General features: G+C 40.9%; 3 protein-coding genes, 1 long non-coding RNA gene and 1 other non-coding gene across 19 annotated transcripts; 1 reads left to right on the top strand and 4 right to left on the bottom strand.

Annotated features, from left to right (window-relative positions):
- Positions 1–12,811: 12,811 nt before the first annotated feature.
- VIT (vitrin) lies at positions 12,812–117,455 on the bottom strand. 4 transcript variants are annotated; one of them, XM_038561262.1, is made up of 16 exons: positions 117,167–117,455; positions 95,703–95,772; positions 86,948–87,013; positions 74,300–74,456; positions 68,023–68,156; positions 62,981–63,058; positions 57,156–57,347; positions 52,145–52,201; positions 45,406–45,450; positions 43,840–43,902; positions 40,013–40,160; positions 26,895–26,998; positions 23,907–24,133; positions 20,870–21,383; positions 16,931–17,120; positions 12,812–13,013 (listed from the first exon to the last, which is right to left on the bottom strand). In XM_038561262.1, exons 2-15 carry the CDS (start codon positions 95,752–95,754, stop codon positions 16,942–16,944), a joined length of 2,016 nt encoding a protein of 671 aa, XP_038417190.1. In that variant the 5' UTR covers positions 95,755–95,772; positions 117,167–117,455; the 3' UTR covers positions 12,812–13,013; positions 16,931–16,941. The 4 variants fall into 4 exon arrangements, with proteins under 4 accessions (XP_038417190.1, XP_038417189.1, XP_038417188.1 ...); XM_038561261.1 differs by lacking the exon at positions 12,812–13,013 and adding an exon at positions 15,779–16,305; XM_038561260.1 differs by lacking the exon at positions 12,812–13,013 and having other exon boundaries at positions 15,779–17,120.
- Positions 117,456–174,748: 57,293 nt separating this feature from the next.
- FEZ2 (fasciculation and elongation protein zeta 2) lies at positions 174,749–217,491 on the top strand. Of its 9 annotated transcripts, none has more exons than XR_005372308.1 (10): positions 174,749–175,041; positions 179,380–179,488; positions 186,603–186,719; positions 188,591–188,732; positions 189,797–190,065; positions 208,793–208,873; positions 211,090–211,165; positions 213,938–214,003; positions 216,454–216,594; positions 217,223–217,491. XR_005372308.1 is itself a non-coding variant. In XM_038561258.1 (9 exons), exons 1-9 carry the CDS (start codon positions 174,788–174,790, stop codon positions 216,468–216,470), a joined length of 1,131 nt encoding a protein of 376 aa, XP_038417186.1. In that variant the 5' UTR covers positions 174,749–174,787; the 3' UTR covers positions 216,471–217,491. The 9 variants fall into 9 exon arrangements, 3 of the variants coding, with proteins under 3 accessions (XP_038417186.1, XP_038417185.1, XP_038417187.1); XR_005372311.1 differs by having other exon boundaries at positions 208,793–208,922; XR_005372312.1 differs by having other exon boundaries at positions 208,767–208,873.
- Positions 217,492–218,540: 1,049 nt separating this feature from the next.
- On the bottom strand, positions 218,541–403,417 carry CRIM1 (cysteine rich transmembrane BMP regulator 1). 3 transcript variants are annotated; one of them, XM_038561254.1, is made up of 17 exons: positions 403,067–403,415; positions 363,674–363,847; positions 319,541–319,783; positions 318,404–318,524; positions 297,848–297,969; positions 290,400–290,582; positions 287,809–288,006; positions 268,735–268,863; positions 260,468–260,624; positions 257,220–257,341; positions 255,849–256,058; positions 251,712–251,927; positions 248,237–248,458; positions 232,078–232,272; positions 225,416–225,538; positions 222,721–222,911; positions 218,541–221,124 (listed from the first exon to the last, which is right to left on the bottom strand). In XM_038561254.1, the coding sequence occupies exons 1-17, from the start codon at positions 403,395–403,397 to the stop codon at positions 220,948–220,950; spliced, it is 3,114 nt and encodes a 1,037-aa protein (XP_038417182.1). In that variant the 5' UTR covers positions 403,398–403,415; the 3' UTR covers positions 218,541–220,947. The 3 variants fall into 3 exon arrangements, with proteins under 3 accessions (XP_038417182.1, XP_038417184.1, XP_038417183.1); XM_038561256.1 differs by lacking the exon at positions 255,849–256,058 and having other exon boundaries at positions 403,067–403,417; XM_038561255.1 differs by lacking the exon at positions 363,674–363,847.
- LOC119864041 lies at positions 263,875–264,015 on the bottom strand. The gene has a single exon (XR_005372837.1). It is a non-coding gene; the product is annotated as a U4 spliceosomal RNA (small nuclear RNA).
- A 56,145-nt stretch (positions 403,418–459,562) lies between the features above and the next one.
- LOC119869791 lies at positions 459,563–489,395 on the bottom strand. Of its 2 annotated transcripts, none has more exons than XR_005371865.1 (3): positions 489,259–489,395; positions 481,229–481,343; positions 459,563–460,955 (listed from the first exon to the last, which is right to left on the bottom strand). It is a non-coding gene; the product is annotated as an uncharacterized LOC119869791 (long non-coding RNA). The 2 variants fall into 2 exon arrangements; XR_005371866.1 differs by lacking the exon at positions 489,259–489,395 and adding an exon at positions 481,883–482,471.
- Positions 489,396–495,780: the final 6,385 nt, after the last annotated feature.

Raw genomic sequence — 495,780 nt, 5'->3', positions numbered from 1 at the left:
TTTTTTTCCATTTCCATTTCTAAAGGCTTATTATAAATAAAAAGCCTATTTGTGTGTGCGTGGTTACCTTGTATACAACACATTTATTAGATATACTTACCACATTTTCTCATTAATTCCAGAAGTTTTCACTACAGTATCTTGGGATTTTTAGAAATATAGTAATGACAGTCGGAAATATAATGATACTCTCACACAATCATAAACATAACTTTTTTCCAGTGTTTGAAAGATTATTTTCTTCTGAAAGAATCTTTATTGTCTAGAAACTCCATTATAGTGTTAAGTGATAATGGTGAGAGCAGGCATCTCTAGTGCTATTGATTTTAATTGAAATAGTTTGCATATTTAGCTATTTTGAATGTTTGTGTTGCTATTTGATAAATGATCTTATTTAAATAAATTCTTTACTGTTTTACCAAGAGATTTTAATAGAACTAGTTGCTGAATTTTATCAAATGCCTTTTCAGCTTTTTTTTTTTTTTTTTTTTTTGATGTGGTTTTGTGTTACTGTCCTTTAATCTGTTGGTTGGCTAGCTAGATTGTTTGTGGAGTTACTGACATTAAGCCACTCTTGTCTTCTTGGAATAAAACCTACTTGGTCATAATGTGTTACTCTTTCTTTTATAAATCAGTTTTCCAGTTGCTAATATTTTATTTAAAACTTTAGCATGCATATTCCTAAGTGAAATTGGTCTATAGGTTTCTTCAGTGGACTTTTTATTAGGTGTAAAAAATTATGCAGGCTAACAAAATGTGTGACTAATCAGAAGGCGCACTCACTCACTGCCAATGAGAATGCAAATTTATTCAGACATGTTGGAGAACCATTTTGATGAATCTATGAAGTGAACATATGAAATCTAGTAATTCTGTTTCTGGGCAAACACAATAAAATGCGCACATATGTACACCAAAAGATATGTTTTAGAATGTTTATAGCAACATTAATAGCTTCAAACCAGGAACTACCTAAAAGTCCATTTACTGTAGAATGGATAGATATACATTTTAGTATTCATACAATGGAATATTACACAGCAACGAGAATGAACAGTTTATAAGTACATGCAACATATGGATGAATCTTGGAAACACTATGTTGAGCCTAAAAAGGCAGCTATAAAAGAATACGGTATGCTTTCCATTATATAAAGTACAAAAATGGGCAAAGCTAATAATCTATGTTAACTGTTAGAAGTCAGGAGAGTGGTTATCTTCAGTGAGAGGTAGAGGAGGAGATAGTGTCTGAAAGAGAGTCTGAGGGGGACTTCTGCAGTGCTGGTAATATTTTGTTTATCTGGGTGCTTGTTTATGTTGGATTATTTAGTTCATTAAAATTCATCTAATTTACACTTATGTACACTTTTCTGTATGTATATTATACTTGAATAAAATGTTTTTAGAAAGCAATACGTGTTTCTTAGAATGAATTGGGGAACTTTTCATCTTTTCCTACACTTTGGAATTGTTTAAATAAGAGATCATTGAAATTATGTTAAAGATTAGATGAAACTTGGCTGAGAAATCTTTTGGTCCTGAGGCCTTCTTTTCTAGAGGTAGGATTTTTAATTGCTTTTCCAATATCTTTGGTTCAAAATATTCACTACTTGGATTAATTCTGATAATTTATATTTCATAGGAAATATTTCATTTCTTCTAGGTTTTCACATTTACTTTCTACAGGTCTGTGTATTTTATGTTTCTTGTCATTTCTTCTCTCTGTGGCATTATGATTTTTTATTCTTACCACCCAAGGATTATCTATGTGTGTTTCTTAATTTTCAAGAAGTTCAGGGGAAAAAAGTACTCATTTTTCACATCCAATTCCTCTTTGCAATTTGAAGAACGAGGAGCAGAAAACTAAGGTGGATCAAGAATTTGCTCAGAATCCCGTCTGAAGACTTCTGCATCAGTAACTGAGAAGATATTACTCAGATTATCCATTTCCCTTCCCTTACCTAGAAACACAGGACACCAGTTCTTTTTCCCCTCTCCTCAAGTCTTGTTGCTTTACCCAGCATCTCTTTTTTGTGTGTCACTTGGAAGAGTAGTTTGTTTCCTGATAATATATTCAGTGGACAGTTTCCACAAATTTAAACAATCTCTCTAGGTACAAACATGTAAAACAAATGGCAAAGAATAATGAGTAAAGGGTCATGGATGTTAGCCACCATGTCTGTCTTATTACCAGTGTGTTTGGTCATTAGTATTGGACTAATTTGTCTTCAATGTGCAGATGAGCACAGTGCAGCCCTGCCAATTTACCTTTTGTTTCTGTATCAGCAAGGAATAGAATTAGCTTTTACATTTGAGAAAACCCAACAGAGAATAGCCTAAAAAATATAAGTTCAGTGTAAAGGAGTTGTTAGCATTGGTTCAACTGTTCAAAATGTCAAGAAGGACCCAGGCTCTTTTTAGTCCTCTTCTGCCCTTCTTAGAGTATTGGATTTTTATCTGTTGTTTGATTTGAAGATGGCTTACACAATACCAGTCATGTTATCCAAGTTCAAGGCAAAAAGGAGGTAAAGAATGGGAAAGGTAATAGTACTAATTAGGACTTTTCTTTTTCTGGCAACAAAGGAAATCTGCCCCAGTGGCCCTCCAGCAGATATCTCCATGTATCTAACTGGCCACAACATTGCCTCTCTATGTTTAATGGATGTTGAAAAAGTGAGTATCTCACTTTTTAGCTTCTGTAGCAGGAGATGGCAGTGAGAAATTGATTTCAAATGGCTTTAGGGTTAGACAACAAATGTTGTCTTTCACAAATGCCCCATTAAACAGGAATCTCTAATTGCTCATTTCTATTTTGGATTTTCCCTCATTTTTCCTCTCTCACCCCAATTATAAAAGGTAATATATGTAATTTGTAGACACTGAGTCCTAATATCCCAACTCTTGAGAACAGTGCCTCAGATCACCTCCTCAATGAGATGTTTGCTTTCTTCATATGATATCACAATCATTTTAATCTAGTTTGTTCGTTCCCTGTTTTGGATTCACTTACTCCCTGAAGAATGATCATACAAACCCTCATAAGTAGGCTTCCTTTCACACAAATCCTGAAGAACCCTGTTGTCTTAGATATAGCTTTGAGTTTGTCCCTAAGATTGTTAAGTTTTCTATCAGTTGATGCATGAGTCTTGTATTCTTTCTATTCCAAGAGGATTGTCTTTTATACCTTAGAAGAAGTTGGTTTGTTTTCCTGAAGATGCTAAAAAAAAAAAAAAAAACCACCTTAAGAAATATCATAAAAAAATAAACAGGGATCCCTTGGTGGCACAGTGGTTTAGCACCTGCCTTTGGCCCAGGGCACGATCCTGGAGACCCGGGATCGAATCCCACATCGGGCTCCCGGTGCATGGAGCCTGCTTCTCCCTCTGCCTATGTCTCTGCCTCTCTCTCTCTCTCTGTGTGACTATCATAAATAAATAAAAAAAATTAAAAAATAAACATCCTTAGGCACAAATTCTTTGGGCCAACCAGTACCCAAAAACACCTAAATTTCGACCTTATGATATAAAAAGTATAGACCTCCTTTGCTGTTTAAAATGAAAGACCAAATTATGCTTTTGGCCAAGTGAAGTATCAGACCAGATTTATCTTCCCCTTTAAACAATAAAGGAGAAAAAAAAAAAAACAGTAGTTTTGAGACACTGAAAAACAGCCAAATGCAAGGCAATAATTCCTGAGAGAGGAAAAGAAATTGTCCATGACCCAGTGCAGGGAGGAGCAACTTAGGCAGACTCTAGAGTTCTCTATGAGTTGAAGAGAGAGAGTTGGGAGTTTGGTGAATCCAAGAGATCTAGAGTTTGCAGGACAGAATGCTACAGGAAAGCTCTGGAGATCTGAACTGGGTCTTCCCCAAGTCTTTAGGTAAGTATTGATAAGTATAAGTATATGAGAAACCTATCAGGGGCTGAGGAAAGAGTCACCTAATAGATATGCAGAACAATCCTCTGATGTTACACAGGGTTGGAAATAGTTCATGTTTCCACCAGGCACAGTGGAATATATTATAAAGTTTGAGGCATGATGTAAAGGACTCAGAAGGGCATTATTACCTCATTGCTGTATAAAAATTCAGCCCTAGGTTAAAGGTTGCTTTGGTTCTGTCTTAAAGTTTAAAAGTAAGACGTGAAAATCTCGAATACACACACACATACACACATGTACAAGAAAGTCTAGTTCTCAAAAAGGTAAATTCATAAAGTTCGGGATCCAATTATCGATATGTAAAGAAGGAGAAAACTCAACCCCAAATGAGGAGAAAATGTAATACATTGGAAATAACCCAGAATTAACACATTTTGTAGAATTAGTGAATAATGCCATTTAAATGTTTCATAATTATATTGATACACTAGAAGACAGAGAAACATCTTTAAAGCACTGGAAAGAGAAAACCCTGTCAACTTGCAATTCTATACCCAGTAAAAGTATCTTTGAAAAACAGAGGCAAAGACCCATAAGTGCCAAAAGTATTTATGCCTAACAGATACATTAAAGCAAGTCCTTCAGGCAGGAGGAAATTGATAGTAAATGGAATTGGTGCAGGATGGTAAAAAAAATTACTTCTTCCTACTTTTTACATCACTTTAAATGATAATTGACAATTTAAAGCAAGAAATAATATACAGAGGATTAGAAAACAAATGTAGAAGTGAAATATATGAGAATAATAACACAAAGGCTGGAAGAGGGTAAATAGAAGTATGATATTGGAAGTTTCTTATATATTTGTGAAGTAGTATAATATAAATTTTAGATGTGTTCCATTGACTCTAAAGCAACCACTTAAAAAAAACCCTATGATTTATTTATTTTAGGGAGAGAATGGGGTAGAGGGAGATGGAGAGAGAGTCTTAAGCAGACTCCATGCCCTGACACAGGGCTCGATCTCACTACCCTGTGGTCACAACCTGAGCCAAAACCAGGGAGTCAGATGCTTAATTTTGCCACCCAATTGGCTACCCAAAAAACAATAGCTAATAAGCAAAAAAAAAAAAAAAAAAAAAAAGGAGACAACATAGAATAATAATAAGATATTCAATTAATTCAAAAGAAGACAGGAAAAAGGGAACAATGAACAAGTATGACAAATAGAAAACAAATACCAAGGTGCTAGATTACCACATAATCACATTAAATGTAAATGGTGTAAACGCCATAATTAAAAGGCAAGATTGACAAATTATATACAAATAATGAGATCTTGACTACATAAAATGCTGTATACAAGAAATCCACTTTAAACAAAAGATTCAAATAAGTTAAAAGCAAAAGGATAGAAAAAGATATTCCATACCAAAAGAAAGCCTCAGTGACTATATTAGCATCAGACAAAATAGATTTCATAGAAAGGGATGAAGAGGTTTATTTCATAATGACTAAGAGTTTAATCCATCAAGATAACATAACAATCCTAAAAGTGTATGCACCTAGTCAAGAGCTTCAGAATAAATGGAGTAAAAACTGATAGAATGAAAAGAGAAACAGACAAATCTACAATTATTGTTGGAGATTTCAATACTTCTCTCAATAACTGAGAGAACAGGCAGGCAGAAAGGTAATTAGGTTGGAAGATTTGGGTAACACCACCACCCCCATTAACATTTATAGAGCGTTCTACCCAACAACAGCAGAAAACACTTTTTTTCATGTGCCAAGTACATTTACCAAGATTCTGAGCCATAAAACAAGTCTCAATATATTGAAGAGGGTCCAAATCATACAAAGCATGTTCACCAGCCCCAGTAAAATTAAATTAGAAGCCAATAAAAAAAGATGTCTGGAAAATCCCCAAATATTTGGAAACTAAATAACACACTTCTTCATAACCAAAAGGTCAAAGGAAAATTAAAAAGTATTTTGCCTGGTGAGGAAGTGGGACAAGAAATCTCATTCACTATGGTGAGAATGCTCATGGTACTACTGCTACTTTGGGAGACAGGTAAGCAGTTTCTTACAACACTAGACCTGCTCTTAGCATACAATCCAGCAATAATGCTCCTTGGTATTTACCCAACTGAGTTGAAAGGTTATACTCATACAAAAACATGCATATGGATATTATAACAGCTTTATTCATAACTGTCCAAAACTTAGAAGAAACTTGAGATGTCCTCTGGTAAGTGAATGGGTAAACAAACGGTGGAACATCCAGAAAATGGAATATTATTCAGCACTAAAAAGAAATGAATTGTAAAGCCATGAGAAGACATGGTGGAGACTTACATGCATATCACCAAGTGGAAGATATGATCTCAATAGTATAGCATTCTGGAAACTATGGAGATAGTAAAAAGATCAGTCATTTTCGAGGACTTGGGGGAGGAGGGATGAATAGGGGAACTCAGAATTTTAGGGCACTGAAACTATTTGTATGATACTATCATGGCCAATATATGTCCTCATACATTGGTCCAAACTCATAGAATGTACAACACCAAGAGTGGACTCTAACGTAAACTGAGCTTTGGATGCGTCCCTGTAGGCTCCTCTATTGCAATAAATATACCACCTGGCTCTGAGAACTTGACAGTGGGGAGGCTGTGTGTGTGGGGGGGGGGGAGGAGGAGGCAAGGAGTATATAAGAAATTTCTATACTTTTCTGCTCAATTATATTATTAGCATAAAACTCTAAAAAGTAAACTTGAGAGACATCTGGATGGCACAGCGGGTAAGCATCTGCCTTCAGCTCAGGGCGTGATCCTGGGGTCCTGGGATCGAGTCCCACATGGGGATTTCCGCAGGGAGCCTACTTCTCCCTCTGCCTATGTCTCTGCCTCTCTCTCTGTGTCTCTCACGAATAAATAAATAAAATATTTTAAAAAATAAAAGGTAAACTTGATTAAAAATATTTTGAAAAATATATTTGGAAAAAAAATTTTGACCTGAATGAAGATGAAAACACAACATACCAAAATTTGTGTATGCAACTGAAGAGTACTCAGAGGGAAATTTATAGCACTAAACTATATGAGAAAAGAAGAAAGTTCTCAGCTCAGTGACCTCAGCTTTCACATTAAGAAACTAGACAAAGGAGAGTAAAATAAACCCAAAGTCAGCTAAACAAAGGGAATTACAAAGATAAAAGCAGAAATCAATAAAATGTAAAGAAAAACGAAAGAGAAAGTCAATGAAAACATAAGCTGTATTTTTGAGGAGATGAATAAAATGAAGGCTGTTCTGGCAAGTGCTGCAGACAAGCTCCTGTCCACATAGGTGGAGGAACCAGAGCTTCCCACACCCATGAAAAATGACAAAAGGGCTCTCTGGGTAATGAGAAATACCCGCTACCATCCAGGTGGCTGATCTGCTTCCAGAGTCAAGAAGATCTGTGTTCTTCAGTGAGGGAAAAATAAAAGATTTCTGTTTTCATCAGGAAACTTGTTCTTACCTAGTCTTTGAGAAGTTTCTATATATACTTGCAAGCTCGAAAACAGTATTTCTTTAAGTGATTCTATATTTCTGACTTCACATTTTAGACATCCTTTGTTCATCCTCATTCTTATTCAGAATTTGTAAATTTGAACTTTCTTCATAGTTTCACTTTATTTCATTCCATGGCTTTTTAGCTTATTGGCTTTGTTTTCTTTTATAGGTAGCAAACCTTAAATAATTGCTGTTTTTCCCAAAATATTCGTGCATGATTTTATTGCATTTACTTAAATTATACTGTATTTACTTAAATGATTTTTTTCCCCCTCTGAGATAGACTTGGGTTTAATCTGCCATTTATCTGATATGGGACCCTGGGACAAGAGAGTCTTTACTTTCCCCTCTAAAAAATGGTACCTTCACATCTATTATCCTAATTAAGTCCCTCAAAGATAGTGCCAGGCATATGGAAGCCCCTCAGGAAAGCCAGCTTCCCAGCTCTCTTTCTCCTCATCCCCACCCCATTAAACCTAAGGCAGCTGCTAACAGTGCCTGGCCTGCTGCAAGAAGCTTCACTGTGGAGAATTCTGGGCCTGGTAACCAAAAGCAACATATTACAAAGACCTCTTGGTTTAAAAACATTCTTAACCTGAATCTTTCCAGGTGATTTATTTAGGAACCTCCTTAGAAAAGGAGTCAAACTAAAAACTAATTTTCTCCACTTGTAATTTTTCCCAGAAAATGAAAAGATTTATTTAAAAGAATTTATAGGCAATGCCATATTTAGGAGGAAAACCTAAGAAAGCTCCCTTTTCTTTCTCAAAGTGTGCTTTTCAAGATGCAGCTTTGTTCTTTAAACTATAGAAGTGAGTGGATTCCAACCATGAGAGCTGACCTTGCCCCATCCCTCTGCTATGACCGATATCACTAACTGATTTTAACATCTCTTTCTTTAAGGGTCCTTGGGCTCAAAATGTCTCTTCATATGCTTCTTTAGGCAGTCATTACTATCAGTTGACCAGGCAAAACTTATGCATCATCCCAGCCCAGGCTTTCAGGGTACCAACCTAGTGTGGTGAAGGCAGTGTAATTGCAAACATTCATAGATCTGAAGAGAGAATTCTTTGTTCTGCACTTTATTCTTTATTTTATTTTATTATTTTTATTTATTTCTGAGAGAGAGAGAGAGAGAGAGAGAGAGAGAGGCAGAGAGAGAAGCAGGCTACATGCAGGGAGCCTGATGTGGGACTCCATCCCCTTGATTCCAGGATCATGCCCTGGGCTGAAGGCAGATGGTCACGCTGAGCCACCCAGGAGTCCCCACTTTACTCTTTAGTAAGAAAGAGTTCCTCAACCACTGGCAGATCATTTGTATCTGGGATAGTTGACTGAGGTAGTAGGCCTTGGCATTCTTGTGGGTATGCAGGATCAGGGGCAACCAGAAACCTCTTGGGTTAAATAAAAAATAAAAAGTAAACTTGATTAAAAATATTTTGAAAAATATATTTGGGAAAAATATTTTGACCTGAATGAAGATGAAAACATAACATACCAAAATTTGTGGATGCAACTGAAGAGCACTCAGAGGGAAATTTATAGCACTAAGCTATATGAGAAAAGAAGAAAACTCTCAGTTCAGTGACCTCAGCTTTCACATTAAAAAACTAGACAAAGGAGAGTAAAATAAACCAGTTGTGTTAGGAAGGGCTTTGCAGAAATCTGGAGAAAACAGCAGCTGTCAAGTAGCTAGTAGTCCCCATGTAACAGGAATTACTTCCATGGCTAGGTGGGCTTGCCACTCTGCAATAGGTTTGACAGGTAAGGACACAACCAACCTTATTGGATTAAGAAAGCCTATTACACAGTCAGGCTCTCTTGTCCCACAGGACATCACAACGAAAGAGGCGAGATGACAGGCAACATGAGTGGCAGGACACCAATTCTAGAGCGGTGGATTCTCTTTATAAGCTTCAGTTAAACCCTAAGAAGGGGCTGGATGGAAAATAAATCCTAGGCATGACATGGTGAGTGCAAGTCTGATAGCACAATTAGTGCCCCATTGGGACTTTGTCACTGATGTCTGATTGGTTTTACTCTTGTCACCAGGGTTGCCCCAGGCATCCTCAGCCTGTGGGTATGAAGGCAAATCCTATGAACAGTAACTGATTACTCAATGGTATTGCTTTGTCCTCACTGGCATACTGCAGGACCAACCATCTTTGGGGACTTGAGGTATGCTTCAGAACGGCTCATGAACACACCTTTGGTCACACCAGGACACTCTTGGCTGCTGCCCATGTGGGCATCCTTCCTTTCTGCCTGAGGCTGCCATGGCTTTACCAGCATTTTGTGTCCAGGATCAGAACAACTCCCAGATGAAAAGGTTGATTTTTCACTTCAGGAGAATGCCACCTCCCTGCAGAGGGAAACAGGCCTGTGGGTGTTCCAGGCCTTGCATTTGGGTCATAGGAGCTGAAAAGGTCCCCTAGGGTTTCCACGCGATGGGTGTCTCCTGGTTCAATGAGGGTATTCTCTTAAGAGAAAACCAAACTGCACTGCCACTTTGCCCTTTAGAAATTGCTGTCTGCTCATTTATTTTGCTTGGTATGTGTCTTAGACAGTCATTACCACAGTGGTTTGTAGCCTTTGACTTGTCCCCATTCCCTCTTTGGCTTTAAAATGCCACACAACCTCCCTATTGAGGTGGGAAAGAAACTCCCTTTCACCAAGATTTCAAGGGGGAACTTGTAGAGTATTAGGATAATTGAAAAAATCGATATCGTAATATCAGGATACAGGTTTACGGATGCCTTGGGGATGTCAGACTAACAACAATTAAATTGATTTTGGGTCTTGTTTTGGTGTTTGAACAGTTTCCATGGCTTCCAGACCTTCCCAGTTTCTGTATCCTGGGCAGTCATGTAAAGGCTCTTTGTTGAGAACCCAGGTTCAAATTTGCCATTAACCTGAATACACCCTGCTCACCTCAACCATGCATGAAACTAGAGCAGTGACAGAAAGAAGCTATTCAGCTGGAATTGTACTTTTTATAAGAAAGTCTCAGCTGCCAAGCTGAGTATAGCATTTGCTTACTTGGGCAGGTTAGTGCCTTTGGGCCCAGTTTGTTTAAGAGGGATGGTGGGGATAAAGCTAAGCTCAGAAGTTTTCAATTACAGGACATGAAAGAAAGGAAGAAAAGAAGGAAGGAAAGGAGGAAAAGAAAGAAAGAAAGAAAGAAGAAAGAAAGAAAGAAAGAAAGAAAGAAAGAAAGAAAGAAAGAAAGAGAAAGAAAAAAGAAAGGAAAGAAAGAGAAAGAAAAAAAAGAAAGGAAAGGAGAGAGGGAGGGAAGAAAAGCATGCATTGAAATGGTGATCTTTCAACCTTACTGTTTTCCATGTGTTTTGTCATTTAAATAGTACATTTCTCCTCAGTCGGGCCTTCAGACTAAAACAGGAGTGGATCCCAGAATCAACGCTTCTGCTTCCCTGAACATCTGAACAGTTTTCAAAGGCCACTGGCCTACAAACAAATAACAGAAGTGTAGCCATCAAAGTGGAGAGAAGTGAAAGTCTTTGAGAGACTGTCATTGATTTCCTGGGGGTGAAGTGTCTGAACAAAGCAGAGGGAGACTGTGTCGCTGGAAGACTTTTATTCAGCCTGTAGTTGGTTTTCCCAATGCTGGAACCTGTGCACATGCAGGTACTAGCATTCAAGACAACTGGGTGATTCAAGGAACCTCCCAAGGTTATGAACTGCAAGGTGGTCAGATAGAACAATGTGAGTGCCTGTCCCCACAGCCACGTCCTCGTGGTTTCCTGGGTGGTCCTGCCACTCCCAAAGGAGGTTGCTCTAGGGGGTCAGTCCTTAATGGGTAGAAAGTTTCGCTCTGTTCCCTCTCTGCAGGATTGTTCAACACTTTCCAGATGAAGATCATTCTGGAGGAGAGTAGAATGAGAGGGCTGCTGGGCTCATCTGTCCTGTTCCTGTCTCTCCTTCCCTTTCTGAGGTTCTGCTCTCTCCCTGACCCTGGGGTTCATGAGTTACTCCAATTCCTTCCAAAAACTCCCTTTGCGTGAGCAAAGTATGAATGGAGTTTCTGTTACTTGCCACGGAGAGAGTTTTAACCAATGTAGCCTCCCATGGCCTGGCCCCTGCCTTTCTCCCCAGCTTCATTTCCTGATACCTCACACTCATGCTGTCACTCTGTGTGACACACTGTGTCCTGCCTCCTCACCTTTGCTTCTGTCATTCCCTCTGCTGGGACACCTTCTCCATCTTTCCTTGCTTGGCTAAAGCAGACACACCCAACTCAGGAAGCCTCCCCAAGTGTGCCTGTCTCCTATCGTATTAGCCAGATGTTCACTGTTGATCTGTGTATCTCCCACACTATCCTCTAAGCTCCTTGGGCAGGACCAGGTTTTATTCAACTGTGTACCCCAGTGCCTATTCAATGCCTGACACATAATAGGTATTTGTTGAAAGAAAACATGTATGTTGAAAGAGACCCAAGAAGGTAAATGAAAAAAAAAAAAAGAGTTTTCCTTTCTGCAGAAAGTGAGAGCAGAAGGTGAGGAACAGAGGTACCCTGTGGGTAGATTCCCAAAGGGGATTCTGGTCCTAGAAAAAGAGTGATTGTAAGATAATGCAGTGAACCTCGGAAGGGCATTCTAAAGAGTGGTGTGGAGGGGATAGAAGGAGATTCTCTTTTCCTCTTGCCCCCATACCCTGTTTCTCTCTTCCTGAATTATCTCTGCCTCCCATTCTACCAGTGCCATTGAATTAGGGGTTGGCACTGTTGGGTGGCTTTGATTTAAAGTTCTCATTCCCTCCCTGCCTTCCATGTCCCTGGATGACACGTATGAATTGGGTCTGCTAATAAGGGACTAAGGAAGTTGCTAGAAAGTGGGTGGGTCAGGATTCTGTATCCAGAGAGCATAAGTCTATCTGAGCAAGTCAGAGAGGACTCCAAAGAAGAGGTGGCATTTGGACGAAGACTTGAAGGATAATTGGAGTTTAACAATAGGATGGGGGAGCCTGACGTGTTCAGAGAGCTGCAGGGACTGTGGACAATAGATTAAAATCACTTATCTTAAGTGAGGACAAGGTGTGGGGCACCTGGGTGGCTCAGTCAGTCATCTGCCTTCAGCTTAGGTCATGATCCCAACCAAGGTCCTCGGATTGAGCCCCATGTTGGGCTCCCTGCTCAGCGGGGAGTCTGCATATTCCTCTCTCTCTCTCCTTTTCCCCGCACTCGTGCTCTCTCAGTCACTCACTCTCTCTTTTTCAAATAAACAAAGTCTTAAAAAAAAAAAAGTGAGGGCAAAGTGGCTGTCCAGAGAGTCAAGGGGAGTGATGGGGAGAAGCATCGTGTGCCTTGGACATTAAACAGACTCTTCACTTTGTATGTTTAATAAATCCTGAGAGTATGCTTTGCAGAATTATACGTATACTTTAAATTGTCAAGCTTACTAGAGAACCTTCTGTGCAGCCACCATTAACAAGAAGCAAAGTGGTTAAGTATATAGACCCTGGAGTCAGATTGTCTGGGTTTAATTCCCAGATCTGCCCCTACCAGCTCTGTGACCTTGGGCAAGTTACTTGACACCTCCATGCCTCGGTTTCATGATCTGTAAAATGAGAATAATAGTAACTCTCTCAGCAAGTCATAGGGATAAGTGAGTTAATACATGAGAAGCCCTTAGAATAGTGTCCAGTGTGCAGCAAATTAACTGTCAGGCACTAGGATGATTTTTATTACTCATGAGATTGTTTACAATCACCAGCCATGCACACTTAGTGCATGATCCCATGATAATAATGACATGATTTTAGTTGTTCATTTGGTGGTGTTTCCCACTGGACTGAATTCCTCAAAGGCATTAGTTGAATAAATGCCTCCTTCCAAAGTAATTGAATTCATGTTTTCAAGCATATTTCCTACTTACTACATTTATGTGTTGGTAATCTAAGGGGAGAACTTTTCTTAGGATTGTGAGGAGAAAATAACATTATTAGTTGGAAACTCCTCCGTGAGGCTGGAAAATCCGTGCACACTGAAGCATTGTCTTCTTTATAAACCCATGCCAGACCCTTGAGATTGTTGCTGGAAAACTTGCTTCATGAAGGTTTTGTCCTGTTCAAAAGGGTTTAAAGAGCCCAAAGAAATAAGAAATACCTGAACCCTCAACCTTATCCGTTTGGCTGGACATTTTTAGCAGAGCCTTATTACGAAACTTTTAGCAAAGAAACTTTTTCAAAGGGCTCCTGAGAGGTGGGAAAATTAAGTTTAAGTGCAGTTTAGACATCATGTGTACCCAGAAAAGCTGGCCCAATGCTCCTAGTCTGCTTATGTGGGTTGCCCTGGAGGAGAGAGGGCACAGCGGAGCTTTTCTGCTGAGACCATGGAATGAAAGTTAGAATTGCCTTAGGAGATTGGCTCTGAGTCTGCAGGACCCAGAATGCTTTGCAAAGGCTGGCCCATAGCCTGCAGAGGGCAGACCCAGGTGTGTGTGTGTAACACAGGGATGGAGGCAGGGGTGGGAGTTCTGACTCCACCGAAAGGCAGTCAAATGAGTCAACTGGAAGACAGAGATCTGAATTGTAGTTCTGTCCCTTTGTATCTGCATGACCTTCCACTGGCCTGGTTTTCTTTTTTTGCCATTGGACAGTTTGACATCTCTAAGGTTCTGTTTCTAGTATTCAGATTCTGGCTCTACCCCAGCAGTATTAGGCTTGGTTTGGCTTGAGTAAGGTGGATTTATATCCAAGCTTCCCAGGTCACCCATCACCACCAGGACCCCTATCTCCAAACTGCTCTGTGCAACTCTGATCTGATCCAGCCCCACTCCCATGCCAGCCTTCCCACTGCATGATGGGGCACTCCCCTCTGCTGCCAGTGAGCTCCCAGAAGCTCCAGCCCTTTCTTGCCTCCCACTCATCTGCAACCTCCAAGGGGAGGCTATTGCTATTCAGGCCTAGGATTGGGAGAGGAGAGGCCCGCTCCTTGCCCCCTTTCCAATCTCCCTCCTTCCTTCCACAAAGTCCCCAGCTCCCTTGAAGATCTGACCTCAGCCATCCAACCTTATCACTGCTGTTTTCCTCCCAGCTGGATCACTTCTCATTCACTGAAGGTGGTGAAGCTTGGCTCACTTCTGCTCTCTCCATCCCAACTCCCATTGCCATCTTTGGTGACTTGAACATCCATCCACTCAGACAACTCTGATGACACCACACCACAGCCTCCAGGTGCCTTGACTACCTCACCTCTGATGTTCCTTTCCTACACACACACACACACACACACACACACACACTCAAATATTTGCTGACAACGGACCCATTTAGAGAGGTTTCATTTATCTTTAAAACTAAGATACCTAGAGCTGCCAGGGTGGCTCAGCGGATTAGCGCCTCCTTCAGCCCAGGGCCTGATCCTGGAGACCTGGGATGGAGTCCAACACTGGGCTCCCTGATGGAGCCTGCTTCTCCCTCTGCCTTTGTCTCTGCCTCTCTCTCATGAATAAATAAATAAAATCTTAAAAAAACAACAACTATGATACCTATAACAAGAGTAGCCATATAATTTATTTTCCCACTTGGGACAATTTTGTTAATGAAAGAGGACACCAAAATAATAAGATTATATTATTTTTGGAAATATTTATGTATTGATGACAAATTGGCTTTTGTGTTAAGGCCCCTATAAAAACATTATATTCAAAAACTATTTTCCATGGGGCACCTGGGTGGCTCAGGGGTTGAGCATCCCCTGAGTCCTACTTCCCCCTTTTGCCTATATCTCTGCCTCTCTCTCTGTGTTTCTCATGAATAAATAAATAAAATCTAAAAACAAAAAGCAAAATAAAAAACCCCAAAACTATTTTTCAAAATAAATTTTCTTTCAAAAAATTTAAAAACTTATATGTATACATTGAAGAGACATTGAAACTTTTGATTCTGCATATTCAAAAACATAGGCAGAATAATTCTCCCTTATATTTATTTAAGTTCAGTTTCTTAGCTGAATCTCTCACTAGCAGTTGTGTCACTGGTATCTTTATAAAGAATTTCTTTTTTGAAAATAGTTTTTGTATTTTGAGGTTTTTGAACAAATTTGTTTGCATTTGCTTTTAGGTAAAATTTATGGTTAGTGAATTTGAAATTGCTGACACCTTTAATTGATTCTTCTCTGTAGACATCAATATTTTTGACTGAGTTGATTATACACTCTCCAGGTACTGAGAAATTTGGTAAGCTTGAAGCAAATTCTGCTAAATGGATGAGATCTTCAAATTGCTTATATAAATATTTTGTCCCAAGAATCAGCACAGGTATTATTTCTTTTCCTCCATTCATAGCAGCATCTTTTAACACACATTTTTACAAGACATGATTTGTTAAGTAAGTCATCTTTATTAATGATTATTTTGAACACTCCCCCATCACACACAGACTTCATATCCTAATAGATGAATCCTTGGCAGAAGCTGGAAATAAAAAGTGGAGCTCAACTAAACCCTGTCCTGGCTTATTGTAACACAACTATTAATGATACAATCTGGTTAACAAATGACAAATGCAGTGCAAATATGAACACTGCGTGGGACCCAAGACAACAGGCATAAACAGGGGCTCTCCCAGGAAATCGCTATCACACTGACCGCTCAGAAGTAGCTCAGTGGTTCTCCATCCATGGCAGCACAGCAATGTTACCAGATAGCTCTTCAAACATGCCACTGCTCAGGCTTCAGCCCCATAGATCCAGATTCCATAGCTATTGGAATGGGGCCTGGGAACCAGCATCATAGTCTCCCAAGAGATTCTAAGTTTGCAGCTTGGGCTAAGAGCAGCAGCCTCATGCACTGCTATTGGGCCAGATCACCTTGGTCCTCCAGGGCCGTTCCTCAACTGCTCCTAAAGCTATAGGATGCAGTATACAGTGAATCAGATAATAGAGAAGAGGAGGTAAATCAGGAGTGGCTATGCTGCTGCCACATTTTCTCTGCATGCGCATGGTTGTGTTGTTACTGTGGGCTGGGAGTGAGTGCGTAGCAGGTGCTCCGGGAATGAGAAGAGTGGAGAGCAGTCCTGCCACAAACCCTGTGAACACTATCTCTTCCTGACACAGTCAGAATGATTGCATGTAACCCTTTAAAATACTTAATTAAGCAATTCCTATACTGCCATAGTAAAAGTGAAATTTGTTGAGGATTACTGAATCCTAATTAGAAATAAAAATGGAAAAAACCTCACCAAAACTCTAGTTAAGCCTGTCATAAGTTCTGCACTCTAGTCTGAACATTTATTTTGAAAACAATTGTCAAAATGTAAATCCCCAGCACCCTCAAAATGATGTATCATTTCGCCTCATTCTATAAACTTATGATCATCTTCCTCACCTCAATTCTTGAAGCATGCAAAACCACACTGGCAGAGAATAATAATAGCACATCCGTTCTCCAAGCCCTACATGACCTGCTGCCCCATAAAGCATTGGGGGTTGCACCAGAGCCCGTTGGGAAAGCAGCATTTACTGGTGCTTTACCTGCTCTGAATTCAGTTCCGAGGCTGTGAGTTGAACTCTGTGCAAATGCTCTGGATGACCTTGGGGACAAATTTGTACAGGTGGTCAAACTCATCTACAAAGAAAGAGTGGTCGTTGGCAGGGTGAGTGGCGATGACTTCCAGCTCGTCCTGTGCAGCCCATGCAACACCTATTGCATAGGTGATCACTCCTGTGGGGACAAAGTTTAGATGAAGCAAATGTGCCCAAGAAGAGGTACTGCTAATGAACCCTTGCCTTTCTGTTGTTCTGTCAGCTATTGTGTTGGAATGCAAACAAATTCAAAATCAGAAATGTTCCCCAAAGCATAAACATCTGCTATATGCCAACCTCAACAGAATTGATATAGTTGTTATCTCATAGGAGTTTATGATCTTTGGGAGGAAAAAACCCAGGCAAAATGGAGTAAATATATAAGATTTTCATGTTCAGGGGCAATAGAGGTGATATTATTTTGGGACAAGTGAAACTTGATGCCATCACATGGTACATGCCTGCTCTACCTGTGTGTAAAGCCAAACAAAATCTCAGTTTCATTTATTTGTTTATTTGTTTTAAAGATTTTATTTTTATTTTTATTTTTTTATTTTTTATTTTTATTTTTTTAGATTTTATTTTTTTAAGGAATCTCCACACCCGATGTAGGGCTCAAACTCACAACCCCGAGATCAAGAGTCTCATACTTCTCTGACTGAGCCAACCAGGCTCCCCTCAGTTTTATTTTATTGTATTATTTTATTTTAGTATTATTTTTATTTTTTATTTTTTTAAAATGTTTTTTATTTATTTATGATAGTCACACAGAGAGAGGGAAAGGCAGAGACACAGGCAGAGGGAGAAGCAGGCTCCATGCACCGGGAGCCCGATGTGGGATTCGATCCCAGGTCTCCAGGATAACGCCCCGGGCCAAAGGCAGGCGCCAAACCACTGTGCCACCCAGGGATCCCTATTTTAGTATTATTTTTAAAGACTTATTCATTTTAGCGGGGGAGGGGGGGCAGAGGGAAAGGCAGACAGAAACTCTAAGCAGATTCCGTGCTGAGCCTGGAGCCCAATGTGGGGCTTGAGCTACTGACCCAGAGGTCATGACCTGAGCTGAAACCAAGAGTTGAATGCTTAACCAACTGTGCCATCCAGGCACCCCTCCCCTCAGTTTTAAATGAATCAAAAGTCAGGTCAAGATCTTCTTCACTAAAACAATGGAATAGAATTATTTAAGGCTTGAAGTTGACTTTACAAGCCATAAAATGCAATGTCATTTCCAGCATAGAAGCCCTTGCACAAGGGCCCAGAGAGATGGTGACCTAGCATCTGCTCCATCACTGATGTGAAGAAAGGTTTTCAAGGTAAGGGAGTGATCAACAGGGTTGAATGTTGCAGGGAGGTCACAAGAGATTAAAATAAAAAAGTGCTTGTTGGGTTTAGAAAAACCAAGACATTGGTTTTGCTTGGTAAGAGCAATTTCAGGAATGTGGATGCCAAGGAAACCAAATGAGTTTCTGTGAGTTGAGAGTGAAAAAGAAATGAGGATGTGGGCATAGCACATAGGGCTAACCCTTTCCGAAAGTTTGGCTATTAGGGAAGGAGGTAGGTGGGAAGTGGAGCAGAACATGATGTCAGAGAGTTTGTTTTTGCTTTTTTAGGGAGGGATCCAAACATGTCTAGATGCAAATGGGAAAGAGTACAAGGGGATTAAAGGTGTAGGACTGCAGTGGGGTGCAAGAAGCCCCAGGGAGGAAAGGACAGACTCAGAGACTAGGCATCTATTTTCAGTGGGGAAACCAGGAGACTGTCTGGTGGATGGTTCTTGACTTGGGTTGGGGGCAACTGGTCAGCAGGAGCTTAACCTTGCTGTACAATAGCCTGTTCCTATGCCACCTTCAGGCTGGCAGAGTAGGGTCAGCTACATGGCCATGAAACAGAGGGAGGAGCCAGGGTGTGGCCTTTCTGCCTAGCCACCCACGGCAGCCCATGTCACCATCTCCAGCATCTTCCCAGTGTCTTGTTTTGCTGATTGGAGAGCCATCCACGCCTCACATAGTTCTGGCCTATGCTGTTCTTCAGCTGTGGCTCATTAAACTGCATTTAAGCTGCCAGGCCCTTCTCTTGACCTCTCCGGTGTCTTCTCTCTGAATATGTATATGTTGTTGTCTACGAACATTGGGCTTAAAAATGCTGCCAATGGGCTTAAAAATGCTGGCAGTGGGAACAGATTTGCTGCAGAGCATGGCTTAAATTGACTAAGCCTTTGTTTTTGCACAAAGATTGAAAGGCTGCTCCCCAATAAAGACAACTCAAACAGTATTAGAAATTTAGCTTTTCAGATCCTGGAGTCCACCCATGTAGAGAACCTTCTACTGGCAATTCCAACAGATGGTCACCCAGACCTGGCCTGGACACTCCTAGGGACACAAAGCTGACTGTCGCCATATAATTTGCATCTATTCCTCCTAGCCCTTTAAAGCTTCCCAGAACATCTCCCTCAATCTTCTCTTCTCCTAATGAGGATGCCAAGGATATCCTTTGGGTGAGGCCCAAAGGAGGTCCACTTAAAAAAATAAGTAAGAGTGGAGCTGAACGTGAGCCGGAGACAGATGTTTGGAGGTAACAGGAGAGCCCTGGGCTTGTAGTCAAAGCTGGCCCACCTGGCTCTGCCCACTCCCTTTAGAATTTTGAGTAGGTTGCTCCTGAGCCTGAAACCATCTTCACTCTGCTGACATGAGCTCAAGGGCTGCCGTGTCTGCGGGCGCTCAGGCCATCCACCATCTCGTCACGTGAGTACCCCCACGGGCTCTACAAGGGTAAATCACTGCTTGAACCTGGTGTCTGGTACTTTGGTTTCCAGAAGGGAGAACTGCTGGTTCACTGAGGCTTATTTGTTTCGCCTCTCCTTGTTTAGGGAGGGATTAGAAGCAGCTTTAAAGAAGACCAAAAATCCTGCAAGCTAACAACCGAATGCAGGCACAGAAGTGAGTCTTGTACACTAGCACTTACCTCTGCGTCTTTGGTGTTCACTGACAACTTATTTTACTTTTATTATCATTACTATTATTACTATCACTTGGGGGCTTTCTTCAGGTTGTTGGTATTTTCATGATATTTTATGGTACTTTTGAAAACGGTGATCAAACACTGATTATGTGAAAAAGGCATTAATGTGACTAAGTTTCTAAACATTTACAAAAACATTTTGCTCATTTTTCATGGTTTTAAATGTTCTGTTGCCCTCTTACAAATCTTTATTTGGAAGTATCTCTGTAAATATTTTGGATGAAAATTTCTTTGAGATCTCCTCAAAACCTCCAACATCTGGCTAGCAGTTGCTTACAAACGGTAGTATTGGGGGCACCTGGGTGGCTCAGTGGTTGAGCGTCTGCCTTTGGCTCAGGTTGTGATCCCGGGGTCTCGAGATGAGTCTCACATCAGGCTTCCCCACGGGGAGCTGGCTTCTCCCTCTGCCTGTGTCTCTGCCTCTCTCTCTATGTCTCTCATGAATAAAAATAATAAGTAGTAGTACTTTGCTTTTAAAACACTACTTTTCTTCAAATTTCAAACACAATTTGGTGGTCTTCAGGGGAGCTTAAAATAATGAGTCAAATTCCTTTTTAGTGTGTCACACCTTCGTGTGTAAGGCCTCAGAGTGTTGGATGTAAAGAGAGGGTTACTGGTCCTAGTCATCTGTAGGCCTGGGGTTTGCCATGACACTTTGGAAACCACCTTGGGGCTCCCTGCTTTTTTCCTTTGCTGCTCAGAGAGGCCGGTAGTGTTTAACACCACCCCTAATGTGTTCCCTACGAGTCTGAGCATTTCATTAAGCGGTAGACAAAACCAGTGCCCAACAAACCAGCCCCTTCCTTGTGCCACTGGCCCACCATGCCCCGGAGATGCTCAGCACTGGACTGGTCAGGGGGACCAGCTTACCCTTGTGATGGGCGACCATGGCTGGTATTCGGACATCATCATAGGACCTCCCATCAGTGATGAGGATCATTAACTTCCTCTTGTTGGGCTTGGACTTCTTGAAGAGCTGCTCCAGGGCATAGTTGATGGCAGCCCCCGTGCTGGTGCCACCGCTCCAGTATCCCACCCTCTTGATGGCATTGAGGATGTCGGACTTGGTATTGTAATCGTCAAATCCAAACTCCAGCCGCTGCTCGTAGGTGTACTGCACCGCCCCGATTCGCGTGTCTGTGTCTGAAATCTCAAACTCCTTGCTGAGGTTGGCCACAAACTGGAGAACGGTGCGGAAGTTGCCCGTCCCCACGCTGCTGGAGCCGTCGATGACGAAGCCGATGTCGGCGGAGTTCAGGCACGTCTTGCTGCAGGCCAAGCGGTCAGTGTCACAGACCCGCTTCACCAGCGGCTGCACGGTCTTGTGGAGGCTGAACCAGCTCTGCACGTTGAGCGAGTAGAAGCCGTTTGTCCTGCACACGGCCTGGAAGACAGGGGGAGGGTGTCGGATGCCCCAGTCTATCACTGTTACCCTGATCACCGGGGCAGGTGCAGAAAGAAGCAACAGACTCTTGGAGTTTTGCACTCGTCTTCCTACAGCTCTTTTTCGACTTCCATCCACCCAGTCGGGTGCTCACTGGGGCAATGATCCCCCAACTGCCCCCTGGACTCAGTCCTACTCCCTCAGCTGGGTCTCTGCGTTAGGGCAGAGCCATTGGTTAAGCCAATCCTTGGAGGTGAATCACTGGTTTTGGCTTCCTATTTATGCTTCTCTGGGCCCCTCGGTGCATTTGTACTGGCAGCCGGCCGTAAGATTGGCACTGGTGGGCACCACCGTACGAGCGGATTAAGGAAAGCTTTTGTTTTGATCAGGAAAACAAGACACATGAGAAATAGCTAAAGAAGCGTTTCCAGAGCAGGCCTGTGCCCAGCAACAAGGGGTCCCACACATATGTCAGGAGTCACACTAGAAGTTCTTGGAGAGATTCTTTCATAAACCCCCACCCTAACCCTATGAAGTGGATGTAACCCTCCTTCATGAAGGAACAGACTGAGGGCCAGCTGTGAAGGGATACCCTGAGTCCCTGAGACTGGAACACAGATCTCTCTGCTCTCAAAACCCAAGCTCCGTCCTCCAGATGACCCTGCCTCCAGACGAGCCTGCCTCCAGACAAATGAATATTTATTGACTTGTGCCCAAGTTTGTTCCAGAAAAAACTTAAGGCAGCTGCAAATAAACATTGAGCCTGTGTGCTCCTGGAAGGGACCCGGCCTATGTTCCTAAAGTGGAGTGTTTTCTCCTTGCTGCTGTCTCTCTGGGGGTCATGGGGACAGTCACAGAGACCTGGTGACTAGAGATAAAGTGGTAGAAATAATAATTTATTTTAAAACAAGAAATGATTTTAAAATGTCTTAGGAAATATCTTTGATTTGTTTGTAAAACCTAAAAGGGGGTTATAAATCTTTCCATGGACTCAGGTGGTATTTGAGATGAGTATCTAGGCTGAACTGAGTTCTAGCCACTGGATCACTGGATGGAGCAGAGGGAGTCCCATCAGGCACTGGTTGTGGTCGCGGATGGAGAGGATGGTGGTGTTGGGTGTGGACAGGGGACAGCAGGCTGCAGAGGTGGGACAGGACCACACTCCAGAAGGATGGGGGATGATGAAGGGTTTGGAGCAGGGACCCCATGGGACTAGAAAAGCTCATCATAAACATGAGCGGGCTTCACTGTGAAATTTACACTAAACTGAGGAGCCCCAAGAGGGAGACAGACCAGAGGTAGAATGCTAGCTTGACCTAGGGAGGTGGCACTGGGAGCTGACAAGGCATCCTGGGATGACTCTGCACCTCTGGGACAGCGTGGGGCCGTTCTCGTACAGTCCAGAGGAGGAGTGGATTTGGTGGGAAAGAGGATGCACTTAGATTTTTACATGTAGGACTTAAGGTTCTTCAGGACATCAGGTGGAGAAAAACAATTGGTTGGAAACAGATGGCTACAGAGCTCAGGAGAGCCCGGGGAATGGGCACAGGATGAGGTGTCTATTGCTTGTGAGTGAAGATGGAAGCTGCAGCCTGGGATGGACTCCACGGGAATAGAGCCTAGTGAGAGAGGAGGAGAGGGCCAAGAATGAGTCTGGGGAAGTCTACATTTAGGGTACAAGCAGGAAAAGAGGAGAGAAAAAATGAAATAAGAGGCACACTGTGTCCTGGAAGTCAAGAGAGATGAGAATTTCAAGGATGACAAAGTGGTCAGCAGTGTGCTATGGTGCAGGAGGTTGAGCCCTATCGGAACACAGACGATTAAAACTGGAAGGGCATCAAGGACAAGCTAGTACAAGGCATTCCCTTTCTTCTCTTCCTTCCTCCCTTCCTTTCTTTTTCAAGCTGGGGCCTTCTCTTTGGAGGCAGGTTTGTGTGGAGTCCCACTGTGTAAAATGTACAAAAAAGTAAGCTGCTCTGGTGGAGTGGGTTCAGAGGCCTGGATCCCTATCTGTCTTGCCTCTATCTGCTGCTAGCTCTCCACATAACCCAGGAGCAGGGGTTGAAAACCTGATCTCCCTGACCTGATCCAATGTCTTCCTTTTCTTGTTTATCAGGTTGTTTAATTGGTTGTGTGTGTGTGTGTGTGTGTGTGTGTGCACATGCATGCACATGTGGGTAAGCAAGTATATGTGTGCCCATGTGCATGCTCATGTGAAGCCCTCCTGGGCCGCCTGGTGGAGGTTGGGGCTGTGAGGGGGAGCCTGGGGAGCCTCTATCTGAGACCTTGGGGACACCCCTCCTCCCAAGGTACTATTGCTCAGTCCACAGGGTCAGTGTGGGGTCTTGCCCTGAGAATGTAATTCCAGGTTCCAGACTTACTAGCCCTTCACTGGAGGCTTCCCTGCCTAGAAGTGAGCTCCACGCTTGTTTGAAGGAATGAGAACAGTCTTGATGGCTGTTTACAGGGTGCAAAAGACAGTGGATGTGGACTTTGGGTGGGTCCCTGGGGGCAGTTCCATACCTTATTCGAGAAGTTGGGCTCTGTCACGTACTGCTTCTCATTCTCAGTGGCACCTTCGATGGTGATGAAGAAAATGTTGATTCCTGACTCTCTTGCGAACCTCGAAGCCTCCTCCACCTTGTCTGTGGGCCAGCCGTCCACAATCACCACGGCCACATTGGGAGCCCCGCCTCTGTTCCCATTAGCCTTGGAAAAGAAGTTCTTGGTCACATAGGAGATGGCCCGGCCTGGAAGAAACAGAGAACTTGTGGTTGGAGTGACAGTGATCACACAGATTGGAAATACAGGCAAGATCCCAGTGGCTTCCAGAGGGTCAGAAAAACCCACTCCTGCCCTCCCTTCATGTGTTTGTTTTTCCCTCTTTTTAACCACATTAACTATTCTGAGGTGTAGTTCAGGGATTTTAAGCAAATTCACAATGTTGTACAACCATCACCACCACCCGCTTCCCTCTCTCATTTCACTTTAAGTCTTTCACTTCTAAATCTCTGTTATTAAAAAAAAAAAAAAAAATTAGGGACCAGCAAACATGAGAAAGACTTCCATGGGAGTAAGAGGGTCTCTTCTTTGTGTGGGTGCTGGAAGTGCACAAAGTTCTGTCTGGGAGGGGTTGGCCTGTTGGGGCAGGAGCCTCTTTCCTGCCTCCAGCTGGGGGTTGGCCAACCTAGTGCACCACGAGCTGCTGGGGGTGGAAGGCTGTGTTCCAGGTACCATGATGTCTTCTGTCCAGTTCCAGGTGAGGGGCATGGGTCTGGCTGGCCCAGGAAGTACTGTACCACTGAGAACTGAGGACTGTGTTCTAGCCCTGGCCATGGGGACCCTGGTGGGTCTCCAGATTTCCATTTCACCTGAAAGCCACAGCTGGGGGTGTATAACAGAGCCGCCCACCGTGGCTTCCCAAAGCACTTGTTTCACATTGTCCAGGACCTCAGAAATTTTTTAGTCAAGTTGTCCCAGTTTACTGGGACTTTCCCAGGTTAAGTACTGGAAGCCCCATATGCTCCTGGGCAAATTGGAATGACCAGGTCACTGTAGTTAGCATAACTGTATATACTAAGGCAGGGTTCTTTACCCAGGCTCTCTGGACCCTTGTGGGACATTGGGGGTGTGTCTCCACAAATCCCCTGACATGATACACCATAGTTTGTGTCTCTAAGTATTTAGTTGGGTAGGAAGATAGCTTTCAGGAGATTCTCAAAGGGGTTCTCAATCTAAATAAAAGTTAAGAACAACCATCTTAAGTCTTTAGGATTAATGTCATTATACTCTATGCTTTTTGGTTTTGGCCAGGATCCTGGCTCCACTGGCTACTGTAATCTTACCCATTAAACGAAGAGTTCAAATAGTTGCATATGTAGGAACTAGAGAAATGTTGTGGAGGCCTGTATGATCTGGCTGCATAGAGCACAACAGCTAAGAGGGAACCTTCATTGCTGAGAACTGTCTTCATGGCCAAGGAATAATGTCCTGGAAGGCCCAAAGCACCCAGCAGTCCCCTCTGGCTAAATGTTAGATGCTTGTAAACAGAGCACACCTCTGGCTTCATCCAATCTCAAATTTGGAGGCCATGGTCCATTAGTGCTTAACCCACACCCCATCCACCTTTCAGCAAGTCTTGAAAGCTGAGGCTAAAAATCTGAAAACTACATTGTTGAGACTCCCTTGCAGCTATAGCCCTGGATTTGTGCTAATTTCATGAATCAATGCACACACATGAGATTTAGAAGATGGAAATAAGGAAGAAACCATATTTTTGACTCTCCTATTTCTACTGATGAGCACCTGTAGGTACTTGACTTCTCTGGGTGGTGCTAGAAGAATCTATGCCTGGTCTCTAGTTTTGTTGCTAATGAAGTTGGAGCATGCAGAACATGTGTTTTGTGGGTGTGAATGGAGCATGTAAGGCCTGGTTTTGCGGTTGACTGCTGTAGCAGAAGTTTCTTGAGTAATGGCTTCCTGGCTGATCAGATCTCCCAGGAGGCTCTACTGGCAGAATTGAGAATGCAATTTCCTGATCTTGGAAGAGACAGTAGCTCCTTTGAGGTCTGTGTTCTGCAGGAGGCCATCAGAAGTCATCTCTCAAAGTTCAGCCTTGAGCTAATTTCTTCAGCCCTTTAGGTTATCCTCAAAACAGTTTAGTACCTAGGAATAAATCCCTTTCCACTTAAACCAGCTAAAATGGATCCTGTTATCTGAGTCAAAGCCTGATCAGTACAGGGCAGAGACAGAACACATTATCTCCTGAAAAAGGTATGTAATTTTATTAAGATACCTCTCTAATCCCATCAAGGATCTAGGGTGTCTTCTGAAGTTTCAAAGTTTTATTCCATGATACATTACTGGAATGTCACCGATCTAAGTATTCAATTGAAAACAAATCAGAAATCAACTCTACCATATTTGCAATGACGTAATATTGATTTGGAATCTGGGATAGCAGTGACTCGGCCAAGTTTGGTTAGCATTTTTCACTAACCAAACTGAATTTGGGCCAGACTTAGACTTCTGGTAAACCTGCCACCCCACCTCCCAGCCACCAAGGCTCAGTCAGACATCTCAGGAGACTCTGCTTGAAACAAAGAACCTGTCTCTCTTTGTACAGTCATCACTGTAACAGGAGCTCACTGGAAGAAGATCCCCAAGGGGTGCTGCGGAGCTTTCTGAATGGAATTGGTTATAACATTTAATGTTACATAGTTGATAACTTGTCAGCCAGTCAGGAAACAGTTATAATAGTAGTCCTGCTTGTCCGGAAGAAAGCTGCTGACTCAAGGAACGAGGCATTCTGGAGCTCTCCAGAATACGTGTGATAATGATTCTTGCCCCTGAATCTATGATGATACTTTGGAGAAGATACAGATATTATGTGAGTCATATCTTGATGGCTTATCACTATTTTTCCCTCCTCCTATATAGGATATTAGAAGACAATCACACAGAGGAGAACTGTGGAAACAAAATAGAATGATCTGAATTCAGATCGCATACCTGCATTAGAAAGCCCTCCTCTCTGGGTGATTTTCTCTATGGCAGTCTTCAGATCCCGGGAATTCATGTGAGTCCTGAGATTAAATTGGGCAGCAGGGTTGTCTCTGAAGAGTGAGAATGAGAATTAAAAATTACTGGAAATTTATTATCTTTATAGGAAAGCAGAAATCAAGTTGATTCTTTTATATATAAATAGAATGGAAGCTGCTTCAAAGCCTTAAGCTGTATTTTATAAAATGCCCCACTGTAAACAGAAGTAACAGTGAGATGGACTGGGGTCCTCCTCAGTGTGTGTAGAGAAAAGTGGTCTGATCTAGGACTCAGGGTTCTAGTTTTGATTGTGCTGCTTCCTTGCTGTGTGACCTTGGGAAGTCACTTAACTTCTCTGGGCTTCAGTTTCCTTATCTAGGTAAAAGCAAAGATTGCAACATTCATACTGCTAAAAAACAAGACGATTGTCAAGTAGGATTTTGCAAATGTCAGGATGTCCCTAGGCTGCCCCAGACCCTCCTCTCCAGGGAGAAAACCCCAGCTAATAGCCACTCCCTGTGTTACCCCTACACTGGAATTGCATCTTAACTGTGGCATCCAGGAGAAGACATCCCTTCATTTTTTCATTTTATGGTTCCTGTACTTGGGTGAGAATATTCAAATCTTATCCAAAAGGTTAACTTCTATTAACCAAAAGGTCATCTGGAGAGGAGATGGAGTAAATTAAGTAGAGAAACAGAATGAGAATCTTTCTCTAGAGAGGAGCCTCTGCAGGTAAGCTGGGCAGCAGCAGCTGAGCAAAGGGTGTGAATGTTTTATGACTAGGTGGAAAGGGGGCTGGGCAGGAGGGGGGCTCTCTGTTGGGTGGGTGTGCACTCCCACACCCATGATTAAGTGAGGATGCACAGTAAAAACACATCTCACAAAGCACTGACACTTAGCCATTGGCCCGTTTCAAGTGAGTGTGACCTCTAGGGTCACATGGGACCAGGCACTCCAGAAGAGCCTGCACTTGGTTCCGTGCTCAGATGCTGCCTTCTTGAAATCCTTAATTTTTGAAAATAGGGCTTTGCAAATTATGTAGCAGCTCATACCTACAGGTTATTACGCCTTCAAGGGGAGGTAGAGTCCCCCCGCCCTTTTTTTAAAGTAGACCCACACCCTGTGTGGAGCCCAATGTGGAGCTTGAACTCAAGACCTGAGTTGAGATTTGGCTGCTTAATTGACTGAACAACTCAGATGCCCCCCACTTTTTTTTTTTTTTTTTTTTTTTTTTTAGGGAAAAGACTTTTAAAAGTAGCCTTTCCACAAACACACCAGGAATAGGTCTTGGGAGAAACAGCTTTAGGCAGTTGAGGTGGGAATCCAAGGTGACTTACAGTGGATTCTTAGCACGCTCTTTGGGAGATGTAGCTTCTCTAGGACAGACAGGAGTCATCCTCTGCCTCACCCCACTTCCCTTCCCTGCTCTATCCCTGTTTTCCAACTTTTCTCACTATCTCAAGGTGATCTCTGGGAAGAACTCCTGGAGGCTGGAAGTGTGACTCTCTGTCCTCCAGTGACAGGGGCTGGTCCTTAGCCGAAACCCAAGCCAAGTGCCCCGAAGGCAGGCTTATCTCTGTGAGAGGAAACCGGGAGGACCGGCTCCCTTCGGGGAACACAAGGCAAATTTCAAGGAAGCTCAGGGAGATGGGTGTTGGCGCCAAACCCAGCCAGCTGAAATGCCACCAGATGAAAAGGATTAAATGAAAACAAACAACAACAATGACGAAGGAAACTGCAGAACGTGGGTGACTCTCAACCCGTGTGCGGTGTGAAGCCTGGCCCACCTGAGCTGCGGTCACCCAGCCCCTGTGCAGGTTGTGCTTTCCTTTCCCTCTAGGCTCAAGGGCTTCTGGGTTTATGCTTTTTACAGATCTGCTGCAGTGAATGCTGAACTTGCCCCCTCGCCATCAAGGCTCAAACCCTGGGCTCCACCTTTACTTGCTCATCACAGGGCCTGTGAGTCCTGTCTGTAAAGTCCTGGAGGCTCCTCCATGCAGGATTTGCCTTTCTCCCTCCTCCAAATGTCTGCAGGGACCCTCCGAGCTCATGCACTCTGCTTCTTGCTGTTTCTATGATGAGAGTCTCTATTTGGTCTCTGCAAAGCCAACTGTATGCATATCTGCTAAAAAATAAACCCTCTTCCTCATGTTCAGCTCTGCGTGGAAAATACCTCTGCTCAAAAATCATCGGAGGCTCCCATTGTAAAACTTCCTATTTTGGCTTTCAAAAGCCCATCCATAATTTAATTCCAACCCACAACGTTCATATGGTGCTGTCTTCGTGTCTCACTATTTCCTGGTTTCTTAGCTTTGTGTTCTTGCTCATCAATCTCCTTATCTGGGAAACCCAAACTGCTCACCCTCGAGCTCCTGCTCCCTGCCACCTGCCCCCTGCCCAGCAGACAGTCTCCACACTTGACTCTGCTTCTCTACCCACAGCACCTTGCACACCACAGCACCTTAAAAATCTGCTCTATACCACCACCCATATCCCCCTCTGTATTCCCTCTTCTGACTCAGCCCAGCAGAATGCATTCTGGACACCTTCTGACATACCCTCTTTGCCAAATGCCTGTTAGACCAACCTCTTAAATATCTCTTGTCTCTCTCCCATCCTTTCTATCCTCAAGTTTGGACTTTGAGCTTTACTATCTTGAACTATTGCTATAGCTTCCTACCTGGTCTTCCTGTACCCAGAGCAGCCTCTGCAGAGGACCTTTTATTCAATAGGCTGTCGTGCTGATCAGAGGCAAATTAATGTGGGAGCTAATAATACCTCTTCCAAGGGGCCTAATTTTGTACTCTTTTTCTTAAAAGGGCCATGAACTGCATAAGCTTCAGAGTTCCCAAAGTCTTGATCTTCCCTTGGTGACCAAGGAAAATGAACTTTCTCAAGACCTGAAAAATAAAATATGAATCGAGCCAAAACAAACAAAATATTATTGGCTATAAAATGAAAAATTGCAAAATCAGTATTGACAAGTATATAATTGTCTACCAAACATAACACAATACATACTTCATTAATTGCAAAATTTTAAACTCTTAAAAGTTTAATACATTTGAAAATGATTTGTGGGCTGGAATTTCTCCCTTGCAAGATGTCTTGAGAATGTCTGATGGTTGTGAAGAAATCATAGCTATCATAAGGTGTTGCTTATACATAAATAATTTAAAAAGCAAAAATATAAAATTTTCTTTCAAAAGTTTTTCCAGAAAAAAAAATGTATTTAAATGTAGAATTTAGTTGCTTTCATCACATCTGTGGCATTCCCTGGAATGCTTCTCAGGAGGCTGTCTTATTATTGATCCCTTTGCAGAGCAATCGATTACCTGTCTCTTCCCCATACTATATATACAGCCAGGTCTCCTTATTTGCAGTAGTTATGTTCTATAAAGTTGCTGCAAACTTCATATTAGCAAATACTGAGCCATTGCTCCTAGAGGAGATACTGGCTTAGGGTCCTGAGCGCCTCTGATCCAACATTTTCCGCAGTAGATTGATATATAAACTTGTTTAATGTCCATTTCTGTTGGAAGACATCTAATTTAATGTATATTTCTTAAAAATAATTAATTACATGTAATATTTCTGTCTAATGAAATACCAGCTGAGAAGGGTTTAACAGCTTTCTGACCCTGGGTAATGTTACTATAAATTCTTTGGCTTTTAAGCCTCACAATGCTGTCCATTACGTTTTTCGGGTTTTTTTCACATCAGTTGTCACTTCATGAATTCATAAGTTCAACTACTTTTCCATAGCTTCATCAGGCATTCTAGTCATTACTTTAGCACTTTTTGGAGCAGAATCACATACAGATCAGTGATTTTCCTCTTTCTTTTTCTGAAAGTATCGAATCATTGGTTCATTAACACTGAACTCATGCCTGAAGGAAACTTACTGAAGAGTCGTAATTTCAAGTACATCATAGCCTTCTTGTGATTAGAACATTAGTGAGCATTTCAGCACTATACTTGGGGGCCATTTAAAATAGTGAAATCACCAATAAAAAGCACAAACATATGAAAAATGTGGCATTAAATAGATTGCGACAAGGAATTTACAGTATGGCAGCTGAAACAAGAAGGCAGAACTTTGTCTTGTTTGACCTTGGCTGGGACCATATGTCAAGCAACTCAAATCCCACCCCGATGCTATGGTAGTCTGCAGATGGCTATAGAAGTACAGTGAGAATTTGCTTGCAAATATGGAAGCCACAAGTCATGAAAATCGACTGCTAACCTATTTGAGAACAGGCGCTATGTCCTAGTATTTTCTATCCCTAGTGCTTAGCATACAGCGGATAATAGGTAGTGGTGGCATAAATAAATGACAGGAAGAAAGTTCCTGTCCTCTCTTGGATCATCCCTAGTGGAGGTGAAAACTGCTTCAGAGCTCCACACTGATCCTTCTCTTCCCTTATTACATCACAGAGGTAGATGAATCCATCTACAGAGGCAGACAGATGAGCTATTCACATACCCAATGAATAGATGCTTTTAATTTTATTTAATGTTATTTCTTTTAAAAATATTGCCTCCCTTAGTAGATGAAGTCCTGAAAAATATAATCTCTGACATATTTGTTGATTTATTTTTAATGGACTGAAAGTTTGGATCAGAGGACCTCTGAAACTCTCCCATTGCTACAATTATTATTAGGGCCAAAGCTACTGAGCCATCCATCAAGAGCCTTATAGACAAATGTAATCAAACCACTTAGAAGAATTTTACATTAGTATCCCCTGCAAATGACATAGAGTTTAGTGCATGGTAAACACTCAATAAATCTTTGCTAAATTGAAATGTAATTAAATAATAAGAATGATTGATATGTCTTTAATCTGCAAACTGTAGCAGCTCCTGGTACTACAACACATGGGTGTATGTATTCTTTTTCAGGAAATATGGGCTGGTGGCCTGACACCCTAACCAGGTTACTTTTCAGAGACAGAGACTAGTTAAAAAGTTCAACTATGGGGGAATCCCTGGATGGCTCAGCGGTTTAGTGCCTGCCTTTGGCCCAGGGTGTTATCCTGGAGCCCTGGGATTGAGTCCCATATCGGGCTCCCTACATGGAGCCTGCTTCTCCCTCTGCCTGTGCCTCTGCCTCTCTCTCTCTGTGTGTCTTTCATGAATAAATAAATAAAATCTTTTTTTTTAAAGTTCAACTATATTTCTATCTAAGCAAACTTTTATTTATTTATTTTTTAAGATTTTATTTATTCATGAAAGACACACAGAGAGAGAGAGAGAGAGAGAGAGAGAGGGAGAGGCAGAGACCCAGGCAGAGGGAGAAGCAGGCTCCATGCAGGGAGCCCAATGGGGGACTCTATCCTGGGACTCAAGGATCATGCCCTGGGCCAAAGGCAGGTGCTAAACTGCTGAGCCACCCAGACATCCTATAAGCAAACTTTTAATTTGTAATTTTATTACAAGATCTCATTAAAGGAAAACTTTTTTTTTTTTTTTCCTGAGCAATATAAAAGATTTCCTTTGGAAAAAAAGAGAAGAAAACAAACAAAGGCTTATAGCTCAAGGAGTACATAACTAATTGTTCTGTTTGGAAAATAAACTGAGAGATTATAGGGAGTGAGAATTTTTGCACAGAAAGGAATACTTTATGCAACAGGAAATTATTACCCTGTGCATGTTTAAGAAAAAAGAATGCCTGTTAGAAATAGTTGCAGGTGATCCCTGGGAAGGCTTGGGACCTAGGGGCAGGGCACTGGGATGGATGTCAGTATTTCCAGGCTTTCCTGATGGTAAAAATCACCTGAGGCACTTGTTAAAATCCACAGGTACCAGATCTTCTCCTGGCAGAAGCTCAATTCAGGAGGTCTGCACTGGAGGTGGGCATTTTTGTTCGTCTGTTTGTTTTAAGCAAGGGATCCAAGTGAATCCTATACTCAGGGGAGTTTGGGAAGCCCTGCAGTCTGGAGGACTTCTGAGGCCCCTTCAGTTCATATCCCAGATGCTACTGCTTTAGCCCAAAGTAGTTTCCAGTCACACTGAGTGAGCCTTTCAAGGGAATTTTCATGCCAGTAGAGACATATTAACTGATCAGATCTCCTATAGCTCAGACTTTTCAAAACTGTTTCCTCCAACAAGGCATCATCACCCTGAGGTTAGCAATAAAATAACCTGAGTATATTGAATCTTTTCATTTTCTTAATGCTAAAATGTGATGATGTATGGCCTTAGGCACCGAGATGAACCATGCCTGTGAAATTAGGGAGACGTTCTAAAGTGACCCTGGTTGCCCAAGGACATGCCAGGAACTGCAGGTTGGGCAGAAAATTTACTCCTTGAGTGCATTACCTGGCTCAGAACAAAAATGATTTCGCTACCAACTTCTCAAGGGACTGAGCGGACATGGCCAACCCAGTGGCCTGGGCCAACCTGCTGATGGACTCTGTACAACCAGCTCCTTTGGAAAGGACACTGGTCTTACATTTCCTAGGATCAGAGATGGGGAGCAGGGTCCTATAATCAAATTTTGTTTTTAGATGAACGTTTCTTGTAATTAATAACAGTAATTCAATTCATCCACCAAAAAGAGTAGAAAATTAACCTGCATACCTCTTCCTGCTGGGGAAAATGTGGACATGCAATCTGCTAATCTGAGAGTCACTCTGGAACAAACGGACTCTTAGGCTCGCTGGTCTGTAACTGCGTCACAGAGCTTGGAAGCACTGTCTGTGACCTGGAATGTCTGCAACAGACACAGTGTTTGGCACTTCCTGAACTCAGGCATGCGCCTGGCCACCCAGGGATAATGTCTAATGTAGATTCTGATTCTAAAGGTCCACGGTGAGGTCTGAGGTTCTGCCTAACAGCCTCCCAGTGGATACCGTGGATCACACTTTGAGTAGCAATGTCTTAGAGGATGCTGTAAGAATTAAGAAAAGCAGCAGTGGGTGGCCAGTGATAAGAGGAGTGGGGAGAAATAGTCTGGAGAAAGTGTGAAAAAGGCTAAGTAAAGGAGGAGGAGGTACATAGCCGGGAGAGGATTCACCAGTTGACGGCACAGGCCTGTGGGAATATCTGTGCCTGCACTCTGGTTGCACAATAGAATCACCTGGGGAGCCCTAAAAATTAATGCTGCCTGGGTCCCACACTCAGAAATTCTGATTTAATCGATCTGAGGTTTGGTCTGGGAATTGGGATTTTCAAAAGCTCCCCAAGTGGTTCTAATGTGCATTAAAGTGGCCATCTGCTTCTCTAGCAGAATGATCTAGGGATCTAGGGATGTAGGGTGAATGATCTCGGGGGAGCTCTGTGATAAGCCCAGTCAATGTGTGATGGGGCTATAAGGGGAACCCTAGAGTGGAAGTGCTGGAAGTCAATTGTAGTCTTTGTTTTATTTGTACCTCCGGGAGAACTGAATGGTGAGGAATAGAAAAAGCATAGGATTTTTGTATAAATGTTATTCATAGCTCACTCAGCCTTGAGACTGTGTCCCTGAGGAATGAGGCTGAAGGGCTCACGTCCCTGTCTCTTAGAAAGGAGGGTAGAGGCACAGTCTTTACAAGTGTCATTAGGCCCTGGAGAGCCTTCCTAGGCAGATGACAGGCAGCTGTTCTGGGATCCTGTTAGTTTCTGTAAAGGCAGTGTAGGGTGCAAGAAGACCAGCATAGGTATTGGAGACATCTGGGTTCTGGACAGTGGGGCCACTCTACTCCTGGGAAGCTGAACTGTCTCTTACCCTCTTGGCAACAGACTGGAATTACAGACTAAAACATCAACTCCTGGGTATTTACTAGATGCTGGTTTAATAAATCTGAAATTGGACCCGGGCATCGACAGCTTTAAAGCTCCCTAGTAATACCAGTGTGAAGTTAGGGCCTGGGCAGCACCTTCTTGCTCTGAGCCCCACAGAGCTGTGTCTCATGCTCCAGCCCTATCCACTTCTCCTTTGCTGCAGACTCAAGAGAAAGTGCCAGAATGGTCCTCCTTGCCAGGTGAATTAGTTCCCTATTTCTGCTGTAACAAATGACCATAAACCCAGTGGCTTAGACACTTATTACCTTACAGTTATGGAGGTTAGAAGTCTGACATGGTCTCCCTGGAAGGGCTGTGTTCCCTTCTGGAGGCTCTGGGCGGGGATGGCAGGTCCCATTTCCTTGTCTTTTCCATTGTCTAGAGGCTGCTTGCATTCCTTGCTCATGGCTCCCTTCTTCCATCTTCAAAGCCAGCAGTAATCTATCTCTGACCATTCTTCCATGGTCATATGTTCCTCTGACTGATAATAGCAGGGAAAGGTTCTCTGCTTTTAAGGTCTCAGGTGATTAGGACACTTGATAATCCAGGATAATCTCCCCATCTCAGGGTCCTTAACTTTAATCACATCTACAAAGTCCCTTTCTGCCATGTGAGGCAACATATTCACATGTTTCAGGTGGACAAGTTTGGGGGCCACTATTCTGCCTACGATACCAGTCCTGCTACTTGTTCTCCCCTCCACTCTGTCCCACACATGGAGGCTCAGCTAATCCATGGGAGCCTCTGGGCATCCTTCCTTCCGGAACGGGGTGGCAGGGAGGGAGGGGGCGGCTGAGTGTGCCACTGAAGCTCTGCAGTCCAGGGCTGCTAGGTAAGAAGAGTAACGGTGCGCAGCCCACCCCAGAGCCACTTTCCAAAACCCTGGGCAGCTGTTACAGAATTGGGAGCAAAGAAAAAGTCTATTTCATGTTGAAATGAAGAAAAACCAACATTTGGCTTTGTTCTATAACTGTTTTCCCACTCTTGGTATCCTAAGGTTGATTACAGAGTTCAAAAGAACATGTGCAATTCTATTCCATTTATACTGAAACTGAGGACGAAAATAAGATCATCTGGAAGGTCCAGGGGCACCCAGCACACATGGATCCAGGCTGCAGTGAAGACGCAAGTGGCTTGGCTTCATTCATTCTGTGGACTCGAGTTCACCTAATAGCTACTTGCTCTGGCTGTCCTTTCATTTAGCCTTTCAGTGTCTCTATTGGTATTAAGTGTGATCACGAGCCTGTTGGCTGTGTACTTCTCTATTAGAACTCATGTGCCAGACAAGGGCTTGGTTCTTGGCTTTTTTGTTTGTTTTTTTGTTTTTTTTAGATTTTATTTATTTATTTATTTATTTATTTATTTATTTATTTATTTATTTATTTATGAAAGACACACACACAGAGAGGCAGAGACACAGGCAGAGGGAGAAGCAGGCTCCCTGGGGGGAGCCCGATGTGGGACTGGATCAACCCTGGGATCATGATCTGAGGCAAAGGCAGATGCTCAACCACTGAGCCACCAAAGTGCTCTGGTCCTTGGCTTTTTGTCTAAGCACAGCATCTAGGTCTTTAGCTTGGTGGAAAACCTCAATTATCAGAAGCTTTCTGGGCAGATGAGCAAAATCTTCACTTTGAAGTCAATTTTGTTTGACATTTTAGGGATTAACCCAAGATTTAGTATTTGCCTTCTCCCCAGCGGTCATGCATTTAGCTGTGTGCTCTTAGGAAAGTCACTCAACTTTTCTGAGGGCAGCACCGCCTCTCTTATGGGAGGGGAGTGATGATTGTGGAAGGAAATCTGTGCTTGCTGAGAGGTTAGTGCAGTTGTGGGTTACGGGCTCCTTTGTGTGCAGGGAAGATGGTACCTGGGGGAGGGAACATGCTGGTACCACAGTGTTAAGGCTCCCCCTAGCCTGGATCAGGAGAAGGAACCCAGGTTGTGCAAGGTGAAGTTATGGAGGAGCAGAAACCACAAGCCTGTTGGTCAGCCTAGAGGAGAATGGAGTGGACAGAAGGACACGGAGAGGCCAAGGAAGAGAAGGGAGAGAAGGACCAAACACCTGTCAGTCCTATGACATCAGCCTCCCTGCACCTGGCTTACGTGGACTGGTTTTCTGTTTCTTGCACCCGAAAGATTTTTGTGTAGGATATGTCAGAATCAGGATTCGGAATGAGTACTGCATTCCATAAATCAGACCATTTTTAATACTTCCAGTATTTTTATTTTGTATTTGCGTTTTGTTTCCTGTTAATAGTTGAGGCTTTTAAATTCTAAATTTAAAAGTCTTAATTTAGCTGTAGAAGTCTAAATTCTGACTCAGCCCTCCTAAAGAAAAGCAGAAAAGGAAACTTCTGGGAAGCTGGTGGCTGGTGGCTGCGGGCAGGGGGCCCAGAAGCGTGGCATGCATGAGCAGAGATTCCAAGGTGTGGGGACTCCTGCCCGGCCAGCTCCTTCCCAGCCTATGCCTCTCCTTGGAGTGCTCATTCTTTATGGGACGGTCATTTCTTTCTTTCTTTTTAAAGATTTTATTTATTTATGTGAGAGAGAAAGAGCATATGCAAGGGGAGTGGCAGACAGGGGGAGAAGCGGGCTCTCTGCTGAGCAGGGAGCCCAAGGTGGGACCCTGGGGTCACTACCCAAGCCACAGGCAGCAGTGCTTAACCAGCTGAGCCATCCAGGCATCCCAGGGCTGGCCATTTCTTGTAGAGCCTCATTTCCTCTCTATAACATGAGGAAGTGAAAACAAGAGCTATCTATGGTCCCAAGGCTCTGCGATTCTGAGAGAACAGGGCTGATCCCAGGGATGGTAAGGTGGGCATTGGAATCTGCTGAGAACCCAAAACACCAGGAGAAGAATCAGATTCCCAACCCGCCAAGTATTGGTTCTTCCTGCTTTCCTTTGCCAGAAACACAGGCCCCACATCTGGGAGGATTCCTGCCTCCTCCCCTTTCTTGCCCCACTCCCTCCCTTTTTATACACTAAGACTGTTAGTCAAAGGATTGTAGGGAGCCTCTCAAGGAGGGAGCCAGGCAGCTGAAACCAAAAGCAATTTTAGCTGGGCACATGGATCTCCCCTTGCACCTCATCACACCCTTCTTATACCACCCTCCAATTTATTGTATTTCCCACATTCCACTGACGGATCCATTACCTCCATGCAAAACATTGTGTCATTAGAAATCACTCTACCTAACCGGAACCAAAGCTAGAAGGGAGAGGCGGCTCATCTAGTCTGTTAGCCCAACATTCATTTATTGGTTGTCTTCCCAGTACAGAGCCAGTCACTGAATCACAGAACGTCAGGTTTGGCAAAGCCCTAATAAATCATCCCATGCACCCCCAGTACTTTACAGATGGCAGCACTCACATGGAGAGGTTAGAGGACCTGCTTAAGGTCACACAGCAGAGCTAAGGCCAGAATTCGAGATATACTGTCACTAGTTCATTGTACTTTCCACTCCACCCCGCGGCTAAGGAGGGTGCAGATGATTGATTACCTTCTATGAGCATCAAGTGAAGGAAAACAGACACAATTTCTCTTAAGTGTTCTAAATTAATAAGGACCCAGGAGGCAAAAAAGATGAATAGCAAGGCAGTTTTAGAAAGTGAAATTGGTAATCACATTAGGAAAACGGCAGAGGGTGGGGGGTTGAGGGATGGTCTTCTGTGGGGTGGGGCGCCTTGACTAAAATGGTTTTCCTTCCTTGCTACATTTGCTCGTTCATCCACCTTCTCACTGGCACACGCACCATTCTCCTGCCATTTTTCTTTTCCTTGACATATTTATTACCTTATTTTCATATTATACTATAAACCTTGGTATACACAGCTTTTAAAGCAGCTATTTTTAATGCAAGATGACACACCAAGCTTTGAACCCCCCAATAAAATTGACTGGGGACATCTGGCACGAAAATGCTTACATTTCCTCCCTAGAGAAGCCTGCTCTCTGTTTGCTATCTTTAAAAAGTAATGCAGGAATGAAAATAGGTTGACATTTCGAAAACAAGAAAACAATGACCAAAAAAAAAAAATCTTATTTTTCTATTTCAAGTTAAAGTCCTCAAGATAGATCCTTTGGCATTGAGAGTTGACATTTGCAGCAATTGGTTATTTTCATATATTTGACTCTGACTATATACAAGTGCCAGGTAGCTCAACTACTAATTTTTCTTTGGGAAAAATTTTTCACGGGAATAGAAGATATTACTAAATGTGTTATTGGGATTTAGTGCTAAAAGTACAAATGTTATAAGTTCTTATGAAAATAAAGGGTTTTTGATTATTTCTTTTTACAGTTCAAAAATAAATATTCTAGGGCCTTTATTATAACAACCTTGATTAAAATGCTACTGCTGGAGATCCTTGGGAAATTTTGAAAGATCTGGAGATCCTCTGATTGTTGTCAGGTATAAACGTTCTTACGTTTTTGAGGCTTCTGAGCAAGAGTCACCAGGGTCTGTGTTAGTTTCTATTGCTAAGGTTAAGCTGAAGATCTGTGGGGAAGAAGGGGTCATATTGTGTACGAGGGTCCTTTGTGGAAAGTGAGATTGCTCTCCTGCCCTTAATGGTTCCATCAATTATTTGAGATTTATGCTTGTTTGCTCTTTCAATTGTTTGCTTATCTGCCAACATCTGTATATCTGCTTTGGAGAAAGGCCTATTATTATGAAATAAGATTGACTTATGACCCCAAATAAGAGGAAAGGTTGAGTGTGGATGTCAGTATGAATGCTCAGTTTCTACCCTAACTAGAATAACGGAATGGATTGGACACAGTCACCTGGTGCTCAGCTGACCGATGGGACCAACTCCCCAGCCTGCCTGTCTGCTCCATTACCTGGGGAGGTTTTCCAGTAGCAGGTCACATGGAGAAAAGGAAAAGTCAACCTACAGCACCATATTTTCGACGCCTCTTACTTATAAGTGGATAGGAGGGAGCACTGGGCGCAGTCCACCTTCTTGGTCTACAGGTAAGGAAACTGAGGACAGAGAGGTGAAGCCCTGACCCGAGGCCATGCAGCGTATTATTGACTGAGCTAAGACTTGAATCCAGCTCTCCTCATTCCCAAATAAATACTCTCTCTACCAAGCATGAGTGCAAATGCCATTTACTTCCACATGTTCATTAACCTGTCCTTCCCTCCTGGAAGAGTCAGAGTTCTTAAATGGCACCCGAATTGCTTCCATTTCTGTTGTTTAATCTGTATCAGGGAAGAGGATGAATATGTGCTGTAGGATGCGTTGGTATGATTCATGGCACAACATTCAGCATGCAACATCGTTTGATTTCTGGATTAAGAACAGCACTTACCCATACTGAACAACACCCATCAGTGGACCAGCAGGGCCAATGTCAAGAGTTTGGGCAACATCAGCCAGGAACTGCTTTTGGATTCGGAATCGACGTTTGCCAATGCCGGAGCTCCCGTCAATTAAAAATGACAAGTCGATTTTGCAGTCTGAGGAATGGAAAAGGGCTCTGTTATTCTGATGACCCCTCATTGCATTAACCTGGGCTTTCTCTCCTCTCTCCACCAGAGCCCCCTGAGAATCCAATGAAAAGAAAGTAAAAAGTTGTGGCAAGATGCAGGGTATATTCATTTATTTAACTTCTTAACAGATTTTCCCTGGGCACCAAGGTCCGGGACACTCGGGCTAGTACTTATTTCTATAACTGCTTTAGAATTCTCGGTATCAGCCGCACTTACAGCCTTCAGAAGCAATGGCCTTCCAGTCAAGTGTGGGAAAGCCCTAAGGATACTTTCCTCGGCTCGGACCATGTCAGTGTCGACCCCCAGATGTAGAATTCACCAAGACTGAGTCTCAGGACCTTGCGGTCTCTTACTCTCATCTTAATTTTGTAGAATTATGTGTTGAGTTTTTATAAAGGTATGAGATCTGCAAGGCTAGTGAGGAGGGAAGGTCAGGAACGGTAGAATGAGAAATTGATACCAATCTTCTCCTTCACTTTCCTGGGTGAGGCAACCATGGAATTACCCACATGTATCTATACATATCAGTACTTGTTTGTAGCAGTCTTCGAATTTTTTCCTTTCTTTTAGTTGTGATAAAGACTAGGACTGGTTCTGGCTAGGATCTCTGGACCTCTGTGAATATATGAAGGTTATGATGGAGGTGGGGGCTAAAAGCTATTCTAGACCTTTCAAACACTGTGGGAATTGGTCGAAAGCCATATAACCTGATAGTAGTATCTTCTCTGCTCTTCACTGAAATTACATCATCTTAGTATGATAAAACTGATTATTCAATTCTGATCAGAAGTTCTATATATCCCTTTGATTAATAAAAAAAAAGTGGGGGAATGAATCGTTTAACACCTGCAGTCTGAGAGACAAAAATATTTCAAAATAGAGTTCTATGGGGAAAAAGAGAGAGAAGGACACTGATATTAGGAATTTCTGGGCTGGAGTATCCGCAAGGACACTCAGGCCAGTGCTGCCCTTTGTGCTTGGGTGTGCAGCTGCCTGGACAAGCCTGGATCTCCTTAGGCTGCCTCACGATCATCCATGAGGCCATTCTCAGGCTTCTCTTCTCTCCCATGTGTGTTGCATCGCTTCCATGTGACTGGGGTCCTCCCAGTCCTCAGAAGGAGACCAGTAAGCAGGGAGGGATATATGCATATATTAAATGAGAGCAAGAAATGAATATGAGTTGACACAGTTTTAAGCAGAAATGATGAGAAATATTTATGAAAGAGTGATACTACAGAATTGGCAGATCAAGGAAATAAGTTATATCTGGGAATGTGGTTCATTATCTTACGCTGGTGCATGGCAATAAAAGCCAGAGAAGTAGGCGATGACAGGGACCTCTCTGGGCCTGGCTGACTCTGCTCCATCTGGAATTAGTGCCTTGGCTCATTAGCGGATCTTGCAAACTTTTATTTCCTGTCTGCCTGGACAGTCGGTGCCTGATAACTCTTCCTGTTCAGCTAGCTTCTCCCGTCCTTTGCCCCCAAACTGCCTATGCCAAAGCATGATCCTTGAGATGAAGACTGGAAGAATCAAATAAAATCAAGAAGTGAGGCTTAAAGATACCGCGGTAGCCTGGGAAAAAGGAGAAAAGAAGCAGAACTGTTCTATGGCTTGTGATTTGTATCCTACACAAGGCCCACCCGTTCTTTCCTACTCCTGAGCTTTGCAATGAGAATTGTTGCCAGCAGGTGGCAGTGGTGTTCTTCAGGGCTCCTTGCTCACCACACTTGCCGGTTGCTAAAAAATGAGGACCCCCCCCCAGGCTCCACCCAGACTTACAGAATCAGATCCCCCCCATTTTAACAAGATCTCCAGGTGATCTCTGTCCCATTACAGTTTGAGAAGCACTCCTGAACAGGGGTTTTTCTTCCAGCTGTCAGCAGACTAGTTCAATATGCCTTTTAAAATGAAAACTTAAAAAAAAAAAATAGTGGTTAATTAGAATAAGGCCCAAAGGTGATTTTCTTTTTCAGTAAATAAAGCACATGGATTTTGAGACCCTGTTTCACTTCTTCATAGACCATTTTTTCCTTATTTCTTACATCTGGAAGCGTGCTCAAGATGGAAGTATTCATTTCATAGCTAGGTTTTAAGAAGTTGAGATGCTCTCTACTTGCTTGGCTCTCTTTACTCAGGACCCTGATGGCTGACATTGGAATCACCTGTGCTCTCCATTTCCCAGGCTGCTCTAATGATCCTGGTTTCAGCTCTGAGCGTGCGCTCCCTGAGACCCGGTGGCTTTCTCATATTGGGATGAAAACATGCCGATATGAAGATGACATCAATACTACAGGACAGGATTGAGTTACTAAGCGTTCAGCATGAGCAATTTATTGCTGTCACAGAGGACAGAGGTTGGAGGACAAGGAAGAAAAGGTACGATATAGTGTCTACAGGAATCAATCTACCAATTTTCTTAATTGCTTTGGTTTTATCCAACATGATATAATTTTATAGATTAATGCTTTGTGTTGTTCAATACATTAGGCCAGTATTTCTTAACCTTGAATATATATCAGAGTCACTTTTGCAGCTTCAACAAATAAAGGTGCCCAGAAATCACTCTGAGCTGTGCTTCTCAAGGTTTGATGTGCAAAGAAATCCCTTGATTCAGTAGGTCTGAGGTAGAGTATGAGATTTTGCAGTTCTAAAAAGCCCCCAGGTGACACTGATGTGGTCAGACCATACCCAGAGTAGCAAGATATAGGGTGAGCGTGATTCAGGAGGTATGAGCCAGGAATTTTGCCTCTTGATTTTTTAAAAATGTCTTCAGTTGATTCTCATACCCAGTGGGGTTGGGACTCATGGCCCACTGGTGGATGACTTGCCACAACTTTCTGAAGGAATCTGCAGGTGATCTCCTTGGCCTGCAACAGTCAACTGCCTCTTGATTTTCCTCTTTCCCCTGTTCCTTCTTCCCTGGTATCTTCAGGTGGCTCCTCCACCTGTTTGGTGCTGGTGATCGGGTTTAAGGCCTCTGGTTTCCCTAGGTCACCTTTCCTGTTTTTCATAACCTTGGTTTTGAACCTTAGCTCATCATCTTCCAACTCTGAATTCCCAGGTGGGCTGCTCCTTCTCAGTCAGATCTGGGTAGTCAACTGTCTCCCAGACCCGATGTCTTGTGGAAGATGGCAGACAGAAACAACCTTCCTGCCCCCACTGACCCCACCCCTAGAGGTCCTCATGGCAGTACCATTTATCCCAGTTGCTCAAATCATCTTCCTTGGCTTCCTCTCTCACCCCTCCACCTCCAATCCTCTAGAGTCTTCCTTCTCTATCTTCCAAATCTGCCTATTTCTCCCCATATCCACTTCCAGCTCATGGCTCTGTCTGCCATCATGACCACTGGGCTACTGATCCTCCTGGCAAAGCAGTCTCTTCTTTTACCCCCACTCCTTTGTCTCCCCTTTACATCCCACCCTGTTGCCATAGTAATGTTTAAAAAGTCTGATCCTTTCCCCCTGGTGCACACAGTTTAAATCCTCCATTAGCTCCCCTTTCCCCTTAGAACAAAGTGACAGAAGAGAGGAGATAAATAGATCCAGGGTGGGAGAGAAGTGGGTTTGCGTGGGAGGAGTGGGGAGAGAGGGGAGCAGATCGGATGTCACAGTCGCTCTGGGTTTCTAGTTGTCAGTTCACTTACTTGGATCTCCCTGGGATACTGGCTCCAAAGACTGTGTGCTTAATTCTTCTTTTGGAACAAATCCTGGAAAGAGCAGTAAAACTTTTGGTGACTTACAAGAACAGGAAGCATCTGGCCTTACCCCAGGGATGGGGACATAATGGATATTCACACCCAGCTTGGGGGCGGGGTGGGGGGGGCTTGGTTTAAGGCTGACTGTGCTCTTCTGACACCACCCCCGCCTTCAGAGATAAGAATGAATTACTGACAGCCTACTAATGACACAGGACTCTCCTGGGTGCTCAGAGTGTTTGAAGTCAGAAGACTTGGGTCTGTTCCCTACTGCCTGTTAACTGAATCTATCTGAGCCTTAGTTTCCTTATCTGAAAGCCGTAAGCACTTTGCCAGTGGAAATTATCCTTCTGTAAAATTCTGAAAATCTCAAGGTCAGGGCATGTGTCTTGCTCATCATGTAAACCTTCACTGTGCCTACCACATGTAGGTCCTTGGTCAACATTTGGTGACTGAGTCAATGAACAAAGATGGGTGAGACACTTGGACAGTCTAATGGGGGGGGGGGCAGTGCAGATATAGACTGCAGGGGAGGACCTAAGACCCAGTAATGCAAATAAATAAGAGAGTCCAGAAAGCAATCCCTCCCCTCTACAGCCTGAGATTAGAGGTAAAGCTGCAAAAGGGTTTTGTGCTTGGGGAGTGTGTGTGTGTGTGTGTGTGTGTGTTGAATTTCATCCTCGGGGTCTTTTCTTTAGAGCCATTTACATGGGAGCCAAGTTCACACATGTAACATCTAAGGGTATAAAGATGATCAATAAGAATCTTTACAGGCTTGGGAAGGCCAGTGAGTTTCTCAGGCAGCACCAGAAGTTGGTCAGTTGGTCTCCTGGTTTTCCGGATGCCTGGGAACATCCTCCTAGAGGCTCTAGCAGAGCAGGAAGGGGGCTCTGCTCCCTCTTGGCTGCCATGAGCTTTCTCTAGGCTTGTTAGTTTTTCCAATTTGCCAAGCACATGATTTCATCTTTCCATGAAAGGTCAGTCTGCTCATCCCACTTCCTCACATCATTTTAAAAATTCGCTTTGGGTGTCTAATGGCCTTTCTCAGCCAGGAGCCTCTCAGGGAAACTGTCTGAGGCTCCCTATTGGGGGGAGGGGAAGAAAGAAATGAGAGGCCAGCGTTCTCTCCTCCACCCTGTTGTCTCTCCCTACCAGTGAAATCTGCCCGCAGACCAAGAGCTGGGTTTGCTGTTGGAGTTCCAAACACTTAATTCAGTAAACAGTGAACAACGCTCTTTCACAGGAAGGGAAAGCTGGATCCCACTTTGCAAGGAAGGAAGAGGGAATAGAGGGAAGTCAGGGTGTGCCTCCAGATGGAGTGAGCATCGAAACCTAATTCTGGGGCAAGGAACTCACTCCCCTGTGGGTCTTAGTCTTCATGTTTCTCATTTCCCTTTTGTTATCCAATGCACAGCAGTGGCCTCTGCACCACCAGCTGGGTTATCAGATTCTCCTATTCTGTAATCCTATGTGTCTCCATCTAGTCATGGCCAGGAGGTTGGGCTGTATAATTACCTGCATCTAAAAGGACCGATCCAGGTTTCCACAAGTCCATTTCCCCTAATTTTCAAAATTAAAAAGAAGCAAACTTGTTATTTAGGTAAAACCAGCAGAAGCTCTCAAATGAAGTGCCAGGATGATGACATCTTCCAGCTGTGGCAGAAAGTTCAGTAAAAGAACATGGGACCAGACTTTGAGATGAGGCCACCTAAAACCTATAGGATTTTCCCCTTGGAAAGCTTTGAAAACCAAAGGCAGAAGCGTGTTTGCCCCTTCCTTTCATTCACTGTGCATCAAGAATCATAGAAAATAGGAATCCAGGGATTCAAGGGGACCTAAAAGCTCATCCGATCCAAACCAATCCCCCCAGCATGCTTCTACAACATCCGTACCAAGGGACTGGATGGTTGGGGGTTAAATAGAGACAGGGAATCCATCATATACCCAATCAAGATAGTACATTCCTTCTTGAACCATTGAGACTGTTAGAAAGTTTTTTCATTTTGATCTAAAATCTTAATCCGACGCTCCATCCACACTTTTTCAGCACCCAATATGTGCCCACAGTCATTTGAGGTACATTTGACTCACCCATCTGTTTATGTTCTCTTCCTTAGAACTACTCAGAACAAATCTGGCCGCTTCAGGGGGCAAGTAGTCCATTCATTTCCTGAGTCTCTGCTTCTCACTGCGCGCCGCAAGCAGAAGAAAGCAGAGCGGCACCTGGCATTTCTATCTGCAGTAAAATGTTTAACGCCTCCACCATAAACTGGTGCTGATAAAGTGGAAGGGGTGGTCAGGAAGGGGGCGATTCTGAGCCTGTGGTCCCTGATGGTTTTGGGGGAGTCATGGCCAGGAGGGGCTCAGAGGCAGCACAAAGGTGTTATGAAGCCTCTTGAGGACACCAACGATAGCTGTTTCTCTCCTTCTGTCCCTTCCTCCTCTCCCACCTCCCCAGCTCAGAAACCCGAACTCGGAGGGCCTAATGAGCCCAGCAGTTTCGCTGCATGCTGCAGTGATTAACACACTAGAAAGAAGTGATGTTTCCCTTTGTATGATGGAGATGCCAGGCTGTTTTGAAAGGCAGACTGTGTTCGTGCACATTCAGATTTCACGGTGAGAACGGAGTTTAATTTGGCTCAGCCATTACCCAGGTGTGTGATCTTAAACAAGCTGCACACCTTCTGTGAGCCTTAATTTCTTTGAATAACATTAGCAGGTTGGATGAGATGATCTCCCAGTTCAAATTTATGATTTAGAGTTTAAACCTTTGGCTTCTTTAGCCTTATTTCTCTATCGCCACCTACTGGCAAAAACCTGTCCTTTCCCTACAGGAACAACAACAAATGACCCCCCCCCCCCACCCCAAAACCCTGGAGGGCTGGTGGTGTCTCAGTTTTCACCTGAAGCTTTCAGTCCCCTCAAAGGCTGCAGAGAATCAGAATGCCCAACGTATTTCAGCAGGGGTCTCCACGCCCTCACATCCTGTCCTGCGAGCTGGTCCTTCTGTTGGTGCCGCTTCTATTTATTTGGGACAAGTATGAACCAAATCATTTTTCTCCAAAAGCTGAGGGCTGACAAATATTTGGACAGCTGAGGCTTGGTGTTTTTGGACTTGGTAGTAACGGCACGTAAGTTTGTGAGAACACTTACATTCTGGTGTCAGGAGGAACCAGGTGATGTGAGGATAAAAGGCGTGAGAAGGCCCATCCGGTGCCTACAGAAACCCAGCCAGGAGCTGGGGGGCACTCGCCACCTTCTCCGACCTTTAGTTTTCTCCTGTGTAAAGCTGAGGTCATCAGCACTTATCCTGCCCTGCCTCCCATGGAGGGAAAAGTGTAAGGTAGTCTTACAACACAGGGACTTATTTTTGTGGCAGTCCTCTCTTGGTCATCTCGTTGATACTATCAGTGTCTAAGAGGTGCCGGCTCTGAAGGATTCCCGTGGTAAGAACGTAGAACCATTAACAGGGAGAGCGTGCTTAGTGTCAGGCAATGACCAAGCACTTTGCAAGGTTAAGTCACAATAACCCTGTGAGTCAGGTTAGAACTATGACCCCCATTTTAGAGGTGAGGAAACATGCACAGGGAGAGATGGAGCTGAATTGGAAGGCTGGGATCTGGAGCCCGTGATTAACCACCACCTGTTTGTCACACAGGAGTGAGGGCCACTTTAGCATGTCAGGGTACTGGGGTAGGCCCTGAAGAGAAACCACAACTCAGACTAAAGGAGAGGGCCCAAAATCCCTGCTTTGAGACCCTGAAGGTGACCTTTGCACTGATTACAGCTTCTGTTCCCTGCACATCTGGAAGCCACCAGCCCGGGACCCAAGCGGGAGCCGCAACACATGGCCCTTAGGCCTCTAAAGTTTTATGGGGCAGAAGCACAGGTGGCCCTTCAGCCCCCTGGTTCTCCCTGCCCCCACCTGGAGATTCCCCTGGAGTGGGGGTGTGAGGAGGTGGCAGTCTGAGAAGCAGCAGGCTTCTGGAGCTGGGGTACCTCCACACCTCTGGCCCTTCAGCCTGGCTTCCTGCCCTGGGCCACACGTTTCCTTTGGACAACTCTCTCTTGCTATAGTGGAACGGCGGGTGCTCAGAGAGCAGCTGGCTGTGCCAAAGGCGTCACCGTGCCCACGGCCTATTGCACAGGGGCTATCAGAGAGGGCTGAGGATAGGCCGCGGGTTCTGGGCGTGAGCTGTCATCCCTGAGAAGCATCCGTGGTCCTGGGTTTACACACAGGTTACCCTCCAAGCTCAGTGGGGGATACTGGTTTGGGACCTGGCAGTCTTTTCTCATGTAAACATTAACTCCATGGTTCGCTTTCCAGGCTAGTGAAGCTTATTTGATCAAATACGGTAGCATGAAGCAGAATGGTTCGGAGGAAAAGTCACTGCATTCTAACTGAAGCCATCGGGAGCACCCTTCCCTCCCCTGGGGAATATAGCAGGGGCAGCCATGCTAGCAAGGTGGCCTCTGTCCCCGCCCAGAGGGCTTGGAGGAGGGGGTAGGATCTGGCAGTGGGGGCTAGAGGGGGCAGTGGCCTTGCCGATGACTGCAGAAGACCAGAATATGGGAACTTCTACCCGTAGAGGCACAATTCTAGGATCTGAAAATATCCAGTTCATCTTTGTAGTTCTAACCCACAGCACAGTGCCTGACATACAGCATGCTCAGTAAATATACATATTTCAAATTGTAGAACAGTTCCTCTGCAGTGGGGGTGGTGGCTTAAATTGGAGGTGTGTGAGGTTACATCTGTGGGCAGAAGGCACAGCAGGAAGGGTAGCAGGAATCATTCGTTGGTTTTAAGTCTGGTGTCCTGCGGAGCAGAGGATGAAGTGTTGAGGTCAATGACTACCTCATTAGGTCCATATATAGCTGCTTGTATCTGTTAATTGGTTGCCCTAAACACAGATGAGGTATTTAGTGGGGCTCATGAGATTTGGTCCAATGAGGTGTATTTTTATCAGTGATAAGAATAGAAGCAAGCGGCATGTTAATCAATTTTGTGGATGACAGAAAAGTTGGAAGGGTAGTTAATACACTAAATGACAGAATTAAGATTCATGGAGATTGCAAGAGATGAAACTAATGGAGAATTTCATAGTGATAAGTGTGATGTTCTAAGTTGGGTTCAAAAACTCAACTGCACAAAAGTGGGATTGGTGTGACCCACTTCTCTAGAAGTGCAAGAGAAAAAAGTCCTGGTGACTTGAGTCATCGCCAGTTCAGGAGGAGATGAACTGATGGGTTGACAGGACATCTCCCAAATGCAACTTGGGTTGTTTTAGTGGAGGCAGGTTAGGCTGAGAGAGGCAGTTCCCTGGCACACAGCCCCTGTGGCATCATGACCTGCTCTGCCTTATTCTGAGTCATGAAAGGACTGTAGTGTAGCTAACTGGGTGTACCACCAGTCACAGAAGGACCTGTGGGAGGAACTGGAGACATTTATCCTAGAAAAGATGAGCCCTAAAGGTGGACATGAAAGCTTCTTTCGTATATTTGAAAGGCTCTCAAATTCATGCTCTTAAAAATAATCGAAGACTCCAAAGGGCTGTTGTTTGTGGGGGTCATATCTATTGTTTTTAATCATGTTAGAAATTGAAATAATGCATTCTTTCATTTGAAAAAAATATTAACTATTTTCCCATTTAAAAATAGAGCTATTGTGTTTTAACATACTTTCTATGGAAATAGCTGTTATTTAAAAACAATTTGGTAAGAAGGGTAACAATTTTCTTCAATGTCTGGCATAATAAAAGACTGCCCAAATCTGATATCTGTTCATCATTCTGTGTGATATGTGTTTGGTTGAAGTACACAAAGAGTTGTGCAGTAGGAGATGCGAGGACCTCACAGAATCCCTGAAAGCAGAGTCCTCGGACCACACTTGGACAAGCTCTAGTTAGACAAATTCAGATCTGTGGCCCTAAGTTCTAGATAGTTCTGTCTAACAGTGCGGGGCAGGGAATCCCCTGACTGCTCACTCAAAGTAACCTGACCTGGGGCAAAGGCCTCTATCTGGCATGCCACAAGGGACTCATTTGTTTGATGGGGAATGAGACCAGATGCACTTTATGCAATTCTTCCCAATTCCATGTTTTGATAGTTTTCTAGCCAAAGAATTGGGTGACTTGCCTGATAGACATGATTACCTCTGGTGTGAGCGCTTGCAGAAGGGCATCTAAGAACCCCAAACGTTCTGGGCTGCCTTTTCGCACAGTGTACGAGTGGCTTCTGTCCTGGGAGAGAAGCCTGCAGGAGCCCCCAGGAGGCTATGGGACCAGTGAAGTCTGGGTTCCCCTCGGTCTAGGAGGCACTCCAGAGGCCAAGGGCTCTCTGGGAGTGGGTGGGAGGCTCAGAGCAAAGTGCCAGGGATGAGGATGGAGGGAGAGGAGTGACAGAAACAGGTAGGATTTGAGGGTACAAAGGGAGTGGGGAGCATCTGGGAGGCTTGAGAGAACATAACTGCTGGGAGCATGCAGGAGAATGGGAACAAAACAGGGGCTCACAGCTAGAGAACCAGAGGCAGTAAGGGTAGCAAAAGGGAATGGGATCAAACACGGAAAATAACCAGGGGTTGTTGGCAGTAAAAAAAAAATAGGAGCCGGAGATCAGGTAATGTGCCTCGATGCCGACCACCCCCCGAACCATGTCTGATTTGCGGTGGTGTGTCTGGGTCAAATTTGAGCTCAATCCCAGAGGCAGGTTCTGGGGTGTGCAAGGTGGGGGCATAGGTTGCCCTTCTGGGACCTCTCAAACAGACTCAGCCCAGGAACGCTATTGAGTGTCCGGACTGCTAGAGCTTTTCTCTTTGGCACACTAAGAACAGACAAAGCAAATAGACATTTCCCTAGAGGTGAAAACCCCTTGGCCTGCCCGCACACTCTGGTGATGTGGAGATGAGCTGCAGAGGCTAGCAGGGAGCATGTGAGGAGTAGGGAATGTGCAAGTGCCCTGGGGCAGCAATGGTCCCCAGGTTGACCTGTGCTCTGGTAGGTTTCTGGAAAGCAGCTCTGGGATAATCCTGACTTTGGCCACCGGAGGGGATTATACAGCATTGGCTGATTTACATGCAACCAGCGGTCTGCTCTCTTCCCTGAATTTTCCTCTTGATGAAAAGTGCCCCTGGGTCAGCTTTTCCTTGGAAGTCAGTTGAGCTGTCTGTGGTTTGCTCTCCTTTTGGGAGTTGTGGAGGAGTCAAAGATCCTAGCCAAGGGGACAGGAGGAGAGAGTGCCCCATGCTTGGCTGCCTGAAGAGCCCCATGGGCCGGGAGAGGGCTAAGATGGCCTAGGGGAGTCCTTGCTTTGCCCAGCGACCTGATTCTTAAAATCTTTTGTCCAGGACAGCAACATGTGCTTTGGCAAAGGTACACCTGTACCACTCCTAGATGCTAGTCCTGTTTGGGGGACCACATGGAGCTGCTGCTCCGATCCAGTATCAAAGCAAAACAGAACCTACAGTCTCTAGGAATCTTTTAACGTGTGGAGGACATCCTAGTATCCCCCTGCAAAAGTAAGACATGAGCTCCTTTCCTTGGGAGGTCGGGCTTCCCAGGGCAGTGCCCCGTGGCTGCAAAAAGGTATTGTGTACTTCTATCAAGTGTATCAGCTTGTGGCCCAAGCCCTGAGCAGAATTTGTAGAAAGCATCCAGCCCTGCTCTATTTTCCTTTCTAATCTCTGCTGGCCTCACGGGCGTTGCAAGAAGGGCATTTGCCTCATCCCTCTGCAATCTCAGTGTTTGGGCCAAACCTTTAAAGGATGCACACAGAAGTGAGGAAAGGAGAGCCGGGGGTGTCATAATTCATAGAATTCCTGGAGGCGAGAGAATGCGGTTTCTATTCCCTCTATCAGAGGAGCACCCTGGCAAATCAGCTCTGCCCTTTCCTAGACAACGCTACAAAATGTTCTCTTTCTTTTACCCTAGTTCCTCCAGTACAAACCCCAGAGAGTATCCCTTTTCAGCTTTATAAGAGCCTAGTTACTGAATCCTCAGGAAGTTCTATCACAACCTCCACAAAATTGCCTCAAGGGAATGGCAATTGGTGAAAGCCTTGCTTATTTAATAGCTCCCTTGCTTCCCTTTCAAGTTTCCTTACAAGTTGGGCCCTTGAGTGGTATCTTCTGTTGGAATCACTGGTTTAGGGTTCTCTGTCCAAACCTAAATCAAATGGCAAGGACCTGGAAAGACAAACCTTACATAAAAACGCTTAACTTCCCCCAGAAGCTAGAAAGGTGAATTCAGGCTCTTACCTGCATTGGCGCGGGGGCTGTTTTGGCCACTTGCATCGCTGCTGGTAGACCAGAGATCTGTAATAACATGGGACTGGTCAGAGCATGAATTTTAATCAGTTCTCATTCTTTCCATGATCCAACCTAACAAGACACTGCCAAGGTCAGAACTAAGGTAAAGCTTTGTCCTTGGGCGGTCTGGACCTGCCCCAAGGAGGCACTGAAATGGAAAAAAGAGAGAGGGGAGTTAGCTCAAAACACAGACTCAAAATTCCAGGTAATAACAACCCTTGTATTTCATGATTGTCAATGTAAGTATCTTTTATTAAAGTGCCATATAGGTTTTTACACGTCATTATACTTACAATAATTCTCCTCAACGGTGCCACTCCTGAGGAAGCGAAAGCAATCCTCCAGTAGCAATGTCACTTAACATTTAGCAATTTGCTTAAATGGCGTGAACACGGTATTGATGCAAATAACACTAGTTTTCAGTCATTTTAAAGGTACACAATGGGTTATCCTTAATTACTTTGGGAGAAAATCAAGTACACTTCAGTATTCATTATTTATCAGGCACTTTCTCTGAAGCAAGGCTCTGAAAGGGAGGAGAGGGGTGGGGGATTTTGTAAAGAGAGATGCAAAGTCCATTTGGGGCCGGGAAGGGAGCCATGTCAAAGTGAGCTGAGGAAAAAGAACCAAGTTTCATGGAGAGGAAGAGAGAGAAGTTCAGGGAATAATATCAGTTCCTCCAAAATCTGAATCTGTCCACAATCAACGTTTCACTCGCGTTGACTTTGTTCCAATTACTTGAATACAATGTCCAAATACCTTTGTTTTCCCTCTACTTGTAAAGATAGCACATGCTCACTCACTGTAAAAATCTATAGCATGATAGGAAGACCTCGCCTGCAATCCCTCTATCCTGCAGGTACTGGTATACGACTATGGTATAAAGCATTGGATCCCTTTCTCTATGCACACATTCTCACACACGACACATAGGCACCAGAATGAGATCACTGCCTGTGCTGTCTTGTAGCCTCCTTCTTTAACTTAACGATCTGTCACAGGCCAATCTCATGTCAGTAAATGCACATATTCATCAAAATATTAATAGCTGTGTGGTAATTGCTTTAACCATTCTGGTGGTGGACAATTAACCCACTTATACTTATTTTTCTATTAGGAATGACATCTGTGTGCAGGTTCCTTTTCACCCTCAGATGATAATCACCTTAGGATATACTGTGGTAAGTGCAAATTTAGGGTTGTTTTTTTCCATGTTCTTGCCCAAACCATGTATTATTAGTTTCTCACGTGAATTGGTGGGGAAAAAAAAAAAGACATGTTATTGCTTAATTTGCATTTATTGGACTTCTGGTGAGGTTGAACAACTTTTGTTATATTTATTGGTCTTTTCTAGTTCTTCCATTGTGGCTTGCCTGGTCATGCCCTTCACCTATTTTTCTATGGGAAGGTTCATTTTTTCCTTACTACTTGTAAGACTGGATTTTAAGAAAAAAGTTCTGTTGCTTTAAAAGAAGATGAACTTTCAAAGAGGAGATAAACGTTGGTGAGAAGTGAAATTGTGTGTGGAGGGGATGGGTAGTTTTTGATGCTGGTCTTGCTCCTCCCTGGAAAGGTGAATGACCATGGCCATCAGCATGCCTTGCCACTAGGCGGCACTCTGCTCCCCTCCTTGGTCTACCCTTTGTGGGCAGATTTAATCTGTTAGGTCTCCTGAGGCAACTGTGGCAGTTCTTGAAAGGATTTTCTTAAAATAATGCTCAGCAGAGCTACCTCAACCCTCGTAAGCCTATGGTTGATACAGCTGACCTTGCAGCAGGCCTTTTCCAGAACACGTTCTTTGGCATATCTGTGGATCTGGTTCTACAGACTGCCCCCTCTGGCCCTGGGATGCGGCTCTGGAGGCGCCTGGCCCCTGTGGGTTTCTATGGCGTCTCCCATGAGGAACAGCCTCACTCCTGTCCCTCTGAGAAGTCTGTATTGCTCTGGCTCTTGGCTCCCTTGCCCACAGCCTTGACTCATTCCTTGCTATCTTGTTAGGTTTGCCTGTTCATCGGTCTGTTAAGGGGTGTCCCCTTCATTTTTCCTTATTCTTCCACCTGTAACTACTCCTCTTCATGGGCTGGGAGAGCCTCTGTCTTTTCCCACTACAAACTTTCCACTTTCCACTAGACTCCCTGCAGTTTCCTATGTTGTGTCTGAGAGGCAGCTCTTTATCTCATTGCAGAGCAAAGATGACTCACAGACTCCAAATGCAGATTGTTTCTCTTCTGGACACACTCTTCTAGATGTCCAAAGCTGAAGTGACCTGTTGCAGGGATCTTTGGTAGGATGTGTTCACAGGTGTAGCCCAAGATCCCAGAACAGTGCATGACACATAAGAGGCACTCAATAAATTTTTGTTGAATGAATAAGTTAGGTTTTACTTGGACATCCCTTCCACAACCAACTTCTAGAATCTTTTGAGGTTGGTCACATATAAAAGAGAGGAAAAAGCCCTTAATAAATGCAGTAACAACAACTCACTTGTCTATCAGCAGTAGGAGAGTTGCTCTGTTATAGTTGGCAGGACATTCTCAATTCATTTGAAGAGGAAAAGGGATTAACTGTGTACTAAATATTATTTAATATAGTTGAGCTAAAATATCACAGCAAATATCTATAGCCATACATCGATACAGGCACTCATGAAAGTAGACTGGCAATTACCTGGGGCTGGGGAGGGAGGGATTAGTTAAGGGGCACAGAGCTTCTTTTTGGGATGAAAAAATGTTCTAGACTCAATCATAGTGATGGTTGCGCAACTTTGTGAATATACTAAGAACCACTGGATCGTACACTTTAAATGGGTGAATTGTATGAGATGTGGAAAGTAACTCAGTTAACTGTCATTAACAAAAAGACACAGGCACTCAAACCTCCACTTTCATTTCTCTTTGTTCCTACAGAAAATCCTTTGAGTAGGCAATAGAATTTTTTTTCTCTGTCCTTTCTTCCCAGTTTGGCCCCTTGCTTGGCAGCCACAGGGGCTACAGCATGGCATGGAGCGCTTGCTCCGAGTGTTTGCCTGGCAGTGTGTGGGGCAGCAAGGGCGCGGGTGCTGGGCGAGGTGGAAGAGGAAAGCCAGTGGGCTGGGAGGCTGCTGTCCAACGGCCCTGTTCCCTGGCCAGGAATAATGAGGCTTTGCCAGGTTGGGAGCCACAACCTGAGGTGGTTGAGGTTTCTACAAGCACAGGCCAGTGAGTGTGGCACTGAGTTTCCAGGCTCCTTTTGTAGCCAAATAAATATGCCACGTGTTTAGTTACATGTGTTGTGTAAAAGCTGACCCTCCTCCAAGGAGGCACCAGGAGCAAACAACTTACTCAAGTAATCCAAGGTCTTTGAAAGAATCAAGGGCTCTAAAAGTCAAGAGCCTGAAGTTCAGAAAAAGGAAAACTCTTGGCCGTGGACTCCCCCACCAGGCATGCTTTCTTCCCAACTACTTCTGCTGCTGCCAGGTGCTGTGTGTCTGTGCTCATGTCATCTGAGGGTCCATAGGAACAGGATGGGGGGTGTCCTATGCGTTCCAGATGCTATTTTTATGGCATTTTTATTTGGGGACTTAATACCATCGCTTTTTCCATGGGTCATTCATTGGGCTAATAATACTCCTTGGTTCATAATTAGGAACATTGAATAATATGGTGCACAGGGTGCTGGGCATAGGAAAGCCCAGACTGTATGCTTCATCATTGTTAGTATTAATCACAGTAGGAGTTGCTGGTGCCTGACATCTGACAGTGTCTGATGCCCCATGCATGCCCAGGTGGAGCAGGCCCCTGCTTCTTTGATAGCTTTGTTTGTGCCTAGGGTGTTTGTTTATGGCAGGAGTGCCTCCTGCAGAACAGTCACAGGAGAACCCAGCTGCTGGGGTGCCATCGCAGCTCTGCTGCTTCTCAGGTGGGTGGCCTAGGCCAACATCCTCCCTGCTCTACTCCCTGGTTTCCTCATCAGTACAAGGGATTAGTCAAAGTAGAAGTTGTAGGTCTACTTCATAGAGCTATGAGGAGGATTTCCTAGGCTGGTATTTGTAAGGTGCTTTGAAGAGTATCTAGCATGTTATAAGTGCTGATGTTATTTTAGAGAAAAAGATGAATAGATAGATGGCTGGGCTCTGATATGGAAGGGGGAAGGGCCGTGCTGTGTGGCAGTAATGTCTGGAAGTTGGAGGTGAGGCTAAGGAGAACAAGTCCCAGGTACTTTCTCCTAGAAGGGAAAAATAGCCCCAGGTGGGAAATATTTAGAAAAACCTGCTAAGATAGTAGTGTCACTCCTGCTGCAGAATTTTCTAGACTCTTATCAGCAGACATTTAGAAGTGAGATGGGTGCTTATTAGCCAAGGGTGGCTTGCATATAAGCATGTAGAAACTAGACATTGGGTTACCAGGTGAGCTCTTAAGATCCTTTTTTGATATAATGCCAAGATTAATTTCATAAAACTGACTTTGGTAAAACCAAAAATATGATTTAAGAGATGGATGCCTAAGAAGCAATCAGAAAAGGAATAAAAATTTAGCTATCTGGTTTTTCCCATAGGAGTTTTTTGTTTTGTTTGCCTGTAATATTTGAAGACTTCTAGGAGTATACAGTGCATCACTTAAAACAAAACCCAACAGTATTTATGTTGAAACCTACTATTCCTTCAGCTTGGCTTTTGTAGAAATGAGGATTTTGCAATGGGAAAGTTTCATGTAAGATCCTACCTTCCACAGTATGACAACAGTAGTCCTGTTATTAAGTCTCTTCAGCTCCTTCTACATGGTTTGATTGCCCTTAGCTTGGTCCTGAATTAGTATTAGGTTCAAGTCTACACTTGAGTCTGGACATACTCCTGGCCCAGGTCTTACATTACCTCTCACCTGGCTCTCAAGATGGGCTCTCCACACAAGCATTCAGACCGTTACTCTGAAAGCCCAGTCTCCTACTTTTCTAGCACATGACAACACACAGTCTACCTACTGACCCAGCTCCCAGCTCCTGTGGCCCATGGGCTGTGATCTGAGGCTGCTGGTGGTAGAAACTGCAGATGGGGATGGCTTTGGCAGACTGGTGTGGCTGGCTTCGCTGGCAGTGGCTCCCGTTACCTGCATCAGGGTTACTGGCTGTGCAGTCGTTCCTGGAACTGATGGCTTCTGATAGGCCTTTGTGGCCTCACCTGTAAAGAAGGCAAAATTACACTGGGGCCTAGGAAATGGCTGGTAGGCTCTTGAGGACAGAGACGAAATAAATGCTTATTGAACACTGGCTTTGAGCAAAGACCTGTGCTAGTTGTTGCGGAAGATAAAAACCACCTGTCTGAAAGGAATGTACAATCTGGATGGAGCAATGAGCCAATAAACCAAACACTAAATAACAATAAACTATTTAAACAGCGGTTAAATACTATAGCAATGTAGAACACGATTAACTGCCAAATTAATTTGCAAGACACCAGAAGCAGTGGTTCATAAACTTTCTCCCCCTTCCCTTTTTTTTTTTTTAAGATTTTATTTATTTATTTGAGAGACAGAGAGAAAGACAGAACACAAGTGAAGGAGGGGCAGAGGGAGAGGGAGAAGCAGGCTCCCCACTGAGCAGGGAGCCAGATGTGGGGCTTCATCCCAGGAACTTGAGTCAAAGGTAGACTCTTAACCAACTGAGTCACCCAGGCACTCCCTTCCTCCCTCTCTTTTTCCCCCCGCTCTTTCTCTCTCTCCCTCCCTCTCTTTTCTTTTCCTCCTTTCCTCCCTTCTTCCCTTCCTTCCTTTCTTCTGTGGAAGTTAGCATTGACCTAGGAATGGAAAGAACCTTTGGGGCTTTCACTACAACTTACTCTTAGAGAATACATTGTAGGTGTTCTGGCTTAAATTGGTTCATGACTAGTCAGCTAACTCCTCTGGGCCCCCATTTTCTCATCTGTAAAATAGGGTAACAGAAATAATCAGATGGTAAGGACCGTCCCAGAGTCTACTTCTAAATTGTACTCATGTGTAATGATTTAGATTGTTTCCATGGTTTTAAACAAGTCTTAATTTGTTAGTACTCCGGGGGCCCTGACAGCTTCTCTGAATGCTCAGAGCAAGGGGACAAGTGGCTACCCACTGGGCATTGCATATTGAACTGACAACCGTGGGTCTGTGCCAGAGGAGACACAAAATTGTTCCGAAACAACAGTGGTCCCCGTCCTGGTCCTGGGAGGGAGCAACGGCCCCCCGTTACACGTGTCTCCTGAGCCCCAGGCCGGTATGCCAGCTTCAGTACCAGCGCATCTGTAATCGATTCCTAGGGCTGCTATAACAGATCGCCACAAACTCCGTGGCTTAAAGCAGCAAAAATTTATTCTCTCACACTTTTGGAGGCCAAATGTTGGAAATCAGTATCGCCGGGCTGACCTCCCTCGGGAGGCTCTGAGGCGGGATCTGCCTTCTGCTCCTCCCTCCCCTGGCTGCTGGCATCCCTTGGCTGCTGGCCATACCCCTCTAGGCTTCAAGGCCGACCTCCTCAGGTCTCTCTGCTCCATCTTCACATGACCCTCTCCTCCGCGTGTTATCAAATCTCCCTCTGTGCTGCCCCCCACCCCAGCTAATTCAGGATAATCTCCCCACGAAAGATCCTTAACTTAATCCCATCCACAAAGCCGTCTCCCTCCTCCATTTTCACTGTTTTGCCATATGCAGAAGAATCCACAGATTTCATGGACCAGGACATGGGTACTTTGGTGGGGGTTGTTTTTCAGCTCACCCACAGCATCCTAGCTCTAGCTCCTGCTCTGCTTAGGGATACTCATCTTTGGCACACGGAACAGCAGCCAAGGGGATAGCACCTGAGATAAGAAGGTGCTGCACTCTTCCTGTGAACCATCCAACTTCCCCTTTGACAGTGTACACCATGCTGGCCTTGGACCAACCATGCAGACAAATGTGTGATGGGGCATTTAGGCCCACTACTCAGCTCTGGCATGTGTGTGTCTGCCACCCTGCGGCTGTCACCTTCTGTGGGAATCACAGCACTGACTCAGGAGAGCAGGTTGACAGATGGTGCCCAGGCATGGGTTGGAGTGTGGCCACTCGGTCTGCTCTTGTAGACGTTAGGCTATCGGGGCAAGACACAGATCTCTCATTTACCCTGTGGTTGCTAACATCTGGTCACCTTTAAATCTGCCTGCCAGACAAATTGCTAAAGTGCTGGCACTGGCCTTGGGGGTTCACCCAGTCTTCATGACATCTTTGGGCAAAACTGAACCTGCGTGATTTATGATATTTCCGTAACTTCAAAAGGAATTGGGTGTTCATAATAAGTCCTAGGCGAGTTTCTAGTTTCTCCAAAGTAGTCTTCTATCTTACCCTCCGGTAAGTGCTCTGAAGTTATTTGCGCCTTGGCATGGGGATGCAGGCCCAGCTTGGATCTACTTCATACAGAGAAAAGCCACTTAACAGATGAGTTGTATAGTTTATGAAATAGGATAAAATTATTAATTTAGAAAGAAATATATAAAACCTACAGTGAGTATATTTTACTTGCAAAAATTATTCATTAAACCACAATTGAAAATAAAATTTCTACTAGCAATAATGACCATTTTTGCCGCCTTACACTTATTAGATATTGAAACTATAAATTATCTTTTTCTCACATCATTGGCTAATACTGAGGTTTCTAAATACCCCAGTCTTCTTTTGCTAATACTGATTTCTGGAGGACATTAAATATCTTGATGGCAGCCATTTGTGTTACTTGCTTAAAACACAGATATTTTCAAGCATGTCATCAATTCAACCAACAGGTCCATCTCTGGTTTCCATGGTCTTCCATGGGCTGTTGTTTCTGCTTGCTCTCCTGCACAGAATAGAACTGTCTTTAAGATGAAAACAGAGAAAGAGCTCTACTCCAATTGCTCCCAATTCCTCATTGAACATAATGCCTGATGTGACCAAAGTGAATTCTTTTTTTTTAAAGATTTATTTATTTATGATAGACAGAGAGAGAGAGAGAGAGAGAGAGAGATAGAGAGAGGCAGAGACACAGGAGGAGGGAGAAGCAGGCTCCATGACGGGAGCCCAACATGGGACTCGATCCCGGGACTCCAGGATTGTGCCCTGGGCCAAAGGCAGGCGCTAAACCCCTGAGCCACCCAGGGATCCCCAAAGTGAATTCTTCATAGCACCTGGACTCCTGACTTCAGCCCTCACCACTTGGCCACTAGTTCTTTGAGCCCGGTTCCTTAGCTGTAAAATGGAGATGGTCAGACCTACCCGGCAGGGCTGTTGTCATAATTAAAGATCATGTCCGTGAGGGTCCTGCACAGTGCTTAGCACATGGTAGGTACTCGATAAATAGCACTAGCTGACATTTATCATCATGTTATATATCAAGTCCCCTTCCCCCAGTCCCCTTCCCCCAGTGTAGATGTCAAATGTGAGGTGCCATGAAAAAGGCATTGAAGCCAGTTTATAGCAATGCCTGAAGTTCAGAGTGATGGGGAGGATTTGGATCTCGCCAATACTCACTACAGGCCTCAAGGCTATACATGAGGGCAGGAAATGTAATATTCACTGAGCATCTACTATGCACCAGACACTCTGAAGGCCTCTTTTACATAAGCATTCATATTTGATATTAATCATAATCCTGGAAGCCAATCCAAGAATTCCTATTTTTAGGGTAAGTAGTATATTTTCCAAGAGATCAAGACATTCTTTTTTTTTTTTAAGATCTTTTAATTTTTATTTATTCATGAGAAAGAGAGAGGCAGAGACACAGGCAGAGGGAGAAACAGGCAGAGGGAGAAACAGGCTTCATGCAGGAAGCCTGATGCGAGACTCCATCCCAGGTCTCCAGGATCACACCCTGGGCTGCAGGCGGCGCTAAACCACTGAGCCACCCGGGCTGCCCAAGAAATTCTATACAGGGTCCCACATCAGGCTCTCTGTATGATGCCTGCTTCTCCCTCTGCCTGTGTCTCTGCCTCTCTCTCTCTGTCTCTATGAATAAATTTTTAAAAATCTTTAAAAAAAAAAAAGAAAGAAATTCTATACATAAGGTCTCACAGACAATAGGCAGTAGAGCCAGGATTTGGACCCACATTTGTTTGATTCCAAATTCCATATATTTTTCCTCAAAAGAGGAACAAGGTGGAAGGCAAGTCATGAATAGCCTCAAGATTCCCGGATGTGGTTCCCATCAGAGGGTGGCCCAAAGTCCCCCTAGAGTTCTGGTGGAAACTGGCTGACTCTCAAGGAGGGGTAGCCTCCGTGAGCACAGGCAGTGAGGGGCAGGAAGGTGTTAGGAAGTCAAGCATATTATCATAAACTTCAGCTTGATTTTCCTCTGGTGGGAGAGGCTGGGCAGATGGCCAAGATGAACCAGGAGAGGATCCTCCCACCAGTAGCTCAGTAGCCTCTAGTAAAGATTTACTTTCCTTTCTCTTGCTGGAGTGCCAGCAATGTGCCTTCTCAGGTTTGGTGAGCTTCCACAAAACAACACTTACCTGTTTTTATTTAGCTCGGAGTAGCTGGAGACTCTAGCCAAGTAACAGCTGCCTGCCTGATGGTTGCTAACTGCCTGGGGAAATAGCGTTTAAATCTTAGGAACATCCATCCCCAGCAGGAGCTGCACCAGGCACATCAAGATGCTTTTTTATTTTTATTTTTTTAAGGTGCTTTCTATTTTTTGAGTGAGATATTTTCCCATGGAAGAAGGTTATTATGCTTTGAGGGGGTCATCCTAACCTGATTTTCCTGTTAACTCACAGTCTTGGAGGGATTAGGAAGCGGTTTTGTTGGGGGCGGGTGGGGGGGGGGAGCAGGGGTCAAGGCGAGAACAACTAACTGCTGGCCCTCACATCTTCATCTAATCTGCTCCCCCTAATCCCTATAGGAATTTTATCATTCAGGTTGCCACAAAGGGGGCCATCCTTTTATGGTTCTCACAGGAATTTTTTATTTGAATTAGCGAAACTTATTCTTTAATGAGACTATAATTTTAAGGAGCAGTTCCTCTAGAAGCTTGGTGAACCCCAAGTACCCTTATTATGTTTATGTTAGAAAGGGAAATTGATCCCTTTTCTTTGTGTGGGAAATCCAAGTGTCCCCAAAGACATAGTCATGCATAGCCCAGTTCCCACTTTAACACAGAAACCTAGGAAATGGTATTTTCCTGGCCTGAGGTCTACCTGTACTTCGCTTGTGGTTCACATGAAGCTGGGTAGGCTCAACCTCATAAACAGTGTATCTTTGTCTGGGTTATTTCGATTATCTGCTTTCTGTGAACACATACACCACCCCATCCCCTTTGCTGCCCTTCATTTCATACCTTAGCAGAGAGGTATGCTTTCAGCTGCCAGGGGGACATTTCTAGACAGAATGTCCTGTCATCCTCTAAAGCAACAATACAGTACAATTGAAGGCAACAATCATTCTGAATGAAAATGACACAAACATAGAGATAATCTTGGAATTGCAAAAACAAAACCCCAAAATGAAAGCATCACTCTTTAGCCTAGCCATCTATCTCCTTATGTCTGTGCCCCTGTTCTTGGCATCTGCTAAAATATTGCTGGAGTCAGTGGAGCTTGACCACTTAGGATATTAATTTCTTTTTGTTGTTGTCATTCAGACAGTTTTTAAAATTTAAATTCAATTTGCCAACATACAGTATAATACCCAGTGTGCATCACATCACGTGGCCTCCTTACCTTCCATCACCCAGTTATCCCCACTCCTTATCCCCCCTTCAATTTCTACACTACCTCCTAAAACTCAGCGTTTAAAAACTCAGAAGATGTAGGTGAAAACTCTCATGAACACTTGCCTGTTTTGGCAGTGGGGCTTTTTGATGATGAATATGTAAGAGCCGATGGGTAGGTTACATCCTTTTGGGGTTTACCTTCTGCAAAAAAGAAAAAGAATGATTTATTTCTAGAGCTATAAGTTTTAGATGGCTCTGTTCTAGTAAGCTGATTCCCTCCTTCCTATGTCTCTCTCTTGAGTTCAATAAATCTGTTGGTCTCCCCCCAGCTGAATTGTTGATTATGATAAGAAAGTCAAGTGATGTTTTGTTTTCCTGTATAGCCTGTGTTTTATTAATATTAGAAAGGAAGCAATAAAATCTCCATGACTTAGGGTTCACACTAGCAACCCTTATTCCACTCATGGAGATGTGACACATAAGCTAAGGTTTTCGTACATGTGGTGTTGAATGTTTAATTAGGTCAGTAGATGAATGTAAGAACACTCCCCATGCTCTCTCCTTCTGGATGCTCCAGAGCTCTGGTCACAGATTGGCTGTGCAGAATGGCTCTCTCTCCCTTTCCAGACCCTGTGGGAGCCATCTGAATTCCATGACACTAGAAAAACCTAAAAGGTTTCAAAATAAGCATTTGTTGCCTACCTAGGGAAAGATAATTTAGAGGCCAGAGGAGGAGAAGGAATGTTAATATGTATCAGGGAAACAAAGGAGGCATAAAAAAGAAAAACTATCGGGTGATTGGGGTTGGGTTAAGAAGGTACCAAACCTGATAGGACTGGAAATTCCCCGAGAAGGCTGCTTCCTACAAAGCCTTCCTCTGCCAGGAGACAATGCCGGACGTTCCACCATAGGGGTTTTGCCCCACAGTGAGATGGAAAGTGTCACTTGGAGTCTAGAAGCCCTCTTGAAGGCAGGGAATCTGTCTCACTTGGTAACTGTTGAATCTGGGCCTAGAGCAGTGTCTGGCACACAGGAGATGCTCACTAAGTATTTCTTCAGAGAATTAATATCTTAATGCCTAGATCTCTGTTACAGCTCAGAGGCATCTCACCTGTAATCTAATATTTACATCTGATAATGAAAGCATTTTAACTCGCAACCTAGTAGTTTTGTAGGATAGGCTCAGGGAGGAGATGGTAAGGAGTGTTATATGGAGAGCCTGAGGGGTGCAAGAGTCTAGCGGAAGATTTTGCAAAAAGCCCTATTGACACAAGGGATTGCAGTCATGAAGTAGAAAGAATGACAGGGGCTCAAACTGGAAAGACAGGGTCTGAAACTGGGAATAAGAACATCTCAGTTTCTGTTTCTATTTGCTATTAAGTAATCGCCTCAATCCCTGAGACTCTCATTTTTCTCATTCGGAAAATATGGACAACGATATGGACCAATTTCATACATTAAGTTGTAGGGATTTAATGAAAAAAAAAAAGTTAAAATGTTTTGGAACTAGATGTTACCAGAGAGATGTGAAGATTCTATGCTGGTATTACCTATAAATATCACTCAAAGTGGGAATGAGGCAAAATGTTTGGGCTTACGGAGTTATTTCATCTCATTAAAGTCCCCTGGGAACAGAGCTTGGCATTTCCAGGTCCCCCACCCTTGTCTGGGCCTCCTCCAAATAACAGTGATTGAGGTTATTTCGGCCTTGAAGAGGGCCCCACGGCTGTGTGCCTCACTCTTTCAACAGAGAGCCACTGCAGAGACATGGTCTCCCTCTGTTTACTATTCTTCTCACATCTAAAAATCCTATGGTTCTTTCTGCTTCTATTCAGAAAGGAAAAGGAACATGAGCTCAGTTTTCTGAAATGTGGATCAAAGAACAAATGGGCAGTATTAGGAGGTTCCTCTCTGACCTTTCCCATCCCTGGACTGTCAAAAGTTTGTGCAGAGCAAAAATGCACATCCTATATCCTGCTCCCATCCCAGCCCATCGAAGTAAATGAACTAAAAGGAGCACAGTGATGTGTGAAGATTAGAAATAAAAACCTAGAGAGAGGTAATAGAGGTATCCGGTCCTTCAAAGGAGGATTCTGACCCAATCTAGCTAAACTTGGTAGCCTTGAGCCTCCAAATAGTGGGGAGCCTGCCTTGGCTGTTGGCTGGTCAATGCCTTTATAGGCACTGTGCTCTCCCAATTCACCCATCCGAAAGAGACTCCTAGCCATTGCAGAAACACACATGTTTGTTATAATTGGCAAAAAGTGTTTGAGTTAAATGTCACTAGGTGAAATGAGGGGAGATGGAGGTTGCAATCCATAGGGAATAATCTCAGCAGATTGATTTTCATTTACAAAACCCAAAACATCAGGGATCCCTGCGTGGCTCAGCGTTTTAGCACCTGCCTTCTGCCCAGAGCATGATCCTGGAGTCCCGGGATCGAGTCCCATGTCAGGCTCCCTGCAAGGAAGCCTCTCTCTCTCTCTCTCTCTCTCTCTCTCATAAATCAATCAATCAATCAATCTTTAAAAAAAATAGCCAAAACCCAAAACATCTCTACTGTCTTGTAGTTAATTTTTCTTTTCAAACCTCTGTTGGGATTCTATTTTTTTTAAGATTTTATTTATTTATTCATTCATTCATTCGAGACACAAAGAGAGGCAGGCAGAGACACAGGCAGTGGGAGAAGCAGGCTCCATGCAGGGAGCCTGATGTAGGACTCCATCCTGGAACTCCAGGATCACACCCTGGGCCAAAGGCAGATGCTCAACCACTGAGCCACCCAGGCATCCCTGTTGGGATTCTTAAATTGCAGGCTATACACTTAAGATGAAAACACTCTTATTTAGCCAGGAGCTATTTGGTAAACACCTATGTATAGATTATATTTCTCTCTATACTTGACAAATTTGTATTCTAGGTATTAGCATTTTCATATGGCCCCTAATCTAAATACTCACAGTACTGTGTTTGATGACTTTCCACTATCTGACAGAGAAACCAGTTTAATTTGAACCCTGGTTGTGCAGAATTCGGCAGGCAAGAGGAAACAGGTATTGCTAAGTTGTGAAAAATCCTAAAAGGTCTGTTTGTAGTTCTATTAACACTCTGCTAATTGGGAGGATAGTAGGAGTTGGGGTATGGGATACATAAAGGTACCAGAAAAATACCTAGACTGGAAGGCCTACTATATTACAAAACATTTCTCTCTTCCTCACTTCATTGGTCTTCCATTGGTAGTTGCTCAGGAGAGTCGCATGGCTGCTAATCTTGTTGGGATGCCAGGAAGTTCTGTTAGAATATAGTTTAAAGTCATGTGAAGCCTTTTTGAAGAAAATGGGAGATTCAAGGCCGAGAGTAAGGCAAGTATAAGACAATGATAGAACAATGTGTTGTGCTCAAATACCAATGGGGACATGTCAGAAAAGCGTGAAGGGCTCCCGCTGGCCAAACATGGAAAATTTGAGTGCCAAAAAGAATAATGATGATAATTGATTATAACATATTTTCGAAAACATCCATGGGTCCGTATTGGTACTTGAAAAATAGGTGTGGATAGGAGGAAATACCTCTTTTCTTTATATAAGAATACTTGCTAATAAAAAAAAAAAAGAATACTTGCTAATAAATGGGAATGACAGAACAATTATGCTTTTTCAATTTCTAGTGCAATTCTTGCTACTGCAAGGATCATCAACAGAAATTAAAACCACTGGGTGAATTTGTTGGGGAATGAGCTATTCATGCTGTTTGGAAGTATTACCCTACAGATTACTTATTAATTACAACAATCTTTACCATGGAGAGATGTTATAAAGTATCCAAGCAGTTAAGTTTAACATCAACAACAGTTCGACAAACTGACATTATTGTGCCTTCTGATATGCACAATGGATATACTATGATACTACCTGTGTAGTAAACTTGGCAAAATATTTAACCTGAACCCAATCATGAGGAAATAGTTGGACATGTTTGTGGTCCAGATTGGGAGACATAGACTAGACAACTGGCTAGGACTTCTAAAACGCCATTGTCATTCATGACCAAAAAAGGTAGTGTGGTGGTAGCTAGTTCTAGATTAAAAGAGAGTAAATAAATGTGATAACTAAATGTGACAGATGATTTTTATTAGATCATGGATCCAAAAGAAAGAAACAAAGAAACAACGAGGGGAGGGAAGGAGAGAGGAGGAGGAGGAAGAATTTACTATGAAGACTATTTTAGGATAACTGGATATAATTGGATAACTATTTGTTAGATAATATTATAACAATGTTAATTTTTTAGGTTTGGTACTGGTATCGTGGTATTTAAGAAAATGTTCTTGTTTTTACCAGATGTGTCCTGAAGTATTGAGGAATAAAGTGTCATAATGCCTTCAGCTTATTTTTACATGAATTAGAACGAAATAAAATAAATGATAAGTAGATAGATAAAGCAAATGTTCCAAGGTGAAGGGAATATGGGTATTCATTGTAGTATTCTTTCCATTTTTCTTTCAACTAAAAACATTTCAAAACAAAAGGCTAGGTTGGGTAATTTCACAAAAATGGGCAAGGGCAGGTCATGATAATCCAGAGATACTCAGTCACCTTTTTGCTGTGAAAGCACAGTAGTCATTACCTCACTGATATTACTTCATGAGAAGAGGGACAAAAAGAGTAAAAATGATTATCTGCAAAAATCCTAAGGAGCTAGATAGCAGGAACTGACTAGTGATACAATGAATGAAATAAAAAGAAATCTCAAAATTGTAGCTTGGTTCTCTAAGAGCCTATATCCCTATCCATTTATCAGAAATATTAAGGAATGAGGATCAAGATATGAGACATATTTGGCCTAGCCAAAGGAGTAGTTAAAAAAAACCCAGGTTATGAAATATAATTCACTTCATTAAAAGTTTGGATTACAGATAGCTTCAGTGTGTTTCAAATGAGCAATTGGAGCCTTTTAATATTTCCCGACTTTGTAGTGATTTATCACGGTAATTATAATTTATTATTTCATGATCTTAATTATCAGAAGAGCTAATGCTTCAGATTTTTTATGAAATGAGCTGAGCCATAAACTAAAACCAACAGAATGTAGAGCACATTTCATCCCGCGAGGTCACTTAAGCCAAGCGCCCAGGCATGGCAGCGCTTCCCAGAGCGTGGGCATACCTGAGACGATGAAGGACTCTCTCCAGCGTGGCAGGGACAGCGACTGGATGCCATTGGAATAACTCCCTTTATAGCCAGATTGTCCAGCAACTTTCCGAACAAGTATTTTCCCTCCTGAATTATCAAGCACACCACTGTGGGGAGAAACAAAAATATGAAGAACTGGAAAACATCATTTGACACAATCAGCAGATTATCCAACCAGTGTCTATCTTTATTTTAAGATACGAAGGTGGGGATGCCTGGGTGGCTCAGCAGTTGAGCGTCTGCCTTTGGCTCAGGGCATGATCCTGGCACCTGGGATCTGGGATTGAGCACTGCATTGGGCTCCCTGTGGGAAGCCTGCTTCTCCCTCTGCCCATGTCTCTGCTTCTATCTCGCTGTGTCTCTCCTGAATAAATAAATAAATATTTTTTTAAAAGCCTTATTTATTTTTGTTGCATTTCATTTATTTTTTAAAATATTTTTAAGATTTTATTTATTTATTTATTCGAGAGAGAGAGAGAGAGAGAAAGAGGCAGAGACACAGGCAGAGAGAGAAGCAGGCTCCATGCAGGGAGCCCGATGTGGGACTTGATCCTAGGACTCCAGGATCACGCCCTGGGCTGAAGGCAGTGCTAAACCGCTGAGCCACCCGGGCTGCCCAAATAAATAAATCTTAAAAAGAAAAATAAAGATACGAAAGCTTTGAGATTAAGAAAAGTTTGCCTTAATTTGCAGCCCCCTACTTGTACCCCCCAAGAATGGCTCCTCCATCACATGGCCCAGCATCTGACCTCCAGGTCAGACATCCTCTTTCTTATCACAGGGACCTGGTGGTTCTGTCAGGCAGCAATTTCTCTTGGTCACCACGCCTCAAATTTCTTTTCCTTGGTTTCCTCATTCCCACTAGTTCTTTTTAAGTAAAACTTCTTTCCTGACAATTTCTGGTGTGGTTTCGTGACCTCGCAGAATGACTCCAGTTATTTCGAAAGGCGGCCATGACATTTTACCAAGCAAATTACTCCTTCCATTCTGGGCCAGGGAAGGAAGGTGTGTAGAGAAACCGAACTCATTAAAAAAGATTCCCTAAGGACTAGCAATTGTTTCTTTAATTTCTAGGATTTTGAAGGTTTTAAATCCCGAGATGACAGCGACTGACCTATCTATGTGTTTGCCTTGTCCTATGAAGCAGGGCCTTCCTTCTGGTTCCTGAGCATCACTTCACATTGTCATTTCCTCGCCCCCAAACCTAAAATGGCTCCCGTGGGTATCCGTGATTTATGGCACAGAGGGAGCTAAAAATGCGCTGAGGTTTGTTCTCATTAACACACTCCCTTCCCTCCAGGAATGAGAGCGTTGCCGTTTCCTGCCCTCCCACCCCCATGAGTCAAGAATTTTCAACGCTCAACTGCTCAATGACCCAGAAGGAAAGAAAGTGCTAATAGTACTTGACGCGTAGAACACTTAATTGCTTTCAGTAAGGTTTCTCACTGGGTGCTGCTGGCAGACCTGTGAGTTGCAGAGCGGAGGCAATGCTATTGCTCCCATTTCACAGAATTGGGCTTGGACCGGTGGAGTGACTCAGCCCAGATTTTGTAACTAGAAAATTGCAAGGCAAGGGATGCAAACCAAGGTCTAGCTGACCTTGGAATCCTGGGTTTATTCCATTTGGTCACAGTTGCCTCTCAGAGTCCAAAAGCATAAGCACCTCTTGATGCCAACTCCTCATCTTTCCAAATCTTTTCAACCCTGCCTTCTCTTCTTTTGGGAGCTCAGAAGCAGTCACCTCATGTCTCCCAGCTGCAGCCAGGCTGGTCTCTGCTCCCCCAACAGAGCACCTGGTTCCACTCATGTGTCTGTTCACACTGCTCTTTCACTCTAGAAAACCACCTCCCACTTCTGCTTGACAAGGCCTGGGCCCATCAGCACCCAACACTTTCTTCTCCACAGAGATTCTGAAAAGACCATTACATCCCTTCCCAATGAGGCCTTAGAATCTTGTCTCTCAACCAAGACTCTGATTTTACTTAGTCTTGTGCTATTTCCTAAAGTTTGCTTGAGTTGATTTTGTCTCCCAACTGGTTTAGAAATGCTTTTATGGAAAAGACAGTATATTATGCTTCTGCATTGGAAGGCCTGTCAGTGGTGCATGGATGCTGCCCACACTGGTTTATGAGAACCAATTGTTGACATTTCAGGATTGTGAGAGTTGGTTCATTTCACACTGTAGCTTGAAATCAGCCATGGTGGGAGTATTTATACCACTGAAGTTGGTAAATGAGCACTTCCCTTGCTTTTGGGGAGCTGGTAGTTCAACATTTATAAGCACGGCACTCATGTAGGCTGAAAATTCTAAGTATTTAAAAAAATTATCCATGCTCCCTTTACTTAGAATTAATAGGGGAAGATAGAAGTAGCACCTTTTTTCTTTCCCTCCTGAGAAATTATTCTGCCCTTGGTTTTGAAGTCAGTTGTATTGAGGAAATGTGTGTGTGTGCACTTGTTCCTGTAAGATCAGAAGCACATTTGCTACCACGTGGACTGAGGGAAGGGAGGCCCTGTGTTGAGCTTCCCCCTGGCTGTTCAAGGAAATGGGAAGGACCCTCAAGCTGGACAGGGCTGCTGATGCCCCTTGTGAAGGTGTTGTAAAACCGAAAACCCAGACTTTGGGGAAGGTACGGTGCAGAACTCTGGTGTGCTCATGAGATTGCCCTGTCGCAGACAAGAGGGATGCCTTGTCTTGAGGGTGGACTTGAGTGGAGGATGTGGATCTTCTCATATATTCTAGAGGAGGGTAGATGCCGGGTAAGTCAGTGGTCCATGGGAATGGGAATGGCTAACAGCAGTCCATGAAGATGGAATGTACCAGAGACTCGACCATTGTAGGAAACACTGGAGAAGAGAAAGATCCTGCAAGAGGTGGTGGTTTCACTTATGAAGCAGACAGGAGCCATGGTACTTTGGAAAATTTATGTAAATGTGATCTCCTTTCTGTATTCAATCAGAGATAGGCACCTTGTATATATTCTCTGAAAGAGCAAAACCAGTTCCACTTCCTTACATTCCTCAGATGCCCTGTGTGATTCCAGACGTACCTTCCCCACTCTGGGACCAGGGCATTGGGCTAAGCTGAGGGTCAACTGCATGGTTTGGAGGAAAAGACTTGGTTTGGGACAGTTGCCATTTGGGATGAGCATCTAGTCAGAAATCAGCATGAAGAGTGCTCTGCATGGGGAGGCCTCCTTGTTGCCCCATTGGGGAGAAACTTTCCCTCTCCCCAGCACTTAGTCCCACTCTAAATGCAGAGGTTAATTCAGGACAAGATGGAGCCAAAACACGATGCCTCCAATATGTTCATCATTCCTTTGGTTTGAAAGAATCAAGGGAATTACTCATATTAAGACATCTGATTATGATATATATATGAATATTAAATCCTAAAACTAAATCTGAATGTCTAAACCAAAGTACGCTCTATCCAGCCTCCCCATCCTGACCGTGGGGCACTCTGAGAGGCCAATAATGGAGGCCCCATGTGCATTTTCTACTCATCTTCTCTGCCTTAAATTCTGCCTTCTGAAAAGAGACTTGTTCTGAAGAACAAAACTGAGAGCATCCAAAATTCCTGTCTGTTCTGCCTTAAGACCTCTATTCATCTTCTCCACGGACAGTGATGCTTCTTTCCAAATAGAGTTTCCCACCAAAGCAGACCCTGGTCCAGGAAGCTACTAGGGCACTTGGCAAGCAGCAAATCTTGTTTTTTGAAACATTCAAGTTCTCCTCCTCCAGCCACCTCCCCTCCTCCATATTCTCTCCACAGGTTCCTACACTCCAACCCAAACACTGGGATTGCTGGGTTCTGGTCCTTGTCAACCGCCCTTCTTACTCTGTCCCCAGGGGTGTGTCCATCCATCATAAAGCCATTCCCAGGGATCCCTGGGTGGCGCAGCGGTTTGGCACCTGCCTTTGGCCCAGGGCGCGATCCTGGAGACCCGGGATCGAATCCCAGATCGGGCTCCCGGTGCATGGAGCCTGCTTCTCCCTCTGCCTGTGTCTCTGCCTCTATTTCTCTCTCTCTCTGTGACTATCATAAATAAATAAAAATTTAAAAAAAAATAAATAAATAAAGCCATTCCCAGCTCTTACTGGTCCTACATCCAGCTCCTGTCCTCACTTTGTGTATTAAGCTGTGCTGGGACCACCCTCCCCCGCCCCCACCGCTCCATTCTTACATAAATGTGTCACTCCAGCTCTTGACTGGAAGTCAGGGGACATGAGCTCTAATCCCAAATGTGCAACTTACTAGCAATTTAATTAACTTCCCTATTTCTCAGCTCCTCTTCTAACAAATGGGGATGTTAACAGCAGCCTCCTGGGGCTGAGATGATGCTAGAAGGAGAGAAAATTGTAGTGCAAGGGATTACTGTGATTATGATGACATCTCTGTGAGGTTGAATTAACTCATGCGACTCTGTCCTGCATGGGAGACATTGAGAGGTGAGACAGAGCCGGCAAGGGCCAGAGGAAGCAAGTGCCAACCATTCTGGATCCCTGCTGGAAAAACAGAGGCAGCCTTAAGACAGGCCCAGGCCTGCCAGCAGACATCAGTGTCTGCATAGACATGGATTAGAGAGTGTTCCTGGTGCGGGAGCTGTTTGGGCGAGCCCATGTGTGTATAAGGATGCGTGTGAGCATGCATTTGTGTAAGCATGCTCATGTGTACTCACGCACATGCATGTGTGCGTGTGTGTGTAGACTTGTGTACCTCTCCTTTTTTGCCTGAAATTTCTTTCAGACTGAAAGCAAGATATTTTTTCCATAGTCTGGAGTTAAGAAACAGTGTTTGAGGGGCACCTGGGTGGCTCAGTGGTTGATCCTTTGGCTCAGGTCGTGATCCCGGGGTCCTGGGATTGAGTCCTGCATTGGGCTCCTCTCAGGAAGCCTCCTTCTCCCTCTGCCTGTGTCTCTGCCTCTCTCTCTCTCTCTCTCTCTCTCTCTCTGTGTCTCATGAATCAATAAATAAAATCTTAAAAAAAAAAAGAAACAGTGTTTGGTATAGTTTCTCTTGAACGGTTCCCTACTTCTCTGTAATAGAGCCTTCAGAGTTCTGCTCTCACTCAAGAATCAGTCAGCTCATCATCCCCCTGCGGCAGTGGTAAGATGAGGATGACCCATAGACGCTGCTAGTAATTCTTTTATTGTTGTTGGTTTTTGTTTTTTGCTGCTAGTAATTCTTAAATCTTATTTTACATGTAGACTTCATTCTTGCTGCCCCCCCAAATTTCTGAGAAGCTATTGATGAGACCTCCAGAAGGAGTAAATTTTCTGTCTTTCCCCCTCTCTCTGGCAGGGCTATAGTAGATCCATCACCTGGCTGGTACACAATAGAAGGAAAAAGATACTGAAGTCCAAGACTGAAGTAACTTTTCCCAGTATCCAGTGGCTGAGCATTGATTTGGCAGTCACGTCTCAAAGTGGTGGTTAGGAGTGTGGGTGCTGGACTGAAGTTCCAGACCTCACTTGAGTTTTTTTTGTTTGTTTTTTGTTTTTTTTACTAGTGCAGTGTTAGAAAAGCTAGTCAGCCTCTCCCTCTTTAGGATGTGGCTACAAGTAGCAGCTACTGCACAGGGAACCTCGAAGATTACATAAGGTGATATAAATGAGGTGCACGACACAGACACATGAGCCTTGTCAAAGATTTAAAGTAAACAGGCCCTCCCCTGTGTTTGGACTCCCAGCCTGAGCAGAAGAGGCCTTTGAATCCTGTGAAGGTCACTTCTGGCTCTCCTCATTTAGGCAGCGACTTAGTTTGAAGCATGTCCCGCTTCCTGTCCTCCTCCCTGGATCCTAAACCAACAGCTGACTAAGCAGTACCACCTGTCACCCTCCTCCTCATGTTTCCTGTTCTACTTGTCTCCCGGCCATTCACCGCAGCTGTGACATTTCTTCTCCTGACTTCCAGGCCATCCTTAGTCACATCCCTATTATTTCCTTACTCAGCACACACAGGTAGAAAAAATGTGCTTTATGTCACTGAGAACTTTGGTTTCCTTGTCATGAACATGAGAGAGTAGAATTCTCCTTGGTGTAAAGGGAAGTCGTTGCTTTCCACAGAGCGCTGTGAAAGGAGATCCAGGACCACGCATGGCTTCTGCGTAATCCCTTGGGATACGGTTGCCATAAGCCATAGGTGGTACAGGATACTCAGTTACATTTGTACCGTTTTGCTTGCTAAATCAGGCAACCCTGCACTGGGAACTCTCTGCCCACAGCCTGACTGCTTGGAGTTACCCACCTGTGAATCGCAGCACCACACACACTGGAGTAGGACGCATAGATGTCTGTGCCATAAACATGGTATTTGGGGTCTTGGCATCCTGCTGGACATTTTACAACGAACTCAGGATTGATTATCTTTCCAGCTTTGACATCACAGTTGATCTGAGGCACATCTGGGAAAGCAAAATGAGGTCAAAATTACACCTAGTGGTATCAGCTTTATATAGGGGTGACTCTGTTAGGTCATAACTGCTCATTTACTTAATCTCCAAAAGCCAGAGCCTGGGCTGACCCTGAGTCCTTTCCATATAATGAAAGCAAAGATATAATTAGGACATTCCTCAGACTAAAAGAACAACAGTCACCATCCATTGCATTTAACCTGCTGAGAACAAAAACAGAGTTGGAATCTTGTGCTTCTCCAGACAACTGAAGAGGAGAGGTCTGGGAAAAGACTGCCTCAAGGGGTCAGAAATGTCACCTTAAGCAAGCCCATGGCTGGAGAACACTGGTTTTTCAGATGCTCTGGGGCTAGTCCAGGAAGAGACCTCTTAGACAGGCTTACAGGACAAAGGGAAAGTATTTCAGGAAGAGTAAATGAGGGGCCATGGGCCCAGGGCCAGGTGGCCAGGACGAGGTTGGCCTGCTGGTGCGGAGGCCCTATGCTAGAGCTGGGTAGGAGAACGAGGATTAGCAGGGCTAGGCCAGGCAAGGGAGGCTTCAGTGCTTGTGTTCCATTCAGGAGGTGGGGCACAAATGGAAGGTTTCTGGGCAGGGGAGACAGATAATGAAAGAGATCTTTGATCATGGTCCTAGATAACAGGTCCTAGATCCTGGGTTAAGATGAGAGTGATCTTTACTCATTTGCTTCAACACTCGGTGGAAAGCTAGGAACTCTCCCAAGGAGCATCCAGGGGAAGTTCATTCTTTTGTCTCTCCTTTCTGGCTTTGTTACAGCCATTGCCAGTCTGGAACCATCCATCAGGCAAGTCTTCTAGAGCTGAAAACCTGCCTAGGAATGAGGTAGCATGGATTCTCTAGTGGCAGGACCCAAAAGGGGGCATAGCTGCATCGTTCCTGAAAAACTTGCCCTCAAAACTCCTAGATGATGCTGTACTGGTGCCCCCGTAGCTGGGAATATATTCCGTTCAGGCCCTGTTCTTCACAAGGGACTCTGAAATGGGAGCCTAGTTCAGAGACTGAGCAGGCTCAGGAGGAGTCCAGAACCCATCAGATGTGAGGGTTGGCCAGCCCACCAGGTTGTGTGGCCACAAGGAGGTATTTGGAGGAGTCAAGTGGTCACTGCCTTCACAAGTAGGACTGCTATGTGCCAATGACACCAGCTAGAACCAAGCTAGAACTAAAGGGGAGACTTTCTTACAGAGGCAAATTTTGCAAAGAACTTTCTAGTGACTGAAGTTGTCCCCAAAGGAACAGGCTGCCTCATGAAGCAGTGCGTGAGCGGGAAGTGCGCAAGCAGGGACTGAGCAGTTGGAGAGGGGACTTCTGCGTTGGGCGGGAGGTAGGAATCAAGCCCCGCCCAGGGCTAAGCGTCCGTGATTACACGCAGGGATCCAGGCTCTCTGCCAGCCCACCCACCCTCTGACTGGGTTAGGAGATGGTCTCAGAGTTGTTAATGGCTTCCAGCTGCATCCAAGACACACACACTTTTTTTTTTTTTTTTCCTTTTAACCCTTATGTACCTGAACAGAGCAGAGCTGGGTTTTCACTCAGGGCAGAGAGAAGTGAAGTTAGAATTCCTGCTCTTTTTCCTAAACACTCCTCCCAGCCGACCTTGGCTGGGCAGGGCTGGGCAGGGCTGGGCAGGGCTGGGCAGGGCTGGGCAGGGCTGGGCAGGGCTGGGCAGGGGTGGAAGCCCTTCCCCTGGGGGCGGGGGTGGGGGGTGGGGGTGGGGGTGGGCAGGCTGATCACAGACTCAGACAATTTGTGGTCTAGGTTAAGAAGCAGAGAGCTGCGCTCGGAACAGCCTGCGGTTTTCTCCTGCCCACCGCAGGTTGCCTCCTCTCCAAAGCTGTTTTCCTTTTATCTTTCATTCTTTTAAATCCTGATACTCAAGGTTGCATTTACTATTTTGAGCCTTAGAATACACACACACACACACACACACACACTTTTTTTTTTTAAGGCAATTTGGGGGCTGGGGATGCCAGGATAGTCTCTCCTTAAATGAGTTAATTGATCCCTGGGTGTAATCGGATGTGTTCAGCTCTCCTCCCTTCTGCACACCACTTCTCTGCTCCCAAGTGCATCTGCTCCTTCACACGGACACAAAATGGAGCATGTCTTCCTGGTTCTTAGGTATTTGACCTAGGAGGTGACCAGCTCCATTAACCGGGATGTAATTTGGATGTGACATTGGCTCCTGGAGGTTTTGGCTCTCCTGGCAGGCCAACCCCAATCTCCCAGAGTGGAATATATGGGGGCCTATCTAGAAGCTTAATTGCATGTGTGTGACCTAAGGATCAAAGCTATTGAAAGATTCAGGGTGTTCACAGTACATGCAAAGGGTTTTCTGTGAATGAGTTGGTTTAAAAAGACAAAGGGGAAAAACATCACAGGGGAATATTTTGCTTCCTGCTAATCAAGTTCCCCTTTCTCCTAAGGGGGTTTGTTTGTTTGTTTTGTCTCAGTTTTTACAAAGGAAGTACATAAAATAAGATCTGTTTTAACTGCACCCAGTTGGATTAGTAAAATCAGTGAATTAACTCAACCTGTAGCAGGGAAAAATGGAATCAAGCACATAGGCTCATGTGCTTTGGAAAAACAGGGTGCAATGGCAAAGTGTGGCTAAAGGTCAAATGTTTGTTACATTTGCACAGAAAATTAAGCTGGAGAGAGTGAGCTAATTAACAGTAATTGCCAAAATCACTGGAAAGTGTAATGTCTGAATCCAGCCTTGGGAAGAAGTGGCCATTTGCGTCTTTTTGGCCACTCTTCTTTGAGTATGGAAACCACGGTTCAGTTCTCTCCAGAATTCTCCCGGTTGTTTGTCAAGTAGTCTGTTTTTTGTAACCTCTGAGAATCTTTCCTCCATCCGCTTAAGGCCCAAACTAAGTGATTTCTCTTTGCATTTCCTTGGAGCACTTTTGAACTACTCGATCTTACAGCTTAGGTTTTCTTTCTCTTTCTCTTTTGTTGTTTGGATTCATTTTCATATCTCCCTTTATCCTTCTCTGGGTGTTACCTCAGATGTGCAGACATAAGACTTCCTTCAGGGGACAAGTCAAAATTAAGGCAGCTCAAGAGGTATTGTCCTCAGGTCTGAAGGGAGCAGGACATTGGCCAACATTTGGCCAACGCCCAGAGTTTGGGGATGGGAGGGCACTACCTTCCCACTGTTGACCACTGTTGAGGAGCACTTAGAAGTCGTCAAAAGGTTTCCCACCAGGAACCTCTGCAGAAAGTAAGGCAAGAGCAAGAGCCTCTTCCATTCCTTCCTGAGTGAATAGTTACCGTGATAGTGAGGGAGCCCTGGCTAAAGTCACAGAGATCCTGGGGTTGCGTAGAACTGCTTGGGTGGAATCTTTGCACAGAGACCTGTTCCTTGGCCATGTGCTCTTCTTCTCCCTCAGAGGATGCCTTGTCTTCTCATGGTTACTATCACTTTCGTGACCAAACTCAACATTAGAGCATCCAGCAATCTGCCAAGGATTTCTTTGCAGGGGTCCTTGGCACCAGCCACAGGCAAAAGAAAACCACTTGTAACCTGGATGTTTAGAACTAAAGGATGACCTACAGAGGCTGCTCACTGAGGTCCTGTGTTTGCAGTATGGATCTCGGAGGTTCCTGGGCAAAACAGGTACTGTCTGAGCCACTATTTCATGTAACACTGAAATCTTAGAGGCAGGACTGCACATGCTTCTGCCCTGGGTTGGGTCCCCTGCCTGATCTAATAATGGATCGGGTGATGGGTAATCAGACAGGGGGATGTCACATACAACAAGCCTATGACATTGCAGGCCAAATCAAAGGGAATACTCTACTACTTGCTGTTTTCCATTCATCTTTTTGCTGATTCCAGGCAAGCTACATTGCTTTTGGAAAACAGATTTCCTAATCAGTTAAGAGAAAGCCATTGTAAGCTTGCCTCCTGGTTGTTTATGAGGAGGAATTGTTATAACATAAAAGCACTTACACATAAGTAGCTTTGATATGAAATTTGATTTTGTTAGACTATGATATCTAACTAGAGCAAAATCCTCTTTTGGGAGAATTATACAAAAATGTTAATTTAATGAAATAGAAATGACCATTAAATAAAATTTGAAGATGAATGTTTCATTATCCCTGATCCTGACACCCAGTGATCAGATCATGGTAATCTTTCCTTTACACTGAATTCTTTTGCAAAGCATTCTTTCCCATTTTTTAAAAACAGTCCTCAACCACTTGAATCTTTGGGTAAAAACCATCAGTACCTTTTTTGCTGATTGTGGAAAAACTCTAAAATTCTTAAGACTTTTCTATAGTCTCCTCCATGGAACTTCTGGGATTGCCAATATTGTTCCTGGTACTTTTCAAATGCATATTATCTTGCAAACTTGCCTCATATCATTTCTACCTGGAACCCTTTTCTTTTTATCTGTTTAAATGCTACTACTTTTCAAGGTCCCAGTTTCAGTTGTATCTTCATTCATGTACTAGAATATATACTTTCCAAAGGTAGGAATTTTTGTCTGTTTTGTTTACTGCTGATCAAGAATGTCTGCTGAGGGGTACCTGGGTGACTCAATCAGTTAAGTATCTGACTATTGGTTTTGGTTCAAGTCATGATCTCAGGTTCCTGAGATCAAGCCCCACATCAATCTCTATGCTCAGTGGGGAATCTACCTGAGACACATCAAGCAACAGTTGAGGGAAAAATAAGACATATGATGGAAATTGTTTATAAGGACAGGCCCAGTAAGAAGCATATCCCACAACAGGTAACTCCAAGCTCAAGCTTTAAGCACTTCAAAAAATCTGTGAAGGTTGGTCCTTCTAATCAGGTTTGAGAAAATACCTTTATCCATATGCCATGGAAAGACAATGATGAAGGCATGATCGGATAACAGAGGTTAATCTATCTGGGCAACAGAGCTTTTGGGTAACTGCAAAAGTTTGTATCTCTAAAAATAACCTATTTTTAGTTTACAAAGGACTCTAGTACGCATTTTTTTCACTTGCCCCTTTCAAAACCTTGAAAGGTATATTGTTGCTGTATTTCAGAAAAGTAAGTTGTTCAAGCTCAGATACCAAGTAAGTGGCAGAGGGAGCACCTGAACTCAGGCCCTCTGGCTTTAAAGCCAAAACTTTGTCACCTCTACCTGGGTGCTTCTTCCAACTGAAGAGAAAGAGTTAAGTTGCTGTTCCATACTCTAATCTTTTTTTTAAAGATTTTATTTATTTGACAGAGAGAATGAGAGAACACAAGCTGGGGGGAGTGGCAGGCAGAGGGAGAGGGAGAAGCAGACTCCTTGCTTAGCAGGCAGTGCAGAGCTGGGCTCGATCCCAGGACCCTGGGATCATGACCTGAGCAGAAGGCAGAGGCTTCACTGCTTAACTGACTGAACCACCCAGGTGTCCCCTATACTCTGATCCTACAGGGCTTTTCTGAATGCAAAGATCACTGATAACCATCACCAGGTGAATATTTCTTGTGTATAGGTTATGTATTTGTGTGCACGCACATGTGTGTATGCATCTGTGCATTTATCCCATTGTTTTCCTGTTATTCTTGAGAATTGCCATGATAGAGTTTATTCAACTAAAAATCTGCAAAACAGAGAGTGCACTTCTCTTCTCACTCCCACATCAGAAGGAGGGCTAGAAAGTTAATCCTCTTCCTTTTTTCATGGTCTGAGAAAGGGCACACACACACCCCAATTTGTGTGGAGAAGGCACTGGTATCTGAGGAAGCAAGCACACACCAGGGATTCCTTACAAGTTGCTACAGCTAACAACATGTGAACCTACTCAAGAAGCTGTGTGCATGTTATACCCAAATCTGAAAACCACCTAGAGCTGTGTATCTCTTCATCAGTGTCCGATGCACTAAATAACCAAGTCCCAGAACAATTACCTCTTCATGCCCAAGGCAGTACCGCTGGGAATCATCAACCTTTCAAGGCTGATTGCAAAGATCTTTCCATGCCTTACAAGGTATTAAGGTTAACTTATTGGAGAGAACTCTGTGAATTAAATGTTGTACATTTCACCGCAAGCTAAGCCTATTTCAACAGATTCAGACGTAGTGGAAATATTTCAGAATGTAGCTTCACTGCCTGTGGAGAATATCTTACTATTGCTTATTTTGCTGACTGTTGGCTTCTCATGTAGATGGCTCAGAAGACTCTGAGGGTCCCCGCAGTAATGAATGGCCAAGAACAAAGCTTCTCTGACTGGCCTTGCCTAGTCCTACTCTACCTCCCTGCTGCATCTCCCATGACCTCCCACACTTAAACCAACTGCATCACTCACTGTTTCCTGACCTCATCTTCCACTTTTTCCCCAGGATGTTTCTGCTTAGTCTACCTGGAAAGCCCTCCCACCTACTTCTGCCTGTAAAATTCTACTTATCATTCATGTCCTACCTCAAAGGCTCCTTTATGAGATCAGTAGGAATCCTATTTATATATCCCTTGTTATTCTTATGTAATGATTTACCACATTTTGCTTTTTTTATAGTGGGTTTTTGCTGTTCATTTGTCCATCCATTCAGCAAACCCTCAGGGAACACTAATCATGTCTTCATGTTGCTTTTGGTCTAGCTGTCAAGATAGACTGAAAAAGCTCTATAAGATATGTGACAAGTACAGAGCAGAGGAAGTGCAGTGTACACAGGAGCCATCTAAACCAGTTTAGTGTGTGTTTTGGGGATGGGAATTGGGTCCAGAAAGTCTCACCTTTGCATAATTTTATTTTATCTGATATAAGATCAAGTGCTCCATAAAGTCAGAGAAACTGCAGGATGGAAAGCTGGTAACATGTTCCAAGGAGTTGATCACCATGGCTCTCGCCTGTGTGATGGCAACTCAGCTAAACCCACTTAATTCTGAAGCCATTGCTTCTGAGGCTCTTCTCAGGCTTTCTTACATGTAGAAAAGCTATTGAGATTTGATAACTTGAAAGCTTTTCTTTCTCTACAGACACTGACAGGCAGGGATTGTTTTAGAGTTGGTGGACATAATTTAAGGGGAAACCTATGATGTGTTTCTTACACTGTGGGCTGAAATATTCATGGGTTGAAGAGTAGACCCTTTTTAATGTGTAATCTACACATAAATGAAGTTAAACCTTAAAATTCATAAGGTATCGTGATTGCTTTAGGATAAGAGTGTTATGAACACACCTAAACCCTTCAATATTATTTGTAGCCTTCCACAATCAAGAAAAAAAATGCAGCCACATTTTGGTCATTTCTTAGAAACTGCTTGAGTAGGTTTGTGCTGGCTAAATCTACCACTGAGGTTCCTCTAAGTAAGGTCAGCTCCATGGCTCCGAAACATAACAGAGCAATGAAAACCTTGAAAAATCACCTCTAAAAATAAACTTGGTAAAACTCTCATTTCATATAGTATGGTGACCTTTACCATGGATCACACAGCAGGTTAATTTACTGAGACATTAACTTATGTTTATTTTCATTGTATTTTTCCCCCTCATACTATTCTAAGAAGGCATTTCTTCTTAGAAGAAATTGGCAATTGTCTTTTCCCACCTCCCAAAGTCAAGATTGCAAGAGAGGAGGCAGAGTTACCCAAAGAAAACTCTCCCTCAGGCATTAATAATTAGTCTCTCCAAATTCCCCTTGTTTGAGGGCCCTGGGCTTGGTCCACCCAAAGAGCAATATAGAGAAAATGATCTTCCAACACTGGGAAGGTGGGAGTGGGCTAGTAGGTCCCAGTAGGGAAAATGTCCCTGTTCCCTGACAGCTGCCTTGGAGGAGCATCATCTTGGAGCAATACCTGGTGTGGTGCCCTCTCAGGTTGAAGCCTTAGGTGTGGGACTTCCCCATCTTTCCCAAGCTGCCACCATTCAGGAAACAATGGAGGGCCCAACTTCTACAGGTATCATGGGCTTGGATGCTAAGCAGTGCAGAGGACCTCTCTGAGTGTTGTAGATTGCACAGGCCTTCCAGGGGCTGGTACAGGGAAGGAGGAAGCCCCTGTAGTGATGGAATTTTAATTTCTCAGCCCCTAGGAGTTGGCAGTTTGGAGTCAGACTTGATTTGATGTGGAAAATGAGGCAATGTGATAAGCCAACTATGATGGAATAACATTGTGCCCAATACAACTGTGTAAGTGAAAGCAAAATATTAGCTTGAAATGAATGATCTTGTGTAAGTGGGAAGAGTAGGTTTGTGAGAAATTGTCTTTCTTTCTTTCTTTCTTTCTTTCTTTCTTTCTTTCTTTCTTTCTTTCTTTCTTTCTTTCTCCTTCCTTCCTTCCTTCCTTCCTTCCTTCCTTCCTTCCTTCCTTCCTTCCTTCCTTCCTTCCTTCCTTCCTTCCTTTCTTCTTTTCTTTGCTTTCCCTTTTGTAAAACCCCCATGCCAGATTATTTTCTACATGTACTACCTTATTGGTCCAAAGGGCCCCCAGTGGTGCTAAGTGATGTCCATGAGGGCCTCTGGAGGGCCATGGGTAGACCAAAGAGATGGAAAAAAAGGAAAGGAGATGAGAAGAAATAGAAATGAAAAGAAGTATGGAGGAGAGAATGTGACAATTACCTAAAGCAGAGTAACCCTACCTGTATGCCGAAGAGATGCACTCATATAGCGTCTGGCTTCCAGCCAGACCAAAGGAAGATATCCATGCTAGTTCCTCCTTTTCCTGTTACCTTCACATCTCTTCTACTTTATTTCCTATTCAGTCAGCCTGTGTTCATCCCACACCCTCCTCTGGCTCCAGGCAACAGGTATTTCATTCCTTGGTCCTGGTAGCTTGGGAGGAGGCACAGGGAAAGCATCTGGGGTGGCACCTCACACAGACATGCATTTCCAATCTGGCTCTGCCAACTCATGGCACTGGGTCTTGGGTACTAGATCCTCAAGAGTCAAGAGCAGCGCTGCATGCATAGTAGGGGGCAGTGTCCACTGACCAACTCTCGGATTACTTTCTTCTTGCTATTTTACCTTCAGTCCTCTGGGTGGGGGGAACCATTAGTCTTGAATGAACAGGCGCTAGCAGAGGGCTGGCTAGAAGAGAGCTCAGAGGGCAATGAAGAGTACCTGTGATTCTGCATTCGGATCTGGAAGCAACCCTCATTTGGGATAGCTCTTTGTTCCACGGGTTCTCAGATTCCAGCAGGCATTGGAATGACTGGAGGACTTGCTAAAACACGGATGGCTGGGCCCTGGCCCACGTGTGCCTGATTCCCACAGTCTGGGCTGGGCAGGGTTGGTGCTGCTGGTCCAGGAACTGAAGGTTCCTGGCCCGGTCTGTTCGCACACTGAGGCCAAAGTGATTTGTTGAAAGCCTTGCTTTTATGATTTCCCCTTTCTGCTTAAAACTCTTTAGTAGCTCCCTGTAAGGTATACTTTGAGATGTCAGCTGTAAGAGTAAAATGATGAAGTGTTCCTTGGAGGAGGGGGACAGAGGCCACTGCCTCACTACTTTTTCCTTGTAGGGTAGGGTGTCTCCTTGAAATTTGGGCCAGAAAAAGGGCCCACCTTTTGATTTTATGATGCAAAGTCTTCAACCTTCTGATCCATGGATCCGTGTATACTTATTGCCAGGAGGGGCTCAGGGGGGGTCCAGGTGGACAGGGGACAACCACAAGGTGCATGCATTCATCTCTCAGGGAGATGAGAGAAGATGTAATTCTTCTGTCTTCCACTTCACTATACACCTTTGTGTTCAGACTTGGTAGATACTTTCACTGTCCCTGCACATGCACATAAGTCTGTATGCTTTTTCTAACAAATTGCGTTCTTTCTCCTTTCTCTTCATTTGTTGGCAGAAAGGGTTGTGTTGTTGTTGTTGTTGGCAGGATGTTCTCATTTTCCTAGCGCAACCCTAACCAGCTTCCTCTTCTCTGAGAACCACCCTGTAGCCTGAGATGATGCAATTTGGTTCTCTCTCCCAGGAATTTGGACTCGGTATTGAAAAACACAGTGTTCACAGAGTTGGGGGAGGGAAAATAGAGGGAAGGGAGAGAGGGAACACAGAGTTGAAGGAAGCAGTGAGGCAATAGAGAGAAGCAGAAGTACTGATTCTTGAGGCCTTTTCATCTGGGATACAGTTCCAGGGAGTTCCAGCTGCCATCCCAAGAGCCACCCCATGTTCTCCCAAAAATCCCCTTTGGATTTATGTGAATTATATCAAAATAACTGTACTGAGATATTCCCATTACCCTCATCAGGAAGTCCGATTCCTGGACATGGTGGTAACAAAGCTCTCCATGATCTGACACCTGCTTACCCCTCCATCTCAGTCTCTCAATACATTTACTTTCTACTCTATATTTCAGTCATATTGGGCTGCTTTTTAGCTCTTTCCACTCTTTAGGTTTTGGGCATGCTGTTTTTCTCTCTGCTTGTAACACTCTTTTCTCCTCATTTCTGCCAGTCTATACCTATTTGGTCTTCAAATATCAGTGTAGATAGGTTGCTTCCTCCAGGAAGCCCTCCCAGATATACAGCTTCTCCTCCACATTCTTGGAGTACCTTTTGCTGCCTGGTGACCTGTCTTTCGTTCTAGATTTTGATCTCTGCGAGGGCAAAGACAGAGTCATAATCACTGTTGTATCATATATGGTACCTGATACTTGGTGGGTACCCAATAATTACGTATAAAATGAATGAATGGCATGCCTCCTTGCCATCAGTCACCTGGACCTTAGTGGCAGACTGGCAACCTTGAAAAGAAAAAAAAGAAAAACTGCTTTGGCCTCAAGCTATAGACAGTCAGTTGGAAATACTCCTGAGGTAAAGAATCAGATACTGCCATGGTTTGGGAATATCCTATTACCTTCATTGTATCTCCACCCCTCCCCCCCACTTATTTAATGATTGTGCCAGAGTTTCTAATTAGAGAAAAGGCCTCATGCATTTATTGATTCAAATGTGCTGTATCACCAGGGAGATTTTGAGTATAAGGTTAGAATTTAGCATATCAGAAACTCAATCCATTTGAGATCTCTCAAAGAGGTTTGCCCTGGGGTCATTTAGCACAGCCTTTCATAGTCACTGAAAACGGTTGTCATGGTAATCATGGACCTTTTCAAGATTTTTGTATATGAGTTAATGAAGATACTGGGAACAGCCCAAAGGAATTCATACTTGGGTGTGCATTTGTCTCCATATTAACCCAATCATTGTTTTGAACACACATCTGCCCCTGGGCTGATTCTCTTGGCTCTTGGTACTGACAGGAATAAATAAGCAACTGATTCCTTTTTTAGTATTTTCGGCTTGGAGGCTGTGGCTGGCTGCCCTTTTGGTCTCATTTCAACAGGAAATCCCACATGGAGGGTTTAAAGGAGCAAAAGGAAAAAAGAATGGTGTGCGAAGCAAATATCTTTCTTTTACTTCGAATTATTAATGTTGCTGATTTCAATCATCTAAACTTGATGCCTACAAAGAAGTTTCAGTTGCGGAGTGCACACAAAGTTAACCGTATCTATAGCATTTCTCTTATGGTCCTTTATAAATATGCCTTAACTTAGGCCTCCATCAAGTCTACAGATTTAGGTCCAGATATCTCAGTGTGCTTATAGCATTTGAGTGTGAGCATTTCCATCTATGTCCTGTCCTGCTAGTGATTTCCTGATCCATTCTTCCTTCTTTCCTGTAATACAAACCCCTTACTTTTAGCTTAGGCATGTAGATGCTTGAAATCAAGACATTTCCCATTCTCCCTTAATGCTGGCCAGTGGTATTTAAGTAGAAGCGGTGTATTTGATTTCCTAGGCTTATCTTTAAAGAAGATGGGTTTGCATCCTTCTTCATCCCTTCCTACTGCCTGGAATGTGGACATGACGGGTGGAGCTGAAGCACCCATTTTGGACAATGAGTCAAGAGCCATGTTGAGGAAAGCAGAATGACAAGACAGGAGGAGCCTGGGTCTCTGAAGATTACAAAGCTTCCATAAAAGCCCAGACTGACTATGTTTACAGGAGAGACAAAGAGACTTCAGTCTTATTTAAGCAATTGTTGTTGTAGATTTTCTGTCATCTAATCTTAACTGATATACCATCCAAAAATGAAATTTATTTTTCCTCTTTCCACTGAGTAGATGTGAAACTTTATGGGCTTTTCTGTGAGATTTACCTTCTGATCCCAGAGCATGCTGGAAGGAGGGCTGGTTTGTATTAGCGAGACTGAATTTTCTGGTATGGGGAATTGACATTTCAATGGCAAGAAAATACCTACTCCAGCCTAGCCATAGAGATATAGTGTTGCCTGGTCTTTGTATGTGCATTTTCAAATTTTCCAGTATAATGGAACCATATATCTTTCACCTAAAATCAGCACTCCTATCTCAAGTGCTTTTTGGAACAAAGTAGGTGATAAACAATGATCATTAGTCATCAGTCTGAATGCAAAGCAATTGAAGTAAGACAGAAAAACCCCCAAACTTCCAAATTATCTGAAACAAATGTAACAGCCCTCTACATGGGAGACGCAAGCCTTACTCTAATAAGGAATTGCAATTTTACTTACTGAACTTGGGCCTTTTAATCTTCTTGGTCGTGTCTTTATTTGAGTGTATTCCAGTCACCAGCAAAACTACATGGAGAAAATGAAAGAAAATATAGTCAATATCATTTTACCTAAATACTTCCTCCCTCTGACCCTTATCTTGGCTTTCATCACATGTTACAATATTCTTATGGATGGAACTAATGTTCCCTGGGGAAATAAGGTGAATAGTTTGTGTACTTGTCTTGGCTCCTGCTGAAGGAGGCTTCCAAAAATGCCTCTTGGGCACCTGTTCTCTGTTTTGCTTCTTTGTGTTTCACCACACCAACTCTGCCCTCTTTATTCCCCAAAGGAGAAAATGTGGGATCTGAGAAGTCCACTCACTGCTTGGTGCCAGAAATAAACGATGGAGGTAGGCTGAGCACCAGGCCCTGCTTGCACTCTTTCCTCTGTTCCACATTGAATTTCCAAATCACTAATTTCCAACTGGTCAGAGAACTGTGTAACGGGTGTGTGCACGCGCGCATGTGTGTGTGTGTGTGTGTGTGTGTGTGTGTTTGTGTGTGCGGGAAGGAGAGTGGATTGGAGGGGATCTGTAAAAAGCCCCAGGGGAGGGCTGTCTAGGAAAGGAAGACAAGGGGAAAAGGGGCTAGGGAGAAGAGGGGGGGACTGGTCACAAGGTCTGAGGGGTGACCTGAGTGACCTCTGGTGGTCCACTGTAACAGCACCTCGTTCTGTGCTCCCACAAGGCCACCTGCAGGTAGATGACCTTCCTCCTCAGAAACAGGAGCAGAACAGCTTTTGGATACTGTTCTCTTCAGGAAATATAACAACAGAGCAAGAAGGGGGACGTCTTTATCCTTTAAAATTCCGAGTTGCATTACCAATTTGAGCCTTGTGTTTAAAAAAAAAACCAAGCAAAATTGACCAGTTTTTTCTTATTATCAGAATAGTGCATGTTCTTCATAGAAGAATGTAAAAAACACAAAGAAGTGCAGAAAACATAGATGAGACAAAAGCATAACATTTTCGTTTTTCTCTATACATCTACATATTCATGAGAGTGCTTTTAAACAAATATTTGATCACGCTCATGGTGTTTACAATGTTTTATAACTTACTTGTACTTAAGTAAGTACAAGTAAAAATACAAACATTTTTTTCTTGTCATCAAATGTTCCTTCACAATTAATTTTAATAATTTTCAATACCTGAATGGTATTGTACTGTATGGATGGATCATAATTTAATCAACTTCTGATTCATCTTTGCCTTGATCCTTTGTTATTTCCTCTACAGAAATTTCCAAATAGGATTTATTTTTTTTATAGATTTTATTTATTTATTCATGATAGACACAGAGAGAGAGAGGCAGAGACACAGGCAGAGGGAGAAGCAGGCCCCACACAGGGAGCCTGATGTGGGACTCCATCCTGAGTCTCCAGGATCGCGTCCTGGGTCAAAGGCAGGCGCTAAACCGCTGCGCCACCCAGGGATCCCACCAAATAGGATTTCTTGTCTGAAAGATATGCCCACTTAAAATTTTGATATGTATTGTGAACATTTCTCATAGCATTTAAAAAAAAATTATTCATGAGAGACAGAGAGAGAGAGAAAGCAGAGACACAGGCAAAGGGAGAAGTAGGCTCCATGCAGGGAGCCCAACATGGGACTCAATCCCAGGACAGTATCATGCCCTGAGCCGAAGGCAAATGCTCAACTGCTGAGCCACCCGGGCTGCCCTCTCATAGCATTTTCTTATTAACAACATCTGACAATGTTATCTCTGTACCAATGCTAATTCTACCTGTAGATGGAAAAGCAATATTTTCCTTTCAAAAGGCTAGTCAATTCTCCATTCTTCTTTCCTTCCTCTCTGGGCATCCTACTACTTTACCCATTGCTTAACCTGCCTCTATTGTAGCTACTTTTTTGAGAAACTCACTTTCTGGGTAGAGCTGGCACTCCAGAGTCCATGGAGAGATAATCAAAATAGGCATTCTACTTCCCGGTGTGTGAGTGTGTGTGTGTGTGTGTGTGTGTGTGTGCGCTTAACACAACATAGATGTTCAATTTAGGCATACATGGACTTAGGAATTCTTGAATTGGCAACTACCTTTGAAGTAAACTGTCACTAGGGTTTGTTAAGAAAATTTTTATTTATCTTGTGATTATCTAGCTAATCTGCACCAATGATGCAGTTCCTAAATTATCCCCAGTTTTGACCAGTAGCATTAGCTGAGGCTGGACAGTTGACATACCATGTCCTGAAAGAACAGACACATGAAAGAAAACTGAATACGAACCAAAAGTCTAGCCAAGAGGAATGAAGGCAGACATTTTTTAGGTGTTGTTTACTTCTGGGGTTTGGGTGGGTGTGAGCGTCCTGGAGGTCTAATTTTTATAGTAGTCTCTATGTCATTTACCTCTGTGTGAAGATACATCTTCATTCTATACACAAAAAATGACGAATCCTAGAATATTTTAGAAAACAAGTACTAAATAAAAATGTAGAAGAAGATTAAGCAAGTTAATTAGAAGAAATAATTGAAATAGTAATACATTTGGGTATCAGTTCTTGTGGAAAACCAAAAACTGTCCTTCTGGGCCTGTGTGCCTGTGGCAAGTGGTTTATAAGTCTCCATATCATTAGGACTATAAATATTTCAGTAAGACCTCCCCATCACTTGCATTTGCTCACCCACCACCCTCCAGGCTGAAAACATGCATAGCTGGGTTCAGTTTTACCACAGTGGTTAATAAAGTCATTATTTTCAATGGTACACAGAGGTCCCTCTCCTCAGCTTAGATGCTTGTTAATTAAAACTCCCCAGAAACCACTCCTCAGGGGGAGGGTTGGTCAATAAGGCTGAAAATATGCTTGTGCCCTAGAGTCTTCATTCCTCATCTGTAAGGCTTCTCTTACCATGCTGGAAGTGGTGAATTTGGGAAAGGAAAAAATCAGTCTTGTGTTGCTTTTCTAAGGAAGCCAGGCAGAGCATAGGGATGGACGGCTGATACTCACTTCCAAGTACAAAGTGAACTATAGATCTACCACAAGTAGCACTTTATCAGGCTACTGAGGCTATTAGTGTCTAGAAGGCTTGAGGAAATTAAGTCTAGAGTCCAAAGTTCCAAGGCAATCATGTACGAAATTTGCAGCAATACTTTCCAATTGTTAAAAATTTAGTGTTCTAGTTTTGAATAACACTGAGTAAAGTTCTCATCCTTTGACAGTGGTGCTGCTTGAAATTTCAAAACAAACTAAATGTTGAAATTACTTTTTCAAATAAAAGATTTCCTCCCACCTCTCACTCTCTTCCCCTAGAGGAACCATCAGTATAGTTAAGATGGCTGACGCATAATTGTTTTAAAATTCAATTTAAATAAATGATCATCCTGATAGCTTATGGATAGAGAAATGCAAATGAATTAGCTTAAAACAATGTTCAGTCTCATTAACGGTAAAAAATACAAGCTAAAGCTAAACAATAGGATAGTTTCCCATACCGTGTCAGTAAATACTGAACACAAGATTATATTTAATCCTGGCATGGATTTGAGATTAGGGCATTTAGGTACACTGCAAGTGAAGTCTAAGCAGGTGGAGTCATTCTGGAAGGCCATTTGGTAATGTATTTCAATAGCCTTAGAAATAGTTATATTCTTTGTCCCAGGAAATATACCCCTAGGAATATATCCCAAGTTGTAATTAGAGATAGAGACAAAATTTATGTAAAAATGTTCACTACAGCATTATTTATAACAGCAATCTAGAAATAATGAAATGTTGGAAATGTCCCAACAGTAGGAGTATCCTGAGCATTTATTACAAATGATGTGTTAAAGAATATTAGATGAACTGGCAAGTGCTCAGCTCTAACCTGAAGAATGATTCTGACAAAATTAGAATATATATAGAGAGAAATAAGTGGAACAAACATACCAAAATGTTGATAATGATGGAATTGTCATTTTTATATTTTCTATATTTTCCCCATTTTATAGTATATTCCATATATAAATCCCATACTTTATGTAGAATACATTTCCTTTACAATTAGAAAAAGGCAAGATAAATAGTTTTTTAATTGGGTCATATTGAAATTCTATAGACTTATGATAATAAAAGATGCATACCAAAATCATCAGTAGAGTTAATGGGCACTCGTATCCCAGTTTTCCGGGCCAGTAATGAATTACAATCAGAATTCACTTTCTTTCAAGAAAAGACATGAAGTGCCAGGATATCTAATCAATGATCAAATCAGGAGGTACTTACTTATTATGTATCAGTAACTTTTATAGAAATGCCCCAGAGTAGCCCATAAACTCCTGGTTAGATCCTTCCAGAGCCCCTCCAGATACTAACTCCAATGGTGTTGACAAGGACTCTATCCTTGACCAAACTTTAATGGGGCTCCTCCAAGCCCTCTTCTCAATTGGCCCTTGAACTTGGGCTTTAGTGTCCTTCTTTGTTGGTCCTGCATCACCTGGTTTTAGCAAGAATCTTGTTTAGAAAGAATCCCCCATTCTTGATTCACCCTAGTCTGCCTTTAGCAAGAATCATGTCAGGTAGATTTAGCAAGAATCCCCCACCCTTGATGTCTTCTCTCAGTAATTTCCAGCCACCAACTCCTACAACCTGCTGCTTGGGTAGAAATCTCCATGTTCCTTGTTGTCTTTGGAATTGAGCCCAGGTTCTATAGTGAGATCTCCTCTATTACAGTAGTTCCTGATTAAAATCTGTTTTTATCACTTTAAACGCTGTCCAGCCCTGGTTCTCTTTTGGTGTCCACAATGCCTTCCTGAATACTGATTTACAAAGCAGATCATTTTAAAGCAGTTCAGATCTCCCCGGTGATTTAATTTGGTATTATGTACTCTATGTACTCAATGAAACATCTAGCATCAAATAAATCAGAGCTTCATAGCAAAGACAGGACAACTTATTCTCTACAATCACATAAATCATAAAATTATGCTTCAAATCACAGAATATTAAAGCTGAGAGGAGCTGTGTAGACTATCCCTTTATTTTATAAAAAAGAAACAAAGGTCAAGGTTAACACCTTGACTAAAGCTGCACTTCTTTGGGGGCAGAACTTGGAACCAGAATGGAAATTTGCAGGCTACTGCCTCAGCCCATTTATTCCACTTGCTCCTGGTAAGTGCAGTTGTTGATTATATGCAGTGCTCCAAAACTCTGCTGTATCAGAAATTCATGCATGTCTAAAACAAACATGCTAGCTCTGATATATATTAAACACCTAATTGACATTAATTTAGATGGTTTTGGGGGGATCATTGGATAGTACGGTGTGGAATTTGGTTTATAGTAAATATTTATTTGAGTCTTTTGGCCAAGTTTCTGGGTCATAGCTTTCCAAACTCTTGAAATTTCCTGACTGATAAGAGCAATAGGGGCACCTGCTGTTATAATATTTGGTTTCTTGTCCTCTGTTCCTGAAATCAGAGCCATAAATGTGAAATAGGTGTCTTGTTATTTGAAACAAGTGCCTTTCAATCACAGTTGAGTTTATATTAATGAGGTAATAACTTCTGAGAATCCCCTAAAGATGAGGGAGCTAGTTGCCAGGGGAACCAACTTCAAATAGAGGGTTTCAGTCCCACTCTCTGATTTCTGGGCAGGGGAGAGGGGCTGAAGTTTGAATCAATCACCAGAGGCCAATGAGTTAATCAATCATGCCTAAGTACTGAAGCCTCCATAAAAAAACAAAAAGTTCAGAGAGCTTCCATGTTGATGAATCAGAATGCTTCTACATGCTACTCTGCTGGATCCCAAACTCTAGGGGAACAGAAGCTCCTTTGTTTTGGACCTTGCCCTATGTATCTCTTTTTCTGGCTGTTAGTTTGTATTCTTCAATATTCTTTGTAATAAACTGGCAATCTGGTGAGTGGTGAGTAAATTGGTTTCTTGAGTTCTGTGAGCCACTCTAGCAAAGTAATCAAACCCAAAGAGGGGATCATGGGAACCTCTGATTTATAGTCAATCAATCAGAAGCACAGTGACAACCTGGCCTGGCAGTTGGTATCTGCAGGGGGGTTGTGTGTGGCAGTCTCGTAGGACTGAGCTCTTAGCCAGTAGAATTTGATGATGTTTCCAGGTAGATAGTGTCAAAATTGAGTCAAACGTAGGACACCCAGCTGGTGTTGGTGAATTGCGTGGTATGGAGAAAAACCCCACACATTGGAATTGGGTACAGAGTTGGACTCTGATACCTTATAAATCTACCATCCTTGAGGAAAGTAATTTATTTCACAATATTTCCTGAGTGCCTGTGAGATGTGCTGAGCACTAAAAATGCAGCAATGAGCAAGACACAGCTCCTGTCTTCAATGAATTCACAGCTTTGGGGGAGGCAGCCTACTGTGTCAAGTTGAATGCCATGCAGCTATGATGAGAATCAATACAGGACACAGTGGAAGCCCTTAGGAAGATGGCCTAATCAGAGGGAGGGTGGAGGGAAGCTCCCTGAGGACAAGTAGGGCTTGTGGGGGTGTGGGGGCAAGAGGAAAAGCATTCCAAGCCAGGGATGCAGTATGGTCAGAGGCCTGGAGGGGAGAAATGATGTGAGCCTCAGGGGACTGAGAAGGTCAGTACTTTTCAGGTCTTTGGAAGCCAGAGTGGATTGTGTGGGGAGCAAGGAGAGAAGACAGCAAGGTCTGTATCAGGAAGGCCTCCCCAGCAAGCAAGGCACTCTTAGAGATGTGGTCCCCATTCCAAAGACAAAGGGGAAACACTGAGGAGTTTAAATCAAGAGTAGTGATCAGACATGGCTTCTAGAGAGATTAATTGGGGTGTGGTGGAGAAGGAGTTAGAGGGGTCAGGATTTGGGGCAGTGAGGCTATCCCAGTACTGAGGAGAGTAACAGAGAAATGGCCCTGGGATGGAGATGAGCAGATGAATAAGAGAGATACTGGGGAGGCAGACCTGTGAGGACACAGAGAGGGCATTGTGTGACAGGAGTCTCCTTTGCCTGCTTTGATTTCTCGCCTTCTGAGTGAGGAGCCCTGAGGGGAGAGAGTTTTGCAGAATGGCAGGCTGTGAGAGGCTGGGGACAAGGAAGGACAGTCAAATCTCTCTTCTTGATTCTGTGATATGGGGACACGCAGACTATGAAATGGCCTCAGGGTTTGCCTGTTTTGTGTGTTCTACAGGAGCTAAGGCCTTCCTATTCCTGACTCTCCATCTGTCCTACATAAGAAACCTACTAACCAGGGGATCCCTGGGTGGCTCAGTGGTTTGGCGCCTGCCTTTGGCCCAGGGCGTGATCCTGGAGACCCGAGATCAAGTCCTACATCGGGCTCCCTGCATGGAGCCTGCATCTCCCTCTGCCTGTGTCTCTGCCTCTCTCTCTCTGTGTCTTTCATGAATAAATAAATAAAATCTTAAAAAAAAAAAAAAGAAACCTACTAACCAGTGGGGGAGTGGGGGAGGGGCAGCCTCTCAAAGGGGAATGAAGGAGCCTGAGCTTCCAGGGTGAATAATCTTTAGCAGGTCGGTGGAGGAGTCTGGACCAGAACCCGTATGTTCCCTTGGACTCTCAGTCTAGTCTCCTTTCACCACGTGAGAGCCGTCTTGCTTTCCCAGTGTCACCTCTTTCTCTTCCATTCCCCAACTCTGCTGTGTAGACTCCCTCTTCACAGACCTTGAACATTCTGACTACATTATAGGTTGAGTTTTGTCCCTTCTAAATTCATATGTTGAAGTCCCAGGCCCCAAAACCAAATCTTACCTCATTTTGAAATAGGTTGGTTGCAGATATAATCATCTAAGTTCTGATGAGGTTGTCCTGGGTTAGTTGGGCCCCTAATCCAATATGACTAGCATTATAAGAAGGGAATACCCAACCACACAGAGGAGGAATGCCATGTGAAGATGAAGGCAGAGATTGAGGTGATGCTAGGAAGTGCCAAAGATGGCCAGCCAACCTCCAGAAGTTGGGAGAGAGGCATGGAACAGAGTCTCCATCACTGCCCTCTGAGGAAACCAACCCTGTTGACACTTTGGTTTTGGACTTCTAGCTTTCAGGACTGTGCGAGAATAAAATTGTGCCATTTTAAATTACCCGGTTTGTGGTGTTTTGTTGTGGCAGCCCCAGCAAATGAATAGACTGCCTGAAAGTTCTTGGCATCTTCCCTGGCAATAGTATCACAGTGACCCACAGGGGCTCTCTATCTGACATGGCCAGGGCACAGCAGGGTCAAGATTAACAGAAGGTTACCCTTGGGCTTAATACTAAACCCATCAACCCCTTTCTCTCTTCTGGGTGAGCTGCTGCTCCTAGAGAGCCTCCCCAAAATTGTGTTCTCTGCTGATAATGGATAAGGGTTTCATCTCTAAAAGCATGAGTCACCGATGGTATGAATAAGGCCATGTCAGTGATAAGAATTTTCTTTTGAGAAATAAGTAACAAGATTCCCAAATTCAGAATCTATAAATACACTCTATCCGAAATATTTGCTAGTTGCTGAAGAAAGCAAGATAATGTGTGTGTATGTGTGTGATATATATATATATATATACACGTTACATATATTTGCTTTATACAAATATATATACACTTGTACATCCTGAATTTGATCTACACTTAACATTATCACTTAAACTTCTCTCTAAAATGTTTATCATAAAAAGATATGCTGTGCTGTTTATATGTTCTGTCTTGGTTTAAACCTTTTCTTGGCAAGATCCTTTGGACCTTAGGAAAATGTTAAAAGTGTATCCAGATACACATATAAAAGTACTTACCAAGGAACATTTCAATAACAGATGCCTTCATAGTGAGGACAACAATCCCCATAAATATCAAAATGGCACCCTGGAGAGGAAGAAACAATAACACCATCACATTTCAGCCAAGAGTTTTGAATTGGATGCGTGGAGTATAGGGAGGGGCTGCTTCATTTTGCACTGCTCCCTGGAGTCTCTGGATTCCAAGCTGCAACTTTCTCTAAGGAGTCCAGCCTCACTGGTACCCAGACAGTCCATCCTTAGGTAGAAAACCCATTCTAGTCACCAGCCCCCATTCTTCAGAGATTTGGTCTTAGAACTGAAGAGGATATAACTCCATAATTTCAGGAATATGTTCAATCAGTCTTCAAATTAAGAGAAAAGTTACACTTATGGTATTGAGAGGAACTTTTTAGATTATAAATAAATGATGCACGTATCATTCATCTAATAAATATTTATTAAATTCCTATTATATGGCTAGGTATTGTTAGGGAAGAGGTGATGAAAATCGAGCAAGGAAATAGTTCTTGCTCTTAAAAGACTTACAGTTTAAGAGAAGTGGGAAAACATACATAGACACAAGTAACCATAACATTAGAAAGTGTGCAGTATAAGGGGAGTTTGTAGACCATAAAGAAGTATAAGGGGAGTTTGTAGACCAGTGGTTCTCAAACTTTGCTGCATATTAGTATCATCTGGGAGTTTTAAAAGACCCTGGTTGCCCAGGCTGCACCTCAGACCAGTTGAATCAGAATCTCTCAAGGTGGGATCTAGGCATTAAATTTTTAAAAAACTCCCTAGGTAATTCCAAAGTGCTGACAAGTTTGAGGACTGGTGGTGGTTCAGAGCAAGATTTCCTGAATCTTACCCCAGGAATCACCCGGGGGTCTTGTCAAAATGCAGATTCTAATCCAGTAGGTCTGAGATAGTGCCAGAGATTCCCCAAGAAGCAAGGGAATTTTAGAGGAAGGAGAGATTATGTCAGCCTTGGGAATAAGAGAAAGTCTCCTAGAGGTGATAGCAATTAGATCAATTTTGAAAGACAGACAGTTTGAACATGCAGAAATAGGGAGAAGTGACCTCAAGTGGAAGGAACAGCATTGGCAGGGGCTCAGAGGTTGGAAATCAGAGTAGGTATAAAGATACTGTTGATATATATGGGGTTTCCTCCTTCTCTTGAGGCTATGAGAAACCCCAAAAGATTTGTTCATTATGCATTACATACAGAGCATATACTCTGCATGGTCTCGAATCTTCACGATAAGCCAGTGTGGTAAATTTTATGATCCCTTCAGGAAATTAAGGCTTAGAAAAGTTCAATGTCACACCCTTGGTGACCAGACAGTCAGTGGGACCAGATTGGAGGTGAGAGTGGTAGGAAGGATCTGCCCTGGGCACAAGCAATAAGGAAGAACATTGTCCATAGAGAATTTAAAGCTTAAGGTTGGTCTGTTTCTTTATTATCTTTCCAGGCTAGCAATTCTAAGCAATGTCAAGAATAAAGCACCTCTACCCTCTGGGGTGGATGGCTCCTGCTACATCCTCTCTGCCCAGTGCCACCGCTGTGGAGCCTAAATCTGGCATTCATACTCTACATACCCCTATGCCCAATGGTGAGCTGCTAAATGTGCTCTCTGGTGGGGGCAGGAGAGCCCCAATTTGTAGCGTTTGTTGATTTCTGTGTGTAAATCTTCCATGGTTGATTTTGAAGCCACCAAGTAGAGAATTGGAAACACAATCTGGTACTAGCTAGGTCCACTGCAAGCTTATATCCAACATTTAGATTCAGGACTATGCAGATTTTATTAACAAAAAGCAATTATAAAATTATGGTTGAGGTAGTACTACATGTACTTGATGCAATTAACTTAAATAAAACTGTTTAGTATATGAAAGATTTTATGACAAACAATTAAATTAGGCAGTAAGAGTAGCCTCAAACGGAACTGATGATTTTGCTAATTTCCAGCAACAATTGCAATGTGTTAAATTTCCTGATAAAGGTAGTTGACTATTGGTTACATAATAGGCAGATAACAGTTTTTAGCTTCAAAATAGAAATAAAACCGTATATACAATCTATTTGCAATTTTAAATAGCCGGGTTGTGTTTTATTTTTATTTTTTTGGCGGGGAGGGTTGTGTTTTAGAAATAGGGTGATAAGTAAAATTTTGCTTGTCTTGACTATTTTGAGAAGCTCCAGAATGACACACGTTTTCAGGCCTACACAATTACCTTTCTTAGGGGATGAATGCAGTATATGAAGTTACCCTACTGCATCCACCTAACCTAGTCCCACCAATCGGTTGTTATTGTTCAGCTTTGCAGATTTCAAGTCACCTTTATTTCTCCTTCTCTCTCCCCATATCTTATCTAGCAGCCAAGCCTTGTTGGTCTACATTTATACTCTATGCAGAAACCGGCCCTGTCTTCTCACCTTTCCCATTGCCATCTGCTCCAGGCTACACCTCCTGTCACCTGGATTATTGCAACCAGTCTCCTAATGAGGCTGTTCCCTTCTCCCTCTGGCTCCACAATCCATACCTAAGCCAGCATGACCCAGTTCAAAGTGCATCAGTTCACAGCATTTCTCAGATCACAACTCGAAAGTGGTCTTACGCAGAATCAAAGCCTAAGTCTTGACAAGTGGCTTATGACAAGTGGCCCCCTGACCTCATTTCCACTCACCCCTCCATATCTCCCTCACTTATTGAGCTCTGGGCACACTGGCCTCCTGGCTGCTTCTAGAACATACATCTCATGGTATCTGCATTTACTGTTTCCTCTACCTGGATGTCTTCCCCAAATGAGAACGTGATTTACTCCCTCATTTATTTCAAGTCTTTGCTTAAATGTTACCTTCTCCTGAGACATCCCCTTACCACCCAGCTTAAATTTATAATCCATGTCCTACCCATCACCAACTGGTATACCCTATTTTTTCTATTATTTTTTTCATGTCACTATTGCCACTGACATACTTTATAGTTTATTTATTTTACTTGTTTATTGTTTGTGTTCTCCACTAGAATGCAAGCTCCATGAGGGCAGGGATTTTTATTTGATTTTTTAATATGCTCAATAAATACACAATGAATCAGTGAGTGAGTAGCTAAGGCTCTCTCCTTTCCCTAGGAAATTAAAAAAAAGGAAACAAAACAATCTTGTGAATATCCTAAAAACTAGTGAATTGTACACTTTCAACTTATGGCATGTGATTTATATCTCAATAAGTATTATCGATAGTCCACAAACAGGAAAGATGGATTGTAGAGAGAAATGCTTTCAGTCTTACAACTTTAGGAGACATGAGGGATCTGATCTTTACATGCTGGGATGGGTGGATAAAAACAAACAGGATTCCAGGAAACACTCTAACCCTGGAGGAGTTACCACCCAAATGCTGACTCGCTCCTAATGGAACCTGACCAGAATCACTCTGATCTCTTGGAATCAGAATGTTTTCAGGCCTCTTTCTCACCACTTCCAATTTCTCTCCTTGCTTGGTCTATTGACTCATACACTTAAAATATAAATGTGCCTTTTGAAATATGTGTAAAATTTTTGAACCGTCTCTTAGCCACTCCAGAGGTGGGAATGAGGATGGCCACCACTACTGTCACATAGTTCCTGCAGGCTGTCCTTTGCCATAAACCTGTGGCATGTGCAGTAATGTTGGAACCCCACAATCCCATGTGCTCACCCAGGTTCCAACAGAAACAAAACAATGGGAGTTTCCAAAAGAATGTGTTACTGATTCATGAATTTATGGCTTGTGCCATGAAATGTAATGTGGAATCCTGAATATGAAGTTCTGATTAGGCAAATGAAGCTTGATTGTGAGATAAAAATACATACTAATGTAAGTAGAGTAGCCAGCCAATTTAATTTGATCTCTTGTTGCCCCGAGTTAGATAAGAGCAAGTTGATAACAAATAATAACATTGCCTTATATTTATATACTTCTTCAGTTTTTTTCTCCCATTTTTTTATTGTGATAAAACACATACATGTAAAATGTACTATCTTAACCATTTTTTAAGACTACCATTTAGCTGGATTAGATACATTCAGATTATGCCATCATCAGCATCATCCATTTCCAGAACTTTCTGTCTTGTAAAACTGAAATTCCATGCCCATGAAACAAAAACTCCCCATTTCCCCCTTCACCCAAGCCCCTGGCAACCACCATTCTGCATTCTGCCTCTAGGATTTTGTCTCTTTTAAGTCCTTCATTTAGGTGGAATCGTAGTGTCTTTTTGTGATTGGCCCATTTCAAATAGTATAATGTTTTCAGGGCTCATCCATGTTGTATGTCAGAATTTCTTTCTTTTTAAGGCAATATTACATTGTATGTATAAGCCATAGTTTACTTATCTGTTCATCTGTTGATGAACTCTTGGGTTGCTTCTGCATTTCAGTTTTTGTGAAAAACACTGCTACAAACGTGGATGTACAACTATCTCTTTGAAACCCTGCTTTCAATTCTTTCATGATTATACCTCAAAGGGAAATCACTGGATCATATGGTAATTATATTTTTAGCTTTTTGAGGAACCGCCATACTCTTTTCAGAATGCCTGCACCATTTTGCATTCCCACTAACAAAGCACAAAGCTTTCAGTGTCTACGATTCTCACCAACACCTCCTGTTTTCTGTCTCTTGATAGTCATCCCAATGGATGTGAACTGGCATCTCCTTGTAGTTTTGATTTGCATTTCCCTAACAATTAGTGATGTTGAGCATCTTTTTGTGGACTTGTTGGCCACTTGTCAATCTTTGGAAAAATGTTTATTCTAGTCCCTTGCCTCATTTTGACTCAGGTTTCTTGTTGTTGTTGAATTTTAAGAGTGATTTATACTTTCTGGATATTAATCTTATCATGTATGATATGCAAATATTTTCTCCCCTTTTTTGTGCTTTGTTTAGAGTGTCTTGGAAGTGCAAGATTTAAAAGTTTTCGTGGAGACTAATTATTTTTCTTTTGTTGTCTATGCCTTTGGATGTCATATCCAAGAAATCATTGCCAAATCCAATGTTGTGCATCTTTTGCCATCTGTTTTCTTCTAAGAGTTTTATAGTTTAAGGTATTACAATTAGATTTTTAATCCCTTTGAGTCAGTACTTATTTATGGTGTTAGGTAAGAGTCCAACTTTGTTCTTTTGCATGTGGATATCTCTTTTCCTGGCACCATTGTTGAAGAGACTATCTTTTCTCTTTTGAATGGTCTTGGCACCCTTGTCAAAAATCATTTGACCATAATGTAAGTGTTAATTTCTGGCTCTCTAGTCTATTTCATTGATATATATGTCTGTCTCTATGCTAGTCTCACATTATTGTGATTACTATAGCTTTGTAGTAAGTTTTCTTGATCAGGAATTGTTCATCCTTCAGCTTGCTTTTTCTTTTTCAAGACTGTTTTGGCTAATTGGTGTCCCTTGAGGTTCCATATAAATTTTCAGATGGGTTTTTTCAATTTCTGCAAAAAAAAAAAAAAAAATCCTGAGGATTTTGATAGGTATTGTATTGAATTTGTAGATTGATTTTGGTAGTGTTGAGATGTTAACAATATTAAGTATTCCAATCCATGAATATGGAATATGTTTCTATTTATTTATGCCTTCTTTAGTTTCTTTGGATGTCATAGCAGGGTTCTTAGTTTCCATTGTACAAGTCTTTAACCTTCTTGGTTGAATTAATTCCTAAGTATTTTATTGTTTTTGATGCTATTGTAAATGGAATTGTTTTCTTAATTTCCTTTTTAGATTGTTGTTCATGTATAAAGATACAACTGTTTTTTGTGTGTTGACTTTGTATCCTACTACTTTGACTGAATTCATTTATTTATTCTAACAATTTTTTTCCATCCTAACAATTTTGTTGTAGAATCTTTAGGATTTTCTATATGAGTTCATATTATCTGCAAGAGATAATTTCATTTCTTCCTTACATTTTGGATGTCTTTTATTTCTCTCTCTTGCCTAATTCCTCTGGCTAGAACTTCCAGTGCCATGTTGAATAGAAGTGGAAAAACAGGTGGGCATCCCTGCCTTGTTCCTGATCTTAGAGGAGAAACCTTTAGTCTTTCACCATTAGCATGAGGTTTGCTGTGAGATTTCCTATATGGTTTTTACTATGTTCAGGCAGTTTCCTTCTATTCCTAGTTTGCTGAGTATTTTTATCATGACAGGTGTTAAATTTTGCCAAATGCTTTCTCTGTATTGGTTGAGATGATCATGTGTTTGTTTTTTTCACTGTTTATTCTATTAACATGGTGTGTGACATTAATTAATTTTTGTGTATGTTCAAATATGCTTGCATTCGAGGAATAAATCCCACTTGGTCATGTTGTATAATTATTTAATATGCTGCTGAATTCGATTTGCTAGTGTTTTGCATCAGTATTTGTAAGGACTATTGTATCAGTGGGGGATACTGTAGTTTTCTTGTAGTACCTTTATCTGATTTGGTATCTGGATAATGATGCTCTCATAGGATGACTTAAGAAGTAGTCCCTTATCTTTATTTTTGGGGAAAAGTATGGAAGCTTTGGTGTTAGTTCTTTAAATTTTGGTAGAATTCACCAGAGAAGCAATCAGACCCGGGGCTTTTGGTTGTCAGATTTTTGATTACTGATTCAATCTCCTTACTAGTTATGGATCTATTCAGAGTTTCTATTTCTTCACAGTCTTGATAGGTTTTGTGTTTCTAGAATTTGTCCACTTCAGCTAGATTATCCAATTTGGTGGTGTACAATTGTCTATAGTACTCTCCTATAGTTTTTAAAGATTTTAATAGCAATGAATGCTTTGGAGAAAGAGATCTGGTAAGTGGTGATCAGAGACAGAAGTGAGTCTATTTAAATCCTTACTTCATGCACAAACGTTAATAAGTCAGAAATTAATAGAACACCTTTTTTTTTTTTTTGGAAGATTGAACGTAGATAATGATATCAAATGAGAAGCTGCAATAATCTCCTAACCTACTTTTTGCTCTCTGCTTTCTGGCTCCAGGTCACCCTTCCCTCCAGCTAGGAAAGGCCCGGCTTCCTAAAGTATGAGTCAGATTGTCCATTCACCCTCTCCGAGTCCTTCACAGTCCACTCATCCTCTACAGAGTAAAGCCTGAATTCCAGTTAGGCATTAAAACTCTTCCTGAAATTGGCCCAACTTACAATTCAAACTATCACACTGCAATTCTTTCCTATAATCCTCTCCTTAGACCCCAGCACACCTGAGGTCAGAGAAAGGTCTTTTACTACATGCAGCACCTTGGGGTCTTGTCCTGTGCTCATGCTATTGCTCTTTCTGGAATACCTTTCCACTCCTCATCTGCCTCTCACAAGCCTATCTGAGGCTCAGCTCAGGTGCCACTTCTTCCTTAGAAGTCTCTCTGATCTCCTAAAGTCAAAATTTACCTTCACTTTTTAAAATATTTTATTTATTTATACATGAGAGACACACAGAGAGAGGAAGAGACATAAGCAGAAGGAGAATCAGGCTCCTTGAGGGGAACTTGATGTGGGTCTTGATCCTAGGACCCCAGGATCATGCCCTGAGCTGAAAGCAGACACTCAACCACTGAGCCACCCAGGCATCCCAAAATTCATCTTCATTTGTGCATCCAATTCATCATTCAAAAAAAAGTTGTATGTGTGCTCTGTGCTAGGTAGAGAGGAACAAGACGCAGGTCCACTCATCACACTTTTTGCCTGGAGTCTTCTAGAGGAAATCTGATGTTCCCTCATCATAACTAACACATGCTAAGAATCAGTGATTTATTAATTTGTTTAATCTTTTAACAACCCAATGAGGTGGGGGATACTTTCTGCCTTAATTTTAGAGGTAGAAACATGGAGGCATACAGAGGGTGGGTACTTTGCCCAAGGTCACAAGGCTGGATAGAAGAGGAGCTGGACTTCAAATCAGTCATCCTGAGTCCAGAGTCTTACATTTGCATTTCACCACTTACTATGGCTGTTTCATAATAAGCAAGTGCACTTCCCTCATCTTTTCTTAGGTCATTGGTCTGAGTTGGTATTGATGTTGTCTTAAAGCTCCCCAGGTGACTCTCCTGTGTAGCCAGAGTTGAGAATCCCTGCCGAAGAGCAAACAGTCATGGCAAAAGGGGTGGATGGTCAAATAGGCCTGGGGCACCGAGATTAGAAGGGGCTTGAATTAGTTGAACTGGCAGGTTGGAAGGCAATGAGTGGTGAGGGAAGGACAGGACCCAGGAGATGGAGCAGCTTCAGGAAGTGGGAGGTGCTCTGAGAGGCCAGGAGAGGAATCAGATTGTTGAAAGGGAAGAAGGGGCCACGTTGGCCTTGAATGTCACGCCTGAAGAATGTGCAATTGATCCTTTAGGCAATAGGGAGACATGGAAGACTTAAAAATGATTTTTGCATTCATCATTTTTAATAAGCCCCCTGGAGATTTACTTGAGCCCCTCACTTGCCGAAAATCGGCCCTAGTGGGCGTATAAGATTGATGCAATGCTGGTGTTTGTCTGATCTATGACGCTACAAGGGGGAGCACCTAATAACACTCTTTGTCCACAAAACGGAAAGAACCAGTGTCCATCTGGAAACATTTAATAGTTATAAGAGGCTTGTGCTGTATTTCCAAAATGCCAGAAATCCCCTGAGGACAGACATCTCTGAATGGGGAGAGGCCACATCTGCAGCCTTGCTTTCTCCATCTCTGCCTGATATAAAGCCTCAGTTGTTTGTCAATGGATGTGGGTTGATCTAACAAGGTCTGAAAAAGGAAGGCGTCCTAGGAGGGGCCTTTACAATATGGAGGCAGCCTCAATCTGCGTATAAACTTTCACATAGATCGTATTCCTCTGGGTTGGGCCTGAAACACTGCATTTCCTGTTGCCATGACACCAGCAGACACTATTACAATCCCCTAGGATTTTGTGAAGGAGCGGGAAGGGGCACAGGATGGAAGAGCGCATAGGAGTGAGTCAGAAAGCATGGTAGTTTTTCTTTCTTTCCGTTTCCAATTCCTTCCTTCTTTAATCTTTTTTTATTTTTTAAGATTTATTTACTGATTTTAGAGGGGGTGGGAGCGGCAGGGGGGAGAGAGAATCTTAAGCAGGCTGCATGCCCAGCACGGGGCACAATACAAGGCTCAGTCTCACAACCCTGAGCCAAAATCAAGAGTCAGATGCTTAACCGACTGAGCCTTCTTTTATCTTAAAGAAATGCCAAGAAAAAAGTGCAAGCCAAATAGGCAAGGAAGGCAGGGGAGATTTTGCCTTTTCTCCACATTGGCCCCGAAGAATGCACCAGGCTACTTGAAGATGTGCTCTGCATCAGGCTGTGTAGACTGGATGCTGTTGGCTGCCTAGGCAGAGCAACTGCGCCCCCACTTCCTCTTTCTTAACACAACCCCAATTTGATAAAAGGAATAAATATACACAGATGACTCAGAGGAAGCTGCTCCATCCCCAGATTCTGAGGTGGATCCTGATTCCCAATCTAAGCCAAGAATTGCTCATATACATTTTCCCTCTTGCTGAGGATTGCCTCAGACTTGAACGCATCAGCACAGCAACACTCCCTAAGTGATGGCGCCTAGTTTAAGGGTGGGCCGTGTCCTGAGTTGTATCAGATGCACAGAATGGAAAGACTTAGTCTTTTGTTTTTTGGGGAGAGAAGTTGCCTCCCTTGTTGGTCTGCTGGCAGCCATCTTGTGACCATGAGACAAGTCAGTGTGAAGAAGAGGCCAATACAGAAAGGAAGGTAGCCAAGTGAATCACAGAGAAATGGAGCTAGAGCTCTGCCAGTCTTGTGCCTGGAAGCTAGGCCCACCTCTGGACCACCTGACATATGAGATCATGTATTTCCCCTTCAGTTGGGCTTGCAGCTAAAAATGTTTTTCTGACTGCTTCCTAACTCACAGTACCTGTCTTTTTAACTAGAAAAGGCTGTAATAATGCCAGAGACTGTGAGATGCTGTCTCAACAATTCTCTCATCTGAGTCACCTACAAAGCTCTCGAGGAGACAGAATGGACATTATTCTCCCTATAATTCAGAGCAGTGAAGTGACTTGTCTAAGGCCAGATCTCTATTTTAGTCTCGTGCTCTTTTTACTCTATGAACCTCTCACATAACTGTTATTGTAAATTCCAAATAATGCCATGATTTATTGTGTAATATTATCATAAAATAAAAACTCCACTCTTCATTTGTGTAGTATTTTGCATATTTAAGTGCCTGGTGACATCTAGGACTTTAATCTCAAAAGATCCCTGAGGGCACCTGTGTGGCTCAGTGGTTGAGGGTCTGCTTTTGGCTCAGGTCATGATCCCAGGGTCCTGCCATCAAGTTCCGCATCAGGAGCCCGCTTCTCCCTCTACCTAGGTCTCTGCCTCTCTCTCTCTCTGTGTCTCATGAATAAATAAATAAAATTTGAAAAAATTTTTTAAGAAGACCCTGAAATAAATGTCTCTATAGTCAGTTGCAGAAATAACACTTGCTGAAATTAAGTGACTCAGCTGGTCTGGCAAGAAAAGATAACTGAAGTCAATCAGGATCTCCCTTGGGATTTTGGAATCCGGACCCTGAAAGCCTTGAAAACTGTAGGAGCCAACCTGAAGGCCACGTGGGATCCTAAATAGAAGGTGAAGGCAGAAAGAGAGAAGAAGAGAAAGCCTGTGGCCCTGGGAGAAGCAGGGGGAGATGCTGCTTTGGTTTCTGGCCACCTCCCAGATCCCATTTCCAGTCTGAAGGAGGTCCAGCTGGCCTCAGCCTCCTGCGCATGACATAGATGTTTCTGGGCCCTTTGGCTTCTGCCAGTTGGAGTTGGTTTCTATTTCTTGAAGCTTTGGTTCAAACCCTTCTCATCTCTGTTGTTTTAGTTATCTGTTTCCCTGAAATGATTAGTAGCAAAATGAAAACACTTAAAATGAAAAGGGCACCTGTGTCTGCCTGCCGGTTGGTAGCATCAAGAAGGGGTTTGAGAGGCTGTATCCAGCTCTGGAGTGAGGCTCTGGGAAGAAGTGTGATAAAGAATCCCATAAGCTATGGCAGCCCACAGAGAACGAGGAACACGGCCCACCCACCTGGAGTGCTCTGGGAGGCAACCATGGGCGTGGGTAACCTTGACACTATGCCATCAGAATGCCACTGTGGGGTTCTTGGGATATTTATGACCATGGTTCAGAATCAAGAATTCACAGCCCCTGCCCCCCAAAACTTGGCAATGTTTGAGGATATTTTTGGTTGTCACAAATCGGGGTGGGGCCTCTACCTCTAGTGGGTGGAGACCAGGGATGCTGCTAAACATCCTAAAGGGCACAGGACAGCCAAAGGACAGACAAAGAATTATCCAGGGTTGAGAAACTCTGGTTTGTGAGAATTTTTCCCCTCTAAGTATTTCTGAAAATGTTCTGCTTACCAATGTTCCAACCTAGGAATTTTCTATAAATATAGGTGATTTTTCAAAAATAGCTAAGATGTGAACAACTCAGGATCACTTTCTCCAGGACCACTTTTGATCACCAGGCACAGTCAGGTCAAATCCTAAAGCAGAGATATTTACTCGTGGGCAGCGGCTGGATGAGACAGGTCGCCCCTGTGTTCCACGACGGAGATGTGCCCATGCCGTTAGGTTCAGCGATCCATGTGGCCTGTTTCTACATGTCAGAAAACCAAAAAGGGAAAGCCTTTTTGGTGTGCATGTTGCAGACCATCATTTTGTAACTCGTTAAGAACCTGACATATGGTAATGCTTACCACATCCACAAAGGCTTCGACCAATAGTGATTTCTAGTGAGGCTGCAAACAGTAATTACGTTTCTGAAGTGGTAGTTTAGATCTTATATTGCCAGTAGGAAAAAAATACTAGTTTGCAGGCATGGCCCCAGATGAGCTCTAAAGAACTCCTTCCAAGAGTTATTTATCCTCCGTAATGGAAGGGCAGTAAATCTGGGGGAAGGGCTGAGGACCTCAGTAAAAGACGAGGTGGACCGTGACTGTTCCTCTCAGTTACTCTGGAAACCGTGTGCATTTAAAAGATTCTCATAGAGCTTTGGAAGATGAGCTTCTCTCATCAGAAACTTCTTTACCTAATGCGTTTGACACTGTGGATTAGTCCTGCCTCCTTCCAGTGGGTTTTCTCCCTTGGGCCTTGAGGTTTGTGGTTGCCAAGGGGCCATCCACTGTGAATTGGGAGCTGTGTCTTTGGATCAGTCCAGCTGCCATCCCCAGAGCCTCGACTGGCCCGAACACTCTGTGCTTTTTGGTCCGCCTTCAATTCTGAGGCACAGAAAAAACATTTTCAGGTCTTGTATAGCCTTCCAGCTGAGGTGGGAAGGAAGACGAGGGTGTGCCTGTAAGATCCATAGCATCTTCTTCTCGTCAGCCTCCTGCTAACGAGTGGGTTCGTCTCAGATGACAGGGTCCCAGTTGTCCCCAGGCCTCAGAGAGGCAAGTGCAGGGCATGTTCTGGAATCCCAGCAACCAGAGGCTCCAGGGGTGGGGGGCTGGGGGGAGGCAGGGTGTGGGGGGGCTGTCACTACGGCTGAGCAATTGAGATGATGGAGGATTAAGTCCTGGCAGTCGGTGGGGACCAGCAGAAGGAGTCATTTTGAAGCAGGGGACCCAGGTCTCTAGCATGCAGTATCACACTCCAGAGGCCCTTTCCAGACCATTCTCAGGTCTGTGGGAGCCTTCCAGCCCCCTTTGATGTCCCGACAGTTTTCATCCTGCTGTCTAGTGGCCTGCTACATGAGATGGGGTCAGTTTCTTTGTTCTTCATTGGAAGCTTTAGAAGTTCGTAGTCCACTCCTGTAACCACACTTCATTTGGTGAACGCTTACCACGGGCTCCCCACTGCACACAGGCCATCTCGATTAATGGCCGCGCTGATCCTACTGGCTAAGCACGACTATGCCCATTTTTCAGAGTAGGACATTGAGGTTTAGAGAATTTAGTGAGCTGTCCAAGGTTGGAATGGACACGGGGCAGCACCAGAGTCCCATCCCAGGTCTCACATTTAACCCCACTCACTGCTTCATTCTATCACCCTCCAGGATGGGTTCACCTTCCTTTTCAATCTTGACACATATATCCTAGGCTTTTTGAAATACTCTACCGACGATAGTTCAGATGCACACTCTCAAATACAGACGTTGTGTGATACAGTTGTCTTGGCTGTAAGGTCAGAAGATTTTCCGAGTCCTATCTGGGCCTGAACTCACATAGAGCTTCCTCTCACACACACAAGTTATTTAGGGTAAAGTGATGCACCAGGCATATTTTTAAGTTTAACCAGGCATAACACACCCATCTAAATAAACATTTGAGTGTATTGTAATTGACTGTGTAATGAGATGTTAAAATGGGATGACCCTTCGTCTTAGCTTCAGCTGAGACTACATGAGAACCACTCCATGTTCCCAAGCGGTCTCCCTGCCGGCCCTCCCACTTCTCTCTGGTGCTCCTGCTCCCCTCCTGCATCTGGGGTGCGGGAGGAGGAGGGGAAATGCCAACAACTTTTCCTAAAGCCATCCCTGCTGTCCAGGCTCCAGCTTCCCTCTTGGCTGCTACAATGCTGGGATAGTCTGCAGGGAGGCCGTCAGCCAGGCATCCTGGCTCTTGGCCACTCTCTTTGGAAGTCCAGTTTGGGTGTCCAGTAGCCCCATCTGAAATGACTGGGTGGTTGTGTCTCTTGGGCTTGGGGGTGTCTGAGAGTGGTGTCTGGCTTGTGGTTAAGACATCTATGGGAGAGGGAAGAGCTTGTGGCAAACCTGGCTCTGTGTGAGCGTCAGCCTGGGGTCCCTCTAGGTCCTGCCCAAGCCAGGCGCGTGGAGGGCTGAGGAGGCCACAGCAGGAGGCTCGGCGGAGAGACTGCAGGTGGCTCAGAGGCTGCGTGAGGAACCGTACACCCCCAGATGTGCCAGAGCAGATCCATGTTAGCAGCATCTGGGGTGCCCAACGCACTGGGAGCATCTCTGAACCCACAGAACAAGAAACGCCTGTTCGAGCCTGCCAAGCCCAAGGAGCCCGGATGCTAAGCTTATGGCAGTATCGCTGACAAGGCCCTTCTGTCCCCTTACCTTTCCTCTGGGTGTGAAGATACTGTTGCCAGCGGCCGAGGGGAAGGGGGTTAGAGGACAAGGCAGAGGAAGAGAGAATTAGTCCCGCCCCCTTCCCCACGGCAGCAGTTAGGCCCAGGACAGAGAGAAACTTCAAACTGTGAAAGCCACTGTGAAGTTTTTAAGCATTATGTAAGTGCTACACCCATATTAATGACTAAACTGATTGTGCGGGGGTGTAATGTGGGTAAGTTCTTTTTAAAAATTCTGAATGTGGCCTGAAATATTAAGGGACCTACTCAGATTTCATCCAGGGCAGAGGCAAGAACTGCATGTGGAGTGTGTGACTGGACGGGGGTGGGGGGACTTCTGGGGGAACTTGAGGAGCATTAGGCTAGTGCTTTCCTCGTCTCCGTGTCCAAATACCTCGACATTACCTTTCCTCTATCATTCTCTACCTGTTTCAGACAACCCAGCCCTCCCAAGCATGGTGCTACCTCAGGGCCTTTGCATTTGCTCTTTTGTCTGCCTGGATTGTTCTTCTCCCAAGCATCCACATAGGTTGCACCCCGGTTTCCTTCACCTCTTTCTCTGTTTAAATATCCCTTTATCAGAAATTTATCTAATCATGCAAGGCAAATCATCACTTTCATCTCACTGCTCTGCCCAGCCCCCTTATTCTATGTTCTTAGGTTTTCATAGCCTATAAGACTACTGGACCTCTCATGTGTGTCTGTTTATTGTGTGCTCCTCAGATCAGCAACCTCTAGGAGGATGGAGACTATTTTGTTCACTCTTCTTCCTAAGCCTGTAGAATTATGCATGGCACATGATGGTGGCCCAATAAATATTTGTTGTTTCTGTTGTTTGGTGTTGTCTCTGCTTCCCCAAATTCCTTTTACCTTTTGGACTATAGATTCACTCACTCTGTTATACAAGCAAAGCCAGTCTGGGCAAGCTGACTCACACCTTTACTTCCAAAGCCTGTTTTCTCTGTCTGGGACACAAAGGAATCCAGAGGAGGGAATTCACTTAGCATTGAGATGCCAGTGACCTGATCTCTTGGAAACTATACATTGGGTTCCCCTGAAGGAATAGTTTCTCTCTCTCTCTCTCTCTCTCTCTCTTTTTCTTTTTTGACTCTGAGAAGAAAGAATGCAGAAAGAGTCCCTTCTCACTATAGCCTGAAGGGTGGTTTTTATGAATTTTTACCACATGTCCACACAAAACTTTAGCCTTTCTCTCACTGAAGGGAGGAATTTGAGAAATTTTTACTAGAGTCTTGTCAGCGTAAAGCCCCTTATCAGGGAAAGTGCTTTTCTGAAGTAGTCTGAATCATTAGGAAATAAGTTTCTGTGACTTGCTGCTAACTTAGCTCTGGAGTGAAGATAAAGGACACCCTTCTGGGGACCAGCTACTCATAGGGCTTGATAACGAGGTCTGCTCCCTCAGCCTTTCCCCCGAGAGTCAGCTCTTCCCAAAATACCTGAAAAGCATTCTTAAGTCAGGAGCTCATGTACAAATGACAGAAATAAAAACCTCTCTTCTTGACAGCCCATCTCCTGTGAGGTCCTTGTTCCTACTCCTCCCCATCACTATGACTCCTGTGTCTCTACTTGCAGGAAAGGAATGGTTTCTCTGAAATTTCCTTGGCTTGAAAGTGATGTTTTTAGGGATGGCAAAGATTAATTTGGTGCAGTGACAGAAGAACCAGGACCATGTGCACTTGTTGCCTGGTATGTTAAGAACACGAGCTTTGGAAACAAACTGCTGGGGTTTGAGGTTGAGCTCCATCGCTTACTAGCTGTGTGACCTTGGACAACTCCCTTAACTTCTCAGTGCCCCAGATTTCTCAACTGGAGAATAGGAGCAGTTACAACCTACCTCATAGGATTGCTGTTAGGATTAAATGAGTGAATATATGAAGAGAGCTTAAACCAGTGTCTGTCTGACACACAAGAAAGCTGTGTGGGTGCTAGCAAATACGATTTTTTTTATTGTTCAGTGGTGATTAATCATAAGTACCATCATCGTTCTCATCATTTTTATCTATATCCTCTTGCACTTAGACTCTAGCTGAAGACTTTACAGAGGTGAAGCAACCAATTGAATCTTTCTCAACAAGGTGCTGCCCAGGTTAATCATGGCTTGATTTGGGGACTTGTTGGTGAAGGAACCACATGGGTTTGTGACTACCATTAAGCTAAATTCTTCTAGGGCCCCAGAGAGGGAGCAATTCTACACTTGTGTTCCTGCCTTTTCTCTCAAAGATTTATAAGAATCTCCTACCCATTCTCATGAAAATCTTCTAGATGATGGTAAGACAACTGAACCAATCGAATGGCTGAGGGATGATATCTAGTATTTTTTAAAAGGAATTGCAAAAAGCATCTAGTGAAGCCATAGGAAGCAGGATTGAGTCTACCCATCTTAAAAAATTGTAACACCAAAATAAAACACTAACACCAAAATATTTCCTACCCTGAATCTAAGCCAAACCATTATTTCCTTTGTTCCAAAGTCATGGCTTGTAGGTTTGACTTAGAAAAGGACTTTGGCATCCCATTATCTCAGTTCACCTTTCTCCCTCAAGGTATTAGCCCTGGAATGTGGCAATGGATTTCAGCTGAGCCACAACACCTGCTGCTTGGGTGATTTGCCGTGTGCAGGTTGCCACATGACGTGCAGCTTTTATAGATCTCAACTCAGAGCATCACCTGGTGCCTGCTTTGTGCACTTCCCAAGCAGCCCCAAGCACTTTAGATAGGCAGTCTCTAAGGATTTCTTCAAGATTTGCAGACTGTTGAAGTGGAAAAGTTTTCTAGTTGATTAAAAACAAATTCTAAATCCTGTATCCGCAACTGTTTGTTTAATGGTTGAGGTAACCGTAGAAAAATGCAATAAACAAGACAGAAATAGTCTTTGCTCCATTGTGAACTTGGGGCCCTGGGAATCTCATTGGATTTTGATCCTTCACCTCCTGGTCTGTAAACAGGAACTCATCTAGGTGATCTCAGACTGACTTAAGTGTGTGTGTGTATTTTTTAATTAAAATTTAATGCTTCAGTTCCAGAATTTGTTTGGTTCTTTTTTATGTCATCCATGTCTTTGTTGAGTTTATTTTGTTCTTGTAATGCTTTCCTGATGTCATTAAATTCTTTAGCTGTATTCTCTTATGAATTCTTTGTTGGGGTAGTTCATGTATCTCCATTTCTTGAGGGTCAGTTAGTTACTGGAAGTTTACTGTGTTCCTCTGGCAATGTCGTTTCCCTGGTTCTTAATGAGGCTCATAGCTTTGGATAGGTATCCAGTTACCTCTTCTCGACTGTATGGCCTGACTCCAGTGAGGAATGTTACTTTGGTCAGGTGACTTCACGGACGGATAGGGGTGTGCTGGGGTAGGCAGGTGGTGCAAGGCAACAAGTGTAGGGGCTCGTGGTAGCTCTAGTTCCAGGGAGGTGTGATGTCTTGACAGCTCTGGCTGCTGGGGTCCACGACATTGACAACTGAGTAGTCCTTGCTGAGCATGTTGGAGTATCTGCAAAGGCCGTTGGAGTCCTTAGTGATACCTCAGGATCCAGAGGCTAGAGACCAGGGCAGGCAGTGGTGATGCCCAGCGCTGGTGTGCACGCAGAGGCTTCCAGGGTCTGCTGTGGGTGGGCCAGGTGCAGACACACCTGTCATGGCAAGAGCCAGGCCCACCTGCTGGTGCACTAGCAGGTGTAGGTCCCTGATCGTCCTCGTGCACTCCTGTGGCTGCAGTCTTTCCATGGACTGTGCACAGCAGTAGAGGCTGGTGACAGGAGTCAGGCCAGCAGGGTACAGGTGCACAGCTGGATTGGCTAGCTGCAGGTGAGCCCAGTGGTACAGGTAAGTGACAGGAGTTAGGGTTGGATCCTGGATGACAAGTGGCTGTGGAGGCCCTGGCTGTGGGGCCAGGTTATGCTCCTGCAGCTTAATTAAAAATTAATAGCCAGCACCATATCAAACGGCCATTTCTGATGCTTCACTTAAATTTGTCCTGGTCTGTTGCTCCTTTCTTTACTTATTCCCTGCACTGACAGAAGCTACCCATCACCACATGCACCCGGACCTTTTGTACCTGCAAAATGGAGCAGGTTCCCTGTGCAATTCTCCCGCCCACCCTCCTTACGTTCAGAGGGTCAGGGATTCCACCCACCTTCCACAGACCACAGAGGGACCGATTATTAGGCAAAGAGAGGGGGGCCTTTGGGGCTTCTCAGATTACAGACATCACAGAGCTTGCCTCCCTTTGCTGATTGATTAATTAGCTCACATCCTCTGGACAAAGAAATGGCAACATGTGTCTAATAATTACATTAATATCACGTAATTTCACAAATCCATTTGCTTACCACATCCACAAAGTTAATGTTTAAAAGTCTGAAGAATATTACAACTGATTTGTTTCACAGCTGATCTGATTTCTTCATTCTAGTCATATATAATAAAGAAGAGATTTCTAACATTTGGTGCTGATGGTGTAGCAAGCACTAATTGAAGCTTGTTGCCACAATCCTATGAGGAAGGTGCTAATAACAGACACCTTTTACAGATGAGAAAACTGAGGCCCAAGGAAGTGTAAGGAACTTGCCGAAGTTAAGATATTTAAGGAAGGCCAGATCCTCCTGCCAGACAAACTCCCATAGGATCCACATAGCACAGGAGGGCCACGTGGCCTTGGCCTTGCATGGAAGGCCTTAAATTTAGGTATTTGACATTATCTCCACATGAGGGTGGAGACACAGATAAGTCATAGAAATGCACCAGAAGGGGTGCAAGGGTGGCTCTCTCTCTCTCTCTCTCTCTTTTTAAAAGATTTTCTATCTATTCATTCATAAGAGACACAGAGAGAAGGGCAGAGACACAGACAGAGGAACAAGCAGGCTCCCTGCAGGGAGCCTGATGCGAGACTCCATCCTAGGACCCAGGGACCACAGCCTGAGCTGAAGGCAGACGCCCAACCACCGAGCCACCCAAGCATCCCTGCATTGTGCTCCCTGCTCAGCAAGAAGTGTGCTTCTTCTTCTCCCTCTGCCTACCACTCCCCCTGATTGTGCTTTCTCATTCTCCCTCTAATAAATAAATAAAATCTTAAAAGAAAAGAAATGCACCAGAAAACTGAAGAAGTCTGTTATACAGTTTGAACCACACTGCCCTTAGTAATATATTTATATTATATTATATATATTTATTATATTATATTATAGTAATATATACACAGTTGTGTTACACTTGCAATTACAGTACATTTCACTTGTGTATATGTCAAAAAGTCTTAGGTTAGGTAAACATAAATATTTTTAATATACCACAGGTTCCAAACCCACTTTGATACTTCTTCACTTCTTAATATACAGAGGCCTGCCCCTATTTGATACTGGAGATGTCCCAGTGCACAGAGCCATAGTGTTAGGAGGGAAACTTAGAAACTATCTTGTCCAACTTCTTCATTTCCTATGTGAGGAGATGGAGACTCAGAGATGTTGAGTAACCTCCCCCAGGTCACACAGCTAGAAAGCCCTTCTACTGACAGATCAGTGTGTGCTCTGTCCTGTACCCACTGCTGTACAACCTGGCTTATGCTTCCAAGTAAAGCAAGGAGAGAAGTTATACACGTGGGCACAAGTAACATCCCGGAGGCCACAAAACATTTATTTTGAAATCAATGACTCCTTCCTGTGTAATCTGTTTTTGAATACATGGGGTGGGGGGACGATTACATTTCTATAGAGCTCTTCATGTTTCCAAACCCTTTGGAACTGAGTAATCAGTATTGGACCTCATGACCACCCTGGAAGAGGTGTGGGCAGACATTGCTATTTCTGCTTTTCTGATGGGAAAACAAAAACCAAGAGATGCCGCACACCTTTCCCAAGGTAACACAGCCAGGTAGTGACAGAACTGTTACCTGGCTTGGACCAGTGCGCCCAACCCTACTACTTTTCTGTGTACCAATATGTCATACAGGAATTACAGATGAGAAAAGCACAAGCATTCCCAATGCTATTCATAAGCCATTTTAAACCCCATGTATTTTTTTTCTGAAAGAAACTATTATTCATGTAATCAGTAAGTTGGCAAAAAAGATAACTAGATTTTCCAAGTGATATTCATAAAGTAAATGCTATTTCAGGATAGATACTAAGCATTTCCAATGTTCCTTAGGTGTTTCCTTTCCATGGTAAAGTGTAAGATATATTTAAATCAAGCTTAGTCTGGGAAACTAGCACATTGCAATTAAAAATGCAGCCCTTTAGTCTTGCAATTCTCTGTCAAAAGCCCTTTCACAAAAGAGGGTATTTTAATTCAAAAAATAAAAGACAGACACTTCCAGCTTTCTTTACCGGAGGAGGCATAGCTACCATTTGCAGCTAACACATATAACGAGAAAATACACAAACAAATAGCGTCTGATCTTGCTTTGCTATGGGGTGTTTTCATCTTTCAAGAGACGAGGGAAAAACAACCTCAGAACTTTACCACCAAAACTTCCAAATTTATTGCAACACAACGTAATGGCAAAATGCTATTTTCTTAGCGCTCACATTTTTGAATAACCACCATGGCCAAGAATGCCTGGTTTTATTTTTACAATAAACCCAAAGAAAATCTGGAATTCTACTCTCAATCTGGGGATGGCAAAGATGCCTGGGTTTTTTGGAGCAAACCATTGAGGCTAACTGTTCAATCTTATCCTCTCTGTTTAACCTGTGCTTGAGGCATTTATTTCATGTTTATACTGGTTTGACACAAATCATGCTTAAAAGAGATTTCGTACCCGGTTTCCCTGTGCAAAGTTGAGCTACAATAGTAGACTTAACAATGCCAACCCTTTCTGGGGCTTATCAGTTAAAGAAGCATTCAGCCTAAGAAAATACTTCTAGTGGAAACAAGATACAGAATTGTACATCTAGCCACATTCCACTGAGATCTGTCTGAGAGAAGTTTAGATCCACGCTAAATAATTTCTCTTCATTTAGCATCAATGAATCCCTTTCTTGCACTGCTTTTCATCCATTGTTGGAAGCAATTTGTTACATTGCTATCATATTCCATAGAGGAAGCAAGGTATAAAAACGGGCAGCAGAATAAAGAGACTTAGGTCATACTTTTCAACTTATTTTAACCATCATTAAATTGGTTTAAAAATATGTTCAAAAATTTTATTCTGATCTTATCTCAGCACAATTTAGTTATAGTTGATATACATAATATTAGTCATTTACAAGGATGTCAATTACCCCCACTCCCCTCCCAATTCTCCTAAGACTAAAGTTTGTACAGACTGATGACTTGGTCAAGGTATACATTGTAGTTTCTTAAAGATAAATACACTTTAAAGTTTTTATAATAAGGAATGGAAAGCAAACTATCTACATAGCTTAGTAATTCATCAGACATACCTTGTTTGAAGAAAGCAATTTTTTTTCAAAAATTTTCCACCACACAGAATGGATAGCCTTTTTTCCTTAAGCTTTTCTGCATCACAAATTCCATCCAAATTATTCTAAAGAAGAAACAAGGAGAGGTCCAAGCAACTTTTCTCTTTTCTCAGAGGAGCTAATCAAACATTCCCATCAACCTCTCAGCACTTTGAAAAGCACATTTAGCCACACACACACACACACACATGCACATGCTCACACACACACACACTCTCACACACTGCTTCTCACACTGGTTTTAGTGCTGAATTAGGCGGTCCTCTTTCAAATTTCCACTCCCACTTGCTTTTCTTTGGGGTAAGGATTTCTAAATATTCGTTTCTAGCCTAAAGCACACATTTTCAGTAAGCAAATTCTATAATTAGAAATTCTAAAAAGCAGAAGAGACGTGCCTAGAAAAAATGGGAAATAAAAAGTAGGCTTTAAAAAGGACTTAAGGGCAATTAAATTTTCTCTTTCTTTTTCAAATGCTAGTGAGCAGCTGATTAAACTGCATAAGGAAAGAACACTGTGCCAATACCACCAAACTGGTCCTACTGGACTCTCAGTCTTGGAGTTGAAAACACTTTTCCTACATAGTAATGTTATTTATTTATTTTTTTCTTTGTTTAGCTTGCTTAGGTCCTTTCTGCATTTTGGCAAGCTTAATGAAATGACTGTAGCCCATGCTGCTAGTAACGGGACACAAGATAAGAATAGTGGAAGGCAAAACCTGACTCATGTTTCAAAAAACTGATGGTGGCGAGCTTACATCATAAGTGAAATCTGCCGATTTTAGTTATTATTGGTATCACCGATTAAACTGAAGGGATTCAGATGCAAAACATATATCAGCATATCACACCATTAAAACACACACACACACACACACACACACAGAAATGCACATCTGGCACTCCTGGAGATTCAAATGTGTATCACCCTAACAGAGCATCTTCTCTCCAGCAGGGCGGGAGGTAGCACAGAGCCATTCCTCCTCCTGCTGGGGAATATGCACTCACGCAGCCCCAGAGGAGAATCCTCCCTCCCAGCAGCCCTACCTGTGGGCTCTGAGATAGTTCCTTATTTAAGATTAAGGTTGGAGGGATCCCTGGGTGGCGCAGCGGTTTGGCGCCTGCCTTTGGCCCAGGGCGCGATCCTGGAGACCCGGGATCGAATCCCACGTCGGGCTCCTGGTGCATGGAGCCTGCTTCTCCCTCTGCCTATGTCTCCGCCTCTCTCTCTCTCTGTGTGTGTGACTATCATAAATAAATAAATTTAAAAAAAAAAAAAAAAAAAATTAAAAAAAAAAAAAAAACTTTTAAAAAAAAGATTAAGGTTGGAATGCTATTTAGCTTTTTTCCCCTCCATTTGGTTCTGCCTTTAAATTATTTCTTAATCCTATTTCTTCCTCCAAAAAACCCTGGGCCTAAGACCATTGGCAGTTAAGAATGGTGCTGCCACACATGGAGGATGTCTGGCTTCTACCATCAGGGAGTCAGGGAAGGTTCAGATGAAATGGCAGCCCAAAGAGAATTAACGATGATAATAATAATTGCCTTTTTTTTTTAATCAAATGCTTGCTTTTGCTAGGAATGGTGATAGTCCTCTACATTTATCACCTCATTTAACACTTAGAAGAACCTGGAAAGGCCAGTACTATTACTCCATTCCTCAGATAAGAGACCTGAGGCTCAAAGAGATAGTAACTTTTCCAGGGTCACCCAGACAGAAAGGTAACAACTGGCATTCAAATTCAAGGCTGTCTGATTCAGAGGCAACTTGCTGTATTAGCTTCCATATTAGTCTGGAGCTTCTTTTCTTTTGTTAATTTATTTTCTTATGTTGAATAAGGCAGAAATCAAATGCAAATGTATTGAAAAGCATACGAAGAGATGCTCAAAGACAAGTACAAATTAAAAACAATGATGTTTGCCATGATGAAAAATTCTGGAACTACTAATTACCCCTCATACATGGGGAATGTGTTCCAAGACCCCTAGTAGACACCTGAAACTGATGATAGTACTGAATCTTAATACATACTATGTTTTTTTCCTATATCTGCGTACCTATGATAAATTTTAACTTAGAAACTAAGCACAGATCAACAAAAATAACAAGTAATAGAATAGAACAATTATAGCAATATACTGTAATAAAATTTATATGAATGTGATCACTCCCTCTCAAAATATCTTACGGTACTCTACTCTTCCTGTAATGGTACAAGATAGTAAGGTGCCTGCACAGAATGAGATGAAAGACAGAGGTACCGTGATACAGCATTAGGCTACTATTAACCCTTAGGTGATTCATTGGAAAGATCATCTGTCTCCAGACCAGGTTGACCTTGGATAAGAGAAACCACAGATAAGAGAGACTACTGTGGATATTGATGGTTGTGTATTATAAATGTAATTAATGCTAATGCGTTAATGAACCTAAAATGGTTAGACTAGTGAATGTGTTGTTATATATGTTTCATAATAAAAAGAGAAAAAGAGGGACACTCAGTGGCTGAGTGTCTGCCTTTGGCTCAGGTTGTGATCCCTGGGTCCTGGGATCAGGTCCCACATCAGGCTCCCTGAGGGGAGCCTGCTTCTCCCTCTGTCTATGTCTCTGCCTCTCTCTCTGTGTCTCATGAATAAATAAATAACATCTTTTTAAAAATAGAGAAAGAGAAATCCTCTTTTATTTTTAAAATTTTTTTTAAAAGATTCATTTATTTGAGAGAGAGAGAGAGAGAACACGGAGGGTAGGGGCAGGGGGAGAGGGAGAGAGAAACCCAAACAAGCTAAACACTGAGCACGCAGCCTGATGCGCGGCTCAATCTCACAACCCTGAGATCATGAACTGAGCCAAAACCAAGAGCTGGACACTTAACCAACTGCACCCCCAGGTGCCCAAGAAATTCCCCTTTAAAAAAAGTACTGAAGGGGCACTTAGGTGGTTCAGTCAGTTAACCATCTACCTTTGCCTCAGGACAAGATCCTGGGATCTTGGGATCCAGGCCCACATGGTCAGGCTCCCTGCTCAGCGGGGAGCCTGCTTCTCCCTCTCCCCCTGACTGCTGCTCCCGCTCCTTGTGCTCACCTTCTCTGAATAAATAATGAATAAATAAAATCTTTAAAAATATTGTTTAAAAAGTCATGAAATATCACCTTATTTTCATTAGATGGACAAAAATGAGAAAGCTGGAAAATGCCCATGGCAGACATGTGGTGGCCCTACTGGGTTGCTGGTGGTGTGGGCAGATGTGACTATTCCAGAGAGCCATCCCAAGTACTTAGTCACAGCATGTGTGTGCCCAGGGACCCGGGAGCCCTCCTTGTAGGCTTCAGTGAGTAGTCTTCAGTGAGCTTCTTGCACAGAGTCAAGAGAAGTCCATCCCTGGAGAACCAAGGAGTTAAGTGCATGGGACATGCACAGTATGAAATATTTTGCAGCAGCTAGAAACAAAGGACTATGTGTGGGTTTTTTTTTTATTTTATTTATTTTTTTTTATATGTGTGGGGTTTGAACATCAATTCCTTGGGGCCAGATCACCTAAGTCTGACTCTTGGTTTTGGCACCTGACATTTGACAAGTAACCTAACCTCTCTGTTTCTTAGTTTCTTCATCTATAAAATGGGAAAAATAATAAAACCTGTATCACAGAATTATGACAATTAAGGGAATTAATACTTGTAAAGTTTTTGGAATCTTACCTCGTGTGAGGCAAATACAATATTAGTGTTGTTTAAATAAGCCTGGTGTACATAAACAATACTATATTCATTTTGTGTTGCTGGGTGACAAATAACCACAAGTTAGTGTCTTAAGACAATACTCGGTTACCGTCTCACGGTTCTGTAGGTGGGAAGTCCTGGCGTGGCATGACTGGCTTCTCTGCTCAGGGTCTCACAGGCTGAAATCAAAATGTCGGCTGGACTGGCCTCTTACCTAGATTCTCTGAGATTCTACCTCAGCTGGCTCAGGTTGTTGGCAAAATTTGGTCCTTTGTAGTAGTGGGTTGAGGTCCCTCAAGGGTTGAGGTCCAGGAAACTGAGGTCCTCAGTTTCTTGCTGGCTGTCAGCCAGAGGCTGCTCTGAAGTGCAGAGGCCATCTGACTCCTTGCCACATGGCTCCCTCTGTCTTTAAGCCATCCAGGGCATGTTGCATCCTTTACGTGCTTGGCTCTTCTCTGACTTTCTCTTCTGCAATGGACCAGAGAAAATTGCTTTTCTAGGGCCTCTGTGATGAGTGTAGGCCCACTGGGATAATCTTATCTAAATGTCAACTGATTAGGAACTATAATTACATCTGTGATCTTGCTTTGCAATGGGACATAACATAATCGTGTCCCACAGGCAAAGATCCTGGGCCATTTTAGAACTCTGCCTACCACAGCTATTGATTTTACAAACATTACTTTGAGGGAAAGTAAGAACCAGAATGAGAAACATAATACCGGAATGATTAATTTTAGGTGTCAATTTTATGTGTTCTAACTTACTGACTGCAGATCCTGGATTTCTCAGCCTCCCTGTTAGCCAATTCCTTACAGTAAATCTCTCTCTCTCTCTCTTTCCTCTTGATTCTGTTTCTCTGGAGAACCCAGACTACTACAAATGCAATTATGAAAATGAAAATGATGTACATAAAACAACAGCATACATTTTGCAGGAACACTTGTCGGTGAATGTATACTCAGCAGACCCATGGTCTTCTGAGCCTCGTACTTGCTATTGCTGATGGCTTCTTTTGGGTATCTGCATGGATTACATGCTCAGTTTCTCCACAGCTTTGCTCAAATGTCAAGTCCCGAATGAGGCTCTGCTTGGATACCCTGTTTAAGACAGCCCCTCACCCCCCAGCATTTCCTCTTCCTCTCCTCTGCTTTATTTTTCTCAGAGTGCTTATTACATTTTAACAATATTTACTACTTAATTTTTCATTGTGCATCCTCTACTAGACTGTAGGCTCTGGGAAGATAGAGGTTTTTTATCTGTTTTAGTAACTGACATATTATTCCTAGCTATTTGAACTGATGCATACTAGATATACAGTATGTATTAGTTAAATGCTTACAAATACATTAAAATGCTTACCTGGGGGGGGGGGGGAAGGGAATTAGAGTGGCAAATTGGGATACAATGGAATAAAAAACATTATAGTAGAAGTCCCAGAGTCTTGTGTGGACCAGTGATGATGGTGCTGAGAACTGAGTGGACCCTTCAAACCCAAGGCCAGCAGCAGCAGCCATGCCTGAGCAAAGGTCAAGCTGGGAACATCAGGGAAATCTTTGAACCTCTTTAATGAAAACAAGATCACAGCTTCCTGGTAAGTGGCCTTGAGCTTGCTACTCAGCATAAACTGAACTTCTAGATTGTTTCTGGTTGAGAACAGAATTGGTGATATTCGGGTTTTCCTACATTACTGCTTGAGATTCTGTTTCACTTATAAATCACCTATGGATGCTTGAAAGCATAAGTTCTCTCCTAAATAACTATTTGTCACTACATAAACTTAGTGTCCCAGTCTTTACTGTATCTAGCACAAAAACTCCAATCTCTTAGAACATTCTCTATTAAAAGTTTTTATTATTGTCATAAACATTGAACTTGATGGCTCTTTAAAATACTGCCTCATTTTTTTTTTCCACTCCGGAGATAGAACTCAGAGAAATCAATGCCCTCTTCATATCACAAATCCAGTATTTTATGTCACTTTTAAAAATGCAGGATAGCAATTTAAGAGTCTAAGTAATGAGGTAGCCTTTTCAGACCCTCCTGATACTTTTACTGTGAGCAAGTATAAAACAGAAGAGTTACGCCTTTTATAACACAAGTTCACTGAAATGTCTAAGGCGGCATCATGTTTGATGCTACATCAATTTTTCATAGAAATATGGTTTGCCTTGGACTCCTTTACAATAGTTTTGAGACTTTTTCTCCCTGAACTTTAGTACAAGCTTACAGCAATGATCAGGTGTTACTTCTGTTTCCTAGACACTTGAACATTACTTCTAAGTACACCTGTTTTGTGTAGTGTCAGTGTGAAATGGAAAATTTGCTAGCCATAATTAACTTTTGTTAAATTTATATTATTGCTGGAATGTCTGGGTGGCTCAGTGGTTGAGCGTCTGCCTTCAGCTCAGGGTGTGATCCCAGGGTCTTGGGATGGAGTCCCACAACGGGCTCCCCGTGGAGAGCCTGCTTCTCCCTCTGCCTATGTCTCTGCCTCTCTCTCTCTGTGTCTCTCATGAATAAATAAATAAATAAATTCTTTTAAATAGAATTTATATTATTGCTCTCTATTGGAAGCCATGGTGTTATTACAAGAAAAACATTTGTTCAAAAAAATGGAGGGAGTCAAACTGAGTGGGTGGATAACTTCTAAACAGGTAGACTATGGGTAGCCAAAGAGATTTTGCCACAGAATATAAAAGAGCCTCCAAAACTGGAAGAAAGAGTTCTTAAGAATATATCAGAGGGGGAAAATTGATTAGAGTTTAGATAGGAGTTATTGATTATGATACAAAAGATAATCCTAGTGATGCAAAGGAGATAGTAGACCAATAGAACTCATCTTCCTTGGCCTATCTTTAAAAAAGAATGTTAGAAAAATTACTACTCCCAAATGCCTCCCCGAAAGGAATGAGCTGAAATCACTGTAGCAAATATTGGATAACACCCACAATATTCCACGCCAAATGGACAAAAAATAAATGCAGATAAATCACTGTGTTTGCAATAGCATAAAAGAGATTCAAAGTCCTAAATGATGATATTTGGAACTGGAGGCTATAATGTAGATCCTAGCATTAAAAAAGGCTGCTGGTCTGGCAGATTAGCAAAATACAAAAGTACCTTATTCAAAACAAGGGCTCAAAATGTTTGGCAGGAGATCATAGGCCTTATATCTCCCTTTTATGCCAAGTAAGCAAATGGAGTCTAAAATAAAGGATTGGTTCATTGAACACTGGTCAGCTGGGGCTCTGCTGATCTAAGCTGTGTTGTGCTGTGCTGTGCAGCTCTGCTTCACACTATAGGTCTGTGGGTTGCCTGGTAAACCTCTGTTCTATGTCTATTTATTTTGGTGCCTATGCTACAGGGCAACAGCTGTGCAGAGGAAGAGCTTCTCATGGCAAAAATGGCAAAGTCATAAGAGGGCAATAGGAAATCTGTGAGGTGTCTTAAGGCCTAGTCTCAGAACTGGCTCACTGCCATTTCTGGTCCATTCCACTGGCTAAAACAAATTTCATGAACAAGCCCAAATTTTAGGTATAGGATACAAGGCTCTACAAACAGGCTATGGCAAGGGTGTGAATGAAGAGAGGAGGGAAGACTTTCATAGTCACTGGCATCTTTTATCAGTGTCCATGTTTGCCACTGTGTCTTTCTTCCCATGCCTTCTGTCTGGATTCAGATTTCTTCTTGCTGATAAAAGTATTCAAGAATATAAGAATTGATGGATATTTTAACATAATAAAATATATACGTCTTTCCTAAAATCCATTATCTTCTTTAATGAGGACACTCTAGAGGCATTCCCACCAAGATCAGCAAGGATACCTACTATCTCTACTATAATTCAACACTGTACTAAAGATGTTAGCTAAGGCATCTCAACCAGAGAAGTCTATTAAAAGAAAAACTAGTAAAAAAAAAAGTAATACTATCTCTATTTACCAATATAGAAATTTATCTAAGTGTGTGTGTGTATACATACATATATATGTCTTCACTCTGCCTCCTGAGAATGCCTAGAAGCAATAAAACCCCATTATCAATGAGCATAGGCAGAACCAAAGTTGGTTTCTAAATATAATTCTTTAATAGACAGAATCAAATAGCCTTAGAAAATATCTGATTCTGTGGCTGAGGAAGGGAGAGTACAAGATGTGCCTGGAACATTTTGGAGCAAGTAAGTGAGAAAATGATGCTAACATGTTAAAAGGCTGCAGAAACCAACTAGATGGAACTATCAATAGTCAAATCTGGGAGAATTTGAGTAACAAACCAAATAATGGTATTAATGAATCAAAACACATACAATAAGGGTGCCTGGGTGGCTCAGTGGCTGAGTGTCTGTCTTCAGCTCACATCATGATTCCGGGGTCCTAGGATTGAGCCCTGCATGGGCTCCCTGCTTGGCAGGGAACCTGCTTCTCCCTCTGCCTGCTGTTCCCCCTGCATGTGCTCTCTCTGTCTCTAATTTATTATTTATCAGTAAATAAGATTTGTTCTCCCCTTTTCTCTCTTACGCTCTCTGTCCCTCTCTCAAACAAATAAAATCTTAAAAACAATACAACACATACAATAAAATAATAATTTTCAGGTTTGTACTAATATAAAAAAAATAAGTGGGGGAGAGGAACAGCTTCTCTTTACAAAATAGTTCCAGCTAATAATTTAAGAAAGAATGATGGAAATAGAAACCAAACCATTCGGCAAATAATACAGTAGTGGGTGGAAAGATGATGAGAAACAGGATATTTATGTAGCCTTAAAATATCTCCCCAGAAGATATTTATTAATTAAGGGGGAAATTATATGTTTACAGTGGAGAAACCAAAAGATGCCACATGACCTAGCAATTCCAGTTTACATCATCAGTAATTAGACAAATGACACCATGTGCCTCCTATCGGGACATACTGAGAATACAACATCACTTCCATGGGATCCTCGCCCAAAATGTATGACTGACACTAATCATGAGGCTGCATCAGACAAACCCAAATAGAGGAACGGTCTACGAATGAACCGGATAGTACTTTTCAAAAGTGTCAAGGACATGAAAGACAGACTGAGGAATGATTACCCACTAGAGGAAGAGATGTGGCCATCAATGCAACATGTGATCATAGATTTGATTTTGGACCAGAAAAAGGATATTAATGGGAAAACTGGTGAAATGCATATGAAGTCTGAAGATTAGATAGTGATGTTGTATCAATGTTAATTTTCTGATTTTGATAATTGTAGGGATGTGAAATATTAGTATTAGGGGAAGGTGGGTAAAAAGTACACAGAAATTCTTTGTACTCCTTTTACAACATTTTTGTAGATCTGGGATTATTTTAATGTGAAGAGGTAATTTTTTTAAAAGGAAAAAAGATAATGTATGTTTGGAGAACTGGGTTAGAAAGAGAAAACAAATTTCAGGAGAAATTACATCAGATTGGTACCAAGAGACTTATATTCATGTCTTTTGGCTCTTTAGCCTCAAACAGTTCACTTGGACAGTCAGATTCTGCGTTGGTAAATTCAGGGGGATAATTTGCTTGATCATTTTGAAGATCAAATGGGGTAAAGTTGATTAACAAAACACCCTGTAATCTGTAAATTGCACAAATTGTTATTATTAATAATAATGATGATATGCCCCTGTTCTGGATAAGATCAGAGTGGCCTCAGGAATCAGATCATTTTAGAAGTACATAGTCAAATCTTAAAGTTTTCTAGTGGCACCCAACTGTGCCAGCTTGTAAATCTATGTGGATGTGAAACAGATGGAAGCCAGGCCTTGATGGAGAGCAATACAAGGTGCTACACCTGGAGAAAAACCAAACTCCTGCCAATTGCATGAGGGAAAGCCTCAGAGTGCCCTTAAAACAATCCAGAAAAATGGCCTGGGTCATTTTTATAGAAGGGATCCCAGAAATGCCTGCACAGAGCCAGGTCACACAGATCAATATCATACAGTGATCAGACAATCATTCAACATTGTCATAATGTTGAGAAAGATGGCAGATTACTACGTGGAAAAGCATGTATAGGTAATCTGCATCTGGATGGAGGTGGCCCAGAAATTCCCATCAGCAGTGCAATGAATAGAGCTTCTGTTTGAAAGAGCCACATCTGAGATAGGACAGGATGGCCATGAAAGCCATGGAAGAAATCACAAAAGAAAAGACCCATAAGTTTAACACCATTTCCCATAAAACTATGCTTTGGTTTGAAAAAAATCCATACATACCCTATGAAGGAATGAAAAGACAAATGACCAAATGGGAGAACATATTTGTAAGAAACATGACTAATGGTTAATATTCATAAAATATAAAAATACTTAAAATCAGTAAGAAAACTTCAAAAGAACCACCAAATGGAAAAAGAGGCCAATGACGTAAATAAACACACACACACACTATAACTGGGCAATAAACATGTGCAAAAAAACCCCTATTGAACCTATCTAGACATAAAATAAATACAAATTAAAAGTGATACTGAAACACCATTTCCAGCCTCTGGATCTGGCAAGGATTTGTTTAATATTCAGCATTAGTATGGGTGAAGACCAGCATTCTCAAGCAAGCAGTAAAAATTGGTACAACCAAATTTGATGTACCAGTTTTAGAAAGCAATTGGGGAAGCTGTTCCATTGGAAGAAGACTTGTAACCTCTGAGCCAATAAACCCCCATCTAGGACTCTGTCCTAAAGAGAAACCTAGACATGTGTTGGTTGTATCTAGGTGCAAGGCAAGTTAAGGGCATAATTTATGCTGCTTCTCTGAGCCGAAGTTTGCCTAGCAAAGAACTTGGCTTTCCTTGGGCATGGGCAGGGCCTTTCCAGCACTCTTGGCAAAGAGCACATCCTTCTTTTTCAGTGGCACACAGCATCCTCCGGGTGTTCACTAAGGTCTCGGGTTGTATGCCCAAACCCTGGTTGGTATTGGCCCAGTGACCCAGTGGAAAGCATCTGAACTCCTAAGGCTAAGTATTGTGTATTGAGAAGCTTTGCCTTTCTGTGCTTCTGGTCTTGGTGATAACTACACCAAGTTATAATGATGATAACTACAATATTAATAATATTTCGTGAGCATTTAGTTTATACCAGGTAGAATTCTAAGCATTTTGCATGTATGAATTCAGAGAGTCCTCAAGGCACCCCAGGGAGTAGCAATCATTTTAGAAATGAGAAAGTGTAGGGAGAGGGCGGGGGGAGTGACATGCCCAGGGCCACAGAGCTGGGGAAATGGGGTCAGGGTTGAAACCTAAGCAGCCTCTTCCTGACCATGCTGTTTCTACATACAGTGCTGTGAGGATCAGGACAGAAAAAAAAAATATGTAGAAGAGATTGTTTAAAATCATAAAGCAGGACTTACAAGTAAGGCCTTTTTATTGGTTGAAAGGTAATAATAAAGGACATAATCTGGAACACTGTCCCTGGCAGCATTTACTGGTAATTCCACATTTAAAATTCAAATAAAGAAATCCTCACTAGATATAAAAATGAATATTGAAAATCTTTTTATTTTTTTTAGACCATAAGCCAGTCGAGAAGGGATACTTTGCTAATGGAGAAAAATAGGGGGGAAGGCATGGTTTGGAGGAGCTTATTTTTCCAATTTTCTGAATGCACAATTTAATGCAGCCCAGAGAGTCTGTTTTTCAGCAAAGGCAGGTTTTCTGTGGCCTGGTTTGTCTGGCTTTATTTCTACCCTGCTTTTAGGTTGAAGAAGCTTAATTCAATTTGTCAGTAAGAAAAATGTTTTGCTTTCCCATGTTTTGTGATATATTAATGTATAAAAAGATTAATTAGCATAAAAGATTAATTACAAAGCACTTGAACTAAATGAACGCTAATTATGATGAAAGCTGCACATAACCACTTCATTAGCAGAACAGGGAAAATGAAGATGGCAAGATGAAGAGATCATGAAGTTCCCAACCATGTGACAGGGGAGGAACATGCAGAAGCCTGGGGGACATGTCCAGCTTATGGACTGAGCCACGGGGCCATGGCAGTCTTCCAGAGTCCAGGGTAGGTGCACTTGACCACCAAGATTCCCTGATATAGCAAAATCGTGTTTAGAGATGCTCCCAGGTATTTTGAAACACTGAGTTAGTGATACTGCTGGACTCGGTAGGTGTTAGGGTATTTATTTACTTCTTTCTTTCTGACAATTTCTTCTCACCCTCCTTGGAGGGCACCTTTTCTGTCTGTTCCTTCAACATACTTTCCTTCTGAGGTCTAGCCCCAGCCTCTTCTCTCTTGGTGCACGTGCCCATCTTCGTTCATTGTGTCCACTTCCATAGATTTAAGTACAAGATATACACTAAATTCTTGCAAATCATTATCTTTGGACTCTCTCTTGTGAGTTCCCCTAGCTACCATTCATCACCATCATGATACTTCACAGGCATCTCAAACCAAAATGGCCAGAAAGGAGCTTGTCATCTTTCTGAATCCCCTGTTCTGATTTGTGGTGGCCCCATATTCCCAGATCTGCAGGACAGAATCAGAGAATTTTTACCATTTTGTCTCATTCCAGCCTCATTATTTTTCTTAAAAATATATTTTTAAATTTTTTTATTGAGGTGTAATTCACATAACATAAACTCTCCCTTTAAAATGTATAATCCAATGGCTTTTAGTCTATTCATAGAGTTGTGCATCTGTTACCACAATCAATTCTAGAACATTTGTATCACCCCACTTCACAAAGTGTGCCCCTTAGCCATTCTCCCAGATTCTCCTCTGCCCAACCTCTGGCAATAAGTCATCTATTTCTACCTCCATATATTTGCCAATTCTGGACATTTCGCATGAGTGGAGTTACAGAGTGAGTATGTGCCCTGTTGTGATTGGCTTCTATCATTTAGCATAATTGCTTTTGAGGTTTATCCCTATCGTAGCCATATGCCAGTACTTCGTTTCTTTTTATGACTAAATAATATTCTATTGTGTTTGTTATTTCTTGTCTGGGTAATTGTATACATTGCTAACTTGTTCCTTTGCTTCCAGTTTTATTCACCCCTCTCCCCAGTCCATCTCTGTATTGTTTCCAGAGGAATCCATAAGCATAATTCTGATTACATCCTGCTTAAAATCTGTTGGTGGATCCCCACTCCTTGAGGAGGTCTGAATTCTTGGGCATGGCACATGAGTTCTAAAATCCTTTCTTTGACCTAACAAGCTCCTTTCCCACTCTTCTCCTCCTCTACTCTGGGCATAGCCAGATGGGGCCACCTGCCCATTTATTCTGTGTGGGATGACCCTTCCTGTGTGTGTAGGTGCAGCTCTTCTGCCAGGAATGTTTTTCCTCCCAGACTCTGCCTACCATACTCCTATTCATCCTACTCTGTTTCCTTTAAAAAATTTATTATTATTATTATTATTATTATTATTATTATTATTATTATATATGTATAAGAGAGAGCACATGTGTGAGCAAGGGAGAAGGAGAGGCAGGAGGAAAAGAAGAAAGAGAATCTTAAGCAGGATCCATGCCCAACACGGAGCCAATATGAGGCTCAATCTCACAACCCAAGATCATGACCTAAGACAAAATCAAGAGTCCAACACTTAACCAACTGAGACACCCAGGTACCCCTCCTACTGTATTTCTATATTATCCTTTCTTCAAGTTTCCATAGGACTTAGAAAGCAATTCTATTATGGTATGTGATGCTTACTATAATTATTGGCGAAAATCATGAACTTAAATCCAAGAGCTATCTTTTTCTCCTCTCTCTTGTCTCAGGGCCTGGTACAGAGCCTGGAATTCAGGCAGAAATTGATAAATGTTTGTTAAATAAATGAATACTTAGAGCTAGAAATACAATATTTTTCATGTTCCTGTTTATAGCTTATAAAATAATGAACAATGTGAATATTTTTGTCCGAGCACATGGGTACTAACTGGAGTTACTAAATTACAGACTGTAAAATAGAAGCAAAGCTACCCTTAAAAAGAACAGAAATTTTTTGCCTGGGAATAGTTTAATTTATTTATCAAAGATTCACTAGACACTTTCTGATTATTCTATTTTACTCTGACATTAATAGCACAGGGATCTCAATAAATAGCTAGTTTGTAGAAAGAATCTGTTTTTGAATTTGAATGTGCAGAAGGCCTTTCACCAGTACACCGTGAATTTTGATCGTGTAATTCTTATAGTAACTGAAGGGATGATCACCAAATATAGGTATTTGTTTCTACACACTAAATCAAAGAAGCCAAAATAGAATTTCTTTTTAGGAAGTGAGTGACTGACTCACTGAATTGATCAGCAATCTACCTATTATTCTGCTACTGAAGTTAATTCCATGGTTTGTGTTTGATATTTTTGAGGATTTAAAAAGATTTCAGTTTTGTAGAGTTCTTTGCTTTCTTTAATTCATAGCAACAGTATGAGAATGTACTTTTGGAATTCTCAGTTGATGATGGAATTGTAAAAAGTTAACTGATTTGGCAAACAGATTCACAGGTATGTAACACTCAAAGGCAGATTATAGCCTTTGTGTGCCAGAGCATAAAAAGTCTGAGTGAAGCAGTGTTCTCAAACAGAAAATATGTAAAAATTGAGATAGGTAAGCTACCCAAATATTTTTTATTCTTTCCCCTGTGCTTTTCTCTTTCTCTTGGTGGAAAATTACTTGAATTAGTTAGTTGTATTCTCAGAATTCAGATTCTGAGTAGTTAAACACTACATATTTCCCTCAACTCCACTCTCCAGGGGAATCTTCAATTCTCCCAAATGTTTAACTGGGAGAATCTATGGAATTTGAAGGTTCAGAGGCATTAAGAAGGATAATGAATTTCTATGAAGGACTTTATTTTCAGTGTCCTAGCCAAGGGCAAACTTTCATGCACAATATCAAGATGATCATTGACTGACAATGTCCAGCTCAAAATCCTAGTCCTCTGGCACCTGAGCAATAGCAATGACATTCAGCTTCTGAAAAAGCTGAACTTGTACATACTCTAGGCTAAATAGAATTTTCAAGGAAGGGGTTTGGGATGGCCTTAATGTCCATGTATAAAAAATATTTGATTAAATTATTTTATTCTCTGAACTGTTAAAACATTGGTCAGTTTTATTATCCAGGTATAATTAAGTCATACATTGCCCTTTTGGTTTTCTAGTTGTCTCAAGAGTGAATCTTTTCTTTCCAACTGACTTTTAAGGATATTGAGAACAGAGTGTGGGATTTAAACTTTTCATTTTCTGGCAGTCTGGCAAATACAGTCAGTACCGGGCAAGACTGATACTTGTTTTGGACTAACATTCCTACTGATTAAAATTATAAACTCAAGAAATGTCAAAAACTACTCTTGGTCTCAACCCAAATCCCAGCAAGTTATTTTGTGGGTATTGATAAAATGATTCAAAGATTATATGGAGAAGGAAAAGACCCAGAATAGCCAACACAATATCAAAGGAGAAGAACAAAGTTGGAGGACCAACTACCCAACTTCAAGACTTAGTATAAGGTGGGGCACCTGGGTGGCTCAGTGGGTTAAGCATCCAACTCTTGATTTTGCTTCAGGCCATGATCTTGGGGTTGGGCTCTGTGCTGGGTGTGGAGCCTGCTTAAGATTCTCTCTCTCCCTCTCCCACTGTCCCTCTCCCTTCTCTCCCTCTCTTAAAAAAAAGTTAAGTTACAGTAATCAGAACAATGTGGTGTTGACAAAGAATAGACAAATTGGTCAATGGAAGAGAATAGAGAACCCTGAAATAGACCCACATAAAGATAGCTAACTTTGATCTTTGAGAAAGGAGCAAGGACAATACAATGGAGAAAAGTCTTTTCAACAAATAGTGCTGCAACTGGACATCCACATGCCAAAAAAAAAAAAAAAAAGACTAAACACAAACTTTACACCTTTTGCAAAAATTAACTCAAAGGAATCATAGATCTAAATGTAAAATGCAAAGCCATAAAACTCCTAGAATATAACATAGTAGAAAATCTGGATGACTTTGGGTATGGCAGTGACTTTGAAATACCACCCAAGGCATGACTCATGGAAGAATGACTTGATAGGCTGGGCTTCATCAAAATTAATAACTTCTACTGTCGAAAGACACTGTTGGGAAAATGAGAAGATAAGCTACAGACTGAGAGAATATATTTGCAGAAGACATATCTGATAAAGGATTATTACACTAAATATACAAAGAACACTTAAAACTTAACAACAAGAAAATAAACAACCTGATTAAATGAGCAAAAGATCTGAACAGGTATTTCACCAAACAAGATACATGGATGTTATATAAGCATATGAAAAGATGCTTCACATCATATGTCATGAGGGCATCATACATTAAATCCATGATTAGATACTAATCTAATAGGTGCACCTATTAGAATGGCTAAAATCCAAAACACTGGCAACAACAAATGCTGGTGAGGATGTGAAGCAACAGGAAACCTCGTCCTTTGCCAGTGGGAATGAAAAATCGTACAATCACTTTAGTAGATAATTTGATAGTTTCTTACAAAATCAAACATACTCTTACCATACAATTCAGCAATTGCATTTTTTGGTATTTACCTAATTGAGCTGAAAGTTATCTCCACACAAAAATCTACACATAGAGACTTATGGAAGATGTATTTATAAATGCCAAAACTTGAAAGCAACCAAGATGTCCTATAGTAGGTAAATGGATAAATAAACTGATACATCCAGACAATGGAATATTATCCAGTGCTAAAAAGAAAATGAGAAAATCTATGTGCTGTATAATTCCCATAATATGACAATCTGGAAGAGGCAAAGTTATGGAGACAGTAAAAAGTCAGGAGTCAAGAAAGAAAGAGGATGAATAGGTGGAACACAAAGGAGTTTTACACAGTGAGACTATTCTGTACGATACTCTTTGTCTTACAATATCAATTTTTCCTTTTCTGGAGCATCCTCATCAGCATACTAACATGCTTAGAATCTTCCATCTTGAAAAACATACCAAAAAAATCTTTCTCCCATGGCTGAATATTCCCATCTAGTTACTGCCTCAAAGTTTTGCTCCACTTCACATGCAGATTTCTTGTAAGTTGTCCATGTTTACAATGCCCACTTTCTTATTCTCTCCCTCACATTTTCTAAGGGGGCTTTGGTCCTCACTGCACTTTTGAAACTGCTCCTGCCAAGGTCACCTGCTACCTCTACAAGGTCAAGTGTAATGACCACTTTCTTGTTCATTCTTACTTGAGTAAGATATACTTACTCAAATACTTCAGTGCATTTGACATGTCCTCCTTGAGATACTCCTCTTCTTGCAGCTACCCTGAGAGCATGATGACACCCTTTCTGGTTTTGTCCCACCTCACTACTATACCCCACTACATCCCACCTGACTACCCCTCCATCTCCTTTGCTGGCATTTCCTTCTTTGCTTTCCCTGTACTTGTTGGTGTCCCCAGAGCCCAGTCCTGGGCTCTTTTCTCTATTTTACTCTTCTCCAAGGTGAACCATTGATTCCCATGATCTTCTCTTTTCCTGTGTGCCAATAACCTCTTTTCTGCATATGAAGGCCTCTGACCCCCAGTTCTAGACTTCTGATGTCAGCATCAAGGCAGGTGGGAGACATGGAGTGTGTCTCTTCTCCCTTACCACAACAACAGCTATCCTGTCTAGTTAGCAAATTAAGATATATCTTGAGACAAAAATAATAATAATAAATTAAAATTTATGATTTGGAAAGACTATTACTTATCATTAAAGAAGGTTTCTTATGATAAATTGTTTTATGATTTCAGCAAAAGAAAGCTCATTTCCTACCACAATAGCCAAATACATTGCAGTTTGTTTTAGTTTCAAGCTTCCTGGCTCTAAATATAAAAGCGAACTCAAGTCAACCAGAGTGCACATTTTCCGTGTGTGGCCCGCCTTCCTCTTCCCCTAATTTTGTAGTTGGAAACACCTTAAAAGGAAAAATAACTCCCCTTTGGGCAAAGTGAAGCAAAAATGTAAACCGCATCTTATGCTATCTTGAACAAATGTATGTTTCTCATCACTACATTTCGTGGTTGAGAGTAGGCTCTTGAGAGAAAATGGGGAAAGAAATAGAAAAATATCAAAGCACATGCATAAAATCATAAAAATAGAAGAGATGGCTGTGTGAGAGCTTTAAAAAAAAAAGTAAACTGATCTATTTAGTTCTCATGCCAGTTGAATTTTTAGCATCTCTAAGAATAGGTTGATAAGAATAAAAGATGGGCTTTCTCCATCAAGCATCGCAGTCTCTGCTGAATTCAGGTTGCTATTTACTCTCCAACTTTTCAGACAATTGCTTCAAACCCTAATTCAGTCCTCCTGCCTAGAGAACTTATTCCTTCAGCAAAATTTCCCTTCATTCATCAGTAAAATCTTTGTCATCCCAAGCAAAGGGGATATTCACTCCCCTCCCTTGGATCTCATTCCCCAACTCCAGATCTGCCTAAATGCCTATTAATTCTCTGGAAATTTCTGCAGAGGTGTCCACATGTAGAAACTACAAACTTTAGAAGGGCTATAATTATGAATCAATGTGGGGTTGCTAGTAGGTTTAGGAAGGAGACGTAAAGGATATTGCTGGGAAGGTTAAGATTGGGACAAGTGGCTGTTACCATGCTGTCTTCTGAAAAATGTCTCCATTATGCCTTGTTCTCAGTTGCAGAGGTGGGTTTGGGGGTGAAGAAGTGAAAGAGAGGATGCTTCTCCAGTAATATAACTATGTGCATTTCATTTTCTCTGAAACAACTGATCCTATCAGTTTATTCAAGTTTTGTATTTTACAGCCATAATCTGTGAGGTTATAGCCTTTAGGCTATATGCAAAGACACAAGAACAGGTCATGGAAAAATACAAACTTCCCTATCCCAGCTCTCAAAGACTTAGGCAAAGAGGCAAGTAGCATAAAGAAAGAAGTCATTAAGGGATCCCTGGGTGGCTCAGCGGTTTAGCACCTGCCTTTGGCCCAGGGCCTGATCCTGGAGTCCCAGGATCAAGTCCCACATCGGGCTCCCTGCATGGAGCCTGCTTCTCCCTCTGCCTGTGTCTCTGCCTCTCTCTCTCTCTCTCTCTTTCTGTCTCTGTGTGTCTCTCATGAATAAATAAATAAATAAAATCTTTAGAAAAAAAAAGAAGTCATTAAACAGTGAAAGTCTAAGGAGCATGTGTAGTAAATTCTTTCAGAGAGCGAATAGTGCATGATCAGAAAATAGGGTAATGAATAAGACTAAGACTGAGCAAATCAACACTCAAGTCAACAGCAGGAAGAAGAAAAAAGAAGTTGGGGGAAAGTTTGCAGGCAGCAGGAAGAAGAAAAAAGAAGTTGGGGGAAAGTTAGCAGGTACTGAACTCTCATAGACTCTGGGTATTTGGGGGAAGGTGTCAGATTAATTTGACTCTGCCTAATAATGGTAATTACTGGAAGGTGGAGTCTGACAAGAAGGGCGAGGCAAGTAAGCTGGAGTTCAAATCTCTTTTCCTTTCTCCTCTATTTTTAACAGCTTTATTGAGATATGATTTATGTAACATAAAGTTCACTTGTTTAACATGTATAATGGCTTTTACAGAGTTGTGCAGTCACCATAATCTAATTTTAGAACATTTTTTATCATCCCCCAAAGAAACCCCAGGACTATTTAGCAGTTACTCCTGTTCTTTCCTCCCCCAGCCCCTGTCTCCATGGATTTGGCTATTCTGGGCATTTCATACAAATGGAATCATACAATAGATAGTCTTTTGTGGCAGGCTTCTTTCACTAGGAATCAGTCACATTTAAAAGGTTCATTCATGTAGTAACATATATAAATTCTTCATTTTTTTTATGGACAAATAATATTCCATTGTAAGGATGGATATACCACATCTCGTTTATAAGGTCAGCAGTTGATGCACATTTGGGTTGTTTCCAGTTTGGGGCTATTATGAATAATGCTACTTCAAACATTGATGTGCAAGTTTTTATGTGAACATTTTTTTTTTTTTTTCATTTCTCCTGGGTAGATCTCCAAGAATGAAATTGCTGGGTCATTGTAACTCTATGTTTAACATTTTGGGGAACTGCCAAACTATTTTCCCAAGTGATTGCACTATTTTATATTTCCACCAACAATGCGTGAGAGTTTCAATTTCTCCACATTCTTGTCAATGTTTGTTATTGTCTGTCTTTTGATGTTCGCCATCTTAGTGGGTATGAGGTGGTATCTCACTGTGGTTTTGATTGGCATTTCTACAATGACTAAGGACATTGAGCATTTCTTAATGTGCCCATTGGCCATTTTTCCTTGTCTCTCTTACCACTAAACATTCATTCATTATTCCTCAATCTTCCATCCACTCCTTTCTCTGGAGATCTAGCACAAAACCTAGATACGCAGGACCTAAATTTTCTGGGCTGAAGCTATCTTCCAAGGAAACTCAGGGACAAGTTCATTACTATTGATTCTGGACAATTGAAATTACTAAATTTGGTTCAATTCAAGCCAACAGACTTTTATTAAGTGCTTGGTGACATTTGTGTTCAAACTGCTGGGATATTACGCATTTACTGACTCTAAGGCTTGAAGTTTACTGTAAACTATAAGTTAAATCCATCAATAAGTATAAAATAAGGAAGAATTAAGCAAAAATCATAAGTACAAAAGTATGCTGTCTGTGAGTGAACACCTTCAAAATATACTTACCCATTGGCTCAACAATCCACGACTAGAAATATATCCTAGGGAAATTATTGCATATTTCCATAAATGTCTAGGTATAATGATGTTTGCTCAAATGTTATTTCTAATTGTACAAAATCAGTTTGATAGGTAGGTAAATACATTATGACATATCCACACAGTAATTACACATTTATCTAAAATGATTTACAAATGTTTAGTATATAACATGCAGCAAGTATGGGAAATCTCCAGTGGCCAGAGAAAAAGAAATGAAAACCAGAGCAGTAAACAGGAAAGCTTGTGCTGCAGTTGGCCTAGGGAGAAGGAGTTGGGGGTGGGGGAGCTGTTAGTTTGTTTTCTAGGGATTTGGGTTTTGATGCTCACATGGGGACAGGAGATGAGAACCAGGGGTACCTGAGTACACAGCAGACAGCCAAACCTCTTGAAAGATTGTAACTAGAGGAGGACGGAGATTAAGTAAACTCTCCTCAGCAGCAGAAGTGACATGGAAGTCTGCCTGGCTTGGTTAGTCGCAGGGTAGAAAAAATAAATATATTTGGAAAATTTGTGATCGTGGACCTGTAACCCATAGAGGTTTGGTGCCCAAATTCATACTGCCTAAATTCAAGAGGACCCCCAAGGTAGGGAATTTTTTTAAAAAAGTGTCTTCCACACAGAGGCCCCAGGGCACCTGTCAGAAGACCAGAGAAGTGTGCTCTGAAGACACATATCTGCAATGCAGATTGCACTAGGTCACCAGCCGATCAAGTTCAAGGAAGAGAAGTACATAATCCACAATTCAAGGTCGGTTTCTTCTACGTCATGGATTTTTTTCTTGCAAGATTCTTTATTTTTCAGAAGTCTGAAAGAAGAACCAAACTCATTCTTATCACTTTCATCTTTAAATGGTCCTTCTTGTTTCTTTCTGGCAGCCTGGAAATCCTGCCTTGGTTAAAGTGTAAAATCATGACAGGTCTATACATCAGTGAGGATGATTTCTGAGTGGAACTGAATGCGCTCTTTCAGCATTATCCATCAGATCAGGAAAGAGTTTTCTGTTTTGATTTTTAAATGTCCTTGCTTATGCTTTCTTCCTTGTTGGCATTTTGTGATCACCCCGTTGTTTCTAGTTGGAGATGGACCTATTTTGTATCCACTTCTTCTAAACGTTGTCATCTATTTGACTCCTTGCTGGGCAGCTCGGTCTTGTAGCTGCCTGCCACTGTATCTGCAATGCTTTGCTTTGCAACATCCACTCAACTTTGTCCTGGCTCGCCCTCTGCTTTTCATTTCTCCTGGGTGTTTACAAGGGGTACCCATTCTTCAGCTATCACTACACACCCTGCTTCAGTCATCGGGATTCTTCTAGAGAAGTTAGTGCGATTTAATTCCCGATGTGTAAAAAATATTATTATTCTTGTTGTGATGACACCACCACTACTTTGGAACATTCTGCTCCAGGTTTCTTCAGTGACGGCATAACATATGTGAACAGAAACTTGAGTTTTTTTTTTTTTTAAGACTTGTGTGCTGCTTTAGAAACACATCTAGCTGAATATTCTTGTTTTATGTTTTTGCAGATGATGTTACTTTTAAGCTTGGGGGTGGGGCGCGTGTGTGTCTGTGTCCTCCACGACAGTGGCCCCCTGGACTGCAACGCAGACAGGGAAAAGCAGGGAAATGGCATTTTGTTGAGGGACTGCTTGGGGTCACGGAGGTAATTCACCTGAAGGACAGAACATCCAGGAAAGTCCTAAGGACTGTCCCCTATTGGGATAATGGGGTTGAGGAAGGAATTAAGGAAGGAACTGTAGCTTTAATATGTGAAGGAAAGTGGAAACCAGAACCGCACAACAACCAGGTAGATGACCTCGTAGACGAGTGCTTTTTGTGAGTGGGGTTTGGAAGATCTCAGCCCAGATGCAGGGCTTCACTCCCTTTGTGACCCTCATAATACACATTCCGTAGGAGGAAGAAAAAAAAATAAGTGTGTGAATTATATACGCGGTTCTCTTAACATTTAATTGATTTAATTATGAGATGAAGCTTGGAAATAGAGTGCTGTTATATTTTATGCGGGTTTTTTGGGGGGGAGGGGTCTCTTACCTTTAGGGGAAGAGAATTTTTTGATGCCTCTAATATTCTTTTTATGATTTAAATGTCCTTACTCTTGGGGCATCCTGTGGAAATATAAGACAGCATTTTGGACAAGTAGCTTCTATTTTCTCTCTACTCTTTGGAATAATCAGTAAAGTATACAAGTTAAAAAACATAAAGTCACCTAAACTGCATATATTAATGAACTCATAAACAAGATTGGCTCTTTGCTTTTTTTTTTCAACTCTTAAAGAAATTTATAGTTTCTAAACCAGAAAAAATTTCTTGTATAAAGAGAAGACAAAACAAAACAAAGCAAAAAGAAAAATAGCAAAACTCTGAGTAGCAGTCAGTTGTGCCATCCTTCCACAATGGGGCACTCTTGAGTTTTGCAAGTTGCCCTTCTAATGGGCAGAAAGGGAACCCTGATACAAATGATGACCTAAAGGTAATGCTTTAGTTACCTATAATGAGTTATGTCACATGTATTTTTCTTAAGTGAGGATGATAAGTCCTTACCAAAGAATTGAGTATGTATGTGTATAATTTCCCTTTGAAAGTGCCACAATCTCCTGTTGAATGGTATCAGCTGGGCCTGAATTCTTTGGAGATGGGACAAGCATACAGAAATTTTTAAATTTGCAAGTAATGTACTAGATTAATTTTTTTCCTTTAGGCTTTGCATTTGTGAATATGGAAAGAATTATTTCAGTCATTAGATTATTTTTAAGTATCCCAAAGGTCCTCAAGTCTCATTGACTTTTAGTCTTTTCAAAAATCATGCTGTGTACCAGTTTCAGGTTGAGGTGGTATGATATAGAAATAACCTGTGAGTTCAAGTATTCACTTCAAGTCTTCACTGAGAAGTAGCAAACTGGTTGTTTGGCATCGTGTACATAGACTGAACAATTAATTTATTGGTTCTATTTTCTTTTAAAATTTTTCTTTTGTCATCATTAATGAAAATATGTAGGTATGTATTTTTCTTACTAATGTTTTTGTTTCCTTTTGGATAAAATAGCTCTTGCATAAAAGGGCAATTTTGAAGAGAAAGGAGAAAAAAATGAATGTTATCTAAAACAAGTTTTTATACCTATGTATTACTCCAGAGAGGGGAGATGTACTCTGGGGTATCTTGCTCTATCCATCTTAGCCTGTTGGTAAAATCACTGACCCAGTGATGAATTCATTGGAGAAATATATGGTATATTGAGGTAAGAGAAGAAAATGAATGGAAATCTATGCTGAGAGAGAGTGCACACATTTTATAAGTTTCACTTCCTCTCAGTTGCCTCTTGTGACTCTCCCAGTCCTTGTTGATCTTACAGAAAGATGATATTGAGAGACAGATGTTTCAGAGGACACTCAATCCACACTTGCATCCAATGTGATTTTAAGTATTCCAGAAAGAAAGACATTTGGCTTCTGTTTACTGAGAACCCAGGGAAAGACAACACTTTGTTAGCCAGGGCAATCTCTTCAAATGGTGAATTTATTAAGGTCTTGTTTCTGTGGTCTTGGAAGGGTATGTCATTGTTATGTTATTTCAGATTTGCTGGCTTCTGAGTACCCTCATAGTTGCAATAACTCTTATCATCTATCTCCTTTCTGTTATGTGACCTCCTATAAAACAGGGCAGCTCCTTAGTCATTGTCATGTCCCCAATGGCAAAATTATAGCCATTGAAGAAATGTTGATTGCTGCATTAGTATTTCTGGGGACTGGAATGGTTTGTGACTCTAGACTCTCCACCATTGTTCTGTTACTATTCTCACCTGAGCATAATGGAACTGGTCCTTAAAAAATATCACATGCATATAGGCATGCCTGGGTAGCTCAGTTGGTTAGCTGTCTACCTTTGGCTCAGGTCATGAACCTGTAGTTCTGGGATTGAGCCTTTGTTGTGTTGAGCTCCTTGCTCAGTAGGGAGTCTGCTTCTCCCTCTCCCTCTGCTCCTCCCTCCCCCCCACCATACTCTCTCTCTCTCTCTAATAAATAAAATTGTAAAAAAAAGAATATCACATGCATATACCAAGTAGAGATAATGTAATGATAAAAAGAGAGCCAGAAATCTTACATTTGCTACTTACTTTTTTTCCTGATCGTAAAAGAAAATTGGTTCATTGGCAAATATTTGTAAAATACAGAGGAGTACTGAACACAAAATGAAACAATTTGTATTCATATCTCTCAAAGGATTCCATTTTGCATGCATGTGTACATACGTGTGTGTGTTTGCATGTGAGTGTGTGTGTGCATACGCGCATGTGTAAATTCTGAGAATATGCCTTGTATCTCTTCTTGAATGTGTGAACCTTTGTCTTTATCTTTGGGAGTCACAGAATGGGAGGCAATATAAAAAGTCCCACTTACCATTTTATTTTCATATAAATACTATAATCTATATTTAGTATAATGGAATAATAATTTGAAGTTAGAATTGATTTATTTATATTTTCTCCCCAGACTTCCTGCTACCCCTCCAATCTTTCCTCAAATGTGTCAAGAGACACGAAGCCTCCTTTCAAGGGAAGCTGTCATGGTGGCACTTGATAACAAAAGGATATAAATCCTTGATTTTTAATTTTAAAAGCTATAATCCAGGTGTGAGATCAGGAAAAATAACATGCGATCAACTCTACTCTCCCCAATACTTTTTCCCCTTTCTACTACAAATGTGAGGAAATATGACAAAGGTTATGTTAGGTAGTATAACAAAAGAAAGATCTTGATCCAACTGTCAAAATGACAAAAATTAGCTTCAAAAGAAATGTGGACTAACGTACGGAAAATTATTATAAAAATAACTCCGCTGAGGGTCTGGAAAGAAGACAGGAGTAAATGTAGAGACACGTCTTATTTTTGATAGGAAGACTCAATATTATAAAAATGGTAATTCTCCCAAAACTTCTCTATAAATTATTCAGTTCCAAAGATCAAATGGAAGAACAAATATGCAGGAATATTTGGAAAATTCTGAGTTGAGAGAGATGAAAAAATGTGCTCCACCACAAATTAAAATGTATTCTGGAGCTGTAGAAATGTGTCCATCGTGCTCCAGGTATGGGGGTAAAAAGTCAGCTCAATGGAGCAGAATGGAGATCCAACACAGAGTTCAAGGTTTATGGGAGTTTTGCTTCCCCAAATGTATGGCAGTCATTTCCCGATTCTCTTTATTGTGGTTCTCCTTCTTCTTTTATTAGCCTCCTTCTATCCTTTCTCCTCAAAACATCTAGAGTCATTGCCTAAAAACTTAATTGAGTTTATGTCCTTACATGTGCTTGTTTACTGCCTCTTTGCAAGGGGGGCTCCATCTCATTCTTTGAGCTCTGGCTTAAATTCAATGGAACTTCCTTTAAGCAGTGTGTAAGAAGAAGCTGCCCTGCATCTCCCCCCTCCCCCTCTCCCCCCCCTTCTCTCTCTGCATTCTATTGGCTTCCTTCTCAGCACTTTGCAACTTGTACTTACCTGTTTGACTGCTTCTTACTGTCTCCTCCACCATACTGGATGCTGTGCTCTATGGTACTGCGTGGTAGGGACTGTGCTTTGCTTATCACTGTGCTTCCAGCAGCTAGCTCAGTGCCTGGCACAGTAGACTTGCAATGGATATTTGTTGAATGATGAAAGAAATGCATGCATGAATGGATAATAAAGGTCGATCTTCAAATTAGTGGGTTATTAAAGAAATGAAGTGTGGATAACAGGATAGCTCTTTAGAACAAAAAAATAACATGAACTTCTTATTTTCTGATAAATAATTTCTTAAAAGTAGGGCAGCCCAGGTGGCTCAGCGGTTTGGCGCCACCTTCAGCCCAAGGCGTGATCCTGGAGACCTGGGGATGGAGTCCCACATCAGGCTCCCTGTGGAGACTGCTGCTCCCTCTGCCTGTGTCTCTGCCTCTCTCTCTCTCTCTCTCTGTCTGTCTCTCATGAATAAATAAAATCTTAAAAAAAATAATTTCTTAAAAGTAAATTTAAGGTTGATCAAAATTTTAAATTGTAAAACTGTAACATCTTGTAAAGAAAACGTAATTGAATGTTTTTATGTATTTTGTGAGCTAATACATGAATATGATTCTTGGTGAATACATGAATGTGAGATGTCCCAGTGATGTCTAAGAAACTGCTTTTATCTCACATTAAAATTTTAACAGTATTCTCTCTTATGTTAAGATATGCTTTAGGGGCACCTGGGTGGCTGAGTTGGTTGAGTGACTGACTGCCTTCACCTTGGGTCATGATCTTAGGGTCCTGTGACCTGCTCCGTCCAGCACTGAGCCCAGTGCTGAGCAGGGAGCCTGCTTCTCCCTCTTCCTCTACCCCTTGCTTGTGCCCCCTCTCTCCCTCTTTAAAACAAATAAAATCTTTAATATATATGTTTTGCATATATGTAAATCTACCTATAAGCAACATCATTGTCCCTTGTCTTTCAATGTAAGCTGTAACAGAGACCACCCTGAACACAATAGCTTAATCAAGATAGGAGCTTATTCTGCTCTTCAAGAACTTACTGAGCTAAGTAGTTCAAGGTTGATAGGGTGACTCTGCGGTCTCAGCTTGCACCTCCATCTCCAAGCCAATGGAAAAAAAGGAAGAGTAAAGGGAAACACAGGTCATTTTATTCTATGGTCAACCTAAAAGTTAGTCACATGGACATGTTGTACATTTTTTTGGTTCATATCCTACTTACTGGAAACTGGCCATGCCTAGCTGCAATGGAGGCTGGGAAATGTAGTCCTTAGCAGCCTTGCTCAATTTCAGAAGTTTTCTTACTAAAAGATAGGGAGAATGATCACTGATGGACATCTTGGAGTTCTTGCTACAAGGAGGCACTTGGCCACAATACCCCGTAGCTTATTTTTCCCTTCTCACTCATATTTTTGCCTTATATTAGTTTTTAAAATCAGTTTTACCTTGATTTCCCCTTTCTGAAATTCAGGATTCAAAGTTTTATGAGGAGAGGTGATGTTCTTCTTGCCAGTTTCATTTTCTCCCAATCTTTGCAAAAGTTTTTCAGTCCATCTTCTATTAAGAAACCCACTGCACTTGTAATACTGACTGACTCAGCAAGCCAAACCAGATGTTTCAGCACATGTACATTCAGCTATCTGTTTTCAAGATCCTTTTCCTTCTCTCAGAATCAGGTCCATTAACCTGATTTTGTAGAGCAGGGGTCAGCAAGCATTTCCTGTAAAGAACCAGGTAACAAATGTTTTAGGCTTTGTGGGTAACATATGGTCTCTGGGGCATAATTTTTTGTTTGTTTTTTTAACTGTTTAGTATGTGCCATAATTGTTAGCTTTCAGACTGTACAAAAATAGACTGTTGGGCTGCTTTTGGTGCACATGCCATTGCTTGCTGACCCCTCTTGTAGTACAATGAATGGCAATGTCCCTCTCGACCAGTGAGGGAGTAGCAGTTACAGTGTTCCTACACCAGGTAATATATATCAAGGAACTACAAAGAACATCTTGCTATATCTGAGCAATGACTATAACTTGATATAGATACGTATGCTGCTAAATAAACACTGAATCTGATAGCCAAAAATTATGATAAAGTCAGTATCATAAAGCTTTATGTTCTATTTATATCATATCACCAGGATGAAAGTCAGTTTGTCACATGTATCTCAGTGCCTTTTTAAATGTTATATACATCAACCCATCTATACATATCTTTGTTAGAAATTTGCTGATGAGGGATGGCTGGATGGCTCAGGGGTTGAGTGACTGCCTTTGGCACAGGTCGTGATCCTGGGATTGAGTCCTGCATCAGGCTTCCTTCAGGGAGCCTGCTTCTCCCTCTGCCTATGTCTCCGCCTCTTTCTGTGTGCCTCTTATGAATAAATAAATTTTTAAAAGAAAAAAATTAATAAATATGCTGATGATACCCTAATGGCTGATGATATATAACTTAGAAATGATTATCTAATTCCTAACTTAAAATACCTATAGATTGCTTTCTCTCTGAATACACATTAAATTGTTCATTATATGATTACTCAACTAGTATTTATTGAACAGCTATCATATAGCAGGCACTGTACTAGACTCTGGGAATGCAGTAGTGAACAAATAAAGTCCCTACTTTCCAGTAGGGGGAGCTCACATTCAAGAGAAGAGACACAATAGATAAGCACATTCATTAACCATGTAGGATACTGACAAGTGCTATGAAGAAAAATAAAGTTTGTAGGTAAAGGATGGCTACTGTTGAAAGGACCTATCTTAGAATGTCCAGGAATCTAAAATGAGATGAGAGCTGAACTAATTCAAGAATGCAATTAGGGAGCAAGCTAGACAGGCTCTGAGGGACCAAGTGCAAAAGCATTTGGGAATGCTCAGGACCAGGAAAGGGCCAGCTGTCTGGAGTGGACAGAGTGAAAGGGAGGGTGTCATAAAGAAGGTCAGAGGGCTAATGAAGCCAGATAGCATAGGGCCTTATAATACGGATTTCATTTTGAGTAAGATGGGAAACCTTTGGAGGGTTTTGAGCAAAGAAGTGTTCTGATCAAACCCAGGTTTTAAAAGGTCCACTCTAGTTACTGTGGAGAGAATAGAGAAAGGGCAAGAGTAGAAGCAAGGACACTGGGTGGGAGGTTATTATAACTGTGCAGGTGAGAGATGACAGTGGTTGGACTGGCCGGTGGTAGGAAATGTTACTCTTTTCATGTGGCTCAGCCATATGAAGTAGGTTTGTCTTTAATTGTATATATTTCTAATCCTGGAGGAATCCAGTACCACCTAATTGTCTCTCCCAGAATAGGCGTTTGGTAACCAATTGTCTCTTTCAGTGGAAAACAGGCTAATTAAACTAGGATTTATTATGGTTTACTTATATCTCAAAATCTAGACAGTGCCATATTATTATTACTAATAAAGAGTCCTGGCTATAAATTGGGATGACTTCATGAGGCAGTGCTTCCTTTAATACTGAAAGAGTTGATGGAATGCTATTTAGGGCTGAGTTATGTAGAACACTAATCTTTCAGCAATGGCTTGATTTTCAGTCCTCTATTTACATCATTGCATTGCTTTGCAGCAATAAGGAATGAACACAAACAAATGTAACTCTATGCCTAACAATGCAAGGCAACAACTGCATATAAACAAAGCTAAGCTCACCATGGATCTTCAATTAATTGTCGTGAGTGACCACTGAGTGATGAATTTTAACATTTAAAAATTAACACATTCAAGGGCTGAGGACATCATAGCAAATTACAGGACCCCAAATACTCTCCAAGTTAACATATTTTTCTTATTTACTGCCAGAAAGAGTAGGTACAGAGTAAATGGAAACTTCCATCCTCTGCAATTTTTTGAGGTTCACTTCACTGATGAATTTGGAATTCTATTTTTCCTGTCCAGCATTCCCCAAACTCACTTACTAGTTGATTTTGGGGTGCTAGCCTCTCTTAAAAAATAAAAAGAGAGTATCTTATGAATGAAAATGGGTCCTTTTGTCAATACTAATCTTTTATTTTTTGAATAGTTGCAGTTTCTATAAAGGAAAATATACATATTTCAATATACTATGCAGCTTAATTAATTTTCATATATATGTGTGTATATATATATATTCGTGTAACTACTTACCTAAGTCTAGATATAACATATTTACAGCATCCCAAACAAACCTTCATTTCCTACCAGCCAATATACCACCAGTGGAAATCGTATTCTGACCTCTAGCGCCATAGTTCTGCCGTTTTTAAAACTTTGTACAAATAAAATTATACAGTATATATTCTTTTGCATCTGGTTTCCTTTACTCAATACTATGTATGTAAAATTCTTCCAAGCCGTCACATGTAGCAGAAGTTCTTTTTTTAAACCCCTGTTGAGTATTTCATTAGGTAAATAGACTACAATTTACTTATCCATTGTACTGTTGATGGACTTTGGTAGTCTCCAGCTTGGGGCTGATATGAATAAAGCTGCTCTGAATACTCTCTCATACATGTCTGATAATGAAATATGTGGTTGTATATGTTGACTCTATAGCTGGGATACAATGCTGTGTCAGAGGGTCTCTGCACTGCTGACTTGCATCAAACAATGGTTTATATTTTTGAACAAAGAACAAATTAGTGCCAGAGAGACAATAGTGTTCAATGATTGTATGAAAAGAATTTGATAGAATGTTTAATTGGATTACTTGGAATTATTTGCTTGGTTATTATTTTTCTTTTTACAAAAATAAAAAATGATGAACCACAGTGAGAGCTCACCCCACAACCATTAGGATGGTCACTATCAAAAAATAATAAAAAGAGCTACAAGAAACTTTGTATTCAATCTTTTCCGCATAGAGGACAGAAATTGGGATGTCTGATTAAAAGCATAATAAGAAGTGCCTAGGTGGCTCAGTTGGTTAAATGCCCAACTCTTGATTGAGGCTCAGGGCATGATCTCAGGGTCATGAGATTGAGCCCTGTGTTGGGCTTCACACTGGGCACGGAGCCTGCTTAAGATTCTCTCTCTCTCCCTCCACCCCTTCCCCAGCCCCCTCTCAAAAATGTAAATAAATAAAATCATAATAAAGTTTGTTTCTAACATTAAAAAAAAACAGTAAATAACAAGTGTTGGCAAGGATATGGAGAAATTGGAACCTTTGGGCACTGTTGGTGGGAATGTAAAATGGAAAACAAAATGGAGGTTCATCAAAAAATAAAAATAGAATTACTGTGTGCTCTAGCAATTCCACTTCTGGTTATATTCCCCAAAGAATTCAAAACACAATTTCAAAGAGATGTTTAAACACTATGTTCATTGTAGCATGATTCATAATAGCCAAGAGGTGAAAGCAACTAAAATGTCTATTCAAAGATGCATGGATAGGGCAGCCCCGGTGGCGCATCGATTTAGCGCTGCCTGCAGCCCAGGGCGTGATCCTGGAGACCCGGGATCGAGTCCCACGTCAGGCTTCTGGCTTGGAGCCTGCTTCTCCCTCTGCCTGTGTCTCTGCCTCTCTCTCTCTCTCTCTCTCTCTCTCTGCATCTCTATGAATAAATAAATTTTTAAAAATCTTTAAAAAAAAAAACAAAGATGCATGGATAAAGAAGAAGATGTGATATATATCTATACAATGGAATATTATTCAGCCTTTAAAAAGAAATCCTAGGGATCCCTGGGTGGCGCAGTGGTTTGGCGCCTGCCTTTGGCCCAGGGCGCGATCCTGGAGACCCGGGATCGAGTCCCACGTCGGGATCCCGGTGCATGGAGCCTGCTTCTCCCTCTGCCTGTGTCTCTGCCTCTCTCTCTCTCTGTGACTATCATAAATAAATAAAAAATTAAAAAAAAATAAATAAAATAAAAAGAAATCCTACAACATGGATAAACTTTGAGGATGGTATGCTAAGTGAAATAAGCCAGTTACAAAAACACAAATAAAGCATAATTCCACTGATATGAGGTAGTTGTGAATAGTCAAAAATCACAGACACAGAAAGCAGGATAGTAATTACCAGGGGGCTGGGGACAGGGTGGGAAATAAGCTATTGTTCCGTGGATTTAGAGTTTCAGCTTTATGAGGTGAAAAAGTTCTAGAGACTTGTTGAACAATGTGCATATAGTTCATATGACTGTACTGGACACTTAAAAATGGTTCAGATAGTAAACAAAAAAGCTCTATGTTATAGCAACCTTGTAGCTTGGATTGAAAAATAGACCTCTATGCTTTCAGGCAAACATGTCTTCAAGAAATGAGATGCAGACCGGTGTCTACTAGATTTCCCTGATTCATAAAATGTTGAAGAACATAAATGTATTTGTGCTCACGTAGGTTTCTCTGTTCCCTTGTTACCACATGGATAATTTAACCGGGGGGGGGGGGGGGATGGGTGATGGGGAGGAATAAGGTCCTTGATATTGAACAAAATTAGAAAAGTATTTTTTTAAGGTAGTGAGGAATTATTGCTGATTTATAGAGATGAATAATTAACGAGTACAAGGTAATTTTTTTGAAGTTCTCTCTGATTAAATGAATCTATTTTTGTACTTCTGATCTTTGCATGAAACAAAAAACTCTGAAGTTACAGCAACTCATAAATAACCTTAGTGAAGCATTCAGCCCATGACCCAGCAGGTTGCAGGTTGTCAGTAGAGTGATGGAGTGTGAAGGCCTCTTGGCAACAGCTGTGCTGGCCCTCAAGGCCCGCCCCTGTGGAACAGACGCCGCCTCTGCAGGGGAGCCTCTGCCTGCAGCTCCGGGTGGGCACCAGAGTCGTAGAGCCAAGCTGAGGCTTTAGCGAGACATCATAGCTTTCCTAAGAGGGTCATAAATTTAGGTAAGCCAGAGAGCATCGTAGGCAATGCAATTGTTGGTGAGGGCCGGCTTTCCAGTCAAGAATATTAGTGGCCATTAATTGTCCTAGATTTGGCTTCCTGAGTTGATCTTACTTGAAGATGGAATGGGCTATTCAGATGATCAGAAAAAGTTGCCATTTAGTATTGTAGAATTTGTGAATCTGTTTTTGTTTCTATTAAGGCATGAGCCTTTGGGTTTGCCTTGGTGCACTCTATGACCTTGGACCACATGCTGCCTGGGTTACCCTGGCCATAGGGCCCAGGATCTAATTTCAGAGTTAAAGATTGGAATGCTGCCTCCATTTTACTACTTCCTAAATAGACCTAGATAATAACATCATAATGGCTAAAATAAGCAGCATTATTTTTCTCATCCATACTGTAATTTTCCATAAGGCAGCCAATCTATGTTGTAAAATTGTTATATTATACATTTTCTATGGGACTAAAGTTATTTTTGTCTAGAATTTTAAAAATATCATAAGCATTTTACATTTTTTCCCTGAATGTATTTTTTCCCTTTCCTTTTCCTTCTTTCCTTCCTTTCTGTCTCTGTCTCTTTCTATCTCTTGGTCTAGCCCCCCTCCCCCCACTTAGACACCAGTCGAGTCAGTTTGGAATACAATTTGAGCCCCAGAATCAGACAATCCCAAAGGGGCTCTCCCTAGTTGTGTAAATCTTACCCCTCAAGCCATCTTTTTCTCCTCTTATAATAAAGATGATAATAGTATATCCTTTAGAGTTGCCAGGATGATCATGATGATAACATTGACATTTTGGGCCTGGCTTATAATAAGCTCTTGATAAATGTTAGCTACTATATATAATTAACATGATGGAACCACATAGTAGATGCCACATCAAGAACATTGATCTGGAGTAAGAAAACAAAAATGGAAAACTCATAAGCTAAAATCAAAGCTAAAGGAAAAAGCTAAAATGATGGCAAAACTGTTGAGAGAGATCTTGAAACTGCAAATTAGAGACACAGGAAAGAAGTGAGAAGTAGGAAAAATACATTCTTTTAGTAAATGAATGAATAATAAGATTGTTGCATTAAATGGACAAAAATTAATTCAGGCCAGAGGCTAAGCAAGAGAATTTTCCTAATCATGATCAGCATTTATACTGGTAAGGCTGATTTAGGGGATGATATTTCTTTGGATTATAGGAAAGATGAAAAAAAAACCCTTGAGTTTACAGAAATTTCCTACTCCAACTCAATCTTTCACAGGTGAAGAGACTGGGGTTCTGAGAGATTAAGCCCTTTTGCCTACAATTACACATCTCCCGATGGCAGAGATAGACCAGAACGTGGGTCCTCTAATTTCAGCCCAGGGGGATACCCTACTGGGGCACATAGCTCCCCAGAGAACTTTCATGCTGGAATGAGAACAACTTTGCCTTCATATCATGGATCATTTTTCACACGTGGAATTCAAACCATTCTGAAGAGATATCATTATACCCATTTTTTAAGTGGAAAAATAGAAACAGAGATAGGCTTTTGGTTGGCTGGTTTTGGGGCCCAGCCTCAGGCACTATAAATATACCCATCATGCCCATGGAAGCTGATATGTTAACCTGCTGTAAGTTCCTTCCCCTGATTCTAGGACATTTTACAGTCTGCTTTCTATTGTCTATAGTCTTTTGCCATTGTCTCCTTTCTACCAAATCTAAGACTCCCAAAGGAGGATTTTCTGTTGTTTATAGATAAATCTGCAACTTCTTGAACAGTGCCCAGCATGTATTTGACTATCAATGGAGTCATGTCATTTCTTAAATGAATGAACAACAAATACAAAAAATGATAGTCTGGGTTTCTATGCTAGCCACTTGAATTGGCAGATGAACTTTGGGTCATATGTGTAGGCTCTGATTTGGAGACTTCTATATATTGTCCAATTTCATGCTCTACAACCCTGGGTTGAAGGCACCTACCCTTGGATCATACCCTGGATTCCAGGATACAACATACTGAGCACATTCCACACTCAAGACTGAAAGGAAAGAAAATAAGACAGGGATACTCTAGAAGACTGGACTTCTATATTTCAGAGGTATGAAAGGGAATCCTCCAAATCTTGTGCAGGGCGAGAACTTTGTGGATGCTTCCTTAGTGAAGTCAGTGAAGTCTTCCCTCTGGGAGAAGAAATAAAATCCAACGCCCATGGATACAAACCCAGGGAATCCGAACAGGGCCTCCCTCTGGTGGAATCAGCCAACCACCATTATTAAGGTTAATTCAGCCTTCAAACTGGGTGTACAAGGTTTCCTTTTGCTTAAAGTTGTACTTGATTTTCATTGAAGCATACCTCACCAGCTTAATCAGTCATGTCAGAGTTGGACAGCAAAACAGCTTTAGGCTTTTGCTTTTCTTTTCTCTTTCTTTCTTTCTTCTTTCTTTCTTTTCTTTTTTTTTTTTTTTTTTTTGCTTTGTTTCTTTAAGCAGAATAGCTTCATTATACCTGGTGAAACAGTCCTCTGTCCACAACCTCTAGTGTAAACAGAAAACTCTCCACACACACTGCCTTATTGCAGCATTGCTACAACTCCTGACTGCCAGGTGTTGTCTATAGGATTCTCCAACAGGGCTGAGTGTTCCCACTAACTTAACTCATGCGATCACCTTACTAGATGGCATATTTGCCCTCCAAAGCCCCTGAGACCCACCCCTTTGGGGATTTCATGTCATATCAAAGGTAGGGTGAGTATGACTTTCTCCTGTGACATCCACCACAAGAAGATGATGAGATTATATGGTACCCTGGGTGTTAGCAAATACACTGCTCATCATGAAAACACCTCAGAGCGATTATTGTATTTTCATTTCTTACCCAGCAGAAGCAACCTTATCATCATCAACTACAGTTGAAATGGGCTGATCCAGGTCTAAGAATTGACCATCTTCAGGCTGAGACAAATCATACTGGTTTGTCACATGCAGGTAACTGGTAGCAACGTGCTGCTTGTGGAGAAAAGGCTAGACAAGCCATCCAATGGATCTTCAAAATGGGCAAGCATTTGTAGGCCTGGAGGACATTTTCAATGTCTTTTGCTTCAACTTTGGTTGCTCTTATTTTTATACTGTCATGTGATCAACAATAAGATATGTGGTTTGGAAGGAAAGATGCTGGTTAAGTAAGTTGAAATGAGAAAAAAACAGCATCTGCAACAGAAGCTACTCCACACACATACCTGACCAGGTCTCTGACAGGCAGACTCTTGCTACACAGGCCACTGGCAACATCTAATTGGCAGACCCATCCAAATTTCTTGTCAAATCCCTGGAAAAAAAAAAGGTTTTTAATTTATGACCCCAAGACAATTATAAGTTTGGGAGAAGCCTTTTCTCCTAAAGCAATCCTGGACCCTATGCTGCTCTAAAGACAGGTGGAACAAGTGTGTGCAGCACTGAGTTACTATAATACCCATTTTTGAAGAAAACCGTTTGCCTTAGAGCAGAAGGACAATATTTGTGAGGACGTGGTGCCTCAAAAATATTGTCCTTCCAAAAAGGGAAGTAAAAAAAAGTAGAGATGGCCTTTGCAGCTTTGGTGAGGTTTTATCTCATTCTATACCTGCTTCCCTGATGAACCATTCTGGCATACATTTATTTCTACACTTGTTGGGAAGTCAAAGTGAGTGGGTCATTGATGGGTCTTTAAAGAGAAGACCAATATTGCTCTCTCTTCTTCTGTCTGGCCCCCTAGACTAATGTGGCAAAAATTCAGACTATTCTACAGGTCATGAGGCTGTAGGCTTAAGACAGGAAGTCTCAAGAATTGTTTTTGCAAATAGCTTATTATCAGAGGAAATGTTAGCTGAGTCAGGAACATTACTCTTCAAATGGACTTGGATGTTGAGGGACTTAATTGGAGTAAATAGTTGAATGAGACAAAGATGGTTTTTCCTTGGGGACCCAAGTATTCTATAAAAGGGCCAAAATAGAAATGCTTACGCAATGACTTTCTTCCTAAAAATTCAGAGCACTCCAGAAATGCCCATTAATTGTATTCTCAGCTCAACTCTGAATGTTAGTAAACTTAAGATGCAAATATGTTTGCTGGGAAGTGACATATATGCCCATAACTCCTTGTATGGCAATGTGTAGTCATTAGAAAAACTTAAAATTTATTGAGTACCATCTGCAAATATCGTCAAGAGCTTCATATGTAAACCTTGTGCTGGGAGAGGAGAGTTTTGAGATATTGGAGGGCTTCAAGAATGATAAGCCCACCGATTCTCCCTACAACTTTTATTTTTCAATTTCAATGTTTAAGCACTGGGTATTTTGACTTGTTTGGTCTTGTATGGAGAAATTTGATTTTGAAGTCTGTTATTATAGTGGGTTTGCATCTCTCCATCGTTTCTGCTTTAGGAAAGTAGAATACTGTGTTCTTTGGTGTGTAGATGTTTATGATGGTCCCATCTTCATCATGACTTGGAGTCTTTAACATTATAAGCAGCACTATCCAAAGAACATTCTTTGACATCCAGTCATTTTCTGTGGTATCCAGTCGAATTTCTGTGATGATGGACATGGTTTCTGCACTATTTAAATTAATTAATTAATTAAAATTAAAAATTTAGGTCTCTAGTCAAATTACCCACACTTGAAGTGCTCAGTAACTCTTGTTGCTAGCTGCTACCGAATTGGATAGCATTGTTATATAGTGTCTTCTTTGTCCTGCTTGATACTTTTTAGCTTGAATTCTATCTTGTCTGCTTTCTTTTTGTTTGCTTTTGACCGGCACAATTTGGCTAATGTTTTATTTTTAACATTTCTGGATCACTTTGTCTTAGGCAAGCCTTTTGCACAGAGCAGAGTTGAATTCTGTTTTTATATTAGGTTAAGCCCATTTACACTTACCGGTAAAACGTCTATGTGTGATCTCATTTCTTACATTTTTTGTACATATAAATACTAGTGATGCCATCTCTTTTCATACTGGCTTTATGCTCTTAGCTAACTAAAATTAGCTTACATCCTTTTTCTTCTCTCATCTCTCATCCGCTTTCCAATTAGTCAATAAGATTATCTTTCTTCGTGTTTTTACCTTTGTAGTCAGGCTTCTACAATTCAGTTTGTCAGCATTACATGATATCCTATGACTTCCTCCAGCTGCTCATGATGCAATGAATATTCTACTTACCACATTCACTGCCCTCTTTATTCCTCCAGCATTTTATGATGAAAATTTCCAAACCAACAGCGAAGTTGAAAGAACTCTCACAGTGAACACCCATGTACCCACTGGCCCGGTGCTATCATTAACATTATACTATGTTTGCTTTATCAGTATGTGTCCAACCATCTATCCTTCTGTCCATCTGTCAATCCATCTCATTACTTTATGCATTTCAAAGTAAATTGGTACATTGACCCTTAAATACCTAGCCTACATATCACTAGCTAGAGTTTAAACATTTAATGTATTTTCCTTTTGGTGTAAAATGTGCATGTTGTAAAGCACCTAAATCTTATGTATATCTTTGCTAGTTTTGAAAATTGCATACATCTGTGTAACCTGAACCCCTAACAAGATATAGAACATTGCCATCACCCCCAGAACATTCCCTAGTGCTCCTTTCAAGTTAATCCCCACTCATCAACCAGAGGCAAGCTTCTGATTTTTTTTCTACCATAAATTAGTTTTACCCATTTTAGAACTTCATAGAAATAGAATCAGACAGTATGTACTCTCTCGGGTAAGGCTTCTCTCACTCAGCATAGTACCTTTGAGATTTACTCAGGTGATTGAGTCTTATTTGTTGCTCAGTATTATTTTATTAGAAGAACATATGGTGTTTTGTATATTCTCTTATTAATGCATACTTTGTTTCCATTTGGGGGGCTATTATGAGTAAAGCTTCCATGAACATTTTTATACAAGTGTTTTTGTTAGCTTTTTAAAATTCTCTTTGGTTGACTCTTGCAAGTAGAATTACTGGGTCATATGGTATGACATAGGTGTATGTTACTTTATAAGAAACTGGGGAATGTTTCCCAACTAGTTTATATCCACACCAACAGTGTATAAGAGTGCTGTTTTCCTCACATCTTCACCAATATTTGCTGTCATTGACCTTTTTAAAATTTTAGCCATTCTGGTAGATATATACTGGTATCTTATTGTGGTTTTAATTTCCATTTCCTTAATGACTAATAACTTTGAGAACTTCATTTACTTACAGGCCATGTGCATGTTTGGTTTTATGAAGCATGCATTAAAATATTTTGCTCATCTTACAATTGGGTTGTTTGCCTTTTTGTTACTGAATTGTAGGTTAATTTTTCTAATATGCTGAATACCAGTTATTTGTCACATATCTATTTTGTGAATATTTTCTTCTGCCTGTGGCTTGGTTATTCATTTTCATAACAGTATCTTTTGCTAAGGACATGTTTGTTTGTTTGTTTTTAGTTTGATTATCTTTAATTTTTTTATTTCAAAAATTATATAGTTATTGCTTCCAGTCACCTGTCTAGGAAGCTTTTGTCTACTCCAACCTACTGAGACATTTTCTTATGCTGTCTTCTAAATGCTTTATTGATTTTGTTTTTATGCCTTGGTCTCGGATCCATTTTCTTTTTCTTTCTTTCTTTCTTTTTTTTTTAAGATTTTATTTATTTATTCATGAGAGACACACACAGAGAGAGAGAGAGAGACAGAGACATAGGCAGAGGAAGAAGCAGGTTCTCCTGGGGGAGCTTGGTGTGGGACTCAATCCTAGGACCCTGGGATCATGACCTGAGCCAAAGGTAGATGCTCAACCACTGAGCCACCCAGGTGCCCCTCTGATCTGTTTTCTCTTCCCCTTTCCTCCCATATTTTGTTAAATGTGCTAGTGCTACACTATCAGAATGTATAACATTTACATTATTTTTCCACCTTATTTTCAAATTTATTTTCATCCTATTTCTGATGATTTTTATGCTGCCCCCACCACACCACCTGTTCTTTGGCCGGTATTTCTCCAGTCATCTTGTGGTTGAGTGAAGCTTGTCTTCTAGTAAGTTTCTAAAAAAGGATGCCTGGGTACAGTACTTTCTGATTCTTAGCCTCCATACTCAAAGGACAGTTGGGATGGATAACACATCTTTAGTTCATACTTTCTTGCTCTGATTAGTATTTTAAATATGAGTTATTTCCCATTGTTTATTATTTTTCCAATGGGATTTCAAGTATATAGGCAGTGGATGAGAAATCCATTTCTTTTAGACTATTTTCTAAAGATCTACATCTAGCCATTTAACCTCAACATTGTCTCCAGGGCCATGTAGAGGGCTGACTTGTAAATTTCTTCAGTACTGATGGTTAGTATCGATTTCTTCTTTGTAACATTGAGTTCCTGTGAGTTTTGTATTTGTATGTACCCAGGAAAGCATATAGTAAATGTAAGGTATGAAGCAAATATATGCAACAATAATAATACCACTCCACTATTTTTATATTGAGAGGTTTATAACTAAGAAGGCAGAGGTTTCCCTAAAATAAGACTAGAATTTTAAGGCTAGAAATCCTAAGAATAATTTATGAGGTTGATAACCCAAAGTCTAGATAATTTAGCTTCTTGAATAAACTTGGGACTCAGATGTCCATTAAATCCCAATTACTGACTCTTAGGAAAACTTTGAGTCTTTACAAGTTGTATAACAAAGCTGATTTCATGAGTTATGCATTTTTTCCAATTAAATCTTTCCATATTTGATTCTTCCTTACTTAGCAAGTCCATATAGGAGTATATGAGGAATGAGGAATCCATTCTCTAAATATACGAGAAAGATTTAAAAAAATCTCTCAGAAATAGGCAAGCACCAGATACTAGCATCTGATCTAACTGGGTCAATGTGAGATAATCCATGGAATTCAATATCCTTCTCTATTTATGTAATATGAATATCACAATATGGTTTTCGAACACATCATTCTGTTTTTATAGAAACAAAATTATGTAATAAGACAGAACAAAGTAAAAAAACAAATATATAATTTGTAATATTCTGGAATTATTAAATATTTACCTGTGTCAAAAAGATTAAATTCATATAGCACCATGTTGGCAATGGACGAGCAAAGACTAATAATGAGGAATATTTGCACATTTCACACAAATGGAGATACTTTTTCTTATAAAAGTTATACATGCCTCTAAAGTGTAAAAAATGCAATTACATATAAAACAGAAAGTGAAAGCATTCTATCACTTCTAGGGCTGCTGCCATTACTGATCTCATGCCATAGAAAAATCACTAATATTGGTAACTTAGCATTTCAGACATTATATAAATATATTCAATATCATAAACTTATAAATTGTGTAATTTATAAATATGCTTTTTTGCCTGAATGGAATCTATAATTTTATCTTTTTTTCATTCAATGCTTTACCTTGGACATGTTTCATGTTAGTTCATATAGATCTACCTTCTCCTTTTAAATAGATTTATCATATGCATATAATTAATATATATTATGAATATGCATTAGTTGAGTTAATGAATCTCCTACTGATGGATGAATAATGAAGTCGTCCCCAGTTTTTCAATACTATAAACTGCATTGTAGTAAACATTCTTATATATATGTTTATCTACTAGTAGAATTTATTATATTTTTTATAAATGAAATTTTGAAAAGGAATGGTCATTTTCAATATTCATACATAATGCTAGATTATATTTTTGGATTATTATAGACCTCAGGACTTTGCTTGGCATGGAAGCAAATAATAGCTTAATAGGAAATAATAGCTTAATAGGTCAAATATTATGACCAATAATAGAAAGTAGAAATTTAAGAGATTGAGTCCACATTAAAATTAATATCTATTATTTTTGTTATAAAAAAATAAGAGGATTGATGAGAGGATTCAAAGTATTGATTGTACTACATACGGGGATAACACAATGGAAGGGATATGCTTACCTTTTTATAAAATGGTAAAAAAATGCTTACCTTACCTCATAGGGCTATTGTGATGATTTAAGGAGATAATGGTTGTAAAACTCCTACACTATTACTGGCACAAAGTAGGTGTCCAGCAAAAGATTATTGAGTTTATTCTCATGACAGAACCTTCTTTTAGCTTTCATGATTACCTTTTAAATAACTGCTGTTGGCTTCTGTTTCCATCAAGTATGAGACATTGGTAAGTACTTAGTATGATTTAATGTGAACAGGGAAAGTTGAGGACTCTTTAAAAATAAATGATCAAATGTTATACTATAAGATATGGGATATTAGGGGTTACTAGTCAAGGTAAAACTTGAGCCCTGAAATGTCTGCCATATGTCAGTGCCTGCAGGATGAGAGGTACCAGCATAAGCTCAGGTGTCAGGAAGTGAAAGCAGGCCAAGAGTCAACAAGCAAGATGATTCACAGGTAATAGGATACCCAAATGTCGGGAGTCATAAGCCAGGAGTCTGACTCTACAACCACAGAGTCTCAAGCTCATAGCAGACTCAGGCCAATGTGCAGTCTGAAGTTCTAAAGTTCAAGGTAGGCAGCCAGGGGCCCAAGGGGACCGAAGCATACCTCTGAGCCAAGGAGACTTGGCTGATAGCTGTTTCTAAGTTCTTTCCGACTTGTGTGGGTCAGAAGTCAACCACAGAAGACCTTGTTTAAGTCCTCCAGGACAAGTAGGTAAATCAAGCAGCAGAAAGTTAGATCACATATAGGAAGAAAGGAGAAATAAATTTTCTGTGATAGTGGCAACCCCCTGTGATGGAACCCTCCCATAGCAAAGTATTAGAAAAGCTATACATGCTTGCTTTTGCAAGCCACGCATCTGCTAGCATCTCTTAAGAAGTAGAATGTTGCTGTATTTTTCCTTTGTGTTTCTCGAACAATTAAATATCTAAAATTCTTACAGCTCTGCTAAGATTGAAGGAACTGTGGCACTAAAACCTTCATGGTCTGTTGTGTCTGCATGTTACCCTCACCTATTTTTTCTGGAAGAGGTCAGGGGTGATGTTGGAGGCAGACATAGCTATGTGCTACTAAGGGGTAGATGGAGACAGGCACAAGTCAATTATTTTAGAAGCCTCATTCTTATACCTGAACCACAAGATGTCTATGGAAGTGTGAATAACTGCCTTAGGCCAATTTTCTAGAAAACAGTACCTGAGGCTAAACTTTAAAATACTTTATTGGGAAGTGCAATCCCATGAGGCATGAGGGAGGTGAAGGAGGAAGCAAAATAAATAGGAAAGAGCAGGTTATGAAGCTGGCCACAGCTTGATTATAAGCACTGTCGATTGCTTGTTCTTATAGGATGTCTTCAGAGAGATGATATGAAGCTATTACATCTCGGTTCTGGGGGTGTAGGGGAGAAAGATTATCCTCTGGCTTCCATTTCCAATTGATCAAAGTTTGTACTGCCAGGCATTACCTCCCACACTTCCAAGTTGCACAACCTGGTCCCTCCATCAACTCCTGGGTAGGGTAGATCCAAAGAGAGCAATTGTGGCATCTTCAGCATAAGCCTCTTTGCTCAGTGCAAGCCTCAGGACAGGCTTGAGTCACTGGCATTTCCCACACCCCTGCCTGGAACATTAACCTCACAGGTTCCATGGGGTGGGTGCTCAGTGCATTCTGAAGCACCATTGAACTCAATGCCCAAGAGCAAGAGGGAAATCCAGGTGAGACACTGGCTGGTCATGACCGCAAGTGACCCCGGACATAAGAACAACACAAACCATTGCTTTAGACCACCTTGATCGGAATGCAAAATGTGTGTCCAGATCTGGGGTGACTCATGAGCCCAGTACTATGACATTTACATGTTCCTGATCACATAACAACTAACACCATTGGGTACTTACTGCCCAAAGCACTTAATATATAATCAAATATATGAATCTCATTTAATATATACTGTTTTACATTCTATTTTTTCCATTAGTTTTCCATGGTGAAGATTTCCTCATCTCATTCAATATTCTTCAAAAGCATTTTTCACTGGTAACAGCATATTCCATAATCTAGATGTATAGCAATTTATTTCACTTTCCCGTATCATTGAACACATTAGTTGTTTGTAATTTTCTGCTTTCATAAGTCATTCAATGTGTATTAGCCAGATTTGTCTAGTCTATGTTGTTAAAACAAACACCCCTTAAATCTCGGTGGCTTAAAATAACAGATTTATTTTTTACTCACGTAGGGGGTTACCAAGGGATCTCTGCACATCATAGTCACGTAGACACCAAGTCTAACAGAGAAGCATCATCTCGAATGTCATTGGTCACTGTGCCAGAAGGAAAAGATAACTCTGGAGAGATTTATGCTGGCAATTAAATGCATCCTGAAGGTGACACATACCACTTCTGAACTCATAGGTAAAATCTATTTGCAAGGCCCCACCCGATCATAAAGGAGCCAGAAGGGAAAAAGAACAAGATATGGCAAGTATTCCTCAGTGTGACATCATTACAAATGTTCTTGTACCTAAATCTTTTTGTGTTTTTCTACTTATTGTTGCTACTTAATGTGTTTTGCTACAAATTGTTGTAAGAGACAGTATAAACATTTTTATGTTATTGATGCATGCCCTGGAGTTTTATATTTTATGCTCTCCTCTGTACAGGGCCATAGGATCCTGCGAACTACATTTCCCAGATTCCTTTGCCTGCTGGGTAGAAGCCGTTTATTTGTTGTTGCATCTGGCTCCATCAGCAATCATGAGAGCCAACTGCAAGTGATTATGGTCTCAAACAGCAGAAAGTCCAGAAACAACCAACAGGATGTCATCTTCTGCTCAGGGTTGGTGGTGGTGCTTGTGGATTCTGAGTAATACTCACTGTCTCCCTTTTGCTTCTCCAGGCCATGAGGTAGAGTTAGCTTCCCGCAATTAAACTAGGTACCATCATCTTCTCACTTTGGTTCTTCCAGCACTGTTAACAATTTTCTAACCAACTCCTATATTAGATTTCCTCCACCTAAGATGCCTGGTTGGACACCTACTGATATAGTGTATGTGCCAAATTGCCCCCAGAGAGATTGTGCCAATATATATCCAGTCCCAAAGCATCTGAAAACACCTCTTCCCTTTAACCTTTACCATAAGAAATTTTGTTTTATATTTTCATTTAAAAATTACCTTCTGGGGATCCCTGGGTGGCGCAGCGGTTTAGCGCCTGCCTTTGGCCCAGAGCACGATCCTGGAGACCCGGAATCGAATCCCACGTCGGGCTCCCGGTGCATGGAGCCTGCTTCTTCCTCTGCCTATGTCTCTGCCTCTCTCTCTCTCTCTCTCTCTCTCTCTCTCTGTGACTATCATAAATAAATAAAAATTAAAAAGAAAAATTACCTTCTGATTTTATAGACCTTGAATATTTTGTTGTTTTGTATTTTCTTGTTAGCTGTTGAGACTGAATTTTTAATTTGTTAGCTGTTTGTCCTTTCACAAATTGATCAATCATGATCTTTACTTCTTTTAGGGCTATCTCTACTTTCCATTGATTTGCCAAAGACCTTCATATGTTGAGGACTTTCACTATTTCTCTCTTATTTATGTTTCAAATATAATCCCAGTTTGTCATTTGCTTTTTAAATCTGTTTATGGTGTTTTATAACATGAAGAAACTAATTTAAAAAATTAAATCAGTTCTACTAATTTTTTACTATATGATTGCTCCCTCAGGATTGGGTTTTAAGGACCTAATTAAGGTTTTAAAATTTCTTTCGTCAAATATAGTTTTAACCTATTATCTGTTAGAATTTAATAGATAATAAAAGTAGAGATTCATGGCTTCCTAAAATGGTTTTATTATTTCTCCTTTCTTCCTATGTCTTCTTATCCAGATAGTAAAGGGCTGCACAAAGGGCAGAGAGGATGATTCAGAGCCACTGCAATGAAGTGAGATTCTCTCCACAGAATCAATGGCAGCTCTGCTCTCAGTGGCCAATGAGCCCTGCCCACAATTCCAGTGGAAAGTGGTCCATGAAATCGCTCTCCTGTGGGTATTGCTGTGATGTGAGAAGTAACGGCCAGAAACTCAAACCTCCAGTCCCAACTTTATGATCCTCCTTCTTTACCAGGGCAGCCACTTCCTTCATCTCTATATTCTGGGCTCCTGTCTTGAAAAATAGTTTTTGATTAGTATACAGAGACTTCTATGGGCACTACCTCACACCTCAAATTATGCTCAACATTTTTAGTGAATATCCTTTCTGTTGTCCTTGCAGGTGGCTTAAAGAGATGAAATTATGTGTTGGATGGATAAGTATCAATAATTTATAAAGAATTCTACTCAATATTTCACTGAAAGATGTCATTTTTTTTTCTATTGGTTTCTGTCTTTGCTTTTATGCTTAGAAGACATTTTTCCATCTCAAGATCAAAAAAATCATTGATCTTTCTTTTCTGTTTGTTTGGACATAGTAGTTTACCATGAACAGTGAATAATGGTTGGGCTCTTGAAAAATCTTACAGCAAAGAGCAGTAGTTGGTATGCAAATAAAATAAAATAAAATAAAAATAATAATAATGTATTTGCCTTTCCTTTTTTTTTTCTTAAGATTTTATTTATTTATTCATGAGAGACACAGAGAGAGAGAGAGGCGGAGACACCTCCCACTGAGCCACCCAGGTATCCTGGTATTTGCCTTTTCTTTCATTTCTAAAGATTTTTTTTTTCATTATGAAAAACATAATTTTCCAATAGCCTGTTCCACTTCATTTCTTTCCTAGAGACTGTTTTATGGGCTCAGGAAGAAAAGGGAGTACTGGACAGGATGCCCATGACTTCACACTTCTCCAAAGCAAATTCTGTCTCTTCCTCATTATAGTAATAGCCTCACAGATGGATCCCTCTAGTTCAGAGGCTGGCATACTTTACCTGTATAAGGCAGATGGTCCATCTATTAGGCTTTACCAGTCTGTGGAAACTACTCCATTCTGCTGTTGTAGTGTGAAGCAGTCATAGCAATATGTAAACGAACGAGCGTCTTCCAGTAAAACCTCACAGGAACTAAAAGCTGTCAACTCCTAGCCTCCACACTGTGGAAGAGGGTAACCTGGTAGGTATGATTAATGGACCCTTCATCTTTTGTTACTTTTGTGTTAGTCACGAATGCCAACCAATTTGAATCTCACAAGTCTGTTTAGTTTGGATGTTAGTTAATGCCATTAGGTAAGATTGTTATGACCAGTGTCATCTGGGCCTCCTTCCACTTCCTTCTATGGAGTCAAGTTCACTGTCTTTCATGTTTGAGGGTGATTTCTGTGGCAGTGAATTAACAGCAGTACATTTTGTGAATTAGCAGCAGTACCATTTTATCTTGGAGGCGAAGGAGGGAGCAATCATGAGGTAAATCAAAAGCCTCGCCTGAAGAGTGGCTGATTGCTTCAGTCCCCCAAAGTCTGTTCATTATATGGGTTGAGGCTGTCAGACTCTACTACTTGTCAATGTGTTTATTTTCCCTGACATCCCTGTTCTTTGGGAAAGCACCAGCGGTATCTCAACAGGCTGCAGCAGCCAGCTCCCTGCCCCTCTCTTAAATGCTGTACACTCACCATTTCATTTTTCACAAAAGAAAGACACTGCTTCATTTTGCCTTTTGTATCCATTGAATGTTCAGAGCAAATTCTAGGAGTTTGTATTCTTCTATATTTTTGATCATATTGACTCTTAACATGTTTATGTTAAGATTTTATTTATTTATTTATTTATTTATTTATTTATTTATTTATTTATGAGAGACACAGAAAGAGAGGCAGAGACATAAGCTGAGGAAGGAGAAGCAGGCTCCATGCAAGGAGCCCGATATGGGACTTGATCCCAGGAATCTGGGATCAGGCTCTGAGCCAAAGGCAGATGCTCAACCACTGAGCCACCCAGGCATCCCTTAACATGTTTAATACACATATACTTGGGAAGAAGAATACAGATGATTTAAGACTGCCAAGTTTTTTTAAAAAAAAAAATCATTTTAAGGCATCAGAATTAGACTCAGAATCAATGTTGAATAAACTAAGCTTAAATTTTACCTCATGTTTATGGGTTTGGGTTATAGGCTAGCAGTATCTGCTACAGAGACTTTCCTTATCTACCTTTAATAAAATCTCCCTCCAGGACATATGTACAGACTGAAGTATACCCCAGTCACTTGCAGTTTTAACTAAAGCTTTAAAAATTATGTATTCATGCATATCTAACTACTTGCAAATAATGGTAGGTGTCAGGCCATACCTGTCTCACTCAAACCACCTCATCAGCAGGGGCCACTTGATTAAGGGCTGATCCAGATTTTGTGCAATCTGCAGCTTATATTACTTTGTATTTTTTTAAAAAAAGACAAAATTAACTATCAAAGTAAATATTTAGAATGAAGATAATTTATAACAAATAGTTTATTATCTAAAAAGTTGACATATAGCACAGACATTATAAAATCCAGAAAAAATAATGTAACATTTTAAAACAATTAACTTTCTAACACATCTCTGTAGTATCTATCCCTTACATTTTGGCTGTTACTCTTGAATCGCCTCCATGGGAGTGCAGTTCTGTAACATCTTTTTTCATAAACAATGGAGATAAACTTCAGTCTTTCTACTAATATAGTTCATTGAAATATTGTTCTTTATTATTGATAGTATAAGGAAGTTTCAGGCTCATGACTTGTAAGTATACTGTCAGGTAAATGTGTCAGAGTCAAATTTAGAAAAACTTTTCTCAAGTTTCTCATATGAGTTCTAAGATTTCAGGGCAATGCAAACATCTTATGCAGTGAGTCATCTTTAAGACTGCATGAACTGGCAGAAGTTTTGCTTTGTTAGAGCTTCTCCCAGGGTCTTGGGAGGGTCTTGTGCAGGTGGATGGTCCCTGAAGCTTAAGATTCCTTAGCCTCATGATAAATTCATTCTTGCACCAAATCCTACAGGAAGGTTCAATATTTCCTTATTTTTTTGTAGACCAGTCATAACCTGGAGAGGCTGGCTAGTTGCCAGAAAACTAACCTAAGCCTAAACCATTTTTCTGCCTGGTTGAGTCTCTAGATCATTGTGTTTTGCTGAATTGGGAGGGTAGAGTGCCCAGTGAACCTGTTAGAGGTTATAGAATCCATTGCCGTTTTGTGAACTCTGCCCTGCTAATAACTTGGGTGTAGCCCCTCCCCAGGCTAATCTAATTCCAGTGGCCCACCTCACTGCAGGTTGGCCACCCTCTCAGTGTGCCCTTCCTGTTAGTGACTAGCCTGAGGACTGGAAGTGATCATGAGGTGACACTAGGGAGGATAACAGGTGGTTTATTCATCCTGTAGGAGTAGGCTTGGTTTGGCCAGAAAAGACTACATGGATAGAAGTTACAGATGTCCTTCTGAATGACAAGGAAAATATTGGAGTAGCTAGAGAAAATATTCATATGTTCTGAACATATAAATGGCTTGAATCCAAGTCTTATGAGAAAGATTTGCAGAATAGAGAAAGTTGGTGGGAACAAATAAAGAGAATGAAAGAATGGAAGAATAGAGAAAAACTAGAAAGTGATTAAAATAATTGTAATAAGGAAGGAAGCAAATGGAATAGAAAAATGGGAAGGAATGGGGATAAAAGAAGATACGTATATAGGGGGTTTGGGTAAGGAATGACATTTGAAGGCAGTAGTTGAACTCAATGAATGAATACATGGATTTAAAAATCATATAACAGCATCTAGTTGCTTGTCTTACCCACATTTTATTTTATTTTATTTATTTATTTTTTAAGGATTTTTTTGTTCATTTGGAGGGGGCACAACCAGGGGAGGGAGTGGAGAGAGGAGCAGAGGGAGAGGAAGAAGTAGGCTTCCTGCTTTGCCCATGTGGACATGTGCCCATGTGGGCTCCGTCCCAGGATCCTGAGATCATGACCTGAGCTGAAGGCAGATGCTTAACTGACTGAACTATCCAGGCCCTCTTATTTATTTATTTATTTATTTATTTATTTATTTATTTATTTATTTATTTTAGAGCGAGAGTGATAGAAAAAGAGAGTGCAACAGGGAGGGAAGAGGGGCAGAAGGAGAGGGAGAGGGAGAATCTTAAGCAGGCTCCACACCCAGCGCAGAACCTGGCTTGGGGCTTGATCTAACTCTGAGATCATGACCTGACCTGAGCTGAAATCAAGAATCAGATGCTTGACTGACTGAGCCCACCGAGGTGCCCCGTATTTGAAAACCAGATATTTTCAAATGATCAAAATGAGCAATATGACAACACAATTATCAAGCATGAAAAAGAACTTTCTGGATTCAAAGAACTTCAAAGCCTAATTAAAAGTTCCAAGGATATAAATAAAAATATTACTATTCTATGAAACCAATTACAAGTGTTTTATTTTTCAAAAATAATTTGACTTATGTATAACCATCATTATTTGCAAATAAAATATGTAAAAGAAGCTAGTTATTTGGTGATCCTTCTTGACTCTTCTCATGTTTTTGGGAGATGTAAGAGATTTCCTTATAATAGATCTTCAATTAAAGAATTTAATTTTAAAGAGCTAAATATTATTTATTTTATTAAACACTGGAAATGAATCCCTGCTCCAGGGTCATTGAACATTTATTATTAAACATGGATCAAATCAATGCCTGCTTCAGGGAGTATTAAAAGCAAAGTTTTTAGCTTGTGTCACCCTTTGCCTATGGGAAACTTTTATTTTAATATCACTTTGAGATATAGAACAAACTTAGAAACAAATCAATCTTCAAAACAATTCATAGGACCTTCACTTGATAAATTATTCATAGGTAAGACACTGCCCATAATAATGGAGGCTTATCAGTCTCTCCTTTGTTCTCTGAATCTATGCTATTGTATTTCTATGTATTTTACTAGGAGCTTGGGAGAGATATTTTCAGTTCTTTGTAACCTAAAATATTTCCTGGGTGCTAATGACAGAGGAGATGGTCTCTGCTGCCTCTTAAATTTTGGCTGTTTTTTTTTTTTTCCATTAATGCAAAATTAGTAAACAAAAGAATGAAATCCTATCAGGAGTGAGAGGCTTTAGAATCTTCTGATCTATTGTTTTTTCCTTTCTATCAGTATTTTCCATGAATGTGTACACAGGCATCCCTGTCTGGGGGCTAGGAAATTGAGGCTTGTGACAAAGCAAACTTGAATAACATGAAAAAAAAAAAAAGATTAATGCTTAAAAATTTGACAAATAAAAATGAGGGTGTATTAAACCAGCTATTCAGCAAAGGACAAAGGGCTCTCATGGGTCAAATGCCAAGGTCCAAGGCTTTAAGGTAGGGGTGTCTCCTGTCTTTGTTGACCCATATCAAAGCATCTCACAGCAAAAGGTAATATTGCCACTTTCACCTGAACTGTATTTTCCCTCAAATTTCCTTTATTTCCTACTGGCAGTCTTCGGGCCTCTGTGATTTCCAGTAATATTAATTATATAATATATCCATCTATCCTTCTTTTATGATCTTTTATGGACCAGAGACTTGGTGGGTTTTCCCCTTGACCTGTGACCTATGGAGGCAACTGCTCTGTATCCTTCTTGCAGCCTGGACTTTTGTAGAACTATTCATTAGGGTCCTCATCTGTGCTTTCATCTTCTAATTCCTATTTCTCCTTGGTATTGTCTTTATTTGGTGGTGGTTTAAATGTAGATTAATTCCTGCTATAGGAGTGACAGGTTGTCTCAGTCAAGGTTGAATCTGATTGTGTTGGGGTAGCAAAGTCCTTAAGCGTTTATATTTGCACGAGTTGATATTAATATTGAGTTATTATTTGCTATTGTTAAAGGAAAATGAGAGGACTTTGTGCATGGGCAAGGCAGGGAGTGAGAACCAGCGAGAATAGAGGGCTGGTGTCTGTTTAAGGCAGTTGTAGCTAAAGTTGATGAGCCAACATATTGCATGGGTTGAATTTGGGTAAGTATGTTATGGCAAAGATTTCCTTCCCCCTACCATCTCAGCCTGTATACATGCTCTGTCCAGTTTCACCTCATCACTTCTGGATGGCATGTTGGTCAGATTCCATAGCTTTTCAATCACTTTCACAAAGCAGAAAAGTCTGATTTTCAGGTATAAAGAAGTCTGACTCAATATAAAGAATTTCCATGTCATCATCATGTTAAAACTTCTTCCCTTCCCCTGCATAGGCCCACCTGGGAGGCAGCTGAGGAAGGGCTTTCACTTGCTCTTTCACTGCCTCCATCAACATCCCTCTTACTCTGTATCCTCTCCTCTTCCTAGACTGAGGACATCTTCTGCTAGGGCTCTTCAACCCTGCTCACATTTTTTGGTGGGACCCTTTCGAGATGACTTGAGTCTAACTTTCTTCTGGCATGTCCTTGGGCTCCCAGGGTAAAATCATAACCTTCACCCAGCAAACCATGGGCTGCCATCTCTGCTGGCTTCTCTCTTGGTCCCAGTATCACAGGCAGCTCCTCCATCCTCCTTTGTTTAGATTTCTCTAGTAAGAGGAAGCTCTGGTTCTTATGTTCACATATAGCCCTGAGCTCCAGAGGACATACATCAGGCTCTCCTAAGAACTTGGTCATGGTGCCTCACTCTGGGCCTGTGAGGGCACTGGAGTCTATATCTTGCATCCCAGTAATGATCTTGCTGGAGGGAAAGACACCATGGTCACTCTTCCTGTAAGTGCTGGCCACTCTCTGGTTCTTGGCTTGAGTCCAAGTACACCAGCTCCTATCAACCTGGCCAGCAGCTGTGTCTCCATGACACTAAACCATCTTTATCATTTCTAGTTTCATCTCCTGTAGATGGGTAATAGGGTACAGGGAAAGTTCTGGTTTTGTTCTTTATTAGTAAGTCACTCATTGAACATCTTGTTACTGTTATTTCTAGGAGAGACGAATACTCAAAGGGTGACAAGGAAGCCAAAAAAAGGAACAAAATTGTACCTGTCCTGAGCTCAAGTGCGGTACCCTTTGGGGACTCCTAGAAGCCACTAGGGAGACATTGGAAGGTATGTTAGTTTGTGAGGACTGCCATAACAAAATACTATAGACTGAGTGACTTTAAACAACAGAAATTTATTTCTGCACAGTTATGGAGGCCAGAAGTCAGAGATCAAAGTGTCAGTAGGGTTGGTTTCTTTTGAGGCCCCTCTCCTTGGCTTGCAGATGGCTGCCCTCTTGCTGTGTCCTCACATGGTCTTTTTGTTGTGTGGACATGCCCCACAGATCTCCTTCTCTTCTTATAAAAATACTGTCAGATTGGATTAGAGCTGTACCTTAAAGGCCTCATTTTAACTTAATCACCTCTTTAAATACCTAATCTCTAAATATAGTCAGAGTCTGAGGTACTGGGGGTTAAGATGTCAACATAGGAATGTTGAGGGAACCCTAGTCAGTCCGTACTAGGAGGACTCAGGTCTTCTGGCCTCTAGATGCAACCCCAAGGGTGCTGGCCCCCTCCAGCACATCCTCACCTAGCAAGATTTGGTGTAGAGTACTGCAGGCAGACCAGAGGGGATGACCGAGCTTGTGACTTGTAGGCACTGATGCTAATTCAGTACACTGGAACTCTCAGTTTGGTGAAAGGCAGGGACTTTCAAGGTGTATACACAGATCCAGTCTTCCAAAGGGCAAATCAGTCCTTCAGAGTTACAATTACTTTCAACACATTTAATTAAAGTAGCATTTCTTTCTTTAAAAACTAACAGGAAATTCCCAAGACAACTAGTCTTTACTGTCTAATATCAGATTAGAAACAATTCACTTACTTCTGTGTCTACCCTAGTCAAGTAGAAAATTGAGCAATTATGTGTGTGTTTGCTTAAATTATGCAAACAATCGTCTTCATAGGCCACATTTTTTTGTTTTTATAGATCCAACTTATCTGACTTAAGTGGTTTATTTTTTTAGATCCATAGCATTAAAAATTTTTTTAAAATTTTTTAAAAATTTAATTCCGTATAGTTAACATACAGTGTTATATAGGTGTACAATGTAGCGACTCAACAATTCTATACATTACTCAGTGCTCATCAGAAGTGCACTCTTTAATCTCCATCACCTATTTCACACCCCCCTCACCACCCCCCCCCCCCAACACTGGTAACCATCAGTTTTTTCTCTGTAACTAAGAGTCCACTTCTTGGTTTGCCTTTTTGTTTTGTCCATTTGTTTCTCACATTGCACATATAAGTGAAATAATATGGTATTTGTCTTTCTCTGACAGATTTATTTCACTTAGCACTGTACTCTCTAACTCCATCCATGTTGTTGCAAATGATAATATTTCATTCTTTTTTATCATGGAATAATATTCTATTGTGTATATATACCACATCTTTATCTGTTCATCTATCAATGGACATTTGGGCTGCTTCCATATTTGCTTATTGTAAATAATACTGCAATAAACATAGGGGTGCATATATCCTTTGGACTTAGTGTTTTTGTATTTTGGGGGTAAATATCCAGTAATGTGATTACTGGATTATAGCATAGTTCTATTTTTATTTTTTTAAGGAACTTCCATATTATTTTCCACAGTGGGTGTTCCCATTTACAGTCCCACCAACAGTGCGAGAGGATTCTTTTTGGTCCACATCCTTGCCAACACTTGTTGTTTCGTGTGTTTTTGATTTTACCCATTCTGACAAGTGTGAGGTGATATTAGATTCTTAACTTTTTGATGAGGCTATTTTGATGGAGCAATATTGGTGCAGCTTTTTGATGACAAGACATTTTGATCACTTAAAAAAAAAGAAAATGTTATACTTACAGCTTTAAAATTATAATACTCCGTGTAGAACAGGCATCTTCACTCCTAGTCTCACCTATCACAACCCCACTCACAACAAATTTTTCCTTCTACAAAGATAGCAAAAGAAATTTTTAAAGATTTTATTTATTTGAGATTTTTTTAAAGACTGTATTTATTTATATGAGAGAGAGAGAGAGAGAGAGAGAAGGAGCAGGGGGAGGGGCAAAAGGAGAGGGAGAAGCAGACTTTCCGAGGAGCAGGGAACCCAAATGAGGTTTCATCAGAGACTCCAAGATCATGAACCAAATTGAGGGCAGATGCTTAATCGAGCCACCTGGGTGCCCCTTATTTATTTATTTGAGAGAGAGAGCACACACACGTGTGAGTGCACATGCAGGAGGAGGGACTTTTTTCTTTTAATTGTATTTATTTACAGCCAAAGAATTTTAACATTTCTAGAAACAAAACCTTGGAGGGAGAAGAATAAAAAGGACCTGAGAAAATACAACTCCAAGGAAGTAGGGTATTTCAGTTTTAATGCTTATTCTTGTAATACCCTCATCTTTGTAAATTTTGGGGGACTCTGGTTGATTTTGTGGAATACTGCTGGATGCTATGTTTCCCTTGTCCTAACACCATTGAGACTATGGAAAATCTGGGGCCAGTAACTTTAAAAGAAATTCATATTAATAAGCATACTGGAAAATAGAGTGTAATGTATATGAGCAACATTAAATGTGTAACAGGTGATCCAGGGATCAGACATAAAGTAAAATCATTTACAGAATCAGTTTATATCATTCAAATGTGACCGAACCCTCCCAGTTTCTCTGGTAAACTACGCTGAATTGTCTGTGTCTATTCCTTTCTATAGACTGGTGGAGCCTCATGATGCTACCTCATCTCCTGAATGCACACTGTCAGTCTTCCATAGTGTCATCTTCTGACAGTGTGTCATTGTGCTCAATAGAGCTTTCTTACTTTTATTTTTTCATTCATTTTCCTCCCAATTCCATAGGATGTGGACTTTGTGTTCTTGAAGTTTGGCACCTTTTTTTTTTTCTTTCCTTCATATTGTTTCCTGTATGGGCCAGAGAGATTTCCCATCTCCCCTGAATTTCTTCTCAGAATGAGTCCCTCAGACTCAAGTCTTCAATAACAGTCTATCTTATTAATTTTGGATTACTTTCTACTGAAGTTAATTTACATAATTCTAGTACAAAATCCAGTTTCAATGAAACAGAAAAGTGGAAGAGGTGATCAACAAGTTAGCAATTTATCAATAATTACCATGGACAATGCATGCACTGATTTTAAATGTCTGTTTTGGATCCACTTTTAAGGAGAGCAGATGTTAAATAAGCAAGGCACATATGTATAGGACAGTTCTAACAAGTGATTTAATAAAGCCACACCTTTTTTTAAAAAAAGATTTTATTAATTTATTCATGAGAATACAAGAGAGGAGAGAGAGAGAGAGGCAGAGACACAGGCAGAGGGAGAAGCAGGCTCCATGCAGGGAGTCTGACATGGGACTCGATCCTAGGTCTCCAGGATCATGCCCTGGGCTGAAGGCGGCGCTAAACCGCTGAGCCACCAGGGCTGCCCTAAAGCCACACCTTTTAGAAAAAAATTGTGGTTAAATATACATAGCACAAAAATTAGCATTTTAATACATAAGTGTACTGTGGCATTAAGTACATTCATGTGCAACTATCACCATCATCTATCTCCAGAATTTTTTACCATCCCTAAAGGAAACTCTGTATCCATGAAACACTAACTCCTCCTCCCTTGCAACTCCATTCTATTTTCTATGATTTTGACTACTTAGGTACCTCATACAAGTGGAATCATACCACATATGTCCTTTTGTCTCTGGCTTCACTTAGCATAACATCTACAAGATTCATACTGTTTGTTGGTTTGCAACCCTCTTGGGAGCTTCCCAGATGCAATCTGAAATCAGCCTCCTTAGGTGGAGGGCAAAGACTAAGAAAGAAGAGGTCACTCCAAGTTGATATGTAGCAGTTTTAATAAGCAGAGGGAACTTACATACATAAGAGGCTTGCCTTTAGTGACAAGACAAATAGATCTCCACACCCACCTGCCAAATCTTAAAAGCTTATTAGGAGGCCTTAACTGGGTTCATTTATAGTATACCCTGCCAGTGTTCTCAACATACTGTCTGAAGGCTATGTCCTTGGAGCAGCCTCTGGGAACAGGAAAGGCAAGTGGAACCCCATTCCAAGGACAGGGAGGGAGGGGGGGGTGAAGAGACTTCCAGTGCCTGGGTCTAGCCCTTGGGTCAACTGGCAGGTACGTCTTTTCAGTTACCTTCTCCAATACCGTTTCAAGTACTTTGCAAATATTAATTGGGATCCCTGGGTGGCGCAGCGGTTTGGCGCCTGCCTTTGGCCCAGGGCGCGATCCTGGAGACCCGGGATCGAATCCCACGTCGGGCTCCCGGTGCATGGAGCCTGCTTCTCCCTCTGCCTATGTCTCTGCCTCTCTCTCTCTCTCTCTCTCTCACTGTGTGCTTATCATAAATAAATAAAAATTAAAAAAAAAAGAATAAACTTTGTTTAAAAAAAAAAATTAATTCATATAATTATTCATCTTTGTAGATTCCCCAGGGTCTAGAAAGTGCTTTGAACGTGTCAGATGTAAAATATCCTGGTAAGACTTAAGCATTTCCAAGTGGCTCTGTTTGTTCTTCTGGTTGGAAAGTCACAAAAGGAGCCGGTCCTACTCGGGGCACCATGTGATGATGCTAGGGTGCAAGTTTAAAGAAGCCCTTTATTTTAGTCACATGTCGGCCAGTTTCCCACTAAGCGAAGCTATTCCTGGACGATAGAGACTATAGGAAGTGACCCAACGTAATTAAGGCTTTCCATTCCACAGAGACCCGCAATCACCTGGGAGAAGACTCAGGAAAGGGAAAGATACCCAGGCCGGGCGGCCCGGACAGGCCCACGTGGGAGCTGGACGGAGGAGGCGGGGCCTGCGGGGGCGGGGCCTGCGGGGGGCGGGGCCTGCGGGGGGGCGGGGCCTTCGGCGGGGCGGGGCGGGGCCTTCGGCGGAGCGGGGCGGGGCGCGCCACTGCGCCGGGCGGCGATGGCGGCGGACGGGGACTGGCAGGATTTCTATGAGTTCCAGGAGCCAGCCCGGAGCCTCCAGGACCAGGAGAACTGTAACGCGAGCCCCGAGGCCGGCGCAGGGCCGGGCGGGGGAGGCGACGGCTTCCCGGCGCTGGCCTGCAGCTTGGAGGAGAAGCTGAGCCTGTGTTTCCGCCCCTCGGGTCCGGGCGCCGAGCCCCCGAGGGCGGCAGTGCGGCCCATCACCGAGTGCAGCCTCCTGCAGGGGGACGAGTGAGTGCGGGCCCGGCGGGAGCGGGCGGGAGCCTCCCCTGCCCTCGCGCTGCCCTCGCCCTGCCCTCGCCCTGCCCTCTGGCCCTGGCTCGGCGGCCTCGGCGGGCTCCGGCCACAGGCCCCGCCCCCCGCCCTCCTTCCGCCTCCCGGGCCCGCGAGGCCCCGCCCTCCTTCCTGCCCCGCGGCGCTCCCTGGGGCTTGCGGCCCCGCGCGCCCTGCGATTTAAATCCCCCGCTCCCCTGCGCTCCCTCCCCCTGGTCCCCTGCCCTCCTCCTGCTCCCTGGAAACCCAGGGTCCCCAGGCGGGGTTCCGAGGGGAGCCTCCGTCCACGGAGCCGGGAGTTAGACGTTGCACCTCCTCGGGCACGTGTGTAGCCGCTCATTCATTCAACTAGAGTTTATTTTTATTTAAGCGCTTAGTGCCAGGGGCTGCTTCGGCAGGGAAGACCCAGGTGACGGCACGGACCCCTCTCTCGTAGGGCACAACGTAGGAAGGGGCCTGGATTTGTCAACAGATAATTTGGTGTGGCTGTGACAAATGCTGTCCTGGACATAACGTGCGAAACCCAGGAGATTGATTGATTGATTGATTGATTTATTTATTTATTTATTTAATTATTTTTTGATCTAGGAGATTTAAAAGGGGATGTGTGGGAGAGGCAGGAAAGACTTCATAGGGAAAGAAATGTGAAAACTGGATCCCGATGGATGAGTGGGAGTTTGGCAGATGAAGAAAAGTCTAGCTAGCATGACAGCTCGCCGGTGTGGCACGTGCAAAGGTACCAACGCTGAAGCAGCTCTTATGCCATAGGAATTTATTGGCTCCATCTGAGAGCCCAGGTGGCGTGCAGATCCCCACAGAGGCAAACACACACACACACACACACACACACAAAACAAAAACAACAACAACAACAACAACAAAAAACAAACGAAAGAAAGGCTGTGGTTATTAATAGCAAGGATCTCCTAGTCTGGTGGGACAAGGAATGCATTAACAGGTAGTTATTATACAATCATATAAGTGCAGTGATAGGATATTGATAGGGATTGGTGAGAGCTGCCTAAGGGGGAGGGAGGCAGAGTGCCTGGGAGGGGGCACTTTGTTTGACTGTCTGGAACCCCAGTTATAATTTGTCTAAAAATGGGTTGTGATTATGTACCACGGTTTCACCCCCAAAAGATTGTAAAAGGAATGGTGAGAGCAAAGGAGCTGAGCATATTGTATAGGTCTGGGGAAGCTGAGGGTGCAAGGAATGGAAAGGTCTGGGGAAGCTGAGGGTGCAAGGAATGGAATAAACACTGTGGAATAGGTAGGGATGGGTTTTTAGAGCCTTGATGGAATGGAGAGATTAGAGGTTAGGGAAGGATTCTTGAGAGAGAGAGAGAAGGATCCACAGGCATAGAAAGGGCCTTTCCGCCTGATGGCCTCCTTTCCTCTGTGAATATGGTAGGAAGCTTGAGAAGAGGGATTGGGGGGATGAGGGCCTGTGAACATGACTTAGTGGGTGTTCCACCCCAGCTAGGTTGGGGACCATATCATTTCATTGGCACCCGTGTACAGTGTTCCACCCAGTGTGAAGGGAAGAGTTTATGACTGGATTTTATACACGCACGAATGCAGCCAGTAGCAGAAGATGACATTTTGGAAAGTCTGTTCCTAGAGAAGATAGTTTTATATATATATGTAGATTTAGAGGCTCTGAGTCACTAGGACTCAGGACATCTTCTGAATTAAAAAATGATAGTTATGATGCATTTGGGTTTGTCAGACGTAACTCCTCAGAATAGATTTGTGGTTTGTACACAAATGCTAAGGTTCCCTATTTTTGCTTTGCCTGTACTGTCTAGAACGTAGTTTATTTTAGTCTCTGCTTAAATTTTAGGGTGATGTAAAGCTTGAAAAAATTTTTTTGTTACTCTTGATAATGGTTTTTAGTAGATGATATGTTGGTAGGAATTCATGGTTCTTGATTTCGGAATGTGTAACCTGTCTATTTCTCTCTCCAGGGGCCGGGTTGGTCACTGCTCACTGCCCCCTTTCTGTTGCATAAATCTCTCCATTGCTTGATAAGAGCAATGGGACTTTCCTTAGTACGACTCATTTGAAATACTGCTTAGAGTAATAGAGTTGGAAGCAATGTCTGTTACTCAAGCCTCTCATTTTATAGAAGGGTGGCTCTTAACTAGCATGGTTAAGGAACATGGCCAAAGACTCATGGCCCTGCTCCTCTCACTAGAGAGAGTTGAGAATTCTTTCACTCAGACATTGCATTGGTTTAGGGCACTTTATTTAATTTCTCTGAGCCCCACTTTTAGTTTTGGCTAACTCTGCATTGCGCTTATCTGCTACTGGTTTTACTTTAGAAGGGTATCATGTAGGATTCCATGTCACAGAACTTTGATCTCCCTGGAAAAGGGCTGTCCTGCTGGTTGTTTATGACTGATTGTAATACTTTATGATAAGGATAAAGGCAATTCATGTCTGTTCTGGAGAAATCTGGAAATCATTCACTTCAGTCAGCCCTGTGTCCTTCCTGCTATAATTGTTCTGACCTTGGTGGAGATAGAGGACTGTTAATTGTCCTTCACTTTCTTGGAAGGTGAAAATCACCCAGTCTCTTCTACTGGGTGAAATATTCCACTCCACTTGTCTTCTTCCAGCCTCAATTAAGGAGAAGCAAACAAGCAGTCCCCGAATCCTGGACTGTCTTCACCTGCTAGCATATCCTACTTGATTTCCTAAGCAGGGTTAGGTATATAGTCAGTTATTCAGTATTTGAGTATCTTTTATCCAGAAAGGTAGGGGTCAGAAAACCCATGAAGTTTAGCAGTCCAGAGTTGTTGCCTTCTATAGGAGTTTTTGGCATCGGAGAAGGTTGTGATTCTAACAGAGAGGAGAGTAGAAATGAACTATGCATATGGGAGATGTGCTGGGTAAACGAGCCAGTTTCCTAGAGCTTTTTGGGTTCACATTTTCATTGAGGCTAATATGCATTCCAAAGCCAAACATCATTTTTGGGATTTTATGTTTTTGGCACTTATGGTCCCATTACTTCGCTTTAGTACCAAATCCCAAATTCATTAAATCAAGTATATTGCTTCTTTATTTTTAAGCTTGCATTCTTATTTTTATGCCTCCAGTGGTCTAGTTCTTAGTGGCTTAGACACTTGGGAAAAAAACAAAACAAACAACAACCCAGTTATTTAATGCTTTTTTCCTCCTTATGACATCTATGTATTTCTGCCCATTAAATAACTTAATGTATGTAGTGTTTAACTTACCCAATTAAATTTAATCTCATTTATATCTCTGAAGTCATTTTTTAATACAGTGTCATGTTTTATTATGCTGTGATTACTTTGGTACTGAAATCTGAATTTTGGTCATGAAGTTGGAGTTAGCTGTCCTTATCCGGTGTGGCTTGGGACTTTCCTTAGTACAACTCATTTGAAATACTGCTTAGAGTAATAGAGTTGGAAGCAATGTCTGTTACTCAAGCCTCTCATTTTATAGAAGGGTAGCTCTTAACTAGCATGGTTAAGGAACATGGCCAAAGACTTATGGTTTGAAGAAGAATGGAAACGAGAGTCTATGTTTCCTGAATTTTAATCAAGCACCCTTTCGTTTTACTCTGTTGCTTCCCCAAAATGCTGTTTGACAATAAGGAAGTACCCTTCCATTGCATTGGCTACCTTTGTGCATTTTATTGTGAATGCCCCTTTCTTTCCTCTATTTTATCTGTCCTAGCCTATTATATTACAAAATAGATATTAAACTCCAGTCTCACATTGAGACTGAATCCTTTCTCCAGAAAGGACAACACATTTTTGGTTAGAGAAAGATTACTCACCCTATGAAATGATCAATATGTTTGGAAGTTACAGAAGAAAAATAAGTGTAAAACACAGCATATGTACTACCCATTTGGCTCTGGAAACATTACGTGAACTCCCTGTATTTTAATTTCCTCATCTTTAAAATGGGGTAATAACGGTTCTTCATAATACTGTTTTTGAGGATTAAATGAGTTAATATATATAAATTGCTTAGGACGGTGCCTGGCACCTAGTGTAGTGGAAATGTGAGCTGTCGATTTTGAGAGAGTTTTTAATACCACTGTGTCTTCCCTCAGCTCTTCTTGTCAGCCCAATTATCTGGTTTTCCTTTAGTCGTCTTTAGGAGGCTCTTCTTTGTTGGTGTTTTTCTGGAAAACAGTAGGCCTTCCATTGTTTTGCTTTGAAATGTCTTGTTCTTTCTTTCACTATAGTTGTATTTGTTTAATAAAAGACATGTGGGATGTTAACTATCATTGATTGTAGTTTTATTCTTTTTAAGGATTTGGAACGCCCTGACAGATAATTATGGAAACGTAATGCCTGTAGACTGGAAGTCATCTCACACCAGAACCTTGCATTTGCTTACACTGAACCTCTCAGAAAAAGGGGTAAGTTAGGAACTGAGCTAATAATTTCTGAATAACTGATTCTGATAATAGAACTAAAAAATAGCCTCTCTGTTGAACACAAATCATTGTGTTGCCTCTTATTTCCAAGTTCATAGCATTTGGAGTGGCCCTCTGTTGCCATCTTAGCTCCATTGCTGTCAGCTTGCTAGCACTTTCCTCCAGTTCTTCCCAAACACACACTCACTTTTGTATGTTTAGCCAGTCTTCATCACCTGTGTATGAACACCAAAGATCAGCATTTTTTTCTGAACTTAACTAGCACAATTTTGGTGTGCTGAGGAGACTCGGAGGGTACTGGAATAGCAACATAGAGTTAACTTTCTGATGAATTTAAGGACTTGCTGGACATGACATGTTTTCTGAAGACTGTGTGTTCCTGTATTGAAGAACCTTTAAAAGATGTTAGAGTTCTTGGCTAACTGTCCGAGGATGCTGTGGATACCTTGGTATTGTACAGTGAAGGTGTCTTGAGTAAGAAGTGTGAGCACAGGTGATGGGGCAGCTGGAGGACGGGCTTCGGAAGGAAGGTCATTGTTCTAAGTGGAAAATCACAGCGTTAGGTTTATCTAAAGGTGACTAGAAACACAGCCAAGTTATGTAAGTTTCAGAGCCTGTTTAAGTTCCTTATCATATAACAGTGTAAACTCATGCCAGACCTTTTGGCATGCTCTGTGTTTCATTAAGTGTATTTGTGTAATTGAGAGTATAATGCAATGGGGCTGTCAGTATTTTAAATAGTATTGTTAATGTTTTATGAAAACGATTTTCTTAAATATATGACTCGGGACAGCCTGCAGCCCATTATTTCCTAGTAAAATATAGACTTCGGCCTGTATTTCTCAGTATTGGAGTAGATACAGAAATCTTACTGTATGTTCCAGTTATTAACCCCATTAAAGTGTTCTGCTGACTGCCCTGCCCTGTCATAGGTTTTGTGAAAAGGAATAGGCCAGCATACCTTATGCTTTGTCTTCTGTTTACTTAGACCCTAGCTATCATTTTGGGCTTGGTTCAAGTTTCCCTTCCTCTCTGAAGCCTCCTATTACCGTTTTAGCCTTTGCTGATCTCATGGAATTATACAATTTTAGAGTTGGAAGCTACTTTAAAGGACACTTAATCCAAGCTCTCACTTGGGGGGAATCCCCATACACAGCCTCTCTGACAGATGGTCATTTAGCCATGGCCTCAATCCGTGCATGGAAGGAAAAGGCAGCTCCCTCTGTGGAATCAGTTACACCGGTGGGGTGTGAAAATCTTCAAGGACTTATCTGTCCCATGGAATTTAGCTCCGTGGTTTCCTGGGTGCTAGCCCCCACAGCACTTTGTCCATGTCTCAGACCATTACTTTGTTCTCTTATTAATCCTGTGTTTCAGGGTCTGTCTTTAGATTGTGATTTACTGTTAGCTATCTTTGTAATTGTCTTTTTAGTAACTGCCTCTGTGCCTGGCACATAATGAGTACTAAAACAAGTATTTGTTGAGTCAATGAATTAATCTCATCAATGAGACCATAAGGTCAGAGACCATGATGGAAAGTTTTTTTTAAAAAAATAAGTTATTTTTTATATTATTTAACATCATGCTAAGTCCATGATAGCCAGTCAGTGAGTATTTTTTTTGTTTGACATATTAAGAAATAGCATAGAAGAGATCCTTTCCTGGTGGTTTCTTTCTTTCTTTCTTTCTTTCTTTCTTTCTTTCTTTCTTTCTTTCTTTCTTTCTTTCTTTCTTTCTTTTTTTTTTTTTAAAGATTTTTATTTATTTATTCATGACAGATGCACAGAGAGAGAGAGAGAGAGAGAGAGAGAGAGAGGCAGAGACACAGGCAAAGGGAGAAGCAGGCTCCATGCCGGGAGCCCGATGCGGGACTCCATCCTGGGACTCCATCCTGGGATTCCAGGATCACACCCTGGGCCGAAGGCAGGCGCTAAACCGCTGAGCCACCCAGGGATCCCCCTCATGGTGGTTTCAAATTGAAGTGCATTAGCAGCATGAATGGGACATAGTAATTTAGTTTCATTGAATAAAATGTGTATCTCCTATTGTTTTTACATTGCATCTTGGGAAGTCGCTCCCTTTTTCTGCGTTTTGATTGTTTTCTTTTCTTTTCTTTTCTTTTCTTTTCTTTTCTTTTCTTTTCTTTTCTTTTCTTTTCTTTTCTTTTCTTTTCTTTCTTTTCTTTTCTTTTCTTTTAAGATTTCATTTACTTATTCATGAGAGACACAGAGAAAGGCAGAGAGAGAGGCAGAGACAGGAGAAGCAGGCTCCATGCAAGGAGCCGATATGGTACTTGATCCTGGGGTTCCAGGATCACGCCCTGAGCCGAAGGCAGACACTCAGCCACTGAGCCACCCAGGTGTCCCTTGATTGTTGTTTTCAATGCGGGAGTAATAGTATAGCTAAGCGTAGTGATTAGTCGTGACTTGGAGTTTAGTACTAGTAACTGATCTTAATTATAAAAGCTTTATCTGGAAAACTCAGCAGATTAAAGTGGACAAGTGATCATCCATCCATCATCTACCTATTGTGACATGACTACCCAGGTGATGACTAGAACTGAAATTAGAATGCTCTTCCTCAGGAAGGAGTAGCACATGTTAAGTTCCTGAAGAACAAGGAACTACGTAAGAAACAACCTTCTCTTTCTATTAGATAGCATATTACTACATTTTTTTCAATCTGAGTTATTTTATTTAGCATTGCCAACTGTGTGCTCTATTCTTTCCATAACTGAATTATGTTAAAATTTGCCTTTGGAAGCATTCTTCAGATTATTCCATTTGTTAAACAGGATCTATGGGAAATTTTTTTCTTGACGAAGTGAGAAGATATTTCTATTGCTTTAGGATGAGAAAAACATTCAGGAAAACCACCATTTGCCACATTTCAGCTTTTAATTATTCTTTCATTCAGGTTTAAAATGGCACACTCCTAAATTTGAGGAGTCTTTCTACAGTAAGGCAACTAGTACCTTCCAGATTCTCACATGGGCACATTTTTTCCATTTGAAGCAGCTTCAGTTTCGTACAGGGCAATAGAACCACCAGCTCTGTATCTAACCTGGCACAGGAAGGAGTGATGGGAATGCTTGGCAAAGAGAAGACACACTGATGCCGAAATGGGAGAGTGAATAATGATACCCATGACAGCCAAGGTTAGTTTTCAAAGCCCGAAAGGGATTCTAGCTCTTAACATATGCCATCTCTGTGGGGAATGGACTTGGCTCAGTCCCTGGAAAGATGATCTGGGATCATTATTTCTGTTGTTATGGAAATTCATTCTAATGGTTTACTGGTATCACTCATGTGTTTTGGCAATAGCTATAAAAACTATTCTAAATCTGGTGCCATTTGTGAATATGCTTATAGGGCAGACGGCTTCTAAATCATTTTGCTTTAGGAACATCTCCTGTGCTGTCTTCCTCCTACCATGAGCATTTATTCAAGGACTGGGACTTTGTTTTATGCACCTTTTTATCTTCAAGAGTAGAGGCAGGAAGAAGATAATATCTTTCTTAGGAGTTATTTAACTAAACTAATTAATTTATTTACCTTAAAGATTTTATTTATTTGACAGAGAGAGAACAAAAATGGGGAGTGGCAGGCAGAGGGAGAGGGAGAAGCAGGCTCCCCGCAGAGCAGGGAGCCTGATGGGGGGCTCCATCCCAGGACCCTGAGATCATGACATGAGTTGAAGGCAGACAATTAACTGACTAAGCCACCCAGGTGCCCTCATAGAAGTCATTTTAAAATGAAAACTTTGATTTGTCTGTAAGGGGAAAAATAAATGTATGGTCCTCCGGTTATAGTGAAAATTGATTTTGGGAAGTGTTGAAATTTAAGGATCCATGAAGATAATTGTCGGATCTACTCCATCATCCTTCCACCCTTATAACTAGATTGTGGCACTTTTCATCTCCACCTCTATAATCTTGAAGTCAAACATTCTCTCTCACCAAGAGCCTAAGCTCTTGGTCTTTCACCTTCCGTATTAAAAGGTTAATTGCATTGGTTTAAAAAGTACTAGAACTCATTATAGGACTTAATGTGAAAAAGAAGCCTCTGCCCTACTTACCTCATCCTTGGTTTCCACTTACTAGAGGCAGCCACTTTCAACTCCATGAACTGTTTTTTTCTGACAGGTAACATGCTCTTATCATTTTACTTGATTTTTTTTCTGACTTTAGACTTTGTCCATCCATTTACTTTGTATACAGAGGATGAGGGTTTAGGTCTCTCAGTCCTCCCTCTAGCCCCAACACCATAACCCTCACGAAAACTTCCCCTTCCCTTGTCTTCCCAATATCATTCTATCAAAATATTTGGTTCAGTTAGTCTTTATCATTTATATTGACTGTTTAAATGTTCACAGTTGACCCATTTTGGCACATCATGAGTAAATTACCTCCTATAATTTTTTTTCCCTTAGGGTAATATTCATTGCCTTTTTGTGGTTTATTTAAGCTGTCTTTAGCTCATAAATGCAGTCTCAACAAAGCCATAAAACTCATTTTAATAAGTGACATACATCAGAGAATCTGTTAGTTTCTCTGACTTTCTCTTGTGCTTTTCTCGATGCCCTGTGCAGTAACAGTTGTAATCTGATCTGGTGACTCTCCAGTTGAGCTTCATAGCCATCATTTTGGGATCTTTACTTTGCTATCATTACAACAATTCCCCAACTTCTGTCTTGTATTAGATCCTAGGTCTGCTTCCTTTCTGGTTTTTCTCCTGGTTTTAATGGAGCTTATTCTGTAGTAGCTTTCTGAGAAATGGTGTATGAGGTAAAATACTTGGAGACCTCGAATGCCTAAAAATGTCTTTATTCTATGCTCTAACTAATTTTAGTTTAGTTGGAGATAGGATTCTGGGCTGAAATAAATTTATTTATTTATTTATTTATTTATTTATTTATTTATTTATTTTAATAAATTAATTTTTTATTGGTGTTCAATTTACCAACATACAGAATAACACCCAGTGCTCATCCCGTCAAGTGCCCCCCTCAGTGCCCGTCACCCACTCACCCCCACCCCCCGCCCTCCTCCCCTTCCACCACCCCTAGTTCGTTTCCCAGAGTTAGGAGTCTTTATGTTCTGTCTCCCTTTCTGATATTTCCCACACATTTCTTCTCCCTTCCCTTCTATTCCCTTTCACTATTATTTATATTCCCCAAATGAATGAGAACATACACTGTCCTTCTCCGATTGACTTACTTCACTCAGCATAATACCCTCCAGTGGGCTGAAATTTATTGAAACATGTAAATAACATGGATTTTTTTTCTCACTTCTTTTGTTGCTGATAAGAGTTCAAAAGACATTTTGATTCTTGATCTTTTTACCATGTGATGGCTTTTTTCTCTCTGGAAGCTCTTAGAATCTTTTTTTTTTTTTTTTACACAGTGTTTTTTCTTTTACACATTATATTGGCTGTTTAAATGTTCGCAGTTAACACTGTGACATATCATATCACTATGATATGCCGAAGGCCATGTCTAGGCCTTTTCTAGGCTGATAGCATGGTGAAGATGAGAATAAAGAGGTGTGTCATCACTGTGCTACAGCATGGAATTGCAGTATGTGGTAGGATAGACCCCAGAGTCCTGGTGTGGCTTCTCTCCTAGCCTGATGCTCTGAAAGGCAGGACACCAGCGGTTCCTTGCGCAGAAACCTTTCAGGTTTCTCACTCTGTGGGTTGTATTCACCATTATACTTCCGATAGTCCTGTATGAGGAACTAGGGAGGCAGTAGGGACCTACATCCCCTCAGTTGTGTCTTCAATTTTATGTATATCCTCTGCACTGGCAAATAAGATAATTTTTTCAGGTAAAATATTATTCTTTATATACTATCTCAGAGAAATGTGTGGTTGCTTCTTACATAGTTTCTCATTGCCCATTTGTTCTTCAGGAACTCAGTGAGTGGTATTCCTTCTGAAGACTAGAGTTCTAATTTTAGTTTTGTTCATCATCTGAACAGTCATGTCATGGTAGATAGATGATAGGTAGATGATGACTTGTCCATTTTCATCTGCTGCATTTTCCAGGTAAGACTTTACAATTACTAGTATAAATTCTAGGTCATTATGATTGGCGTGGGCGGGTTAAGGGACACCAGCTAGATGGGCATGGTGTGATAACTCAGGGCTGGCAACAGTAAGCAGTACTAGCACCATGAAGAGGTAAGGAGAGGAAGAAGTTACCAGAACCTAGAGAGAGTAGCTGTGGGGGAGAGGTCTCCTTAACAGGATCTGCTGCTTTTGGCAGTCTGGCCAGGAGGGACACAGCATAATAAATGTCCAGCCCTCATGCTCCTACCTGCCAGTCTCCTGCCAGTGTCTGCCAGTGGTTTTTAACACAACTAGAATCGAGAAGTCAAGGGCATCCTTTGATTTAGTCCATAAAGTTCAGCTTCCTGAGGCCCGCACAGAACAGAGTGGAAGATGGCAGTGAGGCAAATGGAAACTTGCAGCACAGTTAGATTGAAAGATGTTCTTGGAACCTACTGAGATTTTATTTTTGGAAAAAGAGATGTTCACCTGTAAAGCAAAGTATGACACTTGTGGGCAGTTGCCAGGGATTCTTTATCTTACCTTGAATATTAGAAGTTAGTCTGCAAGTAATTAACTTTATGTTGTCTTTGGAATTTTAACACAAAGCAATCTTACTATTAGGTTCTGTTAGATCATTAACTAAAAACCCACCCATTACCTCAGCCCACCCATTACCTCCCTCCACCATCTCCTATAATTCCCTATGACTTCCTAACAATTTTTAGTATATGTGCTGCCTAAGCGAGCACAACAAATTCCTAACAATTGCTATATATAACACTCTTCCCCATGGAAAAAACAACTGAATGTGTGTCTGTATTGGGCATTAGGGTATGCATGTAGCACTTTGGCAATTTCATATTTATTCTCTGTTCCCTCTGTTTGTGCTGAAGATGAATATGTAAAGCACTTCACACACTGCCTGGCACAGAGTGATTGTAAGCATCTCTCCCTTTCAAGGGAAGACTCTCCTTTACCAGACACTGACTTTGTTGCGATCACAATGTCCTGATTTTCACGCTGGGTTATTTTGCTTTCAGATAAGTGACAGTTTGCTCTTTGATACATCAGACGATGAGGAGCTGAGAGAACAGCTGGATATGCATTCAATCATCGTCTCCTGCGTTAATGAAGAGCCCCTCTTCACTGCAGATCAGGTATAGAGGAGAAATTCATCCAGGACAGGAAAAGGGAACCTCGAGCCCAAAAACAATGTCTTAACTGCGGCAATAAGTGATGGGTTGTTAGAATTTACTTATTTTTCCTGCCTTTTCTGTTTCTGTAGGCTTATCAGTTAACTCCTCCACTGAGAAAAGAAGAAGGTGTATGTAATCTGAAGCAGATGGGATTGTGTTAGTTCAGAAGCTTTTCCAAGATAGTACCTTGTTAAAACAGTGCAGCAGGTTACTAAGGAAGAATTATTGCTACAACTGAAATCATAAAAAATACTGTGAATCTTGTACTTTTTTTTAACCGTTAGCAAGACCTGGCAAACTATAATGTATCTGTGTGGAAATTAGCTACTTTCTCTAAAAGCCTGTGTGAAAATGATTAGCACTTATTAGAAGTACATATTGTGCACCCAGAAAGAAGTGAGCATTATTCCTGTGGAATACTCTAATAATGTCAACCTTGTATTCATTTAAACCACTTGAATCAGCTTTCTCATTGTCTGAATACTCTTCCCACTTATGTTGTGTCGTCAATGTGTGGGGCAAGAGCTCCTTCCTGAAATAACATGCTCATGGCCACTCTGACTGTGAACACTACTGCATTAAATTTTTAGGCTGGAAAGATGAGGTCAGTAAAGAGAGATATTATGGCAAAATTGGGGAGAGTCCGTGAAAAATGTGCCATTTTGACGCTCTGTCATCATATTTGTGGTTGGATTCTTCTAGGCCTGGAAAGAGTACAGTGCTTATAGTCCAGATGATTGGGTGGAGGGCTGTGGGAGGTGGAGTATGACATCCTAGGGAAATACGTGACCCTGAGATCTCATCCTTTCCTCAGTAATCTGTCTGCCTGAGTGCCATAAGCTGCTCCTGCTCCTAAGACTTAGAGAAGTAGATTCTGTAGTCTTCTTCAGTGTTCCCTTATGCTATTTTACAATGCCCATTTTAGAAAATCTTGCTAATTAACGTAATCCCACCTCCTTCAGATTTACTCTTCTTTTTCCTCAGTATAAGTATTACATCTTAAGCTTGCTGATTCATTCTGTTCTGAATAGCTTTTTTTTTTTTTTTTTTAACTCTTAGATCTATTTTTTTCTAACCATTGAGTGATTTTTCTGGTTTTATGTTCTCACTGACTTCTGTATCTTTCTCAACTTTTAAACGTGGAGCAGTACAAGGTGCCATCGTAAGATTTGAGTAGTGTTGCACATGACAGTAGATCCTTGTTTGAAAGGCATAGTTCTGAAATTTTCCTGCTTTTGTGCAGCTTTTTTTCCCCTCTCTTTTGAACTTCTATATTTCAAGTAATTTTTGAGTATCTCTTAATCTTCCATTGAATTAATATATGAAATTCTTTTTCTGCTGTTAAAGGAAAATTTTGCTGCCATAGAGATAATTCTTTGCGTTATATATCAATTTTTTATACTGTTCTGTTTTTTAAGTTTTATGTCAATTTGATGAAATGCTTTAGGTTGATCACTTGCATGTGGCATATGGTAAATTTTCTGTCACTTGCTTTCTTTTGACTAACTATGATCTGGTTCTAGCACATATGAAGTAAATTATATGTGTGTTTTTGCACCGTTTCTCAGACATTGCAAGATCTAATAGGGCATACTGAATCATGATGGACATGCTGAATCAAACTCTGTTTAATTTGTGCTTAGCATATTGTAAATTTTTTTTTTTTTTTGATAAAATGTGTTCACTCATACAATCAAAATTTTGGTAATTCAGAGCATCAGCTCCTCCTGCACACCATTGGCTAGTGGAGGTTGCCTCAGGTGAGCATCGTGTTGCAGATAGATTTTTTCCCCAAGTATCTCTGATTAACAGTGGTATGTATATTTTGGAAGGTTATTGAAGAAATTGAAGAAATGATGCAGGAATCTCCAGACCCAGAAGATGATGAAACGCCAACCCAGTCAGATCGGCTGTCAATGCTGTCCCAGGAAATCCAGACTCTTCAGAGGTCCAGCACAAGCAGTTACGAAGAGAGTAAGACACCCTCCTTAAATCCATGCTCTTCATACTTCCTTTGTATTTCACACCATCTCCAGAAAGCTTTGACTCTTCACTGGCTGTGATACACACCCCTTTTCAGCCCTCCAGTAATGCGAGGGCATATTTTGATCATTGGTCAGGGACTTTGTCATGTTCACCTTCGGATCCCATACTAGTCAGTTTGGGCTGCTGTAACAAAGTCACACATGCCCGCGGCTTACTGCTTACTTATTTTCTCAAAGGCCCAGAGGCTAGAAGTTCAAGATCAAGGTGTCAGCAGGCTTGGTTTCTTCTGGGACCTCTCTCCTAGGCTTGTAGATGGCTGTCTTCTCTCTGTCCTCACATGGTCTTCCCTCTGTGTGTCCCTGTCCTAACCTGTCATTTTATAAGGACACCATTCATACTGGATTGGGGCCCACCCTAACAACCTCATTTTAACTTAATTAAAGACCCCATCTTCAAATACAGCCACATACTGGGGATGAGGTACTGGGGATGAGGGCTTCAGTGATGTCCTAGCCTCACTCATGTGAGAAGTGCTAAGAAAAAAAAATGGAAAGGGGGTTTCAGTGAATAGTCTTTCATTTTCTCAATCTTCAAAAAAAATTCACACATTGGGGTGCATATGATCAAGTATGTATTTAGTTTAATTCTTTTGAATCCACTCGTGTCTCTCGAAGTGCTGGAACCCTGCTCAGCTGTGTGCAATTTCTCATCGGCAGGCAGTTTCTGTGCTCTTCCTTGGCTTCCATGTCTGTTCTTCTTCTGTGAGCCTTTTCTGTGTTGGCCAGAGTGCTGTCTGTGGGATGGCTGAGTTAGACAAGTAAAGAATGCTGTTACACTTCTCAGCCTTCTGAAAGTAACCTTGCCCATCTGCCTCTGCTCAGACCTGCCCACCAGAAGTTTTAAGATTACAAGAAGATCTCCAGCAGTTTAACTGTTTAGAATATAATCCTTGGTATAAAACCATTGCTCTCTTGGTATAAAACGCCCTGTGTGCTGCTCTCTTGAAACATTTTTTTGTCTTAGTGTTTGCTGTGCTTTGCTTTTGGTCACAGGAGTCAAAAGGCTCTCTGTATGTGAATTAAATGAACTCCTGGAAGAAATTGAGAGTGCCATCAAGGAGTATTCTGAAGAGCTGGTGCAGCAGTTGGCCCTGCGAGATGAGCTGGAGTTTGAAAAGGAAGTGAAAAACAGCTTTATTTCTGTTCTCATTGAAGTACAAAACAAACAGAAAGAGCACAAAGAAACAGCCAAGAAGAAAAAGAAACTCAAGAATGGCAGCTCTCAGAATGGGAAGAATGAGAGAAGTCATATGCCCGGCACAGTAAGTGGTGTTTTGCGGGAGTCCTTGGGCTGAAGGCAAACAGGGCCCTTGTGTGTGTGTGTGTGTGTGTGTGTGTGTGTACGCGTGTAGGGGTGCAGGCAGGCATGTGTACTGCTCACACTGGAGCACAGGTGGGCCTATGGGCCAGGACATCGCTGTGCTCAGCTCTAGCAGAAAGGTGTTTCCTTGGTGAGCATAGGATGGTTATCCGGGTAGTTCAATACTGAGATGTCCAGGAAGGAATCAATGGAAGGAATGGGGGGAGTGGAAGAAAGAGGAGGATATCTTAAAGGTGACCATTTTAATACAGCAAAATGTTAGTAGTGCTTATTTATGTTTGGTTGGTGGGCTTATGAATGGTATTATTTTGTTTTTGCTGGTCTTGTATGAGTTGTATAATAAAAGCCTTAAAAGGGGCTGCATTTCAAGGTAGCTGAACTGTGCTGAGCCTAAAATCATAGACTGATCTGTAATCAACTTCTGATCTTTCCATGAGTTGGAATACGAAGGCGTTAGAGGCGATTATGTGACATCAGCCATTTGCCCTGGTATTTGGCAGATTATAATATTTCTGACTGGTGAAAAAAATTTAGAATATATGAATCTTTGAATCTTTGACTCAATATGAAATTTCTTGTTTTCTGCTTTTTCACGTTTCTTAAGTGGTCCTATTTCATGTAATTCAACTCCATCATAAACAGTAACTAATTATATGAGATGCATTTTCTTTACTTAGAGCCATTTCGTTTTTCCTTGATCAGTTGAGACCTTGTATATTGCCACCATCATTTTGTTTGTATGTGATTTCATTTTTTTTGGAGTATAATTGTTGGGCAAAGGGATCCAATGTTCTTAAAGGAATGTACTTTTATCATTCATGATTTTGATAACATAATAATACAAATTACCACAAACTAGCTACTATAGTTTGTAAGAATGCAAATTACATCTTTAAGTTTCGATTTATTTTTCCTAAAGAATACTTTATCAGAGAAGTGGTTCCATTAACTAGACTCTGATGGAATCCAGAAAAGAGAATGCAGTTCTAGGTTGCTGGATCACCAAAGAACAGTTGATACAAAAAGAATCCCACCGTTTAGCCTTTTCATTGTCTGCTTTTGACCTGTGAGTAAATGGGTATTTTCTTAGTGTAATGTCCACTTGCTTGTTGAAAGGACATAGCTCATGAACTGGCTTTGAAAAAGTTCTCAGAAGTGGTACAAATATTTTTTGAGAAATGGCAGTGTTGATTAAAGAGGTGTTAGTTGCTTTTAGTGAGTGACTACTTTGGGGAAGCAAAAAACCCGCAAACCCAAAACCTTTGAATATACAGTTCTGGAAAGTTTGCTTTCAATTTCTGGAGCAAAATTTGTATGTCATATTTTTTAAGAAATCGCACATTTTAAATTGCCCTGTGGGCAGCCCAGGTGGCTCAGTGGTTTAGCGCCGCCTTCAGCCCAGGGCGTGATCCTGGAGACCCGGGATCGAATCCTGCATTGGCTCCCTGCATGGAGCCTGCTTCTCCCTCTGCCTGTGTCTCTGCCTCTCTCTCTCTCTGTGTCTCTCATGAATAAATATATATTTAAAAAAAATAAATTGCCCTGTTATTCAGAGTGATTTAACGAAATGCCTAGTTAAAAAGTCATAGCATGGTTGGTAATTTTTATCTGCCTGCTTTTTAGAATTACATGTAAACCCTCCATTTATTGGTGTTAACACTTGGCTGAGGGAAATAAATTTTATCCCTAGAGGGGTTTAAAGGCTTCTTTTTGTAACTCCCATATAAAAAGAGTTAGAGTGGATTCATGGTGTAATTGTACGTGGCATTTATATTGGGAAACAGATTTGGCAAGGCAACATTTAGATCTTACTTGAACCTTTATGAGTCTTGAAATAGATTCATAGTAGTAGTCACTTTTTTCCACAGCATTTGGACCTGTGAAGTTACTTCTTGAGTACTGATCTACTATTAGTAACAAAACCTTTAATCAAGTCACTAATGGCATCATTAAGCTTGTAGTAGTAGTACCTCCTAGAAGCTGGAAAAAGACCATCCTGTCTGTTGAAATCTATGATTCTGAAAATAGTGGTAGATGGCTCAAAAGAACCCTGAAGTAAAGCAGGCAATTGGATAAACAGATTGCAAAAAGTATTACCTTGTTAAACGTTTTGTATAACATGCAGTTTGGCCAAGGCCTTTTTTTGTGAATTAGCTATCATCAGTGATACAAATGTCTAAAAATTGGTGACCTTCTTACAAATAACCATGCATTATCTGTTTTCTAATAACATTGGTCACTTCTTTCTTTTCACCTTAGATATTTTTGTTTTATTAGCAGGACTTGACTTTCTTTCCTTAAGCGCAGAATAGCTTCCTTCCATTTTTCATGTAACATGTTTCATGTTTAAGGAAACAAAACATCAGTTTGTAGCTGGTATGACACTTTATCCATATTTACTAGGTCTTCTTTGATCCAAAGATACTGTAAAATACTTGGGTGGGAGTAGGGCAGAGTTAAACTCTTTAGGTGTTAATTTTGATTTTGGAGACATTTTGTTTCAAACATTTTCTGTAGTGAAAAAAGAATTGGGGGCTTAGGATGCTAGTTAGAGCATTAGACAATTTTGGGGAGCATGGAAATACTATTAAATGTTAAAGTATCGTGCAACCCCAGTGGCCCAGTGGTTTAGTGCCACCTTAGCCCAGGGTGTGATCCTGGAGACCTGGGATTGAGTCCCACTTCGGGCTCCCTGTATGGAGTCTGCTTCTCCCTCTGCCTGTGTCTCTGCCTCTCTCTCTCTCTCTCTGTGTGTGTGTCTGTCATGAATAAATAAATAAAATCTTTAAAAAAATATTAAAGTATCAAGTATTTTATAAAAGTGAAATATTATCTTGTTATAATTTTTAAAATCTGCCGCATGTTGGTTAAGATAAAACAGTATATCTTCCTTCAACAAATACTTGCAGAGTTTTGTCCTTGTGCTAGGTAGGCACTGTTGAAGATGCAGTGGCAAATAAAACAGACTAGGCTCATGGCCTCCTGGAATTGACATCCTAATGAAGGAGACAGGCAATAAAGAAAGAAAGGAAGACTAGACAGTGTAATTTCTGGTAGTAATAAAGGCCACCAAGACAATGGTTGACAGGTACTGTATTGTTAATCAGTATAGTGACCTGCATGCATTTCTTTGAACTGACCATGCTCTTTTGGGCCTTGGTGCTTTTATATATGCCACTCCCTTTTCTGGAGTGGCCCTCTGTTCCTGTTTCCCCGAGTCCACTTGGTAGATTTTTTTTTTTTTTTTTAACTTCAACGTTTTGGACAAGCATTGTCTTCCTTTCTTAGAAGCTTCCTCTATGGCTCTTCCTCCAATGCAGAATTGACCAGTCTCTTCTTCTTTTGGGGTTAATATTATTCCTCTTGACTATTTCTGTTGGCACTGTACACTGTATTGTAGTTTTTAGTTTTCATGTCTATCTCTGTCATGGTTCTCTAAGGATAGGATACTTTATATCCTTAGGTGTAACATTAGGTACTAACAAATTTCTTCTAATAAATGTGTGGAAGAGATAAACTTGCAAATCTGTATTTCTGCCTAGGATTTTTCTGTCAGGTGCCAAACCCATAGAGGCTGAGGAGCCTAGTGATTAAGAATTTTGGGTTAAGAGCTGTGTTTAAATCCTGCTCCTGCCACTGGGTGCATCTCCCTTTGAGTTTTGAGTTTTGGGAGGATTAAATGAAATAATGTATGTAAGACTAGCATATATCCTGAGTAAATGCTAGTTAATACATATCCAATTGCTTACTAGATATTTCTCTCTAAAATTTATCAAACTAAAGTTATCATTTTCCTAGAGTTGAATTTATTTCTTATATATTTTTCCTTTGGTTAATGGAACGGTCTACTCATTCACTGAAGTCAGTGGAATTTTTAAGTCAAAGGATATGCAGTTTTTGGAGGGCTTTAAACAACCATCTTTTCAAATTGTTCTACAGAAATGAAACTCAGTAATGACATAAATGAGCCATTTCCCCACATGTCCAACCAACAGAAGGTATTGTTAGCCTTTTGATATATACTGATCTGAAAGGCAAACAATGGTTTGATTTGTCGACTTCTATATTCTTTTGTGAGTTGCCTATTGAGTCACATTTGAGACTTTTTGGTATTTATGACGATACACATACTTCTGATCTCATAGTGTCATACTCTATTATCATCATTGGATTAAATATCACCTTGAAAGGAATGCAGCCTTCCCAAAAGCTCATTCACATTGTTTCATTGTTTAGCATCTCACCTAATTTTTTGTTCTTTGCGCATCACTTAATGCCTGTTTGTTGAATTGAAACTTCACTCACTATAGGGGAGATAGAATCCCAGAGGATTTGGATTTGTCCTATTTGAATTGTTGTTCTATCAGGGATTTTTTGTTGTTGTTGTTGCCAGTCTTCTGTTTGTGTTGAATAGAGTCATAGACTGTTGAATTTCAGTGGCAGTTCTCATGAGTACAAGAACAAGTCAAAGTACACCAGATAAGTTTTAATTTGTTAAAACTTCTTGTTTTAACAATAAACTGGAAATCTACCCAGAGGTTGTCACCTAGAGTTACCTGAAGTTGTAAAGAGTGTTTACTTGCTTGGCATCATACTTCAGTATGATGAAATACTGATGGATGAAATGGACATACTTCCTCCTGTAGGATCCAGTAATGTTTTCAAATTAAAAGTCACATATAAGGTTGTGTTTTCTAAATCTGGGGTTGAGAAGATAGGAATCTGTAGTACTTTTTCTGTTTGCCATGGAGCAAATAAAGAGCTTTTGAGAGAGCGTTTTCCTGTGTTGGACTTAGCACCAGCAAAAATGAGTAGTTGTTTCAGTCTAACCTGAAGAAGTTTATTTTGAAAACTTTTGGGGTATTAGGAATCAGTAACTGTGTTATCAAAAGAATTAATATTGGCCCATTGCTTTTGGGGTTTGGGGGAGATAACTGCTTAAAGATGCAGACAGCTAGGACTTAGATGATACTCTTTCTTGTATGTATCTTTCTTTTACAGATGCATTACTCTGGATTTATGACTCACTTAGCTCATATTATGACAAATAGTCAAATCTATTTTGTTTCTCTTTCACATGCAAAAATGCCCCAGTAATAGGTTTTCATTTAATCTTCACCAATGCTGACTTTAAGAGAAATTTATTTTCATTTAGGTAGCTCTTATTAGATTGTTCTAAAGTTATTCCAATTTATTCTAGCTCTTAACTTGGAAGGATCTGTTCTGACACAACTACTTGAATTTGGGGCTTTTGTTTAAAATAAGTTGGACCTGGATTTTTTCTACTCTTCTTTTTAATTTGGAATTTTCAAATTTCTTAAATTTGCTAAGATGATTTAGACTGAGGGCTGACAAGGCAAACCACTGCCTGAGGGCCAAATTGGCCCTCTGTTTTATAAATAAAGTTTTATTGGAACATAGCCATATCTGTTCATTTCCATATGGTCTTTGGCGATGTTGGTGTTACAAGGACAGAATCGAATAGTTGTGACAGACTGTGTGGACTGCAAACTAAAATATTAACTCTCTGGCCCTTTATAGGAAAAGTTTGCCAACCCCTGATTTAGGCTAAAATTTAATACAACTAAAAATTTGAAGAAAAAAAGATGCAAACTCCATTTAAAGTGGATTTGTATAAAAAAGATCACTATATTATGACTAAAATTTGTTATATAATGTAGCCTTGTTTTATTTAAGAATGTGTTGAATTGTTCCTTTCTTCAGGGCCCCATCCAGCAACCTGAGTACCTATAGACAGTGATGCCTTGGCCAGTCCATCTCCAAGCCACTTGCTTTAAGGCACTCTGCCTAGCAATAGACTTTTGTGCTCTATGTATCAGATTCCCAGTAGCTAAATGAAGACAGCCAGCAGGTAGACCAGTTGTCAAGTATTTGGGGCCGAATGAAAAACTTAAAAATATTGGCAGTCCTCTGGGTACACTCTACTTATAGACAGTAATAAAAAGTAGTTTAAAGAAGGTAGAGGAGAAGTGGAAAGGAGCTGATCCCACTTCACCATTTTTTCTAAGTAGTGGTACTCAAGAGGATAAAGTCTGCCCTATTTATGTAAATGTAAATATTAACACATTTTCAACAGTAATTTGTTGGTTATATTTGAGCATTTCTGTGTGATTTTTTTTTTTTTTAAAGTAGAGTCAACGTACAATGTTACATTAGTTTCAGGTGTACAGCATAGTGATTTGGCAACTTGGCACATTACACTATGCTCATCACAAGTGTAACTATCATCTGTTATCATACAATGCTATTACAATAACACTGACTATATTTCCTATGCTGTATCTTCCATCCTGTGACTTATTCATTCCATACCTGGAAGCCTGTAGCTCCCATTTGCCTTCACCCATTGTACCTCCCTTCCCCCAGCAACTACCAGCTTGTTGTTTGCATTTATGGGTCTGCTTCTGGTGTTTGCTTGTTTATTTGTCCACTTAGATTCCACATATAAGTGAAATCATATGGAATTTGTATGACTTATTCACTTAGCATAATACCGTCTAGGTCCATCCATGTTGTTGCAGATGGTAAGAACTCATTCTTTTTTCTGGCTGAGTAGTATTCCATTATGTATATATAACACATCTTCCTTATCCATTATTTATCGATAGGTGTATTTTGACTATTGTAAATAATGCTGCAGTAAATATGGGGGTGCATATATCTTTTGAGTTAATGTTTTTGTTTTCCTTGTATAAATACTCAGTAGTGGATCATATGGTATTTCTACTTTTCATTTTTTTTTAGGAGTCTCCATGTTGTTTTCCACAGTGGTTGCTTCAATTTGCATTTCCACTAACAGTGCATGAGGAGGATTCCTTTCCCTCCACATCCTCACCAACACGGTTATTTCCTGTCTTTCTGATACTAGCCACTCTGACAAGTGTGAGATGGTATCTCATTGGAATTTTTGATTTATTATTTCCCTGAGGGTTAGTGATGTTGAACATCTTTTCATATTTCTGTTGGCCTTCTGTATGTCTTCTTTGAGAAAATGTCTATTCAGGTCCTGGGCTTTCTGTCCTGTTTTGTTGATGTGTATGACCATTTTTGTGCCAGTACCATACTGTTTGATTACTATAGTTCTGTAGTATATCTTGAAATCTGGGATTGTGATGCTTTCAGCTTTGTTCTTCTTTCTCAAGATTGCTTTGACTATTCTGGTCTTCTGTGATTCCATACAAATTTTAGGATTATTTGTTCTAGTTCTATGAAAAGTACTATTGGTATTTTTTTTTTTAATTTTATTTATTTATGATAGTCACACAGAGAGAGAGAGAGAGAGAGGCAGAGACACAGGCAGAGGGAGAAGCAGGCTCCATGCACCGGGAGCCTGACGTGGGATTCGATCCCGGGTCTCCAGGATCGCGCCCTGGGCCAAAGGCAGGCGCCAAACCGCTGCGCCACCCAGGGATCCCTACTATTGGTATTTTGGTAGGGATTGTAGATTGCTTTGGGTAGCATGGATATTTTAACAATATTTGTTCTTCCAGTCCATGAACATGGTATATATTTCCATTTGTGTTGTCTTCATTTTCTTCCATCAAAGTCCCCCCCCCCCCCCCCATCAAAGTTTTATAAAAGTTCTCAGAGTATAGATCTTTCACCTCCTTGGTTAAGTTTATTCGTATGTAGTTTATTCTTTTTGATGCAATTGTAAATTGGATTGTTTTCCTAATTTCTCTTTCTGCTACTTTGTTATTAGTGTAAAGAAACACAAGAGATTTCTGTATGTTAATTTTGCATCCTGCAGGGTTACTGCACTCATTTATTAGTTCTAGTATTCTGGTTCTATAGTTGTGTTAGCTGTGGGTTTGTCATATATAGCTTTTATTATCTTGAAGTGTATTCCTTCTAAACCCACTTTATTGAGAGTTTTTATCATGAACATGATAAAACATGAGAGTTTTATCATGATGTTGAATTTTGTCAAATGCTTTTTCCTACATCTATTGAGATGCTTGTATGGTTTTTGTCTTTCATTTTGTTACATTAATGTGATTTGGGGATATTGAACTATCCTTGTATCTGTAGAATAAATCCCACTTAATCGAGGTGAATGATTCTTTTAGTGTATTGTTGAATTTGGTTTGCTGATATGATGTTGAGGATTTTTGCAGATATGCTCATTAGGAATATTGGCCTGTAGTTTTCCTTTTTTTGTAGTGTCTTTTAAAAAAATATTATTTATTTGGGATGCCTGGGTGGCTCAGCAGTTGAGCGTCTGACTTTAACTCAGGGCATGATCCTGGAGTCGTGGGATTGAGTCCCATGTGGGGCTTCTTGTGTGGAGTCTGCTTCTCCCTCTGCCTGTGTCTCTGCTTCTCTTTCTCTATGTCTGTCATGAATAGATAAATAAATAAATCTTTGAAAAAATTATTCACGAGAGACACAGAGAAAGAGGCAGATATATAGGTAGAGGGAGAATCAGGCTCCCTATCGGGAGCCCGATGTGGGATTTGATCCCAGGACTTGGGATCACGCCCTGAGCTGAAGGCAGACACTCACCCACTGAGCCATCCAGGTGCCTCTGGTTTCGGTTTTGGTTTTGGAGTAATGCTGGCCTCATAGAATGAATTTGGAAGCTTTCCCTTCTCTTCTTTTTTTTGGAATTGTTTGAATAGGTATCAACTCTAATGTTTGGTAAAATTCACCTGTAAATCCACCTACTTGTGGACTTCTGTTGTTCAGAGTTTTTGATTACTGATTCAATTTTGTTACTAGTAATCAGTTTGTTCAGATTTTCTGTTTCTTCCTGATTTAGATTTGGAAGATAGTATGTTTCTAGGAATTTATCCATATCTTCTAGGCTTTCCAGTTTGTTGGCATATAATTTTTTTCATAGTAGTCTCTTGTAATCCTTCATATTTTTCTTTATTTTAATGGGCATTCCTAAAAATTAGTGTTAAGGCCATAGAATGGAAGGTCAGTGTAGGGTGGAGAGAAACATGCTTATGGTTTTAATAATTCACACCTATTATGAATTAGTTTAGCTATAAAACTTATTTTATGAAAGATAGTATTGTCTAGAGAAATAGGGGTCACCATCAGTTTTTGTTTATCATCATGTACTATTTGTTTTCTGCAGTTGTCTTTGGTGACAGGCTGTTAATAATTGAACTTTTATGACCCAGCAGTTAAAAATGAGGCGTCTATTCTTGACTTCTTAAGCCTTGGAGAGGTTTGTTGTTTTTTAATATAACACAAATTCACATAAAAGCCATACTATGCCAGGAAATTGTATTCTTATTATACACTTAAAGTATCCATAAATGTTAGGAAATAATTCATAAAATTACCAGGCTTAATTATTTTACTCTAATTTTAGTAACTTTGAAAATGTTTGCCAACACTTAATTACTACATTAATATTAAATTACATAAAAATTTAAAAAGACCTTCAAATACAACAAATTAAATCGATACTATTCCATCTAACTCCTAATCTTGAAAATCTACATACCACATCTTTCTGTTCTGAGAGCAAAATTCCAAAATAGTGTTTAGTATTCAAGGCATATTCAAATGTTTATCTGCTTTGGTATAATTCATATTTTCTAATTTACTTGGATCTGGTTCTTTTTTTTCTGCAGAAACTATTTTTCAGTAGAATTTCCTTTATAACTGCTTTATAGTTCACATTAAAAGTATTTGATTTGAAAAGTGTCAAATAAGCAGACTCAATTTTTACATCGTAGGTAATACCTTATATGAATATTTTTGCATTGTAATTTTTTTACATTTAACTATTGGTTTCAATTCTTTTTTCTTGTATTCTGTGTTTTGATTAATTTAAGGTTTTAAAAATTAAAACTTGTTCTGTAAGTCAGTATTTGAAAATCATGTCATTCAAGCTGTTGCAAATGATGTGATTTACAAGGAACAATAATTGTTTGAATTTCACCTTCATTTGAACCTCTTGAGTTTAAAAAATATTAATGGAGTCAGAACATACATTAGGATATGAGTCAGAAATAGATTAAAAGCATTTCTTAATTGCTTTTCCTAACCTTTTTTTTCTGACACTGAACTTTGAATTTGGGATTTTTAAAAGATTTCCTGTCTAGTTAGAGATCTGTGCCAGTGAGTGTCAGCTAAGGCTACTAGAAAAGTCTGGTAGCAAGAAGAGGCTGAATTTCCTGGCCCCCTGGTCAGTTTTGCTCTTCCCTGTCTTAGATCCTGCTTTCTGTGAGTTTAGTTAAGCTGGTCAATGTTCTGTGCAGAGAATGATTTGATAGGTTTAGGATTCCAGGAAGGAATTAACAAACCATATCGCTGTATCTGATTTTTTGTTTTTCAATTTATACAGTGTTTTCTAGCTCTTCTTTTTCTTGTTCAGAAAGACCTAGAATTACATGCAAGTGTTACTTGTTTTCAGTTTAAGCTTTTGACTTGTATATTTAGTCCTAGTAGTGTCTTTTCTTCATGTTGTCTTCAGCTGCTTAGGCTAGAAACTATAGTCAGAGTGTATTATTTTTCTCAGGTGATATTTAATTTATATGAGGAGGACTTAAACTACTCATTACTTGTTCTGGAGAATAGTAGAAAGATGTGGTTACTTCTTTTTGGGAGCTACGTCCCAAATGTTCTAGCCTTTCTAGGGTAATGTTTTGAATATTTTTGGATATCTGTATTTGCTGAACACTTTGCTAAGTGATTCCCTTGAACTACTGCTTCATTTAATCCTCACAGCAACCCTGTAAATTTTATTAATATTGCTGCCATTTCATAAATGGATAGATAGAAACTTAACAGAAGTCTTAGCTCCCAGAGCATGTGTACGCTGGCCTGAGCACATGTGATCATATAGAGGGGTGTGCTAGGGACCCTAAGCCCTGCATTTCTTTTGCTAAGCTGTGTAGGCGTTTTGTCTGTGGCTTGGAGATCTTGGCTCCTTTCTCTCTTCTTTCAGATTTCTGTAATTTTTGTTTTTAATCTCTTATATCTTGTTTATACTTTGTTGCTCCTGGTTTTGTATGGGAAAAGATTCCAATGACTGGAATGACTGATTTTAAGACTTAATACCTATTCACACCAGGGAAGGAAATGGTCATGAGGTAGCTGGCAGTATTCTCATTGTAAATCATGTGGTTGGAGCTCAGGATTGAGTAAACTTCTTCCCCCCTCGTCACTGTGTTACTTTGGCACTTTGTCAGCAGTGAGGGAAACAATAAAGTAAATACTGTAATGCTTAATCATTTTCCTGCTTATAAATAGGCTCCTATCAAAAATTCCATTCTGAGAAGGGCATTTTACAGAGCTGTCAACTCCTTTGTAAAGATATGGTGGAAAACAGATGGATAGATTACAAAATAATTTTAGATTCCCAGAATCTTCAGTAGTGCTTCACTTTATTTTCAAAGATTTTATTTATTTGAGAGAGAGAGAGAGAGAGACGGTGAGTGTGTACAAATGGAAGTAGGGGAGGAGAGGGGCAGAGAGGGAGGGAGAAGCAGACTCCCCCCCTGAGCTGGGAGCCCAGGGTGAGGCTTGAACTACTTGAACTCCCAGGACAGAATCATGACCGGAGCTGAAGGCAGACATGTAACTGAATGAGCCACTCAGGCACCCCTAACTCTTTACTTTGAATTTGAACATTTGGATCATTCAAATTTAGAAATGGCAGGTTAAATGGAGGCAGGATTAGGCTTTCTGATGTACTTTATATTTCAGTTTATTTTAGTTAAGCTAAATTAAAGTAAGATATCCTTAATGTCCTTTATTTCATTGAGCGCTCCTAACTAACCATGAGACTTCTGAAAGTGCTTTGATGTGTCTGTGGTACTTTTACTGGAAGAAATATCCAACAAAGAAATGCTTCTCTCCTTCTCTCCACCCAACCCCCAACCCCAACCCCCCCCCCCCCCCCCCCCCCCCCGTAAAATTTAAGCATAGACAAAAATCTTCCCTCTGGCCCAGTTTAGTACCAAAAGCACCTAATCACACCACATCTGCTCTCAAGGTTAAAAATGCAATGTTTCTCAATGAGGTGAGGTTTACTAAAAAGTAAATTTAATCTGTCTCTGAGGTTTTATCTTTTTAAAATTCATTTTGCCTTCCAAAAGGGTGTATTGTTTTTTGGGATTTACAGAGCAGTTGTAAAACTGGCTATTGTGTGCTCTGTGGAGCTCTTTTCCTATTTCTTCCTTGTCCTCCTGCCCTGTCTTTCTGTTCCTTGATCCTTCGAGTTCATTGATCTTCTGCTTGCTACTCTTCTGTTATCCTAGGGGTTTTGTATTTCTTAGTCACTCCATTGTTTTACAAACCTTGTCAACAAGATTATTTGTCTTACTTTATTAATCTCACATTGACTTTTTCCACCAGGTTCTTCAGTGGACTTTTTCAGAATTCTGTCCGTGGACTTCCTTGACAAATAACTTTGTATTTTGTCATGTCATCTTTCTTCTGTTTGCCTTCAGATTATTTTTGCTTTTTAGCTCTTTTAAAAAAAAGTTTCTCTCCTGCAAGAAGAGGAAAAATTTGTCTCCTCACAATATGGTCAATATGGTTATCCCGGGCTCTAAGACTCTTGGGCTCTGGTCTTATAAGTGATAAACGCTGGTTTAGCAGAATGTATAAATGCCACTGGAGTAGATAACTCTAAATGTATCATTTGGCCGTGCAAATTTGTTATTCTAGAGCAGTTACATTATAACCTTATGTGACCTCATGGACCCAAACTGGTGTGTGGGTATGTGTGTCTTTTTTTTCCCCCTCAGGATTTTATTTATTTCTTCATGAGAGACACACACAGAGAGGCAGAGACAGAGGCAGAAGGAGAAATAGGCTCCCCACAGGGAGCCCAATGTGGGATTTGATCATAGGACCCTGGGATCACAACCTGAGCCAAATGTAGATGTTCAACCACTGAGCCACCCAGGTGCCCTGTGTGTGTCTTTTGATTTGCCTTCTTAAACCATGGATCACCTTGGTTGAGATAATTATTTATACAATTTACAAAGAAGAAACCTTTACAAATGATATTATTAAATCATCTATTTCACAGGTGTGGAAACGGGGGTGTGCTCTCCTGTCAGACATCAGTGACAAGGCTGGGAGAGAACTCTGACCTCTGCTTTCTAGTTCAGTGTTTTTCTATCCCAGTTGACTCTTGAAAATTTTTCTGATTCCACATGCTTTTGAGTAAGGTGTGATTCCTAGTTTCATCCTCAATTCTGGACATATTTTACTAATTGCCAAAAAATTTTCTAATTTAAGTCAGGAACTAGCCATCAAATGCCTCCTGCATGCTGAGGATGGGTTTGTGCTTTGTTGGCACACAAAAGAAGTATCTGACATTATTTGTACTCTTAACGATTGTGAGAACTTAGTTAAACTTATTAAAAATTAACCCAAACTAGAGTATCTTGGTGGCTCAGTTGGTTAAGTGTCCGACTCTTGAGTTTGGCTCAGGTCACGATCTCGGGATTGTGAGATCGAGCCCTTCGTTGTGTTCTGTGCTGGGCATGGAGCCTGCTTAAGATTCTCTCTCTCTTATTCTGCTCCCCCCACTGTCAGCGTGCATGTTCTGTCTGTCTGTCTGTCTCTCTCTCTAAAAACCAAACATTTAACCCAGACCTTTTTTTCTTTAGATCTTGTGCCTCATCCCCACTGTAAAAAAATATATGGATTATCTTTTCTTTTACTACTATGAGACCAACATATATTGATCTCTAATTAAGTGTCAGGCCTGACTGTTAAGGATGCATAGTAAATCCCAGCATGCAGGGGCATAGCCTGGGCATCCAGCTAACACAGCATGTAGTGCGTTTTATGCATTGATTCTCAAAACCAGGCCAGTTTTGCCTCCCTGTACAACTTAGGCAATGTCCCAAAACAGCTGTCCCTGTCACAACTGGATGAGTGGAGGGGCAGGGGTGCTAGAATTCTGAGGGGGTGCTAGAATTCTGAGTAGAGGTCAGTGATGATGTTCAGCATGCCACAGTGCACAGGATTGCCCCCACAACAAAGAAACTATCTGACTCCAGATGTCAGTACTCTCAAGGTTGAGAGACCTAGGTATACAGTGGTAATGGCAGTATTCAGAGCAGCTTCTGTGTTCTCAGTGTGTTCTGTGCCTGGCAGTGTCTCATGATAGAGGTGTGGATAAACCACTATTGCCCCGAGTTTGGATTGGGGTCGGAAAGGGTGCATTGAATCTAGAGGACAAGAAGAAGAAGGGACAGGCATACCAAGCAGAGGGAGTGGTGTGGGCAACCATTGGGAGGTGACAGGCACATCTGGGGCCCTGAGGGTTGTTCATCATGGCTAGAAGTTGAGAGAGAAAGCTGAAGGCGAGAGAGAAAGTAACTCAAGAAGAGGATGAGGAAGTAGTAGCAAAGTGGAAGCATGAAAATGGGTAGCTTTGTATGCCATGCTAAGGCATTTGGTCATTGTGCAAAGGCTGTTGTAAACCAAAAAGAGGTTTTAAGTGGATCATTACCTGTTCAGATTTGTCTTTTGGGAAGAAAACTTCAGTGTTTCAAGAAATAATTGGAAGGTGACAACTAGAGAGAAATTGACTCAGAGGCTGGTATGCTCCTTTTGGTAGGAGCCGAGCCAAGAAGTGACAGGATAGGAGAATGCTACATTTCAGGGATACGAAAGGGGTGGGATCTATTGGTTGGGGAGCAGGGAAGAGAGGATGAAGGGTTGGGTCACTGATTCCTGACTTGGGCAAGCGTGGGGAGAACATGTGTATCTCCTCCCTGGAGGGAGATATGCAGGTCTTGTTAATAGCAACCCTGTTGAGCCTCAGGCCAGGCATTTTGGGGGATGCCTGCTTTTCCCATCAGCTCTGGATGTGGCCCCTGTGATGCAGAGGTTCAGCCTGCCATGTTGGCTCATCCACCCAAGATGGAGCACGAACAGGGCTGCCACAATGAAAACTTGCTATGGGAAGGAGGAATGGAAATCCTCAGTAGCTGCTGTTCCACATCCCACTAGAGGAGAGTAACAGGACCCCTGTGCACTGGCCACAGAGTGAACTTCTGGGTTGGCCAGTTTGGCTGCTTTTGGTTTTGTTCTCTGAGAGGATCTCTTTTGTCCATTGTCCTTTGTAGCTCATTGGGGAGGGTGTTGAATTCATGTTTCAGCTCAGATGTCACCTCAGAGAGCTTTTCTTTGACCTCCCAATATAAAATAGGCATCCCTTCTTTACTTGACATGTCATAGCTATCAGCTGCGCACACATTATCTGCAGCGGTCTAGGTCATTGACTTGTTTTACTTTTCCTGCCCCTCTTCTATAATGTCAGGTCACGAGGGTAGGAGGGACTTTGGCTGGTGTGTTCACTTTGAGTCATTAACACCTATAATATTTGGATCCTGTTTTTTTGAACGAATGGATAAATGAACGAGAAAGGTATGGAATACTGAAAGAGGAACAGGAGGAAAAAAACAACAACAAGTTATTTGTGGTGGGTGAGAGGAAGATGAGTTCACTTTTGGATATGATGAGTTTTAGCAATGTCCAAGTACAGATGGCCAGTAGGCCTCAAACACACAAGTGACACTCAGCTAGATAGTTGCAGTAAAGCTGGCTAATGTGTACCGTAGCCTTCCTCAGTGCCAGGCTCTGTGCTCAGCCCTGTCCTGATCTCAGGAAAATGGAGCTAGCTGTACATTGGTGGGGTGGGAATGTTCAGAGAGCATGTGTGAGAAGAACAACAGGGACAAAATCCTGGAGGACCCCAGTACATGAGAGCTGAGCAGAGAAAGAGTCACCCAGAGGGGCAGGGGGGAACTCAGGGAGAGGATCGTGTGTAGGAATCCAGGAGGTGGAGGGGGCAGGTGGAAAGCTTACGGGCTCTCAGAGGGCTTTGAAAAGTGTCCCTGGATCTCAGCATCAGAGAAGTGACCTGAGAAGAGCTGTCTGAGGAAACCCTGGAGGAAGGAAATGGTTTGAGGGTTTGAAAAGTTAAAGTTGCCCCTGAGAAAGAGCAGATAGGAGGAAGAGTGAAAATCCAGCAAAGGGAAGAAATGGTTGCTGTGTGACTCTGGTGTGGGGAGGGATGGAGCACTGGTGGAGGAATGTTCTCAAACATCTCTGTTAGCTGGTTTCCTTGTATTTCCTTCACACCTTTTGATTTTCCTGTGCTGTCCTTTCCCCAGTGGAGTGGGAGGCAGCATCACCTTCCTAGCTGCCACATTGCCTCCCTGCTGGTCACAGCTCCTGGCTCAGCTGCCACCAGCCTGAGGGCACAGGTTATAGGGAGAGTTCCTTTACTTCATTTACTTAGATCAGCTGTTAATTTTGTAGTTTTCCTGGTTGCTGCGGCTTCACCCGATTGTGTTTCCATTTATTGCCACCAAGCCTGGTGTTCTGGTTGCGTGAAAGCTGTCTTTCAGGAGTTGTCAGGCTATCAGTAGTTGCAATGGCTCAGGAGAGCCTGCAACTGCACATTTAATAAGGAAACCTAAATTACATCTGGAACCTTGGAGTCCAAGAATGTGCATCCATCTTTTTATTTTTGCAGTGACAGTCATTAGGTTTCCAACCAGGGAGGTACAGCTAGTGTTTTTAGAACATGCTGTTCAAATGTAAAGTATACCTTCATCTCCTGATGTATGGGATGCTAAAACTATTCACCTACCTTGCTTGGTAATTTCTGTCTGTATCCAACTTTAACATGATAGATAATGGAGTCAGGTCATATAGAGAATTAAGTATTTTTCTCTTTGTTGCTTTTGAGAGAAAATACATTTGATAGAATTTAAAGAATGGCTCTAGCCTCTAGAGCCTAAGAAGTTCATCTCTTGATAATCTGCTTAAAAATGTGAACAAATTACATGACAACACGTGAAAAAGCTACAAGGGACAGAGATCTACAAAACAATTTTATGTAGGTTTTCTTTTAAAACTTTATCAAAGGTAATAGTTAAGGCTGTCAGCAAAGCGAAGCTTGTCCACAGTGTCCGGACCAGATGTTTTAGTCTTACCAGAACAAAATGGCGTGCTTTCTGGGAAGACTGGGTAGGGAGGGACCATTCAGGAGGAGAGGCATGGTTGTACACGTTCTCCAAAGATGGTAACATTTGGTACTCTGATTTTCAATAATACCGTTGAGTATATGACTGATGAAGAGGCATTTAGCTCCTTCAAAGACTAAACTTCTTGGCGTTTTCTCAACTTACTGTTGTTAGGACTCCTTCATACTCTGAAAAGTCATTGAAGACCCCAAATGACTTTGTTTATCTAAGTCATATTGATAGATATTTACTGTATTAGATAAAATTTTTAAAAAGTTTACCAACTTCATTTAAAAACACCAATAAGAAATTTACTGTTTATACAAAAAGCATATTTTTATGAAAAATAACTGTATTTTAAAAAATTTAGTGAGAAACCATGACATTGCTGTGCATTTTTGTTAATCTTGTTAATACCTGGCTTAATTCAAGAGAGTTAGAGTCTTAAATCGGCTTCTGCATTCAGCCTGTCATTTGGAATATTTTACTGTAAGTCATGAGAATGAAAGTGAAAAAGGCAAATCATATGTTAGTATTTCTGAGAAAATAATCTTGAGCTCATGGACCCTAAAAATCTTTCAGAGACCTCTGGGAGGGGTCCCTGGGCGATACTTTGAGAACCCTTCGGCTAAACCATACCTTCTTGAAAGCAGAGACCATTGCCTTGGTTTCCTCTTCTGTTCCTTGGGGCCCGGTAAATATTCGTTATATTGACTCCTCAAATGTGTTTACTGATTCAACTTTCCTCTGTAAAAATCCAGAGAGAGGACCCATCTGGTGAATGGGGACTAAACTCCCTTTCCAGGATGCCTTCCTCCTTAATTAGTCACGCCGTAAGAATCCATCTCAGGCCTTTGACTCAGCAGCCAGAGTGGTGCCACTGGACTCTTTTCCTTGTGTCTGATGACATTGCAGACTGGTTACAAATCAAGATAAGTAGTTGAGGGAAAAAATATTCCCTTTATAGTACAGTGAATTCTAGGAAGTCTTGGAGGTTACTGGGGGAAAGAAGCTAGAATTATTTCCTAGAAACAGTGGGAAACAGAGTGGGAAAGTCTCTGCGCAAGTGTGAGGGGCCTGCTGGCACATGGGATCCACTCTGCTCTCCAGGAAGCATATGTGCTCTTCCAGTTCGAGTTTTCTGCACCAAGGCAATGGCAGGTGGCCTGAAGAGTGAGTGGGAAGCAGTCATCAGCTCTCCAAGTAACAGCATTCTCATTTGCCAAATGTTATGTTAATGTTTCTGCAAACTTGTGGTAGAAATATGCAAACTTAGGCAGAAAATATGCATACTGTTCGTATTAAGTTTTCAGACTTTTGATAAAATGTAGGTAAACAATATCAAAAGGTATCTTAAAAGTTATGCGCTAATTTTGCATAAGACAAAGATGTGTACAATTTAGGATGTTTACATTGGAGCAAATTGATCAGCTACATGAGGAAAGTCTTCATGAATATAGTAGCATAAAAGCAATTGTTTTTGCATTTGCAAAGAAATGGAAGCAAAAAAACATTTTAAAAACAGCATGATTTTGTCTGCTTTATCTGAACGAGTAGTGGCATTTTCTAACGGCTTGTCTCTTGGGCACATAAATCATTGTGGTGCGTTCTTACTAATAGTCTTTGAACTTCTTTCTCTGTCCTTTTCTTCCGGGCCGGGCCGTATATTGCTGCCTTTAGCGCTTCAGCATGGAAGGGATCTCAAATGTCATTCAGAATGGCCTCCGCCACACCTTTGGAAATTCAGGTGGAGAGAAACAGGTGCTGGGTTATCCTTATTTTCCTCATTCTCTGCTTTTTCATTACCTGTGTAAGTGAAGGTCCTGAAAGCTGGCAATTTTACTAATTTACTAAGACTATTGCTTAAAAGAGAGAAGTGAAAGTCTATCATTTTTATACTTTCAATAATGCATACAATTCCCTTTAGGAAAAAGCGATTTTCAAATTGGCAATAGACTAAATGCATTCTTACTATATGATTTAGAGCTCCATTTTCCACTATCCTTTAAACAAATTGCATTGACATAATGAGTTGCATGTATAGAATATATAACTAAACTAGAAAATGCTACACTAATTCTAAAAGTTTGAGAAACAAGATGTCTTTTGAGAGGGAAGAAAGCTGGTGTTGGTGTCTTTTGACTAGAGTTCTAGGTCAAACATGTAATATATATATATATATATATATATATATATACACACACAAACACATAAATATTTTACCTCCTTTTAAGTGAAATTCAGGCAGTTTTAAGGTATATCATGTAGTCAGCCAACACACTTGTCTGTCAAATGAGGCATGTGACGTGATTTATACAAAATTATTTGTGGATATAGGTACCTGGCCAAATGTGTAGCAATTTACTTTACATTAACATTTTTGTATAATGATTTGAGGAGGATCATGAACAGGGGAAACACATCTATATTAATGAGTGTGCTTAAAATTACCTTTCACAATTTGAAATTTTCACTTCAAAAGGAAAACTTCAATGTGGCTTTTAAGTGAAGATTGAGAAAGTGTGCAGAATGTAGCTTTTGGCAGTTTATCAAAAGAAAGCATTTGAGCATAGAGTTTTTGCTAAAAGATAGTTTCTGTATTACCTGAGAAGGGTAATAATCAGTATTAAATAATCCTTCACATTGACATTTACAGCTCCATTAAGGGATGGTACAATTTTTTTTTTTTTTTTTTTTTTATTCTGGAACCTCTACCTCTCTCAAACTCACAGGATGGCAAAATAACTTCCACACTGACCTACACACGCAAGTGGGACAGGAAGCCTGAGAGCGTAGCCAGGTAGTGTGCTGGTAGGGGCGCAGCTTCCTGATGCTCTCACCAGCCAGCTTGCCGCTTCCCCACCGCTGTCCATGAAGCCCCGGGGGCGGGGGACGGGCGCTTGTTTCCGGCTTCCTGTGTATTATTCACAAGGAAACATTCAGTTCTACAATTTGGTGTCACCTTGGAGAAGTCTACACCAAAAAGATGGTGGGAATTGTTTCTTAAACATGAATAATTCATTTTCTTTTCTGTACCTAGGGAGCCAGTTCTTGTTAAACCATTTTACCTTGTCTTTTGATTATGAGGTCCCTCAAGGATGAAATCACTCATGGAGGGTTAGGAATAGAGCGGAGATTTAGGGCAAGGACTAATGGCTGGGTCTCAAAAGATTCTGAGTAAAAACAGTAGATCTCCAGATGAGCACATGCAAACCACACCGAACTATATAGTTTTTGGTGGAGTGGTCAGAATAGGAACATCTGGACAATAATTTTTAGATTCTGCTTTCATGGGACATACTTATAGGCCATAACTCTGATACTCGTGAGCCTTTACAGTAGTGAACAAGGTCGTTTGTCTCAGTATCAGACGTAAATATTTATTATTCACTAGGCCATTCTCTCCTTTCACTTTTCTCTTTTCCTTTAATGCCTTTAAACATTCTGAATAATTTAAAATAATAATAATACACCTCTAAAATTGATATGCGTGTCTATGTTAGCTTCTGGAAGAAGCTGGTATGTGTTTTTAAAGTTGTGAAGTTATCCACGTGACCATTTTGTTCAATCAGAAAAAAATGGTCTGAAACAGAATTATTTGGCTGTTGGGAATGATTTGGTTATGCAGAACTGTTGCAACTCCGTTTTTAGTTTGAAATTACTATTTTCAAAGTATGTTGAAAATATGCAAGAAGAATGTTAAGACTAAAATGAACAAACTTACCGTCAGACCTAATTTTAGTAAATTTTCAATAACTGAAAGGTGAAAAAATAGATGTTTATGTTAACATTAGGCTTGAATGAAGCAGATAGAATTGGGCAAAATAGGAGTTCCAGCTGAGATAGTAAGATACACATGTTCCTTATTAAAATAGCTCATGTTTCATGTTATAAAATAGACCTTATGTAACTGTATCAAATTTGTGCAGATACGGTCATTCAGATTTAAGTGACATATATTTTTTTTCACTTGGCAGTACTTGACAACAGTCATTCCCTATGAGAAAAAAAATGGACCACCATCTGTTGAAGATCTTCAAATATTAACAAAAAGTGAGCAAAGACAAAATTAAACAGTTAACCATATTTACTTTTGCTGAATCTAAATACTAATTTTGGTTGGTTAATTGATGATGTTATTGTTTTGTTTTGTCAATTTAAGATAGTAAATGATAGATATTATCATTTATTGAGAATGAACCATAAATGGCTATAGCATCAACCATGACCCTAAATCCAGAGTTGATTTGTATTTTTTGTGCTTTTTCTTACCTTTTGAAATATTTGCAAGCTGAACTTTTGAGGGGAAAAAAAATGTAACTTGATTCTCCATCATCTCTTGAATGCTTAAGAACAGATCATTCATCAATAAATAAGGTGCTTCATGGATCTTCTATAAATATGACTGTCAGTAACTCAATAGGAAAGATTTAGAATGTGTCCTAAAATGCTCTCCTTTTTTAGGAATGTAGAACCCTGAACCCAAGGTAATAGTCATAGATAGAATTTGAATTGCTAGTAATATTTTAAGAATTATTTGGCAAATATTAAAAAAGCCTATTTTGTGCCAGGCTGCATTCTGGGACTTTAGTGAACAAAGTCGACAAAAATACCGCCATCTTCAAGAGGCAGTTATTATTTTGAAATAATTTGTTAGACTTAAATATACATTCCATTGAATATCTCTTATGATAACCATAAATGAGTCATGAATTCTGGTTCTATCCCTGTTATTTACAGTGACATCCTTGGATGTTACTTACTTTCTCTTGGTCACAATGAAAAACAAGGATAAAAATATTTGCTATGTTTCCCTCATTGTAAATAACATATGGGTGATTTGGGGTAAGTCTGTTTGTTTTCCTTGAAGGGACTAGATTTGCTGACCTGTTAGATTCTTTCTAACTGTAAATATTTGTAATAACTGCTGATTAAAGAGGGAACCAAATAAGAGAAAATCACAGGAATAGATCTTGGTGATGAGACTTGTTTTAGAATTTAGAGATATGGAGGCACGGTTGGGGTGAGCGCAAGGGAACTTCCTGCCTGCTATGTGAAGTTGTTATTCCTTCCTTTGGTGAACAATACTTTCACAGTCTTTTATATTAAAATATGGATAAATCAAGTGATGCTAGCCAGTCTGAAGTAGAGAATGAAGAGATTAACTGGGTGGCCAGCCCTCTGATTTTTCCGGAGGAACTCATGACATTAGGAGTGTCCAAGATCAAACAGGGGAATAGTTAATTATAGGGCTGGGTCTCTTAATTCCCAATCCACTATGCTTTTTAATAATGCTAGCTTATGGCATGTGATTTTATGTAGAAATGAAAACAAATCTAAAACATGATGGGAAACAGAAATACTGAACAGAGTAGCCCTCCAAGAAGGGAACATAACTATTGCCTTAGAAGCTAGGAATTCCTGAAAGACCTTGGCTTCTCAGATCATGGACAAACATACTTGGCCAAACCAGTCACATAATTCCCACAGAATGTCAGGCTGATTCTTAGATGATGTATTTGTAGACAAACACCATTTGGAATCTCTGGTTGAGTGAACGTGTGTAGCGGGTGTGAGTGAATGTCCCAGTTAGTATGAGTTTCACTTTGAAAGTAAAAAGTGGTTATCTCCTAAAAACTTGGGAGAGAACCGGGGCCTCTGCCGCTGCCTTGTAGTTGTTAGGATGTTAGCTGCGGTGAAAGCCCTGGGAAGACTAGTGTAGCGTTTCTGGTTATGTCGCCGTCCTTAGAAAAGCTACTAGAATTCCACAGCAGTAGTAAGAACTAGAATAATGTCATGCTAATGCTTATATAGCATATATACCATGTGGGGCACTATTCTAAGGCCTTCACATCTGAAGTAGTAACTTGGTAATCACAAGCCTTTGAGACTGGTCTGATGAGGAGTCTCATCCTACACATGAGGAACTTGGTGCACTATGTGGCCGAGGAACTTGGTGCACTATGTGGCCAAGTAACTTGCTCAAAGCCCCACAGCTAGGAAGTGGGAAAGCTAGGGTTTAGGCCCAGATGGACTGACTTGCCAGTTACCCCATGTTGTTTTGTCATATGTCCGGGGGGAAAGAGTGTGGCATTTCCTCAGGATGCTCTGGAGACAGTGAGTTGGCAGTCATGTGCAAGGGTAGCATTTATTCATGTAGTGTTTATTCATGTGTTCCTGGGTGGCTTAGATTTTTAGCCACTCTAATAGCTGATTATCCTATTAGTCTTTGCTTAGAGATAAAATTGTCAAAGATTGCCTTTAGGGATGAGGCTAATTCGCTAAGGTTCCTCTGTAGTATAGGAGCAGACAGGAGCAGACGGCCTGGCTGAGTGCTGCTTTGTGAGGTCCGTTCTTTGTTTTGGTTTCTCACAGTTTGGTTTCTAAGAAGGCTGACAGACATGTTCCTTGGAGAATGTAGCTAACTAGTCATTTATCTAGGACTTTCTCCAGCTTGTGAGATCTGCAGACTGAGGTTCTCCCACTCCCCAGGGCCCATGGAAGTGCTCACGATGGTGCCTCGCCTTCCAGTACTTAGGGTGACAGGCCTGAGGCTCTGTGAAATTGACCCAGTTCCTTTTTCCAGATTCCACTGCTTGGAAGTTTTAAATCCGGGAGATGAGTGTCAGGTAACAGGAATGTTCTCACCTGAATAAGGACTTACTTGGCTACGGTGTGTTCTCGAGCCTTTGCAGTTGTATTTCCATTTATCAGTCATTTGCATGGGTGGGTTGTGCCATGTAATTAATTAAGGCTACAACATAAATGAGATTCTTGATCTGAATTTGAAATTGTTGCCTTGTCTTTGTCTCCTTTGTTTTACAGTTCTTCGTGCCATGAAAGAGGACAGTGAAAAGGTTCCAAGCTTGTTAACTGATTATATACTGAAAGGTGAGTTTTATGATGTTGTGCATGTGATGGTTGGGAAGTGTTGAGTCGACGAGTGCATCATCTTGCTAATAGATTAGAAAGTAGCTTCCTGCTAATAGATTAGAAAGTAGCTTCCAAACACACTTTTATCAGTCTCATTTGTGCATAGTGAGGATAGATGCATGGCTTACTGATGTTCCTCACATGAATTATGGTTATAAAATTCAACTTTTATTTGGAGTCTTGAACTGGAAGTAATTTGCATAGCTCAGTTGTGAGCATGGATGGAGGCAGGCAGTGAGGAAATATTATGGAGACTTCCCACAATTATGTGAGTCTGGGGTGTTCACTGACACTGGAAGGGTTGGTAGGGTGGTCTCTGCCATCTTGGGGACAGTAGAAAGAAGAGGACAGATCTGTGAGGATGGATGAAAGAGGGGACAGTCACATTAGTGAAGAGTCCCAGAGAGAATAATAAAGGGATAGTTGTAAGGGATGGGGAGGGGAGGGAGAAAATGAATGGATTTTCATCAACTGGGACTGTAGAAAATGAGCCATAAATCTTAGCGAGATCAAGATCACAGGTTGGGAACAGTGATGGGGTAAAGGAAAGTCATTTGAGATGTTAATGAGGTCACTTACTTTGGTGAGTAAAGAGCAAAATTTGGAAGATAAAGAGGGAACTGATGAACTTTTTAATTATAGGCAAAACTAATACTTTTCAGTGAAATTATTTTTTATAAAGCAGCAGTTATTCAGGTGAGTTATTCCAAGCATCATAAAATGCACCCTATAGGGTGTGATCCAGTATTGAGAGCAGTCCTCTTCTGGTAACACTGTCCTTTGGGTTCTCTCTTCTCTGCAGAGTTGCTGGCTGAATCATAGGAAGGTTGGGATTTCTGAGATGTTAGGTAACTCAGATGGGACGTTTCTTCAGCCATAGCTTCATAAAGAGAGAACCTCAGTGGAGCTCCAAGTCAGTGATATACTAAATATCACCTGTAAGAGACTTGGAGTGGAGCCAGTCATTAGGTTAGGGGTAGGGGGAGGGGGTTGAAAAGAATATATTGAATTTTTAAGTAAGCTGTGTTCTTCTGATGAAGGGCTTTTTCTTCCTATTACATTCTGAATTTTCTTTTTTAATACCTGATACCTTTGTTTGCTTTTTATGTTGTGCTAGCATTGGTATGAAAGCTGGATTGTTCTGAGGTTTGTTCTTATAGATGTGACACAGGAATGAGATGAACATAAAGAACATGTCTTAATTATAGGGGGTCCCTAGGGCACTACTGTGAGCACCAGAGATGCTCTGAACAAGCTTCTGAAGCATTCTTTGGCTATTTTATCATTTGACTGACTGCATGAAAGAATTTTATGATCCAGAGAACAGAGTGCTCTGTGGGCGAATGATGTTGAAGTTTTTCCCCTGTAACCCAGGCCTGTAACTGAACCTGTACCACATGCCTTCGGGAAGCAGCACTTTGCTAATTCTGTGCCACAGGCTCCAGCCTGTGAGCCAGGCCGTCTGTACTATAGCTGCTTCTCACGAGCTGCTTGTGTGCATTTGTTGTTGCTTTGCCTTGGCTTTATGAGGACTGGGTGGAAAAGAAGCTAGGGTTCAAACCAAGGTGGTGACTCTGCAGTCTGAGCACGTGAGTGGGCGTGTGTGATGCTCAGAGGTGTTCAGTCGCATGGGGAGGGTATGGATGAGGGGTGTATAGACAGGGGTTGACCAAACATGCTCTCTTCCACCCATCCTGGAAGTTCACAGCCATCAGCAACTCCTCTACCATAGGGGGCAGGACCCCACCCCATAAAAGGTGCAGCTGCTTAAGGGGGAACTCTTCTTCTGCCTTCTTGGCAGGACTTCCTCATAGTTGTTTTAACAACAAGGACTGTGGCTTGGCTGCTAAACATACCAAGCTTCATTTTACTGCAGAGGTATGAAATGAAAGAAGGTAGAAAAGTGGCCTCATTTGGCCTGAGAAAGGAGGGATGGATGTTCTATGGGCTCCTTGAGCTTTTTCTCACACCTGCTTTAATTACCCCACTGTGGCCTGCTGCCACCTCGCCTTCCAGGTTGTACCAAAGGCTGGTAGTGTAGACAGGGTTGCTGCTATGTGTGTGTGGAGACTTGCACCCTTCTTTCACTTCCTGGGGAGCCTCTCTGTGGTGTTACAAGCCTGATGTATAAGTCTAATGTTATGGGCTCTTATCTCTAAGTAGCATTTTAAGAGACATGGCCTTTTGGTATCTCATTTCTGGGCAATAATGTGTCAAGAGAACTTTTCACTGTTGAAAATGTGTAGCCTTTTAAAACAAGTTGATACTGTAGATCTTTGCATTGTTTGTTCTCCTGATTTAATAGTATATTTTTATATACATATAAAATGTATATAAAATGTATATACATCTTGTGTAAATACATATAAAATATGCATGTCTATTTAAAAGTTTTTTCCTTCCTCTAGTGCTCTGTCCTACATAGGGCAGCACCGCGTCAGGAACAGCTTTCTCTTCTGTGGACTACAAGCTAGGTTTCCTATAGCATTGTTCTGAAACCTGGCTACCATTCCCTTCTGCTATTGGAAACTCAGCACACTTGAACTTGGGTTTGTGATTCAGTATTAACTAGATCATGCTTTCACTAATTCTTTATATTATGAACAAGAGAAGTATGGCACTGTTCTGAATTCTAGAGGTGTGTGTGTGTGTTTGTTTTTTTGTTTTTTGTTTTTGTTTTTTTTTTTGTTAAATACTAACAATTATGAACTCTTCTCTCCTCCACCTTTGTAGAGTAAGGGGGAGTAATGTTTGTGCATGCGCAGTTATATTTTTCCTGAACTGACAGTATGCCCAGTTGAGTTTTTATGGCTTTCTAGATCTGCACTGCACTGAAGAACTAGATTAAAGCATTGAGAGATTTATACTGTAACTGTTCTTCGGTGGTGGCAAGAACCGACGCTGTTCTTTATAAAGGGACTGTCAGGATAAATATTACCTACAGTGTTGTCAAGGGCGACAGAAACTGAAACGTGGGCTGTTCTCTGAAGAAGGGGAACCAGAATGTGCGCTATGGCAGATGACAGTGACAACAACTACGAACAATGATGATGACCAAGGGCCTCGATGACCAAGGCCGAGGCCTGGAGGCCCAGTGGGGAGAGGGCTGATATTGGAGGTTGCTGCGTCTTTCACCCCTATTGAGACGTTAACCATTCAGTTGCCATTCACTTTCAGAACCTTGTATTGTTGAACTTTGGATGTTTATATGTCTTGCCTCATGTGTCTGTGAAGAAGTGTCCTTGACAAGGAGCCTGTGTCCTCCAAGGTGCTTTCCAGTATCCTGTGCGCTGCTGTGGCGCCCTGTCCCCACTCCTGCCCGAGTGTCTCCCGAAAGCGCTACTCCTGGAAACAGCTCATCGATCCGGCACTGGTCATGAAACACTTTTCTGCCAGTTCCAGTCAAGTCATTGCCATTTAATAAATGTTGAAAAAAGGGTACTGCATGTTGGAGAGATTTTTTTGAGTTTCTGTTGTATTTAAGATTTTTCTTCCCTTTACCATTCTACACATTGTCCATCACTACAGTGTGGAAGCTGATGAATCCCGATTAGCTTCATGATGGGAAGGAGAGGGGAGAGGGGTTTTTCCGGGAAGTCTTACTCTTTTCCTGGGTCTGGGAGACATTCCTGACGGCAGTGGCAGCTCCCTCCCTGACAGAGGTGTGGAAAGAGTTCAGAGGACCTGGCAGGGGACTTTAAAATTCCACTTAAACATTTGTGAGCACACAGGCCCATTCCTATTCCTCATTTCACTTGGTAACTGGGACCCCAGGGCTGCAAAGGCAGCAGCTCAGTTTGGAGTTGGGAGGGCAACTTGGCAGCTCAGCTGTGACCTGGGGAAAGGTGAGCCTGAGCTGGTTCCTTGTCTTATCAATCAATCAATCAGTGCCTTGATAGTGAGAATGTGGGACTTGCCCCTTGCCCTTCAATTGATGAAGTTGCATACTTCAATAAAGTAACTAACTTCAACTGAATTAATGATGCAAATTTGTAAAAAAAGTTTTGACTATACTAAGGAAGTATCATTTTAGAAGACCTACTAGAGAGTCAAAAGTCCTTGAGGGTCTATTTTTTGGTGGAGATTCAATAGTGGTCTGTTTATAGTTCATTCTTAAGTTGATGCTTTTGGAGTGTACGTCCTTTCAACTCCCAGTCCCTGTGTAATGAGATTTCTGATTTTGCTTGATAAACTTGCTTTTTCAGTGGTGAACTATCAGTGTTTCTTACCTCACTGGCACACATGATGAATGGATTTTGATACCAATGAGAGGAGAGGAGCACGTTCCTGATTTGTGAGGGACAACAGGTAGGCTGTCTCCCTAAGGAGCAGCATCGAAGTGCCATCCTGAGCAGGATTCTTTTTTTTTTTTTTAATAAGGGTTTGTGAGGGGAAAGGCCCTGCCCTCTGAGAGCAGCACCAGAGCTGCTTGGGGTGCTGGACGGTCATCAGACTCACGACTTTCACGCAAAAGGACGAGCAGTCCTTTTTGAAATTGAGATTCAAAGTGTTTATTTGTTGCCAAGAACCCAGCTGCAAATAATTCCCTTATGGCTTTGTTTTTCGAAGAAAACAAAACAAACTGTAGAACTACAGTGCACTCCAAGTGCCATAGATCTATTTTATTCTTCAGGAAATTATATTTTTTCTTTTACAAGAGCACAACAGGAACCAAAGTAAAGAGTAATAGATACAGCACTCAGGATAAATCATATCTTTAAAATAATAATAAAAAAATTTACACCTCGTCCTATATCCTGTTAGTATTTTCATAATATGGCCATGATTGAAAAAACAAAAAGCAAGCATTTACAACTTTTTTTTTGATCTATATATATTTTTTTATGCCAGGAATGGATTCATTGTCAACAAAATTTTATACTAATCAGGTTGATGTAGATCTATTTTGGTAACATAGTATCATTAACAAATTTATTTTGGAAATAGATAAAAATATTGCCCCTTGATAATAAATCTTTTTTCTTTGATGCAAACAGCTAGAACACCTTTTTCTTTTCTTTTTGATATTCTAAGACAAAAAAAAATGGTTCATCTTCAGATTAATAAATTAGGTCATTATAATAATAAATTAATTTTTTTTAAAGTTCAGCAACCTCTGTCCCAAGTATTTACAACAATACTTGAAAGTTCCTCTACAAAACAGAACACATTTTCCTTTCACATTAAGCATCCTGGGTATCTGTGTCTTTCACAACAAGCATTTGAAAAAGAAAAATCAATGCACAAATGGGTAATTAGTATAAAAGTGCTAAGAGCTGTTTGAAAAGTTAACACTATAGTATACAGCCAGTTATATCTGAGGCAAACTACAACAAACTTCCAGCTTATTATGGACAATATTCCAGTAGTTGTTTCAAACAGTTGTTTGAAAAAAAAAAAAAATCCAGGAGCTGATGAGTGATGCAGAGAAACTGCCGTCATTGTTTCTGGCCAGTGAACAAATTGAAAACCAACAGAAAGCCTATCCAAACAAGGAAGAAGATTTTAATAAAGGAATACCTTCTCCATAAGCAGGTGTGATGCTGACTGCATAAGGCGTGTGCATACACACACTCACACTCACACACACTCAACAAACACAACTTTCTTCCCAATTAAACTGCAGGTAGAATGAAATTTTGTGTTATTAAAAATTTGTAAGTGATCAAAAGCATTGATATGGAATGCCTGTTTGTCTTTGTTCTGGTTAAAATCTCATAAAAATACATTCAACAGGAAAACATAAATTGTATGTGTATAAATATATATGCATATATATATTATATACACACGCACACAAATACTTTTGTTTTTTTGAAGCATAAGATAGTTACATAAATATTCCTATAATTGCTAAAGTTTTAAGGAGGCATACTTTTTTTTTGAGCTTCAACAAAGGTGCTTGAATAATATACAATTAAAATGAAGTAGTTTCTATTTTGTAGAATCAGTATATAATAAGGAAAAAAAAATCCCCAAACAGTCCTTTTTAAAAAAAGTTTCTTCTTAAGCTAGAGCTTCAACAAAAACTATAAACAACCAACAAGGGAACAAAGCCACGACAAACAATGAAGTACAGCCCCTGGAAATACCTGGTGTCCTTCACCCTCTCCCTCCTTCCTGCCACGCTGTGGTAAGAAAAGCTCCAGTGCTCGCATCAAGAAATGACTTAGGTCTTGTTCACTTGCTGACTCTACTAGGAACTGGCTGATTGGCTTGGAAGAAAACAAAGCAGCAAAAAGTCTAACTGTATATATCCTTAATAACCCGCGGCAGGGAAATGCCGCATCACATTTCTCCTGCTTGCTCACCGCCCACCGCAGCGTGACCGGATAGAAAAGGAACTCGTGGCTTTAGACCGGGGATGGCTAGCAACAGGTTCTGGCGTGCTCGTCTGGCAGTCCTAAGGTGGCTATGGCCGCTGGATCGCAAGGCCTCCGCTTCCCGCTCATTCAGGCCTGAGCTTTGAAGCAACCCGTGCAGTCTTCAGAGCAACAGGAAAATATTATCCTCTGGGCCACTCAACTGCTTTTATTTTACTGGATTTCTCCCCGAGCCCAGCTGACCAATTTGCCTTCCCAACACCACCCTCCCAACCCGTCTCCCCAAACTCACTGTCCCCACCCCCAAATATCTCTACAGCTATATTACAAGCAAATATATCTTAGCAACTTTAAAAACTTTGGTTCTATGAAAACACTTGGTCAGTTATCTTGAGGAAAGTGGGAATGCTTGTTCTGCACACTGCCGTAGACAGAGCCCATCCCGGTAAGTTCTTAGCGCTGTACATCAAGTCACAATCCAAAACGATCCACTAAGCAAGTGCACAAATTCTAGTTTACTTTTAAAAGCAGATTTAGTTGTTTTTCTGTCTTTTGAAACCTCATCCACGTCGCCTTTCTTCACACTGTCTGGTAGAAATTATCTGCCTGTAGGTGGTTCTGTTTTTGCATGCTGTAGAAGCCACTGAATCTTGCATCTGGTTCAGCAATTCTTAGCATTCTCTGTGAACTGTCCACTGGGACTCTGCTTCCTTTCTTGCAGTCCACAGACACCAGCTGATTATTTAAGGAAGAAGGCTATTTAATGAGAGGAGGAAAAACCACAAAGAATGAGCTATTTTACGTATCCCAAATTAACAAATGTGGTCCTGACTCAAGTGAGGTAAGAGCTTTACAGGACACTGACAGGGGTGGGGGTTGGGGCGGTGCTGGACGTGGTGTTTCCACTTCGTTCTAGCACCACCAGTAGTTTTGTAAGGGATCCTGCCCGACAAGCTGTGTTTAAAAGTGAAATGCCGGGATCCCTGGGTGGCGCAGCGGTTTAGCGCCTGCCTTTGGCCCAGGGCGCGATCCTGGAGACCTGGGATCAAATCCCACATCGGGCTCCCGGTGCATGGAGCCTGCTTCTCCCTCTGCCTATGTCTCTGCGCCTCTCTCTCTCTCTCTCTCTCTCTCTGTGTGTGACTATCATAAATAAATAAAAAAACTTTAAAAAAAAATAAAAAAAATAAAAGTGAAATGCCAATAAATTCTGTCAAATGGGGTGGATGAAGGGACTGAGAAAAGAGTTGAGTGAAGCCACAGAACTATGTTCAAATCCTTAAGGTGCAGTCTAGCCCCCAAAAGGGTGGGAGGAGGAGTGGGAGTCACCAGATAGGTAGATTTAAGAGAAATAAGAGAAATGGGCAATCTTAAATCACTCGCTGTATAAAAGCATCACAAGCTAGGCCAGCCCCAGTCTGTATCCAGCTACTCTACGCACATCATGAGCTGGTCCCTTTTCCCAGCTCTGCACAGCGAGGACTGTGTCTTGCTCAGCCCCGTGTCCTGACCCTGCACGTGTCCAGCAGAGGTGGTGCCTAAAGTGTAGTTCTTGAAAGAAAAGCAGAGGCAGGATAAAGCACCTGACAGTAATTTTATATGGATGAGTTATCTAGATGAGAAATTGGATTAAAATAATTATTCAAGCTGTTTTCAATTCTTAAGGGTATAGGATTTTTTTTTTTTAAGAAAAAAACTAAATGTAAAAAGTGGGCTTAGGGCTAGAGACAATCATAACTTTTCCCTTTAATAAAAAATGAATTTTCTTGGCTTTTAGGACAGGCTGATTTGACAACAAATACATATTCCTTCTTTCTCAATATGAAATGTGCCTCTCTCTGCCTGGTCTACTACTATTTTACAGTCTCTTCAGGATCTTTTGCTGCCTTTCACTAGTGTGCTTGCCCTAGATACGTCTCCCTGTCCTTTGGAGTTTCGTATATACTCATGACACTCTAGCTGTCTTGTTGCTCTTGCCCAAGTGTGGCCACCCTCTCTTTAGGATTTCTTTCCCAATTCTAAGCTGGTAGGTCACTGAGTTTTAATTTCTAATATTAGCAATCAGTCCAGAAGTATTTCTTTTTTTGAAAACTTGAAATTAGATGTGTGGTGAGGTCAGGATTCATTAACCAATGGATGATGGCTAACTCATCCAGTGACTGCTCCAGCCCCAGGCAAGTAATATGTATTGGGATGGCTACAGCTTGCTATGCAATTTGAGGCCAAGACGACCAAAGCAGAATTTTCACTGGCTAATAAAAAAGACATCAAGCAATTTAAGGGAATAGAAGCACACAAGCACAAGCCTTCCTCGTTTAGTCACACAAGGCACAAACTTTTTCAAGACTATACCTTAGTTGGTGTTCGATACCAGCAAAGCAGTGGTATCCACTGTTTCTTCTGATTGATGAACAGGAATGCTATTATAATCGAGAGGCCGATGATGATGGGAACCACAACCGAGGCAATGGAGTCCAGTGAAGAATCTTCGCCTGAATGCAGCCTGTTGTTATCTCTGTAATCTACCTGGAGGTGACCCATGTCTAGGAGGAAAACAGTTATAAGCACTTATTACCTAAACAAGAATTTTTAAGGATTATTTTAGTTACGCTGCAAATAGAGCTCAAGAACTTGGTTTCATGTTTTCATTTCTTCCTAATGTTTTCAGGCTAACCATGATTCAAGTGTAATGATCCAAAAAGCCCTCTTACGAGAGTGCAGAGCTCTTAGGGACGGATGTGAGACAGGAAAAATTAGGGTGAGAGAAGGTCAGCAACTGGGCAGGATGAAGGTGGTTCTAGCTAGCCCAGAAAACAAAATCGTTACGAGACTTTATAAAGTGACTAAAACTAGATTGCTGAAAGTATTAACATTAACCTATATGGTCTTTAAGATTCTGAAGCAGGAACATTAGCTTAGCTCCCTGCTTACCAGCAAACAGGAGAAGAGGACAAAGTATCCTCTTAGACTAACCCGAGTGACAGTGAAGACTAATCACTAGTGTAATAGTAAAAATGAAGCCGGAATCGAGAGTTTGGCCTTTTGGCTGATATTCTGGTTTCCTGAGCTCTAAGCAAAAATGCTTCCCTCTTCATAAACTTGTTGCAAACTCACTAGACCTATTAATTTTCCTGCCTTAGTTAATATACTGCACAGGGGACAACATTTAAGAACGAAGGTCTTTCTGTTCCTTTAAATCATCATTCTTGCCAGGAGTGTTGCAGAGATTGCAGGGTTAACTCTGTAACAATCAGGAGCACCTCCTGGAAGTTTCCTTACTTTTCTTTTAAATAAACCATGTGGTCAGGTTGTCTAAATGTATCAAAAACCAGGTTAGTGAAAGATGGAGGGATTACATAATCAAAAAGAGTTGCTCTTAAATTGTTCTGGAAACTCAGCTCATAGTAACACAGCTTTGTGATATTAAGACTGTCTATGGTTTTAAAATCAGATTTTTTAATAATAGGCTTTTTCTGTGTGTGGAGGGTTGGGGGCACAGGAAGGAGAAACTTCCTGGTCATTCCATCCATTGTAGATGGTAATACTTTATAGGAAGTTTAATTTTCATATAATTTCATATTTTCATTTTAATATATTTCATATTTTAATATTTAACAGCATCAAGACAAATGCGAAAGGTCAAAATAACATCCTATTGATGAATTCAGGTTTTAAATACACAATGGATAAAGGAATGAACTTTTCTTATCACACTCCAAATGATATTGCAAATGATTTCAGGAGTATCATGTCATTACAAAGAAATTTAAAAGTAAATTAAGGAAAATCTTAGTGAAAGGAAAAGGAAGCTTCAACTGAAGTCTATTTACAAAATTCAGTCCTTAAGTTCTGTTCTGATGCAAAAAGGCCATAAAATTTAGCTTTGTGCTTCCCAGCAACTAAAGCAAAAATGGAAACAAGTATCATCAAGATTCACAATGTCTTCAACTTTAAAAATAATCTTACTTAGGAGAAGTATAAACTTTAATTAAAAATAATCTTACTTAGGAGAATATAAATTTTTCTGCTACTGACACATGAGGAAATTTCTCCTCAGCAACTTTGTAACAGATACTACATAATGCACAGGTCCTTAATGTATTGCAGTAAATAAGGCTGTTCTTATGACTAAAGCCCAGCATCTAGAACAGTGTGTGGCACGGAGTAGGCACTAATATTTACTGATTGGATGAATGCAAACGTAATGACAAAGCACAATTCAGTCACGGCAATTACACTAGTAGCCAAAACTCTGGGTCCAGGAATCTGGCTCTCTGGTTAAATGGCTTGATCTAAAGATTCAGAATATCTAGAGTAACAACAGACCCTTAGTCTCTCAAGCAATGAATATTGCTTCTCCCAAAAGAAATAATATGTGTATAGTAGTGATTTTGAGAATGTCCTTTGAGTAGACAGGAGGCAGTACTGAGTCATGGCTAAGACCTCTTGATTAAGAGGTCTGCTTTTATAGAGGAGGCAATATTGCCAGGAACCCTGCCTTGCTTTATCACTTAACTACTGAGAGACAGAATAAACATGCTTATTATACACAACTGAAAGGACAGAGCTGGGGGGCGGGGGGGAAGCATGGAATAAATCTGATGAGTGGAAAAATCAACACATGTAATAAATTGAACTCTCATGGAGAGAAAACAACCTGGAAGCAGAGGGTAACCTAATGCATAAATGCTTAGCCCAGAATCCACAGGGACTGAATAATTTATTACTTTCCTTACATACATACAAATACGAGAGCTGGCTTAGAAGTTCCAGATACCAAGCTTTTAGGATAAGGAACATATTTCTTTCCATCATCACTTAGTCTCTGAGCTTTTGGGGCCAGAAAGAGGCATTTTATCCAGTTACCTGCAGACTTATTTTATCATTCTGGGTTAACTGTGTTATAGCCAGGGAGGTCTTCCCTGGAGTGGTTACTTGAATTACTTGGGCCTGCCATTTAAAAAGATATCTAAAGGACATTAAAGAAAAATTTAAAAAATAGATCATATGTAAGACTACAGAGATCTCAATTGACTTTGGCGCTTACCTCTGGGAAGATGGATGATGTCATTTTCACTTGGTGTAGGCCACAAGGGAACCTCCAGGTCGATGTCGCCACGGTGATTTGTTTTCTCAATGGGTATATTGGTTGGTTCTGGGACATACATTTCTAAAAGAAAGGCACATTTTTCATAAGAGCTGATGGAGGAGCTACTTATTGTGGACTTTTGTTTCCTCAATCCAAATGGACGGTGCATTCAATTCAGTACAATATGTCCTGGGACATGAAAAGATCCAGTTTCTGCATTTACATCATTACTGCTAGAGAGCCACTACCTTTGCAAGTGTGGGAAACATGTCTTATGTAAAAGAGGGAGAGAAAGTTTTCTCCTCCACCAGGGTCAGAAGCTCTTTTTCATGTTGGTCCTGTAGTTCTGTGCAAGCTGATAGGGACTGGTTAGAATGGAAAGATTTCTTTTGCTTTCCATCAGCTAAATACTATACCTTAATAACGGCTTTTCTTTCCTCCATGAGTGTTGAATCATTTGTATAAAACATGTCATAGGAAGTGAAAAAGTAAAAGCATCTTGTGCTCTTTATGCATTTCTTAGCCAATTTCCCTCCAATCCCTCCCCTAAATGGGAAGAGACTGTACGCAGACCCCCCACGATGCGATGCGGCCTGGCTCAAGTACTAAATGGCAACTTGGTTACCACTGGAACCATGTGGACTGGAACATGATCTTCAGTAAACAGATTTCCATTATCTAACTTGATCATGTAGGCACTCTCATCAGTAAGATACTACAACATGAAACAAGACTAAGAAGAATAATACTCTTTATCCCAAATATCAGGGTTTTTTTTTTCTTTTCTTTTTAAAGCTAAGTTCTAAAATGGACCAGTGAAAAAAGTTCAGAGTTTTCCCTGGTTCCTAGCAAATATATTTATATATTCTTTCATCCAGCTAATAACCTTTTTAGAGAAATAATTCTTGAGAACCCCTATTTTCAAAAGGTGACACAAAAGTCTGCATCAATCATATATCTATTTTTGGCCAGTTTCTGGCATGTTATTAACTAACTTTCATAAGGTTACTCAACATTGGTAATACTAAGTATTCACTAGTGGCCTAATTTAGTCCAAAATAAGATACATAAAGTACAAGTTATAGGAGTTAAGACAACTAATAATTCTCTCTGCTCACAGTGATTGCTGCCTACCCCACGGTCCCCTGCCTTTCAAGAAGTGAACCACAAGATGAATTAGAGAGAAGGGGAAAATGAGAGGGAACAGAGTATCTGCTCTGCTTCCACTGTGTGTTAACGGAGTACCTGCCAGGGAAGAAAGAGAGGTTAAGTGAAGTACCCATGGTGACGAATCCAGGGACTGGCAGGGATGGGATTCAGATCCAGTTCCGTGATGCCACAGCCTGGGTCTTCTGGTGTCCCCGAGGATAAAGTTATTTTGGCCTTCATCCCTGAGTCTTCTGCTTTCTTACTTAAATACAGCTGACCCTTCAACAACTTGGGTTTGAACTGTCTGGGTCTACTCAGATGTGGTCTTTTATCAGCACGGTATTGTATTTTCTTAATGATTTTCTTAATATTCTCTTTTCTCTAGCTTACTCTGTTTTAAGAATATAGTATATGACACATATACAACGTATGTGTTAATCAGCTGTTTATGATACCGGTAAGGCTTCTGGTTAATAGTAGGCTACTACATGGTAGTTAAGTTTTTGGAGAGTCAAAAGTTATACTGGGATTTCTGAGTGTGCAGGATTGGCACCTCAGACATGGCAAGGGCTAGACACAGTTTCGAAAGGATACCTGAAAATTCCAGAATTAAAAAGAGAATTTACTGACAATATTATTTACAGAAGCAGGGGCCTGGTGCAACCAGTGACTCTCAAACCTTCCTGTCCTATCTGAATCACCTAAAGACCTTATAAAATGTGTTGATTCTCACAGGGCCTGGTTCTGTAGGCCTACGGTGGGTGATCGGGGTGGGTGTGTAGGCATGGTGTTTAGTTCACCCACTGAGAAACCCTGATTACGTGATAGGAATTTCTCAGAAGAGTTCGGAAAGAGAAGTGACCTTGATATGTAGGTGACCTCCTTCCATGCCACAGCAGCCCTGAGCGCCTCCCCCTGAGGGTCCAGCACGCAGCATTGAACCTTCCCCATCACAACAGGGGCCAACCTACCACTGGCGTCAGGGAGCTCAGCAGAAAAGGCCAATGAGATCTATTCCACTGGACCTGGGAGCATCAACAGCTAAGCAGCCAAAGCCCCTTCCTGGAGGCCCCCAGAGCTGGGATCGGTTCTTCTTCACCTCAGGGTTTTCCTGGGTGACAGCAGCAGAGCAGCAGTCTTGAAATCCTCGTGCCTCCCATCTGCACATGCGTAGATGCATGGGGTGCAGGGGTCAAGTCCTGCTCTTGCAGGCGCTTGGAAAGGCTCTGGCAGGCAACTGGAAAAGGCAGAGGGTCTGCCCTAGATGAGGGGGGAGGCCTTACAGAGTGATTGATTATATCACCCCATCCACAAACACTTCCTGAGCCCTTCATGGGCAACGTTTTGGGGAGGCGGCCACGAGCGAGACCCGTCCTGCCCTCGTACTCTCCCGCCGGCAGGTGCTCCTCGCCGCTGAGCGGCTCCAGCCCGCCCTCGGTACTGTCTTCTCCATGAAACTCAGTACTAAAGTCTCGACTAAAGTCGACCTATACCTCCTCCTTTGTCACAAGATAGCCAGAGCTCTAGTTTGGTGCAGCTCCTGTGCCAGGAGAGAGGGTCACTGCCTTTCGTGTGAACTCACAAGTGGCACAGTCTCTGAGTGGTTGTGCCAAAAAAAGAGAAGTCTTTCAGCAAAAAACGACTTAGACAAACAAAAAGAAGTATGGGAGCTACTGTACTTCCATGCTTAGACCCAGGCCCTTCTGGCATTTACTTTAAGAGCCCTTGACAGCGGCTGGCATTGCTGACGTGAAACTCCATCTGGGCAGGACACATGGTCACAATTAAGAATTACTCCTGTGGTCGTATTTGATCTGAACTTCAGACGGACCCAAAACCACTTAGTGGGGAGATATTTTACTTTCAGAGGCATCCGGCCAATTGTAAGAGCCCCCTTCTTTAAAAATGTCCTTTCCTGGAATATGGGGGCAGGATGCTTGGGGCTCACAAGTTGAGGTACCATTTTTTTGGAGACAGAACCTGAAGTCAGTGTAGGACCAGAACTCCCAAGGCTGCCAACGGGCTGCCAGCTGTCTGACTTTGGATAATCCACTAAACTTTCAGGAGCCTCAGTTTCTTCTGTAAAATGGGACACGTATTGACTGGCTAACCAGCTCACAGGTTTTATACCCTTAACGTAAGACAGCAGAGGGGGAAAAATGCTTTGTGAAGAGTGAAGCTATCCAGAACGGTAGTCGCTATGTGCCGAGGGCAGAGAGGGAGGTGCCATGCACTACCTAGATGAGAAATGGAAGCCTGGAACGCCAGTGAAGAACCTGCCTAAGATCACACAGTGAGCCAGTGAGAGGACAGGACAGGAATCCACCTTCCTGGAAGGACACACTTCATCAAACGTTAGGTGGCAAAGCTCGACTGATTGCAAAGTTTGCTTAGAGAAAAGATGGAGAAATGATTCATCAACAGTACATCAGAGGCAGAAAGGAGAGTTACAGGAATTGAGTTTCAATCCCACAGTAAATCCTAAGAAGTCACTGGAGAAATCTTTCATAATGTTAGCAATATATGCACTCTCTCAGACCTTCTTAACCTCACAAACTAAGGAGAGTGCCTCTTTACCTCTATTCCTAGCACCACCATGTGGATTTGGGCCCTTGCTGTCTCACACCTGGGATATCTGCAATGTGAGGGACAGTCATCCTGGCCTCTCCTTCTGCGTTAGTCCCTCCTGCATATCACCTGTTAATCCTCCCCAAGCAACTACGTGACCGTGTCATTCTCCTGCTCAAAGATGAGCCTCCCTACTCCCAAAAAGCATCTACACTCTTCCTTTCACTCCAACAGAGAGAGCCCAGCTGTCCTGCAAGGTCAAGCTTGAATCCCGGGGGAGCCGCAGGCCACTCCGCCGACGGAAGTCTTACTTGGGAACCCCGTAGCAAGGGCGGATTCACCCCACCCCTTCTCTTTTGAAACCACTCTAATTAGACTTAGCTTCCACCGCTGTGCCAGAATGGCTCTTGTCAGGGCGACTGGGCCAGTGCTAAATGCACAGCGATTAGTTTCCACGTCTCCAAGTGAGGATGCCTGACGGCTCCCCATCCACCTCCCCCATCCCTCCCCAGTTCTCCCTGGCTTCCGGTCACAGATCTCCATCTCCTCCATGTCACTGTGGCTCCTTCTGTTTCCTTTGCTGGTTCCCTCCTCCCCTCCCAGTCTCCCAAAGTTGGAGGGTCTCTGGGCTCAGTCCTGGCGGCTCTTCTCCATCACACTCACTCCCTGGGGGGCTCTCAGTCAATCCCAAGGCTTAAAAACCATTGGTGGCTGACAAGTTCCAGTGCACAGATCCATTCCCAGTCTCTCCGGAACCCCAGTTTGCATACGTACTGTCTGCTCCCTCTCTCCACTTAGTGGAGATTCCCAAGTAAAACTGCTTCAAACCAAACTGACTTTACCCCATAGCCGTAAATCTCTGCTGTAGCCCGAACTCACTGAAGCCATCCACGCTTCTCCTTTCCTCTCTCCTCACATCTATTCAAATCCTACTGATTCTTTGTTTACAACAAAGGCTGAACCCAAGCACTTCTCCACCTCTAGAGCCACTGCCCAGGGCCAGGCCACTCCCGACTTCGGCCTGCATTACCGAGAAAGCCTCCGGTGGGTCTCTGCTTCCACTCTCACCCTCCACATCCATCACACAGCTTCCTTTCTTTGCCTCCAAAGTTTCTCTCCCACTCAGCAGAATCCTGCGATCCTGTGAGACCGCAGGTTTCCCCTCCCAGGGTGGCCTCTCTGCCTGCCTCGCTCTCCTGCTCACTGGGCCCATCCGCACAGGCCTCCTGGCTGGCCTTGAACGTGCACAGCGTGTTCCCACGCTGGGGCTTTGCCCTGTCTGTACCCAGAGGGTTCTCCTCTTCCCTGTGAGTCCTCAATTCTTCGGGGTCTCATTATAAATGTCATCTGATCACAGTGAGGCCTTGCCAGATCATCCCGTGTAAAACAAAACCACCTGGGCTTTCTCCTTTGCCGCTTGTCTGGGGACACTTTCCTCGCCTCACCCCAGAGGCTCTTTGCCGTTTCCTTGTTTGCTGCCCGTCCCTCCCCACGAAAACATCAGCTCTGGGCAGACGGGCACCGTTTCCTTCTCTGCTGTCTCCTCAGGCCTAGAATGGTGCTGGCGTACAACAGGCACTAATGACTCTTTGTTGAATAAAAAGGTCAGGTCTCCCCATCTGTACCTCAGAAGCATTTGCCTGGGAAGGTGGGTCTGGAACTTGTGAGACACAGTTTTCTGGAGCAGACATGCTAACCCCCAGGAGAAATACAGGTCTTCCTTGGTCTTGGTGTCCCACTCAAGGATTTAATTTTCTCCCAGGTGTAGACAGAGTGAGATACACCCACAGAGTGAACCTCTGACCCTCCATCTATACCTCACACAGGCCCACGGGATGAAACTAGGAAGAAGAGCACACAACTGAAGGCGCAGAAAAGGGTTCAGCCTCCTGACCTGGCAAAACATCCCCTCCTTCACAGGGATAAGTGGACATTTCCAGAAGTGCTCAATTAGGGCTGGTCTGCACAGCACCTACACAAAAGGTGAGTGAATGCAAACCATGAAACTCGTGGGGCTTGACTGACGATCCCATTAACAACCACACAGTACGGATGCACAGCTGGCATGAGCCCTGGCTTACCAGACGGCACGGAATAAGATTCTCTAACATAGTGCAACAAGGAAACACGAATACCAAGACGAAGACGGAAAGGATCCTGACTCTCCCAGAGTGTGCGCTCTGCGGTCTGGACTGCTGGGGAGTCGGTTCAGGGCTGGAGGTCTGGACAGCTGCCTGCAGGCTCCCCTGCCGGGCTCGGGCCCACCTTGCTGGGATGAGGGGCAGAGGACTAGGGCATGAGCCACAGACATGGAAAGGAGGAGAAGGCCTGGTGCGGGGAGGGGGGGCGGGAGGGTGCTCCATGGCTGGGCAGACGGCTCTGGAGTGGGCAGCTGGGGACAGCCTGGGGACTACTGGGACTGAGGTACTGGACAAAGACTGAACAGAGCTGCAACCTTTATTTTTGAGCTGCATCCTTTAAAGGCAGCTCTTCCACTTTGGTTCTGATACGTATTCCCGTTGTAACATCTCTTAAGTGACTGCCTGCAGTGTCCGACCTTGGGCCATTTTCACCAGGCTAGCCCGGTGCCGTGCCACCCCTGTGCTGCCCAGACAGGGCAAGTGCCATCGAGAGCCTGTTACGTCTATCAGGCTGCACTGCCACCAACATTTAGAGAATGCAAATCGAAGAACCAGAGCAATCCTCGCAGGGAACCATAAACAGGCACTCACTTTGTCGTCACTCTCTCAAGATAGCCCCCAACCCCCAAACCCATCTTTCAGGGAAGCCCTTGGCTGGGCGCACGCACTGCTCGGGCCTCACGAAGCAGTGGGGCAGCCTCTGAGTCTGCGGCACTCTCGCGTGCCGTCACTACTACAGCTCGGCCACAGCGGCTGACGTACCTGGACACATTGGGCAGCAACTGCCTTCCACGTTGATGGGCTCGACACAGGGCAGAGGGGGGCAGCTGACGGTCGAGCAGAGGGTCTGGCCCTGCAGGCAGTAGCAGTGTGTGCAGCTGTCAATGTCCCAGCGCTCCTCGTCGGCGTAGGCCTTCCCACTGAAGTGGCACACCACCTTCTTCGGAATCGTGTCTTCTAGTGAAAAGAACAGCAAATGGTCGAGTCGCTTGATGTGATAAAGCACAGAATCTCAACACATTGGGACAGCTTTGTCTAGCTTTGCACAGACAGATGATTTAGGATTGCCAGATTGTGGTGAAACTTTGGTCTCCCCTGTTCCCTACTGCCAGCTTCCTTGGCTCAGGAGAGGCTTCGGGGCTCTCCTCTTGTGGCCTGAACATGACCTAGGGCCATGGAGACTAACACCAGGCAGTGACTGTTGCACCCAGGTGGGAATGGGACCCACTGGGTAAGCATCACTGGGTCACCTTTGCAAAAAATACAAATTCAATCACATTGGGTGGCTGGTGAACATACTACAGGAATAAAACACAAATACAAATAGGTAGAGGCATGTTCAGATGTTTTACGTGGAAAGAGATAAAAAAAAAAGTCCAGCTGAATATATTTACAGAGCAGACTCCCGAAATTCCTACTTTCAGTTCATCTTTTTGTAAACGATTCAGAGTAGGGAAGGACAGTGGTGTGCCACGGGGTACGAGTGTGTCTCCTGTGCCGCCCCAGATGCCGACAGAACCACTTCCTTCATTCTTCAGTGATGCTGGATGGATTTTCCCTCTTGTCAACAAAGGCATTTCTATTTTAGGAACAACCTCACTTTAGTTCAAACCATATTTCCAGCAAACAATGGTTTTTGACAAATATATATATATTTAAGATTTTATTTATTTTAGAGACAGACTGTGAGAGAGAGTTGGGGGAGGAGAGAGGGAGAGAGAGAATCTGAAGCAGACTGTGCTGAGCGTGGAGCTCAACATGGGGCTCGATCTCAGACACAAGATCATGACCTAAGCTGAAACCAAGAGTCAGACTCTTAACCACCTGAGCCACCTAGGTGCCCTGACAACAGTGTATTTTTAGAAGTTATTTTTATGCGTAAGAATTTATAACTTAAAATCCTCTGCTCTTCTTCCGTCTCCAGTCTCTTGCCATCCTCATTTCCTCCTTCCCCCAACTTTTTTCTAGAAAGTTCTTTTCTCTTGGATTCAGTGCTGCCTCCTGGTTTACTTGAGCTTATTTATGAGTGGTCACATTTTTACAGCCAGTCCTTCTTCCTAGAGCTCAAGGACAGTGGCTCAGAGTGAAGTCCCAGTGGCCAGCTAAGATGGAGCCTACCACTGGGGTAATGGGCAGCAGCACTTCCTCTTCACTGGACAGGCCAGTAACTGGATGACTCCTGCTCCCTGAGGAAATTCTATGCTCAGATTCTAAAGGCAGCTCCATGGATCATAGGGTTTGTTTGTTTGTTTTTTTTTTCAAAGATTTTATTTATTTATTCATGAGACACACACACACACACACAGGCAGAGACATAGGCAGAGGGGGAAGCAGACTCCCTGCAGAGAGCCTGATGTGGGACTCGATCCCGGGACTCTAAAGGCAGGCCAAAGGCAGGCGCTAAACCGCTGAGCCACTCAGGGATCCCCAGATCACAGGTTTTTTATAATTAAAAAACTATAAAGGAATCTGGGAGGAAAGTTCCTTAGGAAAGGAGTGATATTAGAGGCTCAGGTTCTTCCTGGAAGGCATCTGGGAAGCTCTAACCAGAAACAGTGCTATTGCCCAGACTCAGAGGATGGAGCCTACGATGCCTGTGGGAGTGATGAGAAACGTGTGGGCATCAGGCGTCATGTTCTTCGAGCAACCCCAACCCACAGCCATATGCTCTGAGGTGGCTAGAGGCCGCTGTCTGTGTAGACCCAGCTCAAAGCTTCCCACTGAGCTTTTCCAGAGGTGCTGACAGAAATGTTCTCATCTGTATTTGGTGTCTACGTTCTCTTCTTAACAATTACTCAAGCACAATGTGCCTTACTGAATGGTGCTGATAATGTTCCTATTCCTCTACTATGCTCTATTTCCACAGCTAAGTCTAGTTCGCTGCGGAGTTCTGTAAGCAGGTGCAGGAAGGAATCTACATCAAGTGTTACAACGCACAATCTCTCTGTTTCTCAACATTTCTTCATAGTTTCTCTTGCTGCCTGCGGTTCAACAAGAGATACTGAGCAATCACAGGAAGTTCTAGCTGTAAACAGAAATGCTTTCTCATTATATATGAAAAAACATACTCTGTTCTATTTCTGAATGTTCCATAGAAAGTCTTCTGGTGCAAAATGGTTAGGCTTAAAAATTGAACTGTAGGCTTTGAAACCAAACCCATGATAGAAGTTTCTGCTAGCCTGGAATCCTCAGGGGAGGCAACTTCATTAAGAGATCTCAAATGCACATGTCAAATGGCTCAGTAGAATCATTTAATGAACTCAATTCGAGTAATATTCTGACCTCCAGCCAACTCTTCATTGAGGACATTAGATTTGCCATCAAATCTAGAGTCTATTACGCAGAGAATTCTTTATGAAAGGAAACATCTCTTCATGAAGCAATATCACTGATTATATTTTACATAAACCTTGTAACAGCTCATATGATGGTCCAATATCATGGCATAAAATTTGAATAATGGATTACTATGCAAGGACTTTAGAAGAGAGAAGGTTAAACTCTTTGCCCATCTCGTCCAGCACTTTCTGTTGTGCTTTTCCTTCCAAAGACATCTCTGCCAGTCCTCTTAGAGAAAAGGAGCAAGGGAATGAACTCTAGGCATGAACTCAGGAAGGATGGGGACTTCGTAAAAAGGGGTTCAAGTCAAGGCCAACCACTGGTTTGTATTTTCTCAGGACCTAGGCAAAGACACATCTTAAGTTATTTAATTAATCTACTCACATCTATGAGGCTAAAATTATCTATACAAAATTACATTGATATTAAGAATAATCATATGTTAAACATTATAAAGACATCATTCGTTGATTATACAAACTCTACTCGTCCATGGGGAAGAAGGCAGGACGGCGACCCTGAGCCGGCAGATGGCAGAGATGTGGTGGGACAGGCCTGGGGACTGGACTCCTCTCCACAGAACAACAACAGTAACTGCTGCTTCTGTGACTTCAACACAGAGCTGCATGGCACTAAGGGCAAAGAAACCACCTGCGGAGGAGCTGGGGGAGGCATTGCTCAGGACTCGATGTTCATGTTTTACTCTCAGGGATGAGAGAAGACAAGGAAGCTGGAGGGGGGAGGTATAACACACAGAAGACAGTGTGTCCAACAGCTTGTCACGTTGGAAGGGCAGTGAGAGTGTCAGGCTGTGGGTGTGTGTGTGTATGTGTGTGCATGCACACACGCACCACCCTGGAGATGGAGTTGGGGTCAGATGGTGAGAGGCCATGAGGGGCACCTTCGGGTTCCTTCTTATAGAGTAGGGGAGGGGCCTTACCAGCTTTGCTGGTAAGAGGAGAACTCTGGAACAGGCCAACATGGAGGACTAGATGGGCAGATGATGTTGAGGATACTGTTCACAGGGATGTGACATGGGCTAGGTTAGGGCAGAGTGGATGGAGATGGACAGGCAAGGCTAGATTTGAGAGATTTCTGAGAAACAGCTGTCAGGATATGGATGCTGATGAAGAGGATGCACAAAGGCCAACCCTTCTCGCGTTGGAGGCCATGCAGAGGTAATTCCAACATATGAATCATTTTACTGCTTTGAGAAATAGCTGGTGGGTCTGTGAGGGCCCAGGTCAGGCCTTATCAAACTCCTCCTGATAGGCCAGTAGATTAGTCAGAATGCAGTGATCAATCCTCCAACTCTTAGGCCTCTCTGTGTGAGCACAAGCAGGAAGCTGCTGGTAGGACAGTCAATGTGGGGTGCAACAAGGTCAAAGAGGACAAATTTCAGTCACTGGGAGCTTACGTAGGAAAGCAGTGGAGCATGGGGGTTACCAGCAAAACTGGGAGTACCCTTCCTACGACTCTACAGAATTCATATCCCGTTGAGTCAATAATTCTTCTAGTAATCTATCCCAAGAAAATAATCAGAAAAGGCCTAAAAGTAAGTGTTTCCTGGTGGATGTTCATCACAATATTATTTACAACTGCAAGAAGTTAGGGGAAAAATTGCTATCTAACAATAAGAGAATGTTTAAATGACTCAATGCAATCATATGAGAGAATACTGGGCAGTTATTAAAATGTGTCATGTATAGCACAAGCTCAATCACGTAAAGAGGAAAATTAAAAACTGCCCAAAAAGAATGAAAATGTTAATAATAATTGTTAGAATCAGGTGAGTTTGTCTCACCATTTTTTTTTTTTTTTGCAATGAGTGTCAGTTACTTTTGGTATGTAGGCAGCAAAATGGAAACACACACACAGCATGCCTTACCCACCTGACTCCCCAGCACCCCAAATACACACACACGAAAATAGTGAGGGGTAACTGGAGCCTGGTGCTAAGCCCCGGCCATGTGATGTGGTGCTTTCTGAATGCTACTAGCCCACTCTTAAGAATCTGAGCAGACTGGAAGAAAACTAAACCATGGAAGAAACACCAAAGATCAAATGCTGAGCTCCAGCAGGACAGTGTTCGTGTAACTACTGATCAGCAACTGTAGATCACTGCCTAAAAGAATATTTATAAAATGACATAAGAGAGTATGAATGACTTGGAGTTGATGGGTTCTAAGCCAAGAACTCTGAATATATATTGGGTGAAACTAAAGTTCCTTATTCGATTTTGTTACAAAAATAGATCTTTTCCTAAATTCAATGAAGATTAAGAATTCAAAGTGGCAAGGAAGGCTGAGATACACTATGCTGGGAGCCCCCAGAGAGACACGGGAGCAGGTCCATGTAGTTGTTCAGAGAGCAAGGCAGACTGGTCCTACGTCTGGGGACTTCAGTGGTTGCAATAAAGCCATTCCCCTCAGGGAGTGGGCTGACTGACAAGGACTGAATTTCCAGGTACTTCTAGAAATACTTCTAGTATTTCTCTCTCTTCCATTTAGGCTCTGCTCATCACAGATTATCTCGGAAGCATCTTGTCTTCAAGGTTATTTTCAACTAAATTAATCCCACCTTGAGATCAGGAAGTTTAAAAAACTGGAGGTGCCAGGTTCATGGCAGCATTATTTACAATAGTCAGGAGAGGGGAAACAACCTAACAATCCTTTAAGGGATGGATGGACAAAGAAGTTGTGTTATGTATGTATATATGGAATGGAATGGAACAATGGAATATTATTCAGCCATAAAAATGAAAAAAAAATCCTACCACTTGTTACAACATGGACGGACCCTTGAAGGTATTAGGCTAAGTGAAATAGAAAGACAAACACCACACGATCTCACTGAAATGTGGAATCTAAACCAACAAAACACCAAACTCACAGAAAAAGGGAGCAGACTTGTGGTTACCAGAGGTAGGGTGGTACCTACGCTTCCCCTCCACTGCTTGCAGGGAGTGTTTCCTAGATATCTTCACATCTAATCAGTTTGAACTACACTATCAATACATTTCATAACGGTGAAGTCGGTTTCTTCAAACGTGCTTAAAAACAAAGCCATAGTTAAGACTCTACTGAATTTTCCGGTGAAATAAATGGAGGATTCTTGGTTTTTGCATAGTCCTGACTAATCTTTTCCAGGCGCTATGTGGCCCAAATTAGTTAATTAGAGTTTGGTTAATGAGGCTTTATAAAAATATTTCTGCTTTTGACTACACTGTACCTGAAAGGCAAAGATCTAAACAGAGGCCTGAAACCATGGAGTCATTTGGGCTCACTGATGGGTTTTGGTGTCTCTGATTTCTTACATGGTCTTTCTGTTGATACCACCTCGTTCCAGGGCACATGTGGATACATTTGAGAAAGCTGTCAGTTTTAGAAATGACTTAGTTTAGAGGGAGACACGGTGGCTGTTCTATACAATTCGAGGTTCTAAGTAATAAAGTCACTGTGGTCTTTTGTGAGAAGGAGCAGAGGCTAACTGAAGGTACTTACAAGAGCATTTTTTTTTTTTTTTTTTTAATTTATGATAGTCACAGAGAGAGAGAGAGAGAGGCAGAGATACAGGCAGAGGGAGAAGCAGGCTCCATGCACCAGGAGCCCGACGTGGGATTCGATCCCGGGTCTCCAGGATCGCGCCCTGGGCCAAAGGCAGGCGCCAAACCGCTGCGCCACCCAGGGATCCCTTACAAGAGCATTTTAAGTGTTCTGGCTGAAGAAGGATGTAGAAATAGAGACATGGGAACATCCAACTAAAAGTGGTCTACACGGATTATATTTGGCTACAGAGTGGACTGTGTCATTTAATTTTGACTGTTCTATTTATCACTCTAACTGGTTTGTTTACACTGACAGGGACATTATTTTTATTTGTTGATACCTAATAATAGGAACTCCCATTTGTTGAATGCCGTCTATGTACCGGCCAGTGTGCTAAGTGATTTATATAAGGAGTCTGTTCCATTTGATCTCCACAGCCCAATGGAATGGGGTATTACCCCAATTCCACAGAAAACCGAGGCACAGGGAGATTACATGACTTGCCCAAGATGCACAGCTAGGAAGTGGTGAGGCCAGGACAGGAACCAATGTAGGTGAGGCTCCAGAGTTGCCACCCACCTTCTGCCCACCACGTACCCAGCAGAGTGACCTCGGGAAGGGCCACATCCTGGTGCCACACAAATGAACGTGGTGATTACTAACTCTAAAAACATGAGTACTTAGAGTTTCTGCCCCTGGCATTTGTTGGGGGTTAAGGCCTTCATCTTCAAAGGTAATCTACCCTTCAACTGACTGCATCATACATCTGGCACAGTCCTGTGAAGGAACACAGATAATGAAGTGGCTACTGAGGACTCATGGTCTTCCTTAGGCAAATCTCTAACATCTCTCTCGGAAGAAGAGGATTAGTGGAGAATGTTCCAAGAAAAACATGAGGTATGACACTAATATAATAAGGTTTATTTTTAGGACAAACACATCAGGAGTTATATATCCAAACAAATATGATCCCCTTCTAAGCAGTCACTGTAGAGGGCTATAAATGTATTCCCACAATACTGCCCTTGCTTCACACAGCTTTAGAATTTTCCTTTTGCAGAGGCATCCAAGTTTTGACACATGCAATGAAGATAGTTACTATTTTATGGCCACTCCTTGGTTTAGATCAGCTTCGGTATTTGGTTTCCTCAGCTCTGGCCTCTCTCATCCGTCAGACTGGCTTTAAACGACTTCTGGCCTCCTTCAGAAACAAAGTCCCCACTGCAGGATGGAGTTTGGCTTCCACAGTCATCACCAACAGCGTGTCAGGAGCCCAGAGAGCTCGTGCGTGGTGGCTCCCTCCAAGGAATTTTCTAAGTCCAGGAGCACACAGACATGTTTTATCTTTTTTGGATTCAAATATAAGTAACGCTGTTACACGGCATCCCGTATGACTACAGTAAAAATACGCCAGGTCTTTCAGTGGTGGAATTTGGAGAACTCCATGTTTTTGTTTTCATTTTCCCTGTTTCTGGTTCACACAAGAGGGGAGGAAGAAGTGCAAGGTCTTGAAATGTTAACTCCTTCAAAGCCGACTTTTCCAACTGTTTAAACTTTGCCATCTTCTTTTCTTCTTTTGTTAAAGTGGGACTTGGCTTTTACTCTTGAGCTCTTTTACTAATTATACCATAAAGCCAACTAATAGCTGGGGAAACCCTAGAATCCACAGCTGTGCTGTTTTCTTCCTTCCTCTAGAAAGATCCAATTTAGTGTTTCAAATCACTGATGTGGTAGCTCCGGCTTTGCTTGGAATCTGACTACGATGAGGAATATACATTAGCCTCTGAAAAGGAAGAGTCTCAGACTTTTTCCCCTTTCCTCAGTGGAAGGATCTGAAAACAAAGATCCACTTGAACCTGCACTACAGTTGGGCTCTTCAAATGCTGCCAGGAGACGACTTTCCTGTATAGATACTTTAGGTTCTAAATCTAGTTGTGGTGGTCATGAAGTCAAAGTGTCGGTGTGGGAGTCACTTCCTGGGAAGAAGGTAGGCAGCTATAGAAACAGCATCAGGTCTTTCAAATTTCCAGGGCACTATTTCGAGTCCTGAGAAGTAATCTGCTCTGGGATCCCAGAAGCCAAGAAACTAAATGCAGTTCTTATTCTCAGAATAAGTCTCACCACAAAATAATTCAATGCAGTACTGAAGGGGGTACTTGTCCTTTCTACACACTGTTGTGGACGGCACAGTCCTGAACACTGGAAACGTAGTGGTGCCCAAAGCAGGTGAGGCCTCTGCCTTGAGGAGACCCTCCTGGATTGGTAGGATCTCATCAGCTTTATAGGATTCCAGGTCCAGGCTCATGTGCTAAATCCTTTGGAAAGCTGTGCAAACTGCAGGCCCAGCTAACAGTGCTCTAATTCAATGCAGTTTCCTAAGTTTGAGGTCTGACGGACTTACAGAAAGCATTAGTGAGATCACTCAGGCAGGTGTGAGAAGGTACGAGGTATACTAATGGGTATCGAGGGACTCAGAAAAGGGGGTGACAAAGGCAGCCAAGAATGACCAGTGAAGCAGCTGACTCTGGGAAGTGTAGGGAAAGTACTTTCCAAAATTTTAGCTTATAAATTTAACACTGAACTGCAGTGATCTTTCTCTAACTGCCACAGAGGAATAAAATGCTACTATTGTATTTTATCTTCTTTTAACAGATAAAATACCCAGATCCCTGGCCTGTTATCCTCATTTCTGTATCCCAAAGTTGGGCATGTGCTGGGCACAAACCCTATGTCTGGAGAAGAAATCAAATATATGTGCCTCCTGTTTAAGAAACCAGCTTTACTTTTGTTAATATAAAGAGGAGACAAACAGAAACTGCAACAAAGAAGGAATCTGAGCAAATAATTCGCATGTCACCAACAGGTGCACAGACTCAAAGGCACAGATTAAGACTGATTTTCAATAAGCTAGCCCACTGGACCTTTCTTGACTGGAGAAGAATGGAAAAGCGGATCTCAATTGAAGTCTTGCTAAAATCAAAGGCAGGTTAGCACAGACAACTGCAACGAGGCACAGATCTAATATACGTAGTATTCTATCAGCACGTGAGTAAAGGTTTTTGGCTAAAAATGCAAAAAATATTTATTGATTTAACTAAAAACTTGAGTACCTTGTAACTTCTAGCTTTTAATAAGTAAAACATCTGCTCTTAATTCATTTATATAGAAGGAGAAAACTGAGACAAATATTGCCATGCAGGCCAACTCCTACCTCTATATATAATGTCTCAAATACTTTGAAAGCAGATCTGGCCACCATTTTAAGACCTTTTTTGGAAGTCCATTTGTGCTTTATTTTGTTCTATTTCTTGGGGAGGGAGTCTAGGTGTATTTTAGAGACCAAAAGAACCTTTCAAGTTTCTTCAACATACCGGAAAAAGTAAGTAATAAAGTTACTAAAAAAAACCTAAAAACTTTCCAGAGCTCCATGAAGCAGAAACCTCACCAAATTGGTAAACACGAGGACTTTGGTTGATTCCCGCTGCACGAAAAAAGGACAGACTTTCTCAGTGGTAGGACATAATCCATGCATTATGTGTATGTTATGGGTCAATTAAGCACTTCATATATGGAAATTCAGGGAAATATTCCATTTTCAACTTTAACTGAGGTCCCATCTCTTACAAGGCTGACAATCCTCCATGGAGATTATACACAGAAACCATTTTGGAAATATATAATGTATTCATTTTAAAAGGGAGGCAGGTACAATGAAGATGAAGGTGGCCTAAATGAGGAAAACAGAATACTTCCTTTAGGATAGATGTCATCTGTGGAACAGAGTACAGAATCTTATTAATAAAACCTGAGAGTGGAACCCACTGGATTCCCAGAGAAGGTTCCTGTCATCACAGCCTGTGTATGATTGGGAGTACCCCACCAGAGTCTGCCGCTGACTTCAGGCCTGATCACATTTCCTCATCAGAAATGTAACCCTCTGTAGGGAGAAAGTCTTTCCCCAATCACCAGACAGAAATAAGGGGTGAAAGGCATGTGCTAGTAGATCTCTTTGGAAACACCAGTGCCAGCCTCCCCTCTGTGCAACAGACCTCTTTAAAATCAGACTGTGTGCTGGAGCCCAAGGACAATGCCACTCAGGGGTTTAGCTGAAGTTAACCACAGAAACTGGAATATCTGTTTACATGGCTCGGGCCTGAAAGGGACATTGGGGTGTGAAGAGAAAGCAGTGTATGGTGCATACAGGATGAGGTGCTTCCCAGGGTGCAGAGAAGACCTGAACTGAAATCAAACACTGTATTTCTGTTGCGACAACTTGAGACCCATTCCAAAGTTAGCACAGTGCACAATGACCAAAATGTCTGTAGCTTTACGCCCCTCAAAGAGCACACAGAAAAGCGTCCCACTCCCCTTCCCTTCTACCTAAATCACTTCCGCACTATTTGGGACCACCGGGGTTGCAGTGTTGGGACCTCAGGAACCCAGAGCTCTGCAGAATGTGCAGGAAGGACCCTGGGGCTCCTCCTGATGACAGCATGCTCTGGTTACAGATGCCCTGGACTCTGGAGGAATCATGGCGGATCATGCACTGCAAGTCCACGGACTCCTCAAATGGGACTAGCCTCCAAAGTAAACAGAACTAAAAGAGCTCCATTCTTTCTCCTTTGGTAACGTCCAGCGGTATGAAAGGACAGTAAAGCTCTGAGGTTTGGGTGCAGGGTGCTGCCCCAAGCCAGCTGTACTACAAAGCCTTAGAAAGCATGCTGTCTCCTCCTGGATCACAATGTGGTGATGAAAGCAGTGGTCGGCTATTCAAGCCAAGAGTGTGCAGCGTGAGGTACACCATGGAAGTATTATCTAAAATATTCTCATCCTCCAATAGCTCATCATCGGGATGCTATGTCCAGACCTTTTGCTCGCAGAGAGGCAGGTGCTGTATTCAAAGTGCGATACCAGAACCCATCTGACATGTGACCCAGATCAGCTGCACTCTGTGCTAGAAGAGCTGTCAGTCACTGAACTGAGCTGAGCCTCAATTCACATTGTGTTGACTAATATATTCACATATGTGCACCATGTCATTTACTGTTCATAGCATCTTAGTGAAGCAGAGAACAATATTACTGCCCCCATCTCATAGATGGGAAATTCAGCTATGGTTTCTTATGTCACTGACACATAAAGCTAGAATGTACCCTTTGGCTCCAAAGTAAGCTCTCTTTCCAATACAGAGAAGTATTTAAGAAAACATACTGGAGAAACAGCTGTGAAAAATGCTGCAATGGAGATGCCAGTTATCATAACATGGCTTAAAAATATATGACATTTAATTCTGTGGGTGTATGTCTTAGAGATGTAGAATTAAATATTTGCTATGTTTGACTTCTGGGCTGAGTTAAATACACAACAGTCAACAGATGTTCCACAGTGATACTATTTATATTTGTAATCTCTAAGAAAAGATACCTCAACAAATTAGCATAATCATAAACATAAATCTAAACAAAAATGAATGTCATATAAGACTGGCTTGACAAACTGTAGACACTGCCCTGCTAGGGAGATATGTTATTAATCATTTTCTAGCTGAAGATCCCAATAAAGGGGAGGCAGAATCATACCATCACAACCAATGGAGTGTGCCAAGCCAGCCTAACTCCACATGAAAGCTCTATATCAAATAATAAGATACATGCAATACAAAAAAAAATAGCTAACCTCTAATCAGAAAAGTATATGACCGGGTGCCGCTCATAACAGAACTCACTTTCATAGACCCCTAAAGGTATGGGATACTTAAAGACACTTAAAAGATACTAGATTTAGAAAGTACCTTAATTTTGTTTACATCACACATATGTATAACTTGCACATACATACTTTTATAACATATAAGCATATAATTTCATCTCTCTACAGAAATATACACACACAGATACAAAGAGCCAACGAGCATCCAGAAAGAACAGACCTTTGACAAAAATTTCTTAAGTGAGAAGGATGTACTGACTCAGAGATTTCCAGCCAACAAATAGGACTTTAAATATCTGACCTCAAATATTTTCTAAAATAACACATGGTTACTAATAAATAAATACTTGCCAAAGTCCAAGTTTCAAAACAATATTCTATGCATGGGTAATAAGGACTTGGCCAACACAGGAGGTGCTAACTCAGGAACATCCTGTTCTATGAGACTGGCTTCATCGAGGGGGCACACCTGAGCATCCTCATTTGCAGAGTCAACAGCAGCTATGACGCTGCAGCAATATGGATTTGAAGACCTCATAAGCTAAATTAAGAAAGATCTTTATGACCAGTGTAGTGCTCTTTCTTTATAATATTTGTCCAGAAATGACTAAGCCTCTGAACACGATGAAGGCCCACTGGGATGCTGATGGTGGTGCCCCTCAGAGAAGCTGCTAGAGTCTTGTCCTTGGCAGAAGCATCACCAGCACAAACATCAGAGCGAGGGTGATGGGGTCAGGGCCAGCATCCCCATAGGCACTTAGTAAGGGTTGCAAGCCGAATTATTTACTGTCATTTACAAGTGATGGAATAAAGACCTCACAGAAATCGGTTTTGCTCTAGAAAGGCAGGTAGGATGCAGTCTGTGATGAGGCCACGATGCTATCTTGCATGATGAAGTGTGTCATACGGAAGGCATCTGCTGTTTACGAGGAACCACATATCAAATCTGCCATCATACATGAGAATTCCCACCAGACCTTTTATCTTCACCTGATTGATATGCTCGAGTCATCTTCTGCTTCTCGCTCCCCATTCCTTAAGCCATCATTACAGTCAAACAGCCTATGAAAGTAAAATCTAAATTTGTGTGTATTTATGTAAAAACTGGAATATAAAAAAAATTAGGGAATCTGAAAGTGTTCCATTAAAATGATTGGGTAATTACTACTTAGTTTCTTTCTAGTACAAGGATGAGTTCCCAAATGAGGGGTATTATAAGTAATGAGACAAAGCTGTTCACTTTTCAAAATTAATCATCAATCCTATTAATTATGTCTGTATTACACATTCTATTAAATTAGCACACATAATATGAGGCCTTCACACATCAAAAGAAAAGCATTATCACTGCACATTAGTGACTTGATAATTTAGCTGAAAAGAACACAAATATTCATAATTATACTACTTTTCATAGGATCACCACTTTTCAATTCTCTTATGGTAAGAAAAAAGGATACTTCACAAGGTAAAAGAAGCATGCTTTTGTTTAGGGGTTTTATCACTAAAAAGAGAAGTCAGATTAAAGGCTGGTTTGAGGTTTTTAGAAATCTGTATTGGAGAGATCTAATTAGGGAGAATATTCACTCAGGGACCTGAAGCCATGTTGAGGTCAGCACTGCAGGCTGGGGTGAGGCAAATGTGATCCTGGTAACAGTTTATCTAGGTTAAGGAGCTGGTTTCAAACTGAGAGCACCTAAAACAGGAGACGATGCAAGGCCTGGTCCTCTGGGCCTGCTGGAGACATAATCAGGTGCTTTAGGAAATGCAAAATCATGTCCTTTTCCTTTGCTACATGGTCTCTGCATGGTAATGCAGGCTTTTCTACTGAGGCATAGCCAGAAACTGCCTGCAGTGTGCTAGCGCTGCCCAGGCTTGGAGCCCTTACAGAGGGACAGGCTGGTGGGCATCTGATAAAGGAACAAACCTAAAAAGGCCAATCCTCCTATCACAGTCATGGACTGAACTTAACTTTGTATGCTTGGACATAAAGGGGAGAAAGGATGAAGGCCAATCTAACAAGGCTACTTGCAAAATGGGTATGATGTATATAGAAGGGGCTCAGTGACTCAATAATAAAACAACATGTATGAAGCGTGAAGATAAAACTAACAATACAGCATCACTCATCAAATGTTAAGTAAGTCTCCCCCAATATGTTCCCCTGAAGATAAGCCTTAGATTTATATGATACAATTATACCTGCAACATTGTGTGTGTTTATGCGTATACAACAGAAATATAATTTCCACTCTACTACTATAGAGCTTATATGAACCCAAATTTAGTGAAAGTGCTTGCAAACTAACTTGAAAACAAAGTAAAAGATTTGGACCAAATTGTATTTCTCTCTTCACACCAAAGAAGCATTGGTCTAAATCATAAAGGAATTGCAATAGGAAATATGAAGGCCAAAAAACCAAACCAACAAAAACCCCTAAAACAACAACAAAATACAAGAAAGACACAGAATATGGACTTGTAGGTTTCTTTCCATGAGTTTAAATTTGTTAAACTGGTTTTAAAAAAGAAGTGATTTACTATTTATCATATGGAAATAAATTTACTAATTAGAAATTTACCAAGTAAGTAGCAAAAGACAATAACTTTTTATCTCAACAAAATTATCTGAGAATTTTCAACATGAGAGATTCCCTGCCAGATTTTTCCTCTGAAGGTAATGTGGAATTCGCAGGCTCCTGGGCCCTGGTTTCTAACTATGATCTAAGTGCCCCTGATTGATTTATAAACTGTACAGAAGTTCTGATATTTAAATATGATAGTACTGATTGTATATCTCTCCTTTTTGCCAATCCCCTGGCCTGAAACAGAAGTCAGTTTATACCTTTTATTTAGATCTCACCAAAGGCAGTGACAGTTTTTTTTTATAAATCCTGGTCAGTTCTTTGAAAAACTAAGTAGCACTTAGTTGGATATATGCCTTGATACGTTTTTTTTGGCTTCATGGTCATTAAGAGGTTAGGCCAACTGTACGTCCTAATTTGGTTGGGATGCTCCTGGTCTAGAGCTATTGCCCCATCATGACTAACAACCCTCACTTCCCTCTCAAATGCATCATAGTTTGAAGAATAAATTACATAGGTGGTCACTGTATTAAGAGAATTCAGCTTTCAAACATACATTTAAATACTCTCTGGCCATTACACTGAGAAAAATCTAGCTCTGTAAAATTCCGGAGAGCAGAAATTGTGTTTTTAGAGTATCTTTCCATCTCTTATATACCAACATTCAGAATAACTCAGAGGAAGTGGTCTATCTAGCAGCCAGAGGTCAAATAGTCAAGGAAAGGGGGCAGTCTTGATAAGCTGGAATTATGGTCAACATGTACCTAAATGCCATTCATCAGTTCATCTATAGGAATTGCTACAAAGCACTGTGGCCAGACGATGTCTCCTTTTCCTCAAGTATCACCCCAAATGTGCATCATTACTTGTATCCAGAAAGCATGCAAAAATCTCCCAACAGTAAATGCACAATATCTGAGATTCACCTAGCTTGACTGATTTTTTACCTACTATTCTGATTATAGGTTCACTACTGGACTGAGTTGTATCACTGTCTTTCACTTGACTTCACGAGCTTTACTCAATACAGAAGCAATAAAAGAGAGTGAGAGCCTTGGGAGCGGGGACTGTGGCTTTATTAGAGTTGCCAGCTGTCTGAGCCTTGCCTTCTGGACTCCAGAATAGCATCTGGCTTATGTCCTTAGGACCGGTTTCAGTACAGATGTCATGGGCAAACATATGAATGTCTTCTGTTGACAGGCTATATCCCCATGGGTCACAAGAAAGAGAGGTCTCTGTCATTTTCTCAGGCCTCACTTTGTGTCCCTAGGCCCTCAATATGAACAACAAACTGCATGGTTTACACAGAATCAATTAAGTGTCAGAGGACAAGAGGAAAACTGGGACATTAAATCAGTATTTTGTATTTAGTTGATCTCAAGGCAGCAGCAAGCTTTAAGTGCTAAGTGTACCTTAATATGGGACCTGATGTTTCTACATGTATAAAAAGACCACTGTAAATAACAGGGTGGAAAAAAAGAGTTCAATATTGGAAACCCTGAAACAGCAAAGCAGCCCGATAGAAGATGACAGTACTATAACATCACAACATTCTGAGAGAGCATTTCTTCATTCTTAGTATGTTTTACCTCATGAACACAGCCTTCACATCACTCTCCTAATAGTACTACGCTGGGTCTGTGTGGCATGTCAAAAACACGAACTGATCTAGGCAAAAGGCTGTCAATGTAGATTTAATGGCCAAAGGTAGAAACAAAGGATTTTTTTTCTCAGTCTTACCTATGCAATAGGGACAACACTGGCCTTTTCTCAAAACAGGTCTTTCACAGGATACTGAAGGGCAGGATTCAGAGTAACAGCTAATTACGCTATCCATGCATACACAGCTGGTACAGACGTCAGGCTTCCAGGACTCGGCTGCCAGGAATATATCCCCTTCATCATTTTTGCAGTAACTAGGCACACTGTCATTATGGGATGAGGAAGGCTGAAGAGGTTCATCTGGAAAAATGAACATAAGGTCAGCAGGGAAAAGAAGATGCTACTGGCCACCAACTGTGCAACATAGTGAGTTTCACTCAAAGCATACTTGGTCACTAGGGCTCTGTGTGCCTCCTGTAAAAATGACTTAGAAACAAAACAGCAAGTCTGATTTGTGCAGGCTCTTACATTTTAAAAGCAAAACAATAAAGACCACAAAAGACCTGTTACAGAGATTTGGTTAGTAGTTTGTACAATATTCATTCTACTCTTTCTCTATAGACACTTAACACAATCCTGGTTTTTCAGGAATGGGGTGGGGTGGGGAAGTGAGGATTTGGGTCACCACAGATGGTCAAACAAGACAAATCCTGCTCCCTGCTTTTCCAGGTAGCCATGTCACCAGGTTGTAGCTAATGAAGGGATTTCTGGGAAAGCTTCTATTTTCTTAGTAGAAGAGCAGATGTGGTGATACTCTCACACTCTTCCTGCCTTGAATCCGAGTGTGTTGCCTGCACCTACAATATCCTTATCATACATGTAGGAGAAGGACCTTGTCCTTCTAAGACCCCGAATCAATGCTGATAAACATCTGCATCCAAACTTCTTGTCCTGTATGGAAAAGAGACTTCTATTTGTTTAAAAACTGTCACTGGGTTTTCTCTGACTTGTGCCCATGAGCAGTCCCAACTCATCAATATCCAAACAGACTTTCACTGCACCTACTGAAATACCTAGATGTAACATTCCAAAGTTCAGGTACTCACGTTAATGGCTGAAAGATGATGGGAAATCTAAATCACTCATAAGGATGTACCCAGAGAGATCATCTGCAAGCTGTTTATGTCTTTGCTATTTAAAGACTTTGACCAGAGGGCTCCCAGATACAGTTACAACTTGAAACAGAAAAGAATGTTACCAGAAAACCCAGATATCTCTTTGGGTCTTGGCATCCACTGAAATTACATAAAAAGCTGTAACCTCAAGCAGAGACCTGACTGGAATATAACAAAGAAAAACATGATAGTGAGGTTCCTAGGTTAGAAATGTCGTAATAGTGCTGGTAAGAGAAAGCACTGCTAACCACATGCACCACTCAAGAGCTTAGAAATAGCAAACCTCTACATTTCCTCAATGGCCACACGATCAAAGAATTATATGCACCTCTCAGAATCAATTCCATCAAGTCTGCTACTTTCAGGCGCAAACCAGAACTAACTGAGGTAGATAAGCAGTCATCCCAGTGATGCAGAAGCTCTGTCACATTCTCCTCTCCACCTCACGAATACATCACAGAGCCAGGCAGCTTGATTATGACAAGAGCTTCTTTGAGAAGCAATGCAACTGCTTTGTTTTGGGTTCTCTCGGAGGAACACAGGGAAGTTGGCAAGATGGAATGGGCCTATGTCCTCTCGTTAAGTCATATAACCATATCTCCTATTGACAGTCCCAAAGGCAGTCCCAAGTGAAAAAGAGACACTAGTTTCACTGCACCAAATGTTCTCTGGGTCTAATTTTAGGGATGGTCCCACAGACAACATCTATATGGATTAAAGGTGGTGAGAGGGGATTACTTTCTCAGTAAACTTTTTGGGGTCATCCACGTCCAGGGATAATTTGATCACCACATTCCTCTGGGCTATGAGAACTTAACTCCTTGCTAGCAGCGTCTACCCTCACATCTAAAAATTTAGAAGAGGAAGCAGGGACAACCATGATGAAGCCATGACACAACAGGTGAAATGATTTCCCTAGAGCCTAGAGGCCTCTTGTTAAGGCCTAGAGAAGACCCCAGAGTACACTGAGACATGTGGTCAGTCCTAGAGTGGGACCTGATGCTGAGATGTAGAGTCTGGGCAGGAGACCCCCTAACCCAATCCTGGCTGAGAAGGTCATCTGGGAATCTTGCCCAATGCTATCTTCCTTCTTTCTTGTGCCTCTCCTATTTTCTTCCTGCCCCTGGGACTCCTTCTTGATACTTACAATTCCAATTGCTAACTCTTGTTTTGTTTATACTTATTCCTTCACTGGTGTTCATTCAGTCTTTTTATTTCTATTCTACTTCCCTCTCTCTTCTGTGCTATATGCTGCTTCCCAACTCTACGCAATAAAGAATGAAAGAAATTCAATACCTTTTTAAAAAGGAGTATTATTCTGTTCCTTTTCCTACTTTGGTGAACTATCACCACCCACAGGGATACCTGATCTTTCTTTGTGAACCTTCCCATTTCCAAACCTTGCTGTACCCCCGGCTAGCAAGTGAAATAATAGTGAAATAATCACTATGGGGGAGGACACAACTCTTCTAACGGTTCATACATATCATTTCTGGACTCTGTTAGGATGCAAGTATCCTAAGATTAGAGATGGTCTTTTTCCAGATGTAAAATACACTATTTATCAAAGCTACTGTTGAAATTTACTGTGAAGAAAATGATGTTTGGCATCTGTAGACTTTTTAAAATTGCTGCAACAACTCTGAATGGAAAGTTCAGAAAGATCAATTATGGGACAGGTGACTTAGTTTAAAATAAGAGCCCTCCAGAGATGCTCTTATACACAGATGTAAGAACCTTTGGAATACTGACATATAAAGCAGTAAGTCCTAATGTTTAAAATGAAGGCTATCACTGAAGCATCTCTCAAGTTATACATAAAAAAAGGACAAGGCACCCAGGAGTAAGTTAATAAACTCGAAGCCAGGTGCACAGGAATGTCTATTCCCCTTAGGAACTGAAGAGAAAAACATTGCAAAGGTTTGCATATGGATAGAAGAGTGATAAAAGAAAATAAGTAATGAAACATAAAGGTTTACGTTTTACTGAGCAGAAATCCTCTGAAAATATTGCAAAGGTAAATGGTTATTGATTTAAATTGAAAAGACCAAAGATTAAGCAGCAACAAAATAAAACTTGTTGTGTTGTCAACTTTGTGATGTTACATATACAAAGTACCTTCTGGAAAAAAGAAATATATTCTGGTGTTAATTACAAGTGCTACTTTCATTACAAAACTGTAATGATTTTCTTGTTAAGAAAAAAAAGAAAGGCAGAAAGAAACAATCTTTCCCCCAAAGTCGCCACAGCAGCCAGACATATTAATGACACAAATACGCAGCTGACTGAAGCCAATGAGGTTCCTGCCCTCATTCCAGGTTCCAGGCAACTGTGCCTCCCCTCCTCCCCACCACAGCCACCACAGGGGTCCTGCAGGACGACAGTGCATGAGGTGTCCCCTTCCCCATGCGGGGCAGCCCAGGGCCCGGCACCGTTACCTGTGCACTGCGGGCAGCAGGAGTCCTGGGTGCGCGAGGGGTTCTCGCAGAGCAGCGGTGGGCACACCTCCGTCTCACACAGCACCCGCCCGCTGTGGCAGGTGCACTGAGTACACGAGTCGATGTTCCATGTCTCTCCTTCCACGAAGTACTCTCCTCCAGGGGCATGGCAAATGGAGGGGGTGCTGAGCTCTGGCTTTTGCACCACAAAGTCATCTGGGAAATGAGAGAAAATGAGAACACAAGAGGTTATTCAACGGCAGTCTCACCACCGATGGAAGAAGTTGGTGTTGTCTGCTTGAAGGGACAGAGAAGAAGTGGTTGTAGAGTATCTCCCTCTACTCTTATCAAGATGATACTGAAGAAATATCCCGTGCACAGAAACAGAAGGCAAGAGCAGAAGAGCTGGTTTCAAGAAGTGAAGTTCAAGTGGTTCCAGTCTGTCAACAGTAATGACAGACTTCAATAAGGGAATTCAATTACCTCGAGAGGACTCTTCCTGTCGAGAAGAGAACAGGGCCTCTTAGGGGATCTCTGAATGTGTGAGAAGTGTCTAGAATAACAATGTCTCACTTACTGAATGCTTACTGTGGTCCAATTTCCACGCTAAGTGCTCTCTCTGTGTTATTTCATTTATTCCTTACACCAACCTTGTGAGGTAGATATTGGATCCTATTTTACATACGACGAACAGAAGACTCAGTATTAACGGCAGACAAGGAATTTGAACCCAAGATTATGTTTGTTTGGATCACAGATATGCCTCCAGATTAAACATGACTTCCAACTGATCTGTGCCCCATCCGCTTCATTATCTCTAGGATTCTGGGGACGTTTATAGTTGGAAATACATCCCGCTGCCGAGCGGGCCACACCCCAACCTAGACCAGCTGCCAGCAAACTGAGCAGGAATGCTCTTTCAGAGTCAACAGTCTGGAAACCCTCACCTGAGACTAAACATTTGCTTGACGATGTCATCATCAAGAGAGGTCAATGCCCAGAGACCGATGATAACTATGATTTCTTTCCTCAGAGGAGAGGCGATTTTGGTGTCTTGGTGAGATGATAATGATAGAGAGGGAATTTAATGTTTAACATGTCTGCAGAGGTGCTGGGAGTTGCCCTAAAGTTGTGCTGGGGAAATGAGAAGTATGAGGACATTAACCATATTCGTATAATCCAAATATAACAAGTGTTTCAAGAAGGCGTTGACAGTGATGAACCCTGCCGAGAAGCAGTCTGAAGATACAGGGGCCAGCTCATACTTGGAGCCCGGTGGAAACTGGGCCCCAGGTCAGCTACCCTGTCTTGCAGAGATGCTCAGAACTGGAATCTCTGAGGAGCTCCCATGATGTTACTTTCAAAGTGGTGGCTGGCATGAGAGTCAACAACTCCAGTGAGACTCAGGGGTATGGGCTGATTTCCAGCTCAGAAGGTAGCTGTTACCTTCTGAGCTCTGTCTCAAAGGAACCAGTAAAGACTGGAACTTTGATGGAGTGGAGATCTCACAGGGAACAGACACTAGCTAGTGCTTATGTTTGCTACCAGACCAAACTTTGCAGTTATGAGCAAAGTGGAGAGGAAGGAAATCGGAATGAAAGTGAGCTGGGACGAGATGTTTTACAGAGAAGACCAAAATTGTTTGAAAGAGTGACAAGAGACTAATGTTGGAAAAGGCTCCCTTACTGCCTTCTCCTTTCAAAAAGGACTTAGAGAGGCTCGCCAATTACTGCCCTTCTAAACGCTGACACAAGGGAAATGGTCAGGGCAGCCCCGGTGGCGCAGTGGTTTAGCGCCGCCTGTGGCTCAGGACATGATCCTGGACACCCTGGATCGAGTCCCACGTCGGGCTCTCTGCATGGAGCCTGCTTCTCCCTCTGCCTGTGTCTCTGCCTCTCTCTCTCTCTCTCTCTCTCTCTCTGTGTCTCTCTGAATAAATAAAATCTTAAAAAACAAACAAACAAGGGAAATGGTCAGAAGAAAATATTGAGTGTTTGCAGGCATCTTATCTTGCTAACCTCTCTACCATACCCCGTGCCTCAGGGCAAATACATGAGTGGCAGAAGAGATGGAGACAAATGTAGAGGGAGAGAAAAAGAAAACACCTAAGAAACAGTAGCATTTGGTGAAATCAATCAGGAGAGTTTGGGGGTTGCTCACCCATCCCAGAGAGGAATACAGCTGATCCTTGAATAGAAGAGGGGAGAAAATATTTAAAGCAGAAGTCCCTGGGGGTGCCTGGGTGGCTTAGTCAGTTAAGCATCTTTGGCTCGGGTCACAATCTCCAGGTCCTGGGATCGAGCCCCACTTTGGGCTCCCAGCTCAGCAGGGAGTCTGCTTTTCCCTCTCCCTCTGCGCCTCCCCCTGCTCATGCTCTCTCTGTCTCGAATGAAAATAAAATCTTAGAAAGAAAAAAAAGTAAGAGTCCCTGAATGCAACAGCTCTGAGGTCTCTCATCAGAACATTTTATTCATAAGTGGTAATCCACTACAGATTTCTGAAAAAAAAATCTACGTATCTATATATGTGTGTGTGTTTATAGAAGCATATCTAGATATTCACTACCCATAATAATACGTCAATAATCCTGTATACGTTTAGTAAGAATTTTCCCTGGTCCTATAACAGAGAAAACTCATTTTGGTTCCACTGACTTTCAGTTCTTAAGTCGATCGTCTGTTCTTGGTAATGTCTCTGCATTTGAACCAATCTAGCTTAGACTTCTTCACTGGGTACAAGGTTAGCAAAGACCTAGGTGTGGTCCACACTCCACATACTCATGCCAAAAATTAAGGCATGGGGTCTTCATTGGAACGAACGATTTTTTCCTTCCTGTCAACACAGAACTATTTCATTAAATTGTTCATTTATCTTCTGTTTCAATGGACACTAGTGGTTTTTCACATATAACTAGCAAAGCATGTGAAAAGAGAAACTTTCAGTATGGGCCACATATGACTGAACTATGGGGAAAACAAACAAACATGATCATCTGGTCCTCTACAGGGGTCTGGGGGCTGCCTGGCACTTTGATACCTCAGTTACTGAGAGTTGTAGAAGGTCAGAGCTAACAGGGACTTTGTCCCTCTTCTCTGCTCCCACCATGGCAGGCAAGGCCACCTCCCCTCTCAGGCTGGGCCTACCTTGCTGGAGAAAGATGCGTCTCGGGTTCTTGACTGCACACACTGACTAGGTGGATCTACCCACAGGGAGATGTGGGACAGGAATGGCCAGAGGAGAAGTAATTAGACTCTGAAATCTAACACTACATATATTCCAACATTAGAAGAGATCTGATGCAAGATCAGTAGACTTCACTTCTTCCTGGCCTTCTGACACACTATTTGACTTTGGGTAAGAGAGTTAGTATTTCCGTGTCTGTTTTTCAAATGAAAAACTGCCTGAGTGCATTTTTCTCTAACTCAAAATGGCCTGTACAGAGGAAGAAATAATGGATAATAAGACTATGTTGAGCTCCTTGGATGAAAGGCAGTAGATGAGGTATTATGGTAATAATTACTGTTATTGACAACCGTAATTCAGACCCCCATGAGTTATATAATCTGGTCTGTTCTTCTAGCAACTTCTCTTGATTACCATCATTATGATTTTAAATGCTTGGGATGTGTGGTCACTCTAAATATCTCCATTTGGCAAGAGTACCACAGAGCCATTGATTTAAAAAAGGGCAAAAGCCACAGACTTTAATAATTCTCTCCCTTTCAAATATTCCTTTATAAATAATAAGCTTTTATGTAATAAAGTTAGCATCTATCCCCTCCAATTAACTAAAACCTCAGCCTTAATACATTATCTGTAAAATGGAGAGCTGGAGTTTAAGTATACTAGGTCTGCAAACCTTTATAAAAATACAGTTCTAAGACCAATATAATTGAATAAACCTTAAAAAAGCGAGGAGAATCCTTTTAGGTAAGTTTTAGCATTTTCTCTGGTTTCTGGCAAATCACTGACAGCACCTGGCTGATTCTGTGGCTAGAGATGACAAAAGCCACAGAGAACTGAAATGTGCTCCAGGGGTCATCACCTGCATGTCCCCCAGAGTCACAGATGTAATGAGGCCCTGCAAGGCAGAAGTCATTTGCTTAGGGAGCACACACGATGGCAGCCAGCTTTTACCTGAACATGACGGGCAGCACTGTCCGGGATGAATGGTGGGGTTGCCACAGGCAGGCACCGGGCAGGTGATCAGAGCACACATTTCCCGTCCATTGTGACAGTAGCATTCCCGGCACCCATCATGCCAGCTTTCCTCATTTTTATGATGATGGCCATCCATGGACAGACATGTGCCTGACAGGACAGGTGGCCCGGCTGAAGCAAGGACCTCTGGACAGACAGAAGGCAGCCTGGTAAAGAAGCAGCTACTGCACAGGAGAAACAGCCTGTAGTAGTGTCCTCACAGGTGATGCAACCCAGCCACCAAAAATCACGTGTACAAAGGACAGTTTATGACACGGGAAAGGCTCTTGGTAAGAATTTAGGTTAATACGCTCTCAACTTTGAAAAAAAGAAAAATAGGAAAAAAACCTGCAAATATGTGTCTCTCCTCTCGATGGGATTATAGTTCTTACCCCATTTCACGCCACATCCTCATGGCTTACACAGTAAACAAGAACTGATTTTACAGCAAATGGTACATATATGTTTAATATATGCAGATTAATCACTCTAGAAGTCACCCAGAGGGGAAATCCTGGGGCCTCTTGAATCTAACAGATTTTTGTTCAGTGGCACACTTGAATCAGTGACTAGATTTTTGTTTACTCTGATCCCTAACACACTGCTAAGGGTGGTAATTGCTTAACTTCCCCAAAAATATGACAAACTTTAAGGATCATTTATTTCTGAACCTGTGGATCATTCTGGCAACTAAAACATCCTGCATCCTGGGGTAGGTAGCCAGGCTGGAGCTGGGGGAAGGGCAGAACTGGCAGTTAGGGTGCACGCTCATGTGGCTTCAGGGAAGTCTTGAACAGGGAAGTCCCAGACAAAATGTATGCCCAGGATTCGTGCATATGTAGAGACGTAGGTTGGCAGGTGCTTATTCAAAAGTTTAAATTCCCACAGAAAACTGCATTACCAGAAAAGAGTTAAGCAGGCTGCTTAGCCATGCCTACCCGCATAGGCTCTGGAAAGGGCTCTCTGCTGCATCAACTGTATCAAGCCACTGCTAGACAGAAGCAGACTCTACGAAGGTCATGATAAAGGTCCTTTAGGCTAACGTTCCTAAGACGGGTAAAAATGAAGAGCTGCAAAGTCACTAATTTGGTCAAATGTGCTTGTCCATGATATGCTTACTTTAAGTTCTATTCTGAGCTCTCATTCTAGTGAGATGGAAGGAGAAGGGATGGACCCACAGAAAGTGACATTTGTGTCTCAGTAGACAATCATCAATGAAATGGTTTCATTTACATTATGTCCTCCTGTTTCTGAGCCCTGGCTGCTCTGAGGGGGCGGGGGGAAGAAGGGTCACGGGATCACACTTACCTCTGCACTTGCAGATAAGACAGCCATGACTGTCCTGCTGGAAACCCAAGGGGCAAATTTTACTGCACAGGAGCTCTGGGCATTTCTTGCAGCGACAGATGTTACAGCCATGCTTATTCTTCCTGGGTAATTAAAATTTTGTCAGAGGTCAGAAAATCCAAAAGTCTCAAATGATATCCAAGCTCTCAGACCAAGGGTCATCAAAGTGATTCTACTATTAAGCAGGATGAATTGACTTATGTTCTCAAAAACTCGTGGACTGATGTGTAAGTAGCTCTCTGTGGCCATGACCACCACCCACCCAAGGCCAAGGGCAAGAACTGCCCCAGCACTACTGTGCTTCTGGGAGGTGACTGTCAGAATCCCAGTGACGTGGCTGTGGACTTAATTGAGGAAAAGTAGTACTATAGTATAAAAAAGATGAATGCAGAATTCCATGAATAGGATGGTGAAGGATATATTGCTGGTCAATACCGGAGGCCAGCATTGGGGCAAAAGTCCTCCTTTTGTCAAGGTAAACCTTCCTCCCAATCTTCATAATCTTTGAAGAATTTCAGACACTAGTAGAAATATTTTTTAAAAGATTTAAAAAATTTATTTATTTGAGAGAGAGTGAGTAAGCATGCAGGAGCAGGGGGAGGGGCAGAGGGATAAGCAGACACCCTGCTGAGAGCAGAGCCTAACTTGTGGGGCTCCATCCCAGGACCCCAGTATCATGGCCCCAGGCTGAAGTCAGACACTTAACCAATTGAGCCACCCAAGCACCCCACCAGTAGAAATATTAATGAATGCTTTGCTGAACTTAGAGCAGACAAAAGGAGAACCCAAGGCTCCACGGATCTGGGAATGCCAGACCAAGACTGATAAAGAATAAAAGCCTTGAGAAGCCCTGTGATCAAAGTTCACTCATTATTTCACTAGTTAGGAAAGAATAAACTGAACAAGGCTCCATACATGGGGTAGAAAGAAGCATGTGGGATAAAGGAGAAAGGCTGCACTTTCATAAACTAGAGTGCCTAAATTTTGTGATGGGAAAGATGATGTGAAATAAATAAATAGGTGCTTATGAAATATATCACAGCGGTTTAAGTAAAGATTTTTTAGGGAAAAAAAATTCTTAACAGACATTCCTGATTTTCTTTAAAAGAAGAATGTTACAGAGGAGCTCACTTTGTCTCCTGTCTACCAGCCACAGGATTGAGTCTACTCCTAGGCTCCACATCTCCTCTACAGGCTTTGCCTTACTTGGCTTACTGGGCCTCAGACAAGGAGGAGTCACTCTGTTCACCCTCAGGTTCATCCCAAGTAGTCCTAAGTGGCAACAGTGGTGTTCAACTAACACACACACACACACACACACACACCTGTTCTTTTTCATCGTGGATAAATTAAGGGACTCTGAGAGATGACAGCTCTCTGGGAAACCCTTGGTATACCACTGCCCAAGTGACAATTAAACTACAATATGCTAAGTGAAATGAGAATGGAGTGCTGGGGTCTACTTATTTATGTCAACATAACAAGAACAGAGAATCTAATGAATTATTCATACTCAGTCCAGCTATGTTATTTTTAAGCTTTACTGAGGCTTTACCTGATTTGTTTGTTCATTCATTTACATCTCCATCCATCCACCTGCCCACCCTCCCCCTTTTCTAAGTGTTTGCTGCACACAGAGAGGAACAATCCACTTAGCAGGTATGGATGGGGGCCCTGACCACTGCCGTCATCCTCACGCTCCCATAAGGTGGGTGTTCAACATTTCTTTCAGAGGCTGTCCTTGAAACACATATTCTAGCTGATAAAGTGCTCATTTGTCTACGGTGGTCTACTCGGTCCTCCCTAAATGTGCTTACTGACAGGAACATGACATGGACTCTACAGTCCTCTAAGAGACTTCTCTCCAAGGTGAAGGCTGGACTTGAATTCAGCCTTGATTCTGAGCTGTTATAATACTGCAGCAGGCAGTTATAGTCACTATGATGCTAATAACACTTTATTGTATATTAGGAGTAAAGCTGAGAAATAATATTTTTATTGGCTATCACAGTCATATTTTAGGATTAAGAACAGTGACAGTTTGTTAATTTGGCGACCTGTTAAAGGAGAGTGAGTGTTCCCAATTTATTCCCCTATCCCTGCTAAACTAGAATTCCTAAGAGGAACCATAAAAAATGGTAACTTTACAATGGTAGGCAAGAGATGATGAATCTAAGTCCCTTATAATTACTAGTACTACAAAATATATTAAAAATTCGAAAGGCGGATGGGGCACCTGGGTGGCTTAGTTAAGCATCTAACTCTTGATTTTGGTTCAAGTCATGATCTCAGGGTCGTGAGACTGAGTCCCATATCAGGCTCTGTGATCAGCAGGGAGTCCACTTGAGAGTTGTCCCTCTCCCTCTGCCCTTCCCCCACTGCTGCCTGCCTTTCTCTCCCTCTCTCAAATAAATAAATCTTCATTTGCCCCTCCCCCCACCTGTGCAGGTGCTCTATCTCTAAAATAAATCTTTAAGGAAAAAATGATAGGCAAGATGATGAAAGGTATTTTTTTGAAGGAACCAACTTAATACAAAGGCACAAATAGATGTTAATAGAGACACTAAACAAATGTCAAGTACTTTGTCCCCTGGAATAATCTAGATTTTCATGGAGTCTGGCTCAATGAAGAAATTTTTGAAAATAAAAGTCATGGTTCTTATCTCTAAGGAAATCCATAAAATGTACTACTACATGAAGAAAAAATATTATAAACTATAGACCAGCACCAAGATAAGATATTGAGGCATGGCAAGCAAGCACGCTCCGTGTTGCCAATAAGTGGCTGTCCAGTGATCTTGAAGTACACACTAAAGAAATCATCACTAAACCGTCACTGGGACAGTTATGAAGAGTTGTGGCACATACAGTACTAGGATCTCATGACAATTCCATGCCCCCCAGCAGTGTCCAAAGGCTTTTGCAATGAGGAAGTCTCACAGAGAGGCTCAAAGGACAGTGGTATAATCAAGGCTTTGGTCCATCTTAACAAAAGAGTAAGAGTAGCACTGAATCTTTATCTTTGGAGACACCCTCCTTTTGCTGCTCTCTGATTCACTGAACAAAGCAAGCATAGATACTCTGGATTCAGTGCATCATTGATCCATTCACACACACACAGACACGAAACAGCTAACAAAAATAAGTATGGACGTTTCATTAACTTACAGATAATTAAGAACAGATCTTCTGAATTAAGAAATACTTACAGATATCCAAATGGACAATACTTGTCACAGATTACAGGTCTGCATTTCTTGGGCCGTGGGCGGCACTGACAGATCTCACAGTTGTGGGCATCAGTCAGGAAGCCGAAGGGGCAGTCCAAAGTACAGCCTCGCTTGAGGCCCGAGCACAGCTCCTCCCCTGTGGAGACAAGCAGCGAGCCTAAGGTGCTGATGAATATCCTGACACTTCCATGCCTCCCCCTAATCTCCCGATCCTCTTCCACAGATGGAAATTTCTTACCTGTACCACATCATTAGGAATGCTTAAAAATTATAGAGGCACCATCCCACGGTTATCACAATGTAACTTCACATCTTGGTACTAATACAGAAAAGAATGCCCAGAAAAATAGATTTCTGAAGTGTATTCCAATCTGGTGCTAAAGAGCATGCTAGTAACTACTATTTGAGGTGTGGATGAAAATTGAGTGCTATTTTTTCATGAGATTTGTTCTTATGAGTTCCTCAAACTACTGATTACCATTTACTGTAAAAATATGAGAACTAGAAACTTACACCCAAACTTCATTATACATTTTACTCCTACTAAATGCTCACAGTAACATACATTCCTAAGTGTTCACACAATGTTTTCTCTTAGGAGCTTTAGATATTATCCTATAATACTGTATATTATATGCAGCCTAAAGGATTTTATACCCTTTCTTTAAAAAGAAACAAGTCTAATAACATGATATAAAGTGAAATAGTGAAATATTGTTTCATTTAGATATTTTTTCTCTCCAACTGACAGATACCCATATCTTTGGATAAACTTAATTGACTCAAAAGTGTATGTGCTAAAAATGTCTAATTAATGTTTATCCACTATTTGAAATGTTCTAACTCTCCTCTGTTAGAATTTGGAAAGATGTTTAACTGTCCTCTGTTAGTAACATTATTTTAGAATTTCAAAAAAGAAGGGGAAGAAGCTATGGTGGTGCGCAAAAGGAACTAATAGAGATATTAGCTTTGTAAGAGTCTTCTAGAAAGATTTAAAAAGGTGTGAGGTAGGAATTAACAGAGTAATGTAAGGAACACAAATGTTTAAGTAAGAAAAGCATGCTTGGTGGTATGCTAAAGCAACTTGAGGCTGTCTGTACTGAATGCAGAGTCTGAAAGTCAGTCAAATTTAAAGAAGCTGACACAGTGATGGCAAAAGTACAGCAATGTTTGATAACTGCTCCGCAAAGACTGGCAAGATGGGAAGCAGAGACTATTTTTGTCGGAATAATAAATGAATCTATATTTTATTTGGACACCCTTAAAAGCATAAATATTGTAAATAATGCATACGTTACCCAGAAAAACAGAATACGTGTCCCCTCCACACGCAAATCTTATAATCTAAAATTAAACCTTGAACTACAATTAATAGATGGGAAGGGTTCAGGTTTTACATAAATATTTTAAGATACCATCTTTTGTGAATCTTAGCTGGCAATACACGAATATTTAATTTGCTATCTTTTAAAGAGGAAAATGTGATTTATGGTATAATTTTCTACTTTGTCCTGATCATAAACCTTTCATTACACATATTTAATATAACCCTGTGGGTCTGTATCACACTGCGAAGCAAATGATTACTAATTTGCATCCTTAAAAGAGAAATTCTAAATGGCTCATTTAAAAATTTGTAATTATAGGACTTGAAAGGTCATCAGTTTTCATCTCTTTCCATCATTAAGGGATGATAAAGGAGGGAGAAGAAAGAGCCACATTTCTTTCTCTGACACTGAAATCGAAGTTGTGAACCCATTTTTCTATTCCATGAATTTTTAAGTCACAACACCAAGCAGATTATGTTGGGAAATAGAAGATAAAAACACTCTGACAACACCCCAAAGTCAGCATCCCTGGGGATTCAATTCCTTCAAACTTTTTGAGTCTGAGCACTTTGTGCCTTTATTTTTCTGGCCCTATCAAAAAGCTGTTTTTCCACAGACTTCAATCTAGAAGGGTTTTCACTCTTAAAGACAGTTGTTACCAAGTTGAAACAAACTAATAAAAGCTACATTTGTCTGGAACTACTCTATTTTGCAATGGAAGGAAATTTCAAACAAAGGCTGCTAACCTTTAAACAAATGAGAGGGTACTCAGGACAGGAGATACGCTATGCCACCTAGGGCAGGATGCTCTAATGTTATCCTGGCTTGGTACCGCTTGGCCTGCTGCGGGCCTGTCTCCATTCTGTTTCCCATCAGAAGGGGGCTCTAGAGTAGGGCCTTATTTTCTTTATTTATACAGCCTAGGTGCTAGCTACCGTGGAGTGAATGTTCAATAAACATTTGCTGAATGAATGAAGCAATCAATGTTCTTGCTATTTACTCCTCCACTCTCATCGAGGCTGCCATAGTAAGAGAAAAATAAGATGAAAAAAACTTACTTTGCTAGATTTAGAATCTTCTAAAATACTGGCACTTAACTAAACATCTCAAAATACCATCTTCTAACTCAGAAAGAAAGGATATTAAAGCCTTTTGGTCCTAGATCCTGATATCAATTACAGACTTTTCTTACTATAAGTGTATCATTAATTCAGGTGTTTACATCAAGAGCAGAACAAAGTAAAAATATCTTTTTTATAGGTGGGTGGGGGTTTATAAGTTTGTCTGAAAACCTTTAGTACATCACATGAGGCAGCATAAAAGAATGGTGTCCTTATGTTCATAATTTTTCAGCATTATGACTACTGCAATCTAAAAATGCTCTCTAATCTTAGGGGAGAATTACCATTGAAGAGAAAGTGATAAATAATTGCAAAGTACAAGGCCTGTGCAGCATAGTTGGTTGATAGTTTTGTAGTAACTCTCTGTTTACTCTAGAGAAAAAGTGTTGTTTGCTCCCAAGGCCAAAATATGACACAACTATATTGGTACTTTAGTCTAAGCGAGTACCATGTAACTGCATATGGAACACAATGTGACCATGTCCCTTGGGGCTGCATCACACTTCTGCTGCACCCTTCACACTCTTGGACACTGGCATTTCCCAGTTAAAAACATCAGGAAGGTTCTAAGACTATTAAATAAAGAAATGCAACACTACAAATGCTTGTCCCAATCTTGACTTTGGGCTTTAGTTATTTCTTTAGTTCTGAGTTATGAAAACATGGAGCCTGTTTGCCTGTATCTGATGCTGCAACCTTCTTTAGATGCTTGATTCATATACATATATTTCATTAAAAATAGGATGGCTTTTTCTTATTGCTACCATTAATTTCCTATGCCTGCATCAGTTTCTAAATAAAAACATTAATTCCTAGAATTACAGAATGTTAAAACTGGAAGAGAAGCTAAAAATAATCCAGTCAAATCCACTTGATTTAAAGGTGTAGAAAATAAGCTGCCAAGAGATGGAGAGCATTTAATTCACTGATGTCATTTACTACAGATAGTTCATTATAGTAAGCCAAAGTGTAGTATGTCTATCTGACAGCAACCAACATTTTTGGTTAAGTTTTCAATTAGCAATAATCGTGCCTCGGATAAACCTCATTGGCTACGATACTGCCACTGTGCAAAGCTAACATTTTTGGCTAACAAATGATATTATTAATAGTTTACATTGAGAAAGTGTTAGGTTACTAACAGCATACCTAAATGATTTTAGCTTTAACTTCTGTAGCTGTCGTACTTAAACATCTTCCTCCATATTTGTTTTCTTTATTCTAAATATGAGAAAATGACTCAGGAATAATTTAAATTCTCTGTATGCCTTTGATGCATTACTTTGCTGAGCAGTGTTATGTTACTTGTTACAGGTTAAAATAGCAAAGCTACAGTGTGTTCACACAAAAGAATATTTTGTCTTATACCTTCCATGTGGTTTTTGAAGGAGTCCTCAACACTGGGTTTTGATTTCAATCTTAAAGAGGTTGTGTAGAATATGCTTGGTTCTACTGCAATATCATGACAGCATACTGACATGCTAACAATGCTAGTCGAGGATAAAGTCCATTTTTGTCTTTTTCATATCCCTAGTTTGTGGCATATGGTAGGCAGTCAATAAATGCTAAATGAAAAAAGAATGAACAACAAAGCAATGAACAGGGAGAAATATTTATTGGGCACTGGTCTTATTTTAAGAAATCCTGATGCCAGTGGTCTATTTAAAAAAGGTCTAATCCCTAACAGAAAACTGAGGTATGTATGGTTAGGGCCACTGCATTTGTGAAATGGGCTCTGGCTGGATGCAAAATTTAGACAAACTCAGTACTTATCAAGTAGCTGCAATGGGAAAGAGAACATACTTATGCCATCTTTTAGTACAAGGAGGTTTGCTTTTTCTAAAACCAGGTGAAAGAGAACAGGAATATTTGATGATTAAAATTAAAAGGTAAAAGGAAAATTGTTTGTGTGAGGGTCCTTGGAGGACAGGAAGAACCAGAGGCAGGTTTGTGTTGGAACAAAGGAGGGGAAGCTGGGGGCTTTCCATAACAGCCAGCTTGAGCTGACTCAGAAATGGATGTGTTATAAAACAGCTATCATTTTCTGTAAACAGAGTAATAATTATCCTATGTCAGCTAGTAAAGCTAGCTTTGCATTCATTAATTTTGTCCTCAGAATAACCCATTAGTTAGGCATTATTATTTGCCCTTTACAGATGAGGACACAGAGGCCCAGAGTAGTAAAGCAACTTCTCAATGAGCTAGATGCAGGTTAGTCTGCAGCCAGAGCCTAGGAAGAGAGCTAGGTATGTACAGTGACAGGGATCTGACCGCTAAGGATCTGGAAGCTTGCTTTACTCACCTTCTAAAGGTGTGGCTTCCAAAGGTGTCCGGATTGCCAATAGATGGGAGTGAGAGCAGAATGCTCTATGACCAGACTTCTGTATGATACAAACTGACAAATGCTACTTGGTGTTTATTTATGTACTTAGGTATATAGTGGCAGCAAGTGACATGGCAAAAGATTAACCCAGGTCAAGAATAAATGCGATAAAATGCATACATGGTCAGAATGGCAAGAACACAGAAGGGGATCTCAAACAAGAATGATGTCCAATGGCATTCCCAATTCTGATGGCTTCTTGCTAATTCAGCTCAACCAACATCTGCTGAGTGCCTAGCATGACCCTGGGAAATGGGTCAGTTACATCGTCTGGTGTCAGCATGTGTCTGGGTTCTTTTACAGGACCAAAGCTTCCTTTTAATAGGACTTGTAAGGGGTGCCTGGATGGCTCAGTTGGTTAAGCATCTGCCTTTGGTTCAGGTCATGATCCCAGAGTCCCAGAATTGAGCCTTGCATCAGACTCCCTGTTCAGTGGGGAGTCTGCATCTCCCTCTTCCCCTCATCCCACTCCTGCTCTCTCTCTTGCACTCAAATAAATAAATAAAATCTTAAAAAAAAATAGGAATTGTAAATTACAGAATTTGATTTGAAATGGTGATACTTCATTAGTGTACTGGTTACAAGAAACTTTTTTCTTAGGGGGGATTTTGTATTTTATTCATGTTTGTGGCATGAATACCTAGTACAGTACCTAGAACTCAGCAGGTGCTCTATTATATGAAGCAAAATAAGAAAGGAAGGAGGAGGGCAGAAGACCAGAGATCCCTGCAAATAAAATTTGCAGATAATCAACAGGCAATAAAGATTTATATGTTAAAAAAAAAAAAACAGTGACACAAAATGCAACTGTCTCCTGTACATATCCCTTCCCACATGTTACTGAAGTGGAGGCACCAACAGGTAGTATGCATACAAGTTCCTGATACAAAGCCAGAAGGAACATTAAACACAAAGGCAGAACAGAATTTTCCTAATAGTCTCACTTTACAAAAAGTCAGTGATCCATTTTTGACTTGCTTCAATGGCAACTGAAGGAAAATTGTTTCTTTGGACTTAACTACAAAGGGTTCCTTGTGAAGTGCCAGGGGTCTTCTATAAGCATAATCATGTGGTGAAAAAGTTCCTAACAGCAAAGCCCAGGTGAAGGTGGTAGGCAGGGAGACCAGGCACAATGAAATCTGTATTTTTAGACTTCAAAAAGTTCAGAAAAAAATTTAGGTATGCTCCCATGATCAGAAAGATGTGCAGCTCAAGACAGTTGGGAAGTATTAAAATATAAACTCTTCAGAATATAATACCAATTATCTTGGTGTCAAAAAACCCGAAGTTGGCCAGTTAAGCAAACATGTGTAGGTGGCAAGCCAGCTCCCTAATGAAGTCAGCTTTCCAAGAGGTATGAAGCCAGGACAGCCCCGATGCGTGGAAGCTTATAGGACATTTAAAGACGGAAACAATCAAAGTCACAACAGCAGTTTTATAAACTCCGTTTTAGCACCAACTCCATCAGGCAAGCGGAGTGATGGTAATATGTAACTGAAAAAAACTGAATTACTCAACTTCTTTTTTGTGTCTGTCTTCTTCATCAGAGTATTCTTATAAAAGAAAGTGTTGGACAATTAAGGTTAAGAGGACATAAAGCCCAAGATAACTGATAAATCAGAAAGTAAGCATCTACCTACATTAAGTAATTCCAAGCCTCTGAGCCCAGGATAATTATACCCGGAGGGTCACAGAGAACCTGCTTATTATAGAAGGGTTGTCTATATTTGAGAGATCAGACAGAATGGAAAGAGATTTCAGAAAACTAAAGGAGGCCGCCAAATGTTAATTCAAAAGGGACAAAGGATTCTCAAACTACAGGAACCAAACTTGACATTCACAACTGAAAATTCTATGAAGAAAATGGTTAAACATGTGATTTGTGAGCTTTAGAAAGGAAAGCAATGACCAGCAGTAGCCAGTGTAGGTTCATGAAGAATAAGCCATGCCCCACTACCTTCATTTTATGCTTAAAATAGGGTTTCCAGCAAAAGAGCGCTGCAAATGTAATGTGTTTTCATTTCAGATGAGACACAGATGGAGTGTCTCAAGACATCCTTGTGGAGATGGAGCTGACATGTTGTTAGCTGAATAGCTTCACTAAGGGAGTGAGGATTATGGTTCAGGGTCATTGTGCAGGTAGGTCTTAAGTGCAATGGGGATCTGTCCTTGGTTCTGCACAATTTATTTCAGTTTAACAGTTTGGACGAGGACATGCAAATTATGCTTATCACATTATCAAGATTCAAAAATATTCCAAGTAGTTGGGAAATAGTTTAAAACTCTCAAGATAGAACACCTGGGTGACTCAGTGGTTGAGCGCCTCTACCTTTGGCTGAGATCATGATCCCGGGATCCTGGGATCGAGTTCCACATCAGACTCCCTATAGGAATCCTGCCTCTCCCTCTGCCTGTGTCTCTGCCTCTCTCTGTGTCTCTCATGAATAAATAAAATCTTAAAAAAAAAAAAAAGAAAAGAAAAAGAAACCCTCTCAGGATAATTTCCTGCTTAATTTGGCCCTATATTTGTATCATTTAAAAAAATATTCAAATACAAAATGAATGGAGAACCACCTAACAGATGATGTAAAAAGCACCCAGTGGTACTGTCTACTTGTGAACTCAGTATTACCCAACAATGTGAAACTCAAAGAGCTAATCTGAATTTAGGCCATACAATACCACTGCACTGATCAGACCAAATTCTGAAGTATTCTATATGTTTCTGGGCCAGACATTCACACAAAGATAGTGACCTATTAAGTATGTGGAAGATGGAAAGGACCAAGAAAGTTCTAAAAACTATGTCACATGTGGAATGGCTGACATGACTGAAGATATTTATTCTAGCAGAAGAATTGGGGGATTCAAAGTCATTTTAAACATGAAGAGCAATTCATTGCCCCCCCCCTCCCCCCCCCCCCGCCGGAAGCAATGCAATATACTCTATCTAAAGTTTCAGAGGTCATAGCCTGGAGACATGATTGGAATCTACATGGAAGAGAGCTGGGATCAACAGTGTGAAGCACATGCTAAGAATTATGGCTGCCACATGTAGTATGTGACACCCTTTATGCAGGTGACCACCTTGTCATTGTCATTGGATGATTCCAGCAACGGTGTTAGAGAGAGAGCCAACTGGGTGGTTGGAAAGATATGTACTCCAAAGACCCATGATGCGGCTGGACAGCAGGTAGTATCTGAATACAGTGAACATGAAAAGGAGAATAAAGGAGCACCTTTCTGCCCCCAAATGACTCTGTATTTGTTTGTGTTAAATACAAATTTTCTTTTCTTCTTTCAGGTTGCTAAAGGAATGTCATCAATAGGAATGAAAAAGATATTCAATCACATAATATGCTTTGACACTATCATATTAGGCCCAGAACAAAATGCAGTCTTCTGTAGACTTACTGTTTTTGCACTGACAGGTTCGACAACCATTGTGATCAAGTTTGAAACCATAAACGCAGTCCTTCTCTGTCAGCGTGCAGTTTGATAACTCCCCACATGCAGGTGGATCAATTGTGATGTACGTTGGCTCTAATAATAAAAAGAGAAAAAAAATCAATCAAACATATGATTACCTCTTAGATGCTATTCAATCTTTGAAATCCCACACTACAGTAAGTTGCAAAAAAAAAAAAATCAATCATTTAAAAAAAAATCAATCATTTTTATCAAACTCTAAACTTTTATACTTTCATAATGTTTTTAACCCCTGAAACAGAAAGATTTTTATTTAGATTTTTGAAAATCCAAGAATTCTTTTTCTTTACATTTGGGCTTGTCTGTATTTTTTTTGGTATCTTCACATAATACTTCTCCAATGGTCACCATCATAGAAAGCAGACAGAAGAGGTTAAATTAATTCCATTTAATTGTTAACTATTCTTCTATTTCCGCTTGATGTTTTCAGAGTTTATTTTCTATGAAAATCAGGACACAGTTTCCAACCTGTCAATTATCTCTCCATTTCATAACTCTTCTGAAATCTGGATTTCCTATCTTTTATAGGACAACCCTTCAATTACTACAGATGATATGTTGGATATAATAGTGACTAGGAACTTATCCTCAGGACCCAGGGCTTACAGGAGTGGCAGAGTCAGACACAAGCAGCCGGTCAGCAGGAAGAGTGAGCGGCCGTTCTGGGAAGAAAAGCATAGAAGAAACCAAGGCCAAAGGTGATGTGTACCTACCCTGTCATGCTAATAATGAAGATTTGTCCTAGGGAAGTAATTGCACACTTACATAAAGTGCATTATGGGTCTGTATGTTTATACTGCTCTTTATGAATGCCTTTAAGCTTCATCACACTCCAGGGAGACAAATGCTCTCATTTCCCCCATTTTATGGATAAGAAAATCTAGGATGGCACACTTGTTCCAGATCACAGAGTTAGTAGGTGATGGACTCAAGCCTCAAGCCCAGGCATTCTGGCTCCAGGGTCACAATCGTGGCCACCTGTGTAGTACAAAGCCCATCATAATGGTCCTTGTTTTGCAATGCAGCTAAGTGACAACTTATATAATGTAAGATTGTGGGAAGGGTGTCCTCAAAAGGAATAGGGCCACTGACATATTTATGTAGCTTCTTTTTAACCAAAAGATACTATGAACTTCTTCAGAGTAAGCTGGTCCTCACAATATCTTTGTGAGGAGCTAAGTACAGAATGTCTCTACCTATGTTTCCACAAATGGAAAATATGAGGTGCAGAGAGGGTGACTGGCTTATCTAAGTTTACATAGCAACCCAGTGGCAGGCTGGGAATAGAACAGAACAGAGGTTCCTGACCTCCTGTCCAACACTCTATCCATTAGTTCACACTGTCTTTCTCCAGTTTCATTTCCCGTTACCAGGGAAGAGAGACTAAAATAAGTGTTTTAACTGCCACTGCTAAGATCAAGAGTTCTACATTTTTATCCATCTGCTAAAAGAGGCCAATGATTCAGCCCTTCACAGGTAGCAGGCAACTATGACTTACTCAAGAGATGCTTTGATCAGCACTCTCCCTGTAAAAATACGTATTAAGAGGGTATAGGCACATTCTCTATTTTTATTGCAACACAGTTTGAAGAACATCTCCCTGAAATTTTTATGTGAACTTTCCACCGCTGTAAAATTTCTAATTTCTTTAAATCACTGACGTATCCTCTCTGACAGGTAACTGTAAACATCAAAAAGTAGTTTAAGTTTAGGCAAGTTTTAAGATGCCATGAATTAAATACAGCTGGGCTGCTTTCTGATATTCTCTTAAAATTTACTGTAAACATCTTTGGTTTGTGAACCTACATAGCTTTTCTTTTATCATTACTGTTATTAGTCACCCAAAATACTGATTCCATTTCAGCCTTTGGCCACAAGACAGACAATGTTTTGTCAACATTATTCTAACCACAAACGTAAGACAGAACAGAGGACTTGAATCACTTTTAAGGAACTACACTATGGATTATCCCAAAGACAAAGGAGTTAGGTATATGCTCTAGAGTTCTGAGAGCAAAAACCAGGGCTGGATTCTGAAATCCATGCTCAGTGCTTTAGGGAATGGCTTATGGGTAAAGAAGTGTTTTGAACATATCTACGTGGACCAAAGCTTTGTAGTCTTTACTGATATTTAAGTTCACAAAAAACTTTTGCCTTCAGAAAATACATTATGGAAAAATGTATTTGGGCAGATTATACCGATGCTGGAAATGCATAATAATCATAGGGTAGTGTAAAATTTTACTTTTAATGAATTTTAATGATTTGTGAAGAGAATTAATAGTGCTGTGCTGTATATGCTCTGTTTGATACTTATTATGTTTAATGCATGAAATCAGAATTGTGATCTGTGGCTAGGAAGTAAAAGGAAAAAGAAATGGGATGGTCTGAGGATCAGAACCATGCCACTGACTTGAACCGTCCCACACCTTATCCAAATAGCTTCATCATCTAGGTAGAGAGTCACAGATGTCCATCAAGCACACATTTCTCCAGGAAAGGAGATCCGCTGAGCATGTTTTCCTACAACATTGAGGGTGATAGCTTTTTCTCAGTTTAACAAATTAAAAGAAAATGGACAGAAGAGCTATTCATTAGGTGCTGGCAAATATTTAAGATAAAACAAGCCTTACTGGATGTCTTCCAAGTCCCAGATAATATGGTCAAGGGCAAGAAAGAAAAAATTATTTTGCACCTTTAAAATTATATTTCTCCTTCATTTATGATACATTAGATGGAAGAAATTGGAAGTATATATATTTCAAATTATGTCTTGCTCAACATTTAATGTTAAAACACAGAACAACTCAACAAAACCATTTACTCATGGAAATTGTCAATTTACTCTAGAACTATTCAATTTCCCCTCATACGTTGGCTGAATACAACAACTCTCACCGTGATATAGCCAATACAGATAGAAGTCTAAATGTTTTTAGAAAGCATTTTAACACTTGTCCTCTCATTTTTATGACATTAAGAAACAAGTATTATTTTCAAGTACAAACTGGAACAAAATTTTAAAGCTTTTTGTGGTGACGCATGATTTTGTGGGTACTTACTGCTGTTGTCCTAGGTCACTGGAGGAAATGGTGATCTACATGTAAGAGACACATTTGTAGACAACTAGCTGTCTAACATTTCATCTGAAGTCATGCATTACATTCTATTCCCTTCCATCATTCTCTCAACATTTTAGGGCCTGGTGTCCTACCCTGTGAGGCCCTCTCTGTATCACAGTTAAATTTCTGTAAGAACATTACAACAGGAATATGTAACTACAAGTTATCTAGCAAAAGAGCTGATATTATCATAAACCAATCTGAGAGTTCGCTTTCAGTCCAAAACATTCACATGTAATCTCAGGAGTGGTGCTCTTACTAACATAAGGACAGTGTTCTGGGAAAGAAAAACCACTGCAATTCAATTTCTTATTCCAAATAATGAACTCCAAAGTGAGACCCATTTGATACCATCCTGAATTAGAGCATTTAAAATCAACGTTACATTTAGAGTCCTTATAGAGTAATGACCAAAAGTTAGACAGTTTGCAAAGTTTCTATCCAAGGAAGTTCTTAGGGTGGGAAGAGGTAATTTTAAAGAATCTAGAATCATGGTATCATAGTATGATTGTTTCTAATCCACACAAAGAAGTTGGAGGAAGTGTTGGTGACATATGTGACATATGTGAGCTGCTTTGTTAAGAGTACTGTGTGTGTCAGGGACTGTTCCTATCTCACACTTTGTACAACAGTGTTCTGAAAATGGAGAATATCTCGATGAGTCTTGGCCTGAAGACCAGAAGATTCTCATGTAAATCCTACATTTCTATGCTCTTATATTACATGGAATACTGAAATGATAGGCCAGAAAGTACATGCCTTTCCAGAAGGATGATGGTGATGCTGTGCCCTTGGCAGGTTTGGGTATTATCTGTTGAACAGGGGTCCTGCTAAGACTTTTGGAGACAATGATGCATCATGGTATACAATGCCTGTTGCTTGGAGCAAAGAAAACTGTCCCCCCCCACCTTCAAACTGGCTGGGCAGAGATGTGTTAGTGGGCCCCTTTCAAAGGAGAAAAATTGTCTCAGATCTCCTCATTTAGGAGAATGAGCAAATATTTGCACAAAGGTGGGTATCTGGTGAGGGGGAAGTTCAGTGAGGTTCTGCTTACAGGATCAGCCTGAAATTCCATCTCATCTTGTATTGAATCAGCTGAGGAATTAAAGAAATACCTTAATGTCCTCCAAAGGAAGAAGGCTTGAAACAGCAGGAATTCATTGTCTTTGGCTACAACTATTTCTAAAGGGAACCCTGGAACAGCTTCTTTGTGGAGAAGAATTCTAGAAATATTTTCTGAGCCTAGAAGCAATAAAGAACAAAAATGGGTGTTTGTTACATCTACATCCAGTTTGCTTGCTGTTTCCTACCCCGCATCTGAGTGGGGACTGCTGTTCTCAGCTTGCTGTCTTCCTGAATGATTTTTAAAGACCCTCTGAGCACCTTATGCTGTCCAGAAGAGTTATTTTTACAAGAACCCTTGGAATTGTGTCAGGAGTGCAGATGTTCAGCCACCAATTCTTATCCTAAGCCTTAGAGAACAAAATTCTGGAAGCAGACCTATTATAATATGCAATAACATTAATACATAATGGTTTTTTATTTTACATTTATTCAAAATTTAGAGATAACTATTTTTCATATCTTAGAAAGCCCAACAAAGCCCTTCCTAATAAAAATATTTCCAGGAAAACATTCATATTTTTTTAAGACTTAGAGAGCCCCAGAAACTAAGTTTCTGAGGAACACCACCAATATTTTACATTGATGTTCAAATATTTCCTAGGAGCAATTTTATCTACTCAATGGAGATGTTAAGGTGCTGTGGTCACAGTTAATTGGATGAGGAGCACAAAGTTAAAATCAGTATTTTAACTCCAAGGCCACAGCACTAGGCCACAAAAATAACATATATTTGATTATTTAGGAGATATAAATGGGTTAACTAAATCTAAACTCTCTACTTTCTTGCTTTTTGTTATTTTATAGAAAATTCTCCAAAAAGAAAGGGAAGAAGTTGAAACTCAAATTTAACCTTTTAAGATGCTAAAGTTTTAATATCAGTCCTATTGTCATATCAGATAGTTCAACACATCTGGGACAACAAGAGAACTAAAAAGAATATATTTTGATCTTCAATAATTTTAAAGTGTGTAATAATAATGTGAATTTGCTCCTGAAATAATTTATATAATCACTAGTTTTTACATTTTGAACAACTGTAGCTTAAATGAAAATGTTAATGGATCCTTTTAACTTGGTGTCTAATCTTTATCACTCCATTGAACTTCTGGTTTTGAAATAATGCATACAAAGTTCTTCTCATTACCTTGATTACTATGAGCTGTTTATCTCCTGCAAATAATACTAATTATTTCCATTGAGGAAGGTGTGAAGCACTCTTTCTGATTAGCAACCCTGGGAAGGCTGACAGTCAATTAGTAGTTCTTGAGTATGGGTGGGCGATTTCTGGAAAAATACTTGTGGAAGACATATAGAGCCATCCCTCCTGGGTCTGTCTGGAACACCGCCTCTGACGGGGTGGTGGTGGGGGGGTGGTGTTGGGGATTAGCTCTAGTTCCAGATTTCTATCATCTCTGGGAGTGCTGCATCACCCTGCTGCCATTTGGGTGCATGGCAGGTCTGGAGGGCCTGGAGGTGAGGAGCAGCTATCTACTAGCACCCTTGACTCCAATGAAAATATGTGCATGCATACACATTCATGCGCCCACAGTATTTACCTCTCCTTTTGGACTTTAATAATGGTTTGCATAACGTCACATGGCTCTTCTCTGTAAATTGACAAGCCTGCTTATTTGATTGTGAGAGACAAAGATGAACAATTTTGTTCTCTTTTCAGTCCTAATTCATTCTCTTAGGAGTTTTAAAAAATCATTTGTTTGTTTATTTATTTAGGGCTGCACTTCATTAAGCCATGTGAATATCTAATGAATGGAAAAATTCTAAAGCTTCCCTAACTTTCTAAGGCTAAGTATATCAGGCCTCCTATAGCCTACCAGTTACTGTGAGGCTGGCCAGGGCCATAAAACTGTAGATAAAGTTGGACAAGACAGAACCAAAGGAGATAGCTTATCTGCTTTACTGTGTCTTCATATGTCATTCTGTTACCACAGTGGCTTTTCAACCACTGAGCCACCCAGGCGTCCTCCACAGTGGCTTTTCAAATGTGACCCTAACTGGTCAGAAAACCATTCCAATAAATCACCAAATTGTCAACACAATTATAGCCTGGGAAGAGAAGTGGTATAAAGATGAAATTTTCCCAAATGAAATTAGAGGGGAAACTATTAATGTGGATGATAAGAAGAAAGAGACTGAGGATACAAAACCCCCCTAACCTGGAAGGTGGGGATTTCCATGGGGGTATGGATGTGTATTTACAAAAAGTCTCATGAAGTCATGGAAAAATACAGCTGGAGTTCTCAAATTCTTTCAGCCACTACACACTTAGTGATCCTTTTTTCCTTTGTATATATTTCTCATAACAACACCTACATCCTTGTAATTTTTAAAGTACTTATCAGAGAGCAGTTTCTTTATTTAAAATGAATAGCGTGAAAATGTCCCCAAGATCTGTATTATTTTATGGTCAGATAGAGAAGTGACCATATGTTTACTTTAGACCTATTTATTAACTTTGTATGCTTTTTTCCAAGGAACTTGGCTGTTGGAGATATTTTTCTTCTTTTATCAATCTCATATTTAATAGGAAAAGACAGTAGTAGGATTCTGAGGTTATTATTCAAAGACCACAAAAGACAAATTTTTTTTTATATAAAGGATATATTTTTCCAAGAATCTAGCTTGAGAGATCTTACCAAAAAAAAAAAAAAAAAGATTCCAAGAATAATTTGAATCTTCTATATGAGTCTTATATTTTATTTTTATATTATTTTATCGTTCATTTTCTTAGATGATGGAGCTTGGTAATCTTCAACCAGAAATAATGGGTCACATAAATACATTTGTATATGTGTGTGTATACACATATTTTAACAGCTATATTGAACTGTGTGTCAGGTGCTCAGCATTTTGGTATCTCAACACACCCTCGAGGAATGGTCCCTGCATTAGGAATGATGATTTATTCACAATTTATAACTTCAGCACCAAGACTAGTATTTGGCCCACAGTTATGCTAAATGACTGAATAAAGAAGAAAAAAGATGCCTGGGCACCGAAAGTCAGCATACACTTTTTTGATGAAGAAGGGCTCCCATTCAATATTGTCCTTAACAGGCTGAATCCCTCATTTACTACCTTTTGGAGGACTGGATAGTAAGTTCTTTAGGATTCTCATTGCTGCGCTAGTCCCTTACACATAGTTGGTACTAAATGAGCTTCCCCTGAGCAGCAAGCTAGATCAGAAGGCTGCTGTGAACCTGACACTGTAATAATAGTGAAAACTGAGCAAAAATCCCCAAATCCAAGCAGTCTAAGCGAGAAACCCAGTGATGATAAGCAACTGCCTGAAACAGGTTCGATTATGATCTGTATCTTTGGCTTGAGAAGGCAGACAAATATACAAAGCAGCGTAGGTCTCCCTCAAAATTCTTAACATAAAATCTGACACCCTGAAATTTCAATTTTCTGAGGAATTCACTTCTATGACTATCTCAATTCACTGATGGTGCCGAATAAAGTATTATGAAAATAGTCCTGCAAAGAGCTGGGCACACACTCAATTCAGCAATACAACAAGCAGGGGATGAAGAATGGGCCCTTTTGCTTAGTGCTCAGCAAATTTACCTTGCGACGAAAACAAACAGTGGCAAAGAGTCAGAAGGAGAAAAGGGACGAGTGGGCTCCTGAATGTGAAAGAGTGCACAGATGATGTCATCTCAGCACCTGGCACCTGGAGGGGGAGCTGAGGAGCCCATTTACTTTACTCAGTCGGGATGTGCCACTGGTCAGGGCCCAGGGCCTGGATGGGAACGAGGCTGGGCAGCTGGGGAGCATGAGCACTGAGACAACTGGGGAACGCGGCTTGCGTGCCCTCGGGTAGGGCCTGTGTCCCTGCACAGCCACAATAGGCTTTCCTGGAGGTCGAACAGCAAGGTCAAAATTCCTGAGCCAGGGAGAGGCTCAGGAAATCTAACAGGATCAAAGGCCAGGCTACAGAAAGGCCAGAATAATAGTAACGGTCTCAGTACCTGAGAATAGAGCCAGGAGCAAGAATGGCTTCTATATCTGAGCCAGGATGGTCAAGTACTTTTCATATTCACCAACTTCCTTTTGTCATCCTCTCCCTTTTCATAATGGGGGTCTAAAGAGAAGCTATGCCAAGGACATGGACTTGGAGACAGGAGATTTAGCTTGAGTCTCTATTCTCTCATGGTCTTACACATGATGCTGAACCCCTTTGGGTTTCTATAAAATGGGAATATCCATTATTCCAACCTCACAATATCACTGTGAGGCTCAAATAAGATCATAAAGAGGGGACAATAAACTCTAGGGGTTACATGGCTATTACTTGTTGCTATAATTACTCTTGTCATGACTATCCTGCCCGCGTGGAGCTACAACTGGTCTCAAGAGGATGGCTGAGTAAATGAATTATGTGCCCTTTTGCAGGCCTTAAATGTTCAGCTGATAAATGGTATGACAACTGGTTTGGCATTCTGAACCCGGTCCATTGTAACCTAAGCATCCTTTTCTATCTCCAATGATAACATGAAAAGCATCTGGGATGTGGGTTGGTCCATGGCATCCTTTCATATGGTCTGGTAAGCTTTGGAGCGTGTTAGTGACCAGCCACTGGCGCCTTTCACATTTGCTGAGTGGCAGTCTGATATCATTGTTCCGCATTTGACTATATCCGTGGTGTCTCGAAGAGAACAGAAATCTCTTCATAATCAGCTTATCCAGTGTGAGTTGAAACAATGGTTCTGTGTGCCTGGCTGACCCCGTTCTTCCTCTCTTATGATGGGGGCCTTGCTGGATCTTTGGGGAGGAGGGCAAACTCATTACGTTAAAATACGGAATATTTTGGTAGCTTTGCCAGTGGTCTTGCCACTCTCAAATTGCAAGAGGAGACAGAAGACCCATCTCTAAAAGCTGTCTTTGATAAACAAATCCTAGTTTCAGATGTATGACTGAATAAGACTTACGTCAACAGTAAGAGACAGTTCAACCAGTACTTTCTTAACAATACTGGGGGCATTTCACTCAAATAATAATGTGCTCAGTGTCTGTCACAGGACTGTAAAGCATCTCTACTGAATTAATCTGGCCTAAAATCTCCATGGAATCTTTCTAAAACTTGGTTCCCAGAAAGCATGAAAGAGTCATAATCTTGAAAAGATCTGAACTTACTGATCCCTCTCAATCTATGAGGCATATGGCCATCCATCCCAAACTATTTATTATCTTTGCTAAGCATTTTTTAGATAAAATTTTGAATAAAATAGAGACTCCTTGAATTGTTTTTAAAAAGTGAACTGATGTGCAGGGCCACAGCTTTCTAATAGGGTGAAAAAGAATATCATCTCTTGTTTTCTTAACAATAGCCAAACTAATGGTGCCAGGGTCACAGTATAAAAGCACAGGTATAGGCAAATGGCAAGTACCAAAGACCCAAACAAGCATTAAATACACCTTGCTTGGTTCCAAAGCAGATCCAAAGCAGCCTCAAATTATATCATGCATGTATACTTTTTCAAAAGGGAGGAAATGAAGGCCAAGGTAAATTTTTAGTAGAAAAGAATTTACTGGAGCCAGTAAATGGGATGAGGTCAGCACCCAGAGCACATGCTGTGAGGTCCTGCCTGGTTGGGACGTAGCTCACAGATACAGCTCTTGGTTTGCTCCAGTAGCCAAGGTGAAGAGTCAAATCTAGACTGCTCAGGACTCTAAGACTCCCCAGGAGCCAAGTACTTGTTGGCCTCAGAACTTTCTTGGGGATTCCTGATTGTGTTTCACAGTGGCACTGCAAAATAAAAGACAGAGCCTTGTACTGAATCTTATTTTCGATTGGTGACCAGCATTAATTACATTTTGTGGTCTCTGGTCTGGCCACCTGAATTGGGCTCTGTTTCAAACAAATGTGATAAATCCAGCTAATCTCTCAGGTGTGAAAGTAATATTCACTTGATGTGTAAAAAGGTATTCTGTAGGTACAAATGGTAATTTGGCCTAACTCCTAATAATTCAACTCGAATTAAAAAAATGCCAAGGCATTACCATCACTTCATGCTTCTGACAAATTTCAAAAAAATTACTCAATGTTCATTATCACTGATTACCTACTGAGTTTAGAATAAACTGATGGTAGGTCCCCTGGACTATGGTATGGCACAGCTGAGTCCCTGGTAGACCTCCCAGTGCATGCTGATGGTTATGGGGAGCAGTTAGGAGTCCCAAATGGAGATGAGGACATATGAATGTCATCAGCTCCCTGCCCCCTCAGGAGCTACCTCTAATGGAAGATCCACAAATGGCTAAGGGACACTCTTTAGTAGACATTTTCACTCCTGATTTTTTTTTTTTTAAATAATAACACTGTAGCACACATTTTATACACTGAGTGACATTTTATCTTCAACAATCAGACAGACACAGCACAGGAAATACTCTAAAGAGGGCCTCTAAAACAATTCACTGGGTTACAATCTCTAAAGCTAACCCTCATATATTAAATAATGTGAAATCATTTTGTTCTTATAAGATAAACTTAAGACCATACAGTGAAAGTTTAAAATGGTACAACCAGAAGTGGAGTTAGAGAGCTAGGATATTAAAAATAAATCTTGGAGGAATCACTAAGTCTCTTAAAAGAGTTATTTCTACAGGGAAATTATTTTAGTCTAATTTATTTGAAAATATGTTTGAATGGAGCACCTGTAACATCATAAAAAATGTTGTAATACATGACCATTTAAATAAATGCTTCTAGCCCCTAAAAGTCATAAAAATACTATGTAGTAAGTGAATTGATTTTTTTAAAAAATAAACACACCAGGAGTTATACTTACAAATAAGTTGTTATTGCTAAAAGCACACTTTCAGAGGCTATATGCTTGTGCTAAAATGCTATTCATGTTAAAATTCTATTTGAAGCTTCTCTTTTAGAGTAGCTTTTCAGAGCAAATTACTATGTCATAGAAGACAAAGTACCTTTATTTTACTGTCCCTTTCTGCTTCCCCTGAACGATTTTACTGAGCTAGATCATCCACTTTTTTTCACGAGACTTAGACATGAATGACTCTATTTCCTAGAGTCTGATAAACCTTTAAAGTCAGGGGTCTGAGAAGCTACGGGCATTCAAAAGGATGTGCCACAAGCTCTAATACCAGTTCCAACAGAGAAGTATCAAAAATGTCCTGAATGATTGTATTTCTGCAGGAACTGCGTAGTTTTCCCAGAGAACTATTTTGAAAGGAAACACACTTCACTTGGATATGTAAATCTTGGTACATTTAAAAATAATTTTGCTACTTTATCATTGGACCTTATATTGGTATAAACAAACAAGCTTCATATAAAAAGTGCTGCACTGAGAACACAGGTCTCAGGTGTGTTGAGTCCATTCCATTTCCGTTCTAGAACAGAGGTAAAGCGTGGAAGGAGATGAAGATGAGGATTTTAAAATAAGATGGTCTAATAGAGTCATGGTTAGGTAAAGCTGAAAATCTCTGAAAAGCTAGACAATGTGATTATTAGCTAAAATGTTAAATTCTATCAAACTGACAAAAGATAAAAGGAAACCAATTCTGCTACTTCTGAGTCAATGGTTATTCCATAAAGAAAATGAGATCTGTCTTTTTTAAAGTCCACGAGTCTTTTCTGACGGGCATGTTTCTTAATAACCTTCATTAACTTCTGTTTGGTTGCCTAAGAGTTGTCTCTTATCCAAAAAAAGTTTAACACAGTCTCAGTAGAGATTGTGTTTATTTAAGCTTGTTGGAAAAACATTCCTATCATTTCAAGAATGACTAAATATTTTTCATTCACATAGTTAGCATTCCAGACTATGTTTTCCTGCCTCTGTTGATTAGATGAAAATTAGCAGGCCCAAGTCTAAGCTATTAGATTCAATTATTATCTGCGTAGGAAAATTAGGAGACACCTAGCAATAATGCCCTTTTAGGTATGGGAAGTCGATAGCAGGAGAAATAAACAGCAACCTGCCCCTCGCAGGCCACATCCCCAGGAAAATGCTTAAGAGCTGGGGTTGCTGGAAGCTGTGAAATCAGAGGCAGAGGTTTTTCTAATCATGTGTTTCATAATACGCTCTGAACAATAATATTCTAATGTTACTTGAAATATCTAAAGCTATTTTAAATTACTGGAGAAAACCAAAATATTATGAAATTCATTCAAGAAAAATTTTTGATGCTTTAGGTTAAAAACCTACCTAGGTTAACACACAGTCATCTGCTGTGCATTTGTTACCCAACACAGGACCTTATTTGGACAAGCTAAAAAACAGACTGTGCTGTATTTTAATTCCCATTTATGGAATGAGTTTCCAGGACACTTAGAGTTAAAAGATGAAACAGCATGCCTAACGGTCTTTGAGATATTACGAGTATTTTATTATTCTTGGCCTACTAATAATAGCACCGTAGATGGCACTGAAGCAATACCACCCATAAACTGAGTTTTGATCCCTGTTTGATGTATCAGAATGTTAATATCATGTGACCTCGTGGCATCTTTGACTTCACTGCCTCTTGGGTCAGTGAAACTATGCTTGACTCCTTGCCACAGAAGCAGTAGCTTAATCATTTGAGATACTGTTCAGTGAGGAAGTATTATGGGCAGGGCTGGAAACATTTTTTCTTGTTTTAAGGAATTCCCACCCAGATATGTGCCTGGTACAGACTTTTCTGGCAGCCCAGTAGAAAATTCATTTGAAGGGCGGTTTGATTCAAGTGATATCATCAGCATTTATGGGATAGAAAATAAAAATTCCTATAAAATTAGGATTGATAATGAGGAGGACAGTATGTTTGACAGACCTCCAGTCCCCTGGAGGTACACAGCATGCATTCTACTCGGTGAGCTGATATTGCAGTGGCTTACTAGAGCCACACAGGTCAAGAAAAGCCTCAAGTTCTTCAACACTGTCTCAAGTAGGATGAGGATTACTCAAGTAAGAGATCCAAGAAAGCCAGGGGCTGGGACAAAAGATAGTTGATTGGTTCAATCACATTCTATCCTAAGTCCAGAGAATTAGAATCAATGCAGAAGGCAGCTCTTAACCTTCTACTTCAAGAATTGGTTTACTTCAGGTTAGGGGAATTATTAGGCCTTTCTGAAACTTCGTTCAGTTTCATAAAATAACTCTGCAAATAAGACACATGTTAAGTTTTTATTATGGAAATTTTTTTTCAAATACTGAAGTAAATAGCGTAATATGACAGATCCTTATATACCCAATATCTAGCTTTGATAAACTACAAATAACTCTTTGATTTCTTGAGATGGGAAATAGATTTGCTTTTGTTTCAGAGAAACAGAACTAGTTGAAAAAACTAGCCATTTGCCAGACTCTTCATTTTATGAGGTTATTTCCATGAGGCATGGAATTTATTTACTGGAAATCTAAGTCATAATATTGAATATTACCTTATAAAATATTACCCACGTTGTTCCTAATTTTGAAAGGTGATATTCTTGGTGTTGGCTCTGAAATCCCCCAGGTCATCAAAACAAACAAATCCTCCCAGCAGGAGACTGTACACACTGGGCTCGAAGAACACTTAGGTCACAGTGGCCACCTGGGTGGGGTCCAGCTATAGCCCAAGATGCACAGCAGATTAGGCTTGACATCAAGACTTCTAAGTGACAATGAAATTCTTATCTCTTGCATCAGGTATGGTAGCCAACCTGGCCTCACACCTGTTCACATTTCTTGCATTTTTCTTATTGAGTCATCAAGGGCATGTCATATATACCTTAGAGCCAAAATTTTCTTCCCCAACACCTATCTTACCTTTAATTATAAAATAGATTTTTTTTTTTTAATGGAAAGTAGTACTATGTCCTTAAGGGACATCCCTCTGACATTAAGAATCAGCATAGGCAGCACTGATATCTGATGTTATTGAGAAAAAAAGTATTTTCAATATTGAATTGTGACATTAAAATTCTAGCTGACGTAAAGGCAGCAGCACCTATATGCTCGCAAGGCAGATCTTAAGAGTGGTACATTAAACATGACATTGAGCATTATTAGCCTTGTAGAGTCTGCGGAAGTCCCACTTAAATTCTGTGATTCTGGACACGGGCTGAATTGAAGAGAGATGAGCTGCCATTTACAAACCAGTGCTGGAAGGCCCCTTGGCTGCCCTGGGAAGGAGTCAAGAGCTCAGTGCTCATCAGGAGGATGAACGGTCAACGTGAAGCTAAATGGTCTAACTTGCCTGTAGACATCTGGGCCCACTGTGTGCCAAACACACTCCATCTAACACTCTGCTTTCTATTCTCAGAGTGTATTTTCAAATAAAAGCATCCTAACATTATTCTTGCCTCATCTAATCAGTGTTAAGAAACCCTCTATCAGGGTACGCCACCTCATGAGTTAAGAAGGACATCTAGAAGATGAGTTTGCTTGATTTCCTACTCCAAGCTCTCACTCTCTCCCTTGCTTGCTTGCTCGCTCACTCATCATTTATTCATTTAACAACTTCTGAGCCTCTACTTACATGTCAGGTGCTGTTTTACAGATTCAAAAGAATATGCTAAGTTCCTAGCTCGTGGGGGAGTAGCTTCTTTCAGGCCACTGTGACCCTAGAGTACAGCACATGGTCTGTCTCAGAGGTAGGACACCTGCAGGGTCTGGAGCCAATCCTCTGAGAACATACTGCTCTGCCATTTTTGAGCTGTCTGACCTTGGGCAAGTTACACAACCTCTCAACTTTGGGTTCTATGATGATAAATTAGGACAGTGCTACCAGAGGGAAGTTGTGATGATCAAATGAGCTGTTGCTCTTAAAGCACTCAGGCTGGCTCAGTCAGTGTGTGAGAAATGTTAGCTACTGTCATTCTGGGCTATAAATAAGATGACACAAACGGTGCTAGATGCTGAGGAAGACCTAATTCTGCCACCTTCCTTTTCAGTTTTTAGGGTTTTTTTTTTTTAAAAAGATTTATTTATTTTAGAGACAGAATGAGAGAGCGAGCACGCATGCACTTGTGCACTGCAGGGAGGATGGCGTGTGGGGGAGAGTCTCAAGCAGACTCTCTGCTGAGCATGGAGCTCGATGTGGAGCTTGATCACACGACCCTCAGATCATGACCTGAGCTGAAATCAAGAGTTGGATGCTCAACTAACTGTACCACCCAGGGGCCCCTGTGTCTTCAGTTTTTAAGGAGATAAGGACATATCTTCCATTTGTACACTTAAATTGCAAACTTTATATAGTACTCCATTCTCTTCCATCCTAGTTCTTTAAGAAGGGCCAGAAAATTTAAATCATGCAATTGAAGAAGAAGAAGAAATGGAGAGAAAAGCCAGCAGAACAAAACCCAAGAATACAATCAGTAACAGACTTACAGAACAGGATGGCTTATCTATATACCTGAATTGGGTGTTGACAATAACTTGGTAAGACTCAGTCATAAGAGTACTTAAGTGCCAATTTAAAAAGCACTTAGGTACTTGTGAATCAAGTTAGCTGTCAAGTAACAGCTGAGTCTTGAAGGGCCCCCAGGTTCCAGTCCCCAGTCCTCTGGGAGTAACCAAACACACGGTGTTGTCACTTGGAAGGTATGGGTCTCCAGTAACAACATGCTCACAGCAAAGTCTGCCCTCCCTGCAGGTCCTGACCTATCATATTTGGTAACACATAATTTATTCAGAAAGAATCTCCAACCACAATCTTTGTGTGGGCTCTTTAATCTAATTTCAGGCTCTGACTATGTACCACCAGACTGCAGCTAATAGAGTGAAGGCCAGCATTTGTTATGCAATTGTGCACAGAGGAATTTATTGTGTACAAACTGCATAAACACCAGTGTTTCTGGTTTTCTCCAAATAATTGTGGCTGTTATTTATCACACATTAACACCTTACTTTTTTCTTATTTCATCTAATCTTTTCACTATTCTGAGAACACTTGAAACTCTACTTAAATATGCTGCTGACAAAGGTATTTTCGAACAATTTCAGAAATGTCTTTTCTTGGGTCCTCTAAACTAAGTAATAAGATTCATTTGCCTTGCATTATTTTATAAGTTTATTATTATTAAACCTTTTAGTATTTATTCTTAAGCTGTGCACTATTTTTTGATCCCATACCAAAAGAATCTGTCTTCCTATTATGTCTTAAAAATGAGCAAGCACAGTCTTAAATGAAACTCACACTTAAGAACAAAAAAAAAAAAAAAAAGAAAAGAAACTCAAGATAATTTAGTTCTCTGAAGACAAGAAAATGGAATGCAGTAAAAGCTAGATTAAAGAGAAAAGGGGAATGGAGATCGGCAGAAACTTGAAATTAAGACACTAAGCTCTGGTCAGAAGGTTGTCTGGACACAAGGCTTGGGAAGGAGCTCTGTGTTGGGTCTCAAAGGCATCATTCCCCTTGCAGTCCTCAAACTGCCACCCCATTCCTGTCTCCCCCTAACACAGTGGCCAGAACCAGAGATGAAGGAAGGTGAATAAGGAAACTGAAAATAAGGACAAGAGCAAACAGACGACATCTAGGAATGTGGGACCCAGGTAGAAAGTAGCTGAATCTGACAAGACTTCCGTATCCCATCACATCTATGTAATGACCACTGACCTTGGAGGAAATTACCTACATCTCTCTACCTTAGTTTCTTCATCTTTAAAATGAGATGATGAGGCCTTCAGCACAATGTTATCAAGAAGATTAAATAACATCAGGTACAAATACAAAGCACTTAACCCCAGAGTAGCTAAATACAGGCACACCTTTTCTCCTGGTTTAATTTAAAACAGACTAAAATATTTTCTCTGACTTTAACAAGGAGTTGTCTCTTATTTATCTTTGCACCCAGTGCTGTATTTGGACGATCAGAAGTTCTTAATATATCTTAGGAAATTAACAGCTGACCCAAACTATCACTCCTTCCTCAAACAGTGGAAGATTAGATTATAACTCCACACAGATGCTGTGAGCCCAAGCTCTAAGTAATCACTCTAACATTCACTCCCTATCCAAATATCCACATGATGTAGGAATCGATCGGTCTGAGATGTTTCGCACACAGACATTCCTATTCACGGACAGTTTGCCTGCTTCAGCACTGCAGTGGTAGGTAGCTTAATGCATGCAAAAGGGCTTGCCTTCCCTTCATTTACTTTCAGACAGAAGACCTTAATTTTTTTTTATAAGCTTTTTAGATTTCTTTTCAATTTATAATTCAAGACTCATGAAGTTAAAGGATTAGTGTTTGCTGGTTAATACATGTAGGCTTTAAATTTCTCTTAAAGTTATCACGTACATATATGTACTTAAGTTTATTTCAAGTTGACAGAAGACTGTCTGTCCCCAATTCTCAGGGAAAGATATTTCCACCTCTGTTTCAGCAAGGCACCCTTTCTCATAAAGCCAACCGTATACCATCATATGTATTTCCATCCACTCCTTTTTCCGGCACTGAAACACTGCTTTGGGATGGGAGGAGTGTATGTGTGAGGGGTGGGTGATTTCTACAAAACTGGTCATCTGGAAGCTATAAACTTTTGGAGTGTGGCAGCTGCACTCTGAGCAGAGTAATGGTAAGGGATTTGGTGATGTCAATAGACCTGGAGTCCTCCAGCTTAAATTTTTATATGATTTTTAAGTTCTTTATACTTCTAAGCCCTCAGAGGTTAAAAAACCTAGTCAGGCAAACTCTGAAGTCTGAGTTTCTTACAATTTAGGTAGAAGCAAAAGACTTCTTGATATAGGATTTAGTCAAATGAATTGTTTTTTAAAGATTTTATTTACTTGAGAGAGAGCAGGGCAGAGGGGCAAAGGGAGAGAGATAAAAAGTCTCAAGCACACTCTGAACTGAGCACTATGTGGGGCTCAATCCCAGGATCTTGAGAAAATGATCTGAGGAGACACCAAGAGTTGGCTGGAGAGTCGGCCACTCAACCAACTGCGCTCCCCAGGCGCCCCTAGTCAAATGAGTTTCTGAAAAGGGCTGTCAGTTCCTTAATAGCTGGTTTAAAAACTTCTAGAAGGATCCATCTTCAACATGATCCACTGTAGTTCATTTTACTATGCAAATGTGCTTCTTAATGATGGATACTCTCTATTGGATCTGTCACTGTAAATATTCACTCTCTGATCTGTACTAACAGACACAGAGGATTAAGGCTGACTTGAATGTGTAAAGAAACTTCCCAGGATGGGGGAAATGGGCTGGAATAGGGCTTGGGAAAGGCTAACCCAGGAGGCCTTGGGCTACTCTCCATTAAAACAGAAAGAGAGCTAGTGAATGCAGGCAACCAAGACCTAAGTAAAAGCCTCAGGATACCAGAAGCAGAATGGATGCTCAGAGTGAAGGCAGTGGGGAGAGCAAACTACCTTTGATGGTTGCAGGCTTTTCCTCTAGCCATCACGACTCCTAGGCTCATGGAAACATCATAAATCAAACATGCTATGCTTGAGTCATGGGTCTTATTTCCCATTCTATTTCACCGCGTTGACCTGTGGATGCTAATTAGGCTTGAAGTGAACTGAATTGAAATGTATATATTCTTATATTGTCAAAGTATTGAGATAAGCATATTTGTGACAGTAAAATAAAGACCACACCGTTCTCACAGTAAATTTGCAACATTTGCCCCAAACGATTAGTTTTGGCTGTATAATAAATTCATCTGCAACTGGTAACAGCATGAAGCAGACATTATGCCTGAGGAAATAAAAAACAAACAAGCACATACTGGCAGAAGCTTATCCAACATGAGACACTGGCCAGGGACTCATTAGAATCAACAAGGCTTACCTTCACACACAGGGCAACACTCGCCAGGCACTTTGACGGGGTTCATGCAGCTCTGCCCACAGGCCGTGGCCACACAGTGGGGTTCTCCATTGATACACTGGCAGAAAGTGCAGTCGTCTTCTCGCCACCGGTCCCCGTGCGCGCGGATCTGACCATTGGCATAGCAGCCAGCAGGATTATTAAAAGGATACACCGGATCTAAATGAAAGATGTAAGTTCCAAGTAAGATGGAGGGCATTCTCAATCTCATCTCTGCCTGCCCCTGGAGACATTTCCCCCAGGTTCTAGGCATCAGGTGTCTCCAGGGGGACACACAAAAGCAGCTGTCATTCTGAATTCACATCCACCCATCCTGACACTGCAGATGGGGCAGGGGATCTGTAGCATAAGAATCAATGTGCAAGTGTTGCCACTTAACACAGTTGGAAAGCTCTGTAGACAGAGCTGTGGGTGGATAATTACAAAAGGCAGGTCCATTTTAGGCTCTTGACAAAGTCGATTTTTATGTTTATTATACTTTAATCTCACCACCTGTAAAGTGGAAGAATAATGCCCCCTGTCCAACTCAGAGAGATACTGTGGCTTCTTGGATAACTTAACTCTATCTCAGGGCACCTGGAGATCCAGGTGAGGGGTACAGCAGGCACCTGCTGTGGCCTTATTCATGACAAGGCTGGTTAAGACATACTGTGGATCACTGCTTGTACCCTGGAGGGAAGGCTGTGAACCAGGCCATTTTTCTCCCCATGAACTGGGTGGCCAAACAGTAGCCAAGGTTGGGGAACAAAAGTAGCCAAGGTTACTGTAAAAAAACAAAAAATGTTTTCTGACATTACTGACCAGGCAGGATGTACAGACTGCATACAAAATCCCCAACTACCATTATGACAAGAGCAACCAGATAAACCACTCAATTTTCTTTTTCAGAAACACATAAAATCTGGCTTCGAAAAGTAAAGGCTGCGGAGCTGGGAGGAAAATCCAGGCAGTTATGAGTTTGGTCCTCTTTAGTCTAAAGAAGTAACAGCGTTAATAAGAATGTTAGAATGCCAAAAGTTAAAATAATGCAGTCACAGCTTTAGAAAGTCAGTCTGCCAGAAATGGAAGCAGCCAAAAGACCTGAGCTAGATAAGACTTTATAAATTTCTTTATAAAAAATATTACACTGCATACTTCATTTCTACTCTGAGCCTGGATCTCAATTCCAGGAAGTGAGACATAACCGGATCCGTGCCCAGACAACTCATTATGATTATTACACAGAGGTTCCTATCTATGTTTTTACACCACCAACTGCTACATAGTTTCAGAGACTCTTACAAACTGGGGCCAGCTAGGGAAGAGATCATTTGGAAAGGTTAAAAGTTTGATGCGATTTTTAAAAAATTAATCCCCAATGACATCTAAAAAGTGAACCACCTTTCTCCTATGTTGGCTAAAATAATTGCTAACAGGAGAAAGAATTTCCTTGTTATAAACAATTGTTCAATGTTAGGAATGCAGTTTGTATACTTTAAACATTTTCAGATCTTCAGAATTATGCAGTAAACAGCTCACACATTGAAAAGGATTTTAGGAAAACAAAAAGGTATGGAACGTGGCATGACATTTTGTTCTCCCGTTTCCCGTGCATACATAAAGGCAGGGTGAACTTCAGACATGAGACTGACAGGTCTGATTCCAGACTGAAGGCCTGTGACCCTGTCAGTCAGGACAAGAAGGCTCATGTGACTCTCCTTTCTGGGGAACCAGTGTGATGTGGTCACAGCAGAGACACAGTTAGGTGTGGGGGTATTATTCCTGGTTTTATTATAAACTCAAAACGATTCTAGTTTTCTAAACTTTAGTTTCCTAATAAGCCTTAAAATGTGTTGGTTATAGTGAATGGATATTCAGAATTATTATTCTGAAATGTTTATTATTTATAAATATCCGAGATGGGAGGATAAGCCTTTTGGAGGAACATGAAACTACTTCTTCTTGGGAGGGGTGAGAAAGCTGGCCCCTGAGAACCTTCCACCCAGGGCCACACCTGACATTTGGCTAGGCCTTAAGCTGGTGTCACCACCATGCCACTCAGCCCACTCTCACCAACACACGTGTTTGAGGGGTAGGCAGCTGATTCCTGATCTACCTGAAGGGGTAGAGTATGGGTGATGGAAAGTAAATAGGGAAAGCTCCTCTCTGAGCTGAATCTGAGATGGTCAGTGATTAGGGCTGGCTTGTTCTAGCTAAACAATCTGAGGAAAGCAGGGAGGGAATTTCTGAAGAGAACTTCCCCAGAACTTACTGAGGAACTAACTGCTGGAACCACAGGGAAGTAACTAATAGCACTTCTGGGAAATCTCATGTTGAGCTGTATAAATAGGTGGCCCACTGTCTACTGCCAGGATGTAATTTCCCTTGGGGAGAGATTTTCACACAGTTTACCTGGCATTACCAAAGTCCTAAAAGATGGATCGTGACGTCATAAAAAGGGAACTTCTTCAATATTCCTCTACTTTTGGATGAGACTGAGTTGGGTTGATTTTGATATTAAAACTCTGAGCCATGCATATTTTTATTAATCTTTAATTAGCACCCTTTCTTACCTTCACACACTGGGCAGCACTCTCCTTCGGGCACATAATACCTCTCGCAGTTCAGCTCACCACACTGGGCAGTGAAGCAGATGGAAACACCCCCCTGGCATCGACAGAATCGACAGTTGTCCATTCGAAACATATCCCCATCGTTATATTCCACGTTGTTGAATACACAGGCTGGCTTTGTTTCTGAAAGGAGTTAAAGCAAACAAAGTCTATTCAAAATCATTTCCGAATGGTGTCCTTTTGTTTTTCAAACAGCCTCAAGAAAATTCTGACAGCAAAAGGTTAAAATTTTACAGCAATTTACTAAACTCAATATGATTTTTTTAATAATAGAAGCAATAAGGCAATGCAAATGAAGTAAAATTTAAAAAATTACAATGCTATCCTCTTTGTCCCAAGGAACTGAAATTCTTCCTTAACAAAATCTATACTGCCTTATTTACCCTTACTCCAAACAAAGGTACCCCTTTGACCATGAAATTCACCTATCTGAAATGTGCTTTAAAGAATTTACATTTGTTTTGTTAAAGAATTCTCTGCCTTAAATCAATGATCATGTCTCTAACATTAGGTTTTGTTCTGCCTCCAAAAATTTATTTAGGTCCTTTTGGAGTTGATGTTTTCATGTTCTTCCAGTGTTCTTTCCTAAATTCTTTTTTCTATCTAGCTTAATAAATCTATAATTTTAATAGTACTTGGGACTTTAACAAAACACCACTTCACTTCATAGAAACAACTTAAATGTCTATGAACTGATGTTAAGGATAAACAAAATGTGGTATATCCACACAACAAAATACTTCTTGGCCATAAAAAGGAATGAAGTTCTGATATACACTATAACATTAATGAAACTTGCAAATATTATGCTAATTAATGAAGCCAATAAAAAAACCCCAACATATTGTATGGTTCTATTTATATGAAATGCCCATAATAGGCACATTTATAGAGGCAAAAATTAGATTAGTTATTGCCTAAGACTGGGGGCTTTGAGGGCAAATGGAAAGTAACTGCTAATGAATTGAGAGCTTTTGTGGCGATTCATGAGTATTCTAAAATTGATTGTGATGATTACACAACCCTGTGAATGTACCATAAAACCACAGTCGTACAACTTAACTTGGTGAATTGTATGGTATGTGTCTAAATAAAGCTGGAAACATAAAAATACTCCCAAGCTGAAGAAAGTTCAGCTGATGTACGCTGATGTATGCTGTTTAATAAGGTGGGAAAAACTGGACTATAACACATGCACCTCTGATGGGCTTCTCCGTCCCAACATTATTTAATATGTCACCTTGCATATTCACAATTTTTAAAGAGACTTTCACTGCAATTTAATTTGAATATATTTGCACTTGATTTAATACTTAAGGACAATGACTTTCTGATCTGATTTTATAACAGTCCAGTGCAGAAGACAGAGCAAGTATTAATATCCACTTCTTTGATTAGGAGAATGAAACTTACAAGAGGTTAGGTGTCTTGCCCAAAGTCACATAACGGGTATGAGGGGAGCGGGTATGAAGGGACCAGTATATCCATGTTTACACAGGTGGCAAATGTGCACGTGTGAAGGCTTCCCTACTGCTTGCTATATATGGTATTTCTTTTTTTAGAAAATTAAGGTTATGTTACAAAGTAACATCTCATTACAGCTCAGAATTCTTCTGTATCTTTCAGTTAACATACTAATCTGAGCTGGGACTGGAAAGAAAGGGCAGTCAGGAGTACTCTTACAAATCAAACTCGCACAATGTGCAGTGAGGTAAAACAGCATACTCTAACTGAACACTGAGTGCCCATTCAAACTGAAGAAAAAAAAATGCATAAACCTGTCCATATCAATTACTTGGTTACATGAATCAGCCACATTTACCATCTCTATGAAGCTACAGATTTCGATGCAAGATTTGAGGATGTGAGGAGGGAAGAGTATGGTTATGAGCAACGTTGCCCCTGAGAGCCTTTCTGGTGGGGTGTGCAGAAGCTTCAGTGGGAGGGGATGTGGTTGATGAAGGACTTGGCAGTTAGGTCTCACCAGCTACAGAGAGCGGGGGGAATATACAGAGAGCAAGGGGGTGGAATTCAAAGTTGAGGAACCCCCAAAAACCCAGCCTAGAAAATATAATCAGTTCTTTAGGATTAAAAGAAAACCTCACACACAACATAAATGAGATCCCTGTCTGATGTGGAGAGAAATTTATAGAGGCTCTTTAGAAAAATATATGACAAGATGATGGCAGTGGTCTTTGAGGATCAGTGACCAATTGCTCCCCTGCCTTTAGGGAATAGATGGGAATCTCAGAACAGTGTGGAGATTACCAGTACCCCTCTAAGAGGACAATTTAAGTGGCCGTGGAAATGAAAAATATTATAAGGAAATAATTTACTATGTAATTTGCACTTCTCAATATGGAGATGCATAAAAGTGTGTTTTTAGTGATTTTTGTGTTTGTTCTGTGTCTGCCCAATTAAATTTTAAGTTCTGGAATCTTCTGTTCCCTCTTTAATATATTCCAGAATTCCTGAAAAATAACCTTATAGTATAGATGGTTAATAAACGTTACTGCCTGCCAAATTACACTGATTGGCAGATGGTGATAGGCATATAATTTTAGTGAAGGAAAAGACTAAAACACAGAACTTTATATCAAATGTGAAAGTGGAAGAAAAATCCAAATAGATACACTTCTATTGCTTTTTCTCTTTAATCTCTCAGTAGGTAAAGGCCAGTATCTGGTCTCTGGTCTCATTTCACTGTGAGTGAGCTGTGTAGGAAACCCAGTGGGAAGACAGCATAAACCAAATGAGAGACAACTATGTGTCAGATGAGACACATCTGAAAAATTCTCCATATGTCAAGAGCAAACAGATAGATTGCAAAGACAGGGTACATGCAATCCTACATACCTGAAGAAGAAAAAGCCCTTTTCCATGGAGGAAGGAAGTGTGTGCACTACAGTACACCCAAGATCTATTTCAGGATAAAGGAAAGGGAGCAAGCCTTATAAAGGACTGCAAAAAAGTGATAGCCCTCTTAAGTAAGATCAGCTTGATAAGGCCCCCAGGAACACAACAGGTGGTCAATAAGTGCATAATGAGAAATATTTCTTTCAAAGTGTAGTATTCTCTTCATTACTGTAGAAGTAAATATTATGTCTCTAGAAACATTATTGAGCATTATAGCTATACAGATAATGGGTTCTCAATAGATGTTTCTGCACTAATTTCCGTCTTAGAAGACTGTAGGTCTGAGTTTTCTATGCCAAATTTTTACACAAAGAGCAAGCCAACGTTGGGTATGGCTCTCCCGTGACTGGTGAATTTCACATATTGGTGTCTGATGCTGGAAGAGTTAGTTATTAACTCAAACTGAGATGCTCTGTTTTATTCAGATGTTTGTACATATACATACACAACTGATCACATATCTAAGCAACCAGATGATTGCTTCCACATTCTATGCTTGAGATTTCAAATCCAAACTCTTTCAGGAATTAGAGGGGTGGGCTAGTAGTGTAAGACAACATGGTGTGTGTTAGCAAGATGGAGAACACTGCCCATATAAAAGTAGAAGCCATCACTCAGTTCCCACTGACTGATGATAAAACCTTCGTTTGTGGGCCTGAGCAGACACAGAACTGAAGGGACTTGAGACAGCTCTACTACTACTACTATGGAAGTCATCCTTCCAGCTAATGACCTTGATGACTTCTAAGTTTCCATACAAGGAGCTCAATCATACCACCTGTTGATTGGTTTCTAACCAGGCCTCTCCTGTAACCAACACCTCGTAGGTCCTCCTTTTGGTTCTCATCAGAGAATACAGTCACAAACTGCCTGGATCTGGTTTGCAACTCTTCAGTCCCACCACCAAAATCAAACCAAACCAAAAAGAGAATAGTATTTGTGGAGAATATTCTATTCATTCACCCAGGCTAATGTTTTCAAAATTCAGGAGTTCTCAATTTTCTGTGAACATTTTTAATCTCGTGTTTTCACTTGAATGCTTGTCTTAAAACACACACAGATGCACACACACATGCCCATACACACACACACACACACACACACACACACACACACACACACAAAGCATGTGGATCACCTTAATGGCAGCTTAGGAACTGAGAGCTGGTATATCTATTTCTACACGTGGGGTTAATTATGTTCACATTTAGCCTACTTGGGGCACCTGAGTGGCTCAGTGGTTAAGCATCTGCCTTTGGCTCAGGTCGCGATCCTGGGGTCCTGTGATCCAGTCCTACATCAGGGTTCCCACAGGGAGCCTGCTTCTTCCTCTGTCTCTGCCTCTCTCTCAGTGTCTCTCATGAATGAACGAATAAATAAATAAATAAAATCTTAAGACAAAACAAAACCCAACCACATTCAGTCCACTGTCTCCTGAACTGGGCTTTCTAGAGCTATTCCTACATTTTAAGGAGTTCTCAAAATCCAAGGGACAGTGCTCTAGTCACCTAGGTTCCAGCTGTGTGTCACACTGATCTCTGAAAACTGTTTTCACTAAGTTGCATTTTAATATTTTGTTATTGCTTTCTCTTGAGACAGGAAACCTCTACCCACACTGATGGTACGAAAAAAAACTAAGGATAGACCTAGTGCATCATCTAGAGCTTTTTAAATTTCCAGGTGAGGAGAAAGTTGCCCCTTCCAGTAGATTTCTTTCCTCTAAAAATAAGAATTGTGTATCTGACTCTATCTCCTTTTTTCACTTTGATGGCCAGGAGTTTGGGAGCATGGCTAATGTTTAGCCCTGGCAATTACAAAGACAGACACTTACGGCCTACGTACCTGTGGGCACTTACTTTTTGGTTTTCACTTTCAACTTTTACGTACAATTCTATGATTCCTCCTTTTCTCTTAATATTTTACCATTATTACTTGTTTTTGCTATAAAGTTGCCTGAAATCTCTTGTGGATAAGCAAAGGTTTATAAATATAAATATACTGACCTCTGCCTTTCTAAGTGATGACAATGAGTTTTTGATATGTAATATCCTCTAATGATGACCTTATGACAATAGTAAGATTTTTCTCATGGCACTAGGGGGGAGAAGGGCGCAAATATGCGCACACACGCACATGTGCACACACAGGTGTGTGTGCGTGTGCTTATGTGTATGTATGTATATCTCAAAAGAAGTAAAATATAGACTTTGAGATAGAGTGTCTTTCAACATTATTGTTGGATTATGAATCTTCATGGCATTAAAGTTTTTAGTCCCACCCACAACTCAGTAACTAATATAGTAATAGAGACACTCTAACAGGACAATAAATAAAGCAAAGATGACCCAAGATTTTTGTGGCAAGAAAGAGGCACCCCCCAAAACACAGAGAGTATGCTTGTCATCCCTTCATTTTCTCATGGCAGATGGCAAGTCCTATTCCTGGACTCAGAGCTCTACAAAAAGTGAAGCTATAAACAGGAGCAAGACACAAAGATTCATCTGAGGCCACTGAGGTGGGGTGCAGTAATTAGCTGTCTGAATCACATACACTGGGGTGAGAAGTGAAATTAACTTCCTGATAAGAAAGGCAGGACAATGAATTTCTTAAATCGAGATGCAAGGAAAGAAGAAAGGCACTCCTTTTCCTCACCCAGAGGAAACAACAACAAATTATATTACTAGTGGTGGTATTTCCAGGGGACGAGTGACTTTTAAGCTTAATCTTCAGGAAGGGCACTAAAAGATGGAGGATTCCCACAAAGTCATCCCTCTATGGGTTGGTATTTAATAGCCACCTCTACAGGGAACTAAGATGACATAAATCTGCTCATTTGCTCCCCCAAGAAAACCTGGGTGCCTTCTGTGAGGCAGACAATATGCTAACACCCACAGACACAAGGACAGACTCTCTGCCCTCTGGCGGTTCAGATTTGACAATGAAAGACAGACATGAAAGTATTTGCAGAGTGAGGAGTCCTGGAAGGAAGCACATCTGAGATGCTAGGGGCCCAGGGGAAGGAGCAACTATTGGTCTCATATGGTAGGAGTTAAATTCTCACAAAATGTCACCTACTATACACAGCGGTACCAGAGAAAAAGCTTGGCCACTGGCTGGTGTTTAGCATATTCAGCTATAGGTGAGGAGAAACACTGAGAAGAAATTTCTGCACATGGAGCCTTTCTGTACTTGTGCTTGTATTCGTGAGGTCTGAGTCAGGAAGCTCATCTAACCTTCTCCATCCTTGAAATATCCAGAACATTGTCTATGGACATGAACAGGAGGTAAGCACCCCAATAGAGACCATCAGTTCTTGAGGCACCAATGCAAGTGCTTCACATATAAATCCTCATTGAAATTACTATTATTCAGTCCATTTGACAGATGTGGAAACTGAGGCCCCAGGAGACTAAGAGATGCCCCAAGCTACAAAGCCAGTAAGCGGAAGAACCAGTTCTCAAAGTGAGATCATTTGGTTCCAATCTACATTCTCTCAGCCACAAAGCCATACTGCAAGTGTTTCCTCAAAGCAAAACAAACAAAACAGGTGGCCACTGGACTAAAAAGCTATAGGACACAATGAAACAGGACTCAGTTTTACTATAACCCCTTCTCGTGGGAAAGGGCAGGTTTGAGAGAAGGCAGAAATTCTTCTGAACTCTGATGTCTTAGAGGCAGCAGTTACTATCGCAGTTTCTGCATGTGCGATTTTGTTGTATATGTCCTAGTGTATCTCCATTTTCCTTGTGTCTAGGTATTGTCTACACAGTGCTAGAATTATTGACATTCACTGGCTTGACTTTTCCTCTGTTTGTTTGCCTTCTGAAAATTCTGAGGGAGGGGCATGTCTTAGGTTCTCCTCCCTTCTAGCATCTGAATTCAATCAACACCATGTCACCAAACACTGAGCCCTCTTGTGAAAGGTGAAAGGGAGAGGCAGATTCTATTTGAAGGAATCTTGTGACTGGAGAAGCTTTCTCTGGGCCATAAGGCTCAAGCCAAAAGCAGGCCAATACGAATGACCTAGCGCTGGTCAAAGATGTGCTTCTCTAAGTAGGAAAATATTCAACTAGATGAACAATGCCTTTCCTGTCTCAGGTTGAGGTAGCTTCAATGTGGTGTTAGTTACCCAGACTGGCTCCTGACAGTAGTGGCAATATGATTACAGGCTCCCTGATCCTTTTCTTGAAATCCTAACATTTCGGCACTACTGAAATATAGCAGAATGTGACAGCCACATGCAATCTGTGCTTCCACTTCCAAAATTCTGTTTCTGATGGAAGGAATGAAGATCCCTGTTCCTCACTTCCTGTGCTGCACTGTGGGATCTCAAGCAAACCTTCTTTCTGAATGAGTTGCTCTAGGTCCCTGAATATATGCCCTGCCTTACAAAAGGCAGAAGTGGCCAGATGGAACCCTCCCTCCTCCTGCACGAATGTACACTCTCTGAGAACAAGAGAAACCCCACGTACCATTAACACATTCAAAGACATCACAGCACTTTCCAGGTGTCCCATCTCCACGAGAGACTATGCGAGGAGTGGATCCCACCTCACACACGGGGAAACCACATAAGCCAGAGAGACACTCGCATCTGAAACCAAAGAAAAGGGAAGGAAAACCCCATGAATAAACAACAACATAGAAGTCGGGAGGCCACAAAGTGGCAGTGGCTGTGGCAAACGAGCCTGTCTATAGGATACTGTCCTGTTTATCTGGGGTCACTGGGAAATGGGGGGTGGATGCTAACACAATTTGCATTCCAAATAACTGAGGCTCATCTCCTTAGTATACACCCATATTTTAAACTTTAACCATTTTGACAGAAATATTCCTAAAATGCATTACATCATTTCGTACTTAATCAGACTAGCATAACAAGCATTTTCTTGATGATGCAGGGCCATGTTTATGTGCACACATTATGGTGTTACCCATAAATCAGTGATGCTCACGTGGGCTCTTACAGAGGGGTACTCCTGTGTAAATGGTCCTATATCGCTGCTTTGTTGCTATTGACCTTTTGGTGTTTTTCAGAGTTTTCTGACCCTTTTTTTTAGCTATGAAATTAGTGGCTTTTGAGTCTCTTTTTGTCAGTGTGACTGGGTCTTAGGAGCAGCCTCATCTTTAGCCACATTAATTTATAATTGTGCATAATGGAAGAAACAGACTTCATAACTGAAGACTGAGGAGCTCTTTATAAATGACATAAGCTTCAGTAAGTGGACGTTGTGACAGCTACTTGAAAGCTGCAAGTCTTAATATGGGGGATCTCCTAAGCTACTACACATCCATTTATCTCTACACGCATGAATGAGGTGCTCCTTGAACTGCAAGCTCCATCTGCCGGCTCTCACCCTTACTTAACTTCAACTCTACTGGGAAACCAACCTAAACACAGGAAAGTAAGAGGTGGGTACACGTATGAGGTGGGTATCCCTATGAGGACATCAAAATGTTGTCAACGGTCTGCTGATGATCTATTACAAGGAACTAGGCAGGAAATGAGCAGCTCAGGGCAGCAGGGTGTCAGGATACATGAAATAAAAGGAAGGAGCAGCTAGACCCCAGCCCGCAGCTCCCCTGGGGCTGGAAGTGGGGCCAGAGTCCAGAGAGGATGAAGGGAGTTCCTGGGTTGACAGGAGTGAAAGGAAGGCACCCTAAAAAGAGACATCCTTGCAGGAAGTATGTGGATATTTGTGCATAGGTCAAGATCAGGGCAGGGTAACACCAAGCAGGGGAGAACTTTTAACACGCACATTCATTTTGGTTTTGTTTCCCATACCCCCACTCCACCTTTCTCACTTGACTGTTTTGTTCTCCTATTGTTCTTTGGATGTTTAACAAATTAAAATATGCATATAATCCATGAGTACCCTCAATAATCAAGGCCCAGAGGTTTAGTCACATTTATAGGTTAACTGTAAAACTAAAAAGGAAACCAATTTAAATTAAAATTTGCACCAAAGACCATGAAAGCCACTGGAAAGGTGTGAACAACCCCTCTCGAGGTGGGCCCTCTCAGCCTTCTTCCAAGTGGGGTGACAGTTATGCTGGGCACCTGGGAGAAGAGGGGGGTCAGGTAATTAAGGTTTTGCTGCAATGGTGTTTCTTCCTTTTCTTCCTATGGTTTAAGATAAACGTTTGCCTGAGTGGGGAGATGTGTATCCCCATAGGATAATTACCTTATAGGGCAGAGTCAAAATGAATTGGGTTTTTAGTTCCTGCAAAGGTTATCCTACAGTCTTTGACTTTTTTTTGTGCCTGTCCCTGCAGTCTGAAGCAGATAATCCTATCCCTGTGATATTACAGTAATGATATATTGTTTACACTTATTTTTGATCCTCTGTACAAGTTCAGCTCTTCAGGCTCTACAGAGTAATGAGGCTAGGGGGATTGAGAGGCCATGCCCTGATCCTGGTATCTGGATGTGATCACAACGAAAGCATCCTCCAAGAATTGCTGACTAACCTTTTCTTCCACATCTTCTGGGATCCACATTCCTCCCTACTGATGTGTTCTAGGGAATCATTCTAATTCAAACACCAGAGAGTGCACAATAAACCAAAAAACACCTCTTCGGATATCCTTCAGCCCTTCAGTGACCTTTACCGGACACGAATGGGCACATGTGGGCCAGGCTCTCTGCTAGGCGGTCAGAAATCCCACCAAGCTGAAAACCATAATGGAGTCTGCACTATGGTTTCCTTTTTTCTCCTTTTACATCTGACCTGTTTCCCAACATTTAGCTCTCTCTCTTGCTTTTGTAGAGATTCACAAATGTTGTCTGCAACATGTTACAGAAGGTCTGAAATCACGTACAAGTGCCTAGTAACCCACTTAGCAAAGGAAAACCCTTGATAATGAGTTTTTGCTTCTAACCCAGAATGACTACATGTTTAAGTTCCCAGGATTCAGGTGTCTCGGTTTTTGCTGGCTGGTCTGCTCCTAGCTCCTTGCCTTTTCTGGACTAGCCCCTTGGCAAGCCCTCTCACTTCTTACTATCTTTTGACTTCTCAGTTTCCCCTGAACCTAAGACGAACAGGTATTAAAGACTATTAGCACCTTCATAAAGAAGGAACTTACGAAGAAACCAGAAAGGTGAAACCTGGACTCACACACATCAGGTATCTATCAAGCGACTATCTATTCGGTTGAAACTTCAGCCGTCTCCCCAGTCTTCCTCCTACCCTTGACCCCAGCGTCTGGATAAAGAGCAAGCAAGAAAATGTAGAAAATGTGTGGATCAGTGACAGAGGAAACAGAGTGACATGAGAAAGAGATACTCATGACATGGATGTTGACACTTGGTCCCACTTCTAAATCATACCCCTCCCCATTTCTGGGTTCTCACCTGTTCCCCCCCACCCCCACCCGAGTCTCTCCTTCCAACCCTCACTACACCCATTCCATGGCCCAGTCCCTGTACTTCCAGCATCAAGTCTTCAGCTGCTCCTTATTTAACTGATCAATTCCTCAGCCTGGCAGTCAACACAGTCACGTGCCTTTCCCCTCAATTCTATTCCATGGTCTTTCTCTTCATTTTCCTTCCTCTCCAGTCACTCCTTTCTTCTCTGCATAAGCCCTCACTCTGCTGCCTCTGCACCACTCGCCCCTGCTCCCTCCTGAACACCCTCAACCAGATGTCTGTCCAGATGCCATCTGTCCTCCTGGGCCAACCTCAAATGACAGCTTCTCTCAGAGCTGCCAGATACCGTATTTCCCTTAAGGTTCTGCTCATTCTGTTTTGTGGTAAGTATGAATCTTACCACAAGCACTCCTCACATCTACTATGCGTAGTCATTAATAAATACTTCCTAAATTAGGAAAATTAATAAAAGAGGGATAATAGCCACTAAACAAAACTACAAAAGAGAAAGTGAGAAGCAAAACATTGATATTTCTATACCATGAGCTCAAAAAGGCTACTTCAGGCAGAGCTATTTGCAGGACACGTAAGAGAAGAAAGGCTTTTTTTTTTTTTTTAAATAAATAAATAAAATAACACCTTTATTGAAATATAATTAGCATACCATAAAATCACCCCTTTAAAGTGCAATCCCATGGTTTTATATTCACAGGGTTGTGCAACCATTACTACTACCTAATTTTAGAACATTTTCATCACCTCAAAAAGAAACCCTGTATTCCCATTCCCTCCCAGACCCTGCAACCACAAGTCTGTGTTCTATCTCTACGGGTCTGCCTATTTGGGACAGTTCATAGCATCATATAATACTCCGGCTAAGGGCTTTTTAACTTCAAACAAGAAGCAACCTGTATGAGCAATTTGCCAGAAAAATCAAGCTTCTAATGTTATCCTCAGTATTAAGATAATGATCAATCAAGGCACCACATTAATAAATTTTTGCATAATGTAATCACAGCTGCAGCCAGGTGGGTTGCTTAAGCTGTCTTTTTTCTCTCGAGTAGGTAATGGATTCAGCTTAGTGGGCATCTGAGCGCCGGAGTAACAGTGATAAACAGCACTCAGAAATCATCTAAGCCCCTAGAGGGCACTCCCCTCCTTAGGAGGCAAAGGCTGGCTGGTTGTGTTGCCTGAAAGGCAATGTATACCAATGCTTTCCCCCTTTCTGTCCTTTGCTTCCTGGATGACAGTCCCAGGCAGGCCAGAGTCCTAGCACAGTTCACGGAGTGCTTGCAAGTCTAGCCTCTCCTCTTTTTTGAGCTTCCCTGTTCTACTGGCTGCTCCATCTGCAGCACCAGAGCAGCAAGGGCAATCTGCCATTCACCAACTCCGTTCATCCAAGTCTTCCCCACTCGCCCCCAGCACCAAAGCTCAGATGTGCAATCTAACTCTGTTCTTTTGCCCCTGTGAATTCCATACAATGTGAAGCCCACTCACCCTACAAGGCCTTCTCTGATCAAATAGCAACCAGGACTACCCTATATGTTAACTAACTAAAGTTTAAATAAAAATTTGAAACATTTTTTAAAAAGGCAACCAGGAGGAATTTTCTCTCTTTGGACCTTGGACCTTCAATAGCAGACATGAGTACCAAACCCTTGGGATTGAACATGCTTATCCAATGAAATCAAAATCTTATACCTCTCCTGTTGAATCCCCCTAGTGCAGAGGGCATGTCTTATTTGTCTTGTAAATGAAAAAATAAAGGATAAAGCCATCAAAACAATAATCTGGAATAAACATTTAATTAATGGTTAATAAGAATCAATAGTTTGGTTAGAAGAATCAATAGTTTACTTCACTAGAATGACTGGAGACACCATAAAGGAGACTAAACCAGAGTGGGTTAGAAGAGGCCACAGGAGAGGAATCCTCCAGGCCATTCCCACTACCATGCAGCAAAGCACAGGAGTGCCTTGCTTTGGGACCCATGCAGAGCAGCAGCTAAATGTTATTCTAACATCCCCCTACAATAAACTCCTGCAGAGGAGGAAATGTGGAAGCAACAGAGTACCCGAGGACACCTCATCTTCCCCAAGCAGACCCATATCCTGGCCTACATCCTAGAGGGAAAACAACTCCACGGGACCTTCTGCAAACAGCACCTCCCAATCCTGGATGCACTCCACACCTGGGTGAATGCTGAAGCCCTTTGTAAGGGGAGAAGCAGGTCTGTAAATAAGGAATGACTATTTATAGGCAGGAGGGAGCCCTCCCTTTAGCTAGGAAAACAAGGAGAAATGTGGAAATAAAAGGGTAAAAAGCACTTGTACTACTAGGATTCTACTCAGTGTATTAATGAATAACTGTCAGGAACAGAAATTACAATACAAATAAAACATTCTATTCTATGAGAAGTAGCTTCAAGTTTAAATAAATTTGATGTACTATTTTTGTACTGATTTAATTTCTTACCTCTCTCAAAGAATGCTTTAGTTAAAAAATTAAAAAGAGAGATACTGCAAATAAAACATCCCAAAACAAATGGGTTTCCCTCCTCTGGGTCCAACTATCCTTATATAGAACTGCACTCCTTCCTCAGAAGTTCCTTAGGATCACAATTTTTCTCATTTCTCACCATAAGAGACTTGCTACTCACTTAGTACCAAATCCTTAGTCACTCTTCCTTGCAACATCTCCTTGCATTTCCACCATCCGGGCAGCTAACCATGTGCATTATTTAGCTGCACAAGCATCTGGCCCAGCTCTCAGGATCACACGCTTCCTTCCAGCAGCTGTCCCCCCTCATTTTCACAACCAGAAGCTGCATTCTTCCCCACTTTTCCTTCAGAGACAATAGTAAAATCACTCTGCATCATTGTGATGTTTTGTTTTTTTCTGTGGGGAATAATCACAGGATATGCTTCAATACAAAGAAGATACTAATTGAGGGCAATGAGGTAAAATATTCCTTTGCATTTCTAATATCAGTAATAATGACAAGGTCCATTGCTAAGACCTTAATAGTCATTGTAGCTCTTCTCTTCTGGTGTTCAATGGCAGTTGATTACAGCTCCCTCCTCAAGGCTGGCATGTAGTTCAGGAATCTTATCTTACAGGGCTAAGTTGAAAGAAAAGTGTAGATGTCGATCTAGATGTAGATGTAAAAGTGTTTATGTAGATGTAGAACATCTAGTGATGTTCTAGAACCATGCTCCATAGTAAGCAGGTGGGATGAGGAGGCAACAGCACTTCACACACACCACATGCCTCAAAATGATGGCTAAAGAGAGTCGCAAAAGTTCCAGAGGGATTCAGTCCTGGCAGCAAAGGAACCAGAGCATAGGCACAGCTGGAAGGCCTCCCCGGGGCCCAGGCCCCCACTGAAACAGGAGAGCTCGGATCTGGCAGGCATCCCAAACCACACTCAGTGTAGCCTTCTGAAAATGACCGAGTTCCAGGAACGGAAGGCTCTCTGCTTTCACCTCCTCAGGTCTGGGAGCAAAACACTGGCATTTGCTCTCCTGGTGGGCAGGATGGCCTAAGAGGGTGAAGGGGCAGGAGTGAGGGACAGAGAGGACCGAGTGAGCCAGAAGAAGAGAGCAGGGACCCCTGCAAGGTACATGCTGGGAAGAGGAAGGGCTGGGTTTAGATGTGGAGAGGAAGTTTTAATATAGCAACATACGGTATTCCCATCTCAGAGCTGGAATCACTCACTGCATTAGAAATGGATGTTGTGGAACATGGAATCAGCTTATTATGAACATACGACTACTTCATAACTATTTGCTGAGTGAGTACAAGCAGGAGGCACTTGGCTGGGTGGGGCTAGGGATTCACAGGGTTCTGGCTCTCAGTTCAGGGAGTTTAGTTGAGGAAGGAGTAGGCTGTATGATCACAAATGAGAACACAGTGGCATGTGAACTATTCCATTTCCTCTCCAGAACACAGAAAGAGCAAACACCACATCAGGACTAACCCTCTCTTTGAAAACCTTAACAGTCAGGGCAGCCTTCGGGACATGCCTTCAAGCCTCCAGAGCCACCTGGGGCCTGAGCTGGTGCTGACACAGCGAGTGTCTTTAAGCATGTGTCCACTTGGACCCTTGTGGGCTGTCAATTCCCAGACCTCTCATCCTTGTCATCAGTGCAAAGTGCAACATCCTCTGGTTTCCTGTCCTCAAGGGAATGGTACATCCTTACTGAGTATTGCTCTGCTTCCCTGGGACTCATTCTCCCATTCAAACCTCTCTGCCTTCCCCAACCTTTCCCTTGCAGACAAACTCGGTATCTGAATATCACCACAAAGCATGCCACTCAAATCTGTTCTGACACTTACCTGGCTCTCTCCCAAATGCTATTTCCTTGCGGCTGTCTTTACTGAGATAGTGAATTCCCCCACACTCGCTCATTCACCTGGGCTGGAAGGGAGGTCAACACTATATCCCCCAAGCTGACACTTTCCTCCCTTATGCAAGCCCTCCCTTTCTGTGGCTCTGTCTCCTCTCCATTTCCTAAGGGGTTTCAGAGAATGCATTTGGACATTAGGACAATCTTAGGTCTGAATTCTGGCCACTAAGGAGCTAGAGGACCTCAGGCAAATTACATCATCTCTCTTAGCTCCACCTGTGCCATATGTAAGCTAGAGATGATTAAAGCACTCAGATCTCCTAGAACTATTCTGTGAACTAAATAAACTGGTATATGAAAAGCACACAGGGTAGTACCTGGAACACAGAAGCGCTCACCACCTGTTAGCTACTTTATATAATAATTTGGAAGGCTTCCATGTCTATGTGGATGAAGCACTTTCAACTCCCTGAGCTTGCCTGATCTTTTGGAATCTGTGTCTTGCACTTCTGCCACTTGTTCCTCAGGCCACAGCCCTCTAAAATCTCTGAGCCAAACACTTCACCTACTGATCACAATGGTTCATGCTCCCGGACCTCCATGCCCATGCTCCCACCACCTGACTCTCAGCTTCTAAGACAGCTGCACCCCAAACATCTTTCCCTCTTCTCCTCAGCCTGGGTCTCATCCTGACTAACTCCTTAGCAATACAGCCCCAAACCCAGGGTCCACCTGGGCCCTGATCTTCATGACGTCTTTAAACTTCTTGCCCCTTTAACCTCCATCCACATCTGGTCCCTCGACACCAATCCCAAGTTAGCTAAACCCAGAGACCAAACTTGAATGTCTTTCGGAGTCAGGCAGGAATCCTGAAAGCAGAAAGGGCTGTTGTAGACAACTCAAGAAGGTCTATTTATTTTTCATTCCATGATGACATGTACAATGTTGCTACACCTTCCCATTGCTCAAAAGAAGCCATATTTCTACATGAAGCATCCCAGTTTTAAGACATGAATAATTAAAGATAAGAGAAAAAAAGTGAAGCAAAGAAAAAATGTCATGAGATCAAATTCAGCCCCAAGCTTGACAAGTAGCCAAGTGCAAATTGTGCTATCAACCAGCTACCTCCCTGTGCCGTACATATGCCCTAGCCATTCATTGGTGGTTTCTGGAGGAAAGCACACTTGTCTTCTACATCTTCAATACTTAGGTCCCTCCCGTGCCTAATAGTCCTCCATTCACTCCAACAGTCATTTCTTCCACGATGCCTTCTCTGATGAGAGGCCTAAAGATAAATACCTAGTGCTGTGTGTATGTGTGTGTGAAGGTGTGAAGGGAGACTGTGAGTGGGCACAGGCTGTCAGGCATCTATCAGGCATGGGGGAACAGGGAGGGGAGGTCAGGACATTCCAGGAAGAGGAAGAACTTACTCAAATTTGCAGAGGCAAGAAAGAGTATAATGTATATAGGTTGGAGCAAATGGCTCAGCCCACTAGAAGCACAGTATGTGTTGGGAAGGGGCTTGGGGGATATACTGTAAGGGGACCTGCTGGGGACATAGCTAGGGAAGTAGCCCAGGGCTGGGTAAGAGGGGACCTCATGTACCATACTATGAAGCATCTTTAATTGAAAACAATAGGAAAGTAATAAACCATCTTAAACAAGTGATGTAGTCCTGAAAAGGGGTGGCTCTCTGAGGGGGGAAAAAATCAACATTGTCATGAATTCCATTTTTCTTGAATCATAAAGAAAGACGGGGATTAGTGATATTGTTTTAAGCTGGAAGTCACATGAAAAGTTTAAAAATCAATGACCACAACAGCCTAGAATGCCCTTTCCTCTTTCTCCAGCTGCTGAACTCTGACTCATTCTTAAAGATTCAGCTCAAAAGTCAAATCAGAATTAGTATCTCTTTGCTCTATGAGCGGATTTTTTGCACACTTCTATTGCTAAAGCATGCAGCACTTTGAAATATAATGATTTATACGTGTTTGCCTTCCCTTTAGACTATAAGCTCCTTAACATTTGTGTTTGTCTCATTCCCACCAGGTAGCACAATGTCCACACTTGATAAACACTCAAATGTTCATTCCCTGAACAGACCAAAACCACTAAGAGGTTTTGATGCTAGGACCTGCCACAGATCAACTACCTATAAACTTACTTAAAAGCAATTATTGAGTATTTATTTACCTGTGCTCAGCACTAGTGTGAAAGAGATATTGAAGGTGCACCCTTGCCCTTGAAAAGCACACAATCTAATGTCTCAGGAAGTGTCATGGAGAGTCTTCAGGAGTCCATGACCTAGCTATGGCAATCAAAGTACTTGATCATAGCACCAGTCATGACCTACAACTTCTTTCCTTTTCAAACAAACACACACACACACATACACACACATCCTGGCAAAGTCAGGAAAGGGCAATTTAAGATTCACTTATCTGCGTGATACATTCACAGATTAAGTGAGCATCTAGTTCTAGAGAAACAAGCTGTCTTTGCCTTCACGTTACCTGCAGTTAAGCAGTAAATGTCTACTGCAAATGTAATCCCCAACTCTCTAGACCCAACGGTGTCTACACAATGAGCAGCACTATCACTTACATCTTATAGACAGGCGCAGATGAACAGTAAAATACACTGTCCCTGAAATCTGTGGTTGCTTTGGGCATTTCCAGGAGGAGAATTTCTGACATTTTAGATTTGCTTATTCATTACGTGAATAACATCACAAAATATTTTCGCAAAGCCGCCTGGAGCTGTTCTATTTGCCTGTGTCATGATGATGATAATGTCAAATGAAAGTGGGTGGGAAGAGTCCTCTGAAGGTCAATAGGATCTGTGCAGTGGAGTCTACTTGACAACTTCACAGACAGTCTTACGGAACTCAGCTGAGTTATGTTCTTTCAGCGAGATGGCCAGGTATTGAATGTCTGGTGATGGCCAGGCCCACTCAGACCAAACTGTAGCCACTCAAAGAGAGCCTTAAACTTTGTTTCAGGACTTAAACCAATACAAAAGATGACTAGATACTGGCCATTTTCATGGTCAAACACAACAGGCATAAAGCACTAGCATAGGAAGAATAGAGCTTACACATCTGAAGTGAATTATTGACAAATTAAACTCTCTACTATGGAGATAGTTCATCTCCATGGACAAGGGCTTTACTTCTAGGAAAGCATATTTTCTTCAATCTGGGGCTAAGTCCAATAATAACATGGAATTCCTAAAATTATTTTGTTTTAAAAACATCAGAGTTTAATATAGACTCTGGCTTTTTTAGTTATGAGTTGACTTGCTCTTTTGGGCCAAAAATCACTGTGGCAGAGGGCAACAGAATAGATGTTCTTTTCTTGGTTGAGAAAGAAGGACTTCAAATATATTTCCACATTTTTTTCTGGATGTGTTTAAAAACAGAGAGAATGCTACCATGATAGCATGTCAAGAGTCAGGAATGTTTTAAATCTGTGCTATGCTAATGCATATTTTACATATTGTATAATTTAATTTTATAAATTCTCTAAAAGCAGCTGGATAAATTACCCAAATTCAAGAGAACATCCAAAAAGGGAACTGAATTAGAGAAATCTGTCCTAGACTAATCTTACCAAGAAAAAAAAATGTTATTAGATGCCATCTTCTTTGAGACAATGTTTTGGGAACGGATGGATATGATCATTAATTACAAGGCTCTTAATTTGATGAAGTCCTTTTGAAAGTGCCTATTTGGGGACAACTTCCACTGGATAGCTAGATGTGATACAACCAATATTAATTACCTAGCCCAATGTTAAAAGCATATGCATCTATAATAAATATTATTTGATGATCTAAAGAACACTAAGAACTGGAGAGTGCTCCCTGAGCTTTGAAGGAACCTATCAGTTCCAAGCCACTCTCAGGAAGTTTCTGACTTTGACACCTGTGTTTGGTTGGGCTGATGTTTTCTGTTGAGAGTCTTACCCTCTGTGTTCTTAGTGCTTGTATAACCCCTACCCCCCACAATACCATCCTCAAGGCTTCCAGGCTCAATGCAGAATGACAGACAGACTGAGGCTCTGGAGACAATTGGCTGAGGAGCTCTGGAAAGTTCAACCACCCAAACGTTAGTACGTTAGCCAAAGGAAGCTAAAGGACTCCTGACACTGTCACTCCAAACTATTACTCAGAAGTGGACGGACTGATAATTTTTCATATCCCTCCCTATTTGCCTATAGCTTTAAATATTGAGATCATATAGTTCTCACGTCACTGGGAGTGGTAGAAGCGGATATCTGTGTGTGTTCCCTACTTACTACCTTGCAAAAGTCTGGAACATTTTTGTGAAACTGGCAGAGCTGACATTTGTAAGGTGTTGAGTTCCTTCAAACCTTGGCCATATCTTATTCATCACCATGCCCCACACTAGACCAAGCCCAGTGTTCTCAGTCTTCCATGAGGCCTTCAGTGATCTTTGACATCTGACATTTTCAAAGCTGCACTTTGTTTTTACAAACTGTAGCTTTGTGGTTAAATTAGTTTTTATTGAACTCAAGTGCTTCTGAAGGGAAGGGACAACCTGCCAAAGTCTCTATCCTGACAGCCTTGTCTGGTGTAGTCAATATCAGGCTGTGAATTCTGGAACCCCAGAAAGAAAGCTCCTTCTCTAAGAAGCTCATCCTAAGAAACAGTGTGACAATGTCCTAAGATTCTGTTATCATAACGTAGCACCAACAAGATAGATTTTTCTATTCCTTTTTTTAAAAGATTTTATTTATTTGAGAGAGAGAAACCATGCACATAAGAGGGGTGAGGGACAGAGGGAGAAGCAGGGAGCCTGCTGGCAGGGAGCCTGATGTAGGGCTCAATCCCAAGACCCTGAGATCATGACCTGAGCTAAAGGCAGACGCTTAACCGACTGAGTCATCCAGGCACCTCAAGATGGATTTTTCTTGAGAGTACGGAGAAACCAAGATTGATGAATGGGAGCTAAGCATTCTAGAGTTTCAACGTATAGCAGCTGAATACAAACATGCAGATGTTACAGTGAAAGTAAAGGAACTTTATGACTTTTGTTCTGGTCATGGGCTGTGTTATCTGATGTATCCTTCAGATTCAATGGGGTTGGCATCCTTTTATCTTATTTCCTTTCCTGGAATTGCAGTATTTCAAGCTGTTATGATATGACAGGGTATGAGTGGGAAATTGTCTTCTAAGGTCAGTGTCTTATAAGAAAGAAATAAAACTGAGGATCAAACAAAGAAAAGGGAACTTAATTCAGTAGATCCTTTATTTTAAGAGTCATAGAAAGAAATGATCCATTCATAATCCAGAATAGAGAATCTAATGCTCTTCCACCCATATAATGCTGGGTGTGGGTGTCTATGTGTATATACAATATAGAATAAAATACAGAGACATGCAGTAAGAACATGGGGGAGCTGAATAAAGAGTGACAGAACAAAGATAAAACCTCAGGGAAAGTCAAGTAGTAGATAAAACCTCAAAGAAACAAGTACAAACATGGTCTGGGAGCCAGTAAGCAGCCACACACAGGTTGTAGTTCTTGCCGGTGAGTGTGCTGGGGGTAGGAGGACACATCATATCCTCAAGATACATCCAGCAAGGCAGGCTGACAGGCAGAGATGTCCATCTTCCAATTTAATGAAGTAAGCCCTTTTTTTATGGAGTCAGCCTTTGACTGAATCAGTTTCCAATCCTGCTACATAAGGGACTATTTACAGATGTTTTTTAAAAAAAGTAACTAGCAGTATTCCATTAGCCACTAATTTACTTTATTGGATTATCACCCAGCTTTCACAACTGAACCAGTCTGATTACCCTGATTTAAATCACTAGTCTTATAAGTTTATTTCATTTTGCCTTTCCTAAGTCTTTTTTTTTTTAGAAAATGAAAAAAGTAAACAAAATTCTTCTATGACTTCATTTAGACTTTCTTCCCTTCCTATGACCATGCAAACTCTTATTTCTTTCCCATTACCTGGAGTCCAGGAATTTTCTATAATGTTCCTTCTTTCTCACCCGGGAGTGTCCTAGCACCAGTGGCTTGGGTTCTTTCCCCTCTAAAGGGCTTAGGAAAGTCAGAGAATTTAAAGATAGAAGTTACTTCTCAGATCATCAAATCCCTCTTTCCCGTTTTCTCTCAGAGAACACAGACCCAGATGGTATGAGAGCCTTGCTCAAATTCATGCAGAAGTGGGCCTGGATTCTAGCACGAAACCTTCGGGTGTGTACTCTCTTTACAGGGCACTAGGTGACATGTGGGTAAGTATTCCTTAACTGTTGGACAGTTTACTCATGTGCACACATCTGCTCCCAGACTATCACAACAAAGGGAAGTATAGGACATGGTATGTTGGGTCTCCTAAGTGGTAGGACCAGGGACAGGTGGGTGGGGAGTGAGCTTAGGGCCACAGGGGACAGTGAGCCTAGTGGTTTGTGCTCATACAACCTGGCTCTACCACTCACCAAGCAGGACCCATCCTAGCTCACCAAGTTTCATCTCTAAAACAGGAGAACCATACAACCTGTCAGCTGAGGAGGAGCACTATGATTCGAATTTGTCAACATTGCCAGTGGAACCACACTTGGAATATAATGTGCTCAAGATATTCTACTAAACTTTTTGGTAAAAACCAAAGTCACATATTAGTCAACATTTGGCCTAACAATTTAAAATTTTTGATTACTTTGGATAAGTAAAAAAAAAAGTTTAAAATACTTCAAAATCTTCATTTAAAAATAAAACAGGTTTTTCAGTGTAGTGTCTCAGAAAGCAGAGATATAAATGTTCCGGATATAGGTTCTGGAAGGGAGTCAGACCTGTTAGTCAGAAAGACGCTGGAGCCAGGAGGGAGCTTGGGAACCTGGCTGGCTGCACCGTGTACAACCCAGGAAAAACCTTATTTTAAGTTTGAACATCATAAACAATGACTTCATTGATTTTCACCTCAAAATAACCAGATTGGACTTTTCTCAATAACTTTTAAGGAATGCCTATTTACAGACAGAAATTGATCACAGAATGGTTTCAGAACGAAACCTTTGGGACAAATCTCATTAAAATGAATTTCAAAAAGGTGACTGTCAGTAATACATTACATTCGTCTTCTTAATAAAAATATGGAAGTAGTTAAAAAACAAATTAAAGGCATAAGGGTACTGAAAAACTCATTTGACTTATAGTGAGAGGAAATAAGGTTGGTGGTATTAGAGTCTAGATTTTTAACTAGTTAATGTCTGCCCTATAAGCCTGTATCTAAAAAGATATGAAAAACTATAGAGGCAATGGGAAGCCGCTGTAAAATCAGGCACATAACAAAGAGAGAGAAGTGTAGAAAAAAAAATTGTGATCTAGGAGCCATCTTCTTGAGAAACAGCCCAATTGCCTGGAGGTTTGGACTGGCTGACACAGGGGAATGTGGGATGCACAGAGCTACATCCCAGGCTGGACCTATCCTCCACCTACACGTGGTAGGTCCATTTCTCTCAGGCAACCATTATATAACCAACCATTATAGAGGAGTATTTTTGTGCAACATCTCTGAATGCTTTGTGTTTGTTTTTAAAATTGACCTGGTTTCACCAGGCAGATCTTGTGGCATTCAAAAATGACATTCCCTGTTAAACCAAGTTTAACTAGGTAGTCACAACTTTAAGGAGAGGAGTTAAAAATAATGGTAAGCTACATGATGCCCAAGGTGAGGTGGTGCCCAGAGGCTCCTACATCACATGTCTACTCCCAGAGGAAGTGTCCAGTGGCAGGCCAGAAAGGTAGCTGCTGACGGGAAAAAGCTTGGCTACAGGTTACCTGAACTACAGCTGAAGATGCAGAACCCCAGGCTCGGAAGGACATTAGTCTTTGGAAAAAAATCCCATAGCCGCAGCAAGCATTCCACCAAATATCTACAAGCAGAGAATGAAATCTGAAGGGTACCTCTTTGGTCAAATATATATTACGGTAGATTAAAAATGGCCACAAATTCGTTGTAGCTTCTCTCATCAAGAGGTGGAATCTACTGCTAACTAACTCTTTGAATCAGAAGCCGCCCTATAACTTGCTTAGACCAACAGAACGTGGTGGAAGTGAAGCTGTGTGACTTCTGTGTCCCGGTTTGTCAAGACTTTGCTACTTCTCTCGCTTCTGCCACTACCAGGAGGAGGCCAGGATGAAAGACCCCACAGGGGGTGACTAGGCCCTTCCAGTCATCCTGACTGAGTTCCCAGACATGGGAGTGACTCCACTGTTGACCACCCAGCTCCAGACAACCTGCTTGTTATGAAACAATGAGTAACACCCATCTATGCATATTTTGTTAATGGGTATGATGCTGAAATAAATACATACATTGGTGAAACATAAATTCATAATCATTGATGTATTTTCTGGGCAATAGCAAAACACCATTATCCATAAAACCTGCAGTGGAGAGGACAAGGCTGGATTGAAGACTTGGACCCCAGCTCTGATCCTTATGCCAAAGAACACTTAGGATTTTGCACAAGTCACCTGTTCTCTCAGCCTCTGTTTTCGTATCTATAAATTCCTCATGGAATCAGAATGATAAAATGAGAACAAATGTGGAAAAGGTTTGTAAACAGCAGGGCACATTACACAGTTAAGCTACCCTTGTTATTGCCACCTTCACCGTTACTTAAATTCCTTGTCCTTCCCTATAAAGACACCATTTGAATCAATGTATCTGACATAACTTCCTCTGTTGTTAAGTCTCCTTTTGCATAGAGGCATTTGTATGTACACATGTACACAGAGCTTTCCAAAGACCACAGGTGTCCTGAGCCCCGTGGACAGTCCTGGTTTTCCTTTCTGCCATCATTGAACATTTTAGGCCCCCAGCCGCTAATTCCCATTCCTTTTCACTGTCTCCTGAAAGGTGTGATGAGCTCACATCCTACTCCAGTGCCAAAGGAAGAGAAAAGGGTGAAAAGAATTGGCAGGGTGCTTGGAAACCTAAAACCTAGCTGAGGAAGGAAGAATTAAAAATGGTCAAGAGTTAATTATATCATATGTAAGAATGATGTCAAAATGGGATGAAGTTCAGGAAAAGCCAGCAGAAGACGGGAAGATGAAGGATGGGCCATTAAGGAAAAACAGAGACGCAGCAAGCAAAGGAGTAAGCTGTATGTGGAAAGGGCAGAGGTAAGGTAAGGGTTTGTCAGGAACAAAACAGGAAAGAGATTTCCGTGCAAAGAGGAAAGAGATATCTGTGCACGATGAGGACATCTAGAGGGTAGTGTCTGTCACTTGCAGGGGCTTGATTAATGCTTGACGAATGAATGACCAAAAACAGACAACTCAAAAGAAAATTCACAAACTGCGCAAGGACCCACACAGAGGGATCCCTGGGTGGCGCAGCGGTTTAGCACCTGCCTTTGACCCAGGGCACGATCCTGGAGACCTGGGATCGAGTCCCACGTCGGGCTCCCGGTGCATGGAGCCTGCTTCTCCCTCTGCCTGTGTCTCTGCCTCTCTCTCTCTCTCTCTCTCTCTCTCTGTGTGACTATCATAAATAAATTAAAAAAAAAAAAAAAAAAAAAAAAGGACCCACACAGAAATAGGGCAGTTAGGGGCTCCAGTGGTAGAACAGCCTTCACAGGGAAAGAGAGAGAGAGAGAGAGGAATTTGTTCCTCAAGACGAGAGAGAACAAGTCCACAAGCTCCCTTCCTTGCCTTTGGAAGTCCAATAGATCCTTACAAAAAAGGGGCTGTTAAGGTAAATAAATCACTACTGGTATTTTACCTTCACCCTAACTGTAAAGGGCTTTCCCCTTGAATTCTTCACATGATTGGTTTTGATCTGAAATGGCTCTAAGTTCTTAAAAATGTTCTTTATAAATACGCTGGTAAATATCAAATAATTGTAACAGAATTTTATGTATTCTACAATGCTCTTCTTTCCACCTACACACCATGCTCTTAAAGACATAAATCACACAAAAGAATGAAAGTTTTTTCTCTCAAAATACCGTTATTACTCCATATTGGGCTCTCTCCTTATTTCCACTTTTGCATGATTGTTTGGATTTTTATTCTTTTGCCAAAGTATGACCTATCATCCTCCTTAATAAGTGGGAACCCACTTAATATGCTAACCTAGGCTTAGCCACGGTCTGAACATATTCTGCATTAACCCCTTCATTCAGTATTAATGCATATATACAGAGGAAAAGAAATAAGACACAATTCCTCTAGAAATGTCCTTTAGGTGGTGAGACAAGACTATGCATGTAACAGTTAAATAACAATGCAAGGAAATATGTGATTAATTGGCAACACAGAAAAGAATATGTTAGAAGTTCCTAGGGAGTAGGATGGGTGTTGGTTGAAGCATGAAGACCTTTTGGATAAAGTGGAATTTAATTGGAGTCCTGCAGGGTGAACAATATTAGAAAAGGTGGAAGGGAGAGATAAAGGCTTTGAGAGGTGACCTTGGTGCTTGGAATGGAGAGTTTCTATAGTACTGAGAAGTGGGCCATAAAGAAGGGGGTGGAGAAAAATCACAAGGTTTTTAAAGTGAGACAAGGATTAGTATTACCACCCAATGGTAGGAGGATAACAGGAAACTAAAAATATTCATTTTTTTTCTTCTTCAACAAATAAATCAACATGGCTTAGAGTGGGCTTACTCATTCCTTCTTCCATTCATTCATTCATTCATTCATTCATCCACAGATATAGGTAGACATATTACAGCAATTCCTATTCTAGTTACTGGAGGCTACAAAATACTCCCTTCCCTTGAAAACCACACAGAGTAGGAAATATTGACCAAAAAAAATCAATGATTTCAATTTGTTATAAAAAGTGCTTAAAGAGATCCATGGGCATTTGTTTACGAGCAGGAGAGAAGGACACCTAAGTCATCCTCAGGGCGTAAAACTGAGAACACTTCAAAGAGAAGGAAATGCAGTCCTGAAAGGGTAACAGAGGTCGTAGGAGGGGAAGGCCCTCAAGAAAGTCATCAGAAGGGCAGCCTGGGTGGCTCAGAGGTTTAGTGCTGCCTTCAGCCCAGGGTGTGATCCTGGAGACCCGGGATCGAGTCCCACGTCAGGCTCCCTGCATTGAGCCTGCTTCTCCCTCTGCCTGTGTTTCTGCCTCTCTCTCTCTCTGTGTCTCTCATGAATAAATAAATAAGTTTAAAAAAAAAGGAAAGTCATCGGCAGCCACAAGGGCTCTGAGTGAGTGTGAGCGTGGGCCCCTGTGAACATGAGTGTGAGCAAGCAGCAAGCACAGGGACGGTCTCATCCAGGTGGGAGCACAGGATGGATGTGGAGAAGGGGCCGAGAGTGCACATGGGTCATGGACTACCAGAAACATGGGAAACTAAAGGGCTGTGAGAACTTATACCTTCCGTGCAAACAATTCACAGTGGGATTCTGAATGACTTCCTTCTCTGTTTTACAATTTCTTCATTAGAGGCATCTTTAGCTGCCTGATCATTTAGTCCTGAATGTCAAAGTCAAAATTATGTCAACACCAAAATAACCATCTTAAAGTTTATGTTTACAAGACTCACAGAAGCTTGGGGAAAAAACGGAAGACATCTAGTTGAACCTCCTCTCCAATGTAACATTTCTTCTAAGCATTCCTGGCAGGTGGCCATCCAGACGGAAAGAAATCTCTCCAGCTCCGGGGAGCTCAGGAAGCAGCCCAATTCATCACTGTACATCATTAGTTGTGAGAATTTTTTTTCCTTAAGCCGAGATTAAATATGTCTTCCAGTAGCTTTTACCCATCTCGACCCCCTAGAGGGACTAAAAAATCGCCTACTGTGCCTCCTACGTGCAGATGGTGCCATGTTAATGTTTATAACAGTAACTTGAGAACTGTCCCTTTCCCTCACTAAAGGACTTGTTAATTAACCACCAGCTTAGTTTCGATTAATTAGATTCTGTAATGCAATGTGCCACCTTCCTTTTCATGAAGACCTTGAAGGGACATCTGTTACAGCTAGTAGCACTCCCTCTTTTTCCATTACTAATTGGTAATACCTTATGTTTGCACAGTGCTTCACCCTTTCCAAGTATCTTCACATACATTATCACATTGTAATACCATAAGAAGGCGCTGCACCACGGTTGGTATGTTACCTTCACAAAAATCTTTGTATCTGCTTCATGATATAGTATAAAGCACAAGATGAGTGGTGTAAATTATATCTGAAAGACTCCTAGAGCTTCGGACAGGACAAAGGTTAGGGAAAAGGTAATGTATTTTAAGAGAAGAAAAGACAAGTAATTATCAAAACACACTCTGGATGTCTCCTCCATAACTGGCACTTACCTACAGACCATATATATTCCTGTTTTATCTGGCCATCTATAAAATCACAACTACTCCTAAAACAAACACAAATGGGAGGTTCCCACCATGAGACTGGGACTGGGATAGGCAGAGGTTAGAAAGGGAGCAAAAGGAGGCACCATTTCAACCATGGATGTTAAATGCAGAGCAGAGTAGAAAGAAATGAACTGATCTAGTCAAAACGATGCCTTAGTGGCCTGGGAAAGATGGAGGAGAGATCATGGCAGGGAAGAGGGGAGGGCATCTTACCAGGAGAAACAGAATATAAGCTCTGTATTCCAAGCACAGTCTTCCCCACTGCCATGCACAGAGGGCCAGCTCCATGGTGGTGCTCTGAAGACTGTCAAGGACAAGCCCTGGAGATCCTCATACTCTGGAGTGAACCTGGTCTTATAGGGCTAAGTGGATGTCCTACTACTATGACACAAATGACAACATTTCCCCTCATCAGGCCAAAGACAGCTGTGTTTATTCTTCTGGAAGGCATCAAAAGCATTTAGACTCCTCTTTGCCTCAGCAAGTAACAAGTGTGGGTAACTGTGTGACTGCAAACGTTAAGGATCTGTCAGGAGCACTTCCATGAGGGGTGCAATGTCTCATCCCATGGGACACAATGGTTAAGCAGCTCTAAGACTCACTGTGGAGGATCAACTGACATGCCTACCATGGTCAATACCTGGCTGCCTCCCTGGCTACATCATGAGGGACATACTCGCCTGCACGGTTCCCAGCCTATGGAAGTGCACAGGCACCTCAGTAAAGAAGAATCTGTAAGGCTTTAGTGACTTCACCTGATGACACCTGGCTTTGATCCAAGGAACCGTACATGTAAATACCAAGTCCCAGTAACGGTTCAGATTTCTCCACAGACACAGGAGAATTTCAGATTTCCCTGAGACTTGGGGAAAACACACAGCATGCCTGAAACTGTACTAACACACAGGACCAAGGAGGAAAGTTGATGAGCTGATGACAAACCAACCTTGTTGGCAGGGTGCAGCAACCGTCCGCCGTGAGTCTGACTTGAGTCTCGTAGCTGTCCAGAGGGCACACGGCCTGCTGAACGGAGGGGCACTCCACGGTGCTGCAGTCCACGCTGAAAACTGACAGAGGCAAACAGAGGCATCATTTACGGTCACATTCATTTGCATTTTGAGTCTCAAAATGAAACACCGGCACTTCGCGTCGGTCTGCAGTTTCCTTGCGTCCCAGAGCCCTCTCCTAGAACATTTTTATTTCAGCCAACATTACAGGACTGCAATATGTCCCACAGCTGTGCCAGGAAGGCAGGGTACAGAACATCAAGGAGTGAGGATGAAGCGCAGGGAAGGAGCGACACCAGTGGTGGTTACGGGGCTAGGGAGAGTCAGCCAGAGGTGCTTCTGGTGGAACAGGGCAAGAAATGGTCAAGGGATGGTTTTGCTTGAGGCATTTATCTAGCAGTTAGGAAATAAAACGAACAATACTCTGACCAATGGTTAGAAACTTGCAAAGAGGAAAATCACTATCATCTAGATCTGTTCGCAGACCAAATCAGAAATGCCACAAGAACAAGGATGTTACAAATAATATAGAGCAAGAAATAGCCGGGACAGGACAACAAATCAAATGTAGCAAAGAAGGTGAGTGAACAGTCCAAGAAGACTCAGCACATGCTCTCAAAGTCAGCGGGATGGATGGTGAGAAGCTAGCAGGGAGAAAGACTGGGGCGGAGAATTTCATTACAACACATCTGGCGTTTTGATGCATATATTTATCTAAAAATAACGCTCTGTTCACATATGATGATTGTTTTTAAATGTAATAAAGTGATTGCTGTGTCTACAAGTAAGGGCTCTGAACTCCTCTGGGGGAATGAAGCACGTAGCTATATTATCATAAATTTTAACCCCACTTCCCCCATCAAGCATACTTGAAGGAGAAGAAAAAGAAGAGAAGAAAAAAAAGTCCCTGTGTGAAGGCGCTTATGTACCAGCAGATTATCACTCTGGTTCTCTGACTAGAAGGCCGGAAGTCAGGCTGCTATTACTCCTCTTCCTTGTGAGGCCGGCAGCGGCAGAGGGGCCTGTGACCCTGCGACACAAAGCAGCAAGGCTGCTGAGGCGATGCCCGCGCATACCTGGTTTGCACTCATAGAGGTCACAACACTCTCCCGGCTTCCCTGAGGCCTTTGACACTAGTATGTTCAGGTATCCCGGCTGGCAGACTTTGCGCAGACAGCCCGCAGGGTCGCACACGCAGCGGCTGGGTAAGGGGCAGCACTCCCCGGGGGGAGCATAGCCCTCGATCAGAACGGAATCTTCAGGACAACGTGGAGAGAACTGGACTTCACAGCGGGCCTTGGAGCAATCTGGCTTCTCTTCTAAATGGGAGAGAAAGAATTTAGCACAGGCCTGGGGGCAGCGTGGGGCACTGGTGTTGGAAGCACAGGCAGTCCTGAGGATCTATTTACTGACCGAAGACAAGGGGAAAGAAAGAAATCTGGTGGAAACTGTCACACTCGGTTCTGCCGACCGTAAAAATCTCCCCTGAGATGTGCTCACCACACGGCGGGGTGTGAGGCCGCATTGGTCTTCTCCACCCTCCCACCCACCTGGGCTGAGTAATCGACGTCCAGCACAATGGCCAAAATCAAGAGTGGCACAGGAAGGTGCCTGCAGGATGTGCAGAATCTGGGAACTGGACTTCATCACTGACCAAAAGATCTCTGAATTAAAAACAAGTTTTAAGGGCTGCTCTTTGAAAACAGTGTATGTTTAAAACCCCGAAATAGACCCACGAATTAATCTGGCTCCTTCAGGGACTGGAGACAAGGTACGTGATAATCAACATGAAAGAACTCCATCTCCGAGCCCTGAATTTTGAAGAGATGAACTTATTAAGATTATAGGATTCTATGATGTGGAAGCTCAGCAAGATGGAGAATGAGCTAAGTTCCCGTGTAACTTCCCCAAACGCCATCTGGCGTGTCTCTCTCTGGCAGAGATCCATCAAATGCCCCTCTCTCCTTTCTCTGATATTATGTACTAACCACTACTGCACCTCCATTTTAAAAGGTAAGAAAAAAAAAAAAAAAAAGGTAAGAAAAATAAATCAAGCAAAGCCCTAGCTTCTGGAGCCCTAGTCCACAGATGAGTCTCTTGGTTTAAGCTTTTAAGAAACCTATACCAACATTATATCCTTAAGGAAAAGGCTGAAACAAACCCAGAGTAGCACATTATCATAGTCCCCATGATCTCTGGGGGGGAGAAGGGGGTTCAGAAAATGCTGGGTGAAAATGATGCCACGTGGTATTGGGGTAGGTTATCACTAGTTCGATCTTTCCTCAGTAAAATCCATACAGAATCAGAAAAGCAGGGTCAGATCCAGATCACCTAGTTTAGCCTTCTAAACAAAAAATTGTAGTCTGTTTTATAGATTACAGAACCTGAAGCCCAAGAGTTCAAGTGATCTGCCTGTGGCCAGTGGTAAAAGTCAAACAAGAATCCAGGTCTTCTCACTTCCAGTTCACTCGGCTCTTTGTATTACAAAAGTAGATCTATTTCCCAAACCAACGGTCCCTCAGGTCATTCCTATGTTGAATCCTGTATCATTCATTTCACTGACCATCTTCCTTGTCCACTTCCTGTCTAACCAAAATACAGTGTAGGAAAGCCTTTGTATTCAAGTTCTAATAAATTCATCAAAAAATAATTATTGAGCACCTGCTGTTCTAGCAGCCTGGGATGCACCAAAAAGAAAACAGGCACAGATTCCTGCCCTCATATAGTTAGTTACAGCACCATGGAGGAGGATATGAATTAAAGGACAAACGTTGTAAATGAGCAAACTGTGTAGTAGTAAGGGTATCAGTGCCATGGGGAAAAATGCAGCAGAGCAAAGGGGAATCCAAGTGCATGGAAGTGGAGGACAGTTGCAATTAGGATGGGCATCACTGAGAAGCCAATGTCTGAACAAAGACTTGAAGGAGGGAGAGGGTGGGCCATGGAGATATCTGGGAGAAGAGCATCCCAGCAGAGGAAACAACTAATGCACTCTTGTGTGTCCCAGGAAGAGAAAGAAGGCCAGTGTGGCTGCAGGAGGATATATGGAGAATGCATACATCCTATTTTCCTATGATATCCCCAAGCCACTGCCTTGAGAAGAGAACATAACTGCAATCTCACTCTTGGATAGCCAACAGTGTGGACACAACAAATCAAATTGCTGAGGAAGAGAAAATGAATCTTGGCTATGGTGACTGATGATGGAGTTTGTGAAGTACATTAAGTGGGTGGCTTATCTGGCAACACAAACACATTGTCTCGTAAGACGAGCTCCGTGACTTTAACTGCAAATAACATGTAATTCCTACTCTTGTTCATGTGCTGCAATAAACTTATTCCATATCACATTCTATTATACTGTTGTCCTGCAAAATATTTGGTATATATAATCAGAATTTTCAAATCTATGCTTCAATAGAACATGTTTTCATTATTACCCAACATATGAGATCTTCCTATTTATTCCACTCTTCACGTTTCACATATTCAATGTTGTCACCCACTGATGTGTTTTGCAGTTCAAACCTGGAGAGATTTTTTTTGCTTAAGAACTGCCTATGTAATATAAATGGGATAAGATAGGCTACATAGACACTGTCTATCCCCCACTGTCTGAGGGATTTCTAGTTAGAAATGTTAAAAACTAGAGTTAGATCTTATTAAGTGCTTTTTCAACTATTCTTAAGATGATTGTATTGGCTTGCCCTTTATTATATAATCAATTAGTAGATTTAAAATTATCCTTGTTTTCTTAGATTAAATCCTCTTTCTGAAGATCCAGCTGGATTTGACTTCCTAACATTTTAAGATTTTTAAATGTATAAGCTTGAATAATACTCACCTGTAGCTCTTTGGGTGTGTGTGTGTGGGCACATGCCATGGACATGGACATACACACACACACACACACACACGCGCATGGCCCTCATCCAGTCTCAGCTCTAAAGTTATACTACATTGTTCAATGAGTTGTTTATCATTCTACCTTACTCTGCTATAAAACTGAGGAATTATACATTCTTTGATGTTTTCATACAAGCCAACTACAAAACTATCAGAACTCTGTGTTTAGATTCTACCTCCTTTAGAATCATCTGTACTGACACTGTTTGGTAAGAAGTATCTAATTTATCTAGATTTTCAAATTCATTTCAGGTTTTATGACCAAGCATTCTTTTTTTGTACTTGATGTGCTCATCAGTTTTGTTAGTTTTTGAATCACTTGTCTTCAGGTAATTTCACTGATTTTTCTTGAGGGCTTACTTCTCTCCTATTTTCTTAGAAATGTAAATAATTTTAATTGTCGTGTTAATATTTTAGGTCAAATATTCCTTTGGTTATATTCTGATTTTTTGATATGCATTACTCTCAATGCAACTCATTTCTAAATAATCTATAATTTAATTTTGATTCCCTCTTAAAGACTTTATAGAAGAATGCTATTAAATTTCTGCATAGATAAGTATTTTTGGCTTTCCTCTTGATTTTAATTTTTATAGCTTTATTGTTTTGTTGCAGAGAATGGAGGCTGTACAATTTTCTACTTCTGTTAATTTCTTGAGTTTGTGTGTGTGTGTTGTGTGTGTGTTTATGTTTTGGCATATGTGGCCTAAGGTCAACTTAAAAATATATGAATATTTGAAAAGACCATGTATTCTCTGTTTATTGGATATAAACTTGTAAATCTATTCAATCAAGCTTAATTATGACACTCAGATCACATCTCACCTCTTTTATCAAATTTCTAAGAAGGATCTATTAAAATTATCCATTATGAACCAATAACTTCTTGTTTTTCTAGCATTTTTTACTTTAGATTTTTAAGGTTGTGTTCTTAACTCCATGACTAGCAGGCATACGACTCAAGCCTATTATACGGACTTGGCAAGTTGTAAAATCATGCTTTCGAAGAATCTAGATTTCTAAGATTTGTGTCTTTTTATTCTGTATTTGTTAACATTCTTGGCTTTTCTCTTCTTTCAAGCCTCTATTCACATCTTGCTGGATTATCCAGAACCTTTACCTTCCCCCTCAACCAGTTATCACCTATGAGTTACACCCAACTATGGTTACCATAGCCTCAGGAAGTATCTTTCTGATACTTCTTTTCTCCGCCCATTTCTAAATTAATTCATCCTATAGATTTCGCTCATTCACATATATCTCCATTCTATCTCTCTTCCATGAAGAATATATGAACACTATAGCCACACATGTATTTTCCCTCATTTAGAAGGTTCTGCTGATATTACCTCTGAATTTTAAAATCATCCACTTGAAAAGAAGCCTCTCCTAACTCTTTCCCTATGGTGTCTAACAAATCCATATATAATAGTTAAGTTAACAAGCTTTTCAGTCTGGTTGCCTTGGCAACACTTCGCAACTGGCATCTAAAAAAAAAATTAAAAAAGAACAAAAACTACCCCAGATACAGAAAGATTAAAGTGAAAGTACCACTTGTAACAGAGGTCATTGAGAGAAAATAGCTTCTTTCATCATATTAATTACCTTCTTTTAAGAGGTTAGCATTTAAGATATTGACAGTGTCACCTAGTATTAGAATGATTTTACAATAAAGTGTGTATCAATCTTAGTCACTTTAACCTGTGTGACCACACATTGGCCAGTTGTAGATCTTTTCCAGGTCCCTATGTCAACAGGGAAAGTATAATCATGATCTACAAGCAGCAATCGCATTCAAGAGTTTTCTGCTTAAACACGGATTTAAATAAAACCAAAGCCAGAAATGAAAACTACTAAAAGAGAGAAGATAAAACAGAAGAGAAACATTATATTGCCAGATTGGCACTATATCTGATTTTTGCAGAGTCCCATACATCTGACACTGAAGTCTTCTTCCTCTTTCAAAATCTCTTAAAATGGTCACCTAAAATGCTGCACACTTGCTTAAGGGAAAAGAGGCACCATAAAACAGACTACTGAAATTTAGACAGGTAACTAACTACAAAGTCAACACTGCTGGGTGCTCTGTCCTTTTCCTGAAATCTATTCCTGAATTCTCACACACACAAATGCACATAGGGAGTACATGGTCATTCTGACACAATCCTTGGTAGTTCCAACCACACAGTTATTTCAAGGGATAGAAGTTTAGATCAGACTTGGTATCACAGAATTTAGTAAAGAGAGCACAGAGTAAAGAGGGAAAGCATCTGGGACCACTGTTTTCCCTACATCTCAGGTAATCTGGTAATCTCTGATAATCTCCCTCCCTTATAATTTGAAGTCTTAGAGTAGCTATGGCATCAGTGAGGGGATCACAGGAGCCACTTGTGGTCATGGGTGGCAAATCTCCTCATGGTACCAGCTGAGGTGCTGCCTGAGAGATCTCTAATCCCTCTCTCACACATTCATTGGACAAATATTTACTGAATGACTTCCATGTGCCAGGGGTTCTGGGCACAGAGCTTAGAGCAGGGAATAAAACGAAGTCCTTGCCCTCCCGGACTCCCAATTCTGTGACAATAAACAAAGAGCTACACAGTGTCGTGCCAGGTGGTGACAAATGCCCTGAAGCAGAATCAGCAATGTGGGTGTACCAGGTGGGTGAGGGCAGATCTCACGGAGCCTGGCACCTATACAGAGACTTGAATGAAGAAAGGAGAAGGCATGCAAATAGTTGGGCAGGAGTATCTCAGATGCAGGGACCAGGAAGAGTATTTCTATCTCTCCAAATAGAAAATACATCTCACAATTATTAAAAAGAAATCTAAATTCACGTAAGTCACAGATAGAAAATACCAATAAAGGCTTATAAGAAAAGTATTTTGACAGATGTTTCTTATTAAGGATTCCATTCTTAGGACTATGCTAGAGAAATGAAAACAATCTTTACTAATGGGGTACCTTCCATGCATGAGGCACCATGCCTCTCCTTTTCTCACACCTCTTTCATACTCCCATGGGAAAAGAGAGAACATCTTCATTTCTACTTGGCAGATGAAGAGCTAGACACAGAGAGGTTAAGAAGCTTGACTAAAGTCAAGTTTTAAAGTCAAGCAAGATGCAGAGAGCCTCCAAAGTCTACAATCTTCCCACTGGTCCACAATGCCAAAAGCAAAAGGAACTTCAACTTTGCTCATCAGCTCTCCTGTTACTTGTATATTTAGTAAATGGCCACACTTTTGCTCACCTATAGAATACAAAATTAATTTGCAATGAGAGGTTTAGGATCTTTGGTATTGTCCTCAACACTTTCTGCTCAGCCATCCTCCCAAACTCATTTGCTCCTTGGCCCTGCAGACGTCACACGATAAAAGGTGGAGCTTTTTTTGTTTCCAGCATTATTTTGTTCTGAAAACTTCTATTACAAACGTAAGACATATGTCATCCCTACATTTTTAAATTTAGAGACTGACTCCTTTAAAGTTACACTGTGAATTCTCTTCATTCACATTCCATGATTTTATCATAACCTTTTTTGGCAAGCTTCGCAGTGAAGACTTGTTCCACACAATCATAACCCCGAGGGGAAAAAATTAGGCTTGTTGATACAGTCCCAGAAATATTTCTTATTTCAGCTTGTTCAGAAACACCAGCTGTACTTTCCCAGCAATTTCTTTTACTCTGAATTTAGGATTTAACAGTGAGAGAATCTACATATGCCCTCTTCTTGGCAATTTCTTAAAAGTGCCATAGTAAATTGTTTTCATTATCTAATAAAGTTAGTTTGCATCATAGTAGAATATAAATTAGCCAAATATAAAGAAAAAATTAAATGATCTGTAAAACTGCAACATGAGATACTTTAGTGGTTCTCATGCTGGCTGTCCATTAGAATCACTTACCAAGCTTTTAAGAATAGCACTGTCTACATGCCACCTTAAATCAATTAAATCAGAATTTCTCAGGGAGGACCCTGGGAATTAATATGTATTTTAATAGCTCCCTGGGTGATTCTATTGTGTGATTAGAGCTCAGAATTACTGTGTTACTCCTCCAAGCAAACTGGGAATCTTTACAATGAAGTTCCCTATTGACAACAGAACTTTGCCAAGGGCATGTTCAAACATCCTGTCAAATGGCAGCTGGCCAGACGCCAAAGCATCACTGAGCCCTCCAGATTTCTGTCTGCCACTAAATGGCCTAAGCTATATGCTGAGCCCCCTGGTACCTCCAGGAGTCTCCCAGACCACACATCTTTTCTAAGCAGGATATTACAGAATTGGGTTGAAAATAATGCTTTAGATTAGAGCTTTGCTACTCAAAGGGTGGCCCCTGCACCAGCAGCATCACCATCGCTTGGGAGCTTGCTGGGGCTGTAAAGACTTAGACCCTTGGGCCAGGCCTAGTGAATCAGAAACTGCATTTTAGCAAGATTTTCAGGTGACTCAGCTGTGTTGAGTAATGGTTCTCAAACAATGGGCTATGGACAGGCACACTGACATCTCCTGAGAATATGCTAGAAATGCAAATTCTAAGATCCCGCATTAGACCTACAGAATAAGAAACTCTGGAAGAGGCGCTCAGCAATTTATCTGAATAAACCCTCCGTGTGATTCTCATACACACTGTAGTCTGAGAGCCACAGCGCTAGAATAATGATTCTCAACCCTGGCAGCACATGAGAATCCTTGGGGAGCTTTAACAATCCAGAAGCTCAAGAGTACACCCCAGACCAATTCAATCAGAATTACTGGAAATGGGATGCTGGTATCAGGATTTTGTAAAGTCGCCCAACTTTCGTAAAGTTGATCCACTGGTCCATGTACCTCTCCCCACCAATACTCCTCACTGCCAGGAGATTTGAGGCTGCTTTAATTCTTAGGAAATCTGAATCAACGGGTTCTCTGCAGTCTTCTTGGAAAAGATCAGAGCTCCCTGGAGGAGTGAAAATAGCTAAGAGGATAGGGCCAAAAATGGCCTGTATATGTTCTACTGAATTTTAAATCAGTTTACCAAAGTTAGAACTCTGAGTCCAGAAACATTTTATTTCATCATCTGTTAATTCACATCAGGAACGTGTATTCAATTTACTTCCAAAGGGATTTGCCATTCATATAATTAAATTTATATATTCATACATGGTAACATGTTTTCAAAATGTAACAATGAATTTATTTTTAAAAATCTGGCAATAAAATAAGGCCTCAGGATGGTTGGATAAATGTACAAAGATCTGAAGATTGTTTTCAAAAAGACTAATTTTGCCTAATAAACTTCTTTGAATACCTCATTCCCTTTTTGCCATAAACACAAGCCCACAGAAAAGAAATGAAAATTATTAGAGAATGGGAAAATGACTAATGAGGAAAACTTAAATGAACTAAATTTGTGTAGTTGGTTCAGCAACATCTTAAGAGGAATCTTCATAACACTTTGAAAATGCCACAGAGGCATGACCATTAGAAAGGAAGAACTCCCAGGGGTGGTGTTTAAACGGAAGGCAACATCCAGTACAGGATACAAACAAAGCCTCTATTTTGCGGAGTGATTCTGACTTTAGGTGGGTTGCTTTCTATTTTTCAAGTTTTCTTCCACTGAGGAAGAGATGCTGCAAAGCAGGCTCCTCTTTTGTGTAATCATGATACATATTTGGAAAAATAAAACAAAACATTAGATTTTAAGAATGAGAGAAGGAAAGATCTGGCATTCCTCATCTGTAATATGGGGGCTGGCACTGTGGGTGTCCTCCATGGGTGTCCTCCGGCAAGGAGTTCTGTGAGCCCTTCCTATGCAACCAGGGACTCCGGGCCTCTGTTCCATTAAAGAGGAACAACAATAATTGTTGAATTAAAGGAGGAACCAGTCCTTTTCTTTTAAAACCCCAGGACTTGTTAACAATGTAGTTTTAGTACTAAAACATGATCTTATGAGACTAAGAAACAACAAACAGAAAACCAAGGGTATTGTTAATACATTCCTGAGTCTCAGAGGTGGCATATGGATTTCAAAAGTCTTTAGGACTCCAAAGAATATTATGTGCTGATCGGGAAGTCTTCAGAAGTTCCTGAAAATGACTATACTTATGTGAATAAAATGATATAACAAGAGGGGTGTCTGGGTGGTTCAGTTGGTTAAGCATCTGACTCTTAATTTTGGTGGGGGGTTACGATCTTGGGCGGGGATGGGTGGTGGTAAGATTGAACCCTGTATCAAGCTCCACACTGGGCGTGGAGCCTGCTTGGGATTCCCTCCCTCTCCTGCCCCTCCCTCTTTTCTCCCTCCCCCAACTGGGGCATGCTCTCTAAAAAAATGATATATCAAGAATAAGGTGGGCACAGAGTAGCATAAATAAAGGATGGGTACAGAGTACTGCAAAATACTGCTACTGTTTTGTCTCTGCTGACAACAGCAGCACAAATAAAGAACAGCAGGCTATTTAACTGTTCAACTGGTAGTTCTCATGAACTACTCTCACTGGTAGTTGCACATTCTGGGAAAAAAACATAACCCATGTGGCTAAAAATATAAAAGTCGATTTTGAAAACATTATTTTGGCCATGTATTTCTTCTTTCTCTTCCTCTCTTCTTTATTTGTTTTACTTAAGATAAAATACTTGTTTGTACCACTTGCTTGCTATTTAACAGAGGTTACTTTTGAGATACTTTTTATCTTATATGGGAATCAGTACACCTTTTGGCTTATTACTAAGATTTGAGAGCCAGAAAAAACTTTATTCAAATCTTGGCTCTTCTACAAGTAGCTGTGTGATCCTGGACAAGTTTCCTGACACTTGTCTGTTGTCAAAGTTTCCTCAGGGTTGTTGTAGGAGTTAAGTGAAATAATATACATTGCAGGTATTCCTCTGCCTGGCATGTCTAAGCGTCCAAAATAGAATAGATCTTTTCATCAATTATTACAAAAAAAGTCTAGGCTTTGAGTCAGACTGACCTCAGAATCCTCAGTATACCTGTGTGTTCAATGGGGCCTAAAAATATTTATTCTACAAGAATGTTTTGGAAATTAATTTTTTATAAGATTTTATTTATTTATTCATGAGAGAGAGAGAGAGAGAGAGAGAGGCAGAGACACAGGAAGAGGGAGAAGCAGGCTCCATGCAGGGAGCCTGATATGGTACTCGATCCCGGGCCTCCAGGATCACGCCCTGAGCTGAAGGTGGCGCTAAACCGCTGAGCGACCGGGGCTGCCCTATTTTTGGAGATTAAAAGAATATATTCATTCTTTTATGTTACATAAGTAACAATGTCTATAATATATATGCTATGTAAATATAAAAAACATTTCAAATTAAATGTTTACATGTGCACGTGTGTCTACACATGCACACACACAGGGCACTATCTTAGGCCCTCATACTGGCTCACTTCTTCTCTCAAGTTTATTTTAAACCTAATACCCCACACAATGCCTGGGACATGGGTGTGATCATCATATGTTTGCTATTTTCGATAAAGGTGAAGCTGATTCTGAGACGCACACCATATATATCCCCACATCCAAAATCTCTTAGCACGCCCCCCTCCCCCAGTCATCTTTGCATGCCTAAAGTTTTACCCAAATGCTGTTTCTGTCATCTTCCATGACTTTCTTTATTAAATCCTTTTAAAAAAAAAAAAAAAGGCCATTTTTTTGAGAGAATAGTCTCGTCTCTGTCTGGCAAGAAGGAAGGAAGCTGCCTTACACAGGTAGTTTCCCTGGAGATTCTTCCCCAACTGTGTGTGTTGAACATGCGCTGATGGGCCTGGCTCACAAAGTTAGCAAATTGACAAGATGGAATGTCATTTGTTTGTCCCCAAAACAAACCTACAGAGCTCCCTCTCCCCCCAACATTTGTACCTGCACCATGAAAGGCAGACCTGCTTCCTTCTGGCAGATCACCTCTGGTGGTCAGGGCCTCTCAGAACAGCCTCATTCCCTTCCCACACTCTTTCTCTGAAGGCCTCCCCACCCTTCTGACTGTTCCTTCGGCTCCAGCACTAGCTTCCTAATCAGCCCTGTGCTGGGCCAAGCCCCTGAAAGGGCCCCACGTTTCTATGCCGTCTTTGTATTCTTTGTGTACCCACGGCGTAAGCCCTCATCTACCACGACCGCCAAGAGGGCACCCAGAGACTACAAATATGTGAGCTGCAGCTGAGCAAAGGGACGTGTTTACTTTCCATCCTGAACGACAACTTGACCTGCAGCAAAAACAAAAATACTGCAATGTGTATTTTTTCCCAGAAATGATAATTATAGTACTCCAAACATTTTTCAAACTTCAACTACCAAAATGGAAAAGGCATTTCAAAAAATAATTTATTAAATAGGCACTTATATTCTTGGTAGCCCTTACATGGAAATTCTACTTTTTTTTTTTTCCTTCATAGCCATTAAAGGGCTTGGCTCCTGACTCAAAACCCTCTTCCAGGGCAAGGTGAAGGTCAGCCTGCGAAGCTGACGGGCAGGTGGTTGAAGAGCCCTCCTTATTCATCATAGTCAGCATGGGTCTATGGCACCTTTTCCACTCAAAAATACCAGTGATTTAAGAATTACAGTTTGTGCATGGAATGATACAAAGGCAATTCTCCACCTCTGGCTCATGAAGTACCTGAACCAAGAAGCAGAGGCCAGATAGGCTCCAGGCACCAAACACAGGAGTACAGGACTTAGACTCCTCTCAGGAGTATGATGAACCCAGACTATTCTTACTCCTCTATCTGAAGAGTGTGCTTCCTCACTTCATTCCCCACCTGGTTGTTCTTCTCTAGCCAAAGTTTTTCTAGACTCTACTCCCATCAGGATATGGCCATTGTCATCATTCCCAGGCTTTCTGACATTCTTCTGAACAGTGGTTCTTACTTGAGTGTGCTAGACAGCTTTTTAAAGCATGGACTGTGAGCTCTGCCTCCAGAATTGCTGATTTAGTTGGTCTCAGCTGAAGCCTGAGAATGTATCTTGCCAACAAATTCACAGGTTACGGATGCTGCTGTCCAGGTACCACGATTTGAGAACTGCTGCTTTAAACCATGCCTATTTGAATATTTTTAATCTCTTATGAACTCTACCACCATCTCTCCTCCCCCCAGGGACAGCTGCCTCTCTCTTTCTCTCTCTGTAGATAGGGAATAGAGCTGGTGATGAACCACATGGGTCTGAATACAGAGGTCCCAGCCAATCTCATCCTCTTCTATGTTTTTATTTTTCTGAGAGAGTGCTTGCTTGTGTGTGCACAACTTGGGAAGTGGGGAGGGCAGAGGGAGAGAGAATCATATACAGGCTCCATACCCAGTGTGGAGCCCAATGCTGCACACGGGGTGGTTCTCACAACCCTGAGATCATGACCTGAGAGAAATCAAGAGTTGGAAGCTTAACCAACTCAGCCACCCAGGGACCCCTATCCTCTTCTGTGTTAAATAGCAGCCCACAAGGAACTACCATCTTAAACATGAGATAAAATTCAGAGAGGAGCTCAAGGAGAAAGCAGGCACAAAGTTCAGACCTTCAGGTGACATCAGAGAGGTTCAGACTGCTGCCAGTGAACACTGTACTAAGTCTAACCAGAATGAATTAAAGGGAACAAAGTAGTATATGATTGAACCAATTCCCACAAATTCACACTCCAATAACTGGTAATTTGTGATAATTTGGAATTAAGAGTGTCATGAAATTTAACTTTACATGTCTTATAGAGACTAGACTCCACAAAGTTGCTAGGGATCTAAATTCCTTTCATGTTTTTGCTTCTTAATACCTAACTTGTACCCTTATCCATCTAGTCTTCCAACCAGTGGAAAGAGAGGAAAGTGGAAGGGGAAGGATAAACTCTAAGTAGTACTCTGAGAAGTTGCATTATGGCTTCTGCTCTGTTCACATGGCCTGGACTTAGTCACATGGCCATGCCTACCTGCAAGTGAGTCTGGGAAATGTAACCTTTATCTTGGATGGCCATATCTATAGCCAAAATTTTATACCTACGGAAGAAGAGGAGAATGGATATATGGACGCAGGGACTAGAAACCTCTACAATATTTTCTTTTTCTAAGAAAATAAACTGTGTAAATAGGGAAGTATACTGCCTTTTAAAGAATACCATGTAAGAGACATTGTCAGAAGTTATATACTTCATTATAAGCAAGGCTATATGTAGAAAACCCTTAGTCATCTGTGAGCCTAGATTTTCTATGCACATAAACATTAAGCAGAAAGCCCAGGCTTCTTTTGAAATGCTCTAATTTCAACAAGTCAATCTAATCCTACAATTAAAGTATGAAATACAGGTGGACTGAAGGTTTGAAGGTTTAACTACAAGAAAGCAGAGGAATTAATATGTTTGTCCTTGCATAAAAATGTAAGAATGGTTCTATCTACAGGATGTGTATTTGTCAAAGAAAAAGAAAAATTTTCTCAGTCAGAAATTCTTATATATAAGTGGAGAAAACAGTGGTCTAGCAAAGCCAAATGACTCGCCTGAGGGTCATCTAGCTAATGAATACTGAGACAGGGCCAGAAGCCAGGTCTCCTGGGGAATTTAAATTGGTTCCACCAAGACACCTGGTCATACTAACATTCTTGTCCTTTGGACTAGTCTACATCTTTCCCTGATACTAATTCATCTTTTATGCAATACTTAAATTGCTTAGAATCCAGCTTAAAATTTTGATTACAAAGCTCCTTTGTTATGAAGTCAGTTAAATATACAAATCAAATCAAACCAAAGGTAACCCTTTATAAGTGGAGTGCATAAGAAAGGTCAGAAGAGCAACCTCTGGTCGTAAGGTGGCCATGGTGCTGTCCACTACTTGGGTGCTGATAGGCTACTCGCCCACACAGGCAGAGAAGCTCTCAGACACAGAGTACAAATAGGCTGGGAACAGGGGGGATAGCAGGGTTGCCAAGACGGAATCTGTGTGTACACCAAGGCACTTGGGACTGGGGACCTGGAAGAACACCACAGGGACTCATAGGGCTCCTCTGTAACAACCCAACCCCCAGGAAGTTTGGACCTCTGGCAATTTCCCCCCGTCCACTCAGAAAATGAAGCCTAGTCATAGAAAAGTAGAAACTCTAAGCCCAGGGGAATTGGAAATAAATACCAGACAGTCTCTCAGCATTAAAGAGGGTAAAAAGCCTCATGTGGAAGTTGAGTAACTGCTTTCAGAATCTGGATGTGGTATGGCCTCTATAACTCAGAATTAGTTCTGAACAGCCCTTCTGACTCTTCAGGTTGCCATGGCTTCCTCACATGTTAAACAGCACTTCTATGCTCTTCTCCTTGGTTTTGTGGTGGACGTGACTTATCTGGATACCTGCACCTGGTGATGGCTGAAATCCTCTGATAACATGTGACCCGTGATACTCAGCCTCTGTCCCAATACTGAGTGTAGGCTTCTGCTGGCCAAGGAACTGTGGGTCCCCTGTGGAGCAAAGGAGGAGAATGCCAGCATTCTCTATTCCTTCTCTATTTTCCTCTCTTATTATTCTTGGTATGTTCAGCTATCCTTACATAAGCTATCCATATGTACAGAAAAGCTACTTTTTAGAATTTAGGGTTTTTGTTAATACTATCCTTATAATTGAGAGTATAAAAATTTGCCCTGGAAGGTGGGGGGAGCCTTAAAGAAGGAGGTCAGGTATAAACAAGGGAAGGCAGGGATCCCACAGGCTTCCTCCAGTGGTTTGTTTGGGAGCTTACTAGTTGGTTATATGTGAATTTCTATTCTAAGGTGTTTTGCTCTTGTTGTTAAGAAACAAAAACAGGAAAATAGGTTCTTGGGGCATGTGGGTGGCTCAGCCGGTTGAGCATCCGACTCTTGATTTTGGCTCAGGTCATGATCTCAGGGTTGGGAGACGGAGCCTAGTGTCGGTCGCCCTGTGCTGGGTGTGGAACCTCCCGCTAAAATTCTCTCTTTCCCTCTCCTTTCCTTTCTGAAAGAAAGAAAGAGAAAAAGAAATAAATAAAAACCAGTGTTTGATACAAGTGTCTACCTATTTATGCTAAAAATTCAACCTGATCTTAAAGCCTTAAACAATGGGAGATTTGAGACACTGCAACTGATCTGCAAGATTAATGATGTAATTAAAGGCTATTTAGTCAGCATGTCATTACGGGGGCCTCCAAAAGGAAAAAAAGGATGAAAACATAGTAAATACAGTAGACTCAGGATTTCCACAAGAGAGAATTCTCAAGGTCTTTGTAAGACACTAATTGGAGCACAATGCCACTGATTACAGTTGCTCCAAAAAGTGCAATATTACACTAGCCAGTACACTTACTGAGGCATTTCTAGGAACTGCTCTTCCTTGTTCTCGTACCAGGCATTTCAGAGATTCAATCTACCGCCAAATACAGCACACCAGCTTTTTAATTTGTCCCAGATTTCTGTTTTCTGGTAAGGAACCATTACTTTCTAGGACTTCTTTACTCCTCTTCTTCTGGTTTTCTTTTAGACAGAAAAACGTTTTGACTAGTTCATGACTTCCCACATATGGGATAATGAGCTAAAAGCCATTGGGCATTTAGTTTGTTACCAGCTAAGCGATTTGCTCCTGCACAGGTATTTCACAGCACACCTGATTCAAATGACAAATTACTACATGTCACGGATCTTCTGGGTCATTGTTCTATGAATAATTGAATTTGTGAATGTTAAATCAATGAATCACATGGGTCTACTCTGTTGGTTTCTCTGTAATGAGTCTTGCATAAGTCATGGCTATTCCTATTTAGCAATAACCTCATACCTAACTCTTCTACTTATTGTCCACTTAAGAATGCATTTAGAAGGCTCCACCTCAGCTGAATCTCTGATGAGAATGTTGGGGACAACATAGTTTGTCACCAGTAAGCCTCTTTTCGAGTCAGAGAAGGATTTCTCATTTAGTAATTCCAAGGGCACTGCGGGATCTAATTTCCATTCTTAATCATGTCAATGTGAAGCAAAAATTATAAAGAAAATGATTTTTTATATTGGAAATTAACTTAGACTAACTTCTAATCACAACTTAAAAATGAACAACCTAAGTTTAAGCTGTTAGAAATATATAAAGCTGATTGAGTTGTTCAAGTGAGTTTTAAATAATGAATCCAGGGGATCCGTGGGTGCCTCAGTGGTTTAGCGCCTGCCTTCGGCCCACGGCATGATCCTGGAGTCCCGGGATCGAGTCCCACATCAGGCTCCCTACATGGACCCTGCTTCTCCCTCTGCCTGTATCTGCCTGTGTCTCTGCCTCTCTCTCTCTGTCTCTCATGAATAAAGAAAATCTTTAAAAAAATAATAAAATAAAAGTAAGAATCAAAGGCCATCTCTTAACAATATTCCCAGTGAAATTAACAAGAAAAACGTCCAGTTAGTTGCTCTTCTGATATTATTTCTGAACAAACATCTTTTTTTAAAAGATTTATTTATTTATGATAGACAGAGAGAGAGAGAGAGAGAGAGAGAGAGAGAGGCAGAGACACAGGAGGAGGGAGAAGCAGGCTCCATGCCGGGAGCCCGATGTGGGACTCGATCCCGGGACTCCAGGATCGCGCCCTGGGCCAAAGGCAGGCACTAAACCGCTGCGCCACCCAGGGATCCCCCTGAACAAACATATCTAATGGCTGAGGTCTTACTCTCTTGTTCAATCCCCTAGATGATATTTTATTCGTTGGGAACTACATTATCTTTACATTAGTCAGAGAGCAAAAGTGATATTCATTTTTTCACTTACAAATGTTTCTGGGCAGCTACTTGGTCCACACTAAGTGTGATACATGGTTCCTTGCCTCCACAAACTTACTACTGAGTTTAGGAGAAAGCAGAGCACTCAGATAGCATGGACCTGGCTCTGGGGATAGACTCAATCTAACTGCTTACTTAAGCCGTGCAATTCTTTCCAACTCTTTGAGCTTACAGTTCCTCTTTATCAATGGGAAGATTAGAAAATTATTTCTGAGGGTCTTTTCATAATAAGTATTGTAGAACAGAGGAAAAATTAAATAACATATATTAATTAAAGAGGTGACCTAAGACAATATGCCATTAAGTGACAAATGAATGTCAGAGACAGAGTGCTGGGAGGAAGGAGAGAGTATCTGCATGGCAGCTGCTGAGAAAGCTTCTTTGCCAATCCCAAACAAACCACTTCCCAATTACATACTCACAGTCCTCTCTCTGAAGAGCATACTGCACCCCTCCTTGTCCCTGTGCTTTCAGTGGGGCAAGGAGGGGAGCAGGGCATCTCCTCCAGTGCTCTTTCCCCACATTTGCTGGCCAGACTGCCACCATTTATTTGTCCAACATTTACTGAGCACTCCTTACCCCCGGCACTTTGCTAGGTTGGAGATACGTGGTCTTTGTCCTCTAAGAGCATTCTAGTTGTGTTCAAATAAAAGTCGTTTGTTGTCTCTGTGAAATATCCCTTCAGCTCAGTCTCCTTCACAAGTCTGATTTCTTCCTCTAGTCTATTTTTATAGACTTCATACATAAATCAATTTTATAAAATGTTCACATGGCATCATTACTTACTTATATTTTGGCATTCCATGATCAAATTTCTATGAGGGCTGGACTAGAACCTTGTGCTTCTTCATTTCCTCACTGCCCAACAAAATGCCTAGACCATAGTAGGCAGCCAGTGAACTATTATGTCTCACTAAATCCCCTTATGAATCTTAACATCTCTACTTTTTCCTATCTGCCTGCCTATCTACTTACCCACCCACTTGCCTAAGTTCTACTACTTACAACTAGCGTATGACCCTAGGTAACCTCTCCTAGGTCAGTTTCCTCATCTGTAAAATGAGGATAATAAAAGTCTCCACCTCACTGGTTTGTTGAGAGGTCATGTTCTTACTCCAATCCCTGGCACATAAGTGAGCACCTCTTGTTAGCTCTGATTATCATTAACTGCCAATCTTAAAATGGTTACCAAAACGTTCTAAGATCTTTTTATAAGTCACAGAACCAAAAATCAACAATGTAAAGTCAAAGAATCAAATTATACAAGGGCAATGGACTAAATAATTTAGCACAGTTGTCAGATGGCACCAACCCAAAGTATGCAAAAATGTACCAAGTTCCCAAAGCCTCCCTATCTTAACTATACAATAATAGCAAAAGGTTCTGAACTTTTAAAATAACCATGTAGTCATTACTATCATCTTACTTTAGAAATGCCTGCACGCAATGAACTGCATATTATTATAATACTGTACTTCAACCACATTGATTTTGTTAACAAAGGAACACTGTAGAATTGATACAGTGCTTAAGCAGCTGAGCAAAGGGTGTGTCTCACACTGTAATTACCTTTATGGGCTTTTCAAAGGTCTCCAGATCAGCAAGGTAACTTTTTTAAAAAGTTAAAAACATGCTCTACCAAAAGCCTTAAGTGGGCAGGTGGTTCAATGAGTCTTGACCAACTCTGGCTCAGGACCCCTGTATGACACCAGTTATCTTTTAAAGTACAATGAAATTCTCAAAATCAGTTCTGAAAACAAACTACATCAATTTATTTGTAATTTTTAAAGGGCTATAGTGTACTGAAATGAACTAAAGTATGCAAAGGTCTCTTATTTAGACAACTAAGAGATCTCATCATCACAGTTATAAAATACTCTAGCATAAAAGCAATTCCTTTCTTAACCAGTGCCCTAAATATTGTTTCCATAACATATTTTATATGCTTTATATGTTTAAATGCTCATTTGCAAGAAAAAAAAAAAGGCTTAGATGGGATGATGTATTGTAGTATTCCTGTAACCAGTCCTTGGGGTGGACATATTGAAGGCAGCTAAGAAAATATGACAAAGGAAGACAACAGATAAGCGTCAAGAGAACAAATTTTAGCCTGAGACCCATCACTGAGTCTCACAGCAGTAACAGGGCAGATCCTGGTGAGAACAACCATTTCCAAAGTATCAAACAGAACATTTAGGGATTTTCAGGGAGAAAATCAAAAGAATAAAAGAAGCACCATTAATTTTGCGGGGAAGAACCAAGAGAGAAGCAGTAGATAATTTAATTCATGAAGCTTATACTGCATTATCTAAAATATTTTGCCTCAGACATCCCATCATAGGTAATGTCACTAACAAACCAAACCTTTAGTATCATAGTGGCCTCAAGAACAGAGCTTATCCCTTTCCACATGAGTAAATTACTACTTCAGGGTGAATCAGAGGAGGGATATGTAGTGAACAGTATAAACTCTGGCAGTTACTGAGAGCAAGGCTTCTCAGACTGTACAGTTATCAGAGTCCAACAATCTTTTAGATATTCAGAATTTCAAATGGCACTTACAACCATCATTTATGCAGAGAAAGAAGGTTATCCTGATACTTTCTACTTACTGGAACTCCTATTAACAGATATGTCTTCACATATACAGTATTATACTAAGTAATGTTCGAATTAAAAACAAAGCTGTTCATGTATTCTAAAGTTCTTTTTGAATTAAAAAATACTAAATATATTTAATGTATGAAATATGACAGCAAATTAAAGGGACAAAGCCCCCAACAAAAAAATTAACAGGAATTATTACTTTCAAATCATGTTCTACCAAGAAAATCACCTTAGAAGTTACATAGTTATTCCAAATCTGCCATTTCTCAACACAGTTCTATAATGTCCCTTTTGACATTTTCTTTAAAAGCAGTTCATGAGGTACATAATAAAATCAGCCTCAGTGCCTAATAGTTCTAGCTTATATTTTAGCAAAAACAGAGTTCCCCTAAGTGCTCACCTATTTTATTAATCAGGTACGATTTCGTATACCTTCTGGCTATTTCCCAAAATAAAATCCAACTTCAAAAAATGAAAGTTTGCCACTACCAAAGGCATTTAAAAGGGAAGTGCTACAAACCCTGAAGGCAATTAAAAACAAAAAAAAGGAAGGACAGAGAAGAAACAAAGAGAGGGAGGGAAAAAGAAAGGAACATGAAAAACCTCTATCCTCTGTTTAAGGGCAGGGCTGCCTCACCAAGACAACACATGGACTGCCAGGAGAACATCCTCTATATTTTAAAATTCATTTGATCGTGTTTTAAATAGTCCCCATCTTAGAATCTCAATGTGAGGTATACCTTACTATATTTTATTCTATGATTTTTGCCAGTTTGATAATTTCCTTTCTGTGTGTAAGCTAGGGCAATATATTTGCAATCTGACTGAAATGTTTTAATTTATGGATTATTTTTCTGAAAGCAGGAAAGAATGGGCTTAAAATAAAAAAAATTGGGCCCATATCTAGTCATCTTGTTAACACCAGAGAAATGACTGATAAAAATGTTTTTTGAAAAAAAATGCCATCAAGAAAGATGCTTGCTTTCTGAAGGTTAATTTTAAACAGTAATTAACAGAAGTAAAGATTTTAAACCAGTGATTACAGCTCTTCAACAATATCCAAATGCTTCTTCATAGTACCATTTAAATGTGCAATTTCTAAAAAAAAAAAAAAAAAAAAAAAAAAGTAACTTTAATTAGAAGAAACAAACCCTCACTGCATAAAAGCCATACATTTAATCTTACATAAAAACTTCTTTGGAAAATATCTCTGTATTAATCTTACAAGTTAAGAATATAAACACTGAAATTAAGTTTCTGTTTATAGCTCTGGATTCAATTTCATAGTAGTTGTGGAGGACCAAGGATCAAAAGATTGTATGAAAATACTAGTCTTTACAATGCCATGGCAATAAACTGTCCTCTAAACTGATCTCAGCTACTGATGTCAAACAACATGGAGCTGCCTGGGATTTCCAGGGGCTTCTCATGGAATGAGGCAACACCAGCAGGAGGCATTCAGGAAGGCAAACATGGCCTGGTTACACCAGCTACCTAATGTGTGAAGAACAAAGTCCAAACTCTTTACCATGGCACTTGAAGTCCTTGACTTCTGGGCATGACCAATCCCATGCCTCATTGCCACCCCTGCCTCCTTTTCTCCATTATTATAGGAACTATGCTTGCTCCAGTTACAATGAGATTCACCCCTCCCTCAATGTCTTATCCTCTCCTCTTTCATCTTTCTATGCCTTGTCTTCCTTCCTAGCTGGCCAACTTAATTACCCTTCAAACCTCAGCTCCATAAGGGTGAAGAATTCCCTGATCTTTGGAAAGAGTTAAGCACTGTCATACATAGGTATAATGGAGGTATCCACACATGCCTTTCACATGACACTTAGGGTTCCATACTGCAAGAGGAAGGGGTCTTTGCTACAGTTTTAGTGTCTGTGTATCTAGCATGATGTTGTGGCCTCACTGGTGATCATTAAACCTCGATGGACTGAACAGCTGAGGCAATGAAGTAACAGAGTTGGCTAAGCACATGGTATGGGTTCCCACCTTGGCTCTACCTGACTGTGTGACCCTGTGCAAGTTACTTCATCCCTTGAGCTTACTAAATAAATACTAAATAAATTAACCCACATAAAGTGCCTAGGGACATCTGGTACATGGTAAGCATGCTATAAATGTTAGTTATTATTACATCCTATTTTCTCACAGAATTCCCAATTTCAGAAATAAGAGGTCTGTGAATGAATTAAACTAGTATAGTTCATTGATGGGCAAGAGGACATTTTAAGCAGGGAAGATCTGAAAAACAAGATATGAAAAGAAAGAGGGCAGGAAATTGGAGGGAGAGAATTAAAGCTGCCTGTGAGTTAAGCCCCAAGCAAACACAAAGATAGGAAACAATCAGACTAAGAGGAAAAAAGAGTTAGAAGTGAAGTTTTTAAAATAAGCAGAGAATCAAATGGGATTTTAAAGTTGTAGGTCAGGAGAACAAAGGAATCAATCACCTCATTGGGCTCTAATGCTACCTACTTTGGTATAAATTAAGGTTATTTATGAGCTGCCATCATTTCGTGGTCTCACTACTGAATTGGACCACTGGACACGACTACATTCCAGGTATTTCAGATGTGGGGCTCAGAGCACCTGTGTCAGGATGTCTCCAAAAGTCCTTCTTTGGACTTTATTAACGCGTACATTTCTCATCTTTCAATAACTGGCTCCAAAGAAAAGAAAATGAAACTGTATGCTCGGATTCTAACATCAGTTTCAGGAATATGGAAAGCAACGTTAAAAAAAACTGGCTCGCCTGGCAAAGACCTCCTGAAAATCAGTGCATTCTGTCTCCTCAACATGATAAATAAGGTATGTGCACCAAGCACTTGGCACATGACAAGGAATGTGGAATGTGAATGGCCCGGGTGCAGCCTTAACCAGTATCAAAACTATCTATTCTGGGATGCCAGTGACTCCATTTCAAGTGGCAATAAAACCTACTCTTATTAATAATGCAAATAGGAGACTATACTGTTCACATAAGTACTTTAAGAACCATATGCTGCTAGTCCTGACATCAAATTCAATTTTTCAAAGACAGACTCAATGCAAATCAAAAGGACAAAGCTTTTAATGAAACCAAGAGAAGCATTTATGTCTTTTAATGTTGCAGGTAAGTCCTCCCTCAACAAAATAACGTCATCCAAATAGTTAACAAATGTATGGATGACCAGAACCTTAGTTTTAAACTTTAGGATACCTTCCTGGACATGAAAGCCTTAACCACTCAGGTTTCTAGTGAATCACAAGAAAATTTCTTTAAATATGTTAGTATTGAGATAGCAATATCCACTTATAATTATTGCAGGGCTAGCATCAGGATAAGTCAGGTTCAGAACTACAGCAGGAGAGGAGGAGGGAAGTGTGGGGAGGAGAGGAGATAGAATGGATAGAGCCTGGATGCGAATCCACCTTCGAACAGTGTGGCACAGCGGCCTCGGACACAGTCCAGGGTCACCATCTTGTTTTAACAGATTAAGGCGAGGGAGCCTTCAAGAGGTTAAGCAACCTACCCAACGTCACAACAGAAATGGGATCCCAACAGAAAACAAAACTTTCAATCAAGACAGACTTCAGTTCTTGGAATTCTACCAACATGGTTGCACAGAGTTGTAGCCGTGATTTGCTATCAAGTGAAGGCAACCTGACCTCATTTGGGGGGCTAATTCCTTGGTTTAGCAGCCTCACTATCTCTGTGCTATGTGGTAAAGGGAGGCCGAACATGGCGGAGCAAGGGCTGACACACGAAAAGTCTAGAAATTAGGACCCAAAGGAAAGTAAATGGGCCTTGTGCTCTTGCTTTGTGCATTGAATCTCTTGCTCTCTGCTGGTTCTTTCCCTTCTGTTTAGAAATATGCTCAAGTTTCTAACATGTAGCAGGTAAAAAAAACACTCTCCCTTTAGATCTTAAGTTACCTGCAGGCTACAATTTAATCTACCCTGTTCCTCTGGCCGCAACTTTTTAGAAAGTGGAGTCCATATCCACTTATGTGCAGTGCGCAGGCCACTCCAAGCTCTGCAGAATCTGTGCACTCCCCCTCCACACACAGCATTTCTCCACTCCTGCCACAGACTCTTTGGTCTCAAGGACCCTTTGTCCTTCTTTTCCATCGGCTGAAATCCTGTCTATCCTTCAAGGTTCAAATATAATGCCACCTTCTCTGGAAAGGAAAATTATCCCTGATTTTCCCAGTCAGAATATCACTTCTCTCTGTACTCTTACAGACTTCTTGTACCTCTAAAATTACAAAGTACTTATTGCATTCTACTTTCTATTCTAGTCAATTGTTTTCATGCCTATCTCCCCAAGAAAACTGGACATATCTTGAGTTAGGACTATACATGACCCATTATTGTGTATGTGTGTATGTGAATGTTTATTGCACTAAAATCTCCCTAGATAAGAGTTCAACTGTTACAGATTTTTTTCTGCATCTTCCTATTATTGTTTTTAAAGTATTATAGGTATAGTGGACATAACTCTCTACCTCTGAAGACCGTACAAGGATCTCAAACTCTAATGACACAGATAACAGGCCCCTGAAATAAAACAGATGCAGTCCAGAATAGGGAAAATAAGAGAGAAAGGTAAATTAAATATACGGTCTGCTGTAATAGTATTATGTTATTTCAGGCTATAATGCTGCCATCAAGTACACTGACTTTGTTAAGTTGGTAAGTATTTTAGGTTGGTAAGAAAAAAAAATGAAGTGCATGGATATTGCTGGAAATACGCCAACATACAAGGCTTTTTCAGGGTGGGGGGGATACAGAGGTGAGATGATGGAAGGCAAACAGAAATCACAAGTGTGGGGGAAGAGAGGATAGGAGAGCCACAGGAAGGGTGAAGAAAAGAATGTCAGGAAAAGTTCCAGAGCAAATTAATCATTATAGACTCAGGAGCTAAGTGGCCTGGACAGAAATCAAGAATGAAAGAATGAAGGAAGAACTGCAACATCTTCAGAGGAGAACAGCATGCTTCTGAAGGGGACACAGTGTCCAGTGTGAGTGAAGGGCTTCTGACTGAAGGATGTTATGTCTTTGAAATATCTAAATTGATTTGGATGCTCTTCCTACCTCTTTGCTCTCTGACCACCACATCTGACTTGCTGAGGGTGGAATCAGAAACAGAGCCCTGGCAATGGCTTTAGCTGTGCAGCTGGCCATGTTCTGAAGCCAGGACAGACTGGGCTCAGGAAAGCAGCTTTTCAACTACAGAACAGATTCTCCCATTAATCAGGAATGGTCATGGGAGGAAGAATCTGAGCCAGTCAGCTACTGGTCTGGATATTGCTAATAATTTCTCTCTTTGGTTTCTGGAGGATCTGTGCCAGGGTTTCTTCCAACTGCATACAACAAGTATGATTTTGCCTTTGTGTTTGAAAAAATGGGCAGCAATAATACCAAAACGAAATACACAACCAGAGCCAAAAGGGTAAGTCTGAATGAAATTAGGCACACGTAAAATCAAAGACAGGTCAAACAATACTAAACTTAGTATGTCTCTTCCTTTCAGAGGACAATGGAGAGTATTACAGTATGAGTTACTGTCCTGTTTTCTACCACCTAGAAATCTCCAATAATTACATACTTCTTATTGGGTCGATGATCATGAATATTCATGATCATGATCCTGAAGTATTTCCAAATTCTGAATGTGTTTTATGCTTAAAGAGACTTTCTGATAACCAATTTAGAGTACCTCCTCATTACATTCTATTTGAACCCCTCTGCTTATGAGCCTCCACCATATTTTCAGTCATGAGACATTTATTAATTACCTTCAAGGTGCCCAGCCCTGTCTTTGCCTTTGGGGGAAACAGGCAGGCATGCAGGAGAGAGAAATCTAGTAGCATAAATACACATCCAGAGGTCCCACCACATTCAAACAGAGGTCTCCATGAAGGAGGTAGGAGAATGATTTACACAGAATGGGGTTTCCTCTTAAGCTCAGGAGTGTGCGTGAGAAGTGACATACTCACCTGCAATTTTCTTAGGTGGCCTGGGATTCGAGGGTGTGAATAATCATGCCCAAGAGAGGAGACACATGCCATAAACTTAAAAAAAAAGAATCTGTGGACAATTTTAAAAGGAAACTAAACAAATTGGGATATGGGTTTTGTTGACATCCTTGGGAAAGAAGAAACAGAAGCCTCAAATGGAAGAGATAAAGGATTAGATAAACCAGTCAGCAGAAAACCAAGCTGAGTAAGTGCCACCAAGAGGCACCAAGTTGGAATCTTTGGAATTTCGCTCATGTGTTCCAGACAGTGTAAGACTTTAACGACTTAATTTCCAAATGTCATCACTATATAAAGAAAAGAACTCAGAACTCACCTCTACTTTGATGCATTTCGAAGGCTAATTTTGATTCCACCCAGTTTCTGGCCAGTCTTCCCCATCTCAGGAAATAATATCCTCCATTCCAGGCAGAAGCCTGGGGTCAACATGGAGTCTACCTTCTAACATAACCCCCAGATTCAATCAAGTTGAGACTGTAACCATGTCTCCAAAAGACACAGAATCCCACCACCTCCTCCTCTCCAATTCCTCTTGGCAGACCCCTGGTCTGGCTGCATATCACCCTCCTGGTCTCCGTCAGCAGCCTAATCAGTGCCCTGGCTCCACTCCAGCCTCCTCCCAGAAGATATTTTCCACCGGCAGCCCAAGCTGATCTTCTTTTTTTTTTTTTTTTTTTTTTTATAAAATTTTTATTTATTTATGATAGTCACAGAGAGAGAGAGAGAGAGAGAGGCAGAGACATAGGCAGAGGGAGAAGCAGGCTCCATGCACTGAGAGCCCGACATGGGATTCGATCCCAGGTCTCCAAGATCACGCCCTGGGCCAAAGGCAGGCGCCAAACCGCTGCACCACCCAGGGATCCCCCAAGCTGATCTTCTTAAAAAGGGCATCCTATCATCTCTGGCTAAAGATTAAAATCTTCTAATGGCTTCTGATTACACTTAGAATAAAACCCAAACTCCTGGCCTTAGAGTCTGTTTGATTTAGTCCCACCCACCTCTCCAACCTTCCCTTGGGTGGCTCTCCTCCCCCTCCCTCAAGACCTGCAGCCCACCAAGCCCCTCAGACTGCCAGCTCACAAAGCTCCTTCCTACTCCCGGTTGCCGAACATGCAGTTCACTCTGCCTGGAATGTTCTTCCCCAGCTTCCTTGCACAGTTCACTCCTTTTTAACCTTCAGCCCAACTTAAACATCATCTCTTCAGAGACATACTTTCTCAAACCATCTTATCCTGGTCTTGGCATTCTATTATTCAACTGTACTTATATACTTTCATTTATGGCTTTTATTTTCCCCATATGACTAGAAGCTCAAAGGGACTGGGACCTTGTTGGTTTTGTTCACCCTGTATCTAGAACAATGTCTGACACAGAGCAGGTGCTCAGTAAGTATTTATTAAATGAATAAATGAATGCAGGAATTAGGGGAAACTACATAGGCATTTGTTAAGGGCAGATGTGTATCCCCCTCAACATGAGTTTATAGGATAAATACATTCAATCCATAAACTTCAGGCAAAACAAGCTTTTGTGAGTCTGATGGCTTTGGGGTACTACTTTTAAGTCGGCTAACATCTGTGCATGATAGTATTGCTTCCTAACCTTTTCGTGTCAGAACCCCACAAATGACCCATGAGCAGTGGTGATGCCACAGCCTGAAGTCTGCAGCACTGACTGGCTAAGGTGACTGCCATTAAGAGAGGCAAAGGCTAAAAACTCAACTCCTATAAAAAAGAACACCTGGAGGATACTGTTTCATATTATTTAAAATCTTAAGAGACACTGACACACACAAACCTATCAGATGTAAAGCTAAGAAAACATATAAATGTGAAAATGTCCCCAAGCTTACTGTTTTGACAGGAGTATTTAAATTAATGGAACAGCAGATGCCACTGCTCTATTCCCTAAAGTTTTAAGTGCGCTGTTGCTGGTGCTAAGTGACAAATGTGGCTGAAACAGAGCCAACATAAAGCACTCATGTCGAGATACATATACTTTATAGGTACTTTAATTAAACTAGGTTCTCAGCTACAGGAGAAACTCTTGAAGAAATGTCTTCAAGCAGCTGAGAAACCAGATGAAGATCCCAAATCACATACAGATGAAATAACATGAATATAATGCTGAAGACTCGAGATGTTCCAAATAATAGGGTATGAGAGCATTAAGTTGTGAGTGCATTTATTTATATGCGCATGTGTAGGTACCTAATATTACACGACATTTGTACTTGTATGGGACTCTCTCTAGTTCTAGGCTTCCTCTGCAACAGCAAAGCCATTCAATGAGGCCCTGCCTTGGAGTAGAGGGCAGAAACATATTGCTTTTGGCCTCACGACTGTCCTTTCCAGCTTATGTGAGAAGACCGTGTTGACTGTACTGTGAAAAAAATTAAAGGAAAGAAAAGCCCTAGTGTTGTAACTGTGCCAAAAAAGTATAAAGAAACAAACCCAGATGCTAGAATTTAAGGCATTTCCTCTGTTTTGTGACTATGTCCTTTAACTGAAGGTCAAAAGAACATTAAAGAGTTTAAATATCTGAAAGCCCAGAGTGGATATTTTTGTGGCCCCTCCTCCATCATTTATGTGCGCCAGTGACATATATTTAGCTGTGATTTCACATGCAGCATTTATTCAGCAGCATTCAAAGAAAATCCTGGTATCGCTTTCCAGCAAGATTGATTTAAATTTCTAGTGCTTTATATTAATACAGATTGGTTCATTTCCCTAACAGCCTGAGTCCTTCCACAAAGCCAGCAAAGAAAATAAAGTCATTCATAAGCCCACCACCACACACTGACTACTTCCTAATCCTCCTAATGTTTGTGTTGTCATTTTAGAACTTTTTTTTCTGGGGACATTTGTTTATTTTGATGCTACATGTAACAGTAAATAATGTGAGATATAAGTGTTTTATTTCTCTTCTCTTCAAGGAGGTACTTGACATAAGATTTATAAAGACCTCAGCCCAAAGGACACGTAGCAAAATCAATTAGGTTACATTACGCTAAGAAAATGTCTCTCAAATGGGCCCCCCCATTTGGTGGTATGACTCCTATCACAAAGAAGTTCTTTTAAGAGATGGCAAAACTGTTGATGTTAATATGACTGGAAAGCAGATGACACGAAATCATAGAGCATCAAGTTAGTATATGCTTTAATTAAAAATCCCTCTACATTGATGAGTGACACAACTAAAAGATACTATAAAGATCTCACATCAACCAAGAGAACAATAAAACATAGCAAAGAACTCCCACTGCAGAGATCTGAATGGCCAAATATGGGTACTCCTAAAAAACAAAAAACAAAAACCAAAAAAAAAAACCCATTTCACTTAGGCTGGTCCAGAATAGCTTCATTTCAGAAGTTTAGGTACCTTCATCCTACATTGATTCTAACCTTCTTCCCCAGTATTCTCCTTCCCATATATAGAAAATTAAAACATGGTTGGTAAGCTAACACCACTCCGTTTTTGTTTACCAGAATTCTGGGTTATTTATTGGAATGTTTTAAATAATTCTGTTGGGAGTCATCATGGTTACTAAAGGACATACCATCTAATCCTGACCCGTGGCAGCTCTTGCCTACCCAGAGGAAGAAAAGCTTTCTGACTTGTTGCTCTAGAAATGTCAACAAAAGGAAGACAGTTTTCAATTTTATCTCTCATATTTCCCTTGCTACTCAACAGGGTCAGCTTCACCAGTGTGTGGGAAGCAGATAGACAATACAGCTTAATAGCAAAGTTGGGTGTGGTTGTTATGGTGATATGGGAAATGAAAGTGGAAGAAGTTGGAATAATATTTATTTGAAGACTCTTGCCTTATCTTCCACAAGCTATTCACAAAGTGCATAATATTACACCGATTCTTACAAAGCACTGCTGGAATGTACAGCCAGGGGTTACATTCTAGGACTAACTTCTACCATCAAAGAGCAAAATTTTCAGGAAACTGTTAATCAGAGAATGTTAACACTATTTGCAGCACTGTCACATGTAGTAACTTATGGGTAAATGTAGATTTATAAATATAGATAGATATATAAAAAGATAAAAATTATCATGTGGTTTAACTATTTCCATGTATAAATGCTATGTATACATAAGAGTTTATATATATCTAGCTATAGAATCATGCATACACATGGAGCATGTGTGTATATAATGCACTTTTGGTACAGGAAATACATAAATACACATGTGACAGAATTTTTTTTTTTTTAACAGAAAGAAACACATTTCCTAACACACATGGGCACTCACCATTAGAGAGCCACATGGGATACACACTCCAGATTAAAGATGTTTGCTTAGTTATTGAAATATCCAAATGACCCCCAAGGAAGACATGATAATAAGCCCTGAATTTTGGCAGACACAAAGCCAGGCCAGGAGGCAGGAAAAAGCACATAGGTAACATTTTTGGAAGTCCCATGTTGCAGTGAGGTGTGACACTATGGCCTAATTTGCTTTGAAAAACTCCTGACAGAACAGAAACAAATTGGTTCTCAGAAAACATTCAGAAGGTTCTGCTGTGATTACCAATGAGAATGCCAAAAGGCAGTGAAAATACAGAAATGCAGTCATATTGCATCTTCCTCTTACTACCACAGAGATAAATAGGACTTTAAATGTTCCAGGCAAGGTATTCAGAGAGTATGAAAACCTCACTAATTGCCCAGATCTGGGTCAGACACAACTGAGACTATGAGATTTTTGTTTCATGCCTTAGAAAATAAGCAAGCAAGGTCCCCTGAGGCCAGAGCAGGACCACCATGGGACATGGGACAGGTCACCAGTGCTCTTGCTCAACCTGGTTTCAAGGATACTTGCACAAACCAATTTAAATGTACCTCTGTCATGAACTCGAACTGCATCAAAACACTGAAACAAGTGTCCTTTCATGTTGCAAAAACACATCCCTGATATTTATAAAAGCTCTGTGAGGCAGATTGGATTTTTTTTTGGCACCAAAGCAACCAGAATATATAAGTATGTAAACAAGGTCAGAATGTATTTTAAATACCTACCCCTCTTCTGCTAGGGAGATAGCCGGTATAGTCTTACCTATTTTTCTAATTTCCAGGACTTTTATTCTCAATGACAGAACATGGGAACAGATTTTGAAAAGGAAAAAAAAATCATTTCATCTTCCAAACTGGGTAAAAGGGGAAAAAAACACAACAACAACCTAAGAAGAACATGATAAAATATGAGCTCATTTTACTGACATATAGTTTTTTTTCTGGGTCTATAAAACTTGGATTTTATCTACAAATATATGGATATATTAAGACTAAGAAGCATCAATTTTTTAACAGTATTAAATTCTTGTATTGTTCTTTTGTTATTGGAACAGGAAAAGAAAGGCTACTGATAAGGAGAAAGCACTTTACTTGCTTTTCGGGAAATTAAAAAAAAAAAAATTCCAGTGACAGAGAAAAGAATAATGAAGTGTAGGAAAACTAGGAAGTTGTCCGCCAGAAACCAAAACATATGCACCATTTAAAGGAACATTCCAGTCTCTTACAAATTCACACAAATATTAATTCATCATGTGTTAATTCCACCCCTCTTCCAGCTTTATGGGCACTACTTATAGCTGTTACTTCCTCCTGATGCAAAAAACATTCAGCAACAGAGACTTCAAATCAAAAGCAGGAAAGCACTCTATAAAAGCATGTATCCCCACCTTCAGAAGTATCAACAACTGATGTGAATCCATTACTCTTATCTTAGAGAGCACGCACCATTAAAAGAATGGTCTCGTAGATTTCAAAATTATTCAAATGCTCAGAAGAGCATGCTTAGTGGTTAGAATGAACTAGGAATGAGCCACATTTTATTTTTATTAGTATATTTCTTTAAAAAGCCCCACATATTGAATTTTAGTGCTCTTAAATATCTTTCTTGAGAAAGTTATATATTTCACAAAGAAGATATATAGGCACCAGTTCTAAGAGTAAACATAATGTCTATGGATCATAAAATAGCTTTTTTTGTTTGTTTGTTTCTCAGTATCTTCTAGAAGGCCCCCCATGTATACCCCTATTCGGACTGGGAATGGTCACTGAGTTCTTACTACAGCCATCTTCTCAGGGTGAGATCCTTTCCATGTCACTCCCAAAGGCAGCCAGGCAGCCATGCAGCCCGGTAGCCCCAGGCCCATACTTCTCAGGTGTGCGGATGTGCTCAGGAAGGGGCAGGGCTGACTTCTGGTGATCCCTAGTCCATCCTGAAGAGCTTCCCTACTTCTGGGCTGAATGCCTTTCACAGGCATTTCACAATTAGAAAGTATTAAATGCAAGTGCTGGCTGAGGTAACATTCTAGAATGTAATCAATCAACGAGAATAAATAATGTAATATTTTGCCTGGATTACAGGACTTGGGGGTAAAGAGAGAAAGAGGATGCCTGGCTTATGAAGTGGGGGGAAAAACATGAAACATGAAAGGGGCAGCCACCAAGGGAAAAAGACAAGTTGGCGACCTTCACTATTTTCACCTAAGGTTGGCGCTCCATTAACCTTCACTAAGAAGTGGAAGAAATTGTAGCTTTGACTCGAAGTTGGTCTTTAGGTGTGACTGCCTGCCTTGTGCGCCCTGTCGCCTTCCATCCACAGATTTAAAAATTTAAAAATTAAAACCCTCTTTATTCAATAAAGTTTTTTTTTTCCCCCTGAGGATCTCTTAATCAAGGTGGTAGTAACTATGTAATATTGGCAAGGCTGGAAAAAGGTAAAAAACACAGTATCTACCAGAGAATTCTTACCTATATTGATAAAATTATAAGAACATCTGAAATGATCACTTTCTGATGGGCTGCAAATGAAAACCACTGACTTTGCTTGAGCTGTCCAAGATTTCAAATTCTGGTTTTGGAATACTAATTACACTAAAAATAATGAGGATTTAATGGCCTGAGATTGGGAATGACCATTCCTGAAGGCCCACACCCTCTGGATGGCTGATGGAGACAGATGACCTGGGGCAGGAGGACACAGAAGATCCAACTCCAACTCTTCTCAGAAGAAGCGAGCCCTGCTGTGGGGAGTGGTCAGGCTCTCTTTGTAGCAGCTCAGAAGGCCAGGATTCCAGATCCTTTCAGCTCATGTCAGGAAAAAACCTTGTGGGGGCCAGAATTTTCAGTAGGACACAGCTGGGCAAAGCAGCAATTCAGCAGCTCTTCACCATAGAGCACATGCCAAGCCCTGAGAATAACTGAAAGGTCACCTCCAGCCAAGTCAGAAACCACAAATATGCAAGGGCCTGCTCAGGGTTACCCAGAAGCTGAATGTTCACCTGCTAAAGGCAAGCCTCAGACTGACATTTCTTAAGCGTCTTTGGTAGATGGAAATAGAAAAGTTCTAAGCTTGGCCCCAAAGAATACTGTTTATCTGTGCATGTCAGGTTCTTTTTCATCCTTTTCACAATAAGTGTGTTTTAAAAAACACATACTAAATAGATGGTGCTTAGTCTTGAAACATACACTTGTAGCAAAAACTGTTCACTTATAACTTCTGGTACTCCCGTACTAACACCTGGGAGCAGGTATAGGAAGAGGACAGACATCTAGGTTATACACAATTTGGACAGAAGAGATGGCTTGAGAGCACAGAAAATGAGTTAAAGTAAAGGAATTGGGTATTTTGGTAGGGGGGTAATCAATAAGCAGTACAGAACATTGTTGGCTATTTACATGTAGCTGCATAGAAAGCACCATTCTGAGGGTGAGACCAAAGATCTGTGGGTTTTTTTTTTTACACCGTTTAGTGTAACCCCAACGTGGCTGAATAAAATGCTCCTCTACATACACAAACACACACACTCCCCTCTTAAGCACTGGAATATAAAATATTTAATCATGATGGCGTTTGGTTTTGTTTTTTTTTTTTGCTGGGCATAAGAAATCACAACAACCAGAAGGTCACTGTATGACTTCCAACAGTTAAAATGCAGGTATAATTATTCAAGCAACTGCTCCTCTCCTACTGGTCTCATGCCAAGTTCCTTGAGTTTCCTGTTTTGATTTCCCAGATATTCGAAACTGGTTTCCGCCTTTTGGGAGCTTTTTTTTCCCCCCTGTACCAGTTATCAAGATATCAAAACAACAATTTATACCTATAACAAAAAATTCTAAAATACCGATTTCGTTGTCAACTTAAATAAAAAAGTCTACTGCTTATGAAAATGAATAATGGTTGCCTATGCTTTCCTTCCCTGTGGCATTGCTGGAATTTAAAACAATAATACACATATTTAGATCTCAAAGTCACTTAGTACATGTACTCCAAAAAAGAAAAGATAGATCACATTACCAATCTCTGATTGTTTTTACAAAGGGAGACAGCGATACAGATTTAATGTTGCATAAAAACCTCACTGTCTTAATTAAGCACACATCTTTAATGACACTTGGATAGCTAAAGGAAAAATCAAAATTGGCGGGACCCTAATGGTAATAAGGACCCTCATCTACCTGGAAGTTAAGGTTAAATGGCTTTATCTAGTTAGACAAGGGAAGGGTTGGTGTCTCCATACTTGATAAGCACTGTTAACTGAATTCCTTGAAAATAATTTTTAAAACTATTTATATGAGCTAAAGTAATCCATAAGCATAATACTGGTTTCAGATACAACTGTCCTAAGGAAAACAATGTGCAATGTGTAATTTTAATGAAGCGCGTGACTAACTTAAAAATTATGAATTGGTGGAAGTCCTGAAGTAGAGAAGGCACAGCCCCTGCTGCAACACAGCATGCTTGGCTTCAGAAGAAGTAAGGATCAGAATTTGAGAGGTTATCTTTGTATTATTATTAGTTTGCTAGTTAAGTACATATATTCCATTATCAAGCATTGTATAATAGCAGATTTGAAAGGCCAAGTACTTCCCAAAGGTTTTTTCCCTAAAATGTTTTCTATCCTCACCCCATTTCTACCCGCCCTTCAACCAAATAATTATGGCATTGATAAACTGTAAGGACTTTATAAATTTTATCTATCATAATCTTACATTTTACAGCAGTTATATTTTGGGGAAACATATGATTTGACTTTCAGTACCTCTGATCCCATGAATTAATGATTACACTGGATCATTTTCACTACAGTCAATACTATAGTAGGAAATATCTGAGGATAATAACTTTTTTTAAATTTTTTTTTTTTATTTATGATAGTCACCGAGAGAGAGAGAGAGGCAGAGACACAGGCAGAGGGAGAAGCAGGCTCCATGCACTGGGAGCCCGACGTGGGATTCGATCCCGGGTCTCCAGGATCGCGTGCTGGGCCAAAGGCAGGTGCCAAACCGCTGCGCCACCCAGGGATCCCGGATAATAACATTTAATACTACGCAGTTCAATATAATTTTTGTGAAAAAAATCCACAGACCTAAGGCTTGAGATATTTTTCTAGTGTTTAGCAAAGATCAAATAGGTAAACTTCTATAAGGAATCATCTCCACTAAAAACGATTTCCTCAGCATCCAAGTCTTGCGATTTGTTTGGTTCCTCATTAAGTGATCCAATGTGTGTACTATGAAATGCCTCAATTGGGTTTTATTTTTTTGTGTTTTAATATTTAAATACTATTATATTTAAATATAATTAAAATTAAATATAAATATCTAAAAATATATTTATATAGAAATTTAATATATAATATATTCAATGTATATGATAGAAAAATTATATTTACTCTTATATTTAATTATATTCTTTTAATATTTACTTGGAAAAAAGTTTTTAAAATTATATAATAAAACCATTACCGTGTATTAACATTTGAAGACAGGCTTTATAACCTATGCTCTGTCTTTAAAAACAATAAAAGTAGTAGAAATCAACATTAAGTCCAATGATCACTTCAGGATAAGATGCTCTCCCACAGGGAGGCAGATTTGCATAAACCCTCTTGGCTGCTCAGAGTATAGTGAAGAACTGTCAGCACAGCTTCTCTTGGGGGCTCACTGGAAATGCAGACTCCCCAAGTCCTAGTCCAGTCCCTGCAATCAAAATCTCGGCATGTCCATTAAGCTCTCTCAAGTCTAAGGAACCTAGGAAACTCCCTGTGTGCATGATGCCCAGGCCTCCCCATGGACCCCAAGCCCCATGTGAGAACATGAGCCAGGGCAGAGCTGGGTGCCTTGTCATCCCTGTACTTGTATTATGGGATGGCAGCAAATGTCCCGCTACGGCTGGAAGTGAGTGCCTTCATCTAGCACAGTTCCAGAGCCTAGAGGGTCAAGGAGTTCTGTCGTACTATTTCAAAAAGAGAACCGATATTAAATAACGTGCCCATCTCCATTTGATCACATCTCCTTGAATGTTTTTTGTAAGCACCATCCCTACTTCCAGCACAAAACTTGAGAAAAAAGTTCTGTGAATAAAAGCATTCAGTATCCTATTTCCTTCTAAATACTAATTAAATTTTTGTCTACTGGCAAGTATTACAGATGGCGTCACAAGGCAGACTATCTGATGAGGCCACACACAGCACACGTTGTACTGTGGGCTGCAGAATGAAGAAAAGATGAGCAAGAATAAAATGTAGCAATTACATTTGTGTGAAAAAAAATAAGAGAAATGTAAAACACTAAAAATGAATAAGCTCATATAATATTAACATTCCTTGGGTACAACTGAAAGAGGAAATTTAGAGCACAGAAAATACTGAATAAAAATTGAAGCTCTGAAGCAATTGTTAGATTTTTAAAAACTGAAAAAAAAATTCTGTCAAACAGAAGTCATCTGTGTCAAAATTAGTTTCATGTCAGAAGATACAGCCCATATCATGTAAAAATCAATCTTCCTTTTGTTTTCGGAAGATAAAAAAATGCAGGAATCTAACCAGTTACATAAATTCTCTCATCTTCTTTCTAACCTTCAATTTCTGCCTAAGCACATATATTCCATGCAACATAAGTCTACAGAACAGATTAATGCTTCAAAACATCATTTAAGACATTTATAAAATATCTTTAAAAAAAATAAAAAACAAGCTCCCATTGCATATCTAAAATATGATTCTATTTATGATTCGGGTCATTTAGAAAATGGCCCCTAAGTTAAATGCAAAACAAAGTCAAACTGGTAGAATCTGAGATGTAGTGACACAGAGTGGACTCCATACGTACTTTTTGAATTAATAAATAAAGAAAGAAAGAAGATGAATGAAGAAAGAAAGCAGTAGCCTCAGAAGGTTCCAGACAATTTTGAGAGGATTCTTCTGGACCAAAAGAGTCAAAAACTCTAGTGCTGTTACTTTACTTTCCCATCCAACTGTTTACTCGTCTATAGTGTCCTACCCTGGACGGCTCTAATCTCAGGTGTGGGTCTGACCAGCTCCTGTACTCTCAAACACATTTAAAGGCTTTTTTGAATAAGGGAGTACAAATCAGTCAATCCACCAATAATTAATAATTAAAATGATATATTCCATTTCATACCTCCCACTATTAGAGGCACCGACACTTGTGTTTGAGGCTAACTCCAGCTGGCCGCCAGTGATGGTCTGTAGGCTTTCTCTCCCTGTACCATTATCACAAGGGTCCTTTCATCTCACCCTCAGTGTGCTAACACGGCCAGCCACATCTGTCCTCCAGGATGCACATTACTGTCACAAATGCTCATACTCCTCACACCGTTTACATACTCATTAACAGTAGCATGCTCTCCCTGGGAGATGACTCACAGTCCTTATCTCCAGCCAGATCTCTGAGTTTCAGACTCCTAAATTCTATCTTCACCTTGATCTCCATAGACACCTCAAACACAACTAAACAAACTCAATATCCACCTCATCCAACCTCCCATAAAGCTGCTCTTCTTGTGGTCCACATTCTAATAAAGAACACTGCCAAAGAGCCTGATCTTCCTGACCCTGAGCATCTATTCTGGCCATCGCACCCCTCGAGCACCTACCTTGACAATCACCTTCTCCTCTTCAAATTTAGCTGTCTTCAATTTTTCTCATGCTTCAAAGTCAATCAACTGCTAGACTGCATTAACCACTCTAATTTCCTCCTATTTGAACCCTTCTATCCATCCTCTCTTTTCTATCTCCAAGGCAGCTCTTACTCGTCCTCCTTTCCCTTCTGTTGAGCCACCCAATGCATTTCTGAGTTGGACTCAGTTCCCAATTCCTCCACAAAGCCTTCCTTGATTCAGCCATCTTATGAATGTTGAGTAATCTTGTCTGTTCAATATAAGATGATGTAAAGTATCACACACTAATTCTTTTTATCTTTCCTCTAAAACATCTTGTAGAGAAAAATAAATAAATACAGCCCCAAATTATAAACCATTTGACATTTCCTCTAAGTGCTTTTAGCTAAACTAAAGGGGAAATTTCTTAAACCCCAAGTGTCTTCCTTTTGCAAAATGTTCACTGTGTGTCTCCAAACAGGAGTAAGTTCCACATAATCTGTATTATTCCAGTAATCCACATAACGTGTGATACAGCAATGCCTAAAAAGTGTATTAAGAACACACTTGATGGGTCCCGCACAGATACCTCGTCAGCTAGTCTCCTCTGTGTGGACTGGGTTGATTTTATTTTTCTCTAGAATTTCCAACTAAGTTATACCTCCTTGTGGAAAGGGCTGATTTCCTCTCAGGGATATATATCTTTCTGGTCCTCAGTATACTTAACCATGGAGCCTGAATGTTACTTACTGAGTTAATTACATTAAAAATTACTTTAGTGACAAAGAGCTCTACTTGGGTGTCAGATTTAATTTGTCCAAAACAAAACTCTTGAATCTTCTTAAATCTATCCCGGCTTCTAGTACAAGGCACCACACTTTGCTTAAAACCTAAAAGCTAAGAGAACTCCTTGATTCCTCTTTCCTTCTTCCTCAACACGCAATCCATCAACAAATCTAGTTCCAAATTATATCTCAAATCCACCCATCCCTTCATCTCTAGCTCTGAAGTCTGAACCACCATAGCTCTTCCCTGAGCTACTGAAAGAACCCCTACTTGAGACTCTGTTCCCATTCTTGCATTTCATGGTCTCCCAAATCTCTGCTCCACCAGATTCATTTTTTTAAGCCACACAAATCATGTAATACTCTGTTCACAACTCTTTAATAGCTTTCCTATGTTCTCATCACAAAATCTGTTCACTTCACTGTAACTTACAAGGCATTATGTGATTTAACCCCCATCTTTCTCTCCCTCCCCCATGACATTCCAGTCTCTCAGACTTCTTTTTTTTTTTTTATAAAGAGAGAGCTCTTTTTTAATTTTTTTTATTTTATTTTACTTATTAATGATAGGCACACAGCGAGAGAGAGAGAGAGAGAGAGAGAGAGGGGCAGAGACACAGGCAGAGGGAGAAGCAGGCTCCATGCACCGGGAGCCCGATGTGGGATTCGATCCCGGGTCTCCAGGATCGCGCCCTGGGCCAAAGGCAGGCGCTAAACTGCTGCACCACCCAGGGATCCCCAGACTTCTTTTTCTTGCTATTCCTCCAACACACCAAGATAGCTTAGAACTTTCACACTTGTGGCTCTCTCTCAACAGAATTCTCTGTCAGATCATCCTAAATTTGATGCTTACATTCAGATTTTATTTTATTTTTTTATTTTATTTATTTTATTTTATTTTATTTTTTATTTTTATTTTTATTTTTTTTATTTTTTTGATAGTCACACAGAGAGAGAGAGAGGCGCAGAGACACAGGCAGAGGGAGAAGCAGGCTCCATGCATCGGGAGCCCGACGTGGGACTCGATCCTGGGTCTCCAGGATCGTGCCCTGGGCCAAAGGCAGGCGCCAAACCGCTGCGCCACCCAGGGATCCCCACATTCAGATTTTAATGCAAATACTCTCCCTTCATGGAAAACTTCCCTGACCTCTGTATGTAAAAGCAATTTTCTCACTAATTCAGTAATTCTCATATCATCCTAGCTACGGTTGTTCATTGCTATCACATTAGACAATATTTTCTGTTCATTTTTGTGTTTTCATGTCATCCCCCCCTTCTGAATGTCAGTTCCATGACAGCTGTATTTCTATCCACTAGATCTGTGCCCAGTACATATTTGGCACTCAATAAATATTTGTTGGATGAATGAACATTTGAATGTTTTCCAGGATGTTTTTCATCCTTCTCTGAACTTGGTTTTGTATTTCTGACTACTTTTTGATTTTATGACCACTCTGAAGTATAGTAATTTTTTAGAAAATAAGCTACTGACCACCACGTGGAGGCATATACACAGTTGAAGGTTTACCTTATTCACTGTATTGTTTAAATCCTTAGTAGCTATTCTGACTATAATTACTTAGCTCAGAGTGGCTCCTCCAGAGAACCTGGCACTTATAGGGACTGGTACAGTTCTCGCTAGTTTTGTCCCCGCCTCTGATGGTAGGTCAATTTAACTTTTGTGAAGCTCAGCACAACATATAGCAAATCAAAGATGAACAGAGAATGGGGCATAAAATTATAAGCTTTGTTAAGATCATCGTGGGAAGACCTTATAGGTCATTCCCTTTATCAGACTTCCTCCTCTTTGGAGAAATACAGAGGATTCTGATAAGCCATTCTGCACAGAACCATGGCTGGCTGTTACCCAGTGTCCTACAGCCTCTACGTTTGTGATGAACTGGTTTCATGGTGATGTGCTCATGTATTTTAGGAAAGAAACCATTTGGTAAAATCCAGGACCAACTCCTTTCCTTTTAAATGGATGTAAGTAATATGCAGGAACTTTTTTAATACCCAGAAATCGTCAGTATTCTTCATAAATCTAGAAGTATGAAATTGAAATGCCCTGCAATGACTTCCACACGGTTTTTTAAATGTTGCTGTGGTTATGTTTAGAACTCATGCTCAGAATTTACTCCTAAAGCATAGAAATGGAGACCCATGTTTTCTCGTTATGCTCTGGCAAGAATACTATTCCTGCACACCGCACACCTAAACAATATAAGCTGCCAAGAAGAATGGACCTACAAAGAAGGCTTTAGCTAGAATGAACTATTCATTTTCCCACAAAAGAACACCAAGAACCACGTCTCATCTACCAGGTTACTCATCATTACTGGATTCTTATCACTAGGCTCTGAAAAATCATTCATGCCCTACACAACCCTTACTCCCAAATCCTTCTACTGTGCATTCTAGAACTCGTGGTCTGTCATCACCACAATCCCCTCAGCCATCATGCTCCCCTCACCTCCATGTTTTAACTGAAACCTGGGTACTCCTTGGCTCCTCTGTCCCTTGAAGTCCTCTCAAGAAGGATGGCTACATTTTCCACACTCCACAAACCTGAGGGTAGGGTGGTGTCCACTCTGTTCTCACTGCCACTTTCAGATCACGCTGCCTTTTCCTCTTTAAAAAATAAAACCTCAGTCATGTGAAGCACATGCAATGAGACTCTGTGCCTGCTGCATGGAACTGTGTCGTCCCTATTCACTGCTTTTGTTCTTCCTGGCACAGGTTGCACACTATCAGCAACAATACTCTCCTGCATGACCCTCAATCTCTGGGCCCTTTTCCTTCTATCAGAGCCATACCAGGAAAAATCCTAACCCTGGGCAAATCCACCTCTGCACCTACTACTGCATCTGCACTGGAGCAGGAGGAAGCACACAAGTGGTTGGCTGACTGCCCTTCAAATGTATAACCACCAGCCTCAAGTAAGCCGTCAGCACTAGTGGGCAACCCTAATCTACTTCCCTGGTTAATGCACTCATCCCCTCTCTGAGATGTCTAGTTTACATTCTTCTCCTCCTCCTCAGTATTTCACACCTTGTCTCCCACCTCCTCTATGCCAGCTGATGACCTTGCCTTATTATGTCTGAGAAAAAGAAGCAGGTTTGCTCCTCTCTCTTCAAACACTTTGCTCCTGCAATCATGCCCCTTCTTACATTAACTGCTTTCTTGCTTTTTACTAGATCATTCTTGTCATCATTCAAACATGCTGTGATATCTCTCATATTTTTAAAGCCCCTCTTGACCCACTATCCCTAAAACAAACATCCCATTCTCCAGTTCCACTTCATCAGAAACATCTCAAAAGTATCCTTACCTCTGTGACTTGTACTATCATTCTTGTGCTATTTCAGATGGGGAACCCAGAATCATCTTTGTGCATTCTCCACCCTCCTCTATCTGTTAGGAGATACTGCAGATTCTTTCAGCAAAATGGTGTGCATCCATCTCTTCCTTGCTATTTCCCTACTAGCCCCCAGTCCAGTCTCTAGTGGCACCACATCTAAATAATTGAAAGGGCTCTTCTGTGGGCCTCCAGACCACAGTATCTCCCCTGCTAACCCACTCCATTATCACCTCTCAACCCTCATCAGCCCATCGTGGACTTCACCAGGTTCTGATTCTCTCTGCTCACAAACCTGCAATGGTTTCTGATAGTTCCTCTATCACCAGGCTGGAGCTCCCTTTGAGATGCTGAAGACACTCCATCATCCAGTCCCAGGCTGCTCCCCATCTTTATTTCCTCTAATCTAGCAACATGAAACCTTGCTCTTTTAGATCAGTATCCCCCATGTCTTATGAAAGTCATGCAAAGCTCACTTCTATGTTTCATTCTTTTATCTACATTGTCCTCCTTCCTAGAATCCACCACCATGCAAATTCTAAATTGTTCAGACTCTACCTCCTCCCCGCCACCTTACCCTGCAATTCCAGGTCACAATACAAGGAAGCATTCCAAGTCTCATTGCTAATAACAACAACTCAATTGTATATGGTTCTAGATCATCACTATTCTTTCATATGCAATATACATTTGGATAAAAGTGGGGCTTTCTCCTTCAAACTTGTTTCTCAGAAAAGGAAACCCCCTAATGCTGACTTAAAAAAAAAAAAAAAAAGATTTTTTTTTTTTAATTTATTCATGACAGACACAGAGAGAGAGAAAGGCAGAGACATAGGTAGAGGGAGAAGCAGGCTCCATGCAGGGAGCCCGATGTGGGACTCGATTCCGGGTCTCCAGGATCACACCCTGGGCTGAAGGCGGCGCTAAACCGCTGGGCCACTGGGGCTGTCCCCTAATGCTGACCTCTTATAAGATCTTGAATGTTGCAGGGTGCTTTATTTTGAGGAAACAAAGTACTCGTTGCAGAAGATACATTAACTTTAAATGAGATCAACTAGTTCTACTTTTTGATTATATAAGAGGCCATATGACAGAATCTGTTAAAAAAAAAAAAAGTAAAGAAATTTAATCAGCTATTGTAATTATTCCTGAGGGAACGCTCTCAAAATTGGAAGTGATGGGTCTTATAAACAGCCTATTTAGAATCACTTTAAAAACCAATGCCATTAATCTCCACATTGTAAAGATCATAAATATACCCCTAATTAAAAATGCAACTGTCCCACTTTTATGTGGAAGGACACTGAGTTTTGAACAAAACTTCTCACGATAACGTAGATTCGAAATCTGCTGCGTGTCGGATAGATAGCAGTGAAGAGGGTGTGCCAGGGAACAGGGTGTTAAAGGACTTAGGAGGTAGTCTGAACAAAGACGGTGACAGTGACACATCCAAAATGTTTGAAAAAAAAAAAAACCCCAAAAAAAACAAACCCAAGTTTGTGGCAAAGATAATCTAAACTGCTGTATTATTTTATATCGTGTGATTTTAAATATATATATATATATGTATATTTAAATAGATATTTGACCACTTCATCTATATCCCCGCAAGTTCATATGTTAAAATTGGCAAAATACTCTTTTTGAAGAAGCAATCAGGTAGAGACAAGGATGAGTAAAGAGCCACAGGATGGTAAAACTGAGTCAGGTAGCATGTTGTCCAATGTCACGATGTAGTTGAGAGAATACTTTTACATGGTCAGTCCTGGGCTTGTTACTGACCAATTGCATGGAGCTCAATTTTCTAATTTTCAAATTTAAGGGCCAGACTAAATGTTACCTAACATGCTCTGTACTTCTAAAATTTTATTTCTCTTGTTTCCTACTGTAATTTCTTTTTATGATTTAGCAAAATTGGTAAATATGATAGAAAAGCTATTTTAGAAGCTACTATAAATTTCTTATGCTTTATTACCATTTAAATATGCGTTGGAAACTTAATAAAAAACTTGAGTCCTGCCATACTGCCCTTAGAAGGTCTCACAAATCCTTGGTATTCCAAATCATGTTACTAATCTCTCCATCTTAGGATGATATCATTTTAGAGATAACAGGTAAACTTAAGAATGTCTTGTTCGGCTCTTTTTTTTTCCTCAAGAGGAACATGGAGCTAAGATAGGAGTACCATGCTGGTCTGGGGCCTTATTCTTTGTTAATCCTGGTTGCAAGCCATGGTACAAGCTCTGGGCATGCAACTCATTATCACTGTAGCTAGGAATCATACTTCTAAGTCTCCAATCTTTTGTCTAGATTTTATGCAGGAATGTACAAAAAATATAGGCCATATTAGTATAATTTTGTTATTTTAATGTAATTTCTGACTTCATTCCACAGGCAAAACACCCCATGACCTATCCACACCTATGTGGTTTTGCCATGCTTTAGCTTTGAACAGAATCCTTTAACCATCACTGTGCAATTCTCCCATCTCTGCTAAAGAGACACACTTTCTTGCCAGATGAGCTGCATTTCTTATTAGCACTCTCCTCATGGAGCACCATGCTATGGTAAATCAAGCGGAATGGACCTGGTGACAACAGATGTCGATCTCAAGCACACCACTTGTGAAATCATCCAGAATGCAGAGGTGACCTAGGCAAGCTGGCATAAACTACCCTGCTCATGAGACCACAGCATTACCAATTCCACAGCCCCCAGGAAACACAAATGCACAGGCTCACACACATCATCACATCAGTACTTGGTCAACTTTATGCATTTTGTTTGGGATCATAAAAGCTACCAATCCCTGTAAGCGTGTCTTTGCCTCAATAGTATACAGTGCTAGGCCTTACAATTGTGAGAATCAGTACTTACCTTCAATCCTCTTCAAAGCTGAAAGGCACATATCCTTCCTTGGAAACTCAAAGGGATTGTTGCAGGTGCGAATGGTGTCACATTCGCATTTCCCATTGATTATATTGCAGCCAGACACAAGATTTTCATTGCAGGGTTCAAAACCAAGCAGCTGGTCATCATCCCAGTTCTCATCTGTAAAACAATTAACAACCACAGAATATTTGCTTGCACCTTCATTCAAAGGTCTGTTTAAAAGCAAAAATGTGCAAAGATGTCAAGTTTAACGTGATATTGATTGACACCCCAATTTACAAAAAAAGGTGGTTTTGGCTGCAATTTGACAAATGAATGAAATCCAACTCCCTAATAAGTGAGAAAAAGGAAATACAGCCATACATGTAGACATTAAATAACCACATACACAAATGCATATGATCAAAAACCACCACTTCTCTTATGTGTTATTTTAAACAAAGATTCCTGGATTTGCCTACTTTCAATAAAACTATAGGAAACACTTCTGTCAATCTGATTCAAATATACCTACAGTTTTTTTTAGTCCATCAGGTAAAGACTAGCTTTGGGTTTAAAACAGCTGCAACTTAATACATCAAGACAGCTAATAAATGTAAAACCTCAGACACCACCAAAAGAACGGATACATACAATGGTGGAGATTCTCCAATGGATTTCAGTTCAGATGATAATGTCCACCACCACCCAAAACCAAAGCCAGAGATGACAACAAAACTGAGGGCTACAGCTTAGTAAGAAGCTGAGGAAGTCGTATGCTGAAGCTGAGACCAAATCACTATCCTGGTCATGGAATAATAGTAGTAGACTATTTTTTTTTTAATAGTCGTAGACTATTAAGAAACAAAGCAGAATTCAAAACTACTTTCATGAGATCCAGCTCAAATGTAACAAGCATGAAAAACCCATAGGCTGACTCAATGCTTAATGCTATTCCTCATAGTTGAAACACTTCTTACAGGAAATCATACTTTTTATCATGTCTTAAACTAGATACTACCTGTTAAATAGTAAACATGTTTCTGATAACCATATCTGGAGAGAATTCTTAAGAGTTCTTGAATTTAAGATATCTTAAGCCTGTTGCTCAAACGAAAGCAGTTATAAAGCCATCTTAATGTGTTTTCATAGAAGACAGTGTAAACAGATGGCTATAGTTTTTTTAGAGCTAAATTTTACTTCTGGTGACATCACTAACTTACCACAAAAGACTGTTCTCCCTTGTTAAAATAAATAATTTTCTTGTCAAGGGGTCTTTAGAAAGATATCATAATACAAAGAGCTTCACAAATTCTTTGAAAACCTCTTCTGTTCTGATTTCAGAAGGTCAGATTCACTTAACTTGATCAAAGTCTCAGCTCTTAGTAAAATGGTTTTAGAAGTTTAAACAAAACACAATATGTTTTAAGATGTTTTCCTGTTTACATTAAACACACAAAGGTACATTCCTACCTTCAAGACAACAATGAAATTACTAAATTGTCCTGAAAGGAAAACCAGAAAAGAACATAATAAACAATTCTACATGGGAAAGTAGGTGATAATTTAGTCTTCAACTATAATATATAATACATGGCACACATAAATGATTTCCCATCTCTACATTTATTGGTTGAACATGCTATTAGTACCACTCTTGTAATCCTGTTCAGTGAGATTTGTCATGAAGGAATTTTTATGACTTTATACCCAAATTTGTAGCCAAAGTTAGTTCAAACCTAGGAACTTAAAAACTTGTAAGAAATCAAGTAATATTTGATCCACTGGAAAACTATTTCTCCTTTCTCTTTTTCCCCATCATATTCAGAGAAGAAATCTTTATTACTATTATTTATATTGATCTATCACCAAATTGAGTGGATTCTCATGATTTTTTTTTCCCACGGCAAACTTCCTTTCGCTCCATTAGAACTTGAACTCCCTGAAGATCTCCTTCTCCTCTCCTGAAGGACTGCATCCTCTCTCCTGTCTCCCTGCCACCATCCTCTTGTCCCTCCACTACCCATTTCCCCCATGCCATCATCAGAATCCTCATCCTCAAAACACAAACCTGCTCAATGGTTCTCTCTTGCCAATAAGGAAGCCCAAACTTCTACGGTAGAAGAATAGGTTCTTCATGAAACGGCTTGTACTTCTACAGACTCCTCTTTCACCGATCCCTCACATATCCTAGTGCTCTAGCACACTAAGATTCTCACTAAAACCCTTAATAACTGCTTCCACACCTTTGCTCATAGAATCTCTTCTGCCTAGAACACCTCCCCTTCCCGCCTTCCCACGATGACTCCGATTCATCCATCAAGACCCAGTTCAAAAGCTCTTTTGGGAAGTCTTCCCCACTATGAGCTGCTCTATTTTTCACGCTCCCTCAGGCATGTGCACAGATCTCTAGTCCCCTATGGTAATGGCTTTATGTAAGTCAAACTTCTCCACTAGGTAGAGTCCTTGTGTGCAGGAGCCAGGTCTCATCCAACTTTGAACCCCCTAAACCCCAGAACCTAGTATAGTGTTAACTATATGCAGAGTACTATTACATATAATAGTATTATGCTACCTATCTAGCCACATATTTCATTACTGGTTACGGTCAATGCTGCTGTCCATGTGTTGTCTCGGAAGACCATTTTCTCTGATTGTGGAATCAGAATTAAAAGGCAATTGCTGTTGACGCTCTCCCTGACTCTTTACTGATTCCTGCTTTGTTTCCAGTAGAAGCCTGTTGGCAGCAGCACAGGCTGTGTGTGAAGATGTACAGGTAAGCCAAGCCTGACTGTCCCTCAAAAAATGGTAGCTACCATGTCCAGTTAGGAAGCAGTGGACTCTGGACCCCAAAATGTCTTATATTCCTTTATTTTCTTTTTAGAGAGGGCAACTTTTAAATTCTCTACCCTCACCCTAACCAATACTTTGTTTCTCTTCTTGGCAAATAGTTCCCTTAGCAACCACTACTTTATAGGATCAAGTACAACATGCTTCTGAGACAAATGCTTTTATGTTTTTCTATTACAGAATATTATACTTCAAGATAATTTGACAGCCAACCAACAGGGATTCAAAGCAAAAATTTAGTGAGGTTTGATTATAGAAATCAAATCTGAGCACAACAGTTCTGCGGACAGTGCTTGGCAAATTTGATGTTTCTAAATCTCTCTTAAGCAAATCCATATATAGAATGCAAGGATGAAAGCTCTGATTCTCTGATTCCTGATTTCTCCTTGGACTGGTGGGGGGTGGAGGGGTGGGGAAGGAATTAAAAACAGGATTATTGCACTTTAAATATTTATTTCAAGTAATCTTTTGTCCTGGTACTCTCCATATGACAAAATGTAGTCTCCAGCCTGAAATGACAATTGAGATACCCCTGCAAATGTATTTTTTAAAGGTTTTCTCTATTTATTTATGAGAGACACAGAGAGAGGCAGAGACATAGGCAGAGGGAGAAGCAGGTTCCCTGTGGGGAGCCTGATGCAGAAGTCGATCCCATGACCCTGGGATCACGACCTGAGCCAAAGGCAGATGCTCAATCACTTAGCCACCCAGGTGCCCTTGCAAATGTATTTTTAAGTTTGTAACTTCTGCAAGATATCAAATCAGCATGTTAAATTTGTTTCTCTAAATATGAGAGAAATCTAATAATTTTATGTATGAATTAAAATTCACATATGTTCAAATATGTCCAAATATGTTAAGTATTATAGTGAAGAGACAGTTATATATAACTACTAACCTGACATCTCCACTCGGATGCTTAGAAGACATCTCAACCACAGTACTTCAGTATGCAACATAATTATTTCACACATACTTCCCCTTTCATCCCCCAGAATGGTAATAAAATGTGTAATATAAAAAGTGGTGAGACAAAGGCAATGACTAGCACTAGTTGGTGCCACTGCCTCTATTCACGTTAAGATGCCAGTCGTGTGACCACCACTGCCTTTGTACCACTGGGCAAATGTTGACACACAGAATAAAAGAAACATTTTAATATTGCTATGAAAATAGTCTGGACCTTGTCTACTCCCTGGTCTTGGGTCCCTCTGGGGTTGCCATTCTAAAGAGCATGTCTTGCTGATACATCTGGGTCAAGGCAGCATAGGATTCAAGTCTGAGAAATAACAAAGGATACTGGGTATCTCTTCTCCTAATGGTTACCCTATAAACAGACATGCGTCTTTAGTGGGCTTCAGCCAATGTATAATCAGGAAAAGGGAAAATGAAGTCAGTAAGATGCAAAAGTTGTGTTGATTCATACAAGATTTTTCTCAGCACATTAGTGTTATGAAAATATCAAGAGTAAGTTTTCTCACAATGAAAGGAAAACTCTCAGCAATAACGAACACCTTAAGAAAAGGCTTATAATCTTAAATTCCTTCCTTCAGTGTGAGAAATGACTGTTCTACTGGCTGAACTTTCCAGGACATTAAACTACCCAGGGAGGTTGCAAATGCAAATGAAAAAAACTACAGATATTTCCCCCTGTATTTAAGTATCATGAGGAAGAAACTACCCTTGGATCTTAGATTTAATTCTGATGAACCTGGTCTTCATTACAAGTGAATGTCTTCAAGGTTCCATGCCCTGAAGGAAGCAATAGGAGCTTGGAAGTAGGGCTGCAGAGGATGGGCTGTGCTGTGCTATAGGTGGCTTAACAGGTGTCAGATGCAAATGCTGTGGGGGGCTTACCACCTGTGTCAGTGTTTTTATTTGGATTCTTACTGTCCAGACTTAACTTTTCTGTATACAGTTCCATAGGTTTTGAGCGACCTATCCCTAATCCTATCTTTCCCCAACACCTCTTTCATTTTTAGCCTAGTAAATGATTTTGCAGAAGGTTGGTTTTTGTTTTAAGAGCACACATGTGGTGCCAAAGCAAAAACACCTGTCCTTCCAACAGCCATATTCAGTCTTATCCTGGATTGGTTCTTTCTGTTTCACAAAGCATCTTCCAGTATTCTCAACGATGCCTGAAAAGCCTTCATTCTGCATTTGACATAAAAGATTTTAAATGTGAGGGCTGGTTAGGAGTTTTAATCCTGAGGGGAGGAAAGAAAGCACTGGGAAAGAGGTTTCACAAGAGGTATGGAGACATGTGACCCCAGATGTGGGAAGCAGCAGCTCCAGGAACCAGCCATGGCAACCCTGGCCTGACTAATCCTGGATTCCACCTCTCTGCCCTTCAAAATATCTTTCCATCTGCGTGCTGGTGTCTGAAATTCCACTAATATGGAATAAAATGTTTCAGGTGTGACTGCACTTACTGGACACATTGCTATGTGTTCATCTAAAATCTCTGACTTCCTGAAGGCACAGGCATTTGTATACTCAAAGGCTTACCTTTTCTACCCTGTATCAGCTTAGGTTAATGGAGTTTACTCCAAACCAAGATATAGCTACATCCCATTATGTGGCAATCCACTTACCAGAAATATGCTATAGCAGATATTAAAAGGCAAGAAACAAATTCACAGCACACACTCAGAAGCTCACAGTAATGGAATTCTGTTGGCAGAGAAGAAGCTTCTGGGAATATATATCAAATTAATTCTCCAGGCTGTTCACATATCCCTGTGGCTACAGTAAGATGCAAATAGCTAATACTGGCATCTCTTTTTATGCCAGCCTAGAAACTCCAGTGTAATGTAAAATTGCTGCTCTTAACTCCCCCAGCTCCTGGCTGGCTGTTATCAGGCATTCAGTTCTGCTCAAGGAGGAATCTAATGCTGTGAGCGTTCATTCGTTCATTCTCTCTGCTTCAAGCTTAAGGTGGATGTTCCAAAAGCCAGTGCTTCCCTCTCCCTTTCTTCCTGGTGCCGTAATCAGTGCAGAGCAGGAAGGGCAAAATTATGGTTATCAGTAGAAATGATTCATGTTACAAAAATCTGTTTTACAGGCATTTCCACAAAATGAAACTATGTGAAGCATATGTAACTGTAAACCAGAGTGGACAAAGCCTGGATTGAAAACAATGGGAATACTAAAATATGTTCACAACTATTTTTTGAAGACTAACTTCTTAAACTGATGCAAATCTCTGAAACAAACATGACCACTGATTCATATTATGTCCAAATGGGGAATTCTCTGTAAAACAAATAGGACTGATCCAATTCACTAAATCAATTTATTTTTTTAAAGATTTTATTTATTTATTCATGAGAGAGAGAGAGAGAGAGAGGCAGAGACACAGGCAGAGGGAGAAGCAGGCTCCATACAGGGAGCCCAACGTGGGACTCGATCCCGGGACTCCAGGATCGCGCCCTGGGCCAAAGGCAGGCGCCAAACTGCTGAGCCACAGGGATCCCCCACTAAATCAATTTATGATGCATATGTTCTGCTGCTGTAATTTTTGTCAGACACCTTAGCAATACATCTAACAGAAGAGGTCCAGAAGAGGTCTCATCCAGAGATGAGCTACAGAATGCAGATTCATCCAGCCATCCAACAAACCAATCAACCTTCCTTTCTCCCTCCCTTCCTTCCTTCCAATCATCTGTTCCTCAACCAGATAATTGTATCTATTACACATCAAGAACTGAGCAAGGTACTAAGAATTCAAGATGCTAGGAAGCAGGAGTTCACAATACAATTTTCTGCCCTTTTAACCAAAATCATACTAAATGTATGAATAAAATAATACTAATTTCCTTTTTGATATAAGGAAGCTAAGAGGAACAGAGAGGAGCTTAAGAGAAGGCAAGAAATGTCTCTAGAAGCAAGGAATTCATGAAACAAGAAGAGGAGGAGAGCAACCTCAAACAAGCCATTTAAACCCTCAAGGCTTCAATTTTTCTCATTACTTGAAAGGAGGAGTAATGGACAATTCCTGAGGTCCCTTTAGACTTCATATTCATGTTTCCTTGATTCTACCATCTTGGTTGACACTGTCCAATGCTAATAATTTATTGGGAACAGTGTCAGAGAATCAAATGCTTATAGTGGTCACAATTTAAATTTAAAACAGTTTCTCATGTATTGGACCGGTCTGAAGTTTGGAAAACAGTCACTATGCACAGAAGGCAAGCCAAGGGTGCTTTTACTATGACAAAGATCCCCTTGCAGGGCTTTTCTAACATCTCAGTCCTAGAGGATTTACTAGGTGACGTCTCAATATATTAAAACAGGACTGGCCATGAATTTATTTATAACTGTAGAGGTTCAATGTCATATTACAATTGTCTCTACCTCTATATAGACTTAGAAATTTCTATGATAAAAAGGTTGTTTTTTTTTTTTTTAAAGAAGAGGAGATTACAGGTAAATTAACCAAATACTTAAAAATGAAGAACAATAGAAATATTATGTCAACATTGCTGGGAAACAGGGAAGGCAGAGTTTAAAGGGAAATTTCACAGGAAATGAGGTAAAAAAAAAAAAATGAGCAGAGCATTCAACTGAAGAAATTAGAAAAAAAGCAAGAGAGTAAGTCCAAAGAAACAAGAAGGGTAGAAATCATAAACGTATGAGGGAAATCAATGTAACAGAGATAAAAGCAACAGAGGTGATGAACAAAATTAAAAATTGGCTCTTCAAAAAGATTACTAAGACATCTCATAAATGGCTTATGATAAACAGTCCTGAATGTCAACTCATTCAGATACTGTGACACAGAAATATTTATTTTTTTATTTAAAGATTTTATTATTTATTCATTAGAAAGAGAGAGAAAGCACACATGCATGGACAGGGGGGAGGGGCAGAGGGAGAGGCAGGCTCCCTGTGGGACTCAATCCCAGGACCCCAGCGCATCATGACCTGAGCCGAAGGCAGTCACTTAACTGACTGAGCCACCTAGGTGCCCTTATAAATATATATTTTTTCACATCAGTTTCTCTTTGGTGTTTTACCAGGAAGTCACTCAAAATCAGATGTTAAATGATTACATTTTGGAAACTTTTTTTAAATCATGAAGGTTTGTTCATAGAAACGTTTCCCGAGCTACAATTATTTTGTACTCTATGGTGAGAAACTTAACTCCGTTACATTTCTCCTACTTTGGGCCTAGATCCCAATATTTATTAAGGAAAATCTCAGGCCTGCTCACCTGGTCCATGTCTGGACAGTGCTGAACTGGCCTTCTGTTCAGGTGCATGTCATTATGGAGTAATACAGTCTCCTCCGAGCTTGAATGTCTGTTAAAATATGTAATTCCATGTTTCACCAGCTTCAAAGAATACTGGTTTTCAGTTATCAAATGAACTGCTGCTTAATAATTAATACACCTTGGCCAAGGGAAAACAGTATCTTGTGGAAGGCCTATGTCCATTTCCTTCCTTTGCCTAGATACTCAAAAAGCCCTCGAGGATTAAAGCCCGGGATGAGCCATCTCTTAGGTACCTGGTGCACAGTGCTCTGCTTTCCTACAGAGGTGCATGAGGATTAAAAGCACAGTGGGATGTTCTAAGAATAGCCCTACTGAACTTCTTAAGGATATGGAGCTGGGAAGCAAGGTCTCCAAAATAAAGTCCAATATCTGGCCAGCCAACTCCTGGGCACGGAAGACAAAGTCTATCTAGATTTGATTCCAATCCACTTCTTCAACCTCACCTCTTCCATTTCTCCCCACTTCACAATATTCACCATACTTCATGACTACGTGCTCCCGTGCTCCCTGAATGACCCAAGCTGCTTCCTGACTCCCTGGTTGGGCACAAACTGTTCTCTCCGCCTAGAAAGCTTACTTGCTTTGAAAGTTTCTATTCAGTTATTAACGCTTTCTGCAGGTATCATCCACTCCATAGGGACTGAATGAAGCATTTTTCCCCTGTGGGACTTCTATTGTATACCTATTAAAATTATTTCACTTATGGCAGTATCATGAGATTGCTCATCTAATCTCCTCCACCAGAAAGTGGGTTCTTTGAAGCTAAAGAACTAGTTTTACTCTTCTTTTTATCACTGGGTGACTTTAGGACTTGGCAAATATTAGCTTAACAAAGTAAGTGCCTGCAGATGGAATGAACGGGAATGGGTTAGAGGACAGAGCAATCTGAATCTTTCAGTGCCAAATTTTTTTTTTGGAAAGTCAGTTTGGCGGTAAGGGGAGAAAGAAACATCTTTGGATGCCAATCTTCCTACTTATAAAGTATTAATACTACTTCAAATTTTCTTTTAACCTCAACATTATTAACCAAAACTTCCACATATCAATAAATATTTATGACATGTTAAATGAATGAATATACCTCAACTATGTTAAGTAAATAAAGTCTATTATTCCCCTTTCTACTACTTTCGTCTATCATGACCATAATGAGATAATGTGACACAAATTAATGCTTCTTGCCAGAAAGGTACTTGTGGATATGAATAATGCACGGTCCCATTTTATAAATATTAATGTATGCCCTAACCTAAAATCTGTTAGTCAAATGACCGAAAGCAAAAGAGAAGACTAGATATGGGAAGGCCTTTTTTCTTGATTGCACTCATCCAAAAGTGTGAACCACTAGAATGAAAAGAAGAAATGTGACCAGAATTTCAAACAAGAACAACAAAATGAACATGGCATTCTGAAAATAAGCACTTTAAAGGATATAAATTTTTCATTATACTAGCTGAACAGTTAGCACAGGTAACAAGGCACATTTCACCCCCCCCACACACACACCCCCCAGAAATGAATCTGATAACAACTAATATTTATTGAGTCACATTTTTACGTGCCAAGAACTAGACAAGGCGCTTAATTCTCACAAACACATTTAGCTAAGGACAGAAGCTCAGCAACCTAAACCTGAATTCTGCAGAGACTATCATCAAGCCCATGAGAGGAAGAATTAAAGGAACAAGGAGGTAAGGTGCTCAAAGGATTGGGCAAAATTTCAAGTTTGAGTGAGTTCAGAGGACCTGAGCATCAGGGAAAAGGAAGGAGGAACACTCCTACTTTTCCCATGTTACTCTGGTGAAGCCCATCTCCAGTGAATATGGCCTAGAGACCCACAGTTGGTGTCATTACCCAAGGGGCAGAAGCCTCATGACGACACCTTCCAAGCCCAAAGGAGTGGAGTTGCAAGAGGACCCTTGGAAACATCAAAATAGAAAACTCAGTGACATATCATCTCAACTGCACCATCATCCCAGAAACAAGGGTTTCTTTGTTAAGCCAACAATGCCTTCATAAATAGCAACACTGGGCAGCCCTGGTGGAGCAGCGGTTTGGCGCCGCCTGCAGCCGGGGTGTGATCCTGGAGATCTGGGATTGAATCCCACATCGGGCTCCCTGTGTGGAGCCTGCTTCTCCCTCTGCCTGTGTGTCTCTGCCTCTCTCTCTCTCTCTCTCTCTCTGTGTGTCTATGAATAAATAAATAAAATCTTTAAAAAAAAAAAGTCATTTAGTAAAATAAATAAATAAATAAATAAATAAATAAATAAATAAATAAATAAATAGCAACACTCTTGAGGTGCAAATGATGATTTTTAAAAGGTGTAATGATCTGTAAGTAGCATTAAGGAATCTTTTCAGGATAATAATTTTGTGGAATCAGTTAACAATCACCCTGTAAGGAATGTTTTTATAAATCAACTTGAGCACTGCGGTGAACTTTACCTTAATAATTTATCTGAATTCTTGAAAGTAAACCAAGTGGAAGATGGTAAGAAGCAAAAGAATGATCAAGATTAATTCCAATGATTTTTTTTTCATCCTTACCACTAACTCTAGAATCGTTCGTCAAGGAAATATCATTCCTAAATACTGTGCCTTAAACTCCCAAACCTTTAAGTTCCTTCAATGAAGCAAGTTTATCTTTATATTTGATCTTGTTTATTGCTACACATGCCATGAATCTCCTGCTACCTGGGCCTGGAAACAAAGCACAATTTGTCAGTAATATTCAACGAACACTGTTTTATGTGCATGGTTTACAATATCCTACTGTTACCTGGTTTCATCATACATGGAAGATTGATGTATATGTCTAGACGTTTTTTTTCTTAGAATATCATCAGAATCCACACTGCTATAATACTTGTATGTGGGAAGTAATGCAATAAATTAGAAATGAAAATCAGAGAGACAACTGTGGCCTCTAAGAAACCTCACCAACATAGGGCCTATCTGATATACTGACTTTTAAAGGCATCAATTCCTTGAAATCCATCCTAGAACACTCTACCTAAAAGCAAATGTAGATTAGGGGACAATGAAAAGCAGGACTCTCACCTTAGGATAGGTCAGGAAATGAACATTAATATTTTGGGAGTTACAATGATTTTACAGAGCAATGATTTAATCCCTAAGATTCATGTGAAATAGACCATATGAAGTAAACATAACAAGACCACAAAAAGATGAAGAACCTGTAAGAATGTGTTTGAAAATATATTTGCACATTTCTCATAAAACTAGAGTTTCCTTGGTATAATAATTGGACCCCTATGCCTAATAGACACCAAGCTCTGAGACATTGGGTACTTGGGTCTGGGAATCTCAGTGATGACAATAGTAATGATTATTAACACTATCCAAAAATCTTTTAAGATTTTATTAGAGAGAGAGAGATAATGAGCTGGGAGAGGGGCAGAAAGATAAGCAGACACCGCAGCTGAGCAGGGAGCCCGATGTGGGGCTCCATCCCAGGACCTGAGTTCAAAGGCAGACACTTAACCAACTGAGCCACCCAGGTGCCCAACACTATCCAAAAATCTTTACTGGCTCCCACGTGCCCACAGCCTCAAGTCGAACCCTTTTATTGATAAACCAGACCTATGTCTGGCCCCAGCTAACCTCTAGGTTACTTCCCACTGCACAGACAGCACTTCTTCTCTTTCCAGTCCAAAAAAGCCTTAGGGCCTGGGCACTAATGTCCCTTTCACCTGAAACACTCTCCCCCACACCCCCTGCAGCCACTTGCTCAGGTCTCTGATCATACCCCATTTCTCGGCGAGACTTTCCGTGACCACTCTATTTAAAACTGCAAACCAAATGTGTCACACAGTCCCTGTTCTCTTTCTCTGCCTTGTTTTTCTGCACAGCACTTATCTTCTTTTGGCATCATACAAGTTTTATGACTAATTTTGTTCATGTTGTCTCCCTATATCAAAAGCTCCAGGCTGGGAGGGATCTGTCTTGTTCACATCTCTATCTTCTGCATCTGGAGCTGGACTTACCACACAGTAGATCCTCCACAAACATGAATTAGTTCAATTCTCTTAGTAGACCACGTACTTTCACTTTGGTGGGCCTTTGCTGATTCTATTTCCTCTGAGAAAGCACCATCCCCTTCTTTCCCCATTCACCTGGAAACCTGCAATTATCTTACTGTGACCAATTAACATGTTCTCCTCAACGTTTACTTGTTTTTTCTCCCACCTACAAACCCTTCACTTATCCTAAGGCACTGTGGCTGTTTGCTGACAGCTAGATTCTGAGCTTCCTAGAGGCAGAAACTGTGCCTTCCTCATTTCTACAGTCACTTCCTGCTGAGATGAGTGGTAGGCAAACAATGGGCCCCAATCCCCACTTGCTGAATGGCAAACTAGAGTAAGTGACGGATATGAAGGGATGTTCTCTACTAACAATCTCATGTGGAAGAAGAAAGCAGCAGCTTTAAAGATATTCTGTGGATATCTAAGATTACAGTTTGCTTAAGTTTGCCAACACTTATGCATTCATCTGTAACATTTATATTTAATATCTTTCTGGAATGTCTGAGGTACAAAAAAAACCCCAACTGAACAGTAATTCATACCTACTAGGGACTTAGGGAGCAAGTACCTTTTGGGTCTTTTAAAACATTGCAGTGTCAAAGCTAAAGAAAAAAGTTGATATGTTTTCTAAATTTTAAAGTAAAGCACATGCATGCATAAACACATACACACAGAATCATCTGCTTCCAAAAGGAAACATAAATAAAAGCCATGTCCTTTTTCTACATGCCACAGCGTATTCCCATACGCAACATGGCAGGTGGATCATGATTCTGCAATGTTATTCTACTTAGGCTTCACGGTGTAAATCATGAAAAACTGCTCAAATGAGCTGTCTGTGGAAATACATATACCTTAACTCCTACCTGAAAGGTTAAAAACTATTGTCTACTAACTTCAATATATGTTTCAAGAGCTAATGGTTTTTAGGATATAAAAGGAAATGCCAAACGCAATTTCCAAAGGATGCTGTGATGAAATTCGTACCCTATTTAACTAACAATAAGAATCATCAATTTTCAAAGGGTTAGAGTATACAGAGATAAGTAGCTTTAAACTTACATATAAGCGTTTAATGTATCCTTTAATAATTCAGTTGTTTTAAACATCCAAATTTAGGGAAAATCAGTAGGCTCTCAGGGTGGACTTTTTGAGAGCCTGACCTGCCTACCTTCTTACAGCATCCTACTGGACCTCACCTGGTGGCTTTTGGTATTATTTGGGTAGAGGAAGGAGTGTCACATACACTGGTTTACAGGCCCAATGAATGAGTCAAATAACCAAGACATTTTTCCTCAGCACCAGGTCCACTATTCCTAGGGCTCTATACCATGTCATTTGAGAAAAGAGGAAAGGAGACTACCATCCTCACTTCAGACAGGAAGTGGCATGACCATGAACATTAAATGTTCAAGGCAACCCTAGGCAAGGGAAGACTCAACTGACTCACCACCAAGAGATTCCAGAAGGAAAGGAAACCCAATCCCTTCAGGCATGGTAGCAGTTGTGATTTCTCCCCTCTTAGAACAGTGTTTCAGAAACACTCTGCCACCTGTAGTTCCTATTCCATTTCCATAAGCACAGAATTTAATTTTAAACACCCTCAATAAAAAGCTGGTTTGCCATTCTGATGCACTTCACATGTAGCATGGCTATGGCATGATCTGCTCTGGCTCCTCAAGGGCCCCATGAGGTGAGTCCCAATCCTTTGCTCTGCACCCTAGTTCTGCAGCAGGTTTTAATTGGGAAGGAGCAGAGAGAGAAGGAAGGTTCCCTTATCCTGGAATAGGCAAAGAGCTGGTGGAGATGTCACCTTGAGGCTGAGACTCAGTTTTTTCAAAAATCTCTTCAATGAAGATAACTGGCTGGTAACCGTCTGAGGATGGGCAAGGTGCCCTCACTGAACGAGGACAGAAAGGGACAGCTAAGTGTCAACTGGCCTCACACCTGAATGTGCAGTCACCCTCTCTACTATCCCTGCCTTGCCAGGGGGCAAGCATGTTAAAAAAGCCCAGTCTCAAAGTAGCATGGAAGCTTCTTTAACAGAGTCTTTCTCACCTGCTAAAGTGGTTTCTAAAGTGGGACACACACTCAGTCTGTAGTGGCTGGACATTCCTTCTTTCCATCCACCACCTTCACCTTCATCACGTCCTGTTACAATGGTTTCCTCCGCATTCTGGTCTGCTCCTCCCTTCTTACCCTCAAATCCTTTCATCTTCACCCCAATTCCCCTGGCAGCTCACCTCCTGGGGCCCAGCACTGCCAGAGGCCCTACCTATGGGCCTGGCCTGAGGAAACCTGCCTGTTCAGTTTGCCAGCCCAGTGCCCACCACCCCACCCCCGCCTGGTGGCCCACATTGTGAGAGTCAGCTGGGCGTCCTTGGGGAGGTCACACTTCCCAGCACTTCCTTTCCCTCCGTCCCACTCCAAGGCCATGAGGCACTCTTCCCTCACCACCCCCCTCCCTCCCGAGTCCTTCCTGTTTCCCAAGCCAGGTCCATCCAGGACACTCAATGCCAGGGGTCAGAGTGCTACATTCCAGTGGCTTCACATGCAAGGAGGATTCTGGATTCCTTCATGGGGGGTGGAAGTGGGGCAAGGCAAGCAGGGAGGGAAAAGTTCAGCAGAGGAGGATTCAGCCTGCTGCGCCCACTACTTGGGGACCAAGGTCAGGGGGCAGCGAGGGCAACAGGGGCCCCGAGAGGTCCCTCCAGAACAGCCAAGAAGCAGCCACTCAATCTCTTGAGATTCAAAAGAAGCTGTCACTGTAGGCATACTAGAAACTGTAAAAAGCATAAGAGGACACGATGGTTTTTATGGGCCTCGGTTCCTCAATCTGTAAAATGAGCAGGCTGGCCTCGAGACACTTTTCTGAGGACCCCTCCAACTCCATAATTCTCTGATTCCTGGTGTAGCAACAGTTCTCTAACCTCCTTCATTCTCATAGCCTGAGGTAATTCTGACTAGCAAATAGGATGCCACTTTCACTTAGAAGGCAACCAAGCTTCTTTAACCTCCCAGAGCAAAACGTCTTCTTGCAAAATCAGATTCCTTTGCCTCTGACTCAGTGTCTCTCAGACTCTCTCGGTGCCTTTCTCATGATCTCTGTGTCCTTCGTGTTTTAACCTTGTGGAGGTCTGGGCTCAAACCCTCAGGCTCTGGCCTCTCGAGGGCTTCCCAACTTGTTCTGCTTGCAGAGCCCCAAGGCTCATGAAATCAGGTTCCACGATGTATGTCCCTTCAAGGTCACCCTCTGGAGCTGAGGACCGCAGCATGATGGGACTTACCACCTGGACTCAAGGAGGGCAGCTGGGGACACCACGACACAGAGCCCACTATGGAACTCCTCAAACAGAAGTTCCAGTCCACTGGAACCCAACTGGGGAGGCTGGACAGGACTGAGGAGTTGGGGCCCAACTGGTCATTGTGTATGTAGAAGTGTGTCAATATGCCAACTTCAGTCTGGGATCAGGACCTCCTACTCCCTCCCAAGACAGTCAAGGTGATTGTCCTCTCCTGGAGGATGGGCAGTGAGGGCCCATGGCCAGACTGGATTCTGCCATCCTTAAGACATGGGTCAGCTTGCTCATCAGTCACCTGATTAACTGATGGGAATAGAATTAGAGAGGGAAGGAAAATAGAATTGATGCTAGGGAGACTGGGGAGAATGAATGAATGAATGCCACTAGGGAAGTGGCACCACTTAGGGGTGCCATTCATGTGTCAAACAAAGTCATAAGAAGCATCTGTCAGCCAGGTTCTACCTCTATAAGACACTCCACAGAGAAAACACCCTCGAGTGGTCAAATCCACCAACTGTACTTCAACTAAATATCTATCTTTCCCCCTTTTATAAAAGAAAACCAACAATTCTTTTTAATCAGTCCCTATGAGTAAGATCTGACAACAGCAAAGATTATTTCTGTATAAAAGATAAAAACGATCCTACGATAAGGTATCCAGATGTAGAGTCATATCAATCTAAGTAATCCCTTTAATTGAAAACAAACGAAACAGAATCCCTGATCAATTACCACCTCCTTCCTGTCAAACCAGGATTCAACACAGAATACTCCTTTTATTTACTAAGATCCAAACATGAGTGAGAGAATATGCCTTCTATGTGGTGAATCATCTGGAACTAACTGCAATCTGGACTCCCCTCCCCCTGGCAGGACACATGACCTCCTGCCATCCCAAGTACACACTACCCTTCCTAAGAAAAAGGTTCAGCTTTCCACTCAGTAAAATGCACAAGTTCCCACCATGTGGTGCTCCCCAGTACTGCCCACAGACAGTTCCTCTGTCAGGGCTGATTCTTGCATGTGAGGACGATGTGCACCTAGAGCAGATACAGTCCAATGGCCCATAAAGAGTATTCTTCTGTTACGAAGGTCAGATTTCAAAATGGGCCATTTCAATTTCAGTGAGAAAGATGTGAGAAAGAGGAAAGGCAGTCCTACACTCTTCTATGCCTTTTATAAAACAATGACTCCTTCAAACTACCTGTGAAATCGTCTTGCCACATAAGAAACATACAGCATTTATTTGCATTGAAATAATAAATTTATTTCCTTAAAGTTAGGCAACAAGGGAGAACCTTAATGATACAAAGAAAAAAAATCCTGGAATACACTAAGACCTAAAAAAGAAAAGAAAAGAAACATCACTAAAATGAAAACCGACAACAAAAATATCATTTAAAAAGGCAGGGCAGACGGTTTTGAGTAAGTATATGCGTTAAAGTTCTTCCAATTTCTCCATCAAGAAAAAGGACTCTATTGTTGCAATCCTGTCACATAAATCATTTTTTGAATCAATAAATATTTTTAGAATGAAAAGAAGCACTTACAAACCACTGACAAAGGACTTTGGGTTCATGTTCTTGTCACCTTTGTGGACACAATCACTTTTTTAAAACCATCTTTTCCAAATTGTAATCTCCAGTGTCTGGGTCTTAGGATCACAGTCCTTACCAGGAGAACACAAAGATCTATCTCCTTTAGTCCTTTGCCATGTGAAATAGTATCAGCATAAACTTTTAAACTTTTTTAACTCAGAAAACAATGACTTACCTCTTCCTGTTAGAGCTCTGACTTTCATCCCAGATATGGCTCAGATATCTCATTGAAGATGAGTGGTGGTGCTTCTTCCTCTACCACCTACCTAGACCCCACAAACACTATTTGTTCCTCTCATAGTAGATGAGCAGTAACTCTGAGAGCAGCCCTCAAATTCAATACTATATCACCCAACAGCAAGAGACCATCATCTGAGGGCACTTGCCTGGGGGAAAATCATAAACAAGACCTCCTCACAGGTACCTTCAAGCCATCGATGTGATATAATGTAAAGAAAAATGCACCATCAATTTACTAATTAACTTAAAATACTATTTAATGAACAGTTACTTTTTTGTTGGCACCATGGTAGGCACCAAGTTGTCTACAAAAAAAGCAGGAACCTATTCAATTAGTATCTTTTTACTCATCATTCACTTTAAAGGCAAACAAAAGTTAGAACAGAGTGAACCCATAAAGGACAGAGACTGTTTTAATATAGCCATCAAATATGTTTGTATATTTGTTCCAGTAACAATGCTTACTGGAAATGAATTCACTATTAAGTTGTTTTGTCCTTACAAAATTATCTCGGGAGGCAGTAAACATTAATCAAACTTCTGACAGACTAGGTATGTTAGGTCTGATTAACAGATCATGGCACACTGTTACCGATATTTAATTCGGAACATCCTACTACCCTGCCCAGCCAGGAGGGTACGTATCTTCATGTGGACAATATTTTATTGTAACCAAATATTACTTTTATTTTATAGGGGAGAAATAATTTTCTCTCCACCTTCAGAATATTACATTTAAGCAACAAAATATTTAATGAACACCTGCTTTATAGAGGCCGTAGTGTTCAATATTAAGGTATAAACAAATGATGCAATGACAGCTACCATTCAGCGCGTACTTACTGTGTATAACTTACTTGTAGAATGCTGTACACAAATGAGTTAACTTAATTATGCCTCCTAACAACCTAAATGAGGTAGATCCTATTTATTATCATTCCCATTTTACAGATGGAAGCTATGCGTGGAAGTCAAGCAGCTTGGCCAGGGTAAGGCACCAGTCAAGTCACTAAGATGGACTATGAACTGACCTCAGAGCTTGAGCTCCTGCTAGTACACAATATTGCCTCTTCTTGATACACATGGTTTCTCCTGAGGAAGTCATTTCCTCTGGGCAGGTTTTCCTGAGACTGCATCCCTAATGCTCCCTAGCAAATAGAAGGAACACAAGCTAGCCATATGGGTGGGTAAAATGCCCCCAAGACCATGGTGCCTGCTCAGCGGGGGAGCAAGCAAGAGGGTTGAGGAGGCCAGAGGCATCAATGAGGAGAGCTGTGATAGGGCTGGCTGGGCAGTGTCCCCAAATTGCCAACAGCAGAGTACCTATGTGCAGAGCCGTGGGTTAAGTGTGGGCAGTGGCTCAAAGTGGGACTTCCTCAACAGGGGTGGGTACAAGAGAAAGGGATTAAAAATTTGCATAGGGAAACAGTGACCACCCATAAAGGGACAAAAGACATGGGGCTTGGGGGCTCCAGAGTGGGTGTGTCTGCCCATCTCTCGCTGTGCACTAGAGCTAATGATGCACAGACAGAGCCACCAACCACTACCTCCCACAACTCCAGCCCCAATGCTATATGCAGTTAGCATTTACATAACTGCTTTTCTCCAAGATGCACGTGTTAGGTCTTTAAAAATCAAGTCTCACGGCAGGTCAGGAATGTAGTTATTTGACTACAAATTCAGAAAGAAAAGGAAAGGGGTGGCTACGGTTTGGACTATGACTAGGAGAGACTTTCAAGACACCCACTAGATAGAAACACTGAGAGTCATCCCTTGGAAGCACCAACTCTGAAGGGTAAAAGTGTGAAGCCACTATAAACAAATCCATCCAGCATTTATTTACCCCTGGCATGAAGCTCTGGGTCTGCGACCTCCCTCAAACTATATTTATGCCTTCTCCCACTGTCTCACATCTGAACTGCCAGAAATAAACCCAGGGCTCTCAAACTCAAACCTTCCCTCTTCCCCCTCATCAAAACTGGCCAAGTTCCAGAGCTCTATAAGCAAAAAACAAAACAAAATAAAACAAAAAAAACCACGCAGCCCAGGGACACTGTACTGGCCTTTACCAACTGCTGAAATGTTCTCCAAAAGCCAGAAGCTTTATACTCTCTACCATATGACAAGGAACATACACATCGATTTCACTCCCCATTGATTTAAACATTTATAATCACATTGTTAAGAAGTATTTGTAATGAAAATGCAAGTGGCTTTGGTTGATGATAGAGATCAGCTGATTAATGATTAACTGTTTAGTATTGGAGATAATCTACTGATGAAAAGATTTAAATAAATTTTTATAGATTTGTTACAAGAGGAACGACAGGCCTTACTTCTATTTAGCCAAACCTTAGGAGAATCCCATGCTCCGCACCCCTCACCCATGACAAAACTTTTCCTTAAAAGTTGTTAGCTTTCCCACACCATTTTATTCACCCTGAAGACTCAATATCACACACATATTTTGGTGATGGTGGTGGGTATCAAATATTGGCTTTAGTACTGTTGAATATGAATATCTGTTAACCTTTGTGCCTTAATTTTTTTAAAGATTTTATATACTTGACCTTAATGAATCCTAGTCTTCCATAATATTAACTAAAGTTACAAATATCTAAGGTTAAACTACTAAATTTAATGTGATTTCACCTTCAAGTTACTTTCTCAGTAGAATGTGTGTTTATTTTAAGTAAGTATGTTGATCCAAAAAGTATTTAAAATCCAGCTGTGCACATGCAGTACTTAACTATATGCTGTGGTTTAATGGCATCTACACAGGTCCTCTCTCCAACCAAGGAGCAGCCAGGTAAATGCTCAGTATTTTCTGGACTGGAAACATTGATTGGTAGAGATCATATGCATGAGTTATAAATTTTGAGAGATTTATAATTCAGAAACAGTCATTTAATTTAAAGAGGTAATCAAAATTTTTGTATTCCTTTTGATAATCCAAAAAGCACTTCATATTTATATAAAGTATATCTGAAGCCTGGTGTTTTGGTTTTGCATACTGTTTGTACAATTGGTTTTCAATGAGAAATTTTTAAACAAGGACTACAGAAATTAATCTAAAATATTACAACAGATGCTGTCTACACCTTTTTTTTTTGTCTACACCTTTTGAATAGGAAACCAGTACCTGAATTGTAAAAACTAGTTAATATATTAGCCAATAATAATACAAGAGGGAAAAAGTTTATTTCCCTGATAAAATTTCAACAAACTTAATTCCAAAAGTGATTCGAGTTTTTCCAAATTTTACACATGTGTCTCACAGGATAACTTGTAGGCCTCCAGTTTTCATTTATAAATTGGTAGAAGTGGAAAACTTTTAAATTCTCAAATAAAATCCTTGGTAGCAAGAGCCTATGTCTTAGGCATGCAAAGCCCAAAGGTTGCACATTCATCTTGAAGTTAGTATTTAATATCTATTTAGGATGCAGTTAATTATATCCATCTTTCATTCTAAATAAATATTTAGCAATCCAATAATGCACTACAAAAAAAAATAAAAAAAAAAAAACAATTGAACAAAAATGTTCCTACCCAGTAGGCTGGCTATTTGCACAAGGCCAAAAAAATCATTACTTAACAGAGGAAAAGGTTAAAAAAAGCTTCAACGTCCTCAGAGTCAACATAGTCCTGGTGGTAGCAAGGATATATGACAAAACAAATCCGGGCCATCTTCATACCACAGCCCTAGACACAAAGAACCACAGGTAGAAAGTGATCAAATCCTCAGTGAGAGGAGAGAATTCACTTGTTGTCACCTACTTGGCGAGCCTAGGCACTCATGGAAACAAATTAAGACAAATAGAATTTTGCCTTAAATTTACCTGAAATGAATTTTTCCCCCCTTTTTGCCTTTTTTATAATCCTGAAAGGAAAGGTGTGAGGAAAATGAAGTAGAAAGATAACAGTCAGCACATCTTGGTTAAGCTTAAACTATCATGATGGAGAGTATGTAGCAACATAGGAAAATTCATTTGATACAATTTTAATGGAAAGAAGCTATACAAGATATGTGATTTTAAAAATGTAGGTACACAGTGGAAGACTAGACAGGGTATAAACATACACAAAAACATGAAACTAGTTCTTGAGTTTCTAACAAAAGCATTTTGGATCACGGTTTCTCTTCTCTATTTCCCAAATTCCCCAGTAAAGTATATGTTTTTTTAAGAAGGCACTGCACCCAATATTTGGCCCTAGCACACACAGCTAGTTAAGGGAATTAAGATGTTCAAGAAATAAAACTACAGAAAAGGAATTTAGATAACACCTTCTAAGTGACCATTCAAGTGACTTTTTTTTTAAAAACAAGGCAAGACACTTTCCAACACACAACAAAGCTCCAAGAATTTTTTTTAAAGATTTTATTCATTTATTTGACAGAGGGTGAAAGAGTACAAGCAAGGGGAACAGGAGAGGGAGGAGCAGGTTCCTCAATGAGCAGGAAGCCTGATTCAGGGTTGGAACCCAGGATCCTGAGATCATGACCTGAGCCTGAGTCAAAGGGAGATGCTTTAACTGACTGAGCCACCCAGGTGCTCCAAGAATATTTGAGTATAAAAAGTTCTAAGAAATTTCTGAATCAATCCTTTTTGATGGTCTACCTTTCTTGACACATGGCATGAACAGGCATCTGCAACTATACATTTGACAAAGTATCTTATGAACTCCAGAAGAAACAACATAGGAATGAGATACCCACAGCTTTATGTAAGCCTCTCAGGAGACAATCTACATGTATTTATTTATATAAATTAAGGATGGCCAGAGACAGAATCATTTTTTTCTGTTGGAATTAAAAGTCTAACAGCTCCAATTAGAAGAAAATGCTATCATGGTAGAAAAATGGACACAAGGAAACTATCAGGGCAAGGAATGTGACCATGTGAGGAATTCTTTTTACATGTTTGCATGTTGCATATATGGACGTGTGTAAGTATATGTACACATCACATAATTTGCAACGTGTGTGCAGCTATCCACTCTAATGACACAGTTTTCCACCATAACAAAAGACAGAGAAAAAAATGCCTCTGTTTCCATTAACTCTAAAATCATGCACAGACTCTGGCAAAACCCACTGCATTTTGCCAATGTCCAGGCTCCCTTGAGAGGTTTTTCCCTAGGTCACTGAGGAGGACTTCATCTCTATCCCTTGGAGAGCCACATCTGTTTGCTTTCTCCAGAAGAAATGTGCCCTTTTCTCCCCAAGCCCTAACCTTGGGTCCAGCTGTAGGCCAATGAAAGGCCAGTTCAGGAAACTGATTTCCCCTAAACACCTCTGAGAGGTTCTTTTTGGGACTCGGGGAAACTTGGCTATCTCTGTAGCTGCAAATGGTACTTGCCGGTTGCACTTGACACCTACTTCTCTGGTTCTCACCTTCCTGATAGTCTACGTTTCAGTTACAAAACTGTTTACTTTGGCTCACAACAAGAGGGGCCCTCCCTCCTTCAAGTGTATTTCCCAGTTCTCTGCCTCCATTCATTTATTTTATTAAGACTGAGAGTAAATATGCTCTTCTGGCAGCAAGAACAGTTCTGGGTCCTTACCTTCTACCTAAAATTAACAAAAGAGCCACAGGTTTTTGTGACACACCCACCTCTAATTTGGGCAGTACCTACCATCAAGTTAAATACTCTTTCTGCTGTTAAAAGTCATAGGGAAGGCAATACTTCAAGGAGAACGACTTGCCCCAATGTCTAGAAGCTGACTTTTAAACTTGTAACAGTAATGAAGCCACATTAAAGTAAAAAATCTATTTTTAAGGAGCCTTAGGAAGATTATCAGTGGACGCTACAAAAAAGGACCTTGCTTAAAAATCATAACCTTTCTTCGCCAATGAAGCATCATGGAAAACTAGAGTTCTCCTCCTATAACCTCACTTAGCTATCAGGTCCAGCTCACCCTCCTCCCCCTTCCCAAAGCCTTTATGACAACTGGTGCTCTAAAAAAAAAAAAAAGCTGCAAAGCCGCCAGCTACAGCACTTAACATTATCAACCATTACAATCATGTGTCAGATGAGCATCTTAAACCGGGAAAGTTGAAGGCACGTGCTATACCAGGGACATCAAAATTAAAGCGACACTAAGGCAACGGGACTCTGGGCACTCTCACTGAAGTGGCAGGACGTTAGAGATGCCTGACTCACGCCAAGATAATTTGGTATGTGAGTCCATGACCCTATATACTTGATCTTGGCCAAATCTCTCTGTTTTAGCTGTTGAAAAGTTTAATACCAAATATATCACCAAAGGTTGTAATTTACTGTTGTATCCATAGGTGTATAACGTCTTAGTGTCTTAATTTGTAAACCACTTTAAGACTTTCAAGAAAGTAAACAGAGTTCATGATGGGTGCTAAAGGAAAAACAGTTCCACACGGCTTAATAACAAGTTGGGACTCCAGCCACGGAGTCATCAAGAATTCCTCAGTTCCTGAAGTCATAGGGTTTGGAGTAAATCCAAATGGAATTTTGCTTTTTTTTTTTTTTAAATTCCTTATATTGCATTCCTATGGACTTCCTGTTCAAGCCCTTGTGAGGCATTTTTATTATTCACAGTCACACACTTCCACTCTCCTGTTGTTGGCTTCAAACTTCCTTTCCCGAAGAAGGTACACAGTTGAACTGCTGAGGACACTGAAAGATTACCTGTGTCATTCATGGGTGTAACACACACAGACTGCAAGTTCTAGACACATTTGTTAAGTTAAACTCCCTCCTGATTAGTCCACGTACATGTCTCAGACATAATCCTGGATTTGCAGGAAGTGTAGGCGTTCACTACCATCAATTATTCATACAACCACTTATCTGAAGTGTGTCTATATAATAATTCACATTGTTTATCAGCTATGGTTCACAAATAGCTGATCATGGTAGCATTTCAATTGCTTAGTGTACTAGACCCCTGGGGGTCAAGAGGTTATAAGCTGCCACCCATGAGGAAAACTCTTACAAGCTGATTAAAGGTTGGTGAATGAAAGGTGACACCTTTATGGCAAACTGGCAAAGAAGGAAAAATCCTCACAAATAAAAATTACCTTTAAATATTTGCCAAAATAAATATGGCTAAAACTAAACTATCAGAGCAAAGTTAAAAAACTTAATTCTAAAGGATGACTGATGGGGTGGGGGGCGGGAGAGGTGAGTGACAGGAGAGAGAACACAGTAGACCAGTTCTAAGCTTCCTTCTGCAACGATGAGACTTCTCACTGGGATTCTCTCAACAGCTTTCATTTGCACAGCTTTCCACAATACAAACCAAACAGCTCAGATGGAAAAGTTTTTGTATAATATCTTGGATGACCTTGAATCTAGATTTAGTCAACAAATGCTCATTGAGTTCTTCCTGTGTGCCAAGCGCTAGAATAACACACAATCCTGGCACTCAAATGGATCACAATGAGGCAGGGAGACAGAAATGTGAACTCTAACACATTGTGAAAACTGTTATAACAGGGGAAGGAGAAAGTGCTATTTATGGGCACTGGGGGTGGGGGGATGGCATTGCTTTTTCCTGGGCAGGGCAGGAAGTCCTCACAAAGGAAGCGGCATAAAATGGTAGGGTTTGAAGGATGAGAACACATTCTGAAAGATGTAAAGATAATTTGGGGGAATCTGAAAGTGGACACCACACCCACTTTCCAGTTGCTGGGTTTGCCCTCAAACCTCTAGTTGTGACAGATATTAGGAAGCATGTGTTGATCTCCTAATTTTCTGCATTCTCAAAGGGTCTTTGCCCAACATAAAAACTTGAAACCAAATTAGAATACCTACACCTTGAAAAGAATAGGCAGGTACTGAATTTAAGAGTCTAATTTTCCCTTACCTGTGGGCTTTTAGTAATGACCTGCAAATTACTAAGGCTCTATGGGAAGTTAAATGCTTATTATACCAGGATTATTTTTTACAAAAAGTTAAGTTGTAATCATCATGCACATGAAATATATCCCTTCCAAAGAGAGAACGATTCACTGTTCCTCCTTTATTACTAGTTATCCTTTATGTTTTCTCCCTCTTTGCAGCTACTAACACCCTCTACTTTTCCATTCTCTCAAGAAATGGTATCAGCCAAGCATTTCTGACTCCAGGGCACATGCTTACATATTCACACACAGTTTAAAAAATATAATACATGACTATTTTCACTGCCAAATGTAGCTGTAACTATATATTTCTTTTGGACATACTTTATGTTATAAAGCATATAAATACTTTATCTCCCTCAAGTTTTCCAGAACTCTATTGGCAGAGCTTTTTTCCTTTCTTTTTCCAAAGCATTGAATACAATTTCCTGACTAGATAGTCAATAAACTTGGTTGCTGAGAGCTCGCTTACCTTTTCCCAACATAGTCTTTGAATATAATTTTCATCTCCTTCTAACTAAAAACACCTCTGGATTCTTTTATTTGCTTATTTCCCTATAGAGATATTCAATTTCTTACCCTAAATTTCTGCTTTTCCTTTCTGCCATCACACCTAAAATTCCTGTGTAAGGCCAAAAACTATGTTTAGTGATAACCTACTATAAATCATCCCACACTGCCCTTCAGATGGATAACAGATCTTTTGTCCCAATCAGCAAGAAATGAAGTCACTAATTTTCCTGAGCCGCACTTGCCCATGTATAGATATCCCAATTAACGAGATAGTTTAAAAGCCAAAGCACTTTAATTAGAATCGTTTTTTTCAAGTGTAATAGAACAATGCACAATCTTTATTTGTCAAGAAGTCATTTTTAGTTTGCTGATCTACAGAGTAGATAGTATACTTAATTTGCTTCAACTATGCAAGTCGCTTTCAGCACATATGCAACACAATGCAAAGTATTCTTTGTATTATGCTCTCGGCAGCTGCACACACACTCACTCTATGTCCAAAGGTATGAAGTTACTTACATCTTGAAAAAGGAATTATCATAGCGTCTTGTCTCTCAAAGTCACATCTGTAACTGTACCAGGGGCCCAGCTGCTGATGCTACAGATATACTTTATCATCCTGGGCACATTTTTTAGGCCAGCAAGTCCACCACAACCTTGTAAAGAACCTTGTTTTATGAACTTCTATCACTTGCTGATCCATATTATCATATTCCACAGAGTCAAATGAATTTCATGTACTGACAAACACCTTCCCCTCCAAACATTTGTACTTCTCTCTGCCATCCTGCTAGTGCAGACACCATTACTGGAAGAGGTCGTCACAGGTATTTTGATGCCTGGCACCAACTTCTCTTACTAGCTGAGTTACCAATAACTGGAGAGCTTCATGCAACCATGCTGGGAAGAATATGGAGGCAAATGGAAAGATTGCTGGAAAGTATGACTTTCAGGGTGCTTGAGATAAAGCTCCCACTGGTTCATGGCAGAGATTCACTGGTGAAGGAGGGCCACAGCACAGAGACATGGGCATGAGAGGTACCAAATGTACCTTCTAGCACACACTCTGATGGCAGCAAACACACACTGAATACTCCAGCCGCTTCCAAGAGAGAAGTGTTATAGAGAGAAGGCCCCAGGCACTTAGGCTGTCATTACTGCCCCCCACCGCTGGAAAAGTTCTTAAGCTAATACATACCAAATAAGCAGGAAGAAAACCAAATAAAGACCTATTGATATACCAAGAAGAGTAGAAAATAACCTAGCTTTTCAGCAAAAGCTCCGGTTGGTAAATGAACACCAGCCACCCCTCAATGGCTATTTCAGACATCACCATTATTAGTAACCAGACATCTACCCTGGAAGGATAGATAGGATAAGATCCGGAACAGGATTTAACTTCTGATATCATCCTAGAAAGGAAGGAAGGAAGAGAAAAGAAGACAGAACAAGCCACAGGCAAGCCACAGGACTCCACAACCCAGAAAGGTTTTCTGTTAAACAACATAAAATGTCTATCCATTAATAATCTCACAGCAGTTTTACAGACTGGAGAAAAAAAATTCTCTGGGAGCAAAAAGCAAAATATTACAGAAAACTAAAAATTAAATAAGTTCACATTGCTAAGGATTGGTGGCTTAGGTAATTGAACTGAAAGTGAGAATCACAGAAGAGATCTACATAATAATTAGCTGCTGAGTTTTCTCCAGTCGCATACTCCCAAATGGAGTATTTAGCATTCAGCAGACTTATTAACGAATAAATGCCCGACTGGAATTAACTAGCACCTCATTCTGGAAGGCTGCTCTTGGCAAAAATGTAATATCCACAAGGCAAGGCCAAGTTGAATGCTGGTGTACACTGCAGGCTGGGCTGAGCATCCCATTCTTTGGAATGAATCATGTTGTATGAAGTTTCAGAGCCACAGGTCCACACCACCTGGACAATATGCAAAGGATGAGTGAGGTTTCTAGACCCCCAAAGGCAGGTTCCCAAGCTTCATAGCTGGCTTGTTCTGGAACACCATCAGGGTGGCCTTGCTATCTCACAGACACGCAGAGCTGCTTGCTCCCAGGGTTCACAACACACAGAGGTTCGGAGGTTCGAGGGTGGGGGTGGCAGGTGGAGCGCAGCACGTCCCTTCGAGGAGACCAATCATTTCTTCCTCCCAGTAAGAGGCGCCCAAAGGCCCCAGGGGGCAGTCTCCCCCTTCCCCACACCACCCCTCACATGCAAGGACTGCTGTTTCTTTAAATCCAGCCTGCTCCTTGAGGAAACTCCCTGGCAAGTGAAAACAGCAGCAAAGGTAAAAGAATGCTGGGAATTTGGCTGCCGCCTGCAGTATTAGGAAGAACAGCAATTACTCAACTCTCTCCTAGTGTCAGAGGCAGAAATGAGCATGTGAATTTGGGCAAGTTTTGGCCTGTCTTTGCTCAGGCTTCTCCCCTTGCGGTCTCTGTCACCTACCTACCTCACAGTCATTGTGATCAATGAAGCAAAGGAGGGAAATGGAGAAAGAGTGAAGAACAGCACATTCATGAAAAGAGAGGCTTAAATTCTATCCCAAATCCAGGCTGGGCCAACAGTCACCAGGGCTTAAAGACTGCATTTAAAGACGTCAATACTTCGCAGTATCTGTGTTTTGCCCTCTCTACCGCCTCACCATAAACCAAACTATGTGAGAACACTTGCTCTTTTCCTCCATGCCCTTCCAACTACAGCACTCAGCAAAGAGTCCTGTAGACACGACCACTCTTCCCTTCCCTGGCTCTGCAAACACAGGGTAATATTTGACTCCTGTGCCACACACGTAGGTTGTAAAAACCTAGATCTTAGGTCCTAGATCTTAGGACCACAGGGGCCTTAAGATATCATCGGTTCAGTTCCTCTGCCTTCAGGTAGGCAACTATTTAATTCTCTTTAGACAAATAAGGCAAAGTCAAGGGAGGTGGAGAAGGTTTTATCGGAGTTACTGAGCTACTAAGGGATGAAAGCAGAACTGAAGTATGGCTACTCGGGCTCCTGCATCACGGTGTAGTCTCACATGCAAGAACGGTGTGTGGTTATCTTAAATCCTTCCTGCAACAAACTGGTATATATATATGAACCTATTCATTCTTTTGATGAAAACATGGAAATTTATTTTGCCTTTCATTTTTATGTCATAGTCTGTTGTAATAAATTTTCCTAAAATCTGTCTGAAATAGAAGAACTCAGTAGCTCTGAAAAACAGTCTTCCTTATACCATTTAAAAATCTTCATACTTTGGTTTTCAGGGACAGAACTATCTATTGGTCCCTTTTTCCTTATGCAGAAGGAAATGTCTGCATCTTCAAAAAAGCAAAGCTGCCAACTATGCAAAGTGAGGGAAAGGGGAAACCATGTAAAGGTTTTCCAGATCTACATTTGACCAGATGATGGAACGTTCCATCTGTGTGGATTTATCAATACACAGTGAGGGAACTGAGCACATACATCCCATGTGTACAGTTCCCCACGTGTTATAGGTCTGAAGTAGTCCAACTAATTCTTAATATGGAAAGTCTAGCTTGGGTCAAACTTCCTGAAGTTAGCTTTACCTTGTTTTGGCAGGTCTTTTGGAGTCTTAAAAAAGAAGTATCACAACTCTCCAATTCTGAGATGCCTTTTGTTTTATCACAGCTGTGTACCATTTTGCTTGTGGCCTTTGGATAAGAAGCTAAATAAGTTACCTCTTGTAGACCTAGGACTTTGCAGGCTCAGGTTTCATTCTGCCCTGCCAGAAATTCCTTTCTGTTTTGAATCTGAGATGTTTGTTTATGGTTTTTGTTTTGAAATGCTAAATAAGACAAGCACAGTCTCTAGTTACAGCCTATATCTATTTTTTTTTTTTTTTAACCTCGCTATAGCTAGAGTGGCTGGTTATTAAGGACTAAGGACTCTCCTAAAATTTCCAAAGAGCAGATTCTTCAACTGATCTTCTCAGGAACTTGAAATGTAAAATAACACCTTCAAATATAATTAACACTTAATTTTCATTCTTAAATGTTCATAAGACAAATGTTCCCAGGCGATTTCAAATTAGGGTGTTATTTTTGGATCTAACAAGCATATCCTTAAACAAAACCCTGAAATTTCAAAGTTTATCTTACCTTGCTTGTAGGTTACAAGTTTGAATACCAGCACTTTTGATGAAAGATAGAGGCACTACAATGATAGGTACTAAAAGAGTTTCTGGAAGAAAATTCAATTTCTACCGTGTGATAATAAGGTTTGGTTGTCAAGATGAAAATAAAAAAGAGTTGTAAACTATCGATTGCAAGGATTGTATCTTCATCAAATTCTTTCTTCTTGTTCCATAAGAGGCAGTATAAAGCATTTGCCTTGTGAGTCCTCAGCCCATATTTACTGGATAAAAATGATACTCATTAGCAGATATGAAGACAGTGCAGTAGTTCTGTCTTCCTAAAGCGGAGGCCACACCTACACTAGGAACTAAAGAGACAAGAACTTCAAGTATTTTAATTTTAGGTGTTGTTTCTCAGCCTTCCACAGTAGCACAAAGATACTACAGGGAAACCACAAAGCAAGTCCACGGGAAAGCCACAGTATAAGTCCACATGAAGGATGGCTGGAATGCATGGGTTCAAGAAAAGCAATGCAGGTATCCTCTGTGCTGCACACCACCTCCTGCACATTCCTAACCTGTCCTGGCCCTTGAGCCAGGTGGGACTGCCACTGCTTCCTTCCTTCCATAAGTACAGTGATCCCAGCCTGGCCCTGGTGATGCTCCTGGGGTCTCCCGTATCTCCAGTGATGCCCAGAAACCCAAAGAAAACTTTTAACAAGAAAAGGAAATTTAATCCGCTTCCATTAAACCATAGGCCATCAATATCAAGACAGGTCACCTTTTAAAAAGTATTAGTTTGAAATAGCTCTTTGGTACTAGAATTCAAACCACAAAATCAAGCAAATGTCCACATTCTGCTGAAACAGCAAAGAGGCTGAGAATTACAGCAGTACTGGATGTGAATGTGAAGGAGCTGTGTGTCACAAAGTGGTTTTTTTTTTTTTTAAACTTATACATAAAGCTAACAAAGAAGAAAATAAAAAAGGGAAATAGAATGAATATTAGACTTAACATTTTATTAAAATCCTGTAGTGTACCAAATACCAGGATTTACACTACACACACCAACACACACATTATCTATGCAATTACATATGTGTATGGCTATATATACATATGTATACATATTTATATGCATTCTCTCCAATCCTCACTATAATGTCTATTTCACAGAAAGCTATCAGTATTCCATTTTTACAGCTGAGGAAACTAAAGCCCAAAACAATGAGGCAAGTTGGTTGTTCAGTTAAAAAATAAGAGCAGAGATTTGAACACAAGGTTGTCTAGTATTAAGACCTTTTTTTCTTTTTCCTAAAACATCCTGCACAGAGGAGCAGGAAGGAAGAGAGCATACCCTCAGACTTTGTTGGTCCCGCCTCCTGCCCCCCACTAAATCCTTCCTGGTAGTTAAAAGTTAGGGTCCCTCTTAATGGCTCTTGAGATGCTCAGCACTTCCTTATCTCAGGGCTTAACAGCTGTAACTATCTTAGATACAACTGTCTCAGCTATCTGCCATTAGACTATGGCATCTATGAAAGCAGGGTCCCTATCTGATTTTTTTGGCTGAAAAATAACCATAATAGCAGGTAACATTATCAGGTCTCATATGCCATGCTCTGTTCCAGATGCTTTACTTTACATGAACTAGCTCCTTAAAGCATGCCCCAGGGTCAGAAGCTTTGGCACCACCAGGGAGTTTATTAGAAATGCACCATCTCAGACCTCTTGAATCAGGACCTCCATGCTGAATGAGATTGCCAGGTGATTTGTATACACGTTAAATTTTCAGAAGCACATTTTGTCTCACTCAATCCTCACCACACACACACACACACACACACACACACACACACACACGCTACCTACTGCTATTTGCAGATAGGGAAACTGAGGCTTAGAAAGATGGCATCCCTATAGTGTATCCCACAGACCAGACCCATCGCAGCTGCTCAGTACCTAGTAGGTGGAAGGATGTCAGGGCAACAGGTAGGCAGGAGAGGACAGGTTAAACGTCTGACCTCTAGTTCTGTGTAGTTTGTTCTGACTGCAGCAGCAGGTGGACTGGGAGTCCCCAAAGCAGGTGAGCTGCAGCTACACAAGCTGCATCCTTAGCTCAAGTTGGGTCAAATCCTGTGGTGACCAGCAGCATAAACACTCCAGGAGCCAGGGGCAAACTCTTCCTCCACAATATACTGTGAAGGAAAATGTAGTCTTTAAAAAAAAAAAAAAAAACAAAAAAAAAAAAACAAAAAAAAAAAAACCTATTTATTTGAGAGACAGAGAAAGAGCAGGGGCGGGAAGAGCAGAAGGAGAAGCAGACTACCCACCAAGCAGGGAGCCCGACACAGGGCTTGATCTCAGAACCTGAGCCAAAGGCAGACACTCAACTGACTGAGCCACCAAGGAGCCCCAAAAATGTACAGTCTTGATTACAGTGAGGTTAGGTGCCCTCCCCTTCCCCACATGAAACATCAGCCCACAAATAAATGGTTACATTTATAACTCCTACAACTTAGTGCAAAAAATGTCAGGTTCCTCCTTATTTTTACCCAAAATATACAATTTGGACAAAGTTTAACAAATGGGCATGAAAAAGGCAGCAAGCAGCTTTAGAGGCCCCCCCCCCCTTTTTTTTTAAGATTTTATTTATTCATTCTTGAGAGACACAGGCTGAGGGAGAAGCAGGCTCAATGCAGGGAGCCCGATGTGGGACTCGATTCCGGGACTCCAGGATCATGCCCTGGACTGAATTGATTCAATGCACTTACGGTGTTGGGGTAGGAGGAGAGAGGAGGGGACCTGACCCTGATCATTTGCTCCTTCTCTAAGAGCCCAGACTCCTTAACTACTGACGATTATTACTTCAGGAGATGAAGAATAAGCAGAACAAGAGAATGCACCCATATCAAATTGTTTTACTTCTACTGATTAGTACCTTCATTGTTAATAAGCGTTTACCACCTGCTAGTCACTCTTTCAGGGCTTCATTACAATTCATTCACTGAGTCCTTACAGCAACCCTATTATTAACCCCACCACACCGGTAGAAAACAGAGATGCACAGATTTGACCTCAGAAACCAAGTTTCTAACCATGACATACTTTTATCAAGATACAAATCTTTTGCATGGGGAATTAACTGGGGTTGGGGAAGGGAGGTACGGGATTAAAATCTGTTCATTTTGTAAAAGGAAAAAAGGATCCTTTAACATTTTTTTTTCCATGAGGGCCCAAAATGAACACTTAGAGGTGTTTACTTTGAGAGCTTTTTTAAATTTAAGTATATTCAACCACTCCTCTGACCAGAAGACCTAAGAGGTCTTGTTACACACAGAGGTTTTTCGTAATTTGACCAGGCTAACTGGCCAGGACAAGCAGCAGAGAGTGGGTGAGATTGGAAGATGCTTGATATAAAGGGACACCTCTCAGCTCACTGCCCACGCTCATCTGTCTAGTGGAACAAGCTAGAACAAGGAGAAAATCACTCTGGAAAGGAACCTTGCCATTTTGAACCACAACTAGTAAAGCATTAAGAATGCAGCCTCATTCTTAGATGTTGGGAAACACTCTGATATATGCTACACAGGCCCTAAGAAGAATGAAAAATGAGCAGGAGCCCATCCCCTAGCAAAAAAACAAAAACAAAAACAAAAACAAAAACCCCAAAAACTCCTATTCATACTTTAAAACCTAGTTCGAATTCAAATTCTTTTCACCTTTGCCACCAGAGCCTGAAAAGATCATTTCAGATCCTGTGATTCCTGGGACAAATTTTAACCACCTATTTCACTCACCAACTAATTATATACACACACTTGCAAAATCATTTCTACTTGGCTTGAACTTGCATTATTACGTAGACTTTTTTTAAAGATTTATTTATTTATGCGTGAGACACACACACAGAGAAGCAGAGACAGGCAGAAGGAGAGCAGGCTCCCTGCAGGGAGCCTGATGTGAGACTCAATCCCAGGACCCTGGGATCATGACCTGAGCCAAAGGCAGACACTCAACCACTAAGCCACTGAGGCGTCCCTAAAATGTTGACTTTTTAAGGTTCTGCTACCTTACTCTTTCTAGAGATGAGAAGAGTGCAGAGGGTAGGGAACATCTGAGAGGTCCCTAAGCTCCCCAGCTGCCCCCAGCCTCTCAGCAGAAGGCCTTGTACAGAGTAGGAAATCAATGAGTGAGTGAGTGATTTCTCTGTAAACACAAGTCAGATCTGAAAACTCAGATTTGGAGAATTCAACCTCTGAGAAGTAAGGCTTTTAGTTTGTTACTCATGTGTGCTTGGTTAGTCCAGTTTTTTCTTCGAATAACTGAGCCATACTGAGATGTCTCCAAAATCCTGATACTATGTGTGCCACATATGGAACGCTGTTATTGGAACCTGCTTCACCAAACAAACTTGACCTTCCATCCATCTTACCATGGCTCATCAGATGGAATTCACACGCTAAAGCAGCACTGCCATCCCGCATAGTATGTCCTAAGCCTGAAAGATGTTAAACACACCCAAATTTTTTCAAGAATTTCACAATTAATGTCTGGAATGCATTTTTGGATTAATCTTCAAAGGATGACACAGTTGCCCTAAGATGAATTCAATATTTTTCCTTCCTCCCATTTGTTATTCTTTGGTCCTCCCACTCCATTATCTTTTTAGGATCATGGATCATCTACTTATTTCTCCCAACTTCACAATGCCTATCTATCCCCAGCATCCCGAAGCCATTCCTTTGTTTATCCAAGTCTTCACATCGAATCAAGCCACGCAGAACACAAACCTACACCATTTCACTAAATACCTTCCCTCACTGGATGTAATGCCCAGAGTTTAAGGATTCTTCAGACAATTTTCTTCATAAATTAACCTATTCACAACTGCACTGCCAACATAATTGCATGTGGATTCTCCTGGTCACTGCTAAGCCTGAATTAATGGCAGCATCCATCTCTAGATGTGCAATTTTTGCCTTTCTGGTACTATGCAATTCACTTGCCCTTTGCCAAGTGTTTTATGTGACTGGATTCCTGAAAAAGTGAGGATTCTATAAGCTTGAGAGTCAAAGGAAGGTCACCAAGGCCTGTCATTTGTATATGTGCAGTGAATAGTCTCTCCATATTTTGTCAATATTTACTTCTGGGAGGAACTAATTATTTCCTTGTTTATTCGCGTCGGTTTATCTTCCCATACCCTAGTTCTGTAATTTTATAGGCCCTCTGCTGGTTTTCTCTGAGAGCTTGCTCTAACTGAAGAGATGGAAAGCAAAACACATTCCTCAAAAACAAGAAATCCTGGGTGTTTCAAGTTTTCTAATACTAATATAGGAGTATTAACTTTGCCCCTCCCCTCTTTTTAATTAGTAAAATTAAAATCCATGGACTCTTGACTCCAAGTCCTACATTTCAGAGCAATGAGAGGAGATCCGTGTGGCTTGTGCATTAACCAAATGGTCGGGTACATTTTCTGGCCTCCTGCGGCCTGACCTCAGATCCTCCATACATTCTTTTCCAGGGAGCCATCATCTCCCTCCCAGACAGGGTCTTGCAGGGTGGTGAAAAGAAATTATAACCTTCTAAAGGCAACAGTGTCAGAAAACAACATTCTGTTTGCTGTAAGCACTCACCACATAAGCAGAGTATGCTTTTCCTTCTCACTGTCCCCATGAATATTAGGTGCAAGGAAAAGTTAAAATACCCAGGAGAAATAAAAGGACTATATTTTGAAGGAGACAGTTTGGTAGATCCCAGGGTAAACACACACACACACACACACACACACACACACACACAGAAAGTTCCATAAAGATGAAGCTACTGAGTAAATATGCACTGGAAAATAGTTGGTACTTATCTATGACAGCAATCACCTGGCTCTAATACAACAAAGTTCTCAGGGCAAAGCCACTCAATAATGTCTGCCAGGTTCCAAATCACTGTCCTCACAAACTGTCAAACTCAAGTCATCATGTGCCCTTTTATTCCACAGGCAGAGAAGGCTGCTTATGCTCCCCCTACCTTGCCCCTATCCCTCACAACAGAAGTATGATGTACTATTCCACATAAGAGGGGGAAATGGTCTTCACCCCCATCTCATCTACTGTACAATCAAAACATTCTTCCTAGAACATCACACTTTGGTAATTTTTCAAAACTCTGTCTTTGATCTACCATCCAGTCTTCTTCCTCAGGAGTTCAGAATCCAAACTTGTTTCTCTGGCGATGTACCGGGAGGCAGGCAGCTGAGCCAAGGAACAGGCTGCTCAGGATGTCAGAAAGAGCAACAAGGACTCATGTAATGAGTGGAAATAGTAAAGAGACTTGTGCCCTCCTGGGGGCCAGAAAACACTTTTTAGACTGAGAGAGAGCAGGAAAAAAGAAAGAAAAGAAAAGAAAAGAAAAGAAAAGAAAAGAAAAGAAAAGAAAAGAAAAGAAAAGAAAAGAAAAGAAAAGAAAAGAAAAGAAAAGAAAAAGGTAGGTGCTTGGCTCTATGCTCACTTTTTAAAATGCACTTAAACCCAAAACATTTTTTTAAAAAAGGAACGGTTTGGCTGATAACAACCTAAACAACGGTGAAAAGATGACCACGTGTAGTGTGCATGTCACATGACTCACAGGACACAACTCTTCACATTTAATCTTTCAGAAAATATTTTTTTCTTCACTATTCCATGGAGAAGGTTGTTCATCCATTTGCTCAATGCTCATTTATTGAGAACCTATTATGGGCTGGTATGCATTAAAAACTGAAGACAGTGAGCCACAGATTGGAAGGTGTCCATTATTGCTCCTGACTTACCTAACTCATTATGTGAACCACAGTTAAAAAAACATGACTTTTCCCCCCACCACAAAGCCAGAACGGAGAGGAACACAAATAAAAACTACTGCAATTTGGCAAACAGAGCAATGTAACTAGTATTTATGTCCTCGAAAGCAGGTAGATTAGTCATGATATTTGTACAACATGCAATATGATTTCTCAGTGTAGCCAATTAAATAAGTTTTCAAAGCAGTTTTCATTAACAGATACAACCAGTAGGGGTCATTTTAGTGCAAAAATTGCAATGAAAGAGACTTCAACATGAATAAAAGATATCAATTCCTATTCGTGTCAGTTATGATAATCGTGCTTCAGTGTGTGAATTTCTGAATAAAAATGGAAACTGAGGGAAAAACTAGCCATTGAGAAATTTCTTGCAAACAAAAAAAAGACAGCACCTTTCTGATAACTGACATTTAAAGACTCCGCTAATTTGTAAACGGGGAAAAAAAGGTCACTTATCCTATGTTTTCCATAAATCTCGCAGTAAAGTGAAAATACTTGAAATTTTACAGACAACTGACAGTATCTGTGTAAATCCAAACGCTATTATGCCAGGTAGCACTGTTCCTCTTACTTTGGTTTAATGGATTTACAATACAACTTAACGGATTTCAGAATTCCAAAAAAAATTAGATTAAAAAAATGCTGAGCACCTAGTTTGGGCAGCTGAAAACAGTCCTGATAAATGAAAAGTGTTGCTAATTGAGATATAACCATGGAAACAAATACTTCCAAGCATCTTCAAGGCTAATACCAAGTGCATGGGGTGTTACCAGAAGAAAGGAAGCTAAAAGGGATCGCATCATTTCAGAGGAATGAAAAGCTCACCAGCAAATTGCCAAAATAACTCTATACTGTGATACCAGAAGATTGGTGCCAAAACACTGGGTTACTGGGAATGTGCCCCGGGCTCCACATCTCCTTCACCAGATATCCATCAAGAAGAAACAAAACAAGGGTTAGAATTGTTAAAACCTCCAAAAGTCCTTCTGAGAGCATAGCAGTTTCCACTGCAGTTAACCTCGTTTCACGTTGCTTGTTCTTTTTAGATTTATGGAAGGCTGGCTTAAAGTAAATTATACACTCCAAGTGGTGGGATCCAAAGATGGATCTTTTAGTCCAACTCATTCAGAATTCCCAAAAATCAAACACACAAAATTGTATCGAAGTTAATCTCCTGGCCATTTTTTTTTTCCTGATGGGAGAAATAATAACACATGTTTTAACATGGGACTTAACACCAGGGCAGAGGCTTTTGTGTTTCAGGCACCTAAACTCTTCTAACCCAATGTCCTAAGGGTGCAAAAGGGCATGCATGGCCCCTTTCCTCAGAGGAGAGCTGCCTTCACTCCTTACCGCCCACTAGCTTCCAAACCAGAAAAGCCTCCTTAATTTTCCAGAACTGTCCAAACTCTAAAAACTACAGGTATAAATAAATGTGTGTGTATTTAAAGAAAATCACGGAATTGACGTCTCTTAAGAGACCCACTGTAACCTTAAGATTGCCACCAGTTTTTCAGTTACCTCCGCACGGGAAAACATATACACGCACACAGGAGGATGCCTCCGAATCAATCCTCCCCCTGGTGCCCTGGGTCCGGCTGTGAGTCCTGAGGAAGGGATCAGGTCAGAGGTCGCCTGTCCCTCCTCCTCTTCCCCCTCCTCCTCCTCGCTGCTCTTCCAGAAGTAAGGCAGCGGCTCTGCACCACGATGCCCCAGAACAGCATCATCACCCCGACGTCAGCCCAAGCAGGGATCCCGCTTTCAACTGGTGCTCACCGAGTCCTGCCCATTATTAGCCAGAGAGAGAAAGAACTCCCTGCCTCTCTCTCCTGTCCCCAAACCAGACCAAGCACCCGGAGGCCGAGGCAGGTGGGCAGGGCTCAGGGATCCACCCGACGACGGGAGGCTCACTACTCTCACCGCTTTCTCCCTCCGTCAGGCTCCGCACCGAGGTGCACAACGCCTGGTGGGGGAAAAAAAAAAAAAAAAAAAAAAAAAACCAACAGCAGAACAGCCCTCGTTGTCAAACAAATAAACAGCAGGAAGCGGCCACACGACAGAAAACACGCGGGTATCTGATCTTGAAGAGCAGTCGTGAACAGTCAGCAACAACTTTTCACTCCTGGGCGCAACACCCACCCCCCACCCCCTCCGCCCCCATTCACAAGAGAAAGCCTTCGGCTGTTCTCAATAGGCAAATAAATGAGTAACCACCGTCTGTAACTTCCCCTGCGCTGACATATTCCGGAGCCGAAACTGATTTACATGCGAAGGAGGAGGAAGGGGGTGAAGGAAGCGCGCAAGGGAAAAATAATACGAGTAACACTGGGAGTGTGAGCAGAAGACACGTCTCCTCGCCAGCAGAAGAGGGACTTTGGAGAACGGTGCGCAGCACTCGGTTGCACACTGCGCCAGTGCGGGAGGGCGGCAGCGGCCGGACTCCCCCGGGGCCCGCCGCGCCCCCACCTCGCCGCGCGGGGCCCGCCCCCTCCCCGCAGTCCCGGCCCGAACCGCCACACGTGCGCGGCTCTCCGCGCGGCCGCCCTGCCTCGCCCGCCCCCGCCCGCGACGCGACCCCCGCCTCGCCGGGGGGAGGGAGGGAGGGAGGGGGGCGGGCGGGAACCGGGGGGCGCGGGGGCGCGGGGGGCGCGGGGGCCCCCTCCTCCCGCGGAGCCCTCTCTCCTCGGGAAAGTCTCGGCCAAACTTTGTTGGGCGCAGCCAGGTGGGCGGGGGCCCGCGCGGGCGGCCGTACCTTCGCAGACGCCCACTTCGTACTCGGTGATGGAGTCGCCATTGAGCGGGGGGCGGATGACACAGCGCAGCCCCCGGTCGCAGGCTCCGTGGAGCCCGTAGGCGCCGCCGCAGCTCTCGTTCCTCTGGCGGGCGCACATGTAGCAGCAGCCGCAGACGCCCTGCACGATGCTCCCGGGGCAGCTCCTGGGCTCCTCGCACTTGGACTCGTCGCAGGGCAGGCAGACCAGCGCCCGGGTGCCGGAGCGCGCCAGCAGCAGCAGCAGCCCCAGCAGCGAGACCGGGAGGTGCCCGCAGCCGGCCAGCCCCCTGCCCCCCGCCACCAAGTACATCCTCCTGCGCCGCCGCCGCCTCCTCCTCGCAGCCGGGCCGGGAGCGGGGCGGGCGTCCTCCCCTGCGCGGGGCACACGCGCCGCCGCCGCCGCCGCCGCCGCACCCGCAGCCGCAGCCCGCGGTCCTCGCCGCCCCCCTCGGGGCCCCCTGGGCGCGCCTCCCCTCGCGGGGCGAGGCCCCCGCCCCCTCTGCGGGCCGCGCCGACCCGAGCCCACTAGCGTTGGCGCCAGCGGTGGCTTCCCCTCCTCCTCCTCCTCGTCCCCGTCCTCGTCCTCGTCCTCCTCCTCCCGGGAGGGAGGGGAAAAAAGAAAAAAAGTTTCCTCCCGGCAGCTCCGGTTCAACCCAAACTTCTGGCGGCGGCGGCGGCGGCGGCGGCGGCTGCGCTGGGCTCCAGCCCCGGCCGGCGGCGCCTCCTCCCTCTCCTCCTCCGCGTCGGCCGGCCCCGCGGCGGTGGTGGCGGCGGCGCAGCCCCCGGGCCGGTCCCCGCCTCCCGAGCCGCCGAGTGGGCGCGGTGGCGCAGCACAAGGTCCGCGGCGTCCGCTCCGCGCGCCCCGCTCGCCTCACTCCTGCGCGGCTCCTCCGGGCGCTTGTTTATGGCTCGAGCCTCCGCCGCCCGGGCTGCGCCCTCCCCCATCCTACCTCATCCCCCAGACCTCGCCCCCCCGCGCCGCGCGCCGCTCATTGGCTGCCCCCCCACCCCCCCACCCCCGGCCGGCCGGCCCCCTCCCCTCCCCTCCCCTCCCCTCCCCTCCCCCGCCCTCCCTCGCGGGCGGCCCGGCCCTTCCTCCCTCACACGCCTCCTCCTCCTCCTCCTCCCCCCCCCCCTCCTCCTCCTCCTCCTCTTCCTCCTCCCCCTCCGGCTCCTCCGGCTCCTCCGGCTGGAGCCCGGCGCGCCGAGCCTGCCCCGCGGCCGAGCCTTCGCGCGCCTCCCGGGCCGGGGCTCCGCGGGCGCGCTGCGGCTCGGCTCGGCTCGGCTCGGCTCGGCTCGGCTCGGCTCGGGCTCGGGGCGCGCACCGCGGGCAGCGGGAGGCGGGAGGCGGGAGGCGCCTCGGCCACCGCGGCCGGCCCGGGCGTCCCGAGGGCGAGCCGGCTGCCCCTCCTGCGCGGGCTTTGGGTTCGGAGAGCCGCGGGGTCCGCCGAAGCTCGGGGCCCGGGGCGGGGCGGGTTGGGGGGGGCGGGTTGCTGCAGCCTTGGCTGAGGCACCCTCCGGATCGCAAGGGGAGCCGATGCACGGAAAGCTCCGCAAGGGGATGAGAATCCATCTTCCACCCGGGCTGGGGAGAGACTTTGTAAAAGATATTATGTAATGGAGTCTCGGGAAGCTCGAGACGCCTCCAGCGAAGCTGCTGGTGAATTAATTAAGTGCTTTGAACGGTCTAGGTAAATATTCCGCAGGGGGTGGGCAGGACGGTGGAGGGCTGCTGCTGCAGCTCGAGTTGAATTTTAACTGTCCACATCCTGTGTGTTTGGTCGCTCTGCTGTGTGTGCGGAGGTGCTATGTTACGGGAGGGGGGGCGGTGAATGCAAAGTAGCAGAGCTGAATTTCTCCCCCTTGGGTAAGGCCAAACACTGGATTACTACAAGTCTTGACATGATTGGACCCGTGTATCTCATGCATCATTAATGTCATCTGACATTGCCCTGTTCTTTCCCAAGCTCCTGGACAGAAGCGGTGGGTTTGTTTTTTTTCCTCTCTCTCTCTCTCTCCCTCTCTCTCGTTGGCTTATTTACTGTGAATGTATTAATAAAGAAGGTATGTGGCAAGTATTATTTGTGATAAACCTGGTAAAGAAGTAACTGAAGTGATGCAAAATGCGCTGTGTGGAGATGGTTGCTCTTCTGTAGCTGTCAGAAAATGTTCTCGAAATGACAGGCTCTGTAATGACCCACCATTCACAGGATATGTACCAAGGTCAATAAAATTAGCGAATTAACAAAAAGTGACTTGCCTCTGTATAAGGGAAAAAAAAAAATCAGGTCCTGTGGCAGGTGTGAGGTAGGAATGGGCAGCAAACCTTCTGATCCAGAATAGTCTGGCTGCAGAAAGGTGGCAGCCAAGTGGATCCTGAAAATCGTGACTAATGAACCAAAAGTTAATAGTACAGCAATGTAAAGAGAAAGGAAACAAAGATGCCTTTGAAATTCTCTGTTTTCGGAACAAATTTATACTTATCCTAGATATTTTGGATTTAACCACTCGAATTCTGAACCAAAAAGCCAAAGTTAACCAGTGCAATAGTCCCTAGTCACTGGCATCAGAAAACTAAGCATTTCTCCAACCATTTTTCTTTGTCCTGAGGCGAAGAGACTCATTAACTATTACTGATTATCAGTGGGTGATAGGATGTTCAAAAGTAGAAAGGGGGAATGAGCATCTCATTTTCTAGAAGGGTTTAAAGAGATATTGGTATGACTGGTTTCCAAAGATTTGTAGAGGCAATTCCTGTAGTAGTGTAGGAGGTCAGATTAGATGCTCTCTAAAAGACCTTATACCCTGAGATTCTATAATTGTAAGTATTGGTGAAAACATTTGAAATATGCTTGATTTTCTATTAGAATTCAAGAAAGATAAAACACACAACGCCGTGAAACAAGATTGTTGCTTGTACTCCAAAAAGGCACCAGCACTTCACTGTGGGATTTGCCAACAAACTGTCATCATTGTGCTGTGTTAAAAGGCCTTTACCACTCTTGCAGAGAGGTTATCTATATTTCTGTTCAAATGCAAGTATAAAGACATTATTAAAATATAGCAGATAACATTGTAGGACTCACCGGGAAAAGCCAAGGTCAGGTGATGGAAAAAAATGCGGGAGTGAGAAAGCTGTCGATTGAAAGAAGGATCATTATCAAGGTCTTGCTTTTGTGTTTGTGTTTTTTATTTCTTTAAGGCACTATATTAAGGGTCAGGGGAAGCTAGAGATTGAACACAGGCAAGGGATGATATCGAGGTCACCATCCATCGTTCCTGGGATTCCAGAGGAAGGTAGTCAAATACAAGGTGATAAAGGCTGGCTTCTTATGGGAATTCAGGTTAACCTTAGAAAGGACTGGAGAGATTCCTAAGACTAGGATGGATGTATGAGCTTAGAAAACTCAAGTTATATGTGGTCTTGTACCCTAGAGTTCATAGAGAAGCAAAGGAGAAAACAGAGTTACACGAAGCCTGAAACTAATAGTAAATAAGAAGCCAGCAAGGGCCTGGGAACTTCTCTGAAACCAGTGTGTGAACTAGGAGCTCAGTTATGAAATAGCACTTTCTTCCCTGAGATCCAGGAGGGACTATTGGGTGGCCAAAAGTCAAGGCTGAGTGAGATTAAAGCCCAAACACAAAAGAATTCCCTCATCTTTAGAGACCAGAGTAAAGATACAGAAGAAACGATAGGTGGGCCCAACATGGTGACAATTGGGGGTCAAGGGAGAAAGTGCACTGGGAGGGATTACGTAGACTGTAAGGCATATACACATGTTAGAGCCATACATGGAATATGGTCTAAGGCCTCCTCCTCTGGGAAGTGTCTTGAGCTTATTTCCTGATCTATAACATTTTGTAAATACCTCTGCTTGTAGCATTTATCAGGATATATTATAAAACCTTTTCTAAATAGGTCTGGACCCCACTAAATTGTCAGCTTATTGGAAGGGGAGCATGACTTGGAAGAATGTATGCGTGCCTGGATGAGTTGAAAAAGAGAGGGAAGGATTATAGGCAAAAAGATGAATGTTCTTGCCTGCAGCCTTTCTCTCTTGGTCTTGGTAAATGCCTCTAAAATAAGCCCTTGAAAGGGTGGTTGGGCAGGAAGGGGCCTTCCAAATTGGGGGTAGGTGGTTAATGCACAAAACAAAATCCCACAGGTCTAAAAGGAAAGAGAGTTAGACTATACTTCTGATGGAGGTCTGGAAGAAGAGACAGTCCGCCCTCTATTGGCCGTTGGGGGGGTTGGATGGGAGGAGTTTGCTAACTTCTTGAAAAAGTCTAAAAGTCAAATGCCCAGTTGGGGACCTAGAAGAAAATGGAAATAAAAGAGCAATAGACAGTCCACTGGTATTAGAGCCCTCCTCTTTGGTATGGTGCCTAGTTCAACCTCTCCACTCTAGTCCCACACTGGGATGTTTGTGTTTTCCTGAAATGAAAAGAAAAACGTAGGAGTTGCCTTTGGAGTCTGAAAAACATATTCTTAGAACTGAATTGCACCAGAGGAAAAAGTATCATTGTTTTCTAAAGATGTTGCATACATGGTAGAAAGATCTATGAAGAAACCAGGACAAGAAACCTGTTCCTTTCACCTTCTCCAACCCGCCCCACCCCCCTTGGCTCTGGTCTCCCTCAGCTGGGCTCACATTGGGCTTGGGCCCTTTCAGTGGCAGGGAAATCCCTGCTTTGGGGGCTCCGCCATCTGATCTTGGGCTCTGGATCTGGTACTTGAGCTAGGGTATCACAGTCTAGTACCCAATTTTACTAAGGGAGTTCCTGTCTTACCTACCCTGCCTACGTACGGCAGCTGCTCCAGAGGTATTAGAAGAGCAGTAAGGCACACAGGTTCTCTTCTCTCTCGTGCTGTCTATAAAAGTTTGAACGAGATATTTATGCTTTCTGAATCTGTTTCTCCCTTGTAAAATGGAGACAAATTTGAATACTACCCACACAGGATATAGTGTGGATAAAAAAGGTTGTTCTCCTTTAATATTGTTATTTTTAGAGAGCTTCTCATTGAGTTTCTCCTTAAATTTTACACTTAAGCTGGAATCCTTGCTATGTGATATCTCAGTACCTATTACTGTGTGACATCTGCCTTGTTTCCCCCTTCTTATGATCTTTCTGTTGGTCCCACTCTGGCAGTCTGTCTAGCTCTGGGGTTGTAGCCTTGGTGATATTTTCTTGGACCTATTCCAGTCTTATTTTAAAGGTTAGTTCATTAATAATAGTTCACAGCATGTATCATCAATAATAATGATAATAATAGTAATAGCTAACCTTTGTAGAGTGCCTGCTAACAAGCTCTTCACAAGGGTTACTTTAATTAATGTACAGAAGAGCCCTATAAGGCCAATGCCTGATATTACCTTCAATGCCTAAATGCTGTCTCCCCTTTATAGCTGAGGAATCTGAGGCACAGAAGGCTGTGTGGCTTGCAAAGTCTTAGAGCTCTGTGGAGGGCTGTTGAGTTAGGAACCCAGTCCTATTATACGGTAAGAGCCTGTGTATGTAACTGCCTCAGGCAGTAAGTTGGGAGTGGTAAATTGCTTTTCTTTTCAGTTTTACTGTTTTTTGCAGACCCAATTTAAGATTTACATCTATGACAAGACCTTGCCTTCTTTGTTAATTTGCATATGAAAAGTTAAAATAGTGATTGGTGTTTTTTTTCAAAATAGAAATAGCTTCATTGTTTTCCTAATTATTGAATAAGAAATATTTACAAAGTATTTACTATGTGTATATTTGCTTATTACCTGAGAATACTACCATGACTAGTCTTCACTATAGCCGGATGAAATAAGTACATAATTACCTGCATTTTACAGGTGGAGAACCAGAGTCACAGAAAGGTTAAATAACATGCCCAATGTCACAACGATTCGAAAGGAAAAATTGGGCTTCAAACACAGGTAGTATAGCTCCAGAATCCATGTTACAGACCACTACTTCTAATATATATTCTTTACAAATATGTGCTCATGGGGATTGGGGGGGGGGGTATGAGAAAATATAAGCAAGTTTAAGAAGAAAAAGAAGTGAAACATCACCTAAAATCCAATAATTGAAATATTAACCATTAATAACATTTCTTACACATCCTTGAAGGCTTATTTTCCCCTTTAAAGTATAAAATATAAAATGGGATACACATCCTGGTTTATAAATGTTTTTTCACTTATATGTATAAATGGCACATTGATCTTTAGGATGAAAACTGCTTCCTTTTTATTACTACTGAATATTATTACATTGCATGGATATACCATATTATATTGAATAATGCCATATTAATATGCCTTTAGGGTTTGTTTCACACATTCACTGTTGTAAACAAAGCTGCAGTGCATTCCCATTTAGCAAAATCTTTAAACATTTGTCCATTGACTTCATTTAGTGAATTCCCAAAGTGGAATTGCTAATTGTGGATCAAAATGTATGCCTATTATTTACACAGCCAGATTGCCTTCCAGAAACTTTTATCTGCACACTCCCTCAAACACTTAGTGAAAGTGCTCAAATCATTCTTATAATGTTTATTTTGGAATTGCCTTGTGTAGTCCCATGGGAAAGTAAGCTTCATTGTTTAACTACCATATATGACTCAATATATTATAACTCAAGTAGATTACCTTCCTCATTCACAAGACTTGGCTCAAACTTAATTTTTATAATCTCTAGTAAATTCATCCTCAAAGGATGGATACTTGGGAATATTTAAAAGAACTGACATATGTTCCAGAGAAAATATGTTTTAAAAAAGAGTTTAGGGGCACCCGGGTGGCTTAGTTGGTTAAGCGTCTGCCTTCAGCTCAGGTCATGATCCCAGGGTCCTGGGATTGAGCCCCCCCCCCCTCCCCTTGGGCTCCCTGCTCAGCAGGGAGCCTGCTTCTCCCTCTCCTTCTGCTTCTGCTCACTCTCTCTTATTCTCTCTCTCGGTATGAAATAAATAAAATCTTTTTAAAAAGTTTTTTTTAAAATGGTGCTCATTTCACAATATTTTACAAATATCAAATCATTATGTTATACAACTGAAACTAATAAATGTTTTATGTCTATTATATCTCAATAAAAAAGTGATAGACATTGGTGGTTTCCATGGAACCAGCATTCATCTTTTCCAAGTAACTGCTGACAAGGAGACATCGCTTATTTGAATTGTAAATTCTGATATGATAATGTTCATCAGAATATTGGTATTTTTATATTCATATCCTATATATCATACAGATGTTTTGTCATTGAAATGAGAATTTATTACCTGTTTTCTGGAAAAATGGTAGTGCCCATCAATTTTTATGTTCCTTCTTTTCATTCTGGACACACAATAAACAACACTTAGCATCTTCTTTGTGGTTAGACAGAGTCATGGAATGTGGATGGAAATGTGGCTGGGGATCTTGCCTTGGCTGGCCTCAAACCTCTCCACAATCCTGAATAATTTTTTATTCTCTCTGTTGGCTGGCTGCAGAGCATGCCAGAGAGGACCTGAGGCACCAGACAAATTTGGAACTACCAAAGGGATAGAACCTGGATTCCTCAATAACTATCTGAAGCCGACCTCCTATGTACAGACACGTTCACATACATAGACCTCACTGCAATCTCAGTGGATGGTGATGTTAGTGAGAAATGAATCTTTACTGTGCTAAGTCACTGAGATTTGGGGTTTGTTGTAGTGGTCAGCTCATCCTAACATATTTTAGCCTAAACAGAAATAACATTAACTGTTTATTCAGGTTCTAGCTATTATTATATATTCTCAGACAAAATGCCATTTTGACATGCACTTATAATCAACATGCCTTTGTTTGACCATGGAATGATGTGAAATGATTATGTTACTAATTCTGGCATTTACATTTTTTTATTATTACAATGTTCTAAGATCTTAGCATTTTCTTAGGACTGAATCGTGGCAATTTAAATAAATAATGTCAAAAACTTTCCACTTAGTCAAATGAGAAGGTGGCCTCCTCCATTCTGCTACCCAGTGAGAGTGAACTTCCACACTCTCATACTGTCCCTGCCCAATGACTTTATTGTGGGTTACCAAGGTCCTCTGCACTCAGAAGATGATGAAGCTCTTCAAACCCTCATTCTTCTCTGTTTTTCTGTATCTGACCCCCTGTCAGAATATATTACTTCCTCTCTAAGCCTTCTTTGCAATACTGTCCATGTATGCCGCCCTTTGAAGCCTCCCCAGCCCAAGTATTACCCTCATCAGGTCAACATCCACAAATTTATTATGGACTTTAAATCAGCACCTCCTTCTACTTATCATTTGGACTTAATGAATATTCTAATATTTTGGTATTGGATTCTAAGGCCATCACATTCATATTCTTTTCCATTAATTAATTGATTAGTCTTGATAATCTTATTAGCTACGTTGGTTGTTCTTCACAAACTTTCTCAAGCTCAAACTAAAGTTCATTCAACAAAACAAGTTCATTGACCAAGTGCTAACTGCCAGCAAGCTGTGACCATGTAGATTAGCAAGAAAACTGGAAGATTGGGTTCATAGGGCATGAAGTTATTCCAAGAGTGTCTCCATTATCAGCTGATTATTGTCAAAGACCATGTCATGTTTCTTGTTTAGATTTGCCGAGGAGAGGAGCCAACTAGCAATGCCAATCACAGGTGTTTAAGGAAGAAGACTAGTCAATTTTTTCCTTGACAAATTATTGACTAAATCAGGAATATCCTCAATGATCATGAGACCTTGTGCCATAAAGTGCTCTAATGGAAAGAACATGATCTTGGGAATCAGATTGACCTGGGATGAAATTCTGACTGTGTTTATTACTGTCCATGTGGCTTTGAATAAGTTTATAATAAGCTTCATTTTTCTCATCAGCTACTTAGGAAATTGGCATCTACAGGATTCTGAGCATATAATAGATACTTAATAAGTCTTCTAGCATGTTTAATGATGGGATTTTTTAAACCTGTAATAGGTTCAAATATTCACTAAATCTTTGCTATTTTCCAAGCTTTTAAAATGCAGTCTAGTCTGTGGTTCTAGAACACAGTAGTACTTCTGGCCTGTGTGAGGATCAAACCCAAGAGTTTCACCTCATAGTGATTATACTCCTTACACTCTGTACTTCCCCTAAAGTCTGTACTTTTCATGTCTGTCTCACCACTTATAGTGCATGATTCCCTATAAGGCAAGATAGGGTCTTTGAAGCCAGCACGCTGGATCCTACATTTCTAATCACTACTCTGGTTACAAAAATAAATGTCTTTCCTTGTGCTTGAGGGGCCCACTGTCTAGCATGGGCAACTGGTAAGTCAACAGTTTCAATATAGTGTAATAGAATTTTATAAAATTAAGCCTACTTGAGAAAATTGGATACAGTTTCACAAAACTTTTTCATGAATGAGAAGCGAGTCAGGTTGAATCTTGAAGGAAGAATAGACACTAGGTTTAGGGGACAAGAGAGGGAGAGGAAGAGATTCCAAGCAAAGAAAACAGTGGCATGCCTAGAATAGAGCTTTGTACACAGTAGGCATTTAATAAATGTTATTGAAAGAAGTAAGATAACATGTGCTTTTGCTGTGGGAAAATGAAATTTGAGGGCACTGGAAATGTTAGGGCAGCAAATGTTAGGAGACAAGGCCAGTAAGGTTGGACTGGACCATAGAGGCATCAAATCTGTAGGAAAGATTTTATTTTTTATTTTAAAAGATTTCTATTTATTTATTCATGAGAGACACAGAGAGAGGCAGAGAGATACAGGGAGAGAGATGCAGGCTTCCCATGGGGAGCCGGATGTGGGACTCGATCCCAGGAGCAATCCCAGGACTGCAGGATCATGCCCTGAGCCAAAGGCAGATGCTCGCTCAACCGCTGAGCCATCCAGGCGTCTCTGTAGGAAGGAGTTTAGACTTCATCCTTTAGGGGAATGTTTGGAGATTTTAGAGACAAGTGACCACATCAGGTTCATATTTTATAAAGATAATGTATTTTCTTGACTTTAAGACACACTTTAAAATATTTTAACAGCTCTGAATGTGGGATGCATCCCACAATTGATGGCATATCATAGTTTAATTGGTAGCTTATTTTCTTTTTCAGTGGTATATAAAATAATGTGGCTTACAAGTTAAAGATATTTACTAACAAGTTGAAATTATGGCAGGAGAGTAGCAGGGCGACAATGGATGAAAACAAGAAAACTAGTAGGGAGACTTACCAAATGGCACAGCTGTGAGACAATGAGTTGTGAGATAAAGCCAACATGCCACAGAGATTTTGAAAATCCAAAACAGGTGAAGAGTTCCTGAGTTTCACGGGTCAAACTTACCTTGCAATTTTCCATTTTGTTCTTTACCACATGGTTAGAACCTGAAAAAAGCGTTTAGCTCTGCATTAAAACCATATTTTCTCAGATGAACAACCTAAGCATAAAAGTATTATTTAGCATCTATAAGTCATCAGCATTTTGTAAGGAAAGTACTCACTGAGGCTGGAGACCCTTTTAGTACTCTACCCAGGGGCACCTGTTTTGTGTCCAGAGATTTCTTATAGCAGAAAAATATATATTAAGTATTGGAAGAGGCCTCAAATATGTTCAGGTTCAATTCCTTCATTTTATAGATGAGGAAAGTGAGGTCCTTCATGCTAATCATGTTCCATTTGCTGACTCTCAGCAGTCTCACATGGTACGCATGGTGTGTGAGGCATAGAGCCCTCCTTCGTCCTCCTCAGTATCAGCAACTTTGTTGTTTATCTACCTCTGGATTAGTTCTGTCTCCAGTTCTGCTACTGAGCAGACGGTGCGAAAGGATCTTTTGCCTTCAAATGCCACAATATAGCATTAATAAATCCGGTATTAGTTTTTCTCTCTTCTTTCTGACTCACTCTATAGCTGGAATCATATTCCTTTTGCCTACACACCTGTCTGTCTGCATCCTAACCTTGGCTGATTAGTAGTGATGATGTCTGGGATTGCGCTCTGTTGTCTGGACAATTGCTGCTTGAGTTCTGATGGGCACCACCTGTCTTTCTGTGCACCAGCTACTCTCATAGCACCCTGAGGCACTTCACCTGGTCCCAGAGTAGAGTCTCTAGAAAACAAGACAGCCCCACTGTTTTTTCCCTCCATCTAATTCTGGACTGTTTATATAGCATGCTAAGTCTGGTCCTGTTGAATATTTACTCCTTTCTCTAAGCCCCAATCCCTAGGACATTTATTCACTATGAAAACCTCTTTCTTACCTCTCAGAAACAGTGCACACCAGTTGGATGTGTGGGGCTGCATCCCTTCTTATTGGTTGACTCAATTTATTGCTTGACTCCCCAATTCATTGGGATTCCTTCTAATTGGCTTCACTGGTCAGGCATTTGTTCTGATTAACCAGTGACCATACAGTTTCATTCTTAAATATTTTAAATGTCTCCTCTGCTTCCTAGTAACCATTGGGTGAGCACATGGAATCATATATATGCTAAATGCTTTGCATATATTATCTCTTTCAATCTTCATAACAATCTCATCTTATGGTATGATCAGACATATATTTTTTAAAGATTTTATTTATTTATTCATGAGAGAGAGAGAGAAAAGTAGAGACACAGGCAGAGGGAGAAACAGGCTCCATGCAGGGAGCCTAACATGGGACTCCATCCTGGGTCTCCAGGATCACGCCCTGGGCTGAAGACGGCACTAAACCGCTGAGCTGCCCAGGCTGCCCTGATCAGACATATTTTCAGAAGAGGAACTGAGGCTCAGAGAAATTATATAAATATCCCAAGGCTGTGTACCTGAGTCAGGATTCAGATCCAGGTCTTGGTGACTTCATGCCTCACTATGACATTGTAGTATCCTCTATCCAGTACCAAATCATCGTGCATTGACTCTGATCTGTTTATCTTACTCTAGGATTAGACCGTCTTGGCTAGGCTGTTTGGTACTTCCATGTCCCTCCTCGAAGATTAGGGCCATAGCCATTTACCCGTTGAGAACCATGAGTTTACCCAAACCCTATTTACTGATCCAGCTTCTAGGTTTTTCCCACCCCCTCAGCATCCAACTAACCTGCTCCTCAAATATCTATGGTGATGCATAAACTGTCAGACATGTGTGAGGATTCAAACGTCTTTCTTTATTCTCCTGTTGTTACATTCTAAAAGCCACCAAAGAACTAAGGAGACAGTTCCATTTGGTTCCTGATTTATTTCTCACTCTAGAACTCTATTTTTTAGTTGCAAAAATGAAATGTGAGGAGCATAAGCCTATCATCAGGGAAGCTTGCCTGCAGAAAGACTAACTAAACATACATTTAAAAAGTGCCTCACAGTGAGTCTGGTGGTTAAGGTTTGAGCAGATTATGAAATCATGTAATATTGCAAGTAATATAGCTAATACTCACTGAACACTTAAAATGGTCTCAGCTCTATTCTACATGCATTATATGTGTACATCCTCTCATTGAATCCCCAATAACCCTACGCAGTAGGGACTGTTATCATCTTCATTTTAGAGATGAGGAAAGTAGGCACAGCATAGTTGAGTAACTTGTCTGCATCACCCAGGTTCTGAATGAAAGAATCAGGGTTCAAAGAAGGCACCCTGACAGGCTCTTAATCAAGTCTAAGGATTATAATGCTTTATTTAAACAAACATTCAAGAATCAGAAACATAGATGAGTATTGTTTTTCAAAGCACTAACATTATCACCTTGGGAAAATAAAGCCCATTTTCTAAGAGAGTTGCCGTTTCTCAAAATATTTTTGGAACCGACCTCTGATCTGATTACAAATTTACAAGGCAATTAGACTTGTTAGGTTCATACCTTAGTTTTGATTAAAAATGTAAACATAGTTCTATAAATCAATAAAATTGATGGACATTGCCTCCCCCAAATGGAAATACATAAGGAAAGGTAACTCCCAAAAGAAGAGATATAAATGACCAAAGCACATATGAAAAGATGTTCAACCAAATATAGTCAAAGACATGCATATTAAAATAATGAGAAAACACTTTTTATCTGCTAGGTTGGCAAACATTTTTAATAATTGGCAATATTCAGGGTTAGCAAGGATGGGGGCAATAATTGACAATACTTATTACTTATTGACAATAGTATAACTTGGTATAATTTTTCTGGAAGTCAGCTTAGCAATACATATCAAAATATTAGTTGGACATATCCCTGATCCAGATATCACAATTTAAGAATTTATTCTAGGAAAATAATTCTTACTCTAGGAACGTTTCTTATTCAAAAAACTCCTTTCCTAAGAAGAAGAAGATAAGGTCAAGTGCACCAATATCTTGCAACCAGGATGTCCATGATAGTCCTGTCCATAGTTAAAAAATTGATAACTGGGATCCCTGGGTGGCTCAGCGGTTGAGGAACTGCCTTCGTCTCAGGTCATGATCCCAGGGTCCAGAGATTGAGTCCCACGTTGGGCTCCCTGCAGGGAGCCTGCTTCTCCCTCTGCCTGTGTCTCTGCCTCTCTCTCTCTCTCTTTGTGTCTCTCATGAATAAATAAATAAAATATTTTAAAAAATAGATAATTAACTAAATGTCCATTAACAGTGTGTTGATTAATCTATGGAATGGAAAATTATAGTTATTAAAATGATGATGTGGGGGTAGGGAGCAAGATGGCGGAAGAGTAGGGTCTCCAAATCACCTGTCTCCACCAAACTACCTAGAAAACCTTCAAATTATCCTGAAAATCTATGAATTCGGCCTGAGATTTAAAGAGAGACCAGCTGGAATGCTACAGTGAGAAGAGTTCGCGCTTCTATCAAGGTAGGAAGACGGGGGAAAAAGAAATAAAGAAACAAAGGCCTCCAAGGGGGAGGGGCCCCGCGAGGAGCCGGGCTGAGGCCGGGGCGAGTGTCCCCAGGACAGGAGAGCCCCGTCCCGGAGGAGCAGGAGCTGCACCGACCTTCCCGGGCGGAAAGGGGCTCTCGGGGAGTTGGAGCAGGACCCAGGAGGGCGGGGATGCCCTCGGGCTCCCCGGGACAGTAACAGCAACTGCGCGCCCAGGAGAGTGCGCCGAGCTCCCTAAGGGCTGCAGCGCGCACGGCGGGACCCGGAGCAGCTCGGAGGGGCTCGGGCAGAGGAAGAGGCTCCACGGAGGGGGCTGCGCGGTTCCAGGAGCAGCTCGGGGGGCTCGGGCGGCGGCTCCGCGGAGGGGGCTGCGCGGCCCCAGGAGCAGCTCGGAGGGGCTCGGGCAGAGGAAGAGGCTCCGTGCGGAGGGGGCTGCGCGGTTCCAGGAGCAGCTCGGAGGGGCTCGGGCGGCAGCTCCGCGGAGGGGGCTGCGCGGCCCGGGAGCGCGAATCCAACAGCGCAGGCTCCGGAGCACAGGGCGCCGGGACACAGCCCAGGATCCCGCCTCCCCCGGGACAGGCAGAGGCCGGGAGGGCCCAGGACAGCAAGGACGCTCCTGCCCCGAGTTGAGCAGATCAGCGGCCCCGCCCCGGAGCCTCCAGGCCCTGCAGACGGAGTTCCTGCCGGAGCTGAATCCAGGTTTCCAGAGCTGCCCCGCCACTGGGGCTGTTCCTCCTGCGGCCTCACGGGGTAAACAACCCCCACCGAGCCCTGCACCAGGCAGGGGCACAGCAGCTCCCCCAACTGCTAACACCTGAAAATCAGCACAACAGGCCCCTCCCCCAGAACACCAGCTAGACTGACAACTTCCAGGAGAAGCCAAGGGACTTAAAGTACACAGAATCAGAAGATACTCCCCGGTGGTTCTTTTTTTGTTTGTTTGTTTTTGTTTTTGTTTTTGTTTTTATTTTGTTTTGCTTTTTGATTTGTTTCCTTCCCCCACCCCCTTTTTTTCTCCTTTCTTTTTCTTTCTCTTTTTCTCTTTTTTTTTTTCGTTTTTTTTTCTTTTTCTTCCCTTTTTTTTCTCTTTCTCTTTTCTTTCCTTCTTTCTCTCCTCTCTTTTTCTCTTTTTCCCAATACAACTTGCTTTTGGCCACTCTGCACTGAGCAAAATGACTAGAAGGAAAACCTCACCTCAAAAGAAAGAATCAGAAACAGTCCTCTCTCCCACAGAGTTACAAAATCTGGATTACAATTCAATGTCAGAAAGCCAGTTCAGAAGCACTATTATACAGCTACTGGTGGCTCTAGAAAAAAGTATAAAGGACTCAAGAGACTTCATGACTGCAGAATTTAGAGCTAATCAGGCAGAAATTAAAAATCAATTGAATGAGATGCAATCCAAACTAGAAGTCCTAACGACGAGGGTTAACGAGGTGGAAGAACGAGTGAGTGACCTAGAAGACAAGTTGATAGCAAAGAGGGAAACTGAGGAAAAAAGAGACAAACAATTAAAAGACCATGAAGATAGATTAAGGGAAATAAACGACAGCCTGAGGAAGAAAAACCTACGTTTAATTGGGGTTCCCGAGGGCGCCGAAAGGGACAGAGGGCCAGAATATGTATTTGAACAAATTCTAGCTGAAAACTTTCCTAATCTGGGAAGGGAAACAGGCATTCAGATCCAGGAAATAGAGAGATCCCCCCCTAAAATCAATAAAAACCGTTCAACACCTCGACATTTAATTGTGAAGCTTGCAAATTCCAAAGATAAGGAGAAGATCCTTAAAGCAGCAAGAGACAAGAAATCCCTGACTTTTATGGGGAGGAGTATTAGGGTAACAGCAGACCTCTCCACAGAGACCTGGCAGGCCAGAAAGGGCTGGCAGGATATATTCAGGGTCCTAAATGAGAAGAACATGCAACCAAGAATACTTTATCCAGCAAGGCTCTCATTCAAAATGGAAGGAGAGATAAAGAGCTTCCAAGACAGGCAGCAACTAAAAGAATATGTGACCTCCAAACCAGCTCTGCAAGAAATTTTAAGGGGGCCTCTTAAAATTCCCCTTTAAGAAGAAGTTCAGTGGAACAGTCCACAAAAACAAAGACTGAATAGATATCATGATGACACTAAACTCATATCTCTCAATAGTAACTCTGAATGTGAACGGGCTTAATGACCCCATCAAAAGGCGCAGGGTGTCTGACTGGATAAAAAAAGCAGGACCCATCTATTTGCTGTCTACAAGAGACTCATTTTAGACAGAAGGACACCTACAGCCTGAAAATAAAAGGTTGGAGAACCATTTACCATTCGAATGGTCCTCAAAAGAAAGCAGGGGTAGCCATCCTTGTATCAGATAAACTAAAATTTACCCCAAAGACTGTAGTGAGAGATGAAGAGGGACACTATATCATACTTAAAGGATCTATTCAACAAGAGGACTTAACAATCCTCAATATATATGCTCCGAATGTGGGAGCTGCCAAATATATAAATCAATTATTAACCAAAGTGAAGAAATACTTAGATAATAATACACTTATACTTGGTGACTTCAATCTAGCTCTTTCTATACTCGATAGGTCTTCTAAGCAAAACATCTCCAAAGAAACGAGAGCTTTAAATGATACACTGGACCAGATGGATTTCACAGATATCTACAGAACTTTACATCCAAACTCAACTGAATACACATTCTTCTCAAGCGCACATGGAACTTTCTCCAGAATAGACCACATATTGGGTCACAAATCGGGTCTGAACCGATACCAAAAGATTGGGATTGTCCCCTGCATATTCTCGGACCATAATGCCTTGAAATTAGAACTAAATCACAACAAGAAGTTTGGAAGGACCTCAAACACATGGAGGTTAAGGACCATCCTGCTAAAAGATAAAAGGGTCAACCAGGAAATTAAGGAAGAATTAAAAAGATTCATGGAAACTAATGAGAATGAAGATACAACCGTTCAAAATCTTTGGGATGCAGCAAAAGCAGTCCTAAGGGGGAAATACATCGCAATACAAGCATCCATTCAAAAACTGGAAAGAACTCAAATACAAAAGCTAACCTTACACATAAAGGAGCTAGAGAAAAAACAGCAAATAGATCCTACACCCAAGAGAAGAAGGGAGTTAATAAAGATTCGAGCAGAACTCAACGAAATCGAGACCAGAAGAACTGTGGAACAGATCAACAGAACCAGGAGTTGGTTCTTTGAAAGAATTAATAAGATAGATAAACCATTAGCCAGCCTTATTAAAAAGAAGAGAGAGAAGACTCAAATTAATAAAATCATGAATGAGAAAGGAGAGATCACTACCAACACCAAGGAAATACAAACGATTTTAAAAACATATTATGAACAGCTATACGCCAATAAATTAGGCAATCTAGAAGAAATGGACGCATTCCTGGAAAGCCACAAACTACCAAAACTGGAACAGGAAGAAATAGAAAACCTGAACAGGCCAATAACCAGGGAGGAAATTGAAGCAGTCATCAAAAACCTCCCAAGACACAAGAGTCCAGGGCCAGATGGCTTCCCAGGAGAATTTTATCAAACGTTTAAAGAAGAAATCATACCTATTCTCCTAAAGCTCTTTGGAAAGATAGAAAGAGATGGAGTACTTCCAAATTCGTTCTATGAAGCCAGCATCACCTTAATTCCAAAGCCAGACAAAGACCCCGCCAAAAAGGAGAATTACAGACCAATATCCCTGATGAACATGGATGCAAAAATTCTCAACAAGATACTGGCCAATAGGATCCAACAGTACATTAAGAAAATTATTCACCATGACCAAGTAGGATTTATCCCTGGGACACAAGGCTGGTTCAACACCCGTAAAACAATCAATGTGATTCATCATATCAGCAAGAGAAAAACCAAGAACCATATGATCCTCTCATTGGATGCAGAGAAAGCATTTGACAAAATACAGCATCCATTCCTGATTAAAACTCTTCAGAGTGTAGGGATAGAGGGAACATTCCTCGACATCTTAAAAGCCATCTATGAAAAGCCCACAGCAAATATCATTCTCAATGGGGAAGCACTGGGAGCCTTTCCCCTAAGATCAGGAACAAGACAGGGATGTCCACTCTCACCACTGCTATTCAACATAGTACTGGAAGTCCTAGCCTCAGCAATCAGACAACAAAAAGACATTAAAGGCATTCAAATTGGCAAAGAAGAAGTCAAACTCTCTCTCTTCGCCGATGACATGATACTCTACATAGAAAACCCAAAAGTCTCCACCCCAAGATTGCTAGAACTCATACAGCAATTCGGTAGCGTGGCAGGATACAAAATCAATGCCCAGAAGTCAGTGGCATTTCTATACACTAACAATGAGACTGAAGAAAGAGAAATTAAGGAGTCAATCCCATTTACAATTGCACCCAAAAGCATAAGATACCTAGGAATAAACCTCACCAAAGATGTAAAGGATCTATACCCTCAAAACTATAGAACACTTCTGAAAGAAATTGAGGAAGACACAAAGAGATGGAAAAATATTCCATGCTCATGGATTGGCAGAATTAATATTGTGAAAATGTCAATGTTACCCAGGGCAATATACACGTTTAATGCAATCCCTATCAAAATACCATGGACTTTCTTCAGAGAGTTAGAACAAATTATTTTAAGATTTGTGTGGAATCAGAAAAGACCCCGAATAGCCAGGGGAATTTTAAAAAAGAAAACCATAGCTGGGGGCATCACAATGCCAGATTTCAGGTTGTACTACAAAGCTGTGGTCATCAAGACAGTGTGGTACTGGCACAAAAACAGACACATAGATCAGTGGAACAGAATAGAGAATCCAGAAGTGGACCCTGAACTTTATGGGCAACTAATATTCGATAAAGGAGGAAAGACTATCCATTGGAAGAAAGACAGTCTCTTCAATAAATGGTGCTGGGAAAATTGGACATCCACATGCAGAAGAATGAAACTAGACCACTCTCTTTCACCATACACAAAGATAAACTCAAAATGGATGAAAGATCTAAATGTGAGACAAGATTCCATCAAAATCCTAGAGAAGAACACAGGCAACACCCTTTTTGAACTCGGCCATAGTAACTTCTTGCAAGATACATCCACAAAGGCAAAAGAAACAAAAGCAAAAATGAACTATTGGGACTTCATCAAGATAAGAAGCTTTTGCACAGCAAAGGATACAGTCAACAAAACTCAAAGACAACCTACAGAATGGGAGAAGATATTTGCAAATGACATATCAGATAAAGGGCTAGTTTCCAAGATCTATAAAGAACTTATTAAACTCAACACCAAAGAAACAAACAATCCAATCATGAAATGGGCAAAAGACATGAACAGAAATCTCACAGAGGAAGACATAGACATGGCCAACATGCATATGAGAAAATGCTCTGCATCACTTGCCATCAGGGAAATACAAATCAAAACTACAATGAGATACCACCTCACACCAGTGAGAATGGGGAAAATTAACAAGGCAGGAAACAACAAATGTTGGAGAGGATGCGGAGAAAAGGGAACCCTCATACACTGTTGGTGGGAATGTGAACTGGTGCAGCCACTCTGGAAAACTGTGTGGAGGTTCCTCAAAGAGTTAAAAATATACCTGCCCTACGACCCAGCAATTGCACTGTTGGGGATTTACCCCAAAGATACAAATGCAATGAAACGCCGGGACACCTGCACCCTGATGTTTCTAGCAGCAATGGCCACTATAGCCAAACTGTGGAAGGAGCCTCGGTGTCCAACGAAAGATGAATGGATAAAGAAGATGTGGTTTCTGTATACAATGGAATATTACTCAGCTATTAGAAATGACAAATACCCACCATTTGCTTCAACGTGGATGGAACTGGAGGGTATTATGCTGAGTGAAGTAAGTCAGTCGGAGAAGGACAAACATTATACGTTCTCATTCATTTGGGGAATATAAATAATAGTGAAAGGGAAAATAAGGGAAGGGAGAAGAAATGTGTGGGAAATATCAGAAAGGGAGACAGAACGTAAAGACTGCTAACTCTGGGAAACGAACTAGGGGTGGTAGAAGGGGAGGAGGGCGGGGGGTGGGAGTGAATGGGTGACGGGCACTGGGTGTTATTCTGTATGTTAGTAAATTGAACACCAATAAAAAAAAAAATAAAAAAAATAAAAAAAAAAAAAAAAAATAAAATGATGATGTGTGTTAGAGAAATATCCACAGTATAGTGTTTGTTTTTATTTTTTATAGTGTTGATTTTTCAAAAGCAAGTAATATAATAATATTATAACTATAATTAGTGTAATACAATCATATAAAATTATGGTAGAATCTCATCCCATTTTATTTATCTCCATATCGCTCCACCCACAAATACACAAATACAAATAAATATTCTGGAAAAGCTATTCAGTAATATATTAAGGGTGATTATTTTTATGTTAAGACTTCATGCAATTCTTTTAAATTTTATTTTCATACCATTATAATTTCTTTATTTTATAGATTTTATTTATTTATTAATGAGAGACACAGAGAGAGAGGTAGAGATATAGGCAGAGGGAGAAGCAGGCTCCCCGTGGAGACCTGGGTGCAGGACCCCAGAATCATGACCTGAGCCAAAGGCAGACCCTCAACCACTGAGCCACCCAGGCGCCCCCCCCTTTTTAAAGATTATGCCATTATCATTTCATGCAATATATTCTTATATTGTTAGGTTTTATAATTAGGCAAAAATAAATCCATTTATATTTGAAAAAAAAATTCCTGATACCTAGCTGGGTCATTCACAATCTTTACCAGACATAGTGTGCAACAATTTTGGACAGTATTCAAAATAAAAAATGCACAATAAATGAAGTGAGCTTGCCACTAACGTCATTCCTTTTGTCATGTGAAACACAGATCAATCTCAAAAGAGAATTTACAAGATTGTTTAGTAACATCATTGAAATCAGAGTCTCCAAATGGTGACTACGTATAAGTGCTTGATGCTTATTTGAAGATAGAATACTGGACTGTTTGTTGACAAAATCATCTTGCCACTTTTCCTGTTGTGCCTCATATACTCTTTTTGTTTACATCAGTTTTCATAAAAAAATTGAGATAGCTGAGCCCCAAAGAAATTTTCTCACTCGGTGGCTGAACAAGCCATAATTTCTTTAGCTTTGGCACGCATCGGTAAAAGAATGCATATTTTTACTTGCTTGACCAAGCTCAGGAATCTGCAAGTCTGCTAACATTGCATTATGTGGATGGTGCCCTGAATAATACCATGTGCTCTGTCGCAAAAGCCGAAGATGCGCTTGTGGAATTTATTTTATTCCGATTTATGAGGACTGCTGCACACAAATAGATTATTGTAGTGTCTGTGATTAATGGGACACCACACGGCTGCGTGGACTTCATAAATCATTGGATGCAATGTCTGAGTGAATTTTACTTGCAAAATCAGTTTCAATCAGCTTGGCTCAAAAACTGGGTAAAGCAGAAAGATGTGTCCAGTGGTGGGAGGTATCAAGGATTGTGTAGCAGCCAGTACCGGTCCAGTTTTATGTCTCTTGTTATCAGTGATGTGGAAGAATGAATAAGCAGGACATTAATTAAATCTGCAGAGGGAATTGGAAATGTCACAAAGGCTGAGAAGGCCAGAGAAATGATACAAATTGGCCTAAATTTCGTGATAAGTGGGGGTTGGAATAAAGGACAAAAACACAACAGGGCATGTGTGCACACACGTACACACAAATCAATAAGTGATGAAACAAATCAGTTAATTTTATAACTCTCTTAAGGTCCTGAGTATCATATGAAAACAGTTTGGGGATAATGAATATTAAAAAAGAATGCCTGCAGGGTTTTATTCTAAGATCAATATTTACCATTTGTTTTGTTTTTAAAGTAATGGGTTTATTGCTTTTTTGATACACGAGTAATACATATTCATCATAAAAGAATCAGGAGCTACAGATCAGCAACAGTAAAAAATATTCCTTTAATCCCATCATTCAGTGGGATATACATATATATCAAATATATATATTCATATATATCAAAATGAGAAAATCAGATCATATTGCATATTCAGTTTGGTACCCAATTTTATTTATGTAAGAATACTTTTTTATTTTTTAGAGGCCAGGTTCTTGAGAATTGTGGTCTATATACACCTTTCTCTGGCTCATTGAATTTGTTCCCTTCAATCTCAGTAATTAAAAGCTCTGAAAAAAACGACAAAGGACTAATATTTGTAAAAGCTAAAGCTGGAGAGAAAAAAAAGTAAATGAAATTTTCTTTCTTTTCTTTTTTTTTTTTGAATATTGTGCCTGCTCCTGGGGAATTCCTGACACTACCAGCTAGCTGTCTATTTCTCTGAGCCCTTCGGGGTCAACCTTTCACCAAGGGAGCAGTCACAGAATTCCCCCAACATTTCCTGGCCTTGTGGTGAAGCTGGCCCTCTGATCCTGAGAATTGTTGGCACTTCAGCAGAATCACTATTATGAACTGAGGAACACTCCTATTTCCAGAAACAATTTAAAAGGGCGAGGCGATTCCTATATGGAAGATTATTCATGAGGGTGGAGGAATGTAGTTGTCTGAGACAAATGTCCTTCAGAGGATGGAGTTAGGGGAAGCATGAAAGGAGGGAAAGAAGAAAGAGAAAGGAGCATGGGAGGAAAGAAGAAAGGGAAAAAAATGAAGAAAAGTTCTAGTTTGGGCCCCCGAAATATAGCTCTGAGCTAAGAACAATGGAATAAATGAAATAAGCTTGATTCAAGCAAACACAGGCAGAACCTGAATCCTCTTATGAATCAAACCTTGAAAGTGTAGGGAGATTGTCAAATCAAGGAAAAACAAAGTCATTCCTGGAGTTAATTTAGGGGCCTTGAACTTGGCATCAAGTAGACTTTGGGGGTCAGTGTCCCCTGTCCCAGCTATGGGTTCTCGGTGAGGAGGGCCACACGGACTGCCCTGTCACTCACCTGTCCTTGCAGTGGCCACATAAAAGGGAAAGGCCAGGGGTGGGAGTCCCTGGGTACTAATTTCCAGTTTTCCCACCCACCATCCAACCAGAAGTTGTTAAGCACTTCCTGTCACCTCTTTGGGTCTCAGTGTGATCATCTAAGAAATGACAAGTTAGCCCTGGATCACCTCCAGTATCCTCTTTAATAGACTAGTGCTCCTAAATCTCCACAGCACATTAGATCTACCTTGGGAGCTTTCAAAACCCACCATGCAATGTCCTCCCTCCACGCCATATATATTAGAATCTCTGGAGTGGGACCCGTGTCAGTATTATTATGCTCCTCAGGTAATTCCCATGTACCTCCAACGCTGGAAATCTGTGAACTGTGCTAGATGAGTTTTGATTCTTAAAACATTAAGAAAAACAATAGCTAACATTTACTGGATGCTTACTTTATGCTAGAAGCACTTTATATATTGTGCTTCATTTAATCCTCATGAGGACCTCAGGAATTGAAACTTTCCATTCCTCCAATACTACAGATGCAGAAATTGAGACTTAGGGGGCTAGGTAATTTGTCTGAGGTTACCCAGCCAGTGAGTAGTGAGCTAGAATTCTAACATAGGCAATTTGATCCCAGAACTCAGGATCCTGCCCACTAAGCCACACTAAAATACAGAAATCTGAATAGCATCTTGTAAGTGAAGTTAGACTTTGGAAGTTTTGCAGAATTACCATTTTTTTCCATAAATTAGAACTGGGCGAGAACGTTTCTTTCTGATTCTGTTTCCTGTCTGTACTTCAAATTTTGTAATTTAGTATAATTTTCACTCAGAGTAAGTGCAAGAGGGGCTGCCTTATAAAGCATCTGTACAAGTGTTGCCATACGTACTGTTAACTAGTACTTACAGACTGCTTACTATGTGCTAGCCACTATCCTAAGTGCTTTGTGTGGAGCTGACCCTTGGACAACATGGGTGTTTGCTGTGCAGTTCCCCTTATACGTGTTTCTTTCTTTCTTTTTTTAATATACAGTACAGTACTATAAATATATTTTCTTTTTTATGATTTTAATAATATTTTCTTTTCTGTAGCTTCCTTTAATTATAAGAATACAGGATAAAATATATATAACATACAAAATATATTTTAATTGTGTTATTGGTAAGACTTTTGGTCAATAGCCTTGTAGGCTATTATTACTAGTTAAGTTTTGGGGAGCCAAAGTTCTATGCAGAAATTTGACTGGGGTGTGTATTGATGCCCCTAACCCCTACACTGTTCAAGGGCCAACTGTAATTTTAAAAAATGACCATGATATTTTGAAGACCTTCTCATCAAAAAGTAGAGTCTATTTCTTTATCTCTTGATTCTGGACTTGGCCAGATGACTTGCTTTGGCCAATAAGACATCACCAAATGTGACACAAGTAAAAGTTCAAAAAGTGCTTGAGTAGTTGTGTGGGACTTCACATTTCTATCCCTTAGCACCCAGCCACTACATGAAGAAGTCCAGGTGACATTGCTAAATGTTGGGGTTCTGTGGCTCTGTCACCTAAGCCAAATATAAGACATGTGAGCGAGGCCATCTGGAACCAACTAGCCCCAGACGACTGCCAATTGACCACAAGAACATGAAATATCCTGGTGAGACCAGCCCAAGAACCACTTGGCTGAGCCCAGTGCAAATTGTCAACCCAAAGAATAAGGAGCCAAATATTGTTGCTTTAAACTATTAGGTTTTGGGGCAGTTTTTTATGCATCAAAAACTAACTGATATATATCTATTCACTCCTTTATTTCTCATAAGGCACTATCACGTAGATTTTGTTATTATCTCTGCTTTATAGATGAAGAAACTGAGATAGAGGAAGGTTCAGTGTTTTGTCCAAAGTCACTTAGCTAGGAAGTGTGAACTCAGATAAACTGGCTCTACAATCCATGCTCTTAAGACCCATGCTATACTATCTTAAGAGCTCTAGGTAAAGTTCTGAATTTAAAACAGAACAATCTTCTGTTTAAATTTTGGTTGAATTCCTAAAAAATTCAGTATATATTAAAACTGCAAAAATACTTTTATATGTTTACATATATTTACATATGTTTATACATAAAACAGAATTAGGTTCTAGGATGAGATAATTATAAACAATTCTTTTTAGGAACATGAAAAAATCCAAGAAGATATTAAAAAATGATGCAGGATACAAAGACAATTCTTTGCTTAAGGAATTGGTCTGTAAGTGTAGGAAGCATATCTTCCTTGGGCTCTGCCTACCAAGTGCCAGGAGCATAGCCTTCCTTCATTGTAGCCACAAAAAAAAAAAAAAATCCCCCCACAACTTCAAAAAGTGGATAACTTGGGTCCCCCTCCCAGAGAGTCTGTTTAATTGGTCTAATGTGCAGGCAGGGTTAAATCTCTGGTACAGCTGAAGCCCAATTAAGAACTAGTAGAATTCAGTCTGTGATGAAGGACAAAGCCTTTATCTCATAAGCAGGCCATCAAGAATGGTAATGCAAGGGCTCCTGGGTGGCTCAGTGGTTGAGTGTCTGCCTTTGGCTCAGGTCATGATCCTGGGGTCCTAGGATTGAGTCCCACGTCGGGCTCCTCACAGGGAGCCTGCTTCTCCCTCTGCCTGTGTCTCTGCCTCTCCCTCTGTGTCTCTCATAAGTAAATAAATAAAACCTTTTTAAAAATGGTTATGCAGGTTGTGCACTGTACAATCCTGGAGGGCACGTAGTCACAAAGACTGTGAACCACTCCTCAGTTATCAGATAGGAACCGCACACTTGCTGGCTGCCTCAAGTGAGATCACATGTGAAATATTATGTATATACTTTAGTTGACATGGAATTTTTCCTTGAACAACTTTCTTTAGCTGGGTACTATTTTAAATTATTTAGGCTGTATCTCTCTTCATAAAAGCCTACAAGATTTTATTGCATGTATTAAAAATTAAGCTTTATAAAGATTTTTTTAATTAAAAATCCCACATACCTACAAAGTCACTACCCATATACTATCTCTTGTCTTTTCCCAAAACAGCCTGTTCTATCAGTGGCCATAATAAAATAATCCCAAGGAACTGAAATTTTACCAAGGAACTTCCCGAATTAGAAAGACAGTACAATTTTAAATATTCTTGGAAAAATAATAGGCATATTACCCTGTTGGGATATGTGAACATATATATAAAAATATATGGAGAAGATGGGGGTTAATTATTTTATATTATAAAGGGTTATGTATGAATGTCTGTGTGTCTCCCCCTTGCTCCATTCATATGTTGAAACCCCCCAAAGTGAACATAATTGGAGATGGGGCCTTTGGGAGGTAATTAGAAGAGGTCATGAGGGTGGTGACCCTTCCTTATAAGAAGAGGAAGAGAAGCTAGCCTTTTCTTTCTGCCATGTGAAGACAAGGTGAGAAGGTAGTGGTCTGCAAGCCAGGTGGAGGGCCCTATCAAGAACAGAATCTGCTGGCATCTTGATTGTGGACTTCCAGCCTCCACAAACTGTGAGAAAAAAAAGTCTGTTATTGAAGCTACCCAATCTACGTTATTTTGCTATGGCTGTCAAAGTTGACTAAGACAGAAAGCAATTCTTTAGGAAATATATCTGTCTTACAAAGGGTATACTTCATGAAATTTTGTAAAGCAAGCTTCCTTATTACAGTGATAAAGTGACTTAATCTCTAACAATATTCTTTGGGTCACATTTATTAAGAATCTGCATATTTATCTGACATCATTTTGACAGTATGTATTGAGTTGCTACAATGTGCCTGTCACTATACTAAGGTCTGGATATTTCAATTAAGATGAGACACTGTTTCTGCCCACAAATAGCTTCCAGTTTGAGAAGATGTATAAATTGACAAGTCAAACACAACCTAGCATGCGGTGAAATAAGAGTTGTAAACAAAATGCCAGTGGAGAGTGCAGGTGAGTCAGCTTTGCAGAGGGGCAGGCCCTTATCAGAAAGATGGATTGGATTGAGTCTTTTTAATTTTTAAAAAAGATTTTATTCATTTATCTGACAGAGCACACACGCAGAGGGAGCAGCTAGCAGAGGGAGAAGGAGAAGCAAGCAGAAGGAGAAGGGGAAGCAGGCTTCCCACTGGGCAGGGAGCCCAATGCGGGGCTCAATCCCAGGACCCTAGGATCCCAGGATCATGACCTGGGCTGAAGGTAGACGCTTAACTAACTGAGCCGCCAGGTGCCCCTGGATTGAATCTTAAAAGACTAGTTGACATTTGCCTGCTGGAGAAGCAGGGAGAGGAGTGATACAGCAGGTGCAAAGGCACTGGGGCTGACAAGTGAAGTGTCAGAAGCATAAGTCTGGGCCTGAGAGGAGGCAACAGTGATGAACTTGAGGACATAAATTAGTTATAGCCTGTTCAGAGCTTTGGATATCATGTGAAGGAATTTAGATTTCATCCTGCAGAAAACTGGCATTTTCAGAAGTTGAAAAGCAGAAAATAATATCAATTTTGTCCTTAGGAAGAAAACTGCAGCTTTGTGGAGGACAGGCAGTGATGGGGGAAAGACGGTCCAGGAGACAGTGTGGAGACCTGTGTTAATGGGCAGCACACCTGGAGGCTTTCCTGTCTAGGTTCTACCCTCTACAGTCAGGCCAGGAGCTGATGTAGGCATGAGTGTGAGGTTGGAAAGAAAGCATGAAGGAGGCTATCTTAAATCAACAGGCCAGACTCCAGCTGTCCTTCCCGGAGAGACAGTGAATAAACACAGGAAGCAGCATGCAGGTGTGGAGTCTGCTCCAGAGGGGGCAAGGGAGGCTAGAATCGGGAACTTAACCCAGTGGGAAAAAAGCGTCAGAGAGGAGAAACAATGGAACAGGAATCCAAGCCAGAGAGTCTAGGAAAGAGGTGCACAGGCTTTAGACAAGCGTATTAAGAATGGCACAGATAACATGCTAGAACTTATGAAAATTCGGTGTGCATCAGAATCGGGGCTTACTACAAGAAAGACTTCTGGGCCCCTCTCGCTGAATTTCTGACTCCATAGGATTGGAGCAGGGTCTACTAACCCACGAATACCCACATGATGCTGACACCACTGGTCCACCGACTCAATTTTGAGTAAAGAGGCTCTCAGGGGACTTCTGGCTGTAAAATGACCTGAATGAATGTCAGAATTTAAAACCACTTGAACCTTCTGGTGTAGACATTTAGTTACCAGACTGGAGGTCTGAGTGGGTGGAGGAAGGCCAGTTCCTGACAGAGCAAACATACAATCCGAGAGGAACCACAGCGGAGTAGGCAGCTGTACATGAACACCAAATGAGACTTGATTAAAAAAAAAAAAAAAGGTTTCTCTGCAGGCAGCTGCTACAAAATGGGACTAATGGTTGTTTAAGGAAAAGTGAGAGAATGAGGCAGGCCTGAGCAAGCACTACACAGACACTCTCTTTGGAAACTGGATCTGTCAGCTGGGAGCTGGGAATCTACCCATGCAACCCTTCACTGCTCCGGCAACCCCACCTTGGGAGCATCTGGGCCCCTCTAGACTGACTGGATGCAACCCCCTTATGAAATCTTCCAGTTTTTTTGGGGCTCCCTTCAAGCAGGAACGTAGGATTTTGTTGCACTATTAAAAAGAAAAAAAAATAAGTGAGGATAATCAGATTCTTGAATTGATTTAATTATGGTGCATCTTTTAATATGACAGACTGAAGAGGTTTCTAGAAACTAGGCCACATTTTCTGGAGAGCTGCCAGCAATCAACGGCATGAATACATATATAAGCAAGATGTTAATGCTCTACATTTTTTTTCTTTTCTGACTTAAGCTGTGAAGGTAACAGCAACACTGTAGCCATAGCCAGTACAACCCAAGCAACAGATGGCAATTTGTTTAAATTGCAAGATGGATTTGAAATTGGAATTGATTAAAATACTAGTGCCTATAGTAGATGAAAAGGAGTTGATTCATTTTCCAAAATCCTTCAAATATGGAAATTATTAATCAGTGAGTCAGCTAGTTTATCACTAGGTATCAGCAGCTACAAACACAAGTTCTTCTAACATTTTTACCTTTGCAACACAAATTCCTTTAGTTCCGTGAGCAAACAAACACTCCAATCCCACATCACCGAATAAACATCAAATGTAATCATCAACAGCAACTAGAACAGTGTAGGGTATATATACTAGGTACTTGGTATGTATTTATTGAACAAATGAGTGAATAAATGAATGAGTGCCAAATCTGAAGGTGGAGGTAACTGGCAGCCTGGCACCAGACGGGGATTACAAAGATGGAGAAAGTGTTCATGGTTTAGCTACAGAACTCCACCTGTAGAAAGCAGGAGATGCAGAAGGAAAGAAGAGAGAGGAGGCAGAGAGGCAAGAGGAACAGGAAAGCCTGGATTATTGGTCAGGACGTTTTTTGGGAGACCTGGAAGATTAGTACAACAGAGACATCAATGACTGAACTCCTGATGCAAAACATTCTAGCAAAGTAGCTCTTCAAAGAATGGAATAAAATCAACATTGACACAAACAAGCTCTTGGTCCTAATGATTTGGCAAGCAACTGCAAATCTCAAAGGGGAAAGGAAGAGACACTGGATCGGCAGTTCAGAGCCCACTTCGGCTGTCTTGAAGGCTCTTTGAGGAACATAACTGTTGGGATGCTGAAGTGCTGGGGATACCAATTTGTTACTTAAAAAACGTTTATTGATCTTCCTACCATGTACAAGTACTTTGCCTGGTACAAAAGTGAATAATATGGAATAACTGTCCTCAAGCATCATATAGTCCAAATGGAGAGAATATATAGGCCCAGAAACAATCGTATAAGACAAACTTCAACAACTGCCCAGAAGCCTGAGAATGATTGAAATATTCATGTGTTTATTTATTCACTCATTCATTGCTTAGAAAGTGTGCGATTCAGTGGATTTTAGGATATTCATAAAATTGCACAACTATCACCCCTATGTAATTACAGAGTATTTTCATTACCTAAATAGAAACCCAGTAATCATTAGCAGCCACTCATCATTTCTTGCTCTCTTCTAGCCTTTGACTACCACTCATCTAGTTTCTGTCTATGGATTTCCCCATTCTCAAATGATTCCCCCAAATTAATTTAAGCTAAACGTAAGACTTATTTCTGGAATCTGAAATCTATTCTAATGATGTTTATGACCACACTATCTTGCTTACTATATCTTTGTGGTAAGTTTTGAGATCAGGAAACTTTATTCGAATCCTTCAATTATATTACTTTTAAATCATGTTGGCTATTTTGGATTTCTTGCATTTCCATATAAATTTTAGGATCAATTTGTCAATTTTTGCAAAAAATGTCTGCTGGGATTTTGGTATGGATTTCATTTAACCTGTAGGTCAAATTAAGGAATATTGTCATTTTAACAATATTAAGCTTTCCAATCCATGATCATGGGGTTTATTTCCATTTATTTAGATATTCTTTAATTTCTTGCAGCAATATTTTGTAGTTTTGAAAGTAATACATTTTACACTTATTTTACTAAATTTATTCCTAAGTATTTTACTTTTTTTGATACTATCATAAATGGAATTGCTTTCCTTTTTAAACATTTTTAATTTAATTTAATTTTTTATTTTAATTCTAGTGTAGTTAACTAAAGTGGTAGTATAGTGTTAAAGTTGTTTCAGGTGTACAATATAGTGATTTGAAAATCCTGTATTTATTTACTTAGGACTCATCAAGAGAAGTGTACTCTAATGGGATTGTTTTAATTTCATTTTCAGATTATTTGTTGCTAGTGTATAAGAATAGAATTGACTTTTGTATGTTCCTCTTGTATCTTGAACCTTTGCTGAACTCGCTTATTAGTCCTAATAGTTTTTATGTGGATTCCTTAGGATTTATTTTTACAAAATCATGACATCTGCAAATAGAGATAATTTTATTTTTTTCTTTCCAGTATGGATGCCTATTATTTTCCTTTCTTGCTTAATTCCCCTGGCTAGGACCTCCAGTAGAATGTTGAATAGAAAAGTAGAGAATGGATGCTTTTGTCTTAGTCTTGACAAAAGAAGGAAAGCTTTTGGTCTTTTTAAAATTAAATATAATGTTACCTGTGGGTTTTTTTTTTTTTAGATGCTCTTTATCTATAAAGGTTGAGGGAGTTCCCTTCTATTCTTAACTTGTTGAGTATTTTTATTCATGAAATGGTGATAGATTTTGTCAAATGCTTTTTCTGTGTCTGTTGAGATGATCACATGGGTTAATTATTATATGCTGAGCCAGCCTCACATTTCTGGGATAAATCTCGCTTGGCCATAGGCTTACTTTTTATCTGTTGCTAGATTCAATTTGCTAGTATTTTTTTTTTTGAGGATTTCTCATTCATATTTATAAGAGATAGTGGTCTGCATCTTTCCTTTCTTCTGATGTCTGCTTGTTTTGGAGTCAGTAATATTGACCTCATAGAATTAGGTTGGAAATATTCCCTCCTTTTCTATTTTGTAGAAGAGTTTGTGAAGGATTGATGTTTTTCTTCTTTAAACATTGGGTCAGGTTCACCAGTAAAGCCATCTCATCCTGAGCTTTCTTCATGGGAAGGTCGTTTTATAATTTCTTAAAAAAAAAAATTACTGATTCAATCTCTTATGTCTATTCAGACATTCTAGTTCTTGAATAAGTTTTGGTCGTTTGTGCCTTTCTAGGAATTTATCCATTATATTTAGGTTATCACATTTATTAACCTATAACTTAACTTGTATTACCTTATAATCCTTTTTGTTTCTGTAAGATTGATAATAATGTTCCATATTTAAATTTTTTATTTTAGTAATTTGAGTCTTCTTGCTTTGTACTTGGCTCAGGATAGCTGAACATTTGTCAACTGTGTTGATCAAAGGAAACAAATTTGAATTTTATTGATTTTGCTTTGTTTTTCTGTTACTTATTTTATTTATTTCCACTTCAAACTTTATTATTTCCTTCCTTCTGCTTGCTTTAGTTTGCTCTTCTTTTCCTAATTTCTTCTTTTCCTAATTTCCTAAGATGGAAGGTTGAGTTACTGTTTGAGATCTTTCTTTTCTTTAAATATAGATATTTACAGATAGAAATAGCCCTTTCAGCACTACTCCCACTGCTTTCCATAATTTTAATATGTTTTATTTTCATTTTTATTTATCTCAATATATTTTCTAATTTTTCTTTTGGTTTTCTCTTTGGCCCGCTGGTTATTTAGTAGTGTGTCATTTCATTTCCACATGCGTATTAATTTCCTAAATGTATTCTATTACTGATTTCTAAGGTCATTCCATTGTGGTTGAATGTATTTTGTAGCATTCCTCTCATTTTGATTTTATCAAGGTGTATATTTTAGCCTAACCTATGGTCTATCCCAGAGAATGTTCCATGTGCACTTGAGAAGAAAGTATTCTGCTTTTGTTGGGCGGAATGGTCTAGAGTTGTCTACTGGGTCTAGTTGGTTTATAAAATTACTATAATATAGCATAATATAATATAATATAATATAATAATCCAAATGCTATATGTCCTTGTTGATCTTTTATTTTTCTTTTCATTATTAGAAGTGAGGTATTGAAGTCTGCAACTATTCTTATTAAATTGTCTATTTTCTGTTCAATTCTGTCAGGTTTTGTTTATGTGTTTTGGGGCCCTTGGTTTGGGATTTTTAAGAGGCAGAGAACATCAAGAAATGCACATTCCCCAGACATACATACATAAGCATGTACACTCACATGCACCTCTACATGTTCCTTCAAACAGCCTATTTTTCTGCTCTCTGTGTTCCTTCAAGAGTCATTTAGGAAACTGTTAGGCAACAGTTAAACAAGTTGACAGATAAGCACCAAGCTATTCTCTGAATTGGACAGGTTGGAGCAAAGAATAAGGTGGTGAGTGGAGTGGAAGGCCGAATTATACTGTTAAGCGGGAAACTGTGCTGCAGCATCTGTGGTTAAAAGAGGGAAGTATTACCTCAATGGTAGAGAAAGCTATAACACTATTTGAACCTGCGTGTTTTCAAAGCCATCTTGGAACCTTAAGTATAATATTCCTAAAGAGATTAGTGCATGTTGTTAAAGGAAGAGAGAATACTTGTCTTCTAGAATCTGATATCCTCCAGGCACATCAGAGTTCTATTGTCAATGGCAAATTAATATATATTTTCTCATGGGTATCTATTCACACATATGTTTATCTTTCATGATTTTACCTCAAAATATTAGAGATTCAGAATTTTCTGGTAAAACATTCTAAGAATATATCTATGTAAACTTTTCTTGTATTGATTTATATTTTTAATCAGTGCTTCTTGTGTTTTCTAAATTTACTTAGTTTCATTTTTCCTAGCTTATTTTCTTTATTCAAAAAGTGGCCCATAAGTTTACTGGAGATTTTCTGGTAATATTGTTATTTATCTTCAACTCAACTATTGGTAAGTATTGAGTGACTTTGAGTTCAAATTACTCAATTTTTTAAAAAATATTTTATTTATTTGACAGAGAGAGAGAGAGAACAAGCTGGTGGAGTGGCAGGCAGAAGCAGAGGGAGAAGCAGGCTCTCAGCAGAACAGGGAACCTGATGCAGGATTTGATCCCAGGACCATAGGATCATGATCTGAGCAGAAGGCAGCTGCTCAACCAACTGAGCGACCCACATGCCCCACAAATTACTCATCTTTATTGTGAAAAGCACCATGTAGAAGTTTTTGTACATTGTTTAAAAAGAAAGTTGCATACCCTTCCAGTAAGCAGAGTTAGGCATGGGGTTTATACCCTTTGAGGAAAGTGGGGGAACCTGAGAAAGAGACGTGCCCCAAATAAAAGACCATTCCTCACCTGGTACCCATCACCCCCAAAAAGGAGAGATAAAACCCTCAGTCTGGGCCAAAGCTCTCCTTAAGAAGAAGTTTTGGGTTCACTCCAGTTCACTAAGGAAGCATATTGAGACCTTGAAACTTTGGCCCCTAATCATGGCCTCAATACTATCACTCTAGAAATATTTATAAAAAGGTGCAACCAAATGCCCAGTGTGGTATAAAGTAATTTAGTAGAATATCAATAGTTTATATTACCTTGGGGAATGTAGGAGTTACTTACAAAATATATACCTACGTTGCTGAATAAATTACGATGTTCTATAGGTTTTCAGCCTTAAGTTAAGGAATGTTGGTCCTATGGACCTCTTTCAAAAAAAGATTGCCTGGGCTTCTGTTTGACTATAAATTGTTTGATGAAGAAAGTAGAACCAATCATCTATCAAGACCACTGAATGCATGACAATAAAGTGAAGCCATCCACATATATGAAGATGCTTATCTTTATTACTTTATTTTATTTATATATATTGTTTTGAAAATAGGAGTTAAGGAGTGCAAGTACCCAGGTCATTAAAAAAACTTTATTAAGATATTGATTAAAAATAAGAAATATTAGATATGTTCTTAGTTTATGTCATTTGTAATTGTTACTCCTCAAAAAGATTTTGCTAACAACCTTATCCTCAATCATTTGGCATGATCAGTTTCTGTATTCATTTTAAAAATGGGGAATCTTTATTGAGCTCATGCACCATAGCCCATAACTGGCTTTACTGTCAAAGGTGCTTTCTGATGTTTTTAAGAGATTTTACTTTAAGGTGACAAAGAGCATAAAACTGTAGATAGTAGAGAGAGAAATGTGCCTGAAACTTGCTTGCCCTTTGGATTGGGCAGTTTTGAAGTTGATCAAGTAGGAAATTAGTGTATTTGGGGTTAAACAACTTATAAGTAGTATGTTGGGAGAGGTGTATTTTAAGTTAAATTAGGTGGAGTCATGCCTGCAGAGATGACAAAGAGAAACACTTATGCAAATCACGAGCATCCACAATTCAATTCTGTGATAGGAAATATTCTCTGCATCCTCTTTGGCATGAGCTTTAAAAAATTGACTATAGCATATGAATATAATTAAATGCTACTAGGTCCCAGGTAAAAATGACTTGGGACCTTCAAAGTTTAGGGCCAGCTAACCTTTAGTTTATAAAGTTGGGCAAACCAGTGATCTCAGGTTTTGCTAGAATCTGAGCTACTTTAAATTCTCCCACCAAATTCTGTCCTTCAGTTATGATTTTCCAGGATCTTCTCTCATTATCTCTTTGGTGGCCAAATTCAGCCCTATTTATAATATCCGACAATTTTTAAATCCTCAAAATGGAATTTTTAAAGATTTAAATTTGATAAATCCTAGATGGCTTCCTCCAATTTCATTTTGCAGGTTACCTAAAAAGAAGTCCTTGTCAACTCCAGCCATAGGAGGCCAAGTCCAAGATTTTCCAAAGCCTACTTCAGCAATCATCTATTGATAAAAGGAAGAAGTAGAAATCCCTTTCTTGGCACAATGGAGCGGTTGTAAATGGTTCTTGGAAAACAAGAGGCCACAAGGAGAAGCTGAAATTTCTTTATTCCATTATCAACTTCTTGGTCCCCCAGCTTCTCCAGTCCAATCAGGAATATGGATAGGCAACTGGACAGCTCTGCTCAGGTGAGATTTTAAAGGCAGAGTGGGAAGCATGAACCCACAGGAATCCAATTACAAAAACCATTGGTCTTTTGAAATCTATCAAGTTGGATACTGTGCTTCTCTGCTGTCTTTCAGATTCCAGATTTGGACAAATCATTTTTCTCACACATTAGAATCACTTGGTGACTTCTATGTACTGCTTGAATATTAAATACTAATTTTCTCTACTACTTAACAAGAAGTGGAAATATGGCCAGAAAGTGGTGGTATTGGCCTAAAAGCCAATTAAGAACTCAGTTTGTTCCCAGCTTATGAATATGCAGGAAGAAAAAAAGACTTCTTTATAAATGCCCAAACACACACACACACACACACACACACACACACACACTACACACACACACACACACACACACACCTGCACCACATTCTTCATTTGTCTTGCTATTACAGGCGTTTTAGAGACCACTAGGTGTCACTCTGCACAGATCCCTATGTGAGCAGATGCAAATGAAAGAAAACTTGATCCCGGGTGAAGCTGTTCTTTTCTTTAGGAGGTAGAGACAAGATTCAATACATACACAATATGATTGATTTCCCCTTCTCATCAGGGAAACTCTTTGATTTATCTTTTATTTAGATCTGAATGTAAACTTTCTGGAGTTCCTTCTTCTAGTGTCAATTTTCTCTTGAGTTTAAAGAGAAGAAAAAGCTGGGGGCTTTTGATGAAGAAACACACGTTGAAGGCTAAAGAATCACATGTTTTATGAGCCTCGTGGAGGTCTTCCTTTGGTGGTCAGAGAGTCAAGTGGAGCATCTCCTCAGATTCTTGAACCCTTTTGGGTAGAGCAAACTTTATGAGAGTGGGCCACATTTATGGTATGATTTGAAGCTATGACTGCAAGGGTTTCCCTTGCCTCAAATGTCCGCTTCACTTCATTAGTGGGTCCTTCCAACGTGGAACGAAGGTCACACCAGTGAAATCTTACCGCTGGGTTTGGTGTGCTGTGTAAGTAAGAACATTGTTATTTAGATGTATGTACTGTGTTATATGGTGCCCCTCATGAACACATTAGCAGTAAATTATGTAAGTATATTAGAGTTATTTTAGCCATTTTTCCTCTTGAAAGACACAGAGGACATATATTTGAGGGTGTATGTTTCAAATAATAAAGAAAAAGAAATGAGAGGCAGGTCTTGATCAGGATAATCAAACTGGGCAGGATTAGGGCCTGGGAAGTGTAGAGAGGACAGGGAATAAATAGGGATATTCTCTTTGTTGTAAAGTTCCCTATCTCTCTGTCCCCCTTCTGTGAATATCCATTTTCTCTCATCTAATTTGGAATATATAGGAAGGTCTGTAGGTAGATGTGTATTTCATGGAACAGTTGAAGTGCACAAGAAAGGAAGGGTGGTATGTGAAGTGTCTACCATGGTCCAGCCACTATATTCGTGCAGTGTGAATGTGAATTCACTAAAATTATCCTTCTGTAATAGAGTAGGAAAAGGAAATGCACAGTCTTAAGTAAATCTCCGAAGTTCTCATGGCTGGAATGAAGCAGAGCCAAGGCTAAAATAGATTTGAACCTTTATTTGACCATAAGAAGATAAACTGTTTGGACAGCCTGCACATGAACTCAGTGATACATGTATGAGGGCATTTATTACAGTATCGTTAAATGGGAAAACTAGAAACAACCTCCAAGTTCATGAATAGGATAATGGTTGAATACATTATGAATCTGTTATAAAGCACCTAATTCTGTGAGCAGTTGAAAGGAGAAATTTCCAAGCGAGGTTATAAGATGAAATGGCAAGATGCAAAAGATTATGTTCCATTCTATTAGTTTTAAAAAGAGGAAAAATATATTTATACATAATTTATATATAATCTAATTATATATATGTATAAAACACTAGGTTGTACTTCCTCCAAAGGCAGTTTTTTTTCTCTTTTACTCAATGATGTATTCTCATTGTCTAGAACATTGCCCGGTGGAGTGACAGACCCTAAGGTGACCTTCTAATTATTCATAGCTCCTGGCATTCATCTTTGTGTAATCTCTTCCTCACAAGTATGGATGGGACCTGTGGATGGGACTTGCTTCTTAACGATAGAATATGGCAAAGGTGATGGGATGTCACTTTCATGCTTAGATTTGATTAGGTTACATTATTTAAGGCTCCATTAGCAGACTGGAGCTGGAGATTCTGAAGCCTTGATAAAGTAGGTGGCCATGCTAGGGAGGCCTACAATATGGTAAGGTTAATGATATATATTCATGTCACTGTGTATGAGTTCAAGTCCTTTCTGCTGATTAGTATTCCATGATATGAGTCCACTATACTTCATATAAACTTTCACCAGTGGATGAACATTTGCAATCCATCTAATTCCCTGCTATCACAAATAATGTCTTGGTGAATATCTTTGAAACCATCACACTATGGAATCTGAGCATATACCCTGTATCTGAGGAGTGGTATTGCTGGACCATATATAATATGTTCCTTACTTTTGCTCAGTACTGCCAGGTTGCTTCTGGAATGACTGTACCACAGTACATACCCACAGTAGTGCAGGATGTTTCTGGTCTTCTTATATCCTTCCCAAGTGTATCTTTCTCCAAAGTTCATGTTCTTACTATATTTAAGTGATATCCTAGTCATCCACGTCTTGAAAACATTCAAAGACAGGCGTTCAAAGATGAAAAAATACTCAAGAGCTCCAGACATCAATGTATTCTAAGTTAAAAGACAGGTCATCTGAACACCATTTGGTCCGTTACTATTTGTTGTTCTCCACTGATGTCCTCTTTTTTTATTATGATAGAAAATTATGGGTGTGGAAAGAAGAGGTATGGAATATCGCACTGAAGTTCCAGGGACACAGGCATGTACGTATGCAAATATGCACCTGTGCACGCATGCATGTGCCCCCCCCCCCCCCCACACACACACACACACACAGGGTGGGGATGGGGGAAGGAAGAGAGGCTACATGAAAGTAAAGAGAAACAAGTGATAGTTAATAAGAAAGGAAGATGTTTTCTCTTTAAAGCACTGATTGGGAGTGAAGGTGACAGGGGTAGAAGATGATGAAGGAGATCTTAACATGAGCTTGTGTGTTTGTGCCTCTGGCTTCACCAGACTGCTTAAGCCATCTCCATGGATAGAATTCAGCGTTGGAGATTTAATACATCTGAAGAGCAATAATTAGTGCTGTTGTTACTCTGTGTTTGGGGAAATGAGGAAAAGGTAAAATACAATGACTGAATTAAGCAATAGGATCATGTCAACATGACCAATTTCTTCTTTGCTTTTTTCCTTTAGAGCTAAATTGCCCAGGTGTTGGAAAAGAAACTTGAAACCAAATCTCCTCATCACCAAATATTATGTCTTAATTGCTAGGCATGCCAGGTTTAAATAGACAGCACCAAATCTGCATAGCTGAAGAACATGAAACGTAGGCTTTTAAAAGAAATTGAGATCTACATAGGTTTTTCCTGACAAATTTTGTTTGAAAAATGTATTGAAAAATAGCAATTTCTTTTACCAACTTGATGACTGATTTAAGTGGGAACTGTTATACAAATTGGCAGCAGGGAGTATGCATTATTGTTAAATGATAATCCATGCTAATAAAAGGGACTGAGATTTATATAGCCGTGAAACTAATGGTTAAAAAAAAAAGTGGATGTATTTGTGAAATGCAGTCACCTACATACATACCCATGCTTTGGCAACACCAGTCTGATTCTTTCAGGGGTGTGGTCTCCTCTCTGTCATCTGGGACCTGGAAATAAGGCCCAACTCCACCCTCCCCTCTATTAATGTTGTTGATGGGGAAATAGATATATACTGGGAGGAAGGTTCTAGATGGACCGTGAAGATCATCCAGTTTCAGCCTCTATCTGGTGCTTGATTCTCCTCAACTTTGTGTGATGTGACTGTCTAGATTCTGTTTGAATATTTCCAATGATTAAAAGGTCACTTCATCCCAAGATACCCTATTCTATGTGTATGCAGTCAGTAGAAAGATCTAACTTTTGTTCTATTAAAGTAGATATCTACCCATTTAGAATTCTCCCGTAAGTCCTGTTTTTTTTTTTTTAAGTCCTGTTTCTGATCTTTTTGTATGATACAGGAAAATATTATTCTGCCATAGTGGTGTGGGCCACTGAATGGCAGTGGTGTGGGCCACTGAATGGACTGGTTACTTGATCCATGGCAAAAAAAAAAAAGAAGGGCAATTAATTAAACTGCCCCTCCACAGTTCCCTTTAAAATTGGTGCTAGATCCTGCCAATTCATCCTGTCCTCTGCATTTGGAATGACAGAAGTCCTCAGGATGGACATTGACAAAATCCACAGTTCAACATAAAACTTCATGTTTCTGAAAATAGCTTTGCTATTGTAATGCCTATAGCATTAAACCTCCCTCTGAAGCCAGATTATGGCTTATTACGAAAGGATACACAACCTAGGAGCAGTCCAAATGGAAGAGATGCATAGGCTTAGCTCTAGGGGAAGGGCAGGCTCACTGGCACAGCCTTTGCATATTTACCAACCTGGAAGTTCTGAGATTTTTTTTTAAAGGGAAAGCGATATAGGGCAGATTTAGAAGGTTAAGATCCTAAAAAATTAATCAACAATACAAATGAAACTATCTATAGAAAGTGGGAATGAAGTCATTCACAAGGTCAAGAACTTTCAGAAATCTAAGGTCATTTAAGGACCAGAAACAAGCTGGAGAGAATAGGAGAAACCCTTGAACCTGTGCCTATTATCTCTGGATCTCTGTAACTGCCTCCTTGCTTTCATTCTGCTGCCTCTTTATCCACATTCAACACTACAAGCAGAGTGATCCTTTCATTCTTTTACTTAAATTCCTTCAATGTCTTCCCATTTTTCTTGCACCAATGACCAATGTTCTTACCAGTTCCTTCATGATCTGGATCATCCTTCCAGCTTTACTGAATCACTTTCCCATGCCCCCTGCAGCCACATTGACTTCGTCCAGTTATTAGAACACACTAGGGTACCCCATCCCCAACACAGGGTTATTGCTATGCTGTTTCTTCTCCCCTTTTTTCTTCTAATTAACTGCCATTTACCATTGAAAATTAAGCTTAAGTGTTGTTTCCTCAGGGGAACCATTCCTGACCCTCCATTTTAGGTCAGATTTGTTTCTTAAGCACTCTCAAAGTTTCTTTCCTTGAGGGTACCTATCTCAGTTTGCAGTTATATATTAGCATGATTGTAAAGTTAATGTCTGTGTAACAGCGGTGTGTTTAATCAGTGTCCCAGCTTGAGGGAAAACCTCACTATGACTGCCCATGAATATGCTTCCCTTCCACACTTCAATTTCACTCTATTTCCAGGTTCTCACCTTGTATCTGATATGTGAGTGTGGACAAGAAAGGGGTTATCCTCACAAGGTGGTTGGAAGGGGACTAATCAAAGTTTTTAGATGGCCACAGGCACTGGGCTGCCAGTTCAGTGGGGACTCCTGTGTCATTTGGCTCTCTGGTGCTGGCAAAAGATGGTGCTTCACTTGCAAGTGAGATGGGCAGAATTTGGAGGGTAAACCCTTGCTCTTGGTCTGATCCCTTGGCCCCACATCCCTGACTTTCTCTCATCATGATTCCTCTCTGTCTTTCTTTCCTTGCCCCCACTCTCACCTAGTCCTAGAACTCTCCCTTGTAGGATGGACTTGGAGGAGTGGAATGCTAGAATACAGTACTTCCTCCTGGTCATCAATTGGCTAATCATAAAAAAATTTTTTTTTGCACCTCCATTTTAGCTTTTAAAACTGAAGTAAGAATTTGGCTATTTTAGACTCTAATCTTCTGTGATAATACTTCTTTCTCTGAGGTGGTAGACATTGTGGTTAACTGCCCAAATGAAGAAGGATCACAGAGAAAAGGAACAGAGTAGGTAATAAGCATGTTGGCCATTACACAAAATGATTACCCAATCACATGTCTCTTCCCATCAAACTGTGGAAACAGAGATGATGTCTGTTCTCACCCAACATATCATCCGTACTTAATGCTGTGTCTGGTATGTATTAGGCATCCAGTACTTATTTGTTGAATGAATGAACAGGTAAATAATTGAACAAGGAGATAAATGAAGCAACAGGCAAGAGCCAACATGACTGATTTTGAAATGAAGGGCCTAGAAAGCAGGACCTGGCAGCCAAAAACAGAGCCTTGTAGCCTAGGGGAGAAAAGACGGATAACAAAATCAGAAAGACCAAGTCTACGGTGGATTAAGAAAAAATAATTTACCCAAGAAGCAAATGGTCTGTGGAGATAAGAAAATAGGTTACTCTAAAGTCAGAACAAAGGCCATACTAATTTTCTAGTAAAAGGGATGACTGAAAACTTAAGGTAGCTTTGAATAGAAAGCAAAAATTTAATCTATGGCCCCAATATTAATATTATTAGGTATTAATGATGTTTTAAAATAATGAAGAATTGTTGAATTCCTGACATAACCGTACAAAGTACTTCATTCATATCATCACATTTAACGCTCACAATAAACCTGTGAGGTAGTATTTTTTATGCCAGTCTTACAGATAAAGAAACTGAAGCTTAAAGAGCATGATAACTTGCCCCAAAGGACACACTAATAAGTGGTAGAGGCAGGAATTAAATTTAGATCAAAGACACCCCAGAGGGTGGCTGGGTGGCTCAGTTGGTTAAGCATCAGCTTTTGGTACAGGTCAGGATCCCAGGGTCCGGGGATTGAGCCCCACATCAGGCTCCCTGCTCAGTGAGGAATCTGCTTTTCCTTCTCCATTTGCCTGCCACTCCCCACTGCTTGTTCTCTCTCTCTCTCTCTCTCTCTCTCTCTCTCTCTCTCTCAAATAAATGAATAAAATATTTTTAAAAAATACCCTAGAGTCAGAGTTTTAGCCCCGGTGCTTAATGACATTCATAAAATGCTTTACGGTTTTCAAAATGTTTTTTGACATATATTTATAGACACTATCCCAACAATAGTAGGCAGGGCAGACAGCATTAACCCCATCTTACAAATGTGCACCCTGAAGCTTTAAGAAGCAATAAGGTTTACCCGAGGTCATGGAATCAGAACTCATATGCAGGCCTCATCTTACTACTATACAGATTTCCTTCCAGAGAAGTTGGGCTAACAAGGTGACTTAGCAGCATAGGTTGTTCTAGAAAGAATAAAGACAAATGGTGCCTGTCTTACAACTTATTGAGAGTTTAAAACCTGAGCTACCATTGGTCAGGGGGATGAGGTGATAGTTAAAGATAATAAAATCTACATAACTTGACTTGAGTGATTCTGATATTACTTAATTGCTTATACTCTGGACCCTCAAATATATTACCTATATAAACTACTTTCTGTGCAGGTATGCCTGATTAGCTCTGCAATCCGGATGACTCATGAGAACGGCCCATCCGTCTATAGGGGCCGGCCTGACTCCCATGTTTATAGCATGTGAGGTTCACTCATCCCTTTTTCGCCAATGTTTATGAGAACACAAGTGCACACCCGATTAGGAAAGGCCGGTTAACTTCTATGTGTGGCCAGAATTGGGAGACACATGCAAAGTGAGCCCTGGTGGAGGATGGAGAGGTGAAGAGGTGGAAGGGGAGGTTGGTGACTGAATCACAAAACAGAGAAAGCAGATCATGGAGAATGAGGACCCAATGAGTCAGGCAGGAAGAGAGAAGTGGAAATGGAAACAAAGACAATACTCTTCTGGATTCCTAACGTATTTCCAGCTTCTGGTTCCATTTCAGTGTGGAGGCCTGATCGCTATCTTGACAAACTACTTGGAGTTGGGTTTGGTTTTTTGCATCCCAAAGTATTCCAAGTGAGGTGCCCTTTTTATTATTGTCGAAGGACTGAGGAATGGAAAGACTGGTGGACACCAAGGTCATCACAGGCCCAAAGAAGATGTTGCAGAGGCCACAACCAAAGTCACCACCTTGGAGTGATGGCCATTGGATATGTTGCATGAGGTAATGACGTGGGACTGCCAGGAATATAAAGAGATAAAGCACTGCAGGACTCATGTGGACAGTGAGGGCAGGAGGCCTGTGATTACCCACAAAACACATGAATATAATAAAAAGCAATCAATCATGCATCGTCTTCCTCTTCTGTTTTTCCTCCTTTGGCTACTAGGGCAGTGGGACCCACCTTTACCATGGCTTCATCCTGGACACTTTTCTGTATATTACAATTTTGATGAATCCAGATAACAGTGGAATACCAGGATGGGGGCTGGTGCTGTAACTTACATCTGTAGAGTGCCTACAGCTGACAAAGTGCTTTCGAATACATTATAATGCTGTAATTGATGGAGTACCTACTGTGTTCCGGGCGTCCCATCAGGGCTTTGGTCCATGAGAGTCCTGATTCCCACAATCACACCCAGAGGGAGGCATTCTCATCCTCAGCTTGCAAATCAAAAACTGGACTCACAGAACTGAAATGACCTACCTGCCTGTGAATACTCAGGAGCTGGGGTTTGAACCATCCTTTGGGGCTACAGTTTGTACTCTTTTTTTTTTTTTTTTTTTTTTGCCATGTGATACTTTTCATTTCACTCCGTTCATCCATACTTTCAAAAAATTTACATGATTAGGTCAAAGTAACGGTGAGGAAAGTACTCAAAAATAAGTGAGAATTCTACAATAGAAGCATAGAACAACTCAGTGAAGTCAGGAGTGAAAGTATCAGATCAATTCCATTCAATTCTCTCTGGCAGAGGTGAGAAATGAGGCTCTCATCAATTTTAATTTAATTTAGTTATTTAACAAATTCAACAAATACTTATTGAATGCTTGTCTACTCTGAGCCAAGTATTGTATTAGACACTGCAGATAGAAGTTAAAAATACGTGGATACAATTTGTAGTCCTAATGGGCTCTTGTGCCAGCTGGGAGGCAGATTTATAACACAGTCTGTATAGAGGCACTGAGGGAGGCAGGATATTTACAGGGTGCAATAGGAACGTAAGTAAAGTGTGAATAAAATGTTTTTGTCGGGGGGAGTAATTTGGCAATGTGGAAGTTAACACAGAAGACATGATTGGGCTGGGATGTTGAGGATGAGAAAGAATTTGTTAGGTGGGCAAGAAGTTATTATCAGCATGAAAAAGATCACCACCTATGCTGTTTGTTTCAAGCGTCCATGTGAAGAGGAAGTTTGGAATTTTCAGAGCTGGTTTTTCTACTAGCATGTGAGTCTATTTTTTTCTTGAGATGAATCCTAGAAGCAGGAGTTGAGTATCAATAGAAGGTGCTTATTCTAACTCCTCTTATATAGAATTTACTGTTTTGAACTTAGCTTATGAAGCTCTTCCACATACAGAGGTGTGTGTGTATGGACTGTCTTTTTTTGGCTTTCCTTCCAACTACTATTGGAAGAGTAAGTACAGCAGCCATTGTGAGAATATACAATCTGATAAGGCCCCAATTATGTTTCTGATTATATTTATTATTTTCTTATCACTATTAATGAGTATTTCATTAGTAATTATCACATTATGTGCATTACTTATATATGTATTTGTTCATATGTTTAACTTCCATACCAGCTGTGTGTTCCTTGAAAATGCATTCTTTATTTTTTTGTGCAACTGTTGTTTAACAGTTGTTGTTTCCAGATGGAAATATATACCATCAATACACTTTATTAGAAATTTTAATTTGGTTGTGAAGTTTGCTAATCAGTAAATAAGTGGTCAATTAATATTTAACCATTTAAAAATAATTGCATAATTGGACTGAAATGCTCCATAAAATCTTTGTGAGGTTTTTTTTTTTTTTTTTTTTTTTTTTTTGCATAATCTGAACATTGCTTGAAAGGAACCTTATGTAAACAGGAAAGTTGGTGGTGGTATAAAATACCTAGGACAACATGAACTTTGTGAATTCTTAAATACTCAGGTTTTCCAGATCAGTGAGAGCATCCAAGGCAATACTGAATTAATATGATATATTTTAATAAATGCATTAACTTGCTGACGAATTGGTGACGAAGAGCATGTGAATCGATTTGTCCATTTGCTCAACACATTAAAAAGCAAGCTACAACTGCATACAGATCATGCCTTGAGAAAGACAGGATGCTTTCAAAATGTGAGGGTTCTATGTGTCATGGTCAACATAGTCCCGGTGGGAACCATTCTCTGAAATGTTAATTGAAGTCTTTGGGATATTATTAGTTTTTAAAGTAGTTGATTTCCATAAAGTCTCAAGAAAATACTGAAATGCCTAATGTGAAAGCCACAGTAATGCTCAAAATGAATGGGTATCCCCTACTTTTTTTTTTTTATCCCCTACTTTTCCAGTTTGTTTTTGCCATTTTGCTTTTATGAAGGACCTACATTACAATAGCACCCATTTTTGTTAACTGTAAAAAGACTGAAGAGGATTTGTGCTTTCACTAGAAAAAGGCCAAAAGCAAAAATAGCTTTCAGTGTTTTGCATGGAGCTCTAAAAGAGGCAGCATGCACCCTGGGCAGAGCAGTGAGGGCAAGCTCCTTCTCTGAGGGGTACACTCAGCATCTTAGCCTCAAGCTTCCACAGCTGTGAACTGTGTCTGTGAGCACCTGGGCTTTATCTTGATTTATTCTGTGCATCCATTAACAAGATGTGTCCTAAGTGATCAGAAAAGCCTAAGAAAGGTAATTTTTGAGTTTTGGGAATGCTCAAGAGTTTGCTGAATAAGTTAATTGCTAATTGGGAATTAGGAATTGCTTTTTGCTTTATGCTATTTCGGCTTATGAAAGGTTTCATATGAAACTCTACGTTCAGGTAGAGGGGATAGGAAGGTAGGGGGATAGGGTGTGGGTGGTGGGTGGGGTGGGGACCTAAACAGTCTCTGTTAACTCAATTCACATAGAGTTTGAAACAAAAAAAAGGGACCAGGAAAACTATATATCTGTGATGTGGGATTGTAAATGAATAAACACTTTAACTGGCAAACATAGTTAAGACCTGAAGAGCCTTCATGGTCATCCCAGTCATTCTGTGAGCACTGAGCATGTCAGAAGGCTTTAGCTTCCTTTGGGAAGTGTGCCCAGGGAGAAAGCAATGCAGACAACATATTTGGATCTCGATGGGTTGTATTTCATTCCTCATGGCATTAACATCAACAAGAAGTGGTTGTTATAGCAATCCTGACTTAATATCTATCCACCTGCATTGACATTGTCAGTGGATGACACTGGATTAGTATTTTATATTTTTATCACTAACCTGGATAGGGCAATTATGAGCATTATCAAGTTTTCAGACAGCACCAAGATGGAAGGGCTTAACACCTCAAAGCTCACACACAGAGAGCACGGTATAATCTTTTGAGTCAAGAAGCTTGAGAGCCGTTCCAAATCCTCTTCAATGACCTGACAGTAGTCTGTGGCTTATCATTAAAATGAGAAAGTACAGGGTGCTACCTTCTGTAGGGCCCACTGAGTTGTAAGAATTACCTGGATGATGTTTTGTTCCAACTTAATAGCTTTGCACTAGGCAACACATAATATACAATAAAGCACCGTCAAAAACTCTGAAACTGGCCCCAGGATGTTGGCTGTGTGTGTTAGCAGGCCTATGAAAATCTCTCTAACACTATTCATTTCCTTCGTGATGCTTTGTCTTAATTAGTAATTATAAAGTTGCTCACTGAATGATTTATCAGCACTAGACCTGTGTCTTTTTTTTTTTAAAGACTAGTATGTTCCCAATATCTAACATGTATTACGTGTTTTATAGTCTTTGAAGAATAAATGAACCAAATTTATATTTACTGATTTTTTTCCACAGAAGTCCAGAATTCATTTTCATCAAGAGCTCCAGTTTTAACCTGAGCTGTAACAGCCACTGAGTTCAGATGCATCTGGGCTCATCCCTTTGGAGAATGGGAAGCACACAGGAATCTGTATCTATTTCATTAAATTAATGTACGTGAGAGAAAGAGGAGTGAAAATATGGCCCCAAGGCTTCCTGTGTGGAGTACCACGATGAAAGAGGGGCAGGAGGTGAAGGATTTGTTTCCATGAGGGCACTGTGAGATATGATGTAAGACATAAATGTGTGAGAGACAATCCCCACTGCTCCCAGGACCATTCTGGTACCTCAAGGGTTGGCATCTTTGGGAGAGTATTGGTGTTACAGACATGAATCATGACGTACTACTCTCATGAGAGGAGCAGTACCCGTGCTAGAGGTGATGCAGTCAATAGAGTGGACAACAAGTGGAGGGCAGAGGAGAAGGAGAATGGGACAGAATGTTTATTTCACAGACTGGTTCCTGATCCTGAGAGATACCTTTGAGCATTTCCAGATACAAGTAAGGGAAGATTGGACCCTTTTTAAGTTGATGGGGGATAAGAGCTGATGAGATGTGCATTATTTCTGATTCTATGATGTCATCTGTACCTGTAGTTCAAGAGGCCTGAAGCAGCTTTGTGTACAGTTCTGTCAGGAATTTTTTTAAGCTTTGCTAGTCTATTGGTTGACAATCTTTAGTTAATATGGCCAACTGACATATTTCACCGTATCTCATTGTCTTTCAAGCTTCTGTTCTGACAGAAATTCTGGGTTGGAGATTTCATGAATCACAGCAAATCCATGCCATATTCATCATATGGATGTTCTGATAGGAAAGTCAAATTCAAGGAGACTGGATATTCTAGGTGTGAACTGCTATCCTCACTGGGAAGCTCCAAGAGGGCAAGGTCTATATCTTAAACATTTTTGTGTCCTCACGACCTAGCACCATGTCTGGCCCAGAGGAGATACTCAGGAAATACATGCTGAACAATGTTTTATTTAACTTTATAACCCTGACAAGGTGGAGTACCTGGAGTTGACTGTTCAAGAAAATAATTATTTTCATGGAAAAAGGGAAAGGAAAAGCAAGTGAGGATCCCAACAGATTCTATAGAGCAAGGTTTCTGAATCCTTTTTTTGCCCTTAATTTGTTTTCCTACCTCTCTGCTCTCTCCACTGTAACAACCACTACTCTGACCTGCTCCCACCTGTAGCCTTGAAGAAACCACACTACTTGTCAGCTGGGTTCATGAGGGCAGGTAATGTAGCCAGGGCAGGGAACATTCTGAAATGTGTTCAGTCTCTTTTTCCTCGAAGTGTCATTCCTCATATAAGAAATTGAATGGTGTGGAACCAGTTCACTGATATTTGTAGGCTAAACTTCCTGGCTAGGAGGCAGAAATGACATCTAACCACTGCTTCTTGCCCATCCTCTCTCAACATCTCCCTCCCTTAACATCATCCCAGCCTCTCTCCTGTCAACTTGATTCTTTCCTGAGAAACACCAAGTGTTTGGAACACCACACTTGGCCTAATTCTAATGAATGCTGTCACAGCCTTCTGTAATTAAGACAATAGTTGTTGGACAGAGTAAGGACTGAAATAACAATGCAAAACTCCTTAGGTTTCATTGGCCTACCTAAGCTTATGGTATCAGAACAAGAAATGTGGGGACCTCGGTGGCTCAGTGGTTGAGCGTCTGCCTTCGGCTTAGGTCGTGGGATCAAGTCCCACATCAGGCTCCCCACAGGGAGCCTGTTTCTCCCTTTGCCTATGTGTCTGCCTCTCTCTGTGTCTCTCATGAATAAATAAATTAAAAAAAAAAAGAAGAACAAGAAATGTGTCTATCTCCTAGCCTGATTGTAATGGCATCATGCTACCAACATGGTGGGTCAGTGGGAAGGACCATCTGGACTGTATGCTCCATAGAAATTTCCATAGAGGGGCAGCCCTGGTGGCACAGTGGTTTAGAGCCGCCTGCAGCCCAAGGCGTGATCCTGGAGACCCGGGATCGAGTCCCACATCAGGCTCCCTGCATGGGGCCTACTTCTTCCTCTGCCTGTGTCTCTGCCTCTCTCTCTCTCTCTCTCTCTCTCTGTCACTTATGAATAAATAAATAAAATCTTTAAAAAAAAAAAAGAATTAAAAAAAAAGAAATTTCCATAGAAATGGAGCACACAGAGTAGTCCTTCTAGAAGCAACACACCACTAAGGGTTGGCTGGGACTCAGTGAATCAATCTTATTCTCCTCCCAGTAATGTTAGTACACAGGCAGTGGTGCCATCCCAAGCTACAGGTGTCACACTCTACTCCGAGCAGAGGCTTGGACAAAGATTGACTTTTTCCTTATCCTCAGTGTCATGATGTTTTGATTTAATTAAATGGAAAGTTCCCTGTTCCATTTAGTTCTATTTACATAAAACATTTCAAATAACAATACCATCATGTGATATTTTTCTTCATTAAAATATGTAAATAATCTGATTAATGCTTTTATCCAGTCAGTGCATATTTACTGAGTGCCTACAATGTGCCAGATCCTCTTCTAGGCCCTGGGAATATGCCAGTGAACAAGTCCTTAAGTAGTGCAGGCTTATTCTAGCAAAGTTAAGTTTCCACTGTTTTAGAGAAATATAGGCTCGAAGACAGCTCTTGATGTCTTAGTAGGGTTTTGGATTTGTTTTCTTATTGTTTACTGCTCCTGTAGAAACATGTACTCCACGACATCTTTGGCTTTGCCCTTTCCCTTCCTTTCCTTGCTTTGACTTTATTTTTTTCCTCCCTTCCTTCCTCCTTTCTTTCTTCCCTTTTGCTTTCTAGCTGTGGTAGTCGAAGTGGCATGAGCTCGTAAAGACAGTGACTGACAATTTAATAACGGAGAACGAAGGCCTTGGGATGTCAGTAGGAAATAGAAAAATAGGAAGCTAAAGGCACAAATGCATGGCCATCTAAAAAACAGCTCTGCGTGCCCTTGTTATGTGCTTATTCATTTATTTGTTTGTTTGTTTATTTAGGCAGTTTGGCGACCTACACATTGGGAAAGAATAGGGATAAACTTAACTGTATTAGCTACGTGATAAAGGTCTTAGTGATGCGGTGGCTGCCAAGTGGAAGGGACTCTTCCTTCCTGAGAGTCTCCTGTCTCAAACCTGCCCATCAATTAGCATCTGCAGACGCATGCCTCTTCCTTGACAGAGAGCTTGTTATCCGGGGAGATGATTGACAGCAAGCAGGCCCGACTTCATTTGTAGGAGGTGTTCCTTTTGTGTAGACCTCTCCTGAGGTGGAGGGGAGGGACACTGTCACAGTTTGTGGCATCCATTGGTTATGAGAAACCTCCAAGCCTTCTCTGACCACCACAGGTGATAGAATGCAAAATACATTCTCCTAATCCCTAGTTGCAATACCTCCTACCTTTCTCCGTGGAGTGCGGCTCTCCCTGCACTTGGACATTTAACCATCTTTGAAGTGCATCTGCAGAGCTGGCAATTGCTTTGCAGGAAGAGGAGCAGTAGCAGGAGTCTAGGCTGTGTGTTTGCCTCCTGGGGAAATGTGGCCTGTGGAGGAAAGCCGTCTGAGGTCTGAGGGCGGTGCTGCTCTGCAGCAGCTCTGTCTCCTCCTCTACCTGCAAGACCAGTGACAGATCTGCCCCTTCTATGCTGTTGTCACTGCTGACTTGAGTCTCTCAACCCCTGCAGCAGCCGCTGGCTCGGCTGAAGTGACACAGGTTTTGTGGGACATTAGTTGTGATTTTTTGTTAAGTTTATATTTCTTTTTTTAAAAGAATATATCTTATTTATTCATGAGAGACACACACACACACACAGAGAGAGAGAGAGAGAGAGAGAGAGAGAGAGGCAGAGACACAGGCAGAGGGAGAAGCAGGCTCCATGCAGGGAGCCTGACGTGGGACCCGATCCCGGGTCTCCAGGATCAGACCCTGGGCTGAAGGCGGCGCTAAACCGCTGAGCCACCAGGGCTGCCCAAGTTTATATTTCTTGATGATCGTATGTCTCTTTGGCTGATGTCTTTCTGACCCCATATAGCTTAAATGCTACTTCAGGGCTGGAATTGTCTTCGTGTTTTCACATTTCAACCAATATGAACCAGGCAGGTTTAAGTGCCAGTCACAAGAGAAAGAAAATGAATGAATCAGTTCCCATCTTTTTTCCTCATTTGTTTACGCATTCATTTGTCTTTCCTTCAGTCAACAAGTATGTATTGAGCATCTACATGGTCCATTGTTGCAGGCTTAGGGATATACAGACAATATCTCCTGCTGTAACATTCTAGAAGGGGGACATAAACAATTAAAAAAAAACAAAGCACATGGTATGTCATATTGTGATAAGTGCTATGGAGAAAAATCCTGCAGGAATGGGTGGTTGTGATTTATTTTTTATATTTTCATTTTTTTCATTAGAGAGAGAGTGTGTACACATACGAGAGAGACAGAGAGAGAGAGTGAGAGAGCACACAAGCAGGAGGAGAGCAGAGGGAGAAGCAGGCTCCCCAATGCTGAACAGGGAGCCCAGTGTAGGGCTTCATCCAGGACCTGAGATCATGACCAGAGCTGAAGGCAGACACTTAACCTACTGAGCCCTCTAGGCACCCCTGGGTGGTTGCAATTTTAAACAAAGAGATAGGGGAAGATGATTTCTAAGCTTGAAAATGAAAAACTATTTTCCCTTCTGCCTGGAATGCATTGCGCCCAATCTCCATGGCAATTCATACCCTCCCTGCCCTATGAAACCCAGCCCCAACAGTTGTCATATTTATACTTATGCTAAAAAAATATTTAATGGTGTTCTGAAATTCCAGTTTAGCTGGGTGTTCTGTGTTTTATCTGGCTACCTTAGTACCCCATGCTTCCCTCAGGCTGGGAATATTCCATTCCTCTTATAAACCACCACACCACTCTCTCCTCTTAAAGCAATAGTGTCACATTTCTGTGGAGACATCTCCCCTCCCCTCCCTTTCCCTCCCTTCTCCTCTAAGCATATTGATGTCAGACCTGCCCTGATTCATCTCCCTATCTCTGCACTGTGGAGCTGAGAACCAGCTCTTAGTAAGCGTATGCATATTTATTTAATGGATGCACAGGGTGTTTATACGGACTCTGAGATGAGAACATTTCCTAAATAAGCAAGTTCTTTAAGGCCACAGCCTTTTACTGAAATCAGAATTCTCTGCCATCTAAAGCTTAAAGCTGTGTTTCCTAGAACATTCGATGGGCTCCTGAATGTCTCTCTCCAGTGCCAGCACTCTATTCTGTTGAGCATGGGCTACACTCGCTTAGTGCAGAGAGTTTAAGTTGCTCCTGTGCACGCTGGCATAGGTGCTCAGTGACAGGTATGCATTCATTTGGGAGAACTCCCAAAGCTATATATAACTAGGTACCCTGACATCCTGTGATTAATCCGAATCCGCAAAGTAGGATCCCTGAAGACTTTGATTTGGTTGGAATTAGAGAGTTCTTTAAGGACCACTTAGCCCAAACTTCTCCTGTTTCCCTCTACACTGTCTTCACTCAGTTATTCATCAGCTTGAAGGTGCCAAGCATTTCCATTACCACAAACCACTTGACTTCTACACGACTCCTTACAACTTTCAGCCCCTTCCCTCACATCTTCCCATTCTAGTCTTCCCAGGGTGCTGAGCCTTTTGAGGGCTGCCATGGGTGTCAAGGATGTCAGGCTTCCATCCTTGTTTCTTCTGCGAGTGTTCCTGGGGCAGTGTGTTCCTCTGCTCTGTGCTATCGATCCATCAGTAGTATGCTTACTTTCCATCTCATAAAAATTTGTTCAAAGTTAGCTTTTTCTGATGGCTTTCATCCCCCTGTTTCTTGCTGTATGTTTACACTTAAAAAAATCTTTTAGCTTTTTTTTTTTTTTAAAGGATCCCCTGGAGGGAAAGGAATTAAGCATGCAAGTTTATTTTGCCAACTTGCAGAAGTCCTCAATGCAATTGGAAGAATTCCGTGAGACACCCTTGTGCCCTAAAATGTTTCTTAAGCCAACCTGATCCTGCCATGCTATCCTCATTCCTGGGAGTAATGACAGTTTCTTTAGAAACCATTATGAATCATATTACATTCAGGGGTCTGCTGGAGTTCATTCAGCTGATTCTATGCATCTCTTTACAACTCTGCAATATCAGAGGCTTGAAACTGGCCATGGTGGGAGCATTTGCACCGTACAAAATGGCAAATGCCACAAACCTGGGCTCACTCTCCCAATCCCCCTTCTGGTGAGCTAGCTTACTAGCAGACATCTGAATATATTCTGTGGGAAGAGTGTTAGTGTGGGATGGAACCCTTTTCCAAGTAGTACTTGGGCACTCACTATACCTCAGCAGAGTTACTTTATCAGCCTAGCTAAGAATTCCCTGGAAAGTCAGGGAGTCGGGTCTGAGAGAATGTGGCAAGATTCAAGACAGGGAAGTTTCAACTGCAAAAATAAGTAAGTAAGTAAGTAAGTAAGTAAGTAAGTAAATAAAAGGCCCAGAGCACAGCAAATTGCAAGGGAGTTATTTGGAGGGTGCCCACATGAGGAGGTATTGCCAAATTGCAGCTGGAGAATGCCAAGGCAACTTCAAAATTAGCTGCAGGTTTTAGAGAATAACAAGGAAAGGAGATGCAGAAGCAGAAAGTTTGCTTTTTCTTTCTTTGAAGAGCTGACCTTGCTAGGGTGAATCATCTATTTCACCCCCTTTCTTCCCCCCAACAGGGACCTGACACATATGTTCCACTACCAGGAACAGCAGCAAGTGCAAACACCTGCTGGCATTGCTAATTACCGGATGCCCCCCAGGATGAGGGCATCAGTTGAACACCTGGGCAGAGGAAGCTGACTCCGTTAGACTCTGAGAATGTTGGCATAGTAGTTACTGTAGATACCTGGGTCATTAATCAGAGACATAGTGCTTTGTACCTGGGAAGCAGGACCAGAGAGAGTCTTTTACTTCCAATTAGCGGGTGTTTGTTACAAAAAGAACATAAACAGATTTCCTTAACTTTCCTGCTGTTGACATCTTGGAAGAGCCTGATGTGATCTCATTTGTATTTGGATAGAATTTGTTGCCTGAAACATTAATGAAAGGTATACTCACTGGGTTGCCTTCTCTATAAACGACCTTAGTATTTCTCAGTGATCAGCTTGTGCATCCATTTATTTTAAGCCTGGGCACTTTGATAATGTGGGCATCAGTGTAGAGGGTGTGAAAAGGCTCTGGAGAACACCATTTAACAATTTTCCTTTCTTTTGTACTATGCCTGACAAACTTTTCAGTGTTTCTAATTTATTGTTAGAGGAATGATATAGCATTTTTTTTTTTTTTTTTAGTATTTTCTATGTGCCACTGTGCCAGGCACTATGTTAAGGGCTGCATAGAAGTAATCTCATTTAATTCTTATAACAACTCCATGAGGAAAGAAGTTCTGCTCACCTCCCCACCCCTAATATACAGGTGAGGAAGCTGAATCTGAGAAAGCTTAAGAGATTTGACTCAGGCCCTGCTTCTTCCCACCTATCTGGCCTGCTTATTCACTGTGGTGCTTTAGAAGTCACAGAGAGGCCACATGCAGAAGGGGGCCAGCTCCTGACCCTTACCTCAGGGTGGGGATATTTTGACCTTTCTCCAATTCTGACTGTTATATACTTCAGGTTCTTTAGTCTTTCAGTTGATTTGTGACCAGGACCTCCTCAGCCTTCCTGGGGCTGGGGGTCAGACATATGGCCTCGTGCTTTCAAGAAAGAGAACTAATGTTTAATGGCCTACCTTAAACACCTGCTATCACCACATACACAGGGATGATAGCAAGATCAGATCGGAATTTTGATGTGAAACAAAGTCACTGTTTTTCTGGTTCCATGCAAACATTTATTTATTGATGTTATTAATAAAGAACAGTTGGAAAAAAGGCAGGCAGGAACAAGGGGTCCCCCTAAGAGGACACTACTCTTTAAAGAATTTTATACTACCCTGGAGGGAGCCCTCCACCCTTTCATGTGTGATAGGTAGATGACAAAACCTGAATTGGGTGATGAGCACATGGAAGGCTAACCAGATTAAAACAGTCCTCCAACAAGCCCATAAAAACCCCTAGATCTAAATGCCAAATCTGCAACCCTCTTGGGTCCCCTCCCTCTTTGGGAGCTTTGTACTATAGCTCAATAAACTTTGCTGCCTACCATTCTGCTTTTGGTCTACCTCTTCATTCTTCGAAGCTGTGTGCCAAGAATGGCAGGCACCAAAGTAAAAGAAATCCTGAAACATTATGGTATGCTATGTCATAAATGTTAGTAATTTTCTATCTGTCTGTACTGCAGATACTTAAAGGGTTTTTGTGGTTATTTTAAAATAAAGAAAAATGAGAAAGTCTGTGTCTTCCATTCATGAATCTGAATATAATTTCCAATTTCAAGATAATGTAAAAGGAAGTATATTTCATCTAGGCAGCATGGCTAGGAAACAAAAAGCAACACAACAATCCTTTTAAAACAATTAATCTTCTTCAAAGTAGTGTCTCTGTTGAAGACATAATCCAAAAGGAACCTTGGTCATTTATCTGCTGCCATTTGAGGTGATAACTAGAGCTAAGATATCCTTGGAGCAAGTGCTAATCACACAACTTTTATTTAAACATTTAAAAATCAACAGCAAACTGTTATTTTGGGAAAAAATTGCGACTTCTTTTAAGCTTCTTTATATTCACTGGGGTTGAGGGATTCAAAATCAAGGTGGAGGAGCACAGAGAATTTTTCAGGCAGTGCAAATATTCTGTGTGATGCTATAATGCTGGAACCATGTCTTGATGCATTTGTCCAAACCCACAGAATATATGACACCAGGGTGAATCTTATGGTCTCTGGGTGCTTATGATATGTCAATGAAAGTTGACATATAGTGACAAATGTCCCACCCTGGTGGGGGATGTTGATTGTTGAGGGGAGGGTGTGCTGTGCATGTGTAAGGATGGGGATATGTGGCAACTCTCTGTACCTTCCTCTCAATTTTACTGTGAACTTAAAATACTCTAAAAAAATAAAATCTTAAAAAAAAAACAAAAACAAAAACAAAGGGAGACCAATTGTACTGAATAGCACTTCCCCAAGGTAGGCTGAGAGCAGCTGCATCAGAATTACATGGGCTGCTTCTTCACCACACAGGTTTCTAGACCCCAACAAGGACTACTGAACCAGAATCTTTGTGTTTTGGACCCAGGAAGCTGAATTTTAAGAAAAATGTTCAGATGAGTTTCTTTCCCTCGCCACCCACCCCCACTGATGCTTGGAAGCTACTGGTGTAGAGAAGAAAGGCCTGAGCTCTATTGTCTGATGGACTCATATCTTGATTTTGTCATTTTGTAGCAGTGTGACTGTAGGCAAGTGCTTAACAACTTGATGTTCCAGCTTTCTCAACTGGAAAATGAGAATAATACTTTTTCCTGGAAAGGATAGATGGTCTGAACAACCACTGCCTGGGATAGCACTGGCACATTGTGAACACTTCACACCTAACAGCTACTGTTGTTACCCACGTGTCATCAGAGTGAAAGAACCTCTTCTGAAGCCAACAGAACTGCGAGTCTTGTAGTAAAACACCAAACATTTTCCATCAATTTACTTTTCAGGGTGTTACTTGAAGGAGAAGGAAGCAAGTGATCACATGGAAGTATGTGTTATCTTAAAAAGTTCTTCTTTTAAGCTGTGGGCACCTGTGCTTTAGGGGACATCATCTGCCAGAACAGGGGTTCCCTCCTACACCTCAGAAACTGCCAGAGACTCCCAGGGTACTTGTTGGACACCTGGATTCTGGAGCTCCAGTCCATATTTGCCAGATCAGACCTCTGACGCTGGAGAATTGGAACCTGTATATACAAGGAGCTCCTGCATTGGTTTTTAGGAAACCCAATGAAGCTTTCAATCATAGACTGACTTTGGGAAAGCACAGCCCAGCCCACAGTGTTTTATCTTCTGACATGATATCACTTTTCACTTCTTTCGTCTGAACACTGAGTCCAGGGAATATGATTGCTAGTGGTAGTGCTAATAGGAGCAGTAATAGTAATAATTACAGCTAACGTTTATTGAGCACTTCCTGTAAGCCAGATGTTGTTCTAAACTTTACATGCATAGGCTCTTCAATCCTATAGCAATCTTCAAAGATAGGTATTATAATTACCTACATTTTATAGGAAGGAAAACTTAGGCACAGCTGTTAAGTACAGAGACCTGGGAGCCCCTGCTCTTAATCACTAGGCTACCCTGCGTTTCTCTGGTTAATTAAAGAGAAAATGAGTTTGGGAGTGGACTGGATGCAAGCAGCCCCCTTAACCTGCAGCTCGGAGGTGAGGGGGCTTTCCTTCTTCAGGATGAAGGCGCCCCTGGGATGATGGGTGTGGGGGCAGGGAGGCCTGGAAACTGCAAGTACATCTTGGAGCTGCATCATCCCATAGTGTGGCCGGGATGTTGCTGAGGGGTTCTCTCCCAGCTGCTGTCACATGCTGGCATACCGCAGGAACCAGGGGCAGAGAACACCAGGTCTGCCGTGTTGAGTCCATCAGAGTGACTGTGAGCTGAGAGAAACATCTTCCACGCTCACCTCCTCACTCCCATCAGGAAACACAAGGATCTTCCTGCCTGGAACTCCCCATGCCTCATTTTCCAGGACTTGGAGGCCATTTTGTGGAAGCCCCAGAGCCTAAGGCTTCATTTATTCTCTTTTTTCTGACTCTTCCTTCAAAAATGGCAGGTATTTCCATCATCCATGTCCCTGCAGATAAACACATAAACTCTTTTCTGTAGCTGGTTTTGTTAATAATTGCTAAAATGAACAAGGAGATGGCAGGAATCAAACCAAATGCATACAGTCACCTCGCAAGGGGATCAGGAATCGCAGGTTTTCAATCCGGTTAATATATCTGGGATCCCTTTGTTATAGACTCCTCAGATCAAATTCTTCTCTTTTATTCATTATCTCACCAACCCTCCAGAGCCTCAGCCTTCAGGTGCTCTGGGAGACTGTTCTCCACCTTGAGCGTATAGCAGAGTCTCCCAGAGGCCTTGGTATAATTGCTGGGCCCCAGGCATGGGTTAGGTCTGCACTGGGAAGGAGGATTTGCATTTCTAACAACTTCCCAGGTGCACGATGCGGGGACCGTCCTTTGAGAACTGCTGTTCTGGTAGACACAGGCCTACAGATACAATTCAGGCAGAAACATCTGTTATTTAAAGGGGAGGAGGGGCCACCAGTCAAAATACAGAATGCTCAGTTGAATTTGAATTTCGGATAAACAAATAATTTTTTAATGTACATATGTCCCAAATATTGCATGGGACAGACTTCTATTAAAAAATTATTTGTTGCTGATCTGAAATTCAAATTTATTGGAGTGCCTGTGTATCCTGAATTTTTATTTGCTAAGTCTGGCAACTCTATTTCAAGGGCATAGCATTTGCAAGCTTCCTGATAGCATAATAGCTACTCAGTGATTCAGGCTATTTTCTTAGATATTTTCCTTCTACCATCTAGCTCTCAGGCTCCTGAAATGGATTTTCTAACTCTAAGATGGGTCTGTCCTGTCCCAGTCTTCCATTGAGACACCACTCTAGGATCTATCTACCTGTTGACTTACCACATTCTAGGGTTTAGTTTACTATAATCCCTTGGAGCTTACTATTGCCATGTCTTCCTACTAGAATATTCCTTTTCTGTATGTGAATCTTTCAATATGCTTTAGAAGTGGTGATTTTAGACAAGGCAGGGGAGAAGTTAGAGCCCAAAAAGCACACATGGTCAGCTCCCTACTTTGCTGATGCCAAGACTGGTCAAGCTGGTATACCTAAGAAGACCCCCAAACAAGGCCAGAGAGGGAAGGTGTGTCTATCAGAGCAAGCAAGCCTGGTGACTTTGCTATGCAGAATAAATATTAATAACATAGTGTGTGTGACTGCTGTTCGTTGGTAAGTTAAGGATTGCAATTTGTGTTTAATTTAAAATCCCATTATTGTGCCTGTGAAGGCATTTCTGAATTTGGCAAGCTTACTTTGCTAGGATGTGTCAATTTCAGAATATTGTTCCTAAAAGCACAAAAGATTTCTTTGGCGTTGACAATGATGATGATGATAATGATAAGATAGATAAGGAAATTATTGAATGGAATCAATCTCACAAGCCTTCAGTTTAGTTGGACTTTAATGTCTGAGAGTTCATCTGCCACTTCTGGTCATTTCCAAAAGGAGCAACTGTATTCGAACTCACAGCCCAGCATTATTGTGAAGACCACAGAGTTTGGGTCTATTTCCTGCAGATTTCTTGAGTGAATATTTAGAAGGGCAACATAGTTCTCTTCTTTCGAATACTAATAATTCTGATTCAGAGAGCAGTAACTTGAAACGTTTTTCCAGGAATGCAGCCGTATTTCCAGACACTCTAATAAAGCTAATCGGAACCTTGAGGGTTTATTTTTGTTTTTCTCTGAAGAATGGATTCCTGTTAAGTATTTGCATTATAAGTATGAAACCTACCATTGTTTGAGAAACAGATGTTAGAAGAGGATGCAATCAAAAGTAAGAAGAAATGACTGTAGCTGAGAACAGATATTTATTTTCACGTGATGGCTATGTATCTAGTGGCTTCCCATAATAAGCCATCAGTGAATGAAAAATCAAATAAGAAATGTGTCTGTTGTTTGTGTGCAAAAATGTTATTACTAACCCGCCGTTAGAAGTGGTATGCGTTTTGGGTGTTTTTCCATGAGTTCTGATGTATTTGGGCAATGTCACTCATAGGCTCTTGCCTCATCATACTATTAATCAGTAGCAGACATCTGCAAAAAAAGATAGCCATGATTTCTTGGTGTTTTCTGTGGTCAAGGAAAAAGTCCAGGTTTCTGCTCCTAAGGGGATTTGAGCCCATTTTCTCAAGCCCACTGGCATTGTCCTTTTGCATCGTACAGCACATGCTGCATTGCTATCTGGCAATAGACAGTGATAGCAGAGATTTGGAGGGTTTAATAAACGTGAGAATTGAAAGGTATCATGCATTTTCTTACCCAGAAAGCCAATCTACTCTCTTTCTGCTATACACTTTGTGAGCTAATGAAATGCCAAATATAGCAGCAGGGAAAAACAGTAGTCCATTAATACATTCCCTGCTTACATTCCATACCGATAAGCTATTTTGTTTGTTTGTTGGGTTTAACAGATTGTGCTTTAATTGCAAGCCATTAGCCAGTCATTAATACATAAAACAGTTTGGATTTCATAAATATTTTTTGAATATTATTCAACTCATTTAACATTTTAGTATACGGAAAGAATATCAGATTTAGGTGAAATACTTGGGTTAACTGACATCGTGTCACTTGTGGATAGCCCAGCCCTTCTGACTCAGTCCAGAGGGGCCCTGAGGATGGGGGTGGGGGTGGGGGCTCTCTGGAGTTGGACAGCCTTTGTTCCAGTCCTGACTGCCTCTTACTGGTGAACGGCCTTGGGCAAGGCAAGTTCAGTTCTCTCTTCCTCCGTTTCCTTATTAACCAAATGAAGGCAGTTGTATTACTATCATCCAAGAAATGTTTTTAGCATTAGTGAGATAATCCATGTGAAGTGCCTAGCACTGAGTGAGCACAGAATAAATATTAGATAAAAATAGAATTAAAAAATAAAATTTTAACTGTGTCTTCACCATATTTGATGGATCTCTTATTATATTTTGCAGTTGTGGAATGAAGTGGAGAGTATATTGGCTACCTAATAAAATGTAACTAATGAGTATTTGAATTTTGGAATAACCTTATCTTAAACACTGACTGGGGATTCATTGGATACTGGTAGTAAAAGTATTAAGGGCATATTTAATAAAATTAAGGATCTCTTATATTCTGTCGTCATTCAAGAATCAACTCTTGCCTATTGCCTAAAGCCATAAAGAGAACAGTACAAAATAAATGTAGTTTTATTTGGCTTCATTAAAAATGGTGTTTCTAATCTTATTATTTTCACATTGATTAATAGGCTTTCGTATTTTAAACAATTCTCAAGGTCTATGATTCTTGGACTTGGGCAGTGGCACCATTAAGCCATTGGAAAACCAGTGAATGGAAACTGCACTCTTCAAGGATGTGGTTTCTGTGGTCTGGCTCTCCCTGCTATAGCAGTCATGGCTTGGTGGGCAGGAAAGTAGGCATGGAAGGAAGCTGGGCAAGAGAGTGAGGTAGTGTCAGTGGTAATCTGAGTGGTTAGACCACTCGAACTGTGAAAATTTAGTGTTGGTGATTTCCTGGCTGCAACAGTTTTCTTTGATGTAGTCTCCAGTCTCTAGGACCAGAGAGATGCAAGAATCAACAGAGAGGGAGTGTTGGAAAGGGAGGAGGTAAGCTAAGGAAACACACAGAATAGTAAGTCTTCTCTATGCCTTATTTGCTTTCCCACTGAGCAACTTAAAGACCTGGGGATTTTTTTTTTTTAATCTAATTGGAATGGGCACTCACAGCTACTCCTGTCTCATTCTCTATGGTTAGAGATGAAGACCCTACCTTGGTAATTCTTGCCCCTATGAGGGACTCCATGTGAGTCATGGACATTCTCAAAAATAGTTTCTGCAAAAGTAAAATGTATATTTGCTGGCTGACTTATTCAGTGAACTGATTTGATAAAATTGATTTCTGCTTCATATCTTAAATGTTTTACACAATCTAACAGAAGAAGAAGAAGCTGAAAAGCATTGACTCACATCTAACACACAGGTCTGGGTTTTTTCCCATATCACAAAGCCACTTGCTTATTGTGTCTTGTACTGATTCATCTTGTTTCCTTTTGTTCAATAAATTGCTGATGTCATTTCTTTTGACTATTTCTGAAGGGCAGCTAGGCTTGCTTTGTTTACTGTTTTATATGCTAGCACATATCAAGTCATATTTGACAGAACTACCAGAATTATCAAGCACTTACATATATGCTCTGTATGCTGATCTCTCTTCAAGAAACCTTATATATATGTTACTTCATATGTCTTGTTGCAAGGCTGCAGGAGAAACATTCCTTCCTTTCACAAACAGAGATTCTGAAGCTCAGAACATTTAAATACTGTGCTCAAGTTTCAACATGTAATGAGTGGTATTCAAAACTAATATAGTTCAACTCCAAAGTCCATGTTCCTTCATTAGGCTATGAAGACTTAGACCTTTGCCTTCCTAGCACTGGATTACTTTGTATGGAACCCAATAATGTTTTTATAGTATTTTGCTGTCTTTCCAGACAATGCTATCTTTTTATTCTCAGGTAATTTCCACATTGTTCAGCTTATGCACAAATCAAGATTCTTTTCTCTGTATTTCAAATGTATAGACTTGACCATGCTATTTGTAGCACAGTGCAGGGCACTGCAGGGCATACAAAAGTAAAGGAATCATGGTCTACAACTTTAGGAGGTTCTATTTTAATGGGGAAAAAACTGAACATGATAAGACCTGCTTACAAATGTCTATAATATGAGGCAGAATGAAAGTAACATTATTGAAATATAATTCATGATAGGAATTTCCAAGGAGAAGGCAACCACAGAAGCCTTTTCCCCTTTGGATATTGGTTGAGGTTTGGCTTTTGTACTAGGTATTTATGGGGAAGGAGGACGAGAAAGCTCACTGGCCACATTCCAATGGTTCATTGTCACTGCCTTATCTCTCACACTTAGGGGGAGTGGGGGTTTCTGATGACTAACTTGCACAGAGGGAGAGCTTGATTCATGAATGGGTTGGCTTGGTATGTTTATGAATGTCAACATTGAACTGCTGCTGCATGACAACCCCATTTAGGGGTGACCCTGTTAGAGGTGAGTGGAGAATTCTTAATGGACATATCTTTGGGCATTGTACTTAGTAGTCCACTTCACATGGAGAAATTGAGGTAAGGCTAAATGTAAACTTCTGAACAGTGGCAAAATGACTTAGCTGATTGATCATATTCTGGAAGGAGCAAAATTAGCAGAATAGGAATAAGTAATTGGAGCAAGAGGACCTATGGGATTAGCCACAGAATGTAAAGATATTTGCATCCTGCACTAACATGTACCAGAGAGTTTCTGCTGTGGAAGAGGTACTACACAACCAAAAGAATGACTCAGCCAGTTTACATCAGCCAGAGACATATTTTTTTTTTCAGAGACATATTTTGAAGTTAGAGGCAAAAGAATTTCATGATGGATTGGATGTGGAGTATGATAGAGAAGAATCAAAGATGACTCCCAGATTTTGGCATAGGCAACTGGAAAAATGGAGTTGCTATTAGTTGAGGTTGAATGAAGAAGATTTTCGCATAAAGATGAAGAGTTCAGCTGGGACATGTTGGTTTGGAATATTTATTAGACACACAAATGGAGATACTAATAGGCATTAAATATATGGATCTGAAGTTGAGGAGAGAAGGGGTTAACCCAGAGTGTAAGAGTCATGACATGCTAGAAAAAAGTCATGGAAATGAACAAAGAAGGACCCAGGACAAAGCCTTTCCCTCACCTGTGTTGCTCATGTGTATAATGAGAGGACAGAAGGGTGCTCAGGATAAGATTTTGTCAACTTAGTAGTTCAGATTTCTGGGCAAATTTTACAGAGTAGGAAAGATTGAGAGCTTGGGCATTTTTTTTTTATAGGTAGTGTCAGTGTGTAGAAACTTCTAGTGATCACTCATTTCTGATACACCTTTTTGTGGGGGGAGCACATGGGAAATTTAAACTTTGCTGCATCCCTTGCAGGCTTATCTAAGTAGTTCTGGCTTTTGGGTTGTGAGATGGTTGCCATTTCAATGCTGATGCATTCAATTGCTGGCGCAGGACCTTCCAGTGCACTCTCCCCCTGCTGTAGTGAACATGGAATCATGAGAAGAGGCAGGTGCCACAATATGGAAGTAGTCAGATCACTGAGGACTTATGACCTTGTGTTTTGCCCAGATGTGTAGCAGATTTTGGTGTGTGCTAAGCTACTGAGATTTTGGTGTCACTTGTTATCATAGCACAATATAGCCAAGCTACCATGACTGACATGGTCTGTTGTTGGCACACTTGTGGTGGAAGGTCATGAAAATAAGGATCTGGTCTCTGGAGAAGGGAGACACCAAATTTTACTCATGTCACAATTTGCCTCAGGGTTATGAAGAACAAAGATATCGTCTCTCCCATAATTGTGCTATTCTTTTCTATTTTTATTTGGGTTTATGCATTGTTTTTCGGTAATGTCTCTCTTTTTTCTTTTCCTTGGTGTTGCAATCAAGAACCATAAGACTTATTTTGACGACAATAAGTCTATAAATATTTACAACTCAGCTTCTCCAGTTTTAATGAACCAGGTGATTAGTGGAGACCCCTATGATGCTTAAAGATGTCACTCAGAGTGAAAGTTCACCTACTGAACAATTAAACAATTAATTCACTGATGGTTAATGGAGTTTCCAGTGTATCTAACTAACATTTATTAATGATAATGATGACTTTATGTTTTTAAAGCTTGTCAGTTAGATTTAAAATATACTACACACATCTCTGTCTCAATCTTTTTTGCCCTTGGTGGGTCAGGCCTGAGGATAAAAAATTTGTATGAATTTGGAGGAGGGAATAATTTTATGATGCACGGTTTTAATCATGTGGTGTTGTCTACTCACTCATAGTCTGTCTTCCTGTAATGCTGCAGCAGGAATACACTGCTGAGTTTTGGATTAAATAAGTCAGATATACAACATTCTGTGGAATTTGTAGTTGATGCTTCGTGAATATTGGTCTGAGTCCAACCCATATAAAAAGCTCAGCAAAACTAAAAAATATATAACAACAACAGCAACAAAATACAGAAACAAACAAAAAAAATCTATCCAACACATTTTTAGCAGAAGAAGAATTTCAGCACGAAGTTAAAGAATGAAACTCAAAATCATATGGCTTTGGTAGCCTTTCAGTACCAACAGCTACATGTTATGCGAAATCTATGAAATTGGCCAATTGATAATAGCAGAAAGCTCATTACCAAGCAAATACAAAAAAGCTATTCACCTTTGAAAGATTGCATTTTCATTACAGAAACAGCAGAAAAGGACCTAGAAAACTAATGAAAAAACATAAAAATGCAAATTACTGCAGCTAATTGGTTGTGTCTTCAAACATATTCTGAATTATTAATTTATAAAAGAGTAAATCTCTTCCTTTACATATAAGGAAATGGTATCCTTCTCTCACTGTTAGCATTAAAATGATAACACTCCATTCTTCTCTGGTGTAATTGTATCAAAATTTTGTTGAGGGGACAAAGAGGAAGAACCAAAGAATTCCATTTTTTTCCCTAAAGTTCTAAACTCTTCTGTCGAATAGCTAGTTATATGTTAAATTCCCAGTCTCTATATGCAGTTAATAAAGAACCAAACTGAAGGCACAAATTAGTTCTGAGAGGGTCGGTATTCTCACCTCTTGGTTCACTGGGGAAAACCAATCATTTTTCACTGTCTGGCATGGGGCCATTAAAACAGCTCTCATCAAGGTAATCAACATTTCCAGCTTGACAAATCAATAGTAATACCTCATCCAATGTGATATTTGACACAGATAACCATTCTCTTTGTTTTGAAATGCCTTCTCCTTTGGCTTCGGTGATATTTCTTATTTTCTTCTTACTTCACTGTATATTTCTTCTTGATCTACTGGCTCTTTCTGACATTTGGAGGATGCCAGGGCTCAGTCCTTCACTTTTCCCTTCGGTGATAGTGTTTAACCTCATGGTTTTAAATACCATGTGAATGTTGAGACTCCAGAATCTTGACTGTAGATCTGACCTTTCCTGGGAGCTTTAGACTTGTATGTCTGTCTAATCGCTGAGTCAACATTGCTTGTTTTATACCGAATGGGATTCCAAATCAATCCGCAACAACATGGACAAATCTCAAAAGCATTACGTGAAGTGGAAGAATCCAGAAACAAAAGGCTGCATATTGTATACTGTGTAATTCCATTTATAGGACAAAATTATAGTGATTCCCAGTGGTTTGTGGTAAGGGACAGGATTGACTGCAAAAGGGCATGAAGTAACTTTTTTAAGTGATGGAAATATTGTATTTCTTAATTATGGTGTAGGATAATGGTTACATGATTATAAACGTTTGACAAAACTCATTGACTACACACTTAAAATGGATGATTTTCTGGTACAAATTACTTGTACTAATTATTCTTCAATAAACTTGATTTCAAAAAATGCTCAGCTATCTTCTCATTGCAATTATGATAAAATAAAAATACTTATCATTCTTCAGCCATTTGATCTTTGTTCCACAAAGTAACTAAACTCCTTTCAGTTTCCCTAATTCTTTTCTTTGCCTGGAAATTTATTTTTCTGGATTTTTGAATTGCTAACTACATTTATTTCAGAAACCAATATCTTAGAGAGACTTTTCCTGTCTCCGGTGTCTAAAAAAGGTCATCTTTCTCCTTCAAGTTAAACTCCGTCTCAATATTCTAATTTAAGCACTCAGCACTACTTGAATAGTCTTGCTTATATATTTACTTGCTTCCTTGCTTCCTTCTTCTCTGGTCTGTACGTTTCTGGCAGAAATGGAAACTATCAGTTGGATTCACTGCTAAATTTCCCAAACTAAGGTCAGGATTGAGCATATTATAGGCACGAAGTAAATATTTGTTGAATGAATAAATAAATGAATAGCACGAACTTAATGTTTGTTGACTGGATGACTAACTGAACTCTAAACCACAATTGTAAAACACTGGCACTTCATACTTAATTGAAGCATATGGTGCAAAGAATGTGGATCAATGATGCTAATGGAGTATGTGCTTAAAACATGCACATCCACCAGCAGGCATTTATTAAGGTCTATCTGTATGAGTGTCACTGAGCTACATGTGGAGGTCACCTATTTAGAAGGAAATGTTCTGTCAATCATTTCTACCCATTTGTTCAAACTTTCTCAAATGAATGCATTTCATAGAAAACCTTCTTAGTTCAAACTGCTGCAAGAAACCTGTGGAAATAAGTCATTTTAGGTTTTTTTTTTTTTTTTTTGTATGTGTGTGAAGAATTTTGTTCTTATACTGGCTGTTAGGAGTGGTTCATGAAAATTTTTGCTAGATTTCAGAAAATTTGAAGCTAAGTATTATTTTCTTTAATAAATCACTCTTGGCACAGTAAAAATATACTTAGTTTTTCTAAATAGGTGTATTTAAAAAATAAGCATGTAGCCAACTCTATTTTGAAAATATAAGGGGTAGCCCTTCCTTGGATATCTGTTAGTATGAAAAATTGGGCAGTTAGTGATGGACTTTCCTGGCACTTAACTTGGCGAGCATTTTGATAATGTTTACAAAATTATACCAAAAATTTTAAATCTGAACACATGTGTTTTTATGTGTAAACAAACTTGAACCACTCTGTGCTACTATAACTGAAGGAATGGTACTTCAAGATAGAGCAGTTAAATCACCAGTAAGAAACACACATACACGCACACACACAGTGGAAAACAGAACTCTTCTTTATGATAGTTACAGTCTAGTATTGATTCTTGGACCTTACTTAGTTCTTCTTTTGTTTTGTTATTTTGGTTTTGATGGACACATTAAGCCAAAGAAATCAGAAGGCAAAAGCCTCTTCTTGGAGTTCAGGGTTGTGGGACACAGAGCCCAAATGATCCATCGCTGCAAGAGCTCTCTTCTGGAAGGAGAGTTTGAGGTGGAAGCAGGTGACTGCAGAGTGTAGGTGGGAGAGGAGTTCAATGATGCTGACTGTCATCTCTGCTCTAGAGCCTCCAACTATACTTTTCCAAAGTGAATAATTATGCTTAGTGATAAAGATGATCAAAAGTTCTTGGCAATTATGTCTTCCAAAGTAGCACCAGGTCATGGAAAGTAACAGTAATTCAGGAACTTCATGATTCAAATGATCGTATATTATGAGAGATCTGAAGTGTCAAATCCTAATTGTAAATGTTTTGCTGTAATTCGTATCTTATTGCAGAGTTTAGAATTTAACTTCCTTTAGTATCATCCTAATGTGAAACAAGTGTATGGTTTTATTTAGTAATTAACATGTGATTATGTGAAATTGATTAACCTATGTTATTTTCTTTTCCTTCCCTTTTAAAAACAAAATAGCATGTACTGACTATGTACTTTATGTTGAACCCTTTATAAGTGACATTTTAAAGATTCTGATGCCCGACATTCTTGGTAAAAGAGTAATCCTTTTGCTACCCCTTCAAGCAGTCATCTCTTGTCTCCTGAACTCATAATTTTCAAGATAAAAGCTGAAAAAATTAGTAAAAGCCATTATCTTCTATGCCATTATCTTGCCATTATCTTCCTGCCACTATCTTCTATGCCACCTCAAAACAGACACTGGCTCGTTAGGCCACATTTCTGGAGTAGGCATTGCTTACCCATTTTGCTTCTCGTCCTTGACTGAAGCAGTTTCTTTAACTCTGGATTTATGAGGAAAGCATAGCATTATTTGAAAGCAATTGAAGTGACACTACAGAATGAGAACCATGAAGAGTATCCTATTCATTTGTCTTAAAAGAAGACTTACTAGAACAATAAGAGAAAGAACATAATAAAAATAGGTACTACTTGCTGTCCATTTGCAATCTATCAGGTGCCAGAGCAGAAGCTTTCAAATAATCACATGTCATTTACAACGACATTTAAAGTAAGTGCTACAGAGGCTCAGAATAGTTCGTTTCCTGTTCTGAGGATCAAATAGTTAGTTATAAAATGTCAGAGCCAGGGTCTGTGCCAAGTTTGTCTGCTCAGTTTATAGACTACAGTATCTCTACTTCAGGATACTTCTATATAGTGTACAATGATATTCTTGTAATCATATCTTCATCTCTGAACTCTGGTTGAGTTCAGACTTGTGTCTTTGTTTTAGCTGACCTTGGTTTAGAATTGTCTTCAGGGTATCTTAAGCCATTCTTTTAGTGTGCTGTAAATTATGGGGCTGTTCCCTTCTGTTTATCAGGGCTCTTATTACTAATTATAGAAAATGATCAGTCTGTTGTCTAAAATAGCTCAAAATTCAAATTGTTAAATATTCTGCTCACTAGCCTGTTAAAAGGCAGTCTCTTATGCTTTTTTTTTTTTTTTTTTCTTTCTGTTTTCTCCTGCTTCCAGTACTTCCTATCCTAGGATTTTGGGTTTCAAGGTCCTGGAGTTCTTTGTTTCTAAGCATACTGCTTGCTGTCTTTGGGTTCCCCATGGTCAGCATTCTGCTTGCCTGGGGGTGTTGGAGAGGATGTTTTAAAGGGAGGGGCACTACTAGGTTGGATCAAAACTGAAAATAGATGTTTGCCATCCCTCTTCTTGCAGAATGCAGCTAAAATCCTTGCTGGATACAACAGTTACCGGTTCTACGCTTCGATCATTTTATGTCCCCTAACTGTATGAGCTACACAATGAATGTTGATTTTTATTTTTAAAATTATCATTATTTTTTAAAGATTTCATCCATTCATTCATGAGACACACAGAGAGATAGGCAGAGACACAGGCAGAGGGAGAAGCAGGCTCCTCTCAGGGAGCATGATGTGGGCCTGGACCCTCGGATTGGGATCATGCCCTGAGCCAAAGGCAGACAGACGCTCAACCGCTGAGCCCAGGCATACCTGAATGTTGATTTTTTAAAAATGTCAATCGGAGAAGGACAATCATCATATGGTTTCACTCATACGTGGAATATAAGAAATGGTGAAAGGGATCATAAGGGAAAGGAGGAAAAATTAGAGAGGGAGACAAACCATGAGAGACTCCTAACTCTGATAAACAAACAAAAGGTTGCAGAAGGGGAGGTGGGTGGGGGGATGGGGTGACTGGGACAGGCAATGAGGAGGGAGGATACTTGATGGGATGAGCACTTGGTGTTATACTATATGTTGGCAAATTGAATTTAAATTTAAAAAATGTAAAAAAATAAATTAAAAACGTTTAGAATAAAGCTGTGAAAAAAATTTTAAAAAATTAAAAATACATACCTTCCAAACTGAGTTGTCTATAATTTTTCAACTAAAAAGTGTCCCTTTACTAAATATTTCTGTATTTTCCACCAGAGTAATAAAAATTAAAAATTGAAAGCCCTGAAACTTATATCATGATGAAAATAAATACCTAAGGCATTATCTGAAAAATCAAGATTGAATCCAAGCTGCTACAATGTATGTATTTTACTTTTTGAAAAGCCATTTTTAATACATTTCGTCAGGTATTTTACAAATCCTAATTGAATTTAATGAATATTTTTAGACTATCTGCTAATCTTTTGGGTCTGAGCTAGAAATTTGCCTGTGTAAAATAAGTACAAACCAGTTTCTCCACTCAAGGAATTTATCATCTATTTAGAATATGCTAATATATAGTGTATAGATATATGTTGGCTAAAATTCGTGATAGTGTAAGTTTATTTTTTGAATAAGGTATTTAGACAATCAGTGATTGAGAGCATTTTGAATAATGTCTTCAATGTGCTAGCCCTACTAATCCTCTCACCTCAGCTGTGAAGCTTTGACTCAGTTTTGGAAAAAAATAATATCCTCAACAAAGCAATTTTAAACCTATGGCTTTTTGGTATCTACTATTATTGCTTTTCTTTTCATGTAATAAAGGGGCAATGTGTTCCTTTATCCTTTTCTTGCTCTGGAGTCACTGAGCCACTTTTTATGGTCTTCCTGACTTCCCGCCAGTTGCATCTCATTTCTTATTTTGGTTTTCCTGACTACATTCCAAAAGGCTGACCTAAAGTCAAGTTATTTAGTTTCCTGGGAAAAATAACTTCTTTCCTATTCTTTTCACCTTGTTCTCCAGTTTTCTGTTGAGAGTTTAATTCACTAATTGGTATATTTCTTTTATGTCCCTACTTAAGAGCAGCATAAGGTACCATAGACTTCTTGTCTTAAAATATATTCTTTTACAACTTATTATCTTAGAATTATAAGTTGCCAACATTTGTGTGTAACACATTTCTAAAAAAATACGTGAGGATATTTGACACAAATCTACAAATATGATATTCAGGATTTGTACTGTAATAAAAACCTGAAACTGCATCATTAGCTGAAAATGGTTACTTTTTCTGATGAAGTCACACAAACGTCCATCTCATGCTATATTTAATGCTTTTGTAAAGAGTAAACTTTCGAGAAATAATCTGAAAATGTGTCTAGCCAGAATAATGGAAAAGGAGTGTGGAACATCATGAATCAATATAAATTTATTTTTGAGGAAAGCAAAATGACCAGCATGGACAATGAAAATGTTTCAAGCACTATAAAATGTATTGAGTTCCAGAGACCAGACAATTTTGTATAAAATGCCCTTTGGATTTGTTTTCCCCAGGATGATAAAGAGTGGAAACAATGTACTAAAAATACAGAAAAAAAAATATTCTGAGAAGCATATTAAATCAGAGAAATGATAGTGTCATAATTGATCCCATAAAGAGACTCTCAGAAAAGTAAACTTGATACAACTAGTATGAAGCTTACAATGGTGAATCCAGCTATCGGTGGTCAATGAGAAACAACTGAAAAATTCTATTAAAAAGTTTGGAAAAAATAAAATAATACTAAAAACAAACCCTGAAATCGCACTGGTATATGTGTTTAAGATGAGGTTTCTTTTGTCTTTGTCAGGGAAATGCAAATCAAGACCACAGTGAGATATAACTTCACACCTGTCAGAATGACTAAAATAAAAAACACAAGAAACAACAGGTGTTGGCGAGGATGTGGAGAAAAAGAGACACTTTTGTACTACTGGTGGGAATGCCAACTAGTACAGCCACTGTGGAAAACAGTATGGAGGTTCCTCAAAAAATTAAAAACAGAATTATTATATGCTTCAGTAATTTCACTACTGGATATTTATCCAAAGAAAATGAAAACAATAATTTGAAAAGACATATGCACCCCTATGTTTATTGCAACATTATTTACAATAGCCAAAATATGGAAGCAACCCAAGTGTCCATGGATAGATGAATGGATAAAGAAGTGGTAGATATATTGCTCAACCATAAAAATGAATGAAATCTTGCCATTTGCAGCAACATGGATGGATCTAGAAGGTATAATACCACTTGAAATTTCAGTCAGAGAAAAACAAATGGCGTATGATTTCACTCATACATGGAATTTAAGAAACAAAACAGATGAACAAAGAAAAAAGAGACAAACCAAGAAACAGACTCTCTCTATAGAGAACAAACTGTTGGTTACCAGAGGGAAGTTGGGTAGGGGGAATAGAGAAAATAGGTGAAGGGGATTAAGAGTACTATTATCATGATGAGCACTTAGAATCATCAAATCAGTATATTATACACCTGAAACTAACATAACACTATTAACTATACTGAAATTAAAGTAAAAAAAAAATAAGATGAGGTTGTACACTCTTTTATTCTGATAATGTGCCTGCTTATTGGCTATGTATCCTCCATGGCTCTGCTCAAAATAACCCCTCCAAGAAACATAGAAGCTTTTACTACTCTCTTGAGGTTTGACCTTTCACTCTAATTTAGATTTTCTTGGTCTTGACGTTTTTTATTGATATGTTAATATTATTGATTTTATTTACTGGAAGCCATTTCACATCTTTATGTTAATAAATTTAACATATGTGACATATGCACAATGATCACCTGAAGAAGATATAGGGATTATAGCCTTTTAGTCTAACTGATCAGAGATCTCTCTTATGTCATTCAAGTTTTCACTTATCTAGAAAAATAACATAATTGATAATGATGAATATAAACACAATTAATAGTTACACCCACGCTATTGCTTTAGAATAAGATTTGAAATATAAAAACAGATGAACAGACTAGTTGTTATCAATTAATCTAAAAATTCAAGATAATACTTTTGAGGATAGGTTAAATGATTTTTCTGGAATCTTTTGCCTCCATTTGAAAGGTGGCTTCTTCAAATATTAGTTTTGTGATGTCAGGCAATTTATTTAATCTATGCTTCACTTTTTTCTTATCTGAAAATGGGGAAATTAATGGCGTCTACCTCACAGGATTGTTTTGAGGATTAAATGTGTTAATATTTTTAAAGTGTTCAGAACAGTAAGCAAGTATTTAAACATGATCTAAGTGTTTGTGTCTTGTTATCCATCTCTCTCAATTCAATGACTATCTGTCCAGCTATGTCAAGTATGGTATCATACCCATCCATTAAGTCCTAGATTGCAATTATTGAGTATTTTTAATTGATGTTTTATTTTTTTAAATCTCACTTTTTTTGCTTGTTGCTCAGATTTCTAAAACAAAAAATTCCTTAGATATATTAAACACAATTATTTTATATTCTGTGTTCACAAAAACTCTCAGTTGGGAGATATTTGTATTTAAATTTTTTGCTTGAAGGTTTTTGAAATATCCAGGAAGAATGGATTCAGCTGGGGGACTCATACAAGAGCTGAATTTTGGTTCAGAATTTTCAAGGACATTTTTCTTTTTATTCTTCATCTGGTACAAAGGTTCATTCAAGATAGGAGGTTTAACTTGCTACAGTGTGGGCTGGGATTGGGCACAGATCTATTTCTGCCTCACTCTTTCTCTGAGTTTGGAGGATATAGTTCTTTATATAGGGTTTGTTTGTTTTTTAAATACAGGGATCTTTTACTCCTTTGGTGGACTTCTCTCTCCTCGGCTCTAGAAGGCCTTGAAAAAAATCAAAGCTGAAGTGCTCCTGGATTCAGCAAATGCCTTTGGAGGTTCAGTTGATATTTTATTTTATTTTATTTTATTTTATTTTATTTTATTTTATTTTATTTTATTTATTTTATTTTATTTATTTTATTTTATTTTATTTTATTTATTTTATTTTATTTTCCTTTCAATTCTTAAACTTATTCTTAAATTTACTTTTTTTTAAATTGGGGTTTGAACACTTAGCATGATATCTGTCATGTAGATATTTTTAAGTTTGCAATACACTGTTGTTGACTATAGGCACTGTGTTGTGGAAAGATCTCTAGAACTTATTCATCTTGCATAATTGAAACTTTATACCCTTTGAACAACCACTCCCTGTTTCCCCCTCCTCCAGCCTCTGGCAACTGACCATCTGTTTTTAGCTTCTATGAATTGACCTTTTTAGATGCTGTGTGATTCCACTCATATAAATTTAGATATTTTATATAAGTGGAATCACACAGTATTTGTCCTTTTGTGACTGGCTTATTTCACTTAGCATAATATCCTCCAAGTTTATCCATGTTGTTCCATATGGCAGGATTTCCTTCCTTATAAGCCTGAATAATAAATATTATACAATGGAATCATTGTATGAATATATCACATTTTCTTTCTCTATTCAGTCTTTGATGGGCATTTAGGATGTTTCTATATCTTGGTTATTGTGAATGATGCTTCAATTAATATGGGAGTGCAGATATCTCTTCAAGGTCCTGATTTCAATCTTTTGATTAAATACCCAGAAGTGGGACTCCTGGATCATTTGGTAGTTCTATTATTAATTTTTTTAGTAACCTCCATACTCTTTTCTAGAGTAGTACCATTTTACATTCTCACCAACAAGAGTGCAAGAGTTCCAATTTTTCCACATTCTTGTTAACATTTTTTGTCTCATTTTCTTGATAATATCTATTCTAACAAATGTGAGGTGATACCTTATTGTGGTTTTGATTTGTATTTCTCTGATATTAAACATCTTTTCATATACCTGTTGATCACTTGTATATCTTCTTTGGACAGATGTCTATTAGGTCTTATGTTCATTTTTAAAAATTGGATTGTTATTATATCAAGTTATATGAATTCCTTATGTATTTTGGATATTAACCTCTTAGCAGATACATTGAATAAATGTTTCTTTGTTTGCTGGATGCTCTTAGACTATTTCCAGAGATTTTAAATGGTTCTTTTTACATAATTTTTCACCATTTTCTCTGGGAGTCGGGGAGGATTGGGTCAATGGAGCTCCTCGTGGTATCCTGCCAGAGATGGAACCCATGTATTTATTTTTAAATGGCATAATAAACACATGTGATATAAATGATACAAATACATGTGGATAGAGCATTGATACTCATTCAAGTCTTTCTATGTGCTCTTTATTGACATGAGACCCTGCTTTCCTCTCAAGTGACCAAATTTTGAAATTTTATAGTGTTCTTTACCTTAAAAATTTACTTTATCAAATAATGATGTAGGCCTAAAATATGTAATATTTTGTATTAATTGTTTTGGAAATTACATAAAGACTATTACTTAAATATAGCCTTCTGGAACTCAGTGTTTGACTCACATTATATTATTAAGATTTCTCCATATTGCAGTATGTAGTTGTCATTTGTTGTTTTACTTCTACACAACATTCCATAGGTCCTTTCTCTCTTTGATGGATGGTTCCCAGTTTTTCTTTTTATTCAGCGTTTGGCTCACTCTGCTATGATTTCCAACCCATGAACTTGAATGGAACTGGTGACAGCAGCTCATTAATTACTTCTGTAATACCCAACCAAATGGACACCTATCAGTCCTCATCCTACAAGACCACACACTGCCATTCAACTGAGCTAACTTCTCCCTCAATGAAAAACGTGCTCTCTTGGTTTTCATGACACCTCTAGGGTCATGAGGTCATGACACCTCTTGCTTCTCTGATCCCCTCTTTGAAATTTCCTTTGTCCTTTCCATCTTCTTTCTATAACTTTTAAATTATATTCCTGATGGCCTGATCCTGGGAACTCTTGCCTCACTAGGCTCTCTCTCTTTCAATGTTGAAAAGTATCACCCGAGCTACTTATTACAATGCAGATTTGCAGGGGAGGGGTTCCCAATGAGATTCTGTTTTAGTAAGTATAGGGTGAGACACAAGAATGCATTATTAACAAGTATACATCTCTGAGGGGATTAAGGCAGTTCTCAGAATTTATGCTACTGTCTCTTCTGTAAAAAATTCTTTTCTTAACTTGTGATGTGTTCTGGAGATTTTATGAAAGTTAATTTATTTTTAAAGAAATTGCTGGCACTAATAACACTTTTAAAAACCTTGCATTTAGAATTGCCTTTAAACAGAGCACAGTAGCTGTCAAACAGAGTTATATAATATTTTCTATGCTTTGGAGATGGCACCAATGGAAGAGCTAGCTGTGTGGCAGAGCCATTGGTTACTAGGACTGATAGAGTCATTGGTGTTGGTCAGGCTAAACAATTCTTTGAAGCAAAGGGAACTGGAAAAACTCAAAAACCATAGCCACCTAATACGAAAAAGTTGATTGATGGAAAAGACTTTCCCTGCTATCTGTAGTTTTGGGCAGTGTGGTGTTGATGTGCAAGATGATGCTAATAGATAGGCAGGAGTAAAAAAAAATAGCATTTTGTAAGCCATATTAAGGATTTTTATCTTCATCTTGATTGGAATAAGATACCATTGGAGAGTTTTAGGTACAGCAGTCTCTCCCTTATCTGCAGTTTTGCTTTCCATGGTTTAAAGTTATCTGCAGTCATAACAGGAAGCAGGTGATTCTTCTGATGATAAGCAGAAGGTCACTAGTAGCCCAACACTATTACAATGCCTACGTCATTCCTCTCACTTCATCTCATCACACTGGCACTTTATCATCTCATGTCATCACAAGAAGAGGAAGAGTGAGTACAGTAAGATATTTTGAGAGAGAGGTTTCCTATTCACATAACTTTTATTGAAGTATATGTTAAAATTGTTCTATTTTACTATTATTGTTAATCTCTTCCTGTGTCTAATTTGTAATTTAAACTTTATAGTTATGTGTGTCTAGGAAAAAAAAGCATATGTAGGGTTTGGTACTATTTGTGGTTTTAGGCATCCATTTGGGGATCTTGGAAAGTATCCTCCACAAATAAGAGAGACTGTATAGTGATAAGGTGAAGGCAGCAGGTCCCCTGATTTCAGATGTATACTTTGAAAAGGTCACTCCAGCTGTGTGTAGTGAATAAAATGAGTGTAGGGTTCAATTGTGCTTATTGATTGAAATCAAGGAGAGATAGAGTGTAGCTTGAATCAAAGTGGTAGCAATAGAGATGAAATTTGATTGCACGGATAATTATGATTTATGATAAACTGGACTTATTGCAGGATTAGATAGAGGAAAGGAGGGAAAAACTGTTTGAGGAACTTACACATTCCTGACTATACTACTGGACGAATGAAGGTGACATTGATTGAGGAGTGGGCTGATGCTAAAAGTCCACTTTAGGGCCTTTGATTACATAAACATCAGTGTCTTTCAATCTGAATGATAGTGACCCACATGGACAAGTCATGGCTTGTGGTTTTCCTTCCTTTTTTTTTTTTTAAAGATTTTATTTATTTATTCATGAGAGACACAGAGAGAGGGAGGCAGAGACATAGAGGGAGAAGTGGGCTCCATGCAGGAAGCCCGATGTGGGACTCGATCCTGGGACTCCAGGATCGCCCTGGGCCAAAGGCAGACGCTCAACCACTGAGCCACCCAGGCATCCCGTGGTTTTCCTGTTTTAGCAGATGGACAACTAAAGAAAATCGTTTTGTGTATTTCATGTGTCTTAATCTCTCATCATTGACAGTTATTCCCATATGGATGAAAACATGGTGCTGACAATTTTAATCCCCTGAAGAGAGAGTGCCTCAACTCTCTCTCTGGTTCTAAGTCCAAACATCCAAGGGGATGCACTCATTGTTCCAATTTGCTCAGCTGTCTATCCTTGGGCTACTCAAAAGTGCCCAGATGGGGGGGCCATGTAAGTGCATAGCAGTTCCTGTGGGAACCATGTGAGTGAAAGAGGTAGGAAGAATTAAGGGATTGTAAGGGTTAAGGGCATACTGTACAGTAGGTGTCTATGATATACTTATTGAGAAAAGCAGGAGCAAAAGCAATTCACTCTCTACAGGACAATGATGGTTTTATAATGTTTGCCCCATTTTCTTTTGGGTGAAACATATGCACCCATAGTACTTTCCATATAATATAAAGTACTGTGTAGTACTTAACACTGTAAAATACTATAAAGTACATACCTGTTTTGAGTACTGAAGTGTGGGATGAATTGTGCTTTCTGGGTTAAAGCACATAAACATTTTATTTCCTTATGTTATGATTTTCCTTCGGTAGGTCCTTTCCATCTCTATAAAACTGGCCAAAAAAGAAAAAAGAAACTTGGATATAGTAAATGGGGTGTAATGTTATCTTACCACATCAAGAAATTGTCAGTTCATTCTATAAGAATGTGGATTTTATGTATTTCCTGTTGTGTGTATGAGGAACCCCCAGTTCTCTAGCCCCCTGTTCCCATATTTGCGTCCTCCCTCACCCCATCCTTTAAAATTGTACTCATTTTACTTCAGGAAATGTTAAATGATTTCTCTGATCCAAAACTGATTCACTCGGGTAATCATTCCATCATTTCGCTGAGGTTAAAAGAGTATAAAAATTATGATGATACTTAAGAAGGAAAATGGAAAGATAAATTGGTTATGACTAAGACAGAAAAAATTGAAACACAATTGCTTGAGTATAGATGACTTAGGCAAAGGGGAAAGCCAATTATCCTAGTCAAAAGATTATAGGCAATAATTGTAAAAGCTTTTCTACTTGCATAATCATTTTGCATCAGAGTAGGATTGTTTCTCTCTCTTACGTGCCCATATTGATAAATTGTAAATTACACTTACTACAATAGTGACACAGTAAGATATCCTTTTCTTTTCATGTCAATACACTTTTTGAAAGGTAAGGAGGTTACTTAGAGTATTTGATACTTCCATCTTTAAATACATTTGTTGCTCATGTATCTCTTGCATGGTTTTCTTTGGGAAAATCAAGGTGGTGTTGGTACACAGGGACACTGAAATTAAAGAATGTCGGAGGAGATCATGGAGAGGATGTTGTCACCAGTTGACTCCTGAGCTGGTCCTGGGCAACCGGAGGCTCTTCATCCTCTCTCCTGTCCTTGGAATGTACGTACTGTCCACCCTTCCTGCAGTGGGATCCATTTTCAAGGACGTAGCCTTGAGACAGCAATGTGTTGCTGAGGCATCTGGATGGTATGTGTGACTGGGACACCTTTAAGGCCTCCATTTAACTTCTAAGATTCTGGCGGGCAGGTATGGAGATCTGGTCTTACGGCACAACTCTGGCATGGAATAAGTTGTCTTGCTTATTCCGCACACCACATGCCAATCTGGAGTGCTCTCCCTTTCCCCTCTAGCCTTGCACTCTGTGTATGGAGGCCAGTTTCAGATTTTGCTTAGGAAGCTCTGAGGTTTGTGAACCTACAGACAGATTAAAAGATATCTTTTGGTTCTGAAAAATAAACAGTAGGAGGCTCACATTTTTTATGTTTTTTAAGTCCTTTGAGATTTTTTCTTAAATTATAACAACTCCTAATTAGACATTTATGATATCTTGTAATAACAGATGAATAATATAAAAAGGAAAACCACTAACTAGGAATACTTTGATACTCTCATTTTATCATGGAGTAAATCTCCCAAATGCCAAATTTAAACAAGATAAGCCATATTTCATATATTTCTATCACTCTCCTCTTTTCCATTCACTGTAGTTGTGGGGACATGTTAAGGCAATCTTCTCCTAAATTTTTTTTTAATCCCTTGAGTTAGAAGCAATGTTAAGAATAAAGAGAGACTTACAGACTCTCATATAATGTGCCTTTCCTAGGTCCTGAAAAGAAAATGATAAAGGTATAGGGAGAGGAGGATTAATACATATTTTTCTCACTGTTCATGCCTTGATCCTATCATCCATCCATTTGTTTATTCATCAACATTTATTGAACATACCTTATGTTTCAAGGAATGAGGAAATAGCAAAGAAATGCAATCATAGCCCTGGTGGAATGTAAAAGAAAGATATGCAGACCTAGTTATTACAAGTCAGAATGATTAATGCAATGGGGTCGAGTGGAAGGTATAAGCATTCTAGGGGTTGAGGAGACCAGTCAGGGGAATATCTTCTGACAAGTGTCATTTGAATTTAACATGAAGGGACAAATTGCTATTGGAGTGGAGCAAAGAGAACAGATATTCCAGCGAGGAGGAGTCATGTGCATGGTGTGGAAAAGGTAAGCTCATTGTGGGTCATGTGTGGCTTTCCACAGCTAATCCTTAGGATACCTGAGAGAGGTGGTGTGTGAAACGAGATGAATGCCTGATGGGGGAAATGTTCACGGGGATGGTGATGGAAAATGGTCTTTTCGTCCTACTTATGAAATGCCATTATTAATCTTTTCTTAACTTTGTGAAATCTTGCCCAAAGCCATTGTCTACCTGGAAATTCCTCCTAAGTCAGATTTGTACAGCTTTGAATTTTCCTGATTAATGATCAGTTCTCCATTTCACTTTATAATATGTAGGGTTGGTCCAAGTTTCATAACTATTTCTTTACATTGATAAGCCAAATATGATTCCTTTTCTTCAGTCTTAAATACCAGTGAATGCTATTGTGAATTGATGAACCCCTGTTATTTGCAAAATTACCTCTATTGTTGCAGCCTGACAAATTACTAACAGATACACATCACAAAAATGCCAGGCACTTCAGCTCATTTAACTGCTTTCGTTGGCATTTTATTCCTTCCCCCCATGATTACTGTCATTTTTTTTAGCTCTGTGTTAAATCACCACCTAATTATGCATCATCACAGCAACTCATAACAGTTGAGCATGTCTCACTCCTAAATTCTAAAAGCAACTCTGTTGAGTCAGGCTCACGGGAGAGAGTGTTGTCACTTTTCTTGACTTTGCTTTACCCTCTGGGTATTTGGGATTTTTGAGCTCCTTTGTGATGGGAATCTGCTCTGGGAGAGTGGTGCACTTTGGAAAAGTTCATTGATCACATGAGTAAAGTGAGGAATAAGAAGCAAAGCAGGAAAGCTTCCCCCAGTTGTCTCACTGCCAAATTCAGATGACCTGATTCATCTTTTTTCCTTTCTAATTCACCTTCTAATAAAAGGCATTCCCTGATGGATGGAAACTGGAGGTTGAATCTTGAGTTTTGGGCCAAAGATGATCATGTTGTTACAAATGAATTAATCTCTGTTTCCTCATCTGTCAAATGTGCATAATCCTACCTTCCTATCTCATAGAGATGTGTGAGGATAAAATGTCCTAAATTATTGCTTGGTCTCCACCTGTGCAAGGCAGACTGTTTGCTGTGACTTTCAGGGAATGTTGCCTTTTTAAAATAGCTAGGAATATGCTTCTCAGAAATTGCACTATTGCTACTAACTTTCAGGTGGTAGATTTAGGGATTCCTGCAGAAAGAGTATCAGTTTTGATCCTGGTGAAATCTCAGTTAGAATTTGGATTCTAAGGTGAGTGAGGGGTGAGAGTGAGCCATTCATCAGTGGTCCTGGTGTATTTCAGGGGCTCCATGACCTCTATTTTCGCTTCTCATATATTTTTATTTTGATGCCTCGATAAAAATATCAAAGAATTTCAATAGGTTCATTTATAATCATAATCTCATCTGGGATCATCACCTGTTCCCATTTATCAGCATTGGCAAGGAAAAGTGGTACATTTTTATTTTTATTTAATGAAGAACCAGCTGCTTTAACAGATGTTTCATAAATTTAGAAGATGTCCTGCACTTCTTCATCAGGCAAAGAACACCTAAATGCTCTCTACATATTCAACAATGGATATAAGTACTTTGCTTCCTTGACCATTAAAATTTCTTGGAATAAATAAATCACAAATTATCCAACTTCCCAGATCAATAATCAATACATAATGGTAGATTACACAGGCTTATCTATGTAAGATAAGATACATAGTTTTGTGTTTTCCTTTGTGTTTTATCTGAAAGACCATTATTCAAAAAGAGATGATTATATTGTATGGTAGTTGGTGCTTCTATAGCCTGGCTTAATCTACAGTCCAGCAATGGAAGTATTATTATCTTTAAAGATGAAGAACTAGAGACACAGAGATGCTAAGGTCATTCAGGTAAAAATAGCAGAGTCTATATTCAAACTCAGTAACCTCAAAATGCATTTTCTTTTCACCCTTACTGGTCGTACCAGTCAGGTATAGTTCCATACAATTTTTCTAGTGAATGCATTAAAAATATTCTTTCATAATCCTCTGAAGAGATGTATTGTTCAAGGAACTCAAAAAAGTCCTTCTTAATGATCTCAGATTATTGGCATTGATTAGAAAAATAAAGAATCAGGGCTCTTACAAAGACAATGGAAATGAAGAGGATTTTATATTATCATGTAAATTTAGGAAAGTAGTATGCAGTCAGAACACACTAGGCTGAGTGTCAGATTGTGAAGAAGGAATCTGAGATGTGCCTGGTAAGGGGTATAAGTGCTGTGTTCTAGAGAGGTTCATGGGCTTGGAAAGCTGTCCCTGATGTCAGTGGAAACATTTCCCCCAGGGTTCACTATGTTAAAGGTTAGGCATTGCTTTTCATGCCCAAATCTTCCAAGTTACTCTGCATCTCTGAAGTAACAACTATGCCCTGAGGTGGGAAGTGAGAGCATAGTCCATAATTTAATTTTAAAAACTTCACCATTTTGTTCTCAGTCAGCTTCACACAGATATTTGTTTCATTCAAGCAGTCATGAATGTTTTGTTTTGTGGCAAGGGAAGCTTTTGTTGATCTTTCCTACCTCTAATTCATTTTATTCTTTTGAAATTAATTAGAAGAGAATCAAAACATGACTTCCAACATTGTTTTCCTTGCGGTTTTTGTTTTGTTATGTTTTACTATCAAATATGAATTACTTCTCTGTGTGGCCTTGATCATTCTATAGAATCAGGTAACCCTGTTTTCCCATTTTCTCCTCTCATATATTTAACATCTCTTGCCAGGTATCTATTTAGTAAACATCCATCCTATCCATCCTCTATACAAATACAAATCTGTAGTTTAGAAGAGGGGTCTGGGCTACAGATTTAAATCTGGGAGTCCTTGGCATATGGTGGTTATTTAAAGCCAGGAGACCAGATGAAATCATGAAAGGAGTTCCAACATTGTGAGGATGGGCAGGCGAATGGAGCCAGCAAAGAACATGAGGAATGACTAGTGAAGTAGAAAGAAAACAGAGGATGCTTCCTGGAAATCCTAATGAAGAGAGTGTTTGGAGGGAGAGAGCTACTCTGCCAAATGCTGGTGATAAGTCAAGCAGCTAAAGACTGACTGAGAGGCAGATCATAGGGTCATTGATAACCGTTAAAAGAGTAAACACTACATCTTAATGAGTATAAAAGGATTTTTTTAAAAAAGATTTTACCTATTTATTCATGAGAAACATAGAGAGAGGCAGAGACATAGGCAGAGGGAGAAGCAGCCTCTCTGCAGGGAGCCTGATATGGGACTCAATCCCAGGACCCCAGGATCATGACCTGATCCAAAGGCAGAGAGGGTCAATCACTGAGCCAGCCCATTGCCAGACCCTTAGATCTTTTTTGCATATATGGTCAGTATTTTTTATTGCAGCTATCATCACATCCCTCTCTTCCCTAATTCCTTAGTCAAAGGGAAGAATAGTGTAGACACTTTTTCATTTTTTCCTCACTAAATAATATAACTCAGAGGTATTTCTGCCTTAGTATACAGAGAGCTTCCTCATTCTTTATTTATGGCCAGGTAGTGTTTCATCTTAGTTTATTTAGAGAGTTTTCCTTTGATAGACACTTGGATTTTTTCCTGACTTTCAAAACTAAATAATGCTATGACTTTATGCATTTCACATGTGTTCAAGTATGTTTATGGGATAAAGTACCAGAAGTGAGATTGCCTGATTGAAATTTTTGTCAATTTTATATGCACTGTCAAATTTCCCTCCCTAGAGATTGTACTATTTTGTACTCCCACTGGCCAAAGTATGTGAGTGCCTGTTACTCTACAGCCTTATCAGCAGAATGTGTTGTCAAATTTTTGGATTTTTGCCAGTATGGTAGATGAAAAATGGTTATCTCTTAAGGTTGAGGCTGACCACATTTGTATATGCTTAAAAACTATTTGTATTTTTCTCCTGTGAGTTTTATTATCATATCTTTCACCTATTTTTTCTATTGGGTTTTTGATGCCTTTCTTCCTGATTTTTAGGAGCTTTTAATACATTAGAGAGGTGAACTCTTACTTGTGATATGAGTTGTAAATATATTTTTTCTGTTGTCTCTTAGCTTAGATTATTATGTAGAAGTCTTTTTTTTAAATGCCACTATGCATTTGAATTTATAATTTATTTTATAGCTTGTAAACTTGAAGTCATTTAAAATGCCTCCCCCATGCCAAGCTCATGAAGAGATTTGCTGTTTTCTTCTAGTATATTTTTGATCCATACTAAGGTTGGCTTGGTACGTGGTGTGAACACAATTTGATCTTTTTCCAGATGGCTACTCAGAGGTCACAACTCCATTAATATATATCCATTAATATATATCTTTTTTCTGTATCTATAATCCACAACTTTTTTTTTTTAGGGAAAGTACATGCATGTGCTCATGAGTAGGGGATGGGGTAAAAGGAGGGGCAGAGGGAGAGAGAGAGAGAGAGAATCTTAGGCCTCTCTTGATGTGAGGCTGAGATCTCAGGACCCTGAGATCATGACCTGAGCCAAAATCAGGACTCTGATGCTTAACTGACTTGGGCCACTCAGGTGCCAAGAAGTCCATATTACTTCTGCTGATTTGAGATTCTGCCATTATCATACATCAAATTCTCATATGTGTTTGGCTTTATACTTAGATTTTCTATTATCTTCTATTGGGCTGTCCACATGATCCCATTGCTTTAATTATTGTGACTTTATAGTATATTTTAATACAATAACGTCCTCATTCTTTTCTCTTCCACAGTTTTCATAGTATTTACCATAATTTAAATAGTTGTGGAATCATTTGGTGTACTTGTATTTATGACATTAAATAAACAAAAAAAAAAGCTTTAAGAATTGTTTTTAGTTGATAGTTTACTTAAATCCTTTCTATCATCCATTTATTCCATCAATATTACTTGAGCACCTATTATATGCTTAGCATTTATTACACATTTAGGAACATCAGTGAACAAAACAAACTGCTGCTCTCTTATAGCTTTGTAGCCACCTACATTAGTCTTGAGTCTTTCAAGAAAAAGTTCTATTTGATTATTCCTTACATCATCTGAATTGAATTAAAACAGAATGTCAACTTTGCCATCTTAATATTTTATGAAGGAAAAAATATTAAAAATCTCATGCAACATCTATAATAAATCTTCTTGATTCAGAATAGTAAAGAATATAAACAGTATGAAGAAGAAAGTGCTAGAGAAATATGAGATACCCAAGAGATACCTTGTTTTTCAACTTACCTCAGTTGAAATTAAGTGTCTCGTTAGTGTCATAAATTTGCAGTACAGTGACCATAGGAACAGTTCAGTAATTGACAAGACTAAGAAATGATCATTTATATACTATGTTAAGCGTTTAAAATTTGACTTCTAAACTGTAAATAGATTGTAATAATAATTTTTTTGTTAAATTCAAGATTTATTCTCAAATCTCAAGAGTTATGACAGGATATTTGACATCAGGATTGAATTTGGCTGAATATTGCTTTTGCCACTTGACCCCTTAGTATGACATAAAAATATGTATTCTGGGGTTCTTTACTATTGATTATGTTTTCCAAAGATAGAAGCCAAAAGATGAGAATTACAGGTATTTGCCTGCCATGTCAGTGGCATCTCAGACTCATGACAATCTTTTTGTCAGTTAGAAGTGTTCTTAGCCCCCGATAAACTGTCCAGGGAGCAAAAGTTACACAGAGGCAACTTACCTGGACTTTGCCCTTCTGCCAAATAGGATCATTCCTTAGTTCTTTGGCAACTGCCACACTTGAAATAAATCATTTCAGGCCTTGTTATTACAAAACCAACTTATTCAAGGGCATAAAAAAAAACAAACCCAAAAACACCTCATTCAAACAGTATACAACAAACATTTAGAACTGAGATGCAAAGTAATTTTTCTCTAGGTCTTTATTTATGTCACTGCTTATGCCTTAGAACCTCCTTCCCATCTCACCTGCCTTACTTTTCAAATTTCAACAATCACTTCCACAAATTCATTGTTTCTGAACCAGCTCCCAGGGACTTAAGAACAATACATCTTTAGATATTCATAGTATAGTGATTGCCTCATAGCAATGGGATTAATACTGTGGTTCTCAAATTTGGCATCCATTAGAATCACCTGGCGGGATTGTTGAATCACAGACTAGTGGGTTCTACCATCAGATTGCTGACGGAGTAGGTCTGGGAGTAGGTCTGGGATGAGGTCCAAGAATTTACATTTCTGATAAGTTCCTCAGAACTTGGTAATGCTGCTGATCTGGGACAATACTTTGAGGACCACCGATACATTATTATAATAATGGTTTACCTTTGTTTCTCCACTTGTCTATAAGTTTATTGAAAGCAGATCAAATTTAGTTTCATGTCAATTTCTAGAGCCCTGAAAAAATACCCTGTCACATAGCAGATGCTTTATAAACAGCTGTTGATTAAATTATGGAGAGCTTTGTTGAATAGCGCTATTTTGGATGTATAAATTTTCACAATTTTTGTACTTGTGAGCTACTTTTTTCCCTTGGTAGCTACTAGGTTTTTTTCTGGGACACTCAGTTTCAAAGGTAATTGATAGCTTTAATATAAAATATGAAGTAGTTTATCCAGGAAAGTTTGGATTATTTACTTTATTAATCACTAGCCGATATCAAAGATAATTTTTTTGTGTGGGGCTTGAACTCATGACCCTGAGATCAAAAGCTGAGCTGAGATCAAGAGTCAGATGCTTAACTGACTGAGCCAACCAGGTGCCCCTAAATGATAATTTTAAACTAATGTTTTATTTATAAAAAATGGAAATAGGTTCTCATTAGAGTACTGAGCTTCTATGTACTCTCAAAAAAAAAAAAAAAACCTCAGCAGAGATTTCAGATAATAATAATAATCAATTTTACCATTGCCTTAAAGTGAAGTTGCATAGAATGAATATATGTGTAATAATGTTTCTTGATGCCAACCATTAAGACCTATCACATTAACTCTATGGGGTGGTGATCTATGGATTCCCCAAGTAGAATGAATAATTGGCAAATATGTAGATAATTTGAGTAGAAAAATAGTACCAGTTTTCCAAATTGCCACCAACAATCGCAGTCTACAGAAGGAAAATCAAAAGAATCAAAACAAAAAAACCCTAGAATATTTTGTACAAAATCGAAGACAGAGAGGGATGGAGAAGGAGAGGAATATCCAATGGAATGGTGAGATGAGCATAAGCCACAGCACACAATTTTACCTCCTCTCAAGGCAGCACTCTACACTGGTGTTGGTTTGTGGAATAATCGTGTCTCCCCTGAAGTGTCTTCTCTCTTTCCATCAACACTTATCCACCTGCCAAGGCAACCTGCAAAGGGACCATAAGCTTTGCTTTCTTTTGTCAGGCTGGGTTACTCCAAATGTACCCCCTGGCCGTGTGCAAGTGAAGAAGCTGCAGATCAGACTGGGCAAACGTTTGGCCCATTGACCGTTGAGTCAAAACACAGCTCGAGACACACAATGTATATTTTGAAACAAATTATTTTGCAATATTTTTGAGAAATACAGAGCAAATACTTGAAATAAATCTTAAAGGTTAAATGTGTTGACAACAACATGTGCAATTAGCTTTCTTCCCATTTCTAGCACTTGCTTTAAAGATTTTCTTGCTCTCTGCCCAAATATTTGTTGATTTGGGAACTGATGAAAGAGATGGAAAAATACCCTCTAGTCTGTGACCTTATTCTTTGGCTTATGCTCATTGAAATGATAAAACTGAATGAGGTAATTTTCATTCTGCTATTTTCTCTCTCTCTCTCTTTTTTTTCCCACTCTTCATCCCACTTTTAGATTGCTCTTTCTTTTACCACACATTCTCTAGATGCATCTTCCATTGTTAGTGCTACCCAGAGTTCAAAAGTCTTTTCAGATGTAAAATTCTCCTGCATTCATTGTCTGGCATTTAATTTCAATGTTTTTCTCTTTCCCCCACACCTACTACTTGTATTTTGCTTTTCCATGGATTTGATCTCTTTGGCAGCTGGCATTGTCTTCATTATTTCATCCTGATCACATAAATATTGTCAAAGCACTCACCTCTGTTTTACCCCAGAAGGGAAAAGAGTGGATAAAGAATATGCTACACCTTTTCTTTATTTCAAAGAGCAGATAGCTCTTTTGTGTGAAATGTCTCCCTTGTAAATTTCTTTATATTTCTCTGAAATAATTAATCTAGTCTTTGTTTTTTTTTTTTTTTCTAGTCTTTGTTATTTAAAAAGTGGTGTCATGCGCTTCTACAGATTTGTTCTATGTTGGGATCTCGTGAATTCTTATCACCCACAGAAAAGGAAAATATTATAAGAAATGAAGAAAGATCAAAAATGAGGAAGAGGGCTCCATTTCACCTATTAAATTTCTTCTCTTTCCTTTAGGACAATGGCGTCGGATTTCAAATTTTATGTAAAGGCCTTAATTCTATATTGATGTGACTTCTAGCTTCCATGAAACTTAAATACAGTAAGTAATAATATTAGACTATATCTCCTAAAATTTCAAAATATATATTTAAAATTTTGCTAAAATGGGAGTATCTCCAGGAAATATATTCTCAATGTGTTATCTGTAAATTTTCATCAGTAAAATTTTCTATTCTAGTTTTAACTACTTAGCTCTTCTGGCATGAATGGATTATCTTGTTGATTCCGTCTTCCTTGGATCCAGTCAAAGGATCTTTACATTAATTTTGTTGAGACTTTTCTAAAAGGTAGGAAAGGTTAATGCTACTAGCTTGTAAGATATTGGCCTTGCTGATATAGTTTGTGGACTGAAACAAAAAGGACATTTCTTTATTTAGTGTAGTTGGTGTCAACTATTCCTGTGCTTCAGAACCATCTGGAAAGTGTCTTGAAAACTATAGATGCCAGAGATGAACTCCCAGACATTTGCTTTCAATAAGCTTGTAGGGAGGATGTGGAGGTAGGCAGGAAGTGAGTATTTTTAAGAACTTTTGAGATGCTTCTAATGTGCAGTTGGCATTGTGAACCACTGATTTATTATCAGATTGATAAACTGTGGATGTGCATAAAGGTGCAATAACATCTTTGTGGCACTAAGCATACCATGGTTTTTCAACATGTGTCCTTTTTTTTTTTTTTGATATATCCTTTGGAGTCCTAAAAGATGACTTGAACCGTTGCTCCACAGTGGTTAAGTTTGCCTCTGTCTTTTCTTTTGCATGGCTACTATATACCATTCCTATAAGTATAAATATAAATGTCCAGATTATTGACATAAAATCAGGGTGAGGAACTGGGAAGTGGGAAAAGCAGAGAGAGTCTGTTACAAGGTGGATTAATGAAAAAGAAAGCATGTGCTTTTGTTTCTGAATCTGGCAAAATGTGCCTCTAATCTAGTTACATCCATCTTGTCAACCTTGCCTACAAACTTATTGTTGTCTGTCTACAGAGATGTGACATTAAGTAGCCCATATACTGTGTTATTTATTTGTTTATAGGTTAATTGTTTAGAATATTGATCTCCTGGGCTCATTTTCCCATTCTTTCTCAAATACCCTTTCAAATCAACAAACATAAACTAGGACAGATTCTTCCACACAGGAGACTCTTAAATGGTACAGATTCTTTCTACTTGGTGCCTTTAAAAAAACCCCACTCTGGTAAAAGAGCAAAATCCAGTATAAATATTGTCAGCACTCCAGAAGTTACTGTAATGTTTTTGGTCTTCACTCTGGGAGGGATGCAAGAAACTAGTTGGGAGGCACCAGTTTTTTGACCACTTGCTCTTTGATTAATTTAGCAGTGAATATATAGAAGGAAGCCTCTTAGTTGCCATAAAATTCTATAAATTTTTCCAAGAAATTACTTGAAGATGTATTACCCAGCTATGTGAGAGCTTCCGTGGGACTCTAAATCTGTCTTTAAAATTGGAATAAAAAATAAAAGCTTAATTCTGAGCAGCAGGGATACAGGCTGTTGCTTGTCTCATTTTCTACTTTCCATAGTCATTATGACATGGTAACCTCTGTCTTCATTTTGTAATGCATTTTTTTAAAATTAGCAAACAGTAAATTCAAAGCCTCCTGCCTGACCACTGAGTAAGTATGTGACAAGAAGGTGGGTCAGGTGCTTGCTCAGGGATCTTAATTTCCTTGATGGGTTGTATAGGAATCCAGTTGGGAGATTCAGGGACTGAAGCACATGGTGGGCAGGCAGTGCCTGAAGCAGAACCTAAGAATCTAGGAGCTCAAGAAACCAGCGCAGAATCGGAGGGGACCTCTAAGAGTGAGGGCAGAGAATTGTGACAAAGAGAAGGGAGAGGCTACAATGAGGCTTCAGGAGTGAAGATGGGGGTGCGGGGTTGGGGAGCCAAGAGCAGGAGCTAGAAATGTAGATGCAGAAAGGAATTCCAGTAGCAAAGGTAGCTAGACTAGGGATGAGAGTTTGCAGAGGCATCAGAAGTGAAATGAGATGGGGGGAGATGGGTCAGAGCAGCCTGACAACAACAGTCTGCTCCAGCTGTCTCAATTTTGCTTTTGATTTTACACTAGTTTTTATTTTTATTTTTTATTATTTTTTACACTAGTTTTTAAAAGTATATTTTCTTTGATATTATTTGGTTTTATGATTAAGTTTGGTTTGGTTTGGTTTTGTGATTAAGAAATGTATTTTGGGGATCCCTGGGTGGCGCAGCGATTTGGCGCCTGCCTTTGGCCCAGGGTGCGATCCTGGAGACCCGGTATCGAATCCCACGTCGGGCTCCCGGTGCATGGAGCCTGCTTCTCCTTCTGCCTGTGTCTCTGCCTCTCTCTCTCTCTCTCTGTGTGACTATCATAAATAAATAAAAATTAAAAAAAATATATAAAAAAAGATTCTAAAAAAAAAAAAAAGAAATGTATTTTGTTCTTGCAGGACCTTATGATGTTTGACATTGGATAAGAAAATTCTCCACCTGGATAAGCTGTTTCTGGAAAGCACTGGTGCAGCCTCTGTCAGGTGAGGTTTCTTCGGGCCATTTTTTTTCTTGGGTGTAACTTCTAGCTTTTTTTTCTCATACAAAGAATCTAGATATCGCTAGGATCATATCTACACTTGCATGCTCTCATTGAGTGAAGTGTGTTTTTTAGCCATTAACAGGGCACAGGTATCCTGGTAGAGGATGAGTGTGGAACTTTGTGGAACTTCAGAATTCTTGGCCAATACTGAAACTTAGTGATATTGTCATCATTTAGGAATGTGTTCCACTCTAAGCAAAAGAGATCCTCTAAATGCTGGTTTAGACACACAGAGGCTTGCTTATGTGTCTCTGATTCTAAGAAGTCCAGAGGTGGACAGTAGAGATGGTCCCATGATATCGTGGGGTGCTGGTTCTTTCTCTTCCTTTACTAAATCTCTTCAGTGTGTAGGCTTTATTACCACGCTCATGGACGTATGATCTTCAAGTGGCTTTCACTTCAGTGTTCCAGGCAATAAGAAGAGGAAACAGTGTCATGTGGCAAGAATGGAGTTGGGGGTCCTTTCTTTCCTGTAACAGAAATCTTTCGTTTGAATGTCATTCACCCTAACTATGTCATGTAGCCACTAGAGCTACAGGGGTGTATGGAGAGGTGAGTATTTTTACCTTGGCGTATTGTCACCCTTAAACAAAATGGAAGTATTTATGTATGTATACATGTAAGTATGTATGTATTTATTTGAGAGAGAGAGAGAGAGAGAGAGAGAGAGAGAGAGAGAGAGAGAAAGAATGTACCAGTGAGGGGAGAGGCAGAGGGAGAGAGAGAAAGAGGAAGCAGCCTCCTTGCTGAGCATGGAGCAGATCGTGGGGCTCCATCTGAGGGCCCTGAGATAATATTCTGAGCTGAATTCAAGAGTTGTCCACTTAACCAGCTGAGCCACCCAGGCACCCCAAAATGGAAGTTTTCTTAAATGATGAGGAGTATATTGGATGGACAGCTACCAGTGTCACACAAAAGCTTATGCATAAGTGCAGGTGAGATTCATTTTTAATACATGAGATTTAGACCAGTTATAGAGCCAATGTCTAAATTAATAGTGAGATTAGTTAGATAATCCTCAGCATAGTCAGTGGATAAGGTCTGAGGCAGTTTTTTTCATAAAGGTATCAATATTTCTGTGAGTTCAAAAATAAGTATCTTAAAGTAAGGAGAGATTTTCTTTGTATTTGTATTAGATTTATGAAAAGGAATAAAATATGTCTCTTTTTTATCTACTTATAATCTTTAGCTCCAACCTATTCCACCCATTTTAAGCCAGAACCAGAATGCTGGCTCTTTAATACTATAGAATTTTGACCTGCAGTTCCATGCATTTGCCTTCAAAAAGCATTGTGTTTATTTCTTTTTTTTTTTTAAGATTTATTTATTTATTCATGATAGACATAGAGAGAGAGAAAGAGGCAGAGACACAGGAGGAGGGAGAAGCAGGCTCCATGCACCGGAAGCCTGACATGGGATTCGATCCCGGGTCTC

Source organism: Canis lupus, chromosome 17 (assembly GCF_011100685.1).
Source record: "Canis lupus familiaris isolate Mischka breed German Shepherd chromosome 17, alternate assembly UU_Cfam_GSD_1.0, whole genome shotgun sequence".
Classification (NCBI taxonomy): domain Eukaryota; kingdom Metazoa; phylum Chordata; class Mammalia; order Carnivora; family Canidae; genus Canis; species Canis lupus.
This window is presented reverse-complemented; position numbering and strand designations above follow the sequence as displayed.

What these genes read in the sequence shown, in the direction of transcription:
- CRIM1 (XM_038561254.1), bottom strand. Translation starts at nt 403,397, where the DNA reads ATGTACTTGGTGGCGGGGGGCAGGGGGCTGGCCGGCTGCGGGCACCTC. An exon ending in GTGTTGCCCTGTGTGTGAAG is followed by an intron (nt 268,864 to 287,808) that starts GTAAGCCTTGTT and finishes TTTTATTATTAG; the next exon opens with AGCCAACGTACATCACAATT. An exon ending in AACCTGTCAGTGCAAAAACA is followed by an intron (nt 260,625 to 268,734) that starts GTAAGTCTACAG and finishes TTGTCTCCACAG; the next exon opens with GGGAGGAGCTGTGCTCGGGC.
- VIT (XM_038561262.1), bottom strand. Translation starts at nt 95,754, where the DNA reads ATGGGGATTGTTGTCCTCACTATGAAGGCATCTGTTATTGAAATGTTC. An exon ending in AGGAGGGCTTTCTAATGCAG is followed by an intron (nt 24,134 to 26,894) that starts GTATGCGATCTG and finishes TGTTTCTTCCAG; the next exon opens with GCCGGGCCATCTCCTATGTG. An exon ending in AGCCCAACTTCTCGAATAAG is followed by an intron (nt 21,384 to 23,906) that starts GTATGGAACTGC and finishes CCTGTCTTCCAG; the next exon opens with GCCGTGTGCAGGACAAACGG.
- FEZ2 (XM_038561257.1), top strand. Translation starts at nt 174,788, where the DNA reads ATGGCGGCGGACGGGGACTGGCAGGATTTCTATGAGTTCCAGGAGCCA. An exon ending in AGCCTCCTGCAGGGGGACGA is followed by an intron (nt 175,042 to 179,379) that starts GTGAGTGCGGGC and finishes ATTCTTTTTAAG; the next exon opens with GATTTGGAACGCCCTGACAG. An exon ending in CCCTCTTCACTGCAGATCAG is followed by an intron (nt 186,720 to 188,590) that starts GTATAGAGGAGA and finishes ATATTTTGGAAG; the next exon opens with GTTATTGAAGAAATTGAAGA.